At 46.6% G+C, this 576,716-nt stretch overlaps 3 protein-coding genes and 1 pseudogene across 14 annotated transcripts in view; all 4 read right to left on the bottom strand.

The window, feature by feature from the left end:
• The window catches only part of ATP9A (ATPase phospholipid transporting 9A (putative)), a 119,065-nt gene extending 89,965 nt beyond the window's left edge, over positions 1-29,100 (bottom strand). Inside the window, exons 1-3 of one of the 4 annotated variants that reach the window (XM_059705290.1) lie at positions 29,078-29,100; positions 1,868-2,012; positions 242-355 (exon numbers count right to left, since the gene is read on the bottom strand). In XM_059705290.1, coding sequence (XP_059561273.1) covers positions 242-355; positions 1,868-2,012; positions 29,078-29,085 — 267 coding nt within the window. In that variant the 5' untranslated portion in view covers positions 29,086-29,100. Of the gene's footprint in view, positions 1-241; positions 356-1,867; positions 2,013-2,788; positions 2,810-23,048; positions 23,072-28,449; positions 28,728-29,077 lie in introns of those variants that run through there. The other 3 variants (XM_059705288.1, XM_059705289.1, XM_059705291.1) reach the window with 3 other exon arrangements.
• Positions 29,101-40,247: 11,147 nt separating this feature from the next.
• SALL4 (spalt like transcription factor 4) lies at positions 40,248-55,797 on the bottom strand. Its single transcript, XM_059705287.1, has 4 exons — positions 55,626-55,797; positions 44,028-46,358; positions 42,969-43,246; positions 40,248-41,098 (listed from the first exon to the last, which is right to left on the bottom strand). Exons 1-4 carry the CDS (start codon positions 55,747-55,749, stop codon positions 40,682-40,684), a joined length of 3,150 nt encoding a protein of 1,049 aa, XP_059561270.1. The 5' UTR covers positions 55,750-55,797; the 3' UTR covers positions 40,248-40,681.
• Positions 55,798-91,581: 35,784 nt separating this feature from the next.
• Positions 91,582-92,152, bottom strand: LOC132240140 (ferritin heavy chain-like; annotated as a pseudogene).
• A 34,125-nt stretch (positions 92,153-126,277) lies between these two features.
• ZFP64 (ZFP64 zinc finger protein) lies at positions 126,278-375,345 on the bottom strand. 9 transcript variants are annotated; one of them, XM_059705282.1, is made up of 11 exons: positions 374,824-375,056; positions 371,665-371,904; positions 357,960-358,121; positions 355,555-355,617; positions 351,459-351,710; positions 308,664-308,813; positions 308,379-308,441; positions 293,742-293,993; positions 289,168-289,264; positions 182,579-182,705; positions 159,326-159,441 (listed from the first exon to the last, which is right to left on the bottom strand). In XM_059705282.1, exons 1-11 carry the CDS (start codon positions 374,867-374,869, stop codon positions 159,394-159,396), a joined length of 1,500 nt encoding a protein of 499 aa, XP_059561265.1. In that variant the 5' UTR covers positions 374,870-375,056; the 3' UTR covers positions 159,326-159,393. The 9 variants fall into 9 exon arrangements, with proteins under 9 accessions (XP_059561269.1, XP_059561268.1, XP_059561265.1 ...); XM_059705281.1 differs by lacking the exons at positions 159,326-159,441; positions 182,579-182,705 and adding an exon at positions 266,509-267,169; XM_059705280.1 differs by lacking the exons at positions 159,326-159,441; positions 182,579-182,705 and adding an exon at positions 286,156-288,523 and having other exon boundaries at positions 374,824-375,064.
• Positions 375,346-576,716: the final 201,371 nt, after the last annotated feature.

The raw sequence follows: 576,716 nt of genomic DNA, 5'->3' as shown, positions 1-576,716 counted from the left end.
CGATGAATGACGGAGGAGCAGAGTGACAGAAGGAAGGAATGGCACAGAACTCACTATCGTCTGACCCTGCTGATGTAGGAAATGGAGCTGCAACCTTAAAATCTTGGGGGCGCCCAATGAGTTAGCTTGAGGGTGCCCTCTCCCTGAAAGGGCTACTCTCCCATTCCACATGCTAGAGTGAAAGAGACAAAGCTGTCTGTCCCAAGCTGCGGTCACTGAGCAGACAGGGCGCGTTACTCACCAGGGGGACCCAGTAGGTGTAGAGCGCACCGAGTCTCATTTCAGGTACAAACTGCGAGCAGGCGAGGAGTAAGAAATAGAGGTTGAAAAAGTACTTGAACTGGTTGAACAGCACCTGGAATGTGGAGGGAAGAGAGAGGAGACATTCAAGGCTTATCTGATAGGATTGGGCAGGGTGAGTGGGAGGTGAATAATGTTTTAAAACTTTCCTACAGCCTTGGCGGTGGCTCAGTTGGTTGGAGCGTCATCCCGTACAACAAAAGGTTTCAGGTTCGATCCCCAGTGGGGGGCGTGCAGGAGGCAGCCGACCAATGGTTCTCTCTCATCACTGATGTTTCTATCAATCTCTCCCTCTCCCTTCCTCTCTGAAATCAATAAAAATATATTTAAAAAAAAAAAGAAAAGAAAAGAAAATGACGAGTCTCTCCAAGGCTAAGGCAGTTAAGAGTGATCGCTGGGCCACTGCTCTGGCCCGGCCACAGGGACGCCGGAGGCCAGAATTCCAGAAGGCGTAGCTCCCAGAGGGAAGAAAGCGGTCACATCTGCATCAGAATTCCCAGCAACGAGAAATAAACTTTTTCTTGAGTTAAGTTACTGAGATTTGGGGGAAGAGTGGGGAGGGCTGAGACAGCGAGCAATGAATGTAATCAAAATCATCCTTAAAAAACCATTCAGGGTGCGTGCAGGGGGGAAGGGGTCAATGGGGGAAAAAAGGGACATCTGTAATACTTTCAACAATACAGATAATTTTTAAAAAGAAAAACTGAAACTATGCAATTAAAACATTAAGAACGCAGCAACTGTAGACTACCAAGAAAAGGTAATGGGATTCCATCGTTAGCCTATTCAGAGGTCAAAGAGCCTTGTGAATAAAGGTATAGACTCTGATTAAAAGATAAAAAGCATTCGAAGGGACCTTAAGCTACAGTACAATGCATGTGTGTGTCCGTATTATCTTGCAATAAATCGAAGATAGTAACGTTTTTTCCTTTCCAGCATTGGAACTGGCTGCCGCTGCGGCTTCTATAGTCGATCAGTGTCTGGAGGCCACAGTGAATAAAAATCGGCGTTTGATTTATATGCGTCGGGGGAAGGTTGGAGGAGTACCTGTCCATGTATTTGTATAAGTTAATGGAAAGTGCTATGACTACAGAGTAACACACCAAGCAAACCAGAAAGTCATCAGCAAAAATGTTAGCAGAGCAAAAAATGTTCATAGAAATTCTTTGGGTGAAAGGATTAAAATGCAACTTTTTTTTTTTTTTCTCTCTATACTCTTATCCCCCAACTTTCCTGCAGCTAAATATGTGTTTCGTGACGATGGGGGAAATTTAAGCACTGGGGCTTTCCGGGGTTCTGGTTATAATGCCAGGTCCCCGTAATATCGTTTTCTCTCTTACGCACAACACACTAAACAAGTAATAAATGTGAAGTTGATGTAACTGATCAGGTGGTCTCACAGCTGTGCAGACAGAGAGCAGCCACCGCCAGCGGTAATGGGGTGTGGAAAAGACAAGCGCGTGTTCCCAAAACCTGCCACAGGGACCTCCGTCTTCTAAGACTGGCACCACTGCGTGCATTTGGTGTGGGAAGAAAAAAAACGGGTGTGATCCCTGCCCATACGTACCCCAGGAAGAAAGGTGAAGAAGTTGTACTTCTGGTTGTTGATGACATTTCGGGGGTACCTCTGATCCCTCTTCTCGGGGTGCCCCAGCCAGACCGTGCGGGGCCTGGGCTCTCCCCCACCGCAGCATCTCAGCCACTCACAGCACCTGCGGGAAAGACACGCCCACAGCATCAAGGCCTCGCCCTCCTCGGCACGTTTTCCTCGAAAGCTTCGGCACTGGGGCCCCCGTGGGGGCTGCATCCTCGGGGGAGATGGGAAACAGAACTGGGGCTCCTAAGAAGCTGGGGTCGCAATCAAAGGTGCTTTGCCCCCAAGCCCAAATTATTTATTTCAAAAAACAGAATTCATCTTTCCCCTGGCCAGATGGTCAGTACGTTTGCACTGTACAGAGGAGGGAAGAAAGCTGAGGAGAGTGGGTGCAGCCCCCGGGTTCGAGACGTGCGAGGCAGCCGGGTCCGGCTCTGACCCGTGTCCGTCCTGTCCGACAGCCCTGCTGCTCAGGCTGCTGCTCACCCCGCCCTCCCTGTCGAAAGGAGGAGGGGCAGAGGCTCCCTTCAGCGACACAGAAGGACGGAGGCTCGCCCGGCGTGACCTGGACACGGGCCAGCGTACAAGCTGGAGACGGGCCGGCCCAAGTGCCCCCCGGCCCGAGTGCCCCCCCACCTGGCCGTCCCGGTCACCTGCGCACAAGCTAAGGGGACGCCTGGGAACGTGGCCGGCTCTGGCAAACAAAGCCACTCGGAGACACCCCCCAAAAGGCAGTGTGTCTTTCCCAAGAGCTACAAGCCCTGGTAAGCACGGCAACACGCACACCCCCGGTCCCCTCGCGGCCCGAACACACAGGCTGGCGGGAGGAACCCAGCCCGGCCGGCCGGCCCCGCGAGACATCCAGCAGAAGTGAAACCAGCCGACGGGACTCACATAATTACTTGTCACGGAGGAACTCCCATCTCACTCGTCCTGCAGGCCAAGCAGGCCCAGGTCAGGTGCTGGGGTCCAGGGCTGAGCAAACACGGTCCCGGGCATCAGGACCCCAAAGATTAGCAAGCCAGCAAGCTGCCTGCTCGGATGTTCAGAATTTCCACGCTGAAACTCGACGCTGCTGCTTAAAAATAGCCTCCTCGCTCCAGCGAACTGCTGCCCGGTACAGTGTGGCTCTGATAAGGGCGGCTTCGCTCCCAGCAACTCCTTCGTGCTGGCGCCTCTTTAAGTCGTCCAACGGCCAGAGACACACAGAAGCCTCAAGGAGTCCAACCCCATTCCTGCTCTTGGGTGTGACTTACCCACACTGGCCATCTGTGGGCACTCTAAGTGTTGAATGAATGAGGGAGGGGCGGAGGGACGGAGTGTTGGTTCATTGAATAGGAAGCACACCCTTCCATTTGCAGAACCGGAAATTCTCTCCCCATCCTACAATAACCCTGTAATGATGGATCCCACCGCTGTCTGTTAGTACTGAAAGCTAAAGAATGAATTTAAGGGACTCACATACAGTCAGGCTGGCTGTTTATAAAAGTTTTGTCTGTTATGTTTTAGCAGAAGGTTCGGCACAGCAAGCTGCCAGGTTAAACTGCTTGTTACTTCACTGGAAGGGGCGTGCACGTGCCCAAAGCAGAAGGACAGTCAGTGTGGCCTGCACTGTGGAGGCCAAAGACTGGAAGTAAACCTGACCAGTTGTCAAACCTGGCCGGTCATCAAACCTGGCTGTTAAATGAAAAGGGAATGTCCACAAAATGGAATCCCAGCAATCTTTGAAGACCGAGAGCTGCATGGGCCGGGTGGCCCTACTGAGAGATGCACTAAATTGAAAAGCCAGGAGCCCCGGCCTGTGTGACTCAGTTGGTTGAACGTTGTCTCAAGCACCGAGAGGTTGCTGGTTCGATTCCCGGTCAGGGCACAAGCCTGGGTTTCGGGCTCCATCCCCATAGGGGACAGGCAGGAGGCAGCTCTCCCTGCCTCTCTCTAAAATCAATAAAAACTATTTTTTTAAAAAAAAAAAGAAAAGGAAGGAGCTGAGAGGGATGTAGATACAAACTTACACAGGCAGAAAATCTCCTTGGTGGTCTGTCCATTCCCTGGGCTCTCTGTCTTAGGAACCAGTGAATTCGTTTTGTTTTATTTTACTTTGCTCAAGCCAGTTGGGCATCTGTTAATCACTACGCCAAACCTCCCATCTGACGGTCCTGTCTGCCACATGGCCGGGCCCTCCTTAAAGATGTATCCCCAGTGAATTTATGTGTCTAAGATCCTAAGCTTCTTAACAGTTCCCGCTGGGCGAGGATGCGGAGAAAAGGGAACCCTCGTGCACTGCTGGTGGGAATGCAGGCTGGTGCAGCCACTGTGGAAAACAGTATGGCGTTTCCTCAAAAAATTAAATATGGATCTGCCATTTGACCCAGTGATCCCACTCTTAGGAATATATCCTAAGAAACCCGAAGCACCAATCAGAAAGAAGCACCCCTATGTTCATAGCAGCACACAGAGCATTCCAGCATGACAGGAACTTCTCCTGGACAGCGTTGCTTTCTCTCTCCCCTTTCAAGACACCTCCCCACCTGACTTTTTTATTTTTTATTTTTAGAAAGGGAGGAAAGGGGGGAGAGAAAAACATAGATGTAAGAGAGAAACACCAATCGGCTGCCTCTCGAACGCGCCCCAACCAGAGATCAAACCCACAACCTAGGTATGTGTCCTGATGGAGAATCAAACCTGTGGTCCGTGGGACGATGCTCCAACCGAGCCACACCGGCCAGGGTGTCCACCTGACTACTGAACCGATGTCAGTGCCGAAGAAGACAGACGAGGACATTGAAGGAAATTTCCTAAGCAGATTCCCAAACTTTAGCCATTTTCATACACAGGATTTCTGCGATATCCAACTACCTCTATTGTCTAAATCCGTGGTCAGCAACCGCGGCTCGCGAGCCACATGCGGCTCTTTGGCCCCTTGAGTGTGGCCACGAAGTTTCAATCACACTGTAGGTGCGCGCCCGCACGTGGTACTTTGTGGAAGAGCCACACTCAAGGGGCCGCAGTTTGCCGACCACTAGTCTGAATTCACAATTCTGCCTACATCAGTGATTCCCAGTGGAGGTTAGCCACTGGTAGGCAGTAGGCAGAGCAGGCCAGGATGCTGATCAACGTCCTCCAACTTACAGGACGGGCCCCACGACAGAGGATGACCCGGCCCCAAGTGTCAGCGGTGCCCAGGTCAGAACTCCATTTACATAAATGTATTTTAAGCGGTAACTTCATGTCCCTATCATAAATGGAAAACCAGCATCACACTTTGTCAGACAAAGAAGGCAAATACCAAAATCAATACAATGATCAACGCAATGAGAAGCTAACAAGTCCCGCAAGACACCCCCTGGACACAGCGGCTATGCCTGAAGCGGGCGTCGGGCTCGGGCCGCTTCTCCTCCCTGCAGCGCGGAGACAGCAGCAGGGTCTGCTGTTAAAAAGGGGGCCCTGCCAGGGTGAGCAATACTGACGGAAAACTGGAAAAGGCAGTGGGTGTCTTCCTACCGTCTCAGTGTGATTTAGCTCCTGTCCCTGAGTCACTCTGACTATCACTGCAGCGTCTGGAAGCATATCTTGGGAACTAATGTCCTGCAGCAGACGCCTTGGGCGTGGTGGCCAACTTACAAGTGACCAAGTTTCCCTCGGCCCGTCCAAACAGAAGAGGCGGTAGCGAGGCCCTTCTCAACTTCCGGATTTATAACCTGCAAAGCTCTAGCTCTTCCCCTCCAGGCCGCTGCCAGACCCCCTCTGCCTAGTGAGTGGACTTCAGGCCCCTCCCCCTCCAAGGTCTGGGAGGAAGGCGCCCAGAGCTATGTTGTGACAGCTGTCACCTGGTGTCGTGGACTGCTACTGCTATTTCCTAATACCAAACGGAGCTGTCTGTCACATGCCAGGCAAAGTAACTCCCACCCCACACCCCAGGCAGCCTGGGGACATGGCTGCGCCGCAGAATCCCTAAGAGGGAGAATTAATGGAGAGGCTGAAAAAGCAGGGACAGGCGAGAGCCACTGTTTCAACACAGCAGGACCACATGGACAGCGTTAGGAACACGCTAGGAAGACATCCCAGCCCTGCTCCACACCGGCTGTGTGCCTTCCAGCTTCTCATCGGTGAGCCCATTTTCCCTCCCTGGAAAAAGGTAAGACCTGCCTTGCTGAATTACTATGAGGATAAAGATTTTATACAGAAAAGGGATAGGACAGGACCTAGCACATAACAGGCATTCAATTAATAGTAGATACTGAGCCCTGGCCAGGTAGCTCAATTGGTTGGAACATCAGCCCAAAAGGTTGCAGGTTGGATCCCTGGTCAGGGCACATACAAGAATCAACCAATGGAGGCATAAAAAAAGTGGAACAAGTCAATGTTTCTCTCTCTCTCTCTCTCTAAAATCAATCAATCAATAAATATATTTTTTAAAACCGTAGATATTACTTCTCGAGTTATTTTTCTAGATTTAAAAAAAAACATGAAACAATTTTCTCACCTGTCAATATCAACAGCTATTCAACGAGGTTAAGATGTAAGGCTAGGCCCGGGCTCAGCATTGACCCATGAACCAGGAGGTCACCGTTCCATTCCCGGTCAGGGCTCATGCCCGGGATGCGGGCTCAATCCCCCGTGTGGGGCATGCAGGAGGCAGCCGATCCATGATTCTCCCTCATCATTGCTGTTTCTATCTCTCCCTTCCTCTGAAATCAATAAAAATATAACAAAATAAAAATGTAAAAGATGTGAGGCTAGAGATAACTTAGTCTGCACTGCTTCAAGCTTAGACCCTTTAAACAAAGAAAAGCCAAAGTAGATTTTTCTTATAAATTGACTCTAGAACAAACAAAGGTTATGACCACTGATGTGCAGTGGTTTCACACGGCCGGGCCGACAGCAAAGGAAAAGCAAATATTACAGGGGGAAGTGCCATGGCAACCGTGCTTCTGGAAAGGTGACTGCTGCAGCCAGGAGCCGGCCTCGAAGAAGGATCCTGCCCGCTCTCGGTGCCGGCAAGCGGCACCCCCTCAGTGAGTATTTGCTGAGCTGCTGCGTGACGCACCAACCTTGCAGCCAGGGTCCAGGAAGTGACCGTCTCAATGTTGACACTGGGAAGGCCCAGGAAGAAAAATTGAGAGCAATATGGAAAAAATAGTCTACAGCATTGGGGGGTGGGAGGGACCCGGGGGGGGGCGGGGGGGTTGAGTTCCTCCCCCCTCACCCTTCCCCCCCGCCCGAGGATAAATTCTGACCCCCAAGGACAGTTGGCAATGTCTAGAGGGCTGTTCGGTTGTCCCAAACGCAGGTGCAGGAAAGGGAGGTACTACTGGCATCTAGTGGGTGGAGGCCAGGGATGCTGCTAATCATCCTCCGATGCACAGGGCGGCCCCACACAGAGGATGATCCAGCCCCAAATGTCAGTCACCCCGATTTGCGACCCTGGTCCAGAGCAGCATCCTCCACGCACGTCTGCAATGATGGAAAGGTTCTATATCTGCCTTGTCAGAGAGCAGCCACGTAGCCACATGAGACTATCGAGTACTCAAAATGTAAAATTTAAATGTTATTCCCTCAATTTAAATAGCCACATATAACTAGTGCTTACCACATCGACTGCAGTTCTAGAACAGTGGTTCTCAACCTGTGGGTCACGACCCCTTTGGGGGTCGAACGACCCTTTCACAGGGGTCGCCTAAGACCAGCGGAAAACACATATATAATTACATATTGTTTTTGTGATTAATCACTATGCTTTAATTATGTTCAATTTGTAACAATGAAAATACATCCTGCATATCAGATATTTACATGACGATTCATAACAGTAGCAAAATTACAGTTATGAAGTAGCAACGAAAACAATTTTATGGTTGGGGGTCACCACAACATGAGGAACTGTATTAAAGGGTCGTGGCATTAGGAAGGTTGAGAACCACTGTTCTAGAAGGATGTAACCCAAATTGCTAAGCACAGGTGCCTGGAGAGGAGAAAAGAAGGATGCTGGAAAAAGAGGAAGGGAGGTACAAAGCTAAACTTTTACTTCTTTGTTCTATAAACATCTAAGTGGCTAGGTGTGGTTTACTTAAGCAGGAGAATGCAAATCTCAAGTTAGAAAGAATGCAAAGGAGGAAGTTAGGTCACTAATGTCAACCATATCTCTGGCCACAGGATGCTACTGGCTAGAGGAGAAATGGGACTATATCCATGAAAAAAGTCAAGGTGGTGATTTCTCTTTAAATGGAGAGCTCAGATCTTCTGACCTAGCACATCCACCTGGAGGGATGTATCCTAGGCAACTACAGGGACCGGTAAGCAACAGGAAACGCACAACGATGCTCACAGCAGCACTGAGAGAGCAAGACCTGGAGAGGCCCAGATGTCCATTATGGAGGGACGCCCTGTACACTGAACCTGTGGCAATAAAAGAATGAGGTCACACACTGACAGGTCCAGATCCAAGTGATGAAGTAGGGGGGAGAAAAAATAAAGCTAAAGATATGCAATTTAGTATGCTACTAGCGGCCCGGTGCACAAATTCGTGCACATGGAAAGGAAATTAATTAGAATAAATAGTTTAATATCTCTATTCACCCTTTCTCTATAATAGAAGTGTCAACCAAATTCACAATCAACAATGACAGATGGAAACACACACATGCAATTGGCACCAGCAAGAGCTTTATATGTATGGCGCATGCGTGAGTCAACTTAGCCTTTTATATATATAAAATAAACTTGCTTAATTAGACTGCTTTCTGATTTAGCTAAACTTTTTCCAGCCCAGTGAAGCGCACCAACTTCTCTTACAGGTAACTGTCAGCAACACAGCAGTAAATATCAACATGAAGCCGATAATTATTATAGATCATGCAGGGAGAAGAAAGGGTAAAATATTTAACTGCAGCAGTGTGTGACTATATTCTGCACAGTGAGAAAACCTGAAGTCATTTTCAAGGTCTACCATTTCTTCTTTTCAGTCGGGTCAAGTTTCTAAGCTTTCTAAATCTCTGTTTTTTGGCTAATGAAAAAAAAATAGGATTCCACCGAGTCTCCTATCTACCTTCACCAGGACTTCTGTGAGGATCAAATGAGATGAGGCACTGGAAAACGCGTCACAGACATTTGGTTAAAGTGTGAAATGCTTCCACCTGGCTATAAAGCAAGTCGTATTCCTGGGCTGAAGAAACTGCAAGGAGGCTAGTCATGGCTAGGGAGAGGAAGCTGGGCATTGCTACATGATGTCATTACCAGACAGAGGGAAGGACACTTAGCAAATTAGCCTTTTATAGAGAGAGATGTTATAGTTAAAAGTACATGCTAATATACCTATGCCTGGGAAAAATACTGGGAAGCAAATACACAACCTAGGTGGTTATCTCTGGTTCTCCTGGGAGATGGTGGGAACTGTCCCCTTTCCCTACTTCTCCTGCCTTATGTCTTCCCCTGTTGGTCTCTTTCTGCCCAGCAGTGCACCTAGACTCACAGGGCGTCCCACCCCACTCTGGCTCAATAATTACGGGCTCAAGTCCAAGCCTTTGACCTTCGCATCCCAGGTCCTCCATTAGCAAGCCACCGACTGAGCTAATTAAGGCAGGTGAGCTCCGAATGCTGGTGCCCAGTCCTTCCCTCGCTGGTCCCTTTCTCCAACTCCCAACCCCTCTGCAAGGCTCATTCACACCAGACTTCCTGCGGGAAGCCCCCACCTACTTACCCTTCAAAACCCAACTCTGAGCTCTTCGCAAAGAGAGGAGGAAGCAGCTCTGAGCACCCCTACACTGTACTCGGTTCCTCTCTAGACAAGGACCGACAAGCTGACATGTGCAGAAGCCTAGCAAGCAACATAAGAGAATAAATAAATGAAAATGAACACCAGGCCTGTGGGAGGGGGCACACTGTGGGAAGGAAGTGGCTGCCCCCAGCTCCTGCCAGGATATGTTCCTACATAAGCCCAGCACGACAGACCATCTGACTCTCCAAGACAGAGACGAAACATAAACTTGGATGCGCGAACACTCACTTTTTGGCAACTGGTGCGATTTTTAAATTTAATGCAAAGCAAAACCCATACTGAAATATCATTTTTTATTTAGCACGATGACCAAGATCAAAAAGTATAACCTGTGCTGGTCAGTCCAGCCAAACAGATACTTTCATAGCTGGGAGGTGTCTAATTCAGGATTGCCTTGAGGGAGGGCAACTTGGTGGTAACATCAAAATTATAAATGCACATTCACTCTGACTCGATAAGTCCCAGATCCGGCTCCTCCCTGTTCCCATGGAGACCGGGGCAGCGCCACGGCCACACGTGCCCCACCTCGGGTGTGGCTTTGGCACTGAGACAGCCCCAGGACGGCCATGGGAGGTGTTTCCCAGGAAGGTGCTGGGGGTCTGGGCAATGACAGCTCACAGGCGGGCACTCACCAGGTAGCATGGTCCCACCTTTTCTGATGCTGGGGCCGCAGGGGATGCCACCCTGGGCTCCAACCACCGTGCTGCCCGCCTCCACCCTTGGCAGGGAAGGCAGACAGTCTGCTCGTGGCCCTGCGGTCTGCACACAGCTTTATCATGAGAAACGACATGCAGACTTTCTGCTATTCATTCAACAAAGAAGGCTCAGCCTCTCAAACACGTCTTGCGTAACTACCCACACACACCACCACGAGGGGCTAAGGTCACCCAGCCCATCCACAGAGCCTGTATTGTGTCCTCAGTCGACCACAGGCCCCGTCCTCCACCCCCACCACCTCGCTCATTAACAAGCAGGAAGCCCCGTGGTGGACAGAGGAAGGAAAGCACCTCTTTCTCTCTCTCAGACGTTCCCAATGTTGTGGGCATGCACTGAGCATAAGCAAAACTGAAATGGCTGGTGGGGGCATCGCCCACACCCTAACCCTAGTACGTGGGGCGATTCTGGGTCTCACAGGGAGTAAAACGAGGGAGGCCTTGCAGAAAGCCCTAGAACGCCCCGTGGTCCATTTAACCCATTGGCCTTAGAGTCTGGCCTATGAAAATCCTCAAAAGGAATAAAGTTCACGCATGAAGCCATCCTCTCTAGCCCGGCCAGTGTGGCTCAGCGGATGAGCGTCAACCTATGAACCAGGAGGTCATGGTTTGATTCCCGGTCAGGGCACATGCCCGGGTTGTGGGCTCTATCTCCAGTGTATGCAGGAAGCAGCCAATCAGTGATTCTTTCTCATCACTGATGTTTCTTCCTCTCTCCCCCCTCTCCTTTTCTCTCTGAAATCAATAAAAAAATTTTAAAAAAAAGATATCTTCTCTAGACTAAGTCTAACTTATAATGGCAAAAATGAACTGAAATCATGTCATTCATAGGCATTCAATAAAAATACAGATAGGAGGTAACATACCTCAATGTTAACAAGAGGACGAAGGGCTTTCAATAATTCTAGCTACTGCATCTTTAAGTGTTCTATAACAGGAACCACTACTTTTTAAAGAAGAAATTATTATTTTCATCGTGGAAAAAAATAAAACTCTAGAGCTTGAAAGTCGCTGCAGGGCCCCAGAGCTGGGGAGAGCGCTCAGGCACGGCTCCAAGTGGGGCAGGTCCCTCCTGGGCCACCCCGGGCCTCTCCGCTTGGCAGGGCGTCGTCTGGCTTGCCCTGGTCCCCCAAGCTGCTGGTGCCATCATTTGGCACAAAACGGCCCACTGCTCCTCAGGGGGTTGTTCCTGACTACCTGACAAAGGCCCAGCCCCAGCTTCACTGCCTGAAGATGTTAGAAATCTTGGTGATGCAGCAGAAGTTGCTGGGAGCCCTGAGGACTGAAACAGCGGCAGCTACAGCCGAGCAGCAAATCTGGGACCAATTTGAGATCTGTGGCCCAGGCCTGGGACAAGCTGCTTCTGTGGCTAATTCCTTAAAGCAACAGGCTGAGTGAATGAGAAAGGGGGAGGGAGGGGGAGGATGGAGGAGAGGGAGGGAGGGAGGGAGGGGGGAGAGGCCTCCCTTTTCTTTCTGTGCAGAAGGTTGCTCCATTGCTTCTCTGCCTTCTGGCCCCAACACTCCGCACACACCTGCACTGAGAGCCCGCCATGTGCCCCGCACACCACCCACACCCCACACGAATTAGGAACCCGGAGTCGCTTGGGGATCTTAATGTTTTCAAATAAAACTAAGGGCACTGGAAGCAGGCCGACTGACTGGAACTGTGGCTCCTACTCTTCATCATTCACTCAGCAAGTATTTATTGAGCACCTACTACGTGCCAGAATCCCTGCCGAGCTCCGGAACATGTAAACAAGACAGAGGAAGGCGCTACTTTTATGTGCTGTTCTGCGGGGCCATGAGCAGAGCTGTTTGGCGAAAGTCCCGCTGCAGATGGCGCTCTTCCCACCCCAAATAGGTGCCTGCTGGGGTCTCGGGGTCTGCGTTCCCCTGTGTGTCTTTGGGGTGACTCTGCTTTGGAGGGCCAGCCTTCAGAACGGAAACACTGTTTAAAAAATGAAAACAGGAATCAATTTGTGGAACTCCAGGGCCCGGGTTAAGTAAGTTAGCGAAGTCTTTTCAAAGAAATATTCTGTTGCCATTTAAAGCGTCGTTTACAAAGGCCCTGGTGATACAGAAAAGGCCCTGCGCTACAATGCTAAGTGGGAAAGGTAGGAAATAAGAACACACAGGCTACATGGTTATCATTCACAAGGCAATGTAGGCCCGGAAACACAGCCTACGCTGAAGTGTTTATGCTACCTGTGGTTGTCTTTTTCTTTTTTTATATATTTTTATTGATTCCAGAGAGGAAAGGAGAGGGAGAGAGAAACATCAATGATGAGAGAAAATCACTGATCAGCTGCCTCCTGCACGCCCCCCACTGGGATCGAGCCTGCAACCTGGGCATGCCCTTGGCCAGAACTGAACCCTGGACGCTTCAGTCCAGAGGCCAAAGCTCTATCCACTGAGCCAAACCGGCCAGGGCTTGTTATTATTGATGAGAGAGAGGGAGGGAAAGGATGGGATGAGGGGGAGACTTCGATTTGTTATTCCACGGATTTATGTGCCCTGACCAGGAATCAAAGCACAACCTCTATCTATTGGGACGATGCTCCAAGCCAGGGCAGTTGTGGTTTCTTTGAAGGGAAAGTTAACGCCAGAATTATATTCAGCGCTTTTCTCTGTTCTCCAGTTTTTCTTTAATACACATGCACACATGTAACTTTTATATTTTATAAAGTACAAATAAACATAAAAATATATATTACATTAAAATTTGATACATAAAATTGCATATAATTAAGAAATATAAACACATATAACTGTTGAGAGTATAAATAAACTTTACAGTTTTTTACTGTTTCCCTATAATTAAACTCCTCAAGGACAGGGTGCTGGCTGCTGAGGTGTGATTATTTTGCCCGGCTTACCTTCAGGTTTCACATGACTTGGCTAACCTGTATCTCAAAACTTAACCTCAGGCCCTAACCGGTTTGGCTCAGGGGATAGAGTGTCGGCTTGCAGGCTGAAGGGTCCCAGGTTCGATTCCGGTCAAGGGCATGTACCTTGGTTGCAGGCACAACCCCAGTAGGGGGTGTGCAGGAGGCAGCTGATGGACGTTTCTCACTCATCGATGTTTCTAACTCTCTATCCCTCTCCCTTCCTCTCTGTAAAAAATCAATAAAATATATTTAAAAAAGAAAGAAAGAAAGAAAACTTAACCTCAGGTCAAGAAAAAGGAAGCCTCTCTCACATAAATCATAAGGAAAAGAATGCATTTCTTGCAATACTACTCTGTTCCCAAGAGGACGGCTGAAATGAAAGGAGACAGACAATACCAAGTGTCGGTGAGGATACGGAGTGACGGGAACTGCCCCCGATGGGGACACACCACTGAGTACTAACACGTTGGAACATTATCAATTTCTACTCACGCTAACTCAAATACACCGCAGGGCCCAGCCAAACCACGCAGTACATGGGCTCCAAGATACATTCACAGCAGCACTAGTCCCAGAGCCAAACCTGGAGACAGCCCCAGGGTCCAGCAAGAGGGGAAGGGACCGAGAGATGACATGTCATACAACGTCTACATGTGGCCACGGGGACGAGCAAACTACAGGGTGGGGTAAAAGTAGGTTTACAGCTGTGGGTACACTTTTAGATAGAATTCATGCTTTTACACACTCGCAGCCTCGCCCACTCGCGCATGCCCCACCCACCTTCCCACTGTGCTCGCAGCTGCGCCCACCTTGCCACACCTGCCTGCCGCCCCATGGGCCCGCCGGCTGCCAGCCTTGCTCTGATCAGAGCCTGTGGGCTGTGGGGGAGGGCCCGAGAGGTGCTCCATGCACCTCGTGGTGACCGGTCATTTGGTTGTTTTGGTCGAGGCGTCTCCTGACCTTTTATTATGATGATTATTTTCCATATGAACGGTAAACTGACTTTGGCCCCACCCTGTGTAATACACATGCAACGTGGTCTAAGCTTACAAACAGAACATGGAGCCGGTAAAGCCAGCCACCAGGGAGCACCTGCTGTTTGATGCATCTGTTCAAAATCAGGCCAAAGGAATCTCTGCTGTTAGCAGTCAGGTCTAGTTAAAGGGGGGTTGGGGGGGTACAGGGGACGTTCTGAGTAGCGGCCTGTCTCCTTAGCCACAGCTGTTACAGGAGTGTGTTCACGTTATGAAAATTCACTGACTGTGCATGTATGAGTTGTGCTCTTTAGTGAGTGTGAATGTATATGTATATGTACATGTATATGTGAGTACATGTGCATAATCTTTTTAAAATCAGCTTATTTAGGGAACGGAATCCACCAGGTGGGACAAGTTGTCTTTCCTGTTCACTACCTGGTCCTTTGGTTTGCCTGGACAGGTTGTCATCCTTGTAAGAGAGCCTCTAATTGCCTTTCATTTGGGGAGTAGGAAAATGAGGAGAGAAGATTGGGGGGGGGGGGGCTGAAGTTCTCCAGTTTTACATTTTATTTGAATTTTTATGGAGACTGACTGTATAAATGCTAAAAGGTATTCATCAGACTCAAATGACTTCCTTTTACAGGGTGAGGACAAATATTTTAGAAACAGATATTCTGTCCTTCCCTGCCCCTGCCCCAGCATGAATGTGCCTCATACAAAGAGGGTGAGAAAAAAAATACTGATCAGTAAGTGACTCTGAAAACAGTTGCCCTGTTGCTGAAGAATGTATACTTACTAGGATAACTTGAAGTTTCTAGAACTTTCCTGTCATATCATCATGTCTGCTAATTATCAGCTTTCACTGCGAATAACAGAATATACACATGCTTACCTCCAAAGCACAGAAGCCTGCAAAAACCCCAACAAAACCGCCTGCTCTGAACGGACAGCACAGGAAAACTCGCATAGGAAAGGGCGTGGAGACCAGTGGCAAAAAGCTCTCTGCTGCCTACGTTCATATGAAGGGAAAACGGGGTTTTTAAAATACAGAAATGAGTCTTGGTCCTTCTAAAGCAAAACCATTCTAAAGGGGAAAGAACCCTCTGTCCCCCAGGCTGTCATTGGTAAGAGGGTTGCCAGGAGGGCTGAATGGGGCGATCCACATGGAACTCAGAACAGTGCTGGCCGCCTACTGAATGCTGAGCAGCGATGCAGTGCTCAAGTTCATCTACCCCAAGAGTGTCACACTCGCGGGTGTGGCCCGCCGGCCGCAAGTCTGACATACTTGACCTGCACCGACCAAGTGTCCAGAGCTAACAGCCACCACACAACGTGCAGCTGGAAATGCGACAGCTGTAAGCTCGTGGAGCACAGGGAAGCACCTGGGGCTGTGCCAGGGCTGCGTCCCTCCTGCAGCCCGGGGGAGTGTTTTAGGTTAAGATGGGGGAGGGGGAGTGTCAGCCCCAGGACTTTGCAAGATGCTAGCTCCAGACTGGATTGTCTAGAGCAGCGGTTCTCAACCCCTTTGGCGGTCGAACGACCCTTTCACAGGGGTCGCCTAAGACCATCCTGCATATCAGATATTTACATGACGATTCATAACAGCAGCAACATTAGTTATGAAGTAGCAACGAAAATAATTTTATGGTTGGTCACAACATGAGGAACTGTATTTAAAGGACCAGAAGGTTGAGAACCACTGCTCTAGAGAAAAACGGCTGAAGGGCTCATGATGATTTATTAGCAACACCAAACGAGACCACACCTGCCGCCGTGGCCACGAACGCGAACGCGGTGCTTTCTGCACTGGCTGCTGGTGGCTGCCACAATCGAAGAGCACAGGCTGGGTACCCAACGGAACGCTATTTTCTCTAAGTTCTGCAAGTCCAAGATCAAGGTGTCGGCAGGTTTGGGTTTTCTGACGCCTCTCCCCTGGGCTGGCAGATGGCTGCCTTCCCACTGTGTCCTCAGATGGTCTTTCCTCTCGCCCTCGGTACCTTCCTGCGAGTCTTAATCTCTCTTCTCCTGAATGAGGGCTCGCCCTAACAGCCTCATTTTAACGTAACCTTCTCTTCAAAGGCTCTACCTCCAAACACAGTCACATTCTGAGGTGCTGCTGGGAGTCAGGACTTCAACATTTGAATTGGGGGAGCGGGGGGAGAGGGGTTACACGTCAGCTCATGCCACTTCCCGAATGGTCTCTTCCAACAGCTCAAGGCTTCCATAGTTATTAAATCAGAAAGCTGACCTCATAGATAAGAACAACAGTCCAAACATGAATTCTTGCCCAACCGGTTTTTCTTTCTTTTTTTTTTTTCTTTTTTAAGACTGGATGAGTCACCTTAAAAAGACAATAAGGAACAGAACAACAAGAAAAGCCCAGAGTAAGCAGAAGGAAGGAAATAATAAAGATTAGAGCAGAAATAAATGACATAGAGGATAAAAACCAGTACAAAAGATCAATGAAACCAAGAGCTGGTTCTTTGAAAAGATAAACAAGATTGATGAGCCGTTAGCCAGACTCATCAAGAAACAAAGAGGCAGGACCCAAATGAATAAAATCAGAAAGAAAGCGGTGAAGTAACAACCTAACAACCGACACCACAGAAATACAGAGGATTGTGAGAAAATACTATGAACAACTATATGCCAACAAGCTGTACAATGTGCAGGAGATGGACAAATTCCTAAAAAAATACAATCTCCCAAAACTGAATCAAGAAGAATCAGAAAACCTGAATAGGCCAATAACAACTGATAAAATAGAAGCAGTGATCAAAAAAAACTCCCAGCAAACAAAAGCCCTGGTCCGAATGGCTTCACAGGGGAGTTTTACCAAACCTTCGAAGAACAACACCTAAACTCCTCAAACTATTCCAAAAAATCCAAGAGGAAGGAACACTTCCAAGCTCTTTGCGTGAGGCCAGCATTAACATAATTCCAAAACCAGATAAAAACACTACAAAGAAAGAGAACTATAAGCCAATATCCATGATGAACATAGATGCTAAAATCCTCAACAAAATATTAGCAAATCAGATCCAGCGATATATTACAAAGATCATACACCATGACCAAGTGGGATTTATCCCAGGGATGCAAGGCTGATACAATATTTGCAAATCAATAAGTGTGATACATCACCATAAACTAATTGAAAGACAAAAATTACATGATCATTCAAAAGGTGCAGGAAAAGCATTCGACAAAATCCAACACCCATTTTTGATAAAAACTCTCAGCAAAGTGAGAATAGAGGAAGCATATCTCAACATGATAAAGACCATATATGACAAACCTACAGCCAACATCATACTCAATGGTAAAAACTAAAAGCATTTACCCTAAGAACAGGAACAAGACAGGGATGCCCACTTTCACCACTCTTATTCAACATAGTACTGGAAGTCCTAGCCACAGTGATCAGAAAAGAAGAAGAAATAAAAGGCACCCAAATTGGAAAGGAGGAAGTAAAACTCTCGTTATTTGCACAGGACATGATACTGTACATAAAAATCCTAAAGACTCCACCAAAAAACTACTAGAGTTAATAAAGGAATTTGGCAATGTAGCAGGATACAAAATCAACACCCAAAAATCTATGTCTTTTTATACACCAATAATGAATTCTCAGAAAGAGAAACTAAACAAATAATCTCATTTATCACTGCAATAAAAAATTTAAGATACTTAGGAATAAATTTAACCAAGGAGGTAAAAGACCTGTACTCAGAAAACTACAGGACATTGAAAAAAAGAGATAGAGGAAGAAATAACCAAGTGGAAGAACATACTGTGTTCATGGATTGGTAGAATTAACATCATTACAATGTCCATAGTACCCAAAGCAATCTACAGATTCAAAGATGTATATGGAATCAAAAAAGACCCCAAATAGCCACAGCAATCTTGAGAAAGAACAAAGTTGGAGGAATCACACAATACCAGATATCAAGTTATACTACAAAGCCACTGTCATCAAAACAGCCTGGTACTGGCACAAGAATAGGCATATAGAGATCAATGGAACAAAACAGAGACCCCAGAAACCAACCCAAGCCATTATGCTCAATTAATATTTGAAAAAGGAGGCAAGATCATACAATGGAGTCAAGACAGTTTCTTCAATAAGTGCTGTTGGGGAAATTGGACAGATACATGTAAAAAAAAAAATAAAACTAGACCACCAACTTACACCATCCTATATAATAAAAGCATAATATGCAAATCAACCAAATGGTGAAATGACCAGTCAGTGGGGGGCGGGGCTGGCAAGCAGGCGGTGTCAGGCCAGCCAAGACATGTGCCAGCGGGCAGAGGGAGGGAATAGGGATGGGGGGAGGGGGGAGGCCTGACCAGTGACAGCGGAGGGGCAATGCTGGGGGCTGGCATTGTCCCCTGATTGGCCCATCCGGTCGCCTCCCGCAGAGGGAGGCTGGGCAGCAGCGGCCGGGTGATGGGGGTGGTGCCGTCCCCTGATCGGCGGCCTGGTCGCCTTCCGCAGAGGGAGGCTAGACTGTGGTGGGGAGCGGGCCTAAGTCATCAGTAGGACATCCCCTGAGGACTCCCGGACTGTGAAAGGGCGTAGGCCAGGCTGAAGGACAACCCTTTCCCCACCCCTGCACGAATTTTTGTGCACCGGGCCTCTAGTACATAATAAAATGGATAAAAGACTTAAATGTAAGTCGTGAAAACATAAAAATCCTAGAAATAGCCATAGGCAGTAAAATCTCAGACATCTCTCATAGCAGTATGTTTACCGATACATCTAGGCAAAGGAAGTTAAGGAGAAAATAAACAACTGGGACTACATCAAAATAAAAAGCTTCTGCACAGTTAAAGAAACCATCAGCAAAAGGAAAAGGGAGCACATTATATGGGAGAACATATTTGGCAATGATACATCTGATAAAGGGTTAATATCCCAAATATATAAGGAACTCATACAACTTAAAAGGAAGACAAACAAGTGGTGAAGGCCTGGGGCGGGGGCGGGGTTGGGCTGGAGAGGGTCAATGGGCGAAAAAGGAGGATATATGTAATACTTTCAACAATAAAGATTTATTTTTTTTAAAAAAAGGAAGATAAACAATCCAATTAAAAAATGGGCAAAGGAACTAAATAGACACTTCTCCAAAGCAGTCACACAGATGGCCAAGAGACATGAAAAAGTGCCCAAAGTCATTGATCATCAGAGAGATGCAAATTAATACAACAATGAGGTATCACCTCACACCTGTCAGAATGGCTACCATCAACAAATCAACAAACAACAAGTGCTGGTGAGGATGTGGAGAAAAAGGAACACTCGTGCACTGCTGGTGGGAATGCAGACTGCTGCAGCCACTATGGAAGACAGTATGGAGTTTCCTCAAAAAATTAAAAATGGGCCCTAGCTGGTTTGCTCAGTGAATAAAGCATCAGCCTGTGGACCAAAGGGTCCTGGGTTCGATTCCAGTCAAGGGCATATACCTTGGTTGCAGGTTCCTCCCCGGCCTGGCCCTGGTCGGGGCATGTGCAGGAGGCAACCAACCAATGTGTTTCTCTCACATCGATCTTTCTCTCTTTCTCTCTTCCACTCTCCCTAAAAATCAATGAAAAAATATCCTCAGGTGAGGATTAACTAAAAAAAAATTTTTTTTTAAATGGAACTGCCATATGACCCAGTGATCCCATTTCTAGGAATATATCCTAAGAGACGCAACAAAACAATCAGAAAAAATGTATGCACCCCTATGTTCATAGCAGCACAATTTACAATAGCTAAGATCTGCAAACAGCCCAAGTGCTCAGCAGCAGACAAGCAGATAAAAAAGTTGTGGTACCTTTACATCATGGAATCCTAGGCAGCAGTAAAAAAGAAGGATCTCTTACCCTTTGAGACAGCATGGAGGGACCTGGAGAGTATTATGCTAAGTGAAATAAGTCAGACAGAGAAAGACAAGTGTCACATGATCTCACTCATATGTGGAATCTAATGAACAAAAATAAACTGATGAACAAAATAGATCCAGAGACATAGAAGCATGGAACAGACTGCGGAATCTCAGAGGGAAAACGGGGGTGTGTGGGTGGGTGGGTGGGAAGAGATCAACCAAAGAACATATATGCATAACCCATGGACACAGACAATAGGGTGGTGAAGGCCTGGGACGGGGGATGGGGGCAAGCTAGAAGCAGTCAATGGGGGAGAAAGGGGATATATGCAATATTTTCAACAATAAAGATTTAATTTTTTTTAAAGACAATAAGGGACATGGCCACTCAGTGCATATTCATTCCATCTGTCCTGTAGTTCCTAACAGGTACGAGCTGGCTGACTCCCACTTCCCACTCCTCACCCCCCATGTCTCCCTCCCAACCCAGGGGACACTTGGCAATGTCTGGAGACATCTGTGTTGTCTCAGCTGGAGGGAGGTGCTGCTGCAGCCAGTGGGTGGAGGCGGGGATGCTGCTGACCATCGTACAATGGGCAGGACAGCCCCACAACCGAGAATGATCAAACCCAAAGCGTCCACAGTGCCGAGGCTGCGAATCCCCGAGGTCTAACCAGGCCAAGTCTGACGTCACCCCATCAGCAGCCTGCCCAGGGCAGGGGGGAGACCCTGCCAGGCCCAGCTCCCTGAGGAGGACACTGTCCACACTTCACCCTGCTTCTTCCGCAGGGAGGGCAGCCAACAGAGATCTCATCGGGAGGGGCACCAGCGCCCGCCCCCTTCCCCCACCTCCTCCCGATTCCCACAGAAGCCTTCCTTTCCATGGGACTCCTCCAACTGGACTCTCCCATAATCCCCTCAAACTCTTTAGCCAATGATAGAAACAACATTAAGATCCCCAATCAGCAGAAACCGGTTTGGCTCAGTGGATAGAGCGTCGGCCTGCGGACCGAAAGGTCCCGGGTTCGATTCCGGTCAAGGGCATGTACCTGAGTTGTGGGCACATCCCCGGTAGGAGATGTGCAGGAGGCAGGTGATCGATGTTTCTCTCTCATCGATGTCTCTAACTATCTCTCTCTCCCTTCCTCTCTGTAAAAAATCAATAAAATATATTAAAAAAAAAAAAAAAAAAAGATCCCCAATCAACCTGGGACACTAACTACTGGGGGGGAGGGGGGGTTTTTTGAGTGTGTATTTTTTTTTTAATTTTTACTTATTGATTTGAGAGAAAAAGGGAGAAAGGAAGGGGGGGGAGGAGGGAGAGAGAGGGAGAGAGAGACATCAATTTGTTATTCTGCTTATTTGTGCAGTCATCGATTGGTTCTTGTATGTGCCCTGATCAGGGATCAAACCCGCAACCTTGGCGAATTGGGATGATGCTCTAACCGACTGAACTACCCGGCCAGGGCCTAATCATTGTTTACAAACCATGTTTTTCTGGTAACATGGCAAAATAAAAGTGTTTAAATCTATTGGCACCACCCGATTCTCCCGCGGCGATGATGCTGTGTTTTTAGGCAGACAGCGCACTGCAGCCTAGGCCCCCGCTTCCCAAACCTCAGGCGTGACGTGGGGCCCATCCACAAACCGCATGAGCTCCGCTGCCTTCCTGCTTTTCTCTGAGTTCTCCTTTTCACTTAAACGAGAGGAACCTTCCTACCTGAACTACAAGGAGAAAGCAAGTATCACTTGGGACAAACAGAAGGACCATAAAAATACCTGCTAACCTTTCAGTGTTGGGCCCTGAGCCTGCTTCAGAGATCTTTGGGGAATGTGCCCACAGGCCAACCTCTGAGTCCCTGTCTCAGTCCCTCAAAGGGTCACGAAAGGAAGAAAGCCGACCCGGCTTAGGAAATCAACACCCCCCCCCCAACTCTTTAGGGGAAAGTCGCCGACAAAATCCTCACCACGACCCTTTTTCTTTCTAAATTAACCCAAAGTCCACTCACTGTCATGAGTGAGGCCAGAGACACTTGGTGCCCATTTCCAAAGGCGGCCATAAGACGCAGCCAGCCCTAATGAATGGTTTTCGCCATTTGCATTTGGGTAAAGATAGTGAAAGAACGTTCTGAAAAGGAACACACAAAAGCCCAAAGAGGGATAGTTCAATGCCTTGCCTCCTCCTTCTGACTTGTGTGCCTGGCTGAGGTCACAGTCAAATGGCCTCCCTCTTGCCTTGGGGACTGGCACGCAGGCCACCCCTCAATGGCCTTCGTCACTGGCAAGCCTGGTTCCTATACACACGCTTCCGCATCCCTGCCTGGGTTTGTAATTCTATTGCCTCTGGTGTCACTCCCTGCCTGTGTCAGTCGGCCCAGGGCAGGGCCCAGGGCAGGGGTTCTGTACCAGACACAATGGCACAAGTACATACAGCTGGGCTGGCAGGGGACTCAGAGAGCATTTCCAGATGGGCCACTGCCAAGGCTTGTCCTGGCTGTTCTCGTCCAAGGGAGCGAGGAGCTGTTTATGCAACTGTGCGTCCCCCTCGGTCAGGGGAAAAGCTGGGTCTCTGCATTTCACCCACAAGCAGGGTCCCCCATGGACACCCCGGACACACCCCTATCCGCTGTATACCTAACCCTACTCCACCGTGTCAATGGGAAGACATTGGAAAACCGCGCACGCCTGTATACAGTCTCATCGATCGTGGTTTTGGTATTTGCGAATTCCCCTTCTGCCTCGAAGGGTCAGCTCCAAATCAGCACCCACAGCACCCTGGTGGCCACAGACAGGCGTGCAGGGTGCAACACATTCTAATCGCCCCACCCACATTCCCAGCGGGGCCGGGCAAGGTGACGCCCTGCCTTCTCTGGGCTCTCAGGCAGCACACGTGTCCTTTTCACTGTCTACTCGCAGGCACCAACCTCCGCATCTTCCCTGGGAGCAAGAAGTCACTGCTCACTGGTTCACGGCTGGCAGGGGCCTCACAGGAAGTAACCACTGTGATGGACGAGGGTCAACGGTGCCATATGCCTGATACGGCCTCCACCGTCTCCGAAGAGAAAGGGCACTTTAATCCCACAAATCAGAAATGGCAGCTTCAATGAAAAGTTCAGACTTTTATTTTTATTTTTTTTTTAAATACATTTTATTGATTTTTCACAGAGAGGAAGGGAGAGGGATAGAGAGTTAGAAACATCGATGAGAGAGAAACATCGATCAGCTGCCTCCTGCACACCCCCTACTGGGGATGTGCCCGCAACCCAGGTACATGCCCTTGACCGGAATCGAACCTGGGACCCTTCAGTCCGCAGGCCGATGCTCTATCCACTGAGCCAAACTGGTTTTGGCAAAAGTTCAGACTTTTAGATTCAATTATGTATATCTGTAGGAAGAGCTCCCTACAGTGGCATTATTTTCTTAGCTCCCATAAACGGTGCCATCCGGATCACAGACCCCGCCCCTGGCCTGCTGCCGAGGGCGGCCACCGAGAAGCACACGGCCTGCCGCTGCCCAGTCACTAGACCAGTGATGGCAAACCTTCTGAGCTCGGCGTGTCAGCATTTTGAAAAACCCTAACTTAACTCTGGTGCCGTGCCACATATAGAAATTTTTTGGTATTTATAACCATAGTAAAACAAAGACTTACATTTTTGATATTTATTTTATATATTTAAATGCCATTTAATAAAGAAAAAACAACCAAAAAAATGAGTTCGCGCGTCACCTCTGGCACGCGAGTCATAGGTTCGCCATCACTACACTAGACACTTAATCTGAGATATACGACAAGTATCCTGTGGGCATTTTCCAGCCAAGTTCTTACTCACCGACACCTTCTACAAAATCTAGGAAGAGATGTCATCCACACGGGGCCCCGCCCGAGCCTCCAGACTGAGAGAAGAACTGTTTCTGATGTTCTCCAATGACTACTTTGTGTGGGTGATGCCCAACCACACAGGTGCTCTTACAGAAGAGGAAACGGAGCCCAGAGGGGAAAAGACAGTGGCCTGGAGTTAGACCAGCAGGAAAATGACAGCGCTGGTACCTGAACCTAAGTCTGTGTGGCCTTGGAACCCAAACACCTAGCCACAAAGCCAGGAAGCCAGCATCCCGTGCTGGGCATGTGAAATGAAGGCCTGCGCCCTGGCCAGTGCATCTCCGCTGGTGGGAGGAATGTCCCTTCCACCAGAAGGCGGTGGGTTCCATTCCTAGTCAACGAACACCCCAGGTTGCTGGTCTGATCCCCCGTCGGGGCATGTGCGGGAGGCAACTGATCAATGTTTCTTTTCCCTGCCCCTCTCTAAAAATCAATACATAAAATATGTAAATAAATGAAATGACAGCCTACAATATTCTTACCTTTACTCTCCCAGCAGTTTTCAAAATGTGATATACCTTGACAGCCACTCCTACATTCTCTATCCTGCAGTCATTTTGCAAAATGTTAAGGCACTGTTACTGGAGGGAACATGAAACACACTCACTGAGAAACGCTGCACGGAGGACACAGCTGCTCCAAGAAACCCTCCCCCCTTCTCCTCATCTGGCGTCAGGCTCACCTGCGCTCTTATCCGTTTCGGCCATGCATTCTTGGCCCCAAATAACTGCTTACTCTTTCCAGGCCTCAGTTTCCTTATCAGTGAAACACGGATAAAAATTAAACCCACGTCCAAGGGCGGCTCTGCAGCAGGAGTGAGGAAACACTAGGTCAGGGCGAACGAAGCCCTGTAGAGCCTAAACATCCGTGCCCCTCCTCAGCCGTCAGGGTACGAGGCGCGCAGCACGCCAGTTTAAACTCTGCCCCCTCCAGCCGCGAGATGCCCCTGCTGCACCCACATGCTGGTGGCCCCCGTCGCCCCGGCGGGACGGGAAGCCCAGTGGGAGAACCCGTCCCCCAGGCCTCCGGGACACACCCTCTGCGCTGGCCTCCCCTTCCTGCTGTAACAGATCACCACAAGTGCACTCTCGTACAGTTCTGGAGGCCAGGAGTCCTGAGGGGTCCCGGGGGGCTAAAGTCAAGGTGCTGGCAGGACCAGGTCCTTTGGAGGCTCCAGGGGAGAATCTGTTTACTGGATTTTTCTGACGCACCCCCAGGCTCCTTTCCTCGCCCGCCTCCCCCTCCAGGCCAGCAGCCTGGCATCTTCCAGTCTCCCTCCAGCTCTGAGACTCACTCTCCGGCCTCTTTCGAGGATGCTGGTGACTGCACTGGGCCCACCCAAGTGATCCAGGATGGCCTCCCATCTCACAGTCACCTTCATCACACCTGGAAAGGGCCTCTGCCACGTGGACACCTGGCAGGGCGTTGTTATTCTGCCCACCCCACCAGTCAATATGAAGGTGCATTGAGTGCTTCGTCTTCTAAACTTGACGTGGGCTGAGTCTCACAACAGCCCTACAAGGGATGTGTACTTGTCACTGCCACTCGACAATGAAAAACCTGAGAGACCCAGAGAAGTAAAGTAATTTTCCCAAGTCACACAGCGAGTAAGGAGAGGCGGCTGGGCTCGAACCCGGCTCCTCAACTCCCAAACCCACGCTTGTCACAACCGATCTCTGGTGTTTCACCAAGAAGAAAGGAACTCCATTCAGCCAGAAGCAAAGCACATGACGTCAGAAACTGGCTCCCAGCGAATACAGGGCAAATGCCTTGTTTCCTAGAACCTCAGCGACCGTGTTTTCAGCGGCAGGATGTGGAACCTTCTCACGAGAGCATGAGCACTGGGGCCACCGGATTCCTTCCGCAAATCACCTTCACCTCTTGGCAACATGACATCATCAACGCTGAGCGACGCTCTGTCTCCCTGGACTCCTGGCTCCTATGGTTTTGGGTTTTTAACCACAAAACCCCCCAACCATCCCGACAGCTGAGAGCCAGTGGGGGAAATGAGCTGACTGGATTCGAATTCAGCCCCTCACAAGGACCACCTCTACTGTCTCCAGCAAATTATTTAACATTGATGAATCTCAGTTTTCTCGTCTATAAAATGGGGACATTCATTCCCAAAACTCACAGTCATTGTGAGGATTAAAACAGGACCATTTAATCCTCGCCAGAGCCTGACCTGTCACATATTCGTTTCTTCTCCCTTTAACTCCCCCCCCGCCCCCCCCCCCACCGAATTATATTTCAGGAAGCCTCGCCGTCCAGCTGTTGTTCCAAAGTACTTCTATACACCAAGATCCCCACCCCACATGCTGCTTCTAACGCTGTAGACTGAATACAAGACCATATTTCCAAGTGCCTGGCTCCCCGATACATGATTTGAACCTGAATCCGTGTCACTATTTAGGAAATAAATTAGTTCCATGGTGACAAATTCTAAAGGAGGTGTGACACTCCACTCTAATATCCCACAGAAATCTTTTTTAACCGTCTGTACCACTCCCTCTAGATCCCCACATTAACAGTGCATATTTCTTTCTTGGTAACTACCACTTTTATCTTTATTTTTTTATTACTTGAGAGAGAGAGAAAGACAGAAAGACAGGGAGAGACAGAGGGAGAGAGCGAGAGAAACACTAATTTGTTGTCTCACTCATTTATGCATTCACTAGTTGATTGGGTTATGGGGATCGAACCCCCAACCGTGGCTTCTCCAGACTATCACTTTTAAATAATCATGTGCATTTTCTCTCATGCACTGAATCAGAGGTTCTCAACTACGACTACAGTTGAAATCATCTGGGAGCTTTGAAAAATTAAATACATGCCTGGGTCCCACTGCCGATTCTTATTTCTAAAGTCTGAAATGGGCAGGGGCTGGGCCATCCCCAGATGGCTCCCATGCACAGGCAGGGCCAGGCACCTGCACCTGCTGGGCACGTCTTGTTTATTAATTCCACTCTGCATCCTAGTCACCTGGCAGGGACCGGGCTCACAGTAGGCAAAATGTCACAATTGTTTGCAGCATGAATTAATAACTAAACTTTAGAGTCGGCTGCTCGTAAAAATTCGCTGAAATATTTACGAAGGGTGTATATTGCATCAGGCACTATGCCAGGCACAGAGCTCGCGTTGACATCACTCTTTCGCCTGGATTGGTCAGGAATAAAACACGGAACAGCAGGAAGGGGTGGAGGGCTGTCTGTCTCTGGTCAGGCCACCCTAACCCCATCTCCCTTTGCATCTGCCCGGCAGTCCTCAACCTGGCTGAGCTGTTTCCTCTGTGTTACAACAATGGGGCCTCCTCGCCGGAAGATTCAAGGAAGGCAGGGACAAAGACCCCACAAAATGGCAGCTGGCATCAGCCCCCCCCATGTACACCTGATGAAGCCGCCCTAGGCGTTTCCCTCCCCACCCCCTGCACCAAGCATCTGACGCTGCGTAAACCACGGCCACAGGGAGGTGCCCAGAAAGGCCAGGACAGGACACCAGGGGGAGGGCTGCTCCCTGGCGCAGCCCCGCCCAGCTGCCGGTCTCAGCCTTCAGGGCCTGGGCCTCACCTGGGCGGGCGGGGGGAATGCACATTTCCAGGCCCCGCCGCACCCCCAAGAACTGATTGACGGGTCTGGGCTGAAAAATCTGTATTTTAACCAGCTCCCCTCAACCTCCACCCCTGGGTAAATCTGTCGCAGTTGGTGCCACGGTCCCTCAAAACCTCAACAGGTCATTGCCAGCCTCCCAAGGGGAGGACACAAGGGCGCAAAACATCACCCGGGCCCCTCTCCAAGGGAGGGAAGCCCGCGCCCGGGCGCCCGGGTCTGTCTGCCGCAAAGCCGCCGCAGGTGGCTGCCCCGCCTGCCAGGGGCTCCTTCCCGCAATGTGGGGAGCGGGGAGGGGTCCGAAACCGGCCGGTTAGAGGCCCTCCCACCCTCCTGCGGCGGCCGGTGCGGGTCCACCGGGGCCGGGCGCTGAAGGGGGCCGTTTTGGAGCTGGAACCGGGGGCGCTGCCGCGGGACCCCGGGCGGGCACGGGAGGAGCCGTGCCCCACCCCAGGCAGCCGAGCACACCCCGGGGTCCGAGGACCGCTCCGCGCGCAGAGCACGGTTTCGTATCAATCCCGGCGACGAGGAGACGCCAGAAAACAATAAGGCAGCCCAGGCATGGCTGCTCCCGGTGCACGCGCTGTAAACAGCGCCGGGCGGGCCGGCTCTCGGGGTTTCTAGAGGAAGGTGCCCGGGGCGCGAGACAGCCCGGCGCTCGGGCCCAGGAGGACGGGATCGCGCGGGGACCCGACCCGGGCTGGAGCGGACAGGAGCCTCGCCCGGCCGCCCGCCTCCCGCCCGCCTCCCCGGCCGCCGGCTCATGGCGCCGCGCGCGGCCAAGCTGTCGGGCCCGGCCAGGCTCCCCGCGCGCCCGCCCAGGCGGCCCGGCCCGCTCACCCGGTGCGGGGCCTGCTGTCCATCCGCTTCTTCTGGCGCACCGGCTGCAGCGGGATGTTGTCCGTCATGTCGCCCGCGCCGCCCGCCTTGCCTGCCGCGCCCCCCGCGCCGCCTGGGCCGCCGCCCGGTCCGGCCTCCGCGCCGCCGCCCGCCGGCGCCGCGCCGCCCCGGGGGAGGAGGCGGCGGCAGCGGGCGGGCCGGGCCCGCTGCGAGGGGGCGAGCTCGCGAGCGCCGGGCCACGCGCGGAGCCGGCCGCGCGGCCCGACCGACGGACACGGGCGCACCATGGGCCCGAGCTCCGCGCTGCGCCCACTCGCCCCGCGCCGCGCCCGCCACGGAGGGCGGCCGGCTGGACCCGCGCCGCCGCCGCAGTGTCCCCGGCCCGCGCCGCGCGCCACCCACGCGCGCCCACCCGGCCACCGCCCCCCGCCCACGCCCGGCCGCGCGCGCGCCCGCCCACCACCCGCCCACCATCGTCCGACAGTCACCAGCACACACGCAGCCCCCCTGCCAAGCTCAGCCATCACATTAAATACATTGTTTCACATGCTCACTCTTTTTTTTCACATGCTCACTCTTGCACCAACGTGCAGTCACACGCCAGCCCCACACACGCTCTCATTCTCACCCGCTCATTCCCCACCATCCGACATTAACAAGCACACAGCATAGCTTCCCACCTCACTCCCAACGCTGACGTTTACAATCACACATGCACACACCCCAATATTCACCCTCATGTGCCCATCCTGGATCTCAGGCCTCACTCACATGTGCCCCTAGGAATCACAGTGGACACAGGGGCACACCCTACCTCACTTCCCCGCCACCCTTCACTCACTGTCACTCTCCCACCTGGATCCCTAGGAGTCACAATCACGCACGTGCACACACACACAAACCTGCACGCTCTCATTCTCACACTTCCTCCACGAACACTGGGGCTCACACATGCGCCCTCTCACTCATTCAGACATTCAACCACACCGATTCACATCGCACACCCCCAACTCCTTCGCCCAGACCCTCAGCCACACTCACTGGCTCACACTCTCTCACAGTGTCTAAGGCCTACCAACTTCCCAAGGGCCTGATAAAACGTTGAGAACAGAAAGAAAGTGAATAGTGGTGGCCCTGGTCCGTGTGCTCAGTGGTTGGAGCATTCACTGTGTGTGGGAGGCTCTCTGGCTGATTCCCCGCCAAGGGCATGTACCTGGGTTGAAGGTTTGATCCTGGCCCCCCGTTGGGGTGTGTGCAGGAGGCGATCAGTGGATGTGTCTCTATCACATCAATGTTCCTCTCTCTCCCACCTTGCCTCCCTCTCTCTCTCTGAAAATCTATGGAAAAAAGTATCCTCAGGTGAGGATTAACAAGAAAAGAAAGAAAATGAATAGTGGTGAAGGGATAGAGGGCAATTAAAAATCCTATGTAACTAAAGAGTCCTCCAATGTAATACCTTACAAACTAACCGACTGCAACTAAAGTAAACTTTAAGTGGTTACACCTGTATACCTCCTGTGGCGGGCGGGCCTTTCGAGTCTGGGCCCTGGGTGACAGAAGGAGGTGCGGGGTGCATCCCAAACCAAAGTGTGACTTAGCTCACGTCCCGATCAAGTTCCTCGAGGAAGAAGCATGTCTTTAGAAGTTGCTGCATTGCGCCTCTGAAGGGAGAAGAGCATTCTTGGCTAACCTTTGATGAATACTGACCACAAAGCATGCATTGCACTAAGGGCTTGATCTGTTCCCAGTACTGCTCTTAAGAGCATTCTGGTCTGCTTTGCTTTCTGATTTCTCTCTACATCTGGGGCGGTGATCGATACATCTCACGGCACACAGTGGGCACACAGCGGGCACACAGCGGGCACTAAGTATTTGTTGAGTGGAGGAAGTGCTAACACCCTGACACCCAATTAGGGCAACAGAGTAGGCCCCACCCTCTACCACCAGTCCCCTCTCAAACCCCACCCACCTCAGATCAGTTGCAGACCCACTTCTTCACCCCCCGCCCCCAACCACATGTGGTCACAAGACCAAGGACATGGTGACCCTTTAATCCAGGGTCCCCCACACAGCTGGGGGTTAGTAACTGTGAGCTCTGTTTTTACCAAGCACCTCAAACATACCTGAGTTCCACTCTTAACCCTCCTGACGGGCTTGGCAGCTAAATCTAAGCAATCACACCCATTTCACAGGTGAGGAACGAGTAGCTCAGAGTGGCCTGCACAAAGCCACGTGGTTAGGGACAGGCTGGGCTCCAGACCTGGTCCTTCGGGCTCCAGAAGGCAGGAAAGATGGCCTCCTGTGACCAATGGCATCAGCCATCATGACACTCTAGGCGCCTACTAATCCAGATCCCAAACAACCTTCAAGCTCCCTGTAGATCTTGTGGAGCCCGCCTGTGGCCACCCTCATCTGACAGGGCCCTCGTTTTCTAAAGTATGGAGTAATAACCGTGGCTTCCTCGTCACATACAAGCTGTCGGGCCTCAGTTTCCTCATCTGTAAAATGGACTCATTGGACTGTGGGAAGGACTGCATGAGTTAATCATATACATAAAGCAACTGGAAGAGTGCCCACTCAAGGGAAGCAGTGAGTAAGGTCGTTATTACAGGGTTGTTAGAAGAATTTAGAGCAGTAATGGGAGCAGATGAAGCTCTTAGTACAACGCATGCTTCGTGGTAAGTATTCATCTACTTTTTTTCTAGTGAGCATGTGTCACTTTTACAATGTTTTTCTTTAAATTAATATTTTTAAAAACCAAAGAGCCCCCTCTTCATCTCCAGAGGTAATAACATTTCCATATCAAGAGAAGAGTGATTTTTATTGCCTTTGCATTTTTGTTTTTCTTCAGTGCACTTTCATAATCATTGGAGAAGACACTATTTTAAAAATATATTTTTATTGATTTCAGAGAGGGAAGGAGAGGGAGAGGAAAGGAGAAACAGCAATGATGAGAAAGAATCCTGATAAGCTGCCTTCTGCACATCCCCCACTGGAGATTGAGCCTGCAACCCGGGCATGTGTCCCCACTAGGAATCGAACCATGACCTCGATGCTCAACCACTGAGCCACACCGGCCAAGCTGGAGAAGGCACTTTTTAAGACTCCCTTTCAGCAAAGCAATCCCTCAGGACAAGAGGCACTTAAAGGCTTTTATCTCATCTTTTATTTTATTTTTAATTGATTTGAGAGAGAGAGAGGAGAAAGAAACATTGATTTGTTGTTACACTTATTTATGCATTCGTTGGTTGATTCTTTTTTTTTTTTTTCCGTTGGTTGATTCTTGTATGTGCCCTGACCAGGGATCGAACCCACAACCTTCGTGTAGCAGAATGATGCTCTAACCCACTGAGCTACCCGGCCAGGGCATTATCTCACCTGGAGAGAGATCTAGAAGCTTGCCTGAGATAGGCAAGAGGCCCAGGGGGCCCTCAGAAACAGTGCCAGTGTTCAGGAGAGGAATAGAGTAGGGGCAGTGATGGGATGAGGGGTAATACTGGGCCCTACTCAGGGGGTGCAGCACCTGGCCCAGCCCTGCCTTCTGCCCATGGTGCTAGGAATGGTCCCCTCAGAGTTCTGATTTCTGAGGAGCAACCCCTTTCATGGCCTTGACAGCCCTCAGGCCCTGGGTGCAGTAAGCTGCCAACTCCTAGATACCCAGGGTGGAAAGGTCTTTAGTGGGTAAACCAACATAGCCCACAAATCAGAGAAACTGAGGCCCACAGGCGTGGCCAACAGATGGCAGACGCACCACTCAGCCTTATTTTCATAGACGTCCATGCTGGCTGCTCCTGCCTGTCCAATGTGGGAGGACCAGAAGCCACGGGCCCTAGCTGGGGAAAATGGGAACTCCATCAATAGCAATGATTTGGGAAAACTCGGGCCGGGCAGAGAAGTGATGAAGTCCTTTTGGTGTCTAGAACCTTCTCTCTGAATGAATGCTCTGGGTAGTCCCGAGAGCAGTTTCTCAACCTTGGCTCTACTGACCTCTGGGCTGAATATTTCACTGTGGGGCCATCCCCTGTTAGCAGCATCCTGGCCTCCGCCCACTAGATGCCAGTAGCAGCCCCACCCCTCCCAGTTGTGACGACAACAGATGTCCTCAGACATTGCAAAATGATTCCTGGAGGGCAAAATTGTCCCTGGCTGAGACCTGCTGGGCTAGCATGTGATGTAAAATACTTTTTAAGCCCCTAGTAAGGCTGTGACTCTAACAGGAATCTCTTCTCCCCACCCCTCTTTTTAGGAAAAAAAAAACCTCTGTAAGTAACTGGCCAGGGGGTCACAGTAGTTGAGCCACCCTGGCTGGGTGAACCATGAGCCACACTGGCCAGATGAACCATAAGGTCAAGGTTTGATTTGATTCCCCATCAGGGCACATAAAGAAGCATAAATAATTGCAACAAGTCTCTCTCTCTCTCTCTCTCTCTCTCTCGCCGGTTGGTGATTCTTTCTCATCATTGATGTTTCTTTCTCTTTTTTAAAAATATATTTTTATTGATTTCAGAGAGGAAGGGAGAGGGAGAGAGATAGAAACCAATAATGAGAGTCATTGATCAGCTGCCTCCTGCACGCCCCAGCGAGCCGGCAACCTGGGCACGTACCCTGACTGGAATCTAACTGTGACCTCCTGGTTCATAGGTCAACGCTCAACCACTGAGCCACGCCTCTGGGGCTCATCATTGCATCATTGATGTTTCTCTCTCTCTCTCTCTCTCTCTCTCTCTCTCTCTCTCTCTCTCTCTCTCTCTCCCTCTCTCTCTCTCTCCTCACCCCTCCCTCTCCACAGCAATGCTATCTTCCAAAAAGAACAGGGAGTTTAGGGAAATTCCACAGAACATTCACTCATCCACTGACAACCTACAATGTCCCAGGCCCTGGGGATACAGTTAACAAGACAGACACAGCCCCTCTTCCTGGTGTCTAGGACTCTGCTAATTCCTGGAGGAGGTTATAAATGACTTTGAAAAGGGCAGGGTTACCTGTGCCTGTCCTTGCTTTGAGCTATTTTACAACTGGACAAGGTGGAGAAAACTGATAGCAATACAAGTATTCTTGTCCATAGGAATGCAGATGGATTCTGTCCCATGGGATGCCCTGGATTCTTGCCCTGTGGATACTGACCAGGATTTGTAAATTCACTTCAACATTCCCGATTGCCTATCATTGGGGAGTTCTTGCAATTCTTTGACTCCACTGTAAATCTGTTAATAAAATCTTATCCATTTTATATTTGTAGAAGTCATGACTTCTCCTTTTTAAAATATGTTAACAAGGTAGACAGAAAATAAACAAGTAAACATTTTAAAGTGCAGAATGCCATGTGGATAATAAAATAGAATGTGAATGAGATGCTTGTTAATCATCCTAACTTGCTAGAAATAAAAAGTTGGCAACCCTAAACAGTTCCCTGTTTCACATCCCCTATTTTTTTTAAATGTTTTAAATATATTTTTATTGATTTCTGAGAGGAAGGGAGAGGAAGAGAGAGAAATATCAATGATGAGAGAGAATCATTGATCAGCTGCGTCCTGCACGCCCCTTACAGGGGATTGAGCCCGAAACCCAGGCATGTGCCCTGACCAGGAATCAAACGGTGACCTCCTGGTGCATAGGTCTATGCTCAACCACTGAGCCACACTGGCTGGGCTAAATTTTTATTTATTGATTTGAGAGAGACACCAATTTGTGGCATTCCACGTATTTATGCATTCATTGGTTGATTCTTGTATGTGCCCTAACTGGAGATCAAACCAACTAGGCTACAAGCTGGGCCACCCCCCTCCCATATTTTTTTAAAAAACAATTTCATTGGCCTGTGGAATCCCAAAGATTAGCAATCTTAAATTCCATTAGTAAAAAAAAAAATCCATTAGTTTCTTCTTCCTCCTCTGTGGTCTTCGCCATATGAGAAAATGAAGATGAAGATAGAATCGTCTCTGACACAATTTACTCAGGACATTTACGGAGGTCAGGAAAAATAATTTCTCCCAAGTTTCTGAGATGCAAAATGGACATTATCTTCAAGATAAAGGAGCTGCCGACCAGAGGGCACCTCCTGAACCACGTGACCTCCTCCCTCAGGCTCAAGAAATTGAACCAAGAGAATCTACCTGATCCAGAGTTGGAACAAAATTAACTAAATGGGACTGTGTAGATTTGCTGAGCCAAACAGGTGAAACAGAGACAGCTACCATATTGGAATGCTCCCTGTGCCCTAGGGCCCAGACCAGTGATGGCGAACCTATGACACGCGTGTCAGAGGTGACACGGGAACTCATTTTTTTGGTTGATTTTTCTTTGTTAAATGGCATTTAAGTATATAAAATAAATATCAAAAAATATGTCTTTGTTTTACTATGGTTGCAAATATCAAAAAATTTCTATATGTGACACGGCACCAGAGTTAAGCTAGGGTTTTTCAAAATGCTGACACGCCGAGCTCAAAAGGTTCGCCGTCACTGGCCTAGACCAAGCGCTTTCATACTCTCATACAATCTCTCTGTGCTACGATCCACGTAGTATCCCCATTTTGCAGGTGAGTTATTTGAGGAGCCACAGTTAAATTGCCCTAGGGCACCCAGCCGCAGCGCTGACCTGGGACTCTCCCGAAGGAGTGGCCAGTTATCTCATCATGAACCCTTGTTTCCCGATTTGAAAGGTACCTTTATCATCTAACTCCTTCCCAAACAACCTCTTGTTTCTGGACTTCCTACATACCTGACTGTGTTACCTTCCCTGCTGGGCTCAAGCCCTCTGCCGGAGGTCGTCTTGTGATGGGAGTTGCCATTGAAGAGCTTTCTATGAACGTGCAGCTAGTTCAACACCTTCCTTGTGGTTTTAGCTACCCTGCCACCTGGGTCATCCTGGTGCAGTCAGATTTAACGGAACCTCACCTTCCCCGTTCTTGCCTTTTTTAAAAAAAATCCTTACCCCAGGACACACTTTTTAAAAAGCTATATATTTTTATTGATTTCAGAGAGGCATGGAGAGGGAGAGAGAGATGGAAACATCAATGATGAGAGAGAATCATTGATCGGCTGCCTCCTGCATGCACCACACTGGGGATTGAGTCCGAAACCAAGGCATGTGTCCTTGACCGGAATCAAACCTGGGACCCTTCCATCCGTAGGCCAACACTCTATATCCACTGAGCCAAACTGGCCAGGGCGGGGCACACTTTTATTGATTTCTTTTTCTTATCGAGAGGAAAAGAGACAGAAACATCAATGTGCAAAACATTGACCGGTTGGTTGCCTTCGGCATGCGCCAGACCTGGGATCAAACCCACAACCTAGGTATGTGCCCTGGCCAGGAGTGGAACCCGAAACCTTTTGGTGTCTGGGAGGGTGCTTCAACCAACTGAGCCACCCGGCCAGGGCCACCTTCCCCTTTTTTTTTTTTTTTTAATATATCTTTATTGATTTCAGAGAGGAAAGGAGAGGGAGAGATAGAAACATCAATGATGAGAGAGAATCATTGCATGCCCCCTACTGGGAATCAAACCCACAGCCCGGGCATGTGCCCTTGACCAGAATTAAACCCAGGACCCTTCAGTCCGCAGACCGACACTCTATCCACTGAGCCAAACCAGCTAGGGTCTTCCCCATTCTTAATGGCTCTTAGGCAAGTTCTGCTGCCAAAAAGTACTTCACCTGGAGGGCCCCCTCTCCAAATGCATCCACATCATGCAAACAATTCCTTTCCCAGAACACTATGTTTAAACATGTTCTGGGGGTACCAACTAAAGCCAGCAGGCCAGGGAAAAAGAAGTTTGCCTCCCTCCCACCCCCCCACCCCCGCCCAAGTTTTACTGAAATATAACTGGCCATTTATACAAGTCAAGATGTTGAGAACCCCTTAAATCATCTATCAAATATCAAAACAGAGTTCTGAACATGTGGAACCCACAGAGGAAGGCACGAGAAGACAGGCAGGTCTCAAGTCTGAAGAGCAAGTTCTACAGCGGCTGTATTTCTTACCTCCTGTGCTCCATAAACTCAGAGGACGCACTGTGCTCACATCACAGCCTACTCTTCCAAACCCGAAACACCGATCGGAAAGAATATATGCACCCCATGTTCACTGCAGCGTTATTTACAATAGCCAATATGTGGAAACGATCCAAGAGTCCATCAGTAGGTGAGTGGATAAAAAAAGCTGTGGTTACATTTATACAATGGAGTAATACTCAGCCATAAATAAAGAAGGAAATCTTACCCTTTGCAATAGCATGGGTGGACCAGGACAGCATTCTGCTAAGCGAAATGAGCCAATCAGAGAAAGACAGGTACCATATCATTTCACTCATATGTGAAATCTAATGAACAAAATGAACTAACAATCAAAATAGAGAGCAGGCAGACAGTTGTGGGGGGAGGGGAGATCCAGATGGCAGTGTGTGGAGGGAAATGAGCAAAAAATAGAGAAAAATACTCATGAACAGAAACAACAGTGTGATGACTGCCTGGAGATCGAGGGAGGGAAGGAGGGTATATGGGCATTAATGGTGATGGACAGAAACTTGACTTGGGGTGGTGAACACACAATACAATGTACAGATCATGATGTATAGAATTGTGCACCTGAAACCTGTTTTGTTTACAAGTGTCACCCCAATTAAGTCAATAAAAAGGGGGGAAAAAAGAGCTGAAAGCTTTTGTATATATATGTGTAATATGTATACACATACTAGAGGCCCGGTGCACAAATTTGTGCACAGATGGGGTCCCTCAGGGTGGCCTGCAGAGATCAGGCTTGCACCCCCAGCCTCACAGCCCCGCAGCCCCGCCTGGCATCCCGTGTTGGCCTGGTGCCACCCCCTCACCTGCTCCACCATTCTGTCCTGCCCTCGGCAGGGCCCATTGTGGCCAGCGGCACCTCCACTGCTGCCCACTGCCAGTGTCCCATTGCTGATGCCCACCATGTTCTGTGCCACCCCCTGGTGGTCAGTGCACATAATAGTGACCACCAGAGGGGACAATTTGCATATTAGGCTTTTAATATATATATATTTATGGAATGGGCTTCAAAGATTAGGGCTGAGAAAATAGACACACACACCACACAATTATGGAAACATCACAATTTTTGTGCTAGTAATCCCTCAAGTACAAATTTACTGAGTTAATTCAAATGCAAAAAAAACAAAACTATGCCACAAAGACGATCAAATTCTTTTTTAAAAAATTTTTGTTAAATTTAGAGAGGCGGGGGGGGGGGGGGGGGGGAGACGCACACATCCACTTGCTGTTTCACTTCTTTATGCATTCATTGGTTGCTTCTTGTTGCTCCCTGACTGAGGATTGAACCTGCAACCTGGGCATATTGGAATGCTCTAACCAACTGAGCTACCCAGCCAGGGCAATGATCAAAATGCTTTAACAAAATAGTTTGAGGGAAATAGACGTACCGTCTAAAATAGCTAATTAAACATTTCTACATTATTGTAGATATTTAAAAACAATTAGCCAGAAACGGGCTTTGCCTGGGAAAGATGTGTAAAATATGCTGGAGAGGGGGGAAAAGATATGTACTTTTTTTCTTAAATAAAATAATTACCATACATTTGAGTCCAGAAAGACATAACTAACCTGTGGGTTACTATCAAGAGGGAGAAAGTGTGAAAATTGTACACTTGGGACCAAGGCATGTTATTAGCTTCAATTAGGTACTTTCCATTTCAGCTATCTTAAGGACCAGCTTCATCTGGCTCTGAGTCAGTGTGGCTGCTTCTTCCTAAATTTAGCACTGAGGCCAAAGGACAGACCTTGAGGGTCAGGGGAGGGTGGAAAGCATCCACTTGCAAAGGAAGTTGACATGCAGGTCAAAGGTCATCAGAACACAACTCCCAGCCCTTTGCTGGATGTCAAGGGAATATACCTCAGGATAATGCGGGGTCCACAGCCACAAAGGTTCTGGGGTCTCATGCTGCTTCTTGCCATTGGGTTTGCAAAGACAAACAGCAAAAGATGGGCCACAAGAGGGTACGTCACCAGTAGGTCACTAACCTGGCCTTGCCCTGTGTCTCCCTCCAATGAGCACTTTTCCCACTACCCTTGGAATCAAGGGCTGCCTATTTGACTCTCAGCCCATTCCCTCCTAAGCAACCCATAATTATGAGATGGTTAAAAATATTGTCTCTCTGCCCAGTGACTTGGTCAGGATGGACTGAGATGTGTGGTAGTCCAGTGCATAAGTCCTCTATAGTCATAAGCAAACATAAGCAAGAGTTCTCTAGTGAAGTTAACTCTAATAAAACTTTTATGCCTCAAAAAAAGATACAGCCTGGCCAGTGTTGCTCAGTGGTTGAGTGTCCACCTATGAACAGGTCAGAGTTCGATTCCCGGTCGGAGCACAAGCCTGGGTTGCGGGATTGATCTCGTGTGGGGCGTGCAGGAGGCAGCCAGTCAATAATTCTCGGTCATCATTGATGTTTCTCTCTCTCTCTCTTTCTCCCTCTGAAATCAATAAAAAAATGTTTTTTTTTAAAAAAAGAAAAGATATGAACCAGCAAGTAGTTGGTTACGTGCTTGAGAAGTGGGTCAAGCACAAATGTAACTGGATAAACATCTTCACTGTAGGACCTTGAGGTCAGGAGTCACCTGGAAATGTCTGTCAAGAATGGACTCTCAGGTTAGAGCAGAAAGGACCAGAAAAACTTACACACATCTGGTGAGGGGAAAAATACCAAAATTTATTTTCCATCAGTCAGCATCAGCAGGTAAAACTACAAGGTTTTCTCTGTAGATCGTACATTCACAAGGCATAACAGTGAGAAAGCCTCTGGCATGTCCTCTGTAACAATATCCACTTCACAGTGTAAACAGGTTCTAGTATTGTGTTCATTTACAATTTCAGAAGGAAAGGCACAACTTGGCAAAAAAATAATAATTTTTTTTTATCCTGAAGTCAGGTGCAATAACTCAGAGACCAACTTTTGATACACGTTTTGATGTACACTTCCACATTGAGGGGAAAGACTCAGAAACCAGGGTCTTTCCTTCTTCTTCCTCGTCAAACCATCAGAGCAAAGTTTCAGCATTTGCTTATTAGATATGCAAGAAAGGGATTAAAAAAAAAAAAAATCACGAAACATCTTGAAGGTCCAGCCGCTCCCACCAATACATCAACTCTTAGGTTTAAGACAGGGACTGGGAACACTTTCAGCGGTCACAAAATAGGAAAAGAGAGACTAAAGCTACAAAAATAAAAAATAAATGAGGTAGATAAATTAAAGCTTTCATACCCAGGACTCGCCTGTTCCAACTTCGTAACCTTCATGCAGTACTCACGGGGGAAAAGAATCTTCACAATTACTTGGCATAAGTCACATCAAAATTTTTATAAAAAGTAGTATGTGAACCTCTTATCGGAAACATGCCCTCCATGAGTTTCTTCAAGAACGAAAGACTCATTTCTTCGCTAGAGTAGGCACTGGTGAACTAAATCAAGTCACCTGAGGTCCCCTGCTCAGGTGCCCACCTGTCCTGGTGCTCAGGAAGGCGGCATCGGGAAGCAGGGAAGACATTGGCACGCTTAGGGCTCCCACTGAAATCTATTTCAACAGCAGCAACACACACACCGACTCCCGAGGGACCAAGACCGTCCACTGGAGGGCCTCCTACTCACGGGCCCAAGGTGGAAGGAATTTTGTAATGCCACACCTTAGTTAAAAATAAAAAGGGAAGTACATTCAAAAAGGAAACAAAACAAAAGAGGGGTGCAGGGTTGAGGGACATACAAAGCAGGCCACCGAGGACGACAGACCTAGTCCATTTACCCGCACACAGTCCCGGAAGTATGCAGCGCCCCCTCCCCAGTGAGTTTCTTTCCCATCGCGGTTCAGTAAGTTCCAACTTGAAACAGGGGACAATCTTTGGAAATAGTTCCTCTAGCTTGTACAAAGTCTTCATATATACAGTTTGTCTCAAGTAACAAAGCCACTTTGCAAGACCCGCTTCTTCCAAAATTTAAAAAAAAAAAAAAATACTAGTCTGTATTTATTTTAGTGTGTGTGTGGTTTGGTTTGGTTTTTTTAGCAAAGCAGCATAGCAACATCGTGATTGTTGGACGTGCCTGAGGTTGTGGTCACAACTGTAAACATTTGCACATCAGTAAGAAAACAAACAGGAGGAGATGGGTTTTTAAACAACAACAACAACGACAAAAACGAAAGATCCAGTTCAAGCGGTCACTCTGCATTTCTCCTTCACACGGGCTCTCCCGTCGCTTAGCTGACCGCAATCTTGTTTTCCTCCAGGAAGTGAGGGAACTGGTGTTTGGGGACGCTGTCAGCAGCACCCGGCTTTTCCACATCGCTGCTAACCGACTGGGAGCCATCGATCTTGGAGACGGTGGTGTTGCTGACAACGGAGCTGGCCCCCAGGGACACCGGGAGAGTCGGGATGCCTCCGCTCTGGATCACCGAGATCTCGTTGGTCTTCATGGCCAGGCCACCGTTGAGCATGGTGGTGTACTGGTTCCACACGACAGGGTCCACGTTCACTGAAGGGGCCATGATTTCCTTGGGAAACACCTCTGGGACCCTCTTTGTGTCTGTTCCTAGAAGAGCCATGGTGTTCTCGATGGCCAGCTTCCTCCCGCGGCGCGCGGAGCTGTTGTTGGCGCCATGCGTCATATAGTGAACCTAGGGGAAGAGGGACAGAAAGGTTTCCACCGAAACCGAGATGTGAATGCATGCTGGCAAGCCACAGTCAGCCTGTGTGGGGGTTTGGTTGTAGCCAAACAGTATTAATATAATTTATATTTAAAAATTAGATTTCATATATAAAAAACCAGATATCTGTTCTCTTGAGGAAAAAAAAAATGTAGATGCTTGTACTACCTACTGCTTCTTCAACTCCTTCCTGCAATTACTTTCCTGGTTCTGCTTGAATTCTCAACCCCCTTTCAGCTTCTTTAAAAAACTGAAGCGGTACCAGGCTTTCCCATTTCATCTTCACTGACATCCTTAGTAGTCGGGAGTTACCTCACAGAGCTTGGAAGTGACTTGCTCTTTATCGCTCTAAGAAGCTGTTAAGATGTTGCAGGCATAATTTGAAACACTTTACTATATAACTCATTTCATCTCCAGGACAAGCCTGAGGCCATCATTACCAGGACCCCCATGCCTGGGAAACCCAGGAACGAGGAGCACCTGCCTCAAGCCCCCAGTGCAGCGAGAGCAGCTCCAGACCTCCCCTGGCTGATGGCAGGGCCTGTGATCAAATGTAACCTTTGTATTTCTGGGAGTCGTACTAGAGCTTAACTTACTTCATGTTCTTCCTCCCGCAGTTTTGCCAATTGGACTGAAAAGAATAGGTTGTTTTGTAATAAGTATTTTCAGTTTTTAAAATGACATATACAGTTGTCTCCTAGGTCATCTTTAAGATGAAGTTCCGATCTTTATTCTAACTACCAAGAATTAAACGAGTGTTCTACTCTGGAGAGGGAGAGAAAGAGAACCAGAGAAACATGCCTTGTGTAAAACCAGAGGCCAGGCCAAGAGGAAAACTCAGGTCCCCTATTTCCCATCCTGTGTCCTCATGCAGGCCACTTCCAATCCTTACGTGGGAGGGTCTTCTCTCCATCTCCTGTGTGAAATCTTAGGTGGAACCAACGTGTCATGTAACGATAGGCCATAGAACCAGCTGTTCTATTTTGAAATGCACTGCTGATGACCTGGAGGCACACTGCGGTGGTACTTTATTGTATGTTTAACAGATGGCATTCTTTTCAAACCAGCAGCCTCAGAAGACAAAAGCAACGTACAGTGCAGGGTGGCCATCACGTGATTGGTCAATTCTACGTTACCACCCATGACAGATACCATTTATGATTTCACACAGCTACTGAACGATTGCTGAAAGGCAGCATGGTCCGCCCAGCCCGGAAGGACAATGGCCTACACTAAACTGAACACCAAGAGACGGGAGCGGAGTGCAGACTTCGTGTCCTCTCCTTGTAAAATGTGTCATGATTTTAGCTGCCACTGAGATTAGAAAAGAATCACTGATCACAGACACCGACAGCAAGAAGCGTCCAGTATCAGAGATGCCAGGATAGAGAAAATACAATTATTTTTATTTTGTTTTTTATTTTTTTGTTAATCCTCAGCCGAGGACATTTTTTCCATTGATATTCAGAGAGTGGAAGGGAGGGAGCGAGACTGAGAAACATTGATCTGAGAGACACATTAACTGGTTGCCTCCCACATGTGCCCTGGTCAGGCCAGGGATCCAGAGCCAGGGAGGAAGTCGAACCTGTAACCGAGGTACGTGCCCTTGACCAGAACTGAACCCTGGACCCTTCAGTCCACAGGCCAACACTCTATCCACTAAGCCAAACTGGCTAGGACAAGAAAATTTACTTCTTTTTAAAGAATATTTCTTTGAAGAGCCAGTTTTGAAGTGTATATCCCATCTGCTCCTAGTAGAAGGTGTACTGTGGATGGAGAACACCAAGAGATGCCCCTCCCCACCTGGGTCCTATCCCCGCCGAAACCCCAGGGAACTCACCTTCAAGTTGCCTTTGGTGGTGAAAGCTCGCCCACAGATGTTACACACGAAGGGCTTCTCCCCCGTGTGAGTCCGCTCGTGAATCTGGAGGGCGCTGGCCGACGAGAAGTTCTTCCCGCACCGCGTGCAGGCGTGCTGCTTGCCCTGGCGGCGTGGCTGGGCCGCCAGCAAAGGTGCCAGGCCTGGGGACATGGTCGCGGGTCCAAACGCACCAGGAACTTCCACTTTGACATAGGTTGGCTGGGCTCGGACAAATGCGGGTGGGAGACTGCTCCGACCTAGTGCGCAGAGAAAAAAATCCCAAAACTTGATCACCCCAAACTCATTCGCACTTCAAACCAAAAAAGAGCTTTGAAAACTCCTGCCCCCCACTCGGCTTCCTGGAAAGGGCTTCAGGAAATTCACAGCCCGGAAGCAGCTCTCCTTTGACTTTACCTGTGCGGACAATGATCATGACTCACACACTTAGGAAATTTTACCATTTTGCTGTAAAGGTATTAACACATAACATGCATTCGAGTCCAAATCTCTCTATAAAGAGTTACCTTGAAGTATGACCAGGTGCCCATCCTTCTCTCTGATGTAGTTGTCCCCCCATTTTGCCATTAATGACATCAATAGGCACCCCACCGTTTATATGTGCATTTCAAAAGGGTTAGATTCTTTTTTTACCCCGTTATTCATTTGTGAACCTCACACTAGGGAGTGGGACCTCAGAATCAAGAAATGATGGTTTGTCTCAGTGGCCAAATAACAGTGCCCGCCTCCTCAAAATGCTTCTGCTCTTTAAGATTACCCATATGTCCCCACAGGGCTCAAACACCAAAATAAAAACAAAAAAAGCCCACTGTCCACAGCCAACGGGCATTAAATCAAAGATGTCCTTACTGGGATAAAGGAAGTTACTCTTTCCCTCCACCCAGAAGTGCAGAACGGCTACCTGCCCTACAGAGGATGCTTCACATCTATCACACTGTCCGTGTGCCAAGTTCAACCCAGGTTCCTTTTGGATGACCTTGTGCCTGAAACGGACATAAGTTAAATCCAAAGCTCTATCACCTTCCATCTCGGTGCGGTTGCTGTCCGAGCTGTCTGCTCTGCCACCAGCATCAGGAGACTTGGACTTGATGCTTTCTGCTTGGCTATTGGCCGGGGAGAGGGCCTGAAAGGAGGTCGCCTCCAGGATGTCTGGACTTCGGCTCTGATACTCCTGGTCTCCCATCACTGAGGACGAGGAGTCGTTGGTCAAGCCATCGCTCTCCACCGAACCGTTCTCTCGGCTGCTCTGCCGCTGCAGGACCAGAGGAGCCGGACCCAGCTTCCCCGAGGCCTCCAGGGGGGCCATCAAGGTGAACCCTGCTGTGGGCGACGCCGAGTGGATGCCGGAAAGAGGCAGGGGGACCTTCGAGGAGCTGCTGGGAGCATCCTGGGAGCCGACTTCATCAACATCGATGCTTTCGACAATGTCGTCGTGACAGACAGCCCCCGTGCTGCCGCTCTCACCCACCATCATCAGCTCCGGACCCACCAAGTCACAGGGACTCTCCGGCAGGGGCGTGTTGGGAATCTGACCGCCCATGTGCATCCGAATATGCTGCTGCAACATGACTGCGTTGGTAAACTTCTTCTGGCAGATGGGGCACGAGTGCTGCGTCTTTATGGAGGTGTTGGTTCGGTGAACCCCGAAGTGTGTCTTCAGGTTGCCTTTGGTGGAGAAAGCTCGGTCACAGATCTTACAGCGGAAGGGCCTCTCCCCGGTGTGGGTGCGGTAATGCATTTTGAGGGAGCTTTGGCAGCTTAAGACCCGGTGGCAAATGAGACATTCGTTGGGGTCAGTGGTGGCCTTGTCAATGTTCTCAACCAGCTGCTGCAACTTCATGGTCTCTGACCCTGGCTCGGGCGTCCCTCTCCCTTGGAAGCCACCAACCCTTGGGGAATTATGGTTTGGCCCCACCCCAGAGAGTAGGGATCCATCCTCACTTTCTGGAGACGGCCCGGGCTGCAGGTCAGGGACCAGTGGGCCACCCATTAGGTCCTTGGGGTTAGTCCCCGAAGAGAGGCTCTGAGGTAGACCTACACTGGGGGTCCCTGTGACCAGGACAGGTTTGCTGTCTAGCGAGAGACTCGATTCATCTATGGGGACAGGTACAGAGAGTGCATAGGGAACGCCATTGCCTGCTGCCATTTTGTCGTGGAACTCGGTAAACAGCTGGGGGTTCGCCTTCACCTGGGGGTGTCGATGAAAGTGTACCTTGAGGTTGCCCTTGGTGGTGAACCGGTGGCCACAGACAGAGCACACGAAGGGTCTCTCTCCAGTGTGGGAGCGGAGGTGGATCTGCAAGGAGCTATCAGTCCCAAAAACCTTGCTACAGTACTTACACTTGTGCCTGTAGAGGGTGGCCTCGTCTTTGGGTTTGACATCCACCGGGGACACGTTGGGTGGCTTCCCTTTCCCTTTCTTAGACGGGTCTAACGCCACCGTGGAGAAAGGGCTCTGGAAGAGCACAGAGCTCGGGGTCGGGGGTAGCAAAGCACCGGGGATGCGGTTTGGGAGCACCCTCGTCCCATCCGGCCTCAGGGCGAAGGACAGCAGCCCCGGGGACACCGAGCTGGTGGTGGAAGGGATGCTTGTGTGAGGTAGCTTGGCTTGTTTCAAGGTGTCCAGGGACAGACCTTGGCTTCCAGCTTTCTGGCTGAGCAAAGCCACGGCCGCAGAGACCTGCTGGGACACGTGGCTGCCTAAGGTCTTCAGGGTGTCCGCTCCCGCTGCGCCGGAGTGGAGGGCGTGGGCGGCCCACATGTTCACCTGGACTCGGATCTGCTCGGTGAGCTGGATCTGCTGTAGCTGCTGCTGCTGCAGACACAGGATCTGCTCCAGGACCCACGGGATGCTGTTGGCGCCGGGCAGGGGGGCGGGCAGCGCGTCCGCGCCCCGCTGATTCACGGCCACCTTGGTGCCCCGTAGTGCTTGAAGAGTGACGTTAGTGTTGGCCACTTTGCCTTTGGGTAAATAGCTTAAGTCCTGGGCTGTGGGTGGCAGGGCGGGCTCCGTCTTTAAGTACAGGACAGACTCCGCCCCCGGCTTCTCCTTCATGTCCCCTGAGCTGCTGCCACTCTCCCTGTGACTGTCCTTCACGCTTGGACTGCGTGGCGGGTGGCTCAGCCCCGCCCCGGAGAAGTCTTCGGAAGGCATCGGCCCCTCGCCGTCGTTCATGATGAGGACAGGTGGGTGTTTAGTGCAATTTTTCTTATGTTCTAAGAACTCAGAGACGCTGAAGAACTCCCCGCAGCATTTCTCACAGATGTGAGTCTCCTCCTGACGAGGCCTCTTTCCTGTCGCCCGGTCCCCATTCATGTCGTCACCAGTCCCCGGGTAGTTCACTGAAGCACCTGTGAAGAGAGGAAAAGCTAAGAACTCTGTTCAAGGAAGGAAGATAGACAATTTCTTGGGAAGAACCATGACCACCCACAATGCATCAGTCTGTGTAAGGAAATAAAATATATAAAGAGTCTGAAAAACCAACCACTTACGTGGTGGGTCAATGAATGTCCTTCCAAACATGTCTATTGTTTTTAATTTATTTTTTTAAGAGGAAACATTGATTTGGTATTCCACTTATCCATGCATTCTTTAGTTGCATCTTGTATGAGCCCTGACCAGGGATCAAACATGCAACCTTAGCATATCGGGACGACACTAACCAACTGAGCTACCTGGCAAGGGTGCAAATATGTCTAAGCGCTAACTCCAGCAAGTGTGTGTGACCTTACTTATGAGGAAGAGGAACTCTGCAAATGTAATTAGCATGAGTCCCCTGCCCAACGCTTATAAAGGAAAGGGAGATTAGAGACAGGGGAAAAGGCTGGGTGAGGGAGTTATGTGCTATAAACCAAGGCTGCTGGCTTATAGAAGGTAGGGAAGTAGGAGCCAATAGAAAGCAGGACAAAGGCAAGGGACAGATTCTCCCTCAGAGCTTCCAAAAGGAATCGAACCTGCCAACACCCCGACTTTGTACATTTAGTCTCCAAAACCATGAGGGAATAAATTTCAGTTGTTTTAAGTCTCCCACTTTGTGGCAATTGATTCCAATAGCCCTAGGAAACTCATACAATTTATCTATATATGTAAAAGGCTAATATGCAGTGTCCCCTTGGGAGTTCGATCACTTGCTATGACATGCGCTGACCATCAGGGGGCAGTGTGAAACGAAGGAAGGCCCCGATTGGCCCGATTGGCCCTGATCGCCGGCCAGGCCTAGGGACCCTACCCGTGCACAAATTTCATACACCCGGTCTCTAGTTATAATTGCCTTCACAGATTTCACCCCACTCAAAGCAGGCCTTCTGATGGCAAATCGATTTCATGTGGTCAATGAAAATTATGTTAGAAACTAGAGGCCTGGTGCACAAAATTTGTGCACTGGGGGTAGGGGGCGGGTGTCCCTCAGCCCAGCCTGCACCCTCTCCAATCCGGGACTGCTGGCTACCAACTGCTCGCCTGCCTGCCTGATCAGCCCCTAACCACTCCCCTGCCAGCCTAATCGATGTCTAATGGCTCCCCTGCAGGCCTGGTCCCCCCTCAACTGCCCTCCCCTGCAGGCCTGGTCCCCCCCAACTGCCCTCCCCTGCCGGCCATCTTTGTGCAAGGATGTGGTCAATTTGCATATTACCTATTTATTATATAGGATGTGAACCCTAAGGAGAAAAAAAGTCACTAACAAGGGATCCTGGTGGCTAATTGGGTTCAAATTAAAACAAACAAACAAACAGAGCTTAGCAGCCTTTTCTGCACAGGGACCTCTCACACATACTACACTTCACAGAGAAGGTGGAGTTGGATTGCCTGCCTCTGGGCTAAAGTGCATGTCCCTATAAAGCAGTTCCTAAAATCCCATTTCAATCAATAAGATGGAAGCTTTCCCCCTCCAATTGGAGCTGTGCAGCTCCTGCCAATCAGCTCTATTCTGACCAATCAGGGAGCAGGGGCAGGGACTTCTGTCCATATAAGCCAGCAAAGCCAATCCAGCACTGGCCCATCAATAAAAGGTTTGATATGGTGGGCTATTAAGCATGTATAATCAGCCCCAGCCAGGTAACTCAGTTGGTTGGAGTATTGTTCCAATAAGCCAAGCTTGTGGATTCTATCCCAAGCCACAGCGCATACATGACGCAACCAATGATATGTAAATAAGTGGAATGACAAATCGACATCTCTCTCTCTGAAATCAATAAATAAAATTTTAAAAGCCATGTGTAATTACAACAACTTCATAGGGTAGATGTCTGGGTTAAGTGATTCATTCAACAAATGCTTGAGCACCTACTGTGTGCTTAGCACCAACCATCCTAGGATCTGTGAAAAGTACAGATACCATAGATATTCAGTGAACATTAGTTTCCCCACCTCTTCTATTTATTTTTAATCCTTACCCAAGGGCGTTTATTGATTCTAGAGAGGAAGAGAGAGAGAAACGCCCATCAGCTGGCTCCCATAGCCACTGTGACCGGGGATGGAACCAGCAGTCCAGGTACATGCCCTGACCAGGAATCAAACCCACAACCTTTTTCATGTATGGGAAGGCGCTCCAAACAAGCCGGCCACCTACAAGGGCTCTTTGAAAAAAAAATTATTTTCTATCCCCCCTCCCCCCACCTATTTCTAAAGGTGGGCAACTAGGGCTGCTGACAACAGTCTTGACTAGCTCATTGACTACTTCTCACCTTCTAGGATGAAAAGATGGGCCTCCAGCCTTCAGTATTCTGACTCTGCACCAACAGGTGCCCCATAAACACTACACTTTTTAAAACCCAGGCAGGCAGCACCCACACCTCCATTTGAACTCGTCCTTTGTTCTTGCACTTCCTATCATGTTTCTTCTGTTGAGAATGCAACTATCTTTCCTCTCACAGAAACTCCAGGGGGAGGAGTCCGGTTGGCTGGGGGGGGAGGGGGGGCGCGGCGGGCGGGACGTGGCTAGAGCATAGGTTACCACCTTTCTGGGACACCCAGAAGTTGACTTTAAAGTTAGGACACACCCTAGCTGGTTTGGCTCAGTGGACAAAGCATTAGCCTGCAGACCAGAGTCCCGGGTTTGATTCCGGTCAAGGGCACATAACTCGGTTGCAGGCTCCTCCCAGGCCTAGGCCCAGATAGGGGCTTATGCAGGAGGCAACCAATCCGTGTGTTTCTCTCACACCGATATTTGTCTTTCCCTCTCTTCCACTTTCTCTAAAAAATCAATGGAAAAATATCCTCGGATGAGGATCATAAAAAATAATAAAATAAAATAATATGGTTAGGACGCAATGCAGCTCTGAACTTCCAGGTGGTGCTCAACAAGGAGGTACTGCCTTCCTTCTTGTCCCAATACTGTTCCACAACAGTCATTATTTCAAGAATCAAGCTAAAAATATTTATCAACTTCTAGAACACAGACAGCATCTATGGCACACTTCCCCAAGATCTGAAATGCTCAGTGCTGGTGTTGCTCAGTGGTTGGAGCCCTGGGCCTCAAACCAATGAGTTTCGGGTTCAATTCGCAGTCCCCTGATCTATGTGTCTCTTTCACAGCTATGTCTATGTTTCTCTCTCTTAACTCCCTCCTCTCCCTTCCTTCTATTCTCTCTAAAAATAAATGGGAAGAATACCCTGGGGTGAGGATTAATAAACTGTATATACTTTTGTACTATGGTTTCTTTTTAATTAGCATATTTACACCCTTTGTCTCAACCATTCTACTTCTGGAAATCTCCAGGAAAGCCCACCCCACAATGCCCAGTCCACTTTGTAAGGGTCTGAACAACAAGATATACACTCCATACTCTGATACCCAAACAAGTCTTTGCTCCCATTTGGAAGATGTGGAAAGTGAGACCCGGAAACAATTAAGTAGCTCAATGGGACAAACGGATAACCAGAAAACGGAAGAGCGGGGATTGTCTTCTTAAATACTATAAGGGAAGTTCTGTGGCCTCATTTATCATTGTTTCTTCTAGAGCAGAGCTTCTCCGACTTTTCCTTTATTTCACCTCTCTATAGAGTCTTTTAAAGCATCTTTTTTCCTAATCACCCCCTTGCCATGACATTTTAATGCCACAAATACATTGTACATCTTAGGGCAGTGATGGCGAACCTATGACACGCGTGTCAGAGGTGACACGTGAACTCATTTTTTGGGTTGATTTTTCTTTGTTAAATGGCATTTAAATATATAAATGTCAAAAATATAAATCTTTGTTTTACTATGGTTGCAAATATCAAAAAATTTCTATATGTGACACGGCACCAGAGTTAAGTTAGGGTTTTTCAAAATGCTGACTCGCCGAGCTCAAAAGGTTCGCCATCACTGCCCTAGGGGATACTCCCTCATTGAGGCTAGGAAGGTGTGTCTCAGTGGTCACCCTCCTCAGAAGGAGTGTCAACCTACGAACCAGGAAGTCACAGTTGATTCCTAGTCAGAGGACATGCCTGGGTTGCAGGCTCCACCCCAGTGGTGGGCATGCAGGAGGCAGCTGATCAATGATTCTCATCATTGATGTTTCTATCTCTCTCTCTCCCTTCCTCTCTGAACTAAAAGTATATTAAAAAAAATTCTCATTAAAAATGCAGGTTTTCTAAGACATTCTTAAACTGGGGTCCATGGAATTAGATAGGAAAAAAATTTTCTTTTCACTAACCTGAACTAAAATTTAACATTTCTTTTAATTCCGAATGTAGGGAACATACCACAGTGTGTGTGGTGGTGGTGGTGGGTAGTACAAGGTATTTATTTTCAGTAATCTGAACCAAAATTTAATGTTTATTTTATGAAAGTAGGGAACACGCCACAGTTGGGGGACGGGGGGGGGCACGAAAGGTACTTATTTTCAGTAACCTGCACTAAAATTCAGTGTTTCTGTTCATTATGAATGTAGGGAACACATACCACAGTGGTATCACAGAACCTGTGAGTTTGTTTCAACAGAAAACAGATTATTGTCATGGGGTGTTAAGGCTGTTGCATTACTGGAAATTCTAGAAATTACCTGACCAGCTGCTACATCTTACTGTGTTCATAAAGAAGCACGTGTCACTTTATCACAAATGTTTTTACTTTTGATAACCATCTCAATGCAATTTATTTCCCGGTATTTCTATGCATTTCCTTTTACGTATTTAAATAGTTTCGGTTTTGCAGGGCTCTATGGCACAAAAAAGGTTAAGCTCCCTGCTCTAGAAGGATCTAACAGTTCCAGGAGTGATTTACGACCTGAATACCAGCTTGCCTTCACTGTATACACAGACTCGCCTCTTCTGTAGCCATACCAGCCACATCCCACTTGAATCTTAAAACAGCAGGAGCTCTGTTTGCTTGTGCAGTAAAAAGTACTTCTACATCCAGACCACCATTGGCAAATACTGAAACCGTATTTGCCAAAGAGTGAGAGGACTGTTATGAACAATTGCTGGGCATGCTTAAGTGAACCCTTCCCAAAAGGAAAAAAAAAGCAAAGTTCAGAGGATTACAGAGCAAGTAAAGCTTCCATCCTTCCACCCCACCCCCACTCCGAATTTTAGGAATGTTATCTCCCAGCATCTAGTTATCCAATAAGTTGGAAGAATGCAGTAAACCCAGCAGGGGTCTTAGATTCAATCACTGCCAAATGGAGAGAAAATACTCTTTCCATTGTATAGGAAGAAAAGCTCATCTACCAGAGGCCAATCAAATGCTGGAGATGAGAAAATGCTTCAAAAAAAAGTTTATCTTGAGAAGCATTGGGACTCAAGCTTATCTCCCCCTATCCCTATATTAAAGAACTACAATGAGTAGATTAAAGTACACAATATCTACTGCCCTCCCCCACACGCAGGATAATTACCAAAAAACAAAAGGAAATGGAGAAGTCCTCAAGGACTGAGCCAGTTGAAAGTGCATTTTTATCTGAATTCCACAATCTGAGAAACACTTAATAAACCTTTAACTTCATTCATAGATGGCAAATTAGAGCAGTAATTAAGCTTCTACTGAATGGAGAGCTAAAACAATTGTTCCAAACAGTCTAGGATCAAAATTCAGGAACTCTGCTGAAAAAGGGGGAGGAAGGGGGCAAAAGAATTAAAGGAGGTGGAAGAGCTGCTAGGGTGTGTGAGCACTGCTACCCACGCGCTTGACATTACAGAGATGTGATCCATTCTGCCTCAACTGGAGCTCATCTTCGAAGCAAATTTGTAACATTCATGCAGGCAGGAAACTTTTGTTGCCTCCTTCTCCAGGGCCCCCTAGAACAAAGCCTGACACAGGAACAAAATTATGGGGGGTGGGGGGTTGTCAAAAAATAAAAGAGCATGACGGTGGCTGAGGAGCAGTTCTTGTCTGGGTCTAGAGGCTTTTAAAAATGTTTGGGTGCTTTTTAAAAATAATCAAAAGTACAACAGATGATGAAAAGGGGAACTCCTTGAACTCTCTTCCCCCATCATTTTTCCAGGGCAATAAAGACCAGATCATCAAACCAAACGCTTCCAGACGCACATCTCAGAAATTAAAAGGGGGGAGAGATGATCACACTCAACCAGCCAAACACTAACCATGGCCCCCTCACCAAAGGAACTGACAGAAAATTCCACCCCATAGCCAATTCCTCTCCATACCAGGACAAACAGCCTTGTATTGAGGCTACAATCCAACAAGCCATGGCAGCCACGGGCACGCCATTTCCACTGGGAGCTGCCACTTACTCTCAGATGAGTAAAAATGAGAACTAAAGATAATGTGCTTAAGGTCCCCAGCCTGGGGCCTGGCATACAGTAAGCTGCAGATAAAAATGCAGAATTATCTCAATTGGAAGTTCAGCGCCATCTTGACAAAATAAGTAAATAAAAACAAAGACATGCTGACTCTGAACAACAGAATTACGGACCACATTCCCAGTGCAGTGAGCCCTCTACAGTTGAAATGATCTAAACAGGACACTTAACACCACTGTAGACGAGAAGTCGAAAGCTCAGAGAAGCCAGGTGGGCCTCACAGGTTGCATCGCTGAAAGGCACACAACCAGGCTGCAGCGCACATCTCTAAAACCTTACAACAAAGCCACCTTCTCTTAAAAAGAGGAAGGGCCAACTCTGTCCTGCCTGTCCAACTCCCCACAGGTGAGGAGCCAGCAGAGGCTTGAATGGCCAGCTACCTGTGCAACCACCTCTTTAATGAACCCAAAGGGGTTGCCTCTCCCCACTCAGAAACACAGAAAGTCGGCTTCCAACATTAAAGCTGCAAACCCACACACGTCCCTATCCCTCAATAAAGAGGGGAGCTCCCAAATGCCCGGTTTTCAAAGTCCTCACTGGCCAATGTAGATCATTTCAGTTTAGAAACCCGGGCCAGGCAGTTACGTGAAACTTGGGAAGCTTAATCGTTGGAGGTTGTAATCCAGTTTCGCACAAAGGGCACTGGAAACTCTTTTGAGAAAATGCTAATTGTCCTGCGTGTAGCTGGAGTCCCCCCCGACCACCTGCAGATGTTTTGATCTGCTAATTGATCGCCAAACTTCATTTTCCTCCCTCAAAAAACGGTATTCTTTACAAGTGGGTCTCACATGGGCGCTGCAAAGTAAGATCAGCCCCATGTTAATTTTAAATTACACCTACCTATATATTTACCTTTCTAATATAGCTATATCTGTATGTACTCAGATACTAACAGGCGGCCCAAATGCGAAGTGCAGCCATTAAAATGGACTGCTTGGGAAAACTGCCTTCTGCCCCACGGTGATACCTGGGACTCTGCAAACACAACCTACGATCGAGGCATTCTCTCCAAGAATCCCAAAGACTTGCAAACACCCGGCACAGCCAGGGATCCCGCCGGCGACTGCCTGGAGTGCCCGGGGACGCCCATCCTTGGCCCTGCCCAGCGCTCCCCATTCCCCCCACACCCCGTCCCATCAGGTGAGAGCTGGTACCTGGGAGGGAATCGCCTCTCAGCGGAGCGCGCGGCTCGGGACTGGGCCTCCAGGGGGCGCCCGCGCGCAGTTCGGCGGCCGCTCGACCCCGCGCCGCCCGCTGCGACCCTGCTGATCAAGAGCGACCCCCCGCCCCCCAAGAGTGAGGGAGCGCACGGCCGGGCCCGAGACCGCACAGCCCGGTGAACACTGCAAACTCCGGCCAGCCCCTCCCCGCAACAAGTTCCCCTAAAGGTGCCAACGCACCGGAGCCCCACCAGCGCGCGCTCACCCAAAATGAAGGGGGAGGGGAGGTCGGCGCAGGACGCGAGGGTCAGGGCAGGAGCGCCCTCCTCTCCGGAGGCGGCGGGCGGGCGGGCGGGCGCGGGGTTAACCCTTTTGTTCCAGGTGGGCCAGCGGCTTCCCCCACCCCCCAGGCACAGCGCGGCCACCCTCCTGGGACCTGGGGTGCTCGCGGCACGACCCTCAGGCACCCCAAAACGCACAGCCCGCTCCCTCCGCGAGGCCGATCTCTCTCATTTGCCCTGGAAAAAAATGTTATTTTGCAGGTAGTAGGGGTTTATAGGAACCCAATCTATCGTTGGGAAAAGTCCTCATTCCCTCCTCGGAAAAAAAAAAGGATAGGAGCCTTAGAGGAGCGCCCGTCTTCCCACCCGAGTTCCACCTCCGAGTGTCTGCGGGGCCGCACCCCCACCGGCGCGGGGCACGGGGAGCGGGGGCCGCCGCGCGGAGCTCCAGCCCACCCGCCCCCAGGCGGGCGCTGAAACTTATCAGGCGACAATTTGGCGGGCCGGGCGCAGGGACAGTGGGAATCAACTCGCACCACAACCTCAGGGCGAGGGGATCGGAGCAGGGGGCCGGCCGGCCGGGCGGGCGGGCGGGGCCGGGGTCCGAGCTGCCCCGACCCGGGGACCCCTGGCAGCGTGGCCGGCCGCCCAGCCCCAGCCCCGCCGACCTCTCCCCTCCCGCTGGCCGCGGGGGTGCTGGGGGAGCCGGGCGCCCGGAGAAGCCGCGCGAGGCGCACCCCGCGGGGCAGTGGCCCCCGCCCGGGCCCCGGGCCGCACCTCGGCGCCGGCTATTTTGGGAATCGGAAATCAAGATGGCTGAGGTCAGGCCCCGAAGGTGAGGGCGAGCGGCGGCGGGCGGCGCAGCCCGCGGGGAAAAGCGAAAACCCGAAAAGAGACTCTCTTTCCAGGGGCCCGCCGAGCCCTTCCCCGGCCCCTCCGCAGCGCGGGTGGCCCGCACCCCACTCCCGGGGGGCCAGAGGTCGCGCCCCCTCCCCCCGCGGGCCCGGGAGGGGCGCGGGCGCAGATCGCCTCCCCGGGGCCCCCCGCGGGGCGCCGCCCCCCGCTCCCAGAGAGGCCCGAGGGGTGAGGGAAGCCCGGGGGGACCCCCGGGGTCTTTCTTTGAAAAGCGGCGCCAGGAGGGAGGAGGGGAGCCTAAGTCACAAGTGCGGGGGGGCGAGGGGAGTGGAACCAATTAAGAGGGGCGGCGGGCCCGGAGCGGGACCGCTCGGGAGGGAGCCGGGGTCCATCTTACAAGAGGGCCACCTCGGGGGGAAACTCACACAAGTGGGGGGCGCGGGGAAAAGGGAAAAGGCACCGGGGCGCGCGGGGCGCGGGCGGCTCCCGTCGCGGGACCTGCGCCCCGGCGGCTCTCGGCTGCTCCCCGCTGCCCGCGCCCTCGAAGCTTCGGGAAAGCCGCCCCGGCCCCACTCACCCAGCTCCCCCGCCGCCGGCGCCGCTGCGGCCGCGACCCCCGGGGCCGGCTGGGGCGGCGGCTGCGTGCCGCGCTCCTCCTCGGCGTGGATGTGCTGCGGCTTCGCCTGCTTGCGCCTCGACATGGTGCGAGCATGGGGGCGCCCGCAGCGCCGCGGCGACTCGCCCGCTCGGCCGCCAGGTCCCGGCGTGGGGAAATTTACCCCCCTCCGGCCGGAACGCGCATGTCCCGGTAATTATTATTATCAATAATGCATTGCGATTTATCATGAGCCCTGACAGCTGATTGGCCTGGGTCCAAGACCTCAGAGATCATTTAAATAAGCCCTCATTGATCAGGGAGGGGCGAGGCATGCTGGGCTTTGTAGTCCGGCCCTGCAGGCGACAACGGCGTGTTCGTCCCGGGAGCGCAGCTAATTAGCATCCGCGCTCAGATTGGCTGGGTCGCGGGCGAAATAGGGGGGTGGGGTGGGGGGGACCCTCTTTCCCCCCAGCGACCCGAATCCTTGGGGATAAATGAAAAAGAACTGTGCACCTAGGAAAAAGCAGGGGGCTCCCGTGAAAGTTTCGGAACGAGCGTCCCGGATGAGTGTGCTCCAAAAATGACTTTTTGTAAGGCTGATACCCGCGCAAGTCGTGGAGGAAGGTCTTCTCGGTGGCTCCATATTTTTGGCTCCTCTACCCAAAACTCAAAAAGCAAACCTAAAACCGAGGTCAGACCCGTGTCCCCTGCCATCTTCTTGGGGGTTGAAATGTTTAAATGGAGTTTCGTGATGCCTGAAGAATAATAAAAATGGTGGTGTATTCAACCTTCCCGCTCCATCTCAACTCACAAAGTGACCTTCGAGTTTCCGAATTTTCCGATAATTCCCTCACCATAATTTCTTTGCTTTAAATGATAAATAGCCCCCAGAATTCATAGTCGCAAAGGATTAGTTTGTTGTTATAATGCGACCTTGATTTTTTTTTAACTTTAAAATAACAATACTAAATCTAGAAAGGGCAGTTTAAAAAGGAGGACAGCCAGATAATATCAAAAGAGCAAGCCATTGCATTTTCCCCCCACAGCCGTAAATGTCTGATAACATCATACTTACATATACTTTACATACTTTATCACATCACCCATGGAAGCACTGTGCTCTGGGCGTTACTAAACTAGTCATTATTGAATTTTTTTGCAATGTAGAAGTTATGGAAAAGGTATATATATAGTTCAAAGTGATTGTATCGTCCCAATATGGGGATAGTTGGCATTTTCTAAAATTGTATGTGTGAGTACAATATTATATTATATTATTATATTATATCATTATATTGGATGCATATATGGCTATTCAGTAAATCTGTATTTAATTCCATTAACTGCCTTGCACAATGTAAATACTTAATAGATGCTGAATAAATGCAAAATCTTCCACCTTCAAGTCTTTGATGGGTGTTTCCATGATGCCTCTGGGCGTTTGACTTTATTTGGCATTTACTTCATTAAGGGGCTGCAGCTATAAACCCTCCCTTCACATTTGTGCATTGCATTTTGTTGATTAGTTATTCATCAGGTTCCCAGCTTGTAAGCGTTTCTTGTAAGCTCATCAGGAATGCAAGCAAAATAGAATGTTGGGCTCAGAAGTATGTTCACCTGGGTGTTTGGACAACCCAAGGCAAAAAATAAATCAGCTTGATCGTCTTTTTTATATTCGTGGCCATCAATAAAAACTTACTGAAGAAAGGAAAGTTAACCTCCAATTTTTGGTCTCTCAGAATGTTTTGTGTTGTTTTATGTAAGTCCCCTAAAGCAAAAAGGATAGAACTACAGTCAACAGCCGAAGTTGGAAAGGCAAGAATTTGGTTTAATAATACACGGAAGCCTTTAGAATTCTCATACTGAGTAATAAGGCCAATTAACGCCTGTCTTGCAGACTAATCTGCTTATATTCCCAACACCTTTCCTGTGTAAGATAGTGTAGCAGGAGATGCAATTTACCAGTCCACATGAGTGCACAGTAACTTTACAGCTCAAGAAATAGTAGTGGACTTAAGGAAAACTTCATGGAAGAGATCATTGTTTGTACTTATTTGTTTTAGTTGGTGATAGTTAAAACATGCTCACCATTTCTACTTAGAACAAAGTAATACAATTGTCCCACTGGAGTCTCCAAGTGATAATAATAATTGAAGATGCAATGCACAAATGTGGAGGAGGGGTTTATGGCTGCAGCTCCTCACAATGAAGTTAACTCCAAATAAAGACAGAAACACCCATCAAAGACTTACAAGGCTGAAGATTTCACATTTACTCAACATCTATTGGGTATTTACATTGTGCAAGGCAGTTAGTGGAATTAAATACATAGAGAGGCACTGCATATGTATCCAATATAAGATAATGTTGTACTCACACACAATTTTAGAGAATTTAAAATACCCCCATATTGGGATAATACAATCTCTTTAAACTATACACCTTTCCCATCATAGTCTGTGTTGCAAAAATTCCAATAATGACAACAATTAAAAAAAAACCTGGAAAGACTCACTAAAGGCACACTTTCTCGTTCAGTCTTCCTGGGGAGATCTGCATTGTTTTGTCCATTTTGCAAAATGAGGAAACTGAGGTTCAAAGATGTGAAGTGACTTAATTAGGAAGTGGTTGAGCCTGACTCCAAAATTCTTGCTGTCACCCCCCAAGCCCTGTCATCCTGCAGTAGCTCAATATAGATGAAATAGCTAAATAAAAAAAATATTGTGGTAAAAGAAAACATGTGAAATGAAGCCTGCCCTAAGTTCTTCCTATAAACCCAGGATCTGTAGAAACGAATTCCACAGATAAAGCTGAGGAGAGGTTTCCCTCAGGTGGAACCCTCCCATGAATATCAGACCAGAGAAGAGAGGGAGCATCTGAGATTGTGTTTCCCGGCATGCCATTAGTTTGGCTCGAATGAACTCATAAAAAAAAAAAAAGAGAGAGAAAGAAAGAAAAGAAAAGATACAGTACAGCCCTAACCGGTTTGGCTCAGTGGATAGAGTGTCGGCCTGCGGACTGGGGGGTCCCAGGTTCGATTCCTGGGGCGTGTGCCTTGGTTGCAGGCACATCCCCAGTGGGAGGTGTGCAGGAGGCGGCTGATCCGATGTTTCTCACTCTCTATCCCTCTCCCTACCTCTCTGTAAAAAATCAATAAAATATATATGTTAAAAAAAGATACAGTACACATTTTGAATCTACCTCCAACATATAATCAAAGGTCACTTTAAATTTATCATTTAGTATTCCTTAAACCAAGAGACCTGGGTGGGACCAGAGATAGAAAAAAAACAACAACCCAGAATAAAGGATTTTATTAAACTTTTTTTGCTCGCTGACTAGGTTTCTATAATCTGATCATTCTCTCTGTTTGCCCCAGGCAGAAATTCACTTGTTATGCCTTTTAACAAGCAGTCTCTAAATACCGAAGTTTTTTTCTGTTTGAGGCTATTTGGGATACATAATCTTTTTTCATCCTTACTAAAACTCACTTTTATTCCCATTTCACAGATGGGAAAACCAGCTCAGATCAGTCAGGACTTCGCTGAATGTATGAATTCAGTAACTGTCCAGTTAAGGGATACAGTCTCAGTGGAACTCAGATAAAATCTTTCCACCAAGTCCCTCTCCTGCTCTATCCTGCAGGGAATGTTCTTCCTATAAAATGGGCATTTCCTCATCCAAACGAGGCCCTGCCTATTAGTGTTTATAGCACAGCTCAAAATTTGTCATCATAGGTTTCATTGTACATCCGTTTATCGCTTGTTGTTCACACTGTGGGCTCCATGGGGGCAGATGCCTTCACCACTGTGTCCCTAGCACTTGGTCGCAGTAACGGAACACAGAAATCACAATAAATAACAATGGATCGATCAATCAATCAATGGCGAATGACTTTGGGGGCCTGAATACAAAATAAGATATTACAAGGCAAATACCATTGGTGGGAATGTAAACTGGTACAGCCACTATGGAAAGCAATATGTCAGTTCCTCCAAAATTAAGCATATGATCCAGTAATTCCACTTCTGAATACAGACCCAAAAGGATTGAAAGCAGGGACATAAGAGATACCTGAACCCCATGCTCATAACAGCATTAGTCACAGGAGCCAAAAGGCGGAAGTAACCAAGAGTCCACCCACAAGTGAATAAACAAAATGTGCTTTATACACACAATGGAATATTATTCAGCTTTAAAAATAAAAGAAATTGCCGAAACCGGTTTGGCTCAGTGGATAGAGCGTCGGCCTGCGGACTGAGAGGTCCCAGGTTCGATTCCGGTCAAGGGCATGTACCTGGGTTGCGGGCATATCCCCAGTGGGAGATGTGCGGGAGGCAGCTGATCGATGTTTCTCTCTCATCGATGTTTCTGACTCTCTATCTCTCTCCCTTCCTCTCTGTAAAAAATCAATAAAATATATTTAAAAAATAAAAAAATAAAAAAAATAAAAATAAAAGAAATTCTAACACACACTACCACATGGATGGGCCTGAGGATATTATGCTAATTGAAATAAGCCAGACACAGAAGGCAAACACTGTATGATTCCACTTACGCTAGGGACCCAGATTAGTCAGCTCATGGAGATAGAAAGTAGATGGTGGTCACCAAGGACTGCGTGGAGGAGGGAGTCACTGTTTAATGCAAGCAGGTCAAACTCAAAGGCTAACACGGGCCAAATAAACAAGGTTTAAGTGTATGTGGGCCGCAAAAAAAAAAAAAAGCTTCAGTTTTCATAGAAACATAGGTTTATTTTGATAGAGACATGCTGAATACAAAGGGCTGAAATAAATGAGTAATTGTTAACATAAAATAATAGAACATTTTAATAAAGATATTTTTTCTTGAACATTAACTTACCAGACACTGAATAACTGCACAAATTAATAAGCCTAACGCAAATAAACCTATTTTTCTTGTTCTCCGAAAGCGAAATATTTCCTGTTGCGCAAACCAGACAAGTCAGTCCAAGACTAATGACGTGGCCACCGGCTGCTAAAATATTCCCTGCTGCTGTTAGTGGAGAGAAATGGTGCGCCTGCGCGTACGGCGCGGAAGGGAAATGAAGGCAACATGATTATAGTAATTAGTCATTAGCGAATGTTGTAGTTTGTTACTAATAATGATGTATAACAGAATATTATAAAAATTAAGTTACGAAATTTTATTAAATATGTTTCTTACATACCGATATATTGGCTGGGCCGCAAAAACATTTGTTGTGGGCCACATGCAGCCCATGGGCCGCGAGTTTGACATGCTTGGTTTATGGGAATGGAGTTTCAGTTATGTAAGATGAAAAGAGTTCTGGAGATTGAACCACAATTTGAATGTACCTGATACCACTGAGCAGTGCAATTAAAGACGATTAAGATTGACCACAATTAGGGGGAAAAAGGAATGACAAACTGATGGTTGCCCAACTGTTTAAATGTATTGAAGATCATCAAACTGTATGTACGCTTACAGTGGGTGAATTTTCTGATACGTGAAGCCGTTTTTCAGAAGGCAATTAGCGATCTGGCTCTCCCTATCATTGAAAGGGCCATAATTAGGTGGGTGGTTTTCCTCTGTGGGCTTGAAAAGCCCGAAGTGGCCAGGCTGGCATCCGTAAGTCATGACCCGCCCCTGCAGGAGCACTGCCCCTTTGGGTCTCTAAGTTTTCATGCCAGGAAGTGGCCAAGGGGCCCAACGTGGTAACCACCGATGATTTAATTCGGGAAATGTATGAAGCGTCGGCTTTTTCTCATGGAGCAACTCTTGGAGGCTATGGACTTTCATCGATTGGATCGCTGCCTGCCTCCCATGGAAGGCTTTATGTCTGGAAGGAACTCTTCAAATTCTAGAGATTTAGAAGTTGAGCTAAAATTGCTTGAAATCTTGCTTGTAATTCACTGGGAGTGCTTTATTATGGGGCCAAATGTCCACTTTTCCGAGTGTCCTGGCCCAGAGCCCTTCTGCTGGGGGTGATTTATGGCTGCAAAGTCTGGCTAATTGCAACAGTCACCACTTAACTGACGATATCTACCCCCCTCCACTTTGATATCTCTCTGCCCACAGCCATTTGATCAACCCCAAATTGGTATCGAACAATGTCTAGCTCCAATTCATCTTCTTGAGTTGCCACTAATATATAGAAGCCCACCACTGTGTATTTAAATATATATATATATTCCAGCAAGTTCCTTCAAGCAGGAATGAATTGTCAGAAAATGAGAATTTGGGGGGGCAAGTTCTTTAGTTGAAGACTAGATGGATTACGAATGAGAAAGGTGACGGGCCTGGCTTTTTTGCCCCTAAGTCACTTGATGAGTTCACTCTAGTCCACGCGTATGGGTCTTTAGGTAACTCCGGGCACGCACACACTGGAGTGGAGGTTGGTTCTCTAAGTCCACAGCAGTGGTTCTCAGTGGGGGGCGATTTTGTCCCTTCCCACACAGGGGACATTTGGCAATGTCTAGAGCCAGTTTTGGGTTGTCACAACTCAAGAGTGTTAATGGTCCTTGGTAGGTAGAAGCCAGGGATCATGCTAACATCCTACACAGCCTCCACAACCAAGAATTATCTGACCCAAAATATCAATAGTGCTGAAGCTCAGAAAGCTTCAAGGCCATATGAGCATCTACCTAGCATTGTTTAATAGTAAGATACTTCCTAATAAAATGTTAAGTACTAAATCACAATCTAATCCTCTTATCTTGTCCCCGGGAGCCTTGTTAACCTCCCCCAACTGAGTCAGACCTCTGCATTCTGGCCTTTCCTGCAAACATTGAACAATCTTATTCACTCCGTGGGTTGATTTGAGTAATTTATTTGCTTCCTCTGAAGATTAGAGAAAGATAACACTTTAGTGAATTTTCTTCTAATCTTTCTTCCATGAATATCATAACCTTTACATAATTGAGGTCAATTTGAAAATACATTCTGGAGTTGTTTATTTCACTGAACATGATTTCAGAAGCCCTTTCCGTTGCATTAAACACACACACACACACACACACACACACACAGACACACACACATTGTAAATGTGTCTTATGTAATTTTTCACTCTGTGAATGAACCTTTCATTTACTTACCCAATCCTGTTATAGATTTGAGTTGTTTTAGTATAGAGAATATTTCAATGAATTTGAAGGAAGGAATTTCTTTCCTTCAAGCCTCACATCCTGAGCCTTTCTGAAATGAATGTCGCTATCTCCCAAATTCGTAGCCCTTCAAAAGCTTTCTTCAAATACCGTCTTATTCCTTCTGTAGGCTCTTGTGCAAGACACGAACCTCAGTAATGTGAGGGATCCAGCTGAATCGGTAACCTCATAAACACGCTTATCAGGATGCTCACCTATTTCGTAACTGGGCAGGAGAAATGTATAGATTTTCAAAAGCAAGTTGAAGGTTCAATTGATTGAACAAATTTTTTCTGCTAAAACCGCTTCCATTTCTTCCCCTTTTGTGAGCAGTTCTGATGCCTCCTGCACTCGGACATTTCTGGAGTGGCTCCCACAACCTTTCCTAAAAGTTTTCTCTTGCTTTTTAAATTTTTAAACGTTTTCTTGGGTTATCTACCACACACAGGTCCTGCATCCCCTCTCAAAAAAAAGTGCCTATTCTGAACTTTGTCTTAAAAAATATATATATATCCCCGAGAAGGCTCTTCTGTAAATTTGTCACAGCGTTCTTTATTAAAACAAACCCCGGGAAGCTAAAAGCCCAGTGCGCAGGAGAGTTTACTGTCATAAATATCTATCTGTCTTGGCAATGTAAATTATAATCGAAAATAAACTTGTCAGAGAGCTCGACCCGACACACCAAAGGTGAGACGGTTAGAGCGAGGCAATTAAGAACGTTAATTGGCACAGAGAGAAAAGCCACGGACCGTCATTGTTAAGATAACTGGTCTATAAACACCTAAATGGATTTTGTGAAGGGGAAGAAAGGATCATCTTTTGACCATGAAAGGGAATAGAAAAACGTCCTTTTCTTTGTTTGAACGTGTGGAGAGACTTTAACTTCTCTTCTCAGCTCAGACTCCCAAGTAAACAAATGACTTGGCCCTAGTCTGGTGGGCTGACAAAGAGAATGGGACGAGGCCCCAACATGGAGGGCAGGAGGGAGGCCAAGAGGGCAGACAGGAAAGGGCAGAAGCTGAGGACGAAAAACAAGGGGGGCGCAAACTGTAGGGGGTAAATAAAGACACCAAAAGAGAAAGGTGGGACGCCTAGGAAACAGAACAAAAACTAGGCCCAGAGAGTAACAGGAAAGGTTTTCAATCATTTCCCCTCCAGGTGATCTGAGAGCGGGTGTGGCTCTTACCTGTGCAATGTCCGCCCTGCCTTGTCCCCCTGCCTTGTTTCTTCCCCAGGAAATGGGGGAACCAATCTCTATTTGTCCTGTTTGCTGTGAAAATTAGAAATGATTTACCTCAAGTCTCTGGCATAAAACTGGTGTTCAGGAAACATCTATTATTGTCATACAAATCACCACACGCTAGAGCAGGAATATTTATCGAAAGTTTCTCGTAATATTAAGTAGACTCAAACATACGTGATAGTTTTGGGGTCTCTCATATTGCTTACTTGGTCATTTATTTGTTCATTCATCCATCCAGCTAGTAATTATTTTGTCCACCATGCACCGAGCCTTGAGCTAGGTGCTGAGAATTTCAGGGTGAAAACCTTCAGTGCTCACAATCCAAATAAACACTGTCATGACCTCTTCCTTCTTTCCTTCCACTTGTGTTAAATGTCATATCACAGTGGCTCCTTACCAGATAGGCACCCAAATATCCATGTCAAAGATACAAAGAATAACTCAAAAGGAGCGACTAGTAGGATGCTTAAGACAGTCTTAATTGTCCTGCACCAAAAAGTCTAAGAACAGAAATATTTAGATAGGCTTCATCATTTTCTTAAATATGTTTTCCTTGATTTTAGGGAGTGGGAGAGATAATTGCATATCCGTTTATCGCTTGTTTTTCACACCGTGGGCTCCATGAGGACAGACGCCTTCACCGTATGATGGTATTTGAAGCCTCAGGACTGATTGGGATCATCTAGGCCAGTGGTCGGCAAACTCATTAGTCAACAGAGCCAAATATCAACAGTACAACGATTGAAATTTCTTTTGAGAGCCAAATTTTTTAAACTTAAACTATATAGGTAAGTACATTGTTATTAACTTAATTAGGGTACTCCTAAGGCTTAGGAAGAGCCACACTCAAGGGGCCAAAGAGCTGCATGTGGCTCGCGAGCCGCAGTTTGCCAACCATGGATTCTAGGTAGAGAAGGGAGATAAGGAAAAATCAAATGCAAGGATGAGGCCTGGGAAACTCCAAGTTTAAAGGAGAAAGTTGGAGAACTTACAAAGGTGACTGCGAAGCCAGAAGGACCAAGAGAGAGCTACTCAAGAAGCCAAGACAGGAAAGTGCTTCACAGGGAGGAACCCCCCATCTGAACCGGCTGCTGCTGAGTCAGGGAAGACGAGCACTGAGGCGTGACTGTTGGGTTGGGTAACACAGGGATGGCGCGTCGTCAGGAGAGACTTCAGTGGAGCCGTGGGGCGCATGCTGATTGGAGAGGGTTAAAAAAGTTGGACGGAAGTGGTGAGTAGGGTCAACTCTTTTGAAGATGCTTCTTGGTGATTGGGGGAGAAAGGGGTAGAGTGGCGCAGGAAGGAGAACTTCAGGGGGAATATGAGTTTAAGGGGAGATATGATAGCAGGTGTTGGATGATGCTAGAAAGGCTCCGAGGGAAGAGGCATTGCTGATGATGGAGGAGAGAAAAGGAAGAGTTACAGAGCGATGATCTTAGGAAGGTGGGAAGGGGTAGGGTGCTGGTAACATACCATTCATTATAACAGCAGGGAAGGAGAATGTTTGGGTGCAGGTCAAGACCAGTAAGTTGATTTAGCTTGATTGCATCTATTATGTCACCGAATTTACAAGAGGCGTAAGGGAGTGGTGTACTGTCTTCCAGGAGAGAGGGAGAATGGATGGAGAAGGGAGGAAATGCTGCGTGTGGAGCTGGGCCCATGTGGGTGCTCGTGCGTTTAAAGAGAAGCCAGCCCGCATGGTGTGTGTGTTTCCCGGCCTCCTTCAGCTGTTCCCCTGCAGGTGTGGGATGGGCTAAGGGTTGGATTTAACCTGGAATGGGGGTTAGCCAGACAGGTGGACAGAGGAAGGAAGGAGCCAGGGCATTCAGGGTGAACGTGAGGGAGTATGGTGGAGCAGGAAACCACATCTGGTCAGAGGAGGTAGGATGGGAAGGGGGTAAGAAGAGTGAAGCAACGATACAGTCAGTAAGAGTGGAGGTTGGGGAAGGTCAAGGAACCGGTGGACTTGGGGTCCCAAAGAGGCTGAGCAGGAAGATACTGGGCGATGGTTGGAAGGAGTGCTTGAAGCTGAGGTGGTGGAGGATGTCGTCACTGGAAACGAAGAGCCTGAGCTTGGGAGGTGTGTGCTAAGACGGTGTGGACAAGATCCCTAAAGGGGAGGCGGTCAAGGGACTGAGCGGCCAGGAATCAAAAGGATCATCTTCAAAGACATGCAAACTGTCAAGTCATTATAGGCGAATGAGAGACTGAATCAGGACACAAAACCTCTAAGAACTGTGGGGCAAGATCTCAGGGACCCACAGGGGATGCAACAAAGAGGGGGTATGGATAGGAAACCCTGAATTCCGGCTCTCCAAAGGCTGAACATGGGAGGAAAAGAAACAAGGAGCTCCCCGAGCCCTGTCCAGGCGGGGGGGCTGGGCGGCAGGAGGAAACAGCCGCTGCTGGAGCAGCTTGGGGAGAAGCGGAGTCCCCGGGGGAGAACAGGGTCAGTTACAGCTCACAGAGGCAGGGACCTTCAGAGGAAAGGGTGAGGGTAGAGGGGATTTTGCTACAAGGGGCCAGAAGGCACTGGGGAAGTGTTGGGGGCTTGGGGTGTGTGTGTTGTAAATTGGGTCAGATAACTAACAGGGTTTATGGAATTGCTTATGTAGGACCAGGCACTGTTCTAATCACAGTGCACGCACGTAATCATTTACTTTGTGGTATAGTTACTGTTCTTATCTTACTTGTTTTCCAGGTGAGGAGATTGAGGTGCAGAAAGGTAAGTGACATGCCCAAGGTCTCGTAGGGTTCAGGCCAACATTCAGAACTAGGAGCTTCCTCAGGACCGTACTGACCAACCATAGCCTGAAGCCAACGCCAGCCTGCCATTTCTTTCTGTATGACCTGCAGGCTAAGAAAGGGCTGTACACATGAACATTCACCATCTACTTGGTAAGAAACTGACTTTGAACCCCAATCCAATAAAATGTTATCTACAAAAGAATTCCATTTTTCTCATCAGTAGACCTGATTTAGAAAAAAAATTGTAATCAATTATTACCATATTTTGTACTTCATCAATTGAAAGCTTTTTTCCCTCTTGTATAAGGATCTACATAATACCCTCAGTTTTTCCTCTTGGCCCCCAAACTCTAAAAGACACCTTTCTGGTCCTTTACAGAACAAAATTGGTGATCTCTGGACTATATTCAGACATCTCTCTCAGTGCAGGAAATGCTCGATAAATGTCAGTTGTTATTGCTGATGTTATTATTATCACTGGCACCTCATTCATAGGACTTAAAAATGGCCTGGCTGTAAGTCCGGCCTGGAGGTGTCCCCCAAAAGATATTAGGTAAATATTAGCTATTGAATGAATGAGCGGATGAATGAAAGAGTGGGTGGGAAAAGGAGGAAGATAGGTGTGGGTGTAGTTGAAATTGATAGTATCTTTTATCCAGACAGAGCCTGTCAGGAAGGGGTGAGTCGGAAGCAGTGAGTTTAGTTTCAGAAATGTGGCGGAGGAGAGAGTCGTTTGGGTCACCATAAAGCCGGGGAATACCAGCTGAATCTGAGCGAATCCGGCCTTGTCCTCTGTGTCTGACCCCTGACAGAGACCCCATGGCTATGCAGAAAGCCCTGTATACCTCTGGGATATTTGTATAGGAATCTAGAAGTGTGTGTGATTGGGGGTGATGGAGAAGATTCTGGAGGGCTAGTCCCCTGAGAAGAGTTTATCAGGAAAGACCAGTATTGACTGGGTTCCAACTAAATTTGATACAATGTATGGGGCCCTTATGTCATTATCCTCACAATTTTGAGAAACGGGCGTTATTACTCCCATTTTCCAGATGTGGAAACTGAGCCTGGGAAAAGCTGTGTCCTGTCCCAGGGCACACACCTCCAAGCAGTAACTGTAGACTCTGTATCAGCTTGTCTGACTGCGGGACACCCATTTGCTTCTTCATACAACCCCCTGGGCAGGCAAGGTTCTAGGCCCAGGACTTGGCAATGAGGTCCAAGCTACCTCTTGGAGCTCCCAGCTTAGTGAGTAAATAAGACACAAATAAAACAAATGCAGACTGTGTGTGAGTCATGAAGGGAATAAACAGGGTATAATATTTAGAGACTGACTGGAGAGGGATGTACATGGGTGACCACTAGGAGCTGAGATGAAGAATGTTCTGGAAAACAGCAAGGACCTTAAGGCAGGAATGAGCTGGGAGAGTCTGAGGATCAGAAATATGGAAGGTCTAGAAGGTCCAACCAAGAAGAGGGCAACTTCCTACACCCTCGGGGAGACCCTGGCTCAGCCTTGGAGAAAGTCGAGCTCGGGGGTTAGGTGGTTTGGGGTCAGAGGTTCCACCTTTCACCAGCTGGGCAATGGTCAGCACTCTCCACGCCTCAGCTCGGACAGCCGTGAAGTGGGAGGGGCGGATGTTGCCGTTGCGAGGATTAAATGAGATTGTGCGTGACGTTTGGGAGATGAGGTGCCCAACACTCACACCGGCTGAAGGAGAGAACGCCTGTCCTGGCAACAGAAGTGCCCCAGGCGAAGGACCTCCTTGCCCTTCAATGATCTTGATCAGAGTTTTGAGAAAGGCTGAGAGCTGGCTCAGACTGGTCTCCTTTGGGATCGGTCTTTCTTTTGTTATTTATAATAATTCTTCCAATACCGTTTTTTTCTTTTTCCTCTTTTTTTCCGGTTTGTTTTGTTTTTGGCCCCGAGGTCTTGCTGGTTACAGGAGAATAACCCATGTTGAAATGAGTTGCTCAATTGTTGGGAAAACATAATACCTGCCCTTTTTTATTGCAACATAGTGGCCAAGACTTTGAACATGTCACCTGTGGACAGGGGCCCTTCCTGAGCTCAAGGGCTCATCATCTTAGTTGTGTGACCCACGAGTAGGTTCCCAGGACGATGGAGCATCTGACACCAGAAGCCAAATTTGGTGTGTTTTTCTGGGAGAAGGTTCGTAGCTTTCCTTGGATTCTCAGAGGGGCTTTGCGCCCACATCCCACCATCCTAACGCTAAACCCCAGCGCAGGGTTTCTTCACCTCTGCACTGTTGACATCTGGGAGCAGGTGATTCTTTGCTGTGGGTCTGCCCTGCACTTTATGGGATGTTTAGCAGCCTCCCTGGCGTCTACCCACTAGATCCAGTAGCACCCCCATCCCAGTGTGAAAACCCAAAATGTCTCCAGACATTGGCAGAATTGTTCCTGGTCGAGAACGGCATATATACAGTGAGTGGCCAGATTATTATGACCACCTGACGTTTGTAGGCAAATTAGCTATAATTTCGCGCTGAAGTTGCTAGAGGGCCAGACCATTATAAACGTCTGAAGAGCACAACATACCTAAGTATTGTTGCTGATCAAGTTCATCCCATCATGTTGATGGCGTATCCCAACGGAGATGGCTTCTTCCAACAAGACAATGCGCCATGCCACGGTGCTCGTATTGTGCAGGAGTGGTTTCAAGAACATGAGGGACACTTTGCCTTACTTAGGTGGCCCCCCCAATCACCAGATCTCAATCCAATTGAGCATTTGCGGGACGAAGTTAAAAGAGCCATCAGGCAGCTGGTTCCACAGCCATCAGATCTCACAGAACTGGACAGTGCTATTCATCAGGCATGGTGTCAGATTCCTCGCATCACCTTTCAACATCTCGTGGAGTCAATGCCAAGAAGAATCGCCGCAGTATTGAAGGCAAAAGGCCCAACAAAGTACTGATGGGGTGGTCATAATAATCTGGCCACTCAGAATATATATCTACACTAATAAAAAAGAAACATGGTAATTGGCGTACGACCGCTACCCTTTTCATTGGCTAATCAGTGAGATATGCAAATTAACTGTCAGCCAAAATGGCGGCCGGCAGCCAGGCAGCTTGAAACTAACATGAGGCTTGCTTGCCTCAGTGATGGAGAAAACCAACGTTCCCCGCCTGCGGCTGCAGGCCTCTGAGCCTGCAGTTTCAAACATTGTAACAAATACGCCCTGACTTCAGCCAGCAGATTCGCAACATTGTATGCAAAGGCCAGAAACCTACTTTCAGGAGCGGAGGCCTAAGAACTGGAGCCAAGCCTCAAGCTAAAGCTGGCCCAGAATAAAAAAAAAAAGGAAAAAAGGAAAAAGGAGCATTTGGGAGTTCAGTCACCCCCAGCCTGAAAACAGCCCTCAGCCCCTCACCCAGACTGGCCAGGCACCCCAGTGGGGACCCTCCACCCTGAAGGGTGTGTGACCAGCTGCAAACAGCCATCATCCCCTCACCCAGGCTGGCCAGGCACCCCAGTGGGGACCCCCACCCTGATCCAGGACACCCTTCAGGGCAAACCAGCTGGCCCCCACCCATGCACCAGGCCTCTATTCTATATAGTAAAAGGGTAATATGCCTCCTTGCACCGGGATCAGCGGAGCCAAGAGGCCTCCCAGCACCGGGATCAGCATGACAGGGGGCAGCGCCCAAACACCCTGATCGGCCCTGCTCTGTGTGTGACAGGGTACGGCACCCCAACCCCCCCCCCCCCCCAGGCCCTGCTCTGTGTGTGACGGGGTAGAGCCATAAACTCCCCATCGGCCCTGCCCTGAGTGTGAGAGTGGCGGCGCCCCAACCCCCTGATCGGCCCTGCTCTGTGGGTGATAGAGGGCGGTGCCCCAACCCACTGATCCGCCCTGCTCTGTGTGTGACAGGGGATGGTGCCCCAACTCCCCTATCGGACCTACTCTGTGAGTGACAGGGGGGAGCTCCTCAACCCCCTGATGGGCCCTGCTCTGTGCATGACAGGAGGGAGCTCCTCAACCCGCCTGATGGGCCCTGCTCTGTGCCTGACAGGGGGCAGTGCCCCAACCCCCGGATTGGCCCTGCTCTGTGTGTGACAGGGGGTCGCGCCGCAACCTCCCAATCCACCCTGCTCTGTGTGTGACAGGGGGTGGTGCCCCAACCCCCCAATCGGCCCTGCTCTGAGCCCGACCAGGGGCTGCACCTAGGGATTGGGCTTGCCCTCTGCCACCCGGGAGCAGGCCTAAGCCAGCAGGTCATTATCTCCTGAGGGGTCCCAGGCTGCTAGAGGGCACAGGCAGGGGTGAGGGACCCCCCCTTCCCCCTGAGTGCACAAATTTTTGTGCACCGGGCCTCTAGTATATATATAATTGATTTCAGAGAGGAAGGGAGAGAGAGAAACATCAATAATGAGAGAGAATCATTGATTGGCTGCCTCCTGCATGGTCCCCACTGGGGATCGAGCCCTTGACTCCTACATGTGCCCTGACCGGGAATCGAACCGTGACCTCCTGGTTCACTGAGCCACACCAGCCGTGCAAGAGAACCTCTGCCCTTGATTTCAGGCCCACTGCTCATGCAAGATGTCAGTAGTGGACAGTCCCCTTCCTGTGGAGTCCCCTTCCTGTGTGATGAAGGGAGTGGGATAGAGACTGGGAGTGTCAGGGTGGGTGGAGAAGAGCAGCTAGTCAGATTTCTGAGGACATGTGAGACAAGGTCGGAGAAAGGGAAGTGGGTTTAATTTGGAATGTGCATCTGAGGTTTGGGCCAGGAAATTCCTGAGGTTCTTAACAAGAGTATTGTTCAAAGGAAAGACCCTACAAACCAAACAAGGAAGGGTGAGAACAGCAGCGGCTGATTGGGCAGAAATATCAGAAATTTCTACCCCTGGTTGGGTAACTCCGTTGGTTAGAGGGCCATCCAGTATGCCAAGGTTGCAGGTTTGATCCCTGGTCAGGGCACAAACAAGAGTCAACCAGTGAATGCGTAACAAATTGATGTTTCTCTCTCTCTCTCTCAAATCAATAGATAAAATTGTTTTTAAAATCCCAGAGTAAGCAAGAAAGGAGGAAGAAGAGGGTGGGTGCTACCTCCTTGTCTACCATTCTACAGATGAGCAACAAAGGCACTGACAGGTAAAGGGACCTTCCAGGTTCCCACAGGTGGGAAGTGGCAGTCTGCACCTGAACCCAGACCCGCCACCTTGTATTTCCAGACTCACCAACAGGTAGCAAGTACGCACGTCTCCCCTTGGCGTTAGGCATGGTAGCCAGCCAGGCACCTAAACTGACTCTGGTTTCTGAGCCGGAAAATCCAGGGAAGCATCTCAACTGGAGCTTCAGGCGTGTCCCCAGGTGGGAAAAAATCTGTTTCTAGGATTTCAGGACTCGGAGAGCCTTTTCTTATGCTTATATTTCAGTGTTCTCCGGATTATGTCTGTCTCCTCCCCTCTTCCTCTATTATTTTATTCCTTTAGTGTTTCTGCTGGAGGCCTGCTGGGCGTGGCTGGAAAAAAAAAATCTCAGCTGGAGGCCTGTTGCTCAGTGTATCAGGTGACTTAATATTGTGCTACTCATTTCGTGGTAAAAGTTTTTGAGCGCTTTTCATGTGTAAATGAAGCTCTTCCGTTTGGTTAATCCACACCTGAGGATATTTTTCCCCCCATTGCTTTTTCGGGGGCGGGCGGGGGGAGATTGGTTGCTTCCCACACTTGCCCCCACCGGGGCGAACCTGCAACCCAGGTATGTACCCTTGACCAGGAATCGAACCTGTGACTGTTGGGTGTCAGGCCGACACTCTACCACTGAGCCACACCAGCCAGGGCTGAAGCTAGTGATTTTTAACCTGAGGTCCAAGGTCTGGGGATGGGCCCTGAACCCTTTGCCTCTGTATGATGGATTTTGTGCAGACCTGGATGTTCTTTCACGACCTCCCCACTTTCAGCCCCACGTCTCCAGCATCCTCTTTTCAGACCGTCTCCCAGACCAGAGGACCTCGCACCTTCCTGCCCAAACACTCTGCTTCCCCAGTGTAGGGAGTGACTCCAGTTTGATCCCTCGCTCAGGCATCTTGTCCTCGGTCAGTCTCCCCATCCTCCCTGTCCAGGCCGGGCTCCCTCACACACATCCGTGAAGCTGGCTGCCTCTCCCCTAGCATTCATCACGGTTATAATTTGCTTGATTTGTGAGGTTATTTGACCAAAGCCTCTCTCCTCCAGACTGCAGGTGCCCCCTGAGGAGGAGCCGCATCCACTTTACCCAATCTTGCATCCCCAGTACCCGGTATAATGCCAGGCACCGAGCAAATACCCGACCTATGGCTGTTGGGCATACTCATGTATCAGAGCCATGTCTCAGGCTGAGCTCCAGATCTGAAGACTGAGGTTCAAGACACACCATCAGTACCTATTATTGGACCCAAACTCAGGCCATCCACATATGCTACTGCGTAAACCATTTTTCTAAGAATGCCCTTCACTTCTATATGTGGTGTTACAGAGAGGTTAAGCATGCTCTCTGGAATCAGACTGCCTGGACTCTGTCTGGCAGCTGTGTGGCCCAGTCAAGTTGGTTCACTCCCTCTGGGCCTCATGTTACCCATCTATAAAATGGGATAATAACACATGCATTAAACACTCATGAGGAAAATGAGCGTGATTATTCCATGCAAAAGGCTAGAAGTCTGCTTGACATATGGCTTGTACTCTTTTCATATGCTAGGTTTTGTGTTAAGCTTTTGGTTTAGTGATTTTTACCCTGAACCCCTACTGATGATCAATTCAGATTTCAGGTACACACATTTTTACTAAAGTCTCAGAAAGCTCAGATCTGAGGCTCCATGCAGAATGCCTGAACAAAATACAGGAATCTTTCTTCACCAGTGCATTTCCAGCTGGACAAATTCAATTATTATTATTAGTAGAGGCCTGGTGCACAAAAATTTGTGCACTCGGTGGGGAGAGGAGGTCCCTCAGCCCGACCTGTGCCCTCTTGCAGTCTGGGACCCCTCAGGAGATAACGACCTGCTGGCTTAGGCCCGTTCCCGGGTGGCAGAGGGCAGGCCCAATCCCAAGGAGCAGCCCCTGGTTGGGCTCAGAGCAGTGCCGATTGGGGAGTTGGGGCGCTGCCCCCTGTCATGCACAGAGCAGGGTGGATCGGGAGGTTGCGATGCCACCCCTAGTCACACTCAGGGTAGGGCCGATTGGGGGGTTGGGGCGCTGCCCCCTGTCACGCACAGAGCAGGGCCCATCAGGGGGGTTGGGGCTCCGTACCCTGTCACACATAGAGCAGGGCCGATCAGTGGGTGGAGGAGCTCCCCCCTGTCATGCACAGAGCAGGGCGGATAGGGAGGTTGTGGCCATGCCCCCTGTCACACACAGAGCCGCAGGGCAATCAGGGGGTTTGGTTGCTGCCCCCTGTCACGCTGATCCTGGTGCTGGGAGGCCTCGCAGCTCCGCTGATCCCAGTGCTGGGAGGCATATTACCCTTTTACTATATAGGATAGAAGCCTGGTGCACGGGTGGGGGCCGGCTGGTTTGACCTGAAGGGTGTCCTGGATCAGGGTGGGGGTCCCGCTTGGGTGCCTGGCCAGCCTGGGTGAGGGGATGATGGCTGTTTGCATCTGGTCACACCCCCTTCAGGGTGGGGGTCCCGCTTGGATGCCTGACCAGCCTGGGTGAGGGGATGATGGCTGTTTGCAGCTGGTCACACACCCTTTAGGGTGGGGGTCCCCACTTGCCGGGATCCGGTCCATCCTTGCTGTTTCAAGGGACCTGGCATATATGGCATACTGTTCTTAATATGTTTGCTCACCTTCTTGGCGCTATGTGTTTTAACCAAGGTCACCTCTCCGAGAAAGGTTGTTTCCCCAGGTAGGGATTTTCCCCTGAAGTTAGGGAGAGAATAAAACCCCTTAACTAAGTGTCAGGCGGGTAATTAATCACTTTAACTACGAACAATCATGCTTAAGCTACATAATCTTTACTCCCTGGAATGGAGATAAGAAACGCCCTAACCTTTGGAATAGAGATTGATAGGATTGGAATCAACTGGTATAAATATAGATGTAACAAGACAACAGGACACAGGAACCTAGACACAGAACCTACACAGAACCTAGACACAGAACCTAGACACAGAACCTACACAGAACCTAGAGACAGAAGAACTTCCCTGGAGAGAACATGGCAAAAGATCCTGGACAGAAACTGGCCACAGAACCTAGAGACAGAACCTAGCGAGAGAACATGGCAAAAGATCCTGGACAGAAACTGGCCACAGAACCTAGAGACAGAATCTAGCGAGAGAACATGGCAAAAGATCCTGGACAGAAACTGGCCACAGAACCTAGAGACAGAACCTAGCGAGAGAACTTGGCTGAAGAACCTAGAGACAGAACCTGGCTACAGAACCTGGATAGAACATGGCAAGAGAACCTGACTAGAACCTGGTGACTGAACCTGGCTGGAGAACCTGGATAGAACCTGGCAGAACCTCTCTATGCTGATCAATAGAACCTGGCAGGAGAACCCAACTATGCTGATCAACTGAACGCTGCCTCCGAGTCCTTCCTTCTTCGCCAACTCCGTCCACACCTTTGGGGACCCCTGGACCTGCTGGGGTTGGACCCCAGCCAGCACCCATTGGGGTGCCTGGCCAGCCTGGGTGAGGGGCTGAGGGCCATTTTCAGTCTGGCGGGTGACTGAAGCTCCCAACCTGTCCTTTTTTCCTTTTTTTTTTTTATTCTGGGCCAGCTTTAGCTCTGAGGCTCAGCTCCAGCTATGAGACCTCCGCTGCTGAAAGCAGGTTTCTGGCCTTTGTTTACCCTTCTGTATTTGAAACAATGTTGCAGTCCTGCTGGCTGAAGCCCAGGGTTTTGTTTAGCTTCTATATTTGTTACAATGTTGCTTAGAGTTGCAGCTGAGAGGCCGGCAAGGCAGGCGGGGAAGCTTGGCTCCCTCCGTCTCTGAAGCAAGCAAGCCTCCCTGTTCGCATCAGCTGCCTGGCTGCCGGCCGCCATCTTGGCTGGCAGTTAATTTGCATATCTCCCTGATTAGCCAATGGGAAGGGTAGCGGTCGTACGCTAATTACCATGTTTCTCTTTTATTAGATAGGATTATCATCATTATTATTATTATTATTATTAAAATTGATTTTTGAGAGAAAGGAAGGGAGAGGAGGAAGAAACATCAATGTGAGAAAGAAACATCAATCTGTTGCCTCCCAGACACACACAACTGGGGATCGAACTGGCAACCAGGGTATGTGCCCTGCCTGGGAATCGAACTGGCAACCCTCCGGTGCGGGGGATGACGCTCAACCAACGGAGCCATACTGGCCAGGGCCAAGTTCAGTTTTAAAAGAGCAGTAAATACTTGCAAGAGATGACGGCGGGAAGTGCATGAAGAAATAGATACATTCTCAAGTTGCAATGACAGCTTGGACGTCTTGGGAGCCACGTGGGTCAGGGGACGGATTTATTGGCTTCCCGGTCAGATGCTCTGCGGGTCAAGCGATGTGCCTTGGTCCTGACATCAGCTGAGAGCGGATCTTCGGCAGGATTTGTCTGCCAAGCACATTTGCTGAAACATCTTGCCTTCGTTACATTTATGAGTTTTAAAAGCGAGTAAAATATTTTACATGGTTCTTGCAAAAACCTAGCAACATAAATAATGGGTAGGGATAGGATAATTTTCAAGAAAAAGGGGCCTGTCGACTCGCCAGTGTTAGCTCTGTGGACAGCCGAGTGAGCAGAGTATTCTACTAGCCCTTCAGGAATCGCTCTCCATCTTCTCTTCCCTGCTCTGTGCCCAGGAGGCTGACCTGCGGGGACTGTGTTCACTTGCTCCTGTGACATCTGGGTTTCTATTGGCTTCGGCCACTAGGGAGCAAGGGCTAGAGATGGAGCAAGGGCTGGAGATGGACGTCGGGGGAGAGTGAGGTTGGGACACCAGCTCCTTGGTGTGGCAATGGCTTTGTCCCTCTTCAGAAGGGCACAGCCCCTGTGCGCTGGCCTCTCCTACGGCTCTTGCCAGGCTCTGATTCCCCCCCCCTCCCACCGATCTCCCCCTCCCCTCGCCTTTTCAGGGCTAGAGGAGGTCAGGCAGCCCTGAGGGTGGGGCTCCCAGAGTGCTTCACCACGCCTACGGTTTCCTTTGTAAATACCCCTTTATCACCTCTCCTCAGTTACCCTGTTGGACTGAACCTTGTCATTCTTGCCAGGATCCTGGATGGACCCACTTACTAATGTCATCTTATGGTTAGAAATAAAATCTCATGGCAGCTTGAGCCTCTGTATTGTGGTGGCTTCCTGTCCCAGGGGGAAGGTAATTCGTACAAGCTCCAAGTTGTAGCCAAAAAAAAAAAAAAAAAAAAAAAAAAAAAAATCAATATCTAAGAGCTGTCTTTTACATATGAGGCACTCGAGGTGCAAGCTCTGCATGATTTTGACTGTCCAGCAAAACATCTATTTCAGCACAGAAGATAGACAATTCAGTAAGAAATTCTAATACAGGAGGAACATGGCTACCCATTAAAAGTATCGGCATGGCCCGGCCAGTGTGCTCAGTGGTTGAGCACTGACCCATGAACCAAGACATCACTGGTTCGATTCCCAGTCAGGGCACATGTTTGATTCGGGGGTTCAATCCCCAGTCAGGGGCATGCAGGAAGCAGCCGATCAATGATGTTTCTCTTTCATCATTGATGTTTTTTTCTCTCTCTCTCTCTCTCCCTCTCTAAAAACCAATTTAAAAATATATTTAAAAATTGTTTCTTTGAAATAAAAAAGTATTGGCATGCAAGTTTTCTAGGGCTACTCTAACAAACCAGGGGCTTACACAATAACGCATCATCTCACAGTTCTGGAGACTAGAAGCCCAAGATCAAGGTGTCGGCGGCGTTGGTTCCTTCTGAGGGCTGTGAGGGAGGGATCGGGTCCAGGGCTCTCTCCTTGGCTTGCAGACGGCCGTCTTCTCCCTGTGCCTCCTCACATTGTCTTCCATCTGTCCTGTCGGTATCTAAATTTCCCCCCTATGACATCGGTCATATTGGGTGAGGGCCCACCTAATGACCTCAGTTTACCTTTACTACCCCAGGAAAGACTCTATTTCCAAATAGGGTCCCATTCTGTGGGACTAGATGGAGGACTATAACCTATCTTTACTGGGGGACATAATTTAACCCATTACTGACTCCAATATCCATGAGTTCAAATCCAGGCTGGGTCACCTTGGACAGATTATTTAAACTGTTCAGTGTTTCCCTGTCATCATCTGAAAAATGGAGATAACATTGGCACAATCGCTTTGCAGGGTGATGGTGAGGATGCTGTGGAACACTGTGTGGGAGAATGCTGAGTGAGTGTAGGCTTTTACCATGACGAATGCTGAAGTGGTAGACTCCTGGGTGCTGTCCCATTTGGACGTCGATAGGCACCTCAAATTCCCCCCACTGAATTGGCTCCTCTTCCAGTCTTACCCGTCATGGAAAACGGTACCCCTAACAACCCAGTTGCTCAACCATCACGGTTCCTCTCGGGTCACCTTCCCCATTTCACTCCATCGATGAGCCTGATCCGTATTCATCCAGGGTCACTTGATATCTCAGCCTATTTGCTTCTTTCCATCTGTACCAGGTAGATCTCAGAACAAGTCACGGCCATGCTCTCTTGGACAATCTCTCAAACAAAGCAGTGGCTTCCTGGCTGGTCTTCCCCTCTCCCCTGGAGACCATCTTCTCTATAGGACCCAAAGGATTATTTATTTAAATTTTAAATGGCCGAAACCGGTTTGGCTCAGTGGATAGAGCGTCGGCCTGCGGACTGAAAGGTCCCAGGTTCGATTCCGGTCAAGGGCATGTACCTGGGTTGCGGGCACATCCCCAGTAGGAGATGTGCAGGAGGCAGGTGATCGATGTTTCTCTCTCATCGATGTTTCTAACTCTCTATCTCTCTCCCTTCTTCTCTGTAAAAAATCAATAAAATATAAAAAAAAAAAAAAATTTTAAATGGAAGGTGTTACTTTGATACACTTATATATTGTAATATGATTGCAGTTGACATGATATTTATTACATTGCATCTGTTAGTGCAATATTATTGTCTATATTCATTATACTATGCATTTGATTTCTATTGCTTATTCACTACTTGTTACAAGTTGGTACCCTTAAACACCATCAATCTTTCTACTCTGCCACTTCCTGGTTATCACCTTTTACTAGTTTTTTTTGTTGTTGTTGTTGTTAATCCTCATTGGAGGATATTTTTTCATTGATTTTTAGAGAGAGTGGAAGGAAGGGGGAAAGACAGAGAGACAGAAACATTGATGTGAGAGAGACATAGCGATTGGTTGCCTCCCACATGCACCCAGACTGGGGCTGGGGATTGACCCTGCAACCGAGGTATGTGCCCTTGACCTGAATCAAATCGGAGACCCTTCAGGCTGAGAGCCGACGCTCTAACCACTGAGAAAACTAGGGCTGTTTTGGTGTTTTCTACAGGTTTGATTTTTTTTTAGATTCCACCTATAAGTGACATCACACAGTCCTTGTTCCTCTCTGACTTATCTTGCTTAGCACACATAATGTGTTTAAGGGCCATCCCTGTTGTTGCAAATGGCAGGCTATCCTCCTTTCTCATGGCTGAACGATATTCCATTGTGTATATGTGCCACGTCATTCATCTGGTCATTTGTTGGTGAGTATTTGGTGTTGTTTCCATTCCTGGCTATTGTGAATAATGCTTTGATAACCTTGGGAGTGTATATCTCATCAAAATCCTGTTTTCATATCCTCCGGGGTAAATAGCCAGAAGCTGAATTGCTGGAGGGTATAGACATCTAGGAAACTCCATATGGTTTTCCATAGTAGTTGGACCAATTTACATTCCTATCAACATTATATAAGGGATCTTTTAAAAACATAGAGCCCATCATGTCTTTCCCTGCTTAGAGCACCTAAAGGTTTTCCACTGAAATTAGAACAAAATCTGTAAGTCCTTGCTCTGGCTTCCCAGACCACCGTGAGCTGGTCTCTGCCTGCTTCTCCAACATTACCTCCTACCACTCACCCCCTCGATCACCACATCCCGGCCAGGTGGGCCTTCTGCCTCTTCCTCCAATGTAACCAGCAGAGCCAGCCTCAGGGCCTTCGCACTTGCTGTTCCCTCTTCGGGAATGCCCTTCCCAGAACTTTGGCTTTCTCCCCACTTCACTGGGGTTTTTGCTCAAGCATGACCTCATCCTAGATTATGTTGGCTCTCCTACTCCCTCAACACTTTAATTGCATTATTTTATGTGATTGTCCTCATAGCACTCACTATCCAGCCTCAGGCGTGTTCATATTTATGTACTTGTTTGTTTGCCTATCGTCTGCCTGTGTCATCAGATTGCAATTTCTCTATCTGATAGATGAGAAAAGTGCCTGGCACTTCACAGGCATCGAGTAAGTCTGTGGGGAGACGGAGGGGAACAAATACAAACTCACATGCCCTTCTCCTCCCTCCCCGCTTCCCGCGCCTGAACAAAACCACCAGCAGAGGAAACAACGCGCTGTGGAGATGCCGGCTTCGGAAAGAGGTTCAGGGGCTGGGATCCCGGCCCGACCCGGAGTGGGCAGCCCCGGCTCCCACTGCAGTACCACGGGCCCTGGGAGCGTGGGTGGGCTGGTAACAGACCCGCTCCGGGTGGGGGTCGGGGCACTGCGGCGTGTTTAAGCCTGTCAATAAAAAAGTGACCCGTGCTCTGTCTCTGCAGCTACTCAAGGGAAATAAAGCCGTTTGCTTATAAAGAATTTCCATAAACATTTCCGAGGATGTGTATTAGGGGTAATCTTGGGATGTGCATTAAACTAAACAGGGTAGTATAAACACAGGAACAGGCTGAGAGGGAGAACAAATGGCCCGGCTAGTTCTGGCCCGGTGGCCCTAGGCAACTTGTGTAGCCTGCAGACACCCAGTTCTTTATGTAAAGAAGGTGGAGAGACGCAGGGGGAGCCCAGGGGCAGCCCAGTCTCTGGAATGAAGCCTACCCTTTCTTTCTCCTAACCCCCAGGCTTCGGATTCCTGGAGTCATCAATGTGAAATACACAGAGGTGCTAAGAAAAGTACAAGAGGTGGCCTCCTCTGTGCCAGGAGGATCCCGTTTCACCCTCCCGGACACAGCTGCTGGGAAGGGAGCCCGTTGTCTCCATGGCACCGATGAGGAGACCGGCTCTGAGGAGCACGCGGCTCTGAGCAGAGAGGCTCGGGCCCCAGAGCCTGAGCACGTGAAGGGGCTGTCTGCGGAAGGAAGGAAGGTGCTCCCTGATATCAGCATCTGCCTTTTGTCACTGAGCCTCAGGACCACCATGGAGTCGATCATATGCTCCCACTTGCGCTTTCCTGTTGGTTTGGGCAAGAAGACTCCTTTCCAAAATTAACTATTTATTTTTGTCCTCAATACATGAATGTGTTGTTGAATTTAAAAGGTTCCAAGGGTTGTGACAGGGAGAGGGCATCTCCCTCTCTGCCCTAGCCCCCAACTGCCCCTCCCCCATGTCCTGCTGGGATCAGTTTCCTTGTGACTCCTTTGAGAGTGGTGGTCTACCCACAGGCAAGTGGCATATACATGCTACACACACACATACCTTTCTTTTTAAAAAAATATTTTTATGATTTCAGAGAGAGGAAAGGAGAGGGAGAGAGAGAAACATGAATGATGAAAGAGAATCGTCGATCGGCTTCCTCTGCATGCCTCCCCCTGGGGATGGAGCCCATAACTCTGACAGGGAATCAAACCCTGACCTTCTGGTTCATAGATCAATGCTCAACCACTGAGCCACACTGGCCCGGCTGCCTTTCTGGTTATGGATAGTCTTGCTTCTTACTTTTTTATTTAACAATGTATTTTGCAGTCTATTCCACAGCTCCACCTATAAACACCATTCTTATTTTTTTTTTTATTGATTTCAGAGAGGAAGAGAGAGGGATAGAAACATCAGTGATGAAGGAGAATCATTGATTGGCTGCCTTCTGCATGCCCCCTACTGGGGATTAAGCTCACAACCTAAGCATGTGTCCTTAACTAGAATCAAACCCGGGACCCTTCAGTCTGCAGGCTGACTATCTATCCACTGAGCCAAACCAGCTAGGGCCAAACACCATTCTTTTTTATTTTATTTTATTTTTTAATTGATTTCAGAGAGGAAGGGAGAAGGAGAAAGAGATAGAAACATCAATGATGAGAGAGAATCACTAATCAGCTGCCTCCCCCCGCCCCCCAACTGAGGATCAAACCCAAAACCTGGGCATGTGCCCTTGACCAGAATCTAACCCAGGACCATTTAGTCTGCAGGCTGACATTCTACCCACTGAGCCAAACCTGCTAAGGCCAAACACCTTTTTAAAAATACACCATTCTTCTTTTTTTTTTTTTACAGAGAGGAAGGGAGAGAGCCAGAAACATCTATGAGAGAGAAACACTTATCAGCTGCCTCCCACACACTCCCTACTGGGGGATGTGCCCGCAACTGAGGTACATGCCCTTGACCAGAATCGAACCTGGGATCCTTCAATCCACAGGCTGACGCTCTATCCACTGAGCCAAACCGGCCAGGGCACACCATTCTTTTTAATGGCTGCACAGTATTTCATCATTTGGATGGACCAAGATTAATGTGGTCAGAATCTACTTAAGTATTTAGGCTGTTTCTGGTTTTTGTGATTATAAACAATGCTCTTAGTGGGTGGGTAGGGGAGTATTGTATAATTTTGTACATATGTATTCGTACATGTGTCTTACCAAGGGCTTCATATTGTTGATGTGGCATCTTATTAGTGACGTTAACCTTTTTTAAAAATAATTTTTATTTATTGAGTTTTAGAGAGAAAGAGGAAGGAAAAGAGAGAGAGAGAAACACTTACTTATAGATGCGTTGGTTGGTTGATTCTTGTATGTGCCCACAACCTTGGCATATCGGGATGATGCTCTAACCCACTGAGCTCCCTGGTAGGGCCAATTTGAATTATTTTTAAAAATCTTCTGTGGAGATGTAAATTTAAAAGTTTTTTAAAAATTCAATGCAAAAAAAAAGTTAAATAAACAATAGGACATGGAGAAAAGCTTCAGACATGCAGAGGCAACATGTCCCTGTTTTAAAACAGTTAAAACCTTGCTTTAGATATAAAGGTCAGTTGTAGAACTAAATTGGCTGCTAAGCAGGTCAGAGCAGGACTAAAACATTGAGGAAGTTGGCTCTTGTATTGCCTTTTCTACATGGAAATTACCATCACCAACACCAGTCAATCAGCTGTTTTCTTTCTTTCTCTCTTCTCTTACTTGCTTGCATAACCTATTTCACAGTCTTGGAGCATTAAAAACAAATAGCTCCTTCAAATGTCTGGCAAGAACTATAGAGGGCAGAGACACAGGGCTCCAGAAAGGCTAAATGGCAATATTATCACCAACGTTTTGGTGATTGTAACGTCTGTTTCCTGGGAGGCAAGGGTCAGAGAAACTGTCACCAAGTTAGCCTGAGGCTGCTCAAACCAGAAGTCGAAACATCTGGGAGAAAGTTTAACTCAAAGATCTGGTTGTTTCCACATATCTGGATTCATTCATCTGAAAACTATTTATTGAGCACCTGCCGTATGTCAGGCCACGGTGGGGACCAGAGTGAGGCAGGGAGGGTGCCTGGGGCACAAAATGTAGGCGCCTCCTTTATCCCATCCTCATCCCCATACCATGCCAGGCACTGAGGAGGGTATAGGAGTGAACAAAAATCTCTCTCTCTCTCTCTCTCTCTCTCTCTCTCTCTCTCTCTCGATATATATATAGTATCTGTCCCCTGGTGGTCATTGCACATCATAGTGACTGGTCATTCCGCCCTTCAGTCAATTTGTATATTAGGCTTTTATTATATAGGATGTCACCCCAATAAACTCAATAAATTTTTTTAAAAAATAATGACAGTATGGTTATATGTAAGATAGTTAACATAAGAAGAGATTGATGAAAAGCATAAAGAAACATCTGTCATATTTTTAAACATTATTTGTATAAGTTAAATGATCAAGCCTTCACTCACATTTTAGGCCTGCATATTTGGTGCTCAGCTGGTTCTGTTAGAAACAGAAGTTTTTGCCCACCCTTCACCTTGGCGTTACTAAATGAGCTCCCCAAGTCTTGCTTCTATTTATTTCTCACTCTGCACCCCCAGGTTGTCCTTTGGGGCTCAGGACTGGCTTGGGCAATGGAACATCCCCCTCCCTGAGCGCTTAATGACGCCTGGTGCTGCCACAGACGCATCGACCACTCTCACCTACAGAATCCCGCCTGGTCACCGCTGTCTGCACGCGGAGGTCACAGCTGGTCTGTAACTTGGGAGCGGTCACCCACAGAGAAGACTGGCTCAGACTAGATTCAGACCTGGGGTGGATCTGAATGACACGCGTGGGTGCTCTTCAACACTCCATCTGGTCAACGCTTCCTTCCTTGCGAGTGCGCTGGGCTCAAGATGTTGCCTGGAAATGCAGGCAGGGCGGCTCTTCCTCCCTGTCAAGTACCAGCCTTGGCAAGGTGCAGTCACCCTAGGTGACCCCCAGGGTGACATCATTACCTGCCATGCTACCTTCTGGCCCAGCTGCAAAGAAAGGTTCTAGCTGAGCTTTCTGGCCCCTCCACCATCCAACCCAATCTACCCCAATCTGTCCCCTTGTCTTTCAGCATCGTCCTCAAACCGTTTTAGCCGCCCTGTCAACAACAGTATTAGCCGGCACGCCGTGAGTCCCCTCTTACCTTCCTCCAAACAACCGAAGTATTACTTGCCTGCCTGTTACATGCCAAGCCCATTGCTAGCACTGGGATGCAGCAATGAACAAGAGCAGACCTGGCACCCGTCCTCAGGGAACCTGAGGTCTAGTGGAGGGGGCAGACATCAATCACAGACTCACTCCCAGATGGGCAGGCAGACAGCCACCATCCCACCCCGGGGTAATCGGTATGGAGAGGAGGGTCAGGGTGCTGGTGAGAGAGTTGGTTAGTCCGAGGGGGCTCCTCTGAGGAAGGGACCTTTGAGCTGAAACCTGTAGGATGAGATAACGGGTCCAATGGGCAGGAAGAGCATTCCAGGCAGAGGGAACAGCATGTGCTCATAGGAAGCTGGATGAGTAAAAGGAACTGGAGTCCTTGATGCTGAGCAAGGAGGTGGGACCAGCTATGAGGCTGCAGAGAAAGAGGAGGCCAACTTGGAAAAGGCCTTACATCCCGCCTACGAGGGTTGATGGAGAGCACGGGAGATGCAAATGGGGGAGTCCCTGATAGGGTCTGGAGATTTGAGGGTGGAGAGCACGAGGGAGGAGCAGGGGAGGGAGGGGTCCCTGTTGTCCAGCACAACTGTCTAGAGCAGCCGTGGGCAAACTATGGCCCGCAGGCCGGATCCGGCCCATTTGAAATGAATAAAACTAAAAAAAAAAAAAAAAGACCGTACCCTTTTATGTAATGATGTTTACTTTGAATTTATATTATGCCGGAAGCCGGTCCATGCTTGCTGTTTCAAGGGACCTGGCATATATGGCATACTGTTCTTAATATGTTTGCTCACCTTCTTGGCACTATGTGTCTTAACCAAGGTCTCTGAGAAAGGTTGTTTCCCCAGGTAAGGATTTTCCCCTGAAGTTAGGGAGGGAATAAAACCCCTCAACTAAGTGCCAGGCGGGTAATTAATCAATTTAACTACGAACAATCATGCTTAAGCTACATAATCTTTACTCCCTGGAATGGAGATAAGAAACGCCCTAACCTTTGTAATAGAGATTGATAGGATTGAATCAACTGGTATAAATACAGATGTAACTAGACAGCAAGAGACAGAACTCAGGAGTCAGAATTTAGAACACAGAACTTAGAAGAGAATTCAGAAGACAGAACCTACACGGAGCCTGGAGACAGAAGAACTTCGCTGGAGAGAACATGGCAAAAGATCCTGGACTGAACCTGACTATAGAACATGGCAAGAGAACCTGACTAGAAACTGGTGACTGGACCTGGCTGGAGAACCTGGACAGAACCTGGCTGGAGATCCTAAGCAGAACCTCTCTGGAGATCCTAACCAGAACTTGGCTGGAGATCCTGGCTAGAGATCCTGGCTAGGCTGCTGATCAACTGAACGCTGTCTCCATGTCATTCCTTCTTCACTGACTCTGTCCACACCTTTGGGGACCCCTGGACCTGCTGGGGTTGGACCCCGGCAATATTAGTTCACACAAACATTCCATCCATGCTTTTGTTCCGGCCCTCCGGTCCAGTTTAAGAACCCATTGTGGCCCTCGAGTCAAAAAGTTTGCCCACCCCTGGTCTAGAGCAACAGCTAATCCTGAATTCAAACCATCCACCCGTCCCTCGCACGGGTGAGAAACGACCTGGAAGTCTGTACATGAAAGAAAGGGCTTTTTGGTTCTATCTGTTTTTCTCTCTGCTGATTGAACGCCCCGTGGAAAACGTTTTGGCCAGTGAAGTGAATTATGTGAAGGAACTAGAATCTCCTCTCTTTTTCTCCTGTCTCCATGTCTGCCCCATTCTCAAAGGGCACCGTCGCTGAGCGCCAGAGGGTAATGAATGAGCGGAACAGAAACAATTCTCATGTCACTTAAGGCTTAATTTCAGCAGCAAGTAGAACTGCTTCTAATACCACCACAGGTCCTTTTCATTCAATCAACCTGGCAATGTCTCAGAGGCTCCCCAGGCTGAAATCAGCTAAAGCAATGGTTTCCTGCATAAAGGGTTATAGTGCCAACAGGTGCACACCACATACTCGGCCTTATGCCCATCGCCTCCCAGACGACCTGGCCTGGAAAACAGTGAGCTGCAAAACAATAAGTAGGTACGATCTCATTTATGTAAAAAACAAAACAAAACAAAAATACACCCTCACTCAGCCGCATTGATATCAACTAGGAGCTTGTTAGAAATGGGGGATCTCAGGTCCACCCCAGACACACTGAACGGGGACCTGCATTTAACAAAGTCCGCAGGGGCCGCTCTGGCACAGGAAAGTCTGACAAACACTACTGTACACTTGTACATTCACACACACACACACACACACACACACACACACACACACCTCTGAGTGTATTCTGTCTATCTACATACCTATGTATCTATCTACACCTACACAGAAATAGGTTAAAAAAAATAGAAGAAGAAAGAAATAGGTACAGTTGGCCCTTCTTATCCTTAGATAGATTTGTGGATTCAACCAACCACAGATAGAAAATACTCTAAAAAATCACCTTGTTTCCCTGCCCAGAGTAGCTCAGTTGGTTGAAGCATCGTCCCGTAGTCCTGGGGGTGGTTCCCAGTCAAAGGCACATACCAAGGTTGCAGGTCTGACCCCCAGACGCCCTGTCTCTCTGTCTCTGTCTCTCTCTTTAAAAAAATTTTTTAAGGCATTAACAAGATCACTTTCTTGCTGCCGTGTAGTATGTAGTAAGGCCTACGACAGTTGTGTCTGTACTGAACATGTACAGACTTTCTTTGGTAGTCATTATTCCCTAAACATTACGGTATAAAAACTACTTACATAGCATTACATTGTATTATGTATTAGAAGTAATCTAGAGATGATTTAAAGTATACAGAAAAATGTGTATACGTTACATGCAAATACTATGCCACTTTAATTAAGGAACTTGAGCATATATGGATTTCAGTATCCGTAGGCAGTCCTGGAACCAGCCCCCCACAGATAGCAAGGGACAGCTATATATGAATAGACACATAAATGCTCAGAAAGGTCTGGAACCATATGCGTTAACTGCTCCCTGTTATTTTGGGGAGAACGTGGTGTTGAGGTCTCGGGGGTAGGGCATTCAGGGGGGACTTTCACACGTTACCCTCTATCTTTCTGGATTATTTATTTATTGGTTTAATCAACAGGGGAACCTGTTAATGTATTACTTGGGTATCTTAAATTTAAATACGGAGGCTGTGAAACCGAAGGCATGAAAAGCCAGCCTTGTAAATAACCCGGGCACCTGGGTCCTTCCTCTCCACAAATGGGCTAGTAAACCCTTTGATCTACCAATTGCACTCGGAGAGATGCGCCCTTCAGAATTACTCACACATGTGTGAAATGATGTCCGACTAAGATTAGTCAAGGGAGCGCTGTCTGTAATAGCAGAAGATCAAAGAGAGCCCACAGGCCCATCAGTTGGGACCGGTTAAATAGATTAAGGTACACTTACAGTGGAACACTATGTAGCCATAGAAAAGATTGATGAGCTCTGTGGTATTGAGATGGAACAATGGCCAAATCAAGGGGCCCTGCAAGGAAGGCGAGCCAAACAGCCTATCAGGATCTTCACAGGGTGTAGCGAGGGAGGGGGTCGGAGGCTGTGTTTATATCGGCTTCTGGCTCACAGCACATCTCCGAATGTTAGACGGAAGGAGCTGGTGGTGACTAGGGGCAGGGAAACGGCCGCGGGACGGTCCTTAAGGGACTTCTCATTGTTTGTTGGACTTTGTGATTGCAAACTACTTGGCCGCATTACCTATTCACAACAAAACAAAACCAACAGCAGCCCCCGGGGTTCTCTTATTCCTCTGAGAACCCTCACTCCCGAGAACTACATCTGGGGAACTCATTGTAGCCTCATAACCAGGGCCCGGGCTGGTTCCCATGAAAAGGAGGCTGCTTTTCACGGAAGGACAGGGGCATTCTCCATCCGAAGGGGACACGCACTCCCCCCGCCCCACCCCCCAATGCTGCCTTTATTGCTGTTTCGTCCTTTGCTGTCTCATTTTATGTGGCGCAGCCTTTCCCCCCTAAAGGTCCCACCAGTTTTCTTTACAGAGAATATGCAAAATAAACAACTTCTGTGATTTGGGCCCTGGCCAGGTAGCTCAGTGGGTTAGAGCGTCGTCCTGATACTCCAAAGGTTTCGGGTTTGATCCCTGAGCAGGGCACACACAAGAGTCAACCAGTGAATGCACACATAAGGGGAACCAAAAAGCAATGCTTCTCTCTCCCTTCCTCTCTCTCTCTCTCTCTAAAATCAACACATTTTAAAAATTTTCTGTAATTTTGCTTTTAAACCATCTACTGTCACATTTAAAACATTTTTTATTTTAAGATGGAAATAATGAATAGGAAATAGTTGGTTTCATCCTCTCTCCCTCCCTCCCCCAACGACTGAAATGAAAGGGAACAGGAAGAGCAGATAAGGAAAAGAGGTCAAAATCAGAACATCTCATGTGTCTCCAGGGCTGTCGGCCAGTCCCAACACCTGGGAAATAGAATGTTTGAAAAGGTGCCTCGTACTTGTTGTAAAAACCTAAATTGTTTACATAGTCTAGAAGCCAGAAATACCTTGTTTCCTAGCTATTTTCTTATCTCCCCCATGCTTTCCTGAGATCTGAATTATGCTTGAGAAGAAGAAGCAAGGAAAACAAGATAGAAAATCATACTTGCTTCCGTCATTATAACCAACTGAGGAAGACTTCCCAGAAGGGGCGTCATTCACCGAGTCCCAGTGTACAGAGGGAATCGCCAAACAAAGGCCTTTTGTGAAGGGATCAGTTCTGAGCCACCATAACTTAGCATACAATGGGCCAGCTTAATAAAGGCGGCTTCCTAGGGCCCTGATGGCCATCCTGGAGCACCAAGGAGGGGGGAGAAGGGAGGAGAAGGGGGCAAGGGAGGAAGGGAGGGAGAGGGAGGGGGAGAGAGAAGAAAGAAACATCTGGAATGTTCCAAACTATCTTCCCAGTTAGCATTCGTGAACGCATGAAAGGCTTATCAGCCTGAGTCCCACCCAGTTTTCAAAATAAGAAGCTTCTGTTATTTTCTTGTGTATCTGTTATTGGTCAAGAGTCCAATGAATGTTTCAGTGAATGTCTCATTGTTATGTGAAATGATCAGGTATAATAAACAGCCCTTTAAATTTTGCTATATACTAGTATGTTACTATATATGTTATATATGATACTACATATATTAACTATACTATATATATTAACTATATTAATATAAATATATTACTATATATAAAATATATTTTACTATATAATATTATACACTACATTATATGTGAACATATTTCATATATAATTTATACATGCATTTTTGAAACATTCAAAATTAAATGTGCAATTACTGATTTGTTAAGAATAGAATATTTTGCTCTTGGGATTGAAAAAGTCTTAAAAATTAAGTTCAGTTCAGTGGCAGGTGACAGCATGATACGTTTTGTAGCCATTTATGAATTCCATATTTTTCTTTGGATCGAGCAGAGCTCATAGGCCCTTGAGTCTAGAGCCCCAGAAGCCTGTAAAAATATACTTGAAGGTCTAGGCAAAGCCACCCTTAGCGTTCTTTGACCCCGCCTGCTGTCCAATTCCATTTGCCAGTTATCATTTCTGATTTCCCTTGTAGCTGAGGAGGTGAGGGTGAGGCTCAGAGGGGTGGGGGCTTGTGTCCAGGTGTGGCAATTAATCTTCAAATATTCCTTAATCTTCCACTCTATGCAAACAAACTGGATGCAAATCCTCTATGTGATAAAAAGAAATTTTATCACAAAAATCCCTTTAGGACATTGCAAATGAATATGATAGATTAGGTTCACAAGCTGTACTCTTACAAGAGAAGATTCTTGACTCCTAGGCATTATAAGAAAAATGCAAATATAAATCACTATGAGATATCCTTTTTTTTTTTCATTTATCTGATTAGCAGATATCAAAGTGTGATAACACTGTCTTTGCAAGGGGTGGGGCAGCAGAACCTCGCATACCTGGCCTGGCCTCCTGGGTGGGAGTGAAAATTGGTTCTACCCCCTTGGAGGGATTTGGCAACATTCACTAAAGTAAAAGATGTACATGTCCTTTGGCCTAACAATTATTCTGCTGGAAATTCACAGAAAACCCCGACTGAACATGGGACAAATGATGTATGTTCAAGGAAATACATTGCAGCCTCCTATGTAAAAGCTAAATAATGGAAACAACCAAAATGTCCATTAGAGGAAGCTGTCAGAATAAGTGATGGCCATCCAGAATACGGCATTGTATTGCTGCAGCTGGAGGCAGCTGTGTTTATACTGACATGGAATATTGTGTGTGTGGTAGAGTGAAATGAAGAAGCAAGCTGCCAAACCGTGATCTGGGTGCTACCATTCAGCTGAGTGGGAAAAAATACTAGGCTGAACCGTGTGAAAGTACCAATCAGTATTAGTCCATTTTTGACATGTAGACAAAACAATTTTATATAATTCAATATACACACACACACACACACACACATACGCACATACACACACATACGCACACACACACATTTACTTAAACTTTTGGGGGGTAGGAGGTACAAATTACTTTATTTGAAGGAATGGTACAAATGAAAGACATGAGTGGATGATTTGGTACAAGTTATCTAAAATAATAAAAGCATAATATGCTAATTAGACCAGACAGCTGAACGACCTTCCTGAGGAAGCTGGGGCTACAAGGGCTGAGCTGCTTGCATGATTTTTGTGCATCGGGCCTCTAGTCCTATATAATAGAAGCCTATTATGCAAATTGAATGGTGGAATGACCAGTCGCTATGACATGCATTGACCATCAGGGGGCAGATGCTCAACGCAGGAGGTTCCCCCAGCCTGTAGGCCCCAGGCCAGCCAAGGTGGGTGCCAGTGGGGGGTCCCCTGATTGCCCCGCTGGTCACACCACAGATTGGCCCTGATCGCCTGTCAGGCCTAGGGACCCTACCTATGCCCAGATTTCGTGCACCAGGCCTCTAGTAGAAAAGATAAAGGTAACTGCAACATGCACGTACTGCTCTGGTGACCAGGATGTCACCCCCGTGGATACGGGAAGCCAGCCCGAGGCTTAGCTCTCCTTGCTGTCTCCCAGGATATGCTTGCCATGCCGGTTTCAGGTGCCCCCAACCTGTGCCTATTAGTTTCGTGATTACCTGACTCTCTGATGGATTTCACCTGCTCATTCAGGTAGTGAGTCTCAGTGAAGTCACACAAATGAGGGTCATTTTTGTCAGTGGCCAGTGTGTGCAATTCCAGTAATGACTGATTCACACTCTTTTCCAAGTGTAATGCACACCCCACAGCACTCAGCCCATTCTCCCAGCTCTCGGGTCTGGTTTCTTGACATCCTGAAGGAAGATTCAGCCACCTCGGTGGTCCTGCAGCTTCATCAGTTTCTCAGCATGTTCCCTCTCCTCATGAGATTGGTGAAGAAAATACTTGGCAAAGTTCTTCAAAGCCACATCATCACCGTCAACGTACTAAGACATGGACAGGTAGACGTAGGAAGCGTAGAGCTCTAGGTTGGTCTGGCGGTTGATGGCGGCCTCCAGTCCTGGTAGCAGTTCCCACACACTTGGGAGGTGGACATGGTCACTGCGGTCATCACCGTCATCTGGATGGGTGGCGGAGGAGAGGCGTGGCTTCAGAGGAGAGGCAGCTGTGGACGCTAGAGCCATGGCAGGGGCCTGGAGGTGCTCCCAGGGCACTGTGAAGAGGCTGGGTCTCAACTACTTCCTGGGATGGGGGTTGAGTGCCCAGTTCCGTCCAAACGCTGTAGAAGCAGGAATCACCTGGGACTCTTGGTGAGGACTCTAAACTTTTAACTTTGAGAGACCTGTAGATTCATATGCAGTGTTTTCAGTGCTTAGACTGTTGGCCTGTGCATCGAAGTGTCTCTGGTTCAATTCCCGGTCAAGGGCACATGCCTGGGTTGTAGGTTCAACTGATCCCAGCCCATGCCACACCCCCTCCCCGCACTCCATGAAGGCAACCAATCAATCAATGTCTCTCTCACATTGATGTTCCTCTCTCTCTCTCTCTCTCTCTCTTTCTCTCTCTCTTCCTCTCTCTCTTCCCTCCCTTCTTCACTCCCACTCTCTGTAGAAATCAATAAAAAAAAATCCTTGGGTGAGGATTAACAAACAAACAAACAAAAGAAATAATACAGAGAGCCTATGTACTCCTTATCTAGTTCCCATAATGGTAGTATGTCACAAGGTTTAGTACAATGTCACAGCCAGGATGCCAACACTGATACAACCAAGACACAGGCTATTTCCATCACCACCAGGGTTCCTCCTGTTGCCCGTTCATAGTCAAACCCCTTTCCCACCCTTCACTCTGTCCCTGACCCCTGGCAACCACCCCACTATTCTCTATCTCCAGAGTTTGGTCATTTCAAGACTGTTACATCAGTGGAATCACATGGTACGTAATCTTTTGGGACTGGCTCTTTTCACGTATATCAGCTCTGGTCCATCCAGGTTGCTGAGTGTATCAACAGCTTGTTCCTTTTGATCGCTGAGTCCTACCCTGAATGTGCATGTACCCAGTTTTACCAGCCACCTGCTGAGGAGCATCTGTGTGGTTTCCAGTTTGAGCCTACAGTGAGTAGAGCTGCTGTCAAGTTTCATGCATTTTAAAAAATTTATTGATTTTTAGAGAGAGGAAAAGAGAAAAACATTGTTGTTTTTTTTAAATATATTTTTATTGATTTCAGAGAGGAAGGGAGAGGGAGAGAGAAAGAGAAATATCAATGATGAGAGAGAATCCTTGATCAGCTGCCTCCTGCATGCCCCCTACTAGGGATCGAGTCCAAAACCCAGGCATATGCCCTTGACTGGAATAGAACCCAGGACCCTTCAGTCAGCAGGCTGATGCTCTATCCACTGAGCAAACCAGCTAGGGCAACATTGGTTTGTTGTTCCACTTATTTATGTATTCATTGGCTGACTATTTTTTTTAAAGGAAGGTAATTTTATATATATATATATATATACACACACACACACACACACACACACACACACACACACACATATACACACTAGAGGCCTGGTGCATGAAATTTGTGCACTGTGGGGGGCTGTCCCTCAGCCCAGCCTGCACCCTCTCCAATCTGGGACCTCTCGGGGGGTGTCCGACTGCTGGTTTAGGCCCAATCCCTGTGGCCTGATCACCCCCTAACTGCTCCCCCCTGCCGGCCTGATCGCCCCTAACCACCTCTGCCTCGGCCCCTGCCACTGTGGCTTTGTCCGGAAGGACATCCGGAAGATGTCCGGTCTAATGCGCATATTACCCTTTTATTAGAATCTAATAATTAGATAATGTAATTATCATATATAATAAAAGCTAATATGCAAATTGACTGAACGGTGGAACGACTGGTTGCTATGACGTGCACTAACCACTAGGGGGCAGACGCTTAATGCAGGAGCTGCCCCCTGGTAGTCAGTGTGCTCCCACAGGGGGAGCGCCGCTGAGCCAGAAGCCCGGCTGAGCCAGAAGCCCGGCTGAGCCAGAAGCCCGGCTCACGGCTGGTGGTGGGAGCACTAAGGATGTTTGACTGCTGGTTTAGGCCCACTCCCCATGGGGAACGGGCCTAAGCTGTCAGTCACACATCCCCTGAAGGCTCCCAGACTGCAAGAGGATGCAGGCCAGGCTGAGGGTCTCCCCTCCCCCGAGTGCATGAATTTCGTACACTGGGCCTCTAGTTGATAATAAATAATTATCGACCTTTGTCCAATATGTCCCAGTTATCGCACCGAGCACTTTACATTCATTCTCACTGGGACTCAAACAAATCCTAGAAGACTATGCTGTTAGTAGCCCGGCCGGCGTGGCTCAGTGGTTGAGTATCAACCTATGAACCAGGAAGTCATGGTTCGATTCCCAGTCAGGAAACATGTCCGGGTTGTGGGCTCAATCCCCAGTAGTGGGCATGCAAGAGGCAGCCAATCAATTATTCTCATCATTTATATTTCTATCTCTCCCTCTCTAAAATCAATAAAAATATATTTTAAAAAAGAATATGCTGTTAGTATAATTCACCTTTTACAACTTTTTAAAAAAAGATTTATTTACTTATTTCAGAGAGAGGAAGGGAGAGGGAGAGGAAGGGAGCGGAATAGAAATATCAACGATAAGAGAGAATCATCAATCAGCTGCCTCCCACAACCTGGGCATTTGCCACTGAACCACACTGGCCGGGCCCGTTTTATAACTTCAGGCCATGAAGCCTCCAAGTGGTGAGGTGCCCTGAAAGGTCACGGAGCCGTAGGGAAGAGGAATGGGATTCTGAGTCCTAGAGCACTAGAGGGGCTGTCCTAAAACCTTGTCAGGCTTCAGAGATGCCCTTGGAAATGAGACCTAAAGGGTGTTCACAAAACTAAGTATTTGTGCTGGGACAATTGGCTATCCACAGGCAAACAGGTGGATCTTTTCTTCACACCATATACAAAAGTTAACTCAACATGTACCAGTGAGCTAAACATAAGCGCTAACCCCATAAGAATCTCAGGAGCAGACGTAGGGGTCAATCTTCGCGACCAAGGAGGGAGCAGTCAGCCCCGGGGCCTCAGAGGCACCACAGAACTGGCCGGCTCTGTCCATTTCATCCAGGACCCGGTTCTGGGCGGGAAGCCGGTCCATTGGCCTTTGCCAACAAACAAGACAGAAGGCTGTGGGGCCCAGGAACTGCCCAGGCGTCCAGGCGTGGGCAGAAGCAGCTGTGACAGCCGAGCCTCGCAGGCCGCCCCTGCCAGCTGCCTGCTCTCACCAGGGCTCTGGCAGGATGGAGCGAACGCTGGCCCTGGATGACAATCAGACATCCGATCAGAGACTGTTTAGATGGGACAGAGGACACAGTTTAACAGCCCAGAGCGGTGGAATTATCACAGAGTGGCATAAAAGAAGCAAAATTATTCCCGCGAAACCATGAAGGAATTTTATTGCCCAGTGACGTTATAAATCAACTTCTCTGTAAATGCAATAAAACAATTGTTTAGTCTGCATGATTCATACCACAAACCTTAGCATTCTGGGTTTTGATCTTATTGCCGCAATAAACTGTCTAGACAGCAATTAACAAACTGTTTTGCCTTCAGATGTTTGGAGGCCGGTACCTTGGCAATCGGCAATCACGAATCAGGGGCTTCTTCCTGGCTCCGATTAATGATCAGGTTGGGGTGATGGGAAAAGCCCGAAATCTTGTCGGAAGTAGCCTCCTAGACGCGGCCTCCGCTCCCCAGCTCCATGCTTCACCAGCTCACGCTGGCTTATAACTGGCAGGGAATCCAAACGTCCAGCTCTTTCTTAAGCCCCGACTCGGATGGCAGCGTCCCTGTAGAAAGCGGCTGCCAGCGTGAGCTTTAGAAGCTCGCAGCACGGGGAGTCTAAGCTGGACACCGAGGATCCTGAGGCCAGAGAAAGAGACTGTATTTGACAGTGACCATCTGTTCCTTCCGAGGGCTCCCTAGGGGTGCCCCACCCATAGGCGACCTCAGTCAGTCTTCGCAGGGTCCCATAGGGTGCAGCTGAGGCTGCCCAACCTCTGAAAGGGAAGCCACTTTCCTGAGGGGCCAGCGCTGGTGGGAAAAGGCTGGGAAGGAGCTCTATTGGATCCTGAGCCCTCCTCTTCCCACCAGGCCACATCTAAACCCACGGAGAAGGAACACGACAGGTTCTGAAGACTCCGCATTTAAAACCCCCAGCACAGGGCTCCCATTTAGTTGGCTGCTCTATCACATGCACGGCTTTCAAGCTGAGGGATGAAGGTCCCTGTGCGCATGGAGAGGGGTGCGGCTGTAGCGTTAATGGTGAGAGAGAAAGACTGGAAACCAACTACATGTCCATCAACAGGGAACTAGACAGCGAAGCCGTGGGAGAGACCCACACTAGAGAGCTATTTGTGCAGTAGTTAAGGAGAAAGGGCAGGTCTAGATGAACTGACATCTATTACTGGGCGACTAGAGCAAGTTGTAAGTCAAAACACAGAAAACATACACCAATGCCATATATTCTTTACAGATGCATATTTACACATGGATGTGCAGGGAAAAAGTCCTGGAGACCTGGTTTCCATTGGGGAAGGGGACAAAAAGAAATTGGGAAGTAGATCATCGAAGAGGGCTTCAGCCTTATCTGTAATGTTTTAGTTTTTTGCAAAGAATATGCTCCTTCCTCCTTCCTACCTAACTTCCATATACTTATCCAATCATCTACCCATCCTTCTGTGCATCCATCCATGCACTCATCATCCACCCATCCACCCATCCATCCATCCATCCTCCCTTCATCTACCTACTCACTCATTCAGGCCACCCTTGCCCGGTACTCTATGCCGGATTGCTGAGATTACAGAAACAAATAGAACATAACTTCTGACTCCATGGAGATCCCAGTTTAGTTGGAAAGAAAATCAGGCCTCAGGCGGCAGGAAGTATTTAACCCTGAAGAGAACAGAGAGAGGAAACCTGGGAAAGTGTTTGGCTTCTGTCCCAGCCCTGGAGGTGGTTTAGGGAGATACGTGACACCCACTCACCTCCGGGGCTCAGGGTTCGGGGAAGGCAGAGCTTGATCAACATCAGCAAGCGTGTGAGGCTGCACCTTTGGACAAATGCCCCCACCAAGCGGAGAACCTAAGTGGGGCTCAAGGGTGACAGTCGGTCACACTCTTCTAAACAAAAAGGGCTGCTCTGGCTTCTTCCCCATCTTTTCCGCCCTTCCTTCTGCCCACCCCCTCACCTCCATTTTTTACCAAATGCCATCGGCCTGGGAGGAGACTGCGCAGGCCACGCTGGGGAATGGCTGCCTTGTTTACAGAGAAAACAGACTCCGCGGAGTCCCAGGGTGTGTAAAGGAAGCTCTCCCCGGAAGGAATTCCAGGTTTCCCTTCTGCCGGGAGAGCAGCGGGGCGGGGGCTGTCCTGTCCAGAGAAACCGCCTCTTAGATGTCCCTCCTGGCGACAACTCGCCTGCAGAGGAGGAGTTCATCCACAGTCTTTGGCCTTGGCGCCAGGAGCTGCTGTTTTTCAACTTGGCCCTTAACTGGGCCTGGACAGTGGTCGCCAATCCTGTTCTGTGAGGCTTCCCTCACTGGTCTGACTCAGGCCTCATACTGTCTCCATGGTGAAGGCGCATCTCATCTTTGGGAGTAACACTGAGCCTTCTCAGCCTTACTCCATTGACCCCAGGGTTGTCGCATCGTCAGCTTACTTCTCAGTGGGCAGAGCATGAAAGGTTGATTCTAGTTTGGGGGAGGTAAGGGCGGAATGTGAAAGCCAGGCAGTAACGGGGAACCTTCTTCCTTTCTGATCTCAGCCTGAGGTTGCGATGGTCAAGAGCAGGGCGCCTGGAGCTGGACCCCTGTGTTTCTACCTGATCTTGGACAAAGTATGCCTGGTTTCCTCATCTCTAAATTGGGGGACAGACGTGCCTAATGACAAGCGTTCTTCCAGAGTCACATTCACACATCCATGCAGTCCCTGCCCACTTATCGCCTACCCTTTGGGCTGCATGCTGGGCTCCAGGTACCAACAAGGTCTCCCCCAGGAGCTGCAGGCTGCTGTCCTGTTGGAGGTGACATGTAGGAACAGATGACAGATCAGTAAACAAATAATAAAGGAGACGATGTTGGCCAGCAATAAGTGCATCGAAGAAATTGCAATAGATAGTGACTCAGGGGAAGGGTAGCATTTTCACCGAGGTGGTCAGGGAAGGCTTCCTGGAGGAGGTTGCAGTTGAGCAAAACTGAATAATGAAGAACAGGCCACGGGAACATTCGGGGGAAGACAGGTTGTGACAACAGCAATCACTGAGCCCTGGGGAGCAAATCAATGGGGGTAGGAGCTCTGCAGAGAAGCCCAGGGTGATCAGAACCACATTGGAGAAGGCCTCTTTGGTGTAAGAGAGGGAAGGGAAGGCATTGGCAAGTTTTCTGTCGATGTTCAGATGGGCGAGGTTTTTTTGTTTTTTATTTCTTAACTAGAGGCCCGGTGCACAAAAATTTGTGCACTCGGGAGAAGGGGGGGTCCCTCAGACCGGCCTGTGCCCTCTCACAGTCTGGGACCCCTTGGGAGATAATGACCTGCTGGCTTAGGCCTGCTCCCGGGTGGCAGAGGGCAGGCCCAATCCCTAGGTGCAGCCCCTGGTCGGGCTCAGAGCAAGGCCGATTGGGGAGTTGGGGCGCCTTCCCCTGTCATGCACAGAGCAGGGCAGATTGGGAGGTTGCGATGCCACCCTCAGTCACACTCAGGGTAGGGTCGATTGGGGGGTTGGGGCACCGCTCCCATCACACTCAAGGCAGGGTCGATGGGGAGGTTGCAGCGCCATCCCCTGTCACACACAGAGCAGGGCCCATCAGGGGGGTTGGGGCTCCATACCCTGTCATGCACAGAGCAGGGTCAATCAGGGGGTTGGGGAGCGCCCCCCTGTCATGCACAGAGCAGGGCCGATCAGGGGGTTGAGGAGCTCCCCCCTGTCACTCACAGAGTAGGGCCGATAGGGGAGTTGGGGCACAGCCCCCTGTCACACTCAGGGCAGGGCGGATCAGGGGGTTGGGGCACCGCCCTCTATCACCCACAGAGCAGGGCCAATAGGGGAGTTGGGGCACAGCCCCCTGTCACACTCAGGGCAGGGCGGATCAGGGGGTTGGGGCGCCGCCACTGTCACACTCAGGGCAGGGCAGATGGGGAGGTTATGACTCTACCCCATCACACACAGAGCAGGGCCCGTGGTGGTGGGGGGGGGGTTGGGGCGCCGCCCTCTAACACCCACAGAGCCACAGCGCGATCAGGGGGTTTGGGCGCTGCCCCCTGTCATGCTGATCCCGGTGCCGGGAGGCCTCGTGGCTCCGCTGATCCTGGTGCTGGGAGGCATATTACCCTTTTACTATATAGAATAGAGGCCTGGTGCATGGGTGGGGCTGGCTGGTTTGCCCTGAAGAGTGTCCTGGATCAGGGTGGGGGTCCCCACTGGGGTGCCTGGCCAGCCTGGATGAGGGGATGATGGCTGTTTGCAGCTGGTCACACACCCTTCAGGGTGGGGGTCCCCACTGGGGTGCCTGGCCAGTCTGGCTGAGGGGCTGAGGGCTGTTTTCAGGCTGGGACTGAAGCTCCCAACCGCTCCTTTTTTTCTTTTCTTTTTTTTTTTTTTATTCTGGGCCAGCTTTAGCTCTGAGGCCTCGGCTGCTAAAAACAGGTTTCTGGCCTTTCCTTACCGTCTGTATTTGATACAATGTTGCGGTCCGGCTGGCTGAAGCTCTGCTGAGTAAAGCAGGTTTCTGGGGTTTTTTTAGCTTCTTTATTCGCAACATAGTTGCTGAGAGTTGCAGCTGAGAGGCCGGCAAGTCAGGCGGGGAAGGTTGGAGTTCTCCGTCACTGAAGCAAGCAAGCCTCCCTGTTCGCATCAGCTGCCTGGCTGCCAGCCGCCATCTTGGCTGCCAGTTAATTTGCATATCTCGGCCCTACTCTGTGAGTGACAGGGGGATTAGCCAATGGGAAGGGTAGCGGTTGTATGCCAATTACCATGTTTCTCTTTTATTAGTGTAGATAACCCCATTACAATTATGAGATTAAAAATTAGGTGACTTTTACATAATCTCACAAATCATAGCACACAGGAAGCAAACTGTATTGTTTTAAAGTCTCTCTCCATGTCAAACTTTAATGATGGTTTTGGTTAAAGTGGACCTTTTATTTCAATCAAAATACAATACTTACACTATTTCACTTTAGCTGGTCCAATGACACGAAAAGAATGTATTTCTAAGAATTATATTAACGAAATCTATATTTGAAAAGCTACTAAACTTACATTATAACACCATTTCACTTAAATATGGGCCACCATAGCACCAACTGAATAACAGCAGTTAGACTGTAAAGACTGGAAGAGACCCAGCCACAGGCCTTGCCATGGTGGTGGGTGCTCATGCCCAGCGGCTCTGGAAGATGAATGAAACCCGCATGGACCCGTGAGCCCTGAGCCTTCCCAGCATGACCTCCCTCCTGGGGGACCTGGTGCCCCAGGGGATCCCCTGGTGCTTTGGACCTTCGTGGCTGTGCAGGGAACATCGTAGCAAAATGTCCATTTGGCAAAGGCTTGGACGTGAACTAGGCGTTAGGCAGCACCTGTCTGATGTGATCGTACTTTCTTAGCCGTTGAGCCCTCTCTCGGCCCACAGAGCTGCCATCACCTTTCTGGAGCTTTTCCTCATGGAAGAGCACCTGCTGTTGGCAGGAGACGGTGGCTCCCTCCAGTGCCTTCTCCACTCCTCCTCCACCTCCCGGGAGGCTGCGCTTCTGGTGGTGCAGCCCTGTCATCCTGACATCCGCTCGCTGCACACCTGACATCCGCTCGCTCTCCCGCGTGTCCCAGAGGCGGCTGCCTGGCTCCTGATGTGGTTCCCCGGCATCGAAGGGGCGGCCGGGCTCCCAGCCTCTCTGCTGGGCTGTGCTCAGACTGTGCCGACGCCTGGTCTGTGAGAGGCAGGCACTTTGTCCTGTGAGCAAGGCGCTCAGTGCATTTTCTTCTCTCAGTTTTCTGGGCACTTTCCCTTTTTCTCTTTCGAACACTTTCAGGTTCGGAGCCAAATGAGACTGCAGATCGGCTTCTGAAGGAGAGGCTGGGTGATGCCCACTCCCTGCGTCTCTCCCTCTGCCTCCAAGGGGCGGCCTCCCCGTGACCTTCTGCCTGGAGCTGGGCACCTGCAGGCTTCCACCAGGGAGAGCGAGCGGCTCTTTCTCCTCCCGGTGCTGTTGCGTCCAGGCCTGTGAGTGCTCCAGCCCCGTTGGCTCTGAGATCCCCACTCCCCTCCCTCACGCCTGGGAGAGCAGGGCCTGACTCTGCCAGAGATGAGTGCGCGCCTTGCAACACCACGACTTTCCTCCAGGTGCTGGGCACTGTTCCCAGGGGTTCAACATGGGCTCTGCGTCGTCACCCAGGTCGGTGGGACCCTCACGTCTCTGCGATGGCCGTGCCCCTTGTTGAAGGCGGCCTCAGCTGCTGGTGGAAGGAGGTCAGCTCCCTGCCCCACCCTCTCTCCAGAGGCCTCCAGGTCAGTGCCCACTGGTGCAGGTGGCATTCAGGGCTGCCACGCACAGGGCGGGTGAGGGGAGAGCTGGCCACGGGGCTCGCGGGCTCGCTTGCAGGTTTGTGTGTCCGTCCAGCCTCTCCCGGCTTCTCCATGGATGTCGTGCGGGTCAGAACACCTGCCAGCTCTCCTCTTCTGAGGCGCCGGCTCTTTACTATGGAAACCACCTGAGTACAGAGCAGGATCCCCAGGGAGAGCCTGAGACCTGGGCCCATCTCACAGCTCAGACCCCACGGGGGGGGGGGACCCCAGCTGCCCCGGCCCAGCGGGAGGGCCCTGGGGGCAGGCAGCAGCCCTCCCTGCTCCCAGGCAGCACAGCTGTGCCCTGGTGGCCAGTGTCCTCTGGGCCACAGCTGACCCCACGGGACCTGCAGAGGGCTCTGTGTCTGCTACAGGCCTGGGCCAGGCCCCCGGACAGGCCTCACGAGGGCGGGGAGGGAGGCAGGCGGGGCTGGAACCAGCGCTCTCTCCTGCTCCTTCCCGGGCACACAGGGCGCCATGCCCCTGGCGGCACCTTCCGGAAGGGCACAGGGCCCATTGTAGCGGGAGCTGCCCCTCCAGGGTCAGAGTGGCCAGGCCACCCCCAGCCTGCACGGGAGGGTGTCGGAGCAGAGGGGTGAGGCCCTGCCCTGGGTGAGGCTCGCTCTCCTGATTCCCAGCTCCTCCTGCCACCGGGAGGGCTGACCCTGTCTCCAGAGGTCCCGGGGCACCCTAGCTCTCTAAGACGCCCCTCTGTCCTGGTGTCGGTCAGTGTTCGGGCTGGAACAGAGGACCGAGGGCCTCCCCAGATGGACTGAGACCTGCCCTCAGCTGCGAGAACTCAGGAGAGACCAGTCACACCTGGCAGGTCTTAGAGGGGCACGTCTTTTGTGTGACCCAGTTTGTCCCAGTGAAGCCAAGTGTTGCTGATGGGGTGACGCAGGGACCCAGGCCCCTTCCCCTGTGTGGTTTCCATCCTCAGCTCATGGCCCAGGGCAGCCCTGGGAATGGTCGCCTTCCGCCCCCCTCCTCCACCGAGTCGTCTTCAGCGTGTGCCTCTGCAGAGGGAGGGTTGGTTTTGCCACCTTTTGCTCCTTCAAGCCCCTTCTCCTCTCCTAGTGCCTCTCACCGAGTGGGGCTGAGCCTCCTGTCCATCCCAGGACTCTACCAATGGCATAGTGGTTGGAGGGTTATATGGACGAGTGACATGATCTGAGTGATGTTTAGAAATGGTGAGGAAGAGGGTTGGGGAAGGGGTTTGGAGATCACTGTGGTTAGTGGTCCAGGCCCAAGCCAACGGGGTGGCAAGCCTGAGGAGGTGGACACAGCGCTTGAGTCGGGCTGAGTTCTGGAGTACAGGAGTTCAATGTGGCGCTTGGTAGCACTCAGTTAACATGTTGTGACCGTTCAGTTTCTGGATGTTTCCCGACCCTGTGATGTCTAGTATAACCAGAGCTTCCCATGCTCTGTACAACAGGAGGGCTCCCAAAACCCACACAACGTCATCCCTGAAGCACCTGGTTCAGATAATCGGGGAGACTGGACCAATGAGCCCACAGGACACCTACCAGGAAGGCCACCCCACCAAGACTGGGAGACCTGGGAGATCTACCTAATACTCAGAAACAAATATAGAGAGGCAGCCAAAATGAGATACAAAGAAACACACTCTAAATGAATAAACAGGAGAAATCCCAAGAAAACAAACTAAATGAAATGGGGGAAAGCAATCTACCTGACACGGAGTTAAAAGCAATGGTTACAAGGATGCATAAGAAACTAGTAGAAGAACGGATGAACTCAGTGAGAACTTAAAGAGCAAATAAGTGTAAAAAAGGACATAGAAATCACAAAAAAAGAACCAGTCATAAATGAAGAATACAATATCTGAAATGAAGAATACACTAGAAGTAATCAACTTCAAATTAGATGAAGCAGAGGATCAAATCAATGATTTGGCAGAGAAGTTAGCAGAAAACACCGGTCAGAGCAGGAAAAAGGAAAAACAAATAAGAAAACGAGGATTCTTTAAGGGACCTCTGTGACAACATCAAGTTGCCAACAGACATATGAAAAGATGCTCGATGTCACTAATCATCAGAGAAATGCAAATTAAAACCACAATGAGATATCACCTCATACCTGTCAGAACGGCTAGCATCAGTAAATCAACAAACAACAAGTGTTGGCAAGGATGCAGAGGAAAGGGAACCCTGGTCCACTGCTGGTGGGAATGCAGATTGAGGCAGCCACTACGGAGGACAGTATGAAGGTTCCTAAAGAACTTAGAAATGGAACTGCCTTATGACCCAGCGATTCCACTTCTGGGCATATATCCAAAGAAACCCGAAACACTAATTCAAAAGAATATATTCACCCCTATGTTCACGGCAGAGTTATTTATAAAAGCCAAGATATGGAAACAACCCAAGTGCCCATCTTTAGAAAGTGGTGGTACATAAATACAATGGATTATTACTTGACCATAAAAAAAATCACGAAACCTTACCTCTTGCAACAGCATGGATGGACCCAGAGGATTTTATGCTAAGTGAAATTATTCAGACAGAGAAAGACAAATACCATATGATTTCACTTATATGTGGAATCTAAAGAACAAAATAAACAAACAAAATAGAAACAGACTCACAGATACAGAAAATGGATTGATCGTGGCCAAATAAATGGGAAGGGGTTGGAGACTGAGTGAAATAAGTGAAGGGATTAAGAAGTAAAAATTGCCCTAGCTGGTTTGGCTCAGTGGATAGAGCATCAGCCTGCGGACTGAAGGGTCCCAGGTTGGAGTCCAGTCAAAGGCACGTACCCGGATTGTGGGCTCGATCCCCAGTAGGGGGTGTGCAGGAGTCAGCTGATCGATATCAATAAAAATATATTTTAAAAAAAGAAGTAAAAATTCATAGTATAAGTTAGGCCACACCACCCTGAAGGTGCCTGAATGTCCAATTTGTGGTTTTAATTTGCATTTCTTTTTAAAATATATATTTTTATTGATTTTGAGAGAGAGTGGAAGGGAGATAGAGAGAGGGAAAGAAACATTCATTGGCTGCCTCCTGCACATCCCGGGACCACGCCTGAAACCCAGGCTTGTCTCCTGACCAGGAATTGAACCAGCAACCTTTTGGTGCACGGGCAATGCCCAATCAACTGAGCCACACCAACCAGGGCTAATTTGCATTTCTTGATTATGAATAAGATTAGTCATCACTTTATACATTTACTAGAGGCCTGGTGCATGAAATTCATGCACTGGGGGGGATGTGTCCCTCAGCCCAGCCTGCGCCCTCTCGCAGTCCGGGACCCCTGGCTCCTCACCTCCCACCTGTTTGCTGCTCCTTACCTCTTGGCTCGCTGCTCCTTAGCACTGCTGTGGAGGCAGGAGAATCTCCTGCCACCGCTGCTGTGCTCACCAGCCATGAGCCCGGCTTCTGGCTGAGTGGCACTCCCCCTGTGGGAGCACACTGACCACCAGGGGGCAGCTCCTCCATTGAGCGTCTGCCCCCTGGTGGTCAGTGCACATCATAGCAACTGGTCATTCTGGTCGTTCTGCCATAATGGTCATTTAGGCTTTTATTATATAGATTGGGCATTCATGCTTCCTCTTTTGTGAAACGTCCACTAAAGTATTTTGTCCATTTTTCTATTACATTATCTGTGTGTATTTTTTTCTTATTGATTTGTAGAAGTTCTTTATTTATTCTGGACAATCTTCTAATAACTATAAATATTGTAATTTTCTCCCAGATACTACCTCATCTTTTTAGTTTCTTTGTAATGTCCCTTGATGTAGCTGTATTTATCAATTAGTTGTATTTTAATATAGTTAATTTTTTTATGGAATCTGTCATTTGTGTCTAATATATTATGTCTTATTATTATTATTATTATTTCAGAGAGAAATAAAGAGGGAGAGAGAGATAGAAACATCAACGATGAGAGAGAATCATTAATTGGCTGCCTCCTGCAGCCGCCTACAGGGATTGAGCCCAAAATCTGAAATCCAGGCAGGTGCCCTAGCTGGGAATTCTCAACCACTGAGCCACACCAGCTGGGCTAATATATTATTTCATAACTCAAGCTTATAAAAATATTTTCCTATAGTTTATCCTAAACATTTGCCTTTCACTTTTAAGTCTTTAATGATCTTTGTTTTGAGATATAATTCACATACCAGAAAATTCGTCCTTTAGGGGAGATGTTTGTATACCACAAGAGGGTAAGATCTAAGTATGTTTTTCCTTCTGGGTAACTAATTATCCTGTACCATTTACTGACTATTTCATATTCTCCACAGACCTCTGCTAGTCTATTATAATAATAATTTTCCATAGCATCTTGGCTAGATTTCTGGGCTCTTTAGTCTGTTCTACTGGTCTTGTTTTCTCTCCCTACACCAATATTACATTATCTTAATAACTACAGATTTATAAAACAATATTTAATATTTGGCAGGGCACATTTCTCCCAACCTATTTATTTTTGTTTTAAATTAATTTTTAGAGACAGAGAGGGAAATATCAAGTCGTTGTTGCATTTATTTATGCATTCATTGGTTAATTACTACTTTTTTTTTTAAAGAATAGTTTATTGATTTTTAGAGAGAGAGGTAGGGAAAGAAGCATTAATGAGAGAGCACATCAATTGATTAATCGGCTACCTCCTACTCACCTTCCACTAGGGAGCGAGCCTGCCACCTGTGCATGTGCCCTGAGCAGGAATCGAACCAGCAACCCTTTGGTACATGGGATGATGCCCAACCTACTGAGCATACCGGCCGGGCCATTGGTTGATTCTTGCATGTGCCCTGAGGGGGATCGAACCCACAACCTTGGTGCATCAGGGTGATGCTCTAACCAACTGAGCAACCTGGCTAGGACTCTCCCAACCTGTTTTTCCATGGGAGTTTCCTTGGCTCTTGGCCATTTGCTCAGCCATAAAAACTTTAGAGTCAGCTTGTTAAATTCTTGAAAAACCTGCTTCTACAGGTTCAGTCCATTTTGGCAAGTTATATTTTTCTAAGAACTAATTCATTTATTTATCTAAGTTTTCAAATTTATTGGCATATAGTTGGATCTGGGGCAGCCCTTCTAATCAAACACATCGATATATTTGTAAAAATGTCCTTGTATTTAAAAAGTTTGCTGCATATGCACATTCTCATAATATTTATTTGTGCTTTTCTGTTTTTTCCTTAATATTTTAGGTGAATGTTTGTCAATTTTATTAGACTTTGAATTGTTGCCTGTGTTGATTCTTTGTTTTATATCCCTGTTTTCTATCTTGTTAATTTCTGACTTTGTTTTTATTATTTCCTTCCTCTGCTTTTAAGGATGTTATTCTACTGCTATTTTTCTGATTTCTTACGTTGGATGACTGGCTAATAATTTTCATCCTTATTCTTTTCAAATGTAAACATTTTAGTTCCTAGGTACTGCCTAGTTGCATACCATACGTTTTGTGTAGCACATTAATTATTGCTGTTATGATACTTTCAGAATTCACTAAGAATTTATCCTTTTAGCCATGACTGTTTAAAAAATGTGTCTTAAACTTTCCAAATGTGTGGGTTTCTCAAGTCACCTTTTTGTTATTGATTTCTCACATTTTAGTCAGAGGGCATGGTATAAATGTTACTCAAACCTGAAAACGGATGAGGTGAGCTTTATTCTTGGGGCAAAGAATACAAAATAACATAATTTCTTTTCATGATATACTTGTTAAATAAAATTATTAAACACCAGGAGCCCTATCCAGGTGGCTCAGTTGGTTGAAGGGTCATCCCATGCACCATAAGATGGTGGGTTCGATTCCCAGTCAGGGCACATACCCTGGCTTTGTGTTCCATCCCTGGTTGGGGTGTATGTGGGAGGTGGCTGGCTGATGGATGTTTCTCTCTCATATCAATGTTCCTCCCTCTCTCTGTCTCTCTTTGTCCCTTCCTCTTTCTAAAAATCAATAAACATATCCTCGGGTGAGGATAAAAACCATGCAGGAAAATGATAAAATCCAACTGCAGGCTGGGGGTTCTCTGGGGAGGCAGCAGGGAATGAGGTCAGAGGGTGGCAGGGATGCTTGCTCTATCTGTAATAATTTTTTTCTCTTAAACACTACAGTAAAAAGATTTGAAAGTCATTGAATGAAGTCCACAAGGCCTTCTCTGAAACTCCTGGGGCTGGATGTTTCAGAATTTAGAATTTTCTAGATCTTAGGGAGACAATATGGAGCACATTCCTATACTATATACTAGTAATCCCAGTGGGAACTGGGGCAGCCCTTCTAATCAAATGCATCGCTATATTTGCAATAAGGTGTCTGCACTGTATTACAAAGTAGGCGAAATATTAGGATTGCACACAGCTCCCATCAGCGTCTGTTTTCCAGAGTGTTAATGTTTTGCAAATACAGAAAAGGAATCGTGGACTTGTAGATATTACCATGTATTAAATCAACAGGTCTGTTACTTTATTAGTTTGTTCTTCTTTGAATGTTTGAAATACGTCCAAAGGTTATTAAAACTTCTCTTAAGCCTGGCCAGTGTGGCTCAGTAGTTGAGCGCTGATCCATGAACCAAGAGGTTACCGGTTTAATTCCCAGCCAGGGCATATGCCCGGGTTGTAGGTTCGATCCCCAGTAGGGGGCGTGCGGGAGGCAGCCCATTGGTGTTTCTTTCTTATCGATGTTTCTATCTCTCTATCCCTCTTTACTTCTCTCCCTTCCTCTCTCTAAAAATCAATAAAAATATATTTATTTAAAAATCAAACTTCTTTTAAGAGATGAGAACTCTTCTCAAACTGCTTTCCAGGTAGTAAATAAAAAAACATCTGAAGAAATGGAGGCTTTAAGCAATGCGGGTCTTCGAATGGAAAAACAACAATAATGGAAAAAGTGGTGACATCCAAATGAAGTCTGTAAGTGGTGAGTAGAATCTTACCAACGTGAATTTCTTAATTTTGACAAATGCACCAGGGTAATGTTAACCTTAGGGAAGCTAGTTGAAGGCATAGGGGAACTTGGTACTACCAGTATCTTTGCAACTTTTCTACAATTTATTGCAAAAGAAGAAAAAAAAATATTTTTAAAAGAGAGATACCATTTAGCGTTGGTGAGGGTACAGACTTAAGGGCCCCCAGGTCTCACAGGTTGGATGGTGAGAGGGCCAAGTGATCGAAGCTTCTGAGGGCATATTAGTTTCCTAGGGCCGCAGTGACCAGTGACCACAAACTGGGTGGTTTAGAACAGCAGAGATTTATCCCCACGGTTCTGGAGGCTGGACGTCCAGAATCATGGTGTCAGCAGGCCAGGCGCTGAGGGGTCCAGGGAGGACCCTGCCTGTCTCTTTCAGATTCTGGGGCTCTTGGTAGTTCCGCTGCCCTGTGGCTTCCAGCAACACCACTCCGATCTCCGCCTGTCTCCACGTGGGGGTCTCTCCTTCTGTCTGTGTTTCTTCTCTTCTTACAGGACACTGGCTGCTGGGCTCCAAATGTGATCACCTCCTGAGGTCTGGGGAGGAGAAGCTGGTCACCCCAGCACCATTTCAGGCACCCAGTGGTGCCTGGGGGCTGGCTGCCACCATACTGGACAGTCAGACTACAGAACACTTCCCTCAGCGTGGAAAGTTCTAGTGGACGTTACGACTGTCCACCTTGTGTTATAGGGTTTCCGCCGTGGGAAGACATTCTTAGAGATGTCCAGGGGAGGGTAATTGAGTGGATAACTGTGATTCCAAGCTTATCATTCCACAGACACCCCCCCCTCCCCCCGCCATCCTTCCACCCATGCAAACATCCCCAGCAGATCCTATTAAGTGTCCCATGTTCTGGTCAAACTGGTTTATGAAACTACGATTTGGGGAGTCCAGTCTTGCAGGCGGGGGCCCTGGCTTTGTGCGGCCGTAATGAGGTTATTTATGGGGGATGGAGACGACTCGGGAAGATGAAAGGTTTGATGGTAAAGGAAAGCAGAAGCTCGGAGAAGCAGGTTTCTCCTTAGAGCAATGACTGCGCAGATAGGATAAATCACCGGACCATTAAACCTTCACGGAGAGCGCTCGTAAACCTGCCGGCCCACAGAGCATACCCTCCCGAGCGGCCCATGTGGCGGGCCCCCCGCTTTCCCCGATCCACCAGCCCGTCCCATTCACCCATTCACCCTCCTGGGCGCTCCACCAGGACGCCGAACCGGAAAATCACGTCCAACGCCATTCCTTGGGTGGCCAAGCATCCCTGCTTGCAGGATTTCCTGAGACTCCAGTCATTCAGGGCTAAGTCCCAGGCACACCCGGACGAGTGGTCACCCTCTGTCCCCTGGACCTTGGGGATAAGCAGAGCCTGTGGGTCAGAGGGGCAGGCTTTTTTCCTACTGAGCTTTCTCTCCAGATGCTCGGGCAAGATCCTCTTCACCCACTTCTGCTCCTTTAATCCCCACAACCAAATGGGGGCGGTGTCATGATTGTTCCTGTCGGACAGGTGACGGACAGGTGACGAAACAGGCCAGGAAGCTGAAGTGACTTGCCCAGGGCCATCCACTCCGCCGGTGGCTGCGTCTCTACAGCCCATGCTCTGAACTGCTCTACTTCTCCTTCTTTCTTACTCTGCCTCCTGAACAAATGGGAATTTCTGGGGTTTCTAGAAGCTTCCCACAAGAAGCAAGCCTACTTTCCTTCCCCAGAGGGTAGGTGCCCACCCCAAGAGGGGCTGGACTTCGGGCTGAATTGCGTGTTAAAAAGTCAAGTCCCATTGTCTGTAACGGTCTGGGCTATTTCATTGGCAAAGGCCAGTTGGAAGGACGGTCAGTTAGTCACTCACAGATGCTCCCTGGCTGTGGCTGCCCAAACCATTCACCACCGGGGAGCCCCCAAGACAGGATGAGGTGAGATTTCCCCGCCAAATCCAGGACCTATCAGAGCAGAGCACCTGTGGTCAACGGGAAACCCTGGCTTCACCCACGTTCTCCCCAGAGGAGGAGGGAAAGCATCGACCGGCTCATCGATCACTTTTATGGAGGCTTACGGCGTGCGAGGCAGGGCCTTATTTCACTCACGTCTCACGTCTAACTATCTGTGAAATAGATAAAGTGGTTATTCCAGCTCAGAGAGGAAACTGAGGTGTGGGGAACTTCCATGCATCCAGGGCAGTGGTTGTCAACCCGGGGCGGGGTCTGGGACATTTTCTGTTGCCACAACTTGGGGGTGCTACTGGCATCTAGTGGGTGGAGGATGCTGCTAAACACCCTCCAATGCACCGAGCAGCCCCCGCTCCACCAACAAAGAATTATCAGGACGCAAATGTCCGTCGTGCTGAGGCTGAGAGATTCGGTTCTAAACCAAGAAGAGGCCTGAGGGACCCTCTCACCCCAGAGCTTGAGGGATTCACCTATAGTCCCACACCTCGAGGAAGCGGAGTAGCGATTCTGCATTCTGCCCTTACCTTCCTGCCCCCGGGAGAACCAGTCCTGAAAGGCCAGCCCGGAGGGAGCAGGCTTTGTGTCTGTTTGATGCTGGAACAGTGCTGGGCACAAAACAGGTGCCCAGGAAATGTTTGTTGAGTGAATGTATGAATGAATGGATGGATGGGTGAATGAATGAGTACTAAGTGCCATTCACTGAGGGTTTTCTGTCTGCCTGGTCCTGTGCAAAACATTCCTGGCATCCTCTCATTCAGTCTTCAGAACGCCCCAGAGGTAGCTACTGCCACTCCAGTCTTAGTTTACAGACTAGGAGACCGGGCGGCACCGAGAGGGGCGGTCCCATGCCAGGCTTACATGCTCGATAGTGACTGAGAGGGTCTCTGGGGGGGTAGTCCGAGATTAACCTCTAACTGCATGGTCGCACACCAGAATCTTTGGAATGAAAAGCAACTTCCAGGCTTATGCACAGCACCCTTTCCCACTGTCTATGAATATAGACCTCTTTTTCACTGACCCCTCTTTTGAAAAAAAAAAAAAAAAAGAGTTTTGGTCCTAATAGATACCATAGACCAGCGATTTTCAACCTTTTTCATCTCATGGCACACATAAACTAATCACTAAAATTCTGCGCACACCAAAAATATATTTTGGCCAATCTGAACTCGCCTCCCCCCAAAAGGTGTAATTTTGATTCATTCACACTGGACAGCTATTGTTGTGTTGGCTGTTGTCATTTTTTTTTTTAATTTGTCAATCTAAGGCAGCGGTTCTCAACCTGTGGGTCGCGACCCCTTTGGCGGTCGAACGACCCTTTCACAGGGGTCGCCTAAGACCATCCTGCATATCAGATATTTACATGACGATTCATAACTGTAGCAACATTACAGTGATGAAGTAGCAACGAAAATAATTTTATGGTTGGGTCACAACATGAGGAGCTGTATTTAAAGGGCCAGAAGGTTGAGAACCACTGATAAGGGAAAAAGGTCAGTGGCCCTGACTAAATAGTCCAGTACCGCATATTTTAAAAAAACCTCGAGACACACCGGCAAATCGCTGCCACCGACCGCGTGGAGGGCTGCGGAGACGGGCGGGGAAAGGCCCCGGTGCCAAAGCTGTGCTGTGATCAGAAAGAGAAAGTTGAAAATAACGTTTTGTACTTGGTGATGTGGGGATTGCCTGCCCAGACAGGAGCTGAAGCCGGAAGCCGGCTCCCCGCCCCTGGGCCCAGCCTTGACTTCCCCAACTCCTTGTCCACCTGAACATGTTAACGAGCCTCCCCAAGAAGTGGGCTCTCTATTGTATTTCCCTTTTATGACTTTTTTTTTAATTCCAGAGCAGAGGATTCAGAGTGAAAACCAGCCGGCTCCGAGGGCTCCTTTTTGTCATTAGCATTGGGTAAAAACAACCTTAACGAGGTGTTAAGAGTCATCCCGCAGCCCATTGTGGGGGAGGCCGGGGGCTGTAAACTCCTGAAAAGCTGCAGGGCGTTTATGATCTGGGACACCACCGCTTCCTGACAAAGCTCTGGAGGGAGCATCTTTAGTTCTGGGACCGCTTCCTGCAATTTACGCGCCCAGGCCCCAGCCACCAACTGAATTCAACTTCACTCAGTTCACTGGGCTGGGAACCCGGAGGGCCCCCAGGAAAGGGGCTCCGAGCATCGGGTAGAAAGCTTCCAGAGGCGACCTGTGGGCACTGCCCTCCCGGCTGGGGAGGAATTTATCAGTGATGCTGCTAGGCAAAAAAAAAAAAAAAAAAAAAAAGTAACACCTTTTTGCCGCTCAGCAGGGTGAAGGGTTCCTTGACAAATAAATGCAATAGTATTTTACTAATCAGTCAACATTCTTCCTAAAATAGGCCTCATGTAAGGCTGAGGGTTTTTTCCTATTAGTGATGGAAAGCATACCAGCCTCTGTGATGAGGGCAGACACCTCAGATTTCATGGAATCTATAATTTGAAGAAAAAAGGAAATAGTTGAATCCTTCATGTCTTTCTCATTTGGGAATTGTTTCTTTTAAAGGAAAGCCTGCCCTGGCCGGTTTGGCTCAGTGGATAGAGCGTCGGCCTGCAGACTGAAGGGTTCCAGGTTCGATTCTGGTCAAGGGCACACACCTGGGTTGCAGGCTCGATCCCCAGTAGGGGGCGTGCAGGAGGCAGCCGATCAATGATTCTCTCTCATCATCATTGATGTTTCTATCTCTTCCTCTCCCTTCCTCTCTGAAATCAATAAAAATATATTTAAAAAAATAAAGGGGACCCCATATGTCACAATTTATAGGGACTCTTCCTGATTTTATTTGATCAATCTCACAACTGGTCAACAACCCTACACTGTGTACTTCTAAATTCCTAAGGGGTTAGATCAGTGAAAGGGCGAGTCGTCTCGGGGCCTGACCACGCTGCTGGCGGCCTCGGGCACCGACTCCCCAGCCCACGGCGGGAGCCCGGCGCAGGCTGCCACCCGCCCGCCGCCCCCGGACCGGACCAGCAGCGGTGGCGGGGCGGGGCGCGTGCCCTCGCCCGAGGAGATGGAGGAGGAAGCGATCTCGACGCCCCCGGGAACGAGACGGAGGACGTGGACTTCCTGCCTGGGCTGGAACTGGTCGATCTACTGGACCCCCAGCAACCAGACTGGCCCCTGGAGCCCGGGCTCAGCTCGCCCTGGGCGGGGCTAGGACTGCACCCTCCATCTTGCCCTGGGTCCTCCATTTTGGGGGCGGCCGCCATGTGCTCAGGAGAGTGCCTTCTTCCCGGAAGCCCAGGCCCCTGCTGGCCACGCCCAGGCCAATCAGCGGGGCCCACAGTCCCCTCTCCTGCCCTCACTCCACCCCCCTTTAAAACCCCCTGTCCCATCAGGCCTCTCTCTCTCTCGGCCACTGGAGCTTACCGTTGCATCGGTGAGTGTGGCAGGGGAGCCAAACCCGGGTTTGAAATTGATGACTCTTTGCTTTTGCATCGGACTGACTGGCTCCCTGGGGGTCTTGGGAACTTTGAAATCTGGGCACAACAATCAGGGGTCCTCAAACTTTTTAAACAGGGGGCCAGTTCACTGTCCCTCAGACCGTTGGAGGGCCGGACTATAGTTTAAAAAAAAACTATGAACAAATTCCTATGCACACTGCACATATCTTATTTTGAAGTAAAAAAACAAAACGGGAACAAATACAATATTTGTATTTGCATGTGGCCCGCGGGCCGTAGTTTGAGGACCCCTGGATTAGATCTTCAATGTTTTCACCACAAAAAAGAAAGGATAAGTATGTGGTGTGATTGCGGTGTAAGCGGAAGCTATGGCAGTAACCATATTGCAGTATGTAAATGTGTAACACTGGCAGGCAGCACGCCCGAAGCCTCCACGTTGTTGTATGTCATTTCTAGCTCAATAAAAATATCTTATAATGAAAAAATCTTAGCTTGTCATTTTTCACTGCCATTAAGTTGTAATACCAGCATTTTACACAATCCCTATTTGATTTTCATAGTTCCTTTTAATGGCATGCAATGTATATTTAACTTGCACATGTATATTTCCCTTGAATGAAATATGAAGAACAAGAAAAGTGTACAAATTATATATTTTCCATGCAAGATGTTATGGTTGATCCAGAATCCGATTGGATAAGTAATTCATATGTGAAGTCTATTGGTTCCTAGGTCCTCTGGGGAGATATGGGAGGAACAACCACAAGACTTAGTGCTGCGAGGCCAGAGTGAAGTTCCCGTCTGACGCTTAGCAACCACGTGGTCCTGAGCCCATCCTGTCACTCATTGTTACTGACCTCAGACTTCCTAATGTGATACCTATGTGGCTGACTGTGAAATTATTATTCATTTTTATGGTGACTGACAGTTATTTAATTGGGTGTAAACTATGAGCGCGGTGCCGTGAATGCATTATGTCAGTTAACTTCAGAAATAACCTAAAACGTGGGGAAAGTTACCAGTGCACTCATGTAATGGGTGAGGCTCCCGGGCCTAAGAGGGGTGAAGTGATTACCCACAGTCACACAGGCTCCAAATGGCAGAGCTGGGATTTGAACCCAGGAACGAGTGACTGCAAAATCTGTCCCCCAAGTCACCCGAAGTAAAGCTGCCTCCCTGGGAGGATTTAAATGAGACGGTGAGTTGGAAAGCCGTTTCTAAATGCCTGGTAAGGGAGATGTGGCCAAAACATCACAGATTTTTTAGAAGGAAAGGGAATCATCTAATTCAGCGGTTCTCAACCTGTGGGTCGTGACCCCTTTGGCAGTCGAACGACCCTTTCACAGGGGTCGCCTAAGACCATCCTGCATATCAGATATTTACATTATGATTCATAACAGTAGCAACATGACAGTTGTGAAGTAGCAACGAAAATAATTTTATGGTTGGGTCACAACATGAGGAACTGCATTTAAAGGGCCAGAAGGTTGAGAACCAATGGTCTAATTAAACAACCTGATTTTAGAATGATGAGGCTGAGAGTCTACCTTGGGTGACAAACTAGGAAAGAGATTTCAGATAGGAAGAAAGATCGCCAGCTGCCCCAGAGACGCACTGCATGCTGTGGTTAAATACTCAGACTTGAGAACAAGAAGCCTGGGTGCAAACCTGAGCTCCATTAGTTACTAGCTGTGTGATCTTGGGCAAGGTACATAAATTCTCTATACTTTAGCTTCTGCATTTATAAAATTGGCTGGATGGTAGTAATCACAGAAGGATTAAATAAGTTTAAAGTACATAAAATGCTTAAGACAGTGTCTAACATATGGTGACATATACCTTTAAATGTATCATTATTCTAGCCACCACTAATATTCTTAAAAACCATAGCATTCCTAGTTGATGAATTGAACATACAAAGAAACCCATAGGTACCATAACCAACTCTCTCCTTTTATAAACAACAAAGGATGAATGAACTGGTACAAATCATCTTTGTAAACCACCAATCTGATCATTTTACTGCTTGCTGAACATCTAGCCATAAAATATTTGCAAATCATCTATATATATAAAAAGCCAGTGACCGGAATGCTGCAATGACCAGAACAACTGGTTGCTATGATGCCCACTGCGGCCAGCGAACTGGCCCGATTGGGGGGTGGGGCCGGCCAGCCAACCTCCTGCCCCTCTCCCTGCCCAGCCCCACCCCAGATCGGCACCCCCACCCCAATCAGACCACCCCAGCTTGGCACCCCCACCCCAATCAGGGACAGACTGGCCAGTCAACCACCTGTGGCCCCTCTCCCCAGACAGCCCCCCCCCATTGGCCCAGGGCCCCACCCCTCAGCCAGTTCTGCCCCTAATTGCCCCCCCCACCAAATCGGGGGTGGGACTGGTCGGCCAACCTCCCCCAGCCACTGACCCCTGCTCATCCCCCCACCCCATTCGGGGGCAGGGCTGGCCGGCCCACTGCCCACAGCCCCGCCCCACAGCAGGCCCCGCCCCCAATTGGCCCCCCTACCCCAATTGGAGGTGGAGTCCGCTGGAAAATTGTCTACAGCCCCTCCCCCAGCTGGCCTGGCCCCAGTCAGGGTGGGCTGGCTGGCCAACCTCCCGCTGTCTCCTCCTCCCGACAGGCCCAGCCCCAATCTGCCCTGATGCACAAATTTGTGCACTGGGCCTCTAGTATACTGGATAATGGCTTAATATCCAGAATATATAATGAATAAACTGGTAAAAAATGGGCAAAGGACTTGAGTAGAAATTTCTCCAAGGGAGACATATAAAGGTCCACAAGCCTATGAAAAGATGCTCAACATCACTAATCAGAAAAATGCAGGTCAAAACCACAGAAATATATTGCATACTCATTATATTGGCCACTATCACCCCCACCCCCAACAGAAAATAACAAATGTTGAGAAATTGAAGTCCTTATACATTACTGGTGAAATTGTAAAATGGTGTAGCCACTATGGAAAAGAGTATGGCAGCTCCTCAAAAAATTAAAAATAGTACTATCATAAGATTCAGTGATCTCACTTCTGGGTATTTATCCTAAAGAATTAAAGATGGCATCTCGAAGAGATACTCACACACCCATGTTCACTGCCACATTATTCACAGTAGCCAGTAAGTAGAAGCAACCTAAATGTCTATCAAGGGATGAATGGATAAAGAGCGTGTAAATACATACACTGGAATATTATTCAGCCTTTAAAAAGTAAGAAATTTTGTCAGATGCTACAACATGGATAACTTAGAGGGCATTATGCTAAGTGAAATAAGCCAATCACAAAAAATCAAATATTGAATAATTCCATTTCTATGAGGCTTCTAAAGTAATAAGACTCAAAGTCCTGGCCAGGTAGCTCAGTTGGTTAGAGCTTCATCCCAGTATGCCAAAGTTTCAGGTTCATTCTCCTGTCAGGACACATATAAGAAGCAACCAATGAATGCATGAATAAGTGGAATAACAATGTCTTTTATATATATATACTAGAGGCCCAGTGCACAAAAATTTGTGCACTTGGGGGGAGGGGGGTCCCTCAGACTGGCCTGTGCCCTCTCGCAGTCTGGGACCCCTCAGGAGATAACGACCTGCTGGCTTAGGCCTGCTCCCGGGTGGCAGAGGGCAAGCCCAATCCCTAGGTGCAGCCCCTGGTTGGGCTCAGAGCAGGGCCGATTGGGGAGTTGGGGCGCCTTCCCCTGTCATGCACAGAGCAGGGCAGATTGGGAGGTTGTGATGCTACCCTCAGTCACGCTCAGGGTAGGGCCGATTGGGGGGTTGGGGCACTGTCCCCTGTCACACTCAAGGCAGGGTCGATGGGGAGGTTGCGGCGCCACCCCCTGTCATGCACAGAGCAGGGTCAATCAGGGGGTTGGGGAGCTCCCCCCTGTCACAGAGTAGGGCCGATAGGGGAGTTGGGGCACTGCCCCCTGTCACACTCAGGGCAGGGGGGATCAGGGGGTTGGGGTGCTGCCCTCTATCACCCACAGAGCAGGGCCGATCAGGGGGTTGGGGCGCCCCCACTGTCACACTCAGGGCAGGGCAGATGGGGAGGTTATGGCTCTACCCCATCACACACAGAGCAGGGCCCGTGGGGGGCGGGGGGGTTTGGGCCCCGACCCCTGTCACACACAGAGCTGCAGGGCGATCAGGGGGTTTGGGCGCTGCCCCCTGTCACTCTGATCCCGGTGCCAGGAGGCCTCACAGCTCCGCTGATCCTGGTGCTAGGAGGCATATTACCCTTTTACTATATAGAATAGAGGCCTGGTGCATGGGTGGGGCTGGCTGGTTTGCCCTGAAGAGTGTCCTGGATCAGGGTGGGGGTCCCCACTGGGGTGCCTGGCCAGCCTGAATGAGGGGATGATGGCTGTTTGCAGCTGGTCACACACCCTTGAGGGTGGGGGTCCCCACTGGGATGCCTGGACAGCCTGGCTGAGGGGCTGAGGGCTGTTTTTCGGCTGGGACTGAAGCTCCCAACTGCTCCTTTTTTTCTTTTTTTTTTTTATTCTGGGCCAGCTTTAGCTCTGAGGCCTCGGCTGCTGAAAACAGGTTTCTGACCTTTGTTTACCGTCTGTATTTGATACAATGTTGCGGTCCGGCTGGCTGAAGCTCCGCTGAGTAAAGCAGGTTTCTGGGGGTTTTTTAGCTTCTTTATTCGCAACATAGTTGCTTAAAGTTGCAGCTGAGAGGCCGGCAAGTCAGGCGGGGAAGGTTGGAGTTCTCCGTCACTGAAGCAAGCAAGCCTCCCTGTTCGCATCAGCTGCCTGGCTGCCAGCCGCCATCTTGGCTGCCAGTTAATTTGCATATCTCGGCCCTACTCTGTGAGTGACAGGGGGATTAGCCAATGGGAAGGGTAGCGGTCGTACGCCAATTACCATGTTTCTCTTTCATTAGTGTAGATACTGGAGGCCCAATTCATGAAGATTCGTGCAAGAATGGGCCTTCCTTCCCCTGGCTGCTGGCACCGCCTTCGCTCTGGCCGGAGCTGCCTTTCTGCCTTCACTCCAGCCCAGAGCCGCCTTTCTGCCTTCGTTCCTGCCCGTAGCTGCCTTTCTGCCTTCCCATGCTGTCCAGAGGCCCAGAGCTGTTGGGGTGGTGCAGAACGCTGGAGTCATTGCCATAGCGACGATGCAAGTGTCCCGCCCTGCCCCTGGCTGCTCAGCACCTGCATATACAAATTAACCCACCATCTTTGTTGGGTTAATTTGCATACTTACTCCTGATTGGCTGGTGGGCGTCACAAAGGTATGGTCAATTTGCATCTTTCTCTTTTATTAGTGTAGATATATTTTTATTGATTCAGAGAGGAAAAGAGAGATAGAAACATCAATGATGAGAGAGAATCAGTGATCAGCTGCCTCCTGCATGCCCCACACTGGGGATCATGCCCTGACCGAGAATTGAAGTATGACCTCCTGGTTCATAGGTCAATGCTCAACCTGAGCCACACCAGCTGGACAAAAATGTCTCTCTCTCTTTGTCTTTCTTCCTCTCTCTCTCAAATCAATAAATAAAAATAAAATAATTTAAAGCAGCACCATTCAGTATGGTAGCCACCAGCTACATGTGGTTACTTAAATTTAACTTTCAAGCAATTAAAGTTAAATAAAATTTAAAATTCAGCTCCTCAGGCACCTTAGCACATTTCAAGTACTTAGTACTGATGAGTGGCTAAGAGTTTGTAGACAATCCTGTTATAAAACATTTCCATTATCACCGAAGGAGCTATTGAGAGAACTCATTCGGTCAGTGATTCTCAACTGGAGATGACTTTGTCCCCCACGGGGCCAATGCGTGCACATGTTTTGGGTTGTCACGACTTGGGGGATGCAACTAGCACCTAGTGGGTGGAGGCCAGCGATGCTGCTAAACAAATCCTAAGTGCCCAGGGCAGCGCCACAACAGAGAATTACCTGGCCCCAATGTCAGGAAGGCCGAGGATGGGAAACATATCCAAGGAAGGCCTTGGGTGGGTTTTCCCTGTCCGACCAGAATGCTGACTTCCCTAGGATTTGAATGGGTTCATCTACTAGTACAATCACCAGCCTGGTGAGCATTTTTCAGAATATGTGGCATGAAGTCCAGTTTCTGCCTCAGATTCCTGGGATCCCTCGCTGTATTTGGGATAGGATATTACAATCCAGACATCTTCGTCCGGCTGTGTTTTCAAGCCTCCATACTTCCCTGTGAGTGTGGGGAGACCCATGGGATATAATCCACACACCTCAGATCAAGAAGGGTTTTTTCCAAGGCCAGCTACAGTTCCCAGGCCAGCTCTGCCCCGAGCTAAGAATGGTTTTTACATTTTTAAATGTTTGAGAAGCAATCGAAAGAGTATTGTTTTTATGACACGTGCAAGTTACATACATTCAGGTTTCGGTGTCCATAAAGAGAGTTCTGTTGGAACCCAGCTGTCACTACCACTTACTAAGTGATGTCCTTGTCTGCTTTCATTCCACAGCACGGAGCTGAGCAGTCCACTACGTGAGGCCCAGAAAGATGAAAATACTCTTTGCCCCTTTTCAGGAAGAGTTTGCTAATTCCTGCTCTGGATACTAAAGATCTTGGTGGAGTTTTTTTTTTTTTTATATTTTTCCTTTCATTTTTTTAAAAAGATCATAATTATCCTGATAATTTGCAGGCGTAGACTCAGATCAAATGGACTTTCCTTGGGAAGCAGCGGCAGGCGGGGATTAGCGGCCATGCAGGGGCGTTCGAGTGAAAGATTCCTCTTAGGTGAATTTAGGGAACAAAGGCCCCCTGGTCAATGATTTCTGTGGGTATAAAGTAAAAGGGGGGCTGAGTTCTTTTGTCAGTTTTGCAGCACAAATCATACAGTTACTGAATACCCTCGGTCGCCGCAGTTTTCTTTTAATGCTTAACTCCGTGACCTCACAAAAATAATTGCTGGGAAGCAAATTTACTTAGCCCGGCGCCTTTATCTGCTGGCCGAGGGGCTCAGCCCGTAGTCATATTGTTTATGGAAATGTGAGAGGGGGCGGGGAGGAGAAAGAACACAATTTGGCCGGAGAAGATGGATGAATTGAAAGGATTCGAGGGATTTTGTCTTTGCTTTATAATTGGAGTCAGGATTTCCCTGCCAGTTACCCTTCCTTTGCAGACGTGAAATCTCCCCGGCTCCCGCCCTAAGTCCTAGTAAACGCTTTCTCACTGGGCTGGCATCTGGCTTTTAAAACCCTGTCGTTTTTATAATTATGATGAATATTACGACTTGTCCAGTGAATAGGCTTTTTCAAACTCTGAGAATGTCTTTCGCTGGAAAGGAAAAAAAAAAAGTTGATGAAAAATGATGAGTATGCCTTCGGGCCGTTGTGACTTGTTGTTTAAGTCCACAAGAATTTTCACTTCGGGTGCACCCATCAGCCGTGGCTCGCAATCTGCCTTGGAATTTTACTTTGAGAAATGGCAGATTGTATCTTGGAAGAAACCTCCGCAAATAACCTGACTTTGTCCCAAACCCTCATTCTAGAAAACAGATGAGCCCGTGTTTACAGTAGGGATCACCCTCAGCGATTTAGGGATTGCCTTGGTGGGCAACAGAATAGGGACACCTCCCAGCCCTTTAATTTTATAAAGTTAAAACCTGCCGTGGCTGCAGCTGATAGGAAAAAAAAAAAATGAGTATAAAAAAAATGAAAGCAGAAGTTAGCAGGCCACACCGGGTTAGTTGGGGAGCCGCTCCGAAGGCACTATGGAGCTTGGCTCCCTTAGGAAAACACTTAACCAGCCAATCAGTCCAACCATCTGATAACTGCTTATCTGCTCTAATGCGATTGAGATTCCTTTTGATGGCTCTTTGCATTCCAGTCACAAAGCTCATCTTAGGTAAGCACCTTGAGGAGAAACAAAAAATTCATGTGTCTCAGCTTCTGCATTCATGGAATTTTCTTTTCACAATGGAAGGAAACAAGTTAAGCTGGGGAGCCGAGGGGGGGGGTCGAATGGGGGGGCTCAGAGAATTGAGTACCTTTAAAAGGGAGGGCACAGTGTTTAATTCGTGTGGAGTGCCCACACAAAAAAGGTGAAGCACTTGTTTCTGGCTAATGGTTGAGAAACCACCAAAAAAAAGAGAATATTTCATGGTGCCAGAAAACTCTGTCAATCCACACGTCGGTGTCCATAAAGAAACCTCATTGGAATGCAGTTTCCAGCCTCTGGAGCTAAAATAGCAAAGAGATCTTACAGGAGAGGGAAACACAGAAGATGAATTGGCTACTCTAGTCTCCATTTTTATTTACTTTTCATTTTTTAAATTTTACTGAGTTTATGCCGAAACCGGTTTGGCTCAGTGGATAGAGCGTCGGCCTGCGGACTGAAAGGTCCCAGGTTCGATTCCGGTCAAGGGCATGTACCTGGGTTGCGGGCACATCCCCCAGTAGGGGGTGTGCAGGAGGCAGCTGATCGATGTTTCTCTCTCATCGATGTTTCTAGCTCTCTATCTCTCTCCCTTCCTCTCTGTAAAAAATCAATAAAATATATTTAAAAAAAAATTTTACTGAGTTTAGAGAAACATCGATTTGTTGTTGCCCTTATCTATGCATCCATGGGTTGACTCTTGTGTGTGCCCTGACTGGAGATGGAACCTGATACCTTGGCATATCAGGACAATGCTCTAACCAAGTGAGCTACCGGGCCAGGGCCTCTTGTCTCCATTTTAAAAAAATATATGTTTTTATTGATTTCAGAGAGGAAATGAAAGGGAGAGAGATAGGAACATCAATAATGAGAGAGGATCATCGATGGGCTGCTTCCTGTATATTCCCTCCTGGGGACTGAGCCCGCAACCCGGGCATGTGCCCTGGACCAGAATCGAACCTGGGACCCTTCAGTTCACAGGCTGACGCTCTATCCACTGAGCCAAACCAGCTAGGGCATCGTCTCCATTTTAGGCTACCCAATCACGCAGGAAAAATTAAAATGTGTGTAAGTGAAGATTTCCCGGATTTGGGAGAATCATAACTTGGAGTGTGCCCCCCCCCCCCCCCCCCCCCCGCATCCACAGTTCTTTTATAACCATCTACTCCAACAGTCTTCTATAAAATGGGAGAGAAGCAGGGTGCCTCTCTGATGAGAGTAAAATTAATAAACAGGAAGAGCCTGGCACACAGTAGGTGCTCAAAAACATCTTAGCTATTATTCTTATTCTTACGAGTTATTTGTTCACAGCAATTGTTCCTTTTCTTTCTTCCTCTTTTTAATCCTCACCCTAGAATTTTTCCCCATTGATTTTCAGAGAGTGGAAGGGAGGCAGGAGGGAGGGAGAGAGAGAGAGAGAGAGAGAGAGAGAGAGAGAGAGAGAGAGAGAGAGAAACATCTATATGAGAGAGACACATCAATTGGTTGCCTCTCGAATGAGCCCCCACTGAGGCAAGGGATTAAACCTACAACAGAGGTACGAGGTCTGTACCCTTGACTAGGAATCAAACATGAGAACCTGTGGTCCTCAGGCGGATGCTCTAACTACTGAGCTAACCAGCCAGAGCTGTTCCTTTTCTTGACTATTTGTCATGGAGAGCAATTTGACAGTATTCATTAAGTTTTAAATCAGCCCTAGCCTGTTTGGCTCAGTGGATAGAGCGTTAGCCTGTGGATTGAAGGGTCCCGGTTCGATCTAGGTCAAGAGCACATGCCCGGGTTACAGGCTAGATTCCCAATAGGCGACTTGCAGGAGGCAGCCAATCAATGATTATCTCTCATCATTGATGTTTCTATCTCTCTCTCCCTCTCCCTTCCTCTCTGAAATCAATAAAATTATATTAATTTTTTTTTAAATCAGTGTGTACTTTGACCCAGTATTCAATTTATAGGCATTTATCCCATGGGTTAACTCCCAGTCCATGTGTCAAACAATTCATATATTTGTTTGTTTTTATTCCCATACCATGTCACGAATAATTCTTTCAGCTCTGTAATTAAGAACATACACATTTAGGGTTACATCATTTGGTGAACTGACCCCATTTTATCCCTGCTAGTGTAGCCACTCCATGGTATTATGAGTAGCATTTACATGGTGCATCTCTTTCTAGTCTTTGCTTCTAATATGTCTTTATACTTAAAGTGGGTTTCTTGGAGACAGCATATAGTTGGTTGTTGCCTTTTTATGCAGCCTGATAATCTCTGACTTTTTAATTGGAATGTTTAGGTCATTTACACTTGTGTAATTTTTGATATGGTCAAAGTTAAATCTACCATCTTGCTTTTTGTTTTCTATTACCTCATCTGTTCTTTATTTCTTTTTCCTGCCTTGTTTGGGTTAATTGAATTATTTTTAGGATTTCATTTTATATCTACTCTTGAACTGTTAAGCTATATCCTTTATGATTGATTGATTGATTGATTTAATCCTCACCCGAGGACATTTTTCCATTGATTTTTAGAGAGAGTGGAGTGGAGGGGGACAAACACAGAGAGAGAAACATCAATGTGAGAGAGATACAGCGATTGGTTGCCTCCAGCACGTGCCCTAACGGGGGCTGGGGATGGGCCTGCAACCGAGGTACATGCCCTTGACCAGAATCAAACCCGTGACCCTTTCGTCTACCGGCCAACACTCTATCCACTGAGCTACACCGGCTAGGGCTAACCTTTTATTTTTTAGTAGTTGTTCTAGGGCCTATTATGTGCATTTTTAATATCACAGTCTACCATCAAATGATAGTAGAACACTTCACATGTGATCTGAAAGCCTTGTGGTAGAGTATTTCCATTTCCCCTCATGTCTCCTGTGCTGTATTTGTCATGATTTTTTATTGCTACTTATGTTATAAATCCTAAAATACTTGCTTTTTGCTTTAAATCAGGGGTCCTCAAACATTTTAAACAGGGGGCCAGTTCACTGTCCCTCAGACCGTTGGAGGGCCGGACTATAGTTTAAAAAAAAACTAGTCGGCTGCTAAGCAACAGGCAGCGGCGGCAAAAACACCCGGCGGGCGGATAAATGTTTTCCGTGGGCTGCGTGTGGCCCGCGGGCCATAGTTTGAGGACCCCTGCTTTAAATAGTCAATTATATATTTTTTAAAAGAATAAACTTCATTTTAGAACAGTTTTAGGTTTAAAGAAAAAAAATGTGAAGATGGCACTGAGCATTCCCATATCGTGTTTTCCCTATTACTGACAATTTACAATAGGATGGTACATTGCTTGCAATTCATGAACCAACATTGATACACTATTAGTAATTAAAGTGCATACTTTATTAGATTTCCTTTAAAAAATTTTTAAAGAATATTTATTGATTTCAGAGAGGAAGAGGGAGAGATAGAAACATCATTGATGAGAGAGAATCATTGATTGGCTGCGTCCTGCACGCCCTCTACTGGGAATTGAACCCACAACCAGGGCATATGCTGGGAATAGAACTGTGACCTCTGGGTTCATAGGTAGACGCTGAACCACTGAACCACACTGGCCGGGCTGTCCGTGTTTTTTTAAATTGACAGTTTTGAGGAGTACCGATCAAGTATTTTATAGAATGTATTCCATTGGGATTTGTCTGATGTCATATGTTTGTGGAAGAAAGACCACAGAGGTAAGCCATTCATATCATCTCATCTCAAGGGTACATACTATCAACATGACTTATCACTGTTGATGTTAACTTAGAGTACCTGGTCAAGGTTGTATTTGTGAGATTTCTCCACTGAAATTTTCTTTCCCCCCTCCTTCCATGCTGTATTTCAATGATCTTCTAAAGACATTAAAAACAGACTGGGAATCAAATTGGCAACCTCCTGAGGCGTGGGATGAGCCTAACCAACTGAGCCACAAGGACGAGGGCAGTTTTCCTTTAAAGGTAAATTTATTCTCCATGCTAACTCTGGCTGAGGAGTCCTAGGGAGTGCTCTGACTGGCTCAGCATGATCCCTTGTTTAGTTCTGAACCAATCAGGAAGGCAGTGTTGGTAGTAGGTGGTGAAACAGAGTTCTCTCGTTGGCTGATCTATGGGTGGTGGGTATGGGATATATAATAAGGCATCCGGATTGGCAGCCTCCCCATGATCCCATGAGTGGGAAGAGAGTCTCCAAGGAAGCTAGGTGGCCTTGGGAGACAACCTTGCTGGGAAGACAAGAGCAATTTACTGCACAACTTCAATGGCCGCCATTCTCATCGAATCACAGAGCTACACATATCCTTCTTCCTTCCTAAAATTCCAAAAATGTCATCTCAGCTACCCAGTGTTAATATATAGTAAAACAGACTTACCCAACCCCCCTAGGAGGCACCTCGACATCCAAGGGACTCCATCTGGCTCCATTTCAGTATCTCTGGGTGATGTGTCTTCCTCTGCTTTAGTCTGGATATGGCGTATGTGGAACTGTCAGTTTAAGACAGAATAATAAGTTTATTTACCTCCAAATCATAGACTCCCATTATATATATCCACACAGTATATAGTGGTCGGCTGAACACAACATGAGGCATAACCAGATAACAGGAATCCAGTCACTCTATGGAGATGGGCTGAGTCCCCTCCGTGGATTCCCTTGCTCTTTATCTCCCTAGGTCCCGGTGTCTCCATCATCAGAAGGACGCAATTGCTTTTGAGGATCAAGAGGCAACGCACATCAAATGTTTCACACAGTTCCTGGCACCCAGCGCACACTCAATAAACAATAGCTGTTACTATTATCCCATCACATCTGTTGTCTCTCAGGTAGGTAGCCACTGAGGTTTTTTTAAAAAAATATATTTTTATTGATTTCAGAGAGGAAGGGAGAGATAGACACATCAATGATGAAAGAGAATCATGGATCGGCTGCCTCCTGCCCGCCCTACACTGGAGATCGAGCCCACAACCAGGATATGTGCCCTGACTGGGAATTGAACCGTGATCTCCTGGTTCTTAGGTCGATGCTCAAACACTGAGCCATGCCAGCCAGGCTAGCCACTGTTTTTTTTTTTTTTTTTTTTTTTTAATATTTTATTGATTTTTTTACAGAGAGGAAGGGAGAGGGATAGAGAGTTAGAAACATCAATGAGAGAGAAACATGGATCAGCTGCCTCCTGCACATCCCCCACTGGGGATGTGCCCGCAACCAAGGAACATGCCCTTGACCGGAATCGAACCTGGGACCCCTGAGTCAGCAGGCTGATGCTCTATCCACTGAGCCAAACCGGTTAGGGCTAAAGCCACTGAGTTTTAAGTGGAATACCAAGAACCTAAGACTCAGGCCTCCCATTGGGAAGGGAAGAGTCTCTCAGCTGAGCAACAGATTGGGAATGACCCCAGGAGGGAGATACTGAGGTGCAAGAGCACCAGCCACGTCCCATTCTCCGCCACAGAGCATCGCTTCATGAAGCCTCTCAGGTCTTCTTCTCGGACATCAGACCGTTCGTTTCCCTCTGCAGGTGTTTTGGATTTCCAGCCAACAGTCTGGTTGTTTTCCAAATTAAACAGGCATTGCTACATGGCCACTGACCCACTCAAAAAACATGCCTGAGCACCTATTGCGCATCAGGCGTGGTTATGAGCAAAGGGGGTGATCAAGGCAGATATGACCCTGCTCTAAGGAGCTGACATTTGGACAAGAATGGACAACAAACACACAGAAATAGATACATATTATGGCAGGAAGCGACGCAGCTCTAAGAAAATTTCTGGGCCCTGCCCGTATCTAATAAACAGCGTGTGGCAGAGTAGTGTGATGGGGATAGTTTCTGCCTGATGCTCTCTCTAGCTCTTGGGGGCCCTGCTCTTAGAATCCGGCCACCATATTGAGAGGTAGTCGCTCTATCCACTGAGCCAAACCGGCTAGGGCTGAGCCAACGTTTGAGATGGTTACTCTGGCAGCTGTCCAGAAAGTAGCCGTTAGTGGGACGCATAGAGGCGGGGACATACCAGGTGGGAGTCTAGCACAGTCGTCCAGGTGAGTGACGGATGGTGGCTAGGACTGGGTGGTGGATGAAGTAAGTGGTCAGACTGGGTATTTTCAAGGTAATGCTGGCGGGACTTACTTTTTGATTGTGTAGGTGGGAGAGAAGGGGAAGCTGGCGGGTAGATGAGCCTCAGAGAGAGCTGGGGTCCTGCTCTAGGGACTCGACGTGTGGCCCACTGGCCAGCAGCGCCAGCGACACCTGCATGGCTTGGGCGCTGGTTATAAATGGAGACTCTCCGGCCCCACCCCCACCTGTCAGGTACAGTCAGGATGAGAACCAGTACTTTAGGCCGCTGGTTCTCCACATTTAGCGTCCTCAGAAAATGCCAAAACCACTGGAGAGCTTGTGCGACACTGATCATTGGTCTGCACCCCCAGAGTTTCTGACTCAGTAAGTCTTGGGTGGGCCCGAGAGTTTGCATTTATAACCGGTTTACAGGTGCTGCGGGTGCTGCCGGCTGGGACCACGTGTGGAAACCACGCTCCCTGTGGCTGTTGCAATAGCTTCACTACCATGAGCTGTGTGCTGAGAATGTGGAAGGAATTACGTGTGGGTGCATCCTTCCCCCAAGAACTGGCCCTCCCTTGCTGGATTTTCTGGTCCAGATCAGAGCAGGCGCTGTGAGAATTCAAATGGGAGTCATCTTTTCATCTGGGTTGGCCAGGGGCGGAAAGGGAGCTGGGAGCTGGGAGCTGGGAGCTGGGCAGGATTCAGACCAGGAAAAGTGAGGAGGAGCGGAGCGAGGTAGCTCTTCCAGGCCCTGGTGGTGCAAGTTCCAGAGGCAGCCAAGGCGTGAAGGAGAGGCCTCTGTGAGCAGAGTTCAGCGAGCCGTGCGGCAGACATGGAGTCCCCAAGCAGGTAACAGTTCCCCCCTGTGAACCTGCTTGCCAGGAAAAGAGGACACCTACAGCCCAGATGGGAAAGCTACACACTAGACACAGTCGTTTGCCTTGACTAACGCCTTCCGGCCTCAGTGGTGTCAGGACATAAGTTCACTCATGGGAGACGGATACCAAGTGCGCTGCGCGGTGAGGTGGGGTACCCCCGTTGGAGATCGGTTCACTACTTTTTGTTTGTTTATAAATGAGAGCGCATTCGAATCACCTCTGGAATCACAGCACCCACTCACTTGTATTCATATTAACTCACATTGGAAGCATGCACAACTGGTTTATCAAGCCTGTCATTTCAAGGACACAATACATAAGGTCAGGCTAAGAGAAAACAGTGTTAGCATGTTTTAAATGGACTTTTCTTTTGGGGCGGGGTGGATAGTTTGATGTGTTTTGACCTAGGTATCAATTTGTGTAACCGTGACTATAATCAGGACTCAGAACACCTCCATCACCCCAAAGAACTACTTGGCGCTACCCCCTTTTTAGTCACACCCTCTTCCCACCCTACGTAAGTATTGGAATAGGCTCTGCCAGTGGGGAGAAGTGAACCCAGGTGTGAGGACTGAAGACTTGTGGGCTTAGAGACCCAGCAGGTCAAGATGGAGGCAGACATTATTTCAACCTCGACCTAAGACTCAGTTAGAATAGCAAATACATTTGGATTGGTATGCTGACTCGGACCAACTGCCTGGAAAGCTAAGCGGAGAAAGGCTCCGTGGCACATCAGGGATCAGTTGAAGAGTGCAGGGGTTGATTCGTGATGTCTTTCTTGGGCACCAGCTATTGAGAGATGGCCCTTGTACTGGGAGGTATGGTTAGCTTAAGGGCCGGATTGCTGACCATGAGAGGATGGAGAGGGACTAACGGAATGTTAGAGGCAATTCCCAGTCCAGAGACACTCCATCTTTAAAATATGTATACAGTTTGTCTTCATTCAATTGTGCTCAGAAACAATTACCAGCCCTGATTGGGTTGGGGCACCTCCGGCAGGCAACCAAAACTGATGTGTCTCTCTCACATCAATGTTTCTCTCCCTCTCTCCCTCCCTTCCACTCTCTAAAAATAAAAATCAATGGAAAAAAAAATATCCTCAGTGATGATTAATACATGTATAAAGACTTGGGGGAGGCAGAGAATTAAAGTAGAAGAAAAACCAACTGAGTTATGTTTGTCCGGGTATTTATATAAGGACTTAGAACCCCCAGACTGATTGTCATCTGAAGCTGCCCCAGAGGACTTCAAACACAACAATACTGAAAGGAAGCGGGTTAATCATCAAAGAGAAAACTAGGAAACAACTTGATGACCCAACAGTAGGAGACCACATCCAGAGGCCAGGTCTACAAAGGGGCAGCAGGGGGAACTTAGGGCCTGAGGGAACTGTTCTGTATTCTGATTGGGGTGGTGGTTGCACAACTCTCAAAGTGCATTAAAACTCATAGAATGCACACAATCATGAGAAAAACCTAGAATCTATTTAGCCTTGAAAAATGATACTGTAGAACTTTGTCAAATGTGGTGCGCACACCTCTGGCTGTACACAAGATGACGGACAACCACACACAGATGAAAATTTACAGTGTGTTAGTTACGTATTTATATTAACTCTTATTGGGAGCATATACAACTGGTTTATCAAGCCTATAATTCCAAGGAGACAATAGCATAAGGTTAAGCGAAGAGAAGAAAGTGGGAGTAACTTTAAAGGAAAATACTAAATCAAATAGTTGACCTGTGTTATGCATATATGGTAAAATTTGAGATGGGGTAGTTGAATAAGGTTGGAGAAATAGTGTTCAAAGGCCCACTCTCATGCAGTTTATAATCAAGTGGATGCAGAAAAATACTTAGGAATCCAAAAAGAATTTCATGCAGTAATAAAAAAATTGAAACATGGACTATTAAACTTATATTCAGGATGAGGTCATTTTTGTAAAAGAAGGACACAGTTATGCAGAGAAAACTGAGTGGGAAGATATGCAGTGTGAATACTGGTTATCTCTTCATGATAAGATTATGGGTGACTTTTGTCACAGTGATTCACCCTCTCTAGTATTTTATAGAATGATACATATTAATTTGCAAGGAATTTTCTTTATAAGCTGTTTTTATTTTATTTTTTATTTTTTTTTATAAACTGTTTTTAACATAATGACCTTACCTAGGACATAAATATTTGCTTATCCCACAGCTTATACTTAACTGCTCTAGAATAGCAGTACCAACCTGACCACCAACAATGTGATTATGGAAGAACTGATTTTAAGATTCATTTTTTGCAATTCTTTTTGTCCTTGGGGCATATACATCCCACCAAGGACATACACTCACGTCATTGTCTTTTAAGGCCCTTGAAACCTTTGCTCTCTGTGTACTTATGCTACCGAGTTAATACAGGGTGGGCAAAGGGAGGTTTACAACCCTGAATACTATAGTTAGGTTTGTTTTCAAAATCTGGGGGTTGCGTTTCTCAAAGTTAAATTTAAGTTTTAGTTATATAACATACTTAGCTGGGACAGAAATAAAACTAACAGAATTAGTTTTTAGAGAAGCTCTGGCCTGACCCTTCTGTCCCTTTCCGCCCTTCCCTTTATCGCTAACTCGTTCTTAAAAGTTTTCGGTTCATCTTTTTGTCATGTATTTTTTAAAAATATATTTTATTGATTTTTTTACCGAGAGGAAGGGAGAGAGATAGAGAGTTAGAAACATCGATGAGAGAGAAACATCAATCAGCTGCCTCCTGCACACTCCCCACTGGGGATGTGCCTGCAACCAAGGTACATGCCCTTGACCGGAATCGAACCTGGGACCCTTCAGTCCGCAGGCCAACGCTCTATCCACTGAGCCAAACCGGTTGGGGCTGTCCTGTATTTTTTAATACAGGCCAATCTGTATATGGATTCATAACCACCCCCATTCCCGGATGGAGAGTAGCATCTGACACACTTTCCCGAGGCTTCCACCCGGCCACCTGCCGGGTGATCCCTGTGGCCTGGGCGGTAGAAGCTGCCTGGTCCAGGGCCGGGGCGCGCCTCTGTGCGGAGGGGCCATAGGTGATCGATCCCGGCCACACTGATGACTGAGTCCTTTATTGAGATGAAGGACAACTTTCCCGAAGCCCCTGGCAGACTTGCTCTCAAGTCTCCTGGAGCCCGTCCCTGCACCATCACCTGGATGGATGCACAGGACTCCCAGGACCAGCCCTGGCTCTGCCCGGAGGCCGCCTGGGGGGTGGGCACCACCCAGGGAAGAGTTAGCGATGAAGTGGACTGGGCAGCTGTAGGGCACAAGCCACTCCCTCCTGGCCTCAGTTTCCTCATGTGCATAAGGAAGTATTTGAAAGAGACCTGCGTGTCCCAAAGCGTCCCTCTCCCAGAATTTAACTTCTCTGAGTTGTGGCACAACCACTCAATGCTCTCCCTTAAGCTGCCTTATATCAATTCACTTTTCACATTTAGTCTCGTCCTTGGGAATATGGCCGTACAATGGTCTTATTGGCTTGTTATATGCTTTTCTAAAAGCCACTAAAATATATACATAACCACTTCAACAACAAATGTTCATTGGTGTGCCACCTAAAATCATCTCGTTGGTGCCACCCGTGGGATGGGTACCACCACTTAGAAATACTGAAATACACAGATCCTAGGCTTCCTTTCAGAAGGTTTACTCTTCTGTGACTTTTAATGGGACGTCAAAAACAATGCAAAAAGCAGGAAAGAAAGAAAGAAAAAAACCCGATGCTGAAGGGAGGTCAACCAGATTGTTAGGTCGGAGCGAGCCCAGGATCAGATACATGCAGACATGTGATGAGACAATGGACTTCCCCTGGGATTTCTCACAGATCAACGTGCCAGACACAGATACCAGCTTCTTCTCCCTGAATCCACATACCCCCACACAGATAGGGACTTCTTCTGAATACCCCCGCCCATCCCCTGCCGCAGAGAATTCCTCAGCTCATGTCCCCGCCCCTCACCCAACTGCAGTATAAAAAAAGCGCCCCCCTCCCTGTTGGCGTGAATCCACGTGCCCTGTCCTGGGGGTACGTGGGTCTCCCGGGTTTCGGCACCAAATGTTAGGTTAGGTGGCTCAGGAGGCGGCGCAAGAGGGCATAGTCTGAATCTATGCCCCCCACTCTCTAACCCGACCTTTAAGGTCTTTATTGGTCCTCAAACCCAGGTCCGAGATCGAGTGAAAAATGGCCTTGAAGGTTCTTAATGCCCTGGAGGAGCAGGCACAGTCAGATGGGAGGCCTGCCTTCCACAGGAGGTAGACCTGCAGACATGCCTTAGTTGTGGCCCTGAGGTTGACGGCAGCCGCCATGGCCCTAAGGGGGCTGTGAGCGGTGGGGGTGCAATGAAAGGAACGCCACCGGAGAATGCTTCAAATGTGGAAATGAAGGCCACTGGGCAATGCAGTGCCCCCAGCCCCGGGCTCCGACCAAGCCCTGCCCGGCGTGCGGTCAAAATGGTCACTGGAAGAGTGACTGTCCCTGGAAAAGTGGTGGGCCCTTTACGTCTCAGCGTGAAAGGACCACCCTTCCAGGAGGCCATGACGCACCGCCACTGGCCATGCTGGGACTGGCTGAAGACTGAAGACGCCCAGCCTTGATGACCCCGTCATCCTCGCCATGCTCAGGGCTGCACTGAAGGCCACAGGTCACCTTCCCGATTGACACGGGGGCTGCCTTCTCTGTCCTGCTCTCCTTTTTAGGGCCCCTTTATCCTTCCAAGATCTCGGACATGGGTACTGACGGCAAATCCACCTGCCCTCTGGCCACTGGACCCCTTCCCTGCCTCCTTGATGATAGCATGCCCCATGCCCCTGTCAGGACGAGACATCCTCACCATCCTAGGGGCCACTGTGAGCCCTTCAGCTTCCCTGCTCCTCCCACTCCTGGCCCCCTCCCTTTACAGGGACACTGATCCCCCACTGCCATGCATCCCATCATGGGGCCCTGTTGTCCCTTATCACCAAAAGGCTGGGATGTTAGGTCGGAGAGAGCCCAGGATCAGATACATGCAGACATGTGATGAGACAATGGACTTCCCCTGGTAACCTAACACAGATGAAAACAAAATAAGAATTAAAAAAAAAAATCAGAAGAAGTACAGTGTGGTTTCCTGGATGGGACCCTGGACAGAAGCAGGACACCAGTGGACACCCTGCTCCTCAGTTTTGACACCTGTCCCTTGGGCCTTGGTGTGTGAGATGCTACAATGAGGGGAAACTGGGCAAAGAGTATGTGGGGACTCTCAATACTTTCTTGGTAGCCTTTCTATTACATTAAAATCATTCCAGAATATAACATTTATTTTAAAAAGATAACTTCACAGCTTGGAGTGATCTTTTTGGCTTCTAAGTTTCTGTTGCTCTCATTAGCAACAGCCACCGAAGGGAGGACACTGAGAATTCCCAAGCAGCAGGACAGCCTTGGGATCAGGCAGTCCCTAAGCCTAACACAGAGGTCCTCCAACTCAGAAAAAGTGTTTTGAGACCCCTCGCTGCCCCCTACTCCCCCTCCCCCCCAACCTCCTAGTAGGCTATAAAGGCTTTACAGCCTTTTGAGAAATTCTCCTTGGCATCCAGGGCTTTGGGATGTTCCCATGAACCAACCCATGCATATGGATCAGGGACCAGCTACCCTACTTGTGTTTCCAGAAATATGAGGGGGGCCTACGTCCCAAGGAGAGAATGCAGTCTCTTTGAAATCTGACCCTTTAAAAGTTGGGCTGCTGGACATTAATAAGGAAGAATGGAAAGTGCAGATCAATAAGGCTCGCTGGAAATAAAACACACATTAGCATAGGTTATTCCCCATAACCAAGAGGAATGCCTTTCTAAACCAAACCAGAGCACAGAGGTGCATCTTGTAGGCTAGCTGCCACTAGCAGATGGCAGAGAGAAAGGCGGACAGGCTTGGGGGCAGGGGAAGTGGACAAAACCCAATTGCAGAACTCCGAAGAGATGGAGGGAAATGAAATCACCCTTCGAGTTCTGTCGAAAATTCTACCAGCCCTGGGCTTCTGTTCATCAGGCACGCATTTGACATTTAAATGGTGTATGTCCCGGGGACAATGCCTTTTTGGAGCGTGGCCAGGAGCTTGAACCTGAACGTTTATTAACAGGAGGACATGAGAACACATCCAATAGCAGGCTAAGGGCTCCCTGTTCTCGCACAGCCACGCTGCAAAGACTTCTGTGGAATTCCAATCCTTTACCCGACACACCCCATGTCTAGGACTGTGTTTACTCAAACAGCCACCCTCCTCTCCTTTTAAATTTTATTTGTAATTAGCGATTACTCCTTGCAAAGCCGCTTTGGGCGATGTTAATATCCTTGTCTGTGCTGCTATTTTTAAGAGCCGCAACAATGATATTTTTGTTGGTGCAATAGTTTAGTATTAAAATATATTAAATGAGAAGAATGGGTGGCTTGAGATATTTCCAGATGCATAAATATTTTGAATCAAATATGCACATCTTTAAAAAGATTTCTAATGATGCCTCCCACTCGATAACCCTTTCAATGGATTGCATCGTGGTTGTGTGGGTCCAAACCCAGGCCTCCTCCACCTTGACCTTGGCCAAGTTCCTTAACCTCTCTGTACTTAGTTCATTTATAAAATGGGGCTAATACAGTGCTTGCTTCTATTTTAAGGATATGTGTGTGTGTGTGTGTGTGTGTGTGTGTGTGCGTGCGCATATATATGTGATAATTTATGTAGGTTATTGTATGTGTAGCATGGCGAGGAAAATTCTCAATAAATGGGAGCTATGGTAGTTTTAGTGTCTTCTTGTATTGTGACTAGTGAGGCTCAGCTATGTTTTTGTTTTCCCCAGAGCTCCTTTGGCCATGGAAGAGAATGGGGTGGGGGTGATGATGGGGAAATCAAGGAAAACAGAACTGTGGGCAGCGAGAAGAATGAAAGGAAGTCTCTAGTCCCTGCCCTTCTCCCAGGCCTGCCTACTCCATGCCCCTGGGCTAGAGTCTCCACTCCCCCACCCCTCACCCCCGACCCCCCAGGGCCGATTCATCCTCTGAACACCTGACTCCCTTTCCTAAGATAAATTTATCTTAACCATGACCTTCTCCAGTGAGCCTACCTGGGAAGACGCAGGCCAGCAACTCAGATGGACCTGAATTCCTGACTATGGTCCTCTCTTGGATGGAACCACATCTAAGGACAAAGCATGAAAGGAAATGTTAACAATATTTCACTGTAAAGAAAAGAAAATATGGCTGTTAAGTTAGCAAGATAATATTGTAGGGAAGGCAAAACTTTTTCTCTGTGCTCTCTAAGTTGATGTAAAACAGGCTAACGGGGAAAAAGCATACAACTTGTATTTAATAATGTTTTTACATGCACCTGGGAGCCTTCATGGGAGGAAAATGAAGATCCAAGAAGCAGGCAGGCCTGTGTTTATTGACTAGGCTGAACAAAGAGCTAGTTGTGAAAAAGTAACTAAAGTTTATGGGGCGATGAAAGGAAGAAAAAGATTATTTATTTAAATTTATTTTAGTATTTCAGATGTCCCCCATTTTCCCCTCTTTGCCACCCTCCACCCATCTCCCATCCCACCGCCAGGCCTTCACCTGTCTATGGTCTGTGTCCATGGGCTATGACTACTCTGTGCTTCTAAATTCCTTCACCTTTTCACCCATCCCCCCAACACCCCTCCCATCTGGCAACTGGCAAAATGTTCTCTGTATCTATGAGTCTGTTTCTATCCTGCTTGTTCATTTATTTTGATTTTTAGATTTAATTGGTGAATACATTTCCATTTTATTGTTCATATTTTTTATCTCTATTTTCTTTGTCTATTTCTTAAAGAAGAGCACTTTAACACTTAATGTAATATTGGTTTGGTGGTGATGCACTCCTTTAGCTTTTTTCTTGTCTAGGAAGCTCTTTATCTGACCTTCAATTCTAAATGATAGCTTTGCAGGGTAGAATAATCTTGGTTGTAGGTCCTTGCTTTTCATCACTTTGAATATTTCTTGCCACTCCCTTCTGGCCTGCATAGTTTCTGTTGAAAAATCAGCTGACAGTGGTATGGGTGCTCCCTTGTAGGTAACTGTTTTTCTCTTGCTGCTTTTAAGATCTCTCTTTGTCTTTAACCTTTGGCATTTTAATTATGATGTGCTTTGGTGTGGGCTTCTTTGGGGTTATCTTGTTTAGAACTCTCTGCACTTTCTGGACTTGTATGTCTATTTCTTTTACCAGGTAAGGGAAGTTTTCTGTCATATTTTTTCAAATAGGTTTTCAATTTGCTCCCTCTCCTCTCCTTTTGGCATCCCCATCATTTGGATGTTGGTACGCTTGAAGTTTTCCCAAAGGCTCTTTATACTTTCTTCATATTTTTGGATTATCTTTTCTTTTTGCTCTTTTGATTGGATGTTTTTTGCTTCCTTGTTTTCTAAATTCTTGATTTGAGTCTTGGCATCCTCTACTCTAATGTTGGTACCCTGTAAATTACTCTTTATTCCAATTAGTGTATCCTTCATTTCTGATTGGTCCTTTTTATGTTGTTGATGTTCTCACTAAGGTCCTTGAAGTTCTCAGTAAGTTTCTTGAAGATCCTTACAACCATTGTTTTGAACTCTGTATCTGGTAGTTTTCTTGCTTCCAGTTCATTTAGTTCTTTTTCTGGAGATTACTCCTGTTCTTTCATTTGCGACATGTTTCTTTGTCTCCACATTTTGGCTGCTTCCCTGTGTTTGTTTCTATGTATTAGGTAGAGCTGCTATGTCTCCTGGAATTGATAGTGTCCTGTAGGGCCCAGTGTCTCAGCCTCCCAGTTTCCTGAGTTGGGCACTCCAGGTACACCCATATGTGAGCTGTATGCACTGTCCTATTGTAGTTAAGCCTTGGTTGATGATAGCATCACTGGGTGGGATTGCCCACCCCCCCGCCCCCCAGGCCAATTAGTTGTGAGGATCCGCTGCAACTACAGTGGAAGAACTGATGAACTGATGGGGCTTTGGTGCTCACTGAGTCCGCCCCTTGAGCGTGTCACTCGTGGAGGTAGTGGGGTTGTAATCAACATGGTCAAAACTGACCACCAGGTGCACTGGCTCTGGAGCTTCCTGGGAGGTATAAAGTCAGCCACTGCCTGTGCCCTGCCTTGGGCTACCCAGTATGAGCTACAGCACAATCTGCAGATGGCTGCTACTTGTGTTGGGTTTGGAGGCACCCAGGAGAAGCCAAGCTGTGAACCAAGGTGGGCTGCTGCTAGTGCTGGGCCTGGAGCCACTTATTGAGAGGTATAGGGCATGCTGATGCCAGCTGCTGTTTGTTTGAGAGATTTTAGGGAAGTCTGAAGCATGAGGCAAGAGAGGCCAGTTGTATGGAAAAGAGACTGGAAATGGTGTGGATAAGCCTGCTAGCAGGGAGGGGCAGGGTCTCAGGGACTCATCAGAGCACAGCAAAAAGTGTGAGCCAGGTTGATGGAGATTCAGATATGGTGCCAGTCTGTGGGCTCTGTGGCAGAGAGGACTCTGCAAAGGAACAGTGGCCTCTGCCAGCACTTCTGTCTGGGAGAAAGCTGCCCCTCCAGCTCTTGCCCTGATTCTAGACAAGTTAGTTCCTCCCCAAATGTCTCAGGTTTCTTTCAAGCTGCTGCCCCAGCACTGGAGCTCAGAGGGAGTGAGTCCAAGTATGTCCTTGCATGGGTCCTTTAAGAGGCATTGCCTGGGTGCTAGCTGGTTTGGCTCAGTGGATTGAGCATCAGCCCGTAGACTGAAGGGTCCTGGGTTCGATTACAGTCAAGAGCATGTACCTCAGTTGCAGGCTTGATCCCAGGCCCTGGTCAGAGCTTGTGTGCGAGGCAACCAATCGATGTGTCTCTCTCACATCGATGTTTCTCTCTCTGTGTCACTCCCCCTCCCTTCCACTCTCTCTAAAAATCAATGGAAAAATATCCTTGGGTAAGGACTAACAACAACAACCACAGAAAAGAGGAACTGCTTGGGACTCCAGCAGCCTTCATGTCACTCAGCCACAATCCTCGCTGGTTTTTATAACCAGAAGTTGTGGGGAACTTCTCTTCCTGGCACTGGAACCCTGGGCTGGGGGGCGTGGTGTGGGGCTGGGGCCCCTTGCTCCTCAGGGAAATCTCCAGAGCCAACATATCCCTCCCGATTTTAAACCGCCACACGTGAGTGTGGGACCAGACAGTTCCATGATTTCGCCCCGAGTTTCTGCCCCTCCTACCAGTTTTGATGTGCTGCTTCTTTAATTCCCTAATTGTAGGACTTCATTCAGCTAGATTTCAGGTGGTTCTCCATGATGGCTGTTCTGCATTTTAGCTGCAATTCTGATGTTTGTTTATTGATTGATTGATTGATTTTTGGTAAGGATTATTTTTAACACAGTTTGTGCAGATGCCCCTGGGGCTTGACGCCCCATGTCCAGTGACAAGAATGTTCTTTCCCTCCGGGTGCAGGGAAGGTGCCTTTCCCTTGGGAGGTTTATGTCCTACTTTCAGGAAGAACAGGGGGCCGGGCAGAGAGCCCTTCTGGCACCTGCTCTTTTTCAAGTGCCTTTAACTCAAAATAGTTAATCTGCCAAACCAGCACATACCGGGTGGGGTGGGGTGTTGGGAACCCCCTCAGTACCCAGACCAGCATTGCTGCTTGGCTCAGGCACACGATGCACTGTGTCCTGGCGCGTGGAGAAAACGGTCTTTCCCAGCATCCTGCAGGGCGGCCTTGGCCCCCCCCGCCCCCCCAGGGGGCTTCCCAGTGTCCTGGTGACATGACAGCAGCTTTCCCTGGAGTAAGTGGGAGGGGGCGGGCCGGCAGCCACAGGTCTTTTTTAAAAAGTAGAACAACAGGAGAGAACCAAGATGGCGGCATAGGTTAACGCCGGAGTTTGCTGCTTTGAACAACTACTTCAAAAGTGAAACCAAAAAACGGAAGGGACATCACCCAGAACCACAGGAACGCTGGCTGAGTGGAAGTCCTACAACTAGGAGGAAAGAGAAACACATACGGACACTCAGAGGAGGCGCAGTGCTGAAGTCAAATTCTGAGGTGCGGAGTGTGCGGAGCGGGCTGGCGGCGGAGGGCGCGGTTGGCGTTTTCAATCGGGAGGGAGTCGCAGACTCTGAGCTCCAGATCCGGGCGAGTCTTTAGGGACCCAGACTCAAACGGGAGAAGCGGGACTGTCTGGCTTCGGTCAGAGCGAGTGCAGCTCTCTCTCCCCGCTTTGCAGCGGGTGCTGGGACTCAGAGAGGCAGAGCCCCTGGGGACAGGACTGAGAGCCGCCATAACTGCTCTCTCCGGCCCACCCTGTTGATCCTGTGCGACCCGCCCTGCCCAAGCCCTGCACACAGGCATTTGCCGGATAGCCTCAGGCAAAGGCTAGATTAGCACCTCCCTAGAGGACAGAAGTTCTCTCACTGCTGACACAGCTGATTCTCATAGCCACTTGGCCTGGAGGTCAAACCCTCCCTGGAATTAGCTACAACAATCAAGATTTAACTATAAGACTGCGAACAAAGACCACTAGGGGGTGCACCAAGGAAGCATAACAAAATGCGGAGACAAAGAAACAGGACAAAATTGTCAATGGAAGATATAGAGTTCAGAACCACACTTTTAAGGTCTCTCAAGAACTGTTTAGAAGCTGCCGATAAACTTAATGAGCTCTACACGAAAACTAATAAGACCCTCGATCTTATATTGGGGAACCAACTAGAAATTAAGCATACACGGACTGAAATAACGAATATTATACAGACGCCCGACAGCAGACCAGAGGAGCGCAAGAATCAAGTCAATGATTTGAAATGCGAGGAAGCAAAAAACATCCAACCGGAAAAGCAAAATGAAAAAAGAATCCAAAAATGCGAGGATAGTGTAAGGAGCCTCTGGGACAGCTTCAAGCGTACCAACATCAGAATTATAGGGGTGCCAGAAGATGAGAGAGAGCAAGATATTGAAAACCTATTTGAAGAAATAATGACAGAAAACTTCCCCCACCTGGTGAAAGAAATGGACTTACAGGTCCAAGAAGCGCGGAGAACCCCAAACAAAAGGAATCCAAAGAGGACCACACCAAGACACATCATAATTAAAATGCCAAGAGCAAAAGATAAAGAGAGAATCTTAAAAACAGCAAGAGAAAGAAACTCAGTTACCTACAAGGGAATACCCATACGACTGTCAGCTGATTTCTCAACAGAAACTTTGCAGGCCAGAAGGGAGTGGCAAGAAATATTCAAAGTGATGAATACCAAGAACCTACAACCAAGATTACTTTATCCAGCAAAGCTATCATTCAGAATTGAAGGTCAGATAAAGAGCTTCACAGATAAGGAAAAGCTAAAGGAGTTCATCACCACCAAACCAGGATTATATGAAATGCTGAAAGGTATCCTTTAAGAAGAGGAAGAGGAAGAAAAAGGTAAAGATACAAATTATGAACAACAAATATGCATCTATCAACAAGTGAATCTAAGAATCAAGTGAATAAATAATCTGATGAACAGAATGAACTGTTGATTATAATAGAATAAGGGACATAGAAAGGGAATGGACTGACTATTCTTGGGGGGGAAAGGGGTGTGGGAGATGTGGGAAGAGACTGGACAAAAATCGTGCACCTATGGATGAGGACAGTGGGTGGGGAGTGAGGGTGGAGGGTGGGGTGGGAACTGGGAGGAAGGGAGTTATGGGGGGGAAAAAAGAGGAACAAATGTAATAATCTGAACAATAAAGATTTAATTTAAAAAAAAAGATTAAAAAAAAAAAAAAAGTAGAACAACACATTGTATTACATGTATTGTGGCAACCGACATGGCTGATCTGATCCATAGCATCTCAATTAGTCTTCCCACCATATAGTTTTTTCTTTTCTTAAGACAAATTCGCATACCATAAAATTCACCCTTTTAAAGTACACAGTTCAGTGGGGTTTTTTAAGTATTTGCACCAAGTTGTACAATCACCACCACTCTCTAATTCCAGACACCTGACATGGTTTTGGAAGTTCCCCCCCCTCACCCCCGTTTCTGCCACATCCGGTGGGCTAACAGGTCCGCCAGCCTTGTTCATTGTGGCGGGAAGAATCAGCGCTGGGGACCATCTTGAAGGCTGGTGGCCACAGCACCTGATGTATTTTGGATGAATGGATGATTTTGTTAACTGAAGGGCGATGAAACCAGAGACTAGAAGAGACTGACCCCTCCACCTTGCTAAATCCAATGGTGAATTCGCTTGGCCTGCCAGCAGCATTCGACTGTTCATGCTCCCGGAAACACACTGGGCGTCCAGACCTCGCATCTGCCTGGTTTCCTCCCAGTCGCGGCGACCGCGTTGTCTCTCCTGCTGGGTCTGCCGCACTGTCCAGGTTCACGCGGCAGACCTGGCCCTTCCTCTCCTCTGCCGGCACTCCCTCTGTCCACGGCCTCCCCAAGCCTCTCTGGCTTTACACACTCAATGCCCTGAACAACACACCAGCTCCCACCTGTCCCCATGTGCACATTCAAAACTGAACTCCCAGGCCCCCTCAGCCTGCTGTTCTACGGGATTGTCTATGGCAGCTCTATCCTGCCACTCGGCAAAACACAAACAAAAACCAGGGACTTCTTTCATCCCCTCTTTCTCTGCTGTCCCCGTGCCATCAATCATCCATCTTCAATTTCCGAACGTGCTCCGAGTCGGACCATTCTCTCCCTCTCCATTGCTCCCATCCTGCCCCAAGTCTGGGATGGTGGTGGTTTCTCAGCTGCTCCTCAGCCCTACCATGTCGCTCTACACAGAGCGGGGGAGCGGTCCTGTGAGGATGGCAAGGCTGGTCCGCTCAAGTCAGGAGAAGTCTGCGTCCTCACAGCCCTGACCTCGGCTCCCCACTGTCTCCCTGGCGGGCCCTCCAGCCACACTGGCCTCCTCTCTCCACAACTCCCCAGGCATGACCCCATCTCGGGGCCTTTGTCCTGGCTGTCCCTCTGCCTGAAACACTTTCCTCCAGATATGCCCTCCCTCCTTCCCTCCCTCCCTGGCTCTGTTCTTCCTTCAAATCACCCTCTCTGTGACCTTTGCTGACCTCTGGATATAAAATGGCAACCCCTACCACCAACCCTGCTCCCCTCTCAACTGTTTATCCAGAGCATTTTGTTTGTCTTTATTTTTATTGTTGACACTATTGCAGATGTTCCCATTTCCCCCCACTTTGCCCCCCTCCACCCTCCCTGCAGCCCTTCCCTCTGGCCATCACCACTGCTGTCTGTGTCCATGGGGTGTGCATGTGTGTTCTTTGGCTAATCCTTCCACCATTTTTCATCCAGTTCCCCCAAACCCACGCCCCTCTGACCACTGCCAGACTGTTTCTATCCATAGCTCTTACCGCTCTCTAACAAATGTGTTTTACTTAGATTATTTTGTTTATTGTCTGTCTCTCTTTCCTCACCCCCCAATGTGAGTGCCAGGAGACTTTGCCTCATTCACTGCTCTATCTCTTGCTAGAACCGCGTCTAGCACATGGTAGGGCTCCATCAATATTTGTTGAATGATTCATACCTGTCCACTCCTATCTATTTCATCTGCCACAATACCCAAAGGAAGGGACGTGTCTGTCAGCTACTCCTGTGCCTGCACAGCGATTGTCCGGTACGTTTTGCTGGGTGATGGATTCTCCGTGGCTTCCAAGGGCTTCTGCCGCCCTCTCTGCACCATGGGGAGTGTGAGCGGCCAACTAGAAAGTTCAGTCCTGCCAACAGGACAGCCTGCCCTTGGCCCCAGCCACTCCCAGGATGGCAGGTCCTTCCCATTTGTCAAAAGCCCCCGTGATCTGAATTCTTGTGGTGAGTGCACCCAAGTTTTGAATGTTAGCAATTCATTTAATATTTTCAAAGACCAGCTCTGTCTCCTTCCAAACACACCGCCGCAGCCCGCAGCCCGCAGCCCGCAGCCCCTGGAGGCTTAGTTCCGCTGCTGCTTACAGAGCTCACGTCTTCCCATCTAGGGTGGCTCAAGTGACCTCTGGAATCTCCCACTAACCCTCCCAGGTGACACAGAGCAGGCTGCACCGCTGGCCTGCACAGGGCTTCATACGGAAGGAGGAAAACCCTCCATCCCAGAAAAGGTTGGCATGAAATTAAGGCGACAAGGGAAAAAGAGTCGTGAGCTGCTGGAAATGCTAGTAATTCCGCTTAATCTCCAGGGAACGCCTGTCCAAGCGTCAGGAAGGTGCTGCGAGAGGCAGGAAGCCTGGCTGCATCGCCCGGTGGGGCAGAAGCAAGTCCTTAGGGCAGGTGACACCCCCAGGGGGCCAGCTCTGGACCCACAACCGCCGTATTATAGGCCTGGGAATAAATACTGACTTGGGGTGGGGGCAGCTAACGATGGCTACAGTGGACAAGCACCCCCAAATTAGGATGAGCCCACAGTTATCTTTGAGCATATAACCAGTAGCTGTCAGGATCACAAGTCACTTCCATTTCTCTAGAATTTTCTGAATATAAACATTCTATATATACACAGAATAACACACACACATTTTGTATAAATTATATACATAATATATGACAGCGTAGTATGCAAATTGTCCCCTTGACTGGGGGTTCTTCCAGGAGTTTGACTAGGGGGCAGGGCCGGCTGGGGGAAGGGAGGGAGTACCCAGCCGGCAGCTGGTAGCTGCTAGGGACCCTACCAGTGCACTCATGTCGTGCACTGGGCCTCTAGTAGTCTGTATATATAATTGTGACTATATAAATTATATATATCCTTTATATATAATTTAAGTGTGTGAAATATTATTAAACCTGTGTGATATGTGATATGTTAACAGTACGCAGCTATAAATTATAGCTTTTACAGACCAAAAAGAAAAAAAAAAGAAATCTAAAAAGCAGTGCAATATTGCCTTGGCCAGCATTACCCAGTGGTTAGAGCGCCAGCCCACACACTGAAGGGTCTCCAGTTTGATCCCTGGTGAAGGGCACATGCCTGGGTTGCATGTTTGATCCCCGAAGCACTTAGGGGTGGGTGCGGGAGGCAACCAATTGGTGTGTCTCTCTCACATCAATGTTTTCCTCTCTCTCTGCTCTCCCTTCCACTCTCTCCAAAAATCAATGGAAAAAATATCCTCAGGTGATATGATTATGCTAGTCAGAAGTAATTTGAAAAACACCAGTTCACATATACTGTGGTCCAGTGACGATACAAAAGTGCAAAGTTGTATGAAATCTTCCTGAAGAAGGAATACAGCGTGGGGCAAAAGTAGGTTCACAGCTGTGAGCATGTGAACACAGTTTATTCTTGTGTTGTTATTTATTAGTTATTGTATTATTTTCCATATGAACACGTCTGTGTTTTGCATACTCACACTGTACACCTACTTTTGCCCCACCCTTATTGAACAGGACAACTGGCCCGGGCTCTTCAAAAAATTAATGTCCTGGGGGAAAGCAAGGTGGGGTGGGAGGAGGGTTGCTCTGGATTTTAAAAGGGACACAGAACATGTAACAGCCACATGTAACTGGATCCTGGTTTAATAAACTGGCTGTAAAGGATATTTTGGGGAAACTGTGATTATACATACATAATTATATATATACCCCCTCCCTATTGTTTTAGAGACACAACCTGAGTGATTCAGGGACAAAAATTCAGGATTTCTATAATTTTACCACTTGAAGAAAAAGAAATGACCGAAGAAGCAAATATGTCAACAATGATTACATCCTAGACTCTGGGTGCCCGTGTAGAGATACACATTGCTCTCTGTGCCTGTCTTCATGCTTGAAAATTTTCATAATAAAAAGTAAAAATAGAACAAAGAAGGTGCAGGAGCTTATAAGGAATATTAAGTAACACATTGGTGCCTAATTTACTCATTTGTATTATAAATAAGAGTGATTAAAAGAGCACAGGAAATGCCCAGCTGGCGTGGCTCAGTGTTTGAGCGTCAACCTATGAACCAGGAGGTCACGGTTCGATTCCCGGTCAGGGCACATGCCGGGGTTGTAGGCTTGATCCCCAGTGTGGGGTGTGCAGGAGGCAGCCAACCAATGATTCTCTCTCATCATTTATGTTTCTATCTCTCCTTCCCTCTCCCTTCCTCTCTGAAGTCAGTAAAAAAAAAAAAGGTAGCTCAATTGGTCAGAGCGTCGTCCTTGTACACCAAGGTTGCAGGCTCCATTCCTGGGCAGGGCACATACAAGAACCAGCCAATGGATGCATAAATACGTGGAACAACAAATCGATGCTTCTCTCTCTGTCTCTTTTTCTCCCTTTCTCTCTCTAAAGAAATCAATAACATAAAAAAGTGTAGAAGGGACACTATTGCTTCAGTCTCGCCAGTGTTTCCCTGAGTATGACTTCAGTTGAAAATAGTGTCAAAAGTCCACATTTTAGCCCCTTTGTGATGGTGAAGAGCCGAATGGCTTCCTGCATCTCCCAGAGAGAGCACCTGGTGGCCACTGTCTTCCTCACCCTTCATTTCACCTGACGATGATTCTTCCAGAACACATGAATGTCCCTAGCAGCCCACCCAACTTCTCATAAATCCTGTTTATTTCTCAAAACCGGAGCGGGCAGGTGAGTTGTGAGGTCAGAGATGAGGTTGAGGAACCGGCTCGGCCATTTCTGTTAGTTCAATGACCAGCTTCCGCTGTATCTATCACCTGTGGTGTCGCCAGTTAACTCCCGGGCGGAGCCTTCCACGGGAGCATGAGTTAAGGGAGTAAAAGTATAACCGGAGGGTTTTTCCCCTCTCTTTGCCTTTTCTCCAAGTTTTCTCATTGCCCGCCGAAACTTACCATTTGAAGCTACAACTCAATATTAAAGCTGGGAAGACAGTGTTGGTGATGAAAGCAGGAGGCACACAGACATCGAGTTAATTTCCTTCCCGATGAAGGAATTTCTGCAAAAAGCAAAGACCATGGATGCAACACTTAGGCGTGTATGCAACAAAATGCCTTAATATAGAATCAAACACTCCCACGTACCCCTCAGGTCTGGGAGTCATAGCTATTGGGAACAGACTCAAATGTGAAAATGCAAAAAGAGTACCCTGAAACACCAAAGAATTCCAAAAAGCTTCTAAGACAGGCGCTGTTCTCATATCCACCAACACTCACCCAGGAGAAAAAGAGCCCATGGAGATGGGTATTGGCAAAGAAACCTAATGCTGACCATTTTATTTCTCCAGGAACTGTAACAGCTGACAAAGATGGGTGGCATTAAACGTCACCAAGAGACCATATTGATTAAAGATCGAACGTCTGACCTGTCTCTGTTCATCTGGTTCCAGCTGGCTGGCAGGGTAGCCCTGTCCATCAAGGTAGCTTTGCTTAACTTATAGCGGTGCTGTTTCAGGTACTGTTTACCCCATGCCTTAATGATAACACGTACAATGCATGTCTACATATTTGCCTAGAGCAGTGATGGCGAACCTTTTGAGCGCGGCGTGTCAGCATTTTGAAAAACCCTAACTTAACTCTGGTGTCACATATAGAAATTTTTTGATATTTGCAACCATAGTAAAACAAAGACTTATATTTTTGATATTTATTTTATATATTTAAATGCCATTTAACAAAGAAAAATCAACCAAAAAAATGAGTTCGCATGTCACCTCTGACACGCGTGCCATAGGTTCGCCATCACTGGCCTATAGGATAAAAAACAAACAGCAAGAAATATGTTTTTAAAGGGAGGCAAGTGAAGTTACAGTTACCAGCCTCACATTGCATTCCCTAAGTATTCACGATGTCTTCATTCTGCTCTTGTAAAATTCAAACATGGCAGAAGCAGAAAGGAGTTCAGAGCGATTCTTTCCAGAGCAGCTAAAGCCTGGAAGTCAGTGAACATTATAGGTTCCTGTGTGTAGTAGCTGATACCAGAGGTCAGCAAACTAAGGCTCACGGGCCAAATCTGGCCCCCCACCTGCTTTTGTAAGTAAAGTTTTATTGGAACACAGCCAAACCCATTCCTTTATGTATTGTCTATGGCAGCTTTCACACTGCAAAGGCAGAGTTGAGGAGTTAGGTTAAAAAATGTTTTGTAAAGCCTAAAATATAGGGTGTCCCCCCCAAAATGCATACACACTTCAACAGCTGATAACTCACTTAATTTTGAAAATGAACTGCATGTTAATAAACACTGACTCTATAACCATTCAAAGTGTGTATACATTTTGGGGGACACCCTGTATGTACTAACCAGCCCGAACACAAAAAGTGCGCTGACTCCTCGGTCAAGGCCATGAACGCTGCAGTCAGGCAGAGCCAGACTGAGGGTCCAGCCCCGCCTCGCTGTATGGCCTTGAGCACGTTGCTTGAGATCTCTATGCCTCAGTCTTTCTGCCTCTTGAATGGGGGTAATCAGAACAGCAGTAGCTAAGCTTATTTACAAGGTGCCCGGCAATGTTCTAGATGCTTTGAATGTGTTAATTCCTTTAAGCCCACAACAACCCTTTGAGGTACACACCATGATTGTCCCCATATTATGGGTGAGGAGCCAGAGCCACAGAGAGGTGAAGTAACCGCCCCCCCCCGCACCCCTCCCCAGGCCTCGCAGCCAGGACGCAGTGCAGCTGATGTAATGAGGTCAGGCGGGTAGCAGGGTTCTCTCCCAGTGCCCTTAGCCAGCGCTCAGACACTGTAAGTGTTGCCGTTATTGATACTGATCAGCAGCCATCAGAAAGGAACAAAGTAGTTGGTATCTGAGATGACCCTTCAAACCTCGCCTCTGTGGAGAGTTTATTTAACGGACACCGTCAGGCGGGCTGCTGCCACGTCACAATGTGTCTGGGGTCTGGGGACGGTGACCCACACACAGGGTTTGCTTTCCGCGGTGTCTGGATTGTCAGTTTTTCAAACAGGATTCTGATGCCTTAAGATCTTCCAGAAAGTATGGCAACTAGCGGTGCCGCTTAAAAGAAGAAGGAAGCTGAGGGACCGGGCCGGTATGGGGGGGGAGGTGTAAGAAGGAGAAGCCTCATGAAGACGAGACCAGCTCAGTGTCTATTTCACAAGTGCAGCTGGCTGGTCAGTCACGGCTCATGCACAAACCACAACAAACACCTGCATACGTGAATTAATTTGGCTTTTGGAACCCATCTACTTTCTTTATAACTTAAAATGCGATACAAGTCACACACTTGTTGTAGAAAATGCAGGTAAACACTGGGAAATAGAAAAAAAATCACCTATAATCCCATCTCCAAACAACCCCTTTAACATGGTGGTCTTCTAGTCTAGTTGTGACACAGGCGTGTTTTTTTGTTTTGTATTTTTCATCCCCCCTCCTCTCCCCCCCCCGCAGCTGCTATAGAAATGGTGTCCTGGGCCACAGTGCTGGTGACAGTGGATGCCTGGGGCGGGCTGAGAGAACACCCCTACTCTCTCCATTGTGAGTTGCTATACTCTTCCTTCTTTCTTTTTATTTTTTTTTATTTTTTATTTTTTGAGTTTTACTTCTTTTTTTTTTTAATTTTTTAATTGCTTAAAGTATTACAAAGGGTATTACATATGTGTCTTTTTTTCCCCGCCCTTGACTATCCCCTGGCCTCCCCCACTTTTTTTTTTTAAGAATATATTTTTATTGATTTCAGAGAGGAAGGGAGAAGGAGAGAGAGATAGAAACATCAATGATGAGAGAGAATCATTGATCCACGCCCCACACTGGGGATCGAGCCAGCAACCCAGGCACGAGCGAGCCTTCACTGGGGATTGAGTTTCGACCTCCTGGTTCATAGGTCTATGCTCAACCACCGAGCCATACTGACCGGGCTCTTTGCGTTTTATCACCCAGCCTGAATCTGTTTTTTAAGGCAAGGAAAACCCCACGAAAGATCAGTTTTTGAGTTTAAAAATGGAATAGTTAGCCCTAACCGGTTTGGCTCAGTGGATAGAGCGTCGGCCTGGGGACTCAGGGGTCCCAGGTTTGATTCCGGTCAAGGGCATGTACCTTGGTTGCGGGCACATCCCCAGTAGGGAGTGTGCGGGAGGCAGCTGATCAATGTTTCTCTCTCAACGATGTTTCTAACTCTCTATCCCTCTCCCTTCCTCTCTGTAAAAAATCAATAAAATATATTTTTTTAAAAAATGGAATAGTTAACAGTGAATTCAGAGCAAACATTTAAATCACTCATATCAGTTGCAAATATCTCTCCATAGACCACAGAGCAGCCAGCAAGAGCACATAACAACACTCCGTGGCTACCTGGAAAGACCCTCGTTAACTAAGTTTCCCCAGGAGATGAAGTGGTTAGTCAGTGCCCACATAACTTCCAAACAAACCGTCAATTCAGGGGAGAAGAGTCCCAATATGACTACTTTTTAACTAGTTATGCTCGTGTTGCATAGACACTGGGGCCGAACAAAAGCCGGTGTGGAGTTTAAAGGAGATGTTTTCCATTTAATTCCCCGGGAGCCCACCTAGGGGTGGAAACACACTGCTGTGTATTTATTTATCTTAGTCCTGATTGTTGGAAGAAGGAAGAAATTAATTCCTATCGGCGTAGGAAACTCTGGGCAAAAAAAACCCTGAAGGCTTTTCAACAAAATGTTCAGGTGCAACCCAACTGGATCCTTAGTGACAAATCCTGCAGATAGGATGCACGTCTATAAAACAACACACAACCGGAAGGCAATGCTACTGGGGCTATTGCTTGGTAGTGGGACAATGAGCACTCTTGGCTTCCTTTGTGCTTCTTGGTCAGTTCTGATTTCCTACAATGATCACATAGGTTAGAACTACCTGCATAAGGAAGAAAAGACACAGAAAGCAAGAACGATGCCCAGAAGGGAGGCTGAGCAGGCAGGCCCACGCCGGGGTGTTGAAGGTAAGCTGGGGTGGAAGCCCCTGCGCCTGGTGTGGTGAGGTGACTGTCCTTCCTTGTCTTTCACATCTTCCTGCACATTTTCCCTCGTGTCCAAAGAAAAGGCTCAAGATCAGAGGCGGCACTGGTTCCTTGAGTGAATTTTCTTGGAGGTCATCAAGCTTCAGATCAGCATGTGCCAGGTCAGGGAGTCTGGACTTCTGACCCTCTGTGTGCTTACATGGTCACCACTTGCTCTTTAAAAATGGGAATACAGAGAACCGAAACTATGATCTGTATCCATCTACCCATCCATCCATCATTCATCCATCACCCATTAATCTATCATCCATCCATCCATCACCCATCATCCATCCACTATCCACCCACCCATTGGAGAGAGCACGTACTGTAGGAGGAAAGAGCATGGACTCTACAACCAGGCTACTTCCGTCTGAAACCTGGCCCTACCTCTTACCGGCTCTGTGGCCACGAGTGAGTGACTGACTCTCTTGGATGCACGCTCTGGACTTGTGGCTCTATTTTCCGAGTCTGTCTTCTTTTCCCAGGAAAGGTAGCTCCTGCTGACAGCTGAGTCATCTTGCACCTGCTTCCTGCCTGTAGAAGTCTGAGGGTTCAAAGGCCTCTTTTCATTTTGTACTGTCTCTGCTCATTGCAGTCCAAGTTGGCTGAGTTTCTGCCAATACATTTCTTTTTAAAAAGTTGTGGGTTTCCTATGAATCCAGGAGTGGCTGGGCTGGGTGAAGTTGCAGACAAGATGTTGGCCAGGGTCCCAGTCCTCCGAAGGCTTGCCTGGGGCTGGTGGATCCATTTCCAAGATGGTGCATTCACGTGATTGACAGGTCCTGGGTGGTGCTGGGAGGTTCAGGTCCTCAGCATGTGGGCGTCTCCATAGCGCTGCTAGGAGTCCTCAGGGCACAGCAGCTGGCTTCCCTCGGAGCAGGTAACCCAAGAGAGAGGCACGCAGAAGCTACAGTACCTCTGACCTTGTCTGGGAACTCACACTGTCCTTTCCTCGTCTCCTACTGGCTGCACAAAGGCATGATGTGAGAAGGCGAGGCTCATCAGAGGCCACCTGGAGGCTGGCTGCTACAGGACTCTTTCAAAACAGGCTGGACACAAGTTCCTTAAACGTTGTTTGAGGCCTTGGGGTTTTCTTTAGGTTTGAGCTCTGGTTGATCGAACAAGCATTTATTTAGTACCAACCATGGGCCAGGCACTGGGTGAGATTCCGAAGATATAATATGAATATAAATCTGTAGTACATGTTTCAAGTAGGTGAGGTCACCATGGAACCCATGTGTACATGAGACAATACTTTCACACAATCCGATAGGTGCCATGGTTAAGTGCACTGGCTGTGCTGTTGGAATCAAGAGAGAGGGCCTGCAGCCAGGCCTGGGGTGGGGTGGGGTGGGGTGAGGGTGCTGGTTACAGGGGGTGGGGAGGCGTCAGGAATGATTTCCTAGAGAAAGCAACCAACAGTGTCATGTTAGCAGTGATTATGAGCCAGGCCTTATGCTAAGCACCATAATAGCATCATCTCAAGTAATCCTCTCAGTAAGGAGGGGCATACTATCATAATTATATTTATTGCTTGTTTATTGCCTGTCACCCCTACTCCTACTAGAATTCAGGCTTCAGTTGGGCAGTGGTTTTCGTCATGTTCTAAAACCCCGGCATCTAGAAGTGTTCCTGGCACAGAGTTAGCTCTCCATACTTTAGACCAGCGGTTCTCAACCTGTGGGTGGCGACCCCTGAAAATACATCCTGCATATCAGATATTTACATTACGATTCATAACAGTAGCAAAATTACAGTTATGAAGTAGCAACGAAAATAATTTATGGTTGGGGATCATCACAACGTGAGAAACTGTATTAAAGGGTCGCGGCATTAGGAAGGTTGAGAACCACTGCTTTAGACTAACCACTGACTACCCATTTTACAGAGGAGAAAACAAAGGCTTAGAGAGAGGGGGCTTCCCTGAGGTCATACAACCAGGAAGTGGCTGAACCAGAATCCCAACCCATGCTCATATTCACGGTACTGAACTCTCCCCGCCAAACACAGCTATGCCCTCAAGGAATGGACGCTTCTTGGCAAAGCTGGTCATCATGGTGCAGTAAGAGTGCTGTGAAGAACTGTTTTCAAGGTGTTATTGGAGAGGACGGGTTTGGAAACTGGTGGGCAGGTGGGAGTTAGCTAGCAGGGGCCATTAGTCTTGGTCATGGCTTTCCTGAAGGTAAACTTGGGCCTGTAGACCATATCATGATGCTGTGACTATTCGGGGAGTCCCAGCTGGTAGGATGCACAAATCCCAAGGTCACGTCGTCCTTGAAGCTGAGTAGGATAGATCACCAGCCTGCTCCGGTTTCCTGCTCCTCACTCAGAGCTCCCACTGTGCTCCTGGCACCCATCACCTGGGCCTCCCTCCCATGCTCACTGGTGCTCAGCATCCTATTTGATTCAGCCAAGACCACAGTTACTAACTGTCAACAGAGGCCTGAGCAACGGTTGGGACTTAGGATGAGAAGAATCAAAGGCACCCTGAGCCCACCGCCCCAACCCACAGGACAGCGTCAAGAGGAAGATGTTACCTTTAGCCATCTTTGCTTCAGCAATCGCTGTTTCTGTGAAATGGCAGAGTCAAGTCAGAGCAAAAATAGGGCCCTCTCTCTCGCTGTGGGCACACCCACGGCACCTGTGCTTTGGGTTCTCCCACGCAGCCACTGGCCCTCTGGTAGGCAGGAAGTGACCTTTTGTTCTTTCAAAGTTCAAGTTTGAGAAACGTGATCGACTGGCTCTCATTCACTCAACGTCAGACCTCAACGACAGCTTTCATGTTGGGTTGACTTCCTCGGTGCCTGCGCGATATCCGGCACCTGGGAGGGATGTCTTGTGAGACTAAAGAGAATGCTCTCTGTGTCTTTAAAGAGCGGTGTGACCCCCTAAAAATGGCAAAGTCATACATGCTCACTGCACACGATTCCAGAACATACACATGTGTAAATAGGAAGGAAGTCGGCCAGAGATGACCAATAACACCATTGGGTCTCACTTCCACTTTGGGTCAATGCGCGTGCATGTTACATCTGCAGGGTGTCAGTGGTTCAAGCGTGGTTCTAGGCCAGGCCTTCTCAGCCTTTTCTGGGCCCTGGGCTCCTTTGAAATGCTGATGACACCCATGGGCCCCTCCTCAGAGTTGTTGTCAAATGCATAAATGTAAGCACAAAGGAAATCAATGATAGTGAAATGCAACTATCAAAATACTTAAAAAAATTTGTGACATAGCAACGCATGTGCTTCTTTGTGAATTCCTTTAACGGCAACATCTCATGGGGGGGTCTAAGAGCTCCGGTAACTTCAAAGTAGTGATGAGCGGAAGTGACGGCGGCCACCATGGTAACGGGAAATATCTCCTAGTGGTGATAGTCAGAGGTTTGCTGTGTCTTGTTGCCTACATTTGTAATTGAAGGAATGCTACATTTTAGTTAGAAGGCAGTGAAAATAAAGTCGTCCCCCACCATCCGGGTTCACCGTAAAATCTACCCATGAGGCACAGGTGAAGAACTGCTCTAGTCTGGGCTCCCTGCATTTGCATCCAGCCTTGCCGTTTACCAGCTGTGTGGCCATGAGCAAGTTACTCACCTTCTCTGGGCTTGTTTCCCTACGGTAATGGGCACAGTGATAGTATCTCTCTCTTAAGCTTACTGCGCATATGGAGACGCCCAAGAAGAATGTCATTTAAGGACAAAAGGCTCAGAAAACCGAATGTTGCTTTAATTCATTTGCTAGCCAAAGCTCACCCGATAGGAGCTCATTTGGTGGCAAAGCTTGACCTCGATGGACACAGACTATCTGTGTGAATGTTCCTGCTTTCCTGCTGCAGAAACATCCATGTGTGTGGTGACGGGGTGCTGTTCTGGACCCCGACAGGTACGTGGCTTATGCACGTATTTCCTTTTCTACATCGAAGCAGCTCGAACCCTGCCTGTCACTCCTGGGCCTGTACCTCCTGTGCTTGAAATACCTCCTTTTTCTTTAGCTGCACTTCAAACTCATTATTTCATTTTATTCTCATCAGTAAGGTGGGGAGGCAGTATCACCTCCATGTAGTTAATGGGGAAACTGAGGGACAGATTCCCAAGTTGTTAGGCAACTTGTCCAGACTCCTAAAGGTATTGGACTAGAACTTCAATGTATGGCCAGACCCAGTACGATTGGGCCTGTCGGCGCCAGAGGGTCCCTAGGAATTAGTAACAGGGGTACTGTTGGCCCTTTTTAAAAATCAGGATGCTGCCCTAGCAGGTTTGGCTCAGCGGATAGAGTGTCTGCCTGCAGACCAAAGGGTCCCGGGGTCAGTTCTGGTCAAGGGCAGGTACCTTGGGTGCAGACTCCTCCCGGGTCCTGGCCCTGGCCTGGCTCGCGCAGGAGGCAACCAATCGATGTGTTTCTCTCACATTGGTATTTCTCTCTGTCTTTCCCTCTCTCTTCTACTCTCTCTAAAAAAAAAAAAAAAAAAAAAATCAATGGAAAAATACCCTCGGATGAGGATTAAAAAAAAAATAAAAATAAAAATCAGGTGCCAGCAGTCAGCGAAACACAGTAGCCTCCAATTCCTCTCAGGGTCTCGTTAAAAATGAGCAGCAAAGCAGTGATCGTGATCAAAGCCATCACTGACTGAGCAGGCACTGTTGGCCAGGTGTGTGTGTGATCTCCTTTGGCCAGGAAGCTGGCTCTAGTTTTATCTCCATTTTACAGATGAAGAAACTGAGACCCAGAGAGGTTAAGTAGCGGCAGCAGGTCACACAGCCAGTCCGTGGCAGGCCCAGGATTTCAACCCGGGGCTCTCTAGTGAGCCAGCACCTGCGGCGACCAGTTCCTTCCTCCTCATTTCTCTCTGTATGAAGGTTTTGTTCTCTCTTCCAAAACCCCATCTCATTCTATGAACTTTTTCAAAGGCTTTGACCTAAAAGGAGAAAGCAGCAGTCATGCTACTTCTGGGTACTGATCCTCAGATATAATCAGAGATACGAACAGAGATTTATGTTCAAAGCTTGTAGCATGCCATCACACAGAATAGAGTGAGAGATAAAAAGGACATTGTGTATTTCCTATGAGAAAATACTATGCAAGGTCACAATGGAATTGTTAAATAACTTATTCCAAGGAAATGCTCGTAATAAATGGTAGGTTTTAAAAAGGGGTTTAAAATCTGTATATCTAGCATCAGCCTGTTTTTGGAAGTAAAGTACATACTTGCACATACACCTGTACCAGGAGTCAGCAAACTGGAGTCCTCTGGTCAGATCAGGCCCCCTGTTGGTTTTGGCACAGCCTATGAGCCAAGAAGAGTTTTTACATTTTAAAATGCAAAGTGTGAAAAAAGACTATTCAGCCTTTTGGCAAGAATGTTGCTTGAGGGGTTGAGGGCACTGCCCTTGGCCTACAGAGCCTAAAATATTTACTACCTGGCCCTTCACAGAAGAAATCTGCTGACTCCTGGCACGTACGAAACAAGCACTCTGTGGTTGCATCGGACCCATGGAAAAATCCGGAATAATCTCCCATCTCCAGGTCAGCTGAGCAGCAACCTTCATTCTGTCAACCTGCTGTCTAAATTCCCCTTTGCTGTGTAACATGATAAAGGCACAGGTCCTGGCTTGGGGCGGACACACCTTTGGGGGGGCCTGGTGGCCTAAGGCGAGAGCTGTGTCTCCAAATCCAGGAGGATATAAATGTTTCGCAACTATTATTTTTATTGGATCCTGAAAGGTTACCAAGGGCTTCCTGTGACCAGGCCCTGCGCTGTGAGCTTGGCAAATTCATCCTCACAGCCGGACTTCCAAAGCAAGTGCCAACTTCCATTTCCCTCAGTCAAGTGTGGATACGTCCTTAACGAAACCCCAAATTGAGAGCCAAGTAGCTCACAATCGTAAGGAGAATCACCAGGCTTAAGAGGGGCGAGAGATGCCTAGCGGGACACTAACTCTCCCATTTCTGTCCCGGAGGTGGGCCTTTGATCTTCCCGCTCACAGTGACAGGGCTGCCCACAAGTCACAGAAATTGCAAAGTGAGTTTCCGTCCCCTGAGTATGAAGGGTGCAGACATGCGGGGGGCCTCTCCCTCACTCTCCGATTCTACGATTTATGAGCAGTGAACAGTGAATGCTGAAGGCCCGCTCATTTCGGATCCATCTGCTCCTGCAGGAAAAGGGTTTGCATCTGCTCTGTGCTCGCTGCAGAAGGAGAGGGGAACCAGGCCTGTGGATGACCAGTGTCTTCCTGGGGAGTAGCTCCTGCCCACTGAGGGCCACCACGGGGACGCGCCATTTGGTGTATTAGTTGCCTCTCAGAATGAATTTATGACAAAAACAACAAAACAAAACAAAACAAAACGAAGCCCCAAACAACTGAATTTTAGAAGTTTCTGGACCTTGCTAACAAAATGGAGAAAGAGCTGAGATTTGTACCCTCCAAACAGCCTCCCCATAAATTTGGGGAAACCATCCCAATCCTTTAGGCCAACCCCCACATTCGGTGGCAGCGAGGGTGGGGTGGGGGAGAATCAGTATATAATGCTATTGATTGAAAGACTGAGAAAACGGGTTCTAGCCCAGCCGGTGTGGCTCAGTGGTTGAGTGTCCACTTATGAACAGGGGGTCACAGTTCCAAGTCAGGGCACATGCCTGGGTTGCGGGCTTGATCCCCAGTATGGGCGTGCAGGAGGCAGCCGATCAATAATTCCCTTTCATCATTGATGTTTCTATCTCTCACTCCCACTGCCTTCCTCTCTGAAATCATTAAAAATAAAAATATTTAAAAAATATTTTTTTAAAAAAAGAAAGAAAATGGGTTGTATCGCTCTGACCATCATCCATCCATCCATCCATCCATCCATCCATCCAACTAGCAAGCCACACTATTTATTTATTTATTTATTTAAAATATATTTTATTGAGTTTTTACAGAGAGGAAAGGAGAGAGATAGAGAGTTAGAAACATCGATGAGAGAGAAACATCGATCAGCTGCCTCCTGCACATTCCCCACTGGGGATGTGCCCGCAACCAAGGTACATGCCCTTGACCGGAATTGGACCTGCGACCTTTCAGTCAGTAGGCCAACGCTCTATCCACTGAGCCAAACCGGTTTCGGCAAGCCACACTATTTAAATGACAACTGTAACAAAAACAGGAAGACTAAATACTTGGCCTAAACAGTTTGGCAGTGATACTTCTCAAGAGGAAAAAGGCGCTTGGCCTTAGGTGCAGCGATGCCACCCCAAGCATTTAAGCCAAGAAAAATAAGAATAGGTGCAGAAAGATAGACCACACCGCTGCTTGTAATGCGGTAGAAAACGCTGGAAACAGCCTTTCCATTAACGGAGCCGTCAATTATTTCTCAGCCACTTCACTGCTGAGTGCCTCACTTTCCCCACCTGTAGAACAAGAATAGCCAGACTACTTATGGTGAATGGCGAGGACCAAATGAGCCAATGCTTAGGTAGGGTTGAGAAGGAGGATGGGCACACGGTGGCCATGATTGTTACTCCCCCAAATAGAAATCAAAAGACTGAAGTTGACGTACAGGTACAGAAATGTCCATGCGGGATGGGGCAAAAGTGGGTTTCCAGTTGTGAGTATGCGAAACACAGTTTATTCCTGTGCTCTTGCTTATTAATTGCATTATTTTCCATACGAACAACTCCCGCCCCACCCTGTAGTTATAGCTCAGTAAAAATCCAAACAAGCCCACAAATGACAGGAGAGGTAGAACGTGAGCGACCGCACTTGTGCTTTTTAAACAAGGACGTGCCTCAGACTTAACACGTAGGTTTATTTGAAGATGGACCATTTCTCAGGAAGGATACACAAGAATCGGTGGCCGAGAACAATAGTTCTGCCCAGACTCTAGAGCAGTGGTTCTCAACCTGTGGGTCGCGACCCTTTTGAGGGTCGAATGACCCTTTCACAGGGGTCGCCTAAGACCATCAGAAAACACACATATAAGTACATATTGTTTTTGTGATGAATCACTATGCTTTAATTATGTTCAATTTGTAACAATGAAATTGGGGGTCACCACAGCATGAGGAACTGTATTAAAGGGTCGCGGCATTAGGGAGGTTGAGAACCACTGCTCTAGAGGGTTAATGTTAAAACACAGCAGAGAATCTGTCTGCGTTTATTTAAAGACATCGATGGTCTACCAGCAAGTCTCATTTATGGCGTACGACAGAGATCGGAGGAAACAATTTGGGTCATAGCTGCCTACCATGGCTGAGTTCGAAACTAGCGGTTTCATTAAAATAGGGTTTGAACCAGGGACTAAGAAGCACTAAAAATAATGTGTTTTAAGAAAAAAGCCAAATATAAGCCTGAAAATGATTAATAGCAATAAAGCTACATAAAATGTGAACTTTTGGGATAAAAAAACTATGAAACCTATGAGCTGCATTTTTAATTCTCTTCAGTGTCAAATACCAAGGATACATGAATGATAGAAAAACAAAGACAAAGCTCTTGTACTTATAAGACACTAAAAATGGATTTCAAGTTGATAAGAGTTAGGCAATTATGTCTAATTTATACAAACAACACCATGGCAGAACGAAGCAGAGCCCATATTGCACATTCGCTGCCCATGCTTTTATATTCTGAGATTCCAGCTCACCTGTGTAGCTCGCCTTCATCTATGCTCGTTAGATCTCCTCTATGTGTGACAAATCCGGGGCATTTTACAGCCTTCCCTGACCAAATGTGACTTTCCTGCAACGTCTTTTGAATTTTGTTGTTCACCATAAAGTTATCATCTTTAATGAAAAAATGCCTGCTGGGGCGACTGCGGCCATTTGGTTCCCTCCTGTCAGGGGAGGAAAAGAATAACACTGAGTCAGGCTGAAGGCCTTTATTATCACGTCGTAAATGAGCAATGGCATCTGTCAATACAAAGCGCCTCAGCGGGCCCTGCAGAGGAAGCTGCGGCGGGGGAGGCTGGCCAGTGACAAAATGGATTTTTATTAACCTCCTGGTCCTACATCGCTTTGCCTATTTTATTTTGCCTCGTTCACTTTGCAACATAACCATGCTATAAAAACTCCCAAACAGGAAGCTGATAACCATTAGAAACCTCACGTTCCTGAAGAGCAGTAAGGTGTTGTCCCAGACCATCCTGACACTGTTCAGCACTTGTATCCAGCCACATGCATTTCCACAGACAGGCCGTGGGTCGTCTCTAGACGGCTCCTCTTTCCTAGAATAACACAGCCTGTTTGGCTGTGTGTTAATTCTCACAAAGTTTTCATATTTGGGTCATAAACATCTTTCACGACACTGGTAAAACGGCCAAGGTGTTTATGAGCTGCAAGAAATGTTGATGCCAAATGCGTAAAAGCAGAAACGGGAGCGTTCGCAGTTCCCCGGCGTGGGGGCAGGGGAGCCGGAGGACCAGAGTGGTTCGGCTGGAAGTTGTTAAGGGGGAGGCCTCATAAAAGTGTTCAGTCAATGTTCACAGTCGAGCAGGTGTGCGAACAGCAGGTCACCGGGGCGACTGGAAGATGAGCAGAGGGTCCTGGTGGCTCCAAGAGGAAGCGGCTCCCCGCCTGTGCACGGACCCGGCTCAGGCAACCCCAAGGCTCTGGCTTGGAAATTCCAACAGTTTGCACACATCACGTTTTCCAAAGAGTGTGAGAGCCTGGGCACGCGTTGGGTTACTTCATCGGTTATAGTCCAGACGTCTTACCCTAAACACACCCACACTGTGGCAGGTCTGAATTTGTTCTGACCCGGAGAGGTGTCCATGATTTCCTTACAATAAGGCACATTTTTAAAATCATATGCCGCTCAGAAGATCCTTTTTGAGTGTGGCCGTTGTTTTTAAAAAACCAGTATATACACAGAGAAAATCATCTGGGGAAATAGCCCACACATCACCACCGGTTTGAATATACCGCACTCTATTTCTGGATGGATGGCGTTTATAAAAATGGCATTTGTGATCCCAATAAATAAAATAAAATGTCAGAGATCTACACCTGAAAGCATACTAAAGCCCCGGCCGGTGTGGCTCAGTTGGTTGGGCGCCACCCCATGTACTGAAAGTTGCTAGTTTGATTCCTGGTCTGGGCACATTCCCCAGGGTTGCGGGCTCAATCCTCAGTGGGGGTGTGCAGGGGCCAATGAATGTTTCGCTCTCATGCTGATGTTTCTGTCTCTCTCCTTCTCCCTTCCTCTCTCTAAAAATAAATTTTAAAAATCTTTAAAAATATATTTTAAACGTATGCATGTAAAACCTGGTGAAATCTTAGAAAGGTCTGGAGTTTTCTTTTACTATCTATTTCCCGGTTTTGATAATGTTCTATGGTTATGGGGGATGTCACCATTGGGGGAAGCTTGGGGGTGGCTACATTTCTCTATTATTTTTATAAGTCTTGTGATCTAGAATAACTTCAAAAAACAGCCGGGGAGAAACCAAGATGGTGGCATAGGTAAACACCGGAGTTTGCTGCCTCGAACAACCATTTCAAAAATACAACTAAAAGACGAACGGACATCATCCAGAACCACAGGAAGGCTGGCTGAGTGGAAGTTCTACAACTAGGAGGAAAGAGAAAAGCATACCGAGACTCAGAGGAGGCGCAGTGCTTAAGTAAAATACTAAGGTGCGGAGTGCATGCGGAGCGGGCTGGCGGCTGAGGGCGCGGTTGTCGTTTTCAATCAGGAGGGAGTCTCAGGCTCTGAGCTCCAGTTCCGGGCGAGTCTCTAGGGACCCAGACTCATACGGGAGAAGCGGGACTGTCTGGCATCTCTCAGAACCTTAGGGCAGCTTTCTCTCTGTGGGGCTTGCAGCGATTACTGGGACACTGAGAAGCAGAGCCTCTGAGGGCAAGACTGAGAGCAGCCATAATTGCTAACCTTGCCCTGTTGATCCCGTGGGACCCGCCCTGCCCAAGCCCTGCAGGGAGACTTTTGCTGGATAGCCTCACACAAAGGCTAGATTGGCACCTCCCTAGAGATCCAGGAGCCAGGAAGCCCAGAGGTCAGAGTGGGACCATCCAGTTTGAAGCTCCGTGGAACCATAAAAGGCACACTCAGGGGGCAGACTCAGTGAGCACCAAAGCCCCATTGAAACAAGTCTAGCCCTAGAGGGGTGTCTCCAGCACAGAAGTTCTCCCACTGCAGACACAGCTGATTCTCACAGCCAATTGGCCTGGAGGTCAATTCCTCACAGTGATAACTACAACAATCAAGGCTTAACTACAACAAGATTGTGCACAAAGCCCACAAGGGGGTGCACCAAGAGTGTCTACCTCAGGTAATTGGGACACTTCGCACAGAAAGGCACTCTATAGACACAGCGAAGCATAAAAAATGCCGAGACAAAGAAACAGGACACAAATGACAGAATTGGAGGAAAGCAAACTGTTGGATATAGAGTTCAAAACCACACTTTTAAGGTCTTTAAAGAACTGTCTAGAAGCCGCCGATAAATTTAATAAGGCCCTTGAAAAGACTGGTGAGACCACCGATAAATGTAGTGAGATCTTCAAGAAGACTGGTGAGACCGCCGATAAATGTAGTGAGATCCTCAAGAAATCTAATGAGACCCTCAATGTTGTGATAAAGAACCAACTAGAAATTAAGCATACACTGACTGAAATAAAGAATATTATACAGACTCCCAACAGCAGACCAGAGGGTCGCAAGAATCAAGTCAAAGATTTGAATTACGAAGAAGCAAAAAACACCCAACTGGAAAAGCAAAATGAAAAAAGAATCCAAAAATACGAAGATAGTGTAAGGAGCCTCTGGGACAGCTTTAAGCATACCAACATCTGAATTATAGGGGTGCCAGAAGATGAGAGAGAGCAAGACTTTGAAAACCTATTTGAAGAAATAATGACAGAAAACTTCCCCTACCTGGTGAAAGAAATAGAGTTCCAAGTCCAGGAAGCACAGAGAACCCCCCAAAAAAGGAATCCAAAGAGGACCACACCAAGACACATCATCATTAAAATGCCAAGAGCAAAAGACAAAGAGAGAATCCTAAAAGCAGCAAGAGAAAGAAAATCAGTTACCTACAAGGGAGTACCCATACGACTGTCAGCTGATTTCTCAACAGAAACTTTGCAGGCCAGAAGGGAGTGGCAAGAAATATTCAAAGTGATGAATACCAAGAACCTACAACCAAGATTACTTTATCCAGCAAAGCTATCATTCAGAAGTGAAGGCCAGATAAAGAGCTTCACAGATAAGGAAAAGCTAAAGGAGTTCATCACCACCAAACCAGTATTATATGAAATGCTGAAAGGTATCCTTTAAGAAGAGGAGGAAGAAGAAAAAGGTAAAGATACAAATTATAAACAACAAATACACATCTATCAACAAGTGAATCTAAAAATCAAGTGAATAAATAATCTGATGAACAGTATGAACTGGTGATTGTAATAGAATCAGGGACATAGAAAGGGAATGGACTGACTATTCTTGTGGGGGGAGAGGGGTGTAGGGGTGTGGGAAGAGATTGGACAATAATCATGCACCTATGGATGAGGACAGTGGGTGGGGAGTGAAGGCGGAGGGTGAGGTGGGAACTGGGTGGAGGGGAGTTATGGTGGGAAAAAAGAGTAACTAATGTAATAATCTGAACAATAAAGATTTAATTTAAAAAAAAACACACAAAAAACAGCCGGCATGGCTGTGATTGAACATAGACCAGTGGTTGGCAAACTGCGGCCCCTTGAGTGTGGCTCTTCCACAAAATACCACGTGTGAGTGCGCACGTCCAGTGCGATTGAAACTTCGTGGCCACACTCAAGGGGCTAAGAGACGCATGTGGCTTGCGAGCCGCAGTTTGCCGACCACTGGCATAGACCCATGAACCAGGAAGTCACAGTTCCATTCCTGGTCAGAGCATATGTCCGGGTTGCAGGCTCAATCCCCAGTGCAGGGGTGCGGGGGTGCAGGAGGCAGCTAATCAATGATTCTCAGTCATCATTGATGTTTCTATCCCTCTTTCCTTATCCCTTCCTCTCTCTGAAATTAATAAAAACATATTAAAAATAATCAACACTAATAAAAGAGAAAAATGGTAATTGGCATACGACGATACCCTTTTCATTGGCTAATCAGGGCTATATGCAAATTAACTGCCAACTAAGATTGGCAGTTAACTGCCAACAAGATGGCGGTTAATTTGCATATGTAGGCACAATGCAGGGAGGCGAAAGGGAAAGCAGGAAGAAGCCCCCTGCCACTGACAGTGATCGGAAACCCAGGGGGGAGCTAAGAGCTGGGGGGCAGCCATGATCGGAGAATCAGGTGCCTTTTCCGCCCTGGCAAGTGATAGCAGGAAGTAGGGGTGGAGCCAGCGATGGGAGCTGGGCACGGTCGAAGCTGGCAGTCCCAGGATCTAGGGGTCCCTTGCCTGGGCCTAAAGTGAAGCCCACGATCGCGGGGCCGCTGCAGCTGTGGGACCCCGCTGCCCGGGCCGGACGCCTCAGCCAGAGGCGTCCGGCAGGGGCGGAGCCCGCGCGATCGCGGCGCCCCCCCGCTGCCACTGCAGGTCCCCGCTGCCCGGGCCGGACGCCTAGGCCAGAGGCGTCAGGCCTGGGCAAGGGGCCGATCCTGCGATTGGAGGGTGATGGGGGTCAACGCCTGAGGTCTCCCAGTATGTGAGAGGGGGCAGGCTGGGCTGAGGGACACTCCACACACACACACACACACACACACACACACATCCAGTGCACGAATTTCATGCACCAGGCCCCTAGTCTAATATATAAAAGCCTAAGCAACTGTTCGACCATTCGACCAGTCGATATGACGCGCACTGACCACTGGGGGGCAGACGCTCAATGCATGGAAACATGGGACAGGCTGATGAATCTCAGAGGGAAGGGGGGAGGGCGAGAAGAGATTAACCAAAGATCTTATATGCATACTAGAGGCCCGGTGCACGGATCCATGCATTGGTGGAGTCCCTCGGCCTGGCCTGCGGGAACCGGGCCGAAACCAGTCTGACATCCCCTCAGGGGTCCCAGATTGGGAGAGGGCGCAGGCCAGTCTGAGGGACCCTCCACCAGTGCACAAATCCGTGCACCAGGTCTCGAGTAAAAAATAAAAGGGCATCTATTAGTTTGAAAATTTAAAAAAGATAAACAATGTCATTATTGGTGAAATAGACTCCATGACATACTGTTGGAAGTTAATGCTGCAGATGGCAGAGCAGAGTGTATACATGAAGGTACCCAGCAAAAATGGCCCACATATGCTTAGGGAAATGTGTGCCCACATGCTACTAGTGAGTATCATCGGATGGAAGCTTGGCATTTGGGAGGTACTTTCGCATATGCAATTTTTTAAAAATATTGTGTTATACATCGCTTATTAAACAGTGTTTGTCATTTATTTCATTGTACTTTTCCGAGGTTTATTTCCCGCCCCCCCAAAAAACTTATATATACACATACATTCATATAAGTGTGTATACATATTTAATTTTTGCCCTAGGCAAGTTCTTCACTTCCTGCTTACTCTTTTGGGTAAGTCATCATGAGCCCTTTCATCTGTGACCATGGAAATAAAGACTTACCTCAGCATTTGGAACTGGCTGCAAGCCCTGGCGGGGAGGGGAGGGGAAGCTTGGTCCGATAGGCCACGTCTGACCTCTAAGGAGAAGGGAATGAAAATATGCTGTGGACCTACTATGTGCAGACACTTTCATCCTTTATCTTATTTATTCCTTAAAACAACCCAATTAGCAGGTGGGGAAACGGAGGCACTGAGAGGTCCCGGAGGTCCCGCGGATGGAAAGGCGGGGAGCTGGGCAAACCCAGAGAGTGTAGTTTCAGCATCTGGCTCTCAAACGCTGCCTTATACCACTCAAGGATGGAAACTTCTGACGTCATCATCATCATCATCGTTTAAATGACTTACAAATAACAGAGTTCTGCTTTGGGACCATCAGTGTCACACGCGGAGAAGACACTGAACAACTTAGCGCCCGCCAGCCAGAAGTACATTGGGATCAGGATTTTCTACAAGAAAAGCAGCCCGATCAGAGAACGCCTGTGCCCTGCGGGAGCTGTGTGCCTGCGGGCAGGGAGCATCCTGTGCAGGGTGGACCGGAAGCTGCCGGTCCTGCGCTGGAAACAGCTGCGGGCTGGACAGGTGGGCAGGAGCAGAATCTCACTGCATCGCTTGGAAGAAAAGACCAGCCGAGTGTGGAAGCGCTAAAGAAATTACAGGGGCCTCGGCCGGCTGCCCCTCCTCCCAAAGATGACCCCCTCCAGCCCCCTGACCTGTGAGGATTCCACCTTACATGGCAAAAGAGACGGTGCAGATGTGCGTAAGTGATCGTCAGCTAAGCAAGGATTAATCTGGGTTATCCAGGTGGACCCGACATAATCACAAGGTTCCTTATTAGAGGGAGGCAGCAGGTCCAAGGAGGAGGTAGAAGATGTAACAACCAAAGCAAGAAGTGGGGTGATGTGAGGAAGCTTCTAGAAGCTAAGGGATGTCAGCGCCCTGCAGAAGCGAGAAAAGGAAAAGCGTTTTTTTGCTAGCGACTCCAGAAGGAACCAGTCCTGTCAACACCTGGACTTTAGTCTGATTTCTGCTCTCCGGACGGTAGGAGAATAAACGAGTGTTTCTGTGATAATCTGTCATAGCAGCTACAGGGACTACAAATGAACTGGGAAAGAAAAGAAAAGGGAGACCTTAATAAATAGTACTACTGGTTTTTGTGTTTTTTTAATATATATATTTTATTGATTTTTACAGAGAGGAAGGGAGAGGGATAGAGAATCAGAACCACCGATGAGAGAGAAACATCGATCAGCTGCCTCCTGCACACCTCCTACTGGGGATGTGCCTGCAACCAAGGTACGTGCCCTTGACTGGAATCGAACCCGGGACCCTTCAGTCCGCAGGCTGACGTTCTATCCACTGAGCCAAACCAGTTAGGCCAGTACTACTGGTTTTAAACTGAGCCCTCTATAATATTTTTTAGGAAGGGAAAAATCATTATTTTTTAAAATTGATTTTGGGAGAGAAAGAGAGAAAGAGAGAGAGAACATTGATTTGTTGTTCCACTTATTTATGCATTCATTGGTTGATTCTTTTTTAAAAATATATTTTATTGATTTTTTACAGAGAGGAAGGGAGAGGGATAGAGAGTTAGAAACATCAATGAGAGAGAAACATCGATCAGCTGCCTCCTGCACACACCCCACTGGGTATGTGCCCGCAACCAAGGTACATGCCCTTGACCGGAATTGAACCTGGGACCCTTGAGTCCGCAGGCCGACGCTCTATCCACTGAGCCAAACCGGTCAGGGCCATTGGTTGATTCTTGTATGTGCCCTGATTGGAGATTGAACCCACAACCTTGGTATATCGGGACGACACTCTAACCAACTGAGCTACCAGGCTAGGGCCAGAATTCTTTGTCAGTTAATTTTTGTTGCCTATTGTACTTCTTTAAATGTGTCTCCTTTCATTGACTGGGCTGCATGGAATGTCTGGCTTTATTTGGATCATAATTGTTAATTAGTTGTTACCTGTAACAACCTAAGAGCTGAAGCAACTTCAGAGAATGGAATACTAGGGGGCAGGCAGGTTCATGTCTTTGTAAAGACCGAGAGTCTAAAGCTGTGTTCACATCAAGGAAATTTCACCCTCTCTGTTATGTTAATGAAAACAGAGGCCAATTTCTAAAGTGTGTAAAATTTGCAAGGTGAAAACTCAGAAAGGTAGGACAGGGCAAAAGTGAATGATGGAGAGGGGGGTGTCTTTCTTTTCTTTTAAAAAATAACTTAAATATAGACTCTTGCAGACAGATTTTAAAATACAGGAAAACAAACAAACAAAGAAATCCACTTGTGAGAAATCCTCACTCCAAAAACAGATGACTGCTGTTGGTATAAATGACAACAGTGTATTTTCTATGCCTAAATATACATCTGCATTTTCACAAAAAAAGTGACCATTCTGCACAAACCATTTTGTGCACAAAATCGTCATGAACATCTTTCAATGTCAATAAATAAATTTCCTGCCCTGGCCCTGGCTCAGTTGGTTAGTGTTGTTGACATGCCAGGGTTTCAGGTTTGACTTCCGGTCAGGGGAAGCAACCGATGACACATAAATAAGTGGAACAAGAAATTGATGCCTCTCTCCCCCTTCCGCTCTCTCTCTGTGTCTCTAAGTCAATTGAAATAATTCCTTAAAAGTGTTTCCCAAGGTGGTTTCCGAAGGACACCCCAGGGTTAGAGGAAGTTAGGAAATGTGGCTGAGGACTGACTACTCGGATACTTTGATGTGACAGACACGATGCTCTTGGCTCTAGAAGGGCTATGCAACAGCCAACCATTCTTACCATGGAACCTCCCTCCCTCTTTGCATTTATTGAGAAGGGAACACAACATAAAACTAACCATGTTAACGTGAACAAGTCTGTGGTATTTAGTGCATTGGCCGTGCTGCACAACACCACCTCTCGTTCCAAACCACGCTCCTCGCTCCAAATAGGTGCCCCTGTGCTCACTAAGCCGCTGATTTTCCTTATCCTGAGGCCTGAGCTCCTGGCTCTCCTGTGTGTTTGTTGAATGACTAGACAAAGATACGGTTTAAGACTAAGAACAACTCCTTGGACTCTGACCTGTTGGGCTACAAGAACACAAAAGCCCAGGATATAAATCCACAACTGATGATAACCCGAGAGGGTCGCTCTCAGGCCCCAGAGAGAAGAAAGCATGTCCTGAGATGTGGTTTGCTGCCCCCATATCTCCACGGGACAATGTATTTATGGAAATGACTTAAGCCTGAGAAGAGGTGATTTTCCCCAAAGCATTCTGGCAGATCAGAAACCTTTGACAGAGGACTGTCTTTCATTCAACATGCTGGTCATCCTCAGCTCCTAACGACCAACAAATGGTTATCTTGTATCTTCCCAACACACACACACACACACACACACACACACACACACACACACACACACACAGAGAAAACTTGGGGAACAAACAAAACACAATGGTACCCCTCTGCCCTGGTGGGGGTGGGCAAAGCCCTCCTCTTTAGCAGGAAGTCAGGAGATTAAATTCCTCAGTCCACACTTCACAACCAGCGGTGTTAAATCTAACATTTCCATTTCAGGCTAAGAGCTAGAAAAAGTTCCACCAGGAGTTAAAAGTAGTTTCCTCCATGGCCTGGGCCTGGGGGTGGGAGGGCAGGGCAGTCTTGCTTTCCATGATTAGCCCTTCCCGGTTAATTAATTTTTAACCACCAGCAAGGAATTCTTTCATTTGAAATTGATTTTTTTTTTTTTTAAAGAAAGAGGTGCTTTTGAAGGCTAACAATGAGAATAAGTCCTCAGGCCTTATAAGCCACGTGGTCCCTGTGATGGGCCCAGCTGTGCTGCAGAGGGAAGACTCCCCGCCTGAGGTCTCTCCCGCATGGCCCGCAGGAGCGGGGGTGGGCCTGGTGTCTTCCAGGGAACAGCATGGCCGGAGCGGGCGAGCCAGGAGGACTTCCACTGTGCACCCTCTTATGCTTTCAGCATGTGACCGCTGCGACTATATCACCTGTTTAAAACATGAATGATTTGGGGAGGAGAAAAGGCCATAATGCAAGAATTTTCATTTACTTGCGGTGATTCATTTGTTCATGGTTATAAATGTATGGGAATGGAGAAAAGTTGCTGCAATGAGTTGTAAAAGAGAACTATTCGAAGCAAATGTGGCCAAATGTCAAACTTCAGTGAGTCTAGGTGACGCTCATTCATGCAATTAAATTTTTTCAAAACAAAAACTTGGGGGGGAAATGTTACAAATTTAAAATAAAATGATGTCCACCTGAGAGGCCTTAGGAAATCCCCGCATCTGGGCAACATCCTGGGACAATGAAATCAGAATCTCTGGGTGGGACCCACCCAGTAGCATTTAAAAAAAAAATTCCTCAGCCGAAACCAGGACTCTATGGGACTGTGAGGTGGTCATCTTAGCTTTAACTTTCTATAATCTTACAGTAGTTTTCTGTTTCTGCAACATAGCTCAAAGACACTTGGTATGATTACTAATCTAAAAAAAAAATCATTTTTAAAGTATTAAGAAAAAAATAATAAAATTATACCTTCAGAGTAGAGAAGTATAGAGTAGGGGTGGAGAACCTTTTTTCTGCCATGGGCCATTGGGATATATATAACATCATTCACAGGCCATGGAAGTTATCAACTTAAAAATTAGCCTGCAGTATTTGGTCAAACATTTAATTAACTCACCCCTCATGCCTTGGCAGGGCCAGGCCAAATGACTTCTTGGGCCTTATACGGCCCGCGGGCCGGACAGTCCCCACCCCAGCTTTACGGAAACAATACTAATGGGACCCTGTGCTTGTAGACTTTGACTTGACCTATTGCGTTTAATAAAGTTCTCTTCTCACACTGTTCCACCCTCAGAGACTTCAGAGAGAGAGGTAGGGTCAGTTCAACTAGACAGGGGAGAAGAGAAAGTTCTAGATGTTTCAGTATCTTGGGGAAGCTGGAATGTACTCAGTTTGGCTGGGGTAGCTGCAAATAGCAGAACACCCAACTCAGCAGGGCTTGAACAATAAGGTCATTGATTAACCATCTATCAAGGAGATTGGTATTAGGATGTCTCCAGGGGTGGCCATTTAGTTAGTTAATTTGGAAGCTGGGTTTTTTGTTTTGTTTTTTTCTTTTTCTTCTTCTTTCCACTCTGATTCTCAGCTTTCTCCTCAGGTTGCCTCCCATCCGACATGGCTGCAGAGTTCCAGGAGGTGGGGAGAGGGTGGTACCCAGAGGCAGCGGAAAGTCCCTGCCTTGTGTCTCTCTAGGGGTGAGGAAAACCTTCCCTGAAGCCCTCTCAGCAGACCTCCCTCCATATCTTGTTGGTCAAAGTCACCAATGACCTGGCAAGAGCAATGAGGCTCCCACGATGGGCTGCCACCCACAGAAGCGCTGTGTGCGCACACACACATGCACGCACATCTAAAATGAATATAAAAGACGTTTCATTCCAGTGTAGTTTGGTTTTGTAAGTAGTCACTGTTTCTCTTAGCACTTTTAACTTGTTAATTTATATAATAATCTTAAAAATTCTGTATAATAAGTTCCCAAGACCATTTGGGAAATTAGTATGCGATATAGATTGTCTTTCAAATCTGTGGACATTAAGATGAATTATACTATAAGGCAGCGGTTCTCAACCTGTGGGTCGTGACCCCTTTGGGGGTCAAATGACCCTTTCACAGGGGTCGCCTAAGACCATCGGAAAACACATATATAATTACATATTGTTTTGTGATTAATCACTATGCTTTAATTATGTTCAATTTGTAACAATGAAAACACATCCTGCATATCAGATATTTACATTACGATTCATAACAGTAGCAAAATTACAGTTATGAAGTAGCAATGAAAATAATGTTATGGTTGGGGGTCACCACAACATGAGGAACTGTATTAAAGGGTCGCGGCATCAGGAAGGTTGAGAACCACTGCTATAAGGGGTAATGGGATAATGTGGTGGCTGTCTAGAAAAAAATATGAAATTAGAGCTGTACTTCCAATCATACCCCAGAATAAATAAAAAATGAATCAGAAATTCAAATGTAAAAAATCAAAATTTTAAAAGGACTAGAAGAAATTTAGAGAATATTACAATAATCTTGGAGTGGGGGAGGTCTTTTTTACTAAGACAATAATTAAGAAACTCTAAAAATATACACTAGGCAAAAACTACCACAAGCAAAGTAAAAAGACAAGAATCTGGTGGGGGGGGGGCATAATTACAACTCATATAACAAAGTACAAATTTCCCTAATATGTAAAGAGTCTCTACAAATCAATAAGAAATAGGCCAAGAGTCCTACAGAAAAACTGGCAAAGAATATATAGATGATAGGTCACAGAAAAGGAAATACCAATGGCTTTTAAACACAAGAGAAGTATTAACCTTTGCTATAATGAGAGACATGCAAAATAAACTATACTAACATACTGTTTGTTTGTTTTTTTAAATATATTTTATTGATCCTTTACAGAGAGGAAGGGAGAGGGATAGAGAGTTAGGAACATCAATGAAAGAGAAACATCGATCAGCTGCCTCCTGCACACTCCCCACTGGGGATGTGCCCGCAACCAAGGTACATGCCCTTGACCGGAATCGAACCTGGGACCCTTCAGTCCGCAGGCCGATGCTCTATCCACTGAGCCAAACAGGTCAGGGCTAACATACTGTTTTTTATGTGTTTGTTTACCCATTAGATGACAAATGATTGAGGAGTCTGATAACATACTGCATGAGCAGGATTGCAGGGACACAGTCATTGTCATAACTATCAAATTTACAAACAGGTATGGCGTTTGAACCAGTAACTCTATTTCTAGGAATTTAATATACAGACATACTTATGCCTATGTAAATAAATATCTAATCCCTTTGTGAAAAGTGTTCATCATTGAGCATTAGTTGTAATAGCAAAGATTGGGAACAACGTAAGTGCCCATCAATAGGGGACTGGTTAAACACGTTTTGGTCATTTGTACAAGATGGTTTCTTTTTAAATAGAAATATAAAATCTAAATATAAGAAATATAAAATCTAAATATAAGACCACAACTTTTGTTGCCTCGTTCTGTTTGATATAAAGATTGGGAAAGCCAAATACTGTATTGGGCCTATGAACAAATGCTGCTCTTGTATGAGTAGAGCTTTTTTGTTTGTTTGTTTGTTTTTTTTTTTTTTTTGTTAATCCTCACCTGATTGATTTCAGAGAGGAAGGGAGAGAAAGAGAGAGAGACAGAAACATCAATGATGAGAGAGAATCATTGATTGGTTGTCCCCTGCCCGCCTCCTACTGGAGATCAAGCCCACAACCTGGGCATGTGCCCTTGACCAGAATCGAACCTGGGACCCTCCAGTCCACAGGCTGACGCTCTGTCCACTGAGCCAAACCAGCTAGGGCCAAGGATATTTTTTTTCATTGATTTTTAGAGAGAGTGGAAGGGAAGGCTGGAGGGGAGAAGGAGAGAGAAGGGGGGAAGAGAGAGAGAGAGAGACATTGGTGTGAGACACATTACTTGGTTGCCTCCCAAATGTGCCTTGACTGGGGTCAGGGATTGAACTTGCAACCCAAATACTTGTCTTTGACTGGTAATCAAATCCTAAACCCTTTGGTGCTCAGGCGAATGCTCTAACCATTGAGCACACCGGCCAGGGCTTAGTGGAACTCCTTATTGTGTTTTTGAGCTTAAATCCACATGGGCTTTTATTTTGTTGGGAATGTTTTATGTTGAAGGGACAGCGACCATTTCAACAAAGTCAATTCTTTGTACACTCTCTTCCATTTTGTCTTCCTATGACCTGATGAACGCAGCCAAACACAGCACAGTGGTGGTTCAAAGCCAGCGCGAGGGAGAAGGGCAACTCAGCAGGCTTGCTCACTCGCACAGACGCTATCTTTGCAAAGATGTGATATTAAATTCCATTTGTGCCTGTCAAATATTTACATCCAGCCATGGACACAAATTGATCTTTTTTTCCTCCCCACTCTCTATCCTCCGCCAGCCAACTCTGTATTAAGAAAGCAATGGACAAACTAATGTATGGAAAGCGAACCTTTTGTGTTCCCTATAATGACCAATTTTTCCTCTGGGCTCACCAAAGCTGTTCAAACAAGAGCTCCATTGTCCCTTTCAGAAGAGAATAATAGAAAACTTGAAATCTGGAGGTCACTTGACCTCTTAGGAAACAGGGAGCTAGATTATGCAGCTCAAAACCCCGCAGCCTGTTAACATGTGACATGTTATATACACTCATGTTTCCAGAGGAAAAGGCCAGGATGTGGGGGTTCTGCCTGCCATGTCAAAGAACCCAAAGATACACTTTATCCAAAACAAACATTACAGCCAAGTAATAATAACGATCATCATCGCAACAGTGAGCCAATGGCAGCTACCATTTACCGAGTGCTTAATATTTAACCCTCACCATAACCCTGTGAGATGGGCTTGACTATTGAGCCCATTCTACACACGAACAAACTGAGCCTCAGAGACAGAAACTGGTGTATCCGCAGAGTCTTAAAGCTGGTTTTCCAATGAGGATTGCTTTGGATGCCTTTTCCTTAAACAGTGTGCAATTCTGTCTCTCATCTCTCCCAGACTCTTTGTCTTTAAAATGTTTAAAAATTTACCATGTACTTAACTACCTAATGAATATTACTGGAAATTATAAACTTACTGAAAGTATTACAACAGTGAAACTATCAATTTTTTAAAAAAAGGAACACGTAGGAGCAAAGGTGATCTATGCATGGTTAATTGTGGCAAATATGGCCAACGACCCATTAATAGGAGACTGTCACAAATCGTGGACTGCTCATACTGGAGGATATGATGCAGCCATCAAAAAGAATGAAGAAGCATTATTAAGCTGATATGGGTGCCCTGTCATGTGCAAGTGATGAAAAAAAGCAAGGTACAAACTGGCGTCATAGTTTTTATCTTTTTTTAAGGCTTCACCCGAGGATATGTTTTTCATTGATTCTAGAGACAGAGGAAGGGAGAGGGAGAGACAGAGAAACATCGATGTTAAAGAGAAACATAGATGAGCTGCCTCCTGCACATGCCCTAGTGGAGGATCAAACCTGCAAATGGGGAATGTGCCTGCCTGAGAATAGAACCCGTGCACTACGCTCCAAAGAACTGAGCCACATGGGCCAGGGCAGGATCTATCATCTTTAAACTTTCATATGTGTTCATTTTCTTACGGATGCAAGAAATTGCTCAGGAAGGCTACACAGAAAGTGATAAACCATTTCGTTTCAGGGAGGGGAACTGAGCAGTTAGGGGGGCTATAGAGAAATAATTTTTTTTATTGTCTAGCCTTTTGCACTTTCTGACCTTGTAGCACAGGTATGTATAACCAATTCAGGTAAAAACTTCACCTTCCACATTCACAGAGTATCTTTCCACCAGCCCATTTTACAGATGGGAACACTGAGACCAAGTACAGCCAGTTGATGGCAGGGCTGGCACCGGCCTTCCCAGGCATCCTCACTCCCAGCCCATCTTCTCTGAGCTGCTCCCACTGTCTCAGGGACTCGGGGCAGAGAGTGTGGGGCTGAGCGCTGGGAGGAAATGCATCCTTCCTGGAGACCGGCCTACAGAGACAGGGAGAGTTCTGGTTATACCAGACTTCACAGGGTCAGGAGACTGCCCAGAAACTGAACAATCATGGACACTGAGCATCACCAAGTGCCACACGACTTCCCATATAACCGTGAACTCAGCCCCCTGATTCAAACGCCGTGGACACCTCCTCAGGTCTGCCACCACCAGCAATTCGATTAGGACCACGAAGTTCAATGGTCTCCAAGCCCTTCCTCTGCTTCCATTTCTACTCCCCCTTCCCAAGCCCCTTCCCCACCCTTTCAAACATCAGTCAGATCATGTCACTTGTCCTTATAACCCTCCAACCACCACTCCCGGCAGAGTCCTGGGATGGACAGGAGGCTCAGCCCCACTTGGTAGAGAAGCACTAGGAGGGGAGATGGGACTCGAAGGAGCAAAAGGTGGCAGAAGCCAACCCTCCCCCTGCAGAGGCACACGCTGAAGACGACTTGGTGGGGAGGCGACCATTCCCAGGGCTGCCCTAGGCCAGTGGTCGGCAAACTCATTAGTCAACAGAGCCAAATATCAACAGTACAATGACTGAAATTTCTCTTGAGAGCCAAGTTTTTAAAAAAATATATTTTATTGATTGTTTACAGAGAGGAAGGGAGAGAGATAGAGAGTCAGAAACATCGATGAGAGAGAAACATCGACCAGCCGCCTCCTGCACACCTCCCACTGGGGAGGTGCCCACAACCAAGGTACATGCCCTTGACTGGAATCGAACCTGGGACCCTTCAGTCTGCAGGCCGACGCTCTAGCCACTCAGCCAAACCGATTTTGGCATTGAGAGCCAAATTTTTTAAATGTAAACTATATAGGTAGGTACATTGTTATTAACTTAATTAGGCTACTCCTAAGCTGGCCTTTGCTAAAAATGTCCTCAATCTGATTGAGGTACGTTCGCTGAGGTCGACCCCTTCCAACTCTCCCATCCACACTCGTCTTGTATACTTGTTTCGTCTATCTCCTTTCGTTCATCCTCTCTGTATGTCCAAACCATCTCAACATACCTTTCTCAAGCCTCGACACTACATCTTCTTTCACTCCACAACGTTCCCTAAAATTAACTTAATAAACTTTACTTAAAGTTTTAAGTCAAATTCACACTGTACGTGCGCGCCCGCACGTGGTATTTTGTGGAAGAGCCACACTCAAGGGGCCAAAGAGCCGCATGTGGCTTGCGAGCCGCGGTTTGATGACCACTGCCCTGGGCCATGAGCTGAGGATGGAAACCACACAGGGGAAGGGGCCTGGGTCCCTGCGTCACCCCATCAGCAACACTTGGCTTCACTGGGACAAACTGGGTCACACAAAAGACGTGCCCTCTAAGACCTGCCAGGTGTGACTGGTCTCTCCTGAGTTCTCGCAGCTGAGGGCAGGTCTCAGTCCATCTGGGGAGGCCCTCGGTCCTCTGTTCCAGCCCGAACACTGACCGACACCAGGACAGAGGGGCGTCTTAGAGAGCTAGGGCGCCCCGGGACCTCTGGAGACAGGGTCAGCCCTCCCGGTGGCAGGAGGAGCTGGGAATCAGGAGAGCGAGCCTCACCCAGGGCAGGGCCTCACCCCTCTGCTCCGACACCCTCCCGTGCAGGCTGGGGGTGGCCTGGCCACTCTGACCCTGGAGGGGCAGCTCCCGCTGCCATGGGCCCTGTGCCCTTCCGGAAGGTGCCGCCCAGGGGCATGGCGCCCAGTGTGCCCGGGAAGGAGCAGGAGAGAGCGCTGGTTCCAGCCCCGCCTGCCTCCCTCCCCGCCCTCGTGAGGCCTGTCCGGGGGCCTGGCCTGGGCCTGTGACAGACACAGAGCCCTCTGCAGGTCCCGTGGGGTCCGCTGTGGCCCAGAGGACACTGGCCACCAGGGCACAGCTGTGCTGCCCGGGAGCAGGGAGGGCTGCTGCCTGCCCCCAGGGCCTCCCGCTGGGCCGGGGCAGCTGCCCCCCTCGTCCCCCCCCCCCCCACAGGGTCTGAGTTGTGAGATGGGCCCAGGTCTCCCTGGGGATCCTGCTCTGTGCTGGGGTGGTTTCCATAGTAAAGAGCCGGCGCCTCAGAAGAGGAGAGCTGGCAGGTGTTCTGACCCGCACGACATCCATGGAGAAGTCGGGAGAGGCTGGACGGACACACAAACCTGCGAGCGAGCCCGCGAGCCCCGTGGCCAGCTCTCCCCTCACCCGCCCTGTGCGTGGTGGCCCTGAATGCCACCTGCACCTGTGGGCACTGACCTGGAGGCCCCTGGAGAGAGGGCGGGGCAGGGAACTGACCTCCTTCCACCAGCAGCTGAGGCCGCCTTCAACAAGGGGCACGGCCATCGCAGAGACGTGAGGGTCCCACCGACCTGGGTGACGACGCAGAGCCCATGTTGAACCCCTGGGAACAGAGCCCAGCACCTCGAGGAAAGTCAGGATGGTGGTTTGAAGGGGCGCACTCATCTCCAGCAGAGTCAGGCCCTGCTCTCCCAGTGGTTGAGGGAGGGAAGAGATGAGAAAGAGCCGCTCACTTTCCCTGGCTTCCACGTTTGGCTCAGTGGATAGAGCGTCAGCCTGCAGACTGAAGGGTCCCGGGTTCGATTCTGGTCAAGGGCACATGCCCTTGTTGGGGACTTGATCCCCAGTGGGGGGCATGCAGGAGGCAGCCGGTCAATGATTTTCATCATTAATGTTTCTCTCTCTCTCTCTCTCTCTCTCTCTCTCCCTCCCGCTCTGAAATCAATAACAAATTTTTTTTTTAAAAAAAGTGTATGAAAGAGAAAAAGGAAAAGTATCCAGAAAACTGAGAGAAGAAAATGAACTGAGCGACACGCTCACAGGACAAAGAGCCCGCCAAGTGGACATTTGCTACGATGTTCCCTGCACAGCCACGAAGGTCCAAAGCACCAGGGGATCCCCTGGGGCACCAGGTCCCCCAGGAGGGAGGTCATGCTGGGAAGGCTCAGGGCTCAAGGGTCCATGCGGGTTTCATTCATCTCCCCCAGCTGCTGGGCGTGAGCACCCACCACCATGGCAAGGCCTGTGGCTGGGTCTCTTCCAGTCTTTACAGTCTAACTGCTGTTATTCAACTGACGCTCAAATGGCTCATATTTAACTTGAATAGAATTCTAATGCTTCGGAAGTAGTTTTTAAATATAGACTCACTTAATATAATTCTTACATTGCATTATTTTCATGTCATTGGACCCTTTAAATTTAAATAGTATAAGTATTGTATTTTGACTTCAATAAAAGGCCCACTTTTACCAAAACCATCACTGAAGTCTGATATGGGAAGAGACTTTAAAACAATAGAGATTACTTGTTGTATTCTATGCGTTCTGAATTTTTGTAAAAGCGACTCAATATTTAGTCTGATAAATTTTGTGTTATTAAGAAGTAGAACTCCTCCTCCCTAACACACACACACACACACACACACACACACACACACACACATCTGAACAGTAAAAACCACCTACTCTTTTCCCTTCCCTCTGTTGGCACCAATCATGTGGCTCTAATCGTGTGAGCTTCTCTTCAGGGCCTCTCTGGTGCCTGTTCCCACAGCTGGTGTTCCCCAAGATGTCCCCCCTGTTCTTCATTATTCAGTTTTAGCTCAACTGCACCCTCCTCCAGGAAGCCTTCCCTGACTATCTTGGCAAAAGTGCTACCCTTCCCCTGAGTCACTATCTATTGCAATTTCTTCGATGCACTTATTGCTGGCCAACATCATCTCCTTTACTATTTGTGTACGGATCTGTCATCTGTTCCTACATGTCACCTCCAACAAGACAGCAGCCTGCAGCTCCTGGGGGAGACCTTGTTGGTACCTGGAGCCCAACATGCAGCCCAAAAGGTAGGCGATAAGTGGGCAGTGACTGCATGGATGTGTGAATGTGACTCTGGAAGAACACTTGTCATTAGGCACGTCTTTCCCCCAGTTTAGAGATGAGAAAACCAGGCGCATTTGTCTAAGATCAGGTAGAAACACAGGGGTCCAGCTCCAGGCGCCCTGCTCTTGACCATCGCAACCTCAAGCTGAGATCAGAAAGGAAGAAGGTTCCCCGTTACTGTCTGGCTTTCACATTCCGCCCTTACCTCCCCCAAACTAGAATCAAGCTTTCATGCTCTGCCCACTGAGAAGTAAGCTGACGATGAGACAACCCTGGGTCACTGGAGTAAGGCTGAGAAGGCTCAATGTTACTCTCAAAGATGAGATGCGCCTTCACCATGGAGACAGTATGAGGTTCATGTGAGATCAGTGACATATGTGTGTAGGTATTACACTCCCTGTGCTATATACACGCATCTACACTAATAAAAGAGAAACATGCAAATTAACCATCACTCTGCCACTCCACTACACCCACCAGCCAATCAGGAGCGAGTATGCAAATTAACCCAAGTAAGATGGCAGCAGCCACAGAGCTGGAGTGAGCAGGAGGCTTGGGTTGCCCCTGGTGATGGAGGAAGCCAAGCTTCCTGCCTGTCCTGGCCATCCCTGGGCTCTGCTCAAGGCTACAAAGTTTCAATTATAGAAGATAAATAAATCCCAGATACCTGCTTCCAGCCCACTCTGGCCTCCGCTCAAGGAGGCGCTGAAGAAAAAGAAAAGAAAAGAAAAAAAAGAGAGGCTGGGTGATTGGGTCGCCGGTGGCCAGCCTGGAAATGGCCATCAGCCCCTCACCCAGGCTGGCCAGGCATGCCAGCGGGACCTCCCCACCCTGAAGGGGCTGTGGGCAGCCTGAAAATGTCCCTCAACCCTCACTCAGGCTGGCCGCACCCCCATGGGGTGAGGGTCCCTGCTGGAAGGCTTGGCCAGCCTGCAAACAGCCATCAGCCCCTCACCCAGTGGGACCCCTACCCTGATCTGGGACACCCTTCAGGGCAAACCAGCTGGCCCCCACCCGTGCACCAGGCCTCTATCTATACTGATAAAAGGGTAATATGCTAATTAGACTGGGAGACCTTCCAGACGTTCTTCTGGACAAAGCCATGGTGGCGGGGCTGAGTTAGAGGCCAAGAGGGGAGGGCCATTGTGGGTGATCAGGCCAGGATGGGACGGCAGTTGTGGGTGATCAGGCCGATGAGGGCTGGGGCCATTGGGGGTAAGCAGACCAGCAGGGGGGCCAGTTGGGGATGAGCAGGCCATCAGTGGGGGTTAGTTGGAGGTAGTCAGGACAGCAGGGGGTGGGAAATTTGGAGTGAGCAGGCCAGCAGGGGGGCAGTTGGGGGCGAGCAGGCCAGTGGGGAGGGAAGATGGGGGCGAGCAGGCCAGCGGGGGGTGGGGTGGGGCGGGGGTAGTTGGGGGCAAGCAGGCCAGTGGGGAGGGAAGGTGGGGGCGAGCAGCCTGGCAGGGGGGGCAGTTGGGGGCGAGCAGGCTGGCGGCAGGGGTCAGTTGGGGGCAAGCAGGCTGGCAGGCAGAGTGATTAGGGGCAATCAGGCAGGCAGGCAGGAAGGTGAGTGGTTAGGAGCCAGCAGTCCTGGATTGTGAGAGGGCTGTCCGACTGCCAGTTTAGGCCCGATCCCTGTAAACTGGCAGTAGGACAACCTTTGAGGGGTCCCATATTGGAGAGGGTGCAGGCCGGGCTGAGGGACCCCCTACCCCCACCCCCCCCACCCCATGCACAAATTTTGTGCACCGGGCCACCAGTATAATGTAATAAAATATAGTTTATGTGAATAATGCATTTAATAGCTATCCCTCCCCTTAGGAGAGTTACAGTTTCAAAGCCAACCATTCTGCAGCATAAGATAGAAATCTAATTTGTCTGTTTGGACAGGAAACATAGTTTCACCAAGTAAGCTTTCAGTAGAAAGCTGGCCACCATTATTATTACTCCTAGAAGACTAGCAAAGACAGGCATTGCATTAAACAACTGTATCCTTGTGTCAGAGTCACTACCAGGTACCAAGAGGTGGCCTCAATTTCTTTGGCGGAATGCTTAAATGTGATGAACTCAGCAAGCCTTCACCCCTGCCCATGGTGTTTTTCTATTGTTCCCATAGTACAGATGGGGAAACTGAGGCTGTGCGGTGATCAAACAACCTGCCCAAAGTTCAGGTAACCCACAAAGCCAGGCAGTCCGCCTCTGGAGCACACTCCCAACCAAGGTTCTCAAAGTGGAATCCTCCAATGAGCAGGGTCAACATCACATGGAATTGTTGGCAATGTGATTTCTGGGGTCCCACCCAGATCTACAACAACAGACACTGTGGAGGTGGGCTTCGGCCACTGGGCTTTCAAAGGCCTCCGCGTGATTAGCTGGACGCTCCAGTCTGAGAGTCACAGCTGAAGTCCTTCTAAAGGACACTGGTTACAGAACGCAGCATGTCTTATAGCTTAAGAGCCAACTATCTGCTCGGATGCTCAGCAGGCAAAACACAGCCCGTGCAGGGCGCTACCCCACCCTCCAGATGCCTGCGGTGTGAGGGGTCAGGATGCGAAGCAAGTGCGAGACCTTTTGGGGAATATGAACTGCCCCTCTCCGCTTGTTCCCGTCTCCTTCCAGGGCGAATGGGGCTCCTTTCAGGTGGGTTTGCTTTCCTGGAAAAGCAAGCTGCCATCCTCCTTCAGTCTGTTTGATGGGAAGGGAAGTCACTCGGCGGTTCTCACACAGGAACGCAGACATGTTACATGGCTTTCTCCTAACAGCCCTGAGAGGTCGGACTGCAGCACCGCATTTGTGCACAGGGACACCGAGGCTTAGCGAGGTCGGCGTGCAGGGAGGCGCACAGGGCTTAGCTGTGAACCCAGGACCGACAGGTTGAGAAGTCTGGTTCTTGCCATTGCCTCTCAATGTTGTCATTTGAGAAGCCCCCAACCAAAGCCATTAGTCACCCCTCATTAGGTCCCCACCGCAGCATTGGTCCTGCGATCATGGCCACTGGAACCCTGACCATGGCTGCTTTGAGTCCAAGCTCATTCTGAACATGCATATAAGCCACTGACCAGTAATTCTTGACTTAAGAAATTGTGTAAAACCCAAGGAGGCTTTTTGCTTGGTGGTTAATCATTATTTAGCTGTTTAAAAATAATTCTCTTTTTTTGAAAAATATACTTTTAAAATTGATTTCAGAGATAAGGGAGAGGTAGAGATAGAAACATCAATGATGAAAAAGAATCATTGATTGGATGCCTCCTGAATGCCCCCTACTGGGGATGGAGCCCACAACCCAGGCATGTGCCCTTGACCAGAACTGAACCTGGGACCCTTCAGTCCTCAGGCCAACGCTCTATCCACTGAGCCAAACCAGCTAGAGCAATAATTCTCTTTATACATAGTTACATGGAAAAAAACAACACCAAAACAGAACAGTTTGAATAATAGGCTACCATTTGTGGTGCAAAACCATTTTTTAATATTTCTTTGTATATATAAATTTATTATATCTGTGTATATTCACATGCATATTTCTTTGAATATACTTGAAATATATCTAGGAATATGGGTATAAAACAGATAACAGTGACTGCTCCTGGTGAGCCAATCTCAGTTCTGGGAGCAGGGTTTTAGAGGGAAGTTTTCTTTTTTTGGCGGGGGGAAATTTTATTTTTAAATATCTTCCAGTTTTGGACTTTTGAACTATATGGATATATATCCATGAAAAGTTAAATGTAAGGGATATAAAACAATTTTATACCCTTTCATGTATACTCTTTGAAAAAATGAACCAGTTAAATGTTTTAACTGCCTGAACACCAGTCTTTGAGACAACTGGTAATAATGATTTTATAATGAGAAAATAACACGCCCACAGGATGTAATTTAATTAGTACGAACAAATGTAAGTACCTAACCTCTCTCCTCCTTCTCCTCATCCATTCCATACCTTGGAGATGACTCTGATTAACAAGTCCATCCGTCTGTCTGTCCGCCCTTTAACCATCCATGAGAGGATCACGTAGCACACATGGGCTGACAGCTTGTCTTTCCAGAGCAAACAGCAGACACTTCTCCTGTAGGAACATGTCATTCAATGATGGTGCTTTATTATTTGCATGTCACACACTTTAATGGATATTTAGGCATTTCTAGTCAACCTACTATTACAAATAATGTCACAGTGTATCCTTATGTAGATGTTGATAGGAATTAGACTACATCACTTTTACAATAAAATTAATCTCTAACCTGGGCAAAGTTTCCTTACCTCAATGTTTATTTACCAAACAGGGGGGCAAGCAATATTTTTAAAACTCTAACCAGAAGCCCAGTGCACGCCACCCCCTGGTGGTCAGCGCATGTCATAGTGAGTGATCGGTCTCCTGGTTGAACTCCTGCAGGGACAATTTGCATATTAGGCTATATATAGACTAGAGGCCCAGTGCACGAATTCGTGCACCAGTGGGGTCCCTCGGCCTGGCTTCTGGGATCAGGCTGAAACCGACTCTCCGACATCCCCTGAGGGGTCCTGGATTGCGAGAGGGTGCAGGCCAGGCTGAAGGACCCCACCGGTGCACCATTGGGGCTGGGGAGGGATGTGGGAGGGATCCAGGGTGCGTCTGGCCCATCTCGCTCAGTCCTGATCAGCCAGACCCCAGCAGTAAGCTAACCTACTGGTTGGAGCTTCTGCCCCCTGGTGGTCAGTGCACATCATAGCGAGTGGTTGAGCAGCCTTAGCATATCATTAGAATATTATGCTTTGATTGGTTGAACGGTCAACCGGTCGACCAGACATTTAGCATATTAGGCTTTTATTATATAGGACTAGAGGTCTGGTGCACGGGTGGGGGCTGGCTGGCCTGCCCTGAAGGGGGCCCTGGATTGGGGTGGGGGGGGGGTCCCTGCTGGGGGGCAGGGCCAGCCAGGGAGAGGGGCTGTGGGCAGTTTGCAGGCCAGCCACACCCTGGCTTTGTCAGGAAGGACATCCGGAATGATGTCCGAAAGACGTCTCATCTATCCGGTCTAATTAGCATATTACCCTTTTATTAGTATAGATGATAGCCTCACAGACAGATGTTCAGCTGACTTTCATCAAGATGCATGTATAAAAATGACTAGAGCCAAGGCCATTTTCCAGTCAGCTGTGGAACTTGAAAACCCAAAAACAAAAGGGAACCTAAACATTCTCAGAATTGATTTACATATCTCAGTTTTCTGCAAAGTGAGAGACTGACTCTTGATGTATTTTAGACTTATGCATATAGATTATTTCCCAGGTGGGAAAATAACTTTTTTTTTGGACAACAGAGGAAATGAAAAACAGAGAGAGAGAGAGAGAGAGAGAGAGAGAGAGAGAGAGAGAGAGAGAGAGAGAGAAGAGAGAGAGAGAGAGAGCTGTTGAAAAAGAGCAGAGAATGGGAAAAAATATATATACCCATGATGATATTTATTGCATCATTTGCCATTGGGGAAAAATGAGAAGAAACTTACATGGCCACCAAAAGGGAAGTGGATATGGACCTCCTGGTACATCAAACTGATGGACCACTATGTGTAAATGTGTGAGAAATGGCTCACCTGTCCAAATTCAAATGACGAGCTCGGAGACAGAAGTATGGCAAAAATGAGACTTTAAATACACTTTCCAGAGCGGGCAACCCTCTCATTGTATAGGCATGTCTGATACAGTGAGCATAGCCTATTTATTTAGTCTCTCCTCTGGTTCCTCATTGGCCAAGTACTATGGGGTCACCTGTTTCCTCATATGTGGCCTAGGTCTTGCTGCCTCCCATTGGGCCATTTAAAGAAATTGGGCTGCCCTAACTGGTTTGGCTCAGTGGATAGAGTGTCAGACTGTGGACTGAAGGGTCCCAGGTTCGATTCCGGTCAAGGGCACATGCCTGGGTTGCGGGCTTGATCCCCAGTAGGGGATGTTCAGGAGGCAGCCAATCAATGATGCTTTCTCATCATTGATGTTTCTGTCTCTCTTTCCCTCTCCCTTCCTCTCTGAATCAATAAAGATATATATATATGTTTAAAAATTGGGCTGAGGCCTGTCTAGCTTCCTCCACCTCCCCTGTCTAGCTGAGGCAGAGCCTTGGGGTTTCCACCATGATGCTGGCCACGTGCACAGTTCTTTGTACCTCTTCCCTCCTCCCTACATTCTGTTTGCCCTGAGGAAATTCAGTGAATTCCATCAAAAGCCGACCCTGCTGGAGATGGATCGCAGAGGCCCGTTTCCTACAAATGAGAAAGAATGAGCCACTCACTGTGCCAAGTTAGAAAGGTTGGCAAATCTGATTGCAAGGGAGACAAAGGAAGCACACCCTGGCATGGATCGTTCATTTTAAGAACAGCACTAGCGCTGGCCCGTGTGGCTCAGTTGGTTGGGCATCTCCCCATGTACTGAAAGGTTGCCAATTCAATTCCTGGTCAGGACACAGGCCCAGGTTGTGGGCTCGATCCCTGGTAAGGGGCATGCAGAAGGTAGCCCACCAATGTTTTGCTCTCACATCAATGTTTCTTTCTCTCTCTCACCCTTCCTCGCTCTCTAAAAAAATCAATAAAAAATCTTTACAAAAATAAAACACTAGATATATGTCTGTACATCTGGGTCTTTGTTCATGTGAGTGTGTAGCTCTGTGCATCTTTACTAGTAAATTCCTAGAAGAGATAGAGAGAGACTCCCACAGGAGGGAGGAAGGAGTGACGAACATGAGAAGCAGAGCCACCGTGAAAGGGCCCTTCAGGTTTACACTGCAGACCATTAGCGCGCAGGGCTCTTGTACATATATGCTCGCCTGGGGGTTTCCTACGCATATTTTCCAATGCAGAAGCAGCTCGGACCCCTGGTGCAGAAAGCAGATGCTGTCAATGCGAACCTCTTTCGCTCTTCTAAAAAATAATTTTGTGATTCTAAATTCATCCTTCATTGTCACAACCAACCAGCCAGCCAGGCGATTTGTGGCTCTTTCATCCTCCCCTCCCTGCCCAGCTCCCCCCCCCCCCCCCCCCCCCCGCCCCAAACAACAACAAAACAGTGGCTAAACACAGCGGGATATAAACGCATAGGTCTGGAGAAGATGAACTCTTATGCCAGTTCTGTCTTTTCAGCTTTCTAAAGTGTGCGTGGACCTTACCAATTTCTTTGACCTGTCTTTTTCTCCCCCTCCTCCCCTTCCAATGTGCGACTGTGACAAGGCATTGAATTACCAGTTTGTCACTAATGCCATAGGCTTTATTATGCCTTTGAACAGAAGCTGGGCTTAAAGAGAAAAGTTTTTCTTAATAAGTAGCTGTTCATCCTTTGATATGCACATCTGGGCCCTGGTCTTATCTGCTGCATGCTAATGCTGCTTCCTGCAGATAATGATGAAAGAACAACTCAAAATAACAAAAAGGAATAAAGTGGGCCAGATGCCAGAAAAAAAACAAGGAGGACAATGCATATAAAAGCAACTGGATTTTCAATTCTGGAGAATAAATTCTATCAACAATGAAGCAATCATTTTGATGCTCCATTGATGCAATACTTTTTTTTTAAGGGATTAGGGAGAAAAATAAATAAGCAAACATCAGCTGACAACCGCCAGCTCATTCTGTTAGAAATTAAAAGGGAAATAAACCTAAGTATGCTATAAATCACTTTGGGTTTAATTTTGCATCTGCCCTGCTCCATTGCTGCTTCCCGCCCCTTTGTCCTCATTTAGCCGTGACTTAAACACCGTTAATTAAAGGCCAGACTGAAAGACTTTGATTCATAATTTTTTTTGGGAATTATAAAGTATTTCAAACATACAGAAAAGTACCAAGAAAGTCCTAAGCACCCGGGCACCCACCACCCGCGTTTAACTGCCTGTGCATTTCCCATCATGTCCATTTTTTTACAAATAAATTTCCTTCATGCTTAAGGAGTCCTTCCGAAGATGATTTTTAAAAATTTCTACGTTCCCCTTTGTTGATTGAAAATGGTGCTCTTCTTATCAAGTTATTATGATTTTGCTTCGTTTTAGTAATTCTCCAAAAAATAAAAGCTTTCTTCCCATACTCAATGTGCAAACAGGTTGGATGTTTTCAAAGGTAGTGTTCAGTGTGAACGTGCAGAATTTGCTGCACATTTAATATACAAATCTGATTTATAGGTATTATATACGGTTACTGTCTGCTCCTGGTTCTTTAGAACGTCTTTTCAAAAACCGCCACTGCCACCCTGCCCTGTGGGTTTGTGCAGGCAGCAGCCATGGTCCTGTGGCAGATGTGACCGATGCGTTAATAGACAAGCAAAGAAGAACTGCTGCTTCATGAAACTTGCCCTTCACCGGGGGCTGAGGGCGGTGGACGGAGCCGGGGCGAAAGCAGGCTCTCGGGCCCCAGCCCCACTGCAGAGTGTGGCGCGGACCCTTTTCTTCCCCAACCAGATAACATGGGGAATGGGTTCTACATTAGCATGCGGCAGGCATGGGAAAAGGATAAACTCCTATTACCACTGTCATGGCAACTGAAAAAAATGGCTGCTTTGGGGGAGCAAGGTCCGTGGGAGAAGAAAAGCAAAGGCCCGTCTCTTTCTTCTGTTTGACAGCTGTTGTTTAACATACAAAATTGTATTATCATGACGCCAGCCCGCCAGCCAGCCCGCCCAGAGGAAAGCCTGCCCAGGGACTGCTAGCACCACGCCCCCCTCTCCGCCAGCCGTAAGAGTATACAATCTGACCCTGGCCATTTTCAGGGAGGGCTGTAATTCCCTCCCGTTTCATCCCAGGTGCAAAGTGTGAAGCGCCTGGGGAAGGAGGAATGTAGGGAAAGGATCTGGGGTTGGGGGGTGGGGGCGAGGGTCAATTATACAGCAAAAATCATGCGCCTTCTTTTGTAGTGGCTTTTCTAAATTCTCTGCTCCTCTCTCCTCCCCCACCCCCACCCCCCCTTCCCTCAAAGCCATTTTGGGGTTTTCTAAGAGCCACCTGAGTGCAGCTTTGAGCAGGAGCAGACAGAATGGCAGCAGGAATGGAAAACAGAGGTGTGGGCTGAGGTTTGGAATGGTTATTGCAGGTCACAGGGAAGGGCTGTGGGAGCAAGCTCAGAGCGGCAGCTGTAACTTAGGAGCCGCCGGCTGGACAGAGGAGAGAGCTTCATTCTCTTTATACTCCCCCTCCCCAGTCTCTTCATACAGCGCCCGCATCACTCACAACCAGCAAGAACAGGCAACACGTGTCTCAAGTGGGGCTACAGACACTGGTCTCTGGAAGGATGCCAGGGCCAAGACTCAGGTATTTCATATGATCCAAATGGACCGCTTGAAGCAAGCCCTCTGTTCATATATGTAAGTATCATATATACATACTTACATATTTAGTACATACGTGTGTATGTATTTAATACATAATAATATACACACGCATTACCATAATGCACACATCTTTTTAAAATAAGCGCATTTAAGTGAAATGACTTCCCCCACCTCCTCACATTTGTATACATGGGACAAGCGAGCAGCATTCTGGGGTATTTTCACGACACAGCGGTTAAAGTTTTGTTCCGGGCGATCCTAAAACGGACGAAAGAGCAACGTCCAGTAAGCACGAGATTAAGCCCATGGATGGGGGAGATCGGGTAAGTGCTTTCAAAAGAAAGCACGTTTAAATCATGTCCCCTGGGCAGGAGCAAAGCTGGCAAACGAGGGCGGCGAGCCAAACAGAACCTGTTGATCAAACCCCTGCTCGGCGCCGGGACCGCCTTCACAGTTGAACAGAGATCGCAGCACATGTGCAGGCTGGGGAGCAGATGCAGAAGCAAAAGAAACCGAAAAGGTCCGAACGGCTCTGCTGCTTTTTCCAAACTGTCAGAGTAGATGGACAATATGCCACCGGGTGAGCCCCTGGCTCAGTGCCCGGATCGGGCACACGGTCAGCACCCGGCTTCCCCGGGCACACGGAACCGCTGCAGGAGGAGCGGCTTGGGGTGGGTGGGGTGGGGCGCGCGCAGGGGTGCACAGGGCTGGGCATTACAAGGGTCTGATTTTAATCCTGGCGACATCTCTGAGGCAGGCATTGCTCTCGTCTGGAGCTGTACGTCTCAGACATTCCACGGTAACGTTATTTCTGCCCCTGTTTTCAGCTTTCAGCGCCGTCAGCATAATTTCGGTCACAGGTGGGAGTTTTACATTTGCAATTCTAGATTTTTCTTTCTGCTGGGTTTCCGGGCAACCCCCTGCTGTTTTTACATATTTGCTGCACATCAAATGGATTCAAGCCCTAGAAAGAGTCCTAAATGCTTCCTGGGGATGGGGTTGAGGGCTTCCTGTGGGACTTCTCTCTTTGCAGCTTAAGATTTTGACAAACACAACTTTCTGGAGGAAGTTCTCTGAGTCACACTTTTCCATTCAAATCCCTGCTTACCTTCCTCCCTCGTCTTCTCACATGTTCGGTCTCAGCCCGGCTTCCTGACAATCCTCTGGTAAAGTCATTCCCAAACCTGGTGAGTTTTCAAACAATGGGGGTTCCTCTGGCTTTGCTTCCGATTTACAGGACCAGACTCTGAAGGCCTAGAACCTACACTGGTTGCAAAAGTGCCCCCTAATTGAGCCTCAAAGATCAGAGAGAACCAGGGGCATGATGAAATACACAAGTGACGTCATGAGAATCATCTGATTACTGACCAGGTCACAGGTCAGTGTAAATGTCATTTATGCAGACACTTTCTTGGGCAGGCAGTGACTCCCAGCCCCTTCCACATGTGGAGATGATGTCATTTCCTTGTCTGTTTATCATCGGCTTCTCTCCACCAGGGCACCAGCCCTGTGAGACCTGAGCCTTCTCCACTCTCTTCGAGGTCAAGTCACTGAGCCCAGGTCAGTGCCTGCACAGCAGGTACTCAGATAGTTTGTGCTGGGTGGCTGCACATGTGAATGAATGATTTGATTATAATAAAAGCATAATATGCTAATTAGACCAGACAGCCGAATGACCTTCTGGACGTCCTTCCAGACATCCTTCCGGATGAAGCCAGGGCTGAGGGCCGAGGGCAGCTGCCACAGCTGCAAGGGTCAAGACCCTTGCACGAATTTTGTGCATCGGGCCTCTAGTTTGATTATAAAAGACTCAATCAGCCGGGAGGGTCCCTGGTCCTTCTCTAACCTGCCCCTGGCTTTGTGCAGATGCTGGATGGCCGCTCAGAGACTCTCAGCACACCTGTCACGGGGCTTCTGCTCCTACAACACCTGAGATTTTGTTTTTGATCCTCAAAGATGTGCACTGCAGCATTGTTAAGGGTAGCAAAAAAACTGGAAACAAAAGAAATAAGTGTTGTTACAGTCACACCATGGGATATTATACAGGCATCAAGCAAAATGAAATAAAACCGAAAGGACTGTATTGAAGGAACTGACAGTAAGTACTGTTGAGTGACAAGAGTAAAAGGCACTGGAGTGTAAAATATGACCTTATTTTGGTAAAACAAACTGGGATCAACTATTGTTGCCCAGGATTACTTGAGCCTGGAGGAAAATATGGAATGATATGAACATAACCATGAAGACAGGTTTATATGGGAGGCAGGAATATTATGGGGGAGAGGGGAGAAGTTGGCAGAAATCAAGAAAAAGAAGAAACTTTAAAAAATCATGCATGTTGATGTTTATGAAAATTATATAATTATGCATGCATGTATATAAACAGAAATTGCCTTGTTTTTAAAAATGGGGGATGCACCTAAAGTGGTAAAAGGAATAAATATATAGCTTATAAATATATGTATTTAGGAGAGAAGTATTGAAAATAAATAAGCTTCCATTTAACTTAAGATTTCAGTAAAATGAAAAACAGGGTAATTGCAAAGATGGAAATAAAAGAATATAACTCTGAAATGAAAAAAAAATAGCAATGTCTTAAAGGTAATAGGAAATGTGGATACAGTTTATTGTGGGATGCTCAATGTATTAGTTTTTTCTACTTTTCTGGATTTTTTGAAAAACTTTCCTGTTAGAAAAAAAAAAATAGATCGAAAGACCAATTTGGTGGTGTGACTTCAGGAGGGTCATTCTGTTGCAGAAGCAAGAGGCCTGGCCCCTGGGCTCCGGGTCCTTCCCCTCCCTGCCGCTGCTCCCTCCCAACCAGGCGTCCTCACCAGCGGAGGCTAAATATCAGCCCGGGGCGAAGGGTTCGGATTCTCTTCTGCCTGACTCCCTGCCTTCACGCCTCTGCCCCCTTATGGCAGGCATTCGCCAGACTTTGTCTCATTTCCTGTCTCAGTGGTTGAGAGCATTCTGGAACCAGCCTGGTTGCAAGTCCTTAGAGGATGAAGGCAGAGAGACAGGTAGAAGCGCTCAGGCCGGTACCTGGCTCGGAGACAGGAGCCTTTTTAGCTGTCTCCCTGCTAATGATGCCCTGCGTCACGGAGTCTACTCCCCATCCCGAGTAGGTGATTCTGAAACCCACCTCCGCTCCCCATCTTTAATGCAGGTTTGTGTTCTGGACAGCTCTCTCGTCGGGTCTACTCTCTGCTCTCACGCCCAAACCGTGCAACACTTTTGAGCCAGGCAGTGGGCACCCAGCACAGTCAACGGAAACTCACAGAGGCTCCCTCGGGCATGGTCGATGCTGCCCCAAGGGGCGGCCAGGGGTGAAGAATTGGGCTAGAATGCCCTCCACCGTAACAGCTGGCTCCTCTTGGGCGAATGACAATTTCTCTGAGATCAGTTTCCTCTTGCATAAAACCAGGATCACAAACTGGGTGCACACTAAGTGAGGATACATTACAGGTGCGAGCCTTTGTTTGTGTTTTGTGTGTGTCCGCCCTCATGGTGCTGTAGGCACAGCCTTTGATGGCTTGGTTCACCATGATTTTCTTAGAGCCTTGAATGGTGCCTGGCCCACACAGATAGATATCCCCTCACTATTTGTTGTTAATTAGTTACTTTTGTTTTCTATTTCAACTTTAGAATTTGAAGGAAATGCCCCTTACCTCCCTAAGAGGAAATGCTTTTACTGTTTATCTAAAGACTCTGTTGGGTTGTAGGGAATTCACAGCGTCAGCTTTAACCCGATGTCCCAAATCATTTTCTCAAGGGCTGTCTTTATTTTCCTTTCTTAACAGCTGTTTCTAAGGGTCCCCTTCTGTCCACATTCCTTCTAGAACCTGGTACTTCTGAATGCTTTGCCACGCTTTTTCTTGAAAGGGGAAATGAAAATGAAGTGGTTACCTGGAGAGTACACCACTCTTTTAAACATTATTTTTACTATCATTGGGTAGTGACACAATCCATCACCCAGATCTCAGCTCAAATTTCTCCCTGTGAGGGGCCGTTCCTGAATCCCTATATGCGTTGGTTCCCTCTCCAGTCACTCTCTGCCCATCTCTCGTTTATTTCCCTCACGAAGCATGGCAATCTGAGAGCAGCTTCTTGACTGCTTGCCTGTATTCGTTGCCCCCCCCCCCCCCCACACACACACTTCTAGAAGGGCTCCTGTTGTCTTGCTCATCACTGTATCTCCAGACTTGGCTCAGAGCCTGGCCCAGAGTAAGAAGGTAGGAAACATTTATAGAATAAATGAAAGACTGTGTGGAAAAGCTAAAGCATTTATTATTCATCAAACTTTTTTTTTTTTTTTTAAATCATGACAGTACGTCCTAGTGGGTAGGCTCCGTGGGTAGAGTGGTGACCTGTGGACTGAAGGGTTCCAGGTTGGATTCCCATCAAGGGCATGTACCTCGGTTGCAAGCTTGATCTCCGGCCCTGGTCAGCGTATGTGTGGGAGGCAACCAATCGATGTGTCTCTCTCACATTGATGTTTCTCTCTCTCTGTCTCTCCTGTTCCCTTCCACCCTCTCTAAAAATCAGTGGGAAAATATACTCTGATGAGGATTAACAACAACAACAAAATCATCACAGTAATAGGCAAGGGCTAGTTACAGATAATCTTCCTCCTTTTTTTTTTTGCCCTTATCACCTTTGGACCACAGATTCTGTAATTCATTCAATAAGTGCCTCCTGATCATTTATTCTGTTCCAGAACTGCGCCACAAAACCACTCGCTCACGGAACGAAGATAAAATGATACGTCTGCAATTTTGCTGGAAGTGCATTTGGGTGACGGACAGAACGAAACGTGAAACCAGGCTTAGGCATCTCTCAAAAGAAAGGACATTTTTTTGGTAGAGAAGGAGCCGTGGCAGTGATGACAGCTAACGTGTGGGAGGCGTGCTGTCTGCCAGGCCCGGAGCTAGCGGCTTTACATGAACTAAATGCTTAATCAGCAGAAAAAGCATACAGGCCTTTCTATTGAAGTGCCATCACCTGTCAGTCCATGTAACCTACCCGAATTCTACCCAGTGTGTGGGAAGAACAGGGAAACCGAAGACGGTTATAAATTATGTGGGCAGCCATGTGCACTGTTTCAGGGAAGAGAGGACCCATGCACTTCCTGGTCCTGAGTTCTGGCTGGTCCCTGCCTGCTACACTGTGATAACAGGAGGGACAGTCAAGGGTAATCTTTGATGACACTTGATTTCCGCCCCCAGCTCGGGCCTTCGGAACTAACCCCTTTGAGAAATGAAGGTGCTGAATATCTTCTCTAGCAACGCCACACCCTGGAGAAGCAGATTCAACTACTGTTGGAGCCAGACTCTTGGATCCTCACACGGCCTCCTACATTTAATCTATCACCATGTTTTATCCCCTCCACACAGGCTCATGCCCTGAGCACGTCACTGCTTCATTTACGATCCGTTAGACCACTTCCTACAAGGAGCACGGAGCAGAGCCAACACGAGGAGGAGAGGTGATAAGGCTGAGGGAGGCCTGTCTCACGGGAGACCTTTAAATCAGGGCAGGTCTTAGAACCACTTGGATGCGTTGGAGGCTCTGGGGGGAGACAGGGTGAGGAAATCTGGAAGTTTATTCCAAACCCAGGCTTCTCCATCTCATTGTTCCCCAGACTTGCCTGCTAAAAAACAAAGCCAAAAAATAAACACACGCTGGAACCAGAAAACATGGTACCTGGCTCAGAGTTGGTGCTGAATAAGTATTTGTTGACTAAATGACTGAAGTAAAAGAATTGCAAGTTGAAAACAAAATGTAAGATCTGATTTTTGCTAGCAGCCCACCAAACCATATGCTTTCTGTCTTTCCTATGTGGACACACACACACCTCTACTCATTTTCATATGTGTCAGTACTAGAGGCCCGGTGCATGAATTCGTGCACAGGTGGGGTCTGCCCACCCCGATCGGGCCAATCAGCTGGAATGGCCAGGGGGAGGGGCTGCCGGCGGTTGGCCAGCTGGCCCCGCCCCTTGGTCAAACTCCCGGTTGAACTCCTGGTCGAATTCCTGGTTGAAGGGACAATTTGCATATTAGCCTTTTATTATATAGGATAATGATAGGTGAAACCTTTAAAGGTATTTAGCAAACTATTGAAAGTAGTCCTCTTTAGGGTGCTTAAATTTTGATAATTTCATTATAAAAATCCAATAGTTGTTCATTTAAATAATAACAAAAGTTAATGATTTGATCATTTGAATGATGGAATAAGTGGAATACTTTCAATAATTTGAAAAATGAAATGTTGGGAGAGTGATGTTCTTATTTCTGTAGCTATCTGGCACTGGTTTTCTTTTTCAAAACTACATTTGAGCCCGAGCTGGTGTGGCTCAGTTGGTTGAGCGTCTGTCACCCTGTGCACCAAAAGGTTGCAGGTTCAATTCCCCATCAGAGCACATACCCAGGTTGTGGGTTCAGTTCCCAGTTGGGGTGCATGCAGGAGGCAGCCAATCAATGTTTCTCACATCAATGCTTCTCTCTCTCTCTCTCCCTCCCCTCCCTCCCATTCTCCCCCCTGCTCCCCCTCCCCTCTTTTCCACTCTCTCTAAAAAATCAATGGAAAAAATATCCTCGGTTGAGGATTAACAACAACAACAAAAAGGCCTACTCCAATAATCTAAGAGAAAAAGGAACCAAGTTTCCCAGAAAAGGGAATTCGAGTGGCCGGCAGACATATGAAAAGATGCCCCACCCACCACAACAGAAAGACAAGCCGGAGACCTTGCATTCGCAGAGGAAAACAGTGCGGATGTGTCCTGCGAGAGGGAGGCCCAGAACAGGCACCCTCCCCCTCCGCAGAGAGCCTGAAACACGCTCCGGACCTCAGACCCAGCCATTCCAGTGCTGGGATTTATCCTCCTGTGGACTTGCATGTGGACCAAATGATACCTGCACACAGCTAGCCACCCTCCGTGCAAAGCAGAAGCTGGGGGAGGAAAGCAAGCTCAGTGTCCACTGTAGGGACTGTTTCAGTCACTGACAGTCATGCAATGGAATAAAAAGCCCAATATTCGCGGAATGTGCCAGGCTTTGTCCTCAGCCCTGGTGCTTCTCCGTTCCCTCCATTCTCTCACCAGCCCTCTGGAGTAGCTCTTGAGGTACTGTCCCCTCCACGTCATGGATGAGGAAACCGAGGCGTGCAGGGATGTGCCTAATGTTACACAACTAGTAAATAACAGAGTTAGTATTAAGGGGAAATAACCAGCACATTCGAATTGTAGAAAAGAGTAAAAAATATATGTATATATATGCATATGTGTATATTTAGGTATGTTCGTTTATACAGTGGACCCTTGAGCAACACTGGTTTGAACAGAGTAGGTCCACTTATATGGACTTTTTCAATAAATATGTACAGTACTGTAAATGTGTTCTCTTGCTTATGATTTCCTTCATGACATTTCCTTTACTCTAGCTAGCATGGTGAAGGTTCAGTATCTAATACCTACAGCACACAAAATAGGCATTCACGATATTATCAGTAAGGCTTCCAGTCGATGGTAGGCCATTAGTAGTTCGGTGTGTGTGTGTTTTTAATGGACTTTAGAGAGAAAGAGAAAGGAGGGGATGGGAGAAAGAGAGGGGGAGGGGAGAGAGAGAGAGAGAGAGAGAGAGAGAGAGAGAGAGAGAGAGAGATTGCTTTTGTTGTTCCACATTCTTATGCATTCATTGATTGCTTCGTGTATGTACCCTGACTGGGGCTGGAACCTGCAACCTTGGCTTATTGGGGCGACTCTTTAACCAGCTGAGCTACCTGGCCAGAGCAATAGTTACGTTTTTGGGGAGTCTAAAGTTATACTCAAATTTTCAACTATGCAGCACGTCAGTACCCCCAATCCCTGCATTGTTCAAGGTCAATTGCCCTTGTGAGTGTGTGTGTGTGAGTGTGTGTGTATGATTGTGTGTGTGAGTGTGTGTGTGTTTGTATGATTGTGTGTGTGATTGTGTGTGTGTATGATTGTGTGTGAGCGTGTGTGTGTGTGAGTGTGTGTATGAGTGTGTGTGTGCATGCATGTGAGTTTGTGAATATGTGAGTGTGAGTGTGTATGTGAGTGAGTGTGTATGATTGTGTGTGTGTGTGAGCGTGTGTGTGAGTGAGTGTGTGTGTGTGTGTGTGCACACGCGCGCGTGCGTGCACGCCCTTTTATTTGTTTAGAATATCTCTGGAGGGAGATGAGAATCTGAGACTGGCCGCCTCTGGGATGGACACTCAGTTTTTGGAAGAGAGAAAGAAGGGAGTAAGATTGACTGTCCACGGTGCTGACCTTTGTATATGTGATAGCCATTCAGCAACTTTAAATCTTGAACTGAAAATTTTTTAAATGAAAGGGGAAGGAGCTGGAGGCCCCTCTAACTGGTTCTCTCTTGACTTGTGCTCTTCAATATGGTAACTGCTAGCAACACATGACCACTGAGCACACGGAACGCACTGGTCTGGACCATATGTGCAAAATACACAGCATATTTCAAAGACTTAGGATGAAAAAGAATGTAAAATATTGAATTCATATTTTTTGTATTGATTACATGTTAAAGCGATATTTTAGCTATATTGGGTTAATAGAATATATTACTAAAATTAATTTCACATGTTTCTTTTTACTCTTTTAAAAGAAAGCTCCTAGCAAGTTTAACATTTCACATGTGGTTCGCATTATATTCTGCTGGACAGCCGGGTCTGCACCTCTCCACAGGCCTACTGATAACACAAACGAGGCGATGATTTACATTTAAAAAGGGCATTTCCAAAGGCTCCTGGACTCTTAGGAAAACTGGCAGGAATTATTCCTGTTCCCCGTGGGTGAGGAGGAAGTAGAGTGCTCCTTCAGGGTCCCTATACTTTCCTTCAATTCCTGCTTTCATCCCAGAGCCTGAGCCTGTGAGGAGGGCGGCGGCGGGGGGCGGGGGGGGGGAGGAGAGGGGCGGCAGTTGCAGAATTAAATGCATGGGGACCTATTCTACACAGTCTCTTTGCAAGAGCTGCCGGTGATGGAACAGCTGGGTTAGCTGGGGCTCATGATGTGATACTTAATAAGTTACCTACTGCCTGCGCCCCCCCCCCCTTTTTAAAAATATATTTTATTGATTTTTCCACAGAGAGGAGGGGAGAGAGATAGTCAGAAACAACAATGAGAGAGAAACATGGATCAGCTGCCTCCTGCACGCCCCCTACTGGGGATGTGCCCGCAACCAAGGTACATGCCCTTGGCCGGAATCGAACCTGGGACCCTTGAGTCCGAAGGCCGACGCTCTATCCACTGAGTCAAACCAGTTAGGGCCACCTGCCCCTTTTTGTACTAGTTTATCAAGTGGCAGATCTTTTTTTTGTTGTTGTTAATCCCCACTGATTTTTAGAAAGAATGGAAGGGAGGAAGGGAGGAAGGGAGGGAGGGAGGGAGGGAGGGAGAGAGGGAGGGAGGGAGAGAAAGAGAGAGGGGTGGGGGAAGAGAAACAGATGAAAGAGACACATCAATTGGTTGCCTCCTGCATGTGCCCCAAGTGGAGCCTGGGATAGAACCAGCGACCCATGTATGTGCCCTTGACCCGGGAATTGAACCCACAACCCTTCCATTCACCAGCCGATGGATGCTCTAACCATTGAGAAACTTGGCCAAAGCAGGTGTCAGGCCTTTTATTTTTCCTATGAAGGCCCTTTTTTACATCTTACTTTCCAGTGAAAGACCCTACCTCGAAGGTTCCAGTATTCCAAATGGATTGTCTTTTGGGGGCTGGGTAGCGATATTGGGGAATAGGGTTTCATCAAAGCCATTGGATGGAAATTTACTGAATTGTTTGGCCACCAAGCTAAGCTCCCATTGGTCACTGCCCAGGCTTGGTTTTCGCAGCTGGGCTGGGCTGGCCTCCTGGTGTCTCTTGCTTTGCTTTGGCTTTGAATGAACGCCGGTTTTATTTAAGGAGCATGCGCCGCCCTGAGCAGCCGACCTTCTTCGGGACAGCCTGCGAGGGAGCAAGGAAAGGGTCCACTCCGAAAACACTCAGCCCCGGGGAGGGGACGGCTCCGCCTGGGACTGTGCGGCAAGTGAACCTTGATTAGGAACACATTCCAACAGGCAAAATATTCAGGGAGTGGATGAGGGAGGCGCGGGCTGAAGTGGTAACAACAGGAGTTGCTGACGTTTACAGGGGACTTGGATTCTGTGCCAGGAATGAAGGTCGGCACCTTCGAGCGACAACTGCATGTGTCATCACTTTACACATCGCTACGGAAGAGAACATGCTTCCGATGAAACTGCGAGCACCATTGATTAGAGATATATCCTGATTTCAGAGATGTTAAAATGGGGCAGAAATGTCTGAATTGTAATCGGGGAAATAGCGGGCCGCAATGAGCTCTGACATCCTGTTAAAAAGGCCCCAGGTCACGGACAGCCCTGGAGTGCGTGGTTGTCTCTCTGGCTGAGCGGCCACTGAGCCGCTGGCTACACGTTTGGACAGCACAGGTCTGTGATACAAGCATCTTTTTCCTTTTTATAATCCTTGCCTGAGGATGTTTTTATTAATTTGAGAGAGAGAGAAATGGAGAGGGAGGGAGGGAGAGAGAGAGAGAGAGAGAGAGAGAGAGAGACATTGATGTGAAAGAGAAACATCGATTGCTTACCTCCCTTACACACTCCAACATATCAAACCTACAGCCTGGGTACGTGCCCTGACCAGGAATCAAACCCGCGACCTTTTGGTATACAGGATGGCACTCCAACCTACTGAGCCACACAGGCCAGGGCAATAAGTGCATCTGTAAACACCGGGATACCTGGCGGCGAGAGGCTGGCCACAGAACCGAGGCTGCTGGAAGGGACAGTGTCAGAGCTCCCCGCCCAGCCTCATGTCGGGGCCATGGAGCACACCGGCCTGGGGGCACTCCTGCCGGGGACATTATTCCCTCTTGTTAAGCTCCCCAGCTCCTGTGGTTGCACTTTCCCATAAACGTGCATGTGATGCAAATAGTGACTCTTGCCAGGCACTGTGTGAGCTACTTCTTACATGGATTAAATAATGTCCACCATACCCTTATGTGATGGTGGCCATCTAACCCCCAACAGACGAGGAAACGGAGGCGGAGAGAGGTTAAGCAACAAACCGAAAGTTGCACAGCGGAGGATTTGAGAATAGGTCAAACAGGTCCCGGGCTTGATGCTCCATTTCAGGAAGTTGGTATCTGGTTTCAATGCCAGTTGGTCAAAGTCCCAAAGACAAGACTTAGGAAAAATATCTTCTGTCTACAGCCCTTCACAAGCAGCTGAGGAATTCTGGCCAACTTTAGGGGAGGGGATGGCATTTAAGGTTGCAGGCTGCCCTAACCGGTTTAGCTCAGTGGATGGAGCGTCGGCCTGCAGACTGAAGGGTCCTGGGTTCGAATCCGGTCAAGGGCATGTACCTTGGTTGCAGGCACATCCCCATTGAGGAGTGTGCAGGAGGCAGCTGATTGATGTTTCTCTCTCATTGATGTTTCTGACTCTCTATCCCTCTCCCTTCCTCTCTGTAAAAAATCAATAAAAATATATTTAAAAAAAAGGTTGTGGGCTGACCCTGCCTCAATGGCTACCTTTGCCAGCCTGGAGGAAAGGTGATATTCCCTGTACATTCACACAGACTCTTTGTTTGAGTTTTAGGAGGTTGTTAGTGTCTTAACAAGTTGTTTACTCAGAGATGACACAGACAAGATGATTTTCAAACAATACACCGAGAGTCTGAGGTAACAGCGCCAAGGCTAGAGCAGCAACTGTATACAAGTTTTCCATGAAAGAATCTATAGCTGGGACCTTCGTTTTAGAGCTCTTTGCAGGCTCAGCAGAAACATGTTGGAAGTAACTTCAAAGGTATGCTTTCTGGGGAACTCTGAGTCCAGGTTAAGTCACAGTCACAGTAGAGAGGATAATAAAAGCAACCCACCCTTTGTGCTCCCAGGAAAGAATCATAAGAAGAGCCAATTACTTGTGCAGCTGTTTATTTTCCAGTAGAAATGGTAATTTCTTCCTAAAATACAGCGCGAATTGAGTGCACGGATGTTTAAAACCTACAGAACCCTACCGGCTGAGAGCACATTGCTTGCCAGCCACTATGCTAGGTTTTCTACAAATAGTGGGTCCCCAGGGCCCCCCAATAACCCTGTAGAGGGGGGAGACAGGCACAGTATTACCTTCATTTCATGGATGGGAAGACTTAGGCTCAGAGAAGTTCAACAACTTTCCCAAGGTCACACAATTAGTGAGTGGTAAAGCTGGGGTCTGAACCAAAACCTATATGGCTATTCGGCTGCAAATTCCTCTTTTTAAATTTGGGGTGTGTGTGTGTGTGTGTGTGTGTGTGTGTGTGTGTGTGTGTGATTTGTTGTTAATCCACACCTGAGGATATTTTTTCCATTGATTTTCAGAGAGAGTGGAAGGGAGGGAGAGAGGGGGTAGAGAGAGGTTGAGAGAGACATTGATGTGAGAGAGACACATTGATTGGTTGCCTCCCACACACGCCTGGGGCAGAGATTGAACCTGCAACCCAGGTAGGTGCCGTTGACTGGGAATCGAACCCGCGGCCCTTTAGTCCTCCAGCCGACACTCTAATCCCTGAACCACACTGGCCAGGGCAAGACCTTCCCCCCCTCCAATATTCTTCCCTACACAGTCCTCCTAGAATGCCACACAAACCATACAGCCCACTTCCTCTATTTGTTTTGAAAAACACGGCCTTTTGCGTATATGCCTAAAGGAAAAGTTATGAACACTTTAACATTAGGAAATTGGCAACTACTTTGAACTGACTTGTGTAGGGCCTTTACGGCCTTGAAATCACAGGGCGGGCCCCAACCCTGGCATCTATATAAGAGGGAGAGACCCCAGAGACCTCTGTCTCCCTGTGCGTGAGGAGAAGGCCATGTGACAACACGGCCAGGAGGGGCCATCTGCTAGCCCAGGAGAGAGGCCTCGCCAACCAACCTCGATCTTGGACTTCCAGCCCCATAACCGCGAGAGAATGCATTTCCGCGTTAAACTGCCCCGTCTGGGGGCTCTGTTCATGGGAGCCCAAGAGGACGAAGACCGGAACCAAAAGAATGCACGGCACGAGGGAAGAGAACACCTTTCCCACACAGGGCAGTGCGATGGCCCCCCAGGTGCCCTGTGCCAGGTTACAGGTGAGGCCACATGGCCAGTGGGCGAGCAGGGTCTGGAGCCCGAGTCCTTAACCGCAGGTGGAGGGGAACCCCACAGGCGCCTCCCCCACCGGCGCCTCCCCCACCGGCGCCTCCCCCACCGGCGCCTCCCCCACCGGCGCCTCCCCCACCGGCGCCTCCCCCACCGGCGCCTCCCCCACCGGCGCCCCCCCCACCGGCGCCTCAGGACTGCTGTCCAGTCTCACTGAATTGAAGGCAGTGCCGTCACTCACTCCGTCAAGGGAGCCAGGAGAGGGAAATGCAATGGGTGTCCCCGTAGCAGGATGTTTCCAGCTGCAGGCACGGGTGGGTGGACTCCATTCAGCTCAAACAGTAAGGCCGCCTTTTACTTCACAAGAACCTGTTCAAGGACTCGCTCAGGAGGTCACCACACCATCGGGAAAGCGGCCCTTGCTGTCCTCCATCCCATCGCCCTGGCCATGCTGGCTTGGTCCCCGAGCGAGTGTCCTCATAGTCACAGGTAGCTGCAGCCCAGACCTTCCTCCCACAACAGTGTCAAAGGCAGGAAGAGGGGGAGCTGTCCGTGAGCATCCATCTTTATTCCCCTTTGTCTCTGCGGCCAGAACGTGCCTACTTCTAGAACAATCTTTGGCACAGGGGCTCACTGGATGGGTGGGAAGGGATGAGAGCTTGCTCTCCGTGACTGTCCAGCTGCAGACACCTGAATAAAACTCCAGATGGGGCTGCCTGCGAGGAAGAAAGGGGCCACGGCAGCTGGGAGATGACCAGGAGCTTCAGCCACAATCTTGTTTCAGGAAAACTTCGCTGTGAAACTGGATATGGAATTCACTCAGGAACCCCGACTCTCTCCTGCCTTGCCCTGTGCCTCACATTTCAGGCTTTCATTTTTATTGATTGACTGATTGATTGATTGATTGATTAAGGTATTATATATGTGTCCTTATCCCCCCTTTGCCCCCCCCCCCCGCCCCGCTGGTGCCCTCACCCCCGTTGTCTGAGTCCATTGGTTATGCTTATATGCATGCATGCAAGTCCTTTGGTCGATCACCTCCCTTTCTCCCCACCCTCCCCTGCCTTCCCTCTGAGGTTTATGAACATAAACTGATGAACAAAAACAGATCCAGAGACAGAGAAGCATGGATCAGACCGTCAAACATTTCAGGCTTTTAAATCACCTGCCTGCTGCCCGTGAGAAAAGCTGAGATGCGAAACTTCGAGGCGGGACTGCTGGTTCCATTATAGAAATACTGCTGGTGCTGATTCCAGGCAGTCAGATCCGAGGGACCAGCGGGTGTATTTTAACTAGTAACTCAACTGGGGCTGCTAACGATGGAAGGAGACCAATTTAACCAGCCTTAAGCTTGACCGAGAGAAGGGCAATTTGTATGTAAATTACTCCCAGTCAGAACTTCCCATGGGAAGAGTAGCACAGATCACGGTTTATTCTGGCTTAAAGCTCTTCCCAAGACCATCCTGTTTAAAGGTAGCTGAGCACTGAGGTCGGGAGTTCAGGATCTCACTGGGAAAAGAAGAAATGCCAGTTTTCTTGCTGGTTTGCAGGGAACGAAGAGAAAAGTACACGCTTGCTTCCTTGTGGTGACTTACTACTTCTCGTTCCGAGGGGACACACATCCTGCACCACCTTCCGCAGGAGGAAATAATCACCGTAACACAGAGAATCGAATCGTTGGCGTTCCCATCTAGCTTGTAGCGTGAGGCAATCTTCCCCGAGGGATGCTGTGTTTACTTAATCGAAGGGAAGAGCTAATGATGATAAAATGGATGATAATGATGACACGTGCTGTAGGCCAGGCCGTGTGCAAAGTGCTTTCTTGTATAAAACTACAAACACAAGCTGGGTTGCGATGAACCCGACGAGGTGGGTCCCTTTGTTAGAATTTTATATCCGAGGAAACGGAAATTCAGATCAGTTAAGTAATGACGCCGGCAGTCAGAACACTAGCCCTTTTACCAATAAGCTATAGCCAGGTGAATTGTGGTCCCCAGAGACAGGTCCAAGTCCCAGTCCCCAGTACCTGTGAGTGTGACCTAACTTGGAAAATAAGTCTTTACACATGCAACAAATTTAACTATCTTGAGACAAGGTGATCTGGATTATTTGGGCCTGAAATCCAATGACTAAGGTCTCATTAATTATTTTTTTAAAATATACTTTTATTTATTTCAGAGAGGAAGGGAGAGGGGAGAGAGAGAGAGAAAAACATTAATGATGAGAGAGACTCATTGATCGGCTGCCTCCTGCACATCCCCTACTGGGGATCCAGCCCACAACCCACGCATGTGCCCTTAACTGGAACCCGGGACCCTTCAGTCCGCAGGCTGACGCTCTATTCGTGGAGCCAGACCAGCTAGGGCTGACTAAGGTCTTTATAAGAAGAGGAGACAGAGATACAGAGAGAAAGGCCATGTGACGATGGAGGTAGAGATTGGAGTGATGTGGCCACAAGCCAAGGAACACCTGGAGCTCCCAGGGAGCCAGACAAGGCAGGAGGGACTGTCCACTGGAGCCTTCACAGGAAGCACCGCCTGCCACCACAGCGATTTTGGGCTTTTTTTTCTCCACAGCTGTGAGAAAATAAATTAGAGTTGTCTCAAGCCATCCGGTTTGTGGGAATTAGTGATGGCAGCCCTAGGAAGCTAGTTCAGTGACTGCAGGCCCGTCGCTCTGGGCTTTGGTCCATCTGTAATGTGAGAGATTTGGACTATCCTAGTGGTTCTGCATGCAACTCCATGGACCGGGGCCAATCTGTGAGGGGGTTTGGGCGCTGCCCCCTGTCACTCTGATCCCGGTGCCGGGAGGCATATTACCCTTTTACTATATAGGGTAGAGGCCTGGTGCACGGGTGGGGGCCGGCTGGTTTGCCCTGAAGGGTGTCCTGGATCAGGGTGGGGGTCCCCACTGGGGTGCCTGGCCAGCCTGGGTGAGGGGATGATGGCTGTTTGCAGCTGGTCACACACCCTTCAGGGTGGGGGTCCCCACTGGGGTGCCTGGCCAGTCTGGGTGAGGGGCTGAGGGCTGTTTTCAGGCTGGGGGTGACTGAAGCTCCCAACCGCTCCATTTTTCCTTTTTTTTTTTTTTTTTAAAATTCTGGGCCAGCTTTATCTTGAGGCTTGGCTCCAGCTCTTAGGCCTCGGCTCCTGAAAGTAGGTTTCTGGCCTTTGCATACAATGTTGCGAATCTGCTGGCTGAAGCCCGGTGGTATTTGTTACAATGTTTGAAACTGCAGGCTCAGAGGCCTGCAGCCGCAGGCGGGGAACGTTGGTTTCCTCCGTCACTGAGGCAAGCAAGCCTCATGTTAGTTTCAAGCTGCCTGGCTGCCGGCCGCCATCTTGGCTGACAGTTAATTTGCATATCTCGCTGATTAGCCAATGAAAAGGGTAGCGGTCGTACGCCAATTACCATGTTTCTCTTTTATTAGTGTAGATTATATAAAATTCAAACCCCAGAGTCCATAATCAAGGCTTATTCGCACCTAGATGCCCACTTACACTTTGTCTTTGGTTACTTTCATCCTAAAAGGCAGATATTGAGTCGTTGCCAAAGAGACTGTATGGCTTGTAAAACCTAAAATATTTACTCTCTGACCCTTTACAGACAAAGTTTGCTGAGCCCTGGATTAGATGACAAATATAAAGTTTATACCAGCTGCTCAATAACTATTATTATACATCACAACAAATAGACTGATGTGTCATTGAAACGTCCTATAGATCTGAAGTGAGTGTTAAAATTATAGTAAGTTAAAGTAGAATTTGTCATTATTTGGAGGATAAAAAGAGTATTTTTAGCTCTTGAGTGACTCAAAAGTCTAAAGACATGGGGAATTAACACTTATTTATTAAATAGAAATGTAACAGGAACAAATAGCTTCATCCCCAGCTGTTATCTCTGCTCTCCCCCAGCTGCCAGCTCTTATCACCTGCAAATATGTGCATTTTCTCTCTTGTTATAAGCATTTCTATAGACTTGACATTTTTAAAGTCTGTATTGTTTTACTGGCTACCCTAAATTAAAGGAAACTTAATGTCCAACAATAGGACAGTGATAAATGACCTTGGGCACATCTAATATTCAATAACATCACATCCACTACTGCCAAGGAGAGTTAAGAAGACTTTCCAGCAACAACAAAGTAATTATAACATAACGATAACTGACAAGAATACAAGCTTGATTTTGGAGAAACAGAGAAAAAATATATTCGTATATAAGTAAAAATATTTTTATCTGTATAACATGAATGTAAAATATCTATTTTATGTATAAATATATTATAATGTAAAATAAATTACATTTCTAGAGCTACATTAATAAAGTTAATTACATTAATGTTACTTAATTTTAATGTTATATATGAAAAACATTGGAAAGAAATATCCTTTAAAATGTTGATAGAAATTATATCTGATAATGTAGTAGTTTTAATTTTCCTCATTATAAATTATAAGTTTCTGCATTTTTCAGTTTTTCTATAATGAGTATAAGATGTTTTCACATGATGGAAAAACGTTAAAAGACAAAGAAACATAATTGTAGAATTCTGTGGTTCTAATTGAATTGCATAACTTGAGAAAAAGGACTATAAATGAGTTTACAAAGCCAGAATGTTTCCTATACAGTAAAATTCAATAGGCCATGTTGTTAGTTTCTATTATAACTTTAAAAGATAGAAAATTATACTGTTACTAGTCCTGTATCCTGCTACTTATTTTTAAAAATTATAGTTCTATATATTTTACTCATAGAAAAGTTTAATTGCTTAAGACAATTTGGCTTTAAATAGGAATTTTAATTATTCTTACATCCCACAACCTCCGCATTATTTTAATAATACCTTTTTCCTTACCCAATTACCATCAGCTTACACTTACAGATTTTTAAAAAGCTCTCTCTCATGCAACCAGCTTGCCAAGTGCTGCCCCATATTGGAAGCAAGAAGAATGATTCCTAAGTGACCAGCTGTGACTGAACCAACTCAAACCAGTTCTTCCAGCTTATAAGTCACCTTTCAATTATGCAAATAAAAGTGCAACCTGGAGAGTGGCTCAGGAGGGAAAGCCTGACTAATGAACTCAGTTGAACATAATGTTATCTTTCCTTGTGAGCACGTGTTTCTCCAACCGGGTGATATTATAGTTAAAACCAGGCAGGTTTATCGGACGACATAATTAAGGACCTTAACATCCACTTGAACTAAACCAGGAAAGAATTCGCTTGTTTTATCAGTAGGCATCCTGAGTTGAGCTTACCATACTCTACAATCTCAAGGTTAAAAGTCATGCTCATCAGAGAATTCTGACCTGTTATACTATTTTATATATTTATACTATGTCTAGCACCATGGAATACTACTTAATAAACACATATGTGTGTGCATTAAAGTATTATTGCTGAGTGGTAGGATTTCAGGTGGTTTATCTACTTTGCTTTTCTATATATTTCTAATGTTCTTCTATGAACATGTGGTATGTTTATAGTAAGTTAATCAATATAAAAATGAAATCCTCAATTAACATATAATTCATTCAGCCACTCAGTATGGATCATGTTGGGGCGTCCCTCACCTTGTTCCTCTCTTCAGAAGCCGGTTGAAAGCCAGGAAGTAAAACCAACATGGTCCACCCCAAGCATTTTGGGGAGCAATGGATAAATGAACTCATAAATGGGAAAAGCATTTTGCAAAGTACAAAACCTTAAACAAAATAAGGTATTAGTAGTGTTATAGGCCGGAGGGGGCCATCTTCCTTTCCCTGGGTGACTTGCAGCAAGTGGGCAAACCACAGCGTTGCCAATGTCTGGGTATGTGCCCACTGACAGGCTATGTCACTGCCCGGGTGTCAGCGCTGCTGCTGTGTTGAGAAAGGAACCACAATGCACACGCAGTGTGTGCTGCTTGTGGCTGTGCACCTACAACAACTTATTTATGGGCCTGAAATTCAAATTTTATATGCTTGCTTTGTAATCTCACTCAGGGACATTTTAGAGAGAGGAAGGGGGGAGGAGGAAGGAGGGAGGGGAGGGGGGGAGAGAGAGAGAGAGAGAGAGAGAATAGAGAAACATCGATTGGCTGCCTCCCACACGTGCCCCGACTGGGGATTGAGCCAACTTCTTGGTATGCAGGCTGATGCTCCAACCGACTGAACTATCTGACCATGGCTCAGATGATTTATTATTTTTACTTTTCTTATTGTTGACAGTATTACGGATATCTCCCATTTCCACCCCCCTCATATGATTTTTATGTGTCAAAAATATCATTCTTGTTTTTATTTTCCCCAACCATTTAAAAGTGGAAATACCATTCTTCACTCATTTGTCAAACAAAACAGGCGGCAGGACACGGTTTGCTGACCACAGCTCTGGAGTTCTCTCCTGGACGCGAAAAGGACAGAGAAGACTGTGGGAGCGCTGAGTGGGACAGCAGAAGACAGTGGGAGCGCTCCCAGAGTTTCCCAGGATTCACCGTTTGTGCAGCACGGGGGCCATTTTGCCGAGTCTGAGTATCCATATTTTACTTAATGCAGATAAACAATTTAACCCCTGTTTTTGTTTTACTTACACAAATGTATTTGAAAAGGAAATTGTGCATATCACTATCACCAGTGGAGAACCTCGTATCACTTACCATAAATAGAGGGTAATGGTACAAACCAATGTGTTTAACATTAAATTCTTGTTAGGTGCCCCAACATGCCAACAGCTCAGCCTGCTGCCTCTCTGTTACACAGCGGAAATTAGCAAGAGTAGAAAGACATTCAGAATCTGTTGGTACCAAACAGAGGGCTTGTCTTAATGAAATCAGTCAGATTTCATCCTGGAATGCCAGGTCCCCGGGCCACCCAAATTATCTAGCATAGGAGCTAAAAATCACCTCCAGACCCCGTCCCAGAACCCATTTCCACTCTGGGAAACGGACGCTGCCCGAGTTTCTCAAAGCGTACTTCATGGTGACGGGCATTAAAATGGTCCCAAGTCCAAGACTGCCTTCAGTTCTTATGTAGTAAAGGAAGAGCAACTTCACTGTTTTAGGACTAAGGTTTGCTTACCAATGACCTCACCTACAATGAAGGCAAGGCCAGGTCTGTGAGTCGTGGAAAAGGCAAAGGCCTAACCTCAGAGCCAGACAAGAGGACAAAGGACTGACTGGGAGGACAAAGGAAGGATTCCTCCTGAGCTGTGTTGTTTGGGGGAAAGACCCTACCTTCCACTGGGCTTAGAAAGGTCATTTGCAACCTCATTCCTGTGAGTTTTTGGGTTCCTTCCATGACTCTTCTCCTGCTTTGGGGCTTTTAGAATTGAATTTACTGTCTGGGAGGTTCTCCTCTATTTCAATTTTAAGGACAAAGAATGCCTGTCCCCTCCCTACCCCTCCCCCCCCCCCGCTCCCTCCCCCCCTCTCCCGCCTTTCTAGGCAACTGAGATTAAGTTAGTATTTAAATTTTGTGTGAAGTTTACCAACATTTTCCACTCTTTATTTTTGCTGTTGGTTTAAGAGCAAAACTGTGTCTTGTTCTTTCACAACATAATTGCTACTGGAGATTCTAGGCGGTAATTTTGCTGTTATGTAAATGACATCACTTCAGGAGTCAAACCCAGTAAATAGTATTTATTTCCTTCCTCTGCCTGGGAAACTGATTCCTTTTGAAAAGAGATGCAGAGACTAATCAGAGGCGGCACAGTATCTGCCCAGATCTGGCGGATCTGATTTTGAGCCAGTGCCCAGAGGAAGGAACAGATACACTGGTGCAACAACAGCGAAGCATTCTCAGCTGTTTCTGATGATCCAGAGCAATGCGACCAATACGTCAAGCGAAAATATACTTCCTTGATGAAAGTCACAGTAACATATGATGCGTAATAACAGGGAGTATACACGGCTCGGATTCCAGAAACGTTAGAAATCGGTGGCTCAGCAACGTAACGAGCTACAGGGGACGGCTATGCTGGATGGGAGGATGGGAAACGCTTGTCAGTTGTATACTGAGGTTCAACAGAAGCCTAACTTAATTTCTAGTCCAGGTTAAAATAACTATATTATGTACTTACAGCGGAGAGGGATAGAGAAAACCCTAAAACAGCAGTGCCTTCAACAAGACGGTTTATTTTCTTTTCATTAAAAGCTAGGTGGGTGGTCTCTGGCCCTATCAGCTCCTGGGACCCTTGTCCTTTCTCTCTTCTTCACGGCTTTTCGACTCACTGACCTCCAGGCTGAGGTGGCAGCGGCCAAGTTCTGAGCAGCAGCTAGAGGACAGGACAGAGAAGAGAGCAAAGCCACGCACCAGACAGGACACTTCTACTTATGTCCCGTCGGCCAGAGGTTAGTCTCCAGACCGTCCCGAAACCACATGGGGGCTTGGGGACACAGCCTTTTTCCTCCGGGTGGAAATTTACAGCCCCGCTGAAAATGCCATTACGCGGAAGAGACAGGATCGTGAGGGACAACGAGAAGTTTCTACCAAAGAAAAGTTGTCTTTCTGGATTTAGCCCAAAGTTTTCCGTGAGTAGAGAAAACTGTCATTCATCTGTTCACTTGTTTATGCAATTGTTTAACTGACAGGAATTTATTGAGCCCCTACGATGGTACCAGGCACAGTTCTGTGGGCTAAGCTACCTGGTGAATAAAACACAGCTCCCTGCCCTGGCTGGTTTGGCTCAGTGGGTAGAGCGTCAACCTGTGGACTGAAGGGTCCCAGGTTCGATTCCAGTCAAGAACACATGCATGGGTTTGCGGGTTTGATCCCCCATAGGGGGCATGCAGGAGGCAGTTGATTAATGATTCTCTTTCATCATTGATGTTTCTATCTCTCTCCCTCTCCCAAATCAATAAAATAAATAAATAAAAAATAAAGACAATGGACTATTTTAATAAACAAACAAATAAAAACCACAATTCCCTGCCCTCATGGAGTTTATGTCCTCCCTGGGAGGGAAAGGCAATAGATAATAAATATAAGTAATTAAATGACATTGTATATTAGGAGGTATAAATTATTCTAGCTAAACAGAAAAATGAAATAGGGGTGCAGAAGTGAGTAGGGATGGTTGCAATTTTATCTAGGTGGCCAGGGCTTGGCCTCATTGAGTAGGTGACATTTGTGCAAAGACTTGAAGGGCATGAGGGAGTGAGCCTTCAGAAATCTGGGGAAGAGGCTCTGAGCCAGTGGGAACAGCCGTGCAAAGGTCCTGAGGTGGGAGCATGACTGAAGTGTGCAAAGAAGCAGGGAGGCCAGGGTTGGCTGGAGCAGAACGAACTTTGAACTGAAGTCAGAGAAAGCTAGATCATTCGGGGTGTGCTCTCGTGGCCACTCCAAGCACTTGGGCTGCTCCTCTGAGTGAAATGGGAGCTGCTATCATGTTTGGAGTGGTAGAGTTCTAAATACATAGAGTTTATAGCACATAAATGTACCCACAGAGGGATGTCATGCCTGCTGGGGTGCATAATTCAGAGTTTGGGGATGACTGGCTGGGCCTATTTTCTGCAACTCGGTAAGAAGAGCTGAGACATATGGCATTATACTAGGTTAGATTTTATTCCTGGTCAGACACTCTTATTTATGAGCAAGATTGGCCATCATGGGTGGCAATCATCTTTCCGTTCTCTAACATTTATTAGGAGCTCACTGTGGCCAGCACTGATCTACGCCCTTACTCAGGTTAACCTGTTGCATCTGCACAAGCATGCAATCATTGGCCTCTATTTCACAGATGAGGAAACAGAGAGGCAAAGTGCCTTGCCCAGGTCACACAGCTGGCAAGTGGTGAAGGTGGGTCTGGACTCCAGGCATGTGTACAGCCCACACCCTTCACATGATGCCAGGCGGCCTCGGAGACGATCGGACCCTTGGTGTGGCCTGCTGACCCCATCCCCAGAGAAAGGTACCCACGGGGGCACTTATTTGAGCCAGTGGAAGGTGGAGCACGGCTCGGACAGGCAGGTGGGTGGCCACCTGCCTTCTCTGGCCTGTAACTCTTGATGTTAATGTGATTTGCTGGTCCACCATCCAAGAATTTTCGTGTAGGAAAGGACATGTCCGCGAGGGTCAGCATGATGGTCACATATCCACCTGTGTTCCTGGCAGGGCTACTGGCCGTGACCTGGCACAGTCGCTCACATTCAAGCCAAGCCTCCTGAGGCCACCTCATCCTTTTCCCTCTAAACATGGCTCCTGGCACCATGTCCGACTCCAGTGTAATACAGAAGAACGAGGAAGGCATAATCCTGGGACATGGGTTTGGATTTCAGCTCTCGTATGTGACAGCTGTGTGACGCGGGGCAAGCTACTTAACCTCTCTGTGCCGCAGGTTCCTCAGTGTGGTTCCTCCCTCAATAGTTCGGGGGATGACTAAATAAGACCATGCATGTGCAAAGCACACAGTAGCTGCTCCATAGATGTTTGCTGTTGCCTGTCTATTTTCCTGTAAAATCTGCCAAAACCTGTCATTTTCCTATAAAATCTGAGTGATTACTGTTTGGAAAAAAACAAATGTCAAGTTAAAAATCCAGAAATATTTGTACATCAATAACGTGCAATGCTGTTTCCCCCTGCATACAGTCAGGTCTGCCTTAATGCTTATTCTGAAAACACAAATGTGTTCCAATGTGGTTGATATGTTAGGATGCAATTCAAACATAACATGGGTTGTACATTTGTGTATGTGCAGTTACCTTTGCAAGAAACACAGGTGAATGCTGAAAACTGCACCCAGGGGAACAAGACATTTAGGAATACACAAAGTGCACACACACCCCTAAATTCCTTCCGGCCACCTCCGGCCACCAGGTGCTCGGAGCCGCGCCAGCCACACCTGGTGTCAGGTAACCCTCTCCCCCTGCAGTCCCACATCCACGGCGAACTTGCGGTCTTTTTCAAGGTCAAGTGCTATTTATTGTAGTATATGTACGGGGTGGGGCAAAAGTAGGTTTACAGCTATTAATACTTGAAACAGAGTTTATTCTTGTATTATTTTCCATACGGACAACTGTAAACCTATTTTTGCCCCCCATACTTCTAAAAATTTAGTATGTGTAAAACTGTGCCACCATTTTTACTAGGTTCCTATCATTTGTGTAACGTGATGAGGTTTCCCTATATGAGTCCCATGGCCTTTGTTGTGCAATGTGGGAAAGTACAGAGGTTTTTAGGAATGCGCATGAAATCTCACAGAACTGACTCATTACTAAATAAATCACATGCTCACTGCAGAAAATCTCCAAAAAGGTTAATAAGAAAAAAAGGACAGCAAAATCACCCATAGTTCCACTTCTCAGAAAAAATCACATTCCCTTACTTTTCTCTGCATCTGTACACAACCACACACTGTCACACACAACATACACAAAACCACATGCACAAAGGCCTCCTACCCCCCCCATATAACCACACACATACACAACCTCATCCCCCCCCCCCCCACACACACCACTTTCCTAGCCTTCTTCCCTTTCAAATGCATAACGTGCATCCAGACATTAAATCTTTACCTACAACTTTACGCTTGTAGGCTGAACATTTCATTGTATGGATGGACTATAATTTGTGTTTAAAACCATAACTGATATTGTTGTTTTTTTAATCTCAAAAATAATTCACTTGTTGTAAGTAAATTCAGATATGACTGTTTTCTATCCCATGGGAAGGGAAGGTTGCCCATGATCTCGCCCCAGCCATCCATCCGGCAAATATTTATGGAGAGCCCTTTCCACACTGGCTCCGCGCTAACCTGGCGACTCAACAGAGGGGAGAAACGCGAGGGAGCAGCTCTCAAGAAGACGCAACACAGTGAGGGAGAAGGAGAGCAATCGCATAACCTCGCCAGGCAACAGGGAGTGGCAGGGTGTAGTAAGGGCTATGGAGGAAATGTGCAATTTGCAGAGATGCCACCACAGGAGACCAAGGGTGTTAGTGTGTGTGTGAGAGTGTGTGTGTGTGAGTGTGTGTGTGTGTCTGGGTGTGTGTGTGAGTGTGTGTGTGTGTCTGGGTGTCTGCCTGTCTGTCTGAGAACGCCTCCCTAAAGCGGAAGGCACCTAGATAGGACCAGTGGCTAAAGCATGATGCATATGCTTCCGGTTTGATTTTTCCACCATGCTTGCTCTGACTTTTTTCTTGTCTAGAAATGGAACCATGCTTACTCATCTGTGCACTTGCCTCTGTGTGCCTCACAATGTACCCCGGGCCACGCAGCACAGAGGTAAGACCCTGCCTTCTGGACTCAGACAGGCCTGGGCTCAAACCCTGCCCCTCTGCCTTTCACTCGCTGAGTGGCCTTAGATGTCGCTTAGTGGCTGCAGGTCACAATTCGTTGAAATCAAGGTTTCTCAGTGTCAGTAGCGCTGGCATTTGGTTCTGATGACTCTTGTGCTGAGCACCGTCGGATGCTTAGCAGGACTCCTGGTCTCTACCTACTAGATGGCAGCAGGACCCTGGTTATGACAAACAGAAATGTCTCCGACATTGCCAAGTGTCCCCTGGGGAGGCTGGGGACAAAAATCACCCCCAGTTAGTGATCACTGCTTTAAATATACACATAACTTTAAATATAAATATATAAATATACATATATATATATATCCATACACATATATATTTTATATTATGTATTTAGGTAAAATGTAAAATATTATTTCTTAAGTATGGATATTTTATTAATGTATACATACACTAAATATATTGTATATATGCATATATATTATAAATAAAAATGAAATCTGAAATATATCTACAAAAATATATTTATTTATAATTAAGGAAAGCATTGATGAGGACAGTAAAAGTTAAAAACAAACAAACAAAAAGCCATAGATACAAAAAGAAAAAAACACACAACTAAGGAAACAAAGGGCAGTTCAAAATGCGGGCAAATGTGGCCTGGTTTCTAATGTCCACCCAGCGAAATGCGGACCAGATGGGGGCAGGGGATGAGCCGGCTCCATAGAGGAATGCAGTTTGCTTTGGGGAAAATAAGCTACTGAGTGTGTGTGTGTGTGAGTGTGTGTGTGAGTGTGTGTGTGTGTGAGTGTGTGTGTGTGAGTGAGTGTGTGTGTGCGAGTGTGTGTGTGTGTGTGAGTGTGTGTGTGCGCGCACGCGCATGTGTGTGAGTGTGTGAATGTGTGCATGTGAGTGTGTGTGTGCGCGTGTGTGTGAGTGTGTGTGTGTGAGTGTGTGTGTGTGTGTGTGAGTGTGTGTGTGTGTGAGTGTGTGTGTGTGAGAGTGTGTGTGTGTGTGTGCGAGAGAGAGAGAGAGTGTGTGTGTCTGTGTGTGTGCAGGGGTCGGGCGGCCAAAATGATTTCTTGGTCAATGACCTTTTGGTAAAGACTCACAAAGGCAGGTTTTGGAAACACTTGTGGGAAGAAGACGATATTGAGTCACTTTCACTGAAAAGAAACCTCACGTTCCCTTTAAACCAAAGATGCAGGAAGCGCTGAGGAGGGTGCTCCCAGCTGAACAATGGGGGAGCCGCGCTTTCCTCGGGGCTCCGTGTCCGAGCCTCCCCTTCGCAGGACAGAGCCGGTCACAGGCTGCGAAGGGCGCCTGGCAGGGAGGCTGCGGGGATGTCAGACGGCAGGTCATCCACGGTAACGGGGGTCCATTGTTTTCTGGCGCCACGCCCTGTCCTCAGCGCATCCCGCGGACTGGCTCTTTCATCCCCATAGGAAGCCCAGCGGGACAATAAGATTATCCCTACTTTACAGATGAGGAGACTGAGGCACGGAGGGGAGGAGCCACAGGTCCCACGGCCTGCAAGGGGCAGAGGGGGTGTGAACCCAGGCAGCCGCCCGGAGCCAGCCGAAGCTCTGCCCTCGACCGGAGGGTGTCGGAGGCGGCGGGGTGTGTGGCTAATTTGACCGCCCGGGACATCTGGCCTTGTCTGCAGACATGTCCAGTTGTCACTCCTGGGTGTACTCCTGGAGGTAGAAGCCGAGGGTGCTGCTAGACCTCCTGCAACGGGCCCTGCCCTTGCCCCCAGTTATTCAGCCCCGAATGTCGGTAGGATGGCTATTAAGAAACCCTATTCTAGCCCTAGCCGGTTTGGCTCAGTGGATAGAGCGTCGGCCTGCGGACTGAAGGGTCCCAAGTTCGATTCCCGTCAAGGGCATGTGCCTTGGCTGCGGGCACATCCCCAATGGGGAGTGTGCAGAAGGCAGCTGATTGATGTTTCTCTCTCATCGATGTTTCTAACTCTCTATCCCTCTCCCATCCTCTCTGTAAAAAATCAATAAAATATATTAAAAAAAAGAAAAAAAGAAACCCTATTCTAGCTCCTTCGAGAGAAGACAAGGCTGTCCGTCCTCCAGAAGCCTTCGTATTTAGTTTGTCTTTGAAATTACAACTACCACATGCTCACTGGGAAAACAGAGACACAATAGTCATCTTCTAAAGGAAAACCCGGGAGGTTTTCTCCTCCTCAGTCCCACGCCCGGGATCAACTGTGAACACTTGGCCTATCTCCTCTTGTTCTACTTGCTGGCGTTTGCGAGTCTACCTCCTCCTCTGTTATCTCCTTCTTCCCTGGTCAAAAATAGACGCCATAGAGATTTTCCTGCATATCTTTCTGTTCACTCGGTCTGCTGAACGCCAGCCGCCAGCCTCTGCACCTGTGCTCCCCCTTTCTGGACGCTCTTCCTCCAGGCACCCCCGGCCTGCCTGCCTCTGCATTGGGAGCTGAGTGTTCCCGGCCGTCCCTATCTAGGTACTGGTCCCTCCCACTCCATCCTTCCCCTGCTTGTGTTTTGAGCCCTCGCCTCTGACATCTGGGTGGACACTTACTTAATTTGCTCACTGGTGTGTCCTGCCTAAATGTCGGCTCCACGGTGGCAGAAATTGCACATCTTTTGTAACACTGCGTCCCAGCACACGGAACATTTAATCCACATTTGATTAAAACAGGCAGTCAATAAATATGTATTATCATCAATAAATGGTTAGATGAAAAAAAACCAATGAATTTATCATGTACACCCTTTAAAGTCAATACAGGCAAACAAAACTGTCTCATTCTCTTTTACGGCTGCAAAATATTCATTTCACTCTTCCCGAGGTAATGGGAGCTTAAGTTATCTCCATTGTCCTCTTTGGGTGGGTGGGCACTCTTAGGAATCATGCCATAATGAACATCTTTCTTTGCTTTCCAGAGGGTGGGAGGAAGAAAGAGAGAGAGAGAGAGAGAGAGAGAGAGAGAGAGAGAGAGAGAGAGAGAGAGAGAGAGAGAGAGAGAGAGACATCGATGTGAGTGAGACACATCAACTAGTTGTGTCCTGCATGCATCCCAACCAGGAGGGTGTGGAGCGAACCCACAACCCAGAGAGATGCATAATGAACATTTTCTACGTATATCTTTGTACACATCTGTAAGTATTCCATAGGCTAGATTCCCAGAGATGAAACTGTGAATCAAATCTAAACTTTCGATCAGAATTGCCACATGAAGGTAGAATGCCTTTTCCCCTGTACCCTCACCAACACTAGAGAATTAGAGCTCATATTAATTTGGCACGATGGCCTAAGACCTTTCCATGTGTTAAATGAGTTAATCCTTAGAAAAATCCCAAAATAATAACCGTAAATATTTCTATAGGGCCTACTGCGTGCTAGATACTGTTCTAAGTGTCTTATACGTATAATCTCATTTAGTCCTGGGAACAACTCTCTGGGGTAGGAACTGTTGTTATGATCACTTTACAGATGAGAAGGCGAGGTACCAGATGGTAAAGTCCAGAAATTTCTCCAGGATCAGACAGCCAAAAGCTGGGACAGCCCAGATGGAACCAGAAAGCCCAATTATAGAGCCCACACTCTTAACCATTCTCCTTTCCTGCCTCTTCGTGGGCTGAGAACAATAAACATTCCCATTTTACAGAGAGGAAAACTGAGATGTTTAGAAACGTGACCAAGAATATAATCAATCTTTTTAACTCTTGCCAATGTGATGGGTGAGAAATGGTATCGTGTGGTTTTAATCTTGAAGCGTATCTCTTTTTCTTTTCTTACTTTAAAATTTGACAATAATCTATTCCATTATTTGGGTAAAGAGAATTTCTTCACTGAAAACGTCATCCTGATTAAAAATAAATGCCTGTAAAATGTGACCTTTTTTTGCCATCCACATTTGATTAAAATAAATCCAGTCTCTTTTTACTCCTAAGATGCCTCTTAAAATTATTTGTTCATTTCCAAAGAAATGATTGTTGAGAGGCAAACCACAGGAAGATTTGAATTTACAAGCCTACAAATACCTAAATGCCGCGTGGTGTCCTGGACCGGGTCACGGACAGGGAGGGACAGCAGTGGGAGGCTGGGGGAATCCGTACAGCTCGATTGGTTGCTAGGACTGCACCCATGTCATTTCGTAGCTTTGAGAAACGTGAGTGGGGTGAAGGGTGACAGGCATTCTTCGCATTAATTTTGCAACTTTTCTGTAAATTCCAACGTGACCTTTTTCAAAAAGGTTTAAAGCTAATTTTTAGGTCTGTAAACACACTCCTCATGTGGCTTTGCAAACGTGGGGAACACCTGGCTCTGGCCACACTTTTTGGTAAAGAAGCAAAAAAAAAAAAAAAAAAAGATTTCTGTTATCCTTCTCCTGGACAAAAGAAGGGCATGTAGATTTGGCCTCAGCCTTGCTTTTTTTTTTTTTTGCGGTGACCTTTGCATTCTGAAGTGAATCAGAGGTTTATGTGTAAGAATGTAAAGCAAAGGTGACCAGCAAGTCGGTTGGTTCCACTTTCCTGTCAGATTTCACTGTTACTTGAGCAGCATCCTCAAGAGAAGATTGTGGTAGGTTGCCGTTGGCACAACACACCTCTGAGGTCTGGGGGAGCATGTGGGGTGCACCCAGCTCCGCCACCAGACCCCCTGAAATTCCTGAATGGAATCTCAACTGCATGGTTTATAATAATAAATAATAATAATTGCAATTTATAATATTGACAATAATTTTATAAGTGTGTAAATACAGTGATTTATATATTAAATTATAAATAATAACTAGAGGACCGATGCACGAAATTCGTGCAAGAGTAGGCCTTCCTTCCCCAGGCTGCTGGCACCAGCTTCCTTCACAGCCCCGGCTTCATCCGGAAGGTCGTCCGGAAGGATGCCCAGTCTAATTAGCATATTACACTTTTATTATTACGGATTATTACAGTTGAATTACTTTCTTTTTTTAAAAAAATATATTTTATTGATTTTTTACAGAGAGGAAGGGAGAGAGATAGAGAGCTAGAAACATCGATAAGAGAGAAACATCGATCAGCTGCCTCCTGCACATCTCCCACTGGGGATGTCCCCGCAACCCAGGTACATGCCCTTGACTGGAATCGAACCCGGGACTTTTCAGTCCGCAGGCAGACGCTCTATCCACTGAGCCAAACCGGTTTCGGCTGAATTGTTACTTTCATGTGCTCTTTGTCTCTGGCTATCTTGATCTCTACTTATTTTTTATTTTGCGGACAGTAAAAAGTTATTTTTATGTTTCAAATATTTCTATTGCATGGTTTATAATAATAGGTATTTATATTATTAAATTATAATACATAATACTTACTTTAGCACATTGAAATATTACTTTAACGTGCTCTTTGTCTAGCTAATTTTGATCTAAAATAACTGACCTGTCTTTTATTTTGTGGACAAAGAGTGTTTGTTTTGTTTTAATGTCTCAAATTTAATCTGAGAGAAACGTTGGAAAGTAACCCATGTTCCCCGACCTATAACTTCATATTCTCTTGTCCTCATGCAAATGCTGAATCTGTGAACATCTGTCTGTCTTTTATTTGTCCCCTAACAACTGTAGCATTTCCGAGGCCCATGACAAAGAGGCCGGTTTTCAGAGACCTTCTCTCTCACGTATCCCAGGACCTAACACGGTGCCCAACACGTAACGCGGTCTGGTATTTGTAGGGTGGACGAATGGAGAGAGAAAAACTTAGATGATATTCTTGCACTTGAGGTCTTTCACAGGAATCACAGCAATTCTCTGCAGGAGTGTTAAAGCAGCCAATTTGGTAATATGATTAAAGGAGAAGATTTGCTGGCTTGGCTGTTCACTTCTCAACAACAGCCCTCATTCCAAGCGATTTCCAAGTGACTAACTAGGATGGGGTTGTTTTTCACTTATCGCTCGAACCCGATGACGACCTCTCAGAAATATTCCGAAGCTTCCGTTTGGTTTCCATTCAGGAGACAAACGCAGGGGCTTTGGCTGGGCTTCTATTCAAATGACATTTTAAAACGGGAGCATATGTTTCAAGGAGTAATTAGCGATGGTTTAATATAACGACCCTGCCGGCTGGAAAGGCTGTAGGTCAGAATTGTTAACAGGCAGCGCAATGAAAAATAGTAAAGCATTAGCAGATAGCATAAGTAGTCAAACCTGACCCCCAAAGGTCACGAGAGAACTAAATAAGTTGGTCACAGCACTGGCTGATTTAAATCAATGCGATCCCAATTTCCTCTTCTGCTGGTGCGGCTTTGGTATTCCATGGTCTAGTACACACAGGAGTCAGAGAGATAGAGAGAAAGAGAAAGAGAGAGAGAGAGAGAGAGAGAGAGAGAGAGAGAGAGAGAGCGAGAGCGAGCAGGGGAACGTCCACTCAGCGATATAATTTTACTAAATGTGGGTGGTTTCCAGGGAAAAGAGAACCAGAAGTATTTCAGGAACCAAATGAAATTATTTAAACAGAACACTACTTGGTTTTGTTTCTCCAAGAATGATTTATGACGGCAACACCGATATAAATACCTAGTTAGCTATGGGAGCATTCTGTATCTCAAGTTTCCCACATTTTTCTCAATTGGAGGCTTAGGGTTAAAATGATCCCTTTATCCTTTAACACTGAAGATCTGTGAAATCTGTAAATTGCTGGACCAAATGATAAACTTTAATCTTAAAATTTTTAAAACGACCTCTTGAATTTTTTTTCCAATTTCTCTCCAAAAATAAAATTTTTAACTGCATGATTCTCTCCCTCTTGACTACTTCTGCTTTTATTTTTCCACACAGGATTAGTCTTCTTTGTATATCTCCCACGTAGATAACATGGCGCTGTTTGAATTTGTTTTTTAAGGTAATATGTTGATATCCAGTTTGATTACGGAAAGGACATTTAAAGGAGGAAGAAAAAAAAAAAGACAACTTCTGTGATTACAAAACCACTTTAAGACCCAGGGGGAACTATGCCTGGGTGACAAAACAAATTTGCCACAAATCATTGTACAAAAGAACAGCAGGACGTGAGCCGAAACGCGGGGCCTGCTCCCATTCAGCCTCCATTTGTTTTGGAGACTCCGCCCTCCTCCTGCCATGTTCAATATCTAATTGGCATTCTGACCCTTCAGATAACTCAACATCTGCTACTCGGGTGCCTCTCGGAAGCCCTTTGTTCGCTGCAGGCGGAGTTCAAGGGGCTCTTTGCTGACACACAGATTCATGCGTGCCATTGTGCGCGCATCTCCCGCCCGGCCCTGGATGGGGACACAACTTTTGCAGGCCAGTATGAAAAATGGAGCCACCCCGTATCCTCACCAAATATTCAACAGATGAAAAATGACGGATGGTTGAAGGAGAGGGCGCAAATCCACCAAACCATTGAGCTTCACTTCCTTAATAAGCAGTTTGAGGCTACGACCCACACACCTATTGTAGTGTTGACTTGTTTATGTATTTGGGCCCCGTGACCTTTGTTTTTCATGATTATGGGCCAAGGTCTGTGCTGAAGTTTCAGGTCCTGAAATGAACTGTGTGGATGTAAACGTGGATCCGTAGGGAGAGCCGCACAATGACTGGCTTTCAACCCAGGGTTTCATTGAGTCCAAGTCGCCCTAGGCCAGGGGTGGGCAACCCCTGGCACGCGTGCCAAACATGGCACGCCAGTAACTTTTGCTGGCACGCGAAACCCTCTCTTATAATCTTCCATTTACAATTGTGAGTCTTTGTTCTCAGTGATGAATTTTGTTAAGTCTCGTAATAGGAGTAGCCTGACGGATGAAAGTAGTAGCTCGTGCATATCTCTGAAGGTCACGAAATATAAACCTGATGTAAAATCTCTGTCATCAGTGATGCAGCAGCAAAAGTCCCACTGATAATATCAAACGGAGTCATAAAGTTTTCTGTCAGACTATCAGTGTACATGTATACATTAAAAAATAAATGCATTGCCCTAACCGGTTTGGTTCGGTGGATAGAGCGTCAGCCTGCGGACTCAAGGGTCCCAGGTTCGATTCCAGTCGGGGGCATGTACCTTGGTTGCGGGCATATCCCCAGTGGAGGGCGTGCAGGAGGCAGCTGATCAATGTTTCTCTCTCATCGATGTTTCTAACTCTCTATCCCTCTCCCTTCCTCTCTGTAAAAAATCAATAAAATATATTTTTTTAAAAAAATAAATAAATGTATTTTTCATCATCATATACTGTGTTTTTGTCGCTCGAATGAATTTTATTATTTCTTCAAGGTTCTTCACATACGTACACCTTAAGAGATATCAAGTAGGCGTAACATGTTCTCAAAAAATTAGGGTTGGCACACAGAAGAATTTTGAGTCAGAGATTTTGCTGGTTTTGGCACACACTCACAAAAAGGTTGCCCACCCCCGCCCTAGGCTATCAGTTGCGTAATTATTTTAGGTGCCACCAGGAAAGAAAAATTTATTCTAATTAATTTATGACATGCCTTTGAGTCTGAGATGCAGGCCTAACACCAGAGACATAAAGATGTGAGCCGACATGGGATGATGAAATCGGGTAGCACGTGCATAGCCTGGCATGGTTTTGTCGGGGAGTTTTTCTCTCCTTCAGTGACTGTGTTTTGTTAAGAGGTGCCCAATGGTTGTCCCTTACCCTTCAGCTTTGATACTCATCTAAGGAAGGTCCTCTCTGAATTGTCCCCCCAAATCGTTCCCCGGTGCCACTAGCTGGGATGTGTGCCACGGGCCATAAGTCAGAACCTCATGTATGCGCAACTGATTCCTTTTATTAATTTTCTCGACAGTTTGGTGTAGGGCCAGGAGGATAATGTTTCCTTATCTTCTGGAAAGAACTGAAAGAGCCATAATGAGCAGAGGCATGTTTAGGTCCTTCTGAAAGTGCCGGCGGTACTTCTCCCAGAAATACCTGCACTTAAAGGTTTGGATCAGCCTGCAAGATTCTACTGCTGACAGCTCAAGGCTCAAGAGAAGCCGAAGGAAGGGCCTGAGCTCCAGACAAACTATCAGGTGTTTTCTGCACCTTTAGACAAATTTAAAAACGGACTTCCTGCCCCACCTGGTTTGGCTCAGTGGATAGAGTGTCAACCTGTGGACTGAAGGGTCCTGGGTTCGATTCCAGTCAAGGGCACATGCCCAGGTTGCAGGCTCGATCCTCAGCAGGGGGCGTGCAGGAGGCAGCCAATCAATGATTCTCTCTCATCATTGATGTTTCTATCTCTCTCTCCCTTTCCCTTCCTCTCCGAAATCAATAAAAAATATATTTAAAAAAATAAAAAATTTTAAAAAGGTTTAAAAAACACACAACTGACTTCCTTCCCTGGTTTCAATGGTTGAGATGGGTGTTATGGTGTTTTGGTTCAAATCTCTGCTCTGCCTCTTTCTAACTAGGAAGCTTTGGAGCAAACTTTCGAATTTATGAAATTTAATCACAGGAATAAATCAGTTAATGCATATACAGTGTTTAGCTCAGCGACCTCTCTATATTATTAATTCTACAATGAATTATGATTACGCCTGTTATGAGATATAGTCCTTTTAACCCAAACTTGAAAAAAAAAAAACCCATGCTGGTTCTCAGACATGCGGCGTGCTTTTGTATAGCCGGGGCTTTCTCTGATCTCTCAAACGGTAAACTACCACCTTTGTTGTTAAAATCGTTATTAATGAGGTCCTCTTCTTTCATCGTTTCTGCTGGTTCTTCGTACAAAACTTGAAGGTACCATTTTTCGACATCCAGCGAGTCACTGACACTTCCCAGGCAAAGTTTCTACCCCCTTATTTTTAAGACCTGCTTAGAAGTATTATTTTTCTAGGGCTCTGGCTCTTTAAATGCCAGTCTTCCTTTCCTAACGAGTTGCAAAGCTACATAATCAATGACCTATCCTTTGGTTTTCATCCATCATTGTCATCTTTTGACTACTATCATTATTTGCCAGAATTGCTGAACAGGAGGAAGCACCTAGCTGTCAGAGATTTTTTGCTCAAGCTCAACAGTCATACTAGAGCTTTCCACGTGCTGACAGGGGCATGAAGACGAAAGAGGCATGAAATACATGGCATGAGGGCCAAAGCCCCAACCCACATATTTAATTCCTTTACTTTAAAAACACTTCTCTTTCTTGTTGAAAGTATTACAGACCTCCTAATTTCTTTACTTTTAAGGACCTTTAACATTAGTCATTAGCTACCAAGCAAGCAGGCCCGGGACTAAGGTAAGGCAGAAAATTTAAGGGGCCCCCAAATAATACTGTGTTAACACAATAATATTTTAACAAAAGAACTCTGACTCCAAATAAGGAGGAGGCAGCAAGGCTTGTGAATTTCCTCCTTCCTTTCTGCTCTCTCTTGTTTGGAAGTGGGCACCAGGCAGGGCACAGAATCTAAAATTTGGTTGCCTTGAGTTTGAACTCTGGATCTATTATCATTTAGGAGCTGGGTGACCTTAGGAAAGTTACTTAGCCTCTCTGAGCCCCCGTAAGGATTAAATGAGAGCCTGCATGCAGAGCAAGCATTCAGTGAGAGGGAGCTGGCATTACTTGACACAGTGCAATTCAAGAAAGAAAAGGATCTCGGTTTACTCAATTTCTGCTGGGCACCAGTGGTACCGCTCAGAAGGCTTTCTGCACTTTACCAGTGCAGGTACGACAAAGATATGTTCTTGATTCAGTGGCCACATCCAACGGACGCAGGGCTTGGTCAGTTTTCACACCACCACTGCCACTTTGCGGAACACTTTAAAAGCTCATCATCATCATCATCATCATTTGGGTAAACATGTCCAAACACACCCAGAAGTGAAGGGAATGGTACAAGGAGCCCATTACCCAGATTCAAGAATTACTAAGCTTTTGCTACACAGCTTTAGCTGGTTCCCTATTTTAAAGGGTGTCTCAGAATTCGTGTCCTTTCACCCCTCACACGTTAGTATTCAAGCATAGAAATACCAAACAGTTTGTTCAGAAACACACACACACACACACACACACACACACACACACACACACACACACTGCTATTACCACTCTAACAAAAACAGGCAAAAATTCCTTGCAGGTTCCCCAACAGATGCAGCGATCTCTTGCTACCCCTGGGCTTTCTGTGTCGCCCAGCCCATACTCCACTGGCCCTCCATCCTCCCCATCATGTCCACTGTACTCTCCATTCGCTCAGTCAGGGTCCCACAGGGTCTGCCCACTGCATTGGGTTGTCACATGAAAACCCTTCTCTGTAAGAACTCACAGCAGGTGACTGTTGAATTTCTAACATCTTCTGCTTCCCTGGCCCCCTGGCGCAGAACAAAAACAGAAAAATCCCGACCTATTTTCCAATCATGTTTATCCAAGAGCAAGGGGGCCAGCCAGAGCCTGCGAGGAGTGGAAGGGGAGGGAGGGGAGGGCCTGGTTCCCTCCCAGCTCGCAGCCCCCAGGACGCAGCCAACCTCACACCCAGGTGTTGGGCCTCAAGCCCACTCCAGCCATTGTTCACCGCCCTCCCATGGGTTAATCCCCTGCCAGTCAAGCCGGAGATGCTCTCGGGGAGACAGGCCTGCATAGCATCTCATGTGCCACGGGGCCCTTTGATACACTTCATCTCCCTTATCCCCTCGGACGCACCATGACTCCCCTGCCAGTCACAGCCCCCCCCCCCACCCCGAGCTTTAGCATCTGCGCGCTGGGACTGACACCCCTCATTGGGAAAGGAGGTGGGGCCTTTTTCTTTCTTTTTTCGACAGAAATCATTGTTGATCTGATAAGACACTTTTAGGGAAATCCAGTGACACTGAGGGGCTTTGAGTCAGGGATCCGGCAGCAGCTACAGGGCTAAGCAGCTTTGCCTGCTCATTTGGGCTCCAGTGACGCCTGTGGGTCTTGTCAAACAGGGGGCTTCTGTGGTTTGTTTTCTCGGTGGGGGGGCGGGGAGGGGGGGGGAGGGCGGTTCAGAGGAGGGAGGCATGAATAGGGTTTCAGATGCGCGTGAGAGTTAGAAAATGACCACATGTTCACGTTGCAATTCTGAAATATCATGAACGATTTGCCAAAGGAAAAACGGCGAGGTCATGGAGGTCGCCGTGTGTTGTTGTGCAAAAAATATGAACGCAGTAACGTTACCAGTGAACCCATGGGCTTGGTTGAATGTTATTTTTTAGTGGCCGCTGCTGCTTTTTTATTACTTTTTACACTTTTAGCAGCAGCATCTTATAATTTTTAAATCACATTTTAAGTATATAAGCAATATGTGAATTCCGTTTGTCCTGTAGGGCATCCTCCTTCAGAGACAGAGTTAAGAGTTCTTGACTACCCTTCCTTAGCCCCGTCTCCATCTCCCTAGAGGTAGCTATTGTCTTTACACAATTAGGGCCTTTATTTCTCCGCGCAGACATCCATCTATACACGCTAGGCTTGTTTTCAGATCCTCCCTGGAGTCAGCATACGGCTGTTTAATATCTGCCTGACGGAGAGGAGGTAATGCATTTCTAGGAGCGGCTACTGCAACATATTAACACACCGACTCACGGATCCTTCCTGTGTAAGATCTCGCCACCTGCACAGATCTCCTTGTACATGTGCCCAAGAGAATCACTTGTTGCCTTTGCTGGAAAGACCCAATTTCACTATGAGGCCGAAGACCAACATGGAATGGGCCAATGTCGGAGCGATCATTCTCACCTCCGGCCACACACCTTAGATTTCTAACGCTGCCTCCCACCGTGGGATGGAGAGGGGTCTTTCTAAAGCAGAGAGTCCCACTCACTTCTCCCTCCCCTCTCCCATGAACATTTTGCATTATTTTCCTGCACGTCCCCTTACTATCTATTCAACATATTGAACAGGAGGTAGAACCATAATATGAGTTCTCAATCAAAATGCTGTAAGTTTCCTAAAGAAAATGAAACAGGGTCTTGTGGAACATCTGTGCATTCTGTGTGAAGTTCCTTCCACACACTAATTGTTTCCCCTGACTATAGTGGATTGTGCTGCTTTTAAGCAATGGTTACCACTTTTAACGCCCTGCCAATAAAACACGATCCATGACCCAAAATAGCCAAAACACCGATGCTTGTGATTCCCCCCGATATAAATTAAAGCAGCAAAAGTATACATCCACAAAATTAGAGCAAAAGTAATAATTATCGCTGACTTATAAAAGGCTTCATATTTCCACACATTGCTCAAAAAAACACATGTATTATCTCATTTTTTAATTTTTTAAATATATTTTATTGATTGTTTTACAGAGAGAAAGGGAGAAGGGTTAAGAGTTAGAAACATCGATGAGAGAGAGATGAGAGAGAAACATCTATCAGTTGCCTCCTGCACACCTCCTACTGGGGATGTACCTGCAACTAAGGTACATGCCCTTGACTGGAATCGAACCTAGGACCTTTCAGTCCACAGGCCGATGCTCTATCCACTGAGCCAAACCGGTTAGAGCTATCTCATTCTTTTTAAAACAACCCAACCAGGTAGAGACTACCATAGAAACGCTAAAGAGATACAGGGGCAAATACAGATTAATTCATAAGAAAAAGGACAAATAAATCAAATCCTTCAATGACGATTAGTGCTATGAGTACAGTGTGATCACCTTTCATCTTCAGAGACACACAGTGCCTGATATCAGATGGTGCATTTTTAAAACCTGATTTTACTCTTTAATTCGTCCTCCAATCCTGTGATTATGTGCTGATCGCCTGCTTTCTTACATATGAAGAAATTGAGGCTCTGAGGCAGTGTCCAAGGTCATACCGTTGACAGGAGGCAGAACTGAAGATGGGATCTAGGAGTTTGTGGCTTTTCATTGCAACTCTATGTGGAATATTGCAGAACTAGTGGCCTGGTGCATGAATTCATGCATTTGAAAGGATATTAATTAGAAGAAATATTTTAATATTGCTACTCTCCCTTTCTCTATAATAGAAGTGTCAACCAAATTCATGATTGACAATGACAGATTGAAACACATGCATGCAATTGGTACCAGCGAGAGCTTTATATGAATGGTGCATGCGTGAGTCAACTTAGCCATATATATATATATATATATATATATAATAAACTTGCTTAATTAGATATGCTTTCTGATCTAGCTGAACTTTTTCCAGCCCAGTGAAGCACCCCAACTTCTCTTTCAGGTAATTGTCAGGAACACAGTAGTAAATATCAACACGAAGCAGATTACTATTGTAGATCACATAGGGGGAACAAAAGGTAAGATATTTAACTGCATCAGTGTTTGACTATTTCTGCTCAGTGAGAAAACCTGAAGTCATGTTCAAGGTCCACCATTTCTTACTTCTTTTCAGTAAGGTCAAGCTTCTAAGCTTTCTAAATCTCCATTTTCCAGCTAGTGAAAAGAAAATAGGATTCCACTGAGTTTCCTATCCACCTACTCCAGGACTTCTGTGAGGATCAAATGAGATGAGGCAGGGAAAACGCTTCACAGACATTTGGTTAAAGTGTGAAATGTTTCCACCTGGCTATAAAGCAAGTCATGTTCCTGGGCTGAAGAAACTGCAAGGAGGCTAGTTGCTAGGGAGAGGAAGCCTGGCGTTGCTACATGACGTCATTACCCGGATGGTCAGACACTTAGCATATTAGCCTTTTATATATACAGATTATTCCTGGAGGCTTTCTCCTCTCCCCCCAACTCCTGCCATGGAAAACCAAAATAAAGCTATTCCACATCACCAAGTACGGATAATTTTTACATGTTTGTCAAAGAGAAATGGTCAGCATGTTCAATTTCTCAGCAGTGTTTGTTGAATAACTCTGTGTGCTTAGTGGCTGGGGATGGTGCTGTGAGCTGGATGGACACATGTCGAGTTCACCGTCTAGTGGGGAATGCAGACAATAAGCCTGAATGAATAAATCGAGAAAGAAACAGGCAGGATGGCCCCAACAGCAATGCCTGTGAGGAAGTTAAAGGCAGCACTTGGGCGGATGACCGCGTGGGTGATGACTAAGGGGAGGAACAGCAATGGCGGCCCCGGAGGGCGCTCCCAGGGGGAGGATTCTACACTGAAACCTGAAGGATGAGATTATGCAAGAATGTGGGGGACGCGCCCTCTGGTAGGGGGATCAGCAGGGACACAGCCCCTGCGGTGGGCACCTGCTTGAGGTGTTCAAGGATGGAGGGAGGCGGGAGCAGAGTGGATGGTGAGGCCCAGCATCATGCCGTCCTATGTCATATGGACCTTAGAATCCCAGGTTCTTTGGAGAAGCCTCAGGAGAGGAAAAATCCACGAAACAAGTGTTGTGTGAGAACACAGGGCTGCATGGTGTTCCGTGGATCCACCAGAGAGGGAGGCTCTGGGCACAGGAGCTGCTGACTCCGGGTCTCACAAAGAATCAATTAGCGTCATCTCTGTAAAACCCCGTCCCCAGGACTGTCCAACAGAGCATCACAGGGGCTGCTGTCGCTGTGGACACTGCAGATTTAAACTTTGGGGGCAGGGCAAGAAGCACTTGCCATGCATTACATTATTCAGAATTCAACTTTCAGCTTTTTTTGACCAAAGGATACCCGACTTTATGTGGTACCGGTCCTGCTAAACCGAACACCTCAAATACTAGAAGAAACCCAGAAGAGAAAACCCAACTTACATGTGACCAGAGCATTTAAACATGGTCTTGCACATAGGGCTGCATGCTCTGGTTAGCGCCCCTGCATACAAGGGCTCCCTGGGAACCGACTCCCCTGGTGGCCTCTGAGGAGGCACCCGGGAGCTGGGGACCCGGGAGCTGGGGACCCGGGAGGTCTTCTCCCTGTATCCCTCTGTGCCTTTAAAATGATGCGACGAGATTATATACTCCCCCATTAAAAAAAAAAAAAAAAGTTCTATGCATTTCCTACTCATTTTATCAGTTAAATAGGCTGACCTTTCATTGGTACATGGTCTCAAATGCATCGTAAGCTGGTCCATTTTTCCCTTAGCTTTTGAGAACTCTTTTCATCATTACAACACTACTGAATGCCTACTCACTACACACCCTTTGCTAAATCTTTTGCAAAACAACTTTCTTAACCAACAGTGGGATGAGTGGCAAATTACACGAAAGTTTAAGCCCTAGTTGATGACACACCAAGTTTAATCTGTTGTGCTCCTTCCTTTTTGTTGTTGTTTAGACAGAAGTCTATGAAATCGTCGCACGGCCTCACTGACTCGGAGTGATTTATTTGGGGGGCAGATGTTTGGCTGATAACGCATGAAAAGCCGTCTTCTTTGCTGTTTGTTTTCTCAGGGCGTGCTAGCCCAGGAGGATAAATATTGAGGTGCCACTCTACCCCATCTCACTGACATGCCTGTGACTGATCTTTTTTTATCAGTTCGTTGAAAACACACACAAAGAAAGAAAATTAAATAATAAGGCCTGAAAGTGTGCATACTTCAGGAAGTTAATTAAATTTAGATTGCTAACGTCTCCTCTGTGCTTTTAACATTGTTTCACAAAAACTCCACTTACAGAGTCTGTTGGACATATTTCTGAAGGACTACCATTGGATCGGGGGGCGGGGAAGGGAACATGGCTGGGACGTTTGGTTTGAATAAGCAGCACAATTGCCATTTGTATATTTAAAAAATTCCAAATCTTATTGAATTAGATCAGAGGGTCCGGGTAAAGGTACAGGAAACAACTGAACCACTTGTGTGGCTTATTTCAGACATGGGAGGAAAACAAAAATTGGGGAATGTCACATTACAGGGTTCCCAGGCAAAAAGCAGAGGGGGGTCGCCGTGGCCATTTGCTTGACTGTGTCTCCTGGTGTCTGGATGGTGCAGCTGGATCACACCTTCAGTGCGATGACTGCCAGGACCTGAGCTAGACACCCCCAAATTCCAGGGCAGGGCGGTGTCCCAGCCAGTGAATGGCACCCCCAGCCACCCCTGTGCCAGAGCCGGGCAACCAGTGTGAGACTGAGCAATGGCCCACTCTCCAGGTTCCGGCTGATTTCTGCCCCTGGGGCACCAGGGACCCATGTGAGTTTTTAAATCATTTGCTACCCGTGCTTCAACCCCAGGCGCTGTATCAAGTGACAGGCAGGCTGTTCTCTGTCATCCGGCGATGATGATGTCTTGGGGATAGCGTCTCTCATTTTACAGGGAACTGAGAATGATTCCATCTTTCATTTTGAGAGAAGCTTCCAGGCCTTTATGGACTGCACTGCGTTTTTGAATTCTAGGGTCAGAAATAGAAAACGGCCGGCCGCTTATCAGACTTGACAAAAGGTCAGGCTTCATGTCTTCAGATGGGAAATTGTAATAAGAGAAGAAGCAGATATTTGTGTGCACAGTGTGGCACCTGGGGTGGTGCTGTCAGGGAGAGGACTAGATTGGGGGGCACATCTCTTTTTAAATGTGATCCTCGGTGCCCCTCAGGACCGTCCCTGAGGACAGAGAAGTTTTGCCTCTTTGCATCTTTAATGGGAACAAGGGCTTTGAAGGCTCCAGCCACCGGGCCGTGGGGTGAGGCCCCACTGAACTCAAACGCAGGCACCCAGGCCCGAGGCTGTGTCAACATGGCTAAAAATGGTCGGAAGTGGAAAGATTGAGTCCGTCAGCACTTAGGGGTTGTGGAGGGAGGGAGATGCGATCAATGACTCGGCTTGCACAGGTTTCTCCATCCAATCAACTTATTATTATTTTAAAAACCAACAATAAGGCAGACAGGGTGTGAAGTGCGTTACAAATCGCTCAGATCTCACAGTAACTTTCCTTGTCCCCATTTTAATGATGAGGAAACTGAGGCATGAAGGACCACAAAATCCGGCCTGACACTGGATTTTGTCCGATCTATAAGGAGTTTGAAAGGTTGGTAAAATACACATGAAATTTGAGCTTCTGGCTTTTCTTAAAAAAATGTAAAGATTGGGTAACTTCAGATTTCAGCATGGAGGCTACTGGCTGGAGCACATTGGAAAGAGTGAGAGAGACACCCACAGGCATGGCCCCTGCCTGGGACTGGCTTTCCTGGCCACCAGTGTGCCCCCCCACCCCCCACCCCCCGCTGCGCGTGTTTCTGATCCTCCCCTGGGCCCTGAGGTCCCTGGAGTGGGTGACTGGTGTTTCAAGCTTTGCGAGTACATGGGAGGGAGGGGATCATTGATGGGGGCGGTGGGAGGGGATGGGGAAGTTGAGGAAGAAGAAAATCTTCCTCGAATGCGTGAATGAATGGGCTCTCCGGGCTTGAGTGTTCTGGGTGTGGAGAAGGAGGGGGTGGAATGTTTCCCTCCCTGTGGTGGCCGGCAGTGGGCTCTGTGTGGGCTGCTTGGGTTCTGCTATGGGAATTAGGCAAGACAGCGTACAACCATCCCAATTACATTTGTCTAATTTTTTAAAAATATATTTTTATTGATTTCAGAGAGGGGGAGGGAGAGAGATATAGAGACATCAATGATGAGAGAGAATCATTGATCAGCTAGCTGCCTCCTGCACGTGATCAGCTAGCTGCCTCCTGCACGTCCCAAACTGGGGATCAAACCAGCAACCCGGGCATGTGCCCTGACGGAGAATCGAATCATGACCTCCTGGTTCATAGGTCAACACTCAACCACTGAGCCACGCCAGCCGGGCATTCGTCTAATTTTTTAAAACTGTAAACGGCCTTTGTCATAACGGGATTTCACATGAAAACTGCATACATGGCGTCATTCCCGTGCAGCAGCTTCTTGTCCGGAATCATAGGGCTAGGAGAGCCAGCGGCCACGGCTCCAAGCTGGATTCCCTTCAGAGTCCGAAGCACAGCGCCCTCCTATGACAACAGCCACGACCTGCTGAGAGGACACTAAGGGGAGGAGGCATGATCGGGAGCACGGGGCTGTGAGCTTGGTGGGGGCGGAAGGCCCAGTCAGGGACTATCCATCCAGGGACCGAAGCTGACACGGAATCACTCAGAGACCAAAAGACCATAGTTGTTCCGTCCCTTGGACCCAAACTACACAGCTTCCCTCAGCCGGTCTGAGCAGCAATGGCATGGAGATGCGATGGATGCTAGTTGTGGAGCTGACAGAAGAACCTGGTTCAAATCCCAGCTCTTCCACCTGCCCTTAGCATAACTCTCAGCAAACTGCTGAAAATCTCTGGGCCTCAGTTTCCCTCAGCTGTAAAATGAGGACAACAGTGCCTACCTTTATGAATTTATACCTGGAGAGCTATTAGCATAGTGCTTGGTACACATTTAATGCTCAATAGATGCTAGCTATCAGTACCTGGCAGCAGTAACAGCACCTACCTTCCTGTTTCTTCAGTGTTTGGTGGAACCAGTCTGCAAATCTGCTTATGCCTGATGTGCACATGTGTGTGCATGTGTGTGCACATGTTCGCTACTGACTCGGTTCCCCCTACAGCAAGCATGTTAAACTCCCGGCCCGCTGGCCCTGAGTCTGACGTGCTTGCCCTACAGCATTAGGTCTATTTAGGTCTCTGCACACTCAGTTCAGTTTTGCTGTTATTTCTCTAGGACATAGTTAATTTTGCCAAGTGTTCATGTTCTTTTGGCAAGAAATTTTCATACAGAATAAAATTTCCTTATTTTTCTCCTATCTGTAGTTTAGCAATCTTTTTGTCCCTAATATTTATAGTTATGTGTCCTTTTTTTTATTTGCTTTGACAAGTCTATTTAGACAATTTTCTTAGATTTTTTAGTCTTTACAAAGGATCAGGTTTGGCTTGACTAGTTTTTCCCCCCTCTAAAATATATTTTTATTGATTTCAGAGAGGAAGGGAGAAGGGAGAAAGAGATAGAAACATCAATGATGAGAGAGTATCATTGATCAGCTGCCTCCCGCATGCCCCCAACTGGGGATCGAGCCCGCAACCCGAGCATGTGCCCTTGAACAGAATCGAACCCGGGACCTTCCAGTCCACAGTCCATTGCTCTAGCCACTGAGCCAACCCAGCCAGGGCTTGACCAGTTTTTTCTCCCAAGATCTTTGTTTTCCATTTTGTTCTATTAAAAATTACCTTTATTGCCCTCTTCCTTCTGCTTCCGTTGGATTGCTCTACATTTTCCTCACTTAATCGCTTGTGTTTGTAAGAAGAATTAAGATGTGGCTGAACAGATAGGAGCCACTTCCTAGACTGTCGTGAAAGGTAAGACATTATGCATATGAAGGGCCCGTCGAGATGACTAGCATAGAGTAAGTGCTTAAGAAATGGGAACTTTGATTACGACTGTCAAGTTGTATCATCGCTGAGATGGGTCCAGGGAAGAGTCAATGAGATAATTTGTGTCAAACCCCTGGCGCACGCATCACTGACTGGGGCCAGCACTGTTCCCTGGGTGCACCATTCACCTGTCATCACTGATAACGTCACTGTGTGCCGGGTGCCCAGGAGCCGTGGCTTCCCTCCCAGGACCAGCGCGGAACGGCAGGGCCCACTGCAAAATGAACATGCGGGGCCTCTAGTTCAGGTCTTGAGAGTTTCAATTTGGCGACGGCAGAGCCTTACACCAGGTATGCGGCCCCAAGAACAGGGACCGCGGTACACCCCTGAGGTCAGCCCTGTCCTTTCCCAAGGTCACCTGGGCAGAGAGCTGTTGTTTGGGTCGTGGAGGCTGATTTTACAAAGGCCTCTTCCCTGTCCCTTTGCCCACGGGTGCTCGCCACCCTCCCACTGGTTCCCTGCGAAAGGCGGCTCCCAGTGCAATCAGGGGACGCGAGACCCAGAGTCCGGCCGGAGTCAAAGGCAGGGACCAGCCCTGGATGAGTCACAGCTGCTTCACCTCCCCCTGTGGGTACAGTCCCACCCAGGGAGGCCTGCACTGACAGCCCGGCTGCAGGAGCAAGGCTGACGGGTAACAGTGATAACTAGACAGGCTCCAAATCGGAATCCAAGCCATACATGTAAATATGAAGGGTTTTTAAAAAAATGAATGCATGATGGTTTATACTGGTGCAGCTCAGAATTACATTTTTCTACAAGAAATCGTTTAATGAATTCGCAAGACTAAGTCAGATTGTGTGCGGTATGTATGAGAGCAGCCTCCTCCCGGTATGGGTAGGAAACCGCCCCCCAGGGGATGGATAAGAACACCCCCTCCCCCACAGGCGGTATTGGACAGCAGCAGTGACCACGGGCAGGTCCCCTGCTAGGGGCTCTACAAGGAACCTTTTACTTAGTTACCTAACTCCCTATGGCTAGTAAGTTGCCCAAATTCTCTTACGAAGTGGGTGATCATTTGACAAACCTGTGTCCTTTGCCACCACCCAATATAGTCATCCAGTTATTATGTGAATGACAAAAAGAGGTAAAGGCCCCAAAATAACGAATATGTATGCATCTACTGCAAAATGTGCTTTACACATATTACTGCATTTGTGCCACACATTGGTTTTGTGAAGATTACTAGTATTATCCCCATTAGACAGATGAGGAAACTGAGGCTTGGGGAAATTGGGTACTCAGGCCACACAACTAGTGATGGAGTTACAGAAAGGCTATCTTAGAAGTTACCTTAATCAGCTAGAGCTGCTATAACAAGACTAGAGGCCCCGTGCATGAAATTCGTGCATGGGGGTGGGGGTTCCCCTCAGCCTGGCCTGCACCCTCTCCAACCCGGGATCCCTTTTGCAATCCAGGACCTCTGGCTCCTAACTGCTCACCTGTCTGCCTGCCTGATTGCCCCTAACCACTCTGCCTGCCAGCCTGATCACCCCTAACTGCTCTCCCCTGCTGGCCTAATCGCCCCTAACTGCCTCTGCCTCAGCCCTCGCCACCATGGCTTTGTCCGGAAGGAGGACCGGATGACTGGAAGATATCCGGTCGACCCGGTCTAATTAGCCTACTACCCTTTTAGGATAGATACCAGGCTGGGTGGCTTAAGTGACAGACGTTTACTTCTTGCAGTGCCAGAGGCTAAGATGTCCAAAACCAAGGTGCCAGCAGATCTGCTGTCTAGTGAGGCTCTCTTCCTGGTTTGCAGACAGCCACCTGCTCACTGTGCTCTCCGGTGGCGGAGAGCAGAGAGAGAGGCGGCAAGCTCTCTGGGTCTCTTCTGACCAAGGCACTGATTCTATCCCGGGCTCCAGCCTCCAACCTGAAGGCCCATCTCCAAATACCATCACGGTGGGAGCAGGGTTTCAGCATATGACTGAGGTGGGTGGGTGCACGGACATGTGGCCTAGAGCAGCGATTAGATCTTCAGAAATCAGGAGAGGAATTTATTTTCTTTGCTATAGAGAACTGTACTGCCAACTTTGGAATATTTACTTATGGTTTTGCTCCACATGGAACACGTTGGCCTTCTGTGCTCCAAATATTCAGTGAGTGGTACATGTGAGGCTTCAAATTCCTGAAGCCACAAAGGAAAAAAAAAAAAAAGGTGGCTTGCTGCCAGTGGTGAAAGAGTTAAAAATCCTCCTGCTTGTCAGCCTCAGTCATTGCTGAACCAGGCCAGCAACTTTTTCCCCCAGAAAAGGCTATAAGTAAACACAGTATGTAACATTAGCTCTGTGCTCCCTAATCCCAAACCAGGGCCAGCACTGGAAGTTACAGGCCACGCAGGGACCAACGATGCTGGGCGGGGCAAAAGTAGGGTTTGTCTGGAAAATACAATAATTCATAAATAACACAAGAATAAACTCTAGTTTTGCATACTCAGAACTGTAAACCTACGTTTGCCCACCTCTGTATATGGGGGTGACAGAGGTTTCCCTTCTCTTAGGATAGCTTTTTTTTTTAAATGAAGAATATTCAAATCAACTGAAAAGTACAGAACTTCGCATAGCAAACACTATAGTCCCAATGCCCCAGATCACCGAATATAATCATTGTGTTGCGATCTCCAGATGCTTTTAAAGAAAGAAAATAAAACCACTGCTAAGGTTGTGCCCAGTGTCCCTGCCCTCAAGAGCCCCCCTAAAGCTACTGTTATCATGAAACGGATGCTTCCTTCCAGCCTGTTACAATACTTACATATTATGTATCTGTGTCTTTAAATGTTCTAAGGCACTGTCATTTATATAAATCAGCCGTTCTCAACCTGTGGGTCGAGACCCCTTTGGGGGTCGAACGACCCTTTCACAGGGGTCGCCTAAGACCATCGGAAAACACATATATAATTACATACTGTTTTTGTGGTTAATCACTATGCTTTAATTATGTTCAATTTGTAACAGTGAAAATACATCCTGCATATCAGATATTTACATTACGATTCATAACAGTAGCAAAATTACAGTTATGAAGTAGCAACGAAAATAATTTTATGGTTGGGGTCACCACAACATGAGGAACTGTATTAAAGGGTCGCGGCATTAGGAAGGTTGAGAACCACTGATATAAATAGTTTCTTGTCCCACTGCTTTTGTTTTTGAGACCTGCGGATCCATGCGATCTTTTCAAAGGCAGGACCCAGGATCGCATGGCCCCCGCAGAACGGATCAGGTTCTGTTTGTCCTTCCTCTGGCGGGCGCACACGGAGGCTGCAGGCAGTGTTCTGCTATCCCAGCGGCGCGGTGAGCCCCCTTAGGAGCCGGTGACAGCCCTGAGGGTGTGTTCCCAGGCTGTGTGGTGTGGACACGTGCGGAGTTACTGGAAGTCCGTGCGTCCCTCTCAGAGCATCACAGCAACTTCTTCCCACCCTGGGCCCTGTCTTCCGTTTGAGACAGACAAGTCACACGCCTTTACGAGTCCCTTCCTCAGTTGCTCTCTCTCTCTCTCTGCTCGTTGGATACACCACTTCCAGCTCCCAGGCCTGTGCTAACCGGTCCTGGCCCGAGCTCGGCTAGGTTCCGAATGGACCTGAGCTGGCCGATCGGCCGCCACACGCCCCAGTGGCCACCACACTTGGAAATGTGGCCCCTGCATCCGAGGAATGGATTTCTAACTCTACTTCATTGAAATTTAAATTAAAACTGCAAAATCGATACTTGACTCAGGTTTGAGAACACTTTTAAGGATATTTGGTACAATTGGGCCATATGCATCGACTTTTTCAACTGTGAACGTTATAAAATCTAAATCCAGATAAAACCTTTGTGAACTTAGTATCCAAATTGAGATGTGCTATTGGCATAAAATATATACTAGGTTGCAAAGACTCCGTATGAGAAAAAAAAATTAAAAACATCTCATTGCTATTTTTTTCAAAAATCATTTTGAAATAATGTTCTGGATACACCAAGTTAAAATATATTATCAAAACTAGTCTCACTTGCTTTTTTTGTGTGTGTGTGTATTAATCCTCATCTGAGGATATTTTTTTCCATTGATTTTTAGAGACAGTAGAAAGGAGGGGAGAGAGAGAGAGAGAGAGAGAGAGAGAGAGGGAGAGGGGGGGGGAGAGAGAGAGAGAGAGAGAAATATTGATGTGAGAAAGACACATCAATTGAGCCTGCAAATGAGGTATCAAATCCAGGACCCTTCAGTCTGAGGGCTGATGCTCTACCCACTGAGCCAAACTGGCTAGGGCTCACTTGCTTTTTTTTTTTAAACCTTTTTAAATCTGGTTACTATAAAACATAACATATGGAGTTAAATATAACAAAATATATCATTAAATGCAATTTTTAAAATAAAATGAAAATAAATTTAAAAGTTTTTAAAACGGAGGAGAGACAAAATGACGGCGGTATAGACGGACGTGTCCGTGCCTTGTCCCGGAGCAGACAGGGTGAGCAGCTGAAACAGTAACATCCAGCCCGAATTGACAGAGGAGATCCAGCTGGGAGTTTTGCAGCCGGGAAAGGCAGAGGACTCCAGGAGAAAGGTAAAGTCAAGGCTCTGGGAAGGATAATCGGCCAGACCTCTGAGCCCTGAGGATCAGAGGGAAGCCACACGGCACCAGCCTGGGCCGTGTCCCTTGGGATAGGCGCAGTGGAAAGAAGGTCCGCAGAACTGCGGATTCTGGATCTGGGTCCACAGTCAGGAAAGGCTGAGCAGTGCCGGCAGGAGAGGAGCGTGCAGAGGGGCAGCCTCTCCGGCCTCTGTGGCTTGTGCCTTTCTTCATTGAGCCTAGTGCATAGGACCCTTCGGATACAGACACTTACCCGTGGCTGGAGTGTGGGAGAAGGTGCGGAATTGTGGAATCTGGGGGCAGAGGGGGGTCCAGGAGAAGTGGCAGCGAGTTTGGCGCGGAGTCATGCCTGAGCCTGGGACCTGGGCAGCCATTTTGTCCTGAAGAGACAGCCCCTCTCTCCCTCCAGTATCCAGGCAACTAACACAGCCACACCCAGATTCCACCCTGACGGTACAAAGGATTAAAAAAAACCCCAAAAACCTAAATAGTCCCCGAGAGTCCAACAGGGCTGGACTAAAGACAGACTTTCAGTCCCAGCAACTGGAACCTGAGAAACACTACAGTACAAAAGACTGGGATCTTAAGCCAGCCAAAGGAACACTTTACTTTTTCATTTTCATTTTTTTTATTACTTTGTTATCTCTCTCTCTTTTTTTCCTCTTTGTTTTCCTGTTTTTGTTTGTTGCTTTATTTTCTATTTATTTTCACATTATTTTCCCATCACTCTTTTTCATTTTATTTTTATTTGCTATTTTTATACCATTTTTTAAATCAAATTTTTTATAAATTTATTATTATTATTTTTTCTCGTTTTCTTTCCTCTTATCCATCTATCCCCTTTCTACTTCCTCTATACTGAACTGAGATCCTCCCCATATTCATCCAATTCTTAACCTTATCTTCTATATATAAGCTCAGCATCTACAGATTCTGCCCCCACCCTCTTTGCTGGGGGTTTGGTGTTTGTATTTTTTTATTTTTGTTTGTTTGTTTTGTTTGTTTATCTATTGGTTCAGTGGTGTTTCCCTCTCTCTCTCTCTCTCTCTCTCTCTCTCTCTCTCTCTCTCTATATATATATATATATATATATTCTCCTTTTTCTTCCTTTTTCTTTTCTCTCTTATCTTTTCACTCTCTTTGATATCACTTATGCTCTCTTTTCTCGCCCCTAATTCTCTTTTCTCAGGTGGTCACTTATAGTGGGGTTATTATTGTTGTGAGTACATTCGTGCTTTGGTCCCTTTGTGTTGTGTCTTGTCGAGGTGAATTTTAACCTGTCTGGCCAGGTGCTAGAGAGTGAGCCTCATAACCAGACACCTGGAGAGGAAACTCCATCCACAAGCGGGTCAATAACACCCCAGACCCAACTACAGAGGCAGGAAGAAGGCGGCAGTGAGGGAGAGAGTGTGTCAGTGAGGGACCAAAAGAGGAGTGTGTGGTCATGTGGGATGTGTGTGTGTGTATGTGAGTGAGGCACAGATAGATCCGCAGGACCTTTGGGGTCAGGCTAAATGGGCTCACCTAACTAGACAGCCTCTGCTACCATTGTAAGCAGTTCCGGGAGGCCGGCTTGTCCTCAGAAGCCTAGCGTTTTTAAGGGGAGAGCTGCTGTAACTGGGAGCCAGGCCTCACCCTCACCCAGGGTGCCCTCAGATAACACCTGGGACTCTACAGAAACCCCTGCCAGAGACCTGCTACCTCGGCTGTGGTCCCACGGTCAACAAGTCTCCAGCCACCCTGGGCACAGGCTCCTATGAGTTCTGAAGCATGCTCCCCTCTGACCGGCCCACTGCCTTAGCCCAGGGCACTGCAACCATGCAAGCAGCAGACATGTGAGCAGCCAACTCCTGTCCAAGGAGCAACAGCCCCATGAGTGCCGGGAGCCGGTCCATGCTTGCTGTTTCAAGGGACCTGGCATATATGGCATACTGTTCTTAATATGTTTGCAGGGGATCCTGGACTGAACCTGACTGCGGAGATTGGCAGGAGAGCCTGACTAGAACCTGGTGACTGGACCTGCCTGGAGAACCTGGACAGAACCTGGCTGGAGATCCTGGCTAGGCTGCTGATCAACTGAATGCTGTCTCCGTGTCCTTCCTTCTTCGCCGACTCCGTCTACGCCTTTGGGGACCCCTGGACCCGCTGGGGTTGGACCCCGGCACATGAGCAGCCTGCCCCAGGCCTAAGAGCAGAAGCCTCACATGGCCTGCCCCTGTCCAAGGAGCAGCAGCTGTGTGAGCAGCCCGCTTCCTTGTCCGAAGAGCAGCAACCATGTGAGCAGCCTGCCCCATTTGAGGAGCAGCAGCCACACGAGCAGCCTGCCCACGATTGAGGAGTGGCAGCCCCCCGCAGCCCGCCCCCATCCGAAGAGCAGCAGCTGCGCAACCCACACCTTCCTCCTGTCTGAGGAGCAGTAGGTGTGCAAGAAACCTGCCCCCATCCAAGGAGCAGCAGCTGCATGAGCAGCCTGCCCCCATACGAGGAGCAGCAGTGGTGTGAGCAGCCCATACCCATACGAGGAACAGCATCGCCATGAGCAGCCCACTCCCATTCAAGGAGCAGTAACTGCCCGAGTAGCCTGCCCTAATCTGAGGAGCAGCAGCCACACGAACAGACTGCCCACATCCGAGGAGTGGCAGCCCTGTGCTGTCCACACCAGTCTGAGGAGCAGCAGACACACGCATCCTGCACCTGTCCGATGAGCAGCACCTGGGTGAGTGGCCTGCCATCATCCGAGGAGCAGCAGACACATGTGCAGCTTGTGCCCGCCCAAAGAGAAGCAGCCACGCGAGCAGCCCATCCCCCGTCAGAGGAGCAGCAGCCACACAAGCAGACAGCCCCCGTACAAGGAGCAGTAACCGCAAGTGCAGCTCACTTCGGCCTGGGGAGCAGCAGCTGCCTGAGCAGCTTGCCCCTGTCTGAGGAGCAGCAGCCACATGAGCAGACAGACCGACCACATCTGAGGAGCGGCAGCCCTGCGCAGCCCACACTGGTCCAAGGAGGAGCAGCCACATGCAGTCTGCACCTGACTGACGAGCAGCAGCTGGATGAGCATCCTGCCCCCATCCAAGGAGCAGCAGTCGCATGTGCAGCTCACTTCTGCCCAAGGAGCAGCAGCCATGCAAGCAGCCCATCCCCCATCTGAGGAGCAGCAGCTGTACTAGCAGCCGGCACTGTATGAGGAGCAGTAGCCCTGTAAGCAACCTGCCCCTGTACAAAGAGTGGCAGCCTCACGAGCAGCCCGTCCCATCTGAGGGACAGCAGCAGTGTGCAGCCAGCCCCGATCCAAGAAGCAGCAGCCGCGTGAACAGTCCGTGCCCATCCAAGGAGCAGAAGCCACATGAACAGCCTACTCCTGTCCAAGGAGCAGCAGCCGTGCTCAGCCTGCCCCCACCGAAGAGCAGCAGCCTTGTGATCAGCCCACTCTTGTCCAAGGAACAGCAGCTGTGCGAGCAGCCTCACCTACCAGCCAGAGGAGACACAACTGCTGCGAACAGCATCCACCAGAGGAGCTGCTGCCAACTGAAGAACAGCCACTACTGCGATGACTTGAGGAGCAACTGCAGCCCGAGGAACCACTGCCACCCAAGGAGCAGCGCCTGCATGACTCGACATCTAGATCAGTCAGTGAGACCAAAAATGGGTAGACAAAGAAAACCCCAAAGGAAAGAAAAGGATGAATCGCCAGAAAAGCAGCTAGGGGGAAACAGAGGCATGCAACATGTCAGATAAAGAATTCAGAATAAGGATCCTAGAGTGCATAAACTGGATGGAGGAAAAAATCAACTTATGTAAGAATCAAGAAGAAATGAAGAGTGATATAGCTCCAATAAAACACACCATGGAAATTTTCAACAGTAGACTAGGAGAAGCGGAGGACCGAATTAGCAAATTAGAAGACAGTGAAGCAAAACACGCCCAAACTGAACTGCAAGTGGAAAAAAAAATTAAAAGACAGGAGGAGAGCCTAAGGGAACTATGGGACAACATGAAACGAAGCAACATAGGAATAATAGGGGTGCCAGAACAACATGAAGAGGAACAAGGGTTAGAAAACTTATTTGAAGAAATAATATCAGAAAACTTCCCTGAGATGGGGAAGAAAAAAGTCACACAAGCACAGAGACCCAAACAAGATGAACTCGAAAGGACCCACACCAAGACACATCATAATTACCATGGCAAATGTTCAGGACAAAGAGAGAATCTTAAAGGCTGCAAGAGAGAGACAGAAAGTTACATACAAGGGATCTCCCATTAGATTATCAAATGATTTCTCAACAGAAACACATCAGGCCAGAAAAGAATGGACGGAAATTTAAAAAGTGATGCAAAGCAAGGGAATGTATATAAGAATACTCTATCCAGCAAGGCTATCATTCAAAATTGAAGGTGAAATAAGAAGCTTCACAGACAAAAAAAAAGGCTAAGGGAGTTTATCACTACCAAGCCAGCAATGCAAGAAATGCTAAAGGGAATACTGTAAAAAGAATAAATAAAAAGCTAAGAAAGAAAACAGGCACAAAAAATAAAAATGGCTACAAAAAAGTACCTTTCAATAATAACTTTAAACATAAATGGACTAAATGCTCCAATAAAAAGACATTGAGTGGCTGGATGGATAAAAAAAACATGACCCATATATTTGCTGTCTACAAGAGACCCACCTCAGAATAAGGGACTCACACAGACTGAAAGTGAAGGGATGGAAAGATACCTTTCAGGCAAATGGAAATGAAAAGAAAGCTGGGGTAGCAATACTTATATAGGACAAAATAGACCTCAAAGTGAAGGCCATAACAAAAGATAAGGAAGGCCACTTCATAATACTAAAGGGATCAATACAATAAGAGGATATAACCCTGATAAACATATATGCACCCAATGCAGGAGCACCTAAATGCATAAAAAAACTCCTGGAAGATATCAAGGGAGTGATTGACAACAATACAATCATAGTAGTGGACTCTAATACACCACTGACATCACTGGATAAATCCTCTAGACAAAAAAATCAGCAAAGAAACAGCAATCCTAAATGACTCACTAGATCAGATGGACTTAATTGACATCTTCAGAACATTTCACCCCCAAACCATGGAATATACGTTCTTCTCAAGTGCACATGGGACATTTTAAAAAATAGACCACATATTGGGTCACAAGCAAAGTCTCCCCAAATTCAAGAAGATTGAAATCATACCAAGCATCTTCTCAGCCCACAATGGCATGATATTAGAAATAAACTACAATAAAAACAATCCAAAACACTCAAACACTTGGAAGCTGAATAGCATGTTATTAAATATTGATTGGGTTACCAATGAGATCAAAGAAGAAATTAAAAACATCCTGGAAACTAATGACAATGAAAACACAACAATCCAAAACCTATGGGACACAATGAAAGCAGTCCTGAGAGGGAAGTTTATAGTTCTACAGGCCTACCTCAAAAAAACAAGAAACAATGGTAGTAAATCATCTAACTCTACAACTCAAAGAATTAGAAAGAGAGCAACAAGAAAAGCCCAGAGTGAGCAGAAGGAAGGAGATTATAAAAATTAGAGCAGAAATAAATGACAGAGACCAAAAAAAAAAAAAAAAAATACATAAGATCAACAAAACCAAGAACTGGTTCTTTGAAAGAATAAACAAGATTGATGAACCTCTAGCCAGGCTCACCAAGAAGCAAAGAGAGAGGACCCAAATAAACAAAATCAGAAATGATAGAGGTGAAATAACAACAGACCCCACAGAAATACAAAGGATTGTTAAAAAATACTATGAAAAACTCTACTCCAACAAACTAGACAACCTGGAGGAAATGGACATATTCCTAGAAAAATACAACATTCCAAAACTCAATCAGGAAGAATCTAAAAATCTCAATAGGCCAATAACTATGGAAGAAATTGAAGCAGTCATCAAAAAGCTTCCAGCAAACAAAAGCCCAGGACCAGACAGCTTCACAGGGGAGTTTTACCAAACATTCAAGGAAGAACTAAAACCTATCCTCCTCAGACTACTACAAAAACTTCAAGAGGAAGGAACACTTCCAAGCTCATTCTATGAAGCCAGCATCACCCTAATACCAAAACCAGATAAAGACAGCACAATGAAAGAGAATTACAGGCCAATATCCCTCATGAACATAGATGCCAAAATCCTCAACAAAATCTTAGCAAATCGGATCCAGCAGTACATCAGAAAGATCATACACCATGACCAAGTGGGATTTATCCCAGGGATGCAAGGATGGTACAATATCCGGAAATCAATAAACGTGATACATCACATAAACAAATTGAGAGAAAAAAACCACATAGTCATATCAATTGATGCAGAAAAAGCATTTGACAAAATCCAACACCCATTTTTGATAAAAACTCTCAGCAAGGTGGGAATAGAAGGATCATACCTCAACATAATAAAAGCCATATATGACAAACCCACAGCCAACATCATACTCAATGGGCAAAAACTAAAACCATTTCCCTTAAGAGCATGAACAAGACAGGGATGCCCACTCTCACCACTCCTGTTCGACATAGTACTGGAAGTATTAGCCATTGCAATTAGACAAGAAGAAGAAATAAAAGGCATCCAAATTGGAAAAGAGGAAGTAAAACTGTCCTTATTCGCAGATGACATGATACTGTACATAAAAAATCCTAAAGACTCCATCAAAAAACTATTAGACTTAATAAATGAATTTGGCAATGTAGCAGGATACAAAATTAATGCCAAGAAATCTATGGCATTTCTATACACCAATAGTGAACTTACAGAAAGAGAGACTAAAAAAAGCAATCCCATTTACCATCACACCAAAAAAATTAAGCTACCTAGGAATAAACTTAACTAAAGAGGTAAGAGACCTCTACTCAGAAAACTACAGGACATTGAAAAAAAAGATAGAGGAAGACATAAACAGATGGAAGAACATACCATGTTCATGGATTGGTAGAATCAACATCATTAAAATGTCCATACTACCCAAAGCAATCTATAAATTCAACGCACGTCCCATTAAAATACCAACGGCATATTTCACAGACCTAGAACGAACTCTCCAAAAATTCATCTGGAATAAAAAAAGATCCCGAATAGCTGCAGTGATCCTGAGAAAGAAGAATAAAGTAGGTGGGATCTCAATACCAGATATCAAGCTGTATTACAAAGCCACTGTTCTCAAAACTGCCTTGTACTGGCACAAGAACAGACATATAGGTCAATGGAATAGAATAGAGAACCCAGAAATCAGCCCGAACCAATATGCTCAATTAATATTTGACAAAGGAGGCAAGAACATACAATGGAGTTAAGACAGTCTCTTCCATAAATGGTGCTGGGAAAATTGGACAGATACATGCAAAAAAATGAAACTAGACCACCAACTTACACCATACACAAAATAAACTCAAAATGGATAAAGGACTTAAATGTAAGATGGGAAACCATAAAAATATTAGAGGAATCCAAAGGCAACAAAATCTCAGACATACGCCAAAGCAATTTCTTCACCGATACAGCTCCTAGGGCATTGGAAACTAAAGAGAAAATAAACAAATGGGACTACATCAAAATAAAAAGCTTCTGCACAGCAAAAGAAACCATCAACAAAACAACAAGAAAGCCCACTGCATGGGAGAACATATTTGCCAATGTTATCACCGATAAGGGTTTCATCTCCAACATTTATAGGGAACTCATACAACTTAACAAAAGGAAGATAAACAATCCAATAAAAAAAATGGGCAAAGGACCTAAACAGACACTTTTCAAAAGAGGACATTCAGAAAGCCAAGAGACATAGGAAAACATGCTCCAAGTCACTAATCATCAGAGAGATGCAAATCAAAACAACAATGAGGTACTATCTCACACCTGTCAGAATGGCTATCATCAACAAATCAACAAACGACAAGTGCTGGAGAGGATGTGGAGAAAAGGGAACACTCGTGCACTGCTGGTGGGAATGCAGACTGGTGCAGCCTCTATGGAAGACAGTATGGAGTTTCCTCAAAAAACTAAAAATGGAACTCCCATTTGACCCAGTGATCCCACTTCTAGGAATATATACCAAGAAACCAGAAACACCAATCAGAAAGGATATATGAATCTCTATGTTCATAGCAGCACAATTTACCATAGCTAATATTTGGAAACAGCCTAAGTGCCCATCAGCAGATGAATAGATTAGAAAACCATGGTACATCTACACAATGGAATACTATGCTGCTGTAAAAAAGGAGGAATTCTTACCATTTGCATCAGCATGGATGGAACTGGAGAGCATTATGCTAAGTGAAATAAGCCAGTCAATGAAGGAAAAATACCACATGATCTCACTCATTTATGGATAATAAAGACCATTATAAACTGATGAACAAAAATAGATACAGAGGCAGAACAGCATTGAAAAGACTGTCGGTCCTACAACTAGGAGGAAAGAGAAACGCATACAGACACTCAGAGGAGGCGCAGTGCTGAAGTCAAATTCTGAGGTGCGGAGTGCACGGAGCGGGCTGGTGGCGGAGGGCACGGTTGTTGTTTTCAATTGGGAGGGAGTCGCAGACTCTGAGCTCCAGATACAGGCGAGTCTTTAGGGACCCAGGCTCAAACGGGAGAAGCGGACTGTCTGGCTTCGGTCAGAGCGAGTGCAGCTTTCTCTCCGAGCTTCGCAGCGGGTGCTGGAACTCAGAGAGGCAGAGCCCCTGGGGACAGGACTGAGAGCCGCCATAACTGCTCTCTCAGGCCCACCCTGTTGATCCTGTTCGACCCGCCCTGCCCAAGCCCTGCACAGAGGCATTTGCCGGATAGCCTCAGGCAAAGGCTAGATTAGCACCTCCCTAGAGGACAGAAGTTCTCTCACTGCTGACACAGCTGATTCTCATAGCCACTTGGCCTGGAGGTCAAACCCTCCCTGGAATTAGCTACAACAATCAAGATTTATCTATAAGACTGCGAACAAAGACCACTAGGGGGTGCACCAAAGAAGCATAACAAAATGCGGAGACAAAGAAACAGGACAAAATTGTCAATGGAAGAAATAGAGTTCAGAACCACACTTTTAAGGTCTCTCAAGAACTGTTTAGAAGCTGCCGATAAACTTAATGAGATCTACACGAAAACTAATAAGACCCTCGATCTTATATTGGGGAACCAACTAGAAATTAAGCACACACAGACTGAAATAACGAATATTATACAGACGCCCGACAGCAGACCAGAGGAGCGCAAGAATCAAGTCAATGATTTGAAATGCGAGGAAGCAAAAAACATCCAACCGGAAAAGCAAAATGAAAAAAGAATCCAAAAATGCGAGGATAGTGTAAGGAGCCTCTGGGACAGCTTCAAGCGTACCAACATCAGAATTATAGGGGTGCCAGAAGATGAGAGAGAGCAAGATATTGAAAACCTATTTGAAGAAATAATGACAGAAAACTTCCCCCACCTGGTGAAAGAAATGGACTTACAGGTCCAAGAAGCGCGGAGAACCCCAAACAAAAGGAATCCAAAGAGGACCACACCAAGACACATCATCATTAAAATGCCAAGAGCAAAAGATAAAGAGAGAATCTTAAAAACAGCAAGAGAAAGTAACTCAGTTACCTACAAGGGAATACCCATACAACTGTCAGCTGATTTCTCAACAGAAACTTTGCAGGCCAGAAGGGAGTGGCAAGAAATATTCAAAGTGATGAATACCAAGAACCTACAACCAAGATTACTTTATCCAGCAAAGCTATCATTCAGAATTGAAGGTCAGATAAAGAGCTTCACAGATAAGGAAAAGCTAAAGGAGTTCATCACCACCAAACCAGGATTATATGAAATGCTGAAAGGTATCCTTTAAGAAGAGGAAGAGGAAGAAAAAGGTAAAGATACAAATTATGAACAACAAATATGCATCTATCAACAAGTGAATCTAAGAATCAAGTGAATAAATAATCTGATGAACAGAATGAACTGTTGATTATAATAGAATCAGGGACATAGAAAGGGAATGGACTGACTATTCTTGGGGGGGAAAGGGGTGTGGGAGATGTGGGAAGAGACTGGACAAAAATCGTGCACCTATGGATGAGGACTGTGGGTGGGGAGTGAGGGCGGAGGGTGGGGCGGGAACTGGGAGGAGGGGAGTTATGGGGGGAAAAAAAAAGGAACAAATGTAATAATCTGAACAATAAAGATTTAATTAAAAAAAAAAAAAAAGAAAAGACTGTCAAACTACAGCGGGAAGGCCAGGGAGGGTGTATGTGGGGGGTTGGAGGAGTAAGAGATCAACCAAAGGACTTGTATGCATGCATATAAGCATAACCAGTGGACACAAGACACTGGGGGGTAGGGGAGGCCGGGGGAAGGTCAAGGGGGGCGGGGGGAAAGGAGACATATGTAATACTCTTTGTAATACTTTAAGCAATAAAACATAATTTTAAAAAAGACAAAAATAAAGAAAATAAAAATGTAAAAAAAAAGTTTTTAAAACTAAAGATAAATTAAAATTATAATACAAATCGCATGAAATATACCATTAAAATAAAATAGATATCTTTAAATTTTTCCCACCTGTTTCTGTTTACCTTTTGCTAGAAAACTGAGCACACGTACGTGGCTTGCGTTATATTTTGAATAGACAACGCCGCCTGTCTTTGCCTAAGGCTGGCTCCTGCTCTTTCTGATCTTTGCTTTAACATCGTCTTTTCAAGGGGGCCTCGACTGCCCACACATGAGCATCACCTGTTCCTTAAGCAGTCAGCCCCTCACATTGCCTTGTCTGTTCCCATCATCACTTCCTGCCATTTGGGGGTTGTTTGTTTCTTTGTTGTTTTTCTCCGCAGGAGGACACACACAAGCATCTCCCACCAGGAGTCTTCCCTCTCCTGTCCCAGCGGTCTGCATGGCGCTGGGATGGTGCCTGCCTCACGGTTTACACTCAGAAGTATCTGCGGAGTGAAACTCATCCCAGCCATTTCTTAGGAACAGCCCAAGAATTTACAAAACGGACCACAAATTCACGTGGGAATCTAACATGAGAGACACACCAATTTCTACTTGGGCTTCCTGGCACAATTGGAAATGGTTTTTTATTTGTCACCCAGCCGTCCTGAAAGGCAGGGTGGGGGTGGCGGGGAAGATGTTAGAATTTACCAAGGAAGCAAATTTGCCTGCAGTTGGATAAAAGATCACGGTGGGAACCAAAAATAAAAAAATAGTAAAAGAAATCAATCATTTCTTTCTCGATGGCTCTTTAAAATATTTAGCTGAAATTGTCCTCATCTGGGCGTCAGCTGTTTTCTCTGCAAACACCCAGCCCTGGTGCTCACACTCTCTGTGCCCCCACTTCGAGCTCTGGCCTGATCGCTCACATTAACCTGGAAGGATATATACAGCGTTCGGGTTGAGAAAGCAGTTTCCACTCATAAAACCCTTTGATAGTTTGGCCATCTGGTCAGAGTGGAGCCCGGCCTGAAGGAGGCCCGAGGAAGGTGAAAGGGCACAGCCTCCCAGGGTCAAGGGGGCCTGCCAGTTTGCTCTCGCGGACTCCACTAAAGGGCGCCTGACAAATTATTGCGCATTCCACAGCCTTTGCCTAAGTATTTGATTACAGTGGCAGGAATGTTGATATTTTCAGGCTTGAGTCAGGGAGGCGGGGCGGGACGGGGTGGGGGGAGGGGGAGAGGTGCGCTCTGTTCATTGATGCCTGTCAGATGGCCTGTCCCCGCCTGTGCGGGTGGGATGCTCTGTGCGGACCAGTGTGTTCTGAGCCTTTGGCTTTGGCCATAGTGTGAGGGATGCTGCCTGCCCCTCGGGGAGAGGAGAAACCCACGGTGCCACCCGGAATCGCCAGGGGCAGCCCCTCTGCTATTTGCCTTGCTGTTTAGTAATAAAATAACAAAGGAAGCCGCAATCCTTGGGAGCTCTGTGCTCTTTCCGGTGTGAATGTCAACAGAACTAAACATATTTATGGCTTTATTTCTCCGAGGGGATCACAGACAGCAGGGAATTTGCGGCGATTAAGTGGTGTTTTCTCCAGAGGCCTGGACAGACACCAAGGAAAGCACTCAGTTTTATGGGGTCTTTGATAACACAAGTACAGTGAGTGCCTACACGTCTACACCGTACCATGAAGGCACTGCCCTCCCTCAAAATGAGGACCCACGAGGACACTGTCTGTGAACACACTTCTTGCCGTGGCTTTAGAAGGTGATGGTCCCTCGTTCCAGGGAAGGACAGCTCCATTCCGGTAAAAGCCACAGGCCGGCCTTTCTGCTTAAGACTTCTGTTCGTCTGTCTGTGTTTACCTGTAACATCAGGAGGAAAAGAAGAGCCGGGACAGGTGGATGCACAGGGGAGTCGTGAGGGGCCCTGGCCTCCAGCACGAGGGATGCGCTGGGGTGAGGGATCTGAGTGTCGGGACCCCCTCTCCCGGGTGCCCCTGAGAGGAACTGGGAAGTCCCTTGGGCCTCCCTGTATTTATTGCGGTATAATACACACGACATAAAACATACCGTTTTAACTACTTTGAAGTGTAAAATCCAAGGGTGTATAAGAGATGGTACACTCACAATGTTGTGCATCCTGCCACACTATTTCGACCCAGAACATTTCTATTAACTGAAAAGGGAACCTTTCTGAAAACACCAATTGAAATCCTAGTGGGGACAATGCAATAAGCCCATAAAAGGTAGCGGGAAACTGCTGACTGGATCTGTTTCCTTCATGGCAGGATATCGGGTCAGGAGTGGAATCTGCCCATGCAGACACACGCTCACATATAGTTATGTATCTATATGAGAGGGGGCAGCGGAGGGCCCTTTCACCACTGCCTGGTCACGTGCAGCTTTCAGTTCTGCTGGGATAGTGCCCACACGTGTCATTTAGTCGTGTCACTGCGTGTCATGTGCAGACATCCCCTTGGTAAGCCTCAGCTCCCCAGGCACTGAGAGCTTATGAGAATGACTGTGACTTACACCGTCAATAACAGTCAAAAGGAGAGGGAACCACCAGCACAAAGCATGGTGCCAGCTGCTCACAGGCCTCACTGCTCACCCACCGGAGCCGGAATCTGCAAAACGGGGAGAGGGGACAGTGAGGCTCCTGTATAGGTGAAGGCACTGCCGAGGGTAACACACTGACTAGTGCCAGAACACTTAGCCATGAAGCTCTGTGCCACACAGAGCGTGTAAGTTTCGCATAGGATCCTATACTCAAGTAACAACAACAGGAAACAGACACAGGTTCTTCACTATACACAAGCTGTACGTACAGTCTGAGTTCTTGGACAGGAGGTGGACAGCCATTCCCTCCTGAACAGTCATTCTCTCTCATTCCTTCTAACAAGACCCTGATTTTGTGCAGACCAACTGGTGCCTGCCTCCTGGATTCATCTAAACCAGCAGTTCTCAGCTGACGGATTCCCAATGCACCCACTTAGAATGAACTAAGGAAATACTTGTTTGTTAAGTCACTTAGACTTAGAACGACAACAATCCCATTCCATAATTACACACATAAACAACAATTTTATGAATTATGTGTGGAACAATATTTTCCAAAATTAAAAAAACCATACAAATAGCTCAGCCGGTGTGGCTCAGTGGTTGAGCACTGACTGATGAACCAGGAGGTCACAGTCTGATTCTCGGTCAGGGCACACGCCTGGTTTGTGGGCTTGATCCCCAGAGTGGGGCGTGCAGGAGGCAGCCGATCAATGATTCTCTCTCATCATTGATGTTTCTATCTCTCCCTTTCCCTTCCTCTCTGAAATCAGTAAAAATATATTTAAAAAGAAAAACTCCCACACAAACAAAACCTTTATTGAGAAGAGAGGCACTCGGTTTTTTATAGTTTTTTTTTTTTTTTTTTTGCAAATCTTGTTGATGCCCAGCTTTAATAGAAGACAGTGGGAGTCTCACGTCTGCTTCTGCGTCCAGTCCCTGAGCCGTGTTGCTTTGGTTGAAGGGCGAAGGAAAACATCGACTCTCACAGAGATGCGTTTGGAAAAGACAGGATTGCAATGGCCTTTTAGAGAGCTGAGGAGAGTCTAACTTGATACTTCACCCAGGCTGCACAAATGGTCGTTTTTTTAGAAGGTTAGCTGTCTATGGACCCTGAAATCATACCGATGGACTTTACACATGGTCTGTCACATCAAAACTTATTGCGCTCACACTCTGAAGAGATCTTTTACCCATGCGTGATTTTTTTTAACAGCATGCATTGGTCAAATGAGAAATACTTGTCACACAGATCTGGATGTTGCACATTTCATCATGAAGTATTCAAAAAAGTCACATTGGTCAACATCACCACTGATTTCATTAGGCAAGAGCCTGAGTATTGGGAAGCCATCAGGGTCACGGTGGTGGGTCTAATATTTTGAAATTCTAATTTTTGCTCGAAAGCTCCAATGTTATCATTGGCAACAAATACTGTGTGCTGTTGTCTTTGAAATGACATGTTTACTCCATTCACCTCCCAGCAAAAGTCTGCCAAACACTGCAGTCTGAGAAGCCTGTGTGTCAGCTGTACTTGGGTATAAAAATGGTGTTCCGCGAGAAATGCAGCTAGTTCAGCTCGCAACTCAAACACGCGCTTTCCCGCCAGAGGGCATGGCACCGCAGGGCTGGACAGCTTTCTTCATAGAACTTCCTGTTTCACATGAGGACTGAAAAAAAAATGTGTACTCAAGGGTAAATTAAATTTTACTGCTTCATCAGGACGTTTATTTTTTTTTAAATATATTTTATTGATTTTTTTTTTTTTTTACAGAGGAGGGAGAAGGATAGAGAGTTAGAAACATCAGTGAGAGAGAAACATCGATCAGCCGCCTCCTGCACATCCCCCACTAGGGATATGCCTGCAACCAAGGTACATGCCCTTGACCTGAATCGAACCTGGGACCCTTCAGTCTGCAGGCCGACGCTCTACCCACTGAGCCAAACCGGTTAGGGCAGGATGTTTATTTTTAAATTATTATTTTTAAACTTTTATTGTTGAAAGTGTTACATATGTCCCCTTTTTTCTCCCATTGACTCCTTATAGCCCCCCCCAGCCCCCCTCCGTCCACCTGAACTGAGCGCAGGGCAGTGAGGAATATGCTGACCACTAGCAATTCGATGACAGGGTATCATTGGAGTGGGGCACAGCGATTTCACCCCCATTTGCTTTGGCACTGTTAGTGCAAATGTCCACACAATGAAACAAGGCCAATCACTTTTTAGCATTCTGATAAAAATTGTTTGACCTCGCAACCCCCTGACTCAGAGAGTCTCAGAGACCCCAGGATTCTGTGCACTCTACTCTCTAAGGACCAGCTGGTCTGTATCAGTCAGAGGAATTCTGTTGCCTTTTCTCAGTGACTATTCTTTCTTTTCTTTTTTTTCATTTTTAATATTTTAAAATAACAGAGTGCAGGGAGGGAGTGAGACTACTCTGCTGAAAACTACCCCAAAGGATTAGGATGTGATTTTCCCAGAATAAAAGCAGTAGATACAGCCAGAGAACCTTCTAATTCTTGGCTCCCTGCCATGGCTGTCCCCCAAACAAGCAAAACTGCTAAGTAAGCTAGAGTGTGTTGCTATACATTGGGAGCGTAGAGTAGACATTCTTGAGCAGGTCACGTGACCCAGTTCTGGCCAATGAGGTGGATATCAGCTGGGGGCCTCTGAAAAGGTTTTTCTACCTGACAAAAAAAGAGGGAGCTACCACAGGAAAAAAAAACACCAAAAAAACAACTTTTGCCCCTTATTCCATTTCCCTTTGCTGGATGAGAATGTGATATTGGTGTGATGGCAACCGGCACTATGAGGTAAGATATCAGTGAAATGATGAGAAAGGGGAAAGGGAGGATGAAGAGCCTATGTCCTGGATGACATTACTGAACGGGTAAGTCAAATTGGAGATACAAGATTTTTTGCTTTCGGAGACAACTAAAGTCTTTGTCTAAACCAAACAGGGGGATCGTTGTATACAAATGCATCCTACACCATATATCTGGTATAGAGATACCAGAGCCCGGCAGTAGATTTTAGAAGATACAGGGTTAGAAATGTAGTTTATGACTCAAACTTAGGAATGTATGTACATACTGTTCACTCATTCAGTCAAGAAAAATTTTTGAATCCTGAATGAAGTATGGTTGGTTCTGGCTGTGCAGCATAGAAAACTCAAATTAACAGTGGTTTAGCCCTGGCCAGTGTGGCTCAGGTGGTTGGATGTCCTCCCATGCACTAGTCAGTGCACATGCCCGGGTTTTGAGCTCGATCCCCAGTAGGGTGCGTGCAGGAGGCAACCAATCAATGGTTCTCACTCATCCATGTTTTTCTCTCTCTCTCTTTCTCTCATTTCCTTCCCCTCTCTCTCTAATCAACAAGAGATGAGTTTATTTCTGACAAGTACACAGCAGAGTGCCAATATAGCAATTCCAGAATTAGGAACTGAGGCTATTCCTTCTAGTCTTTCTATTATCGTCAAATTGTGTTTCCCACTACAGGAGCTCCAGAAATCACGCCAATATTTGCCTACCTCCAAAGAGGAAGGAGAGAGACCACGTGCCTTCCCCAAGGCCATTACTAGGGAGTTATATGGGACACTTTCCTGTATGTCTCATAGGCCAGAGATTAGTCATGTAACATCTAGCGGCAAGGGAGGCTGGGAAATGTGGCTTTATTCTAGACAGCAATGTGTCCTGCTATCAGTCAGGGTTTTTGCTTTTGGAGAAGAATAGGAGAATGGCTACCTGGGGACAAGAACAGTCTCTGCCACAGGAGCCCACCATGTGCTGTTTATGGATCCCTGAGGTCACAGTTTATTAATGCATCAGCTTGTACTAGGAGAATAAAGCACACTTTCTATTCACTTATATATTCATTTATTCAACAACTATTGCTTGAGGGCTGTTTGTACAATCCATGAGATATGAGATACTTTGGTGATAGAAAAGCAAAGCAAAAGAAATTTGTATGCAGTAAGAGAAATAGCCTAATTGGGGAGATACGTTTATGGTCAAAAAGTAAATAAAAAGCTAACCATAAATGTGTTTTTCTTTTCTTTTCTTTTTTCTTTTATTAAATCTTTATTGTTCAGATTATTACAGTTGTTCCTCTTCCCCCCCCCCGCCCCCATAGCTACCCTCCACCCGGTTGCCACCCCACCCTCTGCCCTCACCCCCCTACCCCATTGTCCTCATCCATAGGTGCACGATTTTTGTCCAGTCTCCTTTCCCCCCCAAGAATAGTCAGTCCACTCCCTTTCTATGCTCCTGATTCTATTATAATCACCAGTTCATTCTGTTCATCAGATTATTTACTGACTTGATTTTTAGATTCACTTGTTGATAGATGTGTATTTGTTGTTCATAATTTGTATCTTTACCTTTTTCTTCTTCTTCCTCTTCTTAAAGGATACCTTTCAGCATTTCATATAATACTGGTTTGGTGGTGATGAACTCCTTTAGCTTTTCCTTATCTGTGAAGCTCTTTATCTGACCTTCAATTCTGAATGATAGCTTTGCTGGATAAAGTAATCTTGGTTGTAGGTTCTTGGCATTCATCACTTTGAATATTTCTTGCCACTCCCTTCTGGCCTGCAAAGTTTCTGTTGAGAAATCAGCTGACAGTCGTATGGGTATTCCCTTGTAGGTAACTGACTGTCTTTCTCTTGCTGCTTTTAAGATTTTCTCCTTGTCTTTTGCTCTTGGCATTTTAATTATGATGTGTCTTGGTGTGGTCCTCTTTGGATTCCTTTTGTTGTGGGTTCTCTGCGCTTCCTGGACTTGTAGGTCTATTTCTTTCACCAGGTAGGGAAAGTTTTCTGTCATTATTTCTTCAAATAGGTTTTCAATATCTTGCTCTCTCTCATCTTCTGGCACCCCTATAATTCGGATGTTGGTATGCTTGAAGCTGTCCCAGAGGCTCCTTACGCTATCTTTGTATTTTTGGATTCTTTTTTCATTTTGCTTTTCCTGTTGGGTGTTTTTTGCTTCTTTGTATTTCAAATCTTTGGCTTGATTCTTGCGATCCTCTAGTCTGCTGTTGGAACTCTGCATAATATCCTTTATTTTAGTCAGTGTATGCTTAATTTCTAGTTGGCCCTTTTTCATAACCTCGAGGGTCTCACTAGGTTTCTTGAGGGTCGCATTACATTTATTGGCGGTCTCACCAGACTTTTTGAGGGTTTTACTAAATTTATTGATGGTTTCTAGAAAGTTCTTGAAAAACCTTAGAAGTGTGGTTTTGAACTCTATATCCAGTATTTTGCTTTCCTCCATTTCTGTCATTTGTGTCCTGTTTCTTTGTCTCTGCATTTTTTTTTTTTTTTGCCTCCCTGTGTTGATAGAGTGTCTTTGTGTGCTAGGTGTCCTATAGGGCCCAGTGGCTCAGCCTTCCCAATTACCTGAGGTGGACACTCTTAGTGCACCCCTTTGTGGGCTTTGTGTACAGTCTTGTTGTAGTTAAGCCTTGATAGTTGTAGGTATCACTGGGAGGAATTGACCCCCAGGCCAATTGGCTGTGAGAGTCAGCTGTGTCTACAGTGGGAGAACTTCTGAGCTGAAGACACCCTTATGGGGCAAGACTTGCTTCAGTGGGGCTTTGGTGCTCACTGAATCTGCCCCCTGAGTGTGTCCCTTATGGGTCTGAGGAGTTGTAATCTGGCTCTTGGGTCTAAGGACGTGCTAATTTAGCCTCTGCCTGAGGCTACCCAGCAGGAGCTATGGAGAGATCTGCAGATTGCTCTTCTTTGTTTGGGGTTTGGAGGTGCCCAGATGAGGCCCAGCTGTGAAGCAATGCAAGCTGCTGTAGGGCCTTGGACCTTCTTTTGGAAGTTCTGGGTCTCTCTGACCCAGCTGCAGTTTGTTAGATAATTTTCAGATTGCCAAGGGCCAGGCCTTTCATATGCAAAAGCCTCTGCCACAGCTTGGATGGGGTGGGGTCTCAGGGAATCAACAGGACTGAGCAAACAGCTATGGCTGATCCTCAGCCCTGCCCTAAGGGGCCCCGAGTCTCAGTGTCCCAGTAATTGCCGCAAGCACCTCTGAGAGAAAGCCACCCTCGAGTTCCAAGTTCTGCCCGCTGCCAGACAGTCCAGTTTCTCCCCGTATGAGTCTGGATCCCCAGAGACTTCCCGGAACTGGAGTTCAGAGCAGTTGGGAGCTTGAGACTCCCTCCGGATTCAAAAAGACAGCCGCGACCTCAGTTGCCAGCCCTTTCCACGTGCGCCTCCGTACCTCTGCACTTTACTTCCGCACCTCCTCTGAGTCTCAGTGTGCTTTTCTCTTTTCTTCTAGTTGTAGAATTTCCACTCAGCCAGCCTTCCTGTGGTTCTGGATGATGTCCATTTTGTCTTTTAGTTGTATTTTTTAAGTTGTTGTGGGCAGCAATTTCCAGTGTTTACCTATGCCGCCATCTTGGTTTTTTTTTTTGTTTTGTTCTTAAAGAAATAATTAAGGGTATATGCAAAGTTCTAGCTATAAGGAAGCTTACTGCACTTTTCTATAAACTCATGAGAAATGGAAAGCAATTAAATATCCAGCTACTGTTAAAATCAATTGTGGTACATAATTAACGATGCTGTAAAACAACAATTGTAGTTAGCATTTGCTTATCGTTTACTTTATGTCAGACGCTGCAGCAGCTCTTCGTATGTGTTAACTAAGGTAATCCTCACGACAGTCCTATGAGACAGAGAATTATGATTCCCCTATTTTACAGATGAGGCAACTGAGGCACAGGAAAGTAATTTGATCTCCAGGTTGCACAGCTCATAAGTAGCAGAGCTGGGATTTGAACACAGAATCCAAGCTCTTAATCGCTACTCATTTATTCACTGATAGATATTTTGTTCAGCCTCTATTATTACCAGTGTGATCTAGGTACTTAGGGTACCTCCTTATGAAACATACGTCAGACAATGAATAACAGATATAACAATCTAAATATATAAAAGCCTAGGTGACCGTTAAGATGGAATGACTGGAACGACCGGAATGACCAGTCGCTATGATGTGCACTGACCACCAGCGGGCAGACGCTCAATGCAGGAGCTGGCCCCAGCCCACAGGCCCGATCGCTGATGGGGCCTGCTGGCCAACCTCCCAGTCCCTCCCCCAGGATGGCAGGCCCCAATCACCTGATCAGAGCCGGCCCCGGGCTGGGATGGGGAACAGGGGTAGGTGGCAGCAGTCACGAGCAGCGAGGGAAGGAAGAGGTGGGAGGCGGGGAGGCAGGGAACCTGATCAGCCCTGATCGCCAGCCAGGCCTAGGGACCCCACCTGTGCACGAAATTTGGTGCACCAGGCCTCTAGTCACATTATAAAATGTCAGAAGGCTATATATGCTATGGGAAAAAATAGAGCAACAAGAGAAGGCTCCAGGGTCCAGTGGTGGGATAAGGTGTTATTTAAAATAGAGGGGTCAGAACTCTCATCGGGAACATGACATTTGAGCAAAGATTTGAAGGAGGTGAGGCCATACGGATGGGTGCCTGCAGGAAGAGCATACAAGACAGAGGGAACAGCCAGTGCAAGTTGCTGAGGTAGGTGCACATCTGAGATGCTAGGAGACTAGCAAAGAGGCGGGTGTGTCCGGAGCAGAGTGAGTGAGGAGGAGAGTGACAAAAGTAACAGAAGCTTTAGGGAGTGTGGGTGTGGGTACTGGTCCCACCATCAGGGCCTCCCCATCCGTTGCACAGACTTTGGCTTTGACTTTGCGCCCCTGGGGGTTTTGAGTAAAAGAGGGTTGAGATCAGCCTTAGGTTTTAACCAGTGCCTCTGGCCGCAGCGTGAAAACTAGACCGCAGGGGGCAAACCCCAGAAACATCACAGGCAGATGTTCCCATTAGAGTAAGAACTTGTTCAAGGTTAGGCAACAGTACGCACAGATAGTATACTATTGTCTGAGGGCTGTGACCACTGGGGAAAGCTGCATAAAGGAACCCCTGTGCTCTCTGCAGTACCCCGTGAGTCTAAGATTATTTCCAAATAAGAAGTAAAATACAAATAAAAACAGAACGATCCCATTTTTGTGTAAAAATGTCTACGCAAAGAAAAAGCACTGCAGTCTCAACAGTGCTTCTCCCTGGATGGTGGGACAAGAGTAACCTTTTTCTTCTAGGTGTATTTTGTAAGTCCCGGCAAAGTCCACTGACTGCTTTTGCACTTTCAGGAAGCAGGCTTTCTAAGACCATCTGGAATGGTCCAAACCCCAGCGGTCTGCACGCAGACATAAGGCAGTGAAGTGGGAGGGGGGGCTCAGGACAGCAGCTCTCCCTACAGAGGCTGCCCTGGGGCCAAGGTAAGCGGGTTGACAGATTTGGAAACTGACCTGACCCAACAATGGCACATTTGAACATCATCCGATTTATGGCCGAGGCTTAACACGCGGCAGCGTCCAGGCCCCCGTCATCACATGCCAGGCTTGCTCTGGAGGAGGCCGCCGCCCTCCTGGTGGTTCCATTTGTCACCAGAAACTGACATGTTTGGATAACACGCTTGCCCCACGCTGCTCACCAGCTCCCGGGCTCTGTCCAGTCCTTCCCTGACACCCTGCAATTACCTGTCTCTGAGTGAGAACCTCCCGCCAGCAGGTGAGCCCCTGAAGGCAGGACCGGGGTCTCCCTGGGCTTAGAGGAGGAGCTAATATGCAATCAGGCTGAAGATGACTTTACCTTTTGCTCGCTCAGAAAGTGACGACGCAGTTTTGTCCATTCTTTGTGTTCTCTCTCTTTAAAAAAAAAAGTATTTTTATTGATTTGAGAGAGAGAGGAAGGGAGAGTGATAGAGAGATAGAAACATCAATGAGAGAGAAACATCGCTTGGCTGCCTCCTGCATACCTTCTACTGGGGATCGAGCCCCAACCTGGGCATGTGCCCTGACCAGGAATCCATCTGGTGATCTCTTGGTTCATGAGTCAATCAATGCTCAGCCACCAATTTTCAAAATTTCCCCTCAAGGTAACAATGAACCACAAACCAGCAAAATACGAGAGGTAACGCTTTCTAGCGGCCCAAAGGTATCCCTCCAAACCCCAGATGACTCCTGGACAAATTATTTAACTTTTTATTTTTTTAAAACAAAGCTTTGGATATAATGTTTTCCTCGTTCCTTCTTCCTGTCCCTTCTTCTTTATTTAGCAAATGCATAAGGATAATCTCCCCCATTCTAGAACACACACTGAGCAGGTAGCGCAGGGGGAGGGGCAATCAGATACTGAGCAAATGTGTAGCCGGAACCAGGTACCTGCCTTGGTGAGTGCAGGTTGGAGAAGTTCTCAGCACAGCGAGGCGGGTAGCAGCAGCCTGACCTAGATGTGAGGAGGATCCGGCAGGGAAGGCATCCCAGAAGTAGTGACACTTTGTTTTCTGGGTAAGAATGCTCATGTTTACTTCCCTATCCAAATGCTTGGGAGGACCCTTCTAGAAAAGCATCAGAAAGAAACCTGACCATTCTTCCAAACAATGAGTGTGGATTTAGGAGCTAAATGGAACAGGAAAAAGAAAGAGTAAGTGTGTGTGCGGACATAATTACAACTGGAACTAAGAGGCCAGACTTGTTCGTACCAGAGAAGAGAACATGCAAATGGCTCGTTAGGGCTGGGACAACAGGCCCGGGAAGTTACTGATTAACACTGTGCACACAGCAGTGATATTCTTGCGGATGAGCCAGGGGTCCAGCATGAACACCCATGACACATTGGGAAGCTGGGCAAGGCCCCGGTTCTCTCTTTGTGATGTGGGACTGTCCGTCACATGGAGGAGATCTGTCACCCTGGACCCACCCACCCAATGTCAGAGGCAGCCCCTAGGGAGTGTGACAGCCACCAACGCCTCAGCCATCTCCAACACACCTCTGTTTCCTGCCCGAAGTCCTCAGGTTAGTTTAAAGGTCACTTCTTGGCTGCCTTGGGGTCTCCTTCTGTAGACCAGGGCCATGTGGTGGCCCAAAGGTGGGGTCAGTGGCAGGGGCTCTGAGGAAGGGAAGATTAAACAAGGGCGGAGTCTTGCTAAGGTGCATTCTGAGCGGGCACAGCAAGCACATTTCATAGTGAGGAGGTGGAGTGTCTTTCCCTGGGACCCTGGGGTGTGATCCCCAAGCCGGGGACCCTGGGTCTGCAGAGGGAGGGCCTGAAGGGGCCAGTTGATGCGGGAGGGGCACTGGTCTGAAGGACTAGCCAGGAATCAATATAAGAACAGAGGAGGCGCCAGGCAAAAAGGCCCACCGCTCCCAGGGCGGGGTCTCTCCACCTTGGTCCTACTGACATTTGGGGCTGGACCATTCTCTGTAGTGGGGGCTGTCATCCCTGCCCTCTATCCACTAGATGCCAGTAGCACCATCCAGGTGTGACCATCAAAACTGTCTTCAATATGCACCCCTATGTTCATAGCAGCACAATTCACCATAGCTAAGATCTGGAAACAGCCTAAGTGCCCATCAGTAGATAAATGGATTAGAAAACAGTGGTACATCTACACAATGGAATACTATGCTGCTGTAAAAAGGAAGGAATTCTTACCATTTGCAATGGCATGGATGGAACTGGAGAGCATTATGCTAAGTGAAATAAGCCAGTCAATGAAGGAAAAATACCACATGATCTCACTCATTCATGGATAATAGAGACCATTATAAACTTTTGAACAATAATAGATACAGAGGCAGAGCTGCCTCAAACAGATTGTCAAACTGCAGCGGGAAGGCCGGGGAGGGTGGGGGGGGCAGGAGGTAGGGGGGTAAGAGATCAACCGAAGGACTTGTATGCATGCATATAAGCACAACCAATGGACATAAGACACTGGGGGATAGGGGAGGCTAGGGGACTGTCAAGGGCGGGGGAGGGGGGCGGGAAAGGACACATATGTAATACCCTTTGTAATACTTTAAGCAATAAAATAAAAAAAACAAAAACAAACAAACAAAAAAAAAACCTGTCTTCAGCCCTGGCCGGTATGCTCAGTGGTTAGAGTGTCGTCCTGCACACGAACGAGTCTCGGGTTCGATTCCTGATTAAGGGCCTATACTTTGGGTGCAGGTTCAATCCCTGGCCCTGGTCAGGGTGTGTGCAGGAGGCAACCAATTCATGTGTCTCTCTCACATGGATATTTCTCTCTCTTCTCTCTTCCCCCTTCCTTCCCTCCCTTCCGCTCTCTCTAAAAATCAATGGAAAAAATAGCCTCGGATGAGGATTAACCAAAAGTAAAATGAAATAAAGTGAAAATAAAGTACAAAGTATCTCCAGACACAGACAAATGTCCCCTGTGGGGAGAACGCCCGGTCTGAGAACCACTGTCCCAGGAAACAACTCCAGGCTGAAGGAGGAGGAGGAGCTGGCCTTCCTGCGGCCAGGAGAGCTGCTAATGGGCAGCAAACTCTGCTAAGTGACAGGATCCTGCCCTCATTCCCCGGCCAGCAGGTGTCCACTTAGGACTCAAGTTGTCCCATCTCCCTTTCAAAGATCTCCCGGGTTCAAGGAGGCTGGCGGAGTGCGCTGGACAGGGTGTGAGGAGTGGGCGTGGGGAGGGGAGCTGGGCCCAGGTCTGGGTCTTGATTTGGGTGGTGTGGGTGGCACGCAGGTCGCTGCTACATTATACTTTTGTCTTTAAAATAGTCATTGCAACATCATTGTTATTTAAAAAAAAAAAGAGTAGATGGCAATACATTTCATGGTTAAGAACATTAAGTACAGCCATATTCTGAAATACCAGGCAGCGCTTTTTAAAAATGTGGTAGATAGCTCTCTCTATTCTGATGCCAAGATGTATATGGAAGTGAAAAAAGCAAATGTAGATCGGTGTGGCTAACATGTTTCCTTTGAAGCAACAAATACAAAAGAGTATAAAAATATTTCTTGTGAATGTATAGAAAACTCCGGAAAGATGGATAAGAAACTAATAAAAGGTGGAGGCCTCCAGGGTGGGGGCTGAGGGCTGGCACAAAATGTTTTCACGGTATAGCTCTTTGTACCTTTAGAATACAGAACCACATGGATGGTGAATGGATTACCTCTTTTAAATAAATGAATCACACAAACAACAAACAAAAATCCAACTGCCAAAATAACACGGGATTATCAAAGACGTCCTGACCCGACAAAATTAAGAAAGACTGGCTGAGAATTCTGCTCCCACTTCCAGTCCTTAGGGACCGAGGCCTTCCTGATGGGATCCACCGAAGGATAGGATGCCTTCTGCTAGTCGGGTGTCTGCTCCGAGTTCGCGTTCACACTCAAAATATGGTGTGGAGCCCCTCACAGTGCCTCCCGGTTCCCCAGGTGCTCATTTTCCCAGTGATTTGTTTTGCTTCTTTGTGGCTTAAAATTTTTTGTGTGTGCTGCATATGTATTTGGTAATTAAGAGTGGGAAAATTGATGTTATTTGAAATTATTATAACAAATAGGTCCTGATAAGAAAACATGAAAAAGTCTTTAAAGTCCACAAAGAAGAAGAAGAAGGAGGAGGAGGAGGGAAAGGAGGAGGAGGAGGAGGAGAGGAAGGAAGGAAGGAAGGAAGGAAGGAAGGAAGGAAGGAAGGAAGGAAGGAAGGAAGGAAGACGCTTTTGCTGAGACTGTAAAGTATCTTTTCTTTCTTAGGAATATTAAGCTTCCAACAAGCAGATTAAAAACTTTACCCTCCATTAAATCCTAACCCAGTGAAAGTGAGGGGGGACAATGACTACCAATGTCTCTGGGATCCGTACGCTCCCGTAAGCCCTGTGAAGGAAGAACACTGTCAAGCTCCAAGAGACAATGAAGAGATTGCTGCAAGCGCATTCTCGAATAGAGGCTGGGGTTTTAATTACACGGAGGCAGAAAGTGATACTTTCCAGGGCTGGGTGAAAACACTCTTCGGGAGTGAAGCTGGGGGTTGTAAAAACTGGGGGTTCCTTTCCGAGTCATTTGCTACGGGTGACACTTCCCGGAATCTGGGCGGAGAAGCAGAGGGGTGTCTGAGGAGGAGAGAGGGGCGTCCGGTTCGGGGAGGGGAAGGTCTTTATGAATTTTTCCAGGGCTGCAAATTCATAAAAAACAATGGTTTCATTGGATAGAAGTTAAGGATTAACCTCTCTATGAATCTGTAAACAAGCCATTGCATGTTGTTCAGTGTGCGAACTGTTGCTGTAGGACAGGCAAACATCTTACCAAAAGTTGGAAAGAAAAACTGGAAAAAGGTCACCAAATACTCAGGTGACTTGCAAGGTCTAGCCCAGAGGCTCTTTTTAAAAAAATCAAACTTATTGGGGTGACATCAGTCAACTTGAACATAGAGGTTTCAGGTGTGGGTTTCTGTTACATTTTCTGTATACTAGAGGCCCGGTGCATGAAATTCATGCGGGGAGTGGGGGTGTGCAGAGGGAGGTCCCTCAGCCGGTCCTGCACCCTTTCGCAATCTGGGACCCCTCAAGGGATGTCCAGGGATTGGGCCTAAACCGGCAGTTGGACATCCCTGTCGCAATCCGGGACTGCTGGCTCCTAACCACTTGCCTACCTGCCTAATCACCCCTAACTGCCTCTGCCTGCCTGATCGCCGCCCCTAACCGCCTCTGCCTGACTGCCTCATCACCCCCTAACTGCTTGACTGCCTGCATGATCGCCCCTAACCACTCTGCCTGCCTGCCTAATCGCCCCTAACAACTCTGCCTGCCTGCCTAATCGCCCCTAACAACTCTGCCTGCCTGCCTCATTGCCCCTCACCACCGCTGCCTTGGCAGGAAGGTTGTCCGGAAGGTTGTTGGGCTGTCTGGTCTAATTAGCATATTATGCTTTTATCATTATAGATTGCAAAGCCCAGAGGTTCTTGGGTGGGGCGATTGTGTCCCCCAGGGACCTGTGTCTGGAGACATTTTTGGATTTCACAACTGTGGGTGCTGCTGGGATCTATCGAGTCAGGAATGCGGCCGACTATCCTGCAATGCACAGGCTGACCCTTGCAACAGCCAATCATCCCACTCAAAATGCTGTCGGTGCCGAGGGCGAGAAACCCTGGTCAAAGCCCAGTTGAATGACGTGTTGACGGGACGCTGCTCTTGCATCCAATATTATTTACATTCAGAGCAACGCTTCCTTTTTAGGAGGGGCCCCAGCCCGTGACGTAGCATTTCATCCCCAGGAGGCCTGGCCAGGAAGCACCCAAACTGTGAAGATCAGCAGGGGAGCCAGGAGATGTGTCTGTCCGCACGATGGACAACACCTCCACCCCCGGAAAGGCACGAAAAAACAGAAACAAGATATTCAGTTCTTCCTTTGGCACGGAGGGTGGAAGGAAAGCCAGAGCAAAGAGGAAAGAGGAAGTCTGGCCTGGTGGTAATCTCTCCAGGTGGAAAGTTTCCTTTAAAACATGAACTTTTCACAGGCCTTGAAATAAAATGCAAAATATAGTCTGTAGGTGCAAAGGGATCGTAGCTTTCGTCAGGTTCTGGATGGGGTCTATACCCCCACAAAAGTTTTAGAACCATAACTGCAAAGGGTCCAAATGCACTTTCTTTTCTATTTCTGAATAAGGTTTGCCACATATTTGCATGTGGTGACAATAAGATCAGATGGTACTAAAGGGTAGCCAGAAGCAAGAGGCGGGGAGGAAGTCCCTCCCTCATCTTGGGTGCAACATTTACAGGGGGAGCTAAGAAACTCAGGAATCCAGATAAATAAGATTTTAATGCAACATTTAAAAAATCAAAGTTAATGGATATAAAAAATTCATAGAAAAAATCCATGATGAACCATGGATTTAATTTTAATTAAAATCAGGGTATTACTGATTTTTCTTTTTGCTTCAAGCTCCACGCTGACTTGGATAGGTACGGTCACCAATCACAGCTGTTGTAGGTTTCCTGTGTATTCTTCCAGAGGGATTCCATGCACATGCAACAAATATGTACAGATCTACTACCTACATGCATGCTTTTTGTTACACTACACACACCATTCATTCTATGCCTTGCTTTCTTCGCTTACTGTTATCTTAAAGATTGGTCCATATGAGAATAAAACGTATTACATAGTTGTTATAAATGTATATTTCATATATTACTAGAGGCCCGATGCTCAAAATTCATGCAAGAGTAGGTCCTTCCCCCGACTGCTGGCACTGGCTTCCCTCTGGCACCGGCTTCCCTCCAGCACCTGGGCTTTCCTCACAGCCCCAGCTTCATCCAGAAGGACGTCCTGTCTAATTAGCATATTATGCTTTTATTATTATAGACAAGAGGCCCGATGCATGAAATTCGTGCATGGGGGTGGGTGGGTTCCTCAGCCTGGCTGGCACCCTCTGGCAATCCAGGTCTGCTGGCTCCTAACCACTCGCCTGTCTGCCTGCCTGATCACCCCTAACCACTCTGCCTGCCTGCCTGCCTGCCTGCTCACTCCTAACCACTCTGCCTGCCTGCCTCATTGCCCCTAACCACTCATCTGCCTGCCTCATTGCCCCTAACCGCCTCTGCCTGCCTACCTGCCTGATCACCCCTAACCACCTCTGCCTTGGCCCCTGCCGCCACAGCTTCATCCAGAATGACGTTCTGAAGGTTGTTCAGCTGTCCAGCCTACTTAGCATATTATGCTTTTATTATTATAGATAATTATGCGAGAAAACTCACTTATTGTCTTCTCTTTTAAAGTACCGATTTAACCAATTGCTTTATATAATTAATCCGCCTTCTGCAAATCACACTTTCCCTCTAAAATCCATTTCTCTAACACTGGATGATTCATTTGTTTGCCCGGTCACATCATTTAAAAACACCACCACCCTCCAGAGAACCATACTTCGCTTTCTGTTTTTAAAAAGCGTGCACCTCCCACCCTGCGGCTGCTAGTGTCTAGAGTGGCGAGAGGGAAACTGCGTGTCCTGCAGGCCAGCTGGCCTCCTCCAGCTATTGGTCACTGTAATTGGCTTAGAGAGTATAAACCCTTCATATTCACAAATTCCGTTTTCAAAGACACGGGAGGCTTACGTTGCCACAGATGCGAATGATGGCACTAAGGGGGACTGCATGAGCTGCAGTGGAAAATCCCGGGCAGCCACTGAGCGGCCGCCCTGGACTCGTGTAATGTTGCCAACACAGGACCGTCCCGTGGTCCCTACAGCAGCCCGGTGGTCTCCAACGAATTCCGAAGAATACACACATCTTGTTTCAGTTCAAGGGCAAGAAAAAGAAGAAAGTAAAAAGGAACACTGTGAGAAGGTATCTGGTTGGAAACTTGGCCAGTCGATTGTCACAGGGTATTTCCCTTATGCCACTAAGGGCAGTGATTTGGTAACACTTATTTCACGTAGCTCCCTTCATTGCTTCCTGGCCACGTGTTTACTAGGTACAGTCCCTCCACAGGTATCTGTGCAGGGCCTACTTTGTGCCTGGCCTGGCTCCAGGACCCATGATCCAGGATGACAAAGGCAAACAAACAAACAAATCGAGTCTCCTGGAGTAGGGATGTCCCACAGAAAGGAAAGACCATACCTACCTGCTCCGGGATGATGGACTCCTCCAACATTTACCCCTCAATGCAAAGGCTAACATAAGTTTTACAACAATGGCGATGTTTTGTGTGGATATGCATACACTTGTACAGCTATAGAGATATTTTCAATTAACACCTGTGAGGGGGATAAGAATCTGCCAGATAAGTGATTTAAAAAATATTCCTGATTATCTTTAATCTTTACAAAGAATTGTTCTTTAAAATTGCTGAAACTTTGAAACTATATATATAAAAGCCTAATATACAAAGTGTCCCCTTGGGAATTCGACCAACTGGGAGTTTGATTGCTCGCTATGACGTGTGCTGACCACCAGGCGCGGGATGAAAGAAAGCCTTGGCCTTCAGCCGACAGCCGGCAGCTGGGGGAGGCCCCAGCCGGCAGCCAGCAACTGCTAGGGACCCTAACTGTGCATGGATTTCATGCACTGCGCCTCTAATATTCTATATTTAAAGGAATGTTCTGCTAGGGACCCTAACTGTGCGTGGATTTCATGCACTGGGCCTCTAATATTCTATATTTAAAGGAATGTTCTGCCCTGGCCGGGTGGCTCAGTTGGTTGGAGCATCGTCCCCAGGCACCAGGGTTGTGGGTTCAATCCCCAGTCGGAATGAATGCAAGAGTGAGCCAGTGGGTACGTGAATGGGTAGAACAACACATCAGCGTCTCTCTCCCTTCCTCTTTCTCTCTAAAAGATCAATCAACACATACAAATTCTCTTACAGAAAAGAATGCTCCGTCTGTGATCTTGGGTCCATGTTGTCATTTATGTGGATAAACATGACAGCAGAAACAAAAATGCTCCCTTACTGAGGTCTGCCTACATGATAGACACACTGCGAAGATGTCGCTCAGGCTGCCTCTGGAGCCCACACAGCAGCCTGGGGAAGGGCTGGGACACCCCCAGGCGGAGATGAGTGAGGGAGGCGCGGAGCAAGCACTTAGCCGCCCTCACGGGTCTGCTTGGCTGCCAAACAGCACTTTCCCCTACACGGAAAGCATCCACAAAACCCGTAAATCTATACGTAGGACACTAGGCTCTTGTCAGCTGCTGTCTTTATGTGATGAAGCAAGTGCCACCAGAGAAATCAGGATTTCTAAGTCCCAGTACTGCCCTGTCACTGGCGGGGGGCAGTAGATGAGTCAGGTCCCCTCTCATGACAAAATGAGATGAATGTTCAAAATATGGACCCCAAATGGGTCCTGTCCCAGAAAGATGAAGCCAGAGAGTGGACATGAAAAAAAAAGAAGAAAAAGTTTGGCAAATTTTTAAGTTCTTTCTAAAGCTTAATTGCTGTATTATTTTTAAAAAGATCGTCTCATTTTTTTTTTTATTGAAGTGAAATTCATACAACATAAAAACGGACCATTTTAAAGTGTGCAATTAATTCAGAGGCATTTCTTGTATTTGTGATGTTGTGCCATCTCTGTCCTTATGAGCATCTAGGTTGCATGTGACAACTTTGGGCCCCGAGACCATGATTTTGTCTGTTAGTAATTCACTGCCCCTCAAAGACACTAGGCTCCCGCAAGACTCTCCGGACCCCCAGGCCTCTAGTTCACGCAGGGATTCCTGCCTCTTCTGTCTCGTCATTGAATTTCAAAGCCTCACCATCGCACCCAACAAAATGCTTTGGGTATTTATTTAGTCTCTGTGTCATGTGCCCATTTTACAAAGCAAGCGAATGTCCGCATCTTTGATTGGCTACAAAGCCAAAAATGACCCAAGGAATGAGAGAATTTTAACTATGATCATACTTAGTTTTAAAGACGCCAAACACTGAATATGTGCACACAAATTAAAAATACCCCCCAATAACCTGCCCCCCCCCCCCAACCCACCTTCTCAGTTTCCTTGGTGGAGGTTCCTTAGTGCTTCCTGTTGAAAATGGCTAGAAATAAAAGTCGGGCTCAACAATAGTTAAGACCTTTCAGGGCCAGTTCAAGACCTTTTCCACATTTGATAACCGGAGATATCATTTATTTTTTAAAAATATATATTTTATTGATTTTTTTTACAGAGAGGAAAGGAGAGGGATAGAGAGTTAGAAACATCGATCAGCTGCCTCCTGCACACGCCCTGTTGGGCTGTGCCGGCAACCAAGGTACATGCCCTTGACCAGAATCGAACCCAGGACCTTTCAGTCCGCAGGCCAACACTCTAGCCACTGAGCCAAACCTGTTAGGGTGGAGCTATCATTTCTTTCCCCAAATGCAAATCAGCTATTCTGAGTATTATTAGGAAAAAAGCAAACTATTTGCAGCACGGTGTGGGAGGATGGCTTTTAGAAAGGAGGCCCGTTTCCACGGGGACCAGCCCTGCTTTAATTTCCAGGCGGGTAGTTTTATAGACTCGCAAACTGCGAGAGGCCTGGCTGTTTCTCTGAAGCCACAAACTAGCCCTGCGCCTCTGTCCGTTCATCTTCTCAATGCAGCTTGTTTGTGGTCACACCAGCAGCAGCAGCAGCAACCAGTTCAAAGTCGGGTGGGAGGGGGGCGTGGGGGGGCAATCTTAACAATGCAAGAATTTCCAAAAGCCCAAACATCCCCGGCCACACGGCTTCCACAAATGGAAATGGTGTCAGATCTGCATCATAATTGATCCTCCAGATTTCCACCCACAAAAGAAGGATGTGGTCAGTAAGAACAAACACTACCCAGGCAACAGGAGCCTTTTGGCAAACGTTCCCCCGCTCCACCCACTGACGCCCAGCAGCCGACAACGACCTCAGCGTAATTGCTGCAGATACCGCCGGAGGTTCGAGGTTCGTAAAGCGCCCGAAGCGCAGGGCTGTGCTATTTTTTTCTCCCTCAGAGTGAAATGCTAATAAACGGCCACGTCAGGGGCCGCCCCTCCGCCCCTCGTAATTCTTTGATTCTTCAAAAGCAAAACCATTCGAGGAGTGAAAGCTCTTCGCCTCGGCCCTTCACTAAAACAAAGCGGAGGGGGGAAAGGGCAAAAATGAGGGCGAGCGAGGGGAACAGGGAAAAATTGGATAGATAAAAAGAAATTAAGCGCGTCATAAAGTCTGGCCTTTATTTTAACTGGGCTGCGGGGTCCAGCTGTGCGGCCCATAATCCAGCTGGGAGAGGGGCCCCTGCTGGGAGGCTAATTAAAACAATTATCAATACAAAGAGGGTATCAATGGCATTCCAAGAGTCAGACAAAGAGATAAAGCACTGAAGGTTTAAATTGCCAGTGGCCGATCTCTTTTAAGGCGGCTCTGAAGAGGAGCCCGCGTCCCGGAGGCTCCCAGCTCCTTTCTGAGCTCACCCATGTTTGCTTACGTGGGACCCTTCCTTCTGCCGGGTTTATAGACATCAAAACATGTCAGCGATGGAATTAAAGAGTGTATTTCTAGGCTCAAAGCCTTCATTGTCCTAGCCTGTCAGATAGTGGGTCTGAATTTAAAAATAAGATCTTGTATGGGAGCAGGTCGCTGGCCCTTCTTGAATCATATTTTCAAAAACAAGAAACCAGAAAAGATCCCGAGTCTTTTTTGCCCCAAATCAAAGGGTCAAAGTGAACGTCTACGTAAGACGTGATTCAATACGAGGCACTTTAAAAGCACTGTGGGTAATTTCAGGAACGTTAAACATGTAGCGAGTGTGTTAGAATGTGATTGGCAGAATTAAACTTATTACCCAACAAAAATGGGAATCTCTTTTAATTTCTTAGACCAAAGCTCCCCCCGCCCCTCCACCTTCTGGCTTTTGTAGGTTGAACCCTTAGGGGAACACTCAGACACATAATGACCAAGAGCGGCATACACTGTTTCTCTGATTGTGGAAATGCTCTCAAAAGGTGTGGAACTGAAGCCACAGGTAAGACCGAGGAGAATGTCGGGCAGCGCTGAGTGGTTGCAGAGCAGGACGAAACGCGGGTCGGACACGGATTAAAATGAGGGAGGCGCAGCGTCCCGATTCCTGTGTGCACAAGCGACCTGCCTTCTGGGAAACAAGCCAGCCTCCCACCCAGGGAACAGGCTCCCGGTCTGACTGCACACACCCTGCGGCTTCTCAACCTGCACGCGCAGGTGAAGGAACCTCGGGGGCTGCAATCGGAATGACCAGCCGTTTGCAAACGTTCCCCAGGGAGTCCCATGGGGACGGGGGAGGGGGTGTGTGTGCAGGGGGAGCCCTCTGCTCTCAGAGCGGAGCTGGCTGTGAGTGAGTCTGTGGGCTGTGCTTCAGGAGAAAGAACCAACAGCTCCAACTCACCAAGGCTCACCCTACGAGGAGCAGAACTCACCAGCGGGGGCAGGAGCCCTAGAAGAAAAGAACCTTTTCCTTCCACCTTCCCTCCCTCCCCCTACTTTCTCAACTCCTCCCCTGCGTCCCTCGCTCCTCCTCCTCTTCCCTCTCACTCTTCTCACCTCCCCCCTCCCCCTATTATTTTGCCTCCAATTGCGTGTGGGGGTAACATCAAGGGCCTCCTCTTTGCCTCTGTGTTAGTTTCTCCGCCAGGTTTCTAGAAGGTTGTCTCCTCCTGGTGTTGAAGCATCAGTACAGAGGTCGGAGGGACGGAAGGGAAACTGGCCCAAAGCATCCGCAACACGCACCTTGGTGATTAGGAGAAGGAACGAGAGGATCTGACCAGGATGAATTTCTTTTGGGGGGGTAGGGTGGGGAATAAAAATGTTGCCTCAAAAACAAGAGAAGCTCTATTTTTAAGTTATGATGTAACCAGAGCACTCATACAAACCACACAAGCTCCCCTGAACGAATGTTCAATTCAGAATTTTTCTTGATTTGAACAAAACTCCACATGCAAGCAAAGGCTTGACCAGTGCAACAGAAGGAGGTAGATACGGGGTGTGTCACTTTAGTCCCCTCGAATTGTTTAGGCCGGTGGTCGGCAAACTCATTCGTCAACAGAGCCAAACATCAACAGCACAACGATTGACATTTCTTTTGAGAGCCAAATTTTTTAAACTTAAACTATATAGGTAGGTACATTGTTATTAACTTAATTAGTGTGCTCCTAAGCTGGCCTTTGCTAAAAACGTCCTCAATCTGAGGGGTCGACCTCAGTGAACGTACCCCCACTTCTTCTAACATCACTTCTTCAAAATAGACGCGTCCAGGCCAAAAACCGACTTCTGCGCATGGGCCACGAAGTTTCAATCGCACTGTACATGCGCGCCCGCATGTGGTATTTTGTGGAAGAGCCACACTCAAGGGGCCAAAGAGCCGCATGTGGCTTGCGAGCCGCAGTTTGCCGACCACTGGTTTAGGCTATGGCAAGACTGGAACTCAAATGTGCTCAGGGGCAGACCTTCCAACACCATCTATGGGCCTGGGCCCAGGTAACTTACGCCAGGATGTCATAAATCAAGCCGAACACAGCCCACGTGAAACATCTAATGCTCCTGCTCTGACACATCTACATCCTTCATGACAAAAGCAAAACACAGATATCATGCAGTTAATGTGGCTCAAAGTCAGAAAACTATCCAAGATGAGAGAATTGACTTATTATTGCACATGTCTGGGTATTTTTGTTGAGAGGTCTGTGATATTATTAGTATGAACAACAAATAGAACTTATAAATTATATATTTATCCTATATTTCTTTTTGTTTTCATTTCAGTAAAAAAAAAATCACCAAGTATGTAGTTATAGTCAAGTTTTTACATAATTACATTCTAGTAACCAAAGGTTGGCAGACTATTTTTGTAAAGAGCCAGACAGTAAATGTTTTCGGCTCCGTGGTATATATATTTTCTCTCTCATATATTTTTCTTGTTTTACAAACCTTTAAAAATATAAAAACCATTCTTAGCTCATGGGCTAAATATAGCCCTTAGGCTGTTAGAAATAAAATCCTGGGCAGGAGGGAGGGGGGTAAGAGATCAACCGAAGGACTTGTATGCATGCATATAAGCATAACCAATGGACATAAGACACTGGGGGGTAGGGGAGGCCAGGGGATTGTCAAGGGCGGGGAAAAAAAAAAAAAAAGGACGCATATGTAATACCCTTTGTAATACTTTAAGCAATAAAAAGGAAAAAAGAAAAAAAAGAAAAAAAAAGAGCTAAAAAAAATAAAATAAAATCCTGTCATTTGTTGACCCCTGATACTGACAATAATCATCTAAGAAATGAAAAAAAAATCAAATACAATTATATTTAAAGTATAAACATATGAACATATATTCATTAAAAAAGTAAATGTTAAAAAAACAAGAAGTACTTCATAAATGTTTTTTCTAGCCTTGGCCAGTATGGCTCAGCTGGTTGGGCATCGTCCATCGTCTCATGCACCGAAAGGTTGCAGACTCTACCCCCAGTCAGGGCACAAGCCAGGGTTACGGGCTCCATCCCCGGGAGGGGACAAGCAGGAGGCAGCGGTCCATGTTTCGTTCTCACATCTATGTTTCTCTCTCCACCCCCCTTCCACTCTGTAAAAAAGAATATATATATATATACATATATATATATATATGTATATATGTATATATATATAAACTTTAAAAACCTTTTTCTTACAAAAACACTCAAAATTATTTAAGATGGAAAGGTAAAATACAAATGATAATTGATATCAAGTGTTATATCAAAATTAAACAAAACTAAAATATAGATATTTAAAAGTTTCAGCTACATCCCACTGAATATTTGTTATAAAAATAAGACGATTTTAAATTCCAGCATTCAGTTTTCATCCCGTTGCCAATGTAAAGGATCTAAACATGTTACTCAAGACCAATCAATAAGCAAATCTGAGAGCAATAGGAATTATCTAATACTACAAAATGCTCCTTAACTGCCATGGGGACTAGACAAGCAGCGTGCTCTTTGTACCCTCTCTGGATTAATGAGCTGAGACAATGAGACAAGAGAGGGGGTGCCCCGTATTGCGGGGAGACTGGCTTTCCAAGTGTCTGATGCGTGCTCGCTTCGGGAGAGAAGCCAGTTAATTCCCTTGTCAGCGGCAGTACAAGGACCCAGTCCGGGCATTCAGAAGCAAGTGCCTTTCGATTTGCAAACAGAGGACCCAGATGTGAAGGGTTCCCCTGGGGCCTGACCATGTCAGTCCCAGAGTGGAAGTGTAGTGGCATGAGCGGGATGACGCCACTGCTGGATACCAGACACGGAGCGGGCAGAGCTGCCTGTGGTTTTTAATACATTTGTGCGTGTGTGTTTTCTACTCAGAGCCATGAACATGAGGAGTCCAGGGCAGGGGTCCCTCTGGCCCACGATGAAAGGTTGACCACAGGGGAGATTAAACAACAACTCGAGTGGGACCCTAAAGGGCTGTTGACACTAGATGACACCTTGGAGCCCGTGCCCTAAGAGAACTGTCCATATCCTGCCCTCACCAACATGTAGGAAAGGGGACCCAGTTGTCTGATCTCTCAAGAGAATGCCAACTTGTTTTTTTTTTTTTTAGATATATTTTATTGATTTTTTTACAGAGAGGAAGGGAGAGGGATAGAGAGTTAGAAACACCGATGAGAAAGAAACATTGATCAGCGGCCTCCTGCACACCCCCCACTGGGGATGTGCCCGCAACCCAGGTACATGCCCTTGACCGGAATCGAACCCGGGACCCCTCAGTCCGCAGGCCGACGCTCCATCCACTGAGCCAAACCGGCTTCGGCACCAACTTGGGTTTTTATGTGGAAAAAAATCATACTGGTAAGTAATCCAAGTTTAAAAACAAAAAAGGCCCTAACCGGTTTGGCTCAGTGGATAGAGCGTCGGCCTGCGGACTGAAAGGTCCCAGGTTCGATTCCAGTCAAGGGCATGTACCTTGGTTGCGGGCACATCCCCAGTAGGGGGTGTGCAGGAGGCAGCTGGTTGATGTTTCTCTCTCATCGATGTTTCTAACTCTCTATCCCTCTCCCTTCCTCTCTGTAAAAATCAATAAAATATATTTTTAAAAAAATAAAAAAATAAAAACAAAAAAGCGCATTTGGAGGGAACTCACATCTTTAGGCTGGGTTTGTCCCCCCAGCCACCACGATCAGCCCTCTGGTCTATTATGTCTGTGCTTATTTTTGAAGCGTTTATGGTCACTAATTCCTCATTTTGAACAATACTAAAGCAATGACAGGGTCTAAGCTGTGGAAGAAGAGGAGGCAGGTGATTGGGTTGGAAAGGAGAGTGCAGGCTCCACTGACACGATGCCACTGACCTGGCAGGACATGGTGGTCTCCACAGCTGCACGGTCGTCTGCTTTCAGCTCTGCCACTAAGTTTAGATACTCTTTTAGAGATCCTCACTGTACTTCCACTTACTCTCAGAAATGTACTCCCTTGCATGTTTTAAAGTTGATAACTAAAATGCTTTCGTAGATTTAAATAGCTCAAAAGAACTCTGGGTATAGTAATTATTTGTTATATCATCTCTTTAAAGCACTCAAAGTAATCTAAATACCAAGTACGCTGGATTTCCACTGCTATCCATTTAAATAACACATAGTTGAAAATTTACATCATTACTGAAGTAGCTTTTCTCCTTAGGTCTGTATGTTAATTCTACTTCTCCATAGAATTTTATATTTATGTAATATTTTTTTTTGGGGGGGGGAGGCTAAGAAGTCTTTTATTGATCACCCTTATCGAACTTCTTAGCATAGAATTTATATATAAATTTAAAAAACTTAACTTCCTTTGATCAGAAAGAAATGAGTTACTATTACAATCATCTTTTTTTCTTTAAATCCTCACCAGAGGATATTTTTTTCCACTGCTTTTCAGAGAGTAGAAAGGAGGGAGGGAGGGAGGGAGAGAGTGAGAGAGAGAGAGAAACATCAATGTGAGAGAGACACATCTACTGGTTGCCTCTTGCATATGCCCCAACCAGGGGGCAGGGAGCAAACCCAAAACCTAGGTATGTGCCCTTGACTGTAATCAAACCTGGGACCCTCCAGTCTGAGGGCCGACACTCTGACCACTGATCTACACTGGCTACAATCATTTTTAAGTCACTGATGAAAACAAGCTGAATGCACTATAAGGTCAGAACAACAGAAGTTTGATAACTGTTGAAGCTGGGTCATGGATGCAGACAGAAGCATTGAGATTCTCCTCTGTTATGTGTTTGAAATTTTAAAAACATACTGAAGAAATTAGTATGACCTAAATGCCGGTTAACCATCCTTAACAACAAACATTTTTTTATCCTCATCCAAAGATATGTTTATTGATTTTAAATAGAGGGGAAGGAAGAGAGAGAGAAGAGAAACACTGATCAATTGCCTCCTGCACCCAATCTGACTGGGGATCGAACCTGCAACCTTATTGGTGTACAGGATGACCCTCCAACCAACTGAGCCACTGGCTGGGGCAAAAAGTAAAATTTTATTGGCATTAACGTTTTAAGAAGATGGATATGACTTGAATGGTCCTTTTCTTTGATGCTGATCAAGTAACAACTATTATCAGGGACTTTCCAGTGATAGTGGGTGAATATCTAAACACACACATACTTTTAAACATACAAATGGTAGCATATTGTATGTACATTCTGCACCATACATTTTTTTGCATATCAATATCTATGTACACACATAACATACATATGCTTGCTTTACATATATACATATATGTGTATGTTTTAAAATTTACTTTTATTGATTTCAGAGAGGAAGGGAGAGGGAGAGAGATAGAATCATCAATGATGAAAGAGAATCATGGATCAGCTGCCTCCTGCACGCCCCTTACTGGGGACTGAACCACAACCCGGGCATGTGCCCTTACCGGGAATTGAACCATGATCGGCTAGTTCAGAAGTTGATGCTCAACCACTGAGTAACACCAACCAGGCCATTTTACATTTTTTAATGTCTTTAGAGAATTCCACGGACTGAATGGCCATAACTTATTTAGCTAGGCCTCTCCCTGCTTGGGGACATTTAGGCCGTTTCCAGACTTTTGCCTCTGCAATCAGTGCTGCAATAAATAAGCTTCACAAATACTGCTTTGCTCATCTCTGGGTGTAGCTTGGAAAACAAGTTTTACGGAAGCATGCCTCCTTTCAAGAGCTTAAGAAGTACCTTTCACAGATTTAAAAACTGACCTAAGTGGACCCTCGTGGCTCACATTCAGGGGGACCCCAGCCCCCCTTTCTGCTTCCCTAATTAACACTGGCCAACCTCCGTGGCCTGGTACACATCTCCCCTCTCATTATTAACCTTCCCAATACTCCAGTGCAGCTGGTCACCCCTTTTCTGAAATGACGGGCAGGCACAGCCAGCATTTATTGAGAACCTATGATGCGCAGGTACCACAGCAGAAAATGTGTTACATGACGTATGTTATCTCATGGAGCCATCACAACAACCCTACAGGGTGGACATTGTTTAAAAATAAGAAAACGGAGGTTCTGAGAGGCCCCCTGCCCAACGTCGCCGAGCTGGTAAAGGGTGGGAATATTCCTTCCCAGGTCCACTTGGTTTCAGGAATTCACTCTTGCCGTGGGGATCCTACAACATACACCACACCATCCACGCCATCACAGTCCTGCACGCTTTCAAACAGCCTAGATTGCCCTGGCCGGTTTGGCTCAATGGATAGAGCGTCGGCCTGCAAACTCAAGGGTCCTGGGTTTGATTCCGGCCAAGGGCATGTACCTTAGTTGCAGGCACATACCCAGTGGGGAGTGTGCAGGAGGCAGCTGATCGATGTTTGTCATGTTTCTCCCTCATCGATGTTTCTAATTCTCTATCCCTCTCCCTTCCTCTCTGTAAAAGATCAATGATATATATATATTTTTTAAAAATAAATAAAACGACCTAGATTTATGGGAAGGTCATGCAGAGAACTCCATAGCTGCTTCCCCCAGCTCCTCCTGACAAACGAAGACATTAACAGGGTGCAGCTCTGTTAACTGAACCAGACATTTTTTGGGGGGTATTTTACCCGTTTTCCCACTGATGTCCCTTTTCCTGCTCTGGGATCTAATCCCAACACCACATTGCCTGCAGGATTTTCTGTTAAATTTAGTTCTTTCTTTCCTGTAGGTCCCAGCTCCCCACGACTTGAGGGCAGAAATATTGGACACGTGAAGTCTACCCCAGTGACCTTAGGGCCAGAGGTGGGCCCGCAGCATGGAGTCAAACACGCATGATTTCCTGGGCTGGCCTGACTTGGGAAGGTTCTGGCTGCATGGAAGGTTCCGGGGCCCTGGGGTATCAGGTGTGCTAATGGGCGTCCTGTAAAGCCAGGGCACATCAGCACCCTGTCACCTTATCTGCCAGGCGCCAGAGGAAGTGGCAGATTTGTTCAGAACATCAGGTCATTTCCTCCCTTCCTGTCGGACCTCCCGGCTCTGTCACCACCAGCCAGCGAACGCCATGGACAAGGCACTTAGTGACATCTTAAGGTGAGGCCAAGAACTGGCAGGGCCGCGGGTCCCAAACTCGAGGGGACCTTCCAAATCCAGAGTGCCCCTCCGGGCTGGGTTGCCACACAGCAACATGAGACATCTAGTCAGTGAATGGACAACAGGAAACACTTTAGAAAAGGCAAATTCTGCCATGTACAGGTCCCCATGATTATCCAGGACCTACTAAACTAGATAGTAGCTTCATTCATTTACTCGTTTAACAAATATTTACTGAATACTTACCATACTCCTGGCTCTTTTTTTAGGGGCTAGGTCAGCCGTGGGCAAACTACGGCCCGCGGGCCGGATCCGGCCCGTTTGAAATGAATAAAACTAAAAAAAAAAAAAAAAGACCGTACCTTTTTATGAAATGATGTTTACTTTGAATTTATATTAGTTCACACAAACACTCCATCCATGCTTTTGTTCCGGCCTTCCGGTCCAGTTTAAGAACCCATTGTGGCCCTCGAGTCAAAAAGTTTGCCCACCCCTGGGAGCAATAAATGACAGAGTCCTAAGCTCAGCCTGAAGAGTTTATACGGATACAGAAAGCAGCACAGCAATCAATCAACCAACCAATCAATCAATCCAGTACACAAGCGCTTTGAGCACCTCTGGGTGCCAGGCACTGATCCAAATCCCAGAGATGTGACCAGGAACAACACAGTCCCTTAGCTCTTTTTTTTTTAAAATATATTTTATTGATTTTTTACAGAGAGGAAGGGAGAGGGATAGAGAGTTAGAAACATCGATGAGAGAGAAACATCGATTAGCTGCCTCCTGCACACCCCCTACTGGGGATGTGCCCACAACCAAGGTACATGCCTTTGCCTGGAATCAAACTTGGAACCTTTCAGTCCGTAGGCCAACGTTCCATCCACTGAGCCAAACCAGTTAGGGCCAGTCCCTTAGCTTTGAGACAATAAGACAGAGTCTGATAAAAGGGAGTTGATTTTACATAGGAAGGGTCAGGGAAAGGCTTTCCAAGAGCGTACCCTTCAATCTGGGATCTAAAAGACACACACAGAGTTAGCCTTGGGAAGACGGTGGGGAGCATTCCAAGCAATTAGGGCAGCATGTGTAAAGGGCCTGGGGTAGAAAAGGTTGGCAGGCTTGAAGAACTGAGACAGAGAGAGAGGGGAACATGGTGGAGGGGGTGCCTGTCTCTTGAGGTTCATTTCCCCAAGTCAGGCTTGGTCTAGCCCCTGGCACAGACACGCCCGTCATCTGTCCGTCCAGTCTTCGCCTATGCTTCTCCCTATTGGATTGCTTGTCCTTTACTTTTTAGCTGGAAAGAGTTCTTCGCTCATCCTGAATGTGACTCATTTACTGTTACTGGTGTTTTCAATGTGGAGCTGTCAGATTTCTTTATCTGGTGGTTTTCGTGTCTTTTGAATAAAGTCATAAATGTGCTCTTTCGTATTTTCCCCCACAACTGTCAGCTCTGTTTAGGTTTTGTTACTTGTGTAACAACAGGATTTATTTTTGCAACTAAAGTAGGAAATACAACAACTTTCTTTTTTTCCAACTTAACAATTTCCCCAGCCACACCTACTGACTTGTCCCCCATCTTTCTCTTTTTAAATTATAAGATTTAAATATTTTACAACCGATCATGTATTTTTTATAACAATAAAGACACTTAGTTAAAAGGAATAAAATCATATAGCGATGTCTACCTTGCATCTCAGTGTCGTGCACAATGCCAGGCACATAGTATGTGCTCAATAAACACTTCTGAACTGACAGCATCAACTTCTGTTTTCTACTTAGTGTTTTGGCAACAGACTCTTACGTCAGCTACAGCATCATTACAGGTTTTTGGAGGCAAGATGATGACATTGGGGGTTTTGTTCTTCTAGTTTTTCCGTGAGATTATTCCGAATCCCATTCTACGGATATAAAAACAGTCATGTTGGGTGCCAGGATTCTCTATTTCAAAAATGAAGTCAGCAAACTGCATATAATCTTCCAGCTCTCTTATGCCCTTTAAAAATTTTATTTTTTCTCTCTTATGCCTTTAATCATTAACAGATTATTCATATCACTCATTTTTAGCTGTTCCTAAACTAACCTACTTTTCCTTCCTTTCGACTATGTAAAGTTTTAAGTAATCGCCCCTCTCCACCTCCCCCACCCATTCCCAAGGCGCCCATTCCTTTTCTGACATAAGCAGCCTTGTCAACTACTGCACGTTCCCAATTTTTAGGCTGCCCTCAGAGTTACTGAAAATCCGGCAGAGCTGTATATTCATTTTTTTTGCGTGGCACCCATCCCCATCCCATTTCCTTGGTCACTGCTTTGCTCAACGTTCAAGAATTACATTTAATTATAGGAGTAGAGACAGTCTTTGAGGCTATTAGCAATGAAATATAATCAATTGGAAATGGTTCCCTGCTGGGCAATTTCCAAACAGAGTCATCACCCAGCACCAACTATGCTCACAGCGTTCGGTCGCCATGAGCATCACTGTCCAGCGAAAGTTACGGCATTCGCTGAGCCCTGTGATTTCCATACAAATGCTATTTAATGTTGATGAAGCAAATGGAGGCCCCCGGGACAAATGCCCAACATTCTTGGGGCAAAAAGGCCAGATTTTAAATAATTTCCCTTTTTGCTGCTTACTGCAATAATTATGTGTTAAACGAAGTGGTGAAATGTCAAATGATTTTATGTCTACACAGTGCTTACTCTGCTGCTGGATAGAGGGGTTGGTGGATTTGTGTTTTATTGTTGTTGCTGTTAATCCTTACCCAAGGATATTTTACCCATTGATTTTTTTAGAGAGAGTGGTTAGGAGGGAGGAGGGAGAGAGAGAGAGAAACATTGGTGTGAGAGTGACACATCAATTGGTTGCCTCCTTCATGTGCCCCAACTGGGGCCTGGATTGAACCTGCAACCCAGGTACATGCCCTTGACCAGGAATCGAACCCGTGACCCTTCTGTGAGTGGATCAATGCTCTAACCACTGAGAACACCAGCCAGGGTGGGCTGGTGGATTTTATATTTGCATAGTGACACCTGGCATTTTTTTTTTACATTCTTTTAATATACTATATATCACTTAAACTATGCAAATATGTGATCACATATGGTTTTTTAATTTTTTAAAAATATTTTTTTGTTGATTTCAGAGAGGAAGGGAGAGGGAGAGATAGAAACATCAAAGAGAGACTCATTCATTGATCAGCTGCCTCCTGCATTCCCCCCACCAGGGGTCGAGCCCGCAACCCAGGCATGTGCCCTGACCGGGAATCAAAGCAAATCCTCCTGGTTCATATGTCGACAACCACTGAGCCACACTGACTGGGCTACGTATGGGTGTTTTTAAAGCTCATCTACGAATGCCATGAAAAGTTACTGATACAATAAAGGTAAGCAGCTTATCTAAACTACTGGGCACTTAGTAATACCTGGTTTTGGAGAAGGGGAAAGGGCACTTGGCCATTCTGCACTGCTGATGGGTGCAAACTGGCACAACCTTTGTGGGAAGCAATTTGGCAATGTTTAGCCAGAGCCTTACAGATGCTCACGAACTCTGATCCAGTCATTCCACTTCTGGGAATCGACCTGAAGAAAATAATCCTACATACGGAAAGAGATGCACACATTAAGGGGACAGATGTGGCATTATTTTTAATTCTAAATAACCAGAAGAAACCCAAATGTCCACTGAGAATAATGATAAGTAACTTAGGTTTATAAGTTGTATATGGCAACATGGGGAACTGCCATGTTAGGTTTCAAAGTGCATACATCAACATATGCTAGATAATGATATAAAAACATACTTAGTCAAGCAAAAGACTAATAGAGGAACACACTCAAGGGTGGACAAACTTTTTGACTAGAGGGCCACAATGGGTTCTTAAACTGGACCGGAGGGCCGGAACAAAAGCATGGATGGAGTGTTTGTGTGAACTAATATAAATTCAAAGTAAACATCATTACATAAAAGGGTACGGTCTTTTTTTTTTTTTAGTTTTATTCATTTCAAACGCGCGGGCCGTAGTTTGCCCACGACTGCACTAGCTACTACTGCCTATGGGTTTAGGACTAGGTTTAGATAATTTTACTTTTCTTTTTTAAAAATATATTTCTATTTATTTCAGAAAGGAAGGGAGATGGAAAGAGACAGAAACACCAATGATGAGAGAGAATCATTGACTGGCTGCCGCCTGCACGCCCCACACTGGGGATCGAGCCCCCATCCTGAGCATGTGCCTGACCTGGAACTGAACTGTGACCTCCTGGTTCCTAGGTCAACACTCAACCACTGAGCCATGCTGGCCTGGCGGTAATTTTACTTTTCTACCTTATTCTGTGTTTTCCAAATTTTCTACAAGCATGAATTTAACATATAATAAAAATAACTGACTTACTCTAATTAAGATGAGTATTTTCTTTCGGTGTGAAAACACCAACGATGCGCTGTACTGTCCCCTCGTGCAGTGTTACTTGTTCTTGGGAGTGATGCTCTTTGGGGATATTTCACTGAAGAGAAGCCCGGAGTGCAGGTAAGTCATGGGTGGAGCGAGGGAACAATCCATAAGGCCGGCTGCCGAAGTGCCTACTGCATGAACTAAGTGAGTAAGTTCTGGCTTTATCCCAAGTTAGAATCCCAGAGGAGAGCAGAGAAACGCACGAAAGCCATCCACCCCTCCAGGCTCCTGCTGGGCAAGAAGAGGTCTGTGCAACTCACCAACTGACTGACAAAGAGCTCTCTTCAGCTCGGCACCCAGGGATTTCCGGAGACGGGCAGAAAATGAGGTTAAAATGTGCAAAGGTGGGGGGAGGCAGGCGGAGAAGTGAGAGTCGATGTAAAATAGGAGAGATGTTCATAGAACTTTTAAATTCCAAGGACTTTTTTTTACATTAAAATGAATGTATCGTACATATTTAAAACATGGTTATCCAAGTGAGTAAGCTGGCAGAGTGAGTGGGAACCTGGCGGGTAGATGAGGCTATTTTAATCATCTACTTAATACAGGCTGTTGTGGAAACAAGAGCGAAACAGAAGGGTAGCAAAGTAGCAAAAGCCTTCCTCGTCTCCCCACATTTCCTTCACTTACCAGAAACAGCCACCATCCAAGTTCTTCCGTACCCTTCGAGACAATGTCCATGCGTGTACCTTCGTTTTTAAGCATCAGCGGGGACTGTGCTGAACAGAGCAATGCAACTTACTTTTTATTCATTTAATGACTGACCTTCAACCACTCTCCGTGTCAACACGTGTGCATCAACCAGGCCTTTGTGTTCCTGGAAAAGCTTTGTGGGGTCACTGGTGAATGTGACCAGCCCTACACTCACGGAAACGTTGGTTGCATCCTGCTAACTGCTCTCACGAACACGGCTGCTCCAAACATCCTGCAACATATTCATTCAAATACTCCATCCAATTCATTCCACGGGAGAAAAGCCTGCACACAGAATTGATGGGCCAAAGGGAACTTGCAGCTTATATTTTGGTATTATCAGTACATTGCTCTCCAGTAAGTCTCCCCCTAGCAGAGCATACGAATTCTCTTCCCCCGTCTCTGACTGTGGAATTCAATTTTGTTTATAATGAACAGATGATTTCTATTCCATTGTGTTCACTTATCTCTATTATGTCCATTTATCTTCAAAGTACAGGCACTTTTTTACTTGGCCAGAGAGGATAAAAGTCACACATGCATGATCTGGGGATTAAGGAAACTCCTGCACAGCCTAGTGTGCATGAGTAATTGAGAACTGTTTGTAATTAATAGCTACTCATTTAAAAATACAAATTCTAATTAGCTGGCTCTTGATCTGGGGCTTATTATGTGCCAGACACCGTTCTAGCTCTTATTTAATCTGCGTAACAATTCTGGGAGGTACCAGTAGGCACTCGGATTATCTCCATTGTATAGGTGAGGAAAATGAGGCGCAGAGGTCTCAGGCGATAGGACCAAAGTCACGCAGCAAATAAAAGGACAGAGCCAGAATTCAACCCGGGCATCCGGATGGAGCCTTTGGCCCCTGGGCACCAGGCCATATTCCAAGCTCCTCTTTGGGAGATGCGGACGCACAGCTCCCTGCCACGCTTCATCACAGCATTGACAAGCAGGACGCTCCTGATCTGCCCGCAGTGGGAGGCGCCCCGAGCGGGAGCTGCAGCAATGGCTGGATGACAGGTTTTCATTTTTATGTTGCTTTTCTACCTTCCCTCCAGTGACCACGTATTGCTTTTGTAATAAGAAAGCAAAGTTATGTTAAAATATTGACAGTTCTTAAGGATAGAACACTTTCAATGCCAGAAAGCGGCTCATCTCTAATGTCTTAGCCAACCTACCTACACACAGCCGCTCAGCGTGAGAAGGGTTTTGTGACCTCAAACCACAAAACCACGGAGACACCAGAGGCAGTTTCAAAATTCCCGACGGTAACAGCTGTCCTGTTGCTGTCTCACACACATCTGGGAGAGCCTGTATGTCCACAGAACGTAGCACAGACTGAGCCCCATGGGTCTGCACCCCGATGGAGTGTACCACTGCAGGGGAGTGAGATGCACGGGACAGTAACAAACAACACCCCCTCCCCCAAGCAGGATCTAACGAGAACTGTCTGTTCTGGGAGAGAAGAGGCGGTACTTCCGGTGGGGCCAGGGTAGGAGGTGGCATTTGAAATGGGCCTTTGGGACCAGAGATCACAGCGTGAAGACCATGCACGTGCAGAGTTCCTGCAGAGCCTCAGACCTGACGGACAAACACATGATGTCTGTTTTCTAGAGGCCGAAGTCCCACACACTCACGTGAGGATCAAGCCATCTTATGAGCCGTTTATCAGAAAAAGGCTGTACACAGGTATTACAAAGAGCCCTGATGGGTGATCCCTCCGAAGGCAAAATCTGTTTTGGTGGTAGTGGGGGGGGGATAAGTAGTCAAATGCTGGCGCTACTTGATCTAGTTATGATAGAAGCGCCTTCAAGTTCAAATTTTACCAAGAAAACCAGACCCCAGAAATTCCTTTAGCACCGGAGGTCCCAACGTAGGGTCAGGGCTTGGATGAGAAAATGATCTTTATTTCACTAGCCTCCACCTGAAACTGAGCAACTCTGTCCATTCTGGATGTGGGCACCAAACCACAGTAGCATGAGCAGGACCTGCGATTTGGCCAATAAATTAGATATATTTCTGTATAACATCCTGGCTGTCACACAGATCTCAAAATACCACTGATGCGCATCGCAGATCCCCAATGTCACAAGGCCACAGTGCCGGTTATTGATTCCTTCCCACCCACCCTCTTCCCAGACGGAACAAGAAATGAGAACAGGACAGACAGGGAAGCCAAACCAGCTGATGGCTAGCACTAGGCCAAAAGGCTGCAGCCGGCCCATTTTAGAGATGAGGAAACCGAGAACCGGAAGTAGGATCTCGAGCCAGGCGTCAGCCGGTTCTTACCAGAGGCAGGGTTTCTCCCCTCCTTCCTCCTCAACCCCTTCACTCAAACAAAAGGTGTTATGAGTTCCGCTTCTTTTGGATGTTCTGTCATCACCCTATTCAGGTCCATTTGTTACTCTAACAAAATCTTTCTTTATTGGAGACCCAGCCCAGCCCTTGAGTTACAAATACGGATTCTGGAGCCACACTGCCTGGGGCTGAAGCCCACTCTGTCCTGGGAAATTTCTTCACCTTCGTGCCTCAGTTTCCAAATTTGAACAAGGGGAGGGACTAGGGTGAGTGAGGCAGCACCCTCAGGTGCAAATATAAAGTGGTGTCAAAAATCTCAGTGATCGCCTGGCTGTGGTGGCCCAGTGGATTGAGTAGCGTCCCATGGACCAAGAGGTCCCGGGTTCGATTCCCAGTCAGGGCACATGCCCGGGTTGTGGGCTCGATCCCCAGTAGGGGCCTGCAGGAAGCAGCCAATCAATGATTCTCTCACATCATTGATGTTCCTATCTCTCCCTCTCCCTTCCTCTCTGAAATCAATAAAAATATTTAAAAACTTAAAAAAAAAAATCTGTGTTCAAGGTGAATTCTAAATGCAATTTTCTAAAATCCAAATCCAATGCAACAAAAAAATCCACAATGAACAAAACGCCAGAATTTTAATTATAGGCTCCAACTCTGCCCTGCATTACAGGGCCCCGCCCTAACTCCCCGGCCAACCTCTAATAAAATTATTTACAAAAACAAAGTGGCTGGCCTATGGATCATAGTTGCCAACTTAAAAAGCATTGTAGTGAAATATTGTTCCTTGGCTCCTGAGTTTTTGGTGCCCTGGGCGAATGTGCCACTGGCCTCCTGGTCCCAGCTCTGGACGGCACCTGGAGAAGCAGATGAGTGAACACAGGCCAAGCTCTCAGGATAGCGTCGGCCCAGAGGAAGGACACATCACCATGGCAACAGAATGAGGCTCATCCTTTTTCTTTAAGGAAGAAATTAAATGCAGGGACCAACAGAAACTTCATGTTCTATAGTATGTAGAAGGCAGCAAGACATCTTAAGCAGAGACAAGTGAGAGGATGCCACTTTGGTTTTTGGAGTCTCCACTGCAGTTCTCATAGCTGATCCGAATCAGGATTAAAAGGACCAGCTTTCCCAGTGCCCACCTGGAACTCCCCTATCTTCTGCACTGAGCAGCACCCTGCTCGAAGGGATCCCAGGAACTGCAGCATTCTTAGCACGTCTCCCCTGCATTTACCCAGGACCACTTACCCTGCTGTTTGCGCTCAAACGGTCCTGCTCAGGGGTCAGTACACTGTGGCCCTCCAAACCAGGGCCTGCTCTTTGTAGACTAAGTTGATTGGCACACAGCGATGCCCATGTGCTTACCTATTACCTGCGGCCGCGTTAGTTCCAATGCAGAGCAACTACAACAGCAGAAGTGACAGCACTGAGCAGTTCTGACAGAGACTAAAGCCAGCATAGCCCCAAATAGTTACTATCTGGCCCTTTGCAGAAAAAGCTCACCCACCCCCTGGTCCAAGTGAGGTCAAACTACACACACACTCATTCGTCAATTTCTCCTTCCGGTCCACACCAGCCTTGCGAACGGAGGTGGGTATAGAGACGGCTTATCTGGGCTGCACCATGCCACCGGCAGCCCCTTGGCCATATGGCTGTTTCCCATCTTATCTGGTTTAATCTGTGTATTTACCAGTCTCATCTGAGCACAACAAGCCGGTTTATTCTCCCACTTCCTGAATTATTTCATAAAGTTGTATCAGAACACAGACTCACTCATTCTTTTTCTTATTGCCTATGTCTGCCTTTGTGCTAAAACCAGAGTTTACTCACAAAAGAGACTTAGGGCCCCACGATGCGTCAGATAGTGACTATCTGGTCCCACACTTGTCACTGATCTCGGCTGCACTGGGAACCCAAATTCCCAAGGTGGAGCCAGGGTAGATCTAAGACCTGCAGCTCATGCAGCCGTTCGAGAAAGAAAAGCCTCCCGAGAAGGCTGACGTCTTCCCTGTTTATCCGAGGGAGATAACACCGGAAGTCGGGGAACATGTGTGCGATTCTGATCTCTGGGCTCCCACTTGAGAGGTCAACAGCCCTCCTGTTATTAGAAGAGACGTGCAGATAAGACTCCTGCAGACAGCAGCCGGGTGACAGCGGGCGCTGCACTCCGCGACCACGCGCTTCTCCGAGCCACCGGAAACCATGTTCTAAAGCAAAGCACTGATCAATTCTATCGCGGGGGCGGGGGCGGGGAGGGGAGGGAGTCTCATTTTCATCATTTCCTTACAACAAAGGGATTCAACAGGGTGTATCACTCGCCTGGCGTTAGACCTTAATGATATCAGGTTTGTTCCAACGACAAGATTCATGACAAAAGCAGCTACATACCTCTTGCTATTTCTTTCATAAGGGAAACAGTCGCTTTTAGATAACCTATGAACATTTGTTTTCATGTCCTTTCCCACTTTACCGAAACCAATGGATCTATTTAATCTGTCTTAATGGCATCGATTTTCAGCCTGACCGGGGGCACACAAGAACTTGTATCAAACAGAGACTGTATTTGAAGAAAAGATGCCAAAGTAGGAGAGAAAAAAAAGCAATTTTAGATCAGGCACTAGCCACTGGTGCTTGTAGCCTCCTAAGTTAAGCGCCATGTCCATTCACAAGAGGTCTGGATGTTCACTTCCTGGTTGGTGCAGTACACCCCGTGCTTCCTGTGATGAAAGACGCTAGTCTCAGGCTGCCCCCTGCATCACAGGCCCAGAAACAAGCCCAGGGCCCACTGAGCCCCTGGTCCCTTCACACAAATATTGAATTTCACAAAGCAGCGATGGGCTGAGCTTTTGTTAGCTGATCTTTGCTGCCACCTACCGGTCACACCGCATCTCCGGTCCCGGCAGACAGCACCGACACTGGGAATCTGTGCATCTCCGATCACTGGAGGGGTGGGCGGAGAGCAGGCCACCACCTGTCCACGGGAGGAAACGAGTGTCCCTCTTACAGCCTTAGGCAGATGAGTTTTATTTTAATACAACTGACAAGAGGAACCATACAAAAACGTGTCAGGCGAGCACTCTGAAACCCACCACCACCAGGGCTAAGAACCAGAGCTTCCCAGAGCCTCCGTGTGCCCGTCCTCTCCCACACCTTTCCCACTAACAGGTCAGTTTAGTTTTCGTGTCCCATGTAGTCTCAGTCGTTTAATAACTGCACCAGAGACGGCCCTGTCTTAGGACTGGAGTCCATCATAAAGAAGCTGGTCCTACTGGGCAGAGGAGTGCTCAGGGGGCCCCACCCTGGTCACCTGGGCCGACTGGTCACCTTGCCTCGTGGGTTCTTGGAGGGAGGACGGCGGCGGGAGGCATCTGCCTTCTGGCCACAGGGACTGCAGCCGGGGTGTCTGGAGGCCCATGAGGTGGGGGCAGCCATGCCCAGAGCTGGTGACCAAGTCTGGCTTGACGGCCACACCCAATGGCTGGGAACAGCCTTTGCCTGGGTTTCTGGGCAGCTCACCCGCCTCCTCGTGGGATCAGAGGCCGGGCTCCAGGGCGGCCTCCAGTTGCCCCGCGGAGACCAGGGTGGCCGGCTGCCCGGAGGCACCGCTTTCGGGCGGGAAGGTGACCACGTCCGAGTTCTTGGTCTCGCTCTGGTCGCTGTGCTGCTTCCTGTGGCATCGCAGAGAGTCATCCCGGACAAAGGCGGCCCTGCAGGTCTCGCAGCGGAAGGCCCGCTGAGTTATGATTTGACTTTGGCCACGTGCGGAGCCGTCTCAGGGCCCCTCCTTGCCCTGCGGGGCCCGGTTCTCCGTTTTGGCCTCGTCCCTGTGCACCCTGTCGAAGTGCTTGGCCAGGCTGCTGGACCGCTTGGTGTCGAAGCTGCAGAAGTCGCACTTGAAGGGGCGGTCCTTGCAGTGGACCCAGCTGTGCACGCGCAGGGCGGCCGCGCTGGAGCAGGAGTAGCTGCACTCGGGGCACTTCTCAGGGTGGTCGGCCTGGTGCAGCCGGCTGTGCTCCTGCAGGTCCGCCCGGTCCCGGCCCTGGAAGCTGCAGTGCAGGCACTTGAAGGTGTGCTTGATGCGGATGTGCGACTTGAGGTTCGCTTTCATGGTGCAGCGGACGTCACAGAACTCGCACTTGAAAGGCTTCTCCCCCGAGTGCACGATCATGTGCCTTTTCAAGTCCGAGCTGATTTTGAACTTGGCGCTACACAGCCAGCACTGGAAGGGGGTTTCCCCTAGCAACGGAAGGTGTGTTTCCATTAGAGCAGGCAGGCAACACACAGAACTCCCCCCCAAACATGCGTCAGAACACTTGGCCACAAAGAGACAGTTGGGTCTCTGAACTCCAGCTACCTGTAGCCTCCTAATAACACCGTTTATCATGTCTATTAACTCGCTGAATCCTCACAACAGCCCTGCGAATGGGCACCATTACTCCCTTCCCCCCATTTTACAGATGGGATAACTGATGGATCTAAATAGCAGGGATCTGAACCCAGGCATCATGGCATCCAAGTCCATACTCTTCATGAGGACACTTCAGTTTCGATTCTAAACTCTCACTTAACCTGACATTTCAAAACTGAACACAGAAGGAGGAAGAGGTGCATACAACGTTACAACCAACTGTCCCCCATCCAGTTAACACTTAGAAGCATGCTGACTCTAGCGTTTAAGCTCAAGGACATCAGTTAATTGCCTTTTATTACTAGCGAAAGTTTCGCATTTTTCCAACTACAAACACCGAGTTTTATTTATAGCAGGAACACGTGAAGATGGCAGCAGGAGACAAACACTGAGAAGCTAGAGCTTCCCCTGCCCCCCTGGAGGCACTGCGAAGGGCTTTTAGTTCTTTTGGAGGCCGTTACTCTACGTATCATCATCGTGACGCTACGCCCAGACGAGATCTCACTTGTCCCACACGGGCACCCTTTCCCCCAGCGCCCTCCCGCGTTGCTGGCTGTGGTTCTGACCTCCTAGCATTACCTCCCAAACTGACAGCCTCACAACTGTTAGCCCATCAGCTTCAGAGGTGTTTTTTTTTTGAGGATCCCCTCTTCTTGTCAGGAATAGCTTTATTTTTACATTTAAGTTCAACAACATTTGCGAATTCTCAAGCTTTAACTAGTTGTGTTCAACTTTTATTTATTTTTTTGTGAAACCCTCACTCCAGGATATTTTTCCACTGATCTTCTTAGAGAGAGTGGAAGAGAGAGGAAGGACAGAGAGAAACATCGATGTGAGAGAAACATCGATGTGAGCGAAACACATCGATTGCTTGCCTCCTGTGCACGCCCTGACTGGGGCCCGGGCCAGGGAGGAGCCTTGCAACCAAGGTCTGAGCCCTTGCCTGGAATCGAACCCAGGATCCTTTGGTCCACAGGCGGGTGCTCTATCCACTGAGCCAAACTGGCTAGGGCTGTTTTCAACGTTTAGAGTCCAGCTCCACTGAGTCCTCTCTGAACGTCGTCGATGGGTTCTTTGACTTTAAGCGGAACGACGTGTAATGAAACCAGTTTTACCATAGGCTAACTGATAATAGAGTTACGTTCCTATCAACGTTATAATGAAACAACATTGAACAAAACAGTGTGATTTGAGGACCGCTATAGAAGTATTTTATATTATGACTGAGTATGTGATATTCATCAGAGCCAACTATGGCACCAGGATTATGTGCACCCCCTTCCAGGATCATTGCCACACCTGGGTCAGTTGATAATATGCATCAAGGTTGAATCGATCCTCTTTTCCTACAGGTGCATTTTGGGCCACATTTTATCATGCATGCTCTTGACTAAACTGCGCATTTCTTGAGTAAAAAGAATCTCATCATGATCTCAAGTTGTCCAGTCTTTTAGTTATGTAAGCATTTACATGGAATTTCTAATAAATTTTCTGAGTTTCTGATGTGCTGATTTTTTTCCTCTTAGCCTCCTATACAAGTTACCGTCTTGCTGCTTCCCTTTATTGCAATCCCAGCTAGCTATATTCAGATGTTCACATATCAAATACCCCATGTCCAATTTTTCTTCCTTGTTTTGACAGCGCTTATCTTCCAGTACCTCCCCTAGAATGGTGGCTTAGAGAAAAATCTGAGTCCTTGTATACACCTTTGTCTATTAGCCTGTCTTTGTACTTGAGACAGTTTGGCTGGGTATAAAATTCTACACTCAAATGATTTTCCAAATTTGAAGCCACTGTCACTGAGAAGTCTTTCTAGCCACTCCTTGGCCCTGCGTGGCATTCTGTGAAGCCTTCCACTCCCACGGCCGCTTAGAATTAGGAAATTCTTTTTCTCATTTGATTTCCTCACTTCTATTTTCTTTTCTTCCTAGACCTAGTCAGCAACCAGACTTCTGGCTTCTTATTTGTTCTCAGTTCTCCAACACTTTTTTTTTCCTGATCTCTGGGATTTTAAAAAACTTTAGAGCCAGCAATCTCAGTTTTAATTCACACCACTTTATTCTTACTACCCTTTTCCTAGAACTGTTCTTGGATGCAACATTTCTGCCCATGGATAGATGCCAATTAGAACTGAAAAATCCTCATCTATCACCCAAGTACTCCGTTAGCTCCAGAATTAGTTATTTGTTAGACTTGGCACTTTTTACACCATCATTTCCCACAAATGACTCAGAATTCACAGTTGATACTTTTGCTTAGGAAGAATGGATCGGCCAAAGGATTAGGCACAGGTGCCATAGAAATTTACCTGCTGGGTAGTTTGGGCCATTCTGCCAATAGGCTCAGCTTCTCTGAGCTCTGGGGCCTTGGCTGTCTACAAGTCCAGAGCTCTCAGGACAGCCAGACATTGGCTCCAACTGCCTGGCTGCCTCCCAGTTGTCTGCCGGGACAGTTTTCTTTACCCGATTTGAGATGACAACGTATTTCTGTCTGCTCACCATCTCCCATGAATTCACTGAAAATTCTCATTTTATGAACCTTCTTATGAGACTCCCAATCCCCATTTTTCTGTGCTATGATCGATTATTGGGGTCTGTCGATGGATCGATCATTATTTCAACGGGGTCTCACAAAGAAGGGAAGGAAAAGCTCTTTGCAAAGTCCAATTTCTAGAACTGGAAGTCTCTGATCTGCAGTTACGTTCCACTGCTTCTGCTACATGTTTCTGGATTAAACTATGCAATCAGAGGTTTAGTGAAAAGACTGAAACACCTAGTTTATACTTCAGATAATTCAAGATACACCGTTGCTTCCTGGCTGCTGTTCTGGGTCCTCACCCAGCTGCATGCTATGCAGTCACGTTAGGAAACCCAGCTGTTGGGTTTTCATCTTTCAATTAAAACCCCAAGCTTCACCATCACCACAGAGATTCCAAATTTCTTTACTTAACCACCAAGGTGTTGAAGTTGCTTGTGTTTTAGGTAAATAAAAGGTTAAGAAATTGGCAAGTCAGGCCCAGGTGTCCGGGTCAGGGACTTACCCGTGTGGGACCGGAGGTGGACGGTGAGCTGGCTGGAGTTGCGGCTGGCGTAGGGGCAGAGCTGGCACTTGTAGGGCCGCTCGTCGGAGTGGATCCGCAGGTGCTTCTTGAGGCTGCTGCTGTCCACGGCGGCGTAGTCGCACAGGTGACACTTGTGGGGCTTCACGCTGGTGTGGCACCGCATGTGCATGGTCAGATTGTCCTTCCGGCAGAAGCTCTTGTCACAGAACTCACACTTGTGTGGTTTGTCTCCTTCAAATACATAAAAGAGTCAAGGATTTACGGGTTATCCTGATCGAGATTACTGCCAAGAGATGCGGGTCTGCCTCTTCCTTCTGCCCAGATGGCAAGGGATAGGAAGATACTTAAATCTAGATGACCACACTGGGAGAGGAGAAGGGGTGCCATGCACTGACAGCTCAGAAATCATGGAGAATCTGAAGGGACAGGTTAGATAAAATCAGACTGAAGGAGAAAATCACAGGCCAACCCCACTTGGGAACAGGGGCGTGGTCACAGAAGTACCAGGTCTACTAGTGTCTTAGAACAGCTTCCTGGCTGACTAGCTGATGAACCACATAAGGAATGGCCAGGAGGGCCCTCCCTTATGTATACCAAACTGCAAGTAGCAACAGTATCCACCCTCCCACAGTTCCCCTGCCCCCAGCGACTAGGAAATGAGGGTGCTTAGACCAGAGAAATAACGCAAACGGCCCAAGAAGTTAGAGATACCCTGGGAGACAGAGAACCCCATGCTCAGAACATCTCCACCAAATCGAGTGTTCCTTCCCTCCCCTGCAACCACGTCAGGCTGATCATGCCCCAAAATACAGGATTTCACCCAGGAACCAAATGCTTGGGGAAGCCAGAGCCAGGAAGACAGGCCTACATCAATTTGCTCCAGGGTGAAGCTGGGATTTGAACCCAGGCGTGTTTGCTCCAGTATCTGCTACCTTGTGCTGTCTTGGCAATCTTTTTTTTTTTTTTTTTTGGACATGTCCAAATCAAGAACTTGAAGTTATAAAAGCAGTTTTCATTCCCAGGTTTATTTCCATTCTCTTCCAGTAAGTTGACTAGCAAAAGGATGTTACAACAGGGAAAGTGCCGCAACCTTTTGCAGCAAGGATTCAGGATCTGGAGAAGGGGCTGCGCATAAATGGATACACTAGACAAGAAATATAAATTTAGAAGGCATGGGGGGAGGCAGGCCTCTCTCTAGCAGAGAGGTTCTCCAAATCTCTGGAACCACAGCTTTTTATTTACTAACATTTGCCCTTTAGCTAAACAAACAAGCATATCAAAAGTAAAGTTTGGTAAACAGTAAAAGATTATCAGGTTAGGGCCGTGGTCGGCAAACTGAGGCTCACGAGCCACATGCTGCTCTTTGGCCCCTTGAGTGTGGCTCTTCCTAAGCCTTTGGAGTACCCTAATTAAGTTAATAACAATGTACTTACCTATATAGTTTAAGTTTAAAAAATTTGGCTCTCAAAAGAAATTTCAATCGTTGTACTGTTGATATTTGGCTCTGTTGACTAATGAGTTTGCCGACCACTGGGTTAGGGGATTGCCTTGAGCCACCATTGTCTCGACAGAACAATCGGTGCATAGCTTTTAGCCCTTGCTAAAGCCCAAGGTCCATCAGCCCTCTGTGTTCCCTGCTGTACTTTCATGATAGTGTAGACCAGTGGTTCTCAACCTTCCTAATGCTGTGACTCTTTAATACAGTTCCTCATGTTGTGGTGACCCCCAATTTCATTGTTACAAATTGAACATAATTAAAGCATAGTGATTAATCACAAAAACAATATGTAATTATATATGTGTTTTCCGATGGTCTTAGGCGACCCCTGTGAAAGGGTCGTTCGACCCCAAAGGGGTTGAGACCCACAGGTTGAGAACCGCTGGTGTAGACAATGGGTAGCTTCCAGCAGGAAAGTAAAAGAAAAGATATGATAGCTAGTTCTAGATTGGGTAGGACAGAACAGAGCAAATAATTACTTATCAACACTAAACATGGCCATGGGCCTTAAGATGCCTTATCTAGAAATGGTGGCCAAATTCAGAAGCCCAGAATGGTAAGCTATTAAAGGTTTCAGAAAGAAAAATGTTCAGATCAGCACACAAGTTCCCGGACCACACTGGATGGTAGCAAGATGGAAATAAAATAAAGTTCTATGAAGTTCTACAGAAATTATTACTTAAATAGAATCCTACATTTGAACTAGCATTCAGTGGAAAAAGAAAAGCCAGCTGACATGACAGATGACTCAGGGTATCATACTTGAATTGTATATACACAGCAGGGGAAAAAAAGGAAGCGGATAAAATGTGGGATATGAGAAAGTAATGAAATGGAAAGTATTGCTTCCACACCACAAGAGAGAACCAACCATTTAAAAAAAAAAAAAAAAAGCCAGCACACAAAATTTGGTAAAAATCAAACTTAAATGTAAGTACAACACACATAAATGGATTAAATTTACCTGTTCAAGATTTCAAAGTCAGCCTGGCTGGTGTGGTGTGGTTCCGTGGTTTGAGTGTCAACCTATGAACCAGGAGGTCAAGGTTTGATTCCTGGTCACAGCACATACCTGGGTTACAGGCTGGTCCCAGTAGGGGGCATGCAACCGATCAATGATTCTCTCTCATCATTGATGTTCCTATCTCTCCCTCTCCCTTTCCTTTCTTCTCTGAAATCAATAAAAAGGTATTTTTAAAAATTTTCGAAAAGTCAGCTTAATGTGCTGAAGAGACCTAAGTAAAAATGACAAAGAATAGAAAATGATAGGAAAACATTCTAAAAAAATGCTAAGAGAAAGCAGGAATATCCATTTTAATATAGAAATTGTGATGATGAAAGCCACTAGAAATTTCATATTAAAGAAAAGATAAAACTCACCCAATAGATGTGAATCAAACTTTTATGACTCTAACATGGTCTCATAAAAGGTTTTCAAAAACGTCAGCCTGAAAATTGTAGGACATATTTTCAAACAATTTTTGTTCATGAATCCAAATCAGATTACAAACCTCCTATGGATGGGCAGTGAGAGTGCAGTGTATCAAAACCCACAGCCTGTCACTTTTTTGTTGTTGTTAATCCTCACCCCAGGATATCTTTTCCATTGCTTTGTAGAGAGAGTAGAAGGGAGAGAGGGAGGGAGGAGAGAGAGAAACATCCATGCGAGAGGACACACTGATTGCTTTTCTCCCACATGTGCCCCCAAGTGGAGCTGGGATTGAACCTGCAACCCAGGTCCATGCCCTTGATGGAGAATCAAACCCAAGACTCTTTGATACATGGGCCGCCGCTCTAACCACTTAGCACACTGGCCAGGGCGCCATAACCTATCACTTTTAAGTTCATTTCTAACAAAAGACTGAAAGCAAGTGAGCCACATGGGAGTCAAGAAACTAGAAGGAATAAATGAAGATTCCAGCACTTGATCAATAAAACCAAACTTGGTTGTTAAAAGGGGAGGTTTGCTCAAAAAGAGAAGATTCCGCCCAGCTGGTGTGGCTCAGTGGCTGAGTGTCAACCCATGCACCAAGAGGTCGCTGGTCTGACTCCCGGTCAGGGCACATGCCCGGGTTGGGGCTCAATCCCTGGTGGGGGCCATGCAGGAGGCAGCCGATTGATGTTTCTCTCTCATCACAATGCTTCTCTTTCTCCCCCTCCCTCTCTCTCTAAAAATCAATGAAAACATTTTTAAAAATGTATTTTTTAAAAATATATTTTACTGATTTTTTTACAGAGAAGAAGGGAAAGGGATAGAGAGTTAGAAACATCGATGAGAGAGAAACATCGATCAGCTGCCTCCTGCACACTCCCTACTGGGGATGTGCCCGCAACCAAGGTATATGCCCTTGACCGGAATCAAACCCGGGACCCTTCAGTCCGCAGGCCGACGCTCTATCCACTGAGCCAAACCAGTCAGGGCAAAAATGTATTTATTTTTTTAAAAAGAGAAGATTCCAATAGATCAGGGTTCTCTACCTCTGCACTATCGCCATTTTGGGCCAGGTTCTTCTTTGCTGTGGGCTGTCCTGTATATTGTAGCATATTTCACAGCATCCCTGACCCCTCCCCACTGCCTGCCAGTAGCACCTCCCTCCCCATTTGTGAGAGTCAAATAAGTCTCCAGATATTGCCAAATGTCTCCTGGGGAGGGAAGGGAGTAACGTTGTGCCTGGTTGAGGACGCAGGCATTGCAAAGAGAAAGGGGAATATAGATGGACAAAGTCAATCACAACTATCAAGCAGAACGTCAGCCCAATAAATTTGGAAGACGTGATGAAATGGATGGCGGCCCAGGAAGATATAAAATTACAGAGTAAAACGGACCAGTGACAATGTAAAAAGCTGCCATGTCCGAGATGCGCCCTGAAGTTGTTTACTACTGAGTCTGCTGTCCTTCCTGGGAGAATTCTGCGCCGTGCCCCGGGGACTGGGTGTGTGGCTCGCTCTGCCCAGGGAAATGCGATCAAAACTGATGAGTCACTGTTAGGCAAAGGCTCTTCCGAGCCAGTGTGCCATCTTTTCTCTTCCCCAGATGACCTGGAACATTCCAGATCAGGGATTCTTCATTTGGGACTTGTAGATAAAATTCAGAGGGTCAAAGACCTTGGGTGGGAAATGGTCACACTTTTGTTCCTAAAACTTCTAACTGAAATTTAGCATTTCCTCCTGTTGTGAACTTGGTTAGCTGACCACACTAATAATGGTACCTGAGACCCTTGTGAATAGACATGAGCCAGTTCTCAAAGCAACATTCATGCTCATCGCTGCTCCATAATGAAGGGAGCTAGCAGACCAGCCACGAGGTCCTAACATTCAATGTGGGGCTTCTCAGTGCTAATGACCACACTAGTCGTCTGGGGGGTGTGGTGGGGGCGGCTTTAAAATGCAGATCCCCGCCCCCTAACTTTCTATACTATACTATAATCCTATATAATAAAAAAGCTAATATGAAAATTGTCCCCTTGGGAGTTTGACCGCTCACTACGACGTGCACTGACCACTAGGGGGCAGTGCATAATGAAGGAAGGCCCCAGCCAGCAGCCAGCAACTGGGGGAAGGAAGGCCCCAGCCAGCAGCCGGGAGAAGGAAGGCCCTGATCGGCCCTGATCACTGGCCAGGCCTAGGGACCCTACTCATGCACAAATTTCATGCACTAGGCCTCTAGCTGACATATAACATTGTGTAAGTTTAAGGTATACAAGATGATTTAATATCTATGTATATTGAGAAATGATTAACCTTATTGTGGTCACAGCCCCATCACCTCTGATAATTACTTTTTCTTGTGATGAGAAAATGTAAGTTACTCTTAGCAACTTTCAGGTATATAACCCAGGATACAGTATTAACACCAGTCACCTCACTGTACGTCAGATCCCCAGAACGTATTCACCTTATAACTGAAAGTTTGTACCCTTCGATCAATATCTCCTCACTTCTCAAGCTGAACTCATAAAAACAAAAAGTAAAATACAGTTTCTGACTCAGTGGACCTGGGTAGGGCCTGAGATTCCGCATTTCGAACAAGCTCCCAGGGTCGCAAGGATTCAACGTATTAAAATACCACACACTTAACACTTTGGTGGCAATTGTACTAAAATATAGCTTTTACTGGGACTTGACTACATTTAAAAACACTATTCTGGGAAGGGCCCTAGCTTCACAAAGTTGCCAGGAGTCCACAGCAGACACAAGGTCAAGTAATGCCTTTATCTGGCGTGTTCCAGACAGAGGCTCCCGCTGGGTCCTGCAGAAAAGCCCACAGGCACGGAGCTGTGACTCACCTGGACGGGGACGGGGACGGGGACAGGTGGGGGGGGGAGGGGACGCTGGGATGAGCGGCGCAGTCTCCAGTTGCCACTTAGAGCGGTTCTACCGGCACAGCCTCCTCTACAGCCCCTCCCCACCCTCTGAAAAAAGGCACAAGCAGAGAGGATTGTGGGCGCAGACTATCAAATTTCCTAGACGTGTTTCCACATTCGATTAACTGTTTAACAGCACAGGGAAAGATAAATGCCTCAACTCACTTCATGAGAGATGAACTCGGATATCAAAGTCGAATGAAGATACAAAGTGATTATTGAAAATATAAACATTAGAAGTCAATCTCCTTTATGAGGCCAAAGAAACCCTACGGGACCACCTTAAAAGGAGCAAAACATCTGAAAGTCAGCCATCATTCTTGACTAAAGATGGTGACACGCGAGAGAGCCTTCCTTTTCGATAAGGAATTAAGACACGATGGCTTCTTCTCATTGTTGCTCTTCAACTCAGACCTGGAGCACCTAGACCAGCCGTGGGCAAACTACGGCCCGCGGGCCGGATCCGGCCCATTTGAAATGAATAAAACGAAAAAAGAAAAAAAAGACCGTACCCTTTTATGTAATGATGTTTACTTTGAATTTATATTAGTTCACACAAACACTCCATCCATGCTTTTGTTCCGGCCCTCCGGTCCAGCTTAAGAACCCATTGTGGCCCTCGAGTCAAAAAGTTTGCCCACCCCTGACCTAGACAGAGGTGCTCGAGATCAAGTAGAAAGACAGGAGAAAACTCATTACTTGCATAAGACAGTCTACCAAGACAATCCAAAACAAGTAGACTTGAACTATTAGAGAAAATGAGGATATTTCTTCCATTGATTTTTAGAATGGAAGGTAGGGAGGGGGAGGGGAGAGAGAAACATAATGTGAGACACATCAATTGGTTGCCTCCCGCATGCACCCCGACCAGGGCTGTGGATCGAACGTGCAACCTAGGTATGTGCCCTTGACTGGGAATAGGGCCCATGACCCTTCAGTGCATGGGCCAACCCTCTAACCATTGAGCAACACTGGCCAAAGCTCAAATTTCATTTTAAAGTGGCTTTGCTACTATCAGATCTCTATCAACTTTCTGCCCATTACCATGTTCTCTCTGAATTGGGAGGTGAGGGAGGAAGGGTATGGCAATGATGAAATTAAATGCAAGGTGATATATGGTATTCCGCAATTCACTATGCTAATACAACCAGATAAAGAAAATACGGTATATTTAGATTGCATCTTCCTTTACTGCTTACGGGCTTTTCATGCAAATATTGGCATTTGTATTTCTTAGGTGATTTCCTGTTCATATTCTTTTCCCTGGGGTCATCTTTGACTTGTAGGAAACTTATATGTGCTGAAGATTAATTCCACCCTATGTTTCAAATTTCTTCCTGTGGGACATCTGTCTTCCCTTAGTGGCGTCTTGTTATTTTTAACTTTAGAAACATTAATCTGTCTTCTCTGTGGTTTTATTTGTCGACTTACACCATAAATTTTTCCTACCTTTCCTAATATAGACTTTAATCCCTGACTTATTTAATATATTTGGAATTTGTGAATGAGGTGAAGGGCAATAACTTTTGTCCCAATAGACTGCCACCTGTCCTGGCCCCACATGACCAGAGTTTACCCACGACTCCTCCAACTCGAAATGCTGCCTTCGATTTGCGCGCGTGTGCGCGCGCACACACACACACGCACACACACACACCTCTTTCTATGCTCTGTCCCATATTTATTCCACTTCTATTTATTTATTCACACTGTTTGACTTATAGCTTTTTGGTTATTTTAATTCTAATAAAGCAAACGGTTTTGCAGTCCAAGATTTTGGGGCTACTTTTGTGCCTTCTTTTCTCTTCCAGATGAATGTTACTCTCCAGAAGGCAGGTGGGAGAGTGGTATGGATGTAGAGGTGGCAAAAGACCTCCTCCTGTCATTGCTAGCTTTCAAACAATACCATATTACTTTTGACTAGCAGGGCTTAGAAATTTGCGCCGGCTGGTGTGGCTCAGTTGGGTGGAGGGTCGATTCCCTGTCAGGGCACATACCCAGGTGGTGGGATTGATCCCTGGTCTGGGAAAGTACTGGAGGCAACTGATAGATGTTTCTCTCTCACATCGATGTTTCTCTCTCCCCCTCCCTCCTTTCTCTCTTGGAAAAAAAAAAAAAGCCCCCCAAAAAGAAAGACAGTAAGAGCTATATATTCAATGTATAAAGTTGAGGAGAAAAGTGATGCTGTTTTTAGAACTACCTAGATATATTTACTGTTTATATTTTCTTGCTTAAGATTTGACTGGGGAAAAAATAGAAATGAAGCCTTTTCTATCTTGCTCTTCCTCCAACTCCTCACTCTGTTTCTATTGTCTATTTGAAAATTTAGCTTTTCTTTCCATCCAAGACAGACTCGCATTTAAGGTATAAATGCATATACATACACATACATATATCCCAACATGACTTTAGAAAAAATGTAATAAAAAGACTCAATCCAAGTTCAAGGCCCGATTTCCCAACACTCCCCAAATAAGCCCTCAGCAAGCCTGCACGCTAGGCGCACAGATGCCTGTCCTTAGCCACTCCTGTATTTGCCTGTCACACTCGGCCTCCAGGGCCCTCCAAGTTCAGTCTGGGAGCGCCTGGGGTCCTCGAGACTCACCTGGCTGAGTCTGTGGTCAAGGTATTTTCATGCCCCTCCTACGACACGCTTTGCCTTTTTCATCGCTGGCACTGTCACTGAGGAGCGATGGTGGGCAGGTCTGCTGACACCTGAGCTCTCCCTACTGTCCCGACAGCCTTCACGGCGCGCCCCTTCACCGTACCCCCCCCTCCCCCCCACTGCCACCCAGGGAAGCCAGAGCCAGTTTCACTTAGGAATAATGTCCTTTCCAGCAGCTGAAACCATCTGATTAAATCTCTCCCCTGAATAAGCCTCTTGGACACCCTGTGTGATGAAACGGGATGTGTAAGTTGCTGCTGCTGCAAACCACAGTACACGGCTGTCTGACAAGCTCTTGCAAACTTATCCAGGCCGCACCGTTTTGATTTGAAACAACTGACAAACTATGGCTTTCTTTGTTTTTTTGTCTTCAGATCTGGTATTTGGCCGAAGGAGCTACGCGAGCTTGTCACTTCAAGGACAGTGACCAATGCCACAATGATAACATTCGAGAACGCTCTAAAAATGCAAGTTAGGATTTCAGAACACAGATCTGCTACCCTGGGCTTGCAGCTTCCTGGTTCTGAGATTTTTAAAACGAGATTGGGAATGTTAACAGAAGTGATTTTTCCCTGTTATAATGAAATGAGTCAACATTTGGAAGAATTAGAGAAGCTGGTAAGCCAGTGTTTTCCAAACGACCAATGCATGACATGTCAGCAATCGAGCCTGGGTAAAAGCATTCAGATCAATGGATTTTTAACTGAACAGTTTTGAAAAGCGTGTGGAAATGTGGCTGCAGATTCCACTTAGCCACTAATCTTTCAGAAACTACCATTTATTGTGTTGTGGTTTAGTGTTAAAGGAAAATATCTGAAAAGGCTATCAACATACCCCCCCATTTCCAATCACATTCAGGGTGGGGCAAAAGTAGGTTTACAGTTGTTTGTATAAACAATGCAATAATCTATAATAATAAAAGCGTAATATGCTATTTAGACCGGACAACCTTCCGGACGAAGCTGGGGCTGCCAGAGAAGCCCGGGTCCTGGGTGCCAGAAGGAAGCCAGTGCGAGGTGCCAGCAGCCAGCAGGGGGGAAGGAAGGCCTACTCTTGCACAAATTTCGTGCATCGGGGCTCTAGTTAATACACAATAACACAAGAACAAGCTCAGTATTTTGTGTGCTCACAGTTGTAAACTTCCCCTTGCCCGCCTTGTATGCGAGGCCAGGTTTTCTTCATATGCTTCAACCAAAACAACACATAACAATGGACTATACACAGAAACAGCTGAGGACCCAGCCGACTATGAAACCAGACATAAGAGATTTGCGAAGGCATAAACTATGCTATTTTTTGGTGGGGGAAAATGCTTTTTATAAAGGTGTTAGGCTAATACAGAATGGGTTTTCTGTTACAGTGGGGCCTTGACTTACGAATTTAATTCGTTCCGAGACCGAGCTCGTTAACTCAAATTACTCTATCAACTCAATGCAAAAAATCGACCGAGAGACAGCTGGTATCTCAAAAAACTCGTTAGTCGGGACACTCGTAAGTCAAGGCCCCACTGTATTTTTAAATGAATAATTATTTTAAAGTTTAAGATTGCTAATGCCACAACTATAGATAAAACAAAAACTCTTTTTCTGGGGGGAGGGAGCTTTAATTTCTAAATGTAAAAGGATCTCAAAATAGAAGTTTAAGAACCACCGTCCTACCTATTTGGCAAAGATGGGGCTCAAGACTTAAATGACTTGACCTACAGATGCTTCCCACCCAGGCTGGGTCCGACACACCACTAGCCTGCGTGTCAGTCCTCCTTTTTCTTGGTGAAGAGAATGTTCCCTTTGCAGCTGGGCACTTGGCCACACAGATTCAAGGCTTCATTAATCCAAGTGATGCATGTAGCTTCTAGCACTTGTCTTTTTTAAAAATATATTTTTATTGGTTTCAGAGAGGAAGAAAGCGATACAAACATCGATGAGAAAGAATCATAGACTGGCTGCCTCCTGCACACTCCACACTGGGGATCGAACCCACAACCTGGGCATGTGCCCTGACTGGGAATTGAACTGTGACCTCCTGGTTCTTAGGTTGAGGCTCAACCGCCGAGCCACACCGACCAGGCTCGGATGTGTCTTTAAGGTGGCGGTAAAGACCATGCCTGTGAGAGCGACGTCCTTGGGATGTCAAAGCAACCCAGTAAGAGCCCGAGTCCCTGGAGCCATGGGGCCAGCCACCACACTGCACTTGGGCTGCGATGCGGGACAGAAATGCTCTGTTTCTAAGTCTCCATTCGCTGGATCTCACCATTCCACTAACCACAAGGGATACCACTTCTGGGTCATGCCCTGAGAGAGATGCTGCGAGAACCCAGGCCGCCTCCTACTTTTCACTGGGTAAGAGATTCCAAGAACTGGAGCAGTTGCCTGGCACCCAGAGAAGTAGCCCAAGTCTACATTTATTAAGGAGCAAATAGTCTGCACCACATCTGCACGCCTGACTCGGGGCACCCACCAAGGACAGAGCCTTACCTAGACTTCCTGTACCCCGATCATGCTCTGCGTGACCCCAATGAAACACTATTAACCCAGCTGCAGCCCCTCTCTCTAGGTCCACCCTAGCGTCGGGGGCCTGATAACAGGGCTGTCCTGGGCACGGCAGGATTCGGACAGCACTTTTGGCCCCACCCACTAGATGGCAGCAGTACAGCCACTGCTGAGAACATCTGCTCCACTGTTACCTTCACTTCAGTCACCTGAGGTTGCCATGTTGGGGGGAGAAGGGGTTCTCCGCTTTGCTCACATGGCTCCTGCAATTTGCATGCTCTTACTGACCCCGTCATCCCGTAGCCTGGTCTTTCAAGATGAGGATCACCCATTCCTTTCACTAAGAGGCCTCTCATGGTCTACCCTCCCTGGGAAAGAGCGACCCTTCATCTCATTTCCACAACACAGTGCCGACTGTCCAGAAAGCTGTCCTACTCCGGGTGCTGCAGCGTTTCAGCTGGGTATGTGCTGCCCTTCCCGAAACCATTCCCAGCCCCCTCCGCCTCGATGCCCTGATGCCTGAGCAGGCCTAGGTTTGCTCATCTCCCACTGGCCACAAGGCTTGCTGCTTCTGGGCCCAGCCCGTGAGGGAGGCTATGGGCCCTCCCCCTCCACTTCTGTTTTCCACTGGGTACGGAATCTGGACCGGAGATGAAGCGCCGTGTTAAGGACGACAAAGCTGGTCTAACAGCTGTGGATCTCTTGCTTCCGAGAGAAATGAGCCTGATAATGTTTAAGCTACGTAGCTTGGTTCTGTATGAGCAAACAGACTACTGTGGGGCCTTGACTTACGAGTTTAATTCGTTCCGTGATGGAGCTCGTAACTCAAATTACTCGTATGTCAAATCAATTTTCACCATTACAATGAATTGAAATGCCATTAATCCATTCCGGACACCCAAAAAACACCGCAATTGTTTTGTTAAATGTTTTTAAATAAGAAAAATGTATTTAAAAATAACGAATATTGTATAAAAACACAATACTGAACAATAGAATGTAGTGCAATAAACTTGTTTTATTAAGTTTAATGTACAGCATTTACCTTGGCGATCAAACGACTTAAAGACGCTGATGGAGTTGGAGGAGAAAGGCTGAACTGAATAACTGAATCTTATTTGCTGATTTTTGCCCTTTTCGCCACGCTTTCATCACTTTCATCTACAGGAGTTTTCGATAAAAACCTGTCCAGTGAGACCTGTTCCATCCTCCCTTTCAGAATATTTCTGAAATGAGTTAGGCAAGTGTCATTAAATAGCTCCATCGCATGCCCAGTTGCAATTTTTTCTGGGTGTTTCTTTTGAATAAAGTCTGAAAGTTTCTCCCACATTCCCAACATTTCCTTTATCTCACTTACGGAGATAACCTCCTCCTCCGTGTCATCGATTTCCTGCAAAACCTCCGTGTGCTGCTGCGCCTGTAGCTCCTTTAGCTCCTGCGTTGTCAGTTCTTCGGAGTGCTCCTCGATGAGCTCGCTGATGTCACCTTCCTTTATATCTGCGCTCGCTGCCTCACCGTGTCTGACAACGGAGTGGATGCCAGTCCTCTTTTTAAAATTTTCGAACCAGCCCCGACTGGCTTTAAACGGCTCGCCCAATGCCTCGTCCATTGAAGTGCCTGGGGTCTGCTGCAGCAAATCAGCGTAAATAGCTCGTGCCTTCTCGCAGATTGTAGCCTTCGTCAGGTTATCTCCTGCGAGCTGCTGCTCCGTTAACCACACCATCAGCAGCTTCTCCATATTTTCATGGGTAGCTGTCCGCTGTTTAGAAATTATTTTAACGCCCTTGGCTGGAGTTGTAGCCTGTATCGACTCCTTCTGCTTCAGGATGGTGCAGATCGTAGAAGTGCTGCGCTCGTACTGCTGCGCCAAGTCGATCACACGCACACCTTGGCCATGTTTTTCGATAATTTCTTTCTTTAATTCAATGCACATCATCCGCTTCTTCTTCGCACTTACTTTCTTCAGATCCATGGTTGAAAAAACGAAGTTTTGCAAAATAACTGCAAGCACAAATGCGAGCACAACACTGATGCTTCAACTAAGAGCTAACCGCTTAAAGTGAACGAGTGAGACACGTGATGCTGGGCCGATGTTGTGGCGTTCACTGTGACATTGGCTGCGCCAGCTAGCGGTGGGGTATCTGAAGCTGGCTCGTAACCCGAATTTTAGCTCGCAACTCAAAGCAAAAAATCGGCCGAGAGACTCGTATCTTGAAAAACTCGTTAGTCGGGACACTCGTAAGTCAAGGCCCCACTGTAGTGTCCTAACTCACACTACCTAGTAGAGTGTCTACACTATAAAGGTTGGCACAGTTTTGTAAAGAGCCAGTCAATATCTCAGGCTTTGTGTACCATCCCATTTCTCCAGTAACTACTCAATGGTGCCACTGCAGGGCCAGAGCAGCCACAAAGGTAGGTGGACAAAGGAGCATGCCAGCTCCACGGGCCACGGTGTGCAGACCCAGATGTACATCAGGGAATCCTTCCACTCCAGCTTCTTATTTCTGTGTTCTCGGCAGCTGGTTGTACCTCGGGAGGCACCTTTAAGAAGCCATCTATTGCTCTTATCTAAGATTACTGTGCCACCTTGTTGCTCTTATCTAAGATTACTGTGCCAACCTGTCCAACTTCATCGCATGCCCATTTAACAACAACAGCAACCATTATCTCAGTAAATTTCTGAGGAGCAGGCTAGCTGGTTAGTTCTGGCTAGGGTTTCTCATCTATAACAATAAAAGATTAATATGCTAATTAGAGTGGTTAGTGGCAATCAGGCAGGCGAGCAATTAGGGGCAGTCAGGCAAGCAGGCAAGCAGTTAGGGGCGGTCAGGCAGGCAGGCAGAGTGGTTAGGGGCAACCAAGCAGGCAGGCAAGCAGTTAGGGGTGATCAGGTAGGTAGGCAGGCAGGACAGTTAGGGGTGATCAGGTAGGTAGGCAGGCAGGGCAGTTAGGGGTGATCAGGCAGGCAGAGTGGTTAGGGGTGATCAGGCAGGCAAGCACAGTGTTTAGGGGCAATCAGGCAGGCAGGCAAACGGTTAAGGGTGATCAGGCAGGCAATTAGGGGCGATCAGGCAGGCAGCATGGTTAGGAGCCAGCAGTCCCGGATTTCGAGAGGGATGTCTGACTGCCGGATCGGGCCTAAACCAGCAGTTGGACCTCCCCCGAGAGGTCCCGGATTGCGAGAGGGCGCAGGCCAGGCTGAGGGACTCACCCTTCCCCATGTGGGCTTCTAGTTAGGTTATAATTGAGATACTGACTGGGCCTGCAATTCTGTGAAGGCTTGCCTAGGGCTGGAGGATCTGTGTCCAAGTTCACGTGCATCTCATACCCAATTTTGCTGCTCCCCAGCCTCTGCGGCTAGATCACATCCCTCTAACACAGGTTCCTGAGCACTTTCCCCTTATCGGTTAGCTAACATTTTGGCCTATTTGTTACTTTTTTAGGTCACAGCTCCCCCACCACTGGACTGCGTTTCATGAGGCAGAGACCGCTATCTGTCCTGCTCACCCCTACATAACTAGCACTTAATTCTTATCCCTTTGCTGTGTACTGCTGTTTGTTTTTAACACTAAAATGCTGAGCAAATGAATGGGCACCTACCCGTATGGATTCGTAGGTGGCGGTCCAAATCTTTCATGCCGTGAACAGTTTTGAAGTGGCAACCTGGAAGAGAAAGAAAAAAAATATATAACCTCCAAAAGGAAGCTACTATGAGCTGGAGTCCCGGTGAGGCACAGGCTGAGCAGGGATGCTCAGGACCCACAGAGGATGGCCCTGCGCTGCGCATGCGCAAGAGAAGCGCGGGGCTCGCTCAGGGCTCAGCGAGCGCGTTCCCGCAGCGCTGGACAGCGCCCGAGGGGCTCACGCGCCCCAGGTGCCCTTTACCTGGGTAGCAGCAGTTGAATGTCCTCTCTCCAAGGGTGGCCGTTTGTTGCTTTGACTCGGAAGGAGGAGCCACGACAGGGGCTTTCTGGGTGTCGCTGCTGTCGGAGGAGGGACAAGTTGGTTTGGGGGCATCATTATCTAGTTCTGAAGCTGAAAAGGAGACCAAAAGGCGTTCCTTAATTTCTCAAATATTAGCATCATGTAAGTCTTATAATAGATCCACCTCCCTTCATCACTTCTCAAAAACACACACAAAACATTAAAAACTGAAAGCCACATGCATTCCGGTCTTAGAAAAGCCATCTTCATCTAACGACAAGTGTCCAGGATATACAGGGGACAAAAGAACACAGCATCGTGACAGGGAGGCAGCTGGCCAGATCCAGGCTGTCAAACTTGGCAAAAGCACCTCCCAACGACCTACTTTGGAAGAGAATGTCTGATCCATCACAGGCCACAATTTTATAAAAAGGTAATAAACACAAATTATGGGATAAGTGAAGTAAGACAAGAACAAAAGGCCAGGAGCTATTACGGACAGAACAGAAAGCTGGATGCCGTGGCAATGTCAGGCTATTTTTAAATGCTTACTTCCCATTTCCGAACTTGTTTGCCTCAGTGCAGTACAGGTCACAGACCCCAGTTCAAGCCCCGCGGCTCCCCAGGACGAAACGCAGGCGCTTCAAGCAGATGACATGAAAGAAGGGGGAAAACCAGGGACTGAGACCTGATGATGGTCTGTAATACCAGGATTTTGATTCTGATTTCAACAGACTGTAAAACCATTGAAGACGGCGGGAAGCTGAACCCAACTAAAAGTTTGAGGTGTTTTTTACTTTTAAAGGGGGAAGATAAAATTAAGACTTTTACTAAAAACATGCTCATAGTTTAGGGATGAATATTCATAAATTGCACATATGTCTGATTCACTTCAAAAAAAAAAACCCCAGGGAAGGGGAACAGCTGTACGGAAGAAACACGGCCGGCCACGTGTGAAGCCCAGCGATGGGTACAAGGGAACTCACTGGGTCATTCTATTTTCAGTAAGGTGGAGCCACGTGCTATCCTTGTTTCCATGGGCCCAGGTGACTGGATGACAATGTAACATGGCTTCATCTAAATATGCAGTTTAAAAAGTTTCCATAACATGCCCTGGCCGGTCTGGCAGAGTGGATGGAGCATCGGCCTGTGAACTGAAGGGTCCCGGGTTCGATTCTGGTCAAGGGCATGTACCTTGGTTGCGGGCACATCCCCAGTAGGGAGTGTGCAGGAGGCAGCTGGTTGATGTTTCTCTCTCATCGATGTTACTAGCTCTCTATCCTTCTCCCTTCCTCTCTGTAAAAAAATCAATAAAATATATTAAAAAAATAAAAAGTTTCCATAACAATGACTAAGTACTCCCTCCTACAGAGGTGCGAGCCATGTCTGACGTCTTTAAGAAAAAAGATCCCGACTAACTTATGAATTAGAGGCCATGGTCTGGGGCTTCGGTTTACCCGAGTACAGAAGGTTGACTTCCATCTTCCTTGAGGGTTTATCCAGGTAAACCTTCTCTGACCACGAGAGGCTGGGCAGCACATTGGTGAGGGCTTGGGTTCCAGGCACAGGGTTTGCTTAGCCATGAAACTAGCTGTGTGCCTACTGGCACCTAATGTAACCTTTCTGAGCCACAGTTGACTCACCTGGAAAAAGGAACCGCTGACCTGTCTCAGGGCTAAGACGTAGCAATGTGAATTCTCAGTACAGGGCCCAGCCTGTCTGAGTACGCGCTTCCGTTAGAAAGTTCTGTGGGAGGCCCCTTAACAGGGTCTGAACAGGTGATCCAATCCTGGGTTCGTTTTGCCCCCAGGGAACTTTTGGCAATGCCTGGGGACATTTTTAATCGTCAGGATCATGTGGGGACGGTGGCATCTAGCAGGTGAAGGCCAGGGATATTGCTGAACACCATACATTGCACAAGAGACAAGACGGTCCCCATACCTGGATCAGCATCACCTGCATTGTGGGTTAAATGAGTGCCCAGAGCAGTGGTTCTCAACTTTGGCTGCACATTAGAATCACCTGGGAATCTACTTAAAATCCTGATTTCTGGGCCTCATCCTCCGGAAATTCTGTTTCTTTGTTACTAATGTTGTGGCCTCACCCCATAACAAAGAAACAGAATTTCCGGAGGATGAGGCCCAGAAATCAGGGAAATTCTGTTTCTTTGTTATGAGGTGAGGCCACAACATTAGTAACAAGGAAACAGAATTTCCGGAGGATGAGGCCCAGAAATCAGGATTTTAAAAAGATTCCCAGGTGATTCTAATGTGCAGCCCAGGTTGAGAACCACTGCCCCAGAGGGAGGGGGTGTTAGGGTAGATCCCCAGGAACTTCATTTTAAAGCCTTCCCCAAGTGACAGTCTTACTCCTCTAAACCTCTGCTATTCAAAGGGTGGGCCACCGAGCACTAACTTCAGCATCATGGGAGCTGGTTAGAAATGCAGAATCTCAGGCCCACCCCAGACTCTGTCCCACCTACAGAAGCAACCTGCTCTTTCACAAGTCCTAGGTGCACCAAGCATGTCAAACTCAAAGGCTAACACGGGCCAAATAAACAAGGCATGCGGGCTGCGAGTTTGACATGCTTGCTCTGCACGTTAAAATCAGAGAAGCACAACTCCACACCCTCGCTTGTCTAAGAAGTGATCAGAATAACCTGGAGGGCTTGTTTAGACACAGGCGTCTTGGCCCCATCCCTAGAGTTCCTGATTCGGGAGGGGGGCCTGTGATTTTTCTCACAAATTCCCAGCTGGTGCTGCTGGTCTGGGGATCACACTTTAAGAACTGCTCGGGAGGATGGAAAATGACTCAGAGGAGATGCTCAAGATCACAGGGGCTAGAAGTTTTCAGCCGACTAGAACCCACACTTGCCATCTCTGAAGCAGATCAGTATGCCCCTCACAGGCAAAACCCAAACCTGTACTACCGAGCAATTCTCCCTTCAAAAAAAACAAAAACTCATCAAACTCTTGAGTGTTTTAACCAGCCAGAGTTAGACTGAAAAGCTGAATTCTAAGTGAGAGGGATATGACGGGGAAGCCAGCTAGTAAGTTTCAAATTCCAATTCTATCATCTATTACCTGTGTGACCCTAGGTAAGTTACTCAACTCCGCTGTTCCTCAGTGGCCACATCAGTAAGATGGGGATTTAGCCCCTCACTTACAGGTTTAACATGAAGATGATTGAATTTAGCATCCATAAAAGAACCCTGCACGTAAGTGAGCATGATGTAAACATTATTGGTCTTATTCATTGGTGTGTACACATGTGCGCCAGATTCTTGGGGAGGGAAATGCATTGTGCAATGCAAAATTCAAAACAGGCAGGAGATGGATGAGTTCTAGTTAACAGAAAACTGTGCCCAACAGCTATCGAGGGCCACAAGAGACTTCCGTCACCTTTGGACACCCAAGGCCCCCTGGCTCCCCTGGGAAAGGTACAGGGAGCAGAGCAGAGACCTTCCAGACCTTCCTTCCGCTGGAAAGGGGGTGGAGCACACATCTGACAGTTAGAACCTCGGTGAGCACAATGGCCTTTTTTAACCCTTTGAGAAACTGCTGATGTTACTGTGTAAGGTTTTCCTGCCCCTCTGTTACTTCCTTCTTTTACTGGTGGAGATTAAAGTCTACCAACTGACCGGCTCCCTTATACTTCCTCCAAAAGTTACTTTGGTTGCAAAGCGATTTATTTGCAAGAGGAGCCTAACTTAAAAAAAAAAAAGGGAAGCCTCCAGCTCAGCACCACAGATGTAAGACAGGTGAACAACCCCATCAGTGTAAGGCTGCTTTTTCTCTGCAGTGGTGGCCACTGCTGAGGCGTGTTTGGGGCGTCATTCTGATTATGCCCTGACCACAGGGGACACCCCAGTACTGCAGGGTACAGAACACCGTCCCCAACGCCTGGGAACACCGGCCCACTCCAGGGCCAGCTCTGCTGGTAGAATAAAAAGTAGTGAGAACTTTGAAAAGCAGCCTGGGGTGTTCAGGAAGTCTTCAATAATCGCTCCCCCCTAAAGATTCAACATCCCCAAGTCCTTCCATGAGGACCAGTAGGAGGCCTGGTCCCCACGCCAGAAAGACAGCCCTTGTCCAACTACCTGTCCCCATTCTAGGCCTTGGACATAGTAGTTATGGTATTTTGGTTACGGTAATTCATGCAGCCAAACTTTAGTTCCAAATACAAACTATTAATTTAGGAGTGGCTTGGTTAAGGGTTTTCCCCTCCGCCACCTTCTGGGGAGAGGTTGTTTTTTTTTTAAGCGCTGCTGGGGGTCTGAGCCTTCCCAGAGATGCCCCGTCCAGAAAAACGCAGAAGGGGAAAAGACAGTGCAGTTAAAACTCCACTTCCTTCCTAAGAAAAAGGTATCAGCTAAACGGGGGTGGGGGTGAGGGGAAGAGGGAGGGGGAGGGAAGGCAAGGAGGAGGGAGGCGAGATTACTTCGTCTTTATCAGTGTCTGAGTGCAAGATAATCAGGAGCGGAAGCGCTTTAGAAATACAGATTACCCGACCTCACCCCATCCTTACCCCCGACATTCCAAGGGGTGGGGTACCTGAGAGTGGCCGTAAGAATTTGACCAGTTGGCAAAGCGCCCTACTCCGAAGACGCTTTAGCATTGGTGGCTCCAGGGGCCCCAGGGTGAGAAATACCGCCCCGAGGTGTTAGGGGCGCCGAGGGTCTTTCCGCCTCGCCGGGGCTCCACCGGCTGCGGGGCACCCGAGGTGAGCCTGGCAAGTCCCGCTGTGGCACCGCCTACCCGACACTCCCTCCCCCTAGCGCAGTGGTTCGCAACCTTGGCTGCACATTAGAATCACCTGGGAATCTTTTTAAAATCCTGATTTCCGGGCCTCATCCTCCGGAAATTCTGTTTCTTTGTTATGGGGTGAGGCCACAACATTAGTAACAAAGAAACAGAATTTCCGGAGGATGAGGCCCAGAAATCAGGATTTTAAAGAGATTCCCAGGTGATTCTCATGTGCAGCCAAGGTTGAGAACCACTGCTCTAGAGAAACCCACTCCTCCAGGGTAAAAGGCATAACCTCAAGGAGTTCTCGGCGCCCCCGTCACCCCTGGGACCTCGTCTGACCCGCCGCAGGTTCCAGCCCGCCGAGCCCTCCCCTCTGAACCTGCGGTTCCCTCCGCCTGGAACGCGCTTCCCCCGGGCACCGCCACGGCTCGCTCCCTCACAACCTTCAGGTGTTCACTCCTTCACTCCACGGCCTGCCCAGGCTGCGCCTGTGAGAGCCCCCAGCCCCGGGCTCACCTCCCCACCTCCCCCCCCACACACAGCGCACCCCTAACCACTTCGCGCTCCAGCGCGCGGGCCAGCTCTGTCCTCCGCACGGGCCACCAGCTCCGGCGGAGCCGGAATTCCGTCCGCCTTGTTCGCTTGTGTCCCTCTCCAGCACTAAGCCCGGGGCCCCGCTCAGCTCAGACATTTGCAGACATTTCTCCATCCTCCAGAAGGTCGCTCTGCGCGCGGGGCTCAGTGCCTGCGGTCCAGGCGCGCGGCCCGGCCAGAGGGCTCGGGGCCGGAGTCCCGACACCCCGCAGGCAGCCCCGGAAGGGGTCCCAGGGCATCCCCGCCGCGCGCCTGGCGCTGCGCCGCCGCTCACGGTCCGCGCAGACACAGGCATTCACGCAGGAGGGAAATGGACACGGTGGGGGAGGGGCCGGGGCGCCGCCGCCCGAGCCCCGGGACAAGTTGGGAGCTTCATCCCGTCTTCCACGCCCGGTGGCGGAACCTCGCACCCGCGCGGGCCCGGAAACACCCGAGAAACGGCAGCCAGCCCCCTGGCGGGGCGACCGCAACGCTACTCACCCGACTCCCCGGCCGCCTCGCGCGCCACCCTCGCCACCTCCCGGCGCGCAGGCTCCGGCTCCGCGCGGGCCAGCTGCTTGGGCTTCGCCTGCTTGCGCCGCGACATGGCGTGACGACCCGGCGCCCGCGCCCGCCCGCGAGGGGCCTGCTGCACACCGCCCGGCCGCGGAGTTGGAAAGTCACACCCCTCGGCGGAGCGCGCAGGTCCCGCGGTTCCGCTCCTGGGCGGAGCCGGGCGATTTATCACGAGTCCTGACGGCTGATTGGCCCGGGGCCAGGGCCTCGGGTCCCGGGAGCGCGGTCCGCGCCTCGCAGGCCGCACCCCCGCGGCTCGGGAGAAATGCAGACGCTCGGGCTCCGCCCAGGCCGGCGGATCCGAATCTGCACGGTAACGAGCTCCCGGGTGATCGCGTGCGCATTAAAGTTGGAGAAACCGCGCCTGCATTTTAACAAGCTCCCCAGGTGATTCGTGTGCCCATTAACATTTCAGAAGCGCCACTCGCCTCCAACTCGCATGTGCGCAGGAACCACCGGGGAGCTCGTTAAAATGCAGATTCTGACTCGGTGGGTCGGGCTGGGGCCTGAGCTTTCGGATTCCTAACGAGCTCCCGGGTGAGGCCCTGGCGGCGCTTCCAGATTCGGACTCAATTGGCCTGGACGGAACCCGGGCGCCGCAGGGATGGGGTGGGGGTGGGGGGTTCAACCTCTCCAGGTTGTTCTGAGGGTCGTAAAGGCACGACTTCCACTCGTGGCTCTCAGCCTTGGCTGTACATTCGAATTTAAAATTCAAATGAGGCAGAGTGTCTCCAACTGCAGGGTGAACCACTGCTCCTGGAGAAGCCGATTAAAAATACAGATTCCGAAAGTTTTTGGCTCCAGGCGGCGGAGCCCGGGAACCTGTGTTTGCGCAGCGCCGTGCGGGGTCCAGCGCCGCACACCCGAGAAGCCTTTGGGCCAGGGCCGCGGGCCCCGCCCGGCAGGCAACTGAGGCGTGGTCCTCAGGGTGTGTGTGTGTGTGTGTGTGTGCGCGCGCGCGCGCGCGCGCTAATAGGCGTTCGTGCTCAGACTGGCTGGGACAGTGGTTCTCAACCTTGGCTGCACATTAGAATCACCTGGGAATCTTTTTAAAATCCTGATTTCTGGGCCTCACCCTCCGGAAATTCTGTGTCTTTGTTATGGGGTGGGGCCACAACATTAGTAACAAAGAAACAGAATTTCCGGAGGATGAGGCCCAGAAACCAGGATTTTAACAAGATTCCCAGGTGATTAGAATGTGCAGCCAAGGTGGAGAACCACTGCTGAAAACAATGAAAAATCATGACATAAACACCTTTATCTGAGTGTTTAAACTTAGCAACAGAATTTCTAATCTGTCTGAGCATCTCCTGTGAGCTTGAAATCCACTTCAAGATATGGAGATGCACCCGTTTCCGTTGAATTTGCAAAAGCCCCAGATGATTAGCAGGGAAGAGGAGCATTTACAGGCTGTTTTTTTTTTTTTTTTTTTTTTTTTTTAATGAGTCAATTTGTATACTGGGTAAATGGAATGGAAAGAGCAGAACGACTTATTCAGCATAGCCAATCATATCTGGGTTTCACTTAGATTTCTATATCCTGTGTTATAGTTTTTACAGTTTTTCAATTATGACCCTTGAAATCAAACCGTTAAAACCAAACACAGCGGTAAACTTAATTTAGCACAACTTTGAATGCATGTCGTGTAAAATATTTAAAAAGTGTCTTCGAAAAATGAAACAAGTGTCATCAGTTGCTGTCATTATATTTGTGGAAAACATCAATAATTTTGTTTTGTTTTTCTTGGAACATTGCACGCAGGGGAAATGCAGGATCATAGTGAACTATCACTGTGGATCACTCTGATTGGCAAAAATTAAGACAGGATGTGGCCCCACAGAAGCTCCTGCCCTGCAGGCAAGCATGAATCAGGGCCATTATCTCCTAGTCACCTACCCTCCGACCTCTGTGGACACTCACTTACTAGTAAGAAACTAGGGCACTTTTTAGAAAGATCATAGATCAGAGTCAACACCGCACGCATGGCAAAGACCAGGAAACAACCCACGTGCCCAGCCACAGGAGAGCAGATGGATGAACTCCGGTACGTTCGCACCATGGAATATTACACACTAGTTAAAATGGACAAATGCCAGTCACAGTAATTTAGGCGATTTTAGTCATCTATTAAGTGTGGGGAAAATAATTCCTGGAAGATTACATACCCTTTATATGAAGTTCTTTTAAAATTAAAATGATATATATTTTTAAGAATACTTGTAGGTGTTCTTATAGCAAAAAAAAAAAAACTTGCTATAAAGAAAAAGGAATGAATATGTAGGATTTAGGTTGATGGCTATTAAATTAGAGGAGAGGGAGGGCGAAGGTGGATGAGATGTAGGTTCTGGTTAAGGGCTTAGTTTTGGGTAAGCCCTGGTGCTTATTATGTCATAATAAACTAAGGGACAAACAAGCAACCAATCACAGGCCAGCGATGGATCAGTCATGACAAGGTGTCCTGCAGAGAGGATTGATCCAGTTGTGTGCCCTTGAGCTGCAGAGTGCAGACAGCTCAGGCAGGCAAGTGCACAGGGACATGGCTCCAGCAGGAAAAGGGTGTCAGATGTCACCCACCCTCCATGCCGGGTGCCCTTCCCCTTCAGCTTCCCCAGGGGCAATGACCACTGTCCACCCATGGCCCTTCTGCGACGTTCCAAAAGGAGACCCTAGCATTCGGAGGCCTAGCATTACGTTTTCAAATGGCATTATTTTCAAATGGCAGTACGTTTATGTGTACATACATCCCAAAGAAATCTTTAAAATTGCTTTAAGTTTTAAAAAATTTTTTAAATGTTTAACCTCGAATGACTTCACCCTGTGTTACACCAGTGGTTTTCCACCTCGGCTGCACATTAGAATCACCGAATCACCAGGGAATCTTTTTAAAAATCCTGATTTCCGGGCCTCATCCTCAGGAAATTCTGTTTCTTTGTTATGGGGTGGGGCCACAACATCAGTAACAAAGAAACAGAATTTCCGGAGGATGAGGCCCGGAAATCAGGATTTTAAAAAGATTCCGAGGTGATTCTAATGTGCAGCCGAGGTGGAGAACCACTGCGTTACACAAACATCCTAGAATCAATTCACAACTTGAAAACAGGAAGGTGGAGGAAAACAGTTCGGTTTTGGGGAAATATAAAAATGCTCTTCTCGCAGGCGGTCCCCTAGGGTTTGTCAAGGGCAGTAACCTCACAGCAGGCGGTTCACCGGGCGCGGAGAAACCCCAGGGGCCCGCACTCGCCACAGCGGAACCCCCCCCCACCCCCCCGCCCGCGGGGGTGTTGGGAACACAGGTTCCCAGACCACTCCCGGACTCGGAGCTGATCCTGGGTCTTTTTAACTCGGGCTCCACGTGATGATCAGGTCCTGGCAAGCTCGGGGCACAGCCCCGCCTTCAGCAACAACTCCACCTGGGAGCAAGTACACACCTGGGATGTCGGTGGCTTTCTTGCTCCCCATAGGACCGTGGTTCTCAGCCTTGGCTGCACATTAGAATCACCTGGGAATCTACTTAAAATCCTGATTTCTGGGCCTCATCCTCCGGAAATTCTGTTTCTTTGTTACTAATGTTGTGGCCCCACCCCATAACCAAGAAACAGAATTTCCGGAGGACGAGGCCCGGAAATCAGGATTTTAAAAAGATTCCCAGGTGATTCTAATGTGCAGCCGAGGTGGAGAACCAGTGGTGCCCCATGGGATGTTCCTCTTGCAAACTAGTTACTTTCTCAATCTTTACATATCACCTTTACCCTGGATTTTTTTTTTTTAATGGTTAAGTAGTCTCCTTTCTTCATGGAGAAAGTTAATACATTTTCAACATTTGTCACTTCATAAAAGAAAAATGGAGAATATCTGTAATTTTGACAACTCGTTAAGTATTTTGCCAAGAGATGACGGGGCACCTCTGAACTATACAAAGCTTCTCCCGGTCACCCCACAGCTCTTTCCAGAGCACCGTGAAGCCCGGAGGCAGTGGCCTGGAATGATAAGTGCTCCTGGGAGCCGCCAGAGTAGAATCCTGGCTCTGTCGCTCTGTGGCCTGGAGAAAGCTGCTCCGTGCCCCACTTTCTCATCAATAACAAGGCAATGCGATAACTGGGGTGGTTGTGAGGACAGATTCATGTGTGTACAGTGCACAGAGCTTTGTACAGTACAGAGGCAGTACTCTCTACGTGTTAATTATTATTTAAAACCAGAGAGTTACAGTTACCTATAATAATAGCTAACACTTATCTAGAATTGGTGCTTCCAATTGACTAGGCACAGATATTGTTTTACGCGGAAATTAATTGGACGCAAACAAGCCTGTGTTGACATTACTCAGCCCTGCCCTTCTGAATTTCATGTTTCCCATGCTTTCTATACCAGTTCCAATATATATGTGAGGAATTTAATACTACTCATTTAACACTGCTCAAGTAATTGCCTTATTTTCCAAGAGAAATAGATAAAAATAAGTTATCATCATCTCTCTGATGGCCCCAGGCCTCCTGGGGGTGCGCTCACCTCCCCTGGCTCGTGCTCCCCTAAGCCACCTCATTTGACTTCTGTCATCACCACTACAGTTCTCCATGATGGATACAGGACTGAATGATCCAGGTACAAGTGATTCCCAAATGGGTGTACATCTAGACAGAAGCTAATCTTATTTCTTCATCGTCCAGGAATTAATTTGTTTATTCATCTGCTAACAGTGTTTTGACCCACACGACTTCCTGGTCTGTTCCAGGTGTTGGATATAGAGTGATATGCAAGACCAACAAGACCAGCAGGGCAGTCAGAGAAGGAAGGAATGAAGAATGAATGAATGAATGAATGAGGTCATGCATAAGGTCATTTCAGATAACAATGGGTGCTACGATCAAGATGAAATGGGATGGAGGATCACTGGGGGGGGGGGGGTATCTGAGCTGGTCTAGAGGGACCTTTACAGCTAAAGCCATGGGAAGAACCAGGGAGATGGCATCCTGGGAGAGGAAACAACAGCAAAGGCTCCAAGGAGATCAGCTTTGGTGTGTTCCGAGCAAAGTAATGAGATTCACTGACTAGCTGGTTCTGAGAAAGGAAAACCTGGCTTATATAAAAAAATTTTTTTTAATATATTTTATTGATTTTTTTACAGAGAGGAAGGGAGAGGGATAGAGAGTTAGAAACATCGATGAGAGAGAAACATCCATCAGCTGCCTCCTGCACAACTCCTTCTGGGGATGTGCCTGCAACCAAGGTACATGCCCCTGACTGGAATCAAACCTGGGACCTTTCAGTCCACAGGCCGGCGCTCTATCCACTGAGCCAAACCGGTCAGGGCGCTTATAAAAATTTTAAAAATGTCCAAGCTCACTTATGATTAAAGACATGCAAGTTGAAATAAATTGAAATACTGTTTTATATCCTGCCTGAATAAAAAGACTAAACACGAATTAGTAAAGGTGAGCATATGCTATGATCCCTCTATTCCTGCCCCGCCCTGCACTCTCACGTGTACCTGCATGAGAATCAGCCAGGACCTCGCTAAAATGCAGATTCTGACTCCGGTGTCTCAGAGAGTAACAGGCACGGATCACCTGGGGACCTTGTTAAGCACCAGATTCTGATTTCTGTGCTGCTCAGACTTGAACGGAAAGAAAGACCTGGAGATCTTGTTCAATGTGGATTCTGGGCAGCAGTCGTGCAAGAGGTGTTCAGCCTCGCTAATTATAAGGAGTGAATATTAAATAGCTAGGAATTCCTCTCTTTTTTTTCCCCCACCTACCAGATCAATAAATATTAAGAAGGCTGATAGCATTCTACTGTTAGCAGGAGTGCAGGGTAATTGGTCTCCCAATGCATTGCCAGCAGGAGCGTGAATGTTTGTAGTCACTTTGGAGGACAATTTGGTAATAAAGTGTTAAATGTGCCCCGCCAATGATCTAGCAATTAATTCTCCTTTCCCTCTAGTCTTCTCCAGGGAAACATCTTCGCATGCGCACAAAGAAGTGTGTCCAGGGATGTTTGTTGTGACATCGTTGCCATAGCAAAAAAAATTGAGACACAAACTAAATGCCCAGTCACAGGGCAGTGGTTCGATTAAAGTGAGGGTGAGCCACACCGTAGAGTACCAGGCAGCAAAGTAAGCAGCCAGATTTCTGTATACAAGCCTGGCTCAAGTCCCACATCTGCTGCACTGAAAAAAACCCAGCAAGTTCCCCCAGATATACACGCATTCAGATCTGCATATATTCCCAATACTGAAACATGAAAATCCAGGACAAAAAGGTATTGGAAGGCAACATACTGGCTATGTGTTAAGCAAGGTGGGGGCAGGGGAGCAGCTTTGAGCGGGAGGGCAGAAGGACTGAGGAACCTAAATTGTCTGTGTATTCGTAATTCAGTATTACAGTGGGGCCTTGACTTACGAGTTTAATTCGTTCCGAGACCAAGCTCATTAAGGAGCTCGTAAGGGAGCTCATTAACTCAAATTACTCTGTCAACTCAATGCAAAAAATCGGCCAAGAGACAGCTGGTATCTCAAAAAACTCGGGAGTCGGGACACTCGTAAGTCAAGGCCCCACTGTACTTCCTTTAAAAAAATGTATTCACAGACTCTTTATAGTTCAAAAGAAATAAATAACTAAATTGTGGTTGTGTCATACAATGGAATAAATTCTATATGACCATAAAAAAGAATAATATATTTCTGTGTGCTTTGATAGGGAATATTCTTCAAGATATATAAATCAAATGTTCAAATAACACAAATTATGCTGCTGTGTGTATGTAGATATATGTATGTAAGTACATAAAGCTCTAACAGCATCTCTCTCTATAAAATTTATAATATATATATAGGGTTTGGCAAAATTATGTTTACAGTTGTGAGTATGCAAAACAGAGTTTCTTCTTGTATTTATTAATTAGCGTATTATTTTCTACTAGAGGCCCGGTGCACAAAAATTTGTGCACTCGGGGGGGAGGGGGGTCCCTCAGCCCGGCCTGTGCCCTCTCCCAGTCTGGGACCCCTCAGGAGATAACGACCTTCTGGCTTAGGCCTTCTCCCAGGTGGCAGAGGGCAGGCCCAATCCCTAGGTGCAGCCCCTGGTTGGGCTCAGAGCAGGGCCGATTGGGGGGTTGGGGCACCATCCCCTGTCACACTCAAGGCAGGGTCGATGGGGGAGGTTGCGGCACCACCCCCTGTCACACACAGAGCAGGGCCAATCAGGGGGTTGGGGTGCAGCCCCCTGTCACGCACAGAGCAGGGCCCATCAGGGGGTTGGGGCGCCGCCCTCTATCACCCACAGAGCAGGGCTGATCAGGGGGTTGGGGTGCCGCCACTCTCACACTCAGGGCAGGGCCGATGGGGAGGTTATGGCTCTACCCCATCACACACAGAGCAGGGCCCGTGGAGGCGGGGAGAGTTGGGGAGCCCCACCCTGTCACACACAGAGCAGGGCCGATCAGGGGGCTGGGGCGCCGCACCCTGTCACACACAGAGCCGCAGGGCAATCAGGGGGTTTGGGCACTGCCCCCTGTCACACTGATCCCGGTGCCGGGAGGCCTTGCGGCTCTGCTGATCCCGGTGCTGGGAGGCATATTACCCTTTTACTATATAGGATAGAGGCCTGGTGCATGGGTGGGTGCCGGCTGGTTTGCCCTGAAGGGTGTCCTGGATCAGGGTGGGGGTCCCCACTGGGGTGCCTGGCCAGCCTGGGTGAGGGGATGATGGCTGTTTGCAGCTGGTCACACACCCTTCAGGGTGGGGGTCCCCACTGGGGTGCCTGGCCAGTCTGGGTGAGGAGCTGAGGGCTGTTTTCAGGCTGGGGGTGACTGAAGCTCCCAACCGCTCCTTTTTCTCTTTTTTTTCTTTTTATTCTGGGCCAGCTTTAGCTTTGAGGCTTGGCTCCAGCTCTTAGGCCTCCGATGCTGAAAGTAGGTTTCTGGCCTTTGCTTACAATGTTGCGATCCTGCTGGCTGAAGCCTGGCAGGTTTCTGGGGTTTTGTTTAGCTTCTATGTTTGTTACATAGTTGCTTGCAGCTCAGAGGCCTGCAGCGGCAGGCGGGGAACGTTGGTTTCCTCCGTCACTGAAGCAAGCAAGGCTCATGTTAGTTTCAAGCTGCCTGGCTGCTGGCCGCCATCTTGGCTGACAGTTAATTTGCATATTGCCCTGATTAGCCAATGGGAAGGGTAGCGGTCGTACGCCAATTACCATGTTTCTCTTTTATTAGATAGGATATGAACAACTGTAAACCTACTTTTGCCACACCCTGTACACACACACACACACACACACACACACACACACATACACTTGTGAATGTGGAGGAGACCAGGGATCCTGGTCACAGGAGTTATCCCTGAGGACAGGGCAGCGATATTTGTGATGTGATTGTCTGAGTGACTGACATCTTGCTACATAGGTACATGCCTTTCTGCAATCTTTCAAGTTTTTAAATTTTGAAACAAATAATAAAACTTGGCACACAGACAAGAGTGTATAAAACATTAATGTGCAATTTAAGGACTAAAACTAACACTCATGTAAGCACCAACTTTAGATCTAGAACATTCTTTGTACCAAGGAAACCCTTCACGTTCCCATCCATGAGCTTCCCCTTCCTTCTGCCACCTTGTTCCATGACTTCCAATTTTGCGTATGATTTAAAAATAGTTTTGCCGCCCAGATACCATGTTGCTGAGTCTGGCCACCGTTTGAACTGTACGAGCAACTCTTCTTCACTTCTTTAAGTCTGTGAGATGGAACAGGTTGCTGCAGGCAGCTGTAGCTCATTCATTTTCACTCTCGCATGACCTCCGTGGCATGAATACAGCACATTTGGTCTGCACTGTCACTGCCAATGGGCGGTTTCCAATCTGGTCATTATGAGTAACGTAGCTGTAAACATTCTCGCACAGGTTCCCTGACTCATGTAGGGAGGCTTCTCTTTACCATTAAAACAGTGGTTCTCCACCTCGGCTGCACATTAGAATCACCTGGGAATCTTTTTAAAAGCCTGATTTCTGGGCCTCATCCTCCGGAAATTCTGTTTCTTTGTTACTAATGTTGTGGCCTCACCCCATAACAAAGAAACAGAATTTCTGGAGGGTGAGGCCCGGAAATCAGGATTTTAAAGATTCCCAGGTGATTCTAATGTGCAGCCGAGGTTGAAAACCACTGCATTAAAAGCTGCATCTTAACAAGGCTCCCAGGTGACCTGTGCCCACGTTATATCCCGAGACACACTGGGGTCAGAATCTGCATTTTAACAAGCTCCCCTGGTGATTCTCCTGCATGGTGGCTTGGAAGCACAGTGTGGGGGAGGAGTAGCTGGATCCCACCACATGCTCCCCTTCAACTTTCCTAGGAGATGCCGAAGTATTTTCCAATGTGGCTATATCTACTTACATTCCCACCCGCATAAATCGTTTAAAATGGGGGGAAAAAAAGTACTAGTTTAAAAGTCACTAGGGCACAGTCTTAGTTGAAAATGTGAATAACCAGATCCAAATCTTCGCTTCCTCCTTCTCTTCCCTTTCTGCTCCTACCCCCAGTCCCTCCCCCGAATCTGAAATGAAGAAATGACATCCTGGAAGCAGCTACTGTGAGGGCAACAAAGAGGATCAGGGCCTTTATTCACAGAGAAAACAAACAGCCCCCATCACCTGCTGGCTCCTGCAGGTTTGTTAGCTCCTGCCCTGTAAAGGAATGCTGTCTAAACACAGGAATTTGCAGATTCTAGACCTGGGGCCGGGGTGGCAGCCTGAGGCGGGGGTAGTTGTTTCACCTTCTCCTGAGAAAAATGAGTTTTTGATCCCTTTCAAGCAACATTGAGAACAGCCAGACCTATCATCATTTTCCATGTCTTATGCCACCGTTTCCCTGACTCTGACATCCGCTATTAGGGTTTGTTCCAGAGCCACTCATTTGTTTAACAAACATTAATTGGGTTCTATCTGGGTGTGAGGCATTATGCTAACCTCTAGGAATGCAACAGCAAACCTTTAAGGGAGTCACATAATAATCAGGAGGAAAAATAAGTGAATGAGACAGTGCGATAAAGGTTCACACAGTGGTCAGCCAAAGCTTCCTGCAAGAGGCAGAGTCATAACCCCAGATGTGTAGGTCTTGGGCAGGCAAAAAAGTGAGGTGAGGGGGTTTCCAGGTAGAGGGAATAGTTTGTGCTGAGACCAGGAGGTAAAGTGATGGCATGTCTGAGCAACCTCAGTCTCGCTGTAGATGGGTGGAGTGCTGGAGATAAGGTGAAGGAGATAGGTGGGAGGTAGAGGCACGCAGGATATGATTAAACCATTTCTATTTCTCCTTTCCCCTCTTTCCCTATTAAACCTCAGACACATCCAGAGGCCAATCCTAGGCTGGTTTGGAAGGTTACTTTACCTCTCCTAACCTGAGAAGCAATGAAGGGTAATAATGGTGGTGGTGGTAATGACAATGAAAAAAGTGAACATTCACAAATGTTCTCCATGAGCTAAGTACTATTTTAGAAGATGTCTTATGTGTATTATCTCACTGAGCCCCAGCTCTTCACAGATGTGTAATTTTGAACCAGATCTTAACCTCCTTGAGCCTCAGTTTTTCTCATCTGTAAAATGAGGATAATAATCCTACCTACCTCAAATGGTTTTTCTTTTTTTAAAAAACAAACAAATTTAACACTAGAAAGACTGAAACTTAGTATATACCTATATTGCCCAAAAGCAGTCAAAATGACTGCATTGTGAAAGAATAATATCGGAGCACTCTTCACTTATGTTCCTTAGCTTTTCTAATAACTCACTTCTATTCGACATTTCTTTCATGAATTTAGGGCGCAAAAGAAATGAAATAAACAACTTATCAGAACAAGTATCACTGCATAAAGATTCGAATACCAAGTACTAGTTTAGCTTATTGAGCAACTGCAACTTATCAAGTATCGACAATTTATCATGTACTTGTATGTTATCATGTGACGGTAATCGAAAAAAAATGAAAACTGTTATTTCAATACAGAGCTGAACTGGTCATATAAGAAATTTACTCAATTCAATAATAAGAGTCATTTGATTATTTAAAATTTCCCAAACAGTCAAAATGACTGCTTTTGGGCAATATAGGTATAACACATATATATATACCAGAAATGAAGGAGGGGGGAGGTAACTACAATTATTAATAAACGCATTTATATGTTGTACAAAAAGTCACAAAATTCTAAGAAATTGTGTCATTATATACATCATTGTTTTTCTAATTGAAATTGAAAAGCAGTCAAAATGACTTCCTTGGGCAATCTAGTGTTAATGAGAAATGATTCACACACCATACAATTCACCCTTTCACTGTACAACATAATTACTTTTGGTAGTTCAGAGTTGTGCAACCATCACAGTTTTAGAATATTTTTATCATCCTAAAAGAAACTACCTATTACCACTCTCCATTTTCCCCAGCCCTAGACAACTATTGATTTGCTTTCTGTCTCTACAGATTTGGCTCTTCTGTCTATCAAATAGTTTTTATGAGTATTAAAGCGGACTATATGTAAAAGGGAGTGACAAACAGTAAATAATCAAGGATATTGGTTATTACTATTGGCAGTCATCTACCTACTATCCTTACACTATAACTTTTAAAACTATTTTATATAATAACAATAACTGTAAATTTACTGATTCTACTGAATACCGACACTGTGCCAGGCATGCTGGGGATACATCAGAGAAAAAGACAGGAGGGGTGTGTTTGGAACACTTAGTTCAGCCATACTATAAAATAGGCCCTCCTGTGATCCCATCTTTAGTTAGGCTAATGCTTTGAGTTCTTTAACAGAGACCAAATGAAAGTGACTTAAATAAAACAGAAGGTTTATTTCTGCTGGGTGATGCTCCACGAGATCATCTAGGGACCCATCTCCTAGCTTGTTGCCTTTCTATCTCCTTGAGGCAAAGATCCAGACCAGCGACCCAGCCCATGGGAAGGAGCAAAGAGGAAGAGGACAGCGAGCAGCTGCCTTTTACAGAGGTGACCAAGAGTATGTGTCATTCCTGGTTGTGTGCCATTGGCCAGAATTTAGTCACGTGGTCACATGTAGCTTCAAGGGAGTCTGAGGCTGTGGATTCTAATAGGGTGGTTGTGTGTCTGACTTAAACTCGGAGGACTTCTGGGACTTTATCCTACAGATACACAGGCACACACACCAAATGACCCATCTACAAGATTATTCACTGTAGCACTCTTTGAAATGGCAAATGCCTAGAAATAACCCAACTGTTTGTCTACAGGTCACTTGCTAAATAAACCATGGTAGAGCCACACAATGGAATACTCTGTAGCTGAAAAAAGAAAAGAAAAGAATAAAACAGCTCTTTATGTACTAACTAGAGGCCTGGTGCATGAAATTCATGCACGGGTAGGGTCCCTAGGCCTGGCCTGCGATCAGGGCCAATTGGGGCCTTCTGGATGCCAGCTGGGGCCTTCCTTCCCTGGCTGCAGGCTGAGGCCTTCCTTTTTTCCACACAGCCCCCTGATGGTCAGCACACATCATAGCGAGCAATTGAACTCCTGGTCGCCTGGTCAAACTCCCAAGGGGACACTTTGCATATTAGCCTTTTATATATATAGACTAGAGGCCCGGTGCACAAAAATTTGTGCACTCGGGTCGGGGGGGGGGGGTCCCTCAGCCCAGCCTGTGCCCTCTCACAGTTTGGGACCCCTCAGGTGATGTCCACCTTCTGGCTTAGGCCTGCTCCCCTTTGCATATTTGCTACTGATTGGCTGGTGGGTGTGGCTTGTGGGTATAGCAGAGGTATGGTCAATTTGCATGTTTCTCTTTTATTAGATTAGATTTGCTTATGCATTTGCATAAAGAAATGACGGAAGGCTATACAGTGTAGCAAATGCTGTTGCTGCCTCACCCATATCCCCTCGTCCATGTCACTTTGGTGCACGCTGGACTGACTTTCAACTGCCAGCACCTGTATGTCTTTTCCTGAGGGTTTCCTCTGGTTCCAGCATCCCCTCTGCCTAACTGTGCAACAACACGAATGACTTGGGCCCTTCATCTCCTCCCACCAGCTCAGGAGCAGCCCTCCACCATTGAACGCTGGGATTGCTGGACAATAATACCTCAGCTCTCACCCCACAAGTGGATAACTTTGAGGCACCAGTTCCTCCCTCTTATCCAGGGGCTTCCAGCAGGAGTAAGCGCCAGCTGCCCACAGTGGTGAGAGTGTTCCTAACATACTCTAATCTCTCCTCCCTTCTGTTACTGGGGAAACTCCAGTAAGTAAAAAAAAAAAAAAAAGTTACCCAAACAAGCAGACCAGAAACACAGAAACAGACTCATAATAAAAAATAAATAAATAAATTTTTGAAAAAGCAAACAGACTTAGATACAGAGAACATTTTGACAGTTGCCAGATGGGAAGTGGGTTGGGGAAATGGGTAAAAAGGTGAAGGGATTAATAAATACAAATTGGTTGTTACAGAATAGTCATGGAGATGTGAAGTGCAGCGTAGGGAAGATAGTCAATAACAGTACAATAACTGTGGGTGGTTCCAGGTGGGGACGAGATTTACTGGGATGACCACTTAGTGAGTTATATAATGTCTAGTCCCTGGGCTGTACACCTGAAACTACTATGATGTACATCAACTATAACTGAGAAATAAAAATTATTCAAAAAATTATTTTAAAAGCAGCTCCCCTTAAGGACCAGGAAGAGAACACAGGATGGGAAAGAGACATCTCAGTGTATAACATCTTATACTGTTTTGCTACGTGGACATTATGAATATATGAACTATTCATGAAAGATCTCACAAAAATGCGTTTGCTGGAGAACCCCATTACTGCTTTGCTTATGGTATTTCTGCTTGATGCCAAACCACTGCTTGCCATATTGCAAAGGTGTGAGTCCCCCATCTCCTCTCTCTCTGTTGTTGGAGCACAAGTCCAAGGCTGCAAACAGAATGGGGGAGTTAAGGGTGATGGTGATTCCGGCATTGCCTGTCTGGCAGTGAGTAACATGGACCCAGGACTTTGGGGCCTCAGTTTCATCACCCGAGAAGTGGGCACACCAGTAAACACTCATCTAACCTTCTTCTCAAAGTTGTAAGAAAAATGACCCCTGTTGGATCTAATAAAGCTCACCCTGAATAAGTTTGCAGGCCTAAGGAGCTTATGGATTGCTAAATCAATCAAACATCGGTCAATCAATCAATACAGTAAATGTATTTAACTTGAGGTGCTGGGTTTATAAAATTTCTACAAAGAAGTAAAATGCATGATTTTTTTTCCCAAAGAGGCACTCACTGAAAAGTAATGTAGCCTAATGAATGCTAAAAAGATATAAACTCTGACACTGACAGAGTTGGTCAAGTCACAGTTCTTCAGCTTGGAACAAATGGTTGAACATTTCAGGGCCTTGGTTTTCTCATTTGTGGAAAGAACATTATTGCATTATCTACTGTTTCGAGCTATCACAAGGGTTGCTGAGGTAGTTGTAACATGCTTAGGGCATTACTGGGCACAGGGAACAGTCAATGAAAAATGACCTTTTCTCTCAATTACTATAGATGCCCAGGTGGCTTTGGACTCAATTTCTGTAATGGAGCATCTTTTGGTTGGAGTTATATGCTTGAAAGCCACAAAACACTCAACTAATACCGCCTTAAGAAAAAAAAAAAATACTTTGTCTCAAATAACTGAATGGCGAGAGTGCATTTTTATTTTAGCTCTGGCTTGATCCAGGGCCTCAAACTCGGTCACGCCAGCTCGGTCTTGCTCTGCTTCTCTGAGCATGACTTTGCTGTGTGCTGGTTTCCTCCAGAAAGTTCCTTAAAGGGGAAGACAGCTTCTGACATGGCTCCTACTGAGCACTACCCCCTAATATTCTTGCTCTTGGCTAATCACCTCCCCTACAGGTTGGGCTAGACTAGCAGTTCTCAACCTGTGGGTCGCGACCCTTTTGGCAGTTGAACGACCCTTTCACAGGGGTCGCCTAAGGATGCTGCATATCAGATATTTACATGACGATTCATAACAGTAGCAACATTACAGTTATGAAGTAGCAACGAAAATAATTTTATGGTTGGGTCACAACACGAGGAACTGTATTTAAAAGGCCAGAAGTTTGAGAACCACTGGGCTAGACCCAGAGACCCATTTCTGATGAACAGACTCTGACAAAAGACATGGAATGTCACTTTTGAGATGAAATTACAAAAAAGACACTGGCTTCTCCTTGCTCACCCTGTCCTGTTCTCTCTTGGTTGCTCACTTTTATGGAAGCCAGCTGCCATGTGGTGAGCTGTCCTATGGAGAGGCCCAAGTGGCACAATACTAATTACAGCCTCTGGCCAACAGCCAGTGAGGAAATGAGTCTTTCAGCCCAGTGGCCCACAAGGAACTGAATCCTGCCAGCAGCCATGTCAGTGAGCTTGGAAGCAGATGTATGCCCCAGTCCAGCCTTCAGATGAGACCCCAGCCCTGGCCAACAATGTGATTACACCCTTGGGAGAGAACTTGAGACAGAGAACCCAGCTAAGCTATGCTTGCATTCCTGACCCATTGAAATTCTGAAATAATACATATGTTTAAGCCACTAAGTTTTGGGATAATTTATTACATAGCAGTAAATAATACATCTCTACTTGGAAGTTCAGGTAGGACCAGCCTTATAGTCTTATAGATCCAAGGTAAAGAAAGTGTCTTTCTCCTGATCACTCAAAAAAAGTCCTATGATTCAGCCCTGGTTAGGCCTCAATGGCTTACCTTGATTCATATACCCACCCTTTAAGACCAGGAGTTGGCAAACTATGGCCTATGGACTAAATCTGGCCCACTGCTTGTTTCTATAAATAAAATTTTATTGGAACACAGCCTCATTCATTCACATGTATTGTCTACGGCTGCTTTTATGCAAAAACTAAAAAGTAAAGTAGCTGTAACAAAGGCTGGATGATCCTCTACGTCTAAAATATTTACTATCAAATGTTTCTGTTGAAACCAGCAACCATTTCTGTCACTTTAGGAAAAACATTGCTGAACCTTGCTTTACCCCAATAACTCTGACCAAGGTCATTGGATACTATGATTGGTCAAGTGTAGGACACATGCTTCCTCTTAGGTAGAGGGTATGTCAGCCCCATTTGAAGCGTATGGCTGAAAGTGGGGGTGGACTGGACCCCCAAGGATCTTTGGATGATGGTACTTACTCACCTGTTTAAAGGCAATTTGGGTGTGTCTGTGCTGTCTACACTGGATTAGGTTGAGAGCCACTCTGTAAAGATGACTGCTGATTTGCAAGAACTTTTAATACCCCCCCAAAATTAAATGCTGGCTGAACCTTCAACATACTAATCTTTCAAACGAATCTGAACTCGGCTTATCTTTCTGAAGACGCATGGTAGCTTAGAGTTGGCTCAAAATGAACAAAGTCCTCTCTAGGAAGGTATAACACCTCGTAAAACCGGAGGCATCTCCAGGAGTTTGATCCTTCCATGCAGCTTCTCCTGGGAGGGGCCTGGCCTCGGAGCCAGGAGGGAAGGCTGCCTCGCCACAGAGATGTCCACATGGAGACTAGTGGGTCTTCAGTAGATTGGGTGGGGAGTCCTATGGGCAGCTTCTCCTTTCCCTTCCCCATGAAAGGGAACTGACCAGAAATTAAGGGGGGAAGAAGAAGGAAAAGGAGGCAAGACAAGATGGGAAGAAGAGACCTGCTGTATTTGCATCCAGATTTTATAAAGACAAATACTTTTTTCATAACATGTGTATTAAAAGTGGGATTAAAGTAGAAATGTAGGGAAGACATCATGTCATTCATTCACATAAATACTGAACACTGGCTACGGCCGGCCATTCAGTAGGTCATCCTAAGTTGAGGATTGCCCCAGTGGTCTCTTGTATTAGTTTCTGCATGTAACAGCCTCAACATCTCAGTGGCTTTCCATAAGAAACGCTGATTTTCCTTTCCATGGGTCTGTGAGTTCATTGGGGCTGTGCTGGGTTTGGCTCTGGGCTGCCAGTGGGTTCACAGGCCCACGTGTCTGCGCGTGTCTCATTGGGCCATCAACTACACAGGCCTGTTCTCAGGACAGGTCACGTGAGAGTGAGCGGATGAGCCAAATTGTACAGGCACATTAAAAGCCCTCCTCCAATCAGGCCTACTGGTATTTCATTAGCCAAAGAGCCAAAGTAAAACAATGGCTTGGCCCAAAACCAATGGGGCAGGGAAGCACACTCCACTCACCAGGATGCCAGCGGACATGGGTGGATGAATGTAATTCTGTCCCAGGGAGGGAATGCCAACTGGAAACAATGATCTCACCACATTTACTAACATTAAAAATAGGAATACAATCATGTGGCTAAAATCAAACGGATTGATAAATATATTTATAGCAATATAAATGTTTACATAAACATTACGTAGAAAACCCAAATTTTGATCAGCTTTATGGCACGTGATGTATTTTTCTGGAAAACTGACCCATGGGCTGTGGAATTCTAATCTTTGCTGCTTTGCACCACTAGGGTGAAACACTGTCATTATTTTACAGCTTCTGGCTTGGCTTTCGATCAGTAATAACAGTAAATTAGAAGCTGATTTACATGCCTGTTCACCCAACATAGTGATCAATAATGGCACTTCACTCTCAAAGGTTTCCCAGTTTGGATGACAAGCTATATGATCATCTTATAAATACAATATAGATACAGGATTTTGTTCTCCAGAAACAAACAACCTTCCTAAGAGCTAACACTCGCCAAGAAGCACCAACCTTTTAAAAAAATGTATTTTGCTTTCCCGTCTAGAAAAACGCTCGTTCCAGATGACCTCTCTTCCTCCAGACCTTCCTATGTTCCAGCCCACCTTAAGCTGCTCACCCCCATTTCTGTTTTCTGCATTCAACGGTGTAACTCCTACCCCTCATTTTGACTCTATGATTCAAGTACAGTGAAATAAACTAGCTGTGTGAACCGAGGCCAGCTGCTTACACATGCTGTTTCTCAGTCTCATCAAACAGCCCTAAATGGTGATGGTAATGACAGCTCCCGGGTAGGACTAAGGGGGATGGTCCGTGAGTTAATGTGACTAACACAGAGCAACTGCTCAGTGGGTAGTGGACACCCTGATAAAAATTCACAAATGATTCTAAAAGCCTGAGTATAATGATGTCTTAAAAACTATGGCAAAGAGTGGGAAAAACCCAGATTTCTATCAGTCGATGAAGGGATAAACGAAGTGTAGTAGAGTCATACAATGGAATATTAGTTGGCCATAAAAAAGGAACGCAATACTAATACAAGCTACATGGATGAGCCTTGAAAACATTATGCTAAGTGAAAGGAGCCAGACACAGAAGATCCCATTGGTACGATTCTAATTATGTGAAATTATAAAAACAGGCAAAGCAACAGCGACAGAAAGTAGATTGGTGGTAGCCAGAGGCTGGGGAGAGGCAGGGGAAGGACAGTGACTGCTAGTGGGGACAGGGTTTGTTTTGGGGGTGATGAAAGGTTCTGCAATCAGAAGCTGGAACTGGTTGCAAAAACACAATCATAGTGAGATGTTTAAAAATACTTTCAAAGTTTATCAAATAGACAAAATCTACGGGGGGGATTACAAGAACTGAATAACAAGTCAACATGCTTCATTCACAGATATCCACCAAAGTTTTACAAAAATCACTCATGAACATGGCCATAAAGAAATCTAAAATGGTCTGGCCGATGTGGATCAACGGTTGAGCATCAACCCATGTATCGAGATATCAAGAGGTCCCAGGTTCGATTCCTGGTCAGGGCATATGCCCAGGTTTCCAGCTTGAACCCTAGCAGGGGACATGCAGGAGGCAGCTGATCAATGTTGATGCATCGGTGTGTCTATTTCTCTCTCCCTCTCACTTCCTCTCTCCCTAAAAATCAATAAAAACATTTTCAAAATAAAAAACTAAAATTACAAGAAGTACTTTTACAGGTCGCATTCTCAGACCCAAACCCATTATTATCAGAAGCCAAAAGCATGGTTTCACAAATTGGAACTACTTGAAAAATAAAAAGCATACCTTGATGTAACGCTCAGATTTGTCCCCCCTGACCCACAAACCCAACCAACCAACCATCCCTGAAACTAAAATAACAAAAGATCTAGACATTTATGAAAGGATGCTTCGGAGAAAAATCTATACAAATATGGATGCCATGAAAATTTTTTGAAAGACTTTGAAATAAGCAAAAGAGATTTCTGAGTGTCCTGTTAGTTTCCAGCTCTGGATTGTCTAATTCTATAGGGGTTAGTGCCCTTCATTGTTTTTGAGGTATTTTAAAACCTGTGGGTTATAGAAAAATATAATAATGCAAATAAATCATCAACATAAATGCAAACAGACTGTTGCCCTGGAGATACCGACCAGTTGCATCTGTCTGTAAATTTATTTTGTGTTTCTGATGATGGCTGTTGTAAGTCTGCATTTGTTGAATTAATTCTCCTTTGAACCTGTTGTACCATTTTACTGAGTCCCCATTTAAATAAATAAATAAATAAATAAATAAATAAATAAATAAATAAATAAATAAAATCCCTAATATGTTCATTTTATATTTGTACGACAGTCATTTTAAGTTTTTTAAAAATTATCTTTTAACATAGGTGAAGTCAAATGGAAAATATATAGCTTTAAATGCTTTCATTACTAAAGGCTAAGAATAAGTGAACTTAGGGAAATTAGAATAACAAAATAAATGGAAAGAAAAGCACAGAAAGAATGCATAAAAAGATAAAAGCTGAAATGAATAAAATGGAGGAGTAGAGAAAAGAAATAAAAGCAAAAGCTTTACTTTTACTTAATACGAATGACAAAATAAACTCTCAGCAAACTAAGATGAAGAATGAAAACACAAAACAAAAACAACAGAAATAAGAAAGCGGCTAAACAAATGTCAAAGATTTAAAAATAATTTTAGGAGAATGTTAAATGGAAGGGCCATAGATTTAAAAATTTAGAGCAAAGTGAAATTTTTTTTTTCTTTTGAAAACTATAAATTACCTAAATTGATTCAGATGAAACATAAAACAGACTGAAAATTACAGAAAAAATTGGAAAGGTTATTAAGGATGTACAATGATAAAAGGCCCAGATGATAAACAGATTAATTACTGAGATAACTAAATATTGGCTACATATTGGCTGGTTACTGAGAAAGAAGGCAAGAGTCCCAATTTATTTTCAGAATAGAATAACCTAAAACAAACAAACAAGCAAAACTCGAAGCACAAAAAACTCGAAGCACAAAGAGAACTAGACACCAACTGCACTTACACATGTAGTTGTAAAGTATTCAAGGAAAATACTAGTAAATGAGATCCAGCAATGCATTAGAAAATGAATCCAACACGACCAAGAGGGCTTATATCAGGAAAGCTAGGTGATTAGGTACCAGGCGATGTCCTGCCCTAATTTACTATAGCAACATATTTAAGTGCAAAATCCAAATACTTATATCAAAAGATATTGAAAAGATATTTGATAATAGTAAGGAACTCACCCTAATGAAAACACTATGTAAAAATTAGAGTAGCCCTAGGCGGTTTGGCTCAGTGGACAAAGAGTCAACCTGTGGACTGAAGGGTCCCGGGTTTGATTCCGGCTAAGGGCACATGCCAGGTTGCGGGCTCGATCCCCAGTAGGGGCGTGCCAGAGGCAGCCGATCAATGATTCGCTCTCATCATTGATGTCACTATCTCTCTCTCCCTCTCTCTTCCTCTCTGAAATCAATAAAAATATATATTAAAAAAATTAGAGTAGAAGAAAATGACTTAAGTATGTAAAAACCAACACCCCAAAGAACAGTGTATTTTATATTAAATTTGAAAATTCTAAAACTATTCAAGTTAAAGATAGAGACGCAACAAGGATGCCAGCTATAGCAACATTGTTTGGAGGTTCTGGCTTATGCAATAGGACAAGAAAACAAAATTAGTATATATACTGTAAGGAAAGGATAAAACAATCTGGAGATGAAATGACTATGTCATATCCATCATATATCATATTTATCAGAGACCAAGAGTTTCTAATAAATACTGTCAATTAATAATAATTTTTGCTACTAGAGATTGGGACTCACAGCAGATCTACCTAATACACACACACAAACCCAAACAGGCAGCCAAAATGGGGAGACAAAAAAAACAAGCCCCAAATGAAAGAAGAGACTTTTCCATAAGAAGAGCTAAATGAAATGGAGATAAGAAATTTATCAGATATAGAGTTCAAAAGAATGATGGCAAAGATGTTCAACAGCTTGAGAAAAGATATATAATAACTATGAAGACTAACATAGCACTAATAAAGATACAGTGGAAGGAATACCAGATTCGGGGGAGGCTGAGGATTGGATCAGTGAATTAGAAGACAGGGTAGAAAAAACCAATCAGAGAACCAAAAGAAAAAAAAACCACACACAATAAAAAAAACACAGGAGGACAGCTTAAGAGAGCTGTGGGACAACAGGAAACATAACAATCCTTGCACAATAGGTGTGCCACAGGGGAAGGAAGTGAGAAAAGGATAGAGAATGTGTTTGAAGAAATAATGGCAGAAAACTTCTTTAACTTGGTGAAGGAAAAAAGAAATCACACAATTTCAGAAGGCACAGAGAGTCCCAAGCAAGAAGAACTCAAAGAGGTCCATGCCCAGACACATCATAATTAAAATGCCTAAAATTAAAGACAAAGAGAGAATCTTAAAGGCAGCAAGAAAAAAGCATTTGTTACCTACAAAGGAGCTCCCATAAGGCTGTCAGATGACTTTTCATCAGAAACTCTACAGGCCAGAAGGGAATGGCATGAAGTATTCAAGGTAATGAAAAGCAAGGATCTGAAATCAAGATTACTATATCCAGCAAGGCCGTCATTCAAAATAGATGGTGAGGTAAAGAGCTTCCAGACAAAAAAAGATAAGAGAGTTTTTTACCACCAAATCAGCACTGCAAGAAATGCTAAAGGGACTGCTGCAATGAGAAGAAAAAATAGAGAGAGAGAGAGAGAGAGAGAGAGAGAGAGAGAGAGAAACAAATGGGACTACATCAAAATAAAAAACTTCTGCACAGCAAAAGAAACCATCAACAAAATGAAAAGGTAGCCCACTGTATTGGAGAACATATTTGGCAATGATACATCTGATAAAGGTTTACTATCCAAAGGAATGCATTCAACTTAATAAAAGGAAGACAAACAATCCAATTTAAAAATGGGCAAATGACCTAAATAGACACTTTTCCAAAGCAGACAGACAGATGGCCAAGAGACAATGAAAAAATGCTCAAAGTCACTGATCATCAAAGAGATGCAAATTAAAATGACAATGAGCCCTAGCTGGTTTGGCTCGGTGGTTGGAGCATCGGCCTGCGGACTGGAAGGTCCCAGGTTCGATTCCGGTCAAGGGCATATACCTTGGTTGTGGGCACATCCCCAGTGGAGGGTGTGCAGGAGGCGGCTGATCGATGTTTCTCTCCCATCGATGTTTCTAACTCTCTATCCCCCTCCCTTCCTCTCTGTAGAAAATCAATAATGTGTATATATATATATATGTATATATATATATATATATATATACATATACATATATATATATATATTTAATATATTTTTATTGACTTTTTACAGAGAGGAAGGGAGGGGGATAGAGAGTCAGAAACATCGATGAGAGAGAAACATCGATCAGCCGCCTCCTGCACATCCCCCACCGGGGATGTGCCCGCAAGCCAGGTACATGCCCCTGACCGGAATTGAACCCGGGACCCTTCAGTCCGCAGGCCGACACTCTATCCACTGAGCCAAACCGGTTTCGGCAATAAAATATATTAAAAAAAAATAAAATAAAACAACAATGAGGTATCACCTCACACCTGTCAGAATGGCTACCGTCAACAAATCAACAAATGACAAATGCTGGCGAGGATGTGGAGAAAAGGGAACCCTAGTACATTGCTGATGGGAATACAGTCTGGTGCAGCCACTATGAAAAACAGCATGGACTTTCCTCAAAAAATTAAATAAATTTGACCCAGTGATCCCACTGCTAGGAATATATCCTAAGAAACCTGAAGCACCAATCAGAAAGAATGTATGCACCCCTGTGTTCATAGAAACACAATTTACAATAGGTAAGATCTGCCAACAGCCCATGTGCCCATCAGTAGATGAGTGGATAAAAAAGCTGTGGTACATTTATACCATGGAATACTATGCAGCAGTAAAAAAGAAGGATCTCTTAGCCTTTGAGACAGCATGGAGGGACCTGGAGAGTTTTATGCTAAGCAAAATAAGCCAGTCAGAGAAAGGCAAGTATCACATGATCTCACTCATATGAACAAAATAAAATGATGAACAAAATAAACTGATGAACAATATAGATCCAGAGACATAGAGCATGGAAGAGACTGTGGAATCTCAGAGGGAAGGTGGGAGTGGGTGGATGGGTGGGAAGAGAGCAACCAAAAAGAACTTATATGCATATATGCATAACCCATGGACACAGACAATGGGGGGTGAAAACCTGGGGTAGGAGGTGGGGGCAAGCTTATAGCTTGGGTCAATGGGAAAAAAGGGGGTTAAATGTAATACTTTCAATAATAAAGTTTAAAAAAAGATTTCTTGCTAAGCTAGCTTAATATATTCAATTATATAAAAAATAGCTACACTTTATGCGTGCAACAAATAATTATTTTAGTTGAGTTTTTAAAAATTAATTTTTATTGATTACAGAGAGGAAGGGAGAGAGAGAAATATAAATGATGAGAATAATTGATTAGCTGCCTCCTGCATGCCCCCTACTGGGGATTGAGCCCGCAACCTAGGCATGTGCCCAGACTGGGAATTGAACTGTGACCTTCTGGTTCATAGGTCAAGGCTCAACCACTAAGCTATGCTAGCTGGGCTAACAAATAATTATTTTAAAATGGAAAAAGTTCTATTTACAATTATAGTAAAATTCAGAACATGAAAATACAGGCGTATATAATAAGACTATCCTGTATATGAATAAAATTATGTAATTTCATTGAATAATGTTTTCAACAGCATTTGAATAAAAGTTTTTGAGTGGAAGATTTAACACTTTAATCAAGTTATTCTTTTCCTAAGTTCATATATCACATTGATGCAATTCTAATAAAAATCCTCAATGGGTATTCTTTTTCTGGACGGGGGGAGGTACTGGACAAGTGACAGTTAATCTAGAAGTATGAATACCTAAGAATTGCTAAGAAAGTTTTGGACAAGAGTATCTACAGAGTCTTTGTAAGCCCGAAAGCTATTAAGGTTTACCTTAATGCAAACATAATCAAATATGTGATGTTGGCAAACCAGGGAAGATATGAAGATCAATGGGACAAAACAGAGATTCCAGAAATAGGTCCAAGTACATTTGGGTACTTCATGTAAAGGTGAAATTAAGATTTCCGTCCCAAGGGCAACCAAGCTCCTACATCAAAAGTGTATAGATACGAATCCTGGCAGCAGCAAGGTGCTAACTAAGCCAAACAATAACAATATTCCAGAAACGTCTCAGGAGGGAGGGCCTTCATAGGAAAGACAGGAGCTACAAATTAAGCAGAAGAATCGACTGCATAAAAGGACAGTCATTTTTATATGGAAACAACACCAAAAGGAAAGTCAAAAGACAAAGCGCGGGAGGGGAGAAAACTCAGCAATATCTGATGGACATGGGTTCGAATCCTCGAGTTCCCAACAACCCAAGGAAAAGAATGAGTGTGTAGGAGTTTAAAGGTCATAGGACAGAAAAATGCAAATGATCAAACAGTCTATGTAGAAACAAATACAGATCAAACACCAGCTGGGGAAACGCACAAGGACGAGACAACTCATTTCTCTCATCAGATTAGCAAGACTTCAAAGGCCAGAAAACACCCAGGGTTGGTGATAATTGGGCACAGACCCGATAAGACTACCATTTTGAAATCTACACAGGTACAAACTATGGAAATGCACTGAAACTCCAAAAGTACAACCGAGTATGAGGAATTATGTAGGATGTTTTACTGTGGATATTGTGATGGCAAACAAAACAAAAAACAACCTAAATATCCACGAAGAAGATGGTTGAGTAAAGCATGCTTTGGTCATAGCCTCATCTTTGCTTAAAAAATAAAGTTAGGCCGAAACCGGTTTGGCTCAGTGGATAGAGCGTCAGGCTGCGGACTGAGGGGTCCCAGGTTCGATTCCGGTCAAGGGCATGTACCTGGGTTGCAGGCACATCCCCAGTGGGAGATGTGCAGGAGGCAGCTGATCAATGTTTCTCTCTTATCGATGTTTCTGACTCTATCTCTCTCCCTTCCTCTCTGTAAAAAATCAATAAAATATATAAATAAATAAATAAATAAATAAATAAATAAATAAATAAATAAAGTTAGGGCCTGGCTGCAGTGGCTTCATTGGTTGGGTATTGGCTGGTGCAGCGAAAGATTGCCAGTTCGATACCCAGTCAGGGCACATTCGGGGGACAACCTATTGATGTTTCTCACATTGATGTTTCTCTCACTCTCTCTCTCTTTCCCTTCCTGTCTCTAAGCATGTTGCTGGCTGAGGGGGCATGCAGGAGGCAGGCAATCCATGTCTTGCTATCACATCAATGTTTTTTTCTCTCTCTCTCCCTTTCTCTAAGAAAAGTCAATTACAAAAAAATAGTACATAGAAAGGAAATAGTATGACCAATTCAACATCAACTCTGTAACTGGAGTAGAAAACAGAGACATAAGCAGGGAAAAAAAGATCAGGAGAAACTTCATCAAAATGGTCCCAATGTTTACATCTGGATAGTAAGATTAGTAACTAATTTTTCTAGATAATGTTTCCCATACTTTCTGTATTTTAAAAAAAATATGTTTATTTTATTGATTTTTTAAAAATATATTTTATTGATTTTTTACAGAGAGGAAGGGAGAGAGGTAGAGAGTCAGAAACATCGATAAGAGAGAAACATCGATCAGCTGCCTCCTGCACATCTCCTACTGGGGATGTGCCCGCAACCCAGGTACATGCCCTTGACCAGAATCGAACCTGGGACCCTTCAGTCCACAGGCCGACGCTCTATCCCAGCCGTGGGCAAACTATGGCCTGCGGGCCGGATCCGGCCCATTTGAAATGAATAAAACTATTGAAAAAAAGACCGTACCCTTTTATGTAATGATGTTTACTTTGAATTTATATTAGTTCACACAAACACTCCATCCATGCTTTTGTTCCGGCCCTCCGGTCCAGTTTAAGAACCCATTGTGGCCCTGGAGTCAAAAAGTTTGCCCACCCCTGCTCTATCCACTGAGCCAAATCGGTTTCGGCTGTTTTATTGATTTTTTAGAGAGGAAGGGAGATAGAACCATCAATCAGCTGCCTCCTGCATGCCCCCTACTGGGAATTGAGCCCGAAACTTGGTACATGGGACAGTGATCAACCAACTGAGCCACACAGGCCAGGCCCATACTTTCTATCTTGAATACACATTACATTTACAGTCAGGGGAAAAAAAATCTTTAAAAACTGAAGAAAGGGGTACTCTGGATAAAAAGATAGAAGTAAAAAACCAGGTTCATGACAATGGAAGTTTCCCTGCTAAAATTCAATAACTGGGCTTCCTCAAGAGCTAAAAGCAATAATATTATTAAAATACTAACACCGGACACTATACGCTTTTTCAATTTCTTATCAAACAATAATGAATCATTATTACCATTGCTGATATGAAAAGAAAAAAATTCTGGCAAAGAAAACACAATGAATTATCAGCATTGTGTTCAAGTAAGTAAGGAGCAAAGAAAGAAAAACCCAATTCAAACTCTGTATCTATTTCCAACGGACAAGCCTCAAGGTTTCCAGCTTTGCCATTTTGTTATTTCTTTAGTTTGCTTTATATCTTTTATGTAAAAGTAAACTGATGTGCATGAGAACTCTAAGTTTGTGTATTAGGGAAGTAAACGTGTGTAGTAAAAACTCTGATTAAAAAAAAGTAAGTGTTCTTATGTTTTAAATATACTTCTCTCACAAGAATAACCTCTCTAACTCACAATCTTGCTGACATTCTGTGAGAGCATGCTTCATTCATTCAGTACTTACTAAGAGCCCATCATGAGTTGAAGATCAGGAGAGGCTGGAAATTGAGATATTATGACCCCCTAGTTCATGTATTTGGGTATAATTCTAGATTGCTCTCTGGTGCCACCTACTGGTCAAACAGCATTTCCACTCAAATCACTTGAGGTACCACAGATATTTGACTTTAAGACCAGTGGTTCTCAACCTTCCTAATGCCGCGACCCTTTAATACAGTTCCTCATGTTGTGGTGACCCCCAACCATAAAATTATTTTTGTTGCTACTCCATAACTGTAATTTTGCTACTGTTATGAATCGTCATGTAAATATCTGATATGCAGGATGTATTTTCATTGTTACAAATTGAACATAATTAAAGCATAGTGATTAATCACAAAAACAATATGTAATTATATATGTGTTTTCCGATGGTCTTAGGCGACCCCTGTGAACGAGTCGTTCGACCCCCAAAGGTTGAGAACCGCTGGTTAAGACGTTTCTATAAAACTTATAAGCCAGGGCTACACACCTTTGCTTGTTCAAGTTCTCTTTAATGATATGCTCATGCACATCCCCTCAACCCCAAATCATACTGTGACTACAAAATCATTAACATTCAGTATATTTTAATCATGTACCAATTCATTAGAAAATCATTCCCTTTTTGTTTTAGAACTAAGCTTTTTTTTGGAGGGGGGTGTCAAAAACCCATGTAACATTATGTAGAAAATGGTCCTTCCTACCATAGATCTGTAGCCATGTATTCTGGGGGCATTTCAGGATGGCACGTGAGAGGCTGGGAAGTACCATCTACTCCACAAGTTTAATGAGATGGAGAAAACTTTCATTAGAGTTGGGAAATCAAGTTGGAGACAAATGTACTCACTACTCAACGCATTTAATTCCAAGCTCTAATCATAATTATCCTGGCAACGTTGAAGATTCTACAACAGTGACAACACTGCGATTCAAGAGGAGGTCTCAAAGTTATTACAGCATTAAAAATTATAGTGGGCAGTATAAAATTACAATTTATTAGGGGTGTGTGTGTTTTCACAATAATGTTTAAACACATAAAGGGCATACCTCTTGCAGAATTCTATGTATGACTTGTCACACACCCCCTCCCCCCCTTTCTTTTAAGCTCCCCCTTCCTTCTTTTGTTTTTTAATCTGGTATGGAATCCGCTGGGCAGAGCAACGCTGGGTGGGCCCCTCCTTGAATGATAGAGTAAGTCTGCTTGGGTAAGTCTGGCTGGGAGGAGGAGAATATCGGTGGGGCCGTGGTGGCCACAGCGATGTTCTGGCCCCCATCGCTCACCACAGTCACCTCGGCCGTGCCCTCCTGAATCAGAGCGTTAAGGCCTTCAAAGTCGGTGCAGGTGATGCCGGAGCTGGTGATAAAAGTCTGGTTGCCAGCGCCTTCCTGGGGGCCGCCCGGGGTCGCGGGGATGAGAGTCTGGTGCAGAGTGGCTCCGTCCGTCTGGTCATGCGTGGTCAGCAGGACAGCGGGCTGGGCCATGGCACCCACCTCGGTGGGGCACCCCGAGGGCTGGGGAGGGGCGATGAGATTGACCTGGCGCAGGATCTGCAGCCGGCTGTTAGCGGGCAACTCCTCTGGGTTCTGGGCCACCAAGGCCGACGGCACGATGTTCACGGCGGCCGCCGCAGCCTGGACGATGGTGTTTGTCTGCGGCACCTGATGGCCCACGATGATTTTGACTCTCCCCTCACTGAACTGGGGCACGGGGCTGGGCTGGAGGGGGACCTGGAGGTGGCCCACCGCGAGGGGCGCGGCGGCGGGCTGCTTGCTGGGGTCGATCTGAAACTGCAGGACGGTCACGTCCGAGTTCTTGTTCTCATTGTACTCACTGTGCTGCCTCTTGTGGCTGCGCAGCGAGTCCTCCCGCATGAACGAGGCTTCGCAGATGTCACAGTGGAAAGTCTTCTTGGCGTCCAGCTTGGCCACCTGCCGGCTGCTCTGGCGGCCCGTGTCCTTCCTGTCCGAGGCCTCGCTCTTGACCTTGTCCGCGTGGAACTTCTTCATGTGCTTGCTCAGGTTGCTGGGCTGCTTGGTGTCGAAGCTGCAGTAACTGCACTTGAAGGGGCGGTCGGTGCAGTGGATGCGCTCGTGGACGCGCAGCGCCGCCTTGCTGGAGCAGGAGTAGCTGCACTCGGCGCACTTCTCGGGGTGCTCGGCCTGGTGCAGCCGGCTGTGCTTCCGCAGGGTGGCTTTGCTGTCCCCCAGGAAGTCGCAGTGCGGACACTTGAAGTTATTCCCGCTGTGCTTGATGCGGATGTGGGACTTGAGGTTTCCCTTCATGGTGCAGCGGACATTGCAGAACTCGCACTTGAAAGGCTTCTCCCCTGAGTGCACGCGCATGTGCCTTTTCAAGTCCGAGCTGATTTTGAACTTGGCGCTACAGAGCCAGCACTGGAAGGGGGCGTCCCCTGTCAACACAAGGTGAGTTTCGATGAGAACAGGCAGGCAACAACCACAGCGGATCCCCCCGAAGCACACACCTTCTAACCGCAGCTCCCAGCAGCCCCTGGGAGAAAAAAAAGGGGGTGGGGGTGGGGGGGGGGCTTCTCTTCTTTCCCCAAACCTAAGCTGCCACCACATGCGTGGTGCACCACCACCGTCTCAAAACCCAGGAGAAAAACGGAGATTGGAAAGAGCTTTGTACTTTGTCCCAAGTAAAATAAGATGTGTGCATATCCTTAGCATAGTCTTTAAAACAACCGAGCTATCGCTCCTACAGTTACTGTGACCACTCTGGTTCCGGGTTGTGCCATTCTGCGTGATCCATTGATTGTGACCGAGTTACATGTTGTAACAGATTGCAGGACACATTTCGAACCAGTCAGCTCCATGCTCACTCATCAGAACACTTTTTACCGTGATTCAAATGGCCAGCTTATACTTCAGGCAGATTCTCATTAATAAAGACGTGTTTATCGCGCAAACTTTATCCCACACATCGCCAACTGCGTTCTTTGCTGGTGGAGTTATAAAATCCAGCCGCTTGACTTTCTACTTTTTAATTTTAAGTTCATATTCGCTGAAAGATGCGCAGGGGAAGTGAAACTGCAAACATCTGAACGGCGTGATACTCCAAATGGATTTGGTCTGTGAGTGCCAAGTCCAGTGTATCTCAGGCACATTGGTGGCCCCGCCCATTTCAATTATTATATAATTAGGCAAAACAGCAGCTAACATTCTTCAGGGTTGCTTCCGGGACGGCAGGCCCTCTGCTGAACACTCCACAAGAATGGTCTCATCGGATGCTCCGACAGTCCCAGAGGTAGGTACATTAGCAGTATTATCATTCACACCACTGTACACATGAGGAGACTGAGGCCTACAGAGACTACATACAGACCTTGTTCAGTCACCCAGGAGCATGTAGCAGGGCCTGGACTCCCAGGCTGGTATGCTTAGATGCCAGGTAATCAACCATCGGTACCTATGGCCAGAGTTCGCTGTCTTGGGCCACAGGCTCAATAGACTAAGCCTGTGTTCCTGCTTTTTGGTGTAAGGCCTAACACATCACCATGAGCTGCTTAATGCATGCAATTAAAGACGACAGGGAGTGCCCTAGCCAGTTTGGCTCAGTGGATAGAGCGTCAGCCTGAGGACTGAAGGGTCCCTGGTTCGATTCTGGTCAAGGGCACATGCCTGGGATTGCGGGCTCAATCCCCAGTGGAGGGTATGCAGGGGGCAGCTAATCAATGCTTCTCTCTCATCATTGATGTTCCTATCTCTCTCCCTCTCCCTCTCTGAAATCAATAAAAAATAAAAATAAAAATAAAAAATAGCCTTGGCTGTTTTGGCTCAGTGGATAGAGCGTTGGCCTGCAGACTGGAGGGTTCCAGGTTTGATTCCAGTCAAGGGCACATGCCTGGGTTGCGAGCTCGATCCCCAGTAGGGGGCGTGCAGGAGGCAGCCGATCAATGATTCTCATCCATGTTTCTATCTTTCTCCCTTCCTCTCTGAAATCAATAATAAATAAATAGATAGATAGATAGATGATAGATAGATAAAAAGATGACAGGAAGGGGAAATAGCCAGCTTCAAGAAAATTGGGAAGCCCAAACCTAAAAAAGGCTTTCTGTGTAACTAAATGCCACCGAGATCATGCACACTAAATTCTAGAATGGTAAGCTATGGCCAAATCTGGCTCACAGCCTGTGTTTGTAAATAAAGTGGATTTTCAAAAAATACATTTTATTGATTTTAGAGAGGAAGGGAGAGGGAAAGAGAGATAGAAACATCAATGATGAGAATCATTGATTGGCTGCCTCCTGCACGCCCCCTACTGGGAATCGAGCCCGCAACCCAGGCATGTGCCCTTTGCCGGAATCGAACCTGGGACCCTTCAGTCTGCAAGCTGACGTTCTATCCATTGAGCCACACCAGGTAGGGCTATAAATAAAGTTTTATTGGTATGCAGCCACACCCATTAGTTTGTGTGTTGTTTATGGTCACTTGCAAGGCACAGGTGAGAGACTGTGATGGAAACTGTGTGGCCCACAAAGCCTAAAGTATTTACTATCTGGCCCTTTACAGAAAAAGTTTGCTGACCCCCTTTTCATACCATCAACCCCTTTTTCCCAGTTCAGTGAAACCCATGGGCCCTTTCTCAGAATAATGCTTAAATATTCAAAGTAAACTGAAAATGAATAGGAATACAAAAGAAACTGATTACATTGAAGTAATTATTAAAAATTAAAAGAGCCGAAACCGGTTTGGCTCAGTGGGTAGAGCGTCGGCCTGCGGACTGAAGGGTCCCAGGTTCGATTCCGGTCAAGGGCATGTACCTTGGTTGCGGGCACATCCCCAGTGGGGAGTGTGCAGGAGGCAGCTGATCGATGTTTCTCTCTCATCGATTTTTCTAACTCTCTATCTCTTTCCCTTCCTCTCTGTAAAAAATCAATAAAATATATTAAAAAAAATTAAAAGAAAAAAAAGATCTGTGGTTCGGCAATGTATGTGCTTACCAATGTACTAAAGAGTAGGGTCCAACAGCAGGTCTAGTGACTACAACCCTTTCTAGACAGAGAAGAGCGCTGAGGAAATTCTGGTCTTCCGGCAACCACTGGTATGGGAAGACCTGTGGTTTCCACCGGCAACGAGTCCCGTGCACTGTGATCAGGCTGGTTGCCAGTTGCTGTAACTGAAGGGCGCACTGAATTTCAGTCCGGGCGAGTGAAAATGAAGATGTAAAGTCTTCCCACCCAACTTCATGGACTTCCTAAAGTCTACGCATGGCTCCGTGGGTGGAGGTGTCTGTGGTCTCAGAGGAAGACTCGCTGCTCCGGAATGTCTTACCAGGTTTTCCGTTACATCCCTGCTGAAATTAGTGACAATCTTTTTGCCTTTTTTTTAAAAAGCATCAGCAGAGGTGAAACCCAGAAAAGACAGATAACCAAATCTCACAGAGCTTAACAACACTTTTGACATGAAAGTCAAAGGTTTAAATCCCTTTGCCATCTTCTTCTTTATTCCCCTTTAACCATAGATTTATTTCTTTTTCTTTTTTTTTTTTTATATATTTTATTGAGTTTTTACAGAGAGGAAAGGAGAGAGACAGAGAGTTAGAAACATCGATGAGAGAGAAACATCGACCAGCTGCCTCCTGCACACCCCCCACTGGGGATGTGCCCGCAACCAAGGTACATGCCCTTGACCGGAATCGAACCTGGGACCTTTCAGTCCGCAGGCCGACGCTCTATCCACTGAGCCAAACCGGTTTCGGCCATAGATTTATTTCTTAAATGAGGAATGCCCACTACCTCATCCTCAGTGGGGACTTAATGGGTGTTGCTGAATGAATAAATGACAGACACATTTAAGTGGACAGATCTTTCTTGAGGTTAAGTTGCCCCTAAGATGACTGACAACGTAGTTGATCAAAGCAAAGGAAGAGTAAAACAAAATCCTATTACTTTTACAATTTGTAAAATGTTATAAGTGCCGCAGACTTAAAAAGGGGAAATGAAAACTCCATGGAGACATAAATGGAACACATTCAAATTTTTAGATAATACACTTTTCTGGACCATGTTAAAGATGCTACAATAAATGCTAAGTTTATCCATGTAAATCAAAATGATTCTGAACCCTTTCTAAAAATGAATCCTTCAGCTCCTCTAACCTAGGTTGGGGAGATTTCTGAAGATCGGTTGGGCATTAGTTATGTCAACGTCTTAATGTGCTAAAGGCCACAAAAATGTCCCCCAAACTCCCACCTACCATTTCTCCCTGTAGCGATGGCCTCTGTCACATATGTCATCAGGCTGCTCCCTGACCGGGGCAGGATGACCTGCCATGACCTCAGACAACAGGACCCATCATGGCATCAGATCCAGCTGATGGTACGCTACGCAGACCTGACACCGTAATGGCTTGAAATGGGCTTGTGCATTGGGATTTGCTCACTTGCACGTCTGTCATCCATTGCCGTGAGAAGGTCAAGCCTGGGCTGGCCCTCTGGTCCCAGGAGGAGGAGGACAGGTGCATGGAGCAGAGCTGGGGAACCACGGTAAAGGCCAGTGCACAGCCAGGCCATGGCCAGCTGAGTCTCCGACGGGGAAGTGAGCAGCCAAGATCAGCAGAGCTGCCCAGATGACACCAGCTGATCCCCAACGTGGTGACAGAAAAGGCATGTTGTTGTATCCACTGAGGTGTCGGGGTTGTTACACTGCATGGTTGTGATAATAAAGGATACAGATACCAGTATGGAGAAATGGAGCGTTGAACTAAGTTATGTAGTACTGGCTTTCGGATTGGTTGGCAGGCAGAGGCTGCCTATACACTATGGAATGGCAAACATTTGGTAAAACTGTCACCTGCGGTAACTTAAAAGATAGAATACACACCTATTGAATGGTGGACTTGATCAAAGAGGTTAATTCTAAGCAAAACATCCAAAGTGTCTCACAAGCTACACCTGATAAGCTATCACAAGAAAGAGACAAACACACACAAAAACCTGGCCATTTTCTAAATGGACCTTAGAGAGAGAAAGTAGAAAATCAAAGATGCGCTGGGTTGAATAAAGATGCTCACCTTGCCTGGCCGCTGTGGCTCAGCGGTTGAGCACCGACCTGTGAACCAGAAGGTCACAGTTCAATTCCCAGTGAGGAAACAGGACCCCCAGCGAAGGGTGTGCAGGAGGCAGCTGATCAATGATTCTCTCTCATCACTGATGTTTCTCTCTCTCTCCCTCCCCCTTTTTCTCTCAAATTAATAAAAATGTATTTTAATAAAACCACAAAAAGATCCTCATCTCCAGCCAGCAGAAGGTTTTCAAAGAAAACACACTGTGGACAAAGGTCCTGTCCAGGGAGTTGATCTTGAGATGGTGATGAGTGGGGTGGGGAGGGAGGACAGTGAGGAGTGGGGTGGGGAGGGAGGACAGTGAGGAGTGGGGTGGGGAGGGAGGACAGTGAGGAGTGGGGTGGGGGGGAGGACAGTGAGGAGTGGGGTGGGGAGGGAGGACAGTGAGGAGTGGGGTGGGGAGGGAGGACAGTGAGGAGTGGGGTGGGGGGGAGGACAGTGAGGAGTGGGGTGGGGAGGGAGGACAGTGAGGAGTGGGGTGGGGAGGGAGGACAGTGAGGAGTGGGGTGGGGGGGAGGACAGTGAGGAGTGGGGTGGGGAGGGAGGACAGTGAGGAGTGGGGTGGGGAGGGAGGACAGTGAGGAGTGGGGTGGGGGGGAGGACAGTGAGGAGTGGGGTGGGGAGGGAGGACAGTGAGGAGTGGGGTGGGGGGAGGACAGTGAGGAGTGGGGTGGGGAGGGAGGACAGTGAGGAGTGGGGGGGGACAGTGAGGAGTGGGGTGGGGAGGGAGGACAGTGAGGAGTGGGGGTGGGGGAGGACAGTGAGGAGTGGGGTGGGGAGGGAGGACAGTGAGGAGTGGGGGGGGACAGTGAGGAGTGGGGGTGGGGAGGGAGGACAGTGAGGAGTGGGGGTGGGGAGGGAGGACAGTGAGGAGTGGGGGTGGGGGAGGACAGTGAGGAGTGGGATGGGGAGGGAGGACAGTGAGGAGTGGGGTGGGGAGGGAGGACAGTGAGGAATGGGGGTGGGGGAGGACAGTGAGGAGTGGGGTGGGGAGGGAGGACAGTGAGGAGTGGGGTGGGGAGGACAGTGAGGAGTGGGGTGGGGGGAGGACAGTGAGGAGTGGGGTGGGGAGGGAGGACAGTGAGGAGTGGGGGAGAAAAGACGGAATGAGAAATGAAGGATGTGAATGTAGGTTCTGTTAAAATCTCTAAAAGAGTGAAGCTGGTGCCACGTAGATTCTCTCAGCTGGACAAGGAGTCCTACAGGTCTCAAGGATTCGACCCACAGACGGTTATGCGCCCAACGTGCCTGCAGTTGGGCTCAGAGGAACGGCATGTCTCGGGAGGGACGGTGGTGTGCCTGCTGGCACAGACACACCGGAGGCTCCGAAGTCTTACGACAGCTCTGCCAGCGAAGCTGTCCCAACCTGGACTAAAACTCGAAAGAGGGGCCCAGCTTTCGGCAGCTGAGACGCAGGCTGAGAAAGCTCATCACGAACCATTCCCTGTCCACAGAGTGGGGGCCCGGGACACCGGTCGGAGGGACTTCAGAAATGTGTGGACCAGTGACTGCCAAGTGCCGCAGTCCTTACCCGTCCCAACAGCAAGGTTACTGCTGTTGTCCTGGCTCTGTACACCGGGAGTGCGGGGCAGACTTGTCTTTTTACTGCTAGGGTCTCTAGGTCAAGGGGACACGTATCCACACCTGACGGAGATCGCGAGATCCTGGACTTGGGAGGGTGTGAATGCGTCTGCATGCCAGAAAGATGTGAATGACGGTGGGGGGGCCTCAATTCTTTACCCCTCCCTGCATCTCTCTGGCCTTTGCCATGTAACCTTGTGGTGACCTCCTCCTGTAGGTGAGCTCGGCCCAACCCTTTACACCAGGCCCAATATATCATTTTCTTTAGCCAGTGGGATATAAGTACAGGTTTGAAATGGGGTTACACACTGAGGCATGTGTGCTTGTATTATTGCCATGGTCACGAGAAGGACAAGCCTGGGGTAGCCCACTGGTCCCAGAAGGAGGAGGAAATGTATGGGGGGCAGAGCTTAAACCCCCGCCTACCTGCCCCAGCCAAGGCGACGGACATCCAGGGAGCCCACAGCTAACAGATCCCCAGCCAAGGGCAATGGACACCCAGCCTTCCCCACACACGTGACTGAGCCCAGCCAACATCAACAGAGTTGTCTAGCCACGCCTGTGCTGACCTGAAGTATATGCACAATACATACTTAGTATGATATGCCACTGGGGTTTCACGCTGGTTGTTACACAGCAGCATTGATCAATAGCTGACGGATACACTTGCCAGAAGGAAAACACACACCATTTGTTAAGTTACCCACTCTGCTGAGCTTTTCCATCAAGCTGTCCCACGCTCAACTCATCAGAGTACACTTTAAGACGGAGGGAAATGACTGAACAACCATTATGCAGAAATGTATTAAAAATGCACTGCTTGTATCTCTATTTCGTTTAGCATATCTCCTCAATTAAATACTAGTGAGTAAATTATAAAGTTACATAAAGCTATATATATAAAGAGAGTTATAAATTGGAGGTTCCCCTTATTTTACTGAGAAAGGCACTTCGGGCAGATGAAAAGCAAAACTGCATACAATGGGATCATCAAATACATATGTGGTGCCGATGACGGAAGCAATAGCAAGCCAGGAGCACAGAGCGGGAGCGGCGAGGGACTTACCCGTGTGGGACCGGAGGTGGACGGTGAGCTGGCTGGAGTTGCGGCTGGCGTAGGGGCAGATCTGGCACTTGAAGGGCCGCTCGTCGGAGTGGATCCGCAGGTGCTTGTTGAGGCTGCTGCTGTCGGCGGCGGCGTAGTCGCACGTCTTGCACTTGTAGGGCTTCACGCCCGTGTGGCACCGCATGTGGGTCTTCAGCTTGTCCTTCCGGCTGAAGCACTTGCCACAGACCTCACACTTGTGGGGTTTGTCTCCTTCAAACACACAGAGGGCGTCAGGAAACAAGCGTAAAGAAGAAGGCTTATCTCCCACTGCCTTGTGAAAAGAGTAACATGCGATCACCAAAGACTGTTAGAAAACCCCCAAGCGGGATGGGTGGTTGGCAAATAGCTGGCATCTTGGGAGTGGGGCGGGGTGCCTCTATTTTGAGGATGACTGTGCTATTACTGGTATTTTCTAATTTTTCCTATGTTGAATATGAACTTCTTATTTATTAAGAATAGAATGCAACCCGGCCAGTGTGGCTCAGTGGTTGAGCATGGACCCAGGAACCAGGAGGTCACAGGTTGATTCCCGGGATGCAGGCTCAGTCCCCAGTAGGGGGCATGCAAGAGGCAGCCAATCAATGATGTTCCTCTCTCACCTATGTTTCTATCTCTCTATCCTTCTCCTTTCCTCCTCTCTAAAAATCAATAAATACATATACTACTATAAAAAAAAAAGAATAGAATGCAACTTAAATTTTTAAATTTAAGCTCAGTAAAATAAAGTGTCCACTGTCCCTCATATCCATTCTCTCCATTTCCCTTGTCACAACAGACATGCCCTAAACCTCAGACCCCTTAGGTTTTAGGGGCTCGTGTCTGACCAGCTGCGGACCATGTCTCTCGGCCTCCTGTGCAGCGAGGTGTGATTCTGCGACCACGTCCTCATCAGTGAAATGGCAGAGAAGGAAAATGTGCCCCTTTTGGAAAAAGAAACTGTGTGCTTTCTACTTCTCCTCTTTCCCCTCCTTCCTGTCAGCTGTAACCAAGACATGGGGTGAACTGGCAGGTGTGGGCAGGTTAGGCCAGCGCACCTGCAGACGGTGGGGAACGTATCGTCATGTACTGTGATGGCACAGAAGGAGCTTAAACCCCCGCCTACCTGCCTGGACCACCTGCTTTCCTCTGGCCAGGCATGTGACAGAGACACAAAGCCCTACCTTGTCGGAGCTGGTGTCGGGTTTCTTTGCTATACCTGCTTAATCTGGACTCGCTAGACACGTGTCAACTTGTCACCCATACGTTTTTTGACGTAAACTGTTCCAATCTCTTTTGTATCTGTGTGTACTTGTACTTTTTTTTGGTACAAAAAGACCTCTTGGCTGACATCAATTTAAACACGTCCTTTCTGAAAGGCACTGTGCCTCTGAGTGGTTTTACTGAATTCTCTCAACAACTGGGATTAGAATCCAGGACTATCTTGCTTTCTTAGCCAAACGCAACACTGCCTCCCCACTGACTACATCTTTTCACATCATTAATATTTACATAGTTTTGATTGATGATGAGAGAATCAGTGATTGGCTGACTCCTGCATGCCCCCTACTGGGGGCTGAGCCCACAACCGGTGCATGTACCCCGGCCAGGAATCTAACCGTGACCTCCTGTTTCAGAATAGGTGGACGCTCAACCACTTAGCCACACCGGCCAGGCAATACCCACATGATTTTTAAGGCTGAAGCATTTCACGTGCAGATGTACCGTGCATTACTGAACCGATTCCTTCCTTGGCCCCTGAGAAGAGTAAAATAGGTATGTGCATACTGATGTGGGAAGATGTCCCGCAGTAAACGGAAAACAGCAAGCTGCAGTGATGATGTATACAATATCACGCTGATCTTCGCCAAAAGGCTGAGAAGCTATCATATATACAATATTACCTTAGACAGAGATGAAAAAAGGAAATGGTTTGTGTGTCATAGGCTTGGTATAGGCATGCCAAAACCTAAGAATGAGACCCACTGGACGATTAAGACTGGTGACTTATGGGCACTGGGTAAGAAGGAGATGGGATGCGAGTTAGGATTTTCACTTTTACTTTATAGCAAATACGTAAATAACCAAGTGCTCATATCAACGTTGGCCCAAACTGATCACTACTATCATAGACTAAACATCTGGCATTCAAGAACACCCTAGTGTATTAAATATGACAATTTTATTATTAAAATGTTAATAGTCAAATTTAAATAACCAGGAGCAGTACTTTCTCATTATTGTCAGCTGTTAGGTGGCCCCTGGAGTCCCTGTCCGTGTGGCTGCAGCACTGAGCAGCTGCGGGCCGGCTCTGCTGGAACAGAGCCCTGCTACGCTTTTTTCCCGTTTTTTATTTTTTGTCAAATATAGTTTTATTGATGTCAGAGAGGAAGGGAAAGGGAGAGGGAGAGGGAGAGAGAGTGGGAGAGAGAGAGAGAGAGAGAGAGAGAGAGAGAGAGAGAGGTCAATGATGTGAGAGAATCATTAATCGACTGCCTCCTGCACACCCCACACTGGGATTGAGCCCACAACCCAGGCATGTGCCCTGACCAGGAACTGAACTGTGACCTCCTGGTTCATAGGTCGATGCTCAACCACTGAACCATGCCAGTCGGGTGAGCCCTGCTATTCTCGCTCCCGGCCATGTCCTCTCCTCTGAAAGTAACTAAGGTAAGTTTGCCTTCTTGTCAACTCTCCAACTTGAAGATGTTGGTGGACATACTGCAGTTATGTAGAAACTACTCTACAAACGCAAGCCTGGCTGACTGCATGTAAAAGATGCTTTCTGAGGATCTGCAGACACAGACTGAAGATCGTGGCCCTTACTCACATATACATATACTTTTTAAAAGATTTTTTAATTGATTTTTCTAGAGAGAGAGGATAGAGAAAGAGAGAAAAATCGATCAGCTGCCTCCTGCATGCCCCTGACCGGGAATCAAATCAGCTACCATTCAGTGCATGGGACGATGCTCAACCAACTGAGCCACACCAGCCAGGGCCTTACTTATATTTTTATAATGTTTCCCCAAACCTCATTAATAATTACAGCACTGTACTCATGCAATGATGAATATGTGACACTTGGCTGATGGAACTTCAGCACATGAAATCTGCGTGGAGAAATTCACTGCTTGTTACATTGAGAATGCTTACCAATACTTGAAACTTAATAACTGAACATGCTGATAATTAGAATAAATTCAGGTGACAGGTCACTGTGAGGTTGATAGGATCCGATGGTGGCCGCCAGTGTAATAAGGCAATCACTGGCCAGGGCCAAGGAGTATCAGAAACAACCGATCTTCCAAATCCTGAGGCTAAAATGTGGTCTTCAGGCAATTAGTGACACCTAAGCCAGATCTCAGTGGGTCTCTACCTTATACACTTATTTTTAAATTTATACATGTCTGTAGCATCGAATTAGGGGTATCTCATACTTTGTTAAAAAACAGTGTAAAGATGCAATTCCTTTTCCTTGCAGAAAATTGGGGAGACATAAAAGTAACATATTAAAGAAATTTAAAATCCCTAGAAATAATCACATTTTTCTTTTTCCACACACTGATTATTTTCTCTCCTTTTATAAAAAGTATTTATTTATGAAATCCCCCCTTCAAAATTGCATAAATAACACACTCCCTGCATCCAATGATACAGTGTAAAGATACATCAAAGAAATGTTACTATTCTTCCCCATTATTCCTCTCTTCACCAATCATCTCTCTCTCACACACAAACATCCACAGAGAGACACATTTATACGATCATCTCCTCAAAAATGACAAAAATAGGTGCATTTAAATTTTAATTCATTCTGGCAAATTAATTTTCCCAATGGCTGTAGCAGTTCACATTGCCACTAGTTAAGTTCGCTCACGTCTGTTTCAGTCCTGGATTTATTGCTTTAGACATTTTCTGCCAAAATCACGTGTAGGAACAGCATCTTGCTTTTATTTATTTGTGTGTGTAAGGCACTGAGGTTCTATGTCACGTCCTGTGTCTGACTTGTCTGGATCCCCAGCTCTTAGCACAGAGGACGTGTTCAGGGCGTTGGTGCCAAAGAAATGTAACTTACCTGTGTGGATTTTTAAGTGCCGCTCCATGTCCTTCATGCCATAGGCAGTCTTGAACTGGCAACCTTAAAAAGGCAAGGAGAGATTAATTATGAGACATCACCACTTTAGAGCGGAGAAACTTCCTCAGCCAAGCGATGAGAGTCACATAACCCCCCAGAAACAGGACACACAGGTGTCCCGTGCCCCCGACGTGATGAACCACGGTCATGACATCACTCCTGCACGTCCTGCCCACATCGCAGAGCCTAAGTCTGATCGGGAGGAAGCCTCAGACAAACCCAACGGAGGGACACGGTACCCAATAACTGGCCTGTACTTTGCACAAATGTCACGGTCATGAAAGGAAACGACACCCGAAAACTAAAGGCAATGCGTGATCCGGAACTGGATCCGGGACCAGGGCAAAAATGTTTTTCTTTTGACACAGAGACAATTGGTAAAATCTGAATAAGGTCAGTTATTTGACAACAGTGTGTATAAATGTGAATTTCCTGACTTTGATGATTGGACTGTGGTTATAGGAATTTCCTTGTTTCTAGGAAATACATATTGAGGGACAAAGGGACAGCATGTCTGCAACTTAGTCTAAAATGGTGTGAGGGGGAAAATATATAAATATACATGTATATAGGAAAAATGACAAATTACATGTAATATGTTAACATTTGGAAAATCTAGATGAAAGAACACAGAAAAATTTTCAAACAATTTATTATTATTTCTTAAATATATTTTTATTGATTACAGAGAGGAAAGGGGAGGGAGAGAGAGAGAGAGAAACATCAATGATAAGAGAGAAGCATTGATCAGTTGCTTCCTGCATGCCCTCTACTGGGGATCGAGCCTGCAACCCAGGTTATGTGCCCTGACTGGGAACTGAATTGTGGCCTCCTGGTTCATAACAACACTCAACCCTGAGCCACGCCAGCTGGGCTTGAACAATTTTTGTAACTTTTCTGTAATTCTGAAATTATTTCCAAATAAAAATTTGTGGGGTTTTTTGTGCAGTTTCTCTTTTAAACTAAAAAAAGAGCAATCTTTCTGGATATCTTCCTAAGCTACCGCACGACATGAAAAATTCACAGTCACCTGAAACTCACATGTCCCATTTCAAAGTCCCACGGCTGTGAAAGTCTCAAGAGCCTAGGTCAGCGGTTCTCAACCTGTGGGTAGCGACCCCTTTGGCGGTCGATCGACCCTTTCACAGGAGTCGCCTAAGACCATCCTGCATATCAGATATTTACATTACGATTCATAACAGTAGCAACATTACAGTTATGAAGTAGCAACGAAAATAATTTTATGGTTGGGTCACTGCCGGGAGCCGGTCCATGCTTGCTGTTTCAAAGGACCTGGCATATATGGCATACTGTTCTTAAAATGTTTGCTCACCTTCTTGGCACTATTTGTTTTAACAAAGGTCTCCTCTCTGAGAAAGGTTGTTTTCCCAGGTAGGGATTTTCCCCTGAAGTTAGGGAGGGAATAAAACACCTCAACTAAGTGCCAGGCGGGTAACTAATCACTTTAACTACAAACAATCATGCTTAAGCTACATAATCTTTACTCCCTGGGATGGAGATATGAAACGCCCTAACCTTTGTAATAGAGATTGATAGGATTGAATCAACTGGTATAAATATAGATGTAACAAGACAGCAAGACACAGAACTTAGAAGTCAGAACCAAGAGAGACAGAACCTAGGCACAGAACCTACACAGAACGTTCTCTGGAGACAGAAGAACTTCGCTGGAGAGAACATGGCAAAAGATCCTGGACAGAAACTGGCCTCAGAACCTAGAGACAGAACCTAGCGAGAGAACATGGCAAAAGATCCTGGACTGAACCTGACTACAGAAATTGGCAAGAGAACCTGACTAGAACCTGGTGACTGAACCTGGCTGGAGAACCTGGACAGAACCTGGCTGGAGAACCTAGCGAGGGAACATGGCTACAGAACCTGGCTGGAGAACCTGGGGAACCTAGCAAGAGAACATGGACACAGAACCTGGCTGGAGATCCTAACCAGAACTTTGCCGGAGATCCTGACCAGAACTTGGCTAGAGGTCCTGGCTAGGCTGCTGATCAACTGAACGCTATCTCCGTGTCATTCCTTCTTCGCCGACTCCGTCCACACCTTTGGGGACCCCTGGACCTGCTGGGGTTGGACCTCGGCAGGTCACAACATGAGGAGCTGTATTTAAAGGGCCAGAAGGTTGAGAACCGCTGTCCTAGGTACATGGTGACCCGGGATAGCGGAGGCAGGGCGTACGGGATGACGCAAATACGGGGCTCTGACGTGTAAGCCGGGGAGCTGGGAGCCCATCTACGTTGAGTTCAGGATGTAGGACCCTGGAACCTGCACATCACATCCTTCGCACAAGCAGGACACAAGGCTGCCTTTACCTGGGTAGCAACAGTTGAGCCTCTTCTGAGCAGGTGGGGCCGAGGGCTTTTTGGCACGTGACTTGGCGGGCAGAGAGATGACAGTGGCCGTCTGGTTCTCGTTGCTTTCCGCGGGCAGATACGTCTGGTAGCCATGCTCAAACACAAATTCTGGAGCCGAAACTGAAAGACAGGGTGGTTATTAATTTTCATAATATGAATACCCAACAGCTCTCCCTTTGGCCGGCCTGCCTCTCTAGAGCATGAACATGTTAAGCGGCTTTCCCAGCCTCCCTAGCTGCTTGGCAGTGTTCACGCGGCCCCGTTCCAGCCAGTGGAACATGGGAGATAGATGCTGAGGGTTCTGGAAGAGATTTCCTCCCAGATTCAGAGCAAACAAATGAGTGGGGGAAGAGAGACAGCGGAGGAATGCTCACTCCTGCTGCCCTGGTCACCCCACTTCCTGTCTTTGGACATGCTGGAGTGAGGATGTGGTGCCCGGATTTGTGGCAGCCATTCTGTAAGCACAAGGGAACAGCAAGAAAATCAGATGTTGGGCCAGAGTTCTGAAACCATCCAAACCCAGGCTTCCTTCATAAACAAGAAACGTCCCCGTTTTCACCAGGTTAGGTTTTCTGTTAATTCAGGCAAAGGCTTTAGGTACTTTTTTTTTTTTTTTTGGTTGTTTGTTAATCCTCACCGGAGGATATTTCTTCCATTGATTTTTAAAGTGGAAGTGAGGCAGGGGGGGTAGGAGTGGGGAGAAGGTGGAGGGAGGACACTGATGTGAGAGAGACACATCAACTGGCTGCCTCCTGCACACAACCCAGCTGGGGCCGGGGACTGAACCTGCAACCCAGATATGTGACCTGGAATCAAACCTGAGACCCTTTGGTGTGCGGGCCGACGCTCTAACCACTGAGCAACTCCGCCCAGGGTTTTACCACAAAAATCCTAACAAACAACTGGAAAGAAACTGATTGAAGAAATCCTGGGTAAAACTACTACAAGAACTCCCAAAACCACTCTTTAACACAAGTACTCCTAAAAAAGGAATTCTTGTATTCTCACTGAAGTTTTGAGGGAAAATGAAAAAAAAAAGGGGACCACACATATTTATCATTATACGAGATAAAACAGGTAGTCTCAAACTTCTTTATTTAAATCGACAGACTTCACATCATTACCTATTTGGGCTGTGGCTGAAGCAACAACATCTCTGCCACAGGTTTGAGGTGCTATATTTTCTCTTAACAAACATCTTCATTCTCTGAATGTAAGACATTATAGATTGTAAGATGTACCGCGACTTTGTGTATAACAGATTTTAAAAAGCCGCCAATTAAACACCTGACGATGCAGTGCTTTCATATTCCTCATTTTGTATCTAGTACTGATGTTCCTTAGAAATTTCGCACATGTGGCATGGGTCCTTTTAGAACTCCTTGGCTGTGTGGACCTCCACCCCCCGGACACCGAGGCAAGAATGACAACACCATCCTGATGCATGCCAAGGAACACCTGGTTCCACCAGCATCTGGTGTCTGAGTAAACCCCTGGCTTCCATCGTCCTCTGCCGGGGTTCTTGTTCCAGCATCAAGAAGGGCTCAGGAAATCTGGAGAAGGCTGTGCGTAGATTAAATAGGAGTCCAGAGACGAAAGGTAATTTTGAAAGGCATTGGGGGTCAGAGGAGCTTTAGCTACAGGAGCTAAGTTTTCCTTGTCTCAGGACCCCATGCGTTTTATTAACACAATTTGTCCTGAGGCGAGGCAGGGATACACACTTCAAAGGGTCAGGTTTTCGTATGCAGAGGCATTGTCAGAATGGGGAGAATTAGCCTACGGCTGTTCAGGTGTTCAGCCAGTAGGAGGCAATCACATGTAGATTAAGATGCCCTGAGCTGTCGGGCAGCAAACGATCAATTTAATGCAGCGGTTCTCAACCTGTGGGTCGCGACCCCTTTGGGGATCGAACGACCCTTTCACAGGGGTCGCCTAAGACCATTGGAAAACACATATATAATTACATATTGTTTTTGTGATTAATCACTATGCTTTAATTATGTTCCATTTGTAACAATGAAAATACATCCTGCATACCAGATATTTACATGACGATTCATAACAGTAGCAAAATTACAGTTATGAAGTAGCAACGAAAATAATCTTATGGTCAGGGGTCACCACAACATGAGGAACTGTATTAAAGGGTCGCGGCATTAGGAAGGTTGAGAACCACTGATTTAATGTATCCCGCTCAGGTTTGGGGGAATGCCATCAGCCATTCCCAGATTCAGCCCTGCTGTCATGCTGGAATTGGCTTCCGTTGTCCTCAACTGAAACAAACATGCAGAGGGAAGTGAAGCGGCTTTTGCTCAAAGTTGGCCAAACCATTCTGCAGGCGGATGTCCCGCCTTCATGCCAAGTCTCTCAGATGTGTCCATCGACCACACCTGCCTCTCCTGACGTCGTGTCCCATCTACTCCTTCGGCTTTGGCTCGGCTCCACTTCCTTTGCTCTGTTTGGACCCCAGCCAGCGGCACTGACCTACCTAGGAACTTGCTACAAAGGCAAATTCTTGGGCCTCACCCCAGCCTCTGGAATCAGAAACTCTGGGGTGGACGCAGCGCTCTGCGTTCTAACCATCTGCCCAGGTGAGTCTGAGCCTGAGCACCACTGGCGCAGGTGGCCCTTTTCCGTGCGTTCCAGCAGGAAGAGTTAGGCCAGCTTTGTCCAGGGGAGGCCACCCACCCTTCTTGTTGCTGCGTCTCAGGAACAAAGGGGCTGTTCCCCCAACGCAGACACGTGCTTCATCACGAGCAGACGGAGCCCCTACGACTGTTTCCAGGTATCTCTGGGAACACTTACTTTTCATCTTCAACCCGAATCATCACGCAGCATCTGGGAGACGTCCTAACCAGCAATGAAACTCGACGTGCATAGTTCCAGAAAAGGTTCACGACTCGGCCGAAGTGACCAAAATGGGCTCCATAGGCCAGCCGTGGGCAAACTACGGCCCGCGGGCCAAATCCGGCCCATTTGAAAAGAATAAAACTAAAAAAAAAAAAAAAAAAGACCGTACCCTTTTATGTAATGATGTGTACTTTGAATTTATATTAGTTCACACAAACACTCCATCCATGCTTTTGTTCTGGCCCTCCGGTCCAGTTTCAGAACCCATTGTGGCCCTAGAGTAAAAAGTTTGCCCACCCCTGCGCATAGGCTCAAGTTAGTTCACGGGTCCAGAGAGCACCTCGTTTGGGACTGCCTGTCGGCCGACAGCAATCTCGTTAATTCTAAGGTGCACCTCCCTGCAGGGGATCTTACACTGTAGCTTTGGCTGATGTGTCCAGGTCTAGCTGTTTACTGTGGGAGACCTCAGGCCAGCTGTGTGAGCCTCAGTTTCTCCTCCCTTATAAGCAGAGATAGTCACTGCGCCCACCTCATAAGGTTGTTGCAAAGGTTAACGAGAGAAGCAGACGCCAGGATGTGGCCATGCTCGAGTCTACAGGTGAACAGAACTGGGCAATGGCACAGATTCTCAAGGGGAGTTTGACCAAGACCCAGGGAGACCAACATCTCTGTTTGCCGGAGGGTGAGGGTCACCCAGGACATAGGGTTTGCGGTGCTAACTAGGATGGCTGGTCATGTTCACATGACCTCCTAGCTTTCTGCTCCACAGCTTTCTGTACAAAAAGAAGGCTGGCAGGTGTGTGTGGTGGGTGGAGGGAGGGTTGTGGGAGTGGCCAGGTCCCCCACAGGCCAGCTCAAGGAGTCCCTCAGTCCTCCCAGGAGGTGAATGCAGGGCCCCTGTCCTCTGAGCTGAGCGTGACTCCCGGGAGATGGGCGGGGCTTCGGCTCCTTACCTCCCGCCGGCCCCTCTCTTGTGAGCCTCAGCGCCCCAGGATTTCATGGCAAGTCACAGCAGAGGGGGCTCGCGGGAGGAATGTGGATATTAACCAGGTCGCAGAGGTGTGGCTTGCAAATACTTTCTCCCATTCCGTAGGCTGCCTTTCCAGGCTGCTGTTGCCTGTGATGCGCAGAAGTTTGATGCAGCCCCATTTGTCCATTCTGCCTTTGTTGTGTGGGGGAGATGGCAGGAAGCAAAGGGCCAGGCACCCAACTGCAGGGATCATTTCAGAGGCAGGGCTGCTCACACATAACATGTGAGTCACCCCAAACAGATGTCTCCTGGACGGGAAAGGGTTTGTTCAAGGGCTTGGGCTCCTAAGTCTTATCTTCTTGAGTCTCGGTTTCCTCACCTGAAAAACAGGGCGATTCCCATTCCTATCTCCTCGGGCTGTTGTGAGGATTAGAGCTCAAGCCTGTGAAACTGTTACTGCTATTGGCATTCTTCACGGATTTATTTAGCAAAAATTTACGAAGCACCTACTGTGTGCCAGGCATGGAAACACATCAGTGAGCCACAGGCAAAACCCCTGCCTTTAAGGAGTTGGTACTCTAGTTGTGAGTGTGCAAGCAAAAAAAAAAAAAAAAAAAGTAAATAAATACTCTACAGCTCAATGCTATGAAGACAAATACAGCAGGGAAGTGGGACAGGAAGTGCTGGAGGCATGCGACTTTAAGTAAGGTAATCCCAGAAGGCCTCAGTGAGGAGGTGACATTTCAATACAGAACACAGAAGCGTGTGATTATTAATCGTCTTCTGTTGCAGGTGTCTGGAATTCAACAGCCAAGTTACCCAGTCTTGTTGGAGCCTCCTGGATGGCTTTATCAGGCCCCCCACCCCAATTTCATCCCTCCCCCACACTCGGCTTCTTGCCATGGGACCTGCAGGCCCCACAGGGAAAGCCTTCAGGTGGCCTTGATCACGGAGGGGCTGCTTTGAGTGTCTGTGTGCAGTTTGGTGTTGGAGTAGCCACTCGTCCCCAGGGATGAGTGTGAGTGTGTATGTGCTGTGTGTGTAAACGCCAGGCTGACCTGGGACCAACCTCTGTCCCCACCCTCACTAGCTATGGGGTCTTGACCGAACCATGTCGCTGCTCTTCAGTTCTTTTGCCAGTAAAACGGGGATGTGAGCAGCGACCGGCACGCTCAGACCTTCCTGTCCCAGCAGACACCTGACAGGATAATCAGATCCGCTTGCCTTGGAATTAAGAATTGGGACTAAGACTGCGTTTTGGCTTGGACTTTCCTTCTGCAGAAAAAAGAGGCATAAAAAACTTGGGAGCTGTCACGCCGACAGCGCGCTTCTCCCCGTGTAACAAGCACACAGACCATCCTGAGATCTCTTTAAATGCAGATTCGGAGTCAGCAGCTCTGGGTGGGGCCGAGACTGGGTTTCTAACAAGCTCCTGAGCAGTGCGCCTGGTCCTCGGGCCACACTTTGAACCGTGAACATCCGAAATCCCAAATATATTTCTGGCTTCTGGTGTCCATCGCTTCTTACATTTTTATTTTTATCTTTTTAAAAATATTTTTTTATTGATTTCAGAGAGAAAGGAAGAGGGAGAGAGAAACATAATGAGAGAGAATCATTGATCAGCTGCCTCCTGCACGCCCCCAACTGGGGATCGAGCCCGTAACCCTGGGCATGTGCCCTGACCAGGAATCAAACCCGGACCCTTCAGTCTGCAAGTCAAAACTTTGTCTACTGAGCCAAACCGGCTAGAGCAGTGGTTCTCAACCTTCTGGCCCTTTAAATACAGTTCCTCATGTTGTAACCCAACCATAAAATTATTTTCATTGCTACTTCATAACTGTAATGTTGCTACTGTTATGAATCATAATGTAAATATCTGATATGCAGGATGGTCTTAGGCGACCCCTGTGAAAGGGTTGTTCGACCGCCAAAGGGGTCGCGACGCACAGGTTGAGAACCGCTGGGCTAGAGCCACTTTTTTTTTTTTTTTTAAAAAACAACACATATTTTTATTGATTTCAGAGAGGAAGGGAGAGAGAGAAACATTAATGATGAGAGCGTATCATTGATTGGCTGCCTCTTGCGCACCCTCTACTGGGGATTGAACCCAAAACCCGGGCATGTGCCCTGACTGGGAATCGAACCATGACCTCCTGGTTATAGGTCAACGCTCAACCACTGAACCACACCAGCTGGGCAGTATCGCTCTCTTTTGAGTTCCAGCCACATCCTTGCCCTTGGTCCTCAGTGACTCCCTATTCCCTTCTAAATAAAAGCCTCCTCTCGGGCTTAAACTACGACAGCCAGAGCAGGGGTCTGTCACAGGCAACCAACCAACTGTCCTCCCTAACACAAAGTGAACCCGCACTAGACTGAGAATTCACTGAACAGGAACAAAAAACCCACCACTACAAGCGGAATGGAGCTTCCTTCCCACTTCCCACACCCCCTTTCCTCTCCGAGTGCTGGGCTCACTTATTCATTCAGATCTCTGAGCACCTACTATGTGCCAGACGCCGATGCCAATAGATTTCCTTCCTTTCTCCCCTTTTCCTGGTCTGGTGGTTCTCAAATTTGATCATGTACCAGAGATTCTGATGGAGATATCAGGGGTAAAGTCTGGATATCTTTATAGCTATATTTTTAAACTAGATTTTTATTGATTTCAGAGAGAGAGAAACATCAATGATGAGAGAGAATCACTGATCAGCTGCCTCCTGCACACCGCACACTGGGGATCCAGCCCACAACCCGGGCATGTGCCGTGACCAGGAATCGAACTGTGACCTCTTGGTCCGGGCATAGCTAATTATCTCTCTCTATCTCCCTTCCTCTCTCTGAAATCAATAAGAACATATTAAAAAAACAACAAAGAATTAGCTAGTATTATTGTTGCCACGTTGTATGACAAATCATTACATAGTTTGTCTTACTGCGTCACTCATGTGCTCAACAACCTTCAGTGGCTCCCCAGCTCCTTCAGAAAAAAGGCCAGAGATGAAGCATGGCTCCTACCACTACTCCCCGGGTCATCTCTGGGCACGGTTATCAGATCTTGCCTCGAGCTGCCCCACCCGCAGACCACCATCAGGAAATGCCCCCTTCCCACCATCTTCTTCCCAAAGGCAGGTGATTCTTTCAAGACGACTCATACGTTTGACCTCACAGTATTTTCCCTGGCTTTCCCCTGGGGACTAACTACTCCTTTTACTTTCCGACAAGGCTGTGCTCATCCCACATGGCTGGGCGTGCATGTCTCACACCTCGGTCCTGCTCCCCTGCTCACGGGCTTGGAAGTCTCCAGGGGTGAGCATCTCCATTTCTCGGCTCCAGCGTCTGGCGCACAACAGGCCCAGAGCTACTGTCCCTGGGCCCTGGGATGGGGCAGGCGCCTGGCCTTGTGCTTCATGCCCGTTAATGAACTTCATCCTTACAGCTGAGCGCCCGCTCCTGTTCTCACTCGGTAACTGCTTCTCTGAGCGCCTGTGAGGGGCCAGGCCTGCCTGCAGGGAGACTGACAGTCTAGTAAACTAGAAGTTAAACCACTCATCAATGGCTCACAGGCCTAACAAGCCCTCAGATTCTTTTTTAAGGCTTTCAGACCAACGAGGTGAGTTTGTTCTTCCCTATGTCAATGTCCTCTGGCCACAGACCAGGGGCACACCTGCAGGTGACTAAGTTTATTATTACTCACTGCAGGAGGGAACCCTCAGACCATGGGAGCCATGGAGTCTGTGACAGGGTGCTGGAAAGGACTCAGATTTGGGGCTCATGCTAGGTAATTTTGGGGGAGGGTTCAAGGAAGCCTGCATTGGAAGCTGCCAGAAAGTGGGGGAGCCTGGCCGGCGTGGTTCAGTGGTTAAGCACCAACCTATAAACCAAGAGGTCATGGCTTGATTCCCAGTCAGGGCACAGGGGTTGCGGGCTCAATCCCCAGTAGGGAGTACGCAGGGGGCAGTCCATTGATGTTTCTCTCATCATTGATGTTTCCATCTCTCTCTCCCTCTCCCTTCCCTCTCTCTCTCTCTCTCTAAAAAAAGAAAGAAATCAATAAATCATATTTAAAAATAAAAGAAAAAGTGGGGGAAAGACTGTGATTTGACATCATAGTAAATATTACCAAGCAGTGGAGGAGGCTAAAACTGTAACAGGTAGAGAAGCAGGCGTTGCTCAGATCAGTGTGGGGGATGTTTGCTATTTTTTGGTGCCAAACGATGACGAAGGCATTTTTTTTTTCCAGTTCCTCCATGGTCACAGTGGCCCTGACCAGGTTGATGCTCTGTGACACTGTTAATGTTCGACAGAACAGCCTGGCCTGGGAGAGCCAGCCTGGCTCCTAGCAACACCAAGACCTCCCGACGATGGCTCCCAGCTGTCTGGCCGCTTTCCTCTCTCAGCTGGCTGCCCACGGCCCTCCCACCCTCCATCTGCTGCATCCACCACACTGCCAGACCCCCAACAGCAGCCCACTTCACTTCTCCGGCTAAGTAAAAACTGCCTGTCACCAAGTAACTGGTCAGTTACGACTGCGGTGAGTGCTAGGTGGGAGGCAGTGAGAAACCTCATCTCAGGAGTGGCGGGAGGGGAAATCACGGCTAGCTTCTAGGTGGAGGTGACTTTTAACCTGGAACCTGAAGAGTGAAAACTAACCAAAGGAGATGAACAGATCATTCTAGGTCAAGTGATCAATTCAACTAGTATTGGCGGGGGACTTGCCATGAGCCAGGCCCGGTGCCGGCATTTTCTGGGTGCTGTATAGTTTTCGCAGCCCGATTCACTGAACAAGAGCTGACACTGACAGTGCAAAGTGTCCCCCATGCAGAAGCCCTACAGCCGGGTTAGAACCCCCAAGGTGACTGCAACCCCAGCACCTCCGTGTTACAGCTGGGGAAGCAGAGACACGGGGCCAAGTGACCTGCCCACGGTGACCGCAAGTGCTCACGGCAGGAGCTCCGCCCCGTCCGGCTCAGGGCCCCGAACTTGCCATTTACTCCTGCCCCCACTTTAAAAATGAGACACCCAGAGTCCTTGGCTCCTCCGGCCCCATGCAGCCAAGACTCGAACCCAGGCCCCTGCCTCCAAAGCCCCACGATTTTAAGCCAGAACTTAGAAAATGCACGTGGGATGCTATTTCCCCCCCACCAGCACCAGCAGCTAATTTTACTGCTCCTACAGGCAAGTTCTTCAATCCAATGTGAAGCAGGAAGCTTCTAAAGTACCGGCAGAGAATACATGTTACTGTACACCCAGCTAGTGTAGGACAGAGAGACCCAGGAGCTGAGTGACGAGGAGGTCGGCTTCATCAAGGACCAAAGAGCGAGAAATAAGCCTGGACCGCGTCCGGGGGGGGGGGGGCATCTGGAGAGAGCTGCCGGTGTCAGGGTTCGGGCTGTGGCCTCGGGCGGGGAGGGGCTCTCCCACCTGGCTGAGACCGGAATCCCCCGGGGAGCTTGTTAAGCACCAGGTGCCTGCGCCTCAGCGAGAGGTGCAGCTCCAGGAGGCGGAGGCCAGGCACCGGGGTCCTTAATAAGCTCCCTGGGGACTCCAGTCCACAGGCAGGTCCATAGGCAGGTCTGGGCACCGTCATGGGTGGGACACTGATGCCCCGGTGTAGGGGGAGCTGGGCCCAGAAAACCAAACTAAACTGTGTGAAAGAAAGGAAACCCGCAAGATTCCGCTTGTTTTGTGGCACAGGCGCAGGAACGATTGGAAAGGGCAGCCGAGTCGGGCAGAAAAGCAGCAGATCTCACCATCTGTTCATTCACCTCCTCGTTAAGAAAATCAGTCATTTGCTGAGTCCCATCCCTCTGCCCCAGGTCCTTTCCGTGGATCGCTGCAGAATCCTTACAATACCTGGTGCTAACTCTATGCCCTAATCGTGTTAGGTACCATAATGATCTCTTTGTACAGAGGAGGAATTATTTTTTTTAATCCTCACCCGAGGGTACTTTTCTACTGCTTTTAGATAAGAGTGGAAGGGAGGTGTGGGGAGAAGACATGGGGGAGAAAAACATCAATGTGAGAGACACATCCATTGGTTGCCTCCTGCACAAGCCCCTACCGGGCCGGGGACCCAGCCTGCAACCAAGGTACGTGCCTTTGAACAGGAATCGAACCCGAGACCCCTTGGTGTGCAGGCCGACGCTCTAACCACTGAGCACACCAAGGAGGGCCAGATGAGGAATATTAATCAGAGCATGTAAGTGACTTGCCCGGTCCAGGGCTGTGAGGCGTTAGACGGCGATGCGAGTCCAGCTCAGAGCTCGGAGCTGGGCGCTCCCTTTGACATGTGCAGTGGGCGCCACCATGAGTTGGGAACGAAGAGGACTCCAGGTCTGGCCCGAGCGTACAGGCACAGCGTGAGTGAAGGAACGTGGGCGGTGGAAATGCTGAGATGGATGTCATCGGGCCAAGAACTAGGAGGACAGAGGAGCCATTGGGTGTGGGGTCAGTTTCACTGATGAATGTCACTTGGACAGTGAGTGGTTCATTTACTCAACCCAGAATGAGCACCCTCCTGCCCAGCACCTTCTTGGCAGCCCTGTGTGGCTGCCAAGGGACAGTACTGGCGGGGGACCTGTTCCCTCTGCCTGAGACACGTGTTCCCTCTGCTAAGAGCCACTTAGCCCCGTGTCTCCGCTTCCCCAGCTGTAACACGGAGGTGCTGGGGTTGCAGTCACCTTGGGGGTTCTAACCCGGCTGTAGGGCTTCTGCATGGAGGACACTTAGCACTGTCAGTGTCAGCTCTTGTTCAGTGAATCGGGCTGCGAAAACTATACAGCACCCAGAAAATGCCGGCGCGGGGCCTGGCTCATGGCAAGTCCCCCGCCAATACTAGTTGAATTGATCACTTGACCTAGAATGATCTGTTCATCTCCTTTGGTTAGTTTTCACTCTTCAGGTTCCAGGTTAAAAGTCACCTCCACCTAGAAGCTAGCCGTGATTTCCCTCCCGCCGCTTCTGAGATGAGGTTTCTCACTGCCTCCTACCTCCCTGTCCCTCTGTGGCCCAGCTGCCTCTTGCAAGCCCTGAGTGCAGCCCTGACCTCATTCATGGTGCTTATGGTTCAGTGATGGGGCAGACCTTAAGGTTCATGCCTACATAATCATTGAGTTATGGGGACCTGACCTGGTCTGAGAGAATAGTGTATGAGTGTGATATTAAGGAGGGGGGTTGGAGGAAATGCCTCTAGGTGCAGCTCTGAGGATGCCTAAGAACTAAGTCAGTTCCAGGCAGAGGAACAACACGCACGGCAGCTCTGAGGCCAGAGGAATCCTGGCTCCTCTGGAAAACAGAAAGGTGTGCGTCGCGGCTGCTGCAATTCACAGGGGAGGGGATGTTCCAGGATAAGCCAGATGCTCTGTGTGCAGACAGTTATGAACCTTAAACTCTTAGGCTGAGCTGGCGTCAGCCAGGCAAAGACAGGAAAGGTATTTCAGGCAGAGGGAACCTCATAGGCAAAGGCTCAGAACACAGAAGGATGTAATGATTGGAACACAAATGAAGTGTGGGCCTCGACGCCTTCTCACACTGTGGCACCACGGCATAGCGTGAGGGGACCGGGCGTCTGCTTCTGAGGACAGGGAGCTGAGTCTGCAGAGAGAAGGCGCCCGGGGCAAGGGCCATGATACCTGAGTCCCAGGACCGTCCTGATCCTGTGGTGGGACCCTGGCCATCTCTCAGCCACATCTACAGCTACACTGGTCTAGCTGTAGGATGAGAAGGTTGCACCAGGCCCATCTCCAACGTGTATTTTAGGTTTCAAATGTTCTTGGTGACTTCCTCTAAAATAATAATTAAGATAAACTCTGGAGAGAGTGGGAAGACCTCGAGGTATTATTATTAAGGTTTGTGAGGTGACCAGTTAATGATATTTCAATGTTTTAAAAACTCAGCAGAAACACTATTTTGGGTGCATTAGGGAAACAACTGCAGAACTTTGCTTACTACCAACAAATTCAAACATCACAGCAACATATATTCGATGAAGAGAAAGTAGGTGGTGTTCTCCACGCCTCAGCTCCAGATGAACTATCTGGTAAACATGAGAATATGCTAAAAAAAAAAAAAAAAAAAAAAAAAAAGCCTGTGGCTCAGCCAGGCGCACAGATGTGTTTTGTTTGGCCATCAAAGTTGCAAAGTTTGGGAAGTTTCACAGTTGGTTGGTTTCTCTGAAAAACTCAAGTATCTGGTTGCATCCAAAGAGCAGCTATCTCTGCTTTGCCACAGTCCTCACCATTCCCTAATGTGCACAGTTTACATTCCTCTCATTAGTATGACCTGCCTCACTCCTGTTCTAGAAGCTGCCCTTGAACATAATGATATATATGTATGCATCTGTATGAGTTTTACACGTTGAGATTTTTCTCTGTCTGCATATAGATCTCGCTCCCCTTTTCAAGGCCAAGTTTTACTCCACTGTCTGAATCTCTGATATTGATTTATCTAATTTCCTCTTGTTGTAGACATATAAAAGTTCCACTTTCTTTATAGTATGCGCTATAAGTTTTACAGGATAAATACCTGCGAGTGGACTTACGGGGTAAATGTGTTTTATGTACATTTTGAAATGTGAAAGATCTGAAATCTAACATTAAAAACTCAAAAGATACCACAACATCACCCAGGTTATGTGAATTTACCTCCCCAGGAAGGGGAGCAGCTCCTCCCCCTAAGCCTTGTCGACAGGCATGTCTTTCACTGCTGAGGCAGCAAGCATACTTCCCTGCTGGTGCCTCTTGTCTAGCACCTATTATTGCCTTTGCCGACTTTTCCACTTGGTTCTTTTTCTCGACGTCACTGATTTTTAGGAGTTCTTTACATATGACGAACATTAGGCCTTAGTCATATATGTTACAATACTCTTCTCCAGTTGTCTTTAGACTTTTCAATACATTGTTTTTACTTTGGAAAAATTGCAAGTTAATCTGCAGCTACTTACATGCTTCTTTTTCTTTGGGGGTGGTGGTGGTGGGTGGTGTCCACAACCTGTCTTCTTTGGTAGGCACAGCATTTTTTTTTTTTTTTAATTTAAAAATGTGAATGCCTTTAGCTAAGGAATACATTCTCCAATTCCCCACAGGACCCCACAATGTCAGTACTAACTCATAAATGGGTTACTTCATATTTGTAAAGTTATCTGTCTGACCCCTTAAGACAGGTTATATAGGTGTAAGTGTAGGTGTATGTGTGTGTTTGTGTGCGCGCATGTGTCTGTGGGTACACGTGTGTGTGTGTCTGTGTGTATAGTATTTACTCTGGGACATTTATGGTTTCATCATACACAGTTAAATTTGGGATCCATCTACAGTTTATTTTTGGTGGAGTGAACGGATACCACCCAGAACTGGGATGAACTTTTCTGTTTTCCTGGTTGTACCCCAGGGGAGGGAGGCATCAATGCCTGCTTATAGGGTTAAAAACAGGCAAAAAAAAAAAAAACACCCCTCTTTTTTTATCTCTTAATACAAATAATGCAAATGTGAAGACCACATACATATTCCCATCACCCAGAATAGCTATCTTTTTTTTTTTTTTTTTTTTAACAGCAATGCATTTCCTGCGAGTATTCTTCCTCTTAGAATTAGGTTTTTGCTTTAGAAACTTGTTTTTTAAATTTTGTTTTGTTTAACATGTGACAACATGTTTAACTGCTAACACTTAATATTTTAACCCAGCCGTTCCCAAACCCTGCTGGGCGGCTGGCTTCCCAGTGGAGCTTGTTAAAAATAATGAACCAGCAACCCTAGCGGGTGAACCCTGGGAAGCTATATTTTTCACAAGTTCCGTGGCGGCGCCTGGGACATGGCCCACTTTGCCCGGCTCCCCATCCCCCCGCCGTACCTGTGATGGTCTGGGTCTCCGAGGTGATGGTCCTGGTGGTGGTCTGTGTCTGGGTGGCAGGCACCGTTTCCTCGGAAACGAACTGGACGGTGCTGGGCGCCGCCCCGGTCGTGCTGGTCAGCTGGCAGCCACTCTGCTTGTGAGCTACAAAGGCGTCCAAGTTGTTAAACTGCTGCTTGCAGATGCCACAGATATGGATGTCGGGGGTCAGCTCGACCAGCACCGTTGTGCCCCCAGGAACTCCATGGGACAAAGGGAAAGCGACAGATTAATCCCAAACAGTGTGAAATCACAATACAAACCAAACCCATGTAGGAAAACAGGGCATGGTGGCAGACATGGCTAGTTGCCGGCTCAATGTCCATTCCACTTCCCTCTTCTTCCTTGCACACAGGTTTCCGAGTCTGTCCTAGCAGTAACGCACCCAGACCCAAGTAATGGCTCCTAACACATTTTTGTCCTTAGGGGCACGAGTGGCGTTTTACAGGAGAATGTTCTTTGATATGCGTGTCTGCCCTGCACTTCGAAAAATCAGCAGCCATCTACCCGCCCAGCTAAAGACTGGTTGTACCTCTTTTTCCCCCTCATAAGGATTAAAAAGATAATCAAACAAGAAAAAAAAAAGAAAAAAAGAATGGTTGTACTTCCCAGTCATGAAAACGAATCCCTCCACATTTCCAAATCCTATCCACCCGCCACCCGCCCCCCTAATTGTAAGAGCCACCACTCTAAATAATGTTGGTCCCCTCCGTACTTCGGAACCCCTGCAGCACACTGCTAAAGGAGTTTCTGGAGAAAGTTTGGCTTTCATGATAAAAAGGGATCAGGCATTTTCCCTTGAATGCAGATGTGATAACAGGGGCTTGTGCAGCCATATTGTAACTATGAGGAAAATGTTGAGATGCCTACAGATGCTGGTCCTTACTTCACTGATCGCCTGAATCAACCAATTGCAGACTTCTCATTAGGCTAGGGGCATTGTCTCCCGAGTAATGATGCTAAGTAGTAATACTGTGTTACTTTATAAAGTACCCACCACAGTACCTGGCACTATATTAGAAAGGGGTATGTAATGCTTATTGAATAAAGAAACACTACTAATTAATAAGTCTCTAACATGAGAACCTTAATTTTTATTTTAAAAATTTACTTTGTCTTCTTCTAAGGAAACTCATGTTTATAACAGAAAATTTAGAAGAGAAGCAGTATGTGTATCACGAACATTACAAAATATTTTCTTCCATTCATCTTCAGTTAAAAATTGTTTTTAATTGAAAATTGTTTAAGATCATAACGTATTGTAAAATTAATCTTTTCCCCACATAAGATCCCATAAGCATTGTGCTACATCTTTAAAATGTATCTGTGAATATAATTATGTAATAACACATTCACATTATTTCATGTTCCCCGTGCTTCTTAAATTTCAGTAATAACTAGGTCTTTATATTATTCCTAACTTTTCCCATGCCTAAACGATATGAGAAATATTTTGCGCATATATGGCTGGCATCCATGTATCAATTTCCTGAAAAATTCAAAGTCAGTTCCATTATGTTCAATTTCCCCCAAGTCTAACTAAGACAAGAGATCTTTGTGGGGAAATACAATGAGGTGGACCGCTGCGGAGAGGTGCTCCGAGACGGGGCGTGGCAATGCCTTATCAGCCATCCTGCACTTAAGTACTTTGAAGTCAATGGATTGGGAGGAAGGAGGCCTTTCCTTCAAAACCTGCCCCGCGGCTGCTGAGGTGCTCCTGGGACTAACTGGAAACAAGGGACCAAGAGATGGAGGGACCTGCATCGCAGACGGTTCTGATGCCCAGGATGAAATGGGGAGAAGTTTCTGCTTCACAGCCTGGTTAAGAGGCTTCAATGAGATGGTGCTTGTAAAAGGCCAACGCAGGGGTCCCCAGCCCCCAGCATGTCTCCTGGTTGGGTTATGACGGAGGGACCCCACTTGAATTTGCAAATCTGAAAATCTGGAATGATAAAACATTACCTACCTTTGCACTTGTAGTGAGAATGAACTGAGACAAAAAACAAAAACAAAACAAAAACAAACAAACAAACAAAAAAAACTCTGGGCACAGCTCGTGCTCACCACCAGCAAAAAGAATTTATTTTTCTTTGCAAAGTTCTCCAAACCTGTTTCAGCATCAGAATGACCTGGGGAGGTGGGCTAGGAGTTAAACATGGACACATCTGAGTCCCACTTCCGAGAAAGGCCGTAAAGGAAGAGGGGTGAAGGGTGAAGGGGGGCTGGGGTTTAGGAAAATCTGTGCTTTTCACAAATTATGCAAATGACATACCCTGCCAAGTTGGGGAGCCAAAGCCTCCCAAACTGTTAACTAGGAACAGCTAAGCGCTCACTATGTGCCAGGTGTGTGCAAACCCTTGTGCCAGGCGTTCTCAAACTTCACGTGCTCCCGAATCTCCCAGGAAAGGGCGGGTCTCTCCCGCTCCATCATCCCTCCGGCAACCCAGCCTGACCAGAGGGGTGGGGCCCCGGGAGCTTTCTGCTTTTTAAAATAAGCGCCCGCGCTCCCAGGTGGCTAGCGTGCGCGCAAGTCCCTGGACCACACTTTGGGAAACAATGCTTCGGGCGAAACCAGGGGCTGCTTGTCTCCTAAGGAAAATAAAAACGAACCCCAAACTCCGAGGAACGACGACGGCTCCATTCCCCATTCAAATCTCCACCTTTAATGTGGACAAGGCTTTGCAGTCGGGCGGCAAGCAAGCCCCGCCGGCCAGACCTCGTGAGACCCTCCGATCCCCACACTTCAAGGATCTGGGGCCACCGAGGCAGAAGTTTTCCCACCAGCGTCGCAGCGGTTACCCCAAATCTCCCCAACTCCACGGGGGTGGGGGAGGGGACCGGGAAAGGTCCCAAGGGGGTGGCGATTGTCTGAACGGCATGCCCTCCCCCATCGCCCCCTTCCAAGGGGTCTGCGGAAGCGGAGAGCGCCCCCAGCCTGGCGCCGCGTAGGGTGCTCGCACCCCAAAGCCACCCCGGCGCCTCCCGCCCAGCGCGCCCGCCGCGGTCCCCGGGACGCAGACACGGCGTCACCCCGATTTCGGGGCCCCGGGCCTGCTCGCTGCGCGCGGACGGGCCTGGGCCGGGGCCCCGGAGCGCGCACGGCGCCCGGGAAGCACTTACTTTGCACGGAGCCGGGGAAGCTCTCGCCCTCGCTGGTCGCGTTCATGGCCGCAGACGGAGGGTCCCGGCCGGTGCTGGGGTGGGGGGCACTGGTCTACATGGTAGAGGGCTTTTCCTTTATTTTTCCACACCCCCCCGCCTTCCTTCTCCCAACTCCGGCGGCGGGAGGACGGATGTAAAGCGAGCGCCACTTCCGCTGCCTAGAGGGCGCTCGGCCCGGCGCCGCGGCCCGGCTGCGGAGCGGCTCCAGGGCGCTGCGCACAGCCCGGTACCCGCCGGCCCCGGACGCGCGGGCCCGAGGGACCTGGACGGCGCACTGGAGTCCGGGAGGGTAGGGTGGACACGGGTGGGAGGGCTGTGCCCACTCCCGCAGCCCTGCGGTCCGGGCCGATGCGTTCGGCCTCCCCTGCTCGGGCGCCTTTGCACCTGCCACCCTGGGCGCCGGGTCCCCGAGGTGGCCCGGCAGCCGCGCCGCTGGGAGGGGGGTTGGGTGGCGGAGAGGCCGCCTCGGGCTGCAGTTCTGGGTGGGCGCTGCTGTGGGCCTGGGAGGAAGCCCGCTGAGCGTCAGCGCGCAGCTCATCCGAGGGCTGGTGGGGGCCGGGCCAGACTGGTGCCATAAAGAGGACCGCGATCATGCAGATGAGACTGACACCTGGGACCGGACTCGGAAGGGCCCTGCCCCAGAGGCCCGCAAGCCTTCCGGGCACAGCCACCTGGAGGGTTTGTCAGAGCACAGGCTGCTGGGCCCGCCCGAGTTTCCGAGTCAGTAGGTCTGGGGCGAGGCCCGGGAACGCGCATTTCTAAGTTCCCAGGGGAAATCCCTGCTCAGACCATCCCTGGCTTGTTCAGTCTGATACTGCGGCCCTCCTCCCCCTCCCGGCCGCCTTGCCTCCCTCCCTCTGCTTTGTCTTTCTTCTTAGAACTCATTTTATCCAACTTCATGCTACCTGGAGTCTGTCTGTCCAGGGCAGTGGTTCTCAGCCTTGGCTGCACATGTGAATCACCTGGGAATCTTTTTAAAATCCTCATTTCCGGGCCTCACCCTCCGGAAATTCTGTTTCTTTGTTATGGGGTGGGGCCACAACATTAGTGACAAAGAAACAGAATTTCCGGAGGATGAGGCCCAGAAATCAGGATTTTAAAAAGATTCCCAGGTGATTCTAATGTGCAGGCGAGGTTGAGAACCACTGCTCTTGTTTATAAGTATTTGCAATGTCCCAGGCACTGGGCTAGACCTTGGAGGTGCAGGGGTGATCCAAAAAGAGAGTTTTGGGAGTGGCTAGCGATGCTCATCAGATCAGCAGGGTTCTTGCTTGACAGTGGTAAGGCCTCAGAAGACATAAAACACCGATGTGATCGTGGCCGTGGGAATGGTCAAGGAAGGCCTCTCGGAGCAGGTGCTACTTGAATGGGGATGGAGGACGGCAGAGCAAGAGCCCTGAGGCAGGAATGAGCTAGGTGTGGATTGGCTGTTGCCCACCAGTCCGGCTTCCTGCTGGCCAGTCCTCTCCTGCTGTGCTCAGGCCCCTACCACAGCCTCCCAGCTGTTGCTCAAATACCAGCTCTCCTGCCCTGAGGCCCTCTCTCTGCTTTTCCCTGGTCTTTGCAGGACTAGCTTCTTTCTGCCAGTCAGGGCCAAGTGGAATGCCCCTTCCCAGGGAGACCTTTCCTGTCTCTATGGAAAGCACCTGCATCCTTGGGACTCTACCAGTCACCTTCACTATACCTGTCCCTAGGTAACCCGACTAAAAAAGGCATGCTGCTGAGGGCAATATTTGTTTCTTATTGCCTATCTATATACTAGAGGCCCGGTGCACGGATTCGTGCACATCGAAAGGAAATTAACTAGAATAAATATTTTAGAGGCCAGGGAGGGACCGCGGGAGGGCTCCAGGGCATGTCCGGCCCATCTCACCCAGTTCCCATCGGCCAGACCCCAGCAACAAGCCAACCTACCTGTCCGAGTGTCTACCCCCTGGTGGTCAGTGTGCATCATAGCGACTGATCAAATGGTCAGTCAGACACTTAGCATGTCAGGCTTTTATATATATAGATATGTAAGTGTGTGTGTGTTTTATTCATGTATTTTATAAAATTATGACTAAAACTTACATGCTGTTTTTAAATCTCCTTGTGGGGTATATATTTTAAAAACACACAAATAATACATGGCTACCTGAGATACCACCAACCATAGATAAACAGTATTTACATCTTTATGTATGATACATCTTTCTCGACATTTTACCATAGGTATATAATAGAATGAACCACATGAACTAGTGATATTGTCTATTTTTAATTTAAAAATGTTAATTTCATGTGGCTCTCAAATCAGTACAGGGATGGGCAATAGTAGGTTTACATCTGTGATAAGTGAAACGGTTTATTCTTGTATTATTATTTGTTAATTATTGCATTAATCCGAATCACCATTGTAAGCCTACTTTCGCCCACCACTGGATAGAATGTTATACGCCTGCTAAAGATGGTTGTTTCTGTACCCAACATTGGTTGTTTCAGTTTCGTAGTAGAATTTCTGATTCATAACTGAGTGAATGACCTTCTGAAGAAAACTTTCCTCAGCCTCCTTTGTGACCAGTCATGGCCATAGGACTAAATTCTGGCAACGTGAATGAAATGCTGTGATGTACCTTCTGGAAAATCTCTTACAAACAGCAGCTGACATATGCCATTTGCCCGTCCTTTATCACTCCCTGCCTTTATTGCCTGGAATGGGGATGTGATGGCAAGAACTCCAGCTGCTATTTTAGACTGTGAGAATGAGGCTGTCCTCTAGGTATGTTGGGTAGGTAAATTGGATGTAGTCCAGGTTGTTAACTTCTTTTTTAAAAAAATATTTTTATTGATAGAAACATCACTGATGAGAGAGATTCATTGATAGGCTGCCTCCTGCACGCCCCACACTGGGGATCGAGCCCGCAACCCAGGCATGTGTGACGCCCTGACCGGGAATCAAACTGTGACCTCCTGGTTCATAGGTCGACGCTCAACCACTGAGCTATGCTGGCCGGGCCGCTAACTTCTTTATGGAGATGTCAACTGGACTGCCTCCTTCTGAGCTTCACGAGAAATGCATATTTATCTGTGTCAGGTACTGTTATTTGTGTGTGTTTGGGGGCGGAGTGTTGTTTCTTCCACATGCCGCTGAATCAGATCCTCATCAAATGCGACACGGTGCACACTGTTTCATAACTGGCTTCAATGCTGAAGAGTTTGCACAGCTTGGTTGGCGCGTGAGGAGGACCCGTGTAGTTGTTACACGTGCAGACTCACCAACCCCGTCTGTGGAGACGGCTTCGGAAGGTCTGGGTGAAGTCTGGTACACGTGAACGCTCCCTCGGTGACCCTGGGCACTCAGCACTTGCAGACCTCTGCTTCCCACTCTTGCTTGTCATGGTTGCATAATATTTCATTCTAAAGTGGCATCATGATTCACTTGGGATGCTATTGGGTGCTAATGGTGTTTTAGGTGTAAGTAACATACCTGCAGTTGCTTTGCTATTGGTTGATGTGAACACACGCCCACGCCAGCCATTGTGAGCAGAGCTGCAGGATACGTTGTTCCAGCACCACTGGGAAGGGCGTTTTTTCCCTTTCCCCTTTCAGGTCACTTTTTCAATACGGGTTCCTTCTAGATTGAATTGCTCAGTGAGGATGACATTTCTTACCAAGTTAACAGCCTTTGTTTGACTAGAATGAACAGAATTTATTCTGTTCTCAAGTTTTTTGTTTTTTTTGTTTTGTTTGTTTTTTTACCTCTTCTCATTTAATAGATGAAATACAATTTAGAAATGGCAGCCTTCCTATGAGGTTCAGACATATGGGCAATCCTACTCCATGTTCGAAATCTAGAATCTAAGATACATTTAAATCTGTTGCCAATGCTTAAAAGATGATAGATTTCTCATAAAAATCGGGTTTTGTAAGGTTTTTTTAAGTGCAAAGATCTGGCAGATCTGAGCCTGGATTATCCTGTGGTGACACGTGGCTGTGTGGAGCCTGTCCTCTCCTGTTTGCCCCTCCTTCCTACACTTCTTCTTTAAAAATACTTTTATTGATTTCAGAGAGGAAGAGACAGGGAGAGAGAGAGAAACGTCAATGATGAGAGAGAATCACCGATTGGCTGCATCCTGCACGCTCCCCACTGGGGATCTAGCCCGGAACCTGGGCATGTGCCCCTGACTGGAATCAAACCCCGGACACTTCAGTCCTCAGGCAGACACTCTACCCACTGAGCCATACCAGCCAGGGCCGAATATCCGTTTGCTAGGTCATCACCCTTGTGCTCCATGTATTAGAATTTATTCAAAATTTCCAATGTGTTTCTTATAGAAGAGAGTTATCCTTCCCTAGGGTTTAAATTTTTCTTTTGACTAAAAATATCAAGGAATTACTGACATCACATGTGCTATGTCATGTGATGCCCTGAACAGCAGAGAGGTGGACACTTACCACTATTCTATGTGTAGAAACTGAGTGTCACAAAAGTTAAATACGTTTCCTCCAGTCAAAGGGCCAGTAAAGGGCGATCTCAGTAAAGCGCATCTTTGAGGACGAGTAACAGAAACAGTAGAAGAACAGAGGTTTGCCTGGTGTTTCAAAAATCAACCTGTTAGAGTTATTTCCCAGCTTAAATATTTTCTGGAAGGAGATTTCCAGACACTTTCTTAAATTATTAAGAGGATATACCGTTTTTCTTCTGGTGATATTAATCGTAAGAGTAATGAGATCATAGGCACTGGATTAACTGTCATACGTTTTGTGAGCAAAGATATCCTTCTCTTAACAAAATAGTTCATAATTGCAGGTGACCAAAATTTGTTCCACAGCAAACATGATAACAAATGTAGTTTTCTATAGCAATCATGCATAGCCCACTGAAATGTAAGTTCTCAGGACAGGAACTTTTATTTTTGTTTGTTATACATTAGCACTGTAACGTGCCCGGTATATTAAAAGGGATGGATGGATAGATGTCTCATGGATAGATGGGTGGACAGACAGATGGTATCAAGGTTCCTTTGCAAGACCACTATTAAAGCAAACCTTTGACTTTTACAGAAAAGCATGTTTCCCTTTTTAGTAAACATACAGACAGTGTAAGATGATGACAGAATCTAGAAAGATTATAGATCCCATTTAAATTGGTAACTGGTATTCAAATATTTGTAAGCCTTCCTTATTTTTCTAGACAAAGGCTGGCTACCTCAGGGCTTTGCCGTCTCAAAAACAAATTTGAAACTTCTCAAAAGTACTTCAAAAAATTGTGGCCCAAGGTTTAAGCTGTAAATTTAACGAGGCTGGTGGGAGGCCTGTGAGTCCGCTGCCCTCCGACCCATTCCTCACGCCCCTGCTCAGCACCCTGTGTCAGGGTAGCCCCTGTCTGTGTGTCCGTGTGTCCGGGGCTTCTAGCTTTCAGCTGGGCTTGGCTAATGGGTGGAAGGGAGAAGCCAGTGTATTTCTTCCTCTCCCTCCCTATTTTGGGGACAGTGGCTGCAACCAACCCCTCTATGGCCCCAGCCCCCGAGGGGTGTGCTTTGGCCTCAGCTTCTGCCAGGTGGCTCTGGTTCCGGGGCTCTGAAAAGTCCGCCTCCTCTCTTGCTTCCCAGCCTCCTCCCTGGGTGGAAGCAGTAGAGCTTCCAGCTGTGATTAGTCTCTCGGCTGCCTAACCATTCCCACGTGGCTCTTCGGCTCTTTCACCGCCTGTGCGTCTATTTCCTGCATTAAATGCACTTAGAACCTCAGGGCTGCTTCTCTTTTCTGGTTGGGTCCTGACTGACAGCTGGCTGAAGGCTTGTGGCACTTCAAAGGCAGTGGTTCTCAACCTTGGCTGCACATTAGAATCACCTAAATCAGGAATCTTTTTAAAATCCTGATTTCTGGGCCTCATCCTCCAGAAATTCTGTTTCTTGGTTATGGGGTGGGGCCACAACATTAGTAACAAAGAAACAGAATTTCCAGAGGATGAGGCCCAGAAATCAGGGTTTTAAAAAGATTCCCAGATGATTCTAATGTGCAGCCAAGGTTGAGAACCACTGTTCTAAGGTTTGTCCTGCCTTTCTGGACGCTGCAGGTGATTCTTAACTGGAGAGCACCTTAGCGTCTCCCGGGGAACGTGCTGAGAACACACCCAGGACGGAATGGTGGCAGGGCGTGTGGCCCAGGCACGCAGCACAGGGACACGCCTGGGTGACTCCAGCAAGCGAGCAGCCCTGACTTCATCATTGGAACCTGATCTGAAATCTTGGAAGGGGACCAGGGGAAAATTTATCCCCAAACGGATTTACCAGCAAGATTTACCAACGGCCTGCAATCCTGACATAAACATACAAGTCAAGGAAGAATCATGTGAGCGTTAACGTTAGTGCTAAGACCCTCTGTAACAGGACATGATCAGACTCGACCTGTCGGGCATTAGGTGGTGATTGCACAACCAAGTATTTGCTGAGAGCTGGCTTTGAGTCTTGCCTGGCACCTAATTGAGAGTGGCACACCTGTATTTTAACAGTATATTCACTTTAGATAATTTCACACAGGCAAGCACACACAGGCCTGATTCTATTCACTCTTATGTAATTAGCGCATGAACATTGAAAGTACTCAAACAGTCTAAAAAAAAGGGTACCTGGAGAAAAGTGGGTGCCTCTTCATCCTCCCCTAGCCCCCCAGTTTCCTTTCCAGGAAGCAGCAACTATTACCAATTTCTTGTCCATCCCCCTCCCCAATTATACTGTAATGCAAACAACATTTTACATTCTTCTTTTTTCACATAACAATGTATCGTGGGAAATATTGCTTATACATGGGTCTAGATTTGCATCATTGCTTTAGGAGGAGTTCAGTTTTCCATTGTGTATGTACATATACTAAAATTGACTTCAACAATCCCTATTAATGGACATTTAGTTTGTTTGCAGTTTTTTTTTATTACTACAAAGCGGCACCAAATATCTATGCCTGTATCTGTACATGAGAGAGAATATCTGTAGGATAATTTCCTAAAATAGAATTACTAGGCCAAAGAGTACATGCACTGAAAATTTTGAAGTGTGCCAGGGGGTTGTGCCACTTAGAACTCCCGGCCAGCTCGTCAGAGCACCTGTTTCCTGCAGCCTCCCTCACAGGTGCTATCACATTTCTGATCTCTGCCAAGCTGACGGGTAAAAATGCTCTGTGATAGATCTAATTTGCATTTCTCTAAACCAGGGGGCCACAACATTAGTAACAAAGAAACAGAATTTCTGGAGGATGAGGCCCAGAAATCAGGATTTTAAAAAGATTCCCCGGTGATTCTCATGTGCAGCCAAGGTTGAGAACCACTGCAGTCTAAACCGATGCAAGGTTTGAGTTTAAGCAAAGAAAAGCAAACTCTCCACCTCCATTTCCAACAAAGCAATGCAGTGTAGTTACAACCTGTATAGTTACTGACGCCAAAGAGGTTCAAGTATAACGCGCAGGTGGAGACCCTGTTTCAAAGTTGGGAAGTCAAGGAGCTAATCTGAAAGTAAAGTGAACTTGCGGGCGCCCCCAGAGTGTTAAAAGTCAGGACGAATACTGCGCATTTTCAGATGGCTTTGATAAGATAAAAATCAAAGCAGATATTGGCTGAGCTGTTGAAACACCTTCAGTGACACTATGGTTTGAAACCCACTGATCTAGTTCTCATGTTATAGAAGAGGAAATGGAGGCCCTTCCCTTCTTGTGGGGATCCAAAGCTACTGGTAGAAATTAAAAACATTTTTTCAACCTTTTTGGAATATATTTTTATACGCTTTCACTCTGAGATAGTTTAAGAGTCACCAAAAGTTACAAAAATACTACAGAGCGTTCTCATGTACCCTTCACCCAGCTCCCCACAATAATAGTGTCAGGTTGTTTTTGAATTACAAAAAAATCTCTCAAATGCTCTTTACCCATCCAAGGTCATAGACAATGCAGAAGGCAGCCATGTCACGATTGTACTGATAATCCAGATATTTCATTAAAATGTTCTGCAACTCAACCAGTGTGGCTCCTGGGGGTTACGGTTCGATATCAGGTCAGGGCACATGCCTGGGTTATGGGTTTGATCCCCAGTGTGGGGCGAGCAGGAGGCAGCCGCTCAATGACTCTCATCATTGATGTTTCTCTCTCTCTCTCTCTCTCTCTTTCTCTCTCTCTCTCTCTTCATCTCTGAAATCAATAAAAATATATTTTTAAAAATGTCCTGGGAAACAGTTAGGGCCACACTTTCCACTGAAATCGATATTCCTCAAAATACAAAGGTTCAAAGTCCTAGAAACTATCTTTGAGAACCCCTTGGAATTTTCTAAATGTGGAGAGCCATAAAGGTGTCTTTTGTTATTCTAATGAAGTAACTTTTGGAAAGACCCTAGGCCAATGGTGGGCAAACTGCGGCTTGAGAGCCACATGTGGCTCTGTGGCCCCTTGAGTGTGGCTCTTCCACAAAATACCACGTGCAGGCGTGCATGTACAGTGCGATTGAAACTTCGTGGCCCATGTGCAGAAGTCGGTATTTTGTGGAAGAACCACACTCAAAGGGCCAAGGAGCCGCATGTGGCTCGAGAGCTGCAGTTTGCTGACCACTGCCCTAGGCAATCTAGGGATGGGGGCTGGTTGCCTGGGGAACCAACCCCATTAACTTCCTACTCTCCCATCCCTCCCATCCTGCACCCCCTGCTCCTGGAAGGGAAGAAGGGCTGACTACTGAGTTCAATCATCAATAGCCAGTGATTTAATGAACCAAACCTCCTCAAAAGCCTGGGGGAGGGTGGGCTTCAGGGAGCTTCCGGGTTGCTGATCATGTGGAGATTCGTGGAGAACAGGAAGCTCTGTGGCCCTTCCCATACTCCTTGACCTAGGCATCCCTGCCCTCTGGCTGTTCCTGAGTTGTACCCTTTTATAATAAACTAGAGGCCCAGTGCATGAAAATCGTACACTCGGGAGGGTCCCTCAGCCCGTCCTGCACCCTCTTGCAGTTCAGTAGCCCTTGAGGGATGTCCGAGTGATGGGTTAGGCCCTGCAAGGAGCGGACCTAAGCCATCAGTCGGACATCCTTAGTGCTGCTGTGGAGGTGAAAGAGGCTCCCACCACCACCTCTGTGCTCGCCAGCCGTTAGCCCGGCTTCTGGCTGAGTGGCGCTTCCTCTGTGGGAGCACACTGACCACCAGGGGGCAGCTCCTGCATTGAGTGTCTGCCCCCTGGTGGTCAGTGCACATCATTCATAGCAATGGATTGTTCCGCCATTTGGTTGATTTGCATATTAGCCTTTTATTACATAGGACTAGAGGCCCGGTGCACAAAAATTTGTGCACTCGCGGGGGGGCGGGCGGGGGGGCCTCAGCCTGGCCTGTGCCCTCTCACAGTCTGGGACCCCTTGGGAGATAATGACCTGCTGGCTTAGGCCTGCTCCTGGGTGGCAGAGGGCAGTCCCAATCCCTAGGTGCAGCCCCTGGTCGGGCTCAGAGCAGGGCCGATTGGGGAGTTGGGGCACCGCCCCCTGTCATGCACAGAACAGGGCGGATTGGGAGGTTGCGATGCCACCCTCAGTCATGCTCAGGGTAGGGCCGATTGGGGGGTTGGGGCACTGCCCCCTGTCACACTCAAGGCAGGGTCGATGGGGAAGTTGTGGCGCCACCCCCTGTCACGCACAGAGCAGGGCCAATCAGGGGGTTGGGTGCTGCCCCCTGTCACGCACAGAGCAGGGTCAATCAGGGGGTTGGGGAGCTCACCCCTGTCACGCACAGAGCAGGGCCCATCAGGGGGTTGAGGAGCTCCCCCCTGTCACTCACAGAGTAGGGCTTATAGGGGAGTTGGCGCACCGGCCCCTGTCACACAGAGAACAGGGCGGATCAGGGGGTTGGGGCCCCACCCTCTATCACCCACAGAGCAGGGCAGATTAGGGGGTTGGGGCACCGCCACTCTCACACTCTGGGCAGGGCCAATGGGGAGGTTATGGCTCTACCCTGTCACACACAGAGCAGGGCCGGTGGGGTGGAGGGGTTGGGGCGCCGCACCCTGTCACACACAGAGCAGGGCTGATCAGAGGGTTGGGGCGCCACACCCTGTCACGCACAGAGCCGCAGGGTGATCAAGGTGTTGGGGAGCTCCCCCCTATCAGGCACAGAGCAGGGCCGATCAGGGGGTTGGGGTGCCTTCCCCTGTCACGAACAGAGCAGGGCGGATAGGGAGGTTGTGGCCCCGCCCCCTGTCACACACAGAGCCGCAGGGCGATCAGGGGGTTTGGGCGCTGCCCCCTGTCACACTGATCCTGGTGCCTGGAGGCCTCTCGGCTCCGCTGATCCCGGTGCTGGGAGGCATATTACCCTTTTACTATATAGGATAGAGGCCTGGTGCATGGGTGGGGGCCAGCTGGTTTGCCCTGAAGGGTGTCCTGGATCAGGGTGGGGGTCCCCACTGGGGTGCCTGGCCAGCCTGGGTGAGGGGATGATGGCTGTTTGCAGCTGGTCACACACCCTTCAGGGTGGGAGGTCCCCACTGGGGTGCCTGGCCAGTCTGGGTGAGGGGCTGAGGGTTGTTTTCAGGCTGGCGGGTGACGGAAGCTCCCAACTATTCCTTTTTTTCTTTTATTGTGGGCCAGCTTTAGGTTTGAGGCTTGGCTCCAGCTCTGAGGCCTCAGCTCTTGAAAGTAGGTATCTGGTTTGTTTAGGTTCTATAATCAAAACTCTGTATCAACTCCAGCTCTGAGATCCCAGCCGGCTGAAAGCTGGTTTCTGGGGTTTTGTTTAGCTTCTATATTTGTTACAATGTTTCTTAAACTGCAAGCTCAGAGGCCGGCAAGGCAGCCGGGGAACGTTGCAGTCCTCCGTCACTGAAGCAAGCAAGCCTCATGTTCAGTTTAATCTGCCTGGCTGCAGGCCGCCATCTTGGCTGGCAGTTAATTTGCATATCGCCCTGATTAGCCAATGGGAAGGGTAGTGGTCGTATGCCAATTACCATGTTTCTCTTTTATTAGATAGGATAGGCAATCTAGAAAGTAAGATGTTTCTCTGGGTTCTGTGAGACACTCTAGCAAATTAATCAAACCCAGTGAGGGGTAATGGAACCTCTGGTCACTGGGTATCCTCAGAACCACAGGTGACAACCTGGTCCTGCTATGGGCTTCTGAAGTTGGGGTGGGAGGATGGTTTTGTAGGACTGAGCCCTTGGCCTGTGGGATCTGCTGCTATCTGCAGGCAGCATCAGAGCTGAGCAGAGTTGGACACCCAGCTGGTGTTGGGGAATTGTGAGGTGTTGGGAAAACACATACATCAGAACATGTGACCAAGTCCTGTTCGGTAAGACACACAGAGGATCTGCAGCTTCTGAGAAAGATGTCCCACCCCCAAAGGAAGAGGCATGTAAGAAGGAAGCCTGTCCCCACTCCATTCCCAGCTTCCCCTCAATGCTGTGGCATTGGAAGGCATTGATGACTCTAGCTTCAAGGACGGCCCTATCAGGAACGGCTCACTCCTTTCTCCTTTTTCTCTTGGCCCTGATTTAGAAAGAAACATTTTTTTTTTCATGTTAACTTTTTAAATTTAGTTTTAATTTGTGTCTACATTATAAAGGCACATCGTTTCCAGGGTTAAATAATTCTATAAGGCTTGTTATGAACAAGAGTGATCTCTTCACCCCTATGCCCTGGGCCCCAGAGGAATTGTGTTTAGATAAATATTCACTGTTTACATTGTGTAAATCCTAGTTGCAGCTGACCCCCAGTATATTCTGGCTACTTTTCCTAATCTGCACAACTCTTTGTTTTCATGAGAGTTAAAAAAAAAAATCTCCTTTTCTGTTTGCTTCCTTTCCTGTGTACTAATTCCTCTGAATGAGTCACCCCCAGTTGCTGGAATTTCCTCTCAATGCATTTGAACACATGATGGTTCTGTGGATTCCATCCTTTGAAGAAGATTCTTCAAGATGGATTGGGGAGCTGAGCAGCTATTGTCTTGGGATGTTGTCTTTACCATGGTCCTGGGATTTCTCATGTTTCTCCTCAGGACAGAACCCCTTGCTTTGCAAATCTTTTACCTTCCCCTGCTTGGTTTAGTGCCTTTCTTTTGGTGTTCTCTAGTCCCCTGATAAAGGACAAGGGGGTACATTGTAAGAGGTAACATGTATATCCTCATACTTTATTGATGGTTTGTGTTTAACATTCTAGGCTTGGTAGAATATTACACTGAGCCGTGGGAAGGAAAGAACTCCTGATACATGTAAAAACTTGAATGAATATTTAAGACATTATGTTGAGTGAGAGAAGCCAGTCTCAAAAGGTTACACACTGTCTGATGATTCCATTTATGTGACATTCTTTAAAGGGCAATACAGTGGTGACAGAGGACTGATCCGTGGTCACCAGCCTTAAGGGGGGAGAGGAAGATTTGACTACAAAGCGGCAACACGAGGGGATATTGGGGTGATGGAAATGTTCTGTGTGCTGACTGTGATGATGATTACCCGAATCTGTACATGAGTTAAAATTCACAGAACTGTACACTGACAGGAAAAACCTCACTATATTATTAAAGAAAAACACTCTAAGTTAAAATTATAGTTGATTCGGGGGACATCTGTCATAGTGTCAACAATCCTATATAATAAAAGCCTAATATGCTAATGTCTGGTCATCTGGTCAGCCATTCAACCAATCAAAGTGTAATATGCTGATGATATGCTAAGGCCACTCAATTGCTCGCTATGAAGTGCACTGACCACCAGGGGGCAGACCTCCAACTGGTAGGTCAGCTTGCTGCTGGGGTCCGGCTGATGGGGACTGAGCCAGATGGGCCGGACATGCCCTGGAGCCCTCCGGCGGTCCCTCCCCGGCTGGCCAACCTCCTGCATCCCTCCCCAGCCCCGATCGTGCACCAGTGGGGTCCCTTGGCCTGGCCTGCACCCTCTCGCAATCTGGGACCCTTCGGGGGATGTCGGAGAGACAGTTTCTGCCTGATCCTGCAGGCCAGGCCGAGGGACTCCTCTGGTGCATGAATTCGTGCACTGGGCCTCTACTAAAAAAAAAAAATGAAATTATACTTGACTATTGTTATTCGAAGTCGTTGTGTTCTGTAGTCACATGACTTCCAAATGAGGGAACTTCGAGCCCCCTCCTGCAGGGAATCCAGGGTTGGGTTCCTTCCAGCTGCTGTCATGACATTTTCACCAGCCACCGCCAACCTTATTTTGTGTGTGTTTCTGTTTAAAGACGCCTTATTTAACAGCTATTGCCGATGCATTAGCATTGAACTCTCTGCCAACAGCACTCTTACTTATGCCTAACAGACCAGTGTTCCCTGTAAGCTCAGCCCAGCCTGTTGCTCTTAGGAGCACTAGACAGCACTGTGCGTGGGGACCATATTAAACAGTTGGAAACCACTCACAAAAATCAGGAAAAAATGAGGAGAATGCGGCACTAAATAGACAGTGAGGCGGACACTTGCTTCGCAGATGAGAGCTGAAAGGCGCGGGCCGCCGTGGGTGACCTCGCTGACCTCAGCTGGGAATGTTGTATTGCTCACGTTTCCTGCCACTCTGCACCTGTCCCCGAATGAGCAGGGGAGCATCGCAAGCACTGGTTTCAGTGTTAAAAATAAATGTTAGGAGCAGGTAAATCACAATACTGAGCTCGTGAGTACAGAATCCACTGTACCCGCCCCTCAGAAATTTGAAGGTGTTATTCCATTGTCCTTGAGGTTCCGATGTTACTGATGATATAAGTCCAATGCCATTTTGATTATTGTATTTTTAGACAAAAACTTTGTGTTTTTTTCCACCAGCTTTTAGCTATTTTCCTTTGTCCTTTAGTAGCCTAAAATGTTTAAAAAAATGTTTATATTGATTTGAGAGCGAGAGGACAGGAGAGTGAGAAACATCTCTCAGCTGCCCCCTGCATGCCCCCGACTGGGGATTGAACCTGAAACCAGGGCATGAGCCTCTGATCGGGAATCGAACCTGTGACCTTTTGGTGCACGGGATGACGCTCAATCAACTGAGCCACACCGACCAGGCCACCTAAAATTTAATGGTAATATTTATTTTTTAAAATTTTATTTTATTGTTTAAAGTATTGCCCTGGCTGGTTTGGCTCAGTGGTTAAAGTGTCAGCCCATGGAACTAAGGGTTGTGGGTTTGATTCCTGGTCAAGGGCATGTACCTCGGTTGTGGATTTGATCCCCAGCCCTAGCCAGGGCATGTACGGGAGGCAACCAATTGATGTGATGCATCTCTCTCTCTCTTCCCCTCCGTTCTCCTCTTTCTAAAAATCAATGAAGAATAAAATATCCTCAGGTGAGGATTAAAAAAAAAATAAAAAAATGAAGTATTACAGATAATAGTACATGTCTCCTTTCTCCCCCCCCCCCCATTGACCTTCCCCCAGCCTCCCCCCCACCCCAGCCCAGTGTCTTGTGTCCTTAATGGTAATATTTATTGTCTGGGTCTATTTCCAACCCATTGCACTGGATGCTCAGAGGATCCCTATCATCTCATCACTGGTGTCCTCTGTATGAGCCCCAGGACATTTGGATGATTTTTTTTCTTCCTGTTTTCTCTGTTCTCTTCCGAGGACCCTGGTGTTTGGAATGGGAGCTGATCCTCTCCTTGTCTTACTTATCATCCCCTCCAATTCCTTGTCTTGGTCTTTTTGCTCTACTTTCTGGGATGTTTCTTCAAAAGTATCTTTCAAGCTTTCTACTTAGTTTCATATTCCTGCTCTCATGTTTTTAATTTCCCAGAACTCTTTGCTCTTATCTGATTTTTTAAGAATGGCACCTGCTTCTCATCTGTGGGCACATTATTTCCTCTTGTCTGACCATGTCAGTGCTTTGGGGAGGGACCCCCCCCCCCCCCCGCCCCCCAGCACAGCTTTGGTTTCCTCCCTGTAGCCTGTCCCTTTTCCATTCAGTTGTCTGGCTTTTGTCTTCCCTGTTTCCTCGAAGGTCTGTGCTCTTGGCTCTCCAATCTTGCTCTAACAGCGGTTCTCAACCTGTGGGTCGCGACCCCTTTGACCCTTTCACAGGGGTCGCCTAAGACCATCGGAAAACACATATATAATGACATACTGTTTTTGTGATTAATCACTATGCTTTAATTATGTTCAATTTGTAACAATGAAATTGGGGGTCACCACAACACGAGGGACTGTATTAAAGGGCCGCAGCGTTAGGGAGGCTGAGAACCACTGCCCCAGGAAGAGGCACTAAAGAGCTGATTGGCAGCTCTGAGAGCTTGGAGTGGGGGTGGGTGACTTGAAAAACGTGAGCATCTGGGCTGTGTGACTGCCCGGACCCCTAACTTCCTACACCCACATGGCAGTATACTTAGGTTTCCTTTTTCTACGCTGGGCAAATTTTCTAGAATATTCTTGCCCACTCACCTGCCTAAAGGGCATCAGCCTTCTTGCTGGTGGTCTTGGGAGGTGTGTGTGGGGAGGAAGGTCAGGGCGGTCTCAGCAACCAGTATGTAACCCTCCCCCTGCCCCCTCCGATGTTGGTTTAGTCCCTGGGCCTGGAGCTCCCTGTCCAGGGACCTTCTCTTCAATCCTCTCAACGGACCACAGACGTGGGGCCTTAGAGCAGGAAGTGGCTGGTTACCTGTTGGTTCTGGAGATCTGATGTCCTAAGCCCCAGGTGGTGTCAGGGCTGCTTCCTTCTGGAGCCAGGCTGGCTTCCTAGTCCCCAGTTTCCCTCCCGGCACAGGAGCGCCCTTCCCTCCAAGACGCCCAGGTCCTGGTTCCGGGCAATCACGGACTCCTTACCTTACGTGACAAAAGGACTTCGCAGATTTGATAAGTGAAAGATCATGAAATGGGGAGCTTTCCCCCCATTGTCTGGCTGGGTCCCATGTCATCACCAGGTCCTCATTAAAGGGAGGAAGGAGGACCAGAGTCAGAGGAGGTAAGAAGAGGCGGGGGAGGGAGAGAGATGGAAGATGGGGGAAGGGGCCGGGAGCCAAGACGTGCAGGCAGCCTGCAGGAGCTGGAGGTGGGTCCCCCCGGGCCTCCAGGAGGAACGCAGCCCTGCCAACAGATTCGCTCCCGGACTTCTACCCTGGAGAACTAGAGGGTAATAACCGACTACATTTATGGTAAGTTGTTACAGCAGCAGTAGGAAACTAATACACCTCTTTGCACATCCACTTCAAGATCCCTGGGCTGTGACTGTGTCTGTTCTTTGACTTGGCTGTATCACCTCCACAAGCCACCAGACCTGGAATTTAGCCCAATGAGACTGAGTACGGACTCCGGACCTCCGGGGATGTCAGATAATAAATTCGTTTCCAGCCATTAAGTTTGGGACAGTTTTGCTACAAGCAGCAAGAGGAAACTTCTCTCTACTTGGGGACACAAAGAACATTCTAGTCCCAGTGCCCGAGATGAAAAGGTTGGTGTGGAGCTGTGCCTGAATAACTCACTAACTTAATAAATAACTCAACATGAAGCCCGCAGCCTGAATTAAAAAGTGAGCTTTCATTGTATCAGGATCATCTATATGGATTTTGAAATGTATTCAAGTCCCCAAACTCCTATTAATGTAACAGAAATTCAAGTAACAGTGTGAGCAACATGGATCTTGTTGGGTCAGCAATAATGTCTGCCCGTGGTACATGAAAGGTTCCCAGGCCTCCCGCAGTCACAGGAAACCCAGCCGGTGTTAATGAGGCCACGGCCAGGAGGTGTCAAAGGCAGGGGAAGCTCTGCAGCGAGAGCCGCAGACTTTAATCTCTCCTCCTACATCCCAAATACGACTGGATGGTTGAAACATCACAACGGACTTCCTTTTTGATTTTTACCAGAGCTTTCACCATTTGCTTCATTTCTTTGTTGGCAGATATGTGACATATTTTTTTCCCCCCGAAAAACTTATTCAGCACTTCAAGGTGTCATTACTCTTTAGTCCTGTGTCTAGCATGTTTGGCTCAAGTTTTTAAAAAGGAGGGTGGGGCGGGGGCAGAGTTTTGGTCTGCATGCTTGGCTGAACAGGCTCAGAGAGAAATGGGAAAAGAAAAAAAGGAACAGAATTGAACAAGAAGATTTCAAGCTCATTCCTGGCATGCGTCCCACTTATGTATTTTTTTAAAAAATATATTTTATTGGTTTTTTACAGAGAGGAAGCAGGAGGGTTAGAGAGTTAGAAACATCGATGAGAGAGCAACATCGATCAGCTGCCTCCTGCACACTCCCTACTGGGGATGTGCCCGCAACCAAGGTATATGCCCATGACCGGAATCGAACCTGGGACCCTTGAGTCCGCAGGCCAACGCTCTATCCACTGAGCCAAACTGGTTAGGGCACCACTTATGTATTTTTTAATGGCCTCCTACCTGTGAAACAGCTCAAGAGACACAGGAAGAATTTAGATTAGGGCCCGGCTTTTGCTATGGACACACCAAAAAATGATGTGTATCCCTAATGCTTACATGAATGTGACTTTATTTGGAAATAGGGTGTTTGCAGATGTAAATAAGAGTGGGATCATAGATCATATGGGTGTAGGGTGCACCCTTCCTCCAACATGTCTGGTGTCCTTGTAAGAGGAGGAGAGATACAGACACGCACACAAGGAGAAGGCCCTGTGGAGACAGAGGCAGAGGTGGGAGTGATGCCGCCACCAGCCAGGGAACATCGAGGTTGGCAGCAGCACCAGTAGCTAAGCAGAGGCACGGGGCAGGTTCCCTCTCCTGGAGCCGTCAGCGAGAACATGGCCCTGCCGGCGGCTTGGTTTTGGGCGTCTAGCCCCAGAACTACGGGAGAATACGTGCTCTTGTTCTAAGTCACCCGGTGTGTGGCACTTGGTTACAGCAGCCTCGGGAAACTGACACAGCTCATCAGCCATGACCAGCTGGCATCTGGGGCTGGACCGTTCTTCGTTGTGGGCTGTCCTGTGCGCTGTGGGAGGTCTGGCAGCAGCCTTGGCCTCTACCCACCGGATGCCAATAACACCTGCCCGCTTGTGACAACCCCAGTGTCTCCAGCCATTGTCAAGTCACCACTGCTTTATAGTTTAGGAAGCTCTGTCCCTTGAAGTTATGAGGGTGTAGCTAGAATCACTGATTACAAAATCAACTTGCTTGTTCTTTTGACCAATAACCACTTCTAGCTGCTGACAACTCTTTGTGAAGTGTCGCTTTCCTAGGCAACACACTCCAGTTCTGTACTTTCCCCTGGCGCATCTCCCCCTCCAGGAAATGGATGGGCTCAGGTTTTCTGTGTTTCTCTCCTTGGGCCACCCAGAAGTCCCCTGGAGATCGTAGTTGAATGCTTAGAACAAGGCCCATCTCCATGTGGCTGCCCACTGCCTGCCTTGCACCGTCTCAGAGGGACAATTTGGTAAAAATGCAAATTTCTGGGACTAGAATATTGACTCCAAATAAGTGAGGGAGGGGCCCCAAAATGTGCATTTTCACCAGCCCATCCTGGTGAATCCAATCCATGCTAAGTTTGTGACATATTGGCTTAGAAAATGGACAGCAATGTTAATGAAAATGTCAATGTCTGGATACTGCTCCCTCTCCTCTCCTCTCCTCTCCTCTCCTCTCCTCTCCTCTCCTCTCCTCTCCTCTCCTCTCCTCTCCTCTCCTCTCCTCTCCTCTCCTCTCTTCTCCTCTCCTCTCCTCTCTTCTCCTCCCCACTTTCTCTCTCTCTCTCTCATCTTTTCCCATAAGGGCACTAATACCATTCATGAGGACTCCACCCTCATAACCTAATTATCTCCCAAAGGCTCCACCTCCAAATAGCTTCACACTGGGATTAGGGTTTCAACATATTAAAATTTTTTTGGGGGGGCGGGGGGCTGGGACACAGACATTTAATCCATAAAAGCTGTCTAGAACTGCTCTGTTCAAAATGGTAGCCACTGGACACATGCGCCATTGAGCCCTTGAAATGTGGTTAGTCCAAACGGAAATGTGCTGTGTGAAATAGACAGCAGATTTTGAAGACTCAGTACCAAAAGGGGGGGGGGGGGAGAATATGAAAGATCTCTGTAGTCGCTCTTAATATTGATTAGATGTTGAAATGGTATATTGGACTATAATGGGTTAAAAAAAATGGATAGTCAAAACGATTTCACCTGTTTTTATTTTTATAAAAATGTAGACATTGAAGTATTTCTTGTGGACGGACCTGGTTTATACCCTTGCACCCGCAGTCACTGGTTAAGGCCTTTCTAGCCCCGCCTGGAGCAGAAGTGGCTTCAGGAGCCAGCGAGGGAGGAAGGAAGAGCCCGGGTGCTTGGCTGGGGAATAGGAGCCCTGGCGGCCCCTGCGCAGGGGAGGGCCACGGAGTGCCATCTGCCCCAACCTATGGGATCCTTGTCCCATGACTCCGTTACATTTTCACCCACATGGGCTTCTTTTGGAACAAAATTTCACCATAAGCGATAATATTGTGGCATCTCGGGCTTGGAATGCTAGGAATATTTGTTTCTAAGACACATTAAGATAAACGCCAACTGTTAAAATAGAGTCATATTCCTCTCTTGTCCCACCAATGGTGCCTAATTTGGAACACTCTGGCAAAAACCACTGTTTGTTAATTTTCAGCGAAGGAATTCTGTCAAGAGAGGAGTCAGTCATTCTCTGGTAAGTAGAATTATAACATTCCTCCTCTGATTTTATGAAGCCATTTGAATTCTTCCGATGTGTTACTTTGACACTTAATGCAATGTTTATGCAACAATCATAAAAATTAATTGTCTTCCTTCTCGAAACTATTTAAAACCCTCGTCCTTGGCCTGCCTTATTGACATGTGAACATTAAAGTATGACTCGGTGACAATAATAATTTTACAACAATGAATAAGTGTCAAATTAATTATGTTAAAACAGTAATTTGTCTGCTTCCTTTCTAATATGTATAATTATTAATTTGGGGGAAGTGTGCAGAAAATATTAAGCATATTGTCAGAGTGGAGGTTCAACCTCTGAACTGATGTTCACTTTTTCTTCTGAAATGTGTTGTTCGGGGGTTTCCTTTTTGTTAGGATCTGTTACTTGGTGCTCATAAGTTTTAGGGAAATTCCAGAAATATCTTAGATTTCCAACCAGTGGTTAGGAGGTGTCAATGGCAATATTACCAGAACTTTCTGTTCATGAAAATGTTTTGTTTTTTTTTTTGGGGGGGGGAGAGGAGGTAAGGGGAATAGGTTTTTTTTTTTTTTGGGGGGGGTCATGATTAGAATTGGATTATCTTCTAATTTTGTTTGTTTGCCAGGATATCTATGCAGCTAAAAATAAAAAGCACATATGATTCATTTCATTCTTTAAATATTAACTTAAATATATCTCCTCAGAAAATCCCTATTTAGACTTAACATTTTTTGGTACTATTCTCTGCCATCATCTCAGATAGTATAAAGAGATGAATTCAACCTCTATTTTTTGGCCGGTATACTTAGTTTATCACTTTTACACAAATAATTTCTCAAACGTATATTGCCCTGTGAATGAGAGCCCTCAGTTTGTGGATGTATGTAGGGGCTCTGGCGGGTGGAGGTGTAGCCCCCCAGCTCCTCTTTACTGTCATGTGGCAGCATTCCCCCAAATCACAGGGCTCCCCGTGCAGCTTGGGACGCACAGGCAGGGAGAGCTGCCCAATGTGGCTGCTGGCCGGTCTCTGGGCTTTCGCTAATCCTGGAGCTGGAGCCCGCCTCCCTTCGCAGGGCTCCGGTGGGTTTTGGCAAACCCCTCCTCTGGCTCCCGGGCTGGGACCTGCCCCTGAGTGCTGAGGTCTTTCTCCCTCTCTCTTCTTCTTCCTTGTCCTCGGCCTCCGCTTCCGCCCACATCTCTCTTTCTGGAAGGCAGGGTTGGAATGAGGGTGAGTCATGCCAGTGGAGGGGTGGATCTGTCCTTACTTACATTTTTGACATTTGTCCCTCAGAGATTTTGATTTTTGAAATTATTGCATTCCAATATTATTTATTTGGATTACTGAGCTTTTTGGTGTCACCTTAAAGTTCTTACTTGTCTCACCCTGGCCTGGCCCTGCTTCCAGCTCTTTCCTGAGAGTCTTGACAGTCCCTGACATTTACTGAATCCGGGTAATGAGTATTAGGGGCACCCAACTGTCTGTGTTGATCTGTATTGTCTGGAGTTTTTGAATTAAAAAACACAACTTTACAAATACGATACAAATGCATACGCCTGCAATCAAGAAAGATTTGTTGTATTGCTTTATATATGTTATATATAAATTTAAGTATTCACTACAGCATTTTTTTTCTTATATTAAAATTTCTACATTTATAGCATTGTAAAATTTTGGAAAATGTTTTTCTAAGTATAATGAAAAAGATTAAAGTTACCCTCATACGCCACCTTTCGGAGGATCACGGATAATATTTTACGTATTTGTATCCCATGATTCCTGTGTGTCTGTCTGTGTGTGTTTGTGAGACAATGTCAATCGGAAAGGCCATTGCCATGGGATTCGGGAACGCAAAACTTGGGATCATATTTTATAATCTATGCAATTGACCCCCCCCCCCATTTTTTGCTCCCTATATTATGTCCTTGAACATTCAGAAATAACTTCTTTTATGTTTAAGATGTTAGCTTTAGGAAACCCTGTTTGTGAATGTGCGCACCACGGTGTCATACCCTAGGTGCCTCGTTGTGTTATAATCTTTACGCAACAAGAGATCATGGCCATTTTCCGAGGTCAGTGATAGTCTCCGATCTTCAGTGGCTGCCTGTGTCCCGGCAAATGACGGTCGGTGAGTGTGAGGCTGGAGAATGTGGGCTTGAGCATCTTGACTGCCTGGCCCAAACCCTGCTCTGCTCCATACTAGCCATGGATCATATCAGAACCACTCCTGTCTCTATTCCGTTCCCTGTCAAGGTAGAAAGTAACATGTCACAGGGTTGCTATGAAGCATCCATGAGCAGATGACTGTTACACCCTCGGAAGAAAGCCTAGCAGATCATAAGTAATCAATAAAAGGACATGTCATCAACAACAATGTAATCATTTAACCTTCTCTGACTAGATATTTAGGTTGTTTCCTGCTCTGCTTCTTAAGGTAGTGTTGTAAGCATCACCCTTTTCTTAGTTCAAATTCTTAGAAGTGGAAATATTGCATTCAAAAGTGCAAATGTTGCCTGGTTGGTGTGGCTCAGTGGTTGAGCATCGACCTATGAACCAGGAGGTCACGTTTTGATTCCCGATCAGGGCACATGCCCGGGTTGCAGGCTCCATCCCCAGTGTGGGGCATGCAGGAGGCAGCCGATTGATGATTCTCTTTCATTATTGATGTCTCTCTCTCTTTCTCCCTCTCCCTTTCTCTCTGTGAAATTAATAAAAACATATAAAAACAATGCAAATGTTCGTAAAGCTCATGCTATACAATGCAGAAGTGCTCTCTAGAAAGGTTGAGCCAATTTCTGTTTCCACCATCAGCTGAAGTATTTTAAATATCCCTTTTGTCAAGTTAGATGAGCATTATTATTATTTTTCATTTCTTCACCAGATATTTTCCTTTCCAAGTTCCTGATAGTCACACTTCTTTTGGCATTATCCCCCGATACCTCATGTAGATGACATTTTTAATTCTTAGCTGAACTGGTGTATAGACAAAGTGATTATTGTTTGAAGCAGTCTGCAGTCTTTTGTTTGAAAAGAGAAACAGACACAGGTAAAGAGGGAATGTGCTTTCTCTCACATCCTGCTCAGCACAATAACCATTAACAGGTTGTATGGTATCCTTCCGGACCCTTTAAATGATCATTTGCAAATAAGTGATTTATAGTAAATAACACAGCGAGTTATTAAGATGCAAGCAGTGTTCAAATATATCTATGAATACTTATTCATTTATAAATTATTCTTACTGAATGCAGAATGCTTTTGGCATTCAACACTATGTCACGCATAAACATTTACACTGTATATGCAGATCGGCTCAATTTTTCAAAATGGTTGCAAAGCATTCTCTAACAAAATTTATTAGTCATTCCCTATTGATGAGCCATTGTCTCCAATCTGTTAATGTTATAATTTGGTGCATCCAACATCTTCATACCTATATTTGTGTTTATTTGTATGTGGATAAATATCTTTTTTTGTGTGTGTGGATAAATATCTTAATGTTCAGCTGTTGGGGTGATTCATTTAAAAATACGAATGCAGTCAGTAAACAAAGATAAAGTTAAGATTGGAGACAATACAGTTTTAATCTCTTTCCCCCATTGGTTGTCGGAGGTATTCTAGCATAAATAATAAATGAGCTTAATTAAAAACAAAAACGAACCACACAAAAGAACACTCCAGCCCAAATTTCAGTCTTAGAGTCTTCTTTTAAAGGAGACAATGTAGAAATTCACAAACGTGGGTTTAAATGAGTGAAAAACACACCCCCAGCCCCACTGTGTCCCGTTTTTCCTGCTTCTGCTGGGAACTTTAATTTTTAACTGTAACCTAAACCACCTTTAAAACAAATCACTTATTGCAAAGGTTTGCTCTGTCGTAATTGCCTGGTTATTTGGGTGATGGATACGTCATATCTGAAAACAAACTAGTTATGTTTTGAAATTTATTTCCACCTGCCCTATCTAAACCGCCAAAGAGGCGCACACTGCATGGATAAATATGATAAAAAGGAAGATGGATTTAGAAGCACGGTGCTCAGGTTTAGTATTTAGTCATTTTTATTACATTGTTGGGCCCACCATGTAAAAGAAGCCCAGCCGAGGAGCTGTTAATGGGTGTGGGATTTTTGCCTGTTCCCTTGTCCTGGGAAGGAGGTAATTCTAGCCCAGACGCTCTCGAATGCTTTACAAGTAATAGAAGCCAAGTGGGAAAAGCATGTTTTATATTTAAAGGCTGACATCCTCCGAGAAAAAAAATTAAAGATTCAGAATCCTCGGCTGTGATTCAGTACCTAAACCCTTCCTGCTGCTTTCAGAGTGTCCAGGAGGCCCATAACCGCGCCTGGGCGGGAGGCGCCCGGGGCTGCTGCTCACTTAGGCCAGTTTATCAAACTAACGAGCTCCAGAGTGGTGCTATTTCCAGGCTCCAGTCCACCAGGGAGGGACGGAGAGAAAACAAAACCCAAATTCAGACAGAAGAGTCATCCTAAGGGCCAGCCTGACAGCAATTTATGAACTCAGACAGACCAATTCTTACCCAGAGTGATATCCTTTGTGGAGATTTCACTCTACAAATCTTACGCGGGCTCCTCTAGCCGGAGCGGTACAGATAAAGCGCCGTGGTCTTCACACCGGGTGATGCTTATTGATCTAGACCTAACAGCGGCACCACTGTAGGGCTTTCCCCGAGAACATTCTATTTGCAAATAATTGTGGGAATTGGGAAGACTGTGTTTTCCTCTTGTAGGGTGCTTAGTGCTTCTTTTAAATCAACAGAAGGAGAAGGAAGTTTTAGAATTTATTTAGAGGACATTGTTCTTTACTTTGGGATTCGACCGAAGGTGAGGTCGGGAGAAGAGGGTGAGTTTCTGTGTAATTTGTGTCATCTAAACAACCATGGCACTGGAACATGAAATGCGGCATCAACAGACAACGAGGAAAGAAAATGGAACTTGTATACAAATGTGTGTTCCTTAGAGGCTTTTGTTACCTATTATTTTCTAGCTGTGGAGGCAGAAAGAAGGCACCTGTCGGATACACTTACACTGAGAGTAACATACCATATAACAGCGGTTCTCAACCTGTGGGTCGCGACCCCTTTGGCGGTCGAACGACCCTCTCACAGGGGTCGCCTAAGACCATCCTGTATATCAGATATTTACATGACGATTCATAACAGTAGCAACATTACAGTTATGAAGTAGCAACGAAAATAATGTTATGGTTGGGTCACAACATGAGGAGCTGTATTTAAAGGGCCAGCAGGTTGAGAACCACTGCCATATAATTTAAAATGCTAAGTCCATCTTGCAGGCTCGCCTCATGACACGCCGAGTCATTTTGAAATTCAACTTGTGTTTAAAGGGATTATTCAAATAGTGTCAGTCAAACATTAAAAGCCATTTCTCAGAGGTGACTTATTACAGCTTGGTTTCATGTTTACTGCATAGCCACATGTGAATTTTCGAGTTGTAAAGTTGTTTTAGCTTTCCGCATTTGGGTTCTTAGTCTTCTTTTTCATTTTTTCTTCTTCTTTCCCTTCCTTGTGCTCTTTGGGGCATATTTCACATATATTTCAGATGAAGCATGACAAAATTTTAATTTGTCCTACACGTTTTTCTTATTTTATGGTAGAAAAACAATCTGCTAATATTTCTTAACTGTTATATTTGTGCCCAAGAGAAGAAATTTTTCCTGGAATGGCATTAAAAAAAGAAAAGAAAGAAGAGAAAAAGAAAGTATTATGGATATAACTCCTGCACTCTGAGTTACATTTTTAAAAAACTTCAACACATTATTATTTACATTAGTGTTTGAAGTATTTTCTCTTGAGGAACTATGCTTTTTGCATAATGACCTACGTTTCAAGAGCAACGTTTTTGGTAAATGATGATGGTAAAATTTATGTTCTTGGACCTTCAGGCCATGATTTATTCTATTGTGAACCTAAACAAGAACATTCTTTCCCAACCGAATGGCCATCTATCCTGGCCATGTGATCTACTGTTTTTGCCTTAGAAAGGCATGGTCGCCTGGTTCTGTTTTTGTTATCAGTAATTTCATACATGAGTCATGAAGCCCACGGATTTCCTCATGCTCAGTGTACACGTATTTACTGACATTTTGACAGCCTGTGGTTGGTACTGTTGGGAGGAGACCTTGGATTTAGTATAAATGAACACTTAAAGCCTAGGCTTGCAATTACTTATGCACATGGTGGGGCAAAAGCCGGCTTGCAGTTGTTCGTATGGAAAATAATACAACAATTATGAATAATAACACAGGAATAAACTCTGTGTTTTGCGTGCTCACATCTGTAAACCTACTTTGCCCACCCTTTATTTTTTTACTCTAACGCTGGAAATTAAGAGTAAGAAAAATCGCTCTGGGGAAGCGAATGCTGCTCCCCCCTCCGCACCCCATCACTTGAAATGTGTAGAGCAGGGCTTCCTGCAAAGAACAAGAAGAAGGTGATATTACCACTAGTTTGCATTTTACACTGTAGTTAACAGTTACCTTCCCCTCCACGCCCAGCATGTCCCCCACCCCTCACCCTTCTAACAGGAGCTTGAGTTATTTTTCAGAAATTATCTTTCCCTCCATGAGCATAGTCAGTCAAAATGTTCTGACTTCCCACTATAAAGGCCAGTGAGGTCCCTGCGGAAACTTCTTATTCCATTGCAGCCCAGAGTGGACAGTGACCCAAGGTCAGTGAATCAGCCTGTCTCACCCTGGACTTGGAATTGAGAGTGAACTGAATTGGAGATGGAAAGATGGGCCAAGGGCAATGGCCTCTGAAGGGCGTCCTACGCTAGGTCCCACCTTGTTCCTGATCTCTGTTCATGCCTGATTTTGCAGATTTCCTATAAATTCTGGAGGCTCCTGAATACCCTTCCAGGGGATTCCTTTCTTGCTTTTATTGGCCAGTACCATTTTCTGCTGCTTGTGGCCAAAGAACTCTGATAGTTTATGTTTTTTTTCTTAAAAAAATTTGTTTAAAAAATCCTATCCTGAGGATATGCTTTTATTTTTATTGATTTTAGAGAGAGAGGAAGAGGGAGGGAGAGAGAGACATCAGTGTGAGAGATCTCGGTCCCCTCCCATACATGCCCTGACCAGGAATTGAACCTGCAACGTTTTGGTGTACAGAATGATGTTCCAACCAACTGAGCCACCTGGCTGGGGCAAATATATGTTTCTTATTAACCACACTAGGGGTCCAGTGCACAAATTTGTGCACCTTGAAAGAAACTGTGGGCCATGAGCTTGTGGTGGGCACAGGGGCGGGTCTCGGCCCATCCTCTGTGCCCCTGCCTTGCCCCTCCCCCACCCACTGCAGCCCCTAGTCCCCTGTCTGCTGGTAGCCCCGCTCCCGCCACCGCCACTTCCATGCCCCGATGGTGCTGGCCCCGCTTGCCCCGCTGATGGCGCGGAGCTATTGGGGCCAGCACCAGCAGCGGGTACAAGTGGGGCCAGTGCTGTCAGCAGGTGTGAGCGGCGGCTGCTGCCCCAATCGCCCATTAGGAGCAGGGGGAGGTGGAGAAGCCCTCAGGGATGATTGGGGCTGGCAGCCGCGGCTCGTACTTGCTGACTGCACTGAGTGATCAGGACCCGTGCTGGGCACTGGCAGCGAGTGCGAGCGCTGGGCAGGACCATGGCGCATGGGAACGAAGAATTTTCAGTAACCACCAGAGGCTTGCCCCGGTGACAGTGATCAGCCCCTGCCATGGTCTGGCACCCCCACTCACCTGCTCCACCATCCTGCTGTGGCCAATGCCCGCCATGATCCGTGCTCTGCCACCTGCTGCCGACACCCACCATGTTCTGCACGCACCCACTGCTGGTCAGTGCATATCATAGCGACCAGTTGTTCGGTTGTTTGGTTGTTCCGCCGTTTGGTCTATTTGCATATTAGGGTTTTATATATATAGATGGGAGTGGTGAGTGGGTATCACCATCCCCATTCTACAGACTCGGAACTGTGGGTTCAGAGAGGCCAAAGGACGTACCCAACATCTCACAGTGACTAAGTGACAGACCGTGATTTTGGTCTCTGTTTCAGAGGTATGTCTTCAAAGGTTATTTTCATTTCTTTTGGTGGCAGAGCCTGGTTTAAATACCAAACAGCCCTGTGTTTGCGTCTTGGGCAATGGCTGCAACTCTCTGAACTTTATTCCCTCACCTATGAATGGGGATGTCAATAATATTTACTCCAAGGACTGGTGTAAAGACCACATAAGAGAATAATCTCATAAGCACTTAGCCCACTGCTTGGCATGCAACCAGCACTCAATAAACATAATTCTGAAACGAGGAGTCACGACATGAGGTCCAGGACCTCTGGATGTTGTGTGGGGAAGAAAACTATAGTCTCAGCAGCAGAAAGTTGGTGAGATGGAGGAGACCCCTCAGAACAGCAGCCCTGGTTGGGCCGAGCCAGGATCATGATCAGGTTGCTGCGCTGTTCCCAGAGCAGCTGCCTGTCTCCCCTGAGCCCTTCAGAAGCCACCGATGTACATATCTGCTCGCTCTCACCCTGAGGGCCAAGGACAAATCAGCACAGATGTTCCCCTCAAAGATTTGTGATGGTCAACAAAGACCGCTGGGTCATGCTGGTGAGCGAGGAGATTCACTGCACTTTAAAGGCTGTAAGAGGCACTGGGGGAGGTAGGCAGAACGGAGGTCTCAGAGTTTGAATCCTGACTCCACCCCTTACTGGGCAAGTCTGAGAGCTTTTCCCCACTGTGGGCTCCTGGACTCGCTGTCCCATAGAAGTTTCAGTGATGCTGGACGTGGCCCACATCTGTACTGTCCACTATGGTAGCCGCTAGCCACGTGGGCGGTTGAGTTAGTGTACCTAAAGAATGGAATTGGTAATTGTATTAAGTTTTAATTAATTATAATCTAAATTAAAATAGCCACAAGTAGTTCACAGCTGCTGATTTGGAAATCTAAGCTCTGGAGGAAGAATAGGCCGGTGGTAGAAATCAAAGAAGTTCAACTCCCTTTGAGTGATGGAGTTTAAGTTCGTGAACCAGGGACATGTGGGTGTGGCCTCTGTTGCTGAGATTCTTGGGGAAGTGCATGCATTCAGACCATGAGGCTGGGACAGAAACTGTGAGTAGAGAAGGGTGGGGAGCAGCCCCAGGAATAAGAAAAGAAGGGCCATAGATAATCATTAGGGTCTGCTATGGACTTAATGTTTGTCACCCCCAAATTCATATTTTGAAGCCCTCATCCCCCATGAGATGGTATTTGGCATGAATGTGTATAAGATCAGAGATGTGCTTGCTAACTTTTCCCTCATCCACCATGAAATGAATGTGTAACTGGCAGAGTGTGGAGTCATCCTTTATGCCACCTGAGTTCAGACGCTTCACTACTAAGTGGTTTATGTGCCTACTAGTGGCCCAGTGCATGAAATTCGTGCACATTAAAAGGGAATTAATTAGAAGAAATATTTTAATACTGCTACTTGCCCTTTCTCTATAATTGAAGTGTCAGAGATAAAAGAAAATTAGTAAAATGTATATGAAAATCTTCCTCCTGTCAGAGTCTGGGGCACACTACGGGACCCAGAGTCAAGTCCCCGCCCACCCACGTGCACCTGGAAATTGCACAAGACCCAGACCCAGCCGGCCCCACCCCAATTGGGTGAGATCCAGACCCAGCCGGCCCCACCCCATCAAGCCCTGCCAGGTGGGGTGCGCAGCCTCAGGTCCCCCGTCAAGCCCCGCTGGGTGGGGGGGAGCAGCCTCAGGTCCCCCACCCTGGCCTGGTGCCACACAGACTCAGGTTCCTGCTGATCGCTCGTATGGCTCATTATGGGAACCCCGCCTCTGCTGTGGGCGCAGCCATCTTTTGACAGCATGATGGAGTGAGGGTCAATTTGCATATTACCTCTTTATTATATAGGATTTGTCACCCCTGGGTGGTTCAGGTCTCTAAACTCACAACTGTGTAGCACCTTCCATAGGAAAGGTGGCAGATACAGGGTGGCCAGAGTCCCCGTTTGCCCAGGACTTGTCGCTGCAGGGCCCACTGCCTGGAACCCCTCATTCCTGGGCAGACCAGGAGAGCTGGTTACCCTCCAGCTGGCACACTCATAACTTACAGCCACTCTCTTTTTAGAGCTGGCCCAGTTAGTCCACAGATGTTGGGCCAAGGTAGCCATGGCAAGAAGGCACCAAATGAAAGCCACCCTAGACGTGGAAGTAGAACATTGGGTATATCAACTGACTACTGCTCAATCATTACTTAATTTGGGTCTCCCAGTAGCAGACCCTGAGATACAGATTCGAATGCAAGTAGATAATTTGGGAGGGGACCTCAGGAAACATGGGAAGGCGTGGGGCAGTGAGATGAGGCTTGAGAGTAGCCAATAAAGGATGTCCTATGGAGGAAGTCACCACTGTAACTGGAACCTCACTGGGGTGGAGCTGGAGGAAGCGGGATTTCCTAACCTGTGGGCAGTGACCCCTGGCCGTGTGGGAGGTGGCTTCAGTGTTTCCTAGACGCAAGAACACTGACTCACAGTGAGAAAGGGGTTCCTGATTCTTGTTTGTCCAGAAACAAGATGCGAACGTCTCCACGGGGGGGGGGGGCGGGGGGTGAGGGGTTGGGGATGGCAGGTGAGAGGAGGAGGGGGTGGGGCTACTTTCTCTTGGACACCCCTCCCTTCTTGCAGCCTCCCCCCCCTTTTTTTTAATAAAAGAGAGCAGGCTTCAATCTCAATGCAAACCACAGTTTCTAGAATGTAATACTACCATTTTCTTTATTTTGATGGTTAGTTTCTACTTACAGCATGCAATCTCGGTCTTTATTTAAACCAGCGGTTCTCAACCTGTGGGTCGTGACCCCTTTGGCGGTTGAACGACCCTTTCACAGGGGTCGCCTAAGACCATCCTGCATATCAGATATTTACATGACGATTCATAACAGTAGCAACATTACAGTTATGAAGTAGCAACGAAAATAATCTTATGGTTGGGTCACAACATGAGGAACTGTATTTAAAGGGCCAGAAGGTTGAGAACCACTGATTTAAACAAAAGTCATGCTAATTAACGACAAACATTAGGTAGATTAGCTGTGCGGATGGGATATTAATATGGTAAAAGTCATGAAGGTGAGATATTGACTAAGACAAACCCTAAATGTCCTCCTACTTCAGACGTTTATAGTTCCTGTGCTGCTTAGTGAGCCTTGTTTTGGTGAAACTCTACTGTTGACCTTGTCAATCAGAGGTTTAACCTTCTCACCGTGCTGGGGTTGTAGAAGCCTTTTCCCTTCTCTTGTGTGGTGTGTTAGACCGGGAGAGACTGTGATGAATGACTGGATAAAGATTGCCACTTCTGGGAATTTTTCTGAAATATCCCTTACCATTGTCTGCGTCCGGCCACAGACGGCATCCGCAGATTGGCACTGAAGCTCAAAGATGAGAGGCGTTTGAGAGGGACAACGGTGTCCCCGCCTTCTATGCATTTGGAATCATGCCTATATTCAGTTTTCTAAACAAAGGAGGGCACTTTAAGAAGAAAAAGTGATGGTGTTTTCAAGCCTTGCTGGGCTTTGAGAAGAAAAAGGTACTTTAAAGACAAAGCAATCACATTTAATTTAGTAGCTGAAAGGAACATTAAAAAATGCAATGGCTTTTTAAAAATTTTTTACAAAAAAGAATGCTGGGATCTGAAGCAATCTATTCTAAGCTAAGTCTGTTTTATGAACAGCAAGTCTGCATGCAACATTTTCTGCAAATAGGTCAAATTCTGAGTATTTTGTATAAACCCGACACCCCACTAGAGGGCGGTCTTTAGTTGTATATTTAACATTTTCTTCCTGTTTGTAAAAATAATAATAAAAAAAATGACTATAGGGCTATGAATTCTGATACAATGTTGGTTGAGCATGTTATGAAATTTTCTCCCAGACATTGTTTTATTTTCAGCTTATATGTGTGAAATTCGACTTTAAGAAGTATAACATGATCCCGAATCCTTCAATATGTATAAAATCCCCACGGTATTGTGGCATGCCAGAAACCAAAGACATAAGTTTAAATTATTGTAATCCCATAGGTCTTTTCACTATTGTTTCTCCCTATATGTTACTTCACAAAGAAAATGTATTGTAAATATTAATCTCGTCTCCTAAGATCTTTTGCGGAAAGACAAAGAGAACCCGTGTGGTCTAGGTGGGGGGTTCTGCAGGTGTTTCCAGAGCGATTTTTTGCTTAAAACCATTTCCAGGATGTCTGTTTAATTTGTTTTTCAGGATTTTAGTCATTTAGCTTGTATTGTCTTAGATCCCCAGTAACATGACCTGCTTCTCTTTTCTCTGGTTCCAGTTTTTCTAGGTTCTTTACCTTTTTCTTTGGATTTGGACTCCTCAGACTACTCTGCATGAGAGGCTGGTGTTCTTGGAACCGCTTTTAAAAATAAATTATGACTTTCCCCCCACTTTTCAAAAAGAAAAAGAAATTAGTTAATAGGAGTTTCTCGGTTTAAGTTATTTCACTGCATGGCATTTTTCTTAAATGGTTACCGGAAATTCTGTCTCTTTGTTACTAATGTTGTGGCCTCACCCCATCACAAAGAAACAGAATTTCCGGATGATGAGGCCCAGAAATCAGGATTTTAAAAAGATTCCCAGGTGATTCTAATGTGCAGCCAAGGTTGAGAACCACTGGTGTAAGGTATAGTTTAATAGGATAGGGATGTGATGCAGACATGCAAATTTTAGTTACTTAAAGTATAATAAACTAATTTCCATGGTGTTTTAGAACAGTCTCCATCCAAACATGTTTGGGAATTCTGACAATGCCCTGGAATTACAATTCTTTTTAATTTTTATAATCAAACATATAACAGAAACATGCCTTCAGATGCAAACGATAAACGTAATATAATTTTTAACACACAGGTAAACATGACAGGCCCTCCTTATCCCTTCCCGAAACCCTCTTCCTTTCCCAGAAGCAGTCTCTGTTCACGTGTAAATGTGCGATTTCAGGCATTTTTATGCATAGTTTAAAAGGAACGGTTAGCTTGTATTGCTTTTACCTTGTGGACTCACAGCCTATAGATGGACAGACTGGCTTTTCTAGTTAACAATGTGTCTTGGCAAGCTTTCTGTTTTACTACCGCTGACCTTCTCAATCAGCTGTTACATCTACCTCACTCTACACCACGGGAGGATATGTCATCGTCTACATGAATGCTCTTTCATTACTTTTTCCAGAGATGGAGGTTGAATCCAATTTTTAAAACATTTCCAACAGCCTGCAGAACACCTTCACTTACACACCGTTGGTTGGTGCCCATGCTGGTGGGTCTGCAGCATGGACCTCTGGGGGTCTCTAGTCACAGAGCAAGTTTTACATTAAAAAAATCCTCAGCTGAGGATATGTTTCTATTGATTTTTAGAGAGAGAGGAAGGGGAGAGAACCATTGATCATTGCCTCCTGTATGTGCCTGGCTGGGGATCGAACCTGCAACCTTTCAGTGTGCGGGATGATGTTCCAATCACCTGAGCCACCCGGCCAGGGCAAGCTTTACATGTTTAGTTGTCAATACTTCCACCCTCCGAAACATAGTCTCCCACTTCTCCCACTCAGGAGCCACCTGATGGCATCTGACCAGGAGATGCCACGGAAGTGCCTGAGAGGACCGCTGGCCTCTGTGAGAATGTGGGGAAGCCGCTGAGCCTCCGAGAGTGGGTTCTGTGAACACCCGAGGCCTCTGTTTCCTCAGGAATGTGGCTCGGTCCAAGCTGCTTCAATTTCTGAGAAGAGGGCATTGGGGACCGTTGTTCTGATAAGGTGAACGTTCCTGGGTTAGGAGAAGAAGGGAAGTCTGTCTGTGAGCATTTGTTGGGTGCCTGATTTGTGTAAGCCACGATGTCGGTCATGGTTTGGAATAAAAAAAATATCAGTTAAAAGGAGTCTGTGCTCACAGCGAGTGCCGCCGTAGCAGAGCGGGGTGAGGGCACAACTCAATCCAATTCCGGGCCTGACAAACCACAGAGAGTGGACAGGAGAAAGGACGGAGGGGGAGGGAGAGGGAGAGGGGGAGGAAAAGGGGGAGGGAGAGGGAGAGGGAGAGGGAGAGGGAGAGGGAGGGAGGGAAGGAGGGAGGGAGGGAGGTCACCCAGCTGTGGAGTATTAGGGAAGGTTCCTGAAGGAGGTGGCATACCTGAGGGGCCCTGAAAGATGGGGGAACCTTCCACAGGTGATGATGAAGGGTAGTTAAGGTAGATGAAACAGGATTAACTATTATTTAAAAACAACATGCATGCATGTGGTAGAAAATTTAGAAAACATACACGCTTTACAAAAATCCCATTAATTTGACCTCCTGAGGACAATCACAGCTAAAAGTTGATGTATTTCCTTTGGGTAATTTTTCTAATCATGCTCTGTCAGAAGGTTCCCCTGGTCCCAGCTGTGGGGTCCATAGTGCGAGGGGCTCAGGACAGAGGGGGCGCAGCAGCCTTCCCCACCTGGGAAGGGCCTGCCGGCCTGTGAAAGGAGCTCCGGTGGCTGCCACTGGAATCTGCACCCTCCCTTCTCAAGCCGGGCCTTTGGGATACACCACTGGCTGATCGCCGATGCTGAGAGGCACCCTCCAGTGTAGCAGAGAGAAAGTCAAGCAAGTTGAATGTGCTCATCCAAACATCATTACCTGTCAAGACGTCAGTCAACACCACTGGGCAGTTTTCTCCACAGGCTCCGTCAGGGGTGGTTGGAAGAAATCCAGGTTAAGGGAGAAGTTTCTACGCGTTCGCTAAGCAAACATTTTTTAAAAGCGTATTGTAAGCACCAGGAAGACGGAGACCGTACCTGTTTTAGGCTGCAGGTCTCCCAACCTGGGGAAAGACATCCCTCCTACAAGAATGGACAAGTGTCTCCTTCTAAATGCAGCGAGAAAGAAGCAGAGACAATTGCATGAGTTCTTCTCAGAGACCGAAGTTTGAAACTTCAGACGGTGCAGCACAGGAGCCCTCCCTTACCCTCAGGGGATAGTTTCAAGCCCCCTGGGTGCCTGGAACCAGGTACCCAGAGATTACCAGCAACTGATAATAAAACAGAACAATTATAACAATGTACTGTAATGAAAGTTACGTGAGCGCGGTCCCGTTTCTCTCTCAGCTTATCTTCCTGTTCTGTACTCACCCTCCTTGTAGTGATGTGACATAATAAAATGCCTGATGAGTTGGAGAACTTGCACTTTTGTACAGAGGAAGCACTTTACGGCTTCTCTTGGGCACATCGAGTTGCCAGCATCACTAGTCTAGCGCTTTGGGGCCGTTACTAGGCGAGCACCTGGGTGCTGCACTCCTCAGTCCCATAGAGACGGCTGTACGCGGCTGATGGGCGGGGTGCTGGGGAGCTTGCGGGGGCGTGGGATGCGTGGGGAGTGACCATCTACAACAGTGGTTCTCAACCTCGCCTGCACATTAGAATCACCCGGGAATCTTTTTAAAATCCTGATTTCTGGGCCTCATCCTCCGGAAATTCTGTTTCTTTGTTATGGGGTGAGGCCACAACATTAGTAACAAAGAAACAGCATTTCCAGAGGATGAGGCCCAGAAATCAGGATTTTAAAAAGATTCCCAGGTGATTCTAATGTGCAGCCCAGGTTGAGAACCGCTGATCTACAGCATGGAGACGCTGGGTAAGGGATGATTTCCGTCCCCAGCAGGATGGAGCCAGATTGGAGAGGTTTCATCAGGCTACTCAGAATGGTGAGCGAAGTAAACATATGAATCATTTATTTCTGGAATTTTCCATTTAATATTTTTGGACAGCAGTGACCGAGGGTAATTGAAACTGCAGAAAGCAAAACCATGGATAAGGGAGACCACTGTATATTTTAAGCACACTTTTTTGTTGTTAATCCTCACCTGAGGATATTATTTTCCCATTGATTTTTAGAGTGGAAGGGAGGGAGGAAAGGGGAGGAGAGATAGATAGATAGATAGATAGATAGAGAGATTTCCTCCCGCACCCACCCGGACTGAGCTGGGAATGAACCTGCAACCCAGGTACATGCCCTTGACTGGGAATCAGACCCGTGATCCGTTGGTGCATGGGGCAATGCTCTAATCACTGAGCACACCAGCAAGGGCTAGCATAATTTTTAATGGAGTGTAGCTGGACCAGCAGGGTTTTGACAGGCAGAAGCGGGGGAAAGCACCTCAGAGAGAGGTAGCAGCAGGCATAAAAGTGGGTGGTGGGTGTACTGGGGGTGGGAGGGCTCTGAATTGCCTGGATTCAGCAGCACAGATGGAAGCTTCTGAAAATCCAAAGGTATTGTAATCTGTAGATCAGGCCTTCCAGGGTTGTGGTGCACCCTCGCCATACCTTTCACACCCTGCCTTGGCAGGGGAGGTGCGCCACGTCTCAAGTCCCCGGTGTCCACCATGAAGGCTCACCCTCCCAGCCTCCCCGGCGGCCCGGGCACAGCCACAGGCAGACACCACGGCAGCTCCTGAGACCCCTGCTGACAAGAAGAAGCAGGTGCCACCCGGAATCTGCTCTGCTGAGTGAAGGGGGGCTCCACCCAGGTTTGGAGGCAGCAGCTGCAGGGGCTGGAGGAGGGTGTCCTGAGCCCACGGGGACAGAGCTGGTGCAGGCTGCAGGGTGTGAGTCCAGAGGGGTGTCCTCGGGGGGCATTTCTGCAGTGCCAGTGCCGGCATCCTCCTGGCCGAGCCGCTGCCAGGCTGGCTTCCCTGTGCCCCGTGAAGATTCTCTGACCCTGAGATATCCTTTAGTCAACCCTTTTCCACTCAAAAGAACCAGAGATGGCTTGTTACCACTCTGCACCTAGCTTTAGGATAAGAGCATTGGAGGCGCATGGGAGAAAGGGCTGGGGAGGTATTTGTGATGTAGTTTGACACTGAGAGAATGTCTAGGTCAGTGGTTGGCAAACTGTGGCTCACGAGCCACATGCGGCTCTTTGGCCCCTTGAGTGGGCTCTTCCACAAAATACCAGCCCTTCCACAAAATACCGACTTCTGCACATGGGCCACGAAGTTTCAATCGCACTGTACGTGCGCGCCCGCACGTGGTATTTTGTGGAAGAGCCACACTCAAGGGGCCAAAGAGCCGCATGTGGCTTGCGAGCCGCGGTTTGCTGACCACGGGTCTAGGTCATCTATAATAACAAAAGTGTAATATGCTAATTAGACTGGACGTCCTTCCGGACGACCTACCGGATGAAGCTGGGGCTGCGAGGGAAGCCCGGGTCCCAGGTGCCAGAGAGAAGCTGGTGCTGGCAGCCGGGGGAAGGAAGGCCTACTCTTGTACGAATTTCGTGCATTGGGCCTCTAGTTGACTATAACAATAACATTTAATTTCTTAGACTCCTCATAGAACAACACGGTATGCCTATGAAAAATTATGCATCCTCAGAAATAACCAAATTGCAAATGAAACCAGATATTCTTTTTATTTCAGAGAGTTGGAAGGGGGTTAAAAGAAAACGCCCGGTGCTGGTACAGACCTGGGAAGTAGACGCTTGAGGTTCCGAGGGTCTAAACTTCCTGAGCGGGCGTCTGGCGCTAACTTCCTATGTCCATGCGCCTTGATCCCGCACTTTCACTTCCAGGAGTTTATCTGGGGAAATAACTGGGTAGGTACACAGGACAGGCGACAGATGGAGATAAAAATGTCAGTTTTATTACCGATGAAAGTGTTTTTGGAGGATGTGGTGTGGGAGTGCATGCCCTGGCCACAGCCCACCCAGGGAAAAGTTACACTTGTCAAAGGTTGATGCCTCAAAGATTGCAGGGTTCTGGGGCAGAGAAGAAAGGGAATACGTCGTGACTAGCCCTTTAATAATTAACCCCCCCCTCCCCCCAATCAAGCAGTGTGGACCCATGGCCACCACTCATCTATCACTTACCTCCCTCCTCTGTGGGTGTTACTGTGATCGTGGTTCCCCGGGGAAAATGAGGGGTAGAGAATACGTGTTCCCAGCCCCTCGCATTATCACGTGATTTCATTTTTGTTTTAAAAATGTGTGTAGGTTGTGTAAATGGATATAAGAAATAAGCTTGAGGTGGATATGCAATAAGTAGTTTTCCCTGTGGGTGGGGGCTTTGAGGAGGATTTTCAGTTTTTTCTGTATGATTTGACTTGGAAAAGCAAACAGTAATTATTTTTCATGGGGGAAAACGGACATATATTTCTTTGAGAAAATGAAGTTTCTGTTCAGACTGTGTGTAATTCATACTTTGTGTAAATGGCATTTAATCATGCACAAGTGCGTTTTATAGTTAGCGAAACACTGACCAGCCACAGGGGCAGGGCCCGCGATGAGAGCGTGACTGGGCCCCCTCCTGTGTTCTCTGATGCCCCTTCATTGCTTGGAGGTAGAGCAGGTCTCGCCTCTGCCCTCCCTCCAGCCCTTGTCAAACCGTCTTTATTAAAACCCATTCCTCATGTTTTCATTGTGCCTTGAGTGAGAAGTCGTTCTCAGTACGTTAATTTACTGTGCGAAGACATGAGTTACAGGTCGGTATCAGGATTGAAAATAAAGTTGTTTACGAATAATTACTCTTTGGGGGGACCTAACTGCAGTGAGTCTGGAGTCTGGTAAACCTGCACCCTGGTTTTGCTGGGGTAGGGGGCTGTCTCAGATTCGGTTCAGCTGCATTGAAACAAAAACTAAGGAAAAAGGGCAAAGGATTGGTGTAAGAGGAATATGGTCTCTTTAATGTTTTTGAAATTTTTATTGTTGACGGTATTGCAGATGTCCTCCGTTGCTTTAACTCTGTGTTTTCCCTGTGCAATAAGCTTGCATTTTGCATTTAAGACTAAAGACGAACCGATTTAAACTCATGCCTAGAAAACCGGTGAGCTTTAGGAGGTAAAGACAAGGAGGACTGTATCGCTTGCTTCCAGAATTTCAATGTCAAAACCTGCTCCTTCTCTCTCCACCATCGTCTATACTGAAGTCCCACCTGGTTCCAGGTGCCTGGGAGATGATGCTAGTTGTCTATCCAGTATCTGTTGTCTTTGCTGCCTTGCTCGCAGAACCCAACTTTCTTCAAGCAAACAATGTGTCCAGATAAAACACACACCAGCAGGGGTGGCTATCTGACACAGTTCTAGATCTTTCCATAAAACTTCTATTTGTCTGATGCGTTATAGTCCCTTCCTACCTCCCTTGTTGTCCCTGGCCTTTAAAAAATATTTTTATTTTTTTGTTAATCCTCACCAGAGGATATTTTTTTCCATTGATTTTTAGAGAGAGAGAGTAGATGAGAGGAAGGAGGGGGAGGAGAGAGAGAGAGAGAGAGAGAGAGAGAGAGAGAGAGAGAGAGAGAGAACATCGATTGGTTGCCTCCCACACTCACCCCAACCAGGTCTAGGGATTGAACCTGCAACAGAGGTATGTACCCTTGACCAGGACCAAACCCAAGACTCTTTGGTCTGCAGGCTGACGCTCTAACCACATGCAAACTGGCCAGGGCTCCCTTGCTTTTCTCATTCTTTCCACCTGGAATACAGATGTGAGGCCTGGGGATAGGCAGCTCTCCTGTGACCATGGGGACCAGTGTGTTTCACGCCGAGGGTGATGAGCAGAAAGAAGGAAGGCCTGGCCGTAGACGGCTTCATTGACCAGCCCCGCTCAACCTCTGGACTTCCTGTTGTGGAAGCCAAACAAATCTCTACTTTTTAAGCCACTGGCATAGGGTTTTCTAATATTTGCAGCCAAAGCATGATTTTTTTTTTTTTTTAAATTGAGGTGACATTCACATTACATGAAATTAACCATTTTAAAGTGAATTCAATTCCGTGACATTTCGTGCATTCAAAGTGTTATGCAACCACCTCTATGCAGTTCCAAAATATTTTTATCACCCTAAAACCAAAAGAACTCTTAACTGACATAGGTGTTAGGCCAATATTATCGTACTGAATTCTCTCAACAGTCCTAGCACAGTGAATATTTTCCATCGCGTGTGAATTCTTCCTCGTTCTGGGAGCAGCATGTAACTTCCCTCCGGAGAGCGGCCTCCTCCCACGGTCAGGCCACGTAATATGAGCAGCAGCGACACCTGTGCGGCTCCGTTGGGGCGTGGGAATAACCACGGTATCACTGAGGGGTTAGAGGTGGGCGCACGAGGCAATTTGGGCCAGTGTTTGGAGGGCTGGAGAGGGGTGCTCCATGTTTCATTAGAAAGTTTCTAAGCAGGAGCAGCTGGCCACTACCCGGTGACCACAGGGAGCTGGCCAACGCAAGAGTGAAGGCAGCGAGCGGGGAGCAGAGCCAAGAAACGGGTACCAGGTCCTGATGAGATTCTTGGGCCCCCAAATCGGGCTGGGTAGGAACCAGCTCTACCTTCAAAATGTGAAGAAGTGGACTCAGTTAGTCTCCATTTTCTTTCTTAAGCCCATTTGAATGGGACTTTCTATCACAACGAGAGAGCGCTGCTTCTTATCGGAGCAGCGTCTTGTCTCCATTTCAGACGCAGGACTTGAGCTCCAGGATTATATGATTTCCCCGAGACCACCAGTTTTGCACTCAGGTCAGTGTCCCTCCATGCTCGTCAGTATTACCACTAAGAAATCACTTTTCACCCGGCCAGCGCGACTCAGTCGTTGAGCATCAACCTATGAGCCAGGAGGTCCCAGTTCGATTCCTGGTCAGGGCACGTGCCCAGGTTGAGGGCCTGATCCCAGTGTGGGGTGTGCAGGAGGCAGCTGATCGATGATTCTCTCTCATCATTGATGTTTCCATCTCTCTTTTCTTCTCTCGTCCTCTCTGAAAGAAAAAAGAAAGAGAGAAAGAAAGAAAGAAAGAAAGAAAGAAAGAAAGAAAGAAAGAAAGAATAAGAGAAAGAAAGAAAGAAAGGAAGAGAAAGAAATTACTTTTCCACTTCTGTTCCACCCTGGCTGTGCCCGGAGACCAGCTCCACCATCCAGTTAGTGAACGTGAATCTGCGAGTGCCTTGGGTCCCAGGCTGGAAACACTTGTTGGACGTCGGCGAGAAGAATAGAAACATTTCTTTGAACAGATGAATGTCTGGACTTCGTGTTCATAATTAGCTATTTTCGAGTTAGCTTCATCAGCCTCCGTGGGTTATTTATTTGATGGCATATGACTCTGAAGTGAAACAGCTTTGATTTGGTTTCCCAGCGACCCAGATGAACTGCATCATTAGGCAGTTGGTAGAGGTCTTCCTAATTACAAGAAATGAAAGAAAGATCTAAACACCTCGCCTTCCCCCCAACATTCTTTGCAAAACACGGACTAGCTCGAAAACGCGTTGCTAACAAAATATCGAAGAGGCAGAGCGCCTGGTGGGAACAGTTTTCCTGAGTGCCTCCGTGACAAAAACACTTCAAAGGGAGTTCTATCCTTTTGCTAAGGCGGCATCGCACACTCTTACGTGGCAGGCATGGCGAGCACAATAGCACTGGATTAGCAATCCAGTTTTAGTGGCATTTGACACGCCCCACCTTGCACTGCCAGAGGCCCGCCCTCAGGAGACACGCTGGGAGAGGGGAAGCCAGCCTCCCCCGAGAAACGGTGGCGTCCAAAAGTTCTTTAGCGCATTTGTTGGTTTTGGCTCAGAACACGTTTTCCCGCGGTAAGAATGGAGCTTACCATCCTGCGCTGACCCGTATAAGCCGATTTTAGCCCATTTTATCAATTAAAGGGACTTTGGCTGAAATTACTAGACACTAATTCTGCTTAATTGAAGCCCAAAGGAATGTACTGGAAGGATGTTGGGCATTCTGAATAAGCGGAAGGTTGAGTGACCAGACTTTCCAAGAGGAAGGTCCAGAAAACTGCAAAGCGGGACCCATGGTAATGACCGTCATCTTAATGTCTGTTGTCACCCTGGCTACCAAACACCCGGCCCTTCTGTGGGTCTCCACTTCGGCAAATGGTACCTCCATTTGCCGGGTTCCCCAGGCCAATGTGTAGGAATGATCCTTGACGCTTCCCTTCTCTCACACTCCACATTCCGTCCTTTGGTAAATCTGGTAGCGCTACCTTCTTAACACAGCTGGAGTTTAACTACTTCCCGTAAGCCCCACAGTTACATCCGGGGTTCTAGCATTTCTGTCATTTCTCACCTAAAATATTGTCATTGCCTCCTCACTGGTCTCCTTGCCTTCCCCTCCTCCCTGGGTGGACAGTAGCCAGAGGGATTGTGATAAAACCTAGGCTGGATCATGTCACTCCCCCAAGCATGTCTCATGTCTTAGTAAATGGCTTCATCTGACTTGATTTGGCTCCTGCCACCTCTCTGGCCGTCTCACCGATTGTTCCTCTCCATCCTTCCGTTCCAGCCACACTGATTTCCTGCTCACTGTCCTCAGACACCAAACAGTCTCCTGCCTCAGGGCCTTGGCACGTGCTCTGTGTTCTGCGTCTTGCTTGCTCTTGCTTTCTGCTCTTGCCAGAGATTCTCTGCTCAAATATAGTTTCCTCAGTGAGGCCTTCTCCGATCATCTGTAAAATAGAAGTCACGCTTTCCTCATTTCTTCACAACCTACCTCTTTCTCTTTATTTTTCTTCATGGTCTCATTGTCATCTGATGTCATATAGTCTAACACGCTTCCCCCCGGGTATATGTTACTTAATTTGTCTGTTTTCTTCAATTCCATGTCCTCACCCTGGAACATACTAGGTGCTCACTAAATATTTGTTTGGCATGAAGGAATGAATGCCTGCGTGGATGAATGTGGGAATAGCCCTGTGGTGGGAAGTTTAACTCATCATCCCTCTTCCAGTGAAAGGAATGAACTCCATTAACTTTCCATTTCAATAATCAAGTTTCAGGGAGGGGCTGCTGATGAGAACAGATTGGCGAACAGGCCCATGTCCTTATATTCAACAAATTGTAACACATTCTTGGCTCAGAGGTGAGGGGTTTATACCCACCAACGAGGGAACGAGTGCGAAGGAATAGAATGACTGTCTGTCTGTGAAGCTAGGCGTCCTTGGTGCTTTAAGAGATCCACACCCAAGTCACTGCAGCGGAGACACACGAGGGCTTACTCTTCATGCATACAACCCCCCACCTGTGAGCAGGCAGCTGCTGGGACTGGTTCAGTCGCTGAGCAGTATCAGACCGGGGCTGGCATACCTGGGGTCCCTGGGCCTTTCCCTCATGGTCACAACATGGCAGCCACACATCCTGCCCTCACACCGTCTTCAAAGCGAGAGGGCGGTGGAAACAAGAGGCACTGCGTTTCCTCAGGTACGGCTCTCTCTGATCACAGAGGAGGTGTCTTTAATAGGAGCAGCCCCAGACGCCCCTTTTCTCTTTTTGTCAAAACTGGAGGCCTCAGGGCATTGCCCACGTAGCCTCTCCCGTCTCCATGCTGTGAGAGCTGGGTGGTGAGAAGGGTGGTGGGATGCTTTGATCATCAGCCAGTGGTGTCTGCTCAAGGCCCTGCAGCTAGAGGGCAGGGGAATGAAGTGACCGGAGTTCTGCCTGAGGCCAGCGTCTCTCTCTTAGGCACCAGGTGTCCTTGCTTCTTGGGAGGAAGGCTTTGTTTCCCCTTTCATTTTGCTCCGCTTGTTTTTAGACTCTGTCTAGGTAGCCAGACACAAACTGCCATATAACGCACGAGCTGTTAATACAGCGGTTCTCAACCTGTGGGTCGCGACCCCTTTGGCGGTCGAACGACCCTTTCACAGGGGTCGCCTAAGACCATCCTGCATATCAGATATTTACATTACAATTCATAACAGTAGCAACATTACAGTTATGAAGTAGCGACGAAAATAATTTTATGGTTCGGTCACAACATGAGGAACTGAATTTAAAGGGCCAGAAGGTTGAGAACCACTGTGTTAATATGAAATGTCTGGAATGGGCAAATACACAGAGACAGAGAGATTATTGGTTACCAGGGGCTAGTGGGCGGGATACAGGGAATGGGGTGGTGGTGACTGAGGGGTATAGCGTTTCTTGTTGGGGTGACGAAGATATTCTGAAATGTGATGTTTGCATGACTGTAAATGTCCTAAAAATCACTGGCTCGTACCCTTTGAAACAGTGAATTTTATGGAGTGTGAATCATAACAGAGCTATTTTTTAAAGGTAAAGGCTAAACATATACTATAACTTTTGTAGCACCTTACATTTAAAATTATAGAAGAAGCTTCAAAATATCAGTGTTGCCCTAACCGGTTTGGCTCAGTGGATAGAGTGTCGGCCTGCGGACTGAAGGGTCCCAGGTTCGATTCCGGTCAAGGGCATGTACCTGGGTTGCGGGCAGGAGGGGGATGTGCAGGAGGCAGCTGATTGATGTTACTCTCTCATGGATGTTTCTAACTCTCTATCCTTCTCCCTTCCTCTCTGTAAAAAAAATCAATAAAGTATATTAAAAAAAATATCAGTGTCCTGGCCTCCCCTGTCCTCACGGAAGTTTGGACATGGCCATTCCTGGTAAACATCCCAGGTTCCAACCTGCTCATTAACGCCCATGCCCTCCACTCGCAGGTCAGCGCTCATTTTCTCTTATTCGTGTAAATACCCTTTCTAGGTACTTTTCCCACATGTACTCACGTATGAAAAACAGTTCCTGTCCCTCGAACTCTCATGACCTCATTCCATTGCAGATCCCAGGAGACAGTGCCTGGCATCGTAGCGACTATTGTCCCCAGTAGCTACTGCTCCTGTGTTGCTGAGTGGAGAGTCTGGTCAGAAAGATATTCGAGGCCTCCGAGAAGCTCCAAGCAGTGCGTGGCTCCCCGCTCCAGGGTGGAGAGTCCCAGCCTGGCGGTGCTCGGGAACCGGGGCAGCTTTGCCAAGCGGTGCTGGTGCCCGGGCTCCACGCTCAGACAGGCTGGTTCCGGGGGGTGGGGTCAAGGCTTTCTAATCAGACACAGTAAGAACCAGAACAATGGTTTTCGGCGGAGAGTGACTCTGTCCCCCTCACTCCCCCAAAGCGTTTGGCAATGGCTGGAGACACTTTGGTTGTCAGAACTTGGGTAGAGGTGTGTGTGCTGCTGGCATCTCGTAGGTAGAGACCAGGGATGATGCTAAGCATTCTCCAATGCCTAGGGCAGCCCCACTGCAAAGCATGTCTGCCCCGGCCCACCCCCCCATGTCAGTGCGGACGTAGAGGAATCCTGGGTTAGGGAAGCAGAGATGGTCAGCCAGTCGCACCATCAGACTTGGCCCCCCTGGGCAGGTGGTGGCAGGTCAGAAGTAGAAATCAATGAACGCTGTCCCTAGGCAGCCACAGCGGCAATCACAGCCGTGGCTCCTCATGGCTTTGGGTCCAGGCCGCCTTTGTGGGTGTGCCCCTCCGCCAGCAAGACAGAAGTTAGATCGTCAAAATTCTTGTAATTTTTCAGACATGCTATAGCTAAAAGCCATCAACTGTCAACCGCGAGGAGCAAATGCCTATTCCCGTTCCAAGTGGAGAACATCTGACAGTTATTGCGCGTCTGGGTTCCTCTGGCCCGCGTTCTGAGCGGTTGCTTTCATTACGGAGCAACACTGGGGCCACAGAGCCACACTCCAGGAGCCAGTGCGCCGTCACTGTGGCGAGCGAGCTGGAGAGTGCATAAGGAGGGAAGCGTAGATGAGAACAAGCACCCAGGGACTCGGGAGAAGGGTCTTTGTGGGCGGGAGTGAGCACCCGAATCGGTCAAAGATCACACGAGAGCCACCGAAGCGACGAGTGTCCTGGACACCCACGTGGGACATGGACTGGGTGCATTTTTGCTGGTTTGTTTAAATCCAGACACTTGCCGTGTTCTCCTGATCTACGGGAGAGACTGCTAGAGACTGTGGGTGATGCACACGGAATGACCAACAGGTACATTGAGTCGCTGTTTAAGAACCCTTGTAAGGTGTTCTCAGTCGTATGGAGATAAGGAAGTCACGGAATTGAAAGAGCCGAAAGCAGCGTGAGCTCGCGAGTGCGGACGGAGGCCCAGGGCATCGGGGAGAGATGCAGGAAAGGAGTCGGATGCGGCCACGCTCCCTGTGACGGACAGGACTGTCCACTGCAGACGCCAGACGACCTAGCGCCAGTTGTGGACCATACCCTTTTATGTAATGATGTTTACTTTGAATTTATATTAGTTCACACAAACGCTCCATCCATGCTTTTGTTCCGGCCCTCCGGTCTAGTTTAAGAACCCATTGTGGCCCTCGAGTCAAAAAGTTTGCCCACCCCTGAAGCCTGAGGGTTTCCACGGAGGCCGTTCAAGAGAACCCATCCCCGGGGCGGCGTGCTCCGAGGCCCATGCGGTGAACCTGTGGGCACAGCCAGGTACAGCACGTTTTAAATCTTCCCCAGGGGTCCAACGGGCAGTCGTGTTTGAGGCGCACTGTGAGTGCTCCTCGTCCCTGCCCACTGTGGGACAGGACTGGCATCTCAGCTTGGCTCCTATCATGCCCTGTTGCACTTGGATCTTGAGGGCGATTGAGATGCTTCGTTTAGAAAGCGTCTGTGGCAACGGCATGGGGACAGCGCAGCGAGCCCAGTGACTTCACGAGAACGTCCCTGTGGGGTGACCTCCGAGTGGTTCCTCTGATGTGAATTCCCTTGGTTCCCACTCGCTGCTTTTCTAGACATTCCCTCAATTTGGGGGACTTCCCGACTTCCTGCCAACACGTTGCATTGCTGCGAAGTTAACCAGACTTGTTGCTTGCAGCCAAGAAGCCCGATGGGCGTATTTATTAAATGTTTTTCTTGATATTGACGGATATAAAAAGTACTTGTGTTAGCTGCGTCCTGAGTAATAATATCCATGGAATCCCCTTAATGTGTTAGTCATATTTTTCTGAACATACATTCAAAAACATACGTAATTGGTAAAGTAAGACATCGCTCTACTACCTACAACTGTCTGCTGCCCTTTGGGAAGGCTGAGTTACGATTCTTTTATTGCGGTTAATTGAAAGCAGATGTGGGTAGGTTAAGCCAAAGTAAGGAATTTATTGGGGTTTCTCATAAAATCAAGGAAGCAGCCCTGGCGTGGCAGCCACTGGGCTGCGGGGGACTCGGCTGAGGTGCTTTAACTCCAACCTGCCCGGCTGGAACCGGCAAAGGCTGTGGAGGAGGAGGCTCGTCTGTGGCCGGAGGGGCAGGCTGCGGGGCACAGACAGCTGCAGGGCTCTGGTCCACCGGGTCCAGGGCAGACCCAGGGGAGGGCCATGGATTTGAGTTAGGAAACCACGTGTAGCGGTGCCTTGCACATTCACGGGAACTGGGCTAGGGCCCCGTGGTTGGCAAACTGCGGCTCGCGAGCCATAGGCGGCTCTTTGGCCCCTTGAGTGTGGCTCTTCCTAAGCCTTAGGAGTACCCTAATTAAGTTAATAACAATGTACCTACCTATATAGTTTAAGTTTAAAAAATTTGGCTCTCAAAAGAAATTTCAATCGTTGTACTGTTGATATTTGGCTCTGTTGACTAATGAGTTTGCCAACCACTGGAGTAGGCTATCGCTCAGGGAGGATATGTTCCATTGCAATGACTGAACCTCCCTTCAAACTGATTTAAAAAAGGGGCTTTAGCAGTAACTGGTTTGGCTCAGTGGATAGAGCGTCGGCCTTCGGACTGAAAGGTCCCAGGTTCAATTCTGATCAAGGGCATGTACATTGGTTGCAGGCACATCCCCAGTGGGAGGTGTGCAGGAGGCGGCTGATTGATGTTTCTCTCTCATCGATGTTTCTAACTCTCTCTCTCTTTCCCTTCCTCTCTGTAAAAAATCAATAAAATATATATTTTAAAAAAGGGAGGGCTTTATTGATGCAGAAAACTGAATGTCTAGGAATGAGAACCAGCCTGAGTCATCACTGGCCCCAGGCTCAAACGATGGTGCCAGGACTTCTGTTTCACCACCCCCTCTTCGCCCCCTCTCTCTCCTCTGTGTTGGCGTCCTTCTCAGATGGGTTTTTCTCTACCTGGCAGCCCAGCAGTTCTGGGATTGATTGCCGTCTTCAGACATAGCATCTCAGTGCCAGGAGCACCTCTTTTCAGTAGTTTCAGCAACAGCCCAGTCCCAGGACAGATTCTCATTGGGCAGGCAGAAGTGATGTGTGCATCTATCAACCAGTCACTGTGGTCCCTGGGAGGCTTGGCCTATACTGAGTGGCCAGGCTTCCACTGAGAGCCCACCCTGGGTGGGGTCAATTCCTGCCAAATCACAGGAGCTGAGATTGTGGGTGAGCAGGTATTTACCACCTGGCTGTGGGGACATTCCCATGTGAATACTCCCACTGTGACTGATTCAAACTACCTGCATCATGCCAAGTGTCTTAGAAAGTTGCTAAACATTTAAGTCAGCTTTCATGAGCTGGTAAGACAAGAAAGAGGTGGCTGAGACCAAGGAAGAGGTGTTTCCTCAAAGACAATATGTAATTATTGTAGGAAACGGGGGATAGATGTGGTGCAGGCAAAACCATAAGACGCTGCCTACAGAATGTAAAGAAATTTCAATTCACTTGGCTAAATACCAATTGAATGTTCGTTCCCACAAAACTGCTAGGAAGTAGTTTGTAGAAGAGAATTCAATAATCCTGCACCAAATATTTATTACCTACCACAGACAGAGCCCATCTCAACTTTGGGACAAGAATGACCGAGAGTGTGGGAAGCTGACATGCTACAAGAGGTTGTAAAATATATGGTAAGTGCTCTAACAGAGAATCAGTGTCAGTGGGGGGAGCAGGCAACCGAAGTGGGAGGGGCGGACTAGGGATAGTTTTGCAGAGCAGGACTCACTAGTGTGTGCAAAGTTCGGGTGGGAAATAGCTCTAGGTGTTTTCAGGTGGAGCAGCTGGGAGAGGGGAGGGTGGTAACTGGGGCTCTGTCTGGCATGATGTGTGAAGGATGTTGGATTTTATCCTGCTGGCAATGAGAGAGCAATGGCGGTGTTTCAAGCGGGGACAAGGGTCACCATCAGATTGGCGTTTTAGAACGGTCTCTGGGGCGACCACGGGGAGGACTGATTCTAGAGGAGGGTAATTAAAAGCAAAGGATCAGTAGGAATCCAAGTCAGAGAAGGAGGGGCAAGCAAGGAGGTGGAATGAAAGGAACATGGTGGCCAATAGGGTGTGAGGGAAAGGTGAACCCATGAGCATGCTTACCGTCTGGTCTAGAAGTAGCTTTAACCCATTGGAAAGACCAGGCTTATCCATAAAAGAGAAACTTAAAAGCAATAAGCCTCCCTAGCCGATATGGCTAAGTGGATAGAGTGTTGGCCTTTGGACTAAAGTGCCCCGGGTTCGATTCCCGGGCAGGGCACATGTGTGGGTTGTGGGCTCAATCACCATTAGGGGGTGTGCAGGAGGCAGCTGATCAATGATTGTCCCTCATCCTTGATGTTTCTCTTTCTTCCTCTCTCTTCCTCTCTGAAATCAATAAAAATCTATTTTTTAAAAAATAAAAGCTACAAGCCAAAGAAATAAGGCCCTAGAAATAAAAAGTACCTCATTGCTTTTATACCATAAACTAAAACAATTGGTGATCAGGAAGGAGAGAGATTAATACTGGTTGGCACAGTTCAAAAAACAACCTCATGAAAGCGATGGAATGTGATGGGGTCTTACTAGTAGACATTTCATTTGCCAGAGTGAACCGAGCCGCAGTGCCGATCCTGTACCCACTCCTCTAACTTGTGGGTCCAGAGCTCAGATGATAAAGTCGAGATTCCATCTTCCCTAAAAGCAGATTTTTTCCCCTCTGGGTGGGTTCATTCCCAGACAGGCATGGATCACCTTTATCTGGAGAAAAAGAAAAAAAGAAAAATTTCCTATTTTTTCTGGGGGAAAAGATCTGAGATTTCAGTTTTTGAGATGTTGCAAGTTGTAAAGTACATTTATTCTGCCTTTCACAATCGAAAACAGTAATTTGGCTGGGTATGGAATTCTTGGTTGGAAAGAAACACTTTTGCATTAGCATTTTGAAGACATGTATTGTCTTACAATTTCCAACATGTTTATTGTGACTTGTGATGATGCTTAATTTTAAATACCTTAAAAAAGTCTCTCTCTCTAGAAAGTTTTTAGGAACTGAAAATTTGTGATGATATAACTTGGGGTGGGACTTTTCTCTGTTATTGAGCTGGGTAATAGGTGGTTTCTTGAAGTTGCTGTTCTTCAGTTTTGGGAAATTTTCTTGAATGGTTTCTCATGGTATTTCCTCCTTTTTATTCTTGTTGTTTTCTAAAACTCCTCCTATTTGGATGTTGTATCTTTAATTTTCTTAATATTTTCTTTCCATTGTTCATCTCATTTTCCTTTGTTCTATTTTCTGGGAGAGTTCCCACCATTATCTTCCAAACTATCTTTTGAATTTCTCATTGTTCATGTTTACTTTCCTTTTTTATACATTTTCTTCATGAATGCGATATCTTTCTGAAAATATTTCATTCAGCATGTTGACTTTTTTTCTTGCATGTTGCAGTTTTTGTTTCCTCCATTCTTTCCCCCCATTTGTTTTCATTTCTGAATTTTATCTTAGATGTTTCAATCAAATACACAATGATGCTTGGATGTCCTTTTTTTAAAAAAATATTTTTTATTGATTTCAGAGAGGAAGGGAGAGGGAGAGGGATAGAAACATCAATGATGAGAGAGAATCATTGACTGGTTGCCTCCTGCACTCTCCTTACTGGGGATTGAGCCAGCAACCCAGGCATGTGCCCTTGACCGGAATTAAACCTGGGACCCTTCCATCTGCAGGCCGACACTCTACCCACTGAGCCAAACCAGCCAGGGCTGACCATTTGTTTTTGAAGTGAGGACTCAAAAGCAGTTTCAAAGCTTTATGTCTGGGATGGGTTGTGTTAACTGGTGGGCTTCTGAGTGGGGCAACTGGCGACGACTTGCCTGTTTCACTAAAGGACCCGCAAATGAGAGCATCTGAAATGTGTGTTCTCTTGGGCGGCCAGGTCTTTTCAGAGAGGAGACAGTCAGGCTGGAGGTGAGCAGAGAAAGGATGGCGAGGATCTCTCCGTGAGTGTGCCTGCTTTATCAGAAAGGGTTCTCCCTCCCCTTCCCTTGTGTCTGGCGCCCTCCAGGCCAGAGCCTGTAAACTCACGCCAGTAGAACTTTCCATTCTGTAGGAGGAAGGTGGGGGGAGAAATCCTAGGGTTTTCCTGATTTCACTCCAGCCCTGCTCTCTTCACTTCCGAGGTAACTGGTCCCCTGGTGTTGAAGCCGCCCAGAGTCCTGGAGCTGGAACTGGCCTCCCCTGGTTCCCGCCCCCCCTCCCCCCCAGCTCCGGGCTGTTGGGAAAATGATGGAACTCACTCATTTACCACTTGCTTATCTAACTTTCCATCTTTCAAATTTGACTGCCATTTCTCTCCTGTCCATTCTCCCATTCTCTTTGTCCTCGTGAGTTTACAACTCTTTAATCCCTTTACTGTCATTTTAGTGGGGCTTTGAGAAGGAGAAAAGATAAGCGGGCGAATTCAACCCACCATTTTTAAACCAGAAGTCCTTTGATATGCTTTCTATTTATTTTACTGTGTCCACCTCTCTCTCCACACTGGTTGGACACCTTGATGAGCTGTCCTTGGCGCCTTTCTTTGAATCCGTTCCTGCTGAGCATTCCACCAGGTCAGAAGTGCTGAGTCAGCCCTCCAGCTTCAGGACAGCAAGTTGCTCCTGTAGCTGCTGCCTTCAGTGCTCCCTCCCCTCCTCCCCTCTGTTCTCATGGGAGCTGGGAGAAGGGGCAAGAGCTTTGTGACAGATCCTGCAGTCTTCAAAACAATTCAAAGGGGAGACACAACATGGCTTTCCATTTTGTGACTTCATTGTGTTTTGGAAGGCGTTTGAAAAATACTCATTCTGAAAATACTCCAGCTGTGCAGAGGACGACATAAACTTCCCAAGCCTCTCTCCTCTCTGATCCTGTGCCTCATCTCTTATGAATTTGGTGTGTATCCTGCCATACTTAAAAAAAAGTTATTGGGGTGACATTGGGTAATAAAATCACATAGGTTTCAGGTATTCAATTACATTACATCATCTGGATATTGTACTAGTGTTTACCGCCCCAAGTCAAGTCTCCTTCCATCACCAATTATTCCCTCCTTTGCCTTCTTCTACCCCCCTTTTCTCTGGCAACCACCATACTGTTGTCTGTGTTCATGAGTTTTTCTTCCTTCCTTTCGTTTAATCCCTTCACCCTTCTCGCCCCGTCAATCTATTTTCTGTATCCATGAGTCTGTCTCCACTTCGTTACTTCATTTCATTCATTAGAATTCACATGTAAGTGAAATCCTATGGTACTTGTCTTTCTCTGACTCCTGCCATACCTTTTAAATTACGCCTCACTGGTATATAATCCTTCATTCATTCACTCAAACAATGGTTTTTGAGTCTCTGTTATGTCCCAGGTGCCAATGTAGAGATGTAGGTGAACAAGACAGACCAAATTCCTTCCCTCATGGGGATTTACATTCCAGGGGATGTATCGAGCTTTAAACATTCAACATATCTGCACCCCGCATCCACCGACGCCCTCTCTCTCTCACTGGCCGTGTTATACACAGTGTTCTTCTGGAAGCTACCCCCTCACCCCACCTCACATCATCTAGTACATTTTCCCGCATTAGTACCATAGATCTTCTTTACTCTTCCTTTGTGTGTGATTGTTTTGTTTTGTTTTGTTAATCCTCACCTGAGGATATTTTTTCCACTGATTCTTTTTAGAGAGAGAATGGAAGGGACGGGGAGAGACAGAGAGAGACACATTGATTTGGTTGCCTCCCTCAAGTACCTGGACCAGGTGTGTGTGTGTGGTGGGGGTGGGGGGTGGGGGGTTGGGGGAGGTGGGGGTGGGATCGAACCTACAACCCAGGTATGTGCCATTGACCAGGAATCAAACCCAAGACCCTCTGGTACGCAGGCTGACAATCTAACCACTGAGCCATGCCGGCCAGGGTGAGGTAGTTATTTAATGAAAAAACAAAAGAAAAAACAAAACTTAAGAAAACCTCCAAACTATGTTGTCCCAAATCATTTTTAAATGATAACAAAATGTGATTCCTCAGTCCACACTGAAAAAAAGCAAAGCATATTTATGCATAAGCTCACCTCTACCCACTATCTCCATAAGCCTTTCCAAAGAATTCCATGCAGGTGTGGCATGATTTGATTATAAATGACTATGCATTATTAGACATGAAAACCGAAGACGTCCACGTCTGATGACTCGGATCGGCAATGCTCAGTATCATGATATTAATGACGGCTATTCATGGCAGCCTCCAGAAGCGATCCCCAGTCACCAACCTGCACTTTGGATCAGCTATGTCCTGTAGGATTGCCTAAATTGGATCCTAGCTCCTTTTATCTATTTCCTCTAAGCACATGCAAATTGTGCTTGACTTCACCAAGCAGCTCTACTTTAATTTGTGGGGACGATGTGATGCATAACCGAAATGGATTTCCAGGCTCATCACCTGTCCCGGCTCTGGGGCTCAAACGCCGAGTGACCTCAAGGCTGGCGTTGTGCATCGCAGAACTTAAATTTGAGACCAAGATGAGAAATTCCCACACTATTTTCCTTTCATTAGAGGAGAAAACAGAATTCGGCTGGACACATGCACTAAAATTAGATCCTTAAACAAACAGCCCAGGTCTTAATAATTCATGCAAAGACGCAGGGGAAAAAATGAGGGAAATAATTGAGCAATGGCAGGCAAATACCATGTCGCTTTGCACTGCCTCAAACTAATCATCAGTGCTGTTTTATCTCCGATATACAGGTTTATTAATGAAACAAAAAGGCATCTACTATGGATAAATAATACATCATAGGGAACACGCACACTCGCTGTATAATAGAGATCAGTGACACCTATCAATTCATCCTAAATCAGGTCATGCGTATTTTGCTCAGTCTGCAGTTTGTCAATCTCGGCTTTCTACTTAATAGATGTCGTGGTCTGCTGTGTTTTTTAAAAAATGCAATGTAGTCAGGAACTAGGTGAAATATAAAAGTAATTACAAAAAATCGGCACGTTGAACTCTGCCCCCCGGAAAGGCGGCCTCTACAGTGATGTATTTGTATACTTATCATAACTAACTAGGGCACGGCTTAGAGATGCAGCGAAGGAATTCAGCCCTGCCATTAAGTAATGAAGACATTTGCAATTGTTTAAAACCAAATTCTACAGACCTATCAGGGTCGTTATGACTGTGGCCGAAGAAAAATGAGTCTCATGGACAGGAGAGGTTGCCAGGGAAGTTACAGAGAGCCAGGGCTCAGGGGTGGGGGCGGGAGAGAAAGACACGATCCAAAAGGCAGAACTGGGTTGAACCGAGGCTTCTGAGAAACCTGGAATGATTAGCGGCAGAGAGAGCACAGACGTCAGTAGCTGCAGTAATGTCTATGACAAACAAATAACAGTTGAAAACAATAAAACTCCTGGTAATGCTCTGTGTTGTAATATTGACGGCAGCGTATGGGGAGGCTCTGACAGCTGTTAAACAGATGTGGCAATTAGCAAACCTTATGGTCATGCCTGTAAGATTATTATGCAACATGTTCTCCAGCGAAATTAGATGACTTCCTCCTTTGTGCGGAGGCTTCGCCTAATGCTCCATTTCAGCAACCTCGTTAGCTGGGACTGCCTAATCCACATGCGTGTGCGCGCGCATACAGTATACAGATATGTGTTGGCGTCTTCTGAAAGAGGTAGAGACCTTCAGAATTTAAACAAGAACAATATCAATTCGGCTGTGCAGCAGATCCTTTCAATTATCATCGCTAATGGACAAATTGAGAGATAAAAAGACTTTTCTATCATGTTGAAATTCAATGAACAGTTTTCAATTAGGCTTTGGATATAAAAGGAAAAAAGAAAGCGACTTTTCCTTGATGTTAACATTGCTGAGAAAGATGAGAGGAACTTTGCTTTCTCATTATAGGCTGAAGAGATGCCTAGAATGCCGCATATTTAAATTATAAATCAGGTCGCTCTCTGCCAACTGAAAGCAATATCAATTAGAACTTAGGTGGATTAAGCCTTAAAATGCCTTATATTTAATGACAAAAGTATGACTGTTAATCTCCACAGCCATCAAAGGGATAATTTAAGGCAGCAAGAAATCAGAGAATGATGTCACAGAAATAGGCTCTTGCAGCTTTTTGGATAGTATTATCGTAATTAATGTACTTCGAATGACTTTTTTGTGGGTTATGGGCTTTCACAAAAGCATTTATTGCCGGCATAAAATATAAAACTCTAAAGAGTGGGTTTGACTAAGGTTGACTGGAGGGTCCTTACCCTTTCTGCTACAGTAATTCCTGTAAAATAATAGTTTCATTTACAGGCGCCATTTATAATGTTGAATTTATGCCAGTTCATCTGATATAAATCATGGTAATAGCATGATCTATTGTATGTCACTTGAGCGAATGCAAATTAAATATCGTTAAATTAAAGAAAAACTGTTAAAATAACATTAGGCTGTGACTAGAGCTCCTGGAATAAAGGAAATGGGGGGTTAAGGATGAAATTTCACGACTGGAGGTCTCCATCCTGTACCGCAATGTGTTGCCAAAAGCAAATGTAGGCACACAAATAAATAAATTAAAGACGGTGACTTGGGGCTCTGGACAAAGTCACAGATCCGCGCCACATATGGTTTCATCTAATTTCCAGCAGCAAGCCTGGTGATTAAAGAGCTGCCTTTCAGTTGGGGTTGGCTCCCTGCGTTTCTTTCACTTCTAATCCAGCACTTGGAAATGAAGTTTCTTTTTTAATTACTCCGTGATTTCCCCCCTTTGACTGGCAGGCTGCTTTTCCAGGAGCACGTTCCACAAAGCTCTTGTTTATTGTTTTCTTCTCCAGACCCAGCTCCGCCCAGGGAGCACAGTAGGGTTCCTCGGTTAGGCAGTTACTGTGGATCCTTTTCATTGTTTCTCCAGCCATAGGTTGTGAGACGGAAGCAGCAGCAGAGCCGTTTACAGCCTCAGTTCCTGACTGTGGTTCCAGAAAGCCCGGGTCATTAATAAATGGGAGTCATTAAAATGCATCTATCAGACAAATCTACTTTCTCCCACAAATCAGGGTTTATTCTCTTTATTGCATTTCAGAAGTTGATTACAACTCATTTTCCAAACCAACCAGAGCCACTGTGCTGAGATAATTGGAGGGATGGGGGCGGGGGAAGGATGAAACAAGGGGTACAGGCAAAATTATTTCCTTTTATACAGAAAAAAATACACGTTTATAAACCATCATCATCAATGGATCACACTCGGGAAGGAATGAATTGGGGTTCTGGTGTGTGTGTGTGTGTGTGTGTGTGTGTGTGTTCTATTTCACGTGTCACCTAGCACATTGTCAGAACTCAATAAATGTTGATGGATGACAGGGTGACATAGCCATTATAACATCAATTAATTTGCTGTCAGGAAAAAGTGGGCCCTTCACATTATCCAGCCATAATTGCCTTGGCTTTGCTAACTTTTCCCTCCCTAACAGGTTATGTGAATAGTTATCAACACTTATGCCTCAGAACTATTCAATCAAAGCCTGCATTTTCCCACCCACATGCCATGATGGCAAAAAAAAAAAAAAAAAAAAGAGGTAATTTATTGTGGTGGCTGGTTACCTGCTAAGATGGGACTGGTGATCCTGATGGACCCAGGAAGCAGTGTGGGCTGTAAAAAGAATACTTGCAGCCGTGCTGGAGACACTGGGTGTGAAGATGCGCTGTCAAGCTAACGTTCATTACGCACGCGGCTTCTTACGTGCCAGGCACATACTGACTGGGCCTGGAGAGTGAGGTATTCACCGTGGGTGCAAAGTTAGGGGAGAGCGCACCCCAAAACTCATCTAGAGTAATCGTCTTTTAATGCCATATTTTAAAAACTGAACATAAAAACCCATAGTGAACCAAATATCAAAATTTTAAATGAAGGAGAATCAGAAACAGTGCCGTGTGAGGCTGTATTGGAACCCGAGGCAAGAGGGACCATGTGCCTTCCCACATGTATGCTTTGATGTAATTTTTAATGAGTAGCGTTCCTAAAACATTAAGGATGTTGAAAAAAATACTGAAAAATTGACAACAGTTGTATCAAAATGTAACATTATCTTATGGCTAAGTATTTTATTGTTTACCCCAAACAGAATTGATGATAATTTTGCTCTTCTGGCCTTAATGGAAGCAAAATCCTCAATAATATTTTCAAAATGTAATGCTGAGAAGAAAAACGAACCATTAAAAAAATACATGAACGCACACATATGGGGACGCACCGTTTCTCTTCGCCTCAGGCGCCAGTGTGGATACCAGCAGTGCTGATCCTATGTTTAGGTAAAATTTTGATGTTTTGCTCATCATGGATTTTCCCCATTAATTTTGATTTTAAAAAATATTGCATCGAAATAGGATTGATCTTGATTACTGAGTTTTGGGGGGGCCCCTTAAATTCTATGCCTGAGGCGAGTGCTTCATCCGTGTCTCACTTAGTCCCAGCCCTAAAGCACTTTACATATTATTCACTTAATCTTTCAATAGGCCCTCGGAGTAGGCCTTATTATTATGCCTATTTTGCCGATGCGGGCGCTAAGTGGCAGCAGGCCTTTTGGTGCCCCACTGTGTCCCCTGGGCATGCACAGCTCCCCGCTGTGCCAAAGGCTTCCGCCGCCCTGTGACTCTCCGCCCTGGGGCTTGCTCTGGTCCCCTGTCAGCAGCCGGAGACTGAGGCAGAGCTGCGCATCAGCGCCCCTGGGAGCAGCCCTCCACCACTGACAGGTGATCCGTCCCCCAGCTTCTGCCAGGTGGGGCGATACCCGCGCTGACCCTGCACTGCCTGTTCTAAGGAGCCCAGCAGGACCCTGCTCATGATGCTCCCTATTGACCTCCCTCCCTCCCCTGTCTCTTTCTACATCCCCACCGGTGCTTCCTGGGGTCACCTCCCAAATTAACTACCTGCCCTCAGAACCTATCTCAGGACCTGTTTTTGGGGAGCCCAACCCGAGACGCTGAATCACAGAGCTATTGATTAGATAACTCATCCGGTTTACACATTTAAGATGTGGGGAGCAGGAGCTCACGTTAAGAGTCGACCTCTAGGTCTGCGTTCTCAGCCACCCTGCCGCACACATCGGCAAACGATGGCCTCTCTGGTTTTCTCTATCTGGCCATGAGCTGGGAGTTGTTTTTACCTTTTTAACTGGTCAAAAAAATCGTCATCATCCTAATTCTTGACATGTAAAAATGACATGAACTTGAATGTCAGCTACCATAGATAAAGTTTTATTGGCACACAGCCATGCCCGTTCATTTACATATTGTCTGTGGCTGCTTTCCAGCTACAAGGGCAGAGTCAGTAGCTGTGACAGAGACCGCAAGGCCCGAAAAGCCAAAACATAATTACAAACCTTGGCAGTCCGGCGTGCTGAGCCTCACTCCGCAGTCCTTCCACGCCAGCTTTTGTAACTTACAGTTAGGTGGTCTTATTAGGGGCAGAAATAGAATATTGGGGACCAGCTATAATTGTAAGAAATATTAATCATGCTCTATTAACCGGGATTGTTTAATTCTGATTAAAGAAGGCACATTCTAACCTGGCTGGCAGTTGCAGTGGGACCTGGGAGCTCACCTGGAAATGCAGCCCATCCTCCCCATCAGGGAGCTGCCTATCATCATGGAAAGATCAACAACCTTGTTGCAGAAACCAAGCTAGAAATCTGAGCTGCCAGCCCTTTCTAGATCCCCAGCCCTTTGCATACCTGCAGGCCCTTGCAAATCTACCTGTAAGCTGCCCACTTGGCATACCCCTTTGCCTACTTTCCCATGTAATCTTTGTCCTTTTACCCAAAATAAGCAGCTGGCTTGTGGGGGGCTGCAGAGCAGATTTTTGTGGATGACCTGCTGCTTTCCCATACTGCCGGCAGTATTGGAATAAACACTCTTAATGACTCAACCTTGTCTCTGCTTAATTGACTCAAGTAGTGACAGGCAGCTTGGACCCATTCATTGTCCGGTTATAGTCTTAGATAAGTTTCTTTACTACTCTAAGTCTCAGCTTTTGTAAGTGTAAAATGGGGATAACTAGTTGCTCCTTATAATATTTGTGAAGATGTAACACCTGAGGCAATATTTGCAAAATTCACCTAGCACACAGTTCATCTCCGATGAATAGAATTTCCATTCTACGAAAATAAATTTTATGAAAACAATGGAGTTGTTCATCAGCTTGTGGAAGCCCTGTTTTAACCAGCAGATTCTCCTGGTTGGGTGGTCTGGGACCGCGTTTGCATTCTACGGGTAATGGTGGGCCTAATTGCCTGTTAGCTGCAGATTCCTTTAAAGTTGGGCAAGACATGGGAAAGCAGAGAAAACAAATGCATAAAAACAAAGCAGCATGGGAAACGTCAGGGCTAGGATGTGAGAACCTGGAATCAATATTCACAATGCATGCGTCTCAATTTTCTTTGTTACTGTGTCACTGTTTTGAAAAGTCTAAATTATGCTTGCAGAAACGTAACGTATGCATACATATGTATGAAAGCATGCAACTGAGCGGGGGTGAGGCAGGCAAGCGCCATGGCAGGTTTGGCTTCCAGAAAGAGCCAGAAGCAAGTGGTAAAATTCATTTCCTTACACAGGTGAGTGGTGGGTCACGCCAGCAGACCCTGCTCAGCGATGTTCTGAATGGACCGGTGATAACGCGAGGCGGCTTCCGTGTTTCTCTTTGAAGCCACCTTTCTTTCCTCGTCCCCTACAGTCCAGGCTGCCTGTACCTTTTCCTGGCTTATGGCTCCCGACTGGTCTCTTTCCCACCAGTGGTTTTCAGCCACGGAGATTTTGCTTCCCCAGGGATGTTTTTGTTGTTGTTGCTGTAACCAGAAGGATGCTACTGACACCTAGTGGGTACAGGTCAGGGGCGGCGATGAAATCCTGCAAGGGGCAGCCCCACTCCCAGATTCCCTGGCCCCAGATGTCAGTAGTGTCAAGGTTGAGTCATTCACTCCACTGGGTCCCCAGTTCGGCAGCCAGAGTGACTTTTGCTTCCTAGAATATAAATCCGGGCACGTCACTGCCTTGCGTAAGACCCTTTATCGCCGTCTCATGGCCTACAGCAGTGATGGCGAACCTATGACACGCGTGCCAGAGGTGACACGCGAACTCATTTTTTTGGTTGATTTTTCTTTGTTAAATGGCATTTAAATATAGAAAATAAATATCAAAAATATACATCTTTGTTTTACTATGGTTGCAAAGATCAAAAAATTTCCATATGTGACACGGCCCCAGGGTTAAGTTAGGGTTTTTCAAAATGCTGACACGCCGAGCTCAAAAGGTTCGCCATCACTGGCCTACAGGGTAAGATCTGAAACCCTATTCATGATTACAAAAACTCCCTGCCTGCTTCTTGCCTACTTTCCCTCTCACCTCTTTCCTCTTGGAAATCAATTATCAGTTTACAGGTTAGCTCCCCCCGACGGCAGCTCCCATCTCTCCAGCATTAGGCTGAGTCCCTCTCACGCCATTGTTTGATCAAGTGTCTGCATTCCCTCGTGGACTCCAAGCCCTGGGAGGGCAGGCCTTGCGCCATCTCTCGTGCTTTCACACGCAGCGTCTGGCACACAGATGGCGCTCGGTAAATATTTGTTGATGAATGGCGTGCGCGTGCTGCTTTGTTTATGTGGAGCAGCCTATTTAGAATGTCGTCAAGACATTTACAAGTGTAGATCCGTGTGATAATTCATACGTCTGGGTTGTGATCATACTGATTTGCCGTGCAATTATACCAACTGAAAAATGAGGCAACGGAGCAGAAATCCAAAATGGTGGACTCTGAGCCATGAAAATTAACAGGTTGTTCTAGTTCCTTTGGAGAGAATGGATGAATACTGGATAATTTAATAATAATAAGTCTTAAAAAGAAATGAATGTTAAGAATCTTTAGACAATGGGCGATGTAACTGTCAAGCACTGTAAGGTGGGGGAGGTTGGGGGTGGGAGGGCAGAGCTTAAGATTTTACTTTGCTTGGAAGCTAACAAGTGAGCCTGCAGTTTCATGGACGCTGGCAGAAGACACGAGACCCCTGGGTCAGAGACAAAGGACATGACTACAGCAAGCAGGCAGCATGAGCTTCACGTACATGTCTGTTCCCCTTGGCCCGTGTCGCAGGGAGGCAATGCAGAGCGGCCTGGTAGATTCTGCACATGCAATGGGTTTATGTTACAGCTGAATCCCCGAGTTTAAGAAACCTCCCATGTTATAAGGGGGCTGCTGGCAAGTCTGCCCAGCCTTTGCCTTACAGGGAGGCATTGCCGATATTACTCTGGTCAGGAAACAAACATGCTTTCTGCCCTGGGGGCAGACACTATTTCTGGTTTTCAAGGCTATATGCGCTGCAAACGTCCTTGAGAAGACTGTCTGGGGCAGTGATGGCGAACCTATGACTCATTTTTTTGGTTGATTTTTCTTTGTTAAATGGCATTTAAATATATAAAATAAATATCAAAAATATAAGTCTTTGTTTTACTATGGTTGCAAATATCAAAAAATTTCTGTATGTGACACGGCACCAGAGTTAAGTTAGGGCTTTTCAAAATGCTGACACGCCGAGCTCAAAAGGTTCGCCATCACTGGTCTGGGGTAAAAGCTGTCACGAGGCAGGCACAAATGCTTTGAGAATTGTGCCCCTACCCCAGAGCCACCATGATGCATTGACCAGTTAAAACTTTTAGAATGAGCTTTAGACTCAACCCTCTTTCTAGCCTTTGACGTTTGAGGGAACATCTCCTATGTACTCCTTTCCATGCCAGATGGATGGGCGAAGGAGGAAATGTGGAAACATGCCTGAGTTTTTCTGTATTACTTTATTCTCATACATGCGAGCATGTGCGGGCAAACATTTGAAAATGCATTTCTCTGGGAATGGCTCCAGCCACCAAACCATCGAGTTCTGTTGATTCCATCTTCCAAATATTTCTTGGATTCACCTGTTCTTCCTCACCTCCATTGCCACCATCCTTTGTTAAGGCTTTATCTGTGCTTCTCCCCTTCTGCTCTAGTCACTTTGAGCCTCTTGAAGCCGTTTCCTGTCTCTGAAACGGACATAGCAACATTCCGACCCATAGAATTTTTGTGAGAATGATGTGGAATAATGCAGGCCAGCCCGACAAGTACTGAGGCTCAACTAATGTTAACTCTCATGGCTTACGACTTCTGTAAGCACAGTCCCTGATTTGCGTTCCCTATGTTTGATTTCTTACAACTAACAGGTACTTTGAGGCAAAGTCTTTCCAGTGAAACCACTCCTTATGAATGGAAGCATTTTCAGCTGAAAGCTGTGCGCAAGGAGAAGGGTCTGAAAGGGGGAGAAAGGATAAAACAGATCAGTGGATGTGTACCCTTCGAGGAAATATAATTTGAGCTATTCTATTGCAAACCAGCTCGATTTCACCAGGAATGTACACTAGCTAAGCACATGAAAAAAAGGATCTGAAAGCTCTTCTCTGTTCTATGATTAATCGAACATGTTTGGGCCAATACAGGAGGAATAAAATTACCCATCACGATATGTGTGTGAGATAAAATATACGATTAAAAATATTTATTATACTGATGTGGAAAAGAATAATATGTTAAACAGATACGCATGTAATAATGCATATTTTCCCCATAAAATTTAATTTATCCCTTGGGCCGGGCATAAACTTTCTTCTTGAACAACTTGCTTTCCAACTATAGATTGCTGAGCTAAACTGCTTAGTTTTACAGCAAATTGATCACTACTGTAATATTTCAGGAGCAAAATGATCCTCACCAGTCAGTTTGATTTCAAAGGCCAAAATTTATAGTTTTGTTCCTGATTTAGTGATAAGATTTTTTAACATATTGAGCATTTTATCACTTTCTATCAGGACATGGAGTGGAACTTACAAATGAAAAAAAAAGCGCCAACAAAAAAGGGACCATAAATAATATACTACAGAATGACAGAAGAGTTTAATATTCCCTCTGGGCCAGTGGGAAATTACTCAGATTTCTGTCCTTGTAAACATATGTCCTGGTCGCTACGGAAGATGTGTTACACAATCTTTATGCTCCCGGAAAAGGGGTCAAAGACGGAGCTGCAACTCCACACCACAAGGACCTTGCTAACGCACAAAGGAAGCTTTATTATATGTGTGCTCCCCCGTGTCTCCACCCGACCGTATTCAAGGCAGATAAAATGTAGTTATTGGACACTTCTGAAATGTTGAAAATAGGTGCAGACATTTAATGATGGGAAAGTTCATGACTCAGTAAAGATTACTCCCTGGCTGCTAGCTTAGGACAGAAAAGTATAAAATCAAATTATGATAATCATAGGAGTCAGGAGAAAAATGTCGGCCCACTGAGCTCTATTTACTGAATTTCTGAATTCATTATACACCCCCTTCGTTGCAAGCATAGGGAACAGAGTTTTGATAATCTCAGTAGATTTGCAAAGTAAAACTATTTTGTGATTACTGTAGTGATTTTGGGGGGAAAACTTAAGTTTGTAAGAGAAAGGACTAAGGCAGTGGTTCTCAACGTTGGCTGCACATTAGAATCACCTGGGAATCTTCTTAAAATCCTGATTTCTGGGCCTCATCCTCCGGAAATTCTGTTTCTTTGTGATGGGGTGAGGCCACAACATTAGTAACAAAGAAACAGAATTTCTGGAGGATGAGGCCCAGAAATCAGGATTTTAAGAAGATTCCCAGTTGATTTTAATGTGCAGCCAACATTGAGAACCATTGGACTAGGACCAGATGAGACATGTAGTAATAGAGATAATAAAAACAGTCTTCTCGCCCTGGTCAGTGTTGCTCAATGGTTATTTTTAGAATGTCGTCCAGTGCACTGAAGGGTCCAGGTTTTGACTCTAGAATCTAGATCAAGGGCACGTACCTGGGTTGCAGGTTCCATCCTGGCCCTGTTGGCAGTGTGTGCAGGAGACAACCAATCAATGTGTCTCTATCACATTGATGTTTCTCTCTCTCTCTCCTCTCTCACCCCTCCCTCCCACCGCCTCTAAACATCAATGGAAAAAATATTCTTGGGTGAGGATTAATAAAAAATAAATAAATAAAAACAGTCTTCTTGTGCCACAATATACTCACAGGCATCTAGAATTTACCTTTTAAAGAGTTGGTTTGACATTAAACCAGTGAAAACATATGTGGCTGTCTAGGTTTTTGCCACTAAAAATCTTTTTATCCCCTCAAACAACATTTCCATCACATAGCGGTGTCTACCTGTCCTGACTTAAGAGTTAAACCATTGATCTGGCGCTTAAACAGGACTTTGAGCTGCAGTGGTCTATTTCATCACACGTGACTTATGTGTTGAGTCAGCAAGGCCAAAGATGCTTCCAGCTGACATCAACTCGAGGCAGCTGGGGTCTGCGAGCTCTTTGTTTTGTAACCTTCACTCCGATCTGTGTTCTAGGGAGAGGACTGACATTTCTACCTGCGACATTCAAAGTATCTATTCCTGCACAGCGTCCTTGGCTGACGAATCTCGTTGAGAATTTCATATGGACTGTCAGCCTTTGCTCTGTCAAGTTACGGCGCTGCTAGCATTTTGTAAGATACCCTTTTTTTTGGTCTGCTCATTAACATTTACAGTTTTTGCAGCATGCTTAGTTTTTTTTCTTTTGTTTGCTAAATATTACATGTTTTATCATTCTGTAGCACTAAGTGATTTCTGCATGACAAACAGCTGTGTAAGCTCAGTGACATACACATAAGCATGTATTGCTCTTGCCTGAGGGTGGTCCGCTAAATGGCCTACGGATGATTACATATCCTGGTGTCAGCGGGGGGCTCCTGGGTGATGGGTGACTTCTCTCCTCTGGCAGGCCAGCCTGGGCACATTTTCATGACAGTGGCAAAGGCCAAGCAGGACATGCTGGAGCCTTGAGGCCTAGACTCAGAGCAGGCACAGCATCATTTCTACTGGATTCTATCGGGCAAATCAAGTCACAAGGTCAACCCAGATATGAAGGACTCTACCTATTTTAAAAATATATTTTTATGGATTTCAGAGAGGAAGGGAGAGGGAGAGAGGGATAGAATCATTGATCGGCTGCCTCCTGCACGCCCTACGCTAGGGATTGAGCCCAAAACCTGGGTTTGTGCCCTTGACCAGAATCAAACCCGGGACCCTTCAGTCTGCAGGCTGACGCTGTATCCACTGAGCCAAACCGGCTAGGGCTCTACCTTCTTTGCAAGAAAAACTGACAGGCAATCTGGCACAGAGTATAGATACGGGGACAGAGAAGAATTGGCACCCTTAACTCAACCCACTGTATAATGTATTCATCCCGGCCATCATGCTATGAGGTAGGAACCAGAGACTCTGCGCTCTTTACTGCTGGGCCAGACAGTTTGATCATAATGAACACGAAACCTGTAGCTCATTCGCTCAGCTTTTTGAAGATAAAACACCACCAAGCGGAAGTGAGTGCCGTAAATTTTAGTTCCCAAACGAAGATGCACAATTACTGTGGAATGAATTGTTAACCTGGAGCTCCCACTCGGCGGAGTTAACAGGAGCGTGAGACTGGGTTCTTTCTGAAGGTCCCCTCCTGTGGTGGCCATTGCTTGTGGCTGCCGAGCATCTGCGTTCCCCTCTCCCGTCTGAGGAACCCTCGCGTGTCCAAGGCAGACTCGCCTCCCACGACTGCACGGAGACACCAGATGTGAGCCTCCTCTGCGGCGCCAGGTTCTGACGTGGCAGGAAGCTTGTGGCAGGAAAGGGCAGGGGTCATTCATCTCCAGGCAGCGGCAGGCGTCGCCCTGACCTCACTGTCCCATGTCCCGCACTGATGGCCTAGGCCAGTGGTCGGCAAACTCATTAGTCAACAGAGCCAAGTATCAACAGTACAACGATTGAAATTTCTTTTGAGAGCCCAATTTTTTAAACTTAAACTATATAGGTAGGCACATTGTTATTAACTTAATTAGGGTGCTCCTAAGGCTTAGGAAGAGCCACACTCAAGGGGCCAAAGAGCTGCATGTGGCTTGCGAGCCGCAGTTTGCCGACCATGGGCCTAGAGGCCTCCGGTGTGAACAGCAGTGTCTGCTCAGCACTGGACTGGCTGTGGGACCAGCATTATAGCTCAAATACAGGCATTGTTCTAACTGCAAAGCCTCCAGGCCTGGTTCTGTAGAGCTTCTGGGAGATTCTGTGAGCTACAGAGAATCCTCTTATACTTCCCACCCTCCCCACCACACACACACACTTAAATTAATTAGAATTAGTTTCTGTTGCTTGCAATCATGAGCCCTGATCCTTCCTGGTTTGTACCTGAGTTTTGGGGCTTTGCACTACGTCCCAGCCTCAGAGGTGGGTCCCTCATCTACTTACTGGTTTTCAACAACACAGGTTCCTGCAGGCATGCCCGCCCACTGCCCAATTTGCCCAACAAGACCAGCAGCTGTCTGCTACCTCTCTGCCATATTTGGCATGAGGAGAATTAGGGGGGTATGCTTATGGCCCCACCTGCCTAGACTTGCTGTGCGAAGATCCCTTTTTTTGGGAGGACTCTTGCCTCTCTAGTGGGCTGCGGGGGAGGGAAGCACAGGCCTCCCAGCTCTCTGAGTCTCCAGACCCCCTTCCTTTCCTCTGTTGCTTAAGTTCATCTTCTCCGCGCTGGCAGGATTCTCTTAGTCTAGAGTCTCCTCCTTTTGTCCAATACACTTTGAGTTAGTTTGTAAGCCTCCTCTTTCTCTCTTTTAAAAGTCACATTTGTTCATCCCAGGATTTTGGAAAAAAATTACTCCGAACACTTGAGAATAACATGTGCTCTTCCCTGAGCTACCAAATGCAGATCTGACTCCTTGACTAAAAGTGAGGAAGAGCCGTGGCTGGTGGCTCCATTGGGTGGAACATTGTCCCGTGCACCAAAGGGCTGAGGGTTCGATTCCCAGGCAGGGCACACACCCGGGTTGCAGGTTTGATCCCTGGTCAGGGTGCCTGCGGGAGGCAGCAGGCTGATGATTCTCGCCCACGGTGATGTTTTCCTTTCTCTCCTTTCCCCTCCCCTCCTCTTTCTAAAATCAATGAAATTAAAAAAAAAAAAAAAGTGAAGAAGAGGAGGGAAGTGCTGGGAGAAACTCTCTGCTCTCTTGCAGTGTGAGCCTAAACCTTCCTGGCAGAATTGGTTTCCAAAATGCAAAGCATCGTTTTGGTCTCTTTTTTCAATTTCACCTCCTGATATTTCTTCCTTCTCCTGCTCCATGGAACCTATGTCACTGTGGAACCAAACCAGCTAACGTGTCTCCATATCTCCTTGCTTTCATATCTCTCTTCACAGTCATTTTCTCTGCCAGAAAGGCCCCCTGCTTCCAAGCCCTTAGGACCATCGCCCAACTTCCCTTCAAGAAGAAATGGAGAGAGGAAATCCCATTGACAGGCGTACGTACTATTTGGATACGTGTTTCCAGGAATAGTTTGGCCATTTGGGGAACATGTAATTAGACCAGCGATTTCAAACTTTTTTTTTTTTAGTCTCATGGCACATATACATAAACTACTAAATTCTACGGCACACCAAAAATGTATTTTATTTTTGGCCGATCTGACAAAAACATGTATAATTTTGATACATTCACGGGAATGGCTGTTGTCATGTTTTAAATGGGAAATCTAAGGGAAAAGAGGTTGGCACCCCTGACAAAATAGTCATGTATTGCATGTTTTAAACATTCTTGCGTCACACTGGGTGAAAATCGCTGCTGTAGAGAAAGTCCTTGTCTTCTGGATGCTTATGCTTCGGTGGAATAACTGATTGAAAACTCGAGTTTCTGGGACTGTGAGGTAGAACTATGCTGCTCTTCTCCATGGAGAAGACACATTTCCTGAGCCCATTCCCCCCGGGAACTCTGAGTTCTGGTCAACCTCATTTGTTGACTGATTGAATAATGTACAGGGATGGGTGAAGAGGAGAAGATTTCAAGTGCCCAGGAATAAATGGAATGGTAATTTTAATGTCATTTTAAATTAAAGTGGGCTAGAATTACCCATGGTGATTTTTTTTTCTTTTTCGCTCTCATCTAGACATGGTAATTTTCAAGGATGTCTTTATTCTTTCAAGGACATTTATTGAGAACTTCCCATGTGTAAGACATTATGCTAAGCAGTGGCTTTATGTATGTAATAGAACATGAAATAAGTTAGGAATAATGGGGTGTAAACATGAAGCAATTTTATCTGATCTACCACTACCACTTACAACTTTATTAAACTGGGAAGGCTTCTTTCCTGCCTCAGATGATTATTTTATCACTAATTTTAATAGAAATTTCTACAGTTACTTTAAGTTACTAACTGCAATCTTAGTTCAGAGATTAAATGCTTTGTGCTGTATAATAAGCCAACCTCTGAACTTGACTTAAAATGAAATCTTCTCCTTCCCCGAGACATGGTCTGCAGGGAAGCCTACATCCAACAAATAGGGCCATAGACGCCTTCTTTCTTCCCTCCCTCCAAGTCTACACGTGTGTTCAAAGGCGTTTCTGACCTCTCTTGTTCAGAGAAGGGGATGGAGGAGAGGTTGGGAGGAGAGGAAAGGGCCTGCTTTGTGAGATGGCTCCGTAGCCTCCGGACCTCGCAGATGTGTAAGCTGACTCTTCTCCCTCTGGGCATCGCCGTGAGTTGTTGGAGATTCCTCTCCCATAGAGAAACTTGCATGAGAACATTTCTGTTTTTCTTCCGTTATATCTTACTTGGGGGCCAAGGATTTTCCTTGACATCCTCCCCCTACTCCAGCTATCCAGGCCCCCACTCTTTGCTCACAGTATTGGTAGGTATCTCGGATTACTGGATGGCACTATCTACATGGGGACATGTTGGCCTCTTACACTCTGCTCTGTGGTTCTGGAGACAACATCCAGTGGGTACTCAATTCCCTCCTGCAGTTTCAGGATTGAAGGCTCTCCACTTTTCCAGTCTGAGTCACCTGCGTGTCCCTCCTCCTTCCCACAGCCCAAGCCTGACCCATAACTGTTGGGAGCTGAAAACTTGCTCTATAACCGTGCGTCCAGATTTTTCTGTCTCATAGTTGGTCTTGTGGCATCCTTGAGTCTTTGCCTTTGGTTTGGGAGAACTGTTCCTTGGAATACCAGTGAGAGGACAGTGAGTGAGGGAGCTGAGTAGAAACAACACAGAATCATAGTTCAAGATCTGCTCCTGACGGAAATCTTGACTAAACGGTCATCGATAGTTTTTCAAAGAGGTGTTATTTTAGCTGGTATTAAAGGATAAGTTTGTCTCTGAGGTAAAGTAAAAAAACCTCAAACAGCAGCAACAACAACAAAAACAACAACAAAGGATGTCCTTGGTAGAAGGAATAGGGCACCAAAGAGGAGACATCTGAAAGTACCTGAAATATCAGTGAAAATGGCTTCAGCTTTAGAAAGTGTGGTTGAGAAGATCCTTAGTGAGGAAGAGCTTGTGGTGTTAAGCTCAGGAGCTGGCCTTTACACAGCAGTTCGTGCCTTTCTGGATGTTGTAAAGAGGGAAGTGATGTGTTCTAGAAAGGCAATGACACCTAGGAAAAAACTAACAAGAGATGTGTAGCATATCTATAGAGAAAATTACAAAGCATTAGTGAAGGAAATAAATCAGGTGCTTTAAAAATAGACAACTCTACCATCTAAAGCCTGTGGCTGTGCATTTCAATATTTGTGGTATTTGTTGGTCTGATTTTCTTGTCTGTTTTTTCTCTTGATTGCCTTTCTGCTAGATGTGGAATGGAGAGGAAGTTAAAAGATTTCTTCCTCCCTCTACAGCTATTCATCAGTGAGTAGCTGGAAAAGTTAAACAAAATGAAACAAAATCACTTGGGATGTGGAAATAAGTGGGGGGGGGGGGAAAGGAAAGTTGTCAAAAAATAAATGTATTTGTGTATTTATTTGTAGTAAATAAATGAATGAATAAATAACTAGTACATATGGTGGTGTTGGTATACACCTGGAAAAACTGGAGGAATACACACCTCCAACTATATACAATCATGGGCCATTTAACAATGTGGATACGTTCTGAGAAATGTGTGGTTAGGCAATTTTGTCATTGTGCAAACAACACAGAGAGTACTTACACAAACCTAGATGCTATAGCCTACTACTGTAGTTGTATGTGCTACACTTTAAAAAATTCTATTTTTACATTACAGTTTACATTCAACATTATTTTGTATTAATTTCAGGTATACAGCATAATGGTTAGACAATCATATACTTTACAAAGTGTTCCCTTACCCCTGATATTTCAAGTACCCATCTGGCACCATACATAGGTATTACAATATTATCGACTACATTTTCTATGCTGTACTTTAGTATGTACTGTACTTTTATATGACTGGCAGCACAGTAGGTTGGTATATATCAGCATAACACAAACATGTGAGGATTGTGTTGTGTTACAACATTATGACTAGCTACCAGTAAGATGTTGCTAGGCGACAGGAATTTTTCAGCTCTAGTAAAATGTTAAGGGACTGCTGTGGTATATGTGGTCTGCCGTTGACTAAAATGTTATTATGGCTGTATTATATGTTATATAATATGTATTAGTGTTTTGGTGCATTTTTAAATATTATAATCTTTAATGTTTAATAACAATGAGTATGTACTACTTTTGGACCCTCCCCCCCATATATCTTTTTTTTTAAATCTACCTATGAAGATGTCACACTTAAAATAATATCCAAAGTCCTTAGCAGGGCTCTTACTATTTCTCACCTAATTTCCTTCCTCTCTTCTGCTTGTTCACTTCCCTGCAATGCAGTGGCCTTCTCGCTCCTTGATCATGCCAAGCACATTTCCACGTCACAGTCTTCACGTTTGCTTTTCTCTCTGCCCCCAGGTGCCTGCCTGGGTTCCTTCTCCACCTCAATTAGGTCTTGCTCAAATGTCATGACTTCAGAAACCCCTTCCCGAAAGTCCCCACTTCTTAACCTGCTTTATATGTCTTCATAGCGCTTACCCACACATTATAGCGTGTCTGTTTACTATCTACCTATATACCACCTGTCTCACTCTATCAGCTTAACCTCTCTGAAGAGACTGTCTAAGATAGTCTCCGACACATGGTAGGAACTCAATATCTGTTGATGAATAAGTAGATATATAGAATAGAAATCATCTGCTTGTAAACAGGCAGAAATTTTACTTTTGAGTAGTAAAGGTTGTGTTGTAGAAATTATTTGGGATTATGTAGCTCCAATTTAGTACAGCTAAAAAATTGTTAGTCACTTTTGACACATTTCTTCCCACAGGACGAATTTCAACCTCAGAACAATTGAAATCTGGGGATGGATCATTATTGGTTTTGAAGATTATTCTGTGCACTGTGGGATGTCTAACACTATTCCTGACCTCTACCCAGTAGATGCCAGTAACATCCTCCCTGCCCACCCCCACCAGGTGTGACAACCATAAATATCTCCAGATGCTGCCAGATGTCCTCTGGGAGTCAACACCTTTCCCCTCCCCCACTTGAGACTCACAGCTACAGGATAAATTTAGACTCAAATACTTCTTCATCTTTCTAAAAATACATACAGCACCATATTGAGGAAACAGTAAAATTTTAGCTACTGCTATGCTATTAGGAGGGAATGAGCTGAAAATTTCATCATGGATTCTTATATTCTAATGAGAGCTACTCAGGTCTGAGCACCTCTCTATATTTTGGTTTTCTTGTTTAGTATAAATGCAATCCAATTTAATCTTCATATAAACACATCCATTGCATATTAAAATCAACATATAAACATCAGGCTGAATGCTTTCTTGACGAAGCAAACTAAAAAAAAATTCATGTATATTAATATCACAGATAAGCCAATTATTATATGGAGTAGTAAATAAAAAAACAAAATGATTAATCTAAGGCTGGGAGCATCATAAAGCAAAATATGCGATATTAAGATTAGCCTGCTCTAGGAACAATATTACGAATCCTTGCATTTTACATGTAATTTGTTTAAAATTAATTTCCCAGTGCGCTAGCTTATTTTTGTTTCACCTAGACCTACGCTAATAAGTTTTATGAAACATTGATATTACTTAAAATCACAATACAGAGAAGAAACCATTTCTCTGCTCTTAATTGAGGCAAACCACACTGGGGATCCCCACAGCTCCCAAGGCTCCGAGGACCTCCAGGTACACTGGGTTCTAGTGTATTTGTGGCTGGCCTGGTTTATTAGACAACCAACATTTTTGATGACCTAATAACACAATGATAACCTTTATAATAACAACAGTATAACTTTTGAGAACTTATTATGTCTGATTATTCAATTCAATCCTTACAACTACCTGGACTTTTGGTATTATTATTAACCCCATATTATTGAAGGGGAAACTGAGAAGCTAAGCTGCCCAAGGTCACACACCATTAGTAAGGGATGGAGGTGGCTTTCAAACTCAATCCTATTAGACTCCCCAAACTCATGTTCTTAACCATTTTACCACTAATTAGCAGACTATTATGTTCTCTGAATTGCTATTGTTTGTATTAAATAGACTTTCTACGTTGATAAATTGTCAGTTTGTATATCCTCATTCATAATATGCCTGTTCGCAAGATCAAGTGGACTGTAGCAGAGAAAAATGTGCCATGGATAAATCAAAATACGTAAGGTGAGCTTAGGGAAAATGGCCAGACTGTCCAGTGAGAAGGCTGTTGGAATATTCTAGACAAGAGAAGATGCCAGCTGGATGAAGGTAATGGTACAAGGCAAGGAGAGAAGATGGAATGAGAAAGAGTGAGAAGCGAAGACTGGTGCCCAACTGGGGGAGCTGTGGTCCTGGGAGGCGTGCGCCCTGGGAAGAGGGGGTGTGGTGGGAGATGGTGGGTCCTTCCTCCCCTTGTTCGTGTGCAGTGCCTGTGGGATCATGAGTGAGTGTGTTCACCCGGCAGTTGGCTCCGCGGGTCACCTTTCCCCTTGAACTGTAGATGCTTCCACACATTTTATTCTTCTTTACCAAAGTGGGCACTCTTTGAGGGCCGTGTCCACGGTTTGTTCACCTCTGCCTCCTCAGGATGCATGTTACATTCTAGCATTTCAATAAGTGGGCAGACATCCGATCCAGATCGACCCTGGTCTTGCCCTTGCTCTTCCTGGGCTGTGTCTTGTGTTTTCCATTTACAATCTTCCATGTATTTTGTTTCCCCCATTGTGTTCCAAGCCACATCTCTGCATATCTTCCTCTTTCTTAGCCTTCTAGATCCATTCAACGTTCACTTCCTCAAGGAAAAATCCTCTGAGCTTCTGAGAGCCTTCTGTGCACTTGATGTCATAGTTTTCTCCTTTTAGCCATTGAAGCATCTTATTTGTAGCCTTTTTGCAACCCACTGTAATTTTCCTTTCATACTGCTTTGTATTTTAAAAGCCTCTCCTGGTGCCTGGAACATACTAGGCCTGCAACACCTGTTACCTATCTTTATTACCGGCTTGTATCACATATGTGTGCCAGGCACACATTCAAATGCCTACAGGGTCCGGCCAAAAGGGGCCTTGAGCAAGTCAATTAACCTCTTTAAACCCCAGTTTCCTCATCTGGGAAACTAGATCATAATAATTCCTACTTCATAGAGTATACATACAGATTACATTAATTTAAATATGTGAAAGGTTTAGCAAATTGACACATAAGTATTCGCTGTTATTTTTAGAGAGACCTGCTCGCTAAGTGAACCAAGTGAGCTGAAATGGAGAACATTTATTTTCTTGAAGCACATGAATTGCTTGGTCTGACTTTAATATTCAGACTTTTTTAAAAAATATATATATTTTATTGATTTTTTTTACAGAGAGGAAGGGAGAGAGATAGAGAGTTAGAAACATCAATGAGAGAGAAACATTGATCAGCTGCCTCCTGCACACTCCCCACTGGGCATGTGCCCACAACCAAGATACATGCCCTTGACCAGAATCGAACCTGGGACCCTTCAGTCCACAGGCCAACGCTCTATCTACTGAGCCAAACCGGTTAGGGCAATCTTCAGACTTTTGATGGGGATATGGATACAAGGAATATTACATAGGTTTCTTAGATTCCCTATAAGAAATACAGTAACACAAGCTTCCACATCAGAGGACATTAGGGAGGGGTGGAGACTGGGGAGAAACAGAGCTGGCACTGCCTAATGGGAGCGGCCACTCCTCAGGGCAATCATTGTCATGTGGGGACACAGGCCTGATGGCAGCAGATGGTCAGGTTTTTAAAGAGAAGCTAGAAACCTGAAACTTTACATGCAGCTCCTAAGTTTTAAATGCTGTCAGCTAACTAACAAATAAAATTTAATGTCCTCTGTCGTGCCACAAAGTGAAGGTAAAACCAAACTGTCCGCAGCCCAGCTTGGGCCCCAGCCCACCAGTTTGCAACCTCTGCTTTACCTTACAACTCCCGTAAAGGGTTGAACCTTGGCCTGTTCACACTGGACAGGCAAAGAGATGTGAACTGAATTGAGTTTTGGTCAAAGAACTCTGGCATACTTTCCATATATAAAACCAGGCTTCTGATTTTAAAAAAATCAAAAAAAAAAATCCAAAGGCTATTTCCCATTGTGCCATTTTTTTGCTCTCTGTGTGCACATGGGTGTAACCTGCCCTACATGCAGAGAAGCCATAAACTAGGTCATTTCCGTGGGCAGGGAAATTCTCTGAAACAAAAGCAGCAAAAATCCGAAATCGGTTTCCCTGTAAGAATACCATCCGCTGCTTCATTTTCCTCAGGACGACGCTGACCTCTGTAAGGAACGGAGTGGCGTGTTTTTATGTTCCCCCTTCCCTCTGGATGTTTTTTCTTTTCTTTTCATTTTATAGGATTTAATAAATGGGTGAAGGAACAAATGAGAAAGAAAAATGCTCCTGAGCCCCGGGGCCTCTGTGGGTGTGTACACAGATATTGCAGCCCTGTCCTCAGCTTGAATCGTTTGCTTCACGATTTGACTTTATAATTTGAACTCTGTGCTTATGACCGAATTTAGCTTGAGTATGCGTGTGTGTCTGTCACTGAGTTCCAGCAAATGGCAGGCTCAGAGCACCAAAAGCCGAGTTACCCATTTCATGTGGTTTCCGCCCGTTGGTGTACCTGTCCGCCACTCTGCTCCGCGGGGATCCGTGCGGGAGGGCATCGCCCGTCTTTGTTTCTCCGTCCTCCTTGTTTACCCGGGGCAGGCCTCCCCTGTCTCCACTTGCCCTCTCTCCCGTCTGCAAATGTTCACGGTGCAGATATTCCCTTTATTATTCCCTCTAAACTTTCTTTGTTCCCATCTCTGTCTTTTATGATTTCTACTGTGTCATCAGAAACTGACGGCCGGAGCCTGCCAATTAGCCTTTGTCAGTGCCAGCCGCGCCTGCCAAGCGGAGGGAGCCGGGCTGGGCGGACGGCCCCTATTCCGTATGCAGCGCCGTGTCCCCACGTAGAGATATGCCACGACTGACAAAGGAGCAGTAGATGGGCTCAGAATAGCTGCTGACAAACTTGTGTGTGTGTGTGTGTGTGTGTGTGTGTGTGTGTGTGTGTGTGTGTGTGTGGTGGCGGGGCTGGGGTGGGCCGGCCAGGGCAGGACAGGGAACTAGGTCCTAAACGCCAGAGAGCAAAGGTAACTTGCAAGGTGACTTTCAACTCTATACCAACCTGTCCATGGTTCTGCAATGGTTTCCAGCATGGATACTGCCCACCTGTGTTGGTGAGTGAAAATGGGGTGCGGGGGGGGGGGGAGCACAGAGATAGGAATGACCCACATTTTTTTGCTTCTAGATTTCATCTGCTCAGCTCTTCCCCATCAAGCACCCGCCTCCCTAATAAATGTTTCTGATACCATCAGGGTGAGACAAGTGAGGCACTCGCCTTGGGCGCAGAATTTAAGGGTGCACCCAAAGCTCCATGATCAAGAAGACTATTAATAGAGTATTAAAAAAACACACAACAAAATTCATGTACAAAAATCCCTGGGGAACAAAATACCAAAATTCTAAATGAAGACGGGGTCATTACAACTGGTCTTTTCTTATGCCCCAGGCTCCAAGATGGCTTGGCACGGTGCTATGACTGATCCTGTCTTTAAAATTTTGATATTTTGTTCCTTGTGGAGTTTTGATTCGAATAAGATTGCTTTCATGTATCATTTATGTTGATACCCGAGTGCATTAGCAGCCCTTCAATTCTGCCCCTGGCCCCAGCCCCAAGCATTACTCACATGGACTCACATGGAATTTTGCTCCCATCTGTGGCCTCCCTCTGCCTCTCATGCACTCAGCGGGCCCTGTGAGGGCTGCTGGACAGGCACTGGGTACAACTTCTCACTGGGCAAATCCATTCTGTGGAGGGGAGTGCTGAGAAATTGGGACCCCAAGATGCCAAGGTGTGATGAATATATATATATATATATTATAGCAGAGCCCACTATAATACTCTTGGATAAAGGGGCCCAGGCAGTCGCTGGTACCCCCATGGTGTACAGAGTACTTGTGTCTCAGCATCTTCAGTTTGCACATGCATTTTCTCAGTTCTCCTTCAGACTTGAGAATAAGTGTTTAGGCCGGGAGACAAACCCCAGGACTCCAAACCATGCTCTATTCAGAATTATTCCTTCGACTAGACAACAAAGGCTTTGTACCAGGTCAGCCCCACTGTATGTTTGAATCCTCTGCCACTGCGATGAGCTCTGTTCCAGGATCTGCTTCAGGCATTGCCACCTGTATCCTGGACAGACTCATCGCCTGCATCACTTTCATCATTCTTGGTTCACATTTATTGAGTGCAAAGCATGCCAATTCCCATTTGATTCTCACAATAGCCCCATATGGTGGGGACAATGATTATCTGCCTTCATCCAATGAGGAAGACAAGAACCCGAGGCATAAATTCCCTGGCACACTCTTGCTCATAAGAAGCGGGGCTTGGATTTGAACCCATATCTGTCTCATTCTAGATTTTGAGCTCTTAACCACTTCCCAGTCTTGCATTTGCCTTGCAGGCTTCTGTGGAGTCTCAAAAGCGAGGAAGCTTTCGCAGAACTTTATTTGCTCTACTTTGCATGATGAATTTTTTTTATTATTATTCTGCAAATGTAAAGTTATGTTATGAAAGTTTAAAGTAAACTTGAAATGTTTGCTTCAAACTGTGCTTCATCTAATCAGTTAGGGTTGTTGGCTGTAAGCAACAGAAACTAACTCTGGCTAAAACGGACAAAGCCTGGATTTATCAAGAGAATACTGGCCTCCTATAAAGTATTAGGAGAGTTAGAGACTCAGTCTTGGGAGCCACATAACAATCTGGTTCCAAGTCCCTCAGCCCTGTCCATTGAACTATTTACCTCTCTGTAGAGGTGTCTTCGTTGCGTACAGGCCCTAAATGAGGTGGATATAAGGGGGAGGAATTCCATAAGAGGTGACAAATCTCTCCAGTGACCATCTCAAATCGGAATGATAGCCCTTCCTCAAATTACAGAGTCTAATGACTCAGAGAGACTGAATGAATTGCCCAAGATTAACACAACCCTTTGAAAGAAATAATCCCACAATAATTCCCATTATACGGATGAGAAAGTTGAGAACCAGTGAGGTTAAGTAACTTGCCTAAGATTTCAGAGACAGTAAGTGATAAAAGCAGGATATAAATCAGACTCTCTGCCTCCAAAGACCAGGCTTCTAACCATCTGAAAAAAACACACAGAATTTTCTAAAAACAACAAATCTAAAAATACACCTATAAATTTTAGAAAGTTTAAAAATTCATTTAAATTTGCGTCAAAGTACATACCCTAGGCTGAGAGGTACATCATTTTGCTTTTGACACCAACCTCTTCCTTTAATTTTTACCGTGCTGCTTAAAAACACTCCCTATGAATCTATCACTTATGAGTTTTCTTTAAAAATGTTCATAACTACATATATTTACAAGCAGTATTACCTTTTGGGATTTGATTTCTAGAAGTTTACCATCTGCTAGGAAAGGGAATGGAGAGCTTTAAAAATGTTGCATAGAACATGCCAATTTCAGTGAATCTGTGAGTTTAGGACAATTATTAGCCATGGCTTTCTCAACCACCTGGGCATCCCAGGCCTCAGCCACCAGGTGTAGGGACAGAATGCCAGTCACTCACTTGCATGGCAGCCTCCACCTGTGCCATAACACAGCTCCTGCCAACCACCTTCTCTCTCAACCATATCTGAGAGTTTCCATGTGGTCTCCCACCTGTACAAACTATAGGGTCAGTATTCATCCATCCAGCTTCGTTGGTGGGAACAATCTCCATAAAGGGTTTAGATAACAGGATGTAGGATGAACCATAGACTCCATTTTCTCCTCCAGATCCCCTGTGTCTCTCATCTCTCCTCTCCAACTCCCGTCAGGGACCCGAGCAAAGCTGGGCCTTCGTATGTTTCTTCCCCTCGACATGTGCAGAGATTCTGTCTTATCTAGGTCTCTTCCAGAAGCAGAACTTGAGATAACAGTTTGTGTGCATGGCGTTTAGTTGGGAGGTGGTACCAGGAAATACAGAGAAAGGGATAAGGAGTGAGACAGGGAAGGAACGTTGCCTCATCAAGACAGTTACCACCATGAGTGACTGGAGTCTATGTTTCTGAGGACACTCTGGAAGCCAGTGTAGAAAGTGCAGTTGTTCCCCTTGAGAAGGGAGGGGATGTGGGTATTTATCCACCCACACCCGTCCTTCGGTTGAAGGCTGCTTCAGGAGTGTTAATTACTGGTACTTCTGATCTACCATGCCAATGGCCAACTGGTCTCCAGAGGCCAGAAAAATCCGTCAGGCAAAGAAATGCAGGTGCTGCTGGCATGGGATGTTGGCATCATTCCCTCAGTTGATAAGGACTTGACCCTGACAGTGATGGGTACAGATACCACCGGGTGTCCCACACCTCTTCCTTATCAGAGAGAGCTTTGAGTGTTTCTGTCCGACAAAGTTGTTGACTCAAAACTCCATATCACCCTTCTTCCTGTTTCAATGTCAAAAAAACACTGAAAGAAAACGTTAATGCAAATCTATGTTTTGCCAAGAGTAGAGATAGGATTTTGGGGGGTAACTATCTTGGGGCAAATATTTCAAATTAGTAAAGGGCATTTTCTCGTCTATCCCCTCCCTCCCAGCAGTAGATACTGCTAAGATTCATTCATCATGGTTTCTCTATTTCGATGTGACGATAAGAAGATTAAATCACACAGCTTTGGGAGTTTTGCCCATTTTTTCCTCTTGCTGCTACTATTACTTGTAATTCTATTTACTTTAATTAGAATTTAGTTTTTTATTGAACCTATTTTCTTTCTGTTGTATTTTTATAAGCTGCGTTCAGTAACTCATAGAGCTTCTAATAAACTAGAAATAATATTTTTTTTTGTTCCAGTCAAGATGCCGTGAGCCACCCAGGCTTGGATCTGGTGGGCTAGACTTAATTTTAAAGATCTGGCAAATGGATCATCCCAGCAAATGGGGCTAAATTTTATTCTTTGGAATTATCCCAGTCCTAATACCTAAACACTGAACTTTAAATTTATTTCTTTTTACAATTATTTTCATTGTTCTTTCCTTTCCGTACACCAGCTGCTGACACTACCAACAGCAATAGCAGCTGGTGTCAGATGGTGCGACACTGTTTCCAAGTGTCAGAGCGCCTACCCTGCCTCTTCTGGCTGTATTATCTGGGGTGAGTTGCCTTATCTCTCATCAGTTTCTTCATATATAAAGCACATGGGATAATTAAACCAGGTCATAGTTCCTTATATTTGTTAAACAGACTTAGAGCACATAAAATGCTTAGTCCCATGCCTATAACATTTGATCACTGTAAGCTTTTAATACAAAACACTGACACATACACACTTTACTGAAAAAAGGAGTGATATTGTTGACTTGTGAGTCTATATGTGCATCGGATCTTGAATTATCAAGTGACTGATTCATAGTTTGTGTGCGCATATATGCAACAGGAAGTTGATAAATGAATGTATATACATATAATATCTATGAGTCATGTTCTCATCTTTATGCCTGTGGTCTTAATTTTGAGATGTCAATTATATCACAGCTTAATGGGCGCACATGGCTGTGTGTCTGAATGACCTTTGGCCTTCTCGATCAATATTGACCTAATTGTCTCCGACTTGGTGTGCGAACGTCTGTGAACCTGCTCAAGGAAATGAAGTCATGGCCAGATGTGGAGAATGCAATGAGGTGGCTGCTCAGAACAGAGTCTCTTTCGCCCTGTGCGCCTTCACCTGCACTGGCCTCTGGCTCACCTTGGCAGGATGGGGAATGGCTCGCCTGCTTTCCTCCCAAGTGGTAGGAGGAAAAAACCCAACAAGAGCAGCTAAAAGTTCTTAGAACTCATCGTGTGGGAGCATTTCATTGCAAATTCCCTGGCTCCTCCCAGGAGTCCAAGCCTTTATTCCCGCCCTCCCCAGTTGACAGGTGAGATTGGCACAAGTCAACACCCAATCATGTTGGATAAATACATGGCATGGCCAGGGCTGCGGTCCCCAGAGTCGGCCAGCTCTAGAGTTTGCTATTGAAAAAATAAACTTCCATTTTGAAACAATTTTAGATTTACCCAAACATTGCAGCGATAGGTCATGGGAGCCCACCCCCTCAGCACTGCATTTTATTGTCTCATAAGATCTAAGATTTTACCAAATCATCAACTTTATCACCAGCCCATCTAGCTTCCTAGGTGCAGAGCTCAACTTAATTGGAGGCTCTGATTATCTACAGTCAAGAGAATATAATGCAAATTTTAGTTTTCACTCAACGATTGTTTTCTATGTGCCTTCGGTCAGTTAGGCACCAGGGTTACAGTGGTGAGCAAAGCAGTCCTGCTCCTTGTCCTTTGCAGAAATGGATATTGCACACACGCACACATGCACATGCGCACACACGTGTACACACGGTCAGCAGAGTATACGTTTATAAGAAACAAATGATAAAGAGCATTCAGGCATGGAAGCTGACCTGGTTGTGAGGCGTGGAGAAAGGTGAGCTGGGCAGCAGCATTTACCTCAGGAGGTGATGACTGAGCTGGTCCTTGAAGGGCGGGTGGGAATTCAATGTAAAAAGATGGGAGAGGAGGGCGTCCGGGCAGACAGAACATGTACACAGTTTCTGGTGTCTGCCATCAGCTTTCCCTTAATGAGTTTCTGGCTCCGAGAGGTGGGAAAAAACTTCGTTTCTTAGAGTGCCTGTGCAGGTCCGTTTACATTCCTCCACCCCCTTTTAGGTTTCTCTCCCGCTGTGATTTTGAACTTGGCCCACTCACTCCTCCCCAGATTTAACCAGCTGGTACTGAATCGGAGCCCTGGACATGCTCCTATAACGTCATGCAAACACTATTTTAATTATTTTCCTAGAGACAGCAATCTGCTCTACTACATTACTCCTTGAGGAATAAATTTTGTTTTATATCTCCAAATAATGAGGAGATAGCATTTATTGAGCTCTTACTATGCATCAGGCACTTGGCTAAACCTTTTCATGCAATATATGAATTATTCCTCAGGACAAACCTGTGCAATATTCGCTCCCTATCATCCGTTTAGCAAACTTTGGGGTGTGAACACACAATACAATACACAGATGATGTATTATAAAATTGTATACCTGAAACCCATAATTTTATTAACCAGTCACTCCAAAAAATTCAATAAAAAGCAAAACAAACAAACATGTATTGGGCGCCAGCCACAGTGTCAGACACTGTTCTAAATTAGAGTCCGCAAACTAGGGCCTAAAGTCTGGCCCTCTGCCTGTTTATGTAAATAAAGTTTTATTGGAACACAGTCATGCTCATTCATTTATATATTGTCTTTCATTCTATAGTGACATGGTTGAGTAGTTGCAACAGAGACAGTGTGGCCCACACAGTATAAATATTTACTATCTGGTCTTTCATAGAAAAAGTTTGCCAACCTCTGTTCTCGATACTAGCGACAGGGTGCTGAAAATACTAGACAAAAAGTCTTTGCCCTCTGCGACCTTACATAGCACTACCTGCTAACATAGCAGCAGAGATAGCTAACTGTTCAACAAAACTCCTGGGAAATAACTGTAAGCATTCCCCAGCTTCTCCTGCAGTGAGGTGTGGCCATATGACAATTCTAGACAATAGAATGTGAGTAGAAGTAATTTGGGTCACTCCCAGGCCTGGCCCATAAAAATCGCCTATATGTGATCTCCCATGGTTCTTCCTCTGGGATGGCGATGACCATCTCTTAAAGATGGAGCAATCTATTATCCTGGCCCTGAATGACAGCATGGAGCTGAGATCTTTCCTCTCCCAACCACCGACACGCCATTCTGGAACCACGAAGGACTGTTGCATCAGCAAGAAATAAATTATGCTTGAGTCTTAAAAAATTTTTTTGTATTGATTTCAGAGAGGAAGGGAGAGGGAGAGAGAGATAGACACATCAGTGATGAGAGGGAATTACTGATTGGCTGCCTCCAGCACAACCCACACTGAGGACTGAGCATACAACCTGGGCATGTGCCTTGAATGTAACCGAACCTAGACCTCCTGGTTCATAGGTTGATGCTCAACCACTGAGCCATGCCAACTGGGCTGCTTGAGCCATTTTATATTTTTGAGTCAATTTGTACTATCATCCAGAATTGCTCTAACTAATTTGGTCCTATTATCCCCTTTTTACAGTTATTGTCCCCATTTTAACATGCTTTGACTAAGGTATGGTCACTCTTATCTAAAGACCTTGGTGATAGGGAGTCAGGGTGTTCCATGATGTCAACCATGATCTAGGTTCCTTCTCTCTGGTTGTGCCATCTCCTGGAATGGTTGTGCCATCTCCTTGACACCATCACATCTGGTTATTACTGCCACCTGCAGGAAGAGGTGCACAGTTTGTATTTAACTTCCGTCCACATCCTCTTGGCGGATGGGGAGTCCTAGGCCACAATAGGCTAAAAAGGAGACGGGGAAACATATTCTCCAGTTGGGTGACCGTGGGCCCATCTGACAAACCTGAATATTTGTTGTTAACAGGATAAAAGGGAGACTGGCTGCTGGAAATGGCTTACTATCTTTTGTTTACACAGTGATTACTCAGAACTTCGATGGTTACTCAGAACTTACAGCCAGGAGTAAATTAAGTTACCATGTTTGTAAGAAGCAACTTACAAACATATCCACTTTATTTTATTTTATTTTTTTAAAATATATTTTATTGATTTTTTACAGAGAGGAAGGGAGTGAGATAGAGAGTTAGAAACATCGATGAGAGAGAAACATCGATCAGCTGCCTCCTGCACATCTCCTACTGGGGATATGCCCGCAACCCAGGTACATGCCCTTGACCGGAATCGAACCTGGGACCTTTCAGTCCGCAGGCCGATGCTCTATCCACTGAGCCAAACCGGTTTCGGCATATCCACTTAATTTTATTAAGGAAAGGAATTATATTTAATTTGAAGGTATAATATGAGCGGCTCACAGTTACTGAGTGTATTACGAGTTAGAATCTGGGTTAAAGGTTTATATGTATGAACTCATTGATGCCTCACCACTGTAAGTGAAGTGTGCTGTCACTCCCATTTAATGGATGAGGAAACGGACGCTGAGGGAGCTTAAATGATTTGTGTGAAGCCTAAAAGTTAGGGAGACACAGACTCAGGATTCAACCCTCGATTGCCGGGTTCTAGGTCTGCTCGTTTGACACCATGCCTTCTACTGCTTCATCCATGAAAAGGGGATAAAAATCCCCACCTTAGCGGGAACTGTATGAAATGCCCACCTGGAGGAGGACACACAACAGCTTATTCACTTATTTAAATTTAAAAGTAGAAGTTGACCCAATTTCAGTGTCTGCAGTTGTCTTTCAATGTTTAAAAGCAATTCTAAGAGAGCCTGTAAAGCGAGTCAAATGCATCCAGAACCAAGAGTTGAAGTCCCTCTTCCCCCGTCTGCTCACAGAACACCATGTCTCTAGAGCGGGGCTTGGCAAACTGTGGCCTGTCACCACAAGCTGACTCCAGCTGCCCCTTGCCCTGCCTGCTTTACAAATAAATTTTATGGGGACCCGGCCTTAACAACTCCTCGCTTTGCTTCTGTGCTGTAAGGGCAGAGTTGAATAGTTGTGCCAGAGACTGTATGGCCCACAGTATTGGAAATGTTTACTCTCTGTCCCTTGACATAAAGTCTGCCAACCTCCACTCTAGCGTAATCAGTGTTTATGTATAGTGTCTGTTATTTCAGACTCTTTCGCATGTTTTTGAATATGTCCAAGTATGTATATATGCAATTACACAAATACATCTTTATACACAAACACATGTATACAAATATATATATATATTTTTAGCTAAATGGAGTCATGCTATGAATAATGATGTTCATAATATATCCTGCATATTTCTCCATTGCACTGCCTGTGGGGCCACTTCGTTATTTTGAGGAAAGCGCATGTTTTGTAGAATGGATGTACAATAATCTATTTGAGCATTTCCCTACTCCATTGATGAGCATAAAGCTTGTTTCCAATTTCTGACAGCCATCATAAATGAGTCATCAACGTGTCTCTGCAAACCCCATTGTAGCCATCATTCACCCAATCTGTACAATGTTAGGTCTTTGTAGCAGGGAGGGAGGCAAACTCCATTCCCTGCTGGAGTTTCTTACACACGGTAAACAGGACCGAAAATATATTCCGCGTTTCGGATCTTAATTATGCATTATGCACCTAATTAAAATGCACATTGTCAGTAAAAGGTAAGGACTATATTAGATTGTGGTTGTTGGCATCATGATTAATATACATTTAAGCTTTAAAAAAATCTGTTGTTACATTATGGTAGATTTTCCAGAAAGAAACACGATGCTTTAAAATGCATTTTGAAAAAGACAGAAGGAGCTATGAACTCGGTGGGCGAGATCCAGCTTCTCCCAGAGCAGATGATAGTGATACATAATTTAAAAAGGAGCCAGGGCCACACCTTAATCTGCGTGTTGTTCAAAGCAGGCAAGTAGATTCATGCAAATCCCGAGGGTGGAGAAATGCAAGGTACCAAGCTCTCCAGTGAAACCTCCATGCCATTGTCTCGTCTGCAAAACCATTTATCCACACTTTGCCAAACTGTGGCTCAGTTTTAGGTAAGAGCCCCTTCTTGACTTTTTCCCGAAGTTCGCCTTCCTCTGCACCGTTACAAGTTTCTGTGCGAGAGTCTCCTTTTCCTTTTTTTTGACTCTAAAGAGTTTCTCTTTGTTCTGAGACTTTCTGGGGGCTGGATGTGAATTTTCCACTTTGTTCCGTGCGTTGCCATTTATAAGCTGCGTTTTTCTCACCTTCTCTGCTTCACGCTCAGTTTATTTCCCTGAAAGATCAAGAAGATGACTGTGAAACGTTGGCTCACATTTGGAGGTGGCCTCAATGCTTAGACTTTCGTTCACTGGGAGCAACCCCCCACCTCACTCCACCCCCTCGCCCCCGCCCCCGCTTTCTCTTCCTGCTTCAGCTTTCGGTCCTAGTGAGTCTGAGGCCCTTGCCTTTGTGATTACTAAATGTTAACGTCCTCCTTGTGTCCTCTTCCTTCGATCCTTTGTTCTTTGCTTTCGGTACAGCTGCCCGATTGCTTCTCTGGGGCTCTCTTTCTGCCTTGACCAGTTCTGGGGTGCATGTTAAACGCCAGAGACAGGCTGCTAGTTCTCTCTCCCCATCTCTCTTAGGAATTGGACCCCCAAAGGTTACCCTGGCATGTGTCCCTGGAAATAACATGACACATCCCAGCTTTTTTGTGGCTGTGGTCACTTGACCGATTCCTGGCCAATGGGCTGTAAGTAGAAGTGCTCTTGGCCACAATTTGGGAGCGTCTTTGCCCAGAGACGCCATGGGCTGGGCTGCTTGGCATGAGAGTGGCGCACTTGCACTTGGACATGGAGGCCATGTGTTGACCTTGGTGGACCTAATAACCAGAGCCACAGGGGTAACATGGGCATCTCGGCACAAGCCAGGAGAGAAATGCCAGTGACACCAAAGACCAGAAAATATTTCCAGGTGCAGAGGAGAGCAGAGCACAGCAGCAGGCCAGTGGAGGGGCAGGAAGGAGCGTGTGCATGCGTGCGTGCGTGCGTGCATGTGTGTGTGTGTCCAGAATCCTGAGTTGATGCTGTTTAACCCCAAATGATGGCATTTACCTGAAAGTGACTAAATTTTCCGCTATTAGATAAACTGGGGACATGAGAAAAAAAGACATTCAATTGTCATAGTAAAATTAAAAAAAAGTAGTTCTTGCACATGCAAGTTTGGGCTCAGTGAAAATCATATCCATTAGGGGAGTTTGGGCTCACCTCAGCGCTGCGTTCTGAACAGGCAGTGACACCGACAGATTTGTGTTTTCTCCCAAAGTCTTTTGTTCTGGGAGGTTGTGGCCATGTGATGGTCACGGATCACTTTCATCCCCGTGGAGACTCTCAGCTGTCCTACATATGTCACTATATTTTTGCAGAGTCAGATAGTCCTTCCTGAATTATTTTCTATTGTCATCATTTGTGATCTCCACTATAGCCCTGTCTTTATATATTTTCTTCAAAATAGGCTTCCAGTCAATTTTTAGAGAGTGTGCTTCGACGCTCTTGGTCAAATTTAAGAACTGCAACTGGCTCTCTCCCTCGACTGACGAGGAACACTGAGAAAAATAGAGCATGACTTTCATTTGAGAAATTCATTTTTAAAATATGTGACCTTTTCCTCCATCCATCTTTTTTTCAATTTGATTTGTTGCTAAAGTGATAGTATAAAGATACCGAAGGACTTTTTAACATTAGAAAAAGAGCCCCATTAACGATGACCTCATTTAGGGTTTTTGGTTGACAGTAACAGGAACTGAACTGAAGTAAGATGAGGTGGGAAAAAACGTAAGGGCTTAAGTCACTGAAAAATTCAGGAAGCGGGCACGCTTCGGATAAAGCTCGGCCTAGAGGAGCCTTTCTTCTTCGTTCCGTTTCTCAAGGTGTGGCCATGGTTCTTGAGCAGGACCAACGCTTGGGGTGGCAAGGTGGTCACGAGCAGCTCCAGCAACTTCAGCAGAAGGTCTCCTCTTTCTTAATATTAAAAAAAACCCCAGCCGTAGCCGGTTTGACTCAGTGGGTAGAGCGTTGGCCTGTGGACTGAAAGGTCCCAGGTTCGATTCCGGTCAAGGGCACGTACCTGGGTTGCGGGCACATCCCCAGTAGGGAGTGTGCAGGAGGCAGCTGATCGATGTTTCTAACTGTCTATCCCTCTCCCTTCCTCTCTGTAAAAAATCAATAAAAAAACAACCCAGGAAAGTGATTCTCATTGGTCTGCTTAGGCCGAAGCGCCTCTCTGAATGAAGTCCCATGGCCAAGGCAATGAAATGACCTATGAGGGCCACAGCTGGGGCATGTACCTCATTATGGATTTGGGGGTGGGGTCAGCCCTGGGACCCCATGGATTAAAGATGATGGAAAAGTGGTTCTCTCTCTCCTTGCATCCCTCCCTCCATATCAGAGCATTGTTCCCAGAAGGATAAGTACATGCTGATTAGGAAAAAACAACAGAGAGCCACCAAACTCATAACTCCGTTCTCCAAACACTATGAGCACTTCTATCCTTCTGCATTCCTTTTTGTCTCTGTTCATAACATTATAACTTTATTTGATTAGCATTATAATACAAAATAGATCAGATGTCAGCAAACTATAGCCCGAGGGCCAAATTTGGCCCGCTGCCTGTTGATGTAAATAAAGTTTGATTGGCACACCGCCATAGCCATTCACTCACAGATTGTCTGTGGCTGCTTCATGCTACAGCAGACAGTTCAGTAGTTGTGACACAGACCAGATGGTCTGTGAAACCCAAAAATATTTACTATCTGGCTCTTTACAAAAAGTGCTTTTTACTTAATGGCTTCTTGAGAACAATTTCATGTTTTCGGGGTCTTCATAGTTGTTATGATGAATTCTGGCTACGGAATAATTTCGTTGGGTGGGATGAATCTCCTTTACTGGTCTGCCCCCAGGGAGAGAGCAGCACTGAAGGGTTCCTGTAGGGACGCACTCCTTTCATGCATCTGAGCAGCATGTGGAGGCTCCTTTCGATGCTTGCTCCATGGCCCCCCGAGATGAACTCTGTTGAAGCCCTTATCAAACTGTCATTATGTTTTCTTTATATAAAACACCTTGAGTGCAGGGACAACGGCTCCTTATGCATCTTATTCCTAATATCTAGCACCGTGGAAGGCATCACTTAGGTATGTTATCTACTACCTCTGAATTCACAACTTCTGCTGGAGTGAATCCGGTCATCCATTGCCTTAGTGAAAAGCTTCTGTGGTTCTTCCATTGCCCTTAGGATGAGATAAACAGTCCTCAGCATGATGTGTCACTCTTGCATGCTCTGGCTCTGACTTTCTTCTACTCTGGCTTCCTGTGCTCCAGCCTCAATGCCTCAATGCTGCATGCTTCTTCCTGCCTCAGGGCCTTTGCACATGCTGTCCTCTCTGTCTGATCGTCTCCCACTCAGCCCTCATTCCATGGAAACTGGCAATGAAACAGGGATGGGAAATAACACCTAAGACACAGTGTGCAGTTGTTCTTCCTGCCTATGCATCACAATCCCCCTCTTTAGCCCCAAGCCCTTCACCCAAAGGAGTTCACTCACCAAACATTTATGTATCTCCAGGAACTGTCTCAGTCTTGGAATAGTGCAGCCATAAATTAGACAGGTCCAACCTTGACTCGGTGGAGCTTATACTCAGTGGAGGCATCGGACCAGGAATCCATCAACTATTACACAGAGTGACAGGCGAAGGTGCAGGGAAAGAGAAGACAGTGTGGGAGCAGAGCTGAGGGAAACTGCTCACGCCTAGGACCTCGGGCGAGACTCTCAAGATTGTGACACTGCAGATGGCACTAGGAGATGCAGATTAGCAAGCAAAGGGAGGGGGAGAGTGCTCTAGGTCGAGGCAGTAGGATGTGCGAGCCCCAGAGATGAGAGATCAGGGATGCTGAGAGGAGTCTGAGTTTGCCAGCCCCCCAGACGCTGGGCTGAGGCCTGGTATTAGATAGGAGGCGAGGTGGGTCTGCCTCCAGGTGACCTCAGTACCTCCTTCTTGCCTTCAAGGTCTCATCTAGGAGGCTGGAGTTGTCCATGACCATCTTGCTACCCCAAGGGCTGGGCCTGCTCAAGAATGATGCTTTCCTTTTGCTCTTACTCTCTTCTGTGCTTTTCCTACAATCTGATTGTTAGGTTTGAGGACAGGATTGGGCTTCCTGCAGACAATGACTTGATCAGGGGTTGGTTAACTTTTTCTGTAAAGGGCCAGAGAGCAAATATTTTAAGTTTCACAGGCTGTACCCGTTTCTGTCACAACTAAACTCTGCTGTTAGAAAGGAGCTGTGGCCCTAGCCAGTTTGGCTCAGTGATAGAGCATCGGCCTTTGGACTGAAGGGTTCCAGGTTTGATTCCGGCCAAGGGCACATGCCTGGGTTGAGGGTTTGATCCCCAGTAGGGGGTGTGCAGGAGGCAGCCAATCAATGATTCGCTCTCATCATTGATGTTTCTATCTCTCTCTCCCTCTTCCTTCCTCTCTGAAATCAATAAAAATATATTTTTAAAAAGGAGCTGTGGACAGTATGTGGATGATTGGGTGTGGCTGTGTTTCATTAAAAACAGGTGGGGCTGGGATTTGGCCCAAGGGCCATGGTTTGCTGACCCCTGACTTAGATGATCAGCAATATCTTTATGTAGATCTTGACTTCTTATTAGGGAAAAAGTCTCTTATAGCAGTGTTTTCAAATTGAGCTCTGCTCTCCCCTGGGATTTCAATGGAGTTGCATGAGAGTCTGGGAGGTGATGGAAGGATGAGGTCCAGAGAGGGGGGGCCACTACCCCGAGGCAGTCAGTGTGTGCATGAACCTGGCACTGAGACACCATCTCTGGAATCAGACCTTCCTTGTATATGCACGAATATAGAGTCTGTGTGTGGTGGTAAAGACAGGGTGATTTTTACTTCTCCCCACAGAAAAATCGAGGTTTTGTGAATAACCATTTATTATTCCTAAAAATTCCCAAAGGAGTTGTCTCCTAGTTTGAAGAAGCAGGAAGATCAGAATTTATTTAGTTGGGCCGCGACTTCTTTGTTTCAAGAGAAAATGATGGCTCTTGAAATGATTCAATTTACTTTTACTAGTGATAAGGCTTTGGGTGAAGGTCAAATTCTTATTTTCTTTTCCCATGAAACATGTTATTTGAATGGCCTTCTTAGCGAAGCCCTCATGATGTTGTGTCCAGTAGCGCCTCTTCCCCACTCGTGCTGGGATTAGGGGCCCTATTCCTCTCTTCCCTCTGGCTGTCTCCCCTTATTCCTCCAGTCTCTGACTCATGGACTCTACCCTGACCCCTCATTGCAGATCTGTGCACCCTCTCATTGTCCTTTCCCGTTTGTCTTTAGATCGCCTGTCACTGTGTCCCAGCTGGAGCCCGAGACGGGTGCTGGTTCCTGCCCACTTCACCCAGTGGAGGGTAGGCACAGCGTTGGCAGGGACCACACCTGTTTGGTTCACCACGCCCTGATGATCTTGGACACTGCTCTGCAAGGGTTTGTCCGATTAAACTGGTAGTTGTGTCATTTCACTCGTTGGGATTGCAGAGGAATGTGAGTGGCACAGATGATTTCAGGAACAGTTCCACAGAGATGTCAGTGAGGGACAAGTTCTGCTGCCAGCAGCACACTATTGATAAATAGTGACTCAGAATGTAAGGCTTTTATGCTTTATTGTAGAAGATGCTGTTGAGCTATTGAAATCCCTCCTCATGTCATCTCTCCCCCCACCCCATACATACACAATGTTTTCATACATGTCACTGGTTTATCACTCAAAGCCGGGTTGTCTGCCTCAGGGCTTTCTCTGGACGGGGCACCAGATGCCCACAGGGGTTACCTGCTCATCAACACACTCTGGATTGATTTCCTTTCCTCCCTCTCTAACTTCTCACTCCCTACTGGTGCTTCCTGGGATCCCCTTCCATGTGAATTACTCCCACCCAATGCTTGCCTCAGGCTCTGCTTCTAGAGGAACCCAGGAGAAAGAATTCACTGAAAGGAAGCCTGGAGGTGGACAGGGCTAGGGCTGCTAGCTCAGCAGCTCTCAAGGTCATCCAGCACCCAGAGTCTTCCATCCCCCACTCTTCCTTCCAAGCAGGTGGCCCTGCATCTGCGGGCTTGTCCCGTCGTGACGCCAGGCGGCTGCTGCAGCTTCAGAGACTGTGCGTTCCCCTGGGCGTCCCGCGTTGGCCACGCTGGGGTTGGGGCGAAGGTGGAGATGCAGCAGGTGAAGAGGGTCTTTCCTGCTTCTCTCCTCGGAACAAGGATAACACACCCTTAGGTCTCCCTGGCCAGAATTGGGTCACGTGACCAGCACTTGCTGGAAGGGAGGCTGGGAAGGTGACTCTCTGGTCTTTCAGTCTCTGGAGTGGGACGGAGTCAGGGCACTGGGAACAGACAAGCGTAGCCACAGCATTCACCAGAGCAGGGGGCATGTCCCTCCTTTAAGATAGGCTTGCAGCCACGGGTGGTGAGATCACTAATCTATTTGTTATAAAAGGGGCCACCAAACCAAATGTGCCTCCAGAAAGGAATCTTCATCAGTTCATGGCTGAAAAGTTTAAATTTTACAGAAGTTTGAAATCTCTGTAAACGATGGAGATGAAAAGGTCTGCATTTAAATCTGTTTCCTCAACAGATGGCTTCCAGAGTGAGCCGAGAGCGGAACGCACTTTCCGGGCGCAGCCGCTCTCCATAAAGCTGGCCGAGCAGGGTATGACATCAGCAGAGCCCCAAGTGAATTATGGCGCATCCTTGTATTTGCCGAGGCGCCATCTATTATGCCCTGTGTGTAATGTTGATTAGGAAGGTGTCTTTGATAGCTCAGTGGAGGAAAAAGGGCTCATGCTTGAGGGCTGAATTACAATCATGGCTAAAGACAAAGGTAGATAAAAGGAGGGCTGGACATTAACAGCCTTTTGCATTCTTGTGTCTGTGTGGGAGAAGGAAGAATAAGGTTAGATGGAGTCATTACAAAAGGACACACTCCACATTTATGAACAAAGACTTTCCTATTTCCTCCCCTGACTCGAATAATTCCACGTCTCCCCTTAATAAAGTCCTGCCACTTACCCAATGCTGGGTGCTGTAGACACACATTTAACCAGTTATTTTCGAGTCTTGAGAAAGAAAGAGCAATCCATCGTTCTTGGCCTCGGAAAGTGAAGGCCATAGGTCAGAGTTCATTACAACACCACTAAAAGGATGATCAAAATCTATTTTCTCCACTGGAATTTTACTGGGCTAGATATTGCTCGAAGCAGCCATTGGTTGTAGCTGGGACATTTTGTGGGTAATAAAATCCTCCTAGAAATGGTACTTGTGTCAACATTATGTGACCTGGAAGAGTTTAAGAGATTTAAATAATTGATGTAAAGACAATAAACTACACACAGTGCTTCTCAAACTTTGGGGCATACCAGATGCTCAGACATTTTATAAACTTGCTGAGTCAGAGTCTTAGAGGGTGGGGCAGGGACATGAGTAGTTTCAACAAGCTCCTAGGGAATCCTGCTGAGTCACGCAAAGCGCCCTATTCCTGCCACGGAGCTTCTTTGAAAAGCACTAACAATATCCTAGATGCATTTGCCCGCGGCTGTGCTGGGCCTTAGGGAGCTAGACCTGCCCAATACAATAGCCACCAGCCACATGAGGCTATTTTAATATTAATCTATAGTAAGTTAAAGGAAATAAAAAACTTTAGTTCCTCAGTTGCTCTAGCCCCATTTCAAGTGTTCAATACCCACGAGTGGCTGGTAGCTACCGTATTAGCAAAGATACGGAATATCATCAGCGCAAGAAACTCTATTGCCCAACACTGGGTCAGACATTACCAAAAGAGACACCATTTCTGCCCTAATGGAGAACACAGATCAGCTCCCCACCTCCCAATCCACAATGGCACTTTCTTGCTTACGAAGGAAATGAAGGGCCGTGATCAGGACTGGAAAACAAAAATGCAGGGCTCTTACCTTGTTAAGAAAATGAAGAATTTCAAATCTCTACAGCAGAGCGTTAAACCACGTATGGGGCCCTTTTGAGCAGAAGTTTCACACCCAACCTGGCTGTGCTAGACTAAAACCACAGTCTATAGATCAGGGGTCCTCAAACTTTTTAAGCAGGGGGCCAGTTCACTGTCCCTCAGACCGTTGGAGGGCCGGACTATAGTTTTAAAAAAAACTATGAACAAATTCCTATGCACACTGCACATATCTTATTTTGAAGTAAAAAAACAAAATGGGAACAAATACAATATTTGTATTTGCATGTGGCCTGCGGGCTGTAGTTTGAGGACCCCTGACCCCTGCTATAGATGCTCCTACCAGAAAGTGGCAATCGGAGGTGGAAAAGAGGAGAGAGAGCGAGAAGCACACAGCACACAGGGGAAGGTTTGGGCACAGGGACCAGCCTGCACAGAGGACCCGAAGTGGGAAAGTGGACGGCACAGGCCAGACCCTGAAAGCATTCGGGGAGGTTGGAGGACAGCAGCGGTGAAGGCTGAAACGCGGGCCACGGTCGTGTCCTTGCAGCTGGTGGGTGTGCAGTCAACCCCACACCCCACTCTAACCCCCCTTGCGTGGTTCTGCTCAACGCCCCATCTTCTGCTTTCCTTTGTGAGGTGGCCGGCATCCCTAAGTACGACAGAACCCTTTGGACACAGAGGGAAATTCCATTTTTCATTTTTAAGGTGAGAGCAGAGAGGCACAGGAAATTATTTGCTTTGATTCACAATCTGGAGGGATAGCAGGCGGAGGAAATCGATGGGGACGCGCTGGGTTCCTCCGGGATGGAGGGCTGAGCGGAACATTCGTGACTCTTCCATGTGTCAGGGAGAAGCGTTTGCCTTGCACGTGCTGCTTCCCGGAAAGGTGTTCCGTCAACAGAAATGCTGGTTCTCTGGCTCCTGAGGCTATATTTAGAAGTGACATTTGCATTTCCACAGATCAACAGTTCCTTCTGGATTCCGCTCTCAGAGCTCTGCTGTGGCAGTGAACATGCTGCCCGCCCGCTTCCCCCCTCCCCCCCCCACCCCGGCCCCCGCCTCTCATTCTTGGCTGTTGGGAATTAGTAACATTAGGAGGCATCTGTAATTTGGATATGATAAATTTGCACATTTTTAAAGAGGTAACAATGAACCAGTAGCTTATCTTTCAAAAGGGCTTCGGGGAAAATTTATCGTACGTTGTATTTTCTGTCACATTCATTAAAAAATACCTGTATAACCCTGGCCAGTGTTGTTCAGTGATTAGAGCATTGGCCTGCACACTAAAGGGTCACAGGTTCAATTCCTGGTCAAGGTCATGTACCTGGGATGCAGGTTCCATCCTGGTCCTGGTTTGGGAGGCAAGCAATCCGTCTCTCTCTCTCTCTCTCTCTCTCTCTCTCTCTCTCTCTCTCTCTCCTTCACTTCACCCTTAAAAAAAAAAGATTAATGGAAAAAATCTCCAGTGAGGATTAACACACAAAAATACCTTTATAGAATATGCTAAAGCATCCCCTGATCCCCCAAATCCTTCCAAAATTTTTCTGGCTAATTTTGATTCTGAGTTTCTGAGACCATAGGTGGCTTAATTGATAGTTCAAATTCAGAGAGGAACTGCTTTTATTCAGCAGTAAAACATTATTTCATTGAGGCTTTATGTCTGTGGTGTATGTGTGTGTGTGCATATTATTTTGTGTCGAGTAGAGTTGAAATATTCTAAGTATTACTTTAAAAAATACATATTTTATTGAATTCAAGAAGGAAGGGAGAGGGAGAGATTGAAACATCAATGATGAGAGAGAATCATTGATCGGCTGCCTCCTGCATGCTCCCTATTGGGGATTGAGCCTGCAACCTGGGCATGTGCCCTGACCGGGAATCGAGCTGTGACCTCCTGGTTCATAGGCCCATGTTCAACCACTGAGCCATACTGGCTGGGCCTAAGTACTACTTTTTTGACATATCTCCATTTGGGCAAAATAGTTCTCACAGCTGTTGATAATGAAGGAAAGGATCAAATATCTTACTTCCTTGTCAAGGGGTGGAAAAATGGAAATAGTAAAGATAGCCACTGGCACCCATTAATCTATGGGATTATTGATCCACCTGTGGTAGTAACATTCTACAGCCTCTGGAACCTGATCAAGGGACCCCATAAAATTGTGAGCGTGTGTTACCATCAGAGGGCAGTATGCACTCTCTCCAAGAGCCCATAAAAATTATATGTTTTCCTGCCATAGCTAAAAGGATTTGTCTGGCAAAGGGCAAACCCATTAGGCATAAACATTCAGCACTTTTTTTTTTTTTTTTGCTGTTGCCTGTCATAATGGAGACAATGATTTGAAAGTTCTGATTAAACTGGTAAGATTTCCTATCTAATGTATGTCTTCAAGCCTGTACTTTTCAACAATATTTCGTTTAATTTTCAACTGTGCTAAGAGGCCTGGATTAGGCCTGGGGTAATTTATTCAGGACTTTGGTAGGGAAAGCTCACCTTAATCTCAGCGTGGAAGCTCTCATTGGAATGTAGATGGTTGTTAAGTAACAGGCAAGTCTTTATCCAAACAACATCCAAAGTTTAAAAAAAAAAATAACTTTTTAAAAAGAAAAGAAAAGATGTTATGACTAGCTCCAAAATGTGCTGGAAAGTGCCCACTCACCAAAAGCGAATGTGAACATAAAGATTTAGTGAATTCCTTCTGCCGCCCTGGTCTTTCTGAAACGCATAGAAAAGAAATCTCTGTGTAGGTGGGCAGGTAGGAAACAAAGGCCAGAGAACACATTGTACAAACTGAGCATTTGCATTTAAAATATGGTTTACTGTGACTCCGTAGAATCTCAGAATCTGATTCATCTGTGCGCATAGAGTCCTGGTGAGGGAGCGTGGACCTGGAATTGGCAAAATTACGATTGTGTCAGCGCCTGGTTCAGGGGCACAATCGCAAAGGCAGGGCGAGTGGACTCGTCTTTCAAAAATTTCAGCAAATAAATCCTTGGCGTTCCAGCTGCGGGGCGGGCGCAGTTGCCTCTGGCAGCCTTGCTTTTCTGCTGACTGCGACAGATCGCGCGCTTCTGCCGGAATTTCTCTAGGGGGCAGTAAGGATTCGAGGCTCTTTCCGTGTTTTTCTGAGATGACGGATGTCAGGGCGCAGCTGCCGCGGTCAGGGGGTGCACACAGTTCCTGGGCTGGAGAGAGCGGGAGAGCTCTCCAGAAGGAGGCCGCAGCCGCTGCTTCCTGTTATGCGACAATTCCTGTCTTTTCAAAAGGAAATGTCTGGGTTTATTAACGGAGAATAGCTCCAGACACAACGTCTATGTATTCATGGTGATGAAGGATTGAAAGGTTCAATGGCTATTGGGACGGTGCCTTGGATGGGGGATGAAGCCAGGAATAGTGAATCCAAACAGAACGGCTAGGACTATTTTGCACTCAGGGGACATTTAGAGACATGTTTGGTTGCCGAACCTGGTGGGTGCTCCTGGCATCAAGTGGGCGCAGGCCCAGGATGCTGCTGAAGACCCTGCAAGGCACAGGGTGGCCCCACAACCAAGAGCTATGAGGCCCCAAATGTCCCTGGAGCAGAAGTTGAGAAGCTCTGACATAAACAATGGGGTGCCAGGCAGGGGACATGACCATGGATTGCAGGAAGTTAGAGCGAATCTAGTTTTTATTTTCAGTGTGAGACTCTGAAGATGAAAGCCAGGAAGTCTGTGACAGTGAGGAGTGTGTGTGTGTGTGTGTGTGTGTGTGTGTCTTTTCTAGTGAAAGTGTTAAGTTCTGAGAACCAGGCGAATTGGAGCATACGTGGAAGGAGGAGGTAGCAAAGTGGATTTGCAGAGTGGCGGGAGCAGGCCCAGGGATGAGCTGCTGGGAATTTGGGGCTGGTCTCTGCTGCAGTTCCCCGGATGCAGGGAACTTCTGGTGTTTCTAACGGCAGGTTCGGCACAGAAACGCTGATTCGGGAAGAAACGCTCACTTGGGAGGAGGTCCTCCAACTGGGAGCTCCTGCCAATGGCAGACGTCAGCTGGTTGTCTATGCACGCAGCGGTGATCTTGTCTCCAGGGGAGCATTTGACAATGTCTGGGGACGTTTTGAGTTGGTACCAGCTGGGGTAATGTCACTGGCATCTCTGCACAGGGAAGACCCCTCCCCTCCGGTTGCACAGTCACCAGGCCCGCTATCTCATCATGCCAGGGGTGAAGCCGCCTCGTGGTTCCTGGCTTTGCATAGTACATCACAATACCGTTTCCTCCCCTCCTGCCCCAGAATCCAAAGTGTTCACACAATGACAACTTCTCATCCTCAGACATTCCACAGGTGGCCTGCTTGTGGGAGCGGAGAGTGGGAATTGCATCCAGTGTGTGTGTCTGGTGCAGGTAGGTGTTGCCAGGCATTTAAAGAGACAGCTCTGTGCCCAGAGGTAGGCACTTAGGTAGACAGAGGAGGTTGGGTATAGGCCCCGGTCTTGGGAACTCAGTTAAGTTTTAGAAGACCCAGGCACGGGGCCAGTCTTTGCAAGAATGAGGAGGTGTCACAGCTTGACCGAAATATCCAGGGAAGGGTGGACGTGATGACCGGTCAGCAGACAGGTGGGAGGATAAAGGCAACCAGAGGCGGGGGTGGAAGCGGGCAGACAGGAGTTAGACTGAAGGCGCTTGAATCCCAGCTCCGCGATTTACTAGCTGTGTGGTGTTGGGGAAAGCATTTCACTTCTCTTAACGGTGGTTTCTGCATCTGCAAAATACAGATAATGATACTCTTTAATTTTAATTAAATTAGGGCTTTAAATGTAATAGTGTATTAAGGAACTTTTCATAGTGCCTGGTATCTAGTGTTTAGTAAATGCTGCTCTTTTGTTATCATCTTCACTGTCACCATCATTATTTTCTTTCTTTTTTAAAAGAATTGATTTTAAAGAGAGGAAGGGAGAGGGAGAGAAAGAGAAAAATCTTGATGTGAGAGAGAAACATCAATCGGTTGCCTCCTGTATGTGCTCTCACCGGGGATTGAACCTGCAGCCTGAGTATGTGCCCTGACCAGGAATCGAACCAGCAACTTTTTGGTGCATGGGATGATGGTCAACCAACTGAGCCACACTGACCAGAGCACCATCATTATTTTCAATGTTCTGGAATCTTTATTTGTGCCAAACTAAGCTTTTATGTGTCCAAAGGCATTGCTTATACCCCCACCTTTTTCTTAATTTGAGAAACTAGAATATTTTTTTTTGAGAAACTAGAATTTTAATTGTATTTTTTTGGTGTCTCTTTCATATAGCTTTTCTTATATTCAGAAGTTTAGTCTGCATAATGGAAGAAAGAGATATACTTATTTATTTTTTTGCTGTTTGGGTTAAAGTGACCAGGATTTAAACAAATAACGTTGCAAGGTGAAAAAATTTTCCTGAGAAGTAGCACTAGAATTTCCCTAAGAAATGAAATTATCGTTGTTTGGGAAAATAATTTCAGATGTCTTTGGGCAGAAGTTGAAACTTAAAATCTTAGTTGTTGAGAAATGAGGTTCAGAAAAAGGGAAAAAGTTTTCCGCATGAAACAGAGAAGAATTTGCTAGTTTGGCTTGGGAAGGGCGTGTGGGCAGGTGAGAGAAAAGGGCAGGCGAGTGAGGGGGGAGCCGTGTTAGGGATAGACACATGGTCCAGGTGGTCAATCAGAGGGGAGCATCTTTAGGCTTCAAAGAACAGTTCTCGGGTGAATGTGCTAGTCAGCCCGAATCCCAGGACATTCACGGGAGCAAATGGGCCATGATGTCCTCTCTCTCTGCCGGGCTTGAGCGGTAAGGATGCCAGTTTGGGGTTGCCAGCAGCCATTTTGTCACCAGGAGGCACAAGCTTGAATGAGGAAGAAGCTAACTCAGAGAGAAGCAGAACCAAGAGCAGCAGAAAGACTAAGGCCCTCTCCCCCCAAGTTCAGCTGTTACATTTCTTTTGTGCTTTGATCAGTTTGAGTCGATGTTTCTGTCACTTGAATTCAAAGGAGTGCATGGTGCATGCCGATACAGGGGGCTCCCAGCCAATAGATGACAGAGGTGAGAACAGCGCAGGTCTGACTCTGAAGTCTGGGCCCATCTTGCTTCAAGGCAATTACTCTATCACATGAGGAGATAAAGAGCCTTTAAATTCACGTTTGTCATCTGTAAAATGGGAAGGTTGGGAGTAAATCAACCTGAGGTAGTCAGACTCTCAGGCTACGTGAAGATTAAAAATGAGAAAGACAAGGCAATTTTAATTTTTCAAACTCCTGAATTGAAACCTGAGATTTATATAGCACAGGTACTCGTAAATTAATTGAGATATCACATTTATTCACTTTTTGCTTTGGATTTATAACTCATTGAGGAAAGAACAGTTAGCTACCACCCATCAAGAGATCCAATGTGCAATGCTACTAATTTTTAGAAGTGGAAATATAAGTAATTGTTTTAGAAATGCATCTTTTTTTTTAAAAAAAATTCTCACCCAAGGATATTTTTCCATTGATTTCTAGAGAGAGTGGAAGAGAGAGGGAAAGACAGAGAGAAACACTGATGTGAGAGAAACACATCGATTGGTTGCCTCCTGCATGTGCCCTGACCAGGGCCTGGGCTGGGGAGGAGCCTGCAACCGAGGTATGTGCTCTTGACTGGAATCAAACCCGGGACCCATAGGTTTGCAGGTCAACGTTCTATCCAGTGAACCAAACCGGCTAGGGCTAGAAATGCATCTTAATAGATACAAGCTTTTGAGAAAAATGGGGTCATTTAAAAAATGAGCTAATCAGGTGGAACGTTGGGAAACTGGTGGGTCTTTTAGGTGTAAACACAGATAATAGAACATTTTCAGCCATACCATCTGTCCAAGGTTTAAAATCAGATGTATCTGTCCCAGACTACATTAAGTTGGCATTCTTTGCCTTTAATTCCATGCAAAAATAATCCATTGAAATACTCTTCTGACAAAGTTTCTCAACAAATCATTGTGCAACTTTACTCACTTATTCAGCAAAAGTTTGTTGTATGAGTCCTCTGTGTCAGGTTCTGTTCTAGGTGCTTGGAATGAACACAACAGAAAAGCAAAGGGAAATATCTCTGCCTGGAGGACAGATAATAATAAAACAAACAAGTAAATATATGGTATGTGGGATGCTGATACATGCTCCGAAGAAAATAAAGTAGGAGAGGGAGCTCTGGGTAGGATGCCACTTCAATTTGGGTGGCCTCAGTGATTAGAGGGACTTTTAAGCAGAGATAAGGAAGGTGAGAGAGGGATCATGCACATTTCCGAAGGAAAAGTGTTGTATGCAGAGGAAATGACAGGTGCAAAGGTCCTGAGGCAGCATGCATCCTGCATGTTGAAGAAATACCCAGGAGGCCAGTGTGCCTGGAGTGAGGTGAGAGAGTGGCTCTGCCGAAGGCACTGATGATAGAGAGTCTCAAAGGGTGGATGAGAAGGGGAGACCACCTGGACCCCAGAGGTCAGAGGTCCCCACCTCAGCACTGTCGATATTGGGGGCCAGGTCAGTCTTTGTTGTGAGTGCCATCCTGTGCAGTTGAAGATGTTGAGCAGCACCCCTGGCCTCTGCACACTAAATGCCAGTAGCTCCACTTTTCCTGACCCCAAGTGGTGACAACCGGGATGTCTCCAGGCACTGCCAAATGTCTTGTGGGAGCAGTCACCCCAGGTGAGGACTTTGGCCATTACCCTGAGTGAAACAATAGGTCCCCGGAAGTTCTGAGTAGAGGGGTGACATGATCTGACATGACTTAGAACCCTCACTTTGACTGCAGTCTCTTGTCTGAACCCCCAAAGGAAATTTAAGTTTTCTATTATTTAACATTTTTAGCTCGTTGATTTTCCTGCTGATGGAGACGGTGAGGTGTTCTGTAATAACACTAACAATAGAAATATAATGCAAGTCACAAATGTAATTTAAAATGACCTAGCAGCCATATTAAGAGATAAAAAGAAAAACGGAAATTAACTTAAATAATATATTTATTTAACCTAATATGTCCAAAATATAATATTAACATGTAATCAATATCAAAAGTTACTAATGAAATGTCATCCATGGATCTCAGTGGTGATGGCAGGAAGTGCGCATTCCTGGGGCTTTTCAAAGTGCAGGTGCTTTCTCATCTCTCCCAAACTCGCCACACCCCCAGCCAAGGGGCTTGGGGGGTGGCTTCTGAGCATACGTGACTGGTATGTAGAATGAAAGATGGCTGAGGGCATCAGAGGTAATTAAAGTGCCCCTTGGTCCAGCGCTTGACACGTGGTAAGCAACTTAGGTAGCATTTGGGCTTCTTCTGTTCCTACCAGTCACCTGCCTTATAGGCCAGCACCAAACCCCAGTCTAGGGGGTCCCGATGGCTGGGCGCCAATGCAGGGGTGGACGCCCACCCCAGGATAGGTGAGGGCCCACCCCCAGTAGAGAAAAAAGTTACTAATGAGATACTATACATGTGTTTGGTCCTAAGCTGTTAAAATCCAATGTGTTTTCAGTCTATACTTGCGGCGCTTCTCAGTTCCGATCTGTCCCATGTCCAGTCCTCACGCACCATGCTGGTTAGTGGCTACACTACTGGACAGCACAGGACTGTAGAGTCTGAGCTCAGGACAGGAGATGGATAGAGCCCTAGTGACTCAGAAGCAGGCTTTCAGTAGCATCTAAAGGCCTGGTTTTGGCCAACCTTCATTTTCGCCCGCCAAAGTCTGGGGGGCAAACCATCCCTGTCCAAATGCATTGGCACTCAGGGAAGACCAGCCTTCCTGCGGGCATAACGCAGCGCCATAAATGAGAGCAAGTGCTTTTAGAAATGATGACGTGACGTCATGCTCTGACGTAATGCAATGCGACAGGTTGTGATTTTTATTTTGGTAAGGTTTCCTCAAGTGTAAAGCGGGAAGTGAATTTGAGGTTCCTACTGCCCAGGACCTCGGAATCCGGGCCACGCTTCAGCTGGCCGCAGTAGTGATCCGCTGCTCATACGCGGAGCAGCTGTTTCCAGACGAGTCCTTAGTCCTGTTTGATGTGGCTCTTGTGTGGTCCACTTGGATTCCAGGCACATTCCAAGACTCTCCCAGGATTGAAGAGGGAATTGAAGAAAGAGGTCTTTGCAACCCAATCCACTCCGCAGGGTTAAATGGTTTTGGAACTGGAGTCCCCACTGATTCATGGGGCATGACTAGCAAATACTTTTCATCTCAAATGGAAACGGAGATTGGTTTTTAATGATTGTCTGGGCTCCCGTGATAAGGAAACTTCTGAGGAGGCCTCTGACTCATAGGAGAGAGTACCTTATTTAGCCAGCGATGTTGGCCATGGACATGGGCAAGGGCAGTTACAGTTTATATGCTGTGCATTTGGCCTTCCTGACCTAAGGGGGCTATTTATTGCGTCTGGGATGAGCACATAACAGGAGTTTCTTTTTCTTGGGTAGAAACAGTGCCCAAGGAGGGGCGAGGGTCCTACAAGTAAGTTAGACTGAGGAGCCAGCTCACCTGGAGCAGCTCAGTTGGCTGGAAAGGTAGACCCGTGGCCGATGCCTTGCTGAGCTTGTTGTGTGGGGCACAAGCCCACTGCTAAGTCCAGGTGTTGGGAGGAGCACAAGTCTGGAAGCTGGGAGGATTGAGAAAAGAAGGAATGTGTTGTATCAAATAATTGGAATAAGCAATTCCGGGTAAGGAGAGCTTACAGGGCAATGGGGTTCATCTCGTGGCAATCCACATGGCTTAGTAGCGTCTGCCTGGAGGGATGCTGAGGTTGTGCCAGGGTTTAGGCAGAAAGCAGGCATCATTGATTGATAATGTCTGCCATGAGTCTAGGCGTTATGCAAGTCAGCACACATGCTACATATTTACCACCTCTGATTTACAGGCGCGCTTGTGCTGGGGTTCAGAGCCGTGATGGATTGCTAATGTCTGTTATGGGCGTAGGAGTCATGCAAGACAGCACACATGTCATCTATCGGCAAACTCTGATTTAGAGGCATGGCATAGTGATGGCATACGTGCCTTTTGTGGCTTTCTTTGACAGTGGCCTGCTTTGTTTTCTCTTTACATTTACATTATTTGTACAGTGAACAGATGCTCATTAGTTGTCTAGGTCTGTGCCTTGGTTAAGCCAGACTCATCTATGCTAATAAAAGGGTAATATGCTAATTAGACCAGATGTCTTCCAGACATCTTTCCTGACAAAGCCAGGGACGTGGCTAGCCTGCAAACCACCCCAGGCCCCTTGCCCAGGCCAGCCCCCCCCACCATGGACCCCCCCAATCTGGGTCCCCTTCAGGGAAGGCCAGCTGGCCCCCACCCATGCATCAGGCCTCTATCCTATATAATAAAAGGGTAATATGCAAATTGACCCTAATGGCAGAACAACCCCTAGACCAGTCACTATGAGGCACACTGACCACCTCTTGGTCCCTATCCCCGGCAGACAGGCTGTGATTTCCTGATGGCCACCTGCTGTGGGGGTGGGGCTGGTGAGCGGGCAGGAACAGCCAACCTCTCGGTCCCTTCCCCTGGCCATCAGGCACCGATCACCCAATGGCAAATGGAGAACTGGGGGTGGGTGCCGGTGGGGGCTGGGGCCAGCTACAGGAAGCTGGGAAAGCTGGCTCTTATCGCAGGCCAGGCCTAGGGACTGTACCCATGCACGAATTTTGTGCGCCAGGCCTCTAGGTCAGTAATAATAAAAGAGTCTCCAAACACACAGGGCAGACAGTGGTAAGTGCTACCGAGTAGGTGGAGGAGAAGGGGCACCGGAGTTCAAGAATGGCTTCATGAAGGAGGTGGCATTTGAACAGAGAACTGGAGATGGGGCAGATTTTCAGCATGTGGAGGTGAGGGAAAAGGCAAGGGGTGGAGGAAGGAATCATGAGTGTCTGTGGGAAACAGCGAGCAGGTGAATTTTGCACAGAAAGAACAGTGAGAGAGAAGACTGAAGTTGGATGGGGTGCACTCTGGCGGATCCAAGCTGTGGAACTGGGACTTACAAACTGTCCATATGGAGTGACATGGAATATGCAGCGGCTTCTAGAGTGTTGTTGAAGAGACAACAGGTAGGTGCCTCTACTACCTGGCAGCCCACCATCAGAGCTTAAGTCCTCAGAGCCTAAAAAAACAGATTTTCAAGAGTCTGAAAATGCGACAGGATAAAAATAGCACTAATTATGGAGTGTTTCTCATCCTTTGCACATTCCTCGCTTGCTAAGGAAGACTCCGGCTCGCTCACTGCCATCTCTTCTCCTTCTCTGTCCTTCACAGGGCGTCTCGTGTCACTTGGATCTGCTGGTGGAGAATGAAGAGGGAAAAGTGGAGAACTGAGCTGGAAGAACATTTCAGAGCACTTCGAGGTGAGAAGCTGGGCTGTGTGAGGCTGAGTGAGGGACAGGAACAACATTTGAAGGGTTATTTCTTGCAGTCAAGAATATAGGTAAAGGCCTGGCACCATTCTGAAATCACTGTTACTTGTGTACAACATGTTCATTCAACTGTGACACAGATCAGGAGCTGCATAGGATGGTCCTGAGTCCTGACTTCAGGGAAAGGGGCCTCTAGCGGAAGCCTTGCTGCTAGAGGTCCCCTTTAGGTTCTCATCAGCCGCTAGGACGTTGCTCATCCTGTACAGGAGTTGGGCTCTAAAGCCATCACTGAAGGGAAAATTCTCCTAAAGTCAAAGCCAGCCTCCCACCAAGTCCCCAAACCATAACCTGAATATGCAGCAGTGAGTTCAGGTGAGCCAGACTTTCTCCCAGGCTTAGTTCAGACCAGAGTTTCTTGCTGGGGCTTCGCTGAGAGAGTTGGCCTGTGTTTGGGAGCCACATTGTGTGAAAAGCCCACACAGAGTCTTGTGCTCTGCAAGGTGAGAGGCTCACCTGTGCAAGAATGTGGGGATGAAGGGCAGAGGGAAGTCAGATTTATGCCTCATTCGCACACCTGTTTGGGGCACATACTCACCGAGGGAAATGGGGAACACTCCCCAGCCTGCACGGCTCCCTTCCTTCCCTCCTCTGTCTCCTGGCCTAGCGCCCATCCTTGATGGCAGGAGTTTAACGCATATAGGATGTGGCTCTATGGCATGGTGTTACCACAAACACTCCCGATGGCCTCATAGGACTGTGACAGGGTCAGGGGAGGACAGGAAGTCCCCATCACAGTCTACCCACAGCCCACGCCCCACTCCCTTAGCACAAGGAGGAGCATGCAGGATGATTTTGGCGGCTGGGGAGGAAAGTTAAGTTGATTTTAGATGTAGTCTTTACTTCTGGTGCTGGTTCCTAGATTCTAAATAAATCCCTCCCTGGGACGCAGACAGCGGGACGGGCCAGAGGGGTCATGTGTGCGCCCTTCTTCTGGAAGCCAGCTAATATTTTCTCTTCAGCAAGAACAGGTTCCACCCGGGGCCCACTGAATGTGATAATGGCAGCTCCCCTGCCCCCACCTGTGCTCACGTCGAGCCTGGGGATTGGGTCTTCCTGCCCCAGCCCAGGCATGAGACATTCTGGAAACGGCATGAGCTCTGCAGGACCAGGGAGGGGGGAGGAAGCCATCTGTCCCGCAGAACATCAGGAATGAGCGCATGAAGTGTGCTCCTCACAGCCGAAGCCACGGAGATGGCGGCACCATTGTTTTCCTGCCAAACTTGATGTGCCCAGTTGGGAGGGATCTGGCGAATTTTTCCTACCTGCTGCCTCTTTCTGTTCTCTCATGTCACCCCAGCCTGTCTCTCTGAGTTTTCTGAGTCCCCTTCCCTCTTGCTCTTCCCTCCCGAGCTGCCTTTGTGCGGCTGCCAAAGGAAGGCTCTCACTTTGATGGGAGGAGAGGGCGATTGGTGGTCGTCACCACTGACAGCTGCTCTGTGAGCGTCTGACAGAGGGGCCATTAGAGTCTGTGACAAGCATCTCCCCGTCAGAGGCTCCCACCATGCGGCTCTTTATCAGGCCGAGTCACAAGGCCCGAGAAGCCCCACATGATGAGCAGCAGGTGTCCTTGGGGTTGGCTTTCCTGGGGGTGGGGAGAGCTGGGGAAATGAGCCTGTGTGACCACACCTGGATGGGCAGAGGGGGCAGAACATTCCTTTTACTAGAGGCTCGGTGCACGAATTCGTGCAGGGGCGGGGGGGGGGGAGGGAAGGGGAAGGACTGCAGGAGGTTGGCCGGTAGGCCCTGATCTAGTTGTGCAGATATGCCAAGGTAGCAGCAAGCAAAGACCACAGACAGACCCCCCCAAACAGCCTGAGTACCAGCTACACTCTGAGGTGGAAATACAGTTCTACTTCGCTGCCTGCCCTTCAGCATCTCACTCTCCTTGGGGCGGAGTTGCTGACAGACAGGTCGTCTCTCCTACCTCAGCCTCACATTTTCTTGGGGCTCCGCCCCCAAGCATGATAGGTAGCTGACTTTGGCCAATGGTGGCACACCGCTGTAGGAGCACTAGCCAATCAGTGGTTGGGAGGTGCGGGCAGAGCTAGAAGTGGCTGACAGGTTGAGCGGCACAGTCCAATGGCAGAGGTAAGGTGGCGGTTGTGCTTACTTTACGTCTTTGCAGTTAGGCTGCTGCCTTGCCCCTTCTGCCCCCTCCAAACTGCTACTCTGTCTGGATGAACATCGATCAGCGTTGAGGCCACTCTCCTCCTACAGGCTTCCTGGACCCAGTTCTCCAGTGCCCGGAGCCTTAGTGGGGCAGGGGAGGGGGGTTTGCGCGGCGCGGGGTGGGGGCGGAAGAGCCATAAGAGGTTGGCTGTGGGAGTGCACTGAACACCAGGGGGCAGCTCCTGCGTTGAGCATCTGCCCCCTGGTGGTCTGTGAGAGTCATAGTGACCAGTTGTTCTGGTCGTTTGGTTTTAATGGTTGCTTAGGCTTTTATATATATAGATTCTTAGAAGTCCTGACTTCTTTAGGTGTCAATAGTTTGTATATTGTTTAGGCTGGGGCCTAGTAAGACTTTCCCTGCAAATTCTGTCAATGGTCTGATTTTCTTGTAGCCTTAGATTTAGGGAACTGTACCCAGTGTCAATATTTAAACTATGAAACCACAAGCCCCAACCACTCAGAGGTGCAGCCCAGGCGATCCAAACAGATTCAGGGCAGGAGCAGTTGGCCCTGGGTGTCCCAGCCAGATGCGGCCTTAAACGTACCCCACGTGGCTCACGCATTCCGTGTGCCATTTGATCACACAGTCCACTGTCTTAGGGACGCGTGGAGTCCATCACACATGCTTTCAACATATGTCAATTGAAATTGTACTAAGCAAAGGAGAGCAAAAGAAAAGCAATCTAAATAAAGCTGGCAAATACACTCGCCAGTCTACGTAACACTCTGTGATCCATACTGTACGTGAGATGGAAAATGAGACTTTGCTGTCCCCTCGGGGGTCCCAGTCCCTGCATTTCACTCAAAAAGTGGGCTTCCCACCCTGTTTGCTGTGTTCTAGTGTTTAAAGAGGCGTATCGGTCATATAACCTGGCCTTTAAATGTAGGTGAGCTATAGGGTGAACAGAAAAGCCACCGTCAGTTTCAATTCCACAGAAAAATGGTTGGTGTTGGGCTGGCTGGGAGGTGGCTGGGTGTAGCAGCGCGCAGGTGTAGACAGGTCACCCTCTTAAAGATAATTTTTAAGGATGATTCTGACCATTTGTAAATTGCACTTTTGTGCTGCCCCCAGGACCCAACTCCTGTGCACGTGGCCACGTCGCTGTGTTTGCACCTTGAACTCGGCTCACAGCACACCTTACGCTTCACAGTACAGCAAAGCTGCCTTCAGGGAGCAGGAAAGTCAACCTGAAACCATGCAGAAGATTCTCTTCTGAAGGTCACTAGTTATTCCTTGGGGGTTTTAAGATCAAAACATTTCCTCATGCTACCTTTTCTCACTATAATCAACCCAGCTAATCCCAAGTTTCTGATAGTTTCTAGCGTTGTGTCTATAGAGTAGAAATAATACGGTTGTTTGTTCGACATGTGGATCATCCATTTCACTTCTTCCAAACGACTCTCTTAGTCCCCTAACATCTGGGTTCCCCCACTTGCAAACAAATCCAAAATTACATCCAAGTTTAAATTAGACTTCTGGCCAGATAAATTACTTCACAAATCTGGAAGGAGGAGATGGATTTTTACATTTATTGTCAGAACAAGGGCTATTATAGACGTATCTAGTCCACATTTTATTTATTTATGTTTTGGCTTGAATATTTTGGGAAAATTTGATTTTAAACCTAGTATCCCATCTAAATTTTAATCCCATATATATTCAAAACAGAATGTGTTCCATAACACAATTATGTGTGATCTGTTTGCTGAACAATATTGGGCCTTTTAGAATGAGAACATCCATTTATTATTTACCTACGTTAAATCATAAGAAATTGGATAGAATTCCTGTTTTTGACCCCCAAGTGGATTTCCTTGCCAAAAAAGTAGTAATAAATACAAAAAGACAGGAAGAAAATTTAGTTTCTTAGTACTGAGTGCTGTACTAGTCACCAGTATTCAATAAGGCTCATTGATTTGATTTAAATCAAAAAGAGAAATGAATAATTGACATTTCTTATATTGGCGACTGCTGTGAACACCAAAATGAAATTTCTGATGAAGTTGAATAAAGGTCAACCTTTAGAAGACAATTGAATATGTTTTGAAGTAATGAGACCAGCAATGTTCCAAATAAGACACAGGAAGGACACATCTATAATACAGACACCCAATCTCTTTAATAATAACAAACACTTAAACAGGCACTAGAATAAAATGAGATTCCAGGTGGAGCTTAGGTATTTCTTTTCTTAGAAAGCTAAGTCAACCTAACTAATACGCCTGTGTTTCTAAAAATGATGGTTTCTACTTGTGAATAATGGACTAGTTCAAAGAATAACTTTGAAATCTACACCTTTAAACACTGATGTTCTTTAAAAATAAATTATAATTAAGTCTTGGCCAGCATGGTTAAGTGGTTAGAGCACTGGCCCATGCACCAAAAGGTCACAGGTTTGATTCGTGGTCAAGGGCACAGACCTAGGTTGGGGCTTGTGTGGGAGGTAACCAATCAATGTGTCTCACATTGATGTTTCTCTCTCTCCCACCCCTTCCTCCCACTCTCTCTAAACAAACAGACAAACAAAATCAATAGAAAAAATATCCTCAGGTAAGGCTTGACCACAACAAAAAATTAAGAATCTTTCTTTAAACACACACACCACACACACACACCACACACAACTTTACTCCAATTCCTGATGCCTGGGATCCATGAGCTCAGTCACCTTTTGCTCACATGGTAAATGACAGAAATGTGCAGCATGTCTTCAGAGGTGGCCTTTAGTATCGGATAATGTTTGTTCAAAAGAGGGTGGCAAGCAACAGTCTTGATCTTTTCTCTCAAATTTCTTCCTCCCTCCCTACCTCCCCCCTTCCTTTCTTCCATTTCTGGACAAAGGAAGCCATGCTAGGATTTGTCTACCGAGGAAAGGATAAGGGAACTCCTGGGGTTTCTATACACCTTCCCACTCCCTTCTCCTCTGATCTTCCCGAAGTTCTCACACCTCTTACAGAGCCTTGACTTTGCTCATTCTTATGCCATCCCTCTTCTTGGAGCACATTGCTGCACTCTCTTCTGGCTCAGTCCCACTTGAACTTCAAAGCGCAGTTCAAGCAACTGGTAATCAGGTACCCCCAGGCTGAGTGAGGTGCCCCCTGCCTTGGCTTTCTCATTGCCCCCTGGAAAGATATTTGTGGTAACATGTTGGTAATTATTATTCTACCAATGCATCTCCCCCCAAATCTGTGTTTGTTTGAAGGGCAGGGAATTTATCTTTTATCTCGTTATCCCTGGCTTCCAGCAGAGCCTAGAACAGGGTGAGGCTCAATTAGATATTCCAGTCAGTGTAATAAATTATCTTCAAATGTTTCTATTTTTTTTGAGGGTGGTGGGGGCGCAGTGGTTTCTGGAGGTAGGCACACCAATATACTGTGTGTGTCGGGGCGGGGGCGGGGGGGCGGCGATTGGCTGTGATGTTTTCCCAACAGGATGGTGTTTTATTTCATTGCTTTGGTTTATTTTCCACAATGATATTTAATTTATTTTGAATATCAAATAACATATTTGGAGGGAATACACCTTTTTTTGTTAAAGGGAGGAGGCCCATATTTTAAAAAAATATATCTTTATCATTGAAAATATTACTGACATCCTCTTTTATTCCCCTTGACTCCTCTCCTCCCTCCCCCACCCCCTGCCTTCATCACACTATTGTTTATGTCCATGGGTTATGCATATGTGCATATAAATCCTTTCTTAATCTCTCCCCACTCCCACCCCCACCCCTGCCTTCCCTCTGAGATTTGTCAGTCTTTCCATGCTTTTATGTGTCTGGATCTATTTTATTCACCAGTTTATTTTGTTCATTAGATTCCACATATGAATGAGATCATGTGATACTTACCTTTTTCTGACTAGCTTATTCACTTAGCATAATACCCTCCATGCTGTCTCAAAGGGTAAGATAGCCTTCTTTTTACAGCTGTATAATATTCCATGGTATAAATGTACCAGAGCTCTTTTATCCACTCATCTCCTGATGGGCACTTGGGCTGTTTTCAGATCTTAGCTATTATAAACAGTGCTGCTGTGACATAGAGGAGTATATATTCTTTCTGATTGGTGTTTCGGGTTTCTTAGGATATATTCCCAGAAGTGGGATCACTGGGTAAACTGTCTAACCTTACAACTTAAAGAATGAGAAAGAGAACAACAAGAAAAGCCCAGAGGAAGTAGAAGGGAGGAAATAATAAAGACCAGAGCAGAAATAAATGACATAGAGACTAAAAAAAAATAAAAATACAAAAGATCATGAAACCAAGAGCTGGTTCTTTGAAAAGATAAATAAGATTGATGAACTCATCAAGAAACAAAGAGAGAGAGGACACAAATAAATAAAATAAAAAATGAAAGAGGTGACATAACAACTGACCCCACAGAAAAACAAAGAATTGTAAGCAAATGCTATGAACAACTATATGCCAGCAAGCTGGACAATCTGGATGAAATGGACAAACTCTTAGAAAAATATAATATTTCAAAAATGAATCAAAAAACCTGAATAGGCCTATAACAATGGATAAAATTGAAGCAGTAATAAAAAAAGAACAACAAAAAATCTCCAAACAAACGAAAGCCCTGGTCTGGACAGCTTCACAGGTGTTTTACCAAACATTCAAAAATGAACTGACACCTATCCTCCTCAAACTTTTCCAAAAAATCCAAGAGGAAGGAACACTTTCAAACTCTTTTATGGGGCCAGCATTATCCTAATTCCAAAACCAGATAAAGACACTACAAAGAGAATTACAGGCCAATATCCCTGATGAACATAGTTGCTAAAATCCTTAATAAAATACTAGCACATCAGATCTAGCAATATATTAAAAAGATCATACACCTTGCCCAAGTGGGGTTTATCCCAGGGATGCAAGGTTGGTTAAATATTTACAAATCAATAATTGTGATACATCATAAACAAATTAAAAGTCAAAAATCACATGATCATATCAATAGATGCAGAAAAAGCATTCAACAAAATCCAATACCCATTTTTGATAAAAACTCTCATCAAAGTGGGAATAGAGAGATCATACCTAAACATAAGAAAGACCATATATGACCAACCTATAGCCAACATCATACTCAATGGGCAAAAACTAAAACCATTTTCCCTAAGAGCAAGAACAACACAGGGATGTCCGCTTTCACCACTCTTATTCAACATAGTACTGGAAGTGCTAGCCATAGTGATCAGGCAAGAAGAAGAAATAAAAGGCATCCAAATTTGAAAGGAGGATGTAAGACTTCCATTATTTGCAAAGGACAACATTTGTACATAGAAAACCCCAAAGACTCCACCAAAGACTACTAGGGGTCCCATATCCTATATAATAAAACCTAATATGCTAAGTGTCCAGTCGTCTGTTCAACCAATCAAACTGTAATATGCTAATGATATGCTAAGGCCACTCAACCACTCACTGTGACATGCACTGACCACCAGGGGACAGACAGTTGACAAGTCAACCAGTCGCTATGACATGCACTGACCACCAGGGGGAAGATGCTCCGACCAGTAGGTTAGCTTGCTGCTGGGGTCTGGCCAATAGGGACTGAGTGAGATGAGCCAGATACACCATGGAGCCCTCCTGCATCCCTCCCCAGCCCTGATCATGCACTGGTGGGGGTCCCTTGACCTGGCCTGCACCCTCTCACAATTCAGGACCCCTCGGAGGATGTCGAAGAGCCAGTTTCAGCCCGATCCTGCAAGCCAGGCTGAGGGACCCCACAGTTACATGAATTCATGAACCAGGCCTCTAGTTTTAAATATAAGAAAATATCTGGAAGTATCCCTCTTAATCATAACAGCTAGCAGTTGTTGAATACTAACTTATGACACAGACAGCCTTGCGAGAATAGATTCCTGCTACTGAGTGCCTAAAATTCACTCTTTAAATCTGGCTTGGGTGCATTTGATTGGCTGGAGATGGGTCAAGTGCCTGCACCTTAACTGCAAGGGAGGCGTAAAGTGTGAAAATATGGGTTTTAGCCTTTATACTTGCAGGTGATCACTAGTTTTCATCAAGATTCATTAGTAGGAGTTCATCCAAATGTATGAAAGAAAGTTCATATTTGGGTCAGGCAAAGAAGCATGGCAAATGGCCACTAAGTCTGAGAAGCTGCAGCAGGTGCTCTCAGCGTCCCAGCCCCACCCCTGTGCGCTCACCATTTCACTGCAATTTGGCCCAAATCCCAACAGTCAAGGCTGCATTTCTTTGCTGAAGGTCTTTCTCTTGCGGGCAGACCTGCTTTACACTGAGTGCCAGAGTTGCTGAGAAGGATCCTCTCCACGTACCCCACCATGGTAACTGCATTGATAACGCACTCTGTATAGGCTGCCTCCCCTTTTCTCTCTCAGGTCCCCACTCACCTACTGGGGTTTCCTGGGATCACATATGAAAAATCAAAAACTACCACATACTCATCCTTGAACCACTCAAGGCCAGGGGAATGGAACACTCTGATTGGGCCAGCCAGGATCTTGCCCCGCCTCTGTAACCTGGACCTGGGGCAAACTCCACCCAAAACACATGGAACACAGTTGGTGGAAATTTTCCAAAAGATATCTTGGGAGAAATTACCAAAATAAGAATAGATTCTGAACAGAACAAAAGATGAATAATCTATGCAACATATGTTGGTCAGCAGAATGGATGACTCCATTGGGGGGAGAAAAAGGGTTGCCAGAGAGGACTAGAGTCACTGAGAAAACCAGAGGGGAACTAGCAAGGTCAGTGACGAGGGGTGGGCAGTCAGGTAGGATACTGGCTTAAGCAAGTGGCCCAAGGTCTGAATGCAATTGCACTTTCCCAATCCAGCCCTCATGCGATGATCACACTCTGATAACCTAGACCTAAGTGTAAGCTTTTGACAGTCACTGTTCTCTAAAACAGGAATTGCTAAGTAAAAAATACCTCTTACACTAAGAGCTGTGAAGTTACAGGAAGTGATGGAAACGTGCTTAACTCTTGATTCCCACAACCAAGAATTTTAAAAATGCTTAAACTGTTTTATCATACTTTTGACTTCTCCTCAACAAAGTATTTTGAGATAATTTCTATGGAAGATGCCCTATGAAAATAAATTGGTTTGAAATGGCAGAGGTTTTATTTATGTATTATTTTTAAAAAATATATATTTTTATTGATTTCAGAGAGGAAGGGAGAGGGAGAGATAGGAACATTAATGATATGAGAGAATCATTGATCAGCTGCCCCTGCACACCTCACTCGGGGGATCCAGCCGACAACCCAGGTATGTGCCCTGACTGGGAATCGAACTGTGACCTCCTGGTTCATACGTTGATATTCAACCACTGAGCCATGCCAGCTGGGCTGGCAGAGGCTTTAAAAGAATATAATAGATTGATAAAGTGGGTCATCTTCTTACATGTTTGGCATGACTCCCAGAGAAAAAAGTAAGAAAGAGACAAAAGTGGAGATAGGGCAGAAAAGCATTTTAGCTGAGAAAGATGACCACACTAATATGCAGTGAAAATAGTGACCCTTCAACTTTCAAAGAGTGACTTTTGTCCTCATGCTCAAAATATATTCTGGTTGGAAACATTCCCAAATCAGGTAAGAATAGCATGTGGGAGAGCGTGTGTGTGTGTGTGTGTGTGTGTTTATGTCGAAATAAAAAGCACATTATAAGCATACTAGAGGCTCAGTGCACGAATTCGTGCACAGATGGGGTCTGGAGGAGGGTGGGGGAAGGCTGGGATGGATCAGCCTGCTGGGCAGGTGGTGGGACACCCTTCCAGCTCAGGATCTGGATCCATCCTGCTGACATTTGCGCCGGTTGTCGGGAGCCACCTGGTGGCTGCTTTTATATTATTTCTTTCTTGCAGAGCATCTAAGGAGGGGAAGCAGCTGTGGTGCCTGAGGCTGACTTCCAGGAGGCCGGCAGTGCTGTCGGATCGTGCAGGTGGCACTGGTCCATCATGCCTGGCCCCTTCTCTGGAGATTGGACCTGCAGGACTACTGAGGAAGTGAGTAGCTGTTGCTGGGCTGGTAGCCCCTTGGGACAGGTCGGTCAGTTGAGCGACACTCCTGCTGTGGGAGCGCACTGACCACCAGGGGGCAGCTCTTGTGTTTAGAATCTGCCCCCTGGTGGTCAATGCACATCATAACGACCGGTCTTTCCAGTCACTCTGGTTGGTTGGTTGCTTAGGCATATATATATACTAGAGGCCCGGTGCACAAAAATTTGTGCACTCGGGGGGGAGGGGGGCCCCTCAGCCCGGCCTGTGCCCTCTCGCAGTCTGGGACCCCTTGGGAGATAACACCCTGCTGGCTTAGGCCTGCTCCAGGGTGGGAGAGGGCAGGCCCAATCCCTAGGTGCAGCCCCTGGTTGGGCTCAGAGCAGGGCCGATTGGGGAGTTGGGGCGCCACCCCGTCATACACAGAGCAGGGCGATCGGGAGGTTGTGATTCCACCCACAGTCACGCTCAGGGTAGGGCCGATTGGGGGGTTGGGGCACCATCCCCTGTCACACTCAAGGCAGGGTCAATGGGGAGGTTGCGGCGCCACCCCCTGTCATGCACAGAGCAGGGCCAATCAGGGGGTTGGGGCATTTTCCCCCTGTCACACACAGAGCAGGGCCCATCAGGGGGTTTGGGGCTCTGTACCCTGTCACGCACAGAGCAGGGCCCATCAGGGGGTTGGGGCGCCACCCTCTATCACCCACAGAGCAGGGCCGATCAGGGGGTTGGGGTGCCGCCACTCTCACACTCAAGGCAGGGCCAATGGGGAGGTTATGGCTCTACCCCATCACACACAGAGCAGGGCCTGTGGGGCGGGGGGGGGGGTTGCGGCACCACCCCCTGTCACACACAGAACAGGGCTGATCAGGGTGTTGGGGCGCCTTCCCCTGTCACAAACAGAGCAGGGAGGATAGGGAGGTTGTGGCCCCACCCCCTGTCACACACAGAGCTGCAGGGCGATCAGGGGGTTTGGGCACTGCCCCCTGTCATGCTGCTCCAGCCGCCAGGAAGCCTCGCGGCTCCACTGGTCCCAGTGCTGGGAGGCCTCGTGGCTCCGCTTGACACCGGGGCAGTGAGGCCTCGCTGCTCCGCTGATCCCGGTGCTGGGAGGCTCCACTGATCCCGGTGCCAGGAGGCCTCGCTGCTCCACTGATCCCAGTTCTGGGAGGCTTCGAGGCTCCACTTGACGCAGGGGCAGTGAGGCCTCGCTGCTCCGCTTATCCCGGTGCTGGGAGGATCCGCTGATCCTGGTGCCAGGAGGCCTCGGGGCTCTGCTGATCCTGGTGCTGGGAGGCATATTACCCTTTTACTATATAGGATAGAGGCCTGGTGCATGGGTGGTGGGGGCCAGCTGGTTTGCCCTGAAGGGTGTCCTGGATCAGGGTCGGGGTCCCCACTGGGTGCCTGGCCAGTCTGGGTGAGGGGCTGAGAGTCGTTTTCAGGCTGGTGGGTGACTGAAGCTCCCAACCTCTCCTTTTTTTCTTTTTTTTTTTATTCTGGGATTTATTTACCTTCTATGGCTGTCACTGGAACTGAGAGCCGGCTTTAGCTCTGAGGCTCGGCTCCAGCTCTGAGGCCTCGGCTGCTGAAAGCAGGAATCTGGGTTTGTTTGGGTTGTATAATTAAAACACTGTTGCAACTCCAGCTCAGCTGGCTGGCTGAAAGCATGGGGTTTGTTTAGCTTCTACAATTGCAACACTGTTTCTTAGACTGCAGCTCAAAGGCTGGCAGTGGCAGGCAGGGAACCTTGGCTTCCTCCTTTACTGGAGCAAGCAAGCCTCCTGTTCGCTTCAGCTGCCTGGCTGCAGGCCGCCATCTTGGTTGGCAGTTAATTTGCATATTGCCCTGATTAGCCAATGGGAAGCGTGTTGGAGGTATGGTTAATTACCATGTTTGTCTATTATTAGATAGGATAGATGATCATCTCCACTTAATATTCTAGGACAGATGGGGAAGGGAGTGAAATGAAGGACCTTTGCCTGGGCAGTTGGTACTGGTTTAAGAAACTGCTGGTTGTCACTGTATTGATGCTTCCCTTTGCACACAGGAAATCTTTGGATGCCAATGAATGTGCTTCATCTCAGCATAAACTCTTCTAAAAAACACTGACTTACACAAACAGATACAATATTAACTTGGGCTTGGTGCAGAGATTTGGACAATCAGGAGCAGAACATGGCACAATTCACTTCTGATCCCTGAGAATGGAAGCCCGGGTTTCAGAAGCCCTGGTGACAGCCACTGGAGCTGTTTCCTAAAAATGCAGTCTTTGGTCTTGCTTTAGACCAACTGTGTCAGGGCCTCGGAATCTGTATTTTTCTTCTTCAAATGGCTACATTCATTTACACAATTTAAATGGTATTTGTTTTTGCATAGATGATATATGTTCATAATTGTAAACTCAAAAGATTTAAAAGGACATATAGGGAAATGTAAGACTTGGTCCCATACCTTATTTTTAGGATCCTTGTTCCCCTGTTACCAGACCCTTCTATAGACAGTTAATACTTGTACAAGCATATAGGACACATAAGACACACACACACACACACACAAATACATATATAACACATACATATGTCAATATATGACTATACATACACACATATTTATCTATTTAAAACAAAGAATAACAAATGACATGCATGATTCTGATTTTTAAAAACTTAATCCTCCAATAATTTCGTATACATACAGTCAGAGCTAGCCTGTCAGCTTTTAGCTGTTGACTTGCTGTTCCATCATTGACCAGTCTCCTACTGATGGATATTTAGGTTGTCTCCAATATTTTCCCTGAAAGACAATGTCATAATGAACACCTCTGTTATTTTTATATAAAGGGTGTCCCAAAATTCACGCAAGATTTGAATTTTGCGTGAGCATTAACAACAGCAACAACAAAAAATAAAAGCCAAATTTTACTTGGTTTATTGAATCAGATGCTAATATCTGTTGCCCTTTGATTTCAATCCCTTCAATTTGATAAGCATTACCAAGTACCAATTATGACCCAGGAGCAGGGACAATGAAGGCCCATGAAGACCACGGCTTTGCATCTGTGCCAGCAAAGCCGTGGAGGCCATTTACCCAATGTGCTATTCCATACATAACCCTATACTGTATACTTTATGAATCAATAAAAAATTTACAATTTTTAATTATAAACCTGTGTTTTCTATCAAAATTACTTCTTGCGTGAATTTTGGGACACCCTTTATAAGCAGAACAGAGCCCATATCGGTTGGTCTTTTCAGTGTTGAGCCATAGAAAATGAACTCTAGCTTTATTGAAAAGGAATCTATTGGAGTGTCTTCAGATGGCCAGGGGACCAGAGAAACCAGGAAAAGGGCCGAAATTGGGGTGTGGAGGACCTTGTGTCCTGAAGATGCTGCTGCCAACACTCCTGGGCCCAGACGTGGCTGCTGCCTCACCCAAAACGGGAGTTTCAGCTGGAATCGCTACAGCTGGAATCGCAGCCACAGTCACTTCTGGGGCCGGATGTAGCCCTGCGGCTTCTGCCAGAGTAGACTATGCTCGTCTGTGTCATAACCTCACAAAGACTCACCGATTTCTATGCATCCGAACTGCAAAGGAGTTCAGGAAGGTGAGAACGAATCTCCACTCTGGGAATTTGCTTCTGACCTCCACTGAGTTTCATCAGAGGGTCAAGTCCTTAAACAAAACGGGGTGCATTGACAGGGTTCCTCCCTGAAGCAGACCCTTTTCCAAAGGCCTGGATGCAAGGAGTGTATTGGGAAGATGATCCTGGGAAGCACCAGGGAGGACGTTGGGAAATGAGACAGGCAAGGGAGGAGAGTCAATGAAAGATGCATTGGAATGTAGCGAACCCTGTGGGCATCTGGGCCGCAGTCCATTGGGGACCCTCTAGGAACTTCAGAATTGCCCCCCAAGGGGTGGGAAAGCTGGAATACAATTCCTCCAACCCCCGTTCTTCATTGGTTGAGGGTTATCCTTAAATCCCTAGATGAGTATGCTATGGGGTGCCAGTGTGGACTCCCAGAGAGAGGGAGAGCCATGGGTGTTGGAGGTGGGACGTTGTCGGTGTGGACAGAGTTTGTTCACTTTGGCTCCGGGTAGACATGGAGGTGGGCCATGGGTATTGGTGGCCTCCGGCAGCGTCTTCTTCAGTGGATTCGTGTGCTGGCTGACCAAAAGTGAGAGGCTGAGAAGATCTCAAAAGAAGAACAAACTTTATCTACAGAAGAGGAAACAGCAGTATGGTTTATTCATTGACTGCGGAGCAATCGCCCACTTGCTATATCCGACCTCTGGTGAAGAATGCATAACAATCCCAGCAGTGGGGTCAATGTTGCTAGAAACTTCTAATTCGTTTACTATTGATAGACATCAGCTAACGGGAGGACATTAGACACAATGTTTACTTTCTAATGATCAGTTTGTGGGACTATATTTCTATATGCCAATTTTTCTCCCTCCTGAGCAGTACTGATGAGTACACACGGAATTCTGACTGCACCATTAGGTTTGATGAATCCATATAATTGCTGCACAAATATTTTGAATTTAATTGCATGTAATGTAGTTAACACTCTGTTATCAGTGCCCATAAGGGAGCGGTGGGGTGGATAATTCAAAACGGCCGAAAACCCAAAGTCATTCATGTGAGACTTGGAAGGTCTGTATTGGACTTCAGGCGGCAGATTCACCCTTCGCACTGCATTTTGATTAGGCCAGTAGGAACATTTCTTTTCATTTGATAAAACATGGACCAATGGGAAGGGAAGGTTGTGGAAAAGTATTCTGAGTGTCGGCGAAGTTGGCTGGCATTAGAAGTTTCCAAAAGATAGCCGTATTTTAGTGATTGAGAGTTCACTGGCTCAAGTCTCATTAAAGTGAGTCAGAGTATTTCTCTTCATTGCTTATGCATATTAAGTACCAGGCATCGTATTAAGTCCTTTGCAGAGATGATCTCATTCCTATAATTAGGGGATGTTGAGTGGCACAGAAGAATGAAACTTCTAGAATCAACCCGCCACGGGAGTGGTTCACATCTTAGTTTCTGCCAAGCTACTAGTTGTGTAGAATTGGTTCAAGTTACTAAATTCAGATGAATTTTCTCATCTGTCAATAATAATAGGGTTTAACCCAAAGTGTTGTCGATGGCCTATGGTGACTGGTTTATAACTATTATGACCAGTTTATTTTACAGACAGTTAAGTTTCTTTCTTTCTTTCTTTCTTTCTTTCTTTCTTTCTTTCTTTCTTTCTTTCTTTCTTTCTTTCTTTCTTTCTTTCTTTCTTTCTCTCTCTCTCTCTCTCTCTCTCTCTCTCTCTCTCTCTCTCTCTTTCTTTTCTTTCTTTCTTTTTAAATCCTCACCTAAGGACATGCTTGGATAGAGGGGAGAGAGAGGCGGGGGGAGGGGGGGTGGGGGGGGAGGAAGGAAAAGAGAGAGAGAGAGAGAGAGAGAAACATTGATCTGTTTCTTTCTGTATGCGCCCTGACCAGAGATAGAACCTGTAACCCGGATATGTGCGCTGACTGGGAATCGAACCGGCAATCTTTTGGTGCAAACAACCAATTGAGTCACTCCAGTCAGGCAAGACAGTTTTAGAGTCAGCAGTCAGGGCTTCTTCTGCTCATTCCCTAGTCAGAGCTCTCGAACCCTCCAGAACAGTGCTCCTCAAACTTGTCAGTCTGTGAAATACCTGGGGACCTTGTTGAAATGCAGATTCTTAGTAGATCTGGGGTAGGGCCTGAGATGTTTGCATTTCTAAGAAGCTCCTGGTTGACACGTAGGCTGCTGAGTGATGGACCATGCATTGCGTAGCAAGGCACTAGCTAGTTGGGGTGGAACATTTTAATTTCAGCTGAATGTTCTCTTTCGCATCCATAGCAGGTTCAGAGAGGAAACGGTGCTTTCTGTCTTCTTGGCTACGTGTGTGGTCCCGCCCAGGCCTCCGACTTCCGTGAGGCCGTCCTAGTCCCTCTGGTCCCTTGGGCATGTCCCTTTTCCATGCCATGGACTGAGATGGGAGAGCAGGTTTGGGAAGGGGTTGGGGGTCAGGAGTTCCATTCTGGATGTTCTGTGTTTCAGATTCCGTTAGGCTCATCCGATTCCTGGAACTGCTGGGGACAAAGACAGAAGCAGGAGGGAAGCACGTGAGCATATATGTGGGCCTTCAGACCCAGCCATCCTGCTTTAAGAACACTGTAGGTCTCCCTGCAGGGAAGAGGGAGTGGGTGGGGAATTCTCAAGGGTCTGTCTGGCTTGCAGGGTCTCTGTAGGTCTGCAAACCTTGGCTGTGAAGGGCTAGGAAATATTTTAGGTTTTGTGAGCTGCATTAGCTAGAGCTGCTATACATTACAAAATACCACTGACTGGGTGACTTAACAGAAATTAATGTTCAGAGTTTGGAGGCTGGAAGTCTGAGATCAGGGTGCCAGGGTGGCCGGGTTCTGATGAGCACTCTTCCTGTCTAGCAGATGGCCACCGTGTTACTGTGTCCTCACGTGGTGGTGTGTGTGGGAGAGAGAGAGAGAGAGAGAGAGAGAGAGAGAGAGAGAGAGACCTTCCTCTTCTTATAGGGCCACAGCCCCACCATGCTGGCCTCACTCAACCTTAGCTACCTGCTAAAGACCCTCTCTCCAGATACAGTCACAGTGAGGGTTAGGACTTCAACATAAGAATCTGGCGGGGGGACGGAGTACAATTCAGTCCATAGTACGGGCTGTAGAGACTCTGTCCCAGCTACTCAACTGTAGTGTGGAAACAGCCACAGCCGCTGTGTGGCCAGGGGGGCGGCTGCATGCCAGGGCGACTTCTTTACACAGGCGGTGGCTGGATTTGGCTCCCAGGCTCGAGGTCACTTTCTGCCATTCCGTAAAGGTAATAGATTGGTTGGCTCTGAGGAGCCAGGGGATACGGATGTTTGCAAAACAAATTATACACAGAGCCAGGCGTAGAGTAGGGGCTTGACATGTGTTTGCTTTGTTTAATGCTCAAGTTGACGTCTACTTTGTTCTTTAAAAAAGAATGTCGCTCCCCATTTTCCTAAATTGTCACTTCCTGCTCTGCCCCCATCATTCTCGTGCCTCTGGTATTGCTCTCACGGCCCCTTACCTTACAGAGAGATTGCATCTGACACGTGCATTAGGGTCTAAAGTCAGTGGTAAATTGGTGCTTGATGCAAAATCATTGTGTCACTAAATCTTCTCTACCATGGCTGTACCCAATTTTATTCCCATCAGCAGTGCATGCTGTAGAGAGAGGGTCTAGCTACCAGAATTTTGATCACTTATTCATATATATGTCCCTACATTTAGGGCAGGCGGGAAGTCAGTCCATTCATCACTAGGACCCAGGGAAAACGCTCAGGGCCGCTCCATGGCTCTGAAACTTCTTTTCCGGAACAATTGATGAGGAGTGTTGTACAGGACGATGGAACCTGGAGTGCGTGGACCGGGTGATAAGATGGTGATTAATTTGGATGTGACTGCGAGGGCTGCAGAGGGATGTTACTACTTTGAGTCTTGATAATACAAAAATATTCAACCCGTTCCTGCTCCCTGTGTGCCTCCGATGGGAAAGATACGACACATAGGAAAACAAGATTCTTTACTAGAAATACTACTTTGCATGCTTATCTCTCACTGTTTTGTGTGGCTGGGAGAAATCGGAAGAAAACAAACCAGGCAGTGAATGGCAGGAATTGTGGGGCAAGATGGCGTGTTTGGGGTCTGCAAATGGATACTGAAAGTGCAGGATAGCGTACTGGTTTGCGGTTGTATTAGGGCAGGTGCTAGAACTGGTGGTGTTAGTAATGGGACTTTGAACTTCTCAGTGGATGTGATCCTGTGGGCATGTGGTCATCTCAACAGCACTGCCCTCAGCCCCTATCGCTAAACAAAGTCCCCGTCATTACTGGCATCTCCCACCCTGGCCTGGAAGGCTAACATTACAGCAAAGGTAAGCCTTTGCTTTGTAGAAGGAAGTTTCTCGTTGACGCAGAAAGAACATGGACTTCGGCTTCTGCCAAAGGCAGTTTTGAGCGCTGTGTGCTGCATAACAAATTACTCCAGACCTCCTTGACTTAAAACAACAATAAATGTTTATTACATCAGTTTCCATGGGTTAGGAATTCAGAAGTGGCTTGATTCCCCCATGAGCTTGTGACCCAAATCTCAGCTGGGGCTGCACCCATGGAAGGCTGCCCTCTAGGGGACTGGAGGGCCCACTTCCCAGAAAGCCCACGGGCATGGCCAGCAAGCCGGTGTGGCTACCAGTGGGAGGCCTCTGGTCCTGGGATACTGGCCCCTCCAGGGGTCTGTGTCTTCGCAGCAGGATGGGTGGTTTGCCCCAGGGAGAGCCAAGACCCAGGTATAGGTTACAACGAGGTGTAGGACCCAGTTTCAGGAAACATGCAGGCCACCCCGCAGTATCCTACACAGCACAGCCCTGCTTCATGGGAGAGGGGCGCACACCAGGTGTGAACTCCAGGGCCCCCTGGAGGGTGGTCACGATAAGAACTTACTGGGCAGCAGACACTGCCTCCACGCCCTGGATCTTGTTGGGATCCTCTACTATGAGAAACTGTAACTCACAGTTTCACTCATTCGTCGGAGGTCACACCACTAGTGAGTGGTGGGGCTGGGGTTGTATTTCACACACACAGCTGAGTTCAGAGGCCGTAGATACACTGCCTCCCATGCCCTCCTCGGAGACCTGTGTTCAGGTCCCAGCTCTGCCCAGGGCTTGCACGTGACCTTAGTAGCAGCCTGGCAGTGCTTGTGCGGCAACAGTTTGGAAAGCACAAGCGCAGGCCTTGGCCTGTGGAGGCATCCGGACAGAAATTCTTTTCTTTTCGCTTCCTCTTGAATTTTCTAAACTGGGATTCATCTGTAATAGGTGATAGGAGAGAGGTATTTTACATAGTGCATGCAGGATGCTTTATGCCTAGAAGAGTTTTGTATATACTGTAATGTGCCTTGGGAAAACAACTTAATGCATTGTGATTGTCAAAGCACTTAAGGAATTGACTCCGTTTTGATATCTGTAAAATGAGTACAAAAATGGATTAAAAAGATAACGCACATCAAGGGCCTAGCAATTTAAAGCTCATCACAGCGGCGATGTTCGCTATTATGAGCGTGTGATCATGGTCACGTCTTCTGGGAAGCAGCGAAGAGGTCTTCAAGGTTAGGACCTGGGCTGTCTCCATCTGCTGTGCTCTCAGGACACTCTCTCAGGGACCGGGTTCCATGGAAGATTACGACCCCGCGGTGGAGGAAGCTAAGGAGGAAATGAGGTTTTCTTCTTACTTATGTTAATGGCATTCGTGAGAGTTCACTTTTACAGTCACAATCTTGATAAGGTAAGATGTTTAAAAAGCAGATGTTTTCATATTTAAGAAAACTAGCTGGCTTCCCTATGTGTATGCGTGTGCCTTTGGGAAATTTCCCTCCCCGCTCTGAGGTGGCTTGATTGCCACACGGGCGGATGTTGGCCCTGTGTTCCTTCGGGTATGAGTTCCCACCTCGGTGACCTTCACTAGAGGGACTTACACTCCCTCAACTTCACTTCCAAGCTCTAATGCAAAGCAGGCTTCTTGGCTTTGACCGGCAACTACGGATAAGCAGAAAGGGGCATGTGCTGGTATATAGTCAGCTCGCTCGCTGCCATTGTGACGGATGTGGCCTCGCAGGGGAGGAAATGAAGAAGAGACCCCAGGCACTGTGAGGTTGCCCCGAAGGACTTACTTCCAATGAACCCTAGACAATAGAAGCAGGAAAGGCACTTAGAAGGCCAGAAAAAACAAATATGGATTGATTTTTTTCATAATTTGTCCCATCTTCCACTAGTAATTCAATGTGGTTTAGAGAAGCCATTGAATCTCTCTCTCTCTCTCTCTCCCTCTCTCTCTCTCTCTCTCTCCCTCTTTCTCTCTCGATATTATTGCCAGAGGCATTCCGATAACGTTGGAATCGATGGCCGCATTTCAGGATGTTCAGCCAGGGGTTTGCCTTTCTCTGAATTTGAGATTGTTCAGCTTAGACTGTAACCTTAGTGATGAAAACAATTGGTGCTGGAAGAGGAAATGCGATTTAAAATGTAGTATCTTTCCCCCTTTCATATAATATCAGAGGCAACATGTGCCTTTGGAAAAACTATAACAACTAAAAAGGAAAAGGAAAATGCAGAAATGAGATGCAACATCCGTTATCATGTTGACGCTGTTCATTGTTGTTTTTTTAAAAATATATTTTTATTGATTTCAGAGAGGAAGGGAGAGGGAGAGAAAGATAGAGACATCAATGATGACAGAAATCATTGATTGGCTGCCTCTTGCACGCCCCCTCCTGGGGATTGAGCCTGCAACCTGGGCATGTGCCCTTGACCGGAATTGAACCCGGGACCCTTCAGGCCGCAGGCCGACGCTCTATCCACTGAACCAAACCAGCCAGGGCTGTTCATAGCTTTGAGGATAGAGTGGCATGCGTCGTTTCTGGTGGTCCTGTGCTTTTCTGGAAACAACAGTTTCCTCTTCTGGAGTCGCTTCCCCCTCATGTGAACCCCGCTTGAGGAGCCTGGGTCACCCGGATGGTTCCCGGACTGCTTTGTCACAGACCAGATGGGACAGGGAGGGGAGACTCCCTTGCATTGTTCAGCACCCCCGGGTGACGCCCCGTGTTGCCATGAGCCCTTCACAGCGAATACGTTTACCTCATGCGTCTCCTGGATATGAGGTTGGAGGCCAAAGTCAGTGTGGAGGCCCTGACGGCGTGGTCTGACTTGGGCAGCCCTCAGTAGCTGTTCCATAGTTATTTGTTCAAGGAGTCAATGAACCACTGCTGGCTACTCACTCTTCAAGGGGGCAACTGTAACTCTAAGTCTGCGCTCACCAGCAAAGACTGCAAAAATGATGAGAACGCAGCTCCCGGGTCCGGGTTACAATATGCTGACGCTTTTCCTTTTGACTCCGTCCCTCCCCATCGGCCTGCGATGCCCGCTGGTTCTCTTAGGGGTAGGGCTCCTCACTGCCTGGCGGCGGGGCAGCATCCCTTCCTCTCCCCATTTACCCTGGGACCCCGACCCTTTTCCAGAAAAGCTTTGCTAATGTGCTCTGAGGAGTGGATGACTACTAATAAGTGTCTATTCATCTTTGTAGTTGCATCAGCAGGACCCGTTTGCAACCAACGCTTTTGCTTACGGTGTGCCCCTCACAGAGCTCCTATATGGGTTCGGGTGGTCACTTCCACCCCAGTTCCTCGTGGTCAGGCCCCACTGCTCGTGTGCAGTGGAGATCTTCTCCCCCAACGGGAGATGGAAAGGGCAGGGGTCTCAGTCCCAACAGGCTTCGATGTGACGACCTCACCGGCTCACACAACAACTTGCATTTCTCGCTCACGTGAAGTCGGCCACACACCTCTTATCCCAGGCGGCACCCAACAGCCCTGCTCTGCACCCCCAGGTCAAAGGACGCCCGCCCTCACCGAGGCACAAGAAGGGGACGTTGTAGAGTTGAGCGTCGGCATTTGCATTTGCTCAGCTTTCATTGTTGCAATGAGTCCCATGGATACTCCTCGCTGCAGGGAGGCGGGAAAGCGTCATCCTGTCAAATGCTCGGAAGGAGACCTGGACACACTGGCAAGCGTCTCCCTTACGGGGGGTTGGAACGGGACATGAGTGTTAGCGTCTTGGGTACCTTTGAAGCCCAATCGTTGAACTCCACCCGGGGTTCATCAGAGCCAGAGCCCTGAAGGTCTTACTGTTCACTTTAAGCAACTGCCTCAGAAGCAAGTGTGTTCAGTTGTCTGAGCAGAAAAGGTTTATTCTCCCAAGTAATGTCAGTTGCAGTCAGCAGTCCACGTCCACGTTCTGCTGTAGCAACTGCAGGGTCCTTAGATTTTTGAGAGACTGAATTATTGCAGGGGTGGGGGGGAAGAGGGAGGGAAACGCTTGGGTTAGCCCTAATTTTAGCTGTTTTATCTTTCGAGAAGTGTGGGTCCCTGTGCAAGAAAAAAGTCGGACCTCTGTGTTCATTAAAAAAGAAAGAAAGAAAGAACAAGAAAGAAAGAGCTGCTTTTGTTTTTGGTTTAAGAGTCTTTCTTAATAAGGAATAATGAACATCAACACCCAGTTATTCAGTAAACCAATTAAATTAAATTAGCATAGCCAGGGAAACAAAGGAACCATCCTTCAACAGTGCCACTTCTACCAGAGACTCAGCAGTCACAATATGAGGCGGAATAGTAACAATACCGTCTGCAAAGACAATTAGTATTAATTTTTCATTTTTTATCGAGTTAAAATATTTAAAGCGCCTCCCCCTGCCCAACAGACAGTTCCAGTCTATTATTTCTCTTTTGTTTCCAATCATGCTAACACTGAGAATAAATGAGCTTCCCAGGCCTCTCTGACTATTGGCTTATGTTCACGGCTGCCTCTCGGAAACAATGTTAGCCAATCTCTTTCCTGCCGCAGCAAGGACGGGCCAGCCCGTATGGTATAGAATGCCGGCTTTAGAGAGTGGTCTTAGGTCAAGAATTATTATTGCTTGAGGCCTCCAAGATCCAGTTATGGGTTTCTGCAAACCCCGGGGGTCCTCATGATAATGCTTTTCTCCACTGTTATTGTTATAAGGCATTAAATCAGTCAGATTCATGAGCAACAAGAGGTCAATGTCTGATTGAAATTCATAAGGTCAAAAAGGAAACTAAAAATCAATTTATAAGATATGAAGATTTAGGTTCAAACGATATCCATGAGCAATAAAATTTCACATCCATAAATGTAAGAAAATCAGTTATTAAACTTGAGGGGGGAAAGAAGACTTATTAAGTTTTACACACACATAAGGCAGCTAACACATAATTTTATCAGACATTACTGAAATCCTGTGTGTAATATAAGCGATGATGGGCTAAGATGCTAAATGGTTTAGCACTAAATTATTAAGTGATGTATCCCCAAGGTATTAAACAGAGAGAAAATGCAGAGCAGGTGTCTCTCCTAGCAAGACTTGATCACCGGTTTAAGTGCATATTGATAACAAATGCACTTCGGAGGGAAAATAGTATTAGTAATATTTTTGCTGCGTGAAAGCCTGGTGTCAGGATGACTAAAAGCTTCTACCTGACAAAGAAGTGTTCATTTCATTTTTTTTTAAGAAAAAAATTAATCATGATAAATGTTAGGTCCCCGAGGAGCCAAAGGGGGAATTCTGGAGGGATTCGAGCATTTTGTCTCCTTCCTCTGTCATCTGTGCATGTAAAACACAGCATGGATGGGAAAGATCTATCTACATTAGGCAGCAGAAGTGGAAATTATGAACAAAGTGTGGCAAAATAAAAATATAATGTTGCCACTATGAGGGCAAAGAAAACTTGATGAAAGCAAACACTTGGGTAAATGATTCCAATACTTTAGAACCACAGCACAATTTATAACCTCATTTTGTGCTTCCAATAAAAGGAAAACAGAACCTTTGGATGGTCTATTTGGTCATCAGAGGCTCTGGTTGAAAATTAAATAGTGAAAATGTGCGTTCGCAAGTGAGTTGGATGGCAGTTTTCTTTTGTCTCCTTAGACGCAATATGAACCCAAATATAGCTTCGGTAGGTTTATGGAAACAAGATGTTAACTGGGTCTCTCTGGCCCTTGAGAAGTTAGATCAGATTCGCTCACACCTCTCCCCATACACTGGGAAGTTCAGAGCTATCGCTCCAAATTCAGACATTCCCAGAAGAGCTATGTATTTTGAATCTGCCACCTTGGATCTGAGGGCTGTGTTTGCTGCCTGACTTTGGCTTAAGAATCTTTCCATCATCCTATTGTGCTGTGACTTCAGTTAGCCCGCATGGGGAGCAGAACCCCCTTTTTGAATGATGTGCGCAGGCACACACCCTGCACTCAGAGAACGCCTGTAGAAATTCCATAGGCGTATGAAAGCTTGTGCAGCTATGAAACAGGGCTTACAGAGGTTCAGGAAGTTGCTCAAGGCTAAGCAGCTGGCAGGTGGAGCTGGGACTCCCACCTGGACTGATTCTAAGCCCATGGGACTATCTGTTCCCCTGTTGGTTTAGACATAGGCCAACAAACTATGTCCCACAGGCCAAATCTGGCCTGCCTTCTGTTTTTATAAATAAAGTTTTATTGGAACACAGCCATGCCCATCTGTTTATGTATCGTCTATAGCTGCTTTTACACGACAGTGGCCAAGTTGGACAGTTGTGACAGGCCCTGCATGGCCTGCAAAGCCCGAACTATTTACTCCTGGGCCCTTGACAGAACAAGTTTGTTGACTCCCATTTTAGACGGTAGACTACTATTTACTCCACGGACAACTGGTTTCCTGAACATTAACATGATTTTAAAAAAGGCGTTCCGTGCTCCAATAAGCCTGTGAAATACTAGGTAGAACAATGTTCAACAGGCTTTTACTGTACTGGCTGCATATAATTTCTCTTTAAGAAGGTGATGAGTACTCGGCATAATTTGAACTCAAAACTCGTGTGTGTGTGTGTGTGTGTGTGTGTGTGTGTGTGTGTGTGTGTAACATTCCAAAGGACACCTTTGAGAAAGGCTGGGTGGGGTTGTAATTGGGGGAATAGACTTCCAAGAGGCTTCTGTTAGAATGCCCAGGTGTTCCTTGGGAAGGTGACTGGAGAAGAGCAGAATTTTCCGTGACCTGGGTGGAAGCTAATCTTTTTTTGACTTTGTAGAAAAATAGGACTCACAGAATGAACTTGATTCATTTTTTATTTTCTTTCCTATAAATGTTTCTTGAGCCTGTCTCTATGGCCAGCTGTAAGGGATGCAGTGAATAAATAAAAATCAAATGATTGTTAATAATAAATTGGAAATGGTAGAGCTCATTTAGTTTAATAAGATTTTTTAAAGGAAAGATATGTTTATGATTGTAATATTGTAGTTGTATTATGTGGTTATTTTCTGGCCAATCAATTGCTCTTTGTCCGTATAGTGGAGTTGTATACAGTGCATTTCATGGTGTTCTGCAAATAGTACAGGGATCTGAGAGGTTGGGACAGCAATGTTCAATGTGGAAGATTGGGTTACTCACAGCTCGTTTGGTTGTGGATGACAAAAACCCAACTCCAACTTGAAAAGCTATTGATTTATATAATTGAGGGTAGGGTGTTAGCTTCCACCCAGGTCATGGAAAATTCTGCTCTTCTCCAGTCACCTCCCCAAGGAACACCTGGGTAGAAGTAGCTTCAGGCATGGGTATTTGCAGGAGCTCAAACGACATTGCCAGGATTCTTTCCTCTTCTTATTTTGCTATGATTTTCTCTTGGTGATTTATTTGCATGGGGGTATCTAAGATCACTGGCTCTGCTAGCTCATATTGTATCTATAGGTAAAGATTCCAGAGTTTAAAAAATAGCTGTGTATCAGTTTCCTGGCTCATTTGCCCAACCCTGGGCCAACCACAGTGTTCAGGGTGAGGTATTCTGATTGGCTGGACTGGATCTCATGATCCAATGTGTGGCAGGAAAGAGAGACCCTGTTTGATAGTCTCCAGGAGGTCGAAGGGGAAGTTCCCAAAAGGAAGGAAGAGAGGCTAATGCCTGAAGGAAAAGGAAAGGCTCTCAATGTGGAAACCACAGGGTAGGGGAGGCAGAGGGTCAACAAGGATATGGGTTTTGGAAAGGGGGCCCCACTAGAACCACTAAAATGCAAGCTACGTGAAGCCAGACTCCCCCCCACCTCCCCCCACTACTTATAAAACTAGGGCTTGGCACAAAGGAAACACTCATTATTTTTGAGAGAATGGCATGTTCCATGGGCCATGAGAATTCAAGAGCTGAGAGCAAAGATCCTGGCTACCGTGGGGATGATGTGGTAGAGTGTAAAATGCCCACAATTGTCCATTCCTCCCATAAAGAGGCAGTATGTTCCCCACTCCCCACTGGCATCTGGGTGCGGAATCTGCCCTGCTTTGGACAATGGGACATTGGAGAGCTCTCATGGATGGGGCCTGCCCTCTTGCTGCTTGGAACTCTGTGGCCATTTGAACAAGCCCGAGTAGCCTGCTGTGCGGGGAGGGGGGTGCGGGGATAAGACGTCATGTGGACAGGAGCTGAGGTGGCCTGGACAACAGCCAGCCAGCCCCCCAGCTGACTCAGAAACCAACCAAGACCCACCAGTGAGTCTCAGCTGAGATCAAACAGAACCTCCTAATCCCAACGGCCAATATGCAGGCTTACGGACTAGATAAAAGCGCCTGTTTTACCCACTGAGTTCGGGGGAGGTTTGTTCATGCAACACAAGCTCGCTGACCTAGTTAATTAGGGTCTCGCCTTTGTTTGACCTAGCATTTCACAAACTTATTTGGCCATGGAACACCTTTTAAGAGAAATACCATCAGAGCCCAAGCCTCTGGGAACCCATTGTTTTCCTTGTGTTGGTCTCCCTTTATGAACATCCCCAAGTTCGTTCCTGGGTTTCTCTCCCTGCTCCGCTGTCCTGTGTGCAAAATGTATGTCTAACATTTGCATTTCGATCAGTCTTCCTATAATCTCTGCCCGGTTTTCGATGGAGGAGGAGAGAGGGTTTTATAATTATTAGCAGTATTTTATTGTCACTTATATATCTCAGCTAATACTGACATGATTGTTCTCGCTGTTATAACCTGAATTAGAAATTTTCACAGCCGGGTATTGATCATTCGTGTAATTGGATGACGAAGGGAAACCAATTCCCTCTCTGCCTTTGAGAAATCAAAACAGTGAGGAAAGAGCGTGAGGCAAATAAAACATCCAAACGTATGGGGTCTCTTAACAGGCGCCACTGTCTTTATTATTATTTTTTCCTTAAAAAGAGAAGCTATTATTGTTTAGGGAATTTCTATTATAATAAATATCAATAAAATTGTTTGTTCAGCAGTTTAAAAAAAGTACATGCTTATTTGAAATGATTTCCAGGTAAAGTTTTATAAAATTACTCTTGCTTTATTATACTACGCACATTTTTATTATATTAAAATATAAATTACATTGCATAGCATTATAAATTGTTATTAAAGTGATCTGCAGCATAACTAGCAGAGAACTGAAATATAACTGTAAAAACTGAAATAAAAATCTATTAATGCAATAAGCCTACTTAATAAAAGTTACTCTCATATTCCAAAACAAAATATTAAGGCCTGTTTCAGATCTGAAAGTCAAAAAATGAGGGCATAAATTAGTGAAGGGTAAGAAGTTTGTAGCAGCTGACTCACAAAGCTCTAGGGGATTATAAAATTTCATGCTCTTGTAATAAAAAGGATAAAGGATTGGCTAGAAGACCACTAAAAGTTAAAATAAATGGACATAAAGGAGATGAAAAAGTCCGACATGAGTGAGGCCAGTAATGTGTGAAGACTAAAGAGGTAGCATTAAAGTGTTAGAGGCTGGAATTAAATGTACAATGAATTCTGGTAGTAGATTAATAGGAAATTATAAAGGTAAATGAGTTCGGTTTCATGCTTTCAGAAAACTTTATACATCTCATTATTTTTCTTAGCACTTGAGAAGAGGCAGAGGGAGACGAATTAAAATCTGGCATAAACCATATTGGAGGGGATGGAAGTGCCGATTACTCCCAAATGCTAGTCTCATCTTATTCCCTCATAATTGACCTTTAATTGGTAAGTGGCAAGTGGAAGCACCAAATAAAGCAAGATTTCCCAGGTTCCCTTGCTCCTACCTGGGACCATGAAGCTGAGCTCTTGTCCAATTAGTTGCAATGAAACCTCTGGGTAATGTATTTAAGAGGAGGGAATGGGCACTTCTTTGCCCATTCGATAAAAATATATTTAAAATCAATAAAAATATACTTAAACAAAAAGACCCCCCTCATCTTAACTCAGACAGAGTGGGTTGCTACTATCTCCAGGCAGAAAAGGGAAAATGGATACTGGGTTGCAATCAGCAAACACATAAACTAGTGGTGGAAGTGAACATAAAATAATATCAGTTTCCCTGTTGGAACTGGGCGATGGGCGTCTGAGGATGGGACACTGTACATATTGATGCTGATGCTAAGAATGAATCGTTCTCTAAAACCCAACATTTGTTCCAAAATCCAGTTTGAGAGCAACCTGGTAGTGACGGTGAGATTTGCCCTAAAGCTGGATTTCTGCAGGAAGACGGCTTACTTAGATTTCATTACACATCAGGGTAAGGAACTGTTTTGAAAAGTCATATTTTCTTAAGATTGAGACAATGTCCATTAATGAAAATAAAGTTATCTTACTGTGGTTAATTTGGGGTGACTTTTGAGGATTTTAAGTGGCGGGAGGCAGGCTCCAGCCCTTCATGGCCTCCCGCCCCGCCCCATCGTGGCCCTTCCACTGCTGCGAGCACATTTTCTCTTGTTTCTCTTTGCTTTGACCTTTCCCAACTCAATCTACCGTAACAGTTGAAATGGCACTTGGTTGCTCTTAAAGAAATACCCAGTACCTTTGCTGTAGGTAGCATCTGCCCTTGATCCAGAGTAGATTTTCCGAACCATTAGAACTGCTGACCTATAGAAATCCTTCTTCGGGTCTGAAATTAATGATGGTGGGACGTTCCCAAAACTGTGAGAAGAGTATCTTTTGGCCTTTGTTTTATTACGTTCCCCAAGAAGCATTCACACCCTGTGCGTCTCCACTCTGCAACTCCTGACTCCTCTGGGCACCCCCACCCCTTGCCTCTGTCCTTGCACTTACTGAGCAGTATTATAGTTCTTCCCTCCCCTCCTCACTCCCTCACTCGCTCCCTTTATCCCTCCACCTTTCCCTCCCCACTTACTTACCTTTCTCCCTCCCTCCTTTCCTTCCCATCACAGTATTTATTTAGCACCTCCTCAGTGCGACACATTTTGAAGGCACTAGAAAGATGGCAGCAAAAAAAAAAATACACAAAAACAGGACATCTTTTCATAGCTTTGCCAACTTGCCTGTCCCTGGAAGGCCCTTAACAAAGATGTATTTATAACCTTTGCTGAGGTCCAGTTTCAATCTGTTAAAGGAGGTGGGGGTGCAGAGGGAGCCACGTAGTCAGTCACAATCCAGCATTCACACGGTTCCCTAGTCCTTTTCACACACCCGGGAACTCTTGTGAAATCAACAACAACTACTAAAACTCTGCTTTTGGTGACAAATATGATATGACTAAGAAAAGCTATAGATGATGAAAGTGGAATGGCAACTGAAAATAAAACAAGGCAATTCAGGCTAAATGTGGAATTTTAAAATTAATGAAGGAGTGGAGGAAAACATTTGAAGGATGGCTTGGTTTCTATAACTTTGTTTCTTACAAGCAGAAAAATGATTTGGGAAACTCAGGGCATAAATTATATTTTAAAATAGAGAGACATAGCCCTGGCCAGGGTGGCTCAGTTGGTTGGGCATCGTCCTGTGCACGGAAAGGTTGCCGGTTTGATTCCCGGTCAGGGCACATGCCCAGGTTGTGGGTTCGATCCTCGATTGGGGTGCATGCGAGAGGCGACTGATCAATGTTTCTCTCTGACATTGATGTTTCTCTCTCTTTCCTTCTCAAGTCTATATAAACATAAAAAAATTAAAATAGAGATACTGAAAGCTCCAAGGATGGGGGTGAAGGAGGCATTTTTAACATGGAAATGCACAAAGGATGTGTCTTTTATCAATATAGAGTTGGTATCATTTAGTACAGGCTAGATTATGCAGTAATTAACAACCCCCAAATATCAGTGTCTTAACACACCCCAAGTTATTTCCTGTTCATGCCATACATTCAGCAGGTCATCTGGTTGGGGTGGGGAAGGCTATGTCCACAGTCCTGTGGGCCTAGGTTGAAGGAAGTAACACTTCAACAATAATTCTGGTCACTGTCATGTGGCCAGGCTGCTGGGTGGCTTGTAAACAATAGAAATTTAAGTCACAGAGTTCTGGAAGCCTGAGATCAGGGGGCCGGCACGATTGGGTTCTGGTAAGAGCCAGCCTCTTGGGTTGCAGACTGCGACTTCTCGTCATAGCCTCACACGGCAGAGAGCGAGTAGGTTTCTGACCTCTTCTTATAAGGACATTAATCCAATTCATGAGGCTCCACCCTCGTGACCTAATTACCTCCCAAAGGTCCCACCTCCAGAGACCATCCTGTTAAGGATTAGACTTCAACATATGAATGTGGTGGTGGTGGTGGGGGGAGGGGGGGAGGAGACACAAACATTCAGTCCATAACAACCACAAATCACTCATGGCCTTTCAAAGCTTCCATGTGGAAGTAACATGTAAACTTTTGTCTACATTTCATTGGATGAAGCAAGCCCCACGGTCATGCCTATTCTTGAGGCCAGTGGAGAATTGTCACCCTACTGTGTGCCTGCCAAACAGAGCATCAGAAACCAGGGGTGAACAGTTCTCACCCTTAGCCCTTCAGAATGGCCTTTCCCCCCTCACACAGGCAGTTCCTTGCAAGCAGAAACTCCGTCCTATGGATTCCTGAGCTGCCCATTGCCGGCCAAGTGCCTGTTGCACTGAATTGATCTCGCTCATGTACTTCCCGAAACCTATCATGATTTATTGGTAAAATTTTCACCCTTAATTAGTGAAAAAAGAAACTATGAGTTTATGAATTATTTACCTTACAAAGTCCTCTGAGCTCTTCAAACGCACTGTAAATAATTTACGTTTGTAGTTGTGCGATCTCAAATTTGTTTATTAATGTAGAGATAGAAAGCAACCTAAGTGAAACCACACTATCTTATTTCGCAGATCATTTGGGATAAGAAAAAGAAATGCTTTCCTTCTCATCTGAAAATGCTATTGACCCACCATTAGTAGGGTGTGAAGGCCTAGTTATTTTCCAACTGTAAGCAAATATTTCTGCTGATCTAAACCACGGTGCTCATGCATTTACCATTTATTGAATTATAACTATATAACAGGCCCTGAACTAATAGTCTACACTGCCCCATATTCCCAGTGTAGACGCTTCTCCTGAACCTCGTGTCTCCAGTTGCCTTTTTGATGGATGCATCTCATGGACTCTCAGACTTGACATGTCCAAAACGAAACCTTTGATTGCCAGATCCCACCTAACAGCTCCAGAAATCTTTCCTCATCTCAGCAACTGAAATTCCATCCTTTCTGTTGCTCAAGTCAAAACTTTACATGGAGTCTTGACTTTATTCCTCTCTCACACCCTACATCCAATCTTCTGAAATCCTGTTGGTGCTATGTTCAAATATACCCAGAATCCAATCACTTCTTACCATCCCCACTGTGCCACCAGAACCCAAGCTGCCCTTATTGCTCATCTGGCTTATCTACACTAATAAAAGACAGACATGCAAATTGACCACACCTTCACTATGCCGTAAGCCATGCCCAGCAGCCAATCAGAGCAACTATATGCAAATTAACCCAACCAAGATGGCGGCCGGCAGCCACGCAGAGCTGGAGCAAGCAGGAGGCTTGGTTGCCCCAATGATGGAGGAAGCCAAGCTTCCCCGCCTGCCGCAGTGGCTCTGAGCTCCACTCAAAGCAACAAAGTTTCAATTATGGAAGGTAAATAAACCCCAGATACCTGCTTTCAGCCGGCCGTGGCCACGGAGCTGGAGTGAGCAGGAGTCTTTCCCTCCCGCCCGCCCTGGCCGGCTCTGAGCTCCTCTCAAAGTTACAAAGTTTCAATTATAGAAGGTAAATAAATCCCAGAATAAAAAACAAAAAAGAAAAAAGGAGAGGCTGGGAGCTTCCGTCTCCTGGGGGCTTGGCCAGCCTGAAAACGTTCCTCAGCCCCTCACCTAGACTGGCCAGGCACCCCAGTGGGGACCCCCCCCACCTTAAAGGGGGTGTTGCCAGCCTGAAAACAGCCATCAGCCCCTCACCCAGGCTGACCAAACCTCCATGGGGTGAGGGTCCCCACTGGTGGGGGGGGCTTGACCAGCCTGCAAACAGCCATCAGCCCCTCACCCAGGCTGGCCAGGCACCCCACCCTGGTCCGGGACACCCTTCAGGGCAAACCAGCTGCCCCCACCCGTGCACCAGGCCTCTCTCCTATATAATAAAAGGGTAATATGCAAACTGAACCTAACGGCAGAACCACTGGGAATGACTGGTCACTATGACACACACTGACCACCAGGGGGCAGATGCTCAATGCAGGAGCTGCCCCTGGTGGTCAGTGTGCTCCCACAGTGGGAGCACTACTCAGCCACAAGCCAGGCTGATGGCAGCCAGTACAGCGGTGGTGGCGGGAGCCTCTTCTGCCTCCTCAGCAGCGCTAAGGGTGTCCGACTGCAGCTTAGGCCTGCTCCCCGCTGGCAAGTGGACATCCCCCAAGGGCTGCTGGGCTGCCAGAAGGATGTCTGACTGCCAGCTTGGGCCCGATCCCCCCAGGGAGCAGGCCTAAGCCAGCAGGTGGATATCCTCTGAGGGGTCCCAGACTGCAAGAGGGCATAGGCCAGGCTGAGGGACCCCCCCACCCCGAGTGCACAAATTTTTGTGCACCGGGCCTCTAGTTTCTAATAATTTAACTGGGCTTTCTACTTTCACCTTTGGCCCCTACACTCTACTCTTTGCAGAGCATCCAAAGGAAGCCTTTTAAAATGAAAGTCCGTCCTCTGCTCAAGACTCCCTGTGACTTCCATCTCAGGACAAGGATATGCCCGAGTCCCTCATAAGGTCCCACGTGACCTGCATCCCATCCCCCAACTGCTTCTCTGGCTCCACTCCTATTTCCTGTCCCCTGACTCACTGTCCCAGCTACAGACAGCTCCTAGCTTTCTCTGAATAAATCAAGCACACTCCTGCCTCTGTGCTGGCTGCTCCTTCTGACTCGGATAGTTTCCACATGTCACATCTTCCAGTTCCTTCAAGTCTCTGCTCAGATGCTACTTGACCATTGAGTACTTCCCCAAACCTCCCTACTTAATAAAATAACCTTTTACTCAACTCCCACCAGCATGCCCCATCTCCTTTACTCAGTTCTCTCTTTCTCCATAACTGCTGTCACGGTTGGTTCTACTCTGCATTTACTTGTTTGTTTATATGTTGCTCCTTTTCCAGAATGTAAAAACTATGAAGAAAAGGACTTAGTTTATTTCGCTGCTATATCCCCAGCGTTCCAACAGGGATAGCATGTAGTGCATACTCAGTAAAGATTTGCTGAACAAAACATGATTTTCATGTAGGTGCAATGTTATTATCCACGGATTGTTTCTTGTCATTAAGCCCTAGCTTCCCCGCCAACCCACAGCTCCCTGAGGGCAGAGACATGCAGGTTCTTTGCATGCTCCTTGTTCCCAAATGCAAGGGTGTCATGGAGTAGGTTGCTGATTATGGGGCTGGTTGATTTCTTCAACTTTTCCAAGGGGTTTCCGGCAGAACACGAATCACCCAAGACAGTCACTTATCTCCGTGGCTCTTTCCTGCTTTTTGCACAAGACAGATCTTTTCTGTGTAGGAGGCCTCCCTCTCATCTTGATTTTTCCTGCCTTCTGGACACTCTTCAAGTCTCAGTGTGGGTGCCCTCTCTTCCACGAAGCCTGTCCAGCCTTCTAGAATGGACTAAGCAGCCCCTTACTTTCATTCCACAACTCCTGGGGGAGGTGAGTGCTGGTGGACATCTGCACAGACTTACCCTGATCACTGCGAGGTCTGTTTGGGCTTCTCTCTGTCCTCCACGCCATCCGCCCTCCCCTCTTCCTGAGGGCTCTTTGAGAGCAGGTTCAGGGTCTTCTCATCTTTGTATCCCCAGAAGGGAAGACCCTCCATAGTCCAATTGAGGTAATTATCTGCATTGCCCTTTAAAACCAAGTTGAAAACATGACCCCGACCTGCCTTTAAGAATCCCCAACTAAAGGCAATTGTGGTAAAAACCAGTAAAGACCCGAGCAGGGTTGATTTTTCAAAATGGTCAGCGTGAAGAGCTCAGAGAACCATCAAAAGCCAGTTTCCCAACAATGCGCAAGTTTTCAAGTCATAAGGATTTAGTTTTAGGGATAATAACTCAGGGGTGGCTTGAAAACAAAATGGTTTGAACATAGACTCTTGCAGGGGACAGAGAAACAGAGGACAGAGGCTTCAGAGTGTAGCGTGGCTCGCACTTACTGGAGCAAGGGGTGCATGCAGTGGGGACTGTACGGCCAGGGAGTGTACCCAGAGCTTTAGGAATATGCATGGATTTGAACCAGTATTGGAAAAACTCCTGACTTTCCTAATTGAGCTCATACTATCATAAGTATCCGGACTTATGTTTTTACTTAAGAAAAAGAAGTGAGTTAGGTCAAAGAAAAAGTATAAAGAAAAAGTGCTGTATGTGGCATTTGGATGGCTGGTATACTAAAGATGGATGCCAGGAACACACCATTTTAAGTTCCTGGCCCAGCCATGGAGATATCAGCCCCTCCCTTCTTTTATAATATGACTTTATTCAATCAAGTCATTGTGCTTGGTCAGTTTATTGCTACAACAAACCAGGGCCATTAATTTTTTAACACTTCTCTTTTCTGACTTCAACTGTCTCCTTCTGTTCGTACAAGTGCAAGCATGAAATATTTACCAACAATTCTAGGAAGAAATCGGTCCTTTGGATGCACATGTCTGCTTTGTGGTACTTGCTTAGGGTAACTCCTCAGCTGACAAGGGTAATCCTTCCTGTTTGAATTATGTGATGCTGCTCCCTGGTTGTAGCTGATTGGATCAAGGGCAATGATGGCGAACCTATGACACGCGAACTCATTTTTTTTTGGTTGATTTTTCTTTGTTAAATGGCATTTAAATATATAAAATAAATATAAAAAATATAAGTCTTTGTTTTACTATGGTTTCAAATATCAAAAAATTTCTATATGTGACATGGCACCAGAGTTAAGTTAGGGTTTTTCAAAATGCTGACACGCCGAGCTCAAAAGGTTTGCCATCACTGATCAAGGGTGTGTCTTGCTTAAGATGAGTCAATCAGATTCTCCTTTTGGGAGTTTAGAATCCAGGGACACCCAGTGAGGTTCTGAGTATCAACTGTGGACTTGGTTGTTCTGGCCTTGCTATATGTTTGCTGTGTGGCTGAGATAGCTGAGAGAGAGAGAGAGAGAGAGAGAGAGAGAGAGAGAGAGAGAGATACAACAGGTGCACTGGGAAAAATAGAAAGGAGAAGTAGAGGCTCTGGTCCCTCTTATGTTCCAGGTTCTAGTCCAGCCGTGGGCAAACTACAGCCTGCGGGCTGGATCCGGCCCATTTGAAATGAATAAAACTAAAAAAAAAAAAGACCGTACCCTTTTATGTAATGATGTTTACTTTGAATTTATATTAGTTCACACAAACACTCCATCCATGCTTTTGTTCCGGCCCTCCGGTCCAGTTTAAGAACCCATTGTGGCACTCGAGTCAAAAAGTTTGCCCACCCCTGTAATCTAGTCCCTTCCTGGTCTGGCTGTATTCTGGCTCTTGGGTTTTATGAGACACCCTGACATCCTGGTAACAAATATCAACCTACCTACACATTTTACCTCCAGCCCTGTCCTCTTAGCTTTGTCTGAGTTATTACTGTTCCTTGTAGCAAAGATCCTCTATCAGTGAAGTCACTGGCCTCAGTCACTTCATCTGTAAAATGGGAGAAGCTGGTTAGTATTTCCCAGAGTGCAGGGTATGGACCACGGGAAAAAGATGAGAAGATCCTAGGTATTATTTAGATCCAACACCAAATAATATTGAACCACATAGTGACTTCTTTTCTGATTGCCTTCCAATTCTCCTGGTGATAAATCAAGGAGAAAGTCAGTTTTAGTCTATATGTTTTTAACACTTTTCTTAATGCCTGTTAATCTCTTTTTTTAACAAAGAAAAAGGAGACACCAAACTGGGAGCCTTCAAAGGCTGCAGTCCAGCTGATAGACTTTTTTTCCCATTGAATTTATTTCTTACTGTTATTGTTCGACATTTAAAACGTTATAATTCTAGGTTTTCATTTATGGTAGTGAGACAAAATTTCATTTAAAAATAACTAAAAACTGGGGGGAAAGGAACAGCTACTCCATATAGTAGAATTCCAATGATAAATGCAAATGATGGAAATAAAAAATCACCATTTGGCATCACCCCAGTAATGGTTATCTCAGGCAAGAATTGTCAATGGCGGCCAAAGTTAGTGGGTGAAATTAAGGTGAGAAAAAGATGGTTGCATAGCTTCAAAGAAATTCCCCACAAGGCATTAAATACAAAGCAAGAAAGAGTCACTTCACAGTGGAGACACTATAGATGCTGCCTCAACCAAGTGGCTCAAGTTAACAGCATGTTATGTACCTGAGGGTATGACCTACTGGAGAAGACACACACGACGGTGCTATTCCTGTCATAAATGCGAGACTTCAATGTAATCATGAGAATACAACAGACAAACTTTGAAGAATGTTTTTACAAAATAACTAACTGGTCAGTGCCCTTCATACGTATCAAGGTCATGAAAAAGAAATGAGGAACTGCCACAGATCGGAGGAGACGAAAGAGACCGAGAATTGACATGCAATGTGTGATCCTTGAGTAGTTCCCCAAACCTCCCTACTAGTTCTTGGACCAGGAAAAGGATGCTATGGGAAGAAGACCTATAAATTACTTAATGGTACCACATCCATGTTCATTTCCTGCTTTTAGTAATTGGACCAGGACTGGGTAACATGGAAGCATTTAGGGAATAAGGGTAAAGAGACAAATTTGGCTGTGACAATTAGGGGGGATGTTACTGGCATCAAGTGGATAGGGGTCAGGGATGCTGCTAAATACCCTACAACATGCAGGACAGCTGCTAACAGCAACATTTGCCTGGGCTAAAATGGCATTCATGCCCACCTTGATGAACCCTATTCTAGAACAAGTCAGTTAATATATATGTTTATATATATGTTTTATAAATACACATATATTTTACGCATACATATAGTAGATATTTTTTATATGTACACATATCTCACTAAGGAACGTTAAGAAAAATAACAGCATAAGTTGTGTGAATAATTGCGCCACTGGTACGGCTGTGTAAGCCTCATCAGAATCTGACCTCTGCTTTTCTACCTGGCTCTAACATTTTGGATTCTGTGAGTTCCGGACCAGTGCCATTTAGGGATAGAGGCGCCAGGGGGATGGCTTTGTGACTGCGCACCGCGAGTGGCCATCATTAGTAAACTATTTTCTTTCGTTTCCCTGGTCCAAAGTGAGAACATCAATCTGACCATTTCTAATGAGATAGCGGATGATCCTGCATGGCCGACTTGCTGTCAGCCACTGCCTGGTGGGCTTAGCAAAAGAAACGATCCTTCATTAATTAACCTTCACTTTCTATGTAGATTCACTCATTGAGATGCAGGTAATTAAACCAAGGTCATTTCAAGGACTGACAGGGGGGGAAAAACAGCAGTTGGAAGGTGGTGGAGTTTTTGGGCAGAGGACTTGGAATTCTATTTTTATCTTTGTGCAGAATTGCAGAATCATCTTTTCTTGACTTTTAAATACTCTAACCTTTTCTAGTTGAATATCTCTTAAGTTCACCTCAAAACCATAGCTCCAGAATTTTTAAGGTTTTAGGTTATAAGTACCTCCTGCTGGTTTAAAAATAAACATTCAGGCAAAAATTTAATTTTGGGGGGAAAACCATGTAAAGAAAAGGAAATAGAATTATGTTGGAGAAGGAAAAACAAAGAGAAAAACACACTTTTATGGAGTGCAATTGCTATTATCTTTAGGTTGAGCATCACATTTTTTGAATTTTATTGCTTATAATATTTGTATGATATAGTAGAGTGGTTACGAACATGGATTTAGAGTTAGGTAGGTGGGGGTTCATGTTGTAATTCTTACATTAACTTAGACCTTGGGAAATTCATTCCACTTCTTTATTTTTGTTTTTTCTCATCTGTAAAATGGACCTAATGCTGGCGAGAGCCAGCCTGCGCCCAGCATTGCTGATAGGATTCAGTGAGATGCGGGCAGTGCAATAGCCGGCGCTGCATTCTTAGGGGGTGTTCATGGGGATGACCGCTACCTCGTAAGTAGTGCTTGCTACATGCCAGGCTCTGTTCCAGTGAATTTACTTAGACCCACTCATTTAAGCCTCCCATCGGCCCTCTGAGTTAGGTACGGCTATTGTATCTGTTTTATTGGAACTTGAACCTAGGCAGCACCGGCCTAGCGTCTGTGCACTTTAGGACGATCCCGTCCCACCTCAGTACATTCTTGGCTTGTTATTCATCTCCTTCCATGTTGTACCCCAAAAACACATTGCACAAGTGAGCCCACTCAGGAATGCTTTACTTTCGGGAAAAGAGGTGGTGCTTGTCCGGTACAGCCAATGAACTCTGCGAGGCCAGCAATAGCTGTATCACAAATAGCAGGAAGGGCCCATTTTACTTCATAAAAGATACCAGGATTTCATAGCTGCTGAGAAGCATCGCCACCTAGTGGGAGGCTGAGTCATAACAAGACAGTGTTGACTGCTCTTTGGGAATTTGCCGTGTATTCCCTTTTCTATCCTGGTTTCTAAAATTTACTTTAAAAAGAAAAGAAAAAAAAAAAGAAATAAACCAATGTTTGCCATGTCATAGTCACAAAGTCATTTCTTATTCTGACATGAATGCATTTGGAATTGAGGTGTTATATTTAAAGTTACAGTATTACAACAGAAGCCAATGACATTTGGGCTTATTACTACCTCTTAAAGGAGATTGTATGAATTTCTCAGCTTGCCTCGCTAAGTACTTTACTTTTAGTCATAAAGACGAAATGCTTAATTTGTTAAACATATACAGAATCAGAAGTAGGGCCATTCAGTATATCTAATACCGCTTGCAGTTATTAAAGTCAGTTTTTATCTGTTTAAACAGGCCATAAAAAAAGTAAAATCTGAAATAAAGGACTCAATTCTCTTCCTACTCTCATATTTAATACATGCTCAAAATTCTGATTAGGGATCAGTGCAAACCAGGGGAGAGAGAATAACTTAAAAGGCAGAAATAACGGTTCAGCCTGACCGGCATTTACGTTCTGGTCAAGGTTGGTCAACCTTTAAATGATGCAGTGTTTTTCATTAACTCACACCCAAACCGTACCAAATCGGAAGTCTTCCCTACACACACAGATACACAGCTAGACATTTTCTGAAACCGGAGGCTCGGTTCTGTCCCCTGCATTCTCCCAACTCTGTGTAAGCGAGGAAATTGATCTAATTCGTTACACTTTTGTTTCTCTTCTTCATTCTGTTATTCTTACTCTTTTCTCTAATTGTTCCATTGTGTGTTACCACAGGATATAGACAGACCAGCACATTGGAAGCCGACGTGGTGAGCTCCTTGTCTTATGGGAGAAATACTATTAAATTTTTCTAAAAATTAACTTATTTTAAAAATTTAAAAATGAATGAATACTATTGCATGCTTTTGTACATAGACTGATGCATATGCATCTATACCAATGATGGCGAACCTTTTGAGCTCGGCATGTCAGCATTTTGAAAAACCCTAACTTAACTCTGGTGCCGTGTCACATATAGAAATTTTTTGATATTTGCAACCATAGTAAAACAAAGACTTATATTTTTGACATTTATTTTATATATTTAAATGCCATTTAACCAAGAAAAATCAACCAAAAAAATGAGTTCGTGTGTCACCTCTGACACGCGTGTCATAGGTTTGCCATCATTGATCTATACTGTGTCTCGGCTCAGAGATACACAAACATATAGACACATACTTAACCTCCCAGGCCTTGAGCCATCATCTGTAAAGTGGAGGATAATAGTAGGGATCTCTGATCTTTGTTTCCCTAATTCTGAACCTCAAAAGGCTGTGAAAACCAAAACGTTTTCATCATTTATCTGGAAGCAAAACCTGACCTAAAATTGACTGGAGGCTATTTATGGTCAGTACTGAGCCCATTCAGCATGAGTGAGTATTCAAATGTCTTGATGCAGAATATAATTTTTTTAAAAATCCCACTGTGGACATTAGGGAATTCATGGTGTGGGCTTCTGGGGGAGGCAGCCTCCAAGGTGACCTCCAGTGACCCCTTCCTCTTGGTATTCTCTCATGCAAAAGCCCCCTAGAATGTGGGCTGGGTTTACTGACCTGCTGCTCACAGCTGGAGCGTAGCGGAGGTGAAGGAATGCCACTTGCAAGATTCCATTGGATCAGATGCTGGGTGCTCTCACTCCTCCTCTCTTGGAAGTTGGCCGCCATGTTGTGAGCAGCTCTGGAGAGTGGAATAGGTAAACTGAGGCACGCCACCACCTCCCCTACTTCACAGAGTTTTGGGGATAATTAAACGAGATAATACTTGCAAAGTGCTTAGAGTCATGCCTGACACATTGAAATGGTCGATCAATATTAGTTACTGTGATTTTACTAATACTCTTTTCTATTATTCATTAAACGTGATTATACCACTACTTCACAGTTGCTATTATTGGGTTTACCAGCACATTATTCTACAGCTTGCCTGCCCCCATCCCCATTTAACAATGTTTTACACACAGTGTTGCAGGTCAATATATATAGACTTAAGTCATTTTTTTTAATCAGAGCTTTTACTGATTAACAGGTATGTAGTTTCTAGTTATATTTTTCTTTGTTTTGGTCACTACAGGCAATGCTTCAAAAAACATCCTGAGAACATTTTCAACTTAGCTGAGGAGTCGCAATCCAACTTTTTAAAAAGTCAGGTTTACAGAGGGGTAATTTATAAACAGTAAAATCAAACTTTTTAAGTGTATAGCTCTGTGTGTCTCTTTTATTTTGTTAAAATATATTTTTATTGATTTCAGAGAGGAAGGAAGAGGGAGAGATTGAAACATCAATGATGAAAATCATTGACTGGCTGCCTCCTGCACGCCCCTTACTGGGGACTGAGTCCACAACTTGGGCATGTGCCCTTGACTGAAACTGAACCCAGGACCCTTCAGTCCCCAGGCTGACTCGCTATCCACTGAGCCAAACTGGCTAGGGCAGTTCTGTGTGTTTTGAGAAGTGTGTACAGTCACGGAATGACCGCTGTAACCAAGTTGTGTGAGATTCCATCATTGCCCAAACAAATCCAATTGTGCCCAGTATCTTTTGTTTAAAAAAGTAGCCACTGAGAAATAATGTCAGTGCAGCATTTTAGGCTAAGACCATGTAAACTATCTCTCTTACTCCAGCATTAAAAGAAAATCCAGCCAAGCTGGATGGCTATTTAATTACTCTCAAGTTTTTAAACCCTTGCCAAAAGTGTTTGAGCCTAATTAAGTTAAAAATTTCAAAGAGAGGCCAGTTATAATAATTTGTTTATAATGCAAGCTTCTCTTTGATCATGGATGTTCACTTTTATAGAAACCCTGTTATCATTCTTGGGATAAGGGATAAAGCAAATTAATTTTGTGTTGGAAAAACTACAGGAAATTAAAGAAGTACCTGAGGTGAATTTCCTGATTAATAACATGGAAAAAAAAGTGACTTTATTGAGCCAATGGGCCAGTGAAGAAGAAACACAGAGGACCTGTGGGGGAATAGTGTGAATTGCTTAGACATTATGGATGCTGTTTATTAAAAAGATAGCTTAAAAAATGCGCCTAATATCCCTCTTTCAGGCCTCAGTGTGAACCCTCCTGGTTCCTGAAAATGACAAACATGGCCTCGAGAGAGTGAGTTTAGCAAGCATGGTGCAGCACTCTTTCTTCTTCTTTTTTTAAACCAGTGAAAGTCCTTGCTCCCTTTGGCGTCCAATTTAAATCTCAACGCCTAGGAGTTCTCTCTCAACTTCTTTCTCTTTCTCTCCTCTTTTCATTCTTTCTTCCTTCTCCCTCCTCCTCCTCCTCCTCCTCCTCCTCCTCCTCCTCCTCCTCCTCCTCCTCTTCCACCTTCTCCTCTTCTTCTTTTTCTTCTTCTTTCTCCCTCTCTCCTCCCTCCCTCCCTCCTTCTTTTACATGCCTGAAACATTATCTTACACTTATTGTTCTGCTGGTCTTTCCTTTTTAAAATTACACTTACTGGGGTGACATTGGTTAATAAGATGATGGAGGTTGCAAGTATACATTTCTATGACATGTGATGTATATTGCCTTGGGTGGTGGGCACACAGGGGCATATAGCAGCCTTTCTTTATCTGGCTAGAAGCAACAGAGGGAGTGCTGGTGGCACCCAGAGCCTGAGGGAATGAGTACCACGCCTCCAATTCCTCCTTTCAAAAGATTGTTTGCTTCAAAGAATAGGTGTATATTTAATTGTATTTAAAAATCTGACTTTCAGGCTCCTCCAGCCCCTCCTATTATTTCTTTCCTTTTCTGAGTTTAATTGTTCTTTGTTTTGGAGGAATCATCAGCATTAGAAAAAGATAGCTGTAGTAACATTAGCTAATGAATACCTAGGATGCTCAGAGTATTTTGGGTTGGAGTGAGCTAGGATTTGCATTAACATATCAGCAATGAGCTATTGTAGAAGGAGCCTGAGTTTTGTTTGTTTTTGTTTTGCTAGATACCTAAGTTCCATACCAGTTAAAAGCTTGTGAGTACTTCAGAATTTTACTTACCCTCCCTGTAAGTCAGTTTTCACATCTGTAAACTGGGACTCATATTTTCCTCATAGGATTATTGGAAATATTAAGAGAATAAGGGTATGTGAAAGGACTTGGAAAATCGTAAAGCCCAGTATAAGTGTTGGAAGAAACATTCGTGGCATTTAAATCATAGGATTTGGGTTGGGTCCTGGGTCTGCCTGTCACTAGCTACGTAACCTCCCCAAGTCTCATAGTCTTTACAGATGCAATGGGAAGAATACTTCTCATTGGATTGTGGCTTTAGTGGCATTAATGTGCTTTAACGTGCTCTGCCAATTCTAAAACAGGAGTTGGAAGCTTTCTGGAGGGGGCAGATAGTAAATATTTGAGACTTCACAGGGCTTACGGTCTCTATTACAACTACAATAGCTGCCCCCTTGTCCCGGGTTCACTTTCTGAGGCTTCAGTTACCCACGGTCAACTGTGGTCTGAAAATATTACATGGAAAATTCTAGAAATAAACAATTCATAGGTTTTAAATCGTGTGCTGTTCTGAGCAGGGTGGTGAAATCTCACAATGTTTCACTCTGTCCAGCGTCTCCACGTGGATGCTTCTGCCCACCAGTCTCCGGCAGCCGGCTTGGTTGTGGAGGTGCTGTGTTCAGGTCGCCTCCTTTTTACTAACTGATGGCTCCAAAGCATAAGACTGGCGATGCTGGCAATGCGATGTGCCAAGGGAGGCCGTCAAGTGCTCCTTCAAGTGAGAAGGTGACAGTTCGGCACTTAATGAGGCATTTATCATCTTGGCCACGAGAAAGACAGTACAATGATATTGAGAGAGAGAGAGAGAGAGAGAGAGAGAGAGAGAGAGAGAGAGAGAGACCACAGTCACATACCTTTTCCTATAGTATACTCGTACTTGTTTTATTTCATTATCAATTATTACTGTTAACCTCTTACTGTGCCTAATCTATAAGCTGGATTTTATTCTAGGTCTACATGGATAGAGAACCCACTGAGGATGTGGAAAACATCCCCTGCAGATAAGGGGGGATGGCCAAACGTAATTCTGCCTTTGTAGGGCAAAAACGGCCACGGGAAATAATACATAGACCAGTGGGTGCGGCTGTGTCCCAGTAAAACTTCACTTGCCACCCGGGGCAGCCCAATCTGGCCCAGGGCCGCCCTTTGCGGCTCCTGTTCTACAGCACAGACTGGACTCTGCCGAATTCTCATAGCGCTTTCAGAGCAGTTAAGTACCGGTCACTTCCTCGGCCCCTCAGCCTGCCATAGGGAAACGGGTGATGTTAGGGTTAGTAGAATGTGATCTCAAACTGGGAGTGTGGTGAGGAATATGAACTATCTAGGAAATAAAATGGGGGCTGTGAAGGGAAAACTTAATTGGATCCACACCTTAGATTCCCACACCAAGAGAAATTACAAACGGTTTAAACACTTCAATGTTAAACAAGCAAACAAAAAGGAAGCAGGAGGCACTGCCGGAGACAGCGAGGTAATTGTTTGTGACCTTGGCCTGGAAGCAGAGGTTTTCAATCAGAAGCCCTGAAGGACAGTGACGGAGTAAGTGCAAGCACTTCATTAACATATGCGTGAGTGAGAATGCAAACCAGAAGGTCAAAGGACAACCTGGGCAAAGCTGCTACGCACAGTACACCAAAAGTTAACCTTTGAATGTGTAAATAGTTCCTGGAAATTGGTAAGAAATGACCAAGAGCCTAAGAGGGAATTGGTTAAAAGATAAGAAAGGACAGTTCACAGGAAAAAAGATACCACTCTGGCTGGGTGGTCAGTGGTTTGAGCGTCGTCCTGTAGACCTAAAGGTTGTGGGTTCGATTGTTGGTAAGGGCACATACCTAGGTTTCGGGTTCAATCCCTGGTTGGGGTGCATACAGGAGGCAACTGATCGATGTTTCTCTCTCACATCCATGTCTCTCTCTCTCAAATAAATAAACATATCCTCGGGTGAGGATAAAAAAAAAAGGATACCATAAAGGGAAAGTGGAGAGAACAGAAGCTACTAGAAGCTCTGAGGTGGGGAGCCACTGAATTAGGTGGCTCTGTTGCTATCTGCTTCCAGATTTACTGTTATTGTTATGCCCAGATTTCAAGATCCCCAAAGACAGACCACTAGGGAGCCGAGTCCGATGCAAAAGCAAAGAACTTTTATTCAAGCCCGAGCTTGGTCCCTCTGCCTCCTTTACCGGTTCAGCAGCAGGATGCGAGAGAGCCCCGAGTCCCAAGAGAACAAAGAATTTATAGGGTTTGGGGTCAGGGGGTGGAGGCACACTCGGACCACTGATTTGGCCGATTCCTGTTGGTCGAGTGAGGGCTGGGGGCTCGTGATGCAAGGGCAGGGTGCAGCTAGGGTCTGCTTACACAAAGACAGGGGGGTGGTCAGCATACTTTTGGCCTTGGGTTTGTTTCCCTTGCATTCCCATTGGCTGAGATAAGGGCAGGCTGAGTAACTGATACGTTCTGTGGTTTTTTCTTGGAAGAGGAGTTAGGGACACAGCTATCAGTCCCATTCTGTCCTTTCAGTTATAGGAGTTAAAAATGCATACTAATTGAACAATTTTGATTCAGTCATTCTGTCATTTATTGCCAAAAACATCCCCCTGAGACAGAAATGAATGGCAGGAGAGTCCTTCCCCGACTTGAGGTTAGGTCAGTCCTTTGGGATTTAGATTCCGTCCCCTCCACACTGAAAGAGGAAGTCAGGTTCCCGAGTGGCTGGATGTGAACCCTGATATGACCGAGAGTCACCACTTTGAGTGAATTTTCTTAGAGGAAATGCATTGGTTATCTATCTGCATAGCAAGTTGCCCTCAGTGTTGGTGGCTTAAAGCAACACACATTTACCACCTCTGCCCACTTCTGAGAAGTGGCTCTGCTGGATGTTTCTGGCTCAGGGATTGTTCTAAAGCTGTAGTGAAGATGCTGGCCAGGGCTGCAGTCACCTGACAACAGGACAGGGGCTGCGGGAGCTGTTTTCACTCACAGGGCTGTTGGTGAGAGACCTTAGTTTTTCAAACAGTAAACATCCTGCCACCCGCACACAAACCCATAGGCTGCTTGAGTGTCCTCGCAACATGGCGTCTGGCTTCCAGCTAGAGCAAGTTACCCAAGGGAGAGCCAAGCAGAAGCTGTAGAGCAGGACCTAGTCTTAGAGGTCGCACACCTTCATTTCTGCAGCATCCTACAGGTTACACAGGGTGGCCCTACTCTGTGGAGGAAGAGACCCCCACGAAAGCCAGGACCACTGGAGGCCACTTTGGCAGCTGGTTACCACACGTGACTAGATCTAGCTTTGCTCTGGGTTAAGCTCACCTATAGGAAAATAGGGGAAGTTACATCTATATCTGTGATGGTAAAATCTGTACAATACCTGTCTCTCAACAGGCTAGTGATCGGACCTAGAGAGTTAGTGTATTTTCTGATGACATTCTATTGTCAAAATTCTAAAAGTCTTTGCTGGGATTGGGTTCAGATGCCTTGCTAGGTCAGCAGGGGTACATTTTGCATCATTTGCACACATTTTTTTGGAGCTTACTTTGTCAGGCTGTCTCACTAGCTTACAAACGTGGACCTGAGAATCTACAAGCAAAGCCAGATTCCTCTCTTCCTTCACTCTCACGCTCACTCATAATTTCTGGCACCATCTCTACAAATAAATGGTTGATCAATTAACTACTGAAATCCCCACTTTATGGAGCGGGGCCCAGGTAATTTTATCTTGAAAAATTTTCACCACAGGTGTTGCTGTCACCCAGTGCAGTAGTAGAAAATCTCAATGATGCTTTTGTGAATCATCAAAATTTAAGCAATGAGCATCATGGTGAACTCACTGGAAAGATTTAATTGCAAATTGTGCCCCAAGTAGCTAAGTAAATTAGCTTGTTATATGGCATTATCGGCGTTAAACCAATTACATTTTAGAGAGCATCTGTCAAAAATAATGATTTTTTGTTTTTAGAGCAGTTAATATTGAGACATTTCTAAAAAGTAGTTAAATAGCAGGACCAGTAGTCTAGTTAGATGAGTTCTAAATTGTGTCAAGAAAATTATTATCAAAGCGTTAGAAGACCCTTGCCCTCACTTGTGATGTAGCAACTATTCATTTCTCAAACAAATATTTGAGGACCCACTGTGTGCCAGGCACTGCACACAGGAGTATGCAAATGGACAGCCCTTAAATTGAAGGATGTTCAATTATATAAATTGTTATATAATTAGAACAATTTGCACAAACTTTATTTAAAATAAGAGGGAGAAAGTTTAACCAGCGGTTCTCAACCTGTGGGTCGCGACCCCTTTGGGGGTCGCACGACCCTTTCACAGGGGTCGCCTAAGACCATTGGAAAACACATATATAATTACATATTGTTTTTGTGATTAATCACTATGCTTTAATTATGTTCAATTTGTAACAATGAAATTGGGGGCCACCACAACATGAGGAACTGTATTAAAGGGTTGCAGCATTAGGAAGGTTGAGAACCACTTGTTTAAACAAAGCTGTTTTTTGAAAATAAAATTTCTTAAAATTATTTGATTCTCAATAAGACCATTCCCGATAATCCCTTTTATTAGTTTTAGAGGAATACCTATATAAAGAAACACATACATGCATACATACATACATACGTACATGTGTGTGTTCGTAGTGTTTTTTTTCCAAATTGCCATAGCATGCATTACTTTTATGAAAAATTAAAAAAACAGAAAAAATAGTAATACAATATTTACCCATAATATCACCATATTTGTATCCAGTTTTTTTTTCTGAAATGTGTACAATTTAAAGAAATTGGCATTGCACTGCATTTGTTTTTTTGTAAGCTGTTTTAAAAATTATCCACCATAAATTTTTAATGTCATTCAATAAGCTTAGAATATTTTAAATGATCTTACTTGCCTCAATGGTAAAAAAATACCATCCTTTTTGTTTATGTTTGCCAATTTTATTCACATTCTTTTATTTTGCAATGATTGATTACAGATAAAGTTGAACTTTTTTCATGTTTATTTGCCACATGAAAAAAAATAATTGTCTATTCAGATTCTTTGCTCATTTTCCAAAGGGAGACATTCTTTTTCTTGTTACTAAGTAGGAGTGCACTTTTTTATTAAGATCATAACCTGTATCACATATATTGCAATGCTATTTAATACCTGGTAGTTTGTCTTTAAGTTTTACTTATGGTACTTGTGACATATGACTTTAGTTAATTAAATCACATGGTTATAAATTTGGAAATAAATATAAATTAAAAGTTTTTAAAAATCTCCAATTTGTTTTATTGAATGGATTTCACTTGAAATTGCTCCCTCTCTCCAATTTGCCCAGACACATTTATTTGCTAGTTTATAATTTCATACTGATTTCAATGTTGGCTAATTGTGTACTCAATTCTTTTTCAAAATTTTATTTTTCAATTATACTTGACATGAAATATTATATTAGTTTCAGGTGTACAACATTGTGACAAGACATTTGCATAACTTACTAGAGGCCCAGTGCATGAAATTCGTGCACTGGTTGGGGGAGGAAGGTTCCCTTACCCTGGCCTACACCCTCTCGCAGTCTGGGACCCCTCAGGGGATATAGCAGTGTGCCAAGTGGCAGGCGGCCAGGGAGGAGCCCGAATTGGGGCAGGGTGCCATGCCACTCGTGCTTATCCCAGCCCACTGCTCCCGCTGCTGTGGAGTCCGGAAAGGCTCCTGCTGTGGCAGCTGTGCTCACCAGCCATGAGCCTGGCTTCTGGCTGAGCAGCACTCCCCCTGTGGGAATGCACTGACCACCAGGGGGCAGCTCCTGCGTTGAGCATCTGCCTCTCCTGGTCAGTGCGCATCATAGCGACCAGTTATTCCGGTCGTTCCATATAACGGTCGCTTAGGCTTCTATTACATAGATGATTGTTCCAGGGTTGCCTGTTCAGATCCAATAGAAGCTGTCACCTATTATTAGTCTTTGTGCACACTCATTATCCTTCGACTTAAAAAATGCCCATCTTCACTTATTGGCTTATTTTAGAATGTTTTTAGTGGACTCAGAGACCTACTGAAATTAAGCTACTGAATTTCTTGTGTTCAGAGACCTACTGAAAGAGAGAAGTGAGTAGGAGGGTAAATGTGGCTTGAAGTTGGAACGGCATGGGTCTGACTACTCTCATGATGGTGTGGTCCACCTTTTGGTAAAACCAGGGTTGCCCGTTCACCTGGGACTTACGTCCTGTTAGGCTTGCACAACAGCTCTTTTGTTTGTATTGACACGAAGAACTGAATGCAGTGGGAGAGGGACCGGGAGCGAGGAGATGAACCGGGGAGTGGATTTCAGCTCCCAGTAAGGAGGTGACTGTGCCTGGGCTAGGGCGTGGCCATAGAGAAGAGCGATGGCCAGGTGGGATGTACAGTTTGAAGATTTGAGATGTGAGAGCTATCCTGGCAAGACTTGCTGAGAGGTAAGAAGTGAAGGGTGAGGAAAAGGGAGGAATCAAGATTAAAAAAAAATTCTAAAGGGAATGCCTCTTTCTTGTAGAAAATCTGAAAATAAAAGCATAAAAAAACCCACCTCTAATCCCATTTTAAATGTTTTAGTGGATTTCTTCTCAAGCTTTGATACATCGATGAAAATAAAATTAACTTTCTGACTCTTGGTCTGGATTGATTTAAACTGGATTTGGAGGGTGGATTTAGGATAACCTCCCATTAAAAATAAAGGCTATGTATCATTTACAAAATACACTAAAAATATATATATTTTTATTTATTTCAGAGAGGAAGGGAGAAGGATGGAAAGACAGAAACATCAATGACCTGCATGGCCCCACACTGGGGACTGAGCCTGCAATCCAGGCATGTGCCCTTGACCAGAATCGAACCCAGGACCCTTCAGTCTGCTGGCTGACACTCTCTCCACTGAGCCAAACCAGCCAGGGCCAACATACACTTTTGAAGGACAATTCAGCAAAGCGGCGTCATTGTTTAGGGGAGTTGAAACTAAGGTAGAATGTGCAGATGAGAGAGCGGGAAGAGGTCCATGTTTAGTAAGATTTGCGGACAGAGGAAGCAAGTGGCCTTGAATGTGAGTCCTTGGCTGCAGGGTCTCAGTTGTCACGGTCCTATGTCCCATGTTGGTTACTGTAATGATGTTTTCTCACATGGCCAGTCTGTAGAATGCTAAATGGTAAAAAATAAATAAATAAATAAACAAATAAAAAATCAGGGATTTCTTCATTTAATACTGTTTGTCTAACACTGGTGAAGTTACATAATTTAATTACATCTATACCTTCATTTCCATTTCCACTTTTATTTCAATATTGAGGGAGTTGCACATGTGTGTAGATGTGTTAAAGCTTGCATTTTTTCATCAACGTTATATCGTAAACACTTTCTGATTATTGCTGGCATGTTTTCAACATTTATTCTGTTGCTGGTCAGCTTACTGAACTTTTTATCTCTAATTGTTATTGTTTAGTTGATTCTCTTGAGTTTTCTAGAGAATAGTCATATAATCAGCTAATATTTTTGTCTTCCCCTTTCCAATAATTGTATTTAGAATTATTTTCTAGTCTAACTTTATTAGCCAGGTTTAAAAAATATTGTTTAAGAATCTTGGCCAGAAGAGAGGCTTTTTAAAATTTTTTTTCTGTCTTGCTTGTAGTCTTAGTGGGATGGCTGTTAGGATTTTTAAAATGCAATCTTATGTGTTAATTTAAGATGGATATTCTCATGTTTTAGAAGTTCACTTTCACCTCAAGTTTATTATGAGCTTATCATTATTGTTCAGTCAGAAGTTAATCTTGAACTTTATCACATTTCTCTTCAGATTAAGATGTTTGAGATTATGATGGTATTCTGTTTTATATTTGTACTAGAGTCCCAGTGCACAAAAATTTGTGCACTTGGGGGGGGGGTGGTCCCTCAGCCCGGCCTATGCCCTCTTGCAGTCTGGGACCCCTCGGAGGATGTCCACCTGCTGGCTTAGGCCCACTCCCTGGGGAATCAGGCCCAAGCTGGCAGTCAGACATCCTTCTGGCAGCCCAGCAGCCCTCAGGGGATGCCCACTTGCCAGCGGGGAGCAGACCTAAGCTGCACTTGGACATCCTTAGCGCTGCTGAGGAGGCAGGAGAGGCTCCCGCCACCACCGCTGTACTGGCAGTTGTCAGCCTGGCTTGTGGCTGAGCAGAGCTCCCCATGGTGCACTGACCACCAGGGGGAAGCTCCTGCATTGAGTGTCTGCCCCCTGGTGGTCAGTGTGTGTCATAGTGACCAGTCATGACCAGTTATTCCCAGTCGTTCTGCTGTTAGGGTCAATTTGCATATTACCCTTTTATTATATAGAACTAGAGGCCCGGTGCACAAAAATTTGTGCACTCGGGTGGGTCCCTCAGCCCACCCTGTGCCCTCTCGCAATCTGGGGCCCCTTGGGGGCCCCTTCCCCTGGCTGCTGGCACCAGTTTTCCTCCGGTGCCCGGAACCCAGGCCTTCGCTCTTCGCTGGGAGGGGCCCACACGGTGGGCGAGGGGCTTAGCTCTTTTAAAAATACTTCTGAATGTTTGGTAAATAACCCTGTAGGAATCTACTTTCTGAAACATGCTGGTTGCTAAGGGCTGATTTGGGTAATCAACAAAATGTATGTTAAAATCCTAATCCCCAGAACCTCAGAATGTACCTGTATATGGAGATAAGATCTTTAAAGAGGGGATTACATTAAATTGTGGCAGTTCCAGTGGGACCCTTAGCCCATCTCACTGAAGTCCTTATAAGAAGAGGAATGTTGGGGTCCAGCCCCAGCAGGTCCAGGGGTTCCCAAAGAAGGAATGACAAAGAGGCAGCATTCAGGTTATCATCATAGCCAGGTTCTCTTTTTATTGTCCTGTTACATCTATATTTATACTATTTGATCCTATAAACATGCCTCTATAAGCTTTTTTTTTTTTTTTTGCATCGGGTCCATTTATTGGGGGGTCAGTCAAAGCGGGAGCTGGCTAGGGTGGGGTAGGGCAGCAGCTTGTCTGGCCCCCGAGAAACCCAACTTAAGTCCAGAGCCTCGAGGGCTTAGAAGCCAAAGTCTTCCTCCACCTTTATCTGCACGGGGGCCAGCTCCGGACTCAGCGGGACTCCTGCCCAGTGCCCTTCCTATGGCACTTGCCGCCTCTTCCAACTGCTGGGCCCCTCGCCAGGGGCCAGGCTGCTGGCTTCTGTGGGCGCTGGCGTCCTCCTGGGCGGGGACAGCCCCTCTTTCTCTGGAGGCTCGTTCTCAGCGTTGCCTGGGTTGGGGGTGTCTCTGCCCTGGCTGCCCTCGTCCTCCAGTAAGATGGTGAACTGGCTGGCCCGGTAGTTGTCACCGTAGGAGTCCAGCACCTTCATGAGGAACCTCTGCTCCTGCTGGAGTCTCCATGTTATCCTCTATATCTGATGGAGCTTGTTCAGGACCCGCTCCTTCGCCTGCTCAATCTCCCTGCAGCGCCGACCCAGCGCCTGGTACTTCCTGCGATTGAGTTCCTGTTGGCGCCGCCCTTGCTGGCCTCAGGCTGCCTCCTCCTCTTCCTCTCGCTCCTGGAGGCTGGAGCTGCCCAGACCCCCAGACACGAACTCCACTTAGGTCTCAAGCTCGCTCTCCAGGATGTGACCACCTTCAGCGGAGGCAGCGCCAGCTCCCAGCTGGGAGGTGCTGAGAACTCCTCAAAGCCCACAGCTGCCATGGACCCCTCTCTCTGCTCCAGCTCCATTTCTCCCTGGCTCCCGACGCAGAACTTCCAACCTTGCAAGCCTCTAGTTTAAAGTGGCTTGCGAAACTACAGCCCATCCGATTTCACAGCCAGGCACCCAGGCCCTGGCCGCTAAGCCTCCTGGGAGTTGTAGTTCTCTATTTCCGGCTTGCCCCACCCCCACCCCAGTCCCAACTGAAAGGCCCTGCTGGCTGGTCTAACCCTGTGGCCAGGCATCTGAGTCACCTCGGGTCTTTATTCCTGTCCCGACACCACGCCATCTGACCATGGAGACTCTCCTCTTGCGAGGCCCCTGGGTCTCCTTCTGGGTCTCCTCAGCCAGGTACTGGATCGCGTGCCCCAGCAGCCATACAGCCCTGGTGCCTGGGTCTCCTTCTGGGGCCTGGCTGTATCGCCCCCAGACCGGATGGCGTGCCCCAGCTGCGACACAGCCCCGGGCCCTGGGTGTCCTCAGCCTGGGCACCGGATTGCGTGCCCCAGCAGCAAAAACAGCCCCGGCGCCTGGGTCTCCTTCTGGGTCTCCTCAGCCCAGGCACTGGATTGCGTACCACAGCTGCAACTCAGCCCCGGGCCCTGGGTCTCCTTCTGGGGCCTGGCTGCGTCGCCCCTGGGGTCCAGATGGTGTCCCCAGGCAGCTATGCAGCCTGGCCTCTGGCCCCGCCTCTGGGTGTTCTCCCATCACTGGTGATCAGTGATCTGAGAAGCCAGGCAGACATCCGCCTCTTCCCTGCCCCACCCAGCTTCTCCCATTACTGGCCCAGGGCCGGCAAAGGTAGCCAGGTTCTCTTATCACAGAAGCCGGCAAAGGAGGCCTGGCTTCTCCAAGCAAAGGCAGCTCGGTTCTCTGGCTCTTGGCTGCCGCCTGGGTTTCCGATTGCAGTCAGTGGCAGGCAGCTTCTTCCCTCCTTCCCCTTTCGCCTCCCAGCATTGCGCCTATGTTGGCAGTTAACTGCCAATCTCAGTTGGCAGTTAATTTGCATATAGCCCTGATTAGCCAATGAAAAGGGTATCGTCGTACGCCAATTACCATTTTTCTCTTTTATTAGATAGGATAGAGGCCTGGTGCATGAGTGGGGGCCAACTGGTTTGCCCTGAAGGGTGTCCTGGATCAGGGTGGGGATCCCGCTGGGGTGCCTGGCCAGCCTGGGTGAGGTGCTGATGGCTGTTTTCAGGCTGCCCACACCCCCTTCAGGTTGGGGGTCCCCACTGGGGTGCCTGGCCAGCCTGGGTGAGGGGCTGATGGCTGTTTTCAGACTGACCAAGCCCCTGGAGACTGAAGCTCCCAGCCTTTCCTGTTTTTGTTTTTTTTTTTTATTTGCTCCAGCTCCTTGGCCATGGCGACTGGAAGCAGGTATCTGGGATTTATTTACCTTCTATATTGAAACTTTGTTGCCTTGAGCTGAGGCAGCAGCCGCTGGGAAGCTTGGCTTCTTGCATTGCAGGGGCAAGCAAGTCTCCTGCTCGCTCCAGCTCTGTGGCCATGGCCTGCTGAAAGCAGGTATCTGTGGTTTATTTACCTTCTATAATTGAAACTTTGTTGCTTTTGAGTGGAGCTCAGAGCTGGCGGCAGGCTTGCTTCCTCCATCACTGGAGCAAGCAAGCCTCCTGCTCGCTCCAGCTCCATGGCTGCCAGCTGCCATCTTGGTTGGGTTAATTTGCATATAGTCGCTCTGATTGGATGGTGGGCGTGGCTTAAGGCAGAGTGAAAGTATGGTCAATTTTCATGTTTGTCTATTACTAGGTAAGATTTTAAATTTATTTTGAGCTTTAATAATAACACTTTTATAAAAACAATAATTTTTATTTTAAATGCATAAGTTTGTTCATAAAATACTTAATGACTATCTCCTATACTTCAGCTCCTGTGGTGAGTGCCTAAATACAGCCATGAACAAAGCAGATGGGGCTCTTTCCCTGATGGGTTTAATAATTCAGTGGGGAATGGTGAGAGGCAGAAAACAAAAGTGTGATTTTGAAGTTTGCTGCTTTCATCTTATTATTTTTTAAAATATATTTTTATTGAATTTAGACAGAGGAAAGGAAAGGGAAAGAAAGATAGAAACATCAATAATGAGAGAGAATTATTGATCAGCTGCCTCCTTGCATGCCGCACAGTGGGGATCAAGCCCGCAACCTGGGCATGTGCCCTGACAGGGAATTGAACCACGACCTCCCAACCACTGAGCCATGCCGGCCAGGCTTGTTGTTTTCTTGGATGTGATTTTAGGTGGTCAGCATTTTTTAAAAATCCTTACCTGAGGACATGTTTCCATTGATTTGGGAGAGAGAGAGTAGAGAGAGAGAGAGGTCACCTCCAGTACTCGCTCCACTGGGGACTGAACCCAAAATGGTTTTGGGGTATGGGATGATGCTCCAACCGACTGAGCCACCTGGCCAGGGCAATAGAGCTCTAATTTAAAACTGGAAGACAGCGGGATGGTAAGCTGTAACACAGAACATCTTGCTTTTAAAGCAAATGGTTTTAGGAATGAATTCACCTTATGAGGGAAAGGGCCTCTTTAAATTTAATATTTTCAGAGTTATATTTATGACCCGAAGTTCATTACTTCACGGATGTTCAAAGCCCATTATTTCCTTCCAGCTAGCACTCCCATTTTGATGCTTTGGCTAGCTTTGCTCATGATCCTGTGGAAAATAGACATGTCTTCAGAAAAAGAGGTTTTAGTGTTGTTAATGAAAGTGATTTTCTATTAAGAGATGACTCGTCTCCCTAGACCATGATGTAACAGACACTGCTGTTACCTGGATATTAATTATGTGCCCTTCTTTTGTAGTACTAAAACCCTCACTTTCTTTTGGGAGGAAATATGCCACCTAAAATACAGCCAAGACTTCCAGCAGACCTGGTTTTAACTAGCTACCTGGTATATCTAGATATAGGTAAGCAGCAGGGTTTCTGGAGAGGTTTTGCAAGAAGATTTAGACCCGACTGGCACGTTCTTTCCGGCCTTTCTCCCCATTCTTTTTCTAGAGCACAGTCACGATGCCTGGAGATCCAGCAGCCACATTGTGACCATGAGGATAAAGCAGAAAGTCTAAGAATGAAGAAGCAAGGTGTAGAACCCTGATCCTTTCTGAGATACACAAGCAGCTGAAGCAGCCCAGATTTGTCTACCTGAATTTCTTTACCTAGAAAAAATAAACCTATGTGCTGAGTTCTTTTTATGTATAGCCAAACATTTTTCTAGCAATAAACAGGCATTCTTTAAAAATAAAAGAAAAAAAATCCTGCCACAGGGTGGAGCTAGCTCCATCAAGACAAACTGTGAACAAAAGTGGCCATAACAAAAGGTGCCTGTCCCTGAAAACTCTTTGCAAGGCTTTGGGAGAATCCGGGAAGAGGGTATTGGGAGAACACACAGAATAGAAGGGACCTGAGTGGGCCACACCGTTATTCTAAAACAAAACCTCACCCCAGCACTGAGAGCTGGGCTGCTTTTCAATTACTGGCCCAAGATGAAGTGGCGGTGCTAACATAATGCCTTATATACCGAGTGCATCATGAATAGATTTCTTTTGTTGGTCCTACAAGCAGTTTACCTGTAAGTCCTTGTAACCCCTTCAAAGGCTCATCCCATTTACAATGGTTTTTTTTTGGCAATTCAAATGATATAAATACTCAGTGAACTGTAGACACCTCCTGATGTTTCTGGTTTTCATCTGAAAAATATCAGAAAACTGTGCCATGTATTGTAGATTTACACACTCACTTATGCAAGGAGAGTCTATCTCTTAAAAGTTGCCTGTTATTAATGGTAGTTTATTATTGATTCTTAGGGAACACATATGACTTTTAAATGTTCTCTTTCTATGCACCTCAATGGGTGGTGTCCTCAGTGGATGATTGTTTGGGAGATCACAGGTCAAGAAGCCAAGATGAAACCATCTATGTGAAGCCAAATTCAACCGTCTATATTAGATAAAAATAAAACAAAACAAAATACCATGAGTGATTACTGAGTCAGCTTCATAGAATTCTTAACAATTGCCATTGGTTGTTAGGGTCATGGAAACCAAGTTTCTCAAATTCTACTTTCCCACGAAGAGGAAAGATCTAAGTTTGCACAGTTTCTGGCTACAGAGCCATTCCATATGAATCAATAATATGCTTCTGGGATAGGGTGCGGACCGGCAAAAAACTTCTTAGCTGACCATCTGTTTCAGCCCACTAAAGAAGCTTCTTATAAACATAATGTAACCATGGCCACGAGAATATGCTTATCGATTCTTTATCTGTCTACAGGCACAGACAGGATAATTTTTAAGAGAAGGGTGAGCGAGATCCAGATGTTCTCTCCCCAGAATAGTAACATGTTTCCAGGCTGTTTAGGTTATTAGCAAATCACAGAGGAGCCAAGGGTCTCTCCACTCATCACGAGGGCCAGACCTGCAAGATGATCCTGGGAATTTCTCAAGGCTGTTGGAAAAGAACCATGAAAGGAAACAAAAAGTTTGCAAAGTAAGGCAGGGAACACCTGTTTATTGGGCATCTGGCTTATTGTGGGCACTCTGCAAAGTGCTTTCAAATATTGATCCACACAGCAACACGGTGAGGAAGGTACTAGTGTCTCTCTGTTACTAATGGAGAAATGGAGACCCAAGGTCATGACTAGTGAGCAGATAAGCCCACGCCCATGAGCAGATGGGGGCGGATTGTAGAATCTACATTCTTCCATTGATTCATGTTGGCTCTGACTCATTATAGACATAAGCCTCGTTGAGGAAATGCCATATGAATACATGGAATGTTACACAGCCATTCATGGTCAAAGATATGAGAATGCAGTGTTTGATTAATTGACAAGTGAGAGGAGTGCTTTGGAAATGCCTGGCCTCCCTGCGGACTTAGATTGGTCCAGATAGATTCTAGGCAGATTGTAAGGTGTGAATCTTGTAAGTGATAAGAACAAGGTGTGCTCATTGCATTGTTAATAGATCCGTTCGCCTATGAAAAGTTTACTGAGGAAGCTTGAGGGTAGACTTCAGTGGTTCCTGAATTTCAGGCTATCCAGACCTTCACTCAGGAGAGCGGTTTTCCTAAGATGGGGTTAGTGGATTGCCCTTCCATCCCCCTCTGCCACTTTGGGGGTCTGAGCATGGTTGTGAAGGTCTGGTTTCTATGAAACTTTACTTTTTATTTTCCCAATTTTCATGATCACCAGAAAACATCATGACATATCATGGAGAACGAATCAGGGAAAGCTAAATGTTGTCAAATAGCTGAATGCATAAGGAGCTCATAGTTGTTTGCAGACAGACGAGTCATGGACATTTAATCTGCCCACAGCACCCAGTAGAGGCATCCCCTCCAAGAGTGTGTCCTACACACGTGAGCAGATCCTGTGATGGAACTGACCACCTCGAAACCCTTCAGTGCTGGACAATAGAGCTGTGAACATCCAGTGAGGAAACTGGCCCTCACTGTTCTGGCATGTGCAGTGGGTCTGAGTCTGCCCAGGCTTTAACTTAGGGAGCAGCCATCTACCAATAGCGAATGGGAATTGGAGGACAAATACCCAAGCTTTTGCACCTGGTGGTGGGTCAGTTCTGAGGCTTCCAGTGGCCCTGAGTTCCAGCTGCCTGCGTAGGAACCTGCCACCAATGCATGCTTCATCGTCCTCCCTGCCTTCATTGTATCACTTCCCTCATTGCGTAAAGGTGCTTACTAAGATCACGTCCCAAATAAGCCCCTGTTCCAAATCTCTGCTTTTGAGGGAAACTAGCCTGATCCTGACTCCAAAGCATTTGAAATAAAGACTTTTTGTTGAAGATTTTCATAACAACACAATGCTAACCTTATATATTTTTAAAACATATTTTTATTGATTTCAGAGAGGAAGGGAGAGAAAGGTAGAAACATCAATGCTGAGAGAGAATCTTTGATGGGCTGCCTCCTGCACACCCCACACTGGGGATCGAGCCTGCAACCCGGGCATGTGCCCTGACTGAGAATTGAACCGTGACCTCCTGGTTCATAGATCATAGGTCCGTGGTTGGCAAACTGTGGCTCGAGAGCCACATGTGGCTCTTTGGCCCCTTGAATGTGGCTCTTCCACAAAATACTACATGCGGGCACGCATGTACAGTGCGATTGAAACTTCGTGGCCCATGCGTAGAAGTCGGTATTTTGTGGAAGAGCCACACTCAAGGGGCCAAAGAGCTGCATGTGGCTCGCCAGCCATGGTTTGACAACCACTGTCTAGGTTGATGCTCAACCACTGAGCCATGCTGGCTAGGTGCTAAGGTTATTTTTAAGTGAGAAAATAGACCTGCAGTTATTAGTATATGCCTCAATACATCCGACAGGCAAGGATTATTCTTAGGCAGACTTTTAGTTCTGATTATCCTGAATTACAAGTTAAAAATTGCAGTGATTAATACAATGTTAGACAGCATGCTTGTGAGAAGGGTTATTCCTTGCATTAATATTATTGAAGTTGAAATACAGAAACAGATTAAATAAACAAACCTGAGATTACATCTTTCCTCTATTAAACCAAATATCAGCAATTTTGTTCCAGCAAAATAACATCATCTGTCACATTAAATTAATGTTGGGAATTTAAATTTTATTGGTTTTGTAGTTGTGTCTGAATATAATTTGAAAATTTATTCTGGATTTATGGTTATATCAAAGCTGTCAGTATAAGGAGTTTATAACTAGTTTTATATTTATACATATTGAAATTAAATTATAATGAATTTTTAAAATTACATTGAGGGTTCATGAAAAAAATGTATATATATATATTTTTTTTTCCCTTTAGAAAGGAAAGTACTCAAGCCCAAGGAGAAACCTCTTGAGGTGAGTGGGAGCCACTGGAAGGGTTATGTTTTGTTTTTTAATACTCACCCAAGGATATGGGTGATGTCAGAAGCAGTCTTCCAAGAAAGAAGCAGGTGACAGCCTATAGAAGCTAAGAGACCACAACCAGGAATGAGTGCACAGAAATGGTGAAAGGGCCCAAGGACATCTGGGTGGAGTAATGACGTGTCCCCACCAATAAGGCATCAAGGTGACTTGAGTGCTCTGACCTGAGATGTGACAAATGGACATCGCATGTAAAGGGACTTTGGAGGGTCCTAGAAAGCGTGAAACATTCTGAATCCAATTCCTCAGCCTCTCCACTCCAAGCCACTATCATTGCTCAGCCAGATCACAGTCTCTCCACGTTACTTTCTTTTGCCCAAATATACCACATGTGTGTTTCCACCTCTGTGCCATTTTATTCCCTCCCCGAGAGATGGCCTTTTCACCCTTTTTCATCCTTTTCATCCTTCAACACTCATCCTATAGAATAAAAGCCTAATATGCAAATCGACTGAACAGTGGAACTACTAGTTGCTATGATGCGCACTGACACCAGGGAACAGATACCTAATGCAGGAGCTGCCACCAGCCCGCAAGTCCCAGGCCAGCCAAGGCAGGTGTCAGTGGGTTCCTCCTCCCCAATTGCACCGTGTCACACTGTAGAGGCAGGTGATTGGTGGCGGTGGTGGTGGTGTTGGGGGGGCAGGACTAGCTGGCGAGCATGCAGAGAGGAGCGGGGCCGGCGGGCAAGCAGGCCGGACCTGGGAGGTGACTGGCAGGGAGATCAGGGGGCAGGGCCAGTGAATGGGCGGTGCCAGGTCAGCAAAGTCAGGTGCCAGTGGGCCCCCCCCCCCAATTGCCCTGCCAGTTGCCCCACAGATCGGCCCTGATCACCGGCCAAGCCTAGGGACCCTACCCGTGCACGAATTTTGTGCACCAGGCCTCTAGTTTCACATATTATCTGTTCTGTGAAGGTCATGCCGTTAGTCAGCACCTCCTTTGTCTTCCCACAGTGCCAGGATCTCACTGTTGGCTGAGCTGTGAGCATTCCACACTGTCTGTTGTGTCTGCCTCTTCTGGAAAGGGAGGCCCTGTCTCATGTTTCTTGAATCAGCCGTGCCCATCAGTGATCAGGACTCTGCTTTCCACTGTCACCTTCAAACTTCATCAGTTGCAACCCAGGGGAAGAAATACATTGTACACCATGATTTACTACATGAAATCATAACACACACACACACACACACACACACACACACAATTGTAACAAAAGTTTCACAGAACAAAATTCACTATGACAGAATGCCACACACGATGGTATTTTCTGTTCTGTTCTATTCTTCATTAAACAATTTATCTACTAATGAGTCATGATTCTCAGTTTGCAAAATTCTACTTAGCATAAGCTTAAGAATTATTTGTTAATCTGAATTGCAAAACATCATCTTACTTTGAAGTAAACTTCAGACACCATGTAATTTTATCCATAAATATTTCAGTATGCATTTCTAAACCATAAAAACGATTATTTCACACCTAAAATATGATTTTCACACCTAATATAAATGATAATTTCTTGATATCATCAAGCAACCTGACAAAGTTCAATTCCTTCAATTATCTCAAATGTGTTTTTTGTAAAAATTGTATCTGATTAATATTTTTCTTATATTTGTTTTAATCTGTTAGTCATTCCTCCTCCCATCTTTCACCTTAATTCCAACATTTTAGGTATTTTATAATGTGGGTTTTCTGTATTATTTGAATATATTAAAATCTGCTAGACAACAAAACAAAGTAAGTGGGATAGGTGAAACTCATAAGGCATTTTAAGCATGGATGGTAAGTAAGCTAGTTGGCTTATGAGGTATAGGTGATACACACAGCCTGTGTTAAGAACAAATAACGAGTATGGAAGAGTCTTATGGGACATAAATAGAATTCATGAGCTATGCTAAATATAGAGAATAAATTGGTAACCTATAAGGTTGATAAAAATAGAGTAGATGGAATGTTTGATGGAACAAACAAGAGTCTTAATAGAAATGCAAAGACAGTTGGAATGAATGACCATGAAGACACCCATATAGTCCTGTTTTGTCCCTGTCTGTGCTCTTTACACCCTCCTGATAGAATCCTAGTTTTGTTCAGATCTCCATGCCTTCTGCTCAATCAGTTGCCTCAAGGGGCGCCCACCCCACCCCACCCCACATCTTCAGTGAGCCTGATTGTTAGGTCTTCCCATTCCCCTTGCCAGTGATTGGCTCAGGAATGGTCACCTGATATAATGGTGGCCAATCAGCTGTGAAGTGAAGTTTGCTAAGGTGGTGATGAAGGGGAGTATTTGGGAAAGGGACGCTTCATGGAAAAGGAAGCCTCTCTCTTCCTTTGTATATTGAGCCAGGACTTGACATGTAGGATTGCTAGAGCCATCTTGCCTTAGCCCCATGGTGGGGATGCCTAGAGCCATCTTGCCTTAGCCCCATGGTGAGGATGCTAGAGCCATCTTGTCTTAGCCCCATGGTGGGGATGCCTAGAGCCATCTTGCCTCAGCTCCATGGTGGGGATGCCTAGAGCCATCTTGTCTTAGCTCCATGGTGGGGATGCCTAGAGCTGTCTTGTCTTAGCCCCCTGGTGGGGATGCCTAGAGCCATCTTGTCTTAGTCCCATGGTGGGGATGCCTAGAGCCATCTTGTCTTAGCCCCATGGTGGGGATGCAGATGGAGAGATCCTACCTCACAGGTACAGACTTCACCGAGCTCCTGAGTCAACCCACCCAGAGCCCACTGTACTTCTCCTTCTGTTGTTAAGGTTTCCTCATCCTTGAAACCAGCTGAGTCCAAGTTTTCATTTCCTGCGAGTGACAGACTCTTTAACTGAAGCACCTCCCCAAAGCTATGGATTAAATTACTTACACTGGTCATTTCTTAATGTATGATTTTATACGATCAATGCTAGAATCATTTTAGGAGTTTCTTAAAATACACATTGTAGGGCCCCACTGCAAACATCCTTAATTGGAGACAGACACAGCAGTGAATAAATAAGACCAAACTCCCGCACTGGCCAGGTAGCTCAGCTGGTTAGAACATCGGCTCGATATGCCAAAGTTGCGGGCTCCATTCCAGGTCAGAGCACATACAACAACCAACTAATAAGTGCATGGATAAGTGGAACAAAAAATAGATGTCTACCCCTTTGCTCCCTCCTCCCTCTCTAAAACAAACAAACAAACAAAAACTAAACTCCATGCCCTCATGAAGCTCAAACCAAATAAATTTTGTTTATTTATTTATTTAAAAAATGTTATTGAATTTATTGGGGTGACTGGTTAATAAAATTATATGAGCTTAAAGTGTACAAATCTCTAATACATCATCTGTATATTGTAGTGTGTGTTCACTATCCAAAGTCAAGTCTCTTTCCATCACCATTTATTTTAAATAGACACTTGGTATCACCTGCATCAGTTGAAAACCAATATCACTTGAAAATGATGATGATTTAAAAAATGAAGATAGAAAAGCAAAACAACGTTGGTCTCACAGGGACTTCCTGCCCTTCCTTTGTTTAGAGAAGAGATTTGCAATGGCTTGAGTGGTGCTTCCCTCAGGCGAACACCTCACGGAGACGTCCTCCGTCGTGTCATTGGAAACATCGATAGAGAACCAGAAAAGGGCTAACTTTGCTCTGTGTGGGGCTCAATGTTGCTTAATTCTCTTGTCCAAGTTAACTTCCTTTCTCACCTCGGGAGTCGCCACGAGGATGCAACAGAACGCACTTAGCTCATTTCCTGGCACAGAGGGGAACTGTTGGCTATGGTAACGTTCATCCCAAAAGAGGACACGTCCTCTGCGCACCAGCATGGAGAGGACAGGTCTGGCGACCCTCTGCAGCGCTATTAATTACTCAGAGATGTCACGTAGGTTTTCATGAGGCCGCTACTTCACTATCCCATCTTGGGGTAAGCCTTCAGAGCTCGGAGAGCTCCTGGGCGTCGCGTCTTTGTATCATTCGGCTCCTAGTACTCCAAGCCACATCCTGTTATGTTTGGTTGCTAGGTGGAGAAATGTTATCATGGGCTTCAGCAATAATTTATCCACAGAGCTCAAGGAGTTGTCATGTTCTCCTGACAGTGAGCTGTAGCACTTTATCAGCTCGCCTGTAAATCAGGCGTGTGTGGGTGCGGATGCCAGCCCTGTTTGATCTCTCTCAGACACTGTAATAATCTGCTTTTGTCTGATTGATTCCTTCACATCGGCACGCACGCTGCAACAGGGAGAGGCGTGCCCTCTGTTTATCTCGGCTGGTCATCTGCGGGAGGCCAGCGGGGCAGAGGATGCTCTTCGTGCCGAGATGTAAGAGTTTTTGGAATTAGGGCCCTTTCCATCATATCCCAGAGCTGGTTTCGCTCAATAAATCAATGATAGCAGAATTGAATGCACCATAAATACCTCAAACCATATCTCTTACAAGAATGTAAGAGTAATTCATAGAAACAGGAAAGGTAACTTTGCGGGGAAGAATTACGACCCCGGCAAGCCACCGACATGCGGGGCTTTTTACGGCCTGTGTTCACATCTCACCCTTTGACCTTTGGGGGAAGGAGAACGCGGTGCTGACTGGCGTTTGCTTCTGGAAAGTGCAGGGGGTAAAATGAGTAGAAATGATCCTGTCGAGCCTGATCACGGCTTTTCCATCTAAAAACGAGTTTTCCTCCATTTCTGTCGGCCCCTGTTACTTATGGGCCCTCCTTATCAGCGGCTGCGGTGCATCACCATAATGGAGTGTCCCTGACTGGGCCATTTGATGGCTTTGAGTCACTCTCCCCACCCCCCCGCCAGGCCTGCCCTTGTGCACATTTTGCAAACCTTTCTGATGCTTAAAATGCCTGCCTATCTGGCTAGCCCTGCTGCTGTTTCCTGGGCTCCTAATTGCTGACAGGTAGTTGGGGGCGCGTTTTGGCATTCCCAGCCCATAGCACTCAGGCGGAAATCCAGGAGCGGATTTAAACAAGTGCCCTGGGCATGGCAGCAGCTTGCTGTGCTGTGACCCAGGAGCAGCTACAGATGTCCACGCCTGCCCTGGTTGAAGCAGAGGTCAGCTGCAGTGTCGATGTGATTGACTCATCCCACCAGAGAGGAGGGTTTCGATGGAGCAGCCCCCTCTTGGGTGGCGGCAAGATGAAATGACATAAAGAAGCCTTTCAGCTCAGAAAGAAACGTAGCTCTGGGGGGAAAAACGACAGCTGGCGCCGTGTAGTGCAAAGACACGCCGTTCTTATTTTTATAACGGTAGTCAATAATGTTATTTATTCCACTCCTGTTGTGTGGTCAGACATATTTTAGGCTCCTGTTAGCCATACTAGAAACAGGGAAACTTAGTGGTTGGGGTGAGAGTGGGTAAACAGCAGCCTATGGGCCAAATCCAGCCAGCCACCTGTTTTTGTCAATAAAGTTTTATTGGGACACAGCCACATCCAATTATTTACATATTGTCTGTGACTGATTTCCCCCGCAACAGCAGAGCTGAGTAGTTATGGCAGGTTGTATGGCCTGCAAAGCTGAGAATATTTTCTATCTGATGGCCCTTTACAGAACACATTCACCAGTCCCTGGTGAATAGGATTAGAGGCTGACCCTCGCACAAGACTGCTTGTTCACATCCTGGCTTTGCCAATCCGGTTGTGTGACCTTGGGCATGTTACATAACCAGGCTGAACCTGGACTTCCTCGGACGTAAAATGGGGATTAAAATAATATTTATCTTACGGAGTTGGGGTGGTTTGATGAGCATGTTAGCTAGAACAGCTGGGTAAAACTATCCCTCTGCATGGCTGGGTGTCTGTTTCCTGGCCCCCACTCTGAGTGGGTGCCCGACCTTCACCTGGCATTTACCTGCTGATGTTCTGCATGTGCCCTACCTGTGCAGTTGCCTGTAGGAACTTATAGAAGGGGGTATGTGCAGCTCAGAACTTTTGAAAACGACCAGGGCAGAGCTACAGCCTTTTCAAACAATGACGCCTTGACAAGTGCTTCCACTATGTGTCCACGGTTCGCCAGACGATTTATTCCAAGGTCTGCACAAAATCGAGTTATGCTGGCTGTTCACATGAGGACAGTGGTGGCCTCCGTGCTGTTACAGGGCGATCTACAGCACAGTTGAGAGTGTGTGTTTCTCTTTACAATTTTAAGAGGACTTAGATGTAATTTAAACAAATTGAAGGTGAAGCCTCCTTGTGAAAACCTATGTGAAACCTTGGCTCTTGAAGACAGATCTTGAAAGGCAAGGTTCTATACTCTCCCCAAGCACATTTTTCCTGTAAAGGGCCAGACAGTAAGTGTTTTAGTTCTACATCTATTCAACTCGACACTGCAGCACAAAAACAGCCATAGATGATACATACGCAAGTGAGTACAGTGGTGTTCCAATAAAACTTTATTGACAAAAAACAGGTGGTGGACTGTGGGCCCATAGTTTGCCAACTTTGCTGCATCATTTCCATCTAAATAAAGCTCATATTTAGTTCTTGTTCTCAGTTCCTTATGGGAATTAATTTATTAATCCTAACAAGCATCTTATGTGATAGGTATGTTGAGAGCTTCATCATCTACCTTTACTGTCGAGAAAGCTGAGGGACAAGGAATTAAGTGTTTTGCCCAAGATCGCACAGCTAAGAAGTGGTAGAAGCAGGACGTGAACCCAGCCTGTCTGGCTCCAGAGCCTGGACGTTTAGCCACTATTCTAGACTGTCTCCTTTGGTCTTAGTGCAAACAGTACTATTCTTTATACAAAAATCATTCCAGCTGACTCCTTTAGAGAAGACAGTATTTTTTATTTCTCAAAGTGTCCTTTGTTGGATCAGTAACCAAAGGAGAGAACATTTTGTCTTCCTGGATGCTGATGGTGTGGGGTGACTTTAGGGGCATGCAACCAATGCAGAGACAGAGGGTTCTGCACTCAGATGGGGATCCCTCACTTGGGGTGCAACGCTCTGTGGTCACCACCTTGAAACCCTTAAATTTGTCTTTAAATTTGCATTTTTTAGTCCTATGGACATCACGTGCTAGAAACTTGACATCCTAGCTCCTCTGTCTGTCCGCCTTCCTGTGGGTTCTTGGCAGCCCATTTCCCAGAACTGCCCGGTGATGGGTGATGGCTGCTGCCCTCTGCTTCAATGGGTGCCTGACCGGGGTGCACTCACCATGCCAGCATCCCGTGCTCAAGAGCATGCAACATGAAAAAACAAATTCAAAAACATCATGACCAATGGAAAGAGAGACGACTGAAAAAGTACAAGGGTTCCTGCATTTTCCCCTCCACGAGGCCTCACAACTTACGCGAGGGGCCTGGCTGACTCTCAACAGTGGGGTCACCTGGGAGAATCTCAGGGCCCAGCCAGACCTGCTGCCTCGGCATCTACATGTTCACAAGACCCCCTGTGATTCCTGTGCACTTGGAGTCAGAGATGCACGGCCCCAGTGATGGCTCCCAAATGTGCCTGATGATCTGCATGCTGCGAAAAGCCTCCCAGGGATTGAGGCTCAGTCAGGTCCACAGGCCCATCGGCATGTCTCCCAGCTTTGCCTGATGAGCAGAATCACCTGGGACTAGTTTTTAACAGCAGAAGCACTAGGGTTCCACCCTCCATTATCTGAGATTCCCCTCAGGGGGGCCTTGGGGATATGTACGTGTAACATACACTGCAGATGACCCTTCTGATCCTTAAACTTGGGAAACCCTTTATAAATGACCCTAGGACCTAGAAGCATCCCAAACACCTAACTTGTATCTATACCTGTCACTTACCTGGAGGCCCTGGCTTAACCTCGCTTGTAATTTGTAAGCATTTTAACTAGAGCTGCTTCATCTCAAGCGTCCGTGTGTTTGCAGGTAGCAGTTAGGAGTCATTTCCATGGATCACACCAAAAGGCAAATGACACGGCGGCCTGGTTATCATAAAGATATCAAGATAAAGCAAGACAGCCTGGCCCCTGAGGGTTACTTTTTGTGCGTAACCTCTGTTGACATTAGGAGGATTGAGGGAAAGAGACAAAGCAGTGTTTCTACCCGGCAGCTCTGCGATCGCTAATGTTCTCAAAGCCTTTGGACCGTTGTACGGTGATGGTAGTCAGGAAGGTCAACAGCCTATTAGAGGGCATGAGGGCTGACCCACGAATTGTAGGGCCTCATCCTGTCCAAAGGCACTTGCATTTGGATCTGGGCTATGGGCATGGGGCTGCTCTTGGACCCCAAACAGACATAGAGGTGGGAAGAAGCTGAGTCCAGGGTTCTTTTTGTAGGAGATGCAGTGGGCAGCCACCACCCTAAGTCAGAGTAAGGTCGCTGCGTGGTTTCTGTCCCCTGTGTGGACCATGGAAGAGCCTTGGCCAGAAAACAGAGGCATTAACGCAGGGGCTGCAGACTCCAAAGCCTCCAGGGGCCAAGGCAGGACAGCTGGTGACCTGTTCCCTCTGAAGGGGACGAACTCCTGGCTCAAGCCAGTGGTTGCGTTGCTGTGTGGTGATGTGGGCTCAGCATTCCAGGGGATTCTGGTTTTTTTTTTTTTGTGTGTGTGTGTGTGTGTGTGTGTGTTTGAGAGAAGCCTGAAACCTAGATTTTCATGTTAAATTTCCTTTAAAGCAGTGGTTCTCAACCTGTGGGTCATGACCCCTTTGGGGGTCAAATGATCCTTTCACAGGGGTCGCCTAAGACCATTGGAAAACACATATATAATTACATATTGTTTTTGTGATTAATCACTATGCTTTAATTATGTTCAATTTGTAACAATGAAAATACATCCTGCATATCAGATATTTACATTACGATTCATAACAGTAGCAAAATTACAGTTATGAAGTAGCAACAAAAATAATGTTATGGTTGGGGGTCACCACAACATGAGGAACTGTATTAAAAGGTTGCGGCATTAGGAAGGTTGAGAACCACTGCTTTAAAGCAATGAATCTTCAATTTAAGGAACATTGAAAGCACTGTTCAAGCCAGACGCAACTTATTGGTGGGACAGACCCGGCCTGAAGGAAGAGCGTTGACTGTTTCAGGTGGGCTAGCAAAGAGGACTGCCACCACCTGTTACAATGCCACAGCAGGGTCCTGTTCTGATGTCATTGTCAGAGAAGGAAACTGTGGTACATGCATGGTGTGTGTGTGTGTGTGTGTGTGTGTGACTCCTTTATCCTAACAAATTAGAGTTTAAGCATGTTTATTCTTGGGTTCTTGTTCTCTCTCTCACAGACACATGTGTGTATGTTTATGTGTATATTGATGCATATGTGCATGCATACATATGCATATAAATGTAATATTTTACATAGTTACTATACATCATTATGGTCATACCATTCACAGCTTTCATTTGTTTTGATTTGTTAATGACCGCCAGTGCCAGTGGTTAAAATATGTCCATGTACAAATTACATATATAAAATTATTTTATACTAGAGGCCCGGTGCATGAAAATTCATGCACTGGAGGGGGGGGGGGTCCCTCAGCCCGGCCTGCCCCCTCTCACAGTCTGGGAGCCCTCAGGGGTGGGAGGCGACCCAGTGATCAGGGGAAGGCGATGCTCCATCACACCTCTGCTACTGCCACTGCTGGCAGCGCAAGCCTCTGCCCAGCCCTGGTTATCTGAGCCTCGGGTGGCCCTGGCTGTTGGGAAGCCACCATCTGAGGCTTCCTGAGCCTCGGGCTGGCCCTGGGCAGCCTGGGAGCTGAGGGGACTGGGCACCGCCATCTTGTGGCTGTGGGTGCCACCATCTTTGTGATGGCGTGAGGGTCAATTAGCATATTCCCTCTTTATTAGATAGGATTATGTGATATTATACATATATTGTCATATATCGAGTCTTTCCTACTGTCAGACTCTGGCCAATGGACCTAGTAGCTTGGTCAACATTGGACCATTCATTTTTGATCCTTTTGTTAAGCAGTAAGTAAGTGTCCTTGTTTGACCCTCTGCTCTTCAGTGTGGTCCTTGGACCAACTGCATTAGCATCCCCCTGGGAGCTTGTTAGAAATGCAGAATCTTAGGCCCCACCCCAGACCTATAGAGTCAGGATCACCATCTTAACAATTTCCCCAATGATTGTGTACACGTTAAAATTTTAGAAGCACTTGTTTAAGTAGATCAAACCTCATTCTTTCAGCCTCATTCTTGGAGCCTTTCCCCGTGCTGTTCCTTCTTCTTGAAACACCTTTCCCACCATGTTTTGCATTGCTGAGGCCTCAGCCCTGCTCACAAAAAATTTGATATCTGGTGGGCCTCTTGAGTTGCAGGCCAGTGCTTTTAAAGAAATTCTTAGGCTCATTTGATAGACTTTTGCCTAGTTATCTATTACTGCCTAACAGATTATCCCAAAATTTAGGAGCTTAAAACAATACACACTTATCCTCTCACAGTTTCTATGGGTCAGGAGTCTGGACACAGCCTGGTTGGGCCCTCTGGTTTATGGTCTGTCATGAGGCCATAATCAAAGTGTCAGCTTGGCTGCAACCTCATCCAAAGGCTCAATTGGGCAAGACGACTCCCAGGCTCACTCATGAATGCTGTCAGCATTTAGTTCCTTTAGGGTGGGGCTCTAAGGTCTCATCTTGTTGTCTGGAGGCTGCCCTCAGCTTCTTGCCATGACCTCTTCAACACGGCAGCTTGGTGTATAAAATTCATCAAGGGAGAGAGTCTGTTCTGGAGAGGAAAGTTACAGCCTTTGGAATTGACTCACGGTAGTTAAGCACACCCCTCTGATCCTCCCATGGAGGGCTTACTTAGTCCAGGAATACCAGGAAGCAGCGCCATTGTGGAGGCTGCGTGCCACACTCCATCTCACTTTCCTTATTCAGAAAATGGGAAAAACAATGCGACCCACTTCACAGGGATTGAATTGAATGAGTGGATTAAATGACAATTTCTAAAGAAGCCCATTGAATGGTGCCTGGCACTTGGAAAGTACTCAAAATGTTAGCTGTGCTGCTCTTATTACACACGGTCTTTTTAGCACCCTGGTGATTATTATTTTTGTTGCTAATGACAATAATTATACTCAATAAATAGAGATATGTGCCAGGTATTATTCCGAATATCTTACATGTAATTTCTAATTTAACTCTAATGACAACCATGTAAAGTGGGTGCTAATTTATTAATTTCACAGTTTCTATAATTGACCAAACCACTGTTCAGATAAGACACACTCAGAATATTGCCCAAGACCATACTGTTTATAAATAGCTAAGTTAGCATTCAAATCTTTCTTTTGGTCTCCAGATTCAGGATTTTCTCTACCACTGTGTATCTGCCTCTGTTTAATTTGGATGTTTTTCACCTGTCTCCGAGAGTTTTCATCACCCCACCTAGGAGTTCTTGAATTAGGTAATCAGGTTATAGGAGCAGCTCTGTCAGGTAATGATTATATTATAGTAATGACTGACCTGCCATATTTAAAGGGGAAAGACATCACATACATTTATTTCTTACAAATGTGTAAATTCATTTATGTGTTTTCTCCCTTGACTCTAGGAGGGTACCTACTCTGCGGGAGACACCCCTAGTGTAAGGCCCCGAGGATGCAGAGATGAATAAAGCATTGTCTTCACCCCTTATGAGCGCCCAGTCTTCTGACCATGCTGTCTACTACCTTCATGCTGCCTGGGCAGAGGCACCTAGTTGTGTCCAATATCAGTTGTTCCCTTGATCCTTTACTAATGGGGCCCTTGGTTTTACCTGGGAAACATGGTGGCCCGGCTAAGGACTACATTTCCCAGCCTCCTTTGAGCTGGGTGCTGGCCAATAGAATGTGACCCAAGTGTTAATCAGCTCTTTAAAGGGTGGGGGCATTTCCTGTAGCCTTCTCCCTTTTCCCACTGGTTGGAATGCAGATGTGAATGGTGGGAACTGGATCAGCTATCTTAGCCCTTGAGAAGTTGCTTGTAGAGGAAGACAATGAACAAGATAGAACTGCATCCTCAGAGACTTACACTACGGGTGTCTCTTGTCCTGGCTACCATAGAATGACCCTAAACCAGCCTGGGTGCTGGCCCTTGGGCTGTTTCATGGAAAAATATGTCTTTTCTTTAAGCCATTGTTATTTTTGCTTTTGTTGCATCAACCACACCAGCTCCCTAATTTATACAGTGCCTAAATGTCATGCCTAGAAGAGTTGTGTATTTAGCTTTTTGGTCTTCAAATGCATCTTGACAGAATCAAATGTTTGTCCTATGTAATATGCTCAGTATCCTGTTTGGTACATAGTAAGTTCACAGCGAAGAAAGCATTTTTTTTTTAACCATTAATAAGAATACTGTAGAACGATTGTAGTTCAAAGGAGACGTCCATGTCATGTTTAAAGAGCTTTGGGCTAAGGTCCAGATGACCCACAAAATTGTAAACTTCCTAACAGCGAAGATGCTTTACTTACATTTCTGTCCCTAGCACGTAGCCTTGTGGTGGGAAAATATGGTGTGCAATAAACATTTGATGAATGAATGATTAAAAAAAACCTGCATTCAAGTCTAGATTGCTATGTGTCCTCAAGTTAAGTTACCTAACATCTCTGGGCTTTTATCATCTTTTAAAACCCTAAACCAGGATTACTTTTAACTCTAACATTTGGTGATTCTCTGAGCTTTTCAGCAGTTTTGGAATTTTTTCTTTTTCACAAACCTGCTGGACACAGAGGTAGGCAGGTACATAGAGGATTAAGCATACCATGCCTGGGCTTAGGCCTGTGGATTTCCATATCTGCTTGTTACCTGTGTGACCTTGAGCAAGCTCACTTGTGAAGCGGGAATAGTATGTAGAATGGGCATCTATTGCTTTTATCTGCCCCAGAGTCTCTGTCTCCTTCATCTGGTGACAAAGCCCATGTCTCTCGGAACTGCCCTTCCCTCCTCTCCCTGTGGTTTGTCTGGGAGTGACTTCTCCCGGGACCATCAGCTCCTCCGGGTTACTGTGATGTGCTCACACCCTGTGCACCCAGGCCCGACCAGTCAGGGGTCCCAGTTCCCTCATCTCAGTGGCTGGTTCCGGACACAGTGTTCCCAAGCTGGTGGAGGTTCTGCATCCACCCTGCCTGCAGCCAGCTGTATGTGGGACTTTGCTGTTGTCTCTTTAAAAGTCATTTTCGAAATGTTTCCTTAAATTGTTGGTTTTTAAAAAGTGATTCAGTTTAAAGTTCAGTTCCTTGAATAAAAAAAAAAAAATCCTTGCTGCTATAGTAATAGTTCTTACACTTTGGGATTGGGGTTTTTGGGAAAATAAAATGAGATGATTCATGCGAAATCCTTAGCACAGTGCTGAGCTAGTCAGTGTCTGATTAATGCTAGACACTCTAGTTATTATTGGAGAGAGAAAACGTGGACGCATGTTATTTTTCAGGCAATGAAACTTAAAAGCGTTTATGGTGGCTACAGGCAGACATATGATATGTAGAACTCCACTGTCAGTTCATACACCTGTCACATCAGCAGGTGCTGGTTTGCCAGGGACTGTGCCGTGGGGGACACACACATGGACAAGGCATAGTTTCCTTCTTGAGGCTGTGAGGAGAGGCCAGAAGCAGCCCTGGCTAACAGCATGAACTGTGGAGCCATATAAACCTAACCCCCAAACCTCTCTCCACCGCTCACTAGCTGTGTGGCTTCAGTCTTCACCTCTCTGCCTCCATTTCCTCTTCTGTAAAATGGAGATAATACTGAGATGTGAGTCAAGTTGAAGGGGTGAATATGTGTAACAGTGAGCCCGGGATCTGGTATTTAGTAGGTATTTAATGAATGGAAGCTACCATTATATGTGGTATCAATTCATATCCTGTCATATTATGTCACTAGAGGCCCAGTGCACAAAAATTTGTGTACTCGGGGGGGGGGGGAGGGTCCCTCAGCCCGGCCTGTGCCCTCTCGCAGTCTGGGACCCCTCGGAGGATGTCCACTTGCCAGCGGGGAGCAGATCTAAGCTTCAGTCGGACATCCTTAGCACTGCTGAGGAGGCAGGAGAGGCTCCCACCACCACTGCTGTGCTGGCAGCCAGCAGCCTGGCTTGTGGCTGAGTAGAGCTCCCCCTGTGGGAGCACACTGACCACCAGGGGACATCTCCTGCATTGAGCATTGAGCGTCTGCCCCCTGGTGGTCAGTGTGTGTCATAGCGACCAGTCATTCCCAGTCATTCTTCTCTTAGGGTCAATTTGCATATTACCCTTTTATTATATAGGATGTTATAAATTCCTACGTTGTAAACTCTGTAGTCACAGGAATCTTATCTGTCCTGTTTTATTTTATCTCTCCATCCCAGCCCAGTACTTAGCATGGGGTAAAGCATGACTAAATATTTTTTGGTATGAATTGTGTGTTGTTTTCTTAAAAATCAAGTTCTTTTCAACTCAGTCACTATAAATCACCTCCTGAATGGATGGCCTGCACCCAGCCTGGTCCCCCTTTGACCCATTCTCTATTAATTCATTTACTAGGCCAGCGCTTTGGGCACTGGTGTTAAACAGTGAACAAGACCGACAAGGACCCCACCATCATGGGGCTCAGAGTCTAGGACAGCGGTTCTCAACCTGTGGGTCGTGACCACTTTGGGGGTTGAACGACCCTTTCACAGGGCTCGCCTAAGACCATCGGAAAAGACATATATAATTACATATTGTTTTTGTGATTAATCACTATGCTTTAATTATGTTCCATTTGTAACAATGAAAATACATCCTGCATATCAGATATTTACATGACGATTCATAACAGTAGCAAAATTACAGTTATGTAGCAATGAAAATAATTTTATGGTTGGGGGCCACCACAACATGAGGAACTGTATTAAAGGTCACGACATTAGGAAGGTTGAGAACCACTGGTCTAGGACAGGGGCCCTCAAACTATGGCCCGTGGGCCACATGCAAATACAAAAATTGTATTTGTTCCCGTTTTGTTTTTTTACTTCAAAATAAGATATGTGCAGTGTGCATAGGAATTTGTTCATAGTTTTTTTTTAAACTATAGTCTGGCCCTCCAACGGTCTGAGGAACAGTGAACTGGCACCCTGTTTAAAAAGTTTGAGGACCCCTGGTCTAGGAGAACGAGCACAACTGATGGAGAAGTAGATATCTATTCTGGTCTCAGGACACAGCAAGGTGAAGGATAGGAAGTGGCAGTGGGTGTTTCTTTGCATCAAACCCTCAGAGAAGACCTATTTGAAGAGAGGATGTTTGAGCAGAAATGTGAATGGAGTGAGGGAATGAATGAAGCCACATGCTCGGAGGGAAGAGGAAACAGCACGTGCAAAGGCCCTGGTTGTTTAAGGAAGAGTAACTGAGCATAGTGAGTGAGGTTGGAGAGATGAGCTCAGAAAGCTAAGCAGGGGCCAGCTGACCCAGGGCCTAGAAAGACTTTAGAAATGTTCTCTTACATGTGATTTTCATGAAGTAATCCCATCTCATCAGCAACCAGAACTTTCTGTGATTCCCAACTGCTCTTAAAGAATGTGTCACACGAATATGGAGCCTCTATGAAGCCTCTAACAGCCATTCTCAGCACTTGCTGGTCCTCGAAGTCTCCATGCTGCCCCAGTGCCTTTGCGCACGCCGGCCTCTCTAGCACTACTTCCTCCCCTTGACCATTGGACACCTGCTCACATGAGACTTCCTCAGAGCTCTGCTGTGACACATCCTTCAGGACTTTGTTCTTCTTTGAAGCCCTCCTTACACCGGCAAACAGCTAACATAGCACGTATACTTGATTCAATGCCTGTCCCTCTGACAGCCTGTAAGCTTCCCTAGAGCAGGCTTCCTGGATGGCCCATGTACAAGTGTCTGCAACTCTTAGGAAAGTGCTAGAAAATGACTCAAAAATATTCATTCAGTGAGTGAATGAATGGGTCTTCTGAGGCAAGACCCACACCCACTTCCACTCATCCATCCACAGATCAGCAGATAACATACTGGCATATCAGGTGAGCATTCCAGGCAAGTTGGCCAGGAGAAATGGCTCTTGGCCTGTAGGGAGGGATGAAGGGAGAATTGGGAAAGTTCTCCAGAGGCGATGTGCTTGGAGACAGATGGTAGGAATGAGCCAGCTGTGTTGTGGGGCTTAGATGAGGCTGCATCTCTTGGATTAGGGACGAGATGGAGTTACCATTCTCTGATATGAAGCACAGGAAACATCTAAACCAGCGGTTCTCAACCTGTGGGTCGAGACCCCTTTGGCGGTTGAATGACCTTTTCACAGGGGTCGCCTAAGACCATCCTGCATATCAGATATTTACATTACGATTCATAACAGCAGCAACATTACAGTTATGAAGTAGCAACGAAAATAATTTTATGGTTGGGTCACAACATGAGGAACTGTATTTAAAGGGCCAGAAGGTTGAGAACCACTGATCTAAACAATGAGAAGAAAAAGCATCTGTCCCAAGAAACTCAACTCCATTGCATGCAGCAGAGAGACGGAAGCTGTGGACCCGCAGGGCGACGGTCCCCACTTGCTTTGGGTGGTGTCATGGCCGTGTTCTCTAACCCTTTACAAAGCCTCTGTGCAGAAGAGCTGACCTTTTAGTCTGTGTCTGAGTGACACTGGCTGCAGCTTTCGTCGTAACGAGAAGGTGAATGGAAAATAGAATGTCTCAGACCCTTCCTATCACGTTTAATGAGACGAGTTTTTCTTTACGGAACTCTTCAAAAATAACTCAAATCCGACAAGTAAAGCTGATCACTTCACGTTCTTGGAGTTCTGCTCATCTGCGGATGGACGAGTGATTAACATGGGTTAGTACCTTGTAGCATCGTTCAAGAAAATCCAAGGGCATGACATTAATTCAGCAGCTGAGCAGGTTAGGGCCCAGGGGGTGCAACAGGACAGGGCAGCGTTTGTGTGACCCCCCCCCCCCCAGGGATGTGTGTGCTCACTCCTGCCTCTCCCCTCCCTGGCTGGCAGCATTCGCGTTCCTTCCATCTCTGAGCTGTGCTCCCCGCCGCTGACATCACTCCACCCTGTCGTCATCTGCCCGTCTTGGGGGAAATGGCCTAGTGAGGTTTAGAAGGAAGCGTTTCTAAAAGGCTTGCATGCTAAGTGGTCCAGGAAGCACATGGTATTTTTAGACTAGCCAAAATCTCGGGCTCGCGCGACCTTCTGGATACGAGGTCAGTTGTTTTCATCAAAAAAGAAGCCATCATAAGAGCATCCAGGGCTTAAGTCCCCCCCCCCCCTTTTTTTTTACGCAAGATTGTCTGAAGTACCATTTTGATAGAAAAAACTCATTCTTCTTTGAATTTTTTTAAAAGTAAGAGTGAAGGTGTTTGTTTTTTTACTTCTTTCCTGTTTCCTCTGGACCTGTTCCCGATTAACCTCATAAGCACATCGTAAATCGTGCGCCTGAGTAATATAACACCGCACAGTGCTTTAACCGGGACATTCTGTTTTCTGAGCGATCTGGCCCTGCCTCTCGGGAAGGGGCAGGGCTGTGGAGGGTGGAAGGCCGCAGCCCCGGGGCGCAGCCGCCAGAATGCGCTGCAGTCACCAGCACAGAGAGGGGCTTCAAAGTCGCCCAGACTCGCTTCCCATTCTAACTTCCTGCTTTTCTAACGTTTCTGCGTCCTCTCAAGTGAAAGTGGGTGTTTTTAAAGATCTGTTTTTGTCTTTCCCCAAAACAGAGGTGTCTCATTTCCTCCCACATGCCTCCCTGTTTCCCCACATAACAAGACATTCAGTTGAGGAGAATTTATGTTTGTTGGGCTGTATATAATCAGTTTGATTTTACTTAGGAAAACAGAGAAAGTGTTTATGTATTTATACCCTGCTTTGTCCTAAAAGGAATATGAGGTAATACATCCACACGAATGTAGTAAACGAAATGAATAAAAGTGTAGACATTTAGGATCAGAGAAAATAGGAAGTAGAATATACACTCAAGAATATATATATATATATATATATATATATATATATATATATATATATATATAGTTTAGTAAGCGTATCACCAAGCTCAACTAAAACTGAGCTTTAACTTTGGCTCTGAGCTTCCTAGTAGCCAAAGAAAAAAGGGTATGGGCAGCACAATTGGTTTCATAATACTCATTACCAAGGAAATCCAAAGTATTGCTGATTCTCAGGGGATGCAAAGCATTTTGTAAACCTGAACTTGGAGTGGCATCTTACACAGGGTCATGGAGGGATATGTGAATTAACAAATAGGATGGTGATTAACATGGGTTAGTACCTTGTAGCATCGTTCAAGAAAATCCAAGCGCATGACATTAAAGCAAGTCAGTGAGAGGTTTCCATGAAGGTTCAGGAACAAGGTATCAGGTGAGGGGAATCATTAGGAGAAGCTGCTATGTCGCATGGTTACATAGAGAAACGAATGTCATGTCACTTTGAAAGAGATTGTCCCCAGTGCTGGCCAACAGGAGATGGAATGAAAGCCATCTGTATAGATTGGAGGATATATAGATGGACTTGCTTTGTTCTCACCTGGGAACACAGCTCACGTGTGATTCATAGGGACATATTTGACCTCTTGCGTAGATGCATGGCTTAGTGGACAGGGACTGCTTAATTTCAGGGTCATATCAGGGGGTTTCTCAGCCGGAGTATTGCACGTCTGGCTGTGACTGAGACTGTGCCTCTCGGACAGGGCCCAGAGCTTTTAATACGCCCTGGGCAGACCGTTCAGCACCTTGTCATGCCTCACCATTCTTAATCAGTACTAACGATGATAGTAAAAATAATGACAATATTCAAGACACAGGCGAACAAAGGCAAGGCAACGACTCGTAGAGCTGAGCAAGGTGTCATGGGAAGAAAGCCCAGGCTGCCATGGTAGTCAGGCTCTACTTCTGGCCTCAGCCCAAACCTGACTTGTAACCCAGGTGACTCCTTTATGTCTCCAGGTTTTCCTATTTTGCAGGCGAGGCTATTGTAGTGATTCTCAACGTGTCACCCCCTGGCCAGCTGCATCAGCATTAGCTTCTCCTGGGATTTCATTAGAAATGCGGATTCCTGGGCCCCACTGTAGACCACAGAGTTGGAAACATATGTTCCGGGAGATTGTGGTGCCTGCTACAGTGTGAGAACTACTGGGCCTTGGAACAGGTCCCCTTCCCTGTGTGTGGAAAATGATCTCAAGTCTGCATTGCTGTTTGTATTCATACCCTTTGCAAGCTCCTCCTGTTAGGAGGGAGAGACTATGTCTTCAACCCTTGAATATTTGCTGCCCTGTGTCTTGCTTTGGTCAATAGAATGTGCTAGAAATGATGGGGTGTTATTTTCAAACCACTCAGTTTTCTCTCTCTGCCCCCATCACTCTCTCTCTCTCTCTCTCTCTCTCTCTCTCTCGTTCTCGCTCTCTCTTGCTATAACCATGAGAACCAGTCCATGTATTGCTTTAAGCCGCTGGGTACTGTGGGTGTTAGTTATGCAGAGTTATTGCAGCAATAGATAGCTGAAACGAGATGGAAGTCCCACAAATCTAACTGTCCTGACTTTTAACTTGTGTTAGCGATCTCAGAATCACAGATGGCCAATTCAGGTGTGAAAGCAATATAACTTTGTTTTTCCTTGACTTCATTTGTTTACTGTTCTGAGCCCCATTCCATCATGAGGCAAGAGATTAGTTATTTAATCTTGAGTTGATTCCTGCTACTCTAGGTTCATGTTTATGGGAGATGCTACTTCTACTTCTAGTTCTTCTCTCCTTCTGAGTGCGCAGGAGGATGGCACTTCCTCACCTCCTTGAAGGCAGATATGACCACAGGACTGTTTTCAGCCAATAAAATGTGAGCATTTAGGAGTTGGCATGCAATTGTTCACATCCTCTCTTCATCTTCCCTCATTCGTGGAAAAAGATAGATACATAAATGCTGCAAAACTGAGGTAGCCTCGAATGCTATTGCAACCATATTGAGGTCAGCAGCACCCAAAAGTGACCTGGACCTGTAGTTGGTTTTTCATGAACAAAAGCTAAACTTTTTGTTTCTGGCCATTAAGGTTTGGGATCATTTGTTATCACAGTATAGCCTAGCTCCGTGGTCGGCAAACCGCGGCTCGAGAGCCACATACGGCTCTTTGGCCCCTTCAGTGTGGCTCTTCCACAAAATACCACGTGCGGGTGCGCACTTACAGTGCGATTAAAACTTCGTGGCCCATGCGCAGAAGTCAGTATTTTGTGGAAGAGCCACACTGAAGGGGCCAAAGAGCCGCATGTGGCTCGTGAGCCGTGGTTTGCCGAGCCGCAGTTTGCTGACCACTGGACTAGCTTATCCAGACTGACACACCAAATTTTCTCAATGAAGGGTCTTTCCTGCTTCAAACTCTTCCCCCAAGTGTATTAATTCGCTAGGGCTGCCATAACAAAATACCATAGACTTGGGGGCTTAAAACACAGAAATTAATTTTCTTACAGTTCTGGAGGCTAGAAGTCCAAGATCAAGATGTCAGCAGGTTTAGTTTTTGTCTGAGGCCTCTCTTCTTGGCTTGTGGATGGCTGTGTCCTCATGGTCTTTTTTACATGTGTGCATGTCCCCAGTGTCTCTGTGTGTGTCCAAAATTCCTTTTCTTATAGAGACACCAGTCACACTGGATGGAGTCCCACCCAAACAGCTTCATTTTAAGCTGAATCATTAATTTAAAGTCCCTGTGTCCAACTATAGTCACATTCCAAGGAACTGGGGGTTAGGACTTCAACATGTGAGTTTGAGGGGACATAATTCAGGCCATGACACCCTGGAGATGCATACATGTTCTAAAGGGACTTAAGTAAGACTACAGGGTGGTTAGAATGGATGGGGATAGCACCTGGGCTAACTCCATCATCTGTCCAGGCTGTCAGTGGATGAAATACCTAGTATTGCTATTTGGTTTCTGCTTGTACAGTCCACACACATTGCTCCTGCATTCTGCATGTCCTGGGCCAGATGGCGGATTATCTGCTCACTCTGTTGGCCTCATTTGCATCATTCTTGGCCATACAGATAAAAACACACACACACACACCAAAAAAAACACACCCAACATTCTGGGCACACTGACAGAAACACGCATCCTGGAACTTCCCCAGGCCATAATTTTCAGGGGGTTCGCCTGGCTCATTCTACTGCATTGTTATCACACCAACTGAATTGAGAAAGTTTCCCAAAGCTTGCCACCTCTTTAAGTTTCACCCAGGAGCTGAGCCCAGCACCCTCTCCTTTGGATCCCTCAAAATTCTCTGCGATTTCTATCATTGCTCTTCATTTTGGGGCTATTCTGGGACGTGGGGACCCTTTCTAGGACTGGCAGTTCCACCAGCATTTAAATCTATTTGCGTTGGCTCGTTCTTCCCCCATATCTAATTGGGTGGAAAAATCTTGCTCTACCTAATCATATGCCCTTTTATAACTTTTCTCTAAATTTTATTTTTTTCCTGGACCTTGACTTTGAAACTCAAAACCTGAGACTATTATAACTTTGTCCTTCAGATCCTCGATGATAAACCTCACGGAGCCAAGATCTGCCATTTTCTAGGTACATCTCAAGATATGACAAGATAAGAAACACTTTTACTTATCAAAAGAATGAACTTTGAATGGAGAAGAGCCAAGAGGTTGGAATAAATTACCAGGAATTAAAACACACCTCATGTAACCTATCAAAATATTTACCTCCATATTAGCATGCATATGTTTGCCTGGTGGGATTTCTTCTTGTAATACCAACAAATAAGACTGAATTCCACCTTGAAAGAATTCAGCTTTCCTAGTGAGAACTCAACAGCTTGGGTTTCTAAGGCAAGCTCAGGGTTCAGAAAGAGGGGGAACGCTACTTGATTTTAGCTGACCATTGGGTCAGCTTATTCAATTAAATAAGATGCTCGTCTGGATATAGTGTTTGAGATAGAGTGCAGAAAATAGAGTACTTCAATAATAAGAGCAACACTGATATTACATAGGCATTATGAGTGCTCCCCAGCAAAGTAAGACATTTTGAGTGCAGAAATGAATTTGTGATTGATATAGAGGAGCACGAACACAGAAGGATCTATAGCATTTGCCTGAAACCTCATAAAGGTGTTCCTGAGGACTGGTTTCCCCGATTTTATTTGTTGTGAGTCTCTATATGAAGAATGTGTGTGAGGGCCTGTGAGTTATTTTAAATAATTAAAAAGTTTTCTTCTCTAGGATGGTTTTCTTCTGATGATCATTTGGGTCTTATATGTTGAGATTCGGGTGTTTAACATCCCCCACTTCTCATTTTTCCTTGTGAATCATTATTTTCCATTGGTGCTTAGTTCTTCCCTTAGTCCTTCATGTCTTCTTGATTTCTCCCAATTTTTTCTGTTCTTTTCTTTTGTTCTTTCTATCCTCTTAAAAACAACAACAACAACAACAACTGGAAGGAAAGCAAGGTGAAATATATTTTAAAAATAAAGGCTGGCGTGGATGCAGATATTTAGAGATGGAGGCCATGCAGACTAATAATTTTCAAACTTTGCAACAGGTGGCCCATGGCCAGGTTCCGTGATAGCGGTGGTTCTCACCTGGGGGTGATCTTACCTCCTATGGACACTTGGAAATTTCAGGAGACATTTTTTGTCATCACAATGTATGGGGAGAGTCAGGCCCCCTAATAAAGAATTATCCAGCCCCAAATGTCAGTATTCCTGAGGTTGAGAAATACGGAGTCATAAACATGTTTGTTTTGATCTAAGAGTATTATTTTTAAAAATTTGAATGAACTGCTAGCATTTTACATATGAAGCAGGAAATCAACTTTTCTTTTTTTTTTTTTTTAATTAGAGGAAGGATGTGATATCGCCGAGTTTGCATCCCCCTGGGCTGAGTGGAAGGCACCCTCCTCAGGACAAGGGCTTCCCCGTTCCCCACCGTCTCCCCAGTTCTAGTTGTAAGACACGAAGCTCATTTCACTTATTTATGTTACTTTCCTTGTCCTTGTAGAAAATTTATTTAGCAACTCCTTAGTCCTAGGGATGGCAAAGGATTTATTTTCTTCTGATTATAATAGTTATATTTGTTTTTTACCAATGTTTGGCAACTACCGAAAAAGTATGAATAATGTTTGCTAACCTATCATTATCTCTGTGAGTCAGCACTGTGCTGATGACGTGTGTGTGTGTGTGTGTGTGTGTGTGTGTGTGTGTGTAGGTTACACATACACACATATACATAATCCTAAGGACTCATGACAGGTCTCTGACGAAAAGTGACTTGCCCAAAGTACCTACTAGAAGTAGAACTGAATGCCCTAGTAGGTTTGGCTCAGTAGACAGAGTGTTGGCCTGCAGACTGAAAGGTCTCGGGTTCAATTCCGGTCAAGGGCACATGCCTGGGTTGTGGGCTCGATCCCCAATAAGGGGTGTGCAGGAGACAGCCAATAAATGATTCTTTCTCATCATTGATGTTTCTATATCTCTCTCCCTTCCTTTCTGAAATCAATAAAAATTTTTTTTAAAAAAAGAAGTAGAACTCAAGCATAGAGTTTTCTGATTCCAAAACCCATGTTTGATTTTTCAGGGCATCCATCACACTACCTTTAAGAAGAAAGACAAACAATCACCTGTAGTCTCCCTTAGAGAAAGCTGCTGTCACCTTTTGCTGTCTTTCCCCCCAGTTTGTTCTTTTTCCTTTTATTTTTAAAAGGATAGTTGAGATCATGCTGCAAAAATAAATTTACTTTCTCATTTTTTTTCATTTTACATTATTACTTAACCATCATTTCAAGACCTCTTTGTAAGCATCCCTTGAATGGTGCCTACTATTTCTTTGTATCGGCATACTGTGATTTATATAATCAACTCCTCTCTGTTGAACATTTTAGTTATCACTAGTTTTTCACTGTTTTGAATAAAAAGGTAATGAACATCTTGGCGTATGATACATTTTCCCCATAAAACTTAAAAAAAATCTGAAAAGTTACCAAGAAATATGGAAATGCTATTCTGTGAAAGGCATAGGTAAGGTAAATGAGATATTCGTTTTGGGTGCAAAATTTAAGGGGACACCCCCAACTCTTAGTTATTGTGGTAAAATAATATCTTAGTGCAATATTAGAAAAAAATGTAATTAATGACAAAAATCCAAATCCATGTTGAGCAAAATGGCAACATCTTACTAATAAAAGCCTAGGTGGTCCTCATGCCATCACACCGTGATGCCCTCATGTGGTCACAAGATGGCTGCACGCACAGTGGACACGTGCAGGTGGGCGGGGCTGGGCTTGACACTGCATGAGAGGCACAGAGCCTGCCTGGGAGTCCTGCCTCCTCCCAGCTCCGCCTGCGGCCAGGCCTGGGGGGCTCGGCCTTCTCCACGTGGTGTGGGGGAGGTGAGGCTGGTGGGTCCCCGCGTGGTGCGGAGGCCTTGGGGTCTGCAGTTCCAGCCTACCTCTTTGGGGCAATCCATCGAGGAGCCCCAGATGGGTGGGTGGGGCCTACCTCTTTGGGGTGATCAATTGTGGGGCTCCTGCACTGTGACAGGGCACAGGCCAGGCTGGGGGACCCCCCTCCAAGTGCACAAATTTCGTGCACCTGGCCACTAGTTTTAAATAAAAGCAGGGTCAGTATCACTGTTTTTTTCTTTAGCTTTGGGCTCCAATATGACCCGACACAGCGCTGTTACTGACCCCCTCTGGCCTCGAGCACACATACTTTGTGTCTGGAAGGAGGTACTCAGAACCAGCTTTATTATTCTGTACTTGAGGCCCGATGCACAAAGATTTGTGCAAGAATAGGTCTTCCTTCCCTGGCTGCCGGCACCAGTTTCCCTCCGGCATCCAGGGCCTGGGTTGCTTCCTTCTGGCTGCTGACAGGCATCTGGGACTGGGGCTGCTTCGATCCGGCTGCTTCAGCCACCCACCAGGGGCGTGCTCTGAGCCGCATTGTGAGGCTGCTCGGAGCACACCCCCACCTCTGGTGCATGTGTCGCAGCTCAGAGCACGCCCCCACCCCTGGTGCATATGTCCGCTGGGGCTGGGGGTGGTATGCAGTCCCCTCCTGCCCATTTGTGCATGCAGCTCCTCCTGAGCAGTCGTGATGCAGCCTCCTCAAGCTGGTCATGATGCCCGGCTAATTTGCATATTACCTGTTTATATATATGTGTGTGTGTATGTATATATTATATATTTATTTATTTATTATTTTGCCCTCTGGAAAGCTATGAAAGATGGTGCGGTGTGATGGATAGAAACACGGGTGCTGGTGGGGCTGCCTGGTTTTAAACCCCAACTGGGCCACTTACTCCATTAACTTTGCCAAATACTTAGGCTTTCTTTGCTCACTTTCCTGCTGTTTCCATGGAGAGCAGATGGGAGGACTCAGTGAGTTATGCATGGGCCCCTGCAACAGGCCTGGCTTGCAACAAAGACTCAGCTGATATTCCTTCTCCGCCCAGGTGAGCCTCTGCCCCAAGCGGGAGGCAGCCGGCAGGCCTGCCTGCTTTCCTCTATGGGGAATTATTAGATTTTTTAAAAAGCTAGTTGCCAGCATTGTCAAATCAGTAGATTTTACATAAAAATAATAAAAATATTTTCCTGCAGCAATTGGAAGATCTGGCAATCCTGCCTCAGCGAGTGGCAACATTGGGTCCAATTTGTAAACCAGCAGATCTTCTCAGTTGGAATGAGTCCCCTCCAGTTGACCCCAGCCCACCACTGTCAGAGTCTGCAAACAGAAATTCAGGGTGCCCCGTTAAATTTGAATTTCAGATAACGGAATAGTTTTTCTCATTAGTACGAGTAGGTCCCACGCAATATTTGGGACCTACTTAAACGAAAATACTTACTTTGAATGTTCTGAAATTATGGGACATCCTTATACTAAACATTATTGGGTGTTCATCTGAAATTGGGATGTAACCAGGCATTCTGCATTTTATCTGGCAGCGCTCCACACCCCTGCCCCCCACACCTCCCCGCTTCACTGGTCCATGACCCCAGCTGGACTGCCACGGGCATCAGCGCGGCACCCAGGATTAGAGATAAGATCAGAGCAGAGGCCCTATTTGAGCAGCAGCCCTTGTGTGTAGTCACTGAAGTACGGTTTCCAGCTGTTTAATGAGCTTTCCTCAAGCGTGGGGGCCTTCATGGGCGGGCCCGTGATCCAGCCCGTGCGAGGAATAAAGTCATCTGACCCCTCTCGGTACCGCTGGGCGAGTTCCTGAGCAAGAAAGTGCTGATGCGCGGAGTGAAGCGAGATGACCCAGAGAACCCGTGCCCTCGCTCGCTCGCTCTCGCTGCTGCCGGAGTGATTTCAGATAGCGAATCGGGCCTGATAACCTCCCGGGGCAGCCGCAGCCGTCTTTTAGGACCAGGCATGTGGGCTGGGGATGTTTTCCTTCCATCTGGCAGCGAGGCGCTGCCAGGGAGGGCGGGAGTGGTTCAGTCATGCCTCGGTCCCACGCAGAGACCGGCAGACAGACAGACAGATACCGGTGCAAGGCCGCTCCGCACTCAGACCCGAGGCCCTGCGAACACGCGTGCCTTTGCAGGAAAGGCTGCGAGATCAGAATCGGGTTTCTCAGCCTCGGCACTATTAGCCCTTGGGGTCGAACACGCCTTCGTGGTGCAGGGCTGCCCTGTGCCTTGTAGGGTCTTCAGCAGCGCCCCTGACCTCCGCCTACCAGATGCCAGCAGCACGGCCCTCCCCTCCCACCCCAGCTGAGACAGCCAAAATGTGTCCAAACGTCGCCGAGTGTCCCCCGGGAGGCAGACTCATCCCCTGTGGAGAACCACGGTCCTAGAAATATCACCGTGAGGATGAATTAGGGCACCGATGCCTCAGGGGCCCCGGCAGTAGCGTCAGGGTTAAGGTCACAGGCAGGGTGAGGGGGTGCCCAGAGCTGCAGAGTTTAGGTCCCACCGAAAGTGCTCAAGTTCAATTATGAAAGTTGTTGGCCAAATAAACTCTTCCGCCGGCAGAAGTCAGTTTGAAAGAATCCGGTTTGCAACTCCTCACAGGGAACAGCCAGCGTAGTCCTTACTGGGCTGAGGGTGACGATGTGTTCCACTTCTGTTTGTGCCCAACTGAACTGAAATAGCAAGGGTCTCCCACTTCTGGACACCTCTCACACCCTGGCCCCCCAAGTGCCCTACAGATCACTGCTTCTCACCTGGGGCTATTTTGCCCTCGCTGCTCTAGGGGACCTTTAACAGTGTCTGGGGACACTGTCAGTTGTCACAGCTGGGGAGGGAGTGCCACTGGCAGGTAGCGGGTAGAAGCCTGGGAGGCTGCCGACCAGCCACAAGGTGCAGGATAACTCCCGCAACGAAGACTCTTCCGGCCCCCGGTGCTCACAGTGCCGAGCTGACAAACTGGCCGTGGGCGGGTATTGCTCACCTAAGCAGTCCGGGAGGAGAGCGTTCCTACCCCCCGCGGCACCTGGGGGTTCCTGGGGCTCGTCTTGAACCTGCAGGGGAGGAAGTGTCAGCCTATGGAGTCTACGGAGGGTCATTTACTTTTCTTTCCACTTTGTACTCGTGCCCAGAAATAGCAAGCCCAGCAGTTGTGTGAGGATCTAGGTTCGGAGCAACCTTTCCCTTCTCTCTGTGCGGGTTTGGATGTTTGGCAGAAGGTCACCTGGGTCTTGGATTCATCTGATCCTAATCTCTGCTGAACACCATCAGATAAAGAGATTCTTCTAACATATTGAGGACATAGAGCAAGAAGCCAGCTAGCCTGGGGAGAAGACGAGGGTCGCGTGGGGAGAAAAATAGACCAACTCAATTTCAATATACAGCCCTACATCACATCAGCACCATTATCCAAACACCATCGCCACTATTTATGTGGTTGCAAATGTGGACCAGCCTTTTATAACCTCTCCTGGAGTCTGCCCTCCCCTCGCCTTCTGTTCCCTTTGAAATATGATTTGGTTCTATTTTTTCTCCCGGTACTCTCTGTCTCTCTTCCTTTGTGTGTGCGTGCGCCCGTGTGACCACAATTGTAGTTTCAGTAAATAAAACGGCTGCTTGATAACGTGGAACGGCCCAGCGCTTAACTCTGCCCTTGGAGATCCTTTACATCAAACCAGCGATCAAAAAGTGGTGCAGATAAAATTTGTCATCAGGGATTTCCTACAAAAGAATTACAGTGGAGAAATGGCCTGATCGATACTATGGATTTTCACTGCAGGGGCCGGTGGTCCAATTGCGTGAGACACTCACACAGATAAAAGGGCACGGCTGCCACTCCGTCACAGCCTGCTGACTCAGCAGACGCGTGGCAGGTATTTATAGGCTGGAGCGATGCAGAATTATCACCTTGTGGGGCTGGGCGCCGGCGCCTTCTGAGATTGCCTGCCTTTATGGGATTGCTAAATGCAGGTGAATGGAAAAATGATGGCTAACAGCTGTCAAAATGCAACAGAATGAAGTACTTAAATCTTTTTTTATCCATTAAAAGGGTAACAACCACACGTATATCACGGCCCAGACACTGTAATGATATTTGGGGGCTGGTAAAGGAGGGGGTAATAAACAATGTGTGCTCTGATCAGCACGGCAGGGGAAACAGACTTGGGGGGCGGGGGCAGCTGGGTCTTCCCTGAAGCCTTATAATTACTTTAATGGTTGAACGTTATCCAACAGAAGGAAAACGTAATTACAAACGGCCTTGGCATCCCAATCTTTGGGACCCTGCTCTGATGTTTCAAAGGCATTGAACTCATCCCTAGAGCTCTCAACCAGGCGCCCTGCACCTGAAAGTCCCTAGGTGTATGTGTGCCAGCTTCATGAAAGCTCGTGGAATAATGAGGATTTACCTGTGAGGTTCTCCAGTTTTAGGTCTGGGCCCAGGGAGAAGTACTCTGTACTGTTCCAGCTCCAGCTGAGTTTCAGACGTGCCACGGACAGACTTCCGAGGTGGAGGACAGGCATGGCCTTCGCCCACGGAACGAGGTGGAATTCCTTAGCCATTAAGAAGCCCCTTTGGAAAGATCTTACAAATCCAGCTGGACCCATCCATGCAGCATCTGTCTTGTTTTTTATTTAGTGAGAATGGGCTTCTGGAAAGATGGGAACTGCCGCTGATGGGGGCCATGTAGAATGTCGGCTGGTTTGAAAAGACACTATTGTTTCCTTGCTCAGCTTTCCCTAAGGCATTCATGTGAGTTTTTGGTAAGCTTGAGCCATTTTCGGTAAGCTTGAACATTAAAAGAGGAATGTTTTCCTTATTCCCTTTCATAGTTAAAATGTAGCGCAAAGCAATAGGAAATGAACAGAATAGCATTAGACACGAGGCGTCTGGACATGAATGAGTGCTCCATTTCTTCTGGGTGAGCGGGCCCTGGGCAGGATGCTGAAGAGACGATGGCAGTGAGACAGGCTCTCAGGAAAGGAGCTTATGAAAAGGAACACAAGGAAAAGTATTTATTGGACAAATACTTTGTGCTGGGCAGTTGGTATATTATAATGAAACTAGAGGCCCCATGCATGAAATTTGTGCAAGGGGCTCGGCCCTCGAAGCCCCGGCTTCGTCTAGAACAGTGGTTCTCAACCTTCCTAATGCCATGACCCTTTAATACAGTTCCTCATGTTGTGGTGACCTCCACCCACAAAATTATTTTCATTGCTGCTTCATAACTGTAATGTTGCTACTGTTATGAATCGTCATGTAAATATCTGATATGCAGGATGTATTTTCATTGTTACAAATTGAACATAATTAAAGCATAGTGATTAATCACAAAAACAATATGTAATTATATATGTGTTTTCTGATGGTCTTAGGCGACCCCTGTGAAAAGGTCGTTCAACCCCCAAAGGGGTTGCGACCCACAGGTTGAGAACCGCTGGTCTAGAAGGACGTCCAGAAGGTCATTTGGCTCTCTGACCTAATTAGCATATTATGCTTTTATTATTATAGATAGCAAACAGCTACAAAATGTGAGGCACCTCCCTAAGTTATTGTATTGACTCATATGATATTCATAAGAACTTTTATTTTCTTAAAAATGTATTTTATTGATTTTTTTACAGAGAGGAAGGGAGAGGGATAGAGAGCCGGAAACATTGGTGAGAGAGAAACATCGATCAGCTGCCTTCTGCACACCTGCTACTGGGGATGTGCCTGCAACCAAGGTACATGCCCTTGACTGTAATTGAACCTGGGACCCTTGAGTCCACAGGCTGACACTCTATCCACTGAGCCAAACCGGTTAGGGCCATAGGAGCTTTTAGGGGTAGTGTTGTTACCCTCCCCACTTTACAGATGAGGAAACCGAGGTAACAGAGGGGGCAGTGATTCACTGATGATCACTTAGCTAGGAATGACAGGAGCCGGGACAGAACGCAGGCTGTCTGCCTCAGAGTTCAGGCTCCTGAGGAATGCAACCTCACAGTCTGGAAACCTTCTCTTTTATCCTGACACTAGCCCCACGAAGGCGGCATTCCTATTGAACAAATAAGAAAAGTGAAGCTCATAAAAATCGACCATTCTGCCTCACCGGTTAGTTGAAGAGCTGGGAAGTAGACCCAGGTATGCTCGCCTTTAAATTCCCTGCTCCTCTCCTCTCCCACGGACAGTGTTCCTACCAAACAAGCAGGATCCTGCAGCTTCGAAACCCAGAAAACAAAACCCAGGCTCTGCAAGCCAGAACGTGCAGTCTAGGGAAAGGAATTTCATTTCAGGAAGCATGCCACTGCCTGGGAGGAGTCACAGCAAGACTTTTGTACCCAGATCGTCCCTGGCCGGCAGCGGGTAGGACTCAGAATGTAAGCGGCACCTTGCTGAAGTGCCCGTGGGGAAATCATCTTCGTGCCTGCTTGAACTGCCTTATGCTGGTAGAAATCATTGCTACTATCATCCCAGGATTGTGTATGGAAGTTTACTGTCACTGGCAATAAACATAGATGAAAGGAGGGGGGAATAAGAAAACAAAAGGGAAAAATAGAAGCAAAAAATGCACCAGAGTGAAAAAAATATCCATAAACGAGTTTTTTTTGTTTTTTTTTTGTCTCTCTCGTTGCTCTGATGTGCACAAAGGAAATAGAAGGAATAAAATCACATCTCAGGAACACCAACATAAATTCCCCCTTGCTTTGACAAGTACGTAATTTTCTTCAGAGATGCTCTTCACGTCTGGAGAGTTATGAGGCAATTTCATTCCCATCTGACAAATTTACAAAGAAACATTAGAGAAAAGGGATTAGGAAAGCGAGAAATCTTTATAGACTTTTTCCTCGGGCTGTATTTCCCTTCCATCTTTTGGCTCTTCCTGGAGGACCATGCATGAGTGACTCACACAGTGTGGACCCCATAACTGAGATGCTTAGGAGAAAAGCAAAATGTGAAATGTGCTTTCAATCAACTAATTGTGTTTATGTTATTGGGGTGGGGGGGTGGGCGCTGGGACTGGGGAGGAGGAGAGAAAAGTGTTATTGACAAATATTTAAATGAGGTCTCTAAAGGATGGATTCAAAGTGGCATTTGTAAAATTAGACATTTTCAAAGAAATGCAGAAAGATGGGGGGGGGGAGAGAGAGAGAGAGAGAGAGAGAGAGAGAGAGAGAGAGAGAGAGCTGAGTGTCTAGGAGGGTATAAATGAAGATCTGCATTCCCGGATGATAAGAATAAAGGATTAGTAATAGCAAAGTACACGTATTTTTCCCTTGTAGGATCATAGATTCTAAGAGGAACTTGGAGTTTTTGACCTTTTAGAAAAATCTCCATTGCTAATTTCATTACACAGCTTTTGAGTTGACCAGCTGTCCAGTTTGCCCAGGACTGTCCTGCTTTTAGGGCTGAAAATCTCAACGTCATGGGAATTCTTCTGCCCTGGGAAAATCGGGGTGGTTGCTCACCCTGCCACTGATTACTGTGATTTCCACTTAAGTTACTTGAGTGTTTGACCTTTGTTAAATCTCTTAAGTATTTGCAACCTTGAATTATTCACTTTTGGCCATGCTAACTAGCAAAGTTGATATACACATGTATGTATTTTGATCACGTTGAGATTTTAGTAAGAATCTTGGACTAAGGTCACAATGAGGGCTTAGAATTTTTTTGTTTTGTTAACCCTCACCCGCGGATATTTTTTTGCATTGATTTTTAGAGAGAATGGAGCAGGGGGAGGGAGGAAGAGATGAGGAGAGAAACATTGATGTGAAAGGAACACATCCCCGGGTTGCCTCCTGCACATGCCCAGACTGGGGCAGAGGATGGAATCTGCAACCCAGGTACATGCCCTTGAACGGGAATCGAACCTGAGACCCTTAGGTGCCTGGGCCGACACTCTAACCGCTGAGCAACTCAGGCCAGGGTGAGAGCTTAGAACTTTGATGAAAAAATCATACTGATGTTCAGAAGTTCAGGAAACATATTATTTTCCTGGACATGAGATTAAACAGAATATGCAGGTGCTGTCAGATACAGAGCCCAGGTGACAAAGGCTTTATAACTGGGACCTGGAGAGTGGAGAAAAGGAAGAGACACACGGCTTCCAAGGCCTTCTCTGAGAGCCACAAGCTCTCATTCCACTGTATGTAAAATGTGGCAGGTGAAAGGTGAGGCGTGTGTGCATGTGTGTGCGTGCCTGTGTGTGGTTTATTTGTTCAGAGGTTCACCATGGCCTAGTTTGATTCACGGCCTTAAATAAGAATGAAATGGAACCTCACTTGCACAACTCATTTCAGGTTTCTGTTCTTAAAGTTTTCCCACTTTTGTCACTAATCAAGTCATTTACATGAAAAATAACCTATTTTTGGCAACACTTACTGTTTTTCTTCTTTAAAGTCACAAGAAAATCTTTTGTTTATCTTCATCAGAAATGGTGATTCATATTGGAACGAGATGTCCAACTCCTTCAGAGTGGAATAGAGACCAACCATTTGTTTTCCCTGAAAAATCCACAGAGGCCTTGTCTTTTGCGGCTTTAAGCTTAACACCCAAACCAAGCAGGTCAAACTCTAAGGCTGACATGGGCCAAATAAATAAGGTTTAAGTGTATGTGGGCTGAAAAAACACAAAAGCTTCAATTTTCATAGTTACATAGATTTATTTCGATAGAGACATGCTGAATACAAAGGGCTGAAATAAATAATTGTTAACATAAAATAATAGAACATTTTAATAAAAGTTAATTCTTTTCTTGAACATTAACTAACAGACACTGAATAACTGCACAAATTAATAAGCGTAATGCAAATAAACCTATTTTTCTTGTTCTCTGAAAGTGAAATATTTCCTGTTGTGCACACCAAACAACTCAGTGCAAGACTAATGACATGGCAATCAGCTGCTAAAATATTCGCTGCTGGTATTAGTGAAGAGAAATGGTGCGCCTGCGTGTAAGTGCATAAGGGAAATGAATGCAACACGATTATAGTAATCAGTAATTAGTGAACGATGTAGTTTGTTATTAATGATTATGTATAACAGGATATTGTAAAAATTAAGTTACAAAATTTTTATTAAAAAGTTTCTTACATACTGTTATATTGGCTATGCCACAAAAATATTCATTGTGTGCCGCATGTGGCCCGTGGGCCCTGAGTTTGACATGCTTGCTCTAAACCAGTGATGGCGAACCTATGACACGCGTGTCAAAGGTGACATGCGAACTCATTTTTTTGGTTGATTTTTCTTTGTTAAATGGCATTTAAATATATAAAGTAAATATCAAAAATATAAGTCTTTGTTTTACTATGGTTGCAAATATCAAAAAATTTCTATATGTGACACGGCACCAGAGTTAAGTTAGGGTTTTTCAAAATGCTGACATGCCGAACTCAAAAGGTTCGCCATCACTGCTCTAAACCATATACTGACGTTGAATTTGGATTTGCTCTCTCTTGATACTCTTACATCCAAACTCTCCCTTTGGTCCGTCTGTGGAACATGAAAAATGCGGCTTCTTCGAACTGCAAATGATTCATTTTGTTCAAACTTAGAGAGCTAAACAGCGATAAGGGAAAGCTTATATGTATAAAGTCTTGGCCCACAAGACTCTGGAAGCTGTGAGGTGTCTGACCTGCCTGATCTCTGGAGAACCTTCTAGACAGGGGCCAGTCTATGCTAATGTGACTGACAGAGTGTGCAGAGGGCTTTTTGCTTACAAACAAGCCTAAGTACAGTGTTGCTGAGAAATGAGATTGATCACGATGAGATATAAAAATTTAAAATAGCCCCTGGTGGGGAAAATTTTTTCTTTTTATTTCTGCATTCGAATCTTTTAAATACTGTAACTTTTGGAGTAAAGTTATTGAGACATAAAAGGAACATTTGAACTGCTTTGGAGTTTATGATAACCACTGTATCATACATTATCTTGAAAGCCTTTATAGTACGCAGTTACAAACTTCCAGGAAATCTATTAAAATGCAGCATTAATTAACATAAACTTTTTATAGCGTTACTAATATTTTGCAAACAACTGAAAGTTTCACAGCCCCCCCCCCTTTTCACAGGCAATTCTTGCTGCCTATACATGGCGATCAGAGTGAATTATGGGAAACACTAAAGGGAAAGAAAGAAATGAATTTTTGCTGATTGTCCTGGATAGGAAATTCACCTCAATATCTCTCTGCCTTTAATTTGAACAAGTGTAAAGACGAGACACTTGCCACACTCTATGCCCAAAGGGCAAAACTGTCTCCATTCCGGAGTGGATGAAGACAGGCCGGCCCTGAATTACCCAGACACGATTGCTCCCCAACTCTCCACGGTGAAGTGTGTCTGTTCATACGTGAACCAGGCAGAGCTCCTGCCTCCTCCTGCGGTGCCAGGCTCTTCTGTAAGCGCTAGGGTTGTGACTCCAGCCAACGGTTCCTGGCTCTCCTGGGTCTTTGGTGTCATCTGGGTAAGAAGGATGATTTTTCTATTTTCCTGCCTACTTCAAGCTACACTTCCACTTTACTCCGTCTTTTAAAAACTAAAATATATTCCAGGTCTCTTCCCCGTGGACGCAGAATCCTTCAAAAGTTTCTCACCAATCTGCTTCTCCCTCTTCCCAATCATCACCTGATCCTCAGTCCATATGGGAACTGAGATGCTGCCATGATAGCCATAAAAATGCATTAGCATGCGTATACCTTATTGTCTCTGTACATTTCTTCCATTAAGTCTTTTGTTCGCCTCTTCCGCAGGTATTTATTAAGTGCATATTATGTGCCAGGTATTACAGAAGTGGTAGTGAATGTGACAGATGAGCTGTCTCCTTCTGTAGTTTATCTCCTGGTGGGGGCAGCCATGCGAAGGGTGAGCTGGCCAATGAATAACGAGGGGAGAGTGTGTGGAGGAAATTAACCGGTGATGTGATTGAGTGGACTGATGGGGTACTTGAGGCCGGGAGGCCGGGATGTCTTCTTCGAGGAGGTCCCATCATAGCTGCAATTGGAGTGATGACACGAACCAGTCATGTAGAGAGCTGGGGACCCCTGTTCCAGGCAAATGGAGCAGCAGGTGGGAGGGTCATGTGGGAACTCACTTGGTGTGTTTGAGCAGGAGTGTGCAGGCCAGTGGCTGGAGCCCAGTGAATAACGACATCAGAGGGGTGGGAGAGCAGCAGGGTCTAGGCTAAGAACAGCTACTATTTATTGATTTGAGCACTTACATTGCAAACACTCTGAAGGGGATAAATTATTATCATATTTAGCAGGGGATTACTAAATAGATCTTCAGAGAGGGAATGGGATCTGACCAGGGTCACACAGGAAGTGTCAGAGCTGGTATTCAAATGTAAATTTGTCTGGTTCCGAAATTTATTTGCTCAAGAAATATATGTTGAGTACTCCCTATGTGCCCGGCAGGTCTAGGAGCTGGGATAGTAGTGGACAAAATAAAATCGTCATCCGCCCGGGGCTCTCCCCTGGTGGAGGGACTCAGGGTTGTCAGGTTGTGCTACGGAGAAAGATGAACCTGGTAAAGAAAACAGAAAGGGAGGCTGTGGGCTGGGCTGCTCCTTTACAGAGAGTTTTCAGCACAGGCCTCCTCGATAGGCGCTATCTGAGCCAAGACCCGAGGGACATGAGGACAAGACAGTGGCTTCTCCATAAAGAGCGGTCCAGACAGAACAAACAGCAAATGGAAAAACTGCAGAGGGCATGTGCCTGGCCTGTTGGCGGGCAGCAAGGCTATCTGTGGGCTCAGTTCAAGTGAACGGGGAGAGATAGGAGACTGGCTGGGCTGCTGGAGAACTTTGGCTTTTACTCGGAGGGAGATAGGAGTCACTTTAAAATGTTGAAGAAGTGGAAAACCTGATGTAAATTTGATTTTAATATCATGAATCTGAAAGGGGGGTAAAACCTAGACTATCAAGGAGTAGGACAGAAGTAGGAAACCAGGAGGTCATTGCAATAATTCAGGTCAGACATATGGAGCCAACAGAATTTGTTGCTGATTGGGCTATGAGGTGTGAGAGAAAGAGAAGTCAGTCAAGGATGACCACAGCATTCTGTACAATAAGACAGATGAGTTATTATTTCCTGAAATGGGCAAAATCAATGGGGACAGGCATATTTTGGGGCAAATAGTTAGTATTGGTCCCACTTCCTTCCATTTCTGTGTTTATACTCTCATGGATACCTCTTGCTGATTGTCCTGGATGGGAAATTCAGCTCAATATCTCTGTGCCTTTAATTTGAACAAGTGTAAAGATGAGACACTTGCCACTCTCTATGCCCAGAGGGCAAAACTGTCTCCATTCGGGAGTGGATGAAGACAGGCCGGCCCTGAATTACCCAGCCACGATCGCTCCCCAACTCTCCACGGTGAAGTGCGTCTGTTCATACGTGAACTGGGCAGAGCTCCTGCTTCCTCCTACGGTGCCAGGCTCTTCTGTAAGCGCTAGGGTTGTGACTCCAGCCAACGGTTCCTGGCTCTCCTGGGTCTTTGGTGTCATCTGGTAAGAAGGGAGATTTTTACATGAAAATTAGAATTCCTGGCTTCCGAAATTTGAAAGCTCCATCTATATGGAGCCACATCTGCCTGAGAAACATCTTTCCATTTGAACAGCCTGTGTTCTCTCTAGTTCGCCTCTGTTTCTCCCCAGCCCACTCCGCTCAATTATTTCACCTGCCGGCTCCTCCAGACAGTTGGGAGAGGACTCCTGACCTATATATTTATGGATAATACAGTGGCTATAACATATATTGCTGCAAATGCCTCGGATATCATCTTTAATTTAAAGAGCAGCCTGCCCTTTTAGATAATCAACTTCGGCTTTTTAAAACCAGAATTGTTAATTATCTTGGCAGTTGTTTTCTTTGCTTTAGACCCGATAAAGTCACTGCTAAGGGATGTGATTATCTGGGGGAGGCAGTACTTTAAAAGGCACCCTTTCCCTTTTTCACCCCTTCTGCTATTTTTTCTCTATTCACACCCTTCCTGCCAACCAATCCAGCCTGCGAGAGACCCTTCAGGTGTTTAAAGGAGCTGGAAAACATCGCAGGAAATGCTGAAAGTTTGCCACATTGTCGGAGGATAAAAGCACAGTGTTCAATCCAAGGGCTTTGTGCAGGTTTTGTGGTTTTTTTTAAATGCAAGTTCCAAGTTAAATTTTTGGATGCTTATCGTCTCTACATTTTAATGAGTGCTTTTGCTAAGGATTTTTTTAAACAAAGGCACAAAAGTTTAAACCCTTTGCACAATAGCAGTGGGTATTGAAGTGACATGCTGTTTTTATATTTTGAAAAACTCCAATGCTCCAATAATCAGCAGGAGCAAGAATATTGGACAAGTAAATATGGAACATTATGCTCACGAGCAATAACTGTGTCTATGAAATATGCAAACGAGGCAGCATCCTATAGATTTTGTTCATTGCATCATTTTATAGGTATGTGTGTGTGTGAGACTGGGTACATAGTAAACTTTTATGAGTTAAATCATTTTTTCCATTAGTTTTTGTTGTAATTACCAAGATGCTTATTGTAATTTCTGATTGATCTTCAATGGGCACTGCCTCATAATACTTTATCTTGAAAATTCTCTGCCTTTTGGTCCCTTAGTTATTTGGTGAAGGATTTATCTATAAACCTTCGACGTACTCCAGAGTTCAATATTTAAAGGGATTCATTTGTAAAGTGAAGAATGCTTCTATAAAGCAAGTAATATTGTGGTTGTTTTTGCATTTAGGAAAATTAGTCATGTTGACCCAGATGAGAGGGACCTGACCCTTTAGATTGATCTTACTATGCATAGTTATATAATAATTTCTTGGTTTATTTCACATCTATCTTCCCCATAGACTGTCATTACTATGAAAGCAGGAATTATACAATGTTTTTTTCTTTCTTACAAAATTTCTAAAAATTGTGGTGAAGTATTCATAACATAAAATTTGCCATTTTAACCATTTGAAGTGGACAGTTCAGTGTCATTTAATGCATTCATATTGTTTTGCAACCATCACCACCATCCATTTCCAGAACATTTTCATCTTCTCAAACTAACTCCTCATACTCGCTAACCACTAACTCTCCATCCCTCCTTCCCCAAAGCCCCTGGCAGCCATCGCTCTTTCCTTTGTCTCTATGAATTTGACTTGTGTAGATACCTCTTATGAGTGGAATCATCCAGTATTTGCCCTTTTGTGTCTGGCTGATTTCACTTAAGATAACATCTTTCAGGTTCATCCCTGTTGTTACAAG

The sequence above is a fragment of the Myotis daubentonii genome, chromosome 8 (assembly GCF_963259705.1).
Source record: "Myotis daubentonii chromosome 8, mMyoDau2.1, whole genome shotgun sequence".
Lineage (NCBI taxonomy): Eukaryota > Metazoa > Chordata > Mammalia > Chiroptera > Vespertilionidae > Myotis > Myotis daubentonii.
Note: the sequence above shows the minus strand (reverse complement) of the source record. Positions and strands in the feature narration are given on the sequence as shown.

Bases quoted from the DNA above. Each gene is read 5' to 3' on its own strand.
- SALL4 (XM_059705287.1), bottom strand. From the start codon at position 55,749: ATGTCGAGGCGCAAGCAGGCGAAGCCGCAGCACATCCACGCCGAGGAG. The intron at 46,359-55,625 runs GTGAGTGGGGCC...CTCTCTTCACAG, and splicing joins GCCGGCGGCGGGGGAGCTGG to GTGCTTCAGTGAACTACCCG. The intron at 43,247-44,027 runs GTGATAGAGCTT...TCTGCGCACTAG, and splicing joins CAACCGCACCGAGATGGAAG to GTCGGAGCAGTCTCCCACCC.
- ZFP64 (XM_059705278.1), bottom strand. From the start codon at position 374,869: ATGAACGCGACCAGCGAGGGCGAGAGCTTCCCCGGCTCCGTGCAAA. The intron at 371,905-374,823 runs GTAAGTGCTTCC...TGTCCCATGGAG, and splicing joins CTTCCCCGGCTCCGTGCAAA to TTCCTGGGGGCACAACGGTG. The intron at 355,618-357,959 runs GTAAAGGCAGCC...TGCCTTTTTAAG, and splicing joins GCTCAACTGTTGCTACCCAG to GTTGCCAGTTCAAGACTGCC.